At 44.1% G+C, this 494,029-nt stretch overlaps 2 protein-coding genes and 1 non-coding gene across 3 annotated transcripts; 2 read left to right on the forward strand and 1 right to left on the reverse strand.

The window, feature by feature from the left end:
* The first annotated feature begins 20,199 nt into the window (after window positions 1-20,199).
* On the forward strand, window positions 20,200-423,334 carry Fstl4 (follistatin like 4). Its single transcript, XM_027949662.2, has 16 exons — window positions 20,200-20,265; window positions 27,783-27,918; window positions 54,591-54,624; window positions 217,808-218,053; window positions 300,473-300,666; window positions 303,908-304,031; window positions 371,716-371,882; window positions 386,767-386,887; window positions 398,477-398,638; window positions 399,026-399,160; window positions 400,413-400,439; window positions 403,469-403,587; window positions 407,104-407,253; window positions 413,766-413,873; window positions 420,239-420,348; window positions 422,632-423,334. Exons 2-16 carry the CDS (start codon window positions 27,793-27,795, stop codon window positions 423,332-423,334), a joined length of 2,526 nt encoding a protein of 841 aa, XP_027805463.1. The 5' UTR covers window positions 20,200-20,265; window positions 27,783-27,792.
* On the reverse strand, window positions 346,493-346,566 carry Trnaa-cgc (transfer RNA alanine (anticodon CGC)). The gene has a single exon. It is a non-coding gene; the product is annotated as a tRNA-Ala (tRNA).
* Window positions 423,335-464,645: 41,311 nt separating the features above from the next.
* Window positions 464,646-465,124, forward strand: LOC114103775 (coiled-coil domain-containing protein 115-like). Its single transcript, XM_071611821.1, has 2 exons — window positions 464,646-464,716; window positions 464,797-465,124. The coding sequence occupies exons 1-2, from the start codon at window positions 464,646-464,648 to the stop codon at window positions 465,122-465,124; spliced, it is 399 nt and encodes a 132-aa protein (XP_071467922.1).
* The last annotated feature ends 28,905 nt before the right edge of the window (window positions 465,125-494,029 follow it).

The following is a 494,029-nucleotide window of genomic DNA, read 5'->3' on the forward strand; positions in this document are numbered from 1 at the left end:
TAGGCCCCTAAAACAACAGAAATGGCATGGCTTTCTCTGTCTTGGAAGACTTTGGCAATATAAGGGCAATCAGAGGACACCTCCCAGACGTGTCCCACTCCTATTGTCTCTCGCCCCTCATCTTCTCATCTCAGTAAATGGCAGAGCACCCCCAACCACTCCAGACAAACATCTTGGTGTCATCCTTAACTCACGCCTTTCTCTCATACTCCATATCTATCAATTCCTGACACTTCTATCTCCAAACTATGCCTTCAGTCCACCTCCTCTCCTCCTCACCCATCTCTCTGATTGGCCTGGAAGGCTGGGACAGTCTATTACCTGGTCTCCATGCTCTGCAGATCAGCCCCCATTCTAAGATGTTCCCCACCAATAAACAGGATCAATATAAAACCTTAAATTGGCTCATGGCCTTTCATTGCTCTCAACAACTGGATGCCTTCTTACCACAGAATAAAATCTCAGTGGCTCATTCTGGTCTGTAAGGCCTGTGTCCAGGTTCTGCTTGCCTCCATGATCTCATTCCAACTACGTTGGACTACTTTGTGTTTCTCAAGAATTCTAGCTGTGTCCCCAACCCAGGGCCTTTAACTTGCTTTCTTCTTAACCTGGACATTTTCCCTCTACAGCCTCCTGTGACTGGTTCCTCTCATCTTTTAGTCTGAGTTCAGAGGTTGCCTCCACAAAGATGCTTTCTTTGATGCCCCAGGTTTAATGTTCTCCTCTTCATTTTTCTCCATTTAAGCACATCATTGCACTTATGACTGTTTGTAGTTATATTTCTTCCCCTTGTTCATTACCTATTTGCTCCCCTAGGAGGGCAGGGACTATATCTTTCTTTATCACCATTACATCCCCAGTGCTTTGTCATTTCCTAGGGTGGCCATAACAAAGTGCACACATTGAGTGACTTAACATAGCAGATGTTTCTTCTTGCATGGTTCTGGATGTCAGAATTCCCAGCAAGGCCATGCTCATTCTGAAGTCTCCCAGGGGAGGAAACTTAGTAATGCCCAAAGGACACTTGTTGCATGCATGAATGAATGATAACTAGTTTCTAACCAGAGGCATCAGCCAGTTTGCCTTAGTGACCTCCTACTCTTGATTAGAAATGCTAGCCCGTGGAGGTGTTTTCTGAGCAGATGCTGAGCATCCTGCATCAATCTGGCTGCACACTTGTGGTGTGAACTTCTCTTATCATCTTGGCACTGTAGGTATCTCTTGGGGCTTCTCTAGTTTAGCAACAATAGATGAAGTGTGTACTCAGCTTCAGAGAACTTCTGCATCCCCCTGGGGAGAAAAAAAGCAGACACAGAAGCAAAAGATGACTTGTGTACTGGTTAGGATCCTAAAGGAAATGGGATCTATCCATTGGGTCAAATTAACTTTATTCAGAAGACTACTATATAGTTAAAAAGCAAAGGGGGAAGTTACTGCTACCATGAGGACCAAAAGGGACGGGGGAAGAAATAATGTTGAGAGTGCTCTGAGTGCTAAAACTAGGGAGCAGGGCCACCCAGCAGGAGCTAGAGTCATAGAAAGATTGGGCCAAAGCAGGCAGGGAGCAGAGAGAGTAACACCCATCTGTTCTTTCTCTCCTATCTACTGGTGCTTCCTTTCAGAACCTAGCTGGAGCCAGAGGAAAAGAGAGCTTTTAAATGCTGCCCATAGAGGTCGACCTCCTGGACCCAGAGTCAGGAAGAGAATGGGGTCTGGGTCTGGGTAGGCAAATGGAAAATAACCATCAGAGCAGGTTCATGGCTATGCCTCTGTGGATGAAGAAGAGAGGCAGAAGAGGCTGTCAGTTGGTCCCATGTAAGTGAATAGTAAGAAACTTAGGGTCTGGTTCGCCTCTCCCCCATCCCACTGTGGCCACCCCTCCATGTAGCAGGTAGCAGCACCTCCACTGTTCTCTGCACCCTCATCCCAGTAGATGTCCTGCTATTGTCATTCTGGGAGCCCAGCCACTGAGCCTTGTTTGCAAAGGCTCTAGAGAATAAAGACGCTAAGACAACAGCCGAGAGGAGAGAGAGAGAGAGAGAGAGAGAGAGAGAGAGAGAGAGAGAGCGCACACACGTGCGCAGGGGCTAAAGGCCACCAAGATATTAAGGGATCTTAACAAGAGTTTTAATTCCATGGCAAGTTTCATGATTCAGTCCCTGCCCTTGCCCCAGGGTTAAAATGAAAAAAATAAAACTTTTTTTTTTTTTTTTAACTTACAAGCTGGATAAAGAAAAGGACAAGAACTGGAATAGTCTTTCTCAGCACAGCTGCAAACTTGAACTCCAGTGACCAGAGGGCGGCTCCGGCTGAAAGCACAGATTACATGTCTCCTCTGGGTATCCGAGCTCAATGAACCTTCTTTACGCCTAGCATAGCACATCCCCATGGCCCTGGGAGGGATACAATTTTATAAAGCAAAATAACTCCAACCCTTTGATAACCACTCAAATCCAGGAGATGAAGAAGAAGAAGATGATGATCTACTATAGGCATAAAGAAATGTTAGGAAGGCTAAGTTGCCTCTCAGCACAGCACTAGAATGAGAACAGCTCCATCCTGTCCTTGGGGCTTCTTTGCCCACTGTCTTGCCCTTCCTGAGTTGCTACCAGCTCTCACCTGCACCCTTGTGAGCCTGGGGGTAATACTAGCTTCCCCTATTTTCTCTCTGATTCTTGAGTGTTCTGTGGCCTGTTCTCCCTCTGGGGCAGAGTCTCACTTTATAAAGCAGGACAACCCATTAGTTTTGCTCACACCACACTACATGACCATGCAACACCTGTTAAAACAGGAAAAAGTTCCTACATCTATTGACAGCTCCACGGGAGAAGTTCCTGTCAGAGGAACTGCTTTGCCTTGCAGGTGAAGTCCACTGTGGGTTGTGAAAAACTTCAGAGGACCACTGCCATAGCATATGTCACCCCTCAAGGTCTCACACATGAGCTTTTGGGAGACACCTCATATCTAAACCATAACAAATACCTTAAAGTTACATCCATTGTGAAGGAAAGGTATAATGATCTTCAGAGGGAAATGAGCCCCAGACCTGGGTCTCTGGAGTCCTCTTTATGACCCTCTTTCATGCAGATGTGTGGTCTGGTATCTGAGGTACCTCTAGGCCTTCCACAGCAAAGGAGTCAGACTGAGACCTCTGAAACCGTGAGCCCCAGAATAAACATTTCCTCCTATAATTGTTCTTGTCAGATCTTTTGGTCACAGTGGGAAAAAAAAACTGACTAGAACAGTATTTGATGATTATAACAGTATGCAAAACTTGCTCATTGCAAAATTTCAAACCATGGACTAACAAAGGAAATTCCCCTACCATCTCAACCTACAGAGGTAACAACTTTTTAGAATTTACAGGGTATATATCCGGATTTTTTCCATGCCTGTCTAAAATACATGCAGCTATGTATGGTTGAAAGCTCGATTCAAAGTATACACACTCTCTTGCATCCTTCTTATTTTACTGTAGAATATATGGCAATCTCCCTCTTTCGCATTTCTGAGAAAGATGTTCAAAAGTTAAATATGCAAAAGTGAATAATAGACATCCATTTTCTAATGTGATTGCAATCTCAGAGATCTAAATTATTCTGGCGTCTTGCTCACATTCTCGCATTCCGTTCTTAACACTTTTGCAGCCAAGTGCACCAGCTTATGTCCCCTGAGCAGCAAATCCAGTCTTGGGGCTTTCCCTTGGTAGGGCCCCAGTGACATCATTTCAACTTGATGAAGCCTATGAGACCTTGTTTTCTTGTTGAAAACATCGACATTTTAATTTCTTAGTATTCATTTTTGTAAGACCACAAGGGCACAAAGCAATCAAATATTCTAGCACAATTGTACAAACATGCTTGGCTGAGCAGAAACAGCATGTTCCTGGATGTGGATTGGGGGACCTGCATGCAGGGACACCCTGCAAATCTTGAATACACATCCTTTCTCCAAGTCCCAAAGACCTCCTAAATCTGGCATTTGAATCATGGCTTAGAGGGTCTTCATGTACAGAAGGCTAGACTACTCAAAAGTTGAAATGATGAGTCCACTGCTGCCATCAGGAAGCCCTAGATGGCCTCTGTGGCTCTGCTGGGGGTTCATTGCTGAAACTGTATCATAGATCTTTCTGGGCAACAGAAGCTGACACAGCTCATTAACCTATTGACTCCCAAACTTTCTATTCTGTGACTATGTCAACAAAAGAATAAAGCTCTAAAACCAAATATTTATCTCAATATTTCATAAGTGGCATATTTGTTGCTCAGTTTAAGATTTTAGGTGTTTCAAAATGGGACATAGTGGGTTAAAGCGAAAGGAGCTCACTGACAGGAGACTGGGCAGCTCACACACAAGCCTGAGGACCAGGGAACAGGGTTTGGAGTTCTGCTTTGAGGAACCCTGGTCAAACCTACACTGCAGAACTGTTCTGTGAGAAAATGCTACTGCAGAGACCACTGCCAGGAAGCTCTAGATGCCCTACGAGGCTCTGCTGGGCATTCATTGCTGAAACTGCACCTGCCACACACATTGGTACCACTTCACGTCAGAAACCCAGCCTTCCAAGTGCCAGTGGAGGCTGTCCTGACGACAGTCCTCAACAGCCAAATGCTGCTCCTCTCAGAGCTAAGCTGACTCCTTTCCGAAGTCTTGGGCAGTGTCCCTTCAGTAGACCCAGTTTGCACACCTCTGTTCTAGCTGCAAAGGAAGCTGGGAAGCGGGACTTTCTTTGCGCTCAAGAAAAAGGTATCACATGACAGTTAATTCCTCAAACATTAAGAGGGTTCAAGATCTTCTCACAACCCAGAAAGAAAGAGAAGGAGAAAGAGGAGAAATCATCTACAAATACAAATAGTGGATTCTTTAAGAACCCACTATGATGGGTTCTTTAAAGACTGCATATATTTCACTGCATGCATGTACACATGTGTATACCATAATTTGTTTAGGAAATCGCAAATATATGCAGATAATTTCCTTTTAAAAAATTTTGGCTGTTAAAACCCATACAAGCTGGTGTGGGTCTGGTGGCACAGGCCTGTGATCCAGCTACTCCAGAGGCTGAGGCAAGGGATCACAAGTTCAAAGCCAACCTTGGCAACTTAGTGAGATCCTCTTTCAAACAAAAATGTATTTTACACATATATACAAAAATAAGCAAATGTACCTGTATACATTAGCTTGTTTTTAGAGAATCAATTCTTAGAAGTGCTGCTCACAGGGTATTTAAAACCTTCCATTTTAATAAACATTGTAACATTGTGTGAAAAAGCTTACTAAAGTACTACTTTTCATCAAGGAAAAACATTTTTTAAAGGAGTTGCTAACTTTAGGGCATTTTAATGATGTTCAAATATATATACACAGAACCATTAGTAATGCACACGTTTCTCTATGATAGTTTACTAACAGGAATATCTAGAATAAATAGACAAGAATAGCCACCTGTCCTACTGAGTCTGATAATAGAAAATTAATTGTATTAGTAATTCATAAATCTACACATGGATTTTCTAGGCTATTAATGTGAGCAGAATGTGACATTTTATGAACCCTTAGGATACTAACTCCAAGTTACTCAATCAGTGGCAGAGCTGCTGCATGTAGTATAGGGTAATAATTTCATCATTCTCAGAGGTACTATATCAAAATCTAGTCTATGGGAATTGTGCCCCTGGAGTTGTGCTGTATATAACCCACACAACAGTACATAACACTCCTGCCAAGCAAAGCAACAGGGGTCATGTAGAAAATCTTCCAATACTCTTTGGACTCCTAATTCATTTGTCTAAGGCAACTGATTATGAAACATTAAGCCCAGTTTCCCCTCCAGAGCAGTGAGACATCCGTGGTGACAGCTCCTAAGTACATAAGAAATGCTTCTTGAATCCTGTGACATTTTACATTCCCAACTTTGCCCAGCGGCCAATGGTTCCTCCTTCCAAGTGACATATTGATTGTACATACATGCAGGGTGGGTATGATTGTGTTCAGTATTTTGAGCTCATCATCTGTTACCCCATTTTTATTGTCATCCTAGGACCAGACAGTATCAAATTGGAAGCAGTAGTGTAGAAAATTACGAACAAATCAAAAAAGACTACAGCTGAGAAATGAATCAGGCCAGTGTTCTACATTTAGTGTTTCTCCTGATGAAAACACCCCTGCTCCCTTTCTTCGCCCTGTGGGCAGGTCTCAGGGCCACAAGTACACTGGGATAATTAGAGATTCACTCTGACCTTGCTTTGAAGTTATGTACAAGGTGTCCCTGAGAGTAGCGAATTCTATTGTCCTAGAATCCAACGTCACATCTTGGAGGCTACAGGGTGGTGGCTCACCAAGGTGTGACAGCAAGGAAGCAAGGATTGACACGTGGTGATTAATGGGATTGTGAATGGCAATTTCACTCTTCCAGGGCACCAGGGATGGCCCATTCTCCTGGGGTTTATGAGCTTCTCATTAATCACACCCCTCCAGGTGGGTCTGTGACCAAGAGGGTAATGAGAGGACGCCACATCGCCAGCTGGCATGAATGTAGGTGTGCCTCTGTCAGGGTGGGTAATTTCATGCATCATCAGAGTGAAAAGCCTTAACAAATGGCATGTGAGCAACCAGCACCTTGTCACCATGATAACTGCAGGCTCCTCTGTCATTGCACAGGGGCTTGTTGTCATATTTGTGTTTGTTTAACATACCTGTGGTGGCTGGGAATGGGGCCTGCATTTTAATGACAATCAACCAGTGCAGTCTTTCTTCTTGTTGTAAAAGCTTAGTTCTGGCCAGGGGTGGTGGCACATACCCAACAAATTTGGAGGCTGAGGAAAGAGGATCACAAGTTCAAGGCCAGTCCTGGGCAACTTAACAATTTAGTCTCAAAAATATAAAGGGCTAGGAATTTGGCTTGTAGTAAAATCTCCTCTGGGTTTAGTCCGCAGTTCTGCAATAAATAAATAAACAAAAAAAAAAAAATTAAAAAATAACAAGTTAGTCCTGACTTTTTTTTCCCCCCAGTTCATGGAGAACCTGGGTCGGGAGAATTGCGACCTGGAGAATGTTTCTGTCTCTGTGCTGTGTTAGTCAGATTTCTGCTATTGTGACAAAATATCTAAGGTCAATCAATTTAAAAGAGGAAAGGTTTATTTGGGCTCATGGTTTCAAAGTTTTCAGTCCATGTTCTCTTGGCCTTTTTGCTTTGGGCCAAATATCATGGTAGAGAGTGTGAGGTGCAGCAAAGCTACTCACCTCATGGTGGCTCGGGAGGCAAAGAGTTGGCTTTTATAACAAAACTCCTCCCTTAAAACCCATTGAGCTATGAATCGAGCCATAAGGTATGAATAAGTGGACTAATCCATTCTTGAGGTTACAGCGCTCATAATCCAATCACCCTCCAAAGCTCCACCTGTGAATACTGCCATATGGAAGGACCAAGCCTTCAACAGAGGGACTTTGGGGGTACAATAAAGATCCAAACCATAACAGGTGATAGACCTTCAGAGTCTGTGGGGATGATCACCGAGTGGGGTGGCTACATTTGTTCTACACCCAGGTTCAGCCCTGAGCTGGTGACACAAAAATATAGGCAAAAGCTTGTTTGTTCTACTTGTCATGGGACATCCTGAGCTCAGGTAAGGAGAGTAGGCATTCCCCTCAAGAAAACCCTGATGGGCTGGGCATGGTGACACATGCCTGTAATCCCAGTGGCTCAGGAGGCTAAGGCAGGAGGATTGCAAATTCAAAGCCAGCCTCAGCAACTTAGTGAGACCCAATCTCTAAATAAAATACAAAAAGGGCTGGGGATGTGGCTCAGTGGTTAAGTGCTCCTGGGTTCAATCCCTGGTACCATAACAACAACAACAAATGTCTGATGGCAGGCTCCTCCCTACCCTGTCCACCTTGCTGTGCCCAGCCCCACCCACAGCAGCACTGCCTCAGATACCCTGCAGGGCTCCCCCAGGGATTCTGCCCTGTTTGGAATCTTGCAACTTAAGAGTTTGAAGTTTGCTTGGGAAGCAAAGTAAGCTCTAAGTACCCGGAGACAGCCCCTCTCTGAAAAGGACCAAAGGGTATTTCACTTTCTTGGGAAATTCTGCTCTTCTTTATGCCTACCCTACGAGCTTCACACATCTTATTTGTTAATTTGTGGTTGGGAAAAACCTGATGGGCTGGCCAAAGACCCTACTTCTACACACTCAACAAAGGCTAAATGGGGAGCCCAGATTTCCATATTCACTAGGCTGTAATCCCCAGTCCCTCTACCAAACTATTCTTAGAGAAGGCCAAGGTGTTAGTCAGATTTCCATTGCTGTGACTAAATATCTGAGGAAATTAACTTATAAGAAGGAAAGGTTTACTTTGGCTCCCAGTTTCAGAGCTTTCAGAATGTAGTCAGTTGGCCCATTGCCTTTGGCCTGTGGCAAAGCAGAACATCATGGCAGGAAGTGTGTGACAGAGCAAAGCTGTTTGCTTCACGTTGTCTGGAAAGCAAAGAGAGAGAGAAGGGATGGGGTTCCAATATTCCTTTCAAGGATATGCCCCAAATGACCTCACTTCCTTCTAGTAGGCTCCACCTTCTAAAGTTGCGCCTCCTCCCAACAGCATCACCAGCTGGGGACATTTGGGGGACATCTCCAAGCCACAGCAACCAAGTAGGAGGCCAGGTCCTTCACTACCACTTCCTCTCCCTCAGCAATATGGCCATTCCCTCCACCTCCCCTGAGCTCCTGATATCAGTGGAGGCCACGTGGTGAACTATAAAGAGGCTCTCCCATCCTTCCCTGTCAGAGGGTGTCAGCAAAGGACTAATGAGATGGAACTTCTACGCCTGCCCAGTGGTAACAAGCAGCCTCCCTCTCCTCAGGCATCCATGGAAGCTGGATATTAAACTTGGGCTTCCACTACTCAGCAGTAACACAGGCAGCCTTCACCCTTCTCCTACCAGAGCAATGTCAGAGGAAGCTGGCTAAAACAGAAGGTTTAAATAAGACCCAGAGTCTCAGAACATAACATTCAAAACGTCTAGCCTTCATTCAAAAATCACTCATCATACAAACAACCAGGAAGATTTCAAACAATGAAAAGTACAATCAATAGATGCCAATGCTGAGATGGCAGAGGTGATAGAATTATCTGACAAGATTTTAAAGCAGCCTTCATAAAAATGCTTCAGTAAGCAATTACAAACACACTTGAAACAAATGAAAAATAAAATGGGCCTCTACAAAGAAACAAAAGATATGAAATAGAACCAAAAGAAACTTTTAAAGCTGAAAAATACAATAACTGGAATTTAAAAATTAATGAATGAGCTTAATAGCTCAATAACCCAACATGGACATAATAGAGAAAATAGACTGAATCTGTGAGACCTGTGTTACCAGGATCCTGAAAGGAGAGGAGAAAGAGGACAGGGCCATAACAGGACTAAAAGAAATAATGACTGAAAACTCAGATATAGCTAAGACTCAACATATGGATTCAAGGAAGTTAGCAAACTCTAAACAGTATAAATCCAAATGAGTCCACACCAAGAATACATTGTAGTTAAATGTCTAATAGCTAAAGACAAGCAAACCTTCAGAGCTGCAAAAAGACCTTATATGGCAAAGCCAATTTGAATGACAGAGAATTTTCTGTCAGAAAACATCGAGGCCAGAAGGACTTGACCTATGCATTTTCAACTAATGAAAGAAAAGACCTGTCAACCCAGGATCTTATATCTGGAGTAGATATCCTTCAGGAATGAAAGAATAATCAAAACCTTCTTAGGAAAAGGGAAAACTGAGAGAATTTGTCTCCAGCAGAATAATTCTAAAAGAATGTCTCAAAGATGTTTTCTAAAAAGAAAAGAAACACTAAAAAAAGGAATTTGGGAACATCAGGAAGGATTCAAGAACATGATAAGCAGAAATATAGATAAATGCAAAAGACTTTTCTTCTCTCTTTGAATTTTCTGAATTACATTTGCTATTTGAAGCAAAAATTATAACATTGTATGAAAAGAAAAATATTTAAGATAATTTTATTATAAACATGAGGAAGTGAGATTTCTTTACTTAAACTGGTATAATTATGAAAACAGTAGACTTCAATAAGTTATATATATAAATGTAATTCTTGGAGCAGTCATAACAAAGCAAATATAAAGCATTAAGATGGAATTCTAAGAGAGTGAGTAATTCACAAGAAGGCAGGAACAACAAAAAAAAACCCCACAGAAATAAAAAAAAAAAAGAGAACAAACTGAAAAACAACAACAACAAAAATGACAGGCTTAAACATTAACCAATCAATTGATTATAAATGGTCTGTATACACTAAATTTGTAGAATGAATTAAAAAATATAACCCTACTTTGTGTTATCTACAACAAATTCACTTAAGATATAACAACATAGGCAAGTAGAATGTAAAAGTATACAGACATTATTCAAAGAAATCCAATGTAGCCAAATTAACAGCAGATAAAGTAGACTCCAGAGCAAAAGGAATGTCAGAAACGGAGAGAGGGACATTATACAACCATAAAAGCACCACTCCATCAAGAAGGCGTGGCAATTCTAAATGTATATGCACCAAACATACACATTTGACAGAAGAAATATACACTCTGACAGAAGAAACAGATAATCATGGCTGGAACCTTTGAAATCTGCCTCTTAACAATCGATAAAACAACTAGATAGAAAATCAGTAAGGGTTTAGAAGAATTTAAGAATATATCATTGGATGTAAACAGTCAATAGAATCTAATCCATGCTTCCAGAACACCCTAACTCAGCATCAGCAGAATACACATTCTTTTGAAATGTGCACAGAACATACACAAAAATAGACCACATCCTGGCCATCAACAAATTTGAAATAATTTCAGTCACAACAGGGAGTGTACTTCAAATACATTGGTATCAAAGGAGGAATCCATAATAAAAGATAGGAAATTTTCTAAATAGAGGAAAAACCCCAAAAGTAAGAAATTTAAATAAAATACAGGTCAAAGATAAAGCCTCAAGAGAAATTTTTAAAAACTCTTTAAACCATATGAAAATGTAAACAGCATGTGAAAATCTATAGAGCGTAGAGCAGAGCTGAGAGGGAAGGTTATAGCACTGAATGCAAGAAAGGGGGAGAGTCCCAAATCATGTAAAATCACACCTCATAAAGCTAGAAAAAGATGGAAATAAACCCAAAGCAAGCAGAAGGAAGGAAGTAATAAAGATAGAGCAGAAATTGATGACATTGAAAATGAGAAACCAATGGAGGAAATCAATGAAACAAAGAGATGGCTCTTAGAAAAGATCAATAAAATTGACAAACTTCTAACAAGACTGACAAAGAAAAAAAGGGGGAAGGCACGAATTTACCAATACCAGGAACAAGACAAGGGCTATTTCTACAGACCCTGCAGTCATCAGCTGTAGAATAAAGCAACACCATAAATAACCATACACACCTCAATTAAACAAATTTTATGAAATGGGCCAATTCTTAAAAAAAAAAAACTTTTACAATTCACCCAACAAATTACATAGATCTTTTGAATAATCCTGTAACAATTAGTAAATTGAAATAACAATTAAAAACTTCCCAAAGAGGAAAGCTCTAACTTAAACATTGCCAGTTGTTCAGTGCCACATGTTGGAGAGCCTGTTCTGTCCCCATTGAATAGTCTTGGCACCTTATTGAAAATCAATTGGCAATAGGTACATGTTTCCGGATTTTAAATTCTGTGCCATTGATCTATATATCTACTCTTAGGCCAGTACCACACTGTTTTGATTTCTGTAGCTTTGTAGTAAATTTTGAAGTGTGAGTTCTCTAACTTTGATCTTCTGTCTCAAAGCGATTTTGGCTATTCAGGGACTCTGACCATTTCTGTACAAATGGTTTTTGACAAAGGTACAAAGCAAGTCAATAGAAAAAAAAGATAGTGTTTTCAATAAATAGTGCTAAAACTGTCGGACAACCATAGGAAGAAACTGAACCTTGAACTAAGTCCTGAGACTTAGATCTGGCACCAAAATTTGCTCAACATGGGTGACAAATTTAAATGTTAAACATAAAACTCTTAAACTTATTTAAACATGGGAGAAAAATCTTAGGAATCTTGGATTTAGATGTGACACCAAAAATGAGATCCATAATAGGGAAAACTGATAAATTTGACTACATCAAAATTTAAAGCTTGCTTTGCAAAACATCTGCTAAAGGATAAAATTTAAAAAAAAAACAAATAAACAAGCTAAAGCTTGAACAAAAACATTTGTAAGCCACATATTAACCAATGACTAGTACCTTAAATGCATAAAGAACTCTCAAAGCTCAATAGTTAAAAAAAGAAAAACTCCAATGGTCAAAATAGTCAAAAGACATGTAGAGACATTTCACCAAAGAGAATAGTAGAAAAACATGTTTATCATCTTTAACCACTGGAGAAACGCAAATTGAAACCACACTGAGATATCACTCCACACTTGTCAGACCAACTCAAACAAACAAACAATCCCCCCACCCCCCCAAAAAAACCTGTGGCAATGGGAAATGTGGACAAGGCTGGCAGAAAATAGAACCATTTGTGTTGCTGCTGGGAACGTAAAATGTTATAGCCATTATGGAAATAGCTTGGCCAATTCTTTTTTCTTCTATTTTATGAAACATTTTTATTCAAAATTGGCCATTTCTTAAAAATAAAAAAAAACCCCACTAAACATCTAATTATTGTACAAACCAGCAATTGCACTCATGGGCATTTATCCCAGAGAAAAGAAAATTTATATCCACATAAAAATTTGTACACAAATGTTGATAGCAACTTTCTTTGGAACAGTCAAAAAATAGAAAAAAACCCCAGGTGGTTAAACAAATATGGTGCGTCCATGGATGGAATACTACTCAGTTAGACAAAGGAGGAAACTATTGACACATGAAGCAAACAGGATGAATTTTGTGGAAATCATGCTGAGTAAAGAGAAGCCGGACCTCAAAGGTTCATGCTGTGTGATTCCTTTTATAGCCTTCTTGAAATAACAAAATTGTAGAAATGAGAAGATCAGTGGTTGCCAGGGGTTGGGGATGAGCAGGTGGGTCAGAATAAAAGGAGGTGATGGGAAGGTTCTTGACTGTATCAAGGTCAATATCCTGTGTGATACTGCATACCTCTTGTAAGGTGTTATTATTGAAGGAAACTAGGTAAAGGGTACCCAGGACCCTTCTGTATCATTTCTTACAACTGCTGTGAACCTACGATTATTTCAAGATAAAAAGGCAAACTAAAGGAATCAATAAGTGATATATCATTGAAAAACTTTTTCATTTCTAACTGCCATGAGTAACACACAGTGGTTAGGTGGAGGTCAGATAAGGATGCTCATGATTTCTCTTTTCAATTTTTCTTTTTGCTGAAAAGCATTGACTGCTGGATGCTCAAGTCTGTTCAAATTTTAAATTGTTTTTCTCCTTAGTCATATATGTTTGATTTGTGCCCATAATAGACTGTGTTTAAAGACGAGAAACGTAAGGAGCCTGAGGATGAAATACAAGATAATTAAGAGCAAAAAAAAAAAAAGGCATGTCTACAATTCTGCTTCAAAATTACCTTCACCAGTCTGTAGATTGCATTCATCTGATAAAAATCCTTATATAGAATATCAAGATGTCTTTGGTACTTCAAAAACAGTGTTAAAAAAAAATAGGGTGACAATTACATCCAATTTGGGTTTTCACTTGTTGGGAATAAAGGCTCTATCCACACCTACAATGTGTTATTTGCAGAGTGCTTTCAAATAGTGGCCTGAAATCCTTCCCCCTTCTGTCATTTATAAATAAAACATGGACATTTTAAAAATAAAGCACTGTTTTTTAAGCATACAATTTCAGAATTTTAGACATCAATTCTTGGAAGGTAGTTTCGGCCTGTCAATACTTTTTAGTATACCTTTAGTCCCTAGAGAAGACATGACATCAATTTTTCAAATTAGTTAGAAAATTACGCTTTCTTCCCCCCATAGGATTTAGTGAAAGTCAGACATGTTATGTTTTGTTAAGTGATACAAAATGAAATTTGTCCATAATATCTGTAGTATGAATAGTATTACTGATTGCATTGAACCAAATTTTAGGAGACATTATATAATCTGAAGTAATTTGTTTAAAACTGCAAATCACTCCTTTATCACAAACTACACTAAAATGGCAAAACTATTTTAATTTTTTTTTGAGCAGGGTTGTAGTGAAAGGCATTTGCAAGTCACATATGGCTAGGCAATGCTGGTGTGTGTGTGTATGCATTTGTCAGCTTTAAAGCATCCTGTTCGTGTCAGTTGTTATGTGCCCATGGTCTTCATCTAGTGCAATTAGGAAATAGAGGGTCCTTAATTACATATTCTCCATAACTGAAAATTGCCATCATCTAAGCGCTGGGTTGGAGTCCAGAGACTTCAACCTTTGACTAGCATGGGATGGTTGGCAGATAAAGCTCAGAGCACATCCCCATATTCAAAGTGGGAATGATATCAGTATTAATAACACCTGCCTCCTCTGCTGCATTTCTGAAGCCAAATATTTTTATTTATGTTTTGGCTTCTTTTCCATTTTTTTTTTAACTTCAGGTAATGGAAAACCTTAACCCAATGCATTTAAGTAACACAGGAAATAAAAATCCCAAAGTACAACAGCTTCCAAGCTGGTTATTTCAGCAGCTCATTAAGGACCTAGGTTCCTTCTCTTCCCTTTCCTTGTTCTTCTTTCCTCCATGTGACAGCTTAGCTATTTCCAGGATCACAAATTTGCGGCAACATGTCTAAAATTCCTTGTAGTTAATTGCAGTATTAAGAGGGAAAGCAGTGCCATCTTCTGCACATCTCTTTATCCTCACCATGGACTTTCTCTCCTCACTCCTGGGCCCCCTGCTCACCAGTTTCTGGCAAAAGCTCCATGGCTGTCTTAGACTATGAGACACCTGAACAGAATTGATGTCCCATAGGCAGAAAAAGAAGAAGGAAATGTGTTTTGAGTATGCATTCAACATGGTCTCCAAGACCACATGCTTGGTTCTGATTTCATATGACAAGGGTTCAGGATGAGTGCAATTAAGTAAATATACCAATAGGCTCAGCACAGAAGGTTGCCTGGGCACCTATTTGTAGGGCCTGAATTTTGAGATATGTGTTAGCTGCCATGCACACATACACCAAGTCAGATTCTGAGCCAAATCCTGGCTTTGCCATTTGCTAGCCAAATTGCCTCAGATGAGCTGTGTACCTTCTTTGAGCTTAATTTATTAAAATAAAGAGTTTACAGTGTGGTAATGAAGATTAGGTAAAGAAATACAAATAATCGGAAAGAATTGGTGCCTAGTGAATAATTATCAATCAATAAACGTTAGGTGCTTGTGTGATGGCATTGATGATGGGGATGGGCTACACATGACTGTATCCTTGCACAGATGAACAGTTGGTCTCTCTTGCTTTCACTCTTGACACAGGCCACCATCACCTCTTCCAAAGTCGATTCTTTATATAGCAGCCAGAGTGACTCTTAAAAAACATACAGTAGAGGAGCTCAGCGGTAGAGTGCTCACCTGGCATGCGCGAGGCCCTGGGTTCAATCCTCAGCACCACATAAAAATAAATAAATAAAATAAAGGTATTGACAACTACAACTAAAAAATATTTTAAAAAATATATAGTAAGTAGATAATGCCGTTTTCTTGCTCAAAATCCTCCAGTGGCTCCGCTTACAACTAAAATCAGATCTCACATCCTTCTTTAGCCTCAAGTCCTTGCCTCTCCCTCTGTCGACTACAGCTCTTCACCTGGATCCCTCTGCTTAGCCACACTGGCTTGGTTCATCAGGCCAGTCCCCCATCATATTCGATGGCCTATTGTGACTTTCCACCCGAGTACTCTGCTCACGGTGTCTGCTTTATTCTTGTCCTCCTAATGTAGTAATTCCTCTGTTGCAAGCATCTCCACAGAGAGAATTCCAACCTCTGCCTTCTCTAAAAATCAACAGGGTCAAAAGCTTGTACACTAATGCTTTATCCAGAAGGATTACAGTCCCAAGAAGAAAACTTTGAGTTTTGGTTTCCCTTTTTGTGTTAGTTTTGAATCACTGTGACCCACATAACTTACAAGAGCAATTTAGAGGAGAGAAAGTTTATTTGAGCTCCTGGTTTCAGAGGTTTAGTTTGTGGTCGGCTGAGTCCTTTGTTCTGGGCCCAAGGTGAGGCAGAACATCACAGCAGAAGGACATAAAGAAGCACTGCTCATCTCATGGCTGCTGGGAAACAGAGAGGGGAAAAGGGACACAGATGATATACAGGGTACACCCCCAGTAACCCACTTTCTCCAATGATGCCCACCTGCCTACAGTGACGACCCAATTAGTCCATTCAAACTAGGATAGACTGATTAGGTCATAGCTCTCACAGTCCAACCATTTCACCTGTGAATAATCCTGCATAAACACCAGAGCTTTTGGAGGACATCTCATGTCCAAAATCATAGCACTTTTAAATAAAGGAAGTTGGCCCTTCCCTTTACTTTTCTGCTGGGCTCCTGCTGTCATCCCTCTCTCCTACCCTGAGCAGGGTGTGTACTTGGAAGTTTGTAAGTCTGGCCTTCTCATCCCAAATTCTGCCTTGTGCACATTGAATTCTTAGAGTAACGAAGCCTATCTTTTTCCTATCACCAGTGCCTTTCTTGGGTCCCTTATACCATTAATCTAGCCCTGGGAGTTTGATGGGACTTTTGTCCCTGGAATAATGCCCTAGAGAAAGCTTTTATTGTTCATCTCCCTGCATTTTTCCACTCACAACTCTTTTCCTATCACTGCATCTTCTCATTTATCCCAAGTTCTTAATTAAAATTCCAACTCTACACCACTTCTTCATTGCTTTGAAAAATTTCCCCAATCACAGTTATGTCTTGAATGAATACTTATCTCTCCGCTGGACACTGTTCTGTCTAAACCAAAGCTAAACACAATTATTTCAGAATGTGATTTTAGATCTAGGATTTTGAATTTATTGCCTATGTTCCCTGGATTTCTGCATGAGTCATTGAATCATCATTTAATATTATTAGACTTAGAGGAAACCTTTAACATCATAGCTCTTTTTAGATCAGAGAAACCCAAACTTCTACACATGCTAAGCATAATAAAAATGTGAACTTTTAGAATAGAAGATGGTCTTCAGAATTTATTTGTTAATGACTGCCTCCCACTACATGCACCTTCAATTTCTACATGAAAGAGGAAGAAACAAAACCCCTGAAAGGGTGTGATTCATCCAGGCTCAGAGGGCCCAAAGGGCACAAGCAGGAGAGGGGCCCAATGTTGGGATCCCCCTGGCCACGGCTCTCCTAAGCATGAGGCTACTTCTTCAAAAAAGGGCTTGGCTTGGTTTGAAGATTTACAAAGACATTTTTGGACAGGTTGCAGAATGTTAATTTATGTGAGACAAGAAAATCTGTTTTCTGTCTTTTTCTGCATTCTTTCATGACTTTTCAGTCTGACTTCTAACAGATCCCTGGGCACCTTCTGCCCAGTCCATTAGGTCCCCAGGTATAACCTGACCCACAGCCAGTATAATCTGGAGGAAGTGCCTCCTTTCCTCCTGATCCCCATGACCATATGACATCTCTGTGTATCCTAATGTGCAGCTGTAATCTGAGATGATTTATGGGAGACTCACATTGTTTGGTAGCCGTTTTTTCATCGAAATGATTGTGGCTTTGAAAGGAATTGAAATAGAAAAAAAAAATTTAAGACTGATAAGGTAAAAAGTATTTAGCATTCTTGATCTTGTAGAGTATTAACAAAATTGCTTTATGCATCTAAATCTGTATGGCTGAACTTACCGGTAATTTAGGTCAAGGGCTAGAGGCAGTATTCGGAACTTATGTTCACAGTTCTTCCATTCCAAATTTATAGAATTGTGTGAAATTCAAAACTTAACCATTTTTCCCCCCAAGAATCCCGGTTGGCTACTAAGAAGCAGTGTGCTTCTAAATTCTGAAACGGGGTTTCAGGCAAATTCTGAAATTCTTTGTGTGTGAAATCTAACCTATTTTCCAATTTGTGGTATATTATTAAACCAAGAATTGCCCTGGGAAGCAAAAGCACAGGGCAATCCAAAGAGGTGTCCAAGTCTGCTGACATCTGATGCTGCCTCCCCGGAGGTTTGTTTTATTTTGTCATTCACCATTCACCTTTTTATTCCAAGGTGACTTTTAATTCCACTCTTATTTTATGCATAGTAGTCACAATCGCTCACTTCAGATGTTAGCATTATCTCTAAGGGATAGTCCGTACATCTGGTTTGCAGCAACTCCATTCTCCCTCTTCTTTGGGAACCTTGAAGCACAGTGCCGTTTGCTGCATTAAACATAACTATTTCTGATCTTAGTCAATCTATAGACCCTGACTTACGTACGACCTTGAGTTATTAAAAAACAAAAACCACTCAAAGTCCTGCCTTGATTATGTAATACGGCCACTAGGCTGACTCAGGGACTTTGTGTTTGGAGCTGAGAAGAGAAATCTGCTTTTCCACACACCTTCACATCTGAGAGATGCTGAACCCAGCTACTAAGCTGTGGTGCTCCATCTTGACCACAGACTTAGAATTAAATTTCAGAGAAAGGCACAGCATGTTTCCAAATGTCCCTGCTTCCATTTAGGTCCAAGATTTCTTTTCTTAAGATGAAAAGTGCTTTCCTTCCCTAAATCCAGCTGCAGAGAATCTGGCTTCAAACCAGCCTCAAAGGTTCAGTCATGTGTAGCCTTGTCAAAGATTCATGGTGGAAGCTGAGAAAGCATCATGCTGGTAATGCCAGGGGTCACTGAGGATAAAGTAGTACTTATCCTTCGGAGTAAAAGTCATAATATCCTTGTGGAAAGTCACTTTTAGGTCTTAACCTAGGAGTCACCCAGATCTTATCCAACACCTCATTTTACAGAAGGGGAAACTGATACCAATAGCATGGATATGACTGGCTCTGGGCCGTGGTAGAGGGAGGGCTAGATCCCAGATCAAAAATCTGTGCTGGCCCATATACTGCTGTATCCCCATTAAGCAGCACAGGGGCTGGTCATAGGAGGGGCTCAGTCAAAGGAAAGAACAAATATAATACATCTTCCCCACCAGCCCTTATTCTTCCCCTTCTCTTGATATTTAACTAACTTCATCTCCAGAAAAGCCCTTCTGTCCCCTGCTGCAGGCCAAGAGAGATCCCAGGTCTGGCCATCACCAGGCTAGCCTGGCTGGGCTCTCCTTCTCCTTCAATGCCAGATTGAGGCTCCAGTATGTTTACTTAGGAGGCAGGTGGCTGGTTGTTATAAAGGTGTTTTCAGTTTATTTGGATCTTAAAAGCAGATGAATATTAAAGAGAGATTCAGAAAAGTTTGGGAGCCCCAGTAGTGAGTAGTGCCAGGACAGAGAAAACGTCTTGTTTTAGAGATGAGAAGGGACCTTCTGGTTTCAGTTTGGTCAGGCTAGACCAATGTCACCTGGAATTGCTCCTGCATGCCCACTATCTCTTAAAAGTTTCCGCGGTTGAGAAACGTCAAAATCAGAACAGAGAAATTAAAACTTTGCTGTTTCACAGATTGTTGGCTCTCAATGGAGGGGAAATGTCACCGGACTTTGATTCCAGAGGCAGGTATCTTGTGGTCTGCTGACCTGTTTGGACTCCACAAGAGATGGAGACCCGTTGATTGAGACCAGTTATGCTCCCTAAGAACACAATCTTAAGTAACCTGTACAGGAAAGGAGCTGGGGGAGGGGGGACCGAGGGGGAGGTTGTCACCTGCTGAGCTCCAGGAGAACCTGTAACACTAGCGCTCCCCTGCCCTCTCCCCCTGCGGGACAAAGATGTCCCCAGCGTACCCGGAGTCCTAGCGCTCCGCGTGTGCGCCCTGCTGCTCCGCGCACCTGCCTCGGGCGCCGCGCGGGTCTGACCCGCAGGCAGGCGAGCGGCGCGCACAGGTGGCGGCGATTGGGCAGGCGGGGCCGGGAAGGTGACGTCACGGGCTCCGGTCCCGGCGGCAGAAATAGGGCAGCCGCCGCGGCGGTGGCACAGCAGCGGGCAGCGGCGGCTCAGAGAGCTGGCGCCTCAACAGCCTCCAGCGCGCCTGAGACCCGCGGACAGCCAGAGAGACCGACCAAAGGACGCGGGGACGGGTCGCCGCCGCCGCCACCGGGCGCTCCCTATCTCCCGCTTGAGTCCGGCCCCCTGGTCGTCCCCTCGGCCCCGGCTGCCTCAGGTAAACGGGTACAGCTCCGAAGCAGGCGCGCGGGCGTGTGTGTGTGTGTGTGTGTGTGGCGGGGGGGGGGGGTGCCAAACCGATGCCACCGCCACCAACTGGTCCTGCTGCTCCTTGATGGGGTCCCGGCGCCCCGCAGCTCCGCGTTGCAGGGCCCGCCGCGGACGCTTGCTTGTCCTTACTGCCCGCGCTGGGAGAGCCAAGTTTGCCCGCCTGGCCTCGGGCATGGGACCACAGGACCGGGGTTTGGCAGGGCTGCCGTGTCTGGGCTAAGACTCGAGGTAAAGACTGGGGTTCTCAGGCTTGTGGCTGGGTCTGCAGGGGGAGCCGATCGACCCTTCTTGCGCGCGGGGCGGCTTGCAGAACCGCTCAAGAGGAGCCTGAAGCCCGCGTCGGGCTGCGAGACCCTGTAGACGCAGATCTTAGGCTCCGGACCCAGAGCTGCCTCAGCGGAGCCAGGCGAAGTGCAGCTCCTCGGCTCGGACCTGTGCCCTTGGCTCCGGGCTGGGGCGCGGGGCGGGCATCATCAACACCTCCTTTTTCCGGCTTTGTGAGGAAACTTACGTCTCCTCGCTGCCGCCTAAAGGGCCTGCTGCGTCTCGCCTGGCCCTTACTATCCCGAGGTCCACGGTGGAGGAAGCTGGAGAGGAAGGAACACGGACAGAACCTGGCTTTGGGTAGTCTGCGGCTCTTGTTCTGCGCGGCGGATAGCTCTTCAGAACCGGCGGCTGGTGTTAACCCTCTGGGGAGTCTCCAGGGAGCCGTTTGATCTAACATACAGGTTGGGGGCTTGGCCCTAAGAGAGATCATAGTGTGAGTGATCTCCGTCCCTCTTTGCTCCAGCAAAGAAATCATTTCCAAGTTTCAGGGGGACCTAGGGGATGCAGGCAGAGTGCTCCCTTTGGGGCGCATGCCGGCTTGAGTTTGGGGACAACTGGGTGTGAGCCTTCAGGGATCCTTGCAGCTGACAAAGCGGCGCCCCACGCGGGTTCGCCTGAGGCCTGCCACCTGAGGACTGCGTGTCCTGCAACTCTTGCACAAGCAGAAACCGTCTACCAGCAGTAGGGTTTCACAAGGTGCCCTCAACTTAGAGAGCATCCAGTTCAGCGCGCAAAGGTCTACTGAAAGTTCCCGGAGAGTTGAGCTTGGTCAGGTCGGCTTCAGGGCTCAGAGAGTTGGTCTCCAGATGCGCTGTCCAGCAGACTTCCCTCCTGATAACTGTCCCCGACACTGATGAATAGCGCTTCCGCAGCCTCTCCTCTGCTCCCCTCTAGGTGTCGCTTCCGCCGAGGTTTCCGATGAGTAAAAAACAGCGCCAGCAGATTTGGTCTGTTCCTTTAGCAAATTTGTTGCAAACCAGTGCGCCAGGAATTGTACTAGATGGGACCATGAGATATCAACATACATTCATGTTCTCTGAGCAAACATAAACGGGATTTCAATAAGAGGTGACAAGGAAACTGCTAGCCAAAACGTGCACCAAGATCCCCACCATTCTCTCAGGGGGTGGGACAAGAGGGATCAGGAAAAGATTAGGACTTTTATTCTTAAAAGTCCTAAGTTATTTTCCTACCACCAGCCTTTGAGGAAGCCAGAGATGATTTTTAACAGTGTCTTCTTAACCCTGGAATGGACCGGTTTCTCAGGTGACTCCTTCTGGCTTCCAGGACAGGCTCTGCACCTGTGCAGTGGCACAGCAGAAGGTTCACCCGGGGAAGCAAATGGTCAGGGGAATGAGTGATATGGCTTCTATGACACCAGAGCCCCAGCATCTGTTAAGCACTAACTCAGCCCTGGAGTCAAAACCTGCAGGGCTCAGGTTTGCTTCTTGGCTCAGTTGCAGGAGGAGGCACTGCAGCACCACCAGCCCATTTCTGCCATCCTCAGCTGAATGGTACCTTGCTTTCTCACATGTTAGAAAACAAGACAGCACCCTCTCCCAGGATTTCAGATTGAGCTAAAATTCATGCAAGAGAATAGTCCAGTTGATGTAATGTATTAAAATTCCTCATTACATTTGTCCCAGTAGCTTTCCCCCCCACTCTTAGAATTTTATGTTAATTCCAGAAATGCTTTTCTTCATCCAGGGAGGGGACAGTTTATTTTTCTATGGATTAGGAGAACTTTTATCCCTCTGGCTATATGCCCTGTAGGTGAGTAAAGAAAGGAAAGGTTGAGTTTCCTGCTGAGACTCACTTAGTACTTTTCTCCTTTCTACTAGGGACTATAGGACTTTTTTTTTTTTTTAAGTGACCTTATGTTGTTATCTTTTGTTTGACTGAAGGCCACATTTTAGAGATTGGGATGAAGTTGTAAGGACTTCATAAAATCTATCTTGATTCATACATTGTCTCTCTTTTTTCTGCAAACTCAACCTTTTTATGTTGCTTATGTGGGGTCACCCCTACCCCTACCCCGTACTTCCTAAGTTAATGATTAGACAGTTGTTTCAAGAGCGTATCTTTTCTTACACTTTCTGTCTCTTAATGCATAACATAGAGCATGGAATGTCAAATAAAATAGATTTGTAGTCAAAAGAACATAGTACTTAAAATATATAATCTACGATCAGAGAGGTAAGGGTTATTGGAAGCCATGTGTGTGTTAAACTTAGTGGTAAATAGGAATGCCACAGATTTATGCATTTCACATTTAGGCATCTCCTTTATCAATGGTGAAAGATATAGAATAGATAATTGATAGAAAATACAATCAAACTTCATTATGGCTTGCTACAAGGTTAACCTGATATATTTCTAGACCTGTTTTTTCTGGGTTGGTGTTTTAGGGATTATCTTAGAATATATGAACCACTTTTTCTAAAAATACTCACAGATCAAAATTAGAATCCTAAGCCTTTCAGAAGAAATTTCCAGATAGCCTACTAGTTTCAGGTTGAGGTTGATACTTGCCTCCTTCAATATTGGTGGACATGTAGAAGAGGACTGCTGGGCTTTGGTGTTCCCTGGTTGATTTCCATTTGTTGATTGCTAACATGCAACACACTTAAAGTGATCTGCTACAGCAGACACTTTTTCCATTGGAAAGGCTGGGAATGCAGATGCCTCAGGGTCACAAATCTGACTGTTCTCCAAAGATGCTAAGTGGCATCACTTGTTTCTACCAGAAAAGCTATTTGTGTGGCTAATCCATAATTACTGGTCTGGACATGTTACTATGTTCTGGAAGAGAGGGCAAGAGAGAGAAGTAGTAAACAATGTCCCCCAAATCCTGAGGGACAGAATTCCCACTCCTCCCAGCAGAGCTGGCTCCCAGAATAAAATAGTTGACTTAAACCCATTGCCAATGTAATGTCTATGCTTTCCTTTGGCCACTGACTCTGTTCAATAAAGATAGCATATATGCTGGTGTGTGTTCTCTGGGAGGGGTAGATCTCAAATTATTCATATTAATACCTATTTGTCCTCTAACAATTTGCATTTTTATGTTATGCTTTTTCAATTTTTTTTTTCAAAGCAAGTTGGCATTTGGAATGTTACATCATAATAATGCCTCTAAAATTGAAATTAAAAAAAGCACAGAGATCACCTTATTTTAGAGCATCAGAAAATCCTGTGGTTTTCACAAGGAGAGGGGAGGCGATCTGGCGGGGTTCTTTCAGCACCAAAAAAAGTGAAATCTATCTATCTAGGCAGAGCCTGCAAATTTACACTCTATATGTAAATTTGCAATAATGTAAGAAACAAAAGAGTTGCCCAGAAGGCAGGATGCTGGGGTTTTAGTTTAGATCTGGCCACTGGCTTGGTGACTTCCACAACCTTGTGGTCTCTGGTGTCTGGTGTGGGCAGCAGTCAGGCTAGCACCTGCTTTTCCTAGGCACGTAGAAGTGTTGTGGAAAACCACGGAGGAAGAGGTTAAGGACCTCTGCCAAACAAGATGTCTTAACTTGTACTTCCTGAGTTGTTTAGAAGGAAAGGTAGTCCCAAGTTTTCCTTTGAGGACAGTCCTGGGTGGCTTTATAACTAACTAATACTCAGGACTCAGGATCCAATGAAACTTTTAAACCTAAATTAATCTCAAAAGGAGCTCCAGGTTGAAAGACAGAGTGTGTGACCTTATGAATGGCACCTTCCCAGTTCTCTAATGGGAACATTCTTGTATTTTTCCTTCCTCTGAAACCCCATAGGGCTATTTGACCTTGAGAAGTAATTAATTTGGTAACAAATCTACTTTCTCAAAGCTACGGGTTCTTCTTGTGAGCTAAGGGGCATCCTGCATCTTTGCTGCTCAAAATTCTGTGAATTTTATCATGGATTTTTTAATTACATGTTTTTTCTTGACCTATAAATAAAGCAGCAATGAGGAGTGTGTACCAAGTGGCCCCTGCCCTGGGGCAGGACGACAATTTGGCTCTTTCCCCTTGCTCTGCCTTGAGTAGAGCCATGCTAACTCGAGGAGGTCAGGTCTTGGCAGATTTCAAAAGCAAGGAGAGACTGGGGACTCAGAGCTGCCAATCTTGCTTTATATAGATTTTCCTCATCACACCCAAAACAACTATTTATCAAGATAAAATATTGCTAAGGGTCGAGAGGCAGCTTAGGATGGGGGTTAAGAGTATGGACCATGGTCCACCTGCCTGGCTTGGAATCTCAACACTGCCACTTATTTGCCACATTGCTTGGACAGAGTACTTAACCTTACTGTGATCATGTTTCCTCTGTCATCAGAACGGGAGATAATCATTGCCCTCCTCATGGAGTAGAAAAAGAGGATTATGAGTTAGTACCTCTAAAGCATTTAGAACAGTGCCTGACACATTGTAATTGGTATGTAAGTGTTAACCAAATGGATAGTCTCTATTTGGTTATTAGACAGATCATCAAAATTGATTTAGACCTAATATTAATTCTTTTTATGAACCGATCTGTCATAAAATTCGAGTTATAAATTTTTAGGATTTTGCTGCCATAGATGGAGTGAATTGTCAATCACCATAAGTATAAAATGACATCTAAAGCACATCCACTGTGCAAATGAAATCAGAGCTGGTGATGGCCAAACAGATCTCAATTTTACAAAGAAGCTCCCTAGGAGTATCTCAGGGATTAGCCTGGTTCCTGTTTTCCCTGTCTTCAAAAAATAACAGGGAGCCTCAATGCAAACCAGATAACACCAGTGGCAACTCCAGGTAAAAAGCAAGGGCTGAGCATAGGGTCTCTGAAACACAATTCAGAAACCAGCTGGTTAACACCCTGAAGGTACCTCTTCAATGAAGTGATTTAGTATTTGCCAAAATGACAATTGAAATGAAAGGATTTTATTTTGAAGCTATCCATGAATAATAAAACATCAGACATAATTGGCTTTAGATTACTAGGCAAATTGAAAATGAAATACTGGACTTTGTAACTTGTTTATTTCATAACTCCATGAATTGACATCTGTATGTTAACCAGAATAAATTCTGATTATATTGCAGTTTTTAGTTTATTTGGGCTAGGAGGCATGAAAAGGGAGAAAAGGAGACTTTTAATATGTGTGCTTTACCCCATGAGCAATGTTTGATATTGGATAAGTAGGGGAAATTTCATTAAAAAAGCAGGAAGCAATGTCTTTTTAGTTTTAGCTTGAGATACTCTGGCTGGCTTTTAAAAATTACAAAAATCCAAGATCGGCAGTCTCTGGAATGTGTCTGTGTGTTCATAAGAAGATAATTTATGAGGAGTAGGGAGTTGCCCTATTTATTTTTAGAAAAACCGGTTGCAATATGGGAAAGATATTTTTACTCTCTTTTAGTCCTGAGTATGGTTTCTTTCCCCAACTCCTCCTCATCTTTGTTAGAATTCACCCACCAAAGCCACAGCCTTGGAATTGGGAGCACAGAGTTGGGCACCAGCTGCTAATGCTACAAGCCATGCCCAGGCAGCTGTTAATGCTACAGGCCACGCCCAGGCAGCACCGGAAGTTGCGCCATGCCACTCTACTCTGCTGTCTTCAGGGTGCAGAGCAGGTGTTGAGGCTGTGACCTTCAGATTACATTGACTGGCCCCCTGGACTACTTCCCAAGTACCTTAGCTTTGCCAACAGATGTCAAAGATGAATGACTGAAGAAATAGATGTAGGAGCAGAAACCTCTGGACTCTTTTTGAAACCAGGAGACATCTTTTCTTAAAAGATAATCATCTCTTACAATCTTGCCTTTTCGTAGGCCAGTGTTACATACCCATAAATTTTAATCTGACTTCTCTTCCCTGTGGGCATTTCTGTTTCAAACTTGGGACATAAAGCAAACATGAAGATGCAGCTCTATTTGGGTGTGGAAGGCAGCCAAAAGAAACCAAGATGTGACAGGAGTGTATTTGTTTAGTGGCCCTAGCTACAGCACCAGTGATCCGGTGACAGCCCCTACCCCTTGTCTAGAGTAGGCATCCTTCAAGGCTGTTCCTTTCTCAAGCTCTAAAGTCTCACAAACACCCAGTTATTTCTGACTCAGACACCTGCTCTGGCTTAGTCCTGGGCCAGGTCACATCAGTTGTTGGTCTCCAAAGAGCTCTGTGTCTTTCATCTCACCAGCCAGGATCAGGGTACAGGACATGTAATTAAGCACTAAATTGTGTGATGCATGTGGAAATCAATAACCCCTCAAGTTTCCTGGAGTAAGAGCTGTGGGTACTGTGTTTTGAGTTCTATGTGGCTCTGTCTTAGACAGATACTAAAATTATGGTTGGAATATATTCACAGTGAAAATCCCTTATTTAGAAAGTCCAGCTAATTGGACTAATTGCATAGTCCATGTTCTCATTATCCTAGCACAGTGCTTACTTAGCACATGGTAAGGAACTTAAACATTCTTGGTAGCCAATCCTTGGTTTTATCCATGTAATTATTTGATTAACTTGAATTGCCCATCTCTTTTCTTGAAGGTCTTTAGACAATAATGTTAGAAAGGGAGTCTCAGGAAACACCTTAAAGATTATTGAAATTCTATTTTCATTCATTGCTTTTATTCAACTACAAACATTACTGGTTTTCAAACCAAAATAATGGAGCTTATGATGCCATTTTTGAAGCCCATCATCTTGTAAACTGAGGTGTAATCCACAATCAAGTTGACATAGATTAACAGAATTCCTCATGAGCATTTTTTGAGCACCAATTGTGTGTGTAGTCCCAAATGCTTTCTGGGGAAACCGAGGCATGAACATGCCTGATGCAGGTAGTCAAGCTGTCTCTTTCTGGTTTGTTCTTATCCATGTAGTAGCAGATGGCATTTCCAAGTGGAACTCTACATACCCACCAGCATTTACAGAGTTCTGGTGTGTGACACCAGCATCTTTGATTCTTACAGCAACCCTATGAGGTACACAGTATTGCCCCCACTTTAGAGGTGAGAAAACTAAGGCACAGAACTCATGCATCTTCTCCAAAGTGGAACAGAAGGATTGGTGCTGGGCTTTAAACTCGGGTTAATCTGATTCTGAACACGTACTAACTCGTTGTGACTTGTTATGCATTCTGCAAAACTTAGTGCCAGACGTTTGTCATTTTCTCAACAGACTGAACAAAATGAAACCAGGAAGCTTTTGGCTGCATCTTACACTGCTTGGGTTCTCCCTGCCAGCTGCGCTGGGATGGATGGACCCAGGAACCAGCAGAAACCCGAACGTGGCTGTGAGGGAGTCACAGGCAGAGGTATGTTCAAACCACTGCTGACATGACATTGCCAGCTGATTGCTTTTCCATGTTATAGTATCTGATTTCCTTTCCACCTTTAGTTGAGATCAGTTAGAATACTGTGTGAATTAAAATTGCATTTCCTTTTTGGTGGTAGGGGACAGAAGGCGGCAACATGAATTGATGAAGACACGAGGCTTGTATCTCACACACTACAAATTCATTCCAAGCTGTAGTTAACACGGTTAGTCTTTCACAAAGACCCTCAAGAGAATGGCCGTTCTGTATATTTAATACAACTCTGAAAATGCAGACTAATTGGTGGAACACACCCATGCGAACTAATGAAGTATTTGAATTATAAAGTAGATTTTAAAAAGAAATGGATGACTTTTCAGGTATATAGATAAAAAGAACCAGGCTGAGAGAGAACTGGCAAGTCAAGATCCTAAGGGAGACTGGTTTAATGAACAGATAAGAATGATTAATGGCATGTTAGGTATATATAATTCTAAAGTGCTTGAAAAACTTGTTCTTAAATACCTCCCTAGAGGGTCTGGTTATATCGCTAATTGCTTAGTGAACTGGTCTTAAGTACTGGAGAGGATTCATAAACTGCAACCTCACCCTGCTCAGGGTAGTGGGCCCCATGAATTCATGGAGAGGTTCACAAGGATGCAGGTTTTCTTCAGAAAATGCCTTGTGTGTGCTAAACCTTATGAAATGACTTACACCTTTTCATTAAAACCAACTGGGATCTTCTGTATGCAGTGACAGATACCAATTCTCAGGGAGCTTTTCAGGCATTCTTACTTCCATTTTCTTACTTAATGCATGCCTGTATCCTTTTTTCCATACTTATATCCTGTCCTGAGGAACAAGAAATAAAAAATACCTTGAAAAGTCAACATTGCCAGGGAGTGAATAACGGTACACAGTGTAGAGTAGGATTAATGCACTTATTTGCTCAAACGACATGACTTCTCTTTCATTATTACTTAATTGTCATGCAATCCCCAAACTGCAAACCTTAGTCTTTGGGGAGCTTCAGAAGTAATTTAGCATACACTTTTCTTGCTGAGGTTGGTGTGGTGTGCTTTTGTGACCTGCTGATGATTAAATAGAAACACTATCTCTCCCATCTAAATCCATGAAGAATGCACCTTAATGCTCCTTTGAAAGAGTCTGGTGGCCTATGTGCAGGTGAGAACAGCTTTCCCATGTGGGAAGGGCTTAATCATTAGACTCATATTCCAGACAAAGGAAAAATGATCCCTGAAATCCTACAGTTATATGTGGAATAGTTTTTGTTTTATTTCGTTTTTATTGTGGAGTAGTTAACAGCAAGGCAAACCTACAGAGAGGCTCAGGCTTCTTATTGTAGGGGCTCATTGGCTCACTGTCTTCAATCACTTATCTCAATTAAGAGTCAAGCCAATTAAGGTGGGATGTAGCTGGAGGTAAATGGAAGGTAAGTTAAAATCACCTCTAGGGCCTTTTCATCTGAGCTGTTTACACCTTAACACTTTGTGTACCAACCAGAACCAGCCACTGCTCCTCCTCCCAAGGAAGGAAGACTTTTATGTTAGGAGTATTTCTGTCCCTCAGCTGTTAACCTCTTGAGTGGCTGCTTCAAGTCATGTTTCTTCCAAACGCAGGAACAACTGCTCATACTTCTTGGCTCTAGATTTCATTTTTGTGGTGTTTTAACTTCTACTCATTGAGTCTGTTTCTATTCACCATGAATGCAGTGATGATAATGTAAATGGTCCAAGTACATAGGATGGTCTCTGTAAATATTTAGCTCCAGTGAGCAAGGCATTTGTTTTAATGCACTTGGTCACGAACTATGCATGTCCCCTGTGCTCTTACTCACTAGGGTCCTGATGTGCCACCCTGTCCCTTCTTTCACATATCTGAGTCTTTCCCTGCTCCAAGGTAAATTCTGGTTCTTACCTTTTCTCTAGAAACTTCTTTGACTGCTCTTTGTCACATTTGGTCCCCCCCTTTCTGAACTCTTGGTCCTTTTTCTCTTCTCTTCTTCCTTTGATATTTTTAGTTTAGCATGTGGATGAAACCTGTCTTATTTATCTTTCCTCTTCCTCCCCGTGTCTAATAATTTTATGAGGAAAATAGAGGCTTCATGAATTCCAAAGCCAATCAAGGCTTAATGCAGCACTCAATCCTGGTCATGAGAGCTTCCAAAATTCAGACTAGACCATCAGGTCTTTAAGTGGGTGACTGCCTATTGCACCTGGCAGGTTTGTTTCTGGTGGGGACGAGAATGGTCTCCCTGCAGGCTGTGAGCTATTAACATACCTATAACTCACTGTCCAGACCCAGTTATAGTCCTTAGGCAGTTTCCTAAGACAGCTTTATTTCCTAGAAGAATCAAAACCAGAGTTTCCTGAGACCTGAGACTCAAAATAAGTTAAAAAAAAAAACAACCTTGACTTTTTTAGCAGTAAATATTGAAATGTTTCCATGAGTGTTTTCTTCCTGATAGGAGTTCCTCACAAAATATTCATTAAGATGTTTGAAGTACTTAGAAAGCATTAATAAGATTTGATTTGTCTTTAAAGTTATTATACCAATTACTTGAACGTCCTAAGGGTAAATAAGGATTAAATGACCAATGTGCGTGTGTTCGCATACTTTTAAAGCAGTTATAGCAAGTGTGAATTTTATTAAATTATTGTTTTACGTACAAAGACTGCAGTTGAAGTAGCTTCATGGAGTTTATCATTTTACAGATGTAGATAAAAAGAAATGTAGCTGGGTGGAGTGCTTCTTTAATAAGAGCTGAGGAGGAGAACGTAGCTTTGAATGCTAATACAATTCTGGAATCAGAGGAAACAATTCTGAGAGATGCAACTTATTGAAATTCTAAAATATCATTATATTCTCCTCCTTTCCCCAACACTCTGGCTAAGATTAATATACTGTAGGCTAAGCATCCCTAACCTGAAAATCTGAAATTTGACATGACATGTTGGTTGAGAGCCAACACCACACCACAAATGGAAAATTCTACACCTGACCTTGTGAGATACTTGTGGTCCAAATGCAGGTGCACTAAAAATACTGTATACAATTACTTCAGACTATATGTATGTAAAACAAATGAAATTCATGTTTAGACATGGATCCTGTCCCCAAGATATGTATGTGTGTGTGTGTGCATGTGTGTGTGTGTGTGTGTGTATGCAAATATCAAAAAAAAAAAAAATTCAGGATCTGAAACAGTCTTGGTACCAGGTATTTCAGATAAGAATACTGAACGTGTAGTAAAGTCAATATCAGAATTTTATATTTTGGGGAACCAGGAAAACATGAGAAGTGATGTGGTGATAGACACAGAGAGCTGGCCTACTCTTGAGAGGTAGGGATTTGTGGCAGGTCCCCTTGTCCCTGAGTGTTCCAGCACCAGTGTCTGACCCAGTTGCTGGGTGATCTTTAAATAATCTTACACAGCCTTCTTGAATTTCACTTAACTTTTTCTACATGATTCTTGCCATGGGGTATTTTTACATACTAAGCAACTATAAATATAAATGCTAATATTTATTTCTCTTAAAATTGTTTTCTTCATATGCCTTGGGGCTTACAGACCAGCACTTTGGGATCAGATGCCACGTTTTCAATATTTGCAAACTTTCTAAAAGATTATAAGGGGTGTACATGGAAGGTGGTATCAGTTAACTTCAGTTATGGTTTGCCTACTTCCTAGAACACGTTCTCCTCCTCAGCTTTTGGGGACATTTAATATCCAAACCATGAGGGGGTCAGCCTAAGAAAGCACTGGTCCTCCCCTGACAGGCCAACCCTTTTTGCAGATGTGGGCCCCAGACACAGTGCGGAGGTGCCACTCCTGTCCCTGCCAGGGCAGCTTCAAGTTGTTGGCTCCCTAAAGCTCTCAGGCTTCTTCCTGCCTTGGTGGGGCATTCAGGTGTATATTAATCTTTAAAAAATATTTCTTTATTCTTATACATCTTATTGTCTTTAAGAAAATGCTACCCATCCTTTCTAGCAAAGTCCTTCCTGGGATTCTTGGGGTAGAATTGCTGGTGGTCTGTGGGGTTTGAGGTCCACCCCTGAGTGTCTTGAATCACCCTTGTGCTCAGCCTGTCTACGGGCATGAAAAGAAGCTCCCTCCTGCCTGTGAACAGATGGGTTCATGCTGGGTGCTTGGTGTGCTCTTACATCTCACCTGCAGCTCTGGCCTACAAGCATCTCTCATGTATTTCTGTAGTATTGCCTTTCCTAAGCACTACTGTATGGACTGGAGTACTGGACTCAAAGAGGACTGGATTCAAAGCCTTTCAAAGAATCTGAGACTCTGGGAGAGGTCCCTCAGCACGGGGTGGAATGGCTCTCGGGTTGCCAGATGCATCCTGTTCTTCAGGATCTGCATTTTGACTTCAGGTGTGGTGCCCTGGCAGGGTCTTCTTCTTGGTCCCAGCACTTAGCCATGGCTCTCTGCTGACTTTGCTTGGTGTCAGGGTATGTTAGACAGCTTTCTGTCAGTGAAAAAAATCCCTAGGAGAAATTTAAGGAGGAAACATTTGTTTTGACCCATGGTTTTAGAGGCTTCAGTTCATGGTCACTTGGCCCCCTGGACCATGGTCTTGTGGTGAGGCAGAGCATCATGGCAGAGACTGAGGTGGATCGGGAGAATCTGGAGTCCCAATATTCCCTCAGGGTGGGGGGCATGCCCCCAGTGACCTGCTTTCTCCAATAAGGCCCCATTCCTGAAGTTCTCATTGCCTCCCAATAGTGTCACCAGCTGGGGACCTTTAATCCATAAGCTTTTGGGGGACATTTAACATACAAAGCATGAGACAAGATGAGAATTTTAGTTTCTCAGGTTAAGTGGGGAGAGTGCCACCTCCCCGTTGCAGATGAGTACATCTGTCATTTTCAAGGTGAAAGATGGCAGCAGATCCTTCCAAGGGTGTTCCTAATGACAGAGCTAGCATGTGCTGTGCCCTGCCCCAGTGCATCCTGAGTCTGCCCCAGAGCCTAACAAACTTCAGCATGCTTGCCAGCTGCTTAGGTTCTTGTTACAGTACAGATTCTGAGCGCAGGTCCTGAGAGTCTGCATTTCTCATAAGTTCCAGGTGATGCTAATACTTCCCATTCCAGGGAATGCTCGGCAGAAGAAAACCCTTAGAGAAGTCCCAGCCTCCTCCTCCCACGTGCACATGCAGGAAGGAGGACCCTAGTTGGACTGATCTTGGCCCTTCAGCTTTTGTGAATGTGATGATGCTTGGTATGCTCAAGAAAGTGAGAAAAACAGGCAGGCTGTACTCCTGTTGCTAAATAGCTCAACAAGACTGAGGGAAGATGGTAGGTGAAGAGAAAGGTAAAAAAAACTTAAGCCCCCTGGGTTCCATAGTCATTTTTCCCTATTTTTCAAGCAGGTACACAGGTCATCTTGGATCTCTGAACCTAGGGCTCCTTATTGGCTGGTCTTTGGGTGATTTTAAATCTCAAGGGAGGTAACTCTAAATGTTGAGGGTTGCCACATCCCATGCTACAGGGCACTCACAATACACACCCACCATAGTACCCACCTCTTTGTGCCCAGGCTTGGCCAGGCGCTTCGGAGATCACCATGTCTGGTGGTCTTGTTTTTAGGTCTCACATTTTATTCTTGGGCAGAGGAAGTTACAATCTTACATTTTTTTGTGTTGGATATTTCTCCTTTATCTCTGTTCCCAACAGGCCCTTCCAAACTCTGGGCCAATTAGCAGACTGTGTGTTCTTTTAGTATTTTGAGATCATAGTTGACAGAGTTTTAATTGGCCTTGAAAAATTCTGTGACCCAGGAAAATAAGCATTATGAGTTCACAGAAAAGCATTATTTTTCTTCCTCTAAATTTAGCATTTACTCGTCTAACTATTTATGCCTCTGCTGCTAAATAATCCATCTCCTTTAGGAAGCTTCCTAGACTCCTAATCAGGACATCAGGGCCTGCGTGGATGATGGGGCTACAATCTCCATTTGTCAGAGAGTGGGGAGCATCAGATCTGCCAAGCCCCAATCATCTGCTTGATTTATCCCCCGTGACTTGTGGGTGATGGCTCTGCTTCCCATTTAGAGAGAAGCGAATGTCACATTGTATCAGACAGACTCTAACAGGCCCCCAACTGGCGGGCTCGGCTTTTTGTCCTATCAGACCAGAGCTGTTGTCCTTCTGCCTCTGCTGCTGTGGTCTCTGTTATGAGGTTCCTGGGCCTTGTCTTGTCACTAGCCATGTAGGAGGTGGAGGCTACTGGCTCCAGAAATGGAGGACATGGGATGATGTGCTCTGAGCAGGTGACACCTGAGGAGAGTGCAGGGGGTGGGGGGGGGGGTTGGCACATTAGTATTGGGTGGAGGAAGCTAAGTGGCTGAGAAGCCATCTGACTGGGCCTCAGTTTCTGGGAAGGTGACCATGTGCCTTTCAGCCTGAGGCATTTCCAAAGGCCTGGAGCACACGCAACCCCAGCTGTGTCCTTCTAATAAAAAGCAGCTTAGCTTTACTCCTCCAGTGATAGGAAAACTAGGAGCGAGGCTGGTGGCTTGTGGGGCTCAGGTCTTCCCTCAACCCAAGGGTTTTTTGCAGCCTGACTCTGCCCGGGGAAGGAGCAGGCAGAACCAGCGTGGATGGCAGGCTGGTGTTGGATGGTGGTGGGGAGGGGGGCAGGGGGGTGCACCATGTGAGAGAGTTCTCTCCCCTCTGGCTGTGGGGGTTCTGGGTGACGGCTGTGGCCACAACTCGAGATGGAGCCCTTAGTTTTTCCTGTTCCTCTGCTTTCCAAGAAGGCCTTGCATCCAAACCAAAATCCTTCTGGAAGTCTTAGCCAGATGAAAGCTGACGTTGTTGCCTTTGTTAAAGTGCTTGAAAGTTTGAGTTTTCATATTATTTGGGGTCTGGATTGTGAGAGAAAAAGAGAGAGAGGAGTGTGGTGTGTGTGTGTGTGTGTGTGCACGCGTGTGTGTGCGCACGCGCTCTTTAAGAGTTGCAAAGGGAATTTATCCTGCCAAGTGGCTCTGGGAACCACCCCTGCTGGTCCGTTTACCACCTGTTTGGGAAACATCCAGTCTCTGAGGGGACAGGCACTACAATGCCCACTCACGCTTCACCCCTGGTGAGGGCCTGGACCTCCAGAACTCCGCCTGCTCTTCTGGTACACTTTCTCTCCCCGCTCTGCTCAGATTCCTCTGTGCTTGTGGTGGCTGCTCGGCTGCTGGTGGACTGGCTCCTCTCACAGTGCCTGACACAGAAAGCTCTGCAGCTCTAGGAAGAAGTGGCTGCTGTGTCCTCCCCTCTTGGTGACCCTCACCCTGGATGTTCTATGTGCCCACTTTCTCCTCCAGGCTATTGGTTATCATTTTCAACAAGGCCCTAGCTGGCTTTTCCTGCTGAGACTGAATCCCCTACTAAACAAGCTGCCTGCCCACCCAAGGAGTCCCCAGTATTGCCTTTGCCTCAGGGTACCCTCAAGTCACAGAGCCAGTGGCTCACATCTGCTTCTTCCTTTGCCAGTGTGCGGCTGAGGGTCACTTCCTGTCCGCAACCCTCAGGTTAGCCACGAGTCAAATGAGGGCATAAGAGCCCCATTTTCAGAGATGTCACAATGACTCACATGTGTGCGTGTGGTGCCTGGTACAGAGTGGTGCTCAGAATATGGTGGTCAGAGCTGCGGTTTTGTGACTGTAATCTCAGAACCCCTATAAGTACCCTTCAAGATCCAATCCATAATGTAAGGGAACCATTTTTTTTTATCATTTATTTTGGTATCATGTAGAGTTTAGGCAGGTTTCTTACAGAAGAAACCCCAGGGGAAGATATCCTTCCCAGTCTTGTTACTGAAGTAGTAGAGGCTAAAAAAGTCCTGTGGGCCGTGTGGAGGGACAGGGCAGGACCCCTGACTCAGTTGCTTTTCCTTTAGTGATATGTGAGGCCCACCTGGCTTTGGTTGTCCCTCTGGGAAGAGGCCATCATCGTCACTGTGGGTACATAGGACCATTGCCAACATCATAAACTCAGAGAATTGTGACATACAACAGTCAGAATGCTCTATTGTGCTTAGAATTTTCAGGGTCAGTGGAAGTAGCTCTTGACCCCTCACAAAGGGATGGGAGGGCTAGAGGGTGGCACGAACAGTCCCTTCTGAAATGTCATTTAGTAGCTATGAGATCTCCTGATGGCTTTTCTTCATGCTCGTCTTAGGATTACTTCTAAGCATGTTCAAGCCCTGCTGTCACTTAAAGCTTGCTTCTTAAAGCAGAACCGTTCCCCTCTTATCCTTTCTAGCCTTACATTTAAAACACGCTTGAAGACTCTCCCCAGAAAAGACCTCAAGTTCTGTGGTTCTGCTGAGGCCACTTTTGGTGCATCCATTCTAGGCAGATAGACTTCCATGTGGGGGATGCTGGGAGATGTCACACAACAGGGACCACCAGGCAGATGTTCCAATTGGAGTGCTGCTAAATTATGCCCCTTGGTGCCTCCTCTTCCTCCTCCGCTCTCTTCTGTTTGGTTGTCACATATGCTGCTCTTTTCACATTAGCATGCGGCGATGAAGAATGGGCTCCTCTGCTTTGTGCTTGGGTGGTTTAGGATTATGTCTTTGTGTCCCAAAGCAGAACTTCCGTTCTGACCTCTCATAACCTGCCCAAATGGGTCTCTAAGCAGGCCAGCTGGAGACACCTAGTGTCTTAAATCTTAGAGATCAACAGATCTCCATTGAGTACCCGGCTGTGTGCTCAGCTCTGACCTAAGCTTAGCCACATGATTAAGGAGAGATTGGATCTTTGATTTCCTTCTGGGAGCTTGAGGACCACTGGGGTGTGAGGGTTGGATGGAGGGGTGGGGAGTGATCAGCTGTTGCAGAATGGATTCTGAGTTATCAGGAGGGATTAAACAGCTATGTTAATGATCTTCCTAATACAGAAAAGATATAATGACTAAATTAAGTGTTCAACTTTAGCCCAAAGAAAATTAGGTCTATTTATTGAGTAATAAAGGAAGAAGTAGCCCCGCCTCCCCCACAGCTCTTCCCAGCATAGGGTGCTTGTTATCCAAGTCCAGCTAACCCCTTCCTCAGGACACAAGGGTCCAAGGGCAGATCTAGTTCACAATTTTGTCCTTGCCTAGGACTCAGCTGGTCTGAAGCCCTCAGAGAATGGGTTGGGGCTGGATGAAGCTAGGATCTCTTGAGTGTCATCTGGGATACTTCCAGATGCAGGAATCCTATGGGTATTCCAGTCACCTCTCTTGACCTCAGGACTTGTCCACCAGGGCCTGAACCCTTTTGGGACCACTCTTCTAAGGTGGTTCCATCCGACAGGACTGTGTCCTTTGGTAACTTCTAAATCCTACTCAGGGAATTTGGACAGGTGGTAGGAATGGCCATTCATAACTGCTATTTCATCTTGCTTAGGGTACTGCAACATGTCCTGTTACACCTAGTGACCCAAACTCATACTGGAGGTCCAATCCCTTGCTGTAAGAATCTCACCTTGAGCCAGGTGTCCATCCTGATCCAATTGGTTGAAGTCATTTTTCAGTAATTCTTGGGAATAAAAACCCTTCTAAGGCCAGGCTTACTAGCACAGAATGATCTGTGATTCATTATACATTCTAGATGTAAATGTGTATAGATTTGAATCTAAACTCTTTCAAATGTTCTTGTATTTTGAGTAAAGATTATCATGAGCTATATTCTACAGGAAGTTCCTGTCCGTGGGCTGATAGTTCATTGTGGGATTTTGAGAAAGGAGAAGAAGCCCTTTCAAGCTTTAAGAAATCACCTCTATACTTGCACATGGAGAGCTGCTAAGACAGCACAGTGCATTCAGTTAGCTGTGTGGGCCACGCCGTGGGTGAGCGAGAATGGGAGCAGATGTGCGGGGTGGGGGTAGATTGCTAAGGACCCTCTTGGAGATGGAGAGCCTTAGAGAGGGTGTCTAGGATCTGGGTGGGCTGAGTGTTTATTTAAGGAGGAGGAACCCTTCTAGTTAGAGGTTTGGGTGGCCGAAGACCATGCCAACTGATGGGGACAGAACAGATTGGCCTAGTCAGGGTGGCTATCTGGGCCTATTGTCCAGTGACCCACTAGAGACCCTTTGGTGGCCAGGAAAAGAATCACCTGATAAGATGGTGGTGTACAAAAAAAGGGTTATCATTAGGTCATGGATATTCATCCAGAAATAAGCACAGGATGCCCTAGGATGCTGGGGGCATAGAGTGGTTGGCAGCCTTCTCTCATTTCTCTTCTGTTGAGTGGCACCATCTCTCTCCTCCATTTCTCTCTCTCCTCTGGCTGTTCTCTCTGCAGACTGGCCTCTCCACAAAGCTGTGAGGCCTATCTGGCTGCCCCAGTGTATTATGTAGTTGGTGGCCTTGGCCCTGCTGTCGCATGAACTTACAGCTCTGGGCCCTAGACTGTCTCTCTCTAGAGGTCTGGTCTGTGTGTTTAAGAGAGAGAAAAACGTCAGCCCTGGTCCAGTTACCTGTGGCTAGGGGCAAGTCCTGACATGCCAGGTGGCACTTGGGGGCTTGGAGGAGAGAGTGTGAGTAAGGGCTGGGGCAGTTTTGGTGGAGGGTGAGAGAAAATACTGTGGGTGGTGGACAGCTAGTGAGGCTGAAGAATAGCCTCAAGTCTCTAAAAAAGTTCTGGGAGAAATGTACACTAAGCCATTAGGACAGGTGCTTTAAGAAATGGAATTTTCAGTCCTTTCAAACTAGAACTGGAGTGGGTGTAGGCTCTGGCAGGAAGGAAATGTGGGGCATTTCATCTTCAAGCTTTGCTTTGCCAGCCACCTTCTTCTACCTGTCTCGTTAGTATCCTCACTACACTGTTACCTCACCTGGTCTGCCTGCAGCTGGACAGTTTAGATGGCCAATATACTCATCCCCAGGACACTTTAGCAGATAGGTCAAGCCTAGCCTCCTCTGCAGGCTGACTTGAGTCTTGCCAGTCACCATTAATTCTCCCCTGCACTTATCCTGGTGCCTAAGATCCTGTCTCCAGGGTCTGTGCTAGATTTTGCATGCTAGATTTTCCCCAAGAAGCACATACTGAAAATTTCAACCCCAATACAACAGTGTTGGGAGGTGGGGCCTAATGGGAGGTGTTTAGGTCATGAATGGATCAATGCCGATTATAAAAGGCTTGAATATTTGAGCTCACTCTCTTGCTTTCTCACACCCTGTCTTTGCCCTTCCACTATGAGATGATGCAGTAAGAAGGCACTCTCTAGACCATGGCCTCTCCATCTTTGACTTCCCAGCCTTCAAAACTGTGAGCCAATATATTTGTGTTTCTTATAAGTTTCCCAATCTCAGGTGTCTGTTATAGCAGCACAAAGCAAACTTAGACAGCTTGTGTCCATGTCCTACCCATAAGATTGACTAAAAGGGAATAAGCTTTGGTGATCAGATGTGGCTGTGTCATCCAGAGCCACATATGCTGGTTCTACTGGGAACTCCTTAGTGCAGCTGATTTGGGGTTACATTGTTATGGAGAAGAAAGAAACAGTACACAAGAGGGGAGTTGTAAGTTGACTGCATTGCCTCTTAGAGAGTCCATCAGAAATCCAGCAGCAGTATTGCAATGGAACTGTTATGGGGTGATTGCCCCCCCCCCCCAGGAAAGATAAGACAGAATAGATGCTCCCTCATCTCTGAGGCTCAGCCCTGCTCCTAGCAAGGTGAGAAGTCTTGTTCCACCAGGAACTTGGTTTTTGCTGTGGCATCTGTATATATGGCATCTATCTAGCCAAGAGTTAGAGAGCATAGGGCCACCTCTAGGTTGAGGATGACAGGGGAGTGGCCTCAGGAGTTCAGGGCTAGGGACCTTAATGGTTCTCCTTATACTTTGCTTACAGGAGCAAGGAGGATATTCCCCATAGTTGTCAATGAGAATATTAACAAATAGCCACTATTTTATCAGAGTTTTTTCGTGGATTATCTGCATTGACTTTTCAGAAAGACTCTATGAGGCACTTTAACTTGCTTACTTTGCAGATAGGGAAACTGAGGCTTGAGGACAATATGAACTGGTAGGGGTCTCCCCTATACCAAGTGGTGGAGCAGAGTTTGCATCTGGTTTCCCACCACTGGGCTTGTGCTTCTAACATCAGTCCAGTGCTTTTACCCCCAGTCCATACTTGGGGGGCTAGGAAAAGGACATTAATGCCACTGATCTCTGAGAGGCCAAAGCAGGCAACATGATCAGAGGAGGCACCCCATCAGCTGGAAGGCAGCAAAACTTTAGGTAGCTTCCTGGGGCCAGACTGTGTATAGCCTCTTGACCTTCCTAGTGGGAAGGGGTGAGCCCTGCCCCTACTCGCCCTCCTCCCCTGCACACAGGCTTGTACACACACACACACACACACACACACATACAGCTTATCCTCTCACACTATGGGGAAGGGCTCCTGGAAAGCTACTGAAACCCCTTGGGAATGTCCTTGTACTTTTTCAAGGGTGTCAGTGGGGACTTTATAGCTATTGCCTTTATGTGGGGCAGGGCCTGACCAGACCATCGCTGTGTCTGTGCACAGGAAAGTATGTGCTGACTCTGGGTGGAGACCTAAGTTTGATGGTTCGGTGGCCCTGAGAAGTTCCAGAGAGTTGAAAATGCAGTCTCCCTTTCAGAAGTGATGCCCTGTGCCTTGACTGTAAGGAAGGAAAATGCCCAGCATCAGCAACCATGTTACTTACTGTCGGATAAAGTTGTTGGGAGGGTCAGGCCCTGCAGTGGGAAAGTGCTGGTGTTTGCTGACTCTTCCTCAGGCCACTGGAGAGAGCAAGGGGTGGCGCTAAGCTGAAGGCCAGCCTCCTATGGAGTTGCTATCATGGAGAAAGGACTCCTCCCCAGAGGCAAGAGTGGGACTCACCCCACACACAATGGGCACCAAGCATGGCTAGACCAGGTGGTGAGATAGTGTGTAATGGGGCTCTTTCAGGGCTTGCCAACATCTCTGGGTGTGTGAATGGAGCTGAGGTGACCAGAGGGAGCAGGAAGTTACAGCCACTGCTCTATGGATGAGCACAGTGAGTGCTCAGAGCCCCACAGGAGTGAGGAGAGGGGGCCAGCTCTGTGGACTGACAGGTACACCCTGGATACATAAATCCTGGCATCTAAGTAGATTGGAGCAAACAAGCCAGTGGGTAGCCTAAAAGGATAAGAGAAAGTCACAGGTGACAGCCTGGATTGAGTTCAAAAGAGTTGTAGGGGAGCAGCCTGGTTCAGTGTTGATGTGATTCACAGGTCAACCCTGGACAAAAAAATGAAGCCTTTCTTGTCTTTCCCATCCACTGTCCCCTGGCCACTGGCAGAAAGAGCAGGTCCTTCCATGTCCCAGAGGCCCAGAAACATTAAGGAGCACCTCTTTGAGGCTGGCTTCTGTGCCCAGTGCCAGGGACACCATGCTTGGGTATGCCCAGCATTACCCAAGGGCTGTCTGTTTGAGAACCACTGGGTTAGCTATAGAGGAAATGAAGACACAAGACCGGTCTCAAGGAGAGAGTTGGTTCAGGCTGTGGGGACAAAGTATCTATGTGCTTTTGCCCCAGGCACAAGGCCCCTCCTGGGAGCCGTAGGTGGCCAAGGCTGAGGTGTTTCTCCAACCAGCAGTGACACCGCATGCTCTCTGCCTGTTGCTTCATTTTGACCTCTACATAATCATAGAGGCACTGCCCCAATCTCATCCTCAGATGAGGAGACCAAAGCTTATGGAGTCTCCCACCTAAGGCCCAGGGAGAGGATAGGGAAGAAAGCTGCCATTCTTCTCTGGATCCTCAGATGGGCCAGGTACCAAGTAAATATCAGCCCACCTCTGCTGACCGTTGGGGCCTTTCTTCCTTATGATTCTGTTATAAAAGAAAATTGGAAAAAACCCTTATTGTGCCTTCGAGGCTTTTTAATTAAATATAACTCATTTAATTTAAACTCAGCTCTAAGTTCCATTTTTAATATAAGTGTTATAGTAGCACAATGAAAGTGCCTTCTAATCAAAGCATGGGGGGTATCTCCTCATACATAAGCAGATGCCCTTGGGCGCCCATACCAATTATTTAGTCAGACAACAATCAAAAATCACCATGTCCTGAGGATAAGTCATGCATGGTGGAAGTGTGGGAGCCGGAAGGAGTCAGAGCTAATTCCAAGGACTGTGAGGCTGAGGGAGGGCCATGTCAGGAGGGCTCAGCACAGCACTCGACAGATGAAGCTAGAGAGGAAGGCTTGCTTGGTGGCAAGAGGGACTAAACTCTCCTGAACAGATGAATGCCATGCTCCCACCTGAGCATGACCAGTTCCATCTCCTCCCCTCTGCAGTTTTGGCACCAGAGTTAGAACCAGCAGTGGCCTTAGAAATGGCAGTGTCTACTCGCTGAACGCTTACCCATGCAGGACGCTGCCCAGCCTGGCCTGCAGTGGATGGCCCCAGCTGGTTCACCTTCTCCCCCAGCACTCCTGGACTCTAGAATGTTTTGTATGTTTATATCACATCATCTCCATCGACCCCCTCACTCCATGTGCAAAAACAAGACTGGGAAATAGACTCCAAGCAGAGGACTGTGCCTGAGGGCAGCGTTTCTTCGGTTTTTTTTTTTTTTTTTGTTGTTGTTGTTGTTTTTTGTCTTTTAATTTTCTAGGCACAGGAATATTTTCAACCTCACCCTGGGCTCAACATCTGGCAGAAAGAAAACCAAGTGGCAGATTAGAGTATTATGTAAAACAGGTTGATGTTGTTATGTCATCCATTAGATGGTACCTGGAGGGGATCACAAATAATTAAAACACTAACTCCTGTCCTTTCCTCTCCAGGGATATCTGACCTTGCTCTTCTCCCTGCCCCCTGACACCTGCAAAGCAGCCTTGATTTCCTTAGGGAGCACAGACTGTTAGAACAAAGCCAGCACAGGCGAGAGGCTTGCTAGTTGGGCAGGACAGCTAGTGGACATGACACATCACAGGGTGTCCCTGGGTTTCTGAGGAAACTTACCTATAAAAAGAAAAGTATAGACAATCAGTCTTTAGGGATGGTCAGTTGGTCCCATGAGACTCATGAAAAATTTGACACACCCCAGTATTCTTACCAGGAGGTCTTTAAATGATCTGATCTCATCCTGGCAATGAGATGTGTGCTTAGGGCCCCTAGGAGGAGACAGTGGAGGTGTGGACCGCAATGGGGTGGAGTGGAGAAGTGCTCGAGGCTACAGTCCAGCTCTGTGTGGTGAGTAGCTCTGCACAGGATGGCCTCTGTTCCATCAAGCCCTGCTAGTGTTGGTGGAAATGATGACACATGAAAGAAGTGGTCCCTTGTGCTGCTAGATCCCCCAGCTGCTAACAGTTAATGATAGTCCCTGCGATGGTCATTACTTCTTCTGAGGGACAGTGTGGGTTACTTTCCAAATCAAAAGGTTTATTAGTTTTTAATTTGTCAGGTTGTCAGAGAGAGATAAATGTAAAGTGTCCTCTTTCCTTTAGAGTCCTTGGGTTTCGCTGTGTGCGTGTGATGATGTTCAACAAGGTGAGGGATCAATAGGTTATTGACATTTACTCCATAAATGCAAGTTGGTGTCCTCTTGTATTGTCATTTTGTAGATTTGCTGCACAAATCTGCCTTAAATTCAGAACTAACTTTTCTTCTTTAATTGTAAATAAACCACATAATATAAAGCTTTAAGTAATATTAATAATTTACATTTACTCAATCTTCATTTTTTATTTATTATTTACTTTTTAAAATGAGAAAACTAACATCCCAATCTTATTCAGGAAGGCCTTGAAAATATCCCCTTTTTTTTTTTTATATCTGATATTTGGAAATCGCCATTGATTCCATTTCTGTTTAGTGTCATATCTTTCTCCTTCACTGATCACTCTCTGATCCTCACCAGAAAGCCCTGGCCAGAGCATCTGTAGACTTTACTTATGTTTCTGAGACAGATCCCAGTTACTGGGCCATCTATCTGCCCATTTCACAGATGTATAAACTGAAGCTGGAGGTATCTGGGTGACTGCCTCATGGTGCAGCCGAGGGAGCAGCTACTAATAAAACTAGTTATTCAGACCCACTGGAGGCTTCGAGGGTCGGCTTCAGGCTTCCTCACAGACATAATAAAACTTAATGTTTTTCAGTTGAACCCACAGGGATGCTATTGATGGTTTTGTCATGGTGACTTTTAAAAAAATAGTCAAGTGGAGGAATACCTTAATAGTGAAAGAGATTACTTTGATAGTTTTTAAAAATCATCTAGACATGATCTTTTTTGTCTCAATAAATCTCCCTTCAAACTTTCTAGCTTACTTTAGCCATCCCAGTTCTGCATGAGCTCTGGATTCCTTACATTGATCCATTTGTGGTTAGATAGGAAATAGGAGGCAAACAAAACTTGTGCATCATGCCCTTTGAGTCTGAGCATCAGTGTTGGAGAATCACACTTGCTCTGCCTATGTGGCCCTGCCCAGCCCTCCCTGGTTCAGTTCTTAGTCGTCTGTGGTAGTATGATAAGCACAGGAGGTATTAATTGATTGAGCAGCATGTGACAGGGCTGATTGACAGATGCCAGGGCCCATTGTATGTGGAACTTTCTCAGTTATCTAAGCACATGAAGTTTCATATTTTCAACTTTACCCCATCCTCCTTGATCTGTCTTTAAGGCAGTGAGCCAATGGACCTGGAGAATACCGACCTGTCCCTAACCCCAGAGAGTTGCTAGGGCCTCGGAGGCTTCTCTCTGCGAGGCAGGAGGTAAACACTGACGTTTCTCAGCAGCCAGCCTCTACTGAACACTTGCTGAAGGCTCCACATGACTGGAATGAGCCACATTTGTTCAGCTTCTCCCCCAGAATATTCTCTTCCTTGCTTGGTTCTCTCTGGCTAGCCCTGAGTTTAGGAGCAATCCTCCAACCTTCTCTATCACTTGCCTTTGAGGACTCAGACATGATGTACTGGGAAATCTATCAACTCACTGGTTTTACTTCTGCCTTTAACTCAGCCCTACAAATGAGATAACATGTACAAAATGCTTGCTATGCGCTCAGTGAGTGGGAGCTGGTAATGGAATACATGCCACAGAAGGCATCACTTTATTTAGCTGTATTCTGTCAGTCCAAGTGAAGAGTTTAATTGCAGAATGGTGTCTTGCGAGCAAAAATGAAAGTAGCTGGAGTTAAGTTTTTAAAATTCAAATGAATAAATGGAAAAATTGTACAGAGGCTTGTTAAAGAAGCATTAGTTTTTAAAAGAGCATTCAGATATGAACAACTTAGAAGTTGGATGTCAGAATTTCAGTAGGAATGGGGCTGTTAGCAAAGCTTGCTCTCCTCTGTACTCAGTGGTTTCTAAACTGAGCATGTGAGCTTCCCTTTGTAGCATGGGAAATGAGACCTGAGGAATCCTGAAGCCAGGAGCTCCCTCTGCTCCTTGCTGCTGGATAGAGGCACTGTCATCATGGACCACCTTGAAGACATTGACATGGGGACCTATGCATCCCTGGCCTGTCCATGGAAGGCTCACCTTTACTCAGTCTGCACAGACCTGGCCATATTGAGCCTCACTGAGCTTACTGTTTCATTTCTTTCTTTCTTTCTTTTGCATGGATACTTTTGAATCCCCACTTTTCCAACCCATATAACCAACATTTTCCCAGAAGTCACTGCTTCCCCATAATACTCTAAGGGACAGTGAGACTCTTACCCCCATCAGGGATGTCTGGGAACATGGATGAGGAGTTGTAATGATGGACTGGGGAAGGCTCCACAACCCTTTCCTTGGGCCCGAAGTGGACGCTGGAAGGCTCTAGGGATGGCATTTGAGGATCTGCATTCAAATTCTTACAGTAGCTCTTGAACTGCTTTTTGGTAGCTGAGAATTTGCAATAGACTTTTGGATTATGAAAAATATTACTCAGCATTCACATTATATTGATTCAAAAATAAAGATTATGCTGTTCAACTGCACAGTAAAATAGAGCTTTATGGAATGGTAATTTTTTACTTAAGTTCTTCTACATTATAGTGGGAGATAATGGATTCAGGAAGGGTACAATGAGGAATAAAGCTGTTGTATTGTATTGGTTAAATGACATTTAAAATGATTTGGCTGTCAAATTCGTGGAAAGGTTATGAACAGTGAATGAAAAATCTAAAATTAATTCCTTACTTCAAGAAAGTATGATTTATACCATAATAAAATTAGATTTTTAGTTAAAGAAATTTAGTCATTAAGTAATGCCCGTACGCTAACTCTCATTTATAACCATCTGGTTTGAAGCTTCTGTAGAAAATAATTTCTTCCTTAGGCAATGCATCCGGGGCCTTGGTGTCATTTATGTCAATGAATTTCGTTCTGTATATTTCTGCTTCAGCTTTTAGGGAGTTGCTTTTTCAAGTACTGGAAAGATGAATTCTTATTTAGCCTTAACAATTGAGGGAATCATTGAACTTATTTACCTCTCCACATGGTCTTATCTTTCTCCTTTAGTTATTTTCATTAATGATCATCATGGTGATGATGGGTAATGTCTGAGAACTGTGCATGCCAGACACCTGCTAGGCATGGTACAGGCTTATTTTTATTTAATTTAATCATCACAACTGCTCTATGAGGAATGAACTCTTCCGATATGAATTTTACATGCACAAACTGAGGCTGAAGACAGTTAAATCATTTAACAAAGGTGAGAACCACATAGCTGGTGAGATAAGCCTCGATGCAGACTGGATCCTTCTGATTTCAGAGACCCAACTCTTAATCTCTGTCCTATTTTTCATGAGTATCAATCACTTTCTTTGAGGCAGAAGAATGTGGGGCTAGGACTTCAAAAACTAGGTCCTGGCTGGGCTATTTCCTTCTCATGTAATACTCAATAGAACTGTCTTAGTCCATTTTCTGTTGCTACAACAGAATACCTGAGACTGGGTCATTTATAACTGCTTTCTCTGCAGTTCTGAAGGCTGGGAAGTTCAAGAATATGGTGCCAGCAACTGGAAAGGGCCTTTTCTCTTTGTCATGACAGAGCATCACACAAACAGGAATTGCATGCTCTAGACAGAAAAAAAAAAAAATCGAACCAAACTTATCCTTGTGTCATTAGTCTGTTCACATGATAATTAACCCATTCCCATGGTAATATGCTTAATCCATGACCTTAACACTTCTCAGAAGTTCTACCTCTTTATACTGTCACAGTGACAATTAAACTTTAATGTGAGTTTTGGAGGGGACATTCAAACCATAGCAAGAACTTTCTGGATCTATACATTAGGGACTGAGGGTTCTTTCCTCTATTCAACAAACTTCTAGTGTATACTCTGGGGTACTTTGTCTCATTTTATTTTTAAATTTTTTATTGAAGCATATCAAATAAAAAAGTGTACATCTCTCAAGTGTAGAGCTCAATTAACTTTTACGAATTGAACACATTCAGAACACCCAACATCCCCGAAGTCACCCTGTACCCCTCAGCCATTAACCGCCCCTAAGGTTAACCACTAATCTATCACCAGAGATTCTTCTTTCTGAAACTAATAAAAATAAAATCTTAAAATTGTGCTCTGCTGTGTCTGCCTTCTTTCGTTCACCATCATGCCCAAGATTCTTTCAAGTCATTGCATATTTCAGAATTCATTCTTTTGCATTGCCGTCAAGTTTTCTTGTATGGATCTGTCACTATTTGGGTTGTTCCCTGTTCTTGGCTGTTGACCCCAGGCTCTGATCAGCATTCTCAGCATGCATTTTCATGCTCACATGAACATACTTCTGTTGGACATACACCTAGGAGTGGAATGGTTGGATCAGGAAAGCGAGTCACAATAGTTATTTTTACAGAATTTAATATCAGGAATTGGCTTAAAGGATACTGAAGGATCAAAAAGGCGAAAAGGGACACCCTGAGATAACCAAGTATAATACCTGCAGGAAGCCACTCTTGTCTCCAGGCAAGGAGGCACATGGAACTCAGGCTTGGACCAACGAGTAAGGTCCTACCAGTGCTAGTCATCTGAGAGTAGGAAAATTATAGTTGCTCTGTATTTTTGTAAACATTTCCTTTCATCAGGTTTTAGAAATGCTATGAGTGCTGTGGTAGAGAGTAGAGTCCTCTTGCAGTTTGAACTTCTTGTGAAGTGCCTGTTCAAATCTTTTGCTTATTTTTCAGTTGGGTTATTTGTCTTTTTCTTATTGATTCGTGGGAGTACTTTGTATATTCTGAGTGAGTCCTTTATCAGACAGATGGACTGCAAATATATTCCCTTAATGACTTGCCTTTTCACTGTTTTAATTGTATCTTTTAATGAACAGAAGTCTCAATTTTAGTAAATATCATTCTTTTCCTTAATGGTTCTGTTTTCACATCCTATTTAAGACATTTACACCCATTGAAGGTCATGGAGATACTCTCTTATGACACCATCCCAATGCTTTATTGTTTTACCTCTCACCTTTAGATCTACAATTCATCTGGAAGTGATTAATAGAGTGTGGTAAGGGAGGTGGTTGAGTTGAGGTTCTCTTTTTTTCCCCTCTGATGTCCAATTGATCTAGTTGCCAGCTGTTGAAAAATCATTTCCCCCACTAAATTTCCCTGACACCAGAAACTGAATATGCATGGTTTGTTGCTTATCAGTATACCTTTTCTCTTTCTTAGGGATTTATTCAGTTATTAATCTTTTCAAAAGACCAACTTTTTAATGGTGCAGTCCTCCCATTTTATTGATTTCTGCATCTATCATGTTTCTTTTGTTCTACCTTTTTTAGCTTAAACTGTTATTTTTCTAGTTTCCTGAGATAGATGTTTATATCATTTCTTTCCAGTTTTCTGTCTAAAAATGCATTCAAGGCTATCATTTCCCTCTACGACTACTTTAACTACATCTTGCAATTTTGAAAATGTTATAATTCAGTTGTCATTCTGCTCAAAAATGTATTTCCTTTGTGATTTTTTTTCTAATGGAAATTATATGATATGCTTTTGAATCCATGGGTCAAATATTTGGAGATTTTCCTTGTCATCTTTTTGTTACTGATTTCTACTTTACTTTCACTCTAGCCAGAGAACTCCACGTAGTTTCTACCCAATATTAGTAATTTGAAACTGTTTATGATTCAACATATAGTCACTTTTTATAAATGTTGAATGGACACAGGATGAATGCATGGTATACATTTGCTGGGTCGTGTTTGGTGTATATAAATTAAATCAAATTGGGTCATCATGATGCTTAACTCTTCTTTATCCTTACTCATTTCTTTTTCTCTTGTTTGATGAGTCAGTGACAGATTTCTTAAATTCTCCATTCAGTGTTTTGGGTTTTAAAATTTCCCCTCTTAGTTCCTTTAGCTTTGACTTTATATATGTTTAGGCTATGCTATTAGAAGTATACAAGTTTAGAATTGCTATATATTTCTGTAAATTGGCCCTTTTATCATTACTAACCACATGTTTTTATCACCAACACTGATTCTTGCTTTAGAGTCTACTTTATCTATAACACCTTTCTCTTGGTTGGAACTAATATGATTTCTTTTTCTTTTTCTTTCTTTCTTTTTTTTTATTCCAGGGATTGAACCCAGGAGCACTTAACCACTAAGCCACAACCCCAACCATTTTTAATTTTTTTTTTCTTTTGAGACTGGGTCTTACTAAGTTTCTTAGGGCCTTGTTAAATTGCTGAGGCTGGCCTTGAACTTTTGATTCTCCTGCTTCAACCTCCCAAGTTGCTGGGATTACAGGCATGTGCCACCATACCTGGCTCTTTCCTACCTTTTTACATCTAGCTTTTATATATCCTTTTGTATCCTTATGTTTATATCTCTTACAAACCACATAAGTTGGATTTTAACTAATTTGCCAATATTTGTATTCTAACCCATTTGTATTTAAATCACACACACACACACACACACACACACACACACACACACACAAAAGGGAACCAGAAGGAAGTGAGTGCAATATCTTGCACACAGTTTGCCCTGGGATTATATGATTATGACTGATTATGAGTAGCCCATATGCAGGGCAAGAGACCAAGAAACAAGTAAAAATAATGTTGCCTCAAATAAGCAATAAAGAAGGTAGCTTCAAATAAGTCTCAAATAATGAAACCTAAGACCCCCCCCAACTCCCCACAAGGGAGACAAAAATGAATCAAGAAAGAATGGCCCTGGTTAATGCAGCAAAGTTTCTGTTTACTCCATATACTCTTGAATAATTTCTAGTCCCAAGAATAATTTCTATTCTCAAGTATATCAAGATGATCCACTAATGTTCCATTTGTCTATCAAAGACAAGTAACACCTCTGTGGAAGGCTATAAAGTAATCCCCAGGGCTTTCTATATATAATCTCAGCATCCATACTAAATATGTAAGAACAGCATCAAATGACAAAATTCAAGGAAACAGGTAACAGAAATAGACCCACAGGCAATCTAGATCCTAAAAGGAAGAGACACATGCTTTAGAATAACTATGGCTAATACATTCATGAAAATAGAAAAAAATGCTAAAATGCACCATAAAATTAGAATCTACTAGAAAAGAATCAAATGGAAATTCTAGAACTGAAAATTAAATAAAAGAATTCAACAAATAAATTTGATAGTTGATTCAACCCAACTAAAAATAGAAAAAGTCAAATGAAAGATCAGTAGACAATAACTAGATTGAAGACCTGAAAGGAAAAATAACGAGAATGAAAATATAGAAAAGTGTGTAGAAAAAAAGAGATAGGTAGCATAGTGAAAAGTCTAACAAGCATGCAATTGAAATTTCAGAGTCCAAGGGGAGAAGAAATTGGTCTGAACCATTATTTGAAGACATATTGGTTGCATATTTTCTAAAATCAGTGAAAGGCATCAAGCCAGAAATTGAAAACCTCTACAAACCCCATGCAAAATCAATACAAAGAAAACTATCAATATGTATTCACAGAAAAAGTAGCTGAAAATCTTAAAAATAACTGGAGGGTGAGTGATGGCAATAGAGCAGCAGTAAGAGTGATAGCTGACATTTCAGGAGAAAATAATGGAACCAGAGGACAATGGAATGACACTTTTAAAATTCTGAAAAAAAATTTAAAAAAAAAACTTAAAATTTAATATCCACTGGAAATACAGGTATTCATAAGGCAGGCTAAATGAAGACCAAATAATGATACATTTATACAAATAAAACCTGACAGAATAAATTGCAATACTATTAGGACCTCTTGAGGAAAAAGAAAAATTATTGAGATAAATGCAAGAAGAATGAAGAGCACCAGAAAAGGTAAAAAAAATTATAAAGGGATAAATATAAATATATTTTGACTGACTGCCTAACATAACAATAATGCCCTATAATGTAAAAAATACTTGGAGAACTAAATTACATGTCAATATGATTACAAAAGGTCAGAAGCTCAATGGAATTGAAATGTTATAATGCCATAGCACTGACAAAAAAAAAAAAAAAGAAAAGAAAAATTAGTGCTATGAGATTAAGTTTATGGAATCACAATGATGACCAAAACAATGGTGACCAGTTTCCCCTGGACAATGGTGAGTTTGGGGATGACCTCAATGGACTTTTCTTCTCTCCAAATATTGGCCTTTCAGTTCTGATGCCTTGGTTGCTGTTGGGAGCCTTCAAAACCTTTTCATTTATTTTTTTAAAATATAACTGTTATAGTTGTTCTTAGCAGAAGAATTAGTCCAGTACAAGCTATTCTTCCATTCTGAAGTGGAGGTGTATCTCATTTAATTTTTATAATATCGTCATAAATAAGTACTGCTAGTTTATTTTAGAATATGGAATATTATATGAACAGGCTTTAAGATATGATTTTGAGATTTGATTCTCAGTTGGCCACTGACCAAAATGTAAGATCTTGGTCAAGTTTAACCTCTTTTTTCTTTTTTAATCAATGTCTGGTTAAATGAAGTGGGGAAAACCTTGAAAGATAAGATGATTCAAGTTTTATTTAAACTATTCCCAAACTTAGTAAAAGGAAAACTGTCAAATTCATAGTAAAAAGCTGGTATCATTGAAATTCCTAATCTGAAAAAAGATACACAACTGTAGTTTATGAATATAAATATAAAATATGTAAACCAAACAATGTAAAAACATATGAAAAACCTGTCAAACAGATCCAGGAGCACATTTTGAAAAGTATATCCTGACTCAGAAGCTAAGTTCAGAAATACAGAGATGGTGGAACATTATGAAATCCACTGTATAAGTCATCATGTTAATAGAGCTAAGAAGAAACTCATGTGATCATCTCCATAAATGCAGAAAAGCACTTGATAAGATTCAGCACATATTTTGTTTTATTTTTATTCAACAAATGTGTATTAAGCATCTGCTCTATTATAGCACTGAGGATGCAAGAGTGAAAAAGATACTGGCTCCATCCCAGCTCTCATTCCAGTGAGGGAAAGAGTCAATAAATAAATGAGTAAGGGAACAAGCTATTTTTAGGTAGAACATACATTTATTTTAAAAACTCAATAAAATGCATATTGACTTCATTAATAAAATAAACATAACTCAGGCCAAAATACTGCATTTTACTTAATAGGGAATAATGAGATTTTCTTCCTAATGTTGGAAAGAAGATAAAAATGCTCACCATGTTCACAACATTTAACATTAGAGTGAAGAATTGGTTAAGGCAATAAGACAAGAGAAAGCAATAAAAAGTATAGGAATCAGAAAGAGAGAGAGATCAGATCATGCTCTTTGTAGAGTAAATATACAAATAGGAACCCCCCCCTCAAAGAATCAATGGAAAATCTATTAAGAACAATAAAAAATTAAGTGGTTATAAAATAAAAATAAAAATTAATTGCCATCATTTATACAAACAAAAACCAGTTAGAAGATGTACTGGAGGACAAGATTCTATTTATGATGACAAAAGATATACAAAAAAGACATATTCAATATATACACAAGGAAAATTATAAAACACTCCTTGATATTATTTTAAAGAACTAAAATCAGTATACTATGGTGATACAGCCACATCAATGTTTATAGCAGCTCAATTCACAATAGCCAAACTATGGAATCAACGTAAGTGCCCTTCATCAGATGAATGGATAATGAAAATGTGATATAGATACACAGTGGGGTTTTTCTCAGCTATAAAGAAGAATGAAATTATGGCATTTGCTGGAAAATGGATGGAACTGGAGAACATCATGTTATGTGAGATAAGCCGGACTCAGAAAGTAGAGGATGAAGGTTTTCTTCTATATGCCGAAACTAGACCAAAATAAAGGGGGAAAGGGGGAGGGGAACAGCATTCTGGGGTTAATTTGGTTCCTTGGGCTATGTGAAGAGCTGCCAGCCCGTCACATGGGTCCTCCTTTAGTCTCCACTCAGGCTTTTCACGCATTAGAGAGATGCAGTCAGGGAATATAATTTGGGGGGAAGTCACTCTTCAATGCCTCCTCAGTTTCATCTCTAAGGTTGCCTCCCTCTCCTGACCACAAGAAGATGTTAGGCAAGAATGCAAAGGCCTGAGAGACAATGCTACTAGCTTGAAAGTCACCAATGCAGAAGGATCTTGGTTGCAAAGGTGAGAAGGTAGCTGGTTTTGCTTCTGTGGCCAGCATGTACTTTCAACTTATTCTCAACCTTAAACTTTTTATCCTAAGCTGGCCATTTGTGATACTTTTTGTTAATGATGAAAACACAGCGTACATTTCCAGCCTTTTCCCCTCATTACTTCTCACTGGGGCATTTTCTGCATCCTGAGCTACCCTGCATTATCCCACCACCTTCTCTTTTCTCCTGCTTTTTTCTCTTCCTAGTATACTGTCCCTCCCATATTCCTGTCTGAAAACCTGCCCATTCTTTAGTGCTATTTTCAAAGGTTCTTTAAAAAGCACTTTTACTTATGTTTCCAGCTGAATGTGAAATACTGGTATTTATCATGGCAAATCACCCTTTGATTTCTCAGTAATTTGTATTTCTTCTGTAGTTCCCTGTTCAACTGTGAATATTAATGCAGAGACTCTGTTGTACCTGGGTAATTCTGAAACAGTTTGCTTATTGCACTGCACATAGCTGGCAACAAAAAGATGAGACTGAATTAGGCAAATCTCAGGGCTCAATTCAGTCCAGTGGCATGGACTGCCTCTCTAAGTTGTCCATAAGATCCAGCCATTGGAAACTATGAATTGGGTATAATCAGTTACCCGATGAGTCGGTGACCCACATGGAAACACTGGTGATCTTTGCCGTGACACCACAAATTAGAACCTGCTTCTGGTTAGATAATCTTGGATCCTAAAGTACCTACAGACCAGCAGAGAGGTGGTACATCAACCTGGAACAGTATCTGTGTTAACACTTAGGACCAGTCCAGATTCCACAGAAGGAAGAGTCTGAAAATTAACTGTGCTTATTAAAAATTGCATGATTAAATGTGTATATATAATTTATTAATTTATATGTATTTGTGTAAGCCCCCATGGCAACAAGTTGTTTACATTTATAGATGTGTGTGTGTGTGTGTGTGTGTATTGTGTGAAATAAGTAGACCCAACATTGCTGCATGTCACATTCTTTCTAGCCTGTTCACCTTTTTGTGAATATGTGACTAACAAGAGGTGAGGTATTTTCAAGAATCTATAAATATAAATTATTCCTCAAAAACACAAGTCTTTCTTTTCTTTCAGGAATCAAGAAGCTTTGAAGTCACAAGAAGAGAAGGTAGGGGAAATGCACTTATATCCATTTTACTCTCAGTGTTGACATTTGGGAAGTAGTTTGCTGAAACTAAGATGCACTCAGACTGTGGACAGCCCTTTCTTTGAAATTTCATGTGGCGTTTTCTGGGAGCTGAATGCTTAGCATTCGGCTCCAGGGACTCAAGACTGCAGGACAGGTTTGCCTGTGAGAACTATGGCTTCCATCTTCAAGTATCCAAGGTGGGGCCTGGGGAACTGGCTCACTACTGAGCGTGACCATGGTCTCTTAAGATAAGCCTTGTTTTTGCATTTAATTTGAAGTCATTATTTGGATTCACAGAGCAAAATCAATGTCAATAACAGCAAAAATTGGTTTATAGTTTGAGGTATTTCAATATCTGGAAAGAGACACCACTGTGAAAAATATTTATGATTAGATTTTTATGGCTTCAGCTCAACTTAAGTAGAAATAACCAATTAATTTTCCCTTTGAAAACGATTTCACAATGTTCTATTTTCCTTACCGACATTCCTCCCGCACGTTTGTTTTCTGGTCTCTGAGGTAAGCATATATGGATGGTAATTTCAGAAATCTTTTAGTGGAAATAGAAATTTCCCTTATTCACTTTCAGTAATAGTCCCTATTAAGAGGATGCCTTTTGTGTGATTTGTGGAATCATTAACGATCATCTCCTTTTTGTAGGGACAGGAAGATAAATTCAAAAACCAATGTGAGTTCTTGGTCAGGAGTGTGGCCTTTGGTTTTCCGGTTCATGGCATCCTTCTTGGTGTTACTGTCTCCAATAAGAGTGACAAAATTTAAAAAATATTAGCGGATTCCATATTTACTCCTAAATCTAGCACACACTCACTGGTTAGTTCCTATGTTAGGCAGCCCAGTGAGGCTGGTCACGTTGTCAACATGTCTTTCTAGAGCTTGAGAACATAAACTTGCAGTATTATTTATATTGGGCTCAATGGGTTGCTGCTGTCCATGATGCTGAAATCCCAAATCTGAAGGATATGAGTAACCTAACACTACAATTAACTTCCCGTCTCCCATTCCCATTTGCCATTGTCTTTGGTTTTGGACCCAATGTCCGCTGAATCGTATCCATAGGGCAAACTGCATTGTGTGGCTATCCATACCAAGTGAAACTGGATGAAGGTGGATGGGACAGGGAAGGATATTTTCACTGAAAGTTGTGTTCATGAGGGAACAGTGACCATGTAAATTGGAGAAAAATAGCCTGAAAGAGAGAAGTTGACATGAACTTTGGTTTTGAATAATATGCTATTCATGTCAGAACCCCTGAGCATGAATGTTTGGAATTAATTTGCATTAAGGAATCACATATACACTTAACCTTTTGGGAATCTTACTGGAAACATGTCTAATAAAGCTGTGCTTGTGGAAGAATCATATATATTTTCACTCAAAGGTTTAAAATGTCCTGATTTGAACTTATGACTTCAAATCCCCAGAAGAATGAGATTGTCCAAAGGCACCATCAGTCTGTGCTGTCCTTACCTACAACTTCTTACTCTTTTGGAAGCATCAGCTTTTGCAGCTAGCTGACTGGGAACATACGCTTTGGGTTTGTACTAGCAAATTTGTCCTGACATATAAATTTCTTCCTTCCTATTATGAGCTAATGTCATTCTAGCTTGTCAAAGTTGAGTGTTTAAGAGTTCCTGAAAATAGTTCAATGGTTTGATGTCAGTGCTTACAACCTGGTAGGCAGGCAGGCAGGAAGGAAGGAAGGAAGGAAGGGTAGGACCCTGCAGGTTGGTTCCAAATATTTTGGGGTCTGACAATTCACTGACACATGTTGTAGAGTTAATATCCAGAATAGTGTATGAGTACAAAAATGATAGAGGCACTGTGAATATTTCAGTAAATGATTAATCCTACAAATAGAAATAGATCATTATTATCTGGCAACATGCACTTCAGAGTGGTTGCTGGCTCTGACTTGACCTGAAACAGAAGGAGGAGCAGGTAACTAAAGCCCAGTTCACCAGGCCTAGGAGAGTCCCCAGAAGTCCAGAGAGCAGCCAGGTCTGGAGAGGCAGCCTCCTGAGTAACTCCTGACTCAGGATAAACACTCCATTTGGGGTTTAGCATCACAAACGGGTGGCCCATTACAACTTCCCACTGTATGACTTTTGGAAACTCTTGACAGTCTATGGAAATGGACTTTGGGGTGAAGTGAGCGCCCCGTGTGCCTCGGACCTGCTCTCTGCCTTATTTCCCTTTCTTTCCTCCCAGCCTTAGGTGCATCCACAGATCATAAACCTAACCTTCTTGCCTCTGACTTTAAACTGTTCCCACAGCCTCCATGCTTTGTCCTCCATCTCAAATCCACTCCCCTTCAATCCTGCCAACTCTTTCTTGAAGTATGTGGTTTCCCCTAGTTCTTAGATGTAAGGGCTCCTATCCAGTTACTCATTGCCTAGAAGCAAAAACCTTCCTCTCCATCATCCCCATGTTCCTTATGGCCCCAGCCCAGAGCCAGCAATGCTCAGAAATTGTTTCTTGACTTCAGCACAAGCTACCCATCTTCATTGTCTGTGTAGTCTTTTCATCCTGGGCCTATCATGGTGAGATACAAGAGAGGCACTGAGATCTTTGGTTCTCAAAAGGTACTTTTGAAGACCTTTCTGTGGATATGTTAGATATTCCTGGCTGAGGCACTGATGAAGTGCTTTGTGTCCAAATAAGCTTGGTATTATAGGATGTCCTCCGAAAGATATGTTGAAGTCCTAACCTAGAACTTGTGAATGTGACTTTATTTGGAATTAGGTTTTTAGCAGATGTTACCAAGTTAAGATGAAGTCTGACTGGATTAGGATGGGCTCTAATCCAATGAGTTCATCCTTAAAAGAAGAGGGAACTTTAGACACAGGCACATTGGAGAATGCCACATGATGATAGAGAGAGTGGATTATGGGCCACCGTCAGAAGCTAGGAAGAGGCAAGGAAGGATTATCCCCTAAAGCCTTCAGAGAGGGAGTGAGAGTATGGCCCTGTCACCCCTGATTTTGGACTTCCAGTTTCCAGAACTATGAGAAGATAAATTTTTGCCATTTAAGCCAACTGGTCTGTGAAACTTTATTATAGCAGCCCGAGGATACTGATATACTTGGAAAATATTGGATTCAATAAACTTAAAAGTTCATTTTTGGTCATTGCTTCAATGATGTTTTTTGCTGCAGAATCTCTCCTGGTTTTTCATATATTAAGTATGACTCTCAACAGGGAATTCAACAAAATAGACTTGGTTGGCTTTGGTGCTCAGGGATGGCATTCCATGCATTACCCTTTGCAAACCCTGGAAGATGGAGAGCTTCCTCAGAGTACCCAGGCACCTGAGAAGATTGTATTCCAGAGACTGAGTCTGCACAGAATTGTGAGGTGGCAACAAGGATACTCACTAAGTTATTATGAAGTGTTTAGAGAGCTCTCACCTTCTTTATCTCCCTTGACCTTCAGTGCCCCATGACACAAGCAGAGATCACCTAATGCACAGAATACTCCCCTTCCTTTCCATGTGGACTCTTAGTAGAGATAAGAACTCCCTCTGGGATGATGCCCCTCTGGCACCCTGGACTTCACTCTCATGGGTGGCAGTTGCTTAAATCCCCTGATCCTGCTTCATCACATCCAAGCCTAAAGAGTCAGAGAACCCTCAAAAGAAAGTCTAAGGGCTTTGTAGTCAAGTTAGATTTGATCTCTCTCTCTCTCGGGAACATCAAGGGAGATCTAGTAGCAGAGATAAGGGAAGGGCTACAAGACCAATAGGGTGTCTCCTGGCAGGGTCACATGCATCCTCAGAAGAGAAGGCCATGGCTTCACTGGAAGAGTCTTGTATTCCCCTCCACCCTCATGCCCAGGATCTGCACAGGAGGAGCTATGGTGGCGGCTGTATCTTTTCTGCTTTTCAGTTTAGGTATTTCTAAACCTCTATTCAAACACCTAAAATTTAATTTCAACCTTTTTTGAAGCTTCAGCAAGAGGTGCCAACCTTCCCTCTCCAAGACACTCGCTTTCCACTCTGAGGGCCTGTGCGGAGTGTGACTGCCGGGAGTCATCTACTCACACCAGCACTTTTCTCTGACTGATCCCATCACGTTGAATTACAGCCATGAGAGAACACTTGAGTGAGCTGAGCAAGTGGTTGGGATAATTCAGCCCTTGTCAGCCATCTCAGAGGAGCAGGGGGTGTGTGTTAGCTCCTCCAGATGTGGGTGATTGTGCTGTGATTAGAGGGTGCGAGTTTTAGGATGGGCACCAATGTCACATTGCATTATTCACCCTCCCAAGGATGGCTCACTCGCTCTGGGTTCCAGCCCAGCCCAGGTCAGCCTGGCCTGCTTTCCAGCAAGTCTCTGAGGGAGACTGGGAGAGGAAGTCTTCTGGGAAAAGGAAAGAAGGGAGTGACAGTCACACACACACACACACACACACACACACACACACACACACACACAGCGCTTGAGTGTCTCTGGTTGCTGGGGCTGCTTAGCAATGCAAATCAAAGTAAACATAACCTGCCAGTCCTCAGTGGGAAGCCAGAGTCTCACTTTCTGAAAACCTTGGAATTAGTCCCTATCTGGCAGCTGCCTCTAATGGCCCCTTTATAGTTCCCTGCATCTGGGTGAACTTCAGCTATCAAGAACTGCATCATGTTTACCATTAATTTTGATTTTGTTTAGCAGATGTTTTCTGGATCTCTCTGTTGCCTGCATAATCCATCTCAGTATAATGTGAAGTGGCTGACTCTTTGGATGAAACAGATTAATAAACTCTTCGGTTCTTTTGAGGTAACTTCTTTAATGACTGCAGATGTAGGAAATTTAAAAGGAAGCCATCCAGAGTTGACAGTGCCTGGGGCAGTGGGTCTTTTTCAACTCAAGACTTCCATCTGGGGAAAGAGATGGAGTTTCCCTCCCCATTCCACCCTCACTCCTAACAGTAGAGTTCATTAGTCACTGGGCTAATGAAGTTGAGAGTGATCTATCTGTGCACACTCCTAACCCTACAGTACACCTACTTGTCCCAAGTTGAATGGGAAGTGGGTGGCACAGCTGGCTGGGGTGTTCTGCTTAAGTAGACTGAGTCAGCATTCAGTGTTGATCATGATCAATGAGTGAGTGGTAGAATCCCACCTCTCACTTATAGTGTGACTTAGGGAACGCTACTCAATCTTATCTAAAAACAATGGGGATGGTAATAGTGCAGGCCACTAGTCCCAACTCTGGGTTGTAGAAACCCAACTTACACTGACAGAAGCCTCAGAGGCTCATGAATGTTCCAAGGGTGGATTGGGCTTTCAGAGGAGCTAATACAAGGACCCTCACGTTGTCCCTCTCCTCCCTTCTCTTGGCATGTTGGCCTCTTCCTGGCCTCTTACAGGCAGCTGCAGCTCTCAGTCCAGCCTGTCCACCAACCCAGAGGGTGAAACCATTTCCCTCAGAATGCCAGCCGAAGAATGCCAGCAAGGACTCAGATCTGCCAGGCTTGTGTTTTAACTCACACTCTAAACCTATCACTGTGGTCGGGGGCTGAGAGTGGTGGTGGGACAATGTACTGTGATTGGCTGAGATCATGTTTTCCTTTGAGGTTTGCAAAATCCCCCCACTCTGACCACAGCAATGGTTTGGTCCCGGAAGGAAGGATGCTGGGCCGTCATGCCACCACGGCCTTCACACGGCCTCATGGAGAGGTTGAGGTGGGTGACAGTGCCCATGGAGCCCTTGGCACAGTAGGGGCGATGCTGATGGTGCTCCATGATTTGGTAATTTTCATGATATCTCTTCTCATCCTGCATCTACATATCTGGCAGAGACATAGAGGACTTTCTTAAGTCACCAAGTCCATTTTTATGTTCCTAAACAGACTGACATGGGAGTTTGGATGTGATAGCCTGCTGACTTTTTCCATGAAGATTTATCTTAAACTTAGCCCATTCTTATCCCTCTCTTCTGTTAGAGTCTTTCTTTAACTTTCTGTTCTAGTTGTCACATCACCATCTAGGTCATAATCGGAAGAACCAAACCACCTTCTTCTTGATGGTGCTTTAAAAAACTTAAGGACAAACACATATGAAACTTCTTCCCCTAGATCATGGCTTTTCTGGGTTGTGGGATCAGAAATTGTCCTCAAGCATCACAGATACAAACTCTTCAGTTACTGTTCATAACAGGCTCTGTAATGGTAAGAAACAGCCTTTCCCAAGGACCATGGCAGACAAGGGCTCTTCCTCAAGACCAAATGAGGCATACTCCAGAGGGTTCTCTAGCTGCAAACAACTCCCAGTTTCTGTTCCCTAAGGTTCTCCAAGGCCATCCTAAGTACCTGGACCGGGAAAGACTAGCCTGAGATAAGACAGCCCTAGTGAGCCTGCTCCTGAGTCCTTTCATCCATGGGCCTTCCAGTTTCTGGATAAGTGACTATTCCATCCTGTCCCCTGGTGATAGCAGGACTTGATGGTGTACATCTCAGGGCTTCTGATGGAGCCACTCACCCAGGACCACAGCATCATTCATCTGAGGGAGGAAGCCTGGGTCTAGGGGCAGCTTTTCTGCTGTTGTGTAGATATGAGTCCTGGAAAAGCAAGAGACAAGTCTTTTCTTTCCAGGGTCCCCTGTCCTTGACATATAGGGGACCTGAGCACTGAAAAGGTGTTCTATGGCTGGCATATCCCAAAGCTAACCAAGTTCTATAAACTCTCCATTCCTCATTCTGGTAAAATCACAGCCATGGGGCGCCTTCCAGGTTGTTTGGCTGTAGACCCCACAGTTCTAGGACATTTAGTCCTATCTGCCGTGCTTGTTCTTCTTTCTAATTCCTTGGACGTCTTATTCTCCTTGGGGGTTGACATTGCAATATTTGGAACATAGGTGTCTATCTGAAATTTGTGGGGTAAGAAGTCATGATCCTTTCAAGGGTATAAGCACTACAGATTTCTAAGTACCACAAAATCAGCTCTTAAAAGGATAATGTCATCTGAGGCATACTCATCCCACCCAAGGCTCAGGGTAGAAGTTGAGGATGGTCCCACAAGATCTGCCGGGGGGGCCCCCCTCCTTGCCCAGGATACTCATCTTTCTTCTTTGCATTTCCGGCAGAAGTTAAGGTTGCAGTTTGTCATCTTCATTCCTTGCCTGGCCCCCAAGCCAGAAAGAGTTTCCCTGCTTTTCAGGAACCCTTGAAATGATCTGCTCTGTGTAAACACTGAAGCCCTTTTCAAACCTCATGAAGCTGTTTGCCCTGGCATATTAATGTGCCATCAGCAAGCCTCTGGGGTTAATTATCTGTGACTTTAAAATCATTTGTTTCTGTCTCTGTCTCATTGCTGCCCAGGCACTTTCTTTATTAGGAAACAAAGCTCAGAATCCAACTGACCATTATGTTCTAATTCTCTTCTTGTCACCAAAATTAGTTAATCTCTTCAAAATTGGTAAAAAAAAAAAAAAAAAAGAGAAAAGAAAAGAAAGAAAGAAACCCTGTCAAACCTGCCTTCTCATTGTCTTCAGACTGTGTTGTCTCTTCACAGACCTTTAATCTCTGCTTTGGCAGGAGTACAACCAAAACTAGAAGTAGTCTGCAGGCTGAGAGGTCTTATCTAAATTGGTCGGGCTGCCAACATTCTCTTTCCCCAGATTGGCCTCACCACTCTGGGGGCTCCCTGCCACCAATCATTAGCCCTTTCTGCTGCTGGCTATGTGAGGTCTCCCCAGCGTGTCTTCCAGAGTATACACTCTGGTGAAAGAATCATGGTGACCCTGGAGGGTCCTTGCCAGTCAGGTGGCCAGGGTTGGGAGATCCTCTGTGCTGTGATTCCTCTCCTAGTCTTTCCTATGTTCCTGTTTGAGTTATGCTTCTTGACTACAGCTGCCAATTATTTCCCAGAAATGTTTCAGGGCCTGGGCAAGGAAAATTTTGCACAGGGTTAAATGTTATATAAAGGCAGATGAGCCTACCCTGAGCTCCCCAGGCAGTCAGGGCATATGCACCATAGAAATGAACAGGTGGGATGGTCACTGGCTTGGTGGAATATTGACAGTGACCTACAGTCTTCCAGGACGAGGTTGCAGCCAGCAGCAGAAGGTGTGGGCAGGTGTCTAAATGCAGTCAGCATGATCAGATGGTGCACAAAGCTGGTTTACCTGTGGACCAGATTCCACCTGCCCCGACCCGTCCTCTGGAAGCCACAGCTTCTCAGCTCTTTCTGTGGCTCTCAGTTGCCCTTACCTCTTCACTGCCTGGGAGCCTTGTTGGACAATGACTGTTTGAAATGGAGAAATAACTCCCATGGGAAGTGGCACAGTTCTTAGGGTTTATTGGTTGCTAATGGAACTTCCCTTGAGTTGGACTGAGGTTGTTTGGTGTGCAGGGACGCCAGGCTGTGGTCATCTGTAGCTGAGTCAGTTGAGAAGATGCACGAGTGTCCTATGGACAGAAAGTCTTGCCTGTGTGCCCATATTGTGGCGGGCTAACTCTCAGGTGGGTCCACAACAGAATGTGAGAGAAGTTGCCCAGTATAAGCAACTGGGAGCCTGAAGGAGCAGCTCCTCCGCTGTTCTGGTGGAGGCAAAGCCTCAGGGTCTTTTCTCTAGAGGATGCTCATCTTGGCAGGGGGGTCTCCTTTTGACCCTTAGTGGTGCATTGTGTCAGTGGTGACTTTTTTATTTCAAATAACAAAACCCAACTGAACTAGCTCAAAAAAAAAAAAAAAAAAAAGAGGACTTATTGCATGTACATAATTGGTTAAGCAGGGGTGAGGGATGTTGGCTCTAGGCACAGTTGATGTGAGACCCAAAGATCTGGATTTTCTCTTCATTTTACCCCTCTCAACTGACTCCATATAATGTGTGCCACCATCCCACCTCAAAATCCCGAGTGCAGTGAAAAAGAGACAGCCTCTGGTGTGCTATTTCCCACAAAAGTGCTAGGCTTCTGTGGAATTGGACCTGCTCAAATCCTGTGTCTTCCCCTGCCACCCCCAATCAGTGGCTGGGGCTGGGGGATGCCTTATGCTGCTGGGTTTAGGAGTTGTCAGCATATCATGACCTGAGAAGGTAGCTCCTTAAGTAACAATTGGGACTGGGTCTGAGAAGGGAACATGGAAACAGGAAGGTTTAAAAAAAAAAAAAGTCCTTGTGCATATTACCAGTTACTTTATCATTTTACATTTGGTGTCTGTTACCCCCTCCACTCACCAAGGGATTGTGAGCACCTCCAGGGTGAGTTAAGATTCAGCAAACCTTCCCCAGTCCTTCGGGGGAGGGTGTTCTCTCCCCATCCTTAAAGAAGGAATCCAAGGCCCAGGGATTAAACTGGTGACTTCAGATCACAGAAGCTTTCAAGGGAGGGTGAGTTTGAACCCAGATCTTAGGGGATAATTTCAGGACACTTTTTTTTTTTTTTAATTCATCACAGGTCCCCCTATGATTAGGTCTCCTGCTATCCTGTCCCCTGTAAAGGACACAGGATGGCCCATAAGAACCGTCCCTTTGGACCTCCTTCATGATCTCTTCTCTGGCCCTTTAGCCAAAACATATAGGATCAAAGGTGAAGGGGCAAATTCTTCCACTCATGGTGGCTTCTGTTCCTTCCTTAATGGTAAATTGTCAGAAAATTTTATTTTCCATTTGTCCTAAGAGATCCCCTTCTTTATAGGGAAGAGGGCAGTGGGCTCACTGGGCTGGCTGCTTTGAAGAAAGCATTTGGGGACTGGGGGCAGGCAGGGACTCAGGCTTGGAGTGGGGCCTTCCCCATAGCCAAAGGGATCAGGACCCAATTTTTGAATAAGCAGTTTTCCATTTGTCTGTGTGTGCAAGACAATTTGGGAGCCAAGGGCTCACTCCTTTAATATAAATTCTGTAGATTAGAAGGTACTTAATGGAAGCATTTTCACAGTCTCTTATTCAAGCGTCATAAACGCCCTCTGTGACAGGCATTGCTAATCTAATTTGTAAATAGAAAAAAAGGTTGGGGGGTACTCTGAACACTATAGGAAAGTGATCAAAGAACTAACACAGGCTTCATGGGGGGAGCATGCAGGAGACCACACATCCTCTGAGGAAATGCCACAATGTTTGGACCATTCTGGTTAAAATGTTCAGGTTCAAAAAGTGGACTCCTCCTTCTGCAGTTGACATGCCACAGGGTTAGGGGGACCTGCCAAGGAGCCCTGTCTTGTTGCTGCCTCCACAGAAAAAACAGAGACCTTCAAGTTCAGAAGTAATGGGCCTTTAAAAAATTCCATAAGGCTGGGAAATGAGTTGTGGGCATCCAAGTGCATTTCGATCTGTTTGTTTTACTAATTTTAGTGTTTGCTTGTTCTCTCTCTTTTTGCTGGAAGCAACATTCCTCTCCAGCTGCTTGGCTGCTTCATTTGAATTTCTATCCTTTAAGGGAGCCACTGCATATTTGGACACAAAATGGGAGTCCTGTGGCTAGAGGAGACATTTATTTGTTAGGGTCAGATCCAATCTCACGCTTAGAAACCAGCTAAAAATAAAATGAGTTGAGGTTTGGGTTTATTCATTTTTTTTTTTAAAGACAGTAGGTCTATAAAGCTGTCTAGCATATCATTTATCCCTCTTTATGCAGAACTTAACAGAATATCTTATACTTGGATGGTGTTACCAGGCTTCTTTTTGCTTTCAAAGAGTTTCTCATCTGTCCTCTCATTTAATACACTCAAGAAAACCTGTGTGGGGGACGGGAAACAAAACCAAAAACAAAAGAAAACGTATGAATCAGGAAGAGTGAATATGTTATCATGGGTAATTGGCAGAGGAGGACATTGATGCTCAGAGACAGCAAGGGACTTGCCTCACATCACACAGCTAATTGATGTGGAGCTGGAGCCTATGACTGCCAGTTCTGTCCTCCTCCCCGTAGGCTTCCTCTATAAACATGAGCTTATGATAGAAGTTTTCAAATTAAGACTCAATGGGAAAGCACACTGTTTTTAGTCCTGTTTTGGTTATCGTAAAGGTAACTTTTCCCATCTGTCAATGTAATGATCCCATACCTTGGGGATTCAGAATAGTCAAACTGTGTTTGGAGGAAATAGTATAAGTTAATCATTTTTCACAGTACCTTTCTGTAGTGAGCTTTAATTATCACTTGACATATTTCATGGCTTAAAATGATGACAGTTTAAAATAGAGCCAGTGAGAGCCAGAAAAATCCATCCATTACCATGTGTCAAATGCTGTATTAGAGTAACCCCCGAATTCAGATGCTGCCTAGATAGACTGCTCCGCAGCAATTTCTGATAGCTACAAATGTCCTTGGGACTGAAACCAGATCTAAGAACTCCATTCTGATTCTGCTGGGACCATCCACAGGTTCTTGGCTGAGGCCAGACCTGTGGTGTGAGTTTGGTACCACATTCCAGATGCTGAACCCCCGAGTGTTCTCCCTCATCCAGACCTCTTCCCGGTCTTCTGCAGCACTGCTAATGAACAAGATAATTCATGTGAAGTGTGCTTTGCAAGGATGAAGGAAAGCCATGCAGACTACAAGGTGACAGATGTCTCCCAGTGCCTCTTGGGAAATTGTACACCTTTCCAAGATGAGAAAGTGGCACGGCAGCTTTTTGTTGATGTCCTTGTGGTTTCCTACGTTCAGCCCCATCTGTGTGTTTAGGAAATAATTGAATAATTGTTTCTTTCCCCCAAGAGATTTCTGGAAGTTGGAGCTGTCCGGAGCTGACCTGTCTGTCCAAATTTCACATTTCAATTTGGAGAGTCGTGGGAGAGCAGCAAATAAAGCCATCTCAGAGGTGTAAATGCTGTTTGACACATATTAGCTTGATGCTTATCTACTGCTGACAGCAGGATCCAGTAGGACCTGGGTGTCACATGTCAGAGACACTTTAAAATCTAGGGAGAGACATGCCTATGGTCAACCCTGTGCAGGTGATCTGAGAGAACCCTGGATTTGCACAGCACTCTGGTCAAGGTGTCCCTAACATCCCCACGCCCACTCCCCAGGTTTTCAAAAGGTCAGTCCCATAGCGGGTCTTCATGGTGTACCCTATGCACAAGGCAGCCTTTCTGAGTGCTGGGCATGATGGTGACCAGACCCCTGTCAGGAGTTCTGGCCCTCTTCTCAGCTCCACCATTCATGGAACCATCCCAACAACCCAAGCCCAGATGGAAGGTCCCTACAGGCTCACAGGCTTGAATGGGTGAAGCAGTTTGTCTGAGGTTTCATGTCTATGAGTAGCAGAGGCAGACGTGAGCATCTGAGCCAGTTCTTAGGTCGCTAGGCTCTCTTCCTTTCTTTCCTCACCTCCTGCCTTTGAAGAAGGTTTCCCCTCTCTCCAGGATGGCACAGTGTCCAATGTACCCTAGATACTTCATCACCATTTCCTAGTGATGGGAATTCTGGTTAACTGAATGTTCTAGCCAAGCTCTCTGTTATCATTTCTACATATTTTGTTTTCTTGCCTTAGAGGAGAAAAAAGCCTGTGCCACAAGCCATAAGTTTTGCCAAGTTAACTTATTTTAACCGTAGTTCAATGTGGCCACATAGCATGACCCCTGTCTTAGCAATGAGAAAACACAAGCTTTGAAAGGGTTAGTGAATTGATTGGCTGCACATTTGAGGTAGCTCATGGCTCTTTTGCTGATCTTACTGTCACTAAACATTCAGAGTCCTTTGAGGGAAGGTCTTCCTGTATCTCACTGTTGTGTCTTCCCTAGGACCCTTGTCCTGAGGACAACCTTGGCTTTAAGGGAGTCTGCAAGGTTTTGTTCTTTTCTTTCTTTCTTTCTTTTTTTGGCAAGGCCATTTCTAAAGGGACTGTCTTGAAAAGCTTAGGGATCACAGACATGTCTATAGCAATGCCTGATGGAAAACAGAGGGAAATGGAAAAGGAATGTCTTCCTAGCAGTCACTGGGAAGCTCTGCTGCAGAGCCTTGGAGTAGCGGTGGGGATTCTAGTCCAAACTGTGGGCCTCTGACAAACCTAGGCTTCCTCTCTCCTCCTCCTCTTCTTCTTCTTCCTCTTTTTTTTTTTAACTTAAATTTTTTTTATGATGCTGGGATGGCACCCAGGACCACATGTAAGCTAAGCAAGCAAGTACTCTACTGCTGTGTTTCTTCCCTCCCTCTGTACCACAAGACTCAAACTCTCTCACGCCCCCTGGAGGACAGAGGCAGAATTCCATTTTGTGGCCAGGTTACAATGGCAGCCTTGAAGTGGACTCTTATGTTTGGAGCACAGGGAATGAGTAGCAAGAGCAGGAAACTGCCCAATAGTGCCTTGCCCTTTGCCCTAGGAGTGCTGGGAATTTTGTGGTTCTGCTCCCATGTTCAAGGGGCCAAAAGAGACTTTTGCCTACACTGCCTCTCCTATATGATGTCAAAACCTAAAAGTTATTAGTTTCATACCCTCTTTCCTTAAGAATGCCCTCAAAGTCATTTTGGGTCCTTCAGAAGTTGTATAATTTCTACTAAGCCACATCAGATCCTGCCTGAGGAACTCTCCAAGCCTGTGTGTCTCTGTAAGGAAACTAACATGGGCTTCCCCAAGACCTCCGAACCTGATTTCTGTTCTGTATTTGTTTTATTTTTTATTATTTTATTTGTTCTAATTAGTTATACTTGATAGCAGAATGCATTTTGATTCCTTGTACACAAATGGAGCACAACTTTTCATTTCTCTGGTTGTACACAATATAGAGTCACACCACATGTGCAGTCATACATGTATGTTCCTAGGATAATGATGCTCATCTCATAATGATGTTCACCATTTTTCCTACCCCCATGTCCCCTTTCTTCCCTCCCTCCCCTTTGCCCAGTCAAAGTTCCTCCATTCTCCCCACAGTCCCCCATTATAGGTCATCATCCACTTATCAGAGAGAACATCTGGTTTGGGGGATTAGCTTACTTCGCTTAGCATGATATTCTCCAGCTCCAAACACTACCTGCAAATGCCTGTATTTGTTTTATATAATAAGACTCAGTCCAGCAGCCCATTGACCAGATACAGCCTGCAGCCATATTTTGTTTGACTTACAGTGTTGTCCTGTGGAATTTTTTTGGCATTTATATCGTAATTTGGCTGAATTGCCATCATTTTAAAATGAGGAAATTTTACATACATATCCAAATTTGCATATTATCGTGGAAAGTGAGATACCTTGGCAACCCGGGGCTGATTCAGCCTCAAAGCAACAACAGGCTGAAGTGACAACAGCCATGTCCTTAGAGTATGCATGCTCTGCTGTTGGCCACAGTCCACACCATTCCCTAGTGTATCCCTGATACTGAGACCAAGTGGCAGACATGGTTCTAAATATAAATCTGACAAAGTGGAAATTCCTAAAGCACCACATTCACTAAATTATCTGTGTGGCCTTGGGAGGCATTTGAGTTTCTGCTCCCTATTTTGCACTCAGGTCTAGAATGTGACCATCATGGCACAGCAGAAGTAGATGTCAGTAAGAAGAAAACTTGGGGGGGCGGGAGGTAGATAAGCATGAAGGCTGAAGCAGTCCTTATCTACTGTGATAGTCGACTTTTTATCAGTGTGACCAAGATACCTGACAAGAACAACTTACAGGAGGAAAAGTTTATTTGGGCTCATGGTTTCAGAGGTCTCAGTCCAGATGAGATGAATACTTTGCTCCGAATCTGAGGTGAAGGAAAATATCTTGGCTGAAGGGCCTGGCAGAAGAAGGACACTCAGCACATGTAGCAGGAAGTAGAGAAAGAGAGAGGGGTGGGAAACCATAAGCCCTCCCAGAGCCCACCCCAAGTGACTTACTCCTGCAGCTAGGTCCCACCTCTTAGTAGTCCATTCAGCCCTCAAATGGATTAATCCACTAGTGAGATCAGAGACCTGTGGCCAATCATTGCCTAAAAGTCCTGCCTCTGACCCTTGCTGCTTTAGGGACCATATTTTCAACACATGAGCTTTTGGGGAACATTCCAGATCAAATCCATAATAACTACTCAGCCCTCCTTGAGACTCTCTGAGGATGCTGCTGTCTATTTTGTCTTGGTTTGGACAGCTAAAGCTTCCATCACGCTTTATATTTATATTTATATTTATATTTATATTCTGATATTTATTCCTCTATCTGTAAGCATTCACTCTAGGCTATAAGTTTGCAAGGGAGCTCTGGATTTGGTAATTAATAAGCGAGGCTCCTTAGGTCAGCTATGTGTCTTTAAAATGGAGCAGTTCCTTTAAACATTTAAGACATTCCATGTATAGTAGTAATTACTTCCCAAAGATATTTCCAACTGATATTCTGTTACATCTAAATATACATTTACAGGACTCAGTAGACCAGAATAGCTCTAATTTATGTACTTTGGTTCACTGGGTTAAAAAAAAAGACATTTTTAAAGTACATTTTTAATCTGTGTGTGTTTATCCCAAATATGTTGTTTGGATCCTCCGGAATCAGTCACATGGTGTTAGAAAAATATTACACATGGTGTGTTCTCTGAGCTGATTTAGAATTTAATGAGAGATGACATCTCAGCCTGAGCGTGACTATGGATAACTTTGAATCTGGGCTCACAAGTGTCCTTCCTGGAGCTTAGAGGAGCTTATGAATTCCCTCAGTGTCATTTTCTTAATGTGCAAAACTCAGCTGATAAACAGTCACTGCCCTGGTGTGGTGAGAATTAATGCTTGCTGAGTACAAGTATTGTTTTAATAAAATAGTCTTAATTGTTTGCTTTGTACATTTTCTGCTTTATTATTTTTATTATTTTCTCTTGCCTCTGTAATTGGTAATTATTGAATTCCCATTATTTCTTTATTAGTCGTTTTATAAAAGCTATCTTGTGATTTATCCTTCCTCCCACGCTTGCTTTTCCCCAAATGTCATTAACAGAGGCAGGAGGCGGGTGCACGCTGCCTGACTCTAACGGAGCTGGTGGTGCTGTGAGCAGCTTCGCGCGGCTCACCCTTGCCTCTGGGATTGATCATTTCCAATTACTCGGCTGCTGTGCTGTGAAAGGACTTATATGAAGCCAGGGAGGTTTATTAGAAAAACATTGTAATAGTAAAGTAAGAAGGCAGGATTACCAGGGTCTGCATGGGGGACTCTAAGTATCTTCTCTATAGGAAAGAAGGGCAAATGTGCCCTCCTAGCTGGGAGCAGGCGTTGAAAGTGTAAATGACCGCATCATGTGGCACACCATATAAAAGGGTAAGAAAATCATCATTTGTACGTTGCAAAGAAGCCAGAATCCGTTATGCCTGTGAGTTGGTGCCTCTACAACATTTCCAGCCACCATTACCTAAGTGCTCTCTCCTGATTTCTCCTCCAATCTCCCCTCATCTCCTATCATATTGGATGTATCTCCTCTCATCCAATTTTTCAGAGTAGGTTTTCAAAATTATATATTATACCTATATTATATAAGTATCCGGAGTATGATTCAACTTACCGGCTATGTACTTTGGGGAAGTGACTTTATCTTGGCCTTGGTGTTCTGGCCTCTGAAATGACGGTAATAATTTCATCTACCCCATGTGACAGTGGCATGGATTAAACCCACATGTGAAAGCTTAGCATAGCACTGGACCACCTTCTGAGCAAGCCCTAGGTTATCCTGCATGGTTAACTATTTATTATTCACCCACATTTGGAACTGGGGGGCCCTGGGGTTGTCTTCTAAGTGTGCCCCCAGTACTGGGAACTAGTGTATCTCTGGTGAGCACTTGCTGAAATGCATTGGTTCAGGAAGCCTTGGATTTAAGCTGGCCAAGTTATTTTCTTTCACCACAACTAGAAAATCGCATTTATCCACTGTTTCAGGAAGAATAGGCACTAATAAAGTGAAAACTCTGGAACTATTTGTGCAGGGTGTTTGTTTGTTTGTTTCTGGTTCTAAGGAATCTAGTAGAAACCTTAGCTGACTCTTCCACTTAAAACAATTTAAAATCATAGATAAAATATTTAAGCAGTCCTTTAAAGACATCAGTGAGAAATCAGGAAAGTGAAGGATTCCTAAAAAGCCAGAAACTCAGAGACAGTGGAAAAATCTGGGCTCTGAAGCAGACTTTTGCTATAAGAATATTTTCCCAGTGCAAAAGACCTTGAACTTTGATTTTTATGACCTCGAGGGGTATGGGGGACAGGAATTAAGCCTGTAACAGATGGGTCTTTTAGAAATCCTCCTCCACCTACAGTGGAGACTCCAACAGACCCCAGTAGGCTCCATCTCCAGCAGAAAGGTGAAATAGAAATAAACATGTCCTGTCTTCCCTCGGAAAAAAGTGAAGGAAATTGCCTACGTCCAACCTTGGTGCTCAGCCTAGGTAGGGATAAGAATCTCTTTCCTGAGGATAAAACCCACAAGCTGAGTTTCCAGCGGAATTCACATGACTGGTGTGAGGAAGCCCCAAGCCAAGAATGAAGTTCAAATCAGTCCTGTTTGGAAATGTTCCTAGGCAACCTAGTAAAGCAAACCCAGATCTTAACCAGAACAGCCCCTCTCCAACACAACCTCAAATGATTCTGATGCTCTGCTAGTCAAGGAATATTATGAGCTCACAGTCAAGATTCAAAAAAAAAAAAAAAATCAAACAGGAAAGCAAGACAGCAGAATAAGAGCCAGCAGAAATGGAACTAGAAAGTCTTCAGATATCAGGATTAATAGATACAGAATTTAAAAATACGCATAGTCTGATAAAAAAAAAATAAGACCGGTGACTGAAAAGATGAGCAAAGGAAAAGGCTATCCTAAACTATCTGGATGATTGGAAAAAAGAGCCAAATAGAATTTCTAGAAATGAAAGATATAATTTGAATTTCTTAAAAACAAATTAATGCATGTGTTTAAGAGCAAAATTAAATGTAACTGAAAAGAACTTGAAGATGGGTCTGAAGATGTAGCCTAGAATGCAGTCAGGAGGCAAAGCCGTGGAGGAGTGTGGGCCACAGAGAATAGGATTGAAAGGACCACAGCACTTGTATTTGGAGTTACAGAAAGAGAGACACAAGGGCAAGCAATACCAGAAGAGATACTGGTGGAAATTTTTACAAAATTCAAGGACAACACCTACCTTCAGATATAGGAAGTCAAACTCCAAGCAGGACAAAGAAACACCTGGGCTGGGGTTGTGGCTCAGTGGTAGAGCGCTCACCTAGCATGTGCAAGGCCCTGGGTTCGATCCTCAGCACCACATAAAAATAAAATAAAGGTATTGTGTCCAACTACAACTAAAAAATAAATATTAAAAAAAAAAGAAATCTACACCTTTGTTCATCATGAGGACAAAATGACCTGAAAAACAACCAGAGAGAAAATCCAGATTACTTATAAAGAGTCTTAAAATTCACTTCCCTGTGGAAATCAGAAAGCAGTGGAATAATATCTTCAATGTGTTGAAAGCAAATGTTGTTGTCAATATAGAATTTTAGGCCTATGAAACTATGCCCCGTACCTCTCTTACTCTGTCTTCTATTTTTCTGTTTGGGGGTTAATTCACCTTTTCTTCAGGGTGCCCATTTTGATGTTAATTCTAGTCTATGAATTCTTAAAACTAAACACCGTGTTTTAGAATTCTCATTTGATTCTTTCTTGTAGGTTCAGATTATCCATTGAAATCCTCTCTCTTTTCTTTACCTCATGAATGGATAGTGATTTCGAAGTCCTTGGCCTGCTGGTGCCCATACTGTTAGCACCCTGGTTCTGTTTCCCTTACTGATTTTACCTCATGATTATAAGTTACCTCCTCCTGATCTACATGTCCAGACTCAGTATTCAGCTCTCCTTTTATCTCTGTAGGTCACGCTGGCTCTCAGCTCCAACCTTCTAATCACATGATGGATCTTTCTGGAACCAGGGATAAATGCCAGTCAAATTCTTATTATACCACATGATCTCAACTGCCTGAGCGCCCAGGGTGTTTACCAATGTCTCAATATTTTGAGTTACAATCCCTGTCTACTCAGTGCTGTGCAACCCTGTCTGTTCAGCCTCTACGCCCCACTCCCAACCCCAGAGAAGTTCTCTTCCATGCCCTGGAATCCAGCTACTGTACATGTAGTTTAGGATTTAACTTAGGACAAGGAGAACCCTATTCAGACACTTGGGGGATCCTTTTCTACAGCTTTCTGTTCTGAACTCTGATCTCCAAATTCCAGCCTCCTTAGTAATCTCAGGTCTTTTCATCTGCCTCATAAGGCTGCCACTATCTAGTTGAGTGCTGGGAGCCACAGCCTAGGAATGACACATGGCATTTTTGCCAGAATGGAGTGGTCCAGAGGTGACACCAGCGAGCCATTGAGATGATGATGGTTATGTTAAGCTGTGTATTCAATTGTATATTTGACCCCTGCTGTCCGTCTCTGGCGCCTGCTACTTTGGAGTTCTCCCGGGGATTCCTGGAGAGTTCGCATTGGTTGGGGAAGTGCCAGAGGAGGGAGTTCCATTGGTGTGTGATGTGTCCCTGGAGGAGCAGCGTGGGTGGCATTCAGGAGAGTTCCCGGGGAGCATGTGTGGAATATGCTGGTGGAGTTCAGAAATAAAGTTTGTTCCTGCTTGAGTGGCTCATGATTTGTGCCCAGCCAGACTGCAGCAGTTGAGTTCCAATTCCCTGTGCCTAAGTTTGAGCCATGAACCCATTGAAAACTCCTCTCAGGAAGAAAATGAGAGGGATGGTGGGACTTACCTCATGTGTTTCCACTCTTTCCAGAGTTGCAGCAATGCAATGTCTGCTGACTGGAAGCTAAAATGATTATTTGTCTAGGTGTTTGATTATTTAGAGCAGGAAGTAAGTCAGATGCCAGCCATTCTATTGTACAGAACTGTAAGTTGACAAAGTCTACTTTGATGTAGAATTTTATATCATCAAGTATCATTGAATAAAAATTTTTAAATGGGTGTGAGAGAGAAGGAAAAAGGTACACTCATACATTGCTGGTGGGACTGCAAATTGGTACAACTGTTATGGAAAGCAGTATGGAGATTCCTCAGAAAATCTGGAATGGAACCACCTTTTGACCCAGCTTTCCCACTTGGTTTATACCCAAAGGACTTAAAATCAGCATACTACAGTGATGCAGGCACATCAATGTTTATGCAGCTCAATTCACAATAGCTGAACTATGCAACCAACCTAGATGCCCTTCAACAGATGAATGGATAAAGAAAATGTGGTGTATATATACACAATGGAATATTACTCAGCCATAAAAAAGAATCAAATTATGGAATTTGTAGATAAATGGATGGAACTGGAGAATATCATACTAAGCAAAATAAGCCAATCCCAAAAAACCAAAGGCCAAATGTTTTCTCTGATAAGCAGATGCTGATCTATAATGGGGAAGGGGTAGGGAAGAATGGAGGAACTTTGGATTGGGCAGAGGGGAGTGAGGGGAGGGGAGGAAGTGTGGGGGTAGGAAGGATAATAGAAAGAAATGATTACCTTATATACATGTATGCAACCGGTGTGTCTCTGAACCATATACAGCCAGAGGAATAAGAAGTTATGGTCATTTGTTTACAATGTGTCAAAATGCATTCTCCTGTCATGGGTAACTAATGAGAACTAATTTAAAAATAAAATAAATAAAATTTTTAAATTAACATTTCTGACAAATGAAATAAAAGGTTTGTCAATACATCTTCATTAATGGAAATTTTAATGGAAGATCTTCAATAAGTTAAGAATATCTAAGATGTAAGAAGAAATAATGAGCAAAGTATATAGAGAATATCTGGGTTAATTTAAGTACAAATTGCATGAAATAATAATTACATCTTATAACTTTAAAAGTATGAAAGACATATGTGATACTATAGCATCTAAGTTAAAAGAAGAAATTCAGAATTTTTGTCCTGAAATCTTTGTATGGTTAAAAAAATAAGTATTTATAAACTTAATTTTGATAAGTACAGAGTAAAAATCTCTAGGGAAACCACTAACAAAGTATAACTTTCAAATTTAGTAATGAAAAAATGATTGGAATGAGAAAAATACTTAAAAGGCCAGAAAGAAGTCAAGAGAGAAAACGAAAAATTGAAAAGTAGAATGCATAGAGTATATGAGATAAGATATTAACTATAAATACAAGCATATCAGTAATTTCAATAAATATAAATGTACCAAATATTCAAATCAAAAGATAATAGTTATCAGAATGCCCAGCTTTTGGGGAAGAAAATGAACATGTAAAATACAATGGTAAGAACTGAGAGTGTAGTGATTGCAAAGCATTTGCCCAGCATGTATGAGGCCCTGAGTTTAAACCCAGCACCACAAAAAAATAATGATGATAAAATACAAGAATAATGAGAGGCAGAAAATAAAGGATGGAAAACAATATTCCAGGAAAATAGCAGGAAGAGCCCAACTGTAATCACTAAAGTGAAGCAAAATAGAGTAAAGGCATAAAGCATTGGTACAGATTAAGGGGATCACTAGGGCTGGGGGGTAGCTCAGTGGTAGAGTACTTGCCTTGCACGGAAGAATCCCTGAGTTCTATCCCCGGCACTGCAAAGCAAACCAAAGTGAAAACAAACTCAAAGAGGATCACTAAGTAATAACAGATTAAATTTGCCAGGAAAGATGACTGATCTAAATACTGCGCATTCACCAAGGATCGTGATGTCAACAAATATAAAGCAAAAATTGGCAGAACTGAGAGAAGGAGAAAAATTCATGATCACTGTAGGAGCTACCATATAAGGTTAAGTAATTCCACTAAAATAGAAGAAAGAACCAAATTTGACAAGTTAAACATCCATCTCACAAAGTCAGGAAGAGTAGCAAGATAAGCCCAAATAAAGTAGAAGGAAATAAATAATAACAATAATAAAAGGGAATGGATAAAACTGAAACAAAAAGTACAATAGAAAGAATTAACAAACCCCAATGCTGACTTTCTGACCAAAAAAAAAAAAAAAAAAAACCCCACAAAACTCCGGCAAGAGTAATAAAGGGAAGAGGAGGAGAGAATAAATATTTTTATCAGGAATGACAGGAGATATGATTATTGAATCTGCAGAAATTAATGACAGAGTCTTATTTTGTCAATATATTTGAAATTTCTAGTGAGCAAATTCCTAAGGGAAAAAAAAAATTGCCCAAACATTCTCAAGTAGAACTAAAACCTGATCAGTTTTATAATCTTTAAGGAAATAGAATCAGATGTCTACCTAAAAATCTCACCACCCAGAAGATATCAGATCCAGATATTGTACCAGTGGACAATAGCAAATAATTCCAATCTCATATGAACTATTCCAGAATACAGAACAATTTGGGTATGTTTTACGAGGCTAACTTAAAATTTGGTACCAAGACTTGGCAAGAACAGTTTGGGGAAACAAGACCAGTTATAAATATAGACATAAAAGTCCTAAGCAAAAACTTAGCAAATGAAATTTGGCAGCCTATTAATAAAAGATAATAAACCATAACAAATCTGGCTTTATCCCAAAATATGTTTGGTTGCCAATAGAAGTCTCTTGATATATTTCATCATGCAAAATTTTTAAGTAGGGAAGTCATACGATCACCTCAGTAGATGTAGGAAAGACATCTGAAATATCTAAGCTCCATTCATTATTATAGAAAAGATTATTAGGCAAGAACTTCTGTAGTGTAAGACATGATTTAAAAACCCAACAGCAAATACGAAATATATTGCATGTAATGAAAGCCAGAATTCTCACTGTTATGAATTATGAATAAGGAAAAAAGTATTGACTATACTCTTTGTTTTTGGCATTGAGTTGGAAGTATCAGAACTCTAAGTGTGTGTGTGTGTGTGTGTGTGTGCATGTGTGTGTGTGTGTGTGTGTGTGTGTGTGTGTGGCATTTCCTGTCTTTCTGACAAGGCACAGAAGTGATACCTCAGTAGCAATGAATGCCCTTAATACCCAGGTTCTCCTAAATCCAACTCTGGAGGAGGAAAAAGTACACAATGAATCTAGAGCATTGTTTTGTGTCAGAAAGTTAAGGCAGTGCTAAAAGGATCACGGGGACTTGTCCAAAGGACACAGTAGCTAGCTCAAGAGGGTTCACGCAGGACACTTTGAACTTTAAAAACAATGGAGTAATAAGTAAATGGCAGATTATATTTTCCAAAGATGGCCACAGGAATATCTTCCATCTTCCCATGTTCTTCTGATAATGTGGATTTGGCCCTCCTGTCATAGAGAGGTACCTATGTCCCCTCTCCTTGAATTGAGGACTTTGTCTGGAGCCCTAAGCCACCACGTGGACCAAGCCTCCTGAGGTCACCATGCTCTGAGGAAGGCCAAACTAGTCCGTGTGGAAGAATGGCATGGGAGACCTTGAACCCAAGAAGAAAAATGCCACACCAGCCACCATCTGGCAACATCTATAGGCCAGCCCCTGAGCCAGAACCACCTGTGTGTACCCTCCCCAAATACTTGACCACAGGAATAGTGAGAAATGTTTGTTGTTGTTTTAAGCTACTAGGTTTGTTGATAATTCATTGCATAGCAACAGGTGATCATAATAGACTGGGAACCTGGCTGTGAGATGGTGCCATAATGAAAACTCAGAACACCCAGTTTGGAGACTGGGTGACAGAAAGGAGCGGGAAGGGTCCGGAGGAGGAGGCTGGTGGCAGCTGAAAGGGCCCGTGTGAGAGCGAGAGTGTTAGCCTCCACCTGAAGAGCCCCCAGGAGTCTTTCAGGGGGAGTTTCCCAGCAGGAAAGGAAATGCTATTAGAAGCTGGATGAAAGGGGACCCTCCATCCATCCAGTAGGCAATGTCGTCCCCTATAGCAATGTAAGAAACAGTAACTGGAACATACGACCTCAGATATGCAACTGAAGGTCACATTGTCAGACAGAATTTATAAGTACCCCCTGGCTGCTTCTTGACTGTGATAAAACATGAGAGGGGAGCAGTGAATTGAAGAATAAACTAGTAAGTATAAAGGGGCCAGGATTCCCTGGGTTTGAAAGCTAGAACTGTTTTCCATTGGCAGCCCCTCAAAGATGGCAAAAGATGTCAAATTAAGATTTCAGGGCAAAGAGCAAGTCCATGAGGGAGGCTATAAGATTCTTTGTTTAAACCTTAGAAGTTTTTAAGGTATCATATACCCTTTCATTCAGGAAAAAAAAGAGAGAGAGAGAGAGAGAGACAGAAAGTTCTAAGGAGCTGAAGGGTGTGAAACAATAAGGCCTCTAGTATCTTAAGAACGTTGTCCCTCAGCACCTTCACAAGAGCCCAGGATGAGTGGGGTTTATCTCAAAGACTTTTTGTCTAAAGACTATGTATTACGTTTCTCTGGAGAATGAGAACCAAGAGGATGTGTATATATAGAAAGATTTCTTTTCAGGAATTGGCTCATGCAGCTCTGGAGGTTTGGCAAGCCCAAAACCTGATGGGGTCAGCTGGCAGGCTGGAGACCAAGGAAAGGACTTCAGTTCAAGTGCAAAGGCCATCTGCTGGGAGATGAGTGGGGAAGGTCAACTTTTGTTCTATGAAGGCCTTCAACTGATAGAAAGAGGCCCACTCACGATTATGAAATATAATCAACTTGACTCAAAGTGTGCCTATCCACATGTTAATCTCATTAAAAAAAAACCTTCATAGAAACATCCAGAAAATTGGAGATCAAATATCTGAGCATCATGACACAACCAAGTAGACATATAAAATTAACCATCATGGAGCACATTTTAAATGAATGCATTAAAATGCATAAGTAAGATTTTTCAGTTTTACAAGCTTGAATTTGAATAGAAGCAGTTTTAAAACAACAATAAAAATGGCCCCTGACTGCCCTAACTCCTAGGGGCAGGAAGTAGCCTGAGAAACCACTTAACTCCAAACAGAAGTGATGAAAATAGTGATGAAAGAAAGAGCCAAGAACCACAGGGAATTATCCCTGGCAGCAATAGATCTGAGTCCTAATCAAGGAACTGGATGGATTTCAGAACTGCCACCAACCAGTATGCCATGTGGGGCTCCCATTCCCCCCCCCTTTTTAATGGAAATATCTTTAGAAGCTTCCCTCTGCCTGGACAGACACTGTACCTTGGGGTTCAGAATGGGTGTGGCAGAAGGAATATGCTTCTTTAGTGAACACACCTTTAGATGAAGAGGGACAGCACCCAAGTGCTGAACCCAAGGAACTTCACCTGAGGAATCTCATCTGAATCTGGACCCAATATAGGTAACAAGATCATGGATTCTGTTCTGTTTCACTAACAGTTTGGGGAATAGTTGAGAAGGGGATTGAGTGTTGGAGGGATGTGAATAGTGGCCAGAGGGTGGAGCAGAGAAGATCGTATTTTCCAAAGACATATCTTATCAAACATATTCTTTTTACAATGTGAATTTGTCTCTAGGAAGGGTGAGATCTATTTCCCTCCCCTTGAATCTGAGCAGGTTGTCGCTATGGTCAAAGCGATACTATGTGACTTCTAAGGCTTGGGTCTAAAAAGTGACCAACACTCCATCTTGCTGGCTGGATCACTCACAGAGGAGCTCAGCACCTCCACGTAAACAGCTTGACTGTCCTGAGGTTTCCATCCTGTGTGGAATCCAAGAGAGGCAACGTGGCAAAGCTCCATGGAGAGGCTCTAAGATTAAGATCCAGCAACCCCCCAGCTGGCCAGTTTCCCACTCTTCCGGTACCAGTAGCATCTGACTTTAACCACACAACAGACCCTGAGTCAGAATCATCTCCCTGAGCCCATTCCAGATAACCCACTGAAACTGTGAGTATGTTAGGTTTTCATCACTGTGACCAAAATACCTGAGAAGAACAACTTAGAGGAGGAAAAGTTTACTTTGGCTTACAGTTTCACAGGTTAGTCCATGGTGAGCCAATGCTATTGCTCTAGGGCCAAGGTGAGACAGAATGTCAGGGCGGAAGGGCATGTCAGAGGAGCATTGTTCTGTTTGGCATACAGCAGCCAGGAAGCAGAGAGAGAGGAGAGGAAAGGGGGCAAAGGACACATCCTTTCAGGGCTCATCCCCTGTGACCCATCTCCTCCAGCCATGCCCCCCTGCCTACAGTTTGGGAGATACCTGATATTCAAATCATAGCAGTGAGAAATAGCTAATAAGTGTTATGTCAAACCATGATTCTTTTCAATGACTGGTAACACTCCAAAAGATAATTGGAATAGCATAACACGTTGAATGAAATGGGAATCCATGATCTGTGCTTATGTAAATGAATAAATAAATATATGAGAGTCAAGAAAAGTCATGTCAGAAATACCAGGTAAGAAATACAGAAGCAATGAGGGAACTTTAAGTCACCAGTGGATTCTGAAAAATCAAGAATGAAAATTTAATAACAGAGTATTACTTTTTAACTACAAAGGACAAATCGTATCTCTACTCGGAAGATGTTTGGTGGATAGCACCTTAACAAGCAGTTAAAGCTTCCACCACGAGTACTGAGAAAAACCAACATCATGTGCCTCTTGATGTGAGGTACTGAGCAGAACACAGTGTCTATTCTGTAATATCCCTGTGAGAAGATCCTAACTTGAATTTTTATAAGGAGGCCTCAAACAAATCCAGGTGGAGGGGCATTCTACAGAATAACTTGCCTGTCCTCTTTAAAAACATCAAGGTCAAGAAACAAAGAAAGGCTGAGGAACTTTCTAGATAAAAGGAAACTAAAGAGACATAACAACTTGGTGCAATACCAGTGGGTTGGATGCCAGACTAGGAAAGAAAAATAGCTATAAGGACTTTATGGGACAATTGACAAAATTCAAATGTAGACTATGGGTTGGTTGGCGGTATTGTAACAGTGCTGTTGTGTACAACTGTACTGTAGGAGGATATCTTGTCTTGATTTTGGGAAGTATATGTTATAGGGTTATAGGCACATGAGGAATTAAGTTTATTCTCAAATGGTTCCCATAAAGGTATAAATGTACACGTTTATGCATCTATGTGTATACACTTACATCCCTGTACACATACATGTGCATGTACATACATGGATACATGAGAGAAGTGATAAATGAATAGGGGAAAATGATGAGCCTGACAGAGAATTTCTTATTTCTTGCTATTTTTCTAAGTTTGAAATTATATCAAAATTTTTGAATGATAAATTCTGCAGCAAAAACTGTTCCTAATAGAAAAATGTTGAAAGCATTTAATTTAAGATGAGGTTGTGTGCTAACTCAATTCTATTTAACTTGCACTGGAGGCCCTAAATGGTGCAAGAAGGCAAGACAAAGTAAAAAAAAAAAAAAAAAAAAAAACAGCATAAAAATTAGAAAGGAAGTATTAGGACTGTGATTATTCACAATGATATGGTGGCATAGAAAACCCAGAAGACTGTGAATAAATGATTAAGATTAACTAACATTTTAATAAGGTTGTTAAAATACAAAATCAATCTATGTAATAGCAACAAAGAGAAAATGTAACTTAAAATGACACCATAATCCCTGACATCAAGAATATACCCAATGGGCTGGGGATGTGGCTCAAGTGGTAGCGCGCTCGCCTCGCATGCATGCGGCCCGGGTTCGATCCTCAGCACCACATACAAAGATGTTGTGTCCGCCGAGAACTAAAAAATAAATATTAAAATTCTCTCTCTCTCTCTCTCTCTCTCTCTCTCTCTCTCTCTCTTAAAAGAAAAAAAAGAATATACCCAAATCCAAGAATGAATATAACTACAGTATGTAGGATCTTCATGTAAAAGATTATGACATTTTGATGAAGTAGCTAATAAGTAAGAAACTCAATATTTGTAAGAAGTTTATTCTTCCTCAAAATGATTAGTTTATTATAACATTCTGTCAGAGGTGTTTGTTTATATATATTTGGACAAATTGGTTCTAAAACATGTAGAGGGCCAAGGTCCATGTACCTAGGGCAATTATGTCCATCTTATTCCACCATCTTTCCTGCTCCCATGCCCCCTCTCCACCACTCCCTCCCTTTGCCCAATAAAAGTCCCTCCATTTTTCCCATTCCTTTCCCCCATTATGGATCAGCATCCACTTATCAGAGAGAACATTTGGCCTTTGGTTTTTTGGGATTGGCTTACTTTGCTTAGCATGATATTCTCTATCTCCATCCATTTACCTGCAAATTCTCTTTTAATGCTGAGTAATATTCCATTGTGTAAATATGCCACAGTTTCTTTATCCATTCATTTATTGAAGGGCATCTAAGTTGCTTCCACAGTTTGGATATTGTGAATTGAGTTGCTATAAACATTGATGTGGTTGCGTTACTATAGTATGCTGATTTTAAGTCCTTTTGTTATGGACCCAGGAGTGGGATAGCTGGGTCAAATGGTGGTTCCATTTCCAGTTTTCCAAGGAATCTCCATAACGCTTTCCAGATTGGCTGCACCAATTTTCAGTCTCACCAGCAATGTATGAGTGTGCCTTTTCCTCCACATCCTCATCAACACTTACTGTTGTCTGCATTCTTGATACCTGCCATTCTGACAGGTATAAGATGAAATCTTAGAGTAATTTTGCTTTGAATTTCTCTAATTACAATTTCATTCTTCTTTAAGGCTGAGTAATAGTCCATTGTGTACATATACCACATTTTCTTTATCCATTCATCTGTTGAAGTGCATCTAGGTTGGTTCCATAGTTTGGCTATTGTGAATTGAGCTGCTATAAACATTGATGTGGCTGTGTCACAGTAATATGATGATTTTAAGTCCTTTGGGTATAAGCCGAGGAGTGGGATATATGTACAATGTGATACTCTCATTAATATGCAAGCTGCTTCTTTACCTCCTTCAGTCCCCCAAAGAAGGTCCCATAATTTCTAACCCAATTTCCATCCTCTTGTCTTAATCTGCTCAAGGTCCCATAGCAAAATACTGCAGACTGGATTTAAACAACAGAAAATTATTCTTTCAGAGGCTGAGAAGTCCAAGAGCAAGGTACCTCCCAGCTAGGTTTCTACAGACGAGGACTCTACCTGGCTTGTAGGTGGTTGCTTCTTTGCTGTTCCCTCAAATAGTGGAGACAGAGATTTCTGGTATCTCTTCTTATTAGGCCACTCTATATGTTTAGGTGATGGGGTCATCTGACAGTTGTATCAGGTTAGGTTTTCACCCTTATACCTCATTTGACCTTAATTACCACTTTCAAGGTTCTGACTCTAATACAGTCCCATTTGGGGATAGGGCTTTAATTTGGAGAGAATAAAATTCAGTCCATAGCACCCGTCTTCTCTCCTGTTCCTCATTAAGAGGCAGGTTGGCCCACATGGAGGAAAAGTCAGGGAGGCTGAGGATATTAACAAATGTCACCATAAATTGTGTATTTGTGTTCTAGTAACTGTTTTAGAACAGGCTGCATCACAAATCTGTGTTATTCAACTTGGGTTGGACCTTTGGTCTGGGTTCCTTCAGTAGGCTGGACCCTATGGGTTCTGGATTTAATGGTCACACAGTAACATAGGATAAAGTTATCAGAGACTCCATCACTGGATATGAAAGTGATATGGGAGATGTGAAGAAATACATCGGGATATAAGGAACTCATTACTGCAGTTCAGTGTCTTAGGCAACCTCAACTTTGGATCCCAGGGTTTGGTTCTTCCCCTGTGGCTGGACTTATCCCAGGTTAGGACCAAATTGCAGGAGAGAAAGCAGATCTTAGCTGGCTGGGAAATGACAGAGGGATTTCTTAATAATCTGTTTTGAAACTCAAGGGATATTAAAATTTTTGCATCTTATAGTTCAGGAGGATTTGTTAACTTTAATATGCAAATTTGTATTCCATAGGGGATTTCCTTTTAAAAACTTTGCAGGGTGGGGGAATATTAAATGCAGGCAGTTTGTTTTCTTGGGTAACTGGTTCTGGCCTGAGGTGTGGGTCCCTACATCCAGGCAAGGACTGGGTAGGTTGGGGAGTCATAGGAAAGAGTGGTGCTGGGATGGAAGGTCTTAGACTACCTGCTGTGGGGAGGGAGCTCAGGATGACTCATTTCCAATGTGAGATGAAAGTGACAAGGAAGAGAATGTTTATTCTGCCCCTAAGTGGGCTTTGTAGGATGTCTGTTCTGTCAAAATGGGTGGAGGTTATTACGTACTGGAGGGCTTGTGTTGGTTTCCTATTGCTATTGGGACAAATTACCACAAATGATTATCTTACTTCTGGAAGTCACATCAGAAAAATGGATCTGGGAGTTCATGGTCAATTTTACTCAGCTAAAACCAAGGTGTCAAGCTACATCATGACCACAGGGTTACTTTGGCAGCTTTTAATCCATGATAAAGCCCACCAGGCCCTCTTTGGTCCACTGCATACAATCTTGGTCCTCAAGATGCTGTTTGCAGCTGGGCAGGATGTCCCTGGAACTGTGGCCTGGAAGTTTCACAGCTGACTTAGTGTCTGTGGGTTATGCCCCTGATTAGGGGTGGGGATCAACTGCTGCAGAGGTGTTTGGGCCTCTGAATAGCTGCTTTTCTCTGAGTGCTCCAGGGTCTTTGGCCAAAGGACAGAATTGAGCGTGGTGTTCCTGGCAGCTGACTAGTCAGTCCCCCCAGGACCAACCTCTCTGATATAGGATGTCTGTAGGTGACACTGCCGCTGCTGCTGTTGACATTCCCACATAGACCATCAGAGCAGGCACCGCCTGTGCTCACCATGCAATGTGTGTTTCACTGCCATCCTTTCAGACAGGGTGGAGAAGGCCAGGTTCTGAATCCCAGTTTATAATTGGCATGTGGGAGGGATCTCAGGCCTCTCTAGGAAGGTCTTTCTTGGGAAAACCCAACGGGGCATTGGATTCAGCACCCTGCCCACCTCCTTGGCCCAACTCCATGATAGAGGTTTTACCACATGCCCCACATCCAGGAAGGAGGCTGTCTCTGCTCACTTTCAGGCATGGAGATTGCACCAAACACTGCTCCTTAAGCTGCGAATTTATAAGATGCACGGAGGGGATAAGTGAGGGCAGTGTGTGGTGACTGGATTCCTGAAGTAATTTATAGTGGTTGATCTGTGTGGCCTCAAACAAATGCAGGGCAGTGCTGGAAAGAGCAAGGCTCTGGGGAGAGTCCATTTCCTTGCATCTTCTAGAGGCTACCTGCCTCCTTGTTTCGTGGCTCCACATCACTCTGACATCTGCTTCTGTGACAGCCTCTCCCCTAGACTCTAACCCTCCTGCCTCCCTGCAATTACAATGGCTCTGCTAGAATCATGCAGGATAATTTCTCCATCTCAAGCTCCATCTTTCCTCACATCCACAAAATCCCTTTTTCTGCATAATGGAGCATACTCAGCATCTGGGTCTGAGGACCTGGACATTCATGGGACACCATCTTTCCACTACAGGGAAGTATCCAGAGCCATGTCCTTCTCAGCTCCCTGACCTGGAGGGTGCTTGGTTTTTCCTTCCCACGGTAAAAACCTGCAGATTATTGAAATCGTGCATATGGTGGTGATGGGCGCCAGAAGTGAGCTCACTGGAATACTTTCAATATCACTCCTTTGAGAACACGGCTGTGTGTGAGCAGACTGATGCTTTCCATTCCCATCTCTAGGTCTGTGTAAACTAAAGCTTGACTGTGGATTGGAAAATGATCATCTTTCTATTTTCTCATCTCACGCTGGTGATTTGGGGTTGTAACTTATAGTCTTAGCCAATAAAACAATTTGTTGTCCCTTTATGGCTGCACCTCCCCCACAGAAAGAGACATACTTAGAAAGCTGTTCTTTGGGAGAATTTCCCTTACAGGCCCTTGGCTTCAGCCTAGAGGGCTCATCCACACACCGCTCACTGCGTCAGTCCTACTTCTTTTCAGTGGGTCTGCAGCAGCAGAAGCAGGATGCTCAAGTCCTTCTGAGTCACCAGTAGGAATAGTTTTTAAAACACAAGACCTGGGTGCCTCCCTGGCAAGATGATCACAGAGGGTCAGGGCCAGAGGTCTGGACCTAATCACCTGTCTCCTCTCTCCTCTGTGCCTCTCGCTGGTCATCCTGGGGAGCAAGGGGCAGCAGTTTCTCCAAAGGGTTGCCTTGTGACAGTTAATTAAAGGGAATATGCTAGCAAGAAAGTTGTCAAGATTTCAATGGAGAGACATTGAAAGAAATAGTGAGAAGAGAAAATGCCACAGTGGTCAGTGAAAGTCCCCTTGCAGAGGGTCAGTTAGGTGGCTGCATTAGCTCTCCTGGCAAAGAAGGATGGGGCGTGCATGCAGGCCCCAGCCTCTCAGCTCACCTCCCAGATGGGAGAATCTGGCCCCATGCAGGCCTGGGCATTGCTTGCTGCAGCCAAGCCCCAGGCAGCACTGACCATGAAGCAAGAATGCAGAGGCTCGTGGGTTTTAGTGGAAAAAAAAACACACACACACAGAACACACTGCAGGCATGCATCCTTCTGAATCGTACCGTACTCTGCTTGCTGGGTCTCTGAACTGGGACGAAGACCTGGGTTTGAGTTTCTAGGCTTTCCCTGGCCAAGAGATCTTCAGTTTACATGGACTTTGTGGGAAGGGGCCTCTGTGGCTAGGTGGTGTCCTTGCTCCTATGTCCATCTGAAAAGCAGCCTGGCCACACAGTGGTCTCCAGCAGGAGTAGAGGACTTTTCCATCTCTCACTGTACTTGTTCTTTTGCCAAGACGAGTGCATATGCCTTATCTTCTCATCTGATTCCACCTTGATTGGCAGGAACTCTGTGCTTCACTTACTTCATGATTATAAGCCTCTGCTTATTTGCCTCAGCTAGTGCTGAGCACATAAACCTGTTAGGTGATTTAGGATCCTGTGTGGCTCTTGAGAACTGCAGCATGGTGAGTTGGCCCCAAATGGCCAGCAAAGGACACAGGAGCTGGGGCAGGAGCCCAGAGTCCGTTGTGCACGGTATCTTTAACCTGCTATAACTTTGAGAGCGCACGTGAGTAGGAGACATTTCTGCAGCTCCTGATGGCCTACAAGGGCCTCAGCACTCTCCAATGCCCGCTGTGGCCTCCAAAGATGCTGACATGCTGGTTTCTGAACCGGTTTTCTCCCTTAGATCAGTGATTCCCACCCTGAGTTTTATAGCCCCCCAGGGTGTCTCCGGTTGTCTCAAGGGCTGGCAGAGAATTTTCAAAACCATTTGCTTCAAACAAAAAAAGCAAATATGCAGAATACAGCAGTTTTAACTGCATTGGGAGGAGGGCAAGAAGAAAAGCGCCACAGAATCTAAACAAGCAAATTGGGTGTCACACTCGAAAAGGTTGAACTTGCTGCCTTAGAAAAAAGAAATGGTTCCACAAAGCCAGCATCTTCTTATAGTGGTTTGGAGCTGTGTTTGTGGGATGGCTGCACAAATTCAACCATACAAGATTTTTTCCTTTTAATAAAAAAATCTCATGACTTTCTTTTCCTTTTTAATGAAAAAAATGTTATTATAGATGAATAGTGTTATATAAAGAAACCCCATTCAACAGAGATCAAAACCAGCAACCCTGAAGAGTGAGTCTTTAGTGAAGAGAACTTTAGCATTTTCCAAGTCTGTTGGTTCAGGAATGTGATCAGAACTGGAAATGTGCTGTCTGAGTTGGGGACTTGCCAGCTGCCTGGTCAGGCAGGTGGGCGGCAGGGGGCCTCAGTTTCCTCCTCTGTAAAATGGAGATGTTGGTGATAATACACACCTCACGGAGTTAGGAGAATTGAATGAGTTTGCATTTATAGAAACATGAGAACAGAGCTCAGCACATAGCAAGTACCCTGCCAGTGTGTGCTTGGTGAGATACTGAGAACCTACATGTGTAGGAACAGTGCTATTAAGGCAGGCTCCTGGTCTTGCAATCACATCAGGTTCATGTCTAGGAGGAAGACAGAGAAGGAGATAGCTGAATACAATCCCTTCTGATGAATGCTAGTTCCATACTGAGTCATATGGGGATTCTTAATTAAAACATGGATTTCCATTCTGGCATTTGTTGTTAAGATTTTGGGCAAGTCATTTATCTTTTCTGAGCCTTGGGGTATTTGTAGGGAATGCTAGGTTACAAGAACAAATGGGCTCCATAATTTCAGTGACTTAACACCATAGAAGTTTACTTCTTATTTCAGTAACAATTCTGAAATAAATAACAATTCTGGGCAGCTGCTCCGATTGTCGAGGCAGCTGTCCTCCACGTGGCCTTTTAGGGATCCTAGTGGCTTCTGAGAGTGTCAACATCCCAGCCAACCCTGCAGAGGACATGGAGGCATGCCTACACGAGGTTCTCAGGCTACACCTGGAGATGGCCCTCATTGTCACTATCCACGACTGATGGAGAGTTCTTCATCACATGGCCCTGTCTAATGACAAGAGAGGCTGGGTGAATGGTCCGGGGTTTTTTCCAAAGAAGAAGACATTTTGCTAGACATCTGAGTTTGCTCATTCTAAAATACAAGGTGATGCTTCTTGCCATGCTGACTCCTACATGGTCACTGGGGACGCTATGTGCAGTAATGGGTGTCACCTGAATTGGAAGGAGTCATGCAGACAAGGGAGTTAGCTGTTCCCTGGAGCACAGTGGCCTCGGCTTGCAGGAGGGAGTGGAGCGGGGTGACAGTACTGCTGGCATCTCAGCACCACTCCTGCATTGTGTCCTGACCAAAGCAATTCAGTTCAACAAATGCTCACCCAGGATTATGTGCTTGGGCCTGCACCAGGTGCTGGGACACAGTGGTCCCAAGACAAGCTTGGCAGGGTCCCCCAGCGGGGGCACAGATGTGAATTAGAATGACAGTGCAGTATGACATGCGGAATAAAAGCATGCATAGGGAATTGAATTCAGACAGGGCCAAAGGACATCTTTCCAAGGACAGGATTTCTAACCAGAGAGTAGAGACAGTTGGCCCAGCATGGACAGGGTAGGTCAGGGGCCAGGTAGAGGAGGGAGCTTGGTGCAGAAGGAATCCCAGGAGCCGAGGTCCTGGGGTAGAGAGAGCATGACTTGAGTGAAGAAACTCAGTATGGCCAGAACTTGGATGTGGGAGGAAGCCATGAGAGCAGAGAGATTGGAAGACGGTGCCAAGCTTGGTGTGCCACTGTAAAGCTGGATGGGCAGCTCACCTTCCTGCGGGATATGCCTCCTTTGTTAAGGGCGAATTATTTCCTGGGGCCACGATGGTGTATATTTGGAATTATTACTGAAAAAATGAGAGGACATAGTATTTTACCTGCAACCGCATTCCACCTGTTCCTCAATGTGCATCATTAACCAAGTCCCTGAGATGATGAGCAGATACTGTGAAGATTATGCCATAGTGCTTGGACTAAGCCAGGAGTGACCCTGGTTCCCAACATGCACCATTAGATCTAATGAGATTTGAGTCTTAACAGACTCATAGGCTAGGACACAGTGTTCCTGAAAATGGGGAGGATAAAGACCAAGCAAGGCCAGGGCTGCAGTTCTGTGCAGCGGACATCAGGGGGTCCCTAGGATCCTCTTACCTGGGCCAAGAGCTGATGTACCTGGCTGGACAGTGCACCTGCTGGTTATCTCTCTAGAGTCACTCAATCTGGGCATGCTATGTTTAGTTTAGTTTTTTTGTTGTTGTTGTTTTGTTTCGATTTGTTTTTTGGTACCTTGTTGTTTCTAAGTGAGAAATATTGGGGAAATCTATAAAAAAACATGAATGATTCTTGGTACTCTGTGTTTCCTTGGCTGTGTTTAGCTCTTCCAGGATCAGTCCTGGTCTGCTGGTTGTTTAACAGTGTTGTGTGTCTGGAATGCTCATAATATTGGAAAGTAATGCAGCGAACACATTCCTTTGTCTACATGTGAGAGGGAGGCTGTTATGGCTACAGGATGCGAGAATGGGTGCTTGCTGACCCCACCTGATTTCTTGGTGAAGCCTGGTCCTCATGAGGACGCAGAAGTCCTTTTTGGTGAGAGTGATGTGTCTCTGTGAGTTGTAAATCTACATCAGTCTTCCTGGAACCTTGACTAATTTTTGATTCTCTGATTCTGTCAGCCACACTTTAGACTGAGTACCAAAATATACCCCTTGATTTTCAGAAAAGTGGAAGAAGTTCAAACACAGAATCAAAATAAAGGATAATTTTTCATCTTCCACTGAAACCTCTCATTTTCCAGCAGTGTAGAAACAAAGCAAGAGGTAGTGGGGACATGCGGTGACTGTGAAGCGGCACATTAGTAGTTTTTGCAGGGAGCAGCACATGCCGATGCAGTCCTCTGGTCAGAGCGATGCACTCAGGATTCATCCCTGTCCACAGTAATTTTGGTTTCTGAGCTTTTGCTGAGCAGCTTGCTGCCAGTTGTCCCTCTATTGGGAAAATTCCTCCTCAGAGCCCCGTCGAGACAAAAGAAACCAATTGGCAAATCCATCAACCAAGCTCAAAACCTCAGCCATTCACAATCTCTTCTTGGTCCCACGACTGCAGCATCCAGGATGGCCAGAAGCTCTGCTCCTCCTCCTCTTTTACATCCACCCTCCCCACCCACTGCTCCCACATGGTCAGGTCTCATCTTCAGCCCCTGCAAAAACCTTCCTTTGAGCCTTCTTGACCCTTGCTGACACGGCTACACTCCACAACTTGTCCACACACGCATTTTCTCACACTTGGCCAGCTTGGTTTGGGATTCAAGTGTGTGTGATAAGCCAACTCATGTGGAGGTCTCAGTGGCCAGGGATCAATGGGAATCGCCACTGTTTTCCTGCCCCAATTTCTAGGACATTACAGGTTACTCCTCACCCTTCCTCTCCAACTTTTTTAGTCAGCCTTTTCACTAATGCAGCCAAATGACCTGACAAGAACAATTTTGAGGAAAATTTTTTTTGACACTAAAAAAGGTCTCAGTCCATAGATGGCCAGCTCCATTGCTCTAAGCCTGAGGTGAGGCAAAACATGGCGGAAGAGTGTGATGGAGGAAGGTGGCTCAGGATATTGCACCGGGAAAAGATATATATATATATATATATATATATATATATATATATATATATATATATATATATAGAGAGAGAGAGAGAGAGAGAGAGAGAGAGAGAGAGACTGATTCCACTCACCATGGACAAAATGTAAACCCCAAGGGCACGTCCCCATCAACCTACCTCTTTCAGCTACACACCCTGCCTACCTGCAGCTACTGCCCAGGATTCATGCACTGATTAGGTTAAGGCTCTCATAACTCAACCATTTCACTTCTAAACTTTTTTTTTTTTTTTTACATTATCTCACACTTGAACTTTTGGAGGACACCTCACATCCAAACCCCAACACCAATGAAGAGTCTCACTCCAACTCTGCATAATTCCTTCTCTCTGGCTGTGTAGATGGGATGCCCTGGTTTACATGTTAAAAGCTCATGTGTTGGAAATTGAATTCCTAATGCAATAGTGAGTGTTGGGAGGTGGGATTTAATCGGTTCTGAGGGCTCTGATCTCACGAATGGACTAATATCAGTACCACAGAAGCACATTGGCTGTTGTGGGGGAGGATTTGTCATGAGAGTGAATGTGGCCTTCTCTTGCCCAAATCTGGCTTTCTGCCATGAACAATGTGACACAAAGGCCCTTGCCAGATGCCAGCACCATCCTCTAGGATTTCCAGCCTCCAGAATTTCAAGCCAATTGAGTCTTTTCTTTATAAATTACCCAGTCTGTGATATTATTAAACAACAACAACAACAAAAAATGGGCTAACATTTGGGCTTTTCCAAATGTTATAATAAATTCTCTTCCTCCTCCAAGACCAGACTAAGGTTCCATCTCTGCAAAGACTTCTCAGTTCCCTCTCTGTCCACCTGTTCTTTCTTCAACACTCAGCCAGTGCTTGATAATGAGGTCAGTCCCTTATTTCCATGGGTGACTTCATCTCCCTGGTTATGTGGTGAGTGAACGAATAAAGCTACAATGTATCCATCATTCTTTATGGGCCACAGATTAGACTGAGTCCTTCATGAATATCACCTCATTGAATATGTACAATACTCTAGTAAGTATCTGTATAAGTCTGTTTTCTGTTACTATTAACACAATACCAGTGCCCTCCCTGTGGGTGGCATATGATAGGCACTTAGTGGATAGTTACTTAAATTGTCAGCAAGATATTATGTCTTCCCCAGACACTAGTGCCCAGCAAGGTACTGAGCATGTAATACATGCTTAATTAACACATCTTTAACTGACTTATTTGAAGGAATAAAGAGTTAGGAGAATATGAACTATTCCTACTGGCTGGTGGAGTAAACTGGAGTTATAGGAGTCAATCTAAAGATCCAGGTGCTCCTCAGATGGGCCACATGACCCACATGAGACTCAGTGTCCTCATTTGTGTGATGAAGAGTTGTGCACAGGTCCTGTGGACTCTTAAATTCTTGATGCTTTTATTTTCGTGCTCTGGAGAGGTTAATTAGGACGAGGTGCTCTTTAACTGGCAATTACACAGCTGAGACAGAGCTTGTTAGTGAGGACAGAATCATTGCCAAGGCCAGGATGGTTACTGATGATCGTTTGCCAGTCTCAGGAGAATGGAGACCGTGAGGAGATTGCTTAAAGTGAATAAAAAATTTCCCCCATTCACCACCAAATGGGAAAGCGATGGATCCAGAGCTGGGGTGCATTACTGGGCAGGATGTTTTCAATGCTCCTAATTTAGCTTGCTCTAATTCCCCCTAAGCATGTCTTCATTCACACTGTGAAACAAAGGAGCTGCCTTGCCAGGGAGCTCTGCTGCTTCTCGTTCCCCTGGGGGCCAGGCACAGGTCAACCAGAATGGACAGTGGCAATGCAAAGAGGAGGAGGGACCCAGCCCTCCCCAAGCATCCCAGGCCAGCAGCTCTGTTTGGGGTAGAATGTGCAGGAGAAGCTAATGCACAGGAGATCTATATGGCTACCAAGCATCCTTTGCATTTCTTTTTTATTTTTCACCAAAGGGATAAATAATTAATGAAAGTCCTTGAGACTTCAAGCTCACATACCCACCCTGGGCCTGTTTGCCAGAATGGTAGAAAAGCTGCGGCCCTGTTGCCTCCACAGGTTGGAAAGACTACAGGTAGCAAAGTTAAAGGGTGAAGTCTCGGAGACCTTTTGGATCCTTGAGGGTAATGGTTCAAAGATTCCTTACCTAAAGCATTTATAGACAAATTAGCAAGAGCTCATTAGCAAGGGCTTTAAGGACGACTGAAGTCTAATCTTCACCAGAGGGTCCAAGTGGGTGCCCAGACGGGTGACATCCTCCACTAGCCAGGCAGCACAGAGGGGACAGACAACATGCATGCTCGAGCTTGTGCAGCCTGTGGTGGGGAATGTGCCCTTTTTGCCTTTGGTTCTATATATATGACTCACCGAAGCGATGTGTGACCCACTTGGCATTTCTGGAGAGTCCTCTATGTGCCAGATAGTGTTGTAAGTACTGCTCTAAAGAGGTGTGGGCTAGAGGAAGTTCAAATTCCACAGCGTTCCTGTTGCCCTCTATTCCTCAAATGACAGCCATCTCTAATGAGGTGAGGCCACAAGTGGTTCCTTCCCATGGACTCGTTGGAGTGGACACTGCTCTGAACTTTTTCTCTTGCTTTGCCAGAGACTCTAATCTTTCACCCTTCAGGCATTATAAAACCTCTCCCTTTGTCTTGGGAAACCAAGAGTAATGATCATGATTTATCTTAAGCCTTTCCTGATCTCCCATTATGTTTAAGATAAAATCCAGCTTCTCCCAGGTCCCTGTATGATCTCACCCTTGAAGCTTTTGTCCTGGGTCCCCGTGCTCCACATTGACTTGCCCCTTTTCTGTCCCTTTCATGGAAGAAACTTCATCCCATCCTGGGTTTTTGCCTAGATATGTCTTCAGACATGCTGTGGCTGCTAGTCTCTTACCATCTGTTGTCCCTGAAGGGGTCAGTTGCCCCAGAGAGGCCCTGGCTGGAAGGCCCATCTCGGGAAGCTCTTTCTTCCCTCCATTTCGTAGCAATTATTACTATCTTAAATGGTTTTCTTTATTGTTTAATCTCTGTCTAGGGAACTAGATTGCGAGCTCCAGTTGAGAAATTGCCATCCGACTTGGTTACCACTGACTTTGGGGTACCTAGTATACCTTTGAATGACTGACAGACAGGGATATCAGGAGCAGCTGCTGTTTATTATGTACCCATTATGTAGAAGGCTCCCTGTATCAACCTGTTTCATCATCACACCAACACCATTTGATCTGTGCTATTAATACCTCATTTTTCACATGGGAAAACCAAGACTCATAAACTATATTCACAGTCGTTTTTAAAGTAAGCACGATGGCTAGGATTCAGACCCAGATCTCTCTGGCCTAGAAACCCATGCATATTCTATAAAGAACAAGTTAGAAAACTTAATACATTATCCTCTATCCATGACCATGACTCACCTAACCCAGCTGGCCTTTCCTACCCATCCTCCACCCACACAGTTCCCGCCATGGCGACAAGTGCATTAATATCCTCTTGAATACCCTCTATTAGTCTACCCAGCTTCCATAACAAAATACCACTGGCTGGGTGAACTAAACAACAGAAATTCATTTTCTCCTAGTTCTTATAAGCTGAAAAATCTAAGATCAGGGTGCCAGCAGGAGTGGTTTATGTTGAGGCCTCTCTCCTTGGTTTGCAGACTGTCACCTTCTTGATGTGTCCTCCTACATCCTTTCCTCTGTGGACACGCAGTTGTAGGGGCAGATCTCTGGTGTCTCTTCTTATAAGGACACTGGTCTTATCACATTAGGGCCCTACTTTTATGACCTTGTTTAACATTAATTACCTCCTTGAAAATCTGACTCTGAATGCAGTCACATTGAGTGTTAAGAGATGTCAACATTTGAATTTTGGATGAACACTATTTAGTCTAGAACACATTAATCATACCCAGTGGATTAAAATACAACTAAGAGTTCCCAATGAGGGGTTAACAGACTTTGACATCTGTGATCCCTGCTCTCAAGGAACTTAGAGTTTCAACTCATTGACCCACTGAGTTGTGTGCTCTGTTAATGACAATCATGGATTTTAGAATGAATTCTGGATGTCCCTGTTAAAGCCCCTCAGTTCTGAAGGGCCACAAGGTCAGACACATGCTAAAAATGTGTCAATTGGATAATCAATTAGCTTAATTTAAAAAGTGGCACCACTGAAAGATTGAATGTAGAAGATGCTACTGAAAATTGTTCCGGCTGCAGGCCACACGGGAGAGATGTCTGCATCAGCATTCTGTCATGCTTTGGCTTCCAGAATGTAAGCAGGATGTGAAAAAGCTGGAGAATGCCCAAAAATAAACTACAAGGGTGAGTTAAGGGAGAAAAAATAATGCTATGAGGGAAAGTGATAAGAATCGTGTAGGTTTTTTTTTTTTTTTTTTTTTTTTTTTTTTTTTTTTTAAATCCTAGTACACAAGAGATTGTGGCAAATAGGTAATTTACTGTCCTCTGGGATGGTTAAAGGAAGAATGCTGACCAATTTTCTTGGAAAATTTAATAGGAAGCTTGGAATTCAATTCAGCAAAAGATGCAAAGAAGCAATCACTTTGATTTTTTTAGAACGATGAAACGCTAAATTAGACCAGCGAAAGAATTGTACCCTTGGTAGTCCTGTCCTGACAGTTGCTTGTCTTGAATAGCTAGCATGCAAATAGTTGCCAATTTACCTCTCTCTTTCTGCCCCACCATAGAATTCTTGTCCCTGTTAGATTTCCCCAACAGCTGTATGTTCCTGAGGGAAACTCTGGGGACCCAGGGAACGGTTGGCACAGTGTCTACTGAAAATTTCTAATTTTCTTTGCATTGAAGACAGCCCGAGCTCTTGGGATGAGTCTGCAATTTATAAATCCAAGGAAGGAGACCAGATAAGTTGACTTGTGAAGTCCCTTTGTGTCCAAAATGCCTAGTAGCCATCATCTTACTTACAAAGTAAAAATGGGTGCCTCTACAGCCTCTCAGTGAAAAGGAATTCAATAAAAATTCCCACTAAGACATTAATAGCCAAATAAAGAGTTAATAGGATCCCTCTCTGGGAGTTAATTTAGAAAGACTTTATAGGATAATGGGCAACAAATTGGAAAAGGAAATAATGTTTATTGAGGATCATTTTTTTCTGTTAAAATACAGCAGATTTACAAAGGGGATGCTATGTCCCCGCTCATATCATTCATTCAGGGATTCTACTAAGACTTTTTTTAAAATTCAAGTTTATTTATTTTTAAAATTGATGGATTTTCATGTGTCTATCATGTATAACATGATGCTTTGAAGCCTATTGTGGTAGTCCTGTCCTGACAGTTGCTGGATTTCCAGTTGCTGGACTTCCCAGTTACAAATTGGGACTTCCCAGTCCCAATGCCCAGGAGACTGTGGGTGGCAAGTAGGTAATTTACTATTTTCTGGGGTAGCTAAAGGAAGAATGCTGACAAAATTGAATAGGAAGCTTGGGTTTCCAGTTAAATCTAGCTAGTGCACATAGGCATCACCTCACATAGCCACTGTGCTTGTGGTGAGAACATTGAGCGTCCACTTTTCTAGAAGTATTGAGTAAAAGCTAGATGCCAGCCCCTCACATAGGAGCTGAGGATACATAGCAAACAGCTCAGAGCTCCTGCCTTCACGGAGCTTACAATTCTTCATCAGTTGATTTCCAATGGCAAGGAACAGAAATCCAACCCAAACTGTCTTAAGGAAGGAGGAAGGAATTTGTAACTGGGAAATCAGTAATAACTGGCTCTACATGGTCATTGGACTGGATTCAGGCCTCAGCAGGAAGCAAGTGATGAACAAATCCCTGAGAGTCCCTCTGCCTGAACACCCATAATTCAGAGAAAGAAAGACTGTACCTGGGATCAGGTAGAGACCACATTTTGCCCCTGAGATCAGCTTCACCCACAGAGTGGGGTTGGGGTAGTTTCACTAAAGCAGTTCCGGATAAGCTGACCCTAAAGAGGAACCATGCATACTTGATGGGGGAAAATGGCAGTTCCCTTCCACAGAGGGGAAAACAAATTTCAGACGGTCTAAATGAACCCTACTCTTGCCCTGCCAGGTGCCCCTTCAGGAAGCAGCAGGGGCAGTTTCCTGTCCTCCCTGCCATCGAAACCTTCTTCCTCCACATCAGCTCTTCAAAGACAGAGACCAACCCTCTCCTCCCATCAGAACTCATCTTGCCCACCTTTCCTCCTCAGCACCTGGTTGTCTGCTATCCAAAATGGCGCCTCATCCTGTGCTGCTGTGAGCAACGAAAGGAAGAACATATAGAACACACACACATATTGGTTTATGATGTGGATAACTTCAGAAAAGCAACTCTGGTTTTAAAAAATCTCACATTTCCTTTTTCTTTCTTTTTTTTTCGGGGGGTGGTGGTGGTGGTGGTATTGTAATAGTGAGGCTTGAACCCCATGGCCCTCTATCACTGAGCTACATCCTCAGCCCTTTTCATTGTTCAGTCAGTGTCTCACTAAAGCCAAATTTCTAAGGCAGGTTTCAAACTTGTAATCCTCCTGCCTCAGCCTCCTGAGTAGCTGGGATTATAGGTGTGCACCATCATGTCAGATAGATATTTTTCTTTCATGAACCCAGGGCCTCACACGTGCTAGGCAAGCACTCTACCACTGGGCAACACCCCCAATCTTTTTTAGATTGTATTTTGAGACAGAATCACACTAAGTTGCTAAGGGTCTTACTGAGTTGCTCAGACTGGCCTTGATCTCGTGATCCTCCTACCTCAGCCTCCCTAGTATCTGGGATTATAGGCGTGCACCACCATGCCAAGCTGGAACATCATACTTTCTGATAGCAGGGACCCACACTTAGCACCATGCGTGTGCCAGGGAGATCCTCAGTGGATGTGTGCTCGACGCCCACATGTGGAGGAATGTGCTATGTTCTCTTCTGGGGTGCTACACTCATGGGGTTCCCATCCTAGTGCTCCCCATGGAACTCCACACACATCTCGGTAGATGCTGGTTAAGTTGAAGAGAGGCCTGAGGATTGGCAGGGAAGCAGGTAGACACCGGCCCTTCTCACCTCCACAGGTCACGACTCTGTCCCAACGTCCCATGGCCCCACCTGCATTCTCAACCTACCTCTTCCTCCAAACCCTGAGTCTTACATAAGGAATATAACCACACTGCAAAAAGAGAATGAGGAAGGCAGGCAGCGGGAGAACAGAAAGAAAAAGGAGGTAAAATGAGAAAAAAAAGTTGATCAAAGAATAGGGAAACTCAGTTTGGCTTATTTCCTTCCACGTTCTTTTCCTGTGTTTTGCTTTTTTTAAACAGTGGTGCCCACAGTCTACTTTAGTGGCTTGTTCATCTCGAGTAATTTCCTATAATCTTTTTCTGTACAAAATTGACCCCTAATCTTCTGTGGCTCTCCCTGTTAGGGCTAACACCTACCTCTCCTGCCTAAGTATTATAATTAGGCCCAAAATGAAATGTATGTGACTGGTGGGGTCAAAGGCTCTGTGCCCCCTCTCTCTGATTAGAAGATCTTAAGGATGACTTATTTTGAATTCTTCTCCTGATTACACCTCTCAGGGCAGAAAGGATTCTTGTTAAACAACAAAATTCTCAATAAAAGGCAACTTGCTGGGCAAGAAGGGATAATATCTGGGTGGAAAAGTACAGTTAGTTATTGCATGTAAAATGCCAGCAGGGCCAAGCCACCATTATTACTGCCATTACCTTCTCTGAAAGGCATGTGGCAGTCCGGCTACCTTGAAATGAACTTGGTCTTCAGGGCTGTCCTTTGCATTGCTGGGTTGCGGCGAGCGGACGAGAATAAGCACACACATTGGTGATGGGTGGCATGAGAGTTTCCAGGCAATAGCCCTGCACATGGTTCTAAGGCTGGATCAGCACCTAGCCAGGTGCCAGGTGCTGAGTCATGAGCCCAAAAGACCTAGTCCCTGTCCAGGGGTGGAGGGGGGAGTTTGTCTGGGAGGGGGCCAACTCTACAGGCAACAGCTTTTGCCCATTTATTCATTGTATGTCCAGGAAATGGTGGGCACATTCTGGCTTGTAGAAGAGAGGCCCTGGGGTAGAAATGTGTTGTAGGTTTTTACATCAGAACAAATTGTAGCATTTGGAAAGTACCATGAATGTGGTACATGGTAAGGACAAGCAGCAGAGCATAAAGGACAGAGATGGGGGCGGGGGCACCATCCTTGCTTGGAGGATGTGGTCTGCACTTGATAAGCCCAGGAACACAGAGCTCCGTTATACAAAAGTTTTACCATCTCCTGAGATCTCAGTACTTTGATCTGCAAAGTGATGTTAATAATCCAGGCTCTCACTGGACTGATGAAAGACTCAAGAAAAGCACTAACTACATGCAAAGATTATTGTTAATTTTGTTCCTTACTGTGATGGTCAGAGAATAGTTATATCCTTTGTAACCTGGCTTTGAGAAAGGGTTTAATTTTGTTCCTCTTAAACTCATATTTTGCATTGTGGTCAATTTGGAAAACACAAAAAAGCACACAAAAATATTTTTTAAATTACCATCCCAACATTAAAAACCATTACCATTTGCATATATGTTCCATTCTGCTAGACTTTTCTCCTATGGGTGGGTTAAGGAAAACAAGCATTTAGTATCTTCTTTCTTCCTCATTCATATATCTCTATTTTCCCCATTAACATAGAGTCAATCATATTGTTGGAATTTAGAGCAGAATATCTGCAGAGTTTTAGATCTTTCAAAACACAGTGTCAAATTGCCATTTTCAAAGGTTATTTCAATTCACATTCCCACCAGAAATTTAGGCTAATGTCATTTCCCCCTCACCTACTCTTTTCTGGGAATTAACATTTCTAAAAATCTTTACTAATTTGATAGAACAAAAATGGTATTTCATTGTTTTAATTTGCCTCTCTTTGATTATTGATGACAGTGAATATTTTTTCATATGTTTATTGGCCACTTGTATTGATTTCTCTGTAGCTTAACTGTTTTCTAGTCTTTGTTTCTATTGGTATGTTTCCTCTTTTTCTTACTGATTTGCAAAATGACATTTTTTCTATTTTAAAGACATTAACTTTTCAGCATAAGTTTGCAAATACTTTTTCAGTATGTCACTTGTCTTTTAATTTTGTTAATGGTGGGTTTGACATTACAGAAAAGTTTTTTAAAATATTTAGTTAGTCAAATTTTTCAAATTTCCCTCCTATGTTATTTGCATTGGTGCTTAGAACGTGCTTTCCAAATTGTGATTGAGTTAGGTAGGCTGCAGTACCCAGATATCTGGTTGGACATTATTCTGGATGTTTCTATGAAGACATATTTAAACTAGATTAATATTTAAATCAGCAAACTTTGGGAAAGCAGATGATCCTTCATAATACGGGCAGACCTCATCCCATCAGTTGAAGGACTGAACAGAAAAAAAGATTAATCTCCCCCTGACGAAGAAGGAATTCAGCCAGCTGGTTTTGGGGACGTGAACCACAGGGTTTAAACTTGCCAACCTCCAGAATAACATGAGCCAGTTCCACAAAATCAATCAATTTCTCAATCAGTCAGTCTGTCTCCCTCTCCCCTGAACTCTGACTTTTTCCATGCACATTTACATCCTATTGGGTCTTTCTCTCTGTCAAACCCATACTGACACACAAACCAAAAAGTAGATAAACATTCGTCTGTATTTCCTTTTAGCAATATCATGTTTTCAATTTGCACATTTCTAGTGGGTTGAGAATTTAATATTTGCCATGAGTTGGAGATTTAACTTAGTTATCTTATATGTTGTTAACTAGTTGTCCATATGCCTCTTGAACAGGACATGTCGATCCCTTCACCTTTGCTTTGAAGTGCTACCTTTCTTTTCCATGTATATTCCTGGATTTTTCAGTTTTGATCTGTCCCTACTCCCATTGCCCACTGTTTAGTAACCCTCATCTTACAGTGTATTCTAGTGCAGGTAAGAAAACATACCACACTGCCATTTCCAAATGTCATTTTGGAAAGTTTTTTTCCATGTAAGTTTAAATAATTTTTGTTATGTTCCAAAAAGTAACCCCTTTGGAAATTTAATCGTGTTAACATTAAAGATTAATGTGAAGAAAATTTAAATATTTAAGATTTTGAATTTTCCCAGTCAGGGGACTTAGTTATCCATTTAACTAAATTCTCTTGTTTTTTGGTTTACTTTTGGTTTCTGTTGGATTTTTTCCATTATATTTTCTGTCATTATTTTTCTGTTTCTTTATATTGTGAATAGCACTTTCCTAAATTCTTTCATAAGTTTTAATGGTAATTGTAGATTTTTTTTTTTTTCAGGAAAGGCAATCATTTTCTTGCCATCTTTTCCATTTTTTTTGGTATTTTGTTTTCTTACTTAATTGTATTGACTAGACCTTCCAGAAAATAAAGTCATAGTACATAGCATGAGTTTGTCTTGATTCTAACGTAAAAGAAATGCCCCTGATGGACTCATCATTAAACTGATGTTGGTTGTTATTTTATTATTAAGTACCACATTCTCCTGTCCAGTAGAAATTTTCCCTTGGGAATTACTTCTGAACTTGGTCTAGTGCTTCTGTCAAGAGGAACATGTACTCTCTCACCTTTGAACTTTGTGTAGGCAGAGTGTATAAGTGTGGATTCTAGAGCCAGATTTCTGAGTTCAAAGTATGGCATTTCTGCTTTCTGCATGTGGGGATTTGAACACATTACTTTTTTTTTTGGCAGTACTGAGGATTGAACTCAGGTCCTCATGCATGCTAGGCAAGTACTCTACCACTGAGCTATGTCTCCAGCCCTACTTAAGCTTTTTGTGTTTTTGATTCCTTACCTTTAAATAGTGCAATAAGCTGGGCATGGTAGTGCACACCTGTAATCCCAGCAACTTGGTAGGCTGAGAGAGGAGGAACATAAGTTGGAGGCCAGCCTCAGCAAGAACCTGCCTTGAAAAAATAAAAAGGGCCGGGGATGTAGCTCAATTGTTAAAGCACGCCTCAGTTCAATAATTGGGAGCCCCTCTCCAAAAATTGGCTGTTAATATCTCCTCAGTAAGTATTGGCCATTAGTTATTATTGCCATTATTATTGTTGTCCATATGAAATTAATTTCTCCCAAATAAATTATCATTAAATTCTCAGAAGAAATCCTCTTTGGTCATGGTATATTACTGTTTTTGTTTAAATTTTGTTTTAAAAGCAGTGGGTTTAATTTGCTCTACTTGAGGGTTTTCTTTGTATTATTTTTTATGAGCTAGAGCTGTAGTTGTTAGTTTGGGTGTTTTATTTCTCTTATGTTTGTCTCAGTGGTGACTCACTTTGAAAAGTGGATTTGGAAATTCAATTCCTTCCAATATACGAAATTGTCGAATGCTGTTTGCCATTATATCTACTTTGATGTTGCTGTCACTAAGCTTGCTTTTTCGTTGTCGGGTTTTTCTGATTCTCTTTTAGTCAACAAATGTTTATTGAGTGCATACTATGTTCTAAGCTCTGATTTACGTTTGTCCATCCTTTGATCTTTCTGTGTTGTCTGTTTTGCTTGCTTTTTAAAGTAGACACAGAGACGATTGGGCCAGTCTAAGTACTTTATTTCATAGCAGGAAGATTTAACTTACTTTGTTATATGTGTTATGATTGGAATTCTTTCTCCCAGCTTTTCTTTTTCTAATTTGTACTTCCTTTCTCTTTTCTTATTTTCTATATTTTGCTCTATGAACTCTTATTTTTTTTTAACCATCTTTCAGTGTTTTATAGTGTATGGTTCTTGTTTTTAAATCTCTTACAAGTTACCTTTTAAAATTTTAAAGACTTTTAAATTAATTTTCCTCTAATTCTCTAATCCATGCAATATTCTCTTTTGAACCCAAATATATTCATCTTAACTATGCTTCAATCTCTGTTTCTGTTTTTAATTTTTTTATGCCTACCCTTAAACCACTTTTTACTTTCTATAATTATTTGAGAGTTAGAACCAAATAAATAAAAAAATTTTTTTTTAGTCTTTCCTTTCAAAAAAATGTTGACAATTTTTTTAACGCTATTCACCAACATAATAGAACTTATTAAGATTATCTCTTGTATTTTTGGTTGCATGGCCTACTCAGGGTTCTTTTATACTATAGTTTCAGGAGATATTAATTTTTTTCCTCTGAGATTAGTTATACAAATACTATACTTTTTTGGTTTTGAGTGAAGGGCACATGAGTATTATGTTGTCTTGAAGGTTGCATATCTGAGAATATAATTACTTTTATATATGAAAGTCAGCCTCTTGTCCATACTGCTAAAATCGAATTATTTTCCTTTACAACTCTATATACGTTGCCCTATCATCTTCTAGTATTTTGTGTTCTGGAATAAAAATCTAAGGGAGGTCTGATTTTCTTTCTTTTGAAAAAAAAATCTTTTTGTTTTCTTGCCAAGTTGCTAGAACCACTTGTACTTTATCCTTGTTATTACAGTGTTTTATTTGGGTAAGTATAGATATGGAGTGCTCACCATGTTCCAGGAGAAAACATGATAAGAACGTTTAATCTGTGCTTTAGTCTTTAGGGAAAAAATGTTGCTAGTTGTTAGTTATGTGTCCCAGCCTTAATGTGGGCAATTATCAGGAGGCACAGGGACTCCATTGCCTGCCCTACCTACTGTTCTCTCCTCTTTTGCATTTAGAAAACAGCTGTCAGTTATGCTTGTACTTTTCTGCCTCCTGCAAAAAGCTGCCTGACCTTCGATCTTGTGTTTTTCCTTCCTTATTGTCTATTGAGTCTTTGATTCATCCTTTATTTTTTCATGTTTCTCCTCTCTATGGATTTCTGCTTCTCTAAAAAATCTATGACTTATTTTACTCCATTGAGGTGAAAAATTTTTCTTAAATTTTCTTCTGAACCATAGAATAGATCATTTTCAGGGAGTCCTCTTTAGAAAGGTATTCTTGTCATCTAGATGTAGAGACTCCACCCCATCTCTGTCCCCACTCCTTTACCCCCCTCCCCCGGTCTCCTGCAGGGTACATATCTATTTTATTCTCCACCCACAAAGAAGCCATCCATTCTCCCTCACTGTGGGCTGGTAGTCAGGATGCTTGGATGCCTTTGTCCTTGCCATCTGAGAACTTGGAATTGTAACTAGAAGATTTCTATAGGAACAATTTGCCTCACTCAGTCGTGTTTGCCCAAGTGCACCTACTAGCCCCTGCTGCTTCCCTGTTGTGTTGACTGTAGAGACAGTCACAGGGCAAACTGAAGTTGACAGTATCTGCCGCTACTGGGATCACTGATGTGGATTCAGGGTGTCATGGCTTGTTGTATTAGTGAGCTTTGTTCTCTCTCAAAAGAATACAACTTTCATCTCCATAAAATAATTAGTAAACACTGCATATTTATGAAAAGAAACAGTTCTATGCTATTAGGGTATATACAATGTCAATATAGGTATACATGCTCATAGATTTAAATTAGGAATAATTGAAGCCAAATGCTGTTTACAGGACACCATTAGCAAAGGTACTGCTTTCTGAAGGGATATATGAGATGGTAGAAAATCTTAGTCCCTTGTCATCACCTTACTAATCCAATCCCACCTCTGTTGACAACTCAGGCTACCACAGTACCCTGTGCAAAACCCAATGCTCTTCTTTCTGAGGGTACAGGTATTTTAGAATATACCTGTGTACAAATGTGTGCATTTATCTGTTCACAGCATATGACACCTAATTAAAAAGGGATTGAAAACCACATGTGAGCTCCCTAAAATACCATTCAGGATATATAGAAATATAATAGAATGACATGTGTTATAAAAGTCAAATACGTAAAATTCGTTGAAAAGGAACCCACATTTTTTGTGTCAGTTCCTCAGCTAAAAAATAGATTTAAATAGTGTATTATATAGTTGTTGATATTAAACTTCAAATCTTCAACCTAACTGAGATCCAAGCCCTCTTCATAAGACCATAGATCTTTCCTAATGAGGTTCCTGGATACCAGTGTCATATAGAATAGAAACCCTGAGCTGTGGAAAGTTCTATGTGGTCAACAATGAGTTTGCATGTTAGACTACGCCTGGCAGAGAGACATGGTGAGAAACAGCAGGGCGCCTCAGCACCAGGGAAAGGCTGAGGCTGTGGTTAGCAGGGTAGGTGTCCTGGGCTTACGCTCTGGAAGGGGAAGATAGCTCTGTCTAGCTGCATCCTCTGTAGCAGGGACATCCTGTAGAATCCATACCATCAGAGTCTTCCTAGTTCAGTTAAGGGAATGACAAAAACAGCCAGGGAGGCAAGGATCTTGCAGAATGCTGAAAACTACAATTTTTTTGAAACCACCAAAACTGGACCCAAATCCAAAGCCACTTGCTCCCAAGTTCCTCATGCTTCACACTATGGTTCTACCTGGGCTGGCACTTCTTCCTTCTTCTCCCTGCATCGGCCATCCAGTTGGTGACATCCCCCTCTGTCTTGTCCCCTCTCTCTGCAGCTTCTGAATACCTGTAGCTGCTTCTTCCTTGGTCTCAGGTTGCCTCTGACCCCTTCTGGTTTCCGAGCTTCCTCAAAACATCTCGAAGCTCCCTCCAGGTCTCAGTTCCAGTGCAGTCTGGTTCATTCCTGCTTATTGTTGTTGTTTTCTTTCTTTTTAAGCTTAAATTTCAAAAACAGAGAATCCAACCAGCTCTGCTCATCTTTAGGAATGTGTCGCTGGGGAATCTTTGGATTTGCTGTCTCTGGGATAGGTCTATGCCTTGATCCAGTTGGACCTAGTCACAGGACAGTCATGGAATACAAAGATGGCTGTCTGAAGTCACCTGTTATGGTTTGGATAAGAGTGTCCCCCAAAGGCTCATGTGTTGAAGGCTTGGTCTCCAACACAGCAACATTCAGAGGTGGGGCTTTCGGAGAGTAATAGTCCATTTATAACTGAATAGACTTTGAGGGGTTAGTGAAAACTATAGGTAGGTAGGGCATGCTTGGAGGAATTAGGTCACTGGGGCATGGCCTTGGAGACTACATCTTGTCCCTGGCTCCTTCTTCCTTCCCTCCTTCCCACCCTCCCCCGGTTCACTCCCAGGCTTCCTGGCTGCCTTGAGCCAAGGAGCCTTCCTGCACCACACCCATCCACCATGATGTTCTCTACCTCACCTCTGGCCCAAAGCAATGGAGCTGTCCAGTCCTACACTGAAGACTCTGAACCTGTAAGCCAATATAAATTTTTCCTTCCTAAGTTATTTTTCTCAGATATTTTCACAGTGATGAAAAACTTACCACCATTTTAGCTGGATCTGTGCTGAGACAGTTTTCTTTAGAAGGGGCTGTGAGTGTGGTAAGAACAGCAATTGACAGTGGCCACTGGGGAGGAGAAAGGGGCATGGCATGAATATAGCAGGCCAGTTCCTTGCCTTTAGGATTTTCAGATCTGGTTGGAAAGACAATCCATGTGATGTCCTTAGTAAATGATTTAAGAATCCCAGAGAGTTAATCACATCCTATACCATGGACCTCGCCCATCCACTCATGCTGTAGAGAGAGGCTAGTCTAGGTCAGGTGGGTGCAGAGGAGCCTGGCCCTCTGCTAGTTTGGCTGTGCTTGAGGTGTTCTTGAGGACATATTCCATGGCCTTGATGAAACTTGAAGGAAATACATCTCAGGCCCAGAAATTGCGTTCACAAAACTCTTTGAGCTGGAGCTAAGAGATGACCAAGCAACAGAGACGTCAGCTGCTACAAAGTCATTACAAAAATAGCTTCTAGGGCTGGGGAGGTAGTTTACCCGTAGAGCACTTGCCTAGTAAAAGCAAGACCCTGGGTTCAATCCTAGCATGACCCCCACCCCCGAAAAAAGGACAAGAAAAATAGAGTGTCTTCTGGGAATGATCCCTCCCAGAGCTTCTTTGACAGAGAGCTGGCTTTCCCATCCCTATGTCACAGATGGTTTCTGAGGCCAGAGGAGATGAACAGCAGAGGCCTTGTAGTGTGGAGTTCAGCTTCAGCTCTGACCCTGCTCTGGGTGCATTGAGCTGACATACTAGCAGACATGGGGTCAGAATCACAGTGCTTCCTACTTTCCAGAAAGGACTCCCTGGGCTCTTTGAAGATAGTATCCTCAGTCTACACATTATGTTTTTTTCCTATATACCTTTAAAATGTTTGGTTTTCTCCCAATTCTCTGGGAGCAGGTGATAAACTCTGGGAAGGGAGTTGAGTCTATGGCTTTTCCTTCTGCTAGGAAAATTGATCTTCCGGAAAGTTTGTATGGTCTGATCTCAGGGAGGGCTGAAGACATTGCCAGGTAGGTCCAATAATAAACTCTGGAGAGGTAAATTAATCATGGAGAGCTGATGGGAAGGTACCACATGAGCACAACCTGGGAATATTCAGGCACACACCTTGGGGCTTGAAAGGTAATTTCTTATATAGAAACAGACAAGATCTCATTTGGCTTGCCATTGGGTCTTTTGGGGTCAGTGGCTTTTGTTAATGTCTGCTGACAACAAATGGTTTTGTGTAGAACCACTGGGTCTGGAGTGTTGGCATAGGCTATTGTCTATTAGTTAGCAGCACTGTGGGCCAGGCAACCATGACACTTACTAATTCAGTGACCATAGATAAATTAGTTAACCCCACTTAGCCTTAGTTCCCCCCAACCGGAAAATGGGGATGATATTGGTGCCTGCTTCAAAGGCTTATTTTGAGGACTCAAGGAAGTAATATACATAAACACCTTGACCCAGGTCCTGGCATATGATGGGCTGTCAAATGTCAGTTCTGTTGCTAAGTATGGATGAGTAGACCAGAGCTTTTGACTGCTCACCATGTCTGAGCCAATGGCACCTGGGATTTATCCTTCAATTTTTTTTTTTTTTTGTACTGGGAATTGAACTCAGGGGCATTCGACCACTGAGCCACATCCCTAGCCCTATTTTGTGTTTTATTTAGAGACAGGGTCTCACTGAGTTGCTTAGAGTCTTGCAGTTGCTGAGGCTGGCTTTGAACTTGTGATCCTCCTGCCTCAGCCTTTGGAGTTGCTGGGATGACAGGTGTGTGCCATCATGCTCAGCATCTGGAATTGATGCCAGATCCTTGCCTCAGAGCTTTGTAGTCAGTGGACACAGGGGTGACTCCTAAAGCCCCTGCCCAGGACAGAGGCAGGGCTGGCAAGCTGACCAGAGGCTTCATGCTGTCCTTCCTGTGCTCTCGGTTGCCTATATACGTGATTGTATCAGACCCATCATCCATAATGAAACACTTAGTGTTTGGCAACTCAGAAGCTATTGCAATCTTTCATGGAAGGACCCTGTTGTTAGGAAATGGATCCTTTCCAGGAGAAAAGAAGTGTAAGCTCCAGCAGACGCATTCCTAAGCTGAGAGCCATCACTCTAAATAGTGAGCGGGGGGACGGGGGGATACTCAGTGGTCCCAGCCTCTTTTAAGGATTCCTTGGACTCTATTGGTGCTTTGCTGAGCAGCTCGCCTCTCTGTGAGGGTGTTCAGGGTGCTGGCAATGGGTGAGGAAGAGGCAGGCTCTGGGAATGCCAAGGGCCCTCTTTGATTAAGATCAGAGAAGAAGAAATTGGGAAAGCAAAACTCCAAACATGAAAATACTGATGAAGAAGGCTGGCCAGGCCGTTGCTGCTTTGTGAAAAGAAGGGGGAGACTCTTTCCTGGAAGAGTCCAGAAGCTCGGGGAAGAGGAGATGTGGAGGGTGGGCAGCAGTATGGGCAGAACCCCAGCTGGAGGCTTCCCGGAGAGTGGGCTGTCTCTCCTGTGGCCTGAAGGAAGCTCAGACCCAGGGATGGAAACACAAGACAGTGGCAGGGAGATATCTGCATTTTGAAATTCATGCCTGGCTTTTTTCTCTACTTAGTTTCAGAACAAAGCAGTAGATCACTAAGATGGCAAAGGCAGATTCTGAGCTGCTTCCATATAGCCTTCAGATCAGCCTCAGAAAGGACCTAACGGGGCCAAATTCTTCAGCCCAGTTGGGAAGACCTTAAAGAGCTAGTCCTGTGTGCTGCATTATTAATTTTTATTAAAAAACACAACCAAACTAGTATTTGAATTGCCTGCTTTTTAAAGGCCCCGTCCAATTTATTTTAGATGAAGCTTATAGAAATACTTGCTACTTATTTACTTGGCCAGCCAGACATCCTTCCAACAAATACTTATCCAACAAATATTTATTAAACATCTTTACTTGTGCCAGGTGCCACTCTGGGCCCTGAGAACAGAGTGGACATCGAGACAACTTTATTTTAACCTGATTCTCACCTTGGTTTGTGCCTGTCCTCAATCCTCAGATCCCTGGAGGCCTTCTGGGCAGATATGCTCTCACAGTAACACTGGGCAGATGCACTCCCCCAGTCACAGGTGAGAAAACTGAGACCAGAAGTGGTTAGCAGCCACACGAGCTCTCCAAGTAAGAGGAGAATCAGAAACTAGAACTTTTGTTCTCATTCTCCATCTCCTCCTGTCTACCCAATTGAGTTTCCAATCTCTTCTGTTCCCCTTCCGCTTGCCACATCAAATCTTATCTGTCCCTTTTTGTCATTCCTCTAGGACTGAGCTGTCAACTTTGAAGGGTGACAAGTTGACAGAATCAACCCATCTGTCTCGTGGGTAGGAAACTAATCATGCCTTAAGGTTACCCTTCTGTGCATTTGCTTGTACCCTGGAACAAGGTCACCCTCTTGTTAAACAGCTCTCCACCTTTGGCTCCAACAATTCTGAAGACTAAAGTTAGGGTTCCACATGGACATAAACTTTATAACCATGTACAAGCATATTTTTCCCATGTCACTAATCCCTGGGTAATCAAATGAAGTGGCATAGCTTTTATTTTTTCCAAAATAATTATCAGTATTTTCCCAAAGAGGCAAGTTTGAGTGATAACCATGATCTTTCATTCAGTGAAGTCTTCCTGAAGTTAAAGATCCTTTCTCAATTCTAAAAGAGACCCCCCCACTTGCTCAGGATTGGCAGGCAGCCCCATTTCCCACTGCCCAGAACTCTGCAGTTCTCTTACCCTAAGTAAATCCACTTGAAGAATATATTCCCAAACAAGTAGGATGGGCTTTTTTGATGGAGATCGAGAAAAAATGTAGTTTATTGGATTTTATCTTGCAACTGATTTGTTTCTGCCAGACGTTGATATGCAACCCCGGTGCCGTGATTTCAGGCCTCAGGAGTATTCATGTTATAAACAACCTTCCATTGCTTCATCTGCTAGTAGGAACCTTAATTTATCACATAGAGGGTAGAGTTGCCGTTTCTCATCTACTTGTAAAAAAAAAAAAAAAAGAAAAAGAAAAAGAAATCAGGCAGCTATAGGGAATGCATCCCTCTCTTAAAAATTCATTCTTAAGAATAAGAGAGAATTTTATTCTAAAATATCTTCATCCCAATGGAAATAAAAATCCTGCTTAATGGCTAGGAATCTCCCCCGGGCTTTGATTAAGAAGAAACTGCAAGGAGGGTTTCTCTTCTCTTGTTGTTTGTCATCTGAGCTAGTTAGACTCCAGGAAGAAAACTTTGTCTCAGGCTCCTGCTGGTACCAGCAACTTCTGGGACACAGCTGTCTGCCCACAAGGACCTGAAGCTGCCACCTGTGCGCTGTGAGGACACTCATTTATTTAGTGACCTGCTGATAACTGCAGAATGGAGAAGGGCAGGACCCTCCTCTGTTCTTTAACCTCAGACATGATGCCCTTTTCTTCTGTGCTTAAAACATAATACACTCTGGTTTTTTTTTTTATGATTATAAAACAAATGCTTTTTTGGAGAATCTGAACATACAAATATAGAAAGAGGGTAGGACAAAAATTACTCATAATCCCAAAACAGTCTTCATTATCATTCTGATTTTTTTTTTTTTTTTTTTTTTTTTTTGGTACTGGGGATTGAATCCAGGGGTACTTAACCAAATGAGCCACATCCCCAGCCCTTTTTTATATTTTGGAGATAGGGTCTTGCTAAGTTGCTTAGAGCCTCACTAAGTTGCTGAGGCTGGCTTTGAATTCTCAATCCTCCTGTCACAAGCCACTGGGATTATAGGTGTGACTGTCTTCATTCTGATTTTCATTCAGTCTATCCCCCCACCTTTCTCTGTTTTGTTCTGTTTTTGTTTTTGGTACTGGATATTGTAGGCAGGAATCCTTTACCACTGACAGGGCCTTGCTAAGATGGTAGAAGTTGTGAGTGACTGAAATTGTCCAGGGCAAGATGGCTGGAACTGAAGAGAAGGTCTAAGTCAGGCCTGAGAGCCAGAGCCCCTGTGCTCATCATGGTCTCAAACTTGTGATCCTCCTGCCTCAGCCTCCCAAGTGTCTGGGATTGCAGGTATCCACCACCAAGCCTGGCTCAGCCTATTCTCTCTTAATGCATTTATGTGGTTTTCCCAAAACTGGAGTCTTCCAGAACATTCTATTCCATGACATGGGTTTTTTTTTTTTTTTCATTTAATACTATATTTTTCATTTATCATTATTTTTTAAATGTATGCATACATTTATTTATTCTCATCTCTATACAAAAATTTCGTTGTTGTATTACGATGATCCAGCCATGACTAGTACAGGGACCCTTTCCCCAGACTTGGTGGGAAAGATCAGGCATGAGACAAATTATTATGTCAGTAATTATTTGATTAAAGTTTTGATAAAAGCTACAAAGGAAAAAAAAACAGGGCGAGTGCTCCCCACCTTCGTCTGGGGAAATCAGGAAGGCTTCCCTGAGGAAGTGGCATGAAGGCTAAGAGCCAATAGCTGAGTGAGGCTTTCTAGACAAAGAGCCAGGGAGAAGAGCAGGAGGGAGTCAAGGGCTCTGGGGATCTGAGTCCACGTGGCTCAGAGAATGAGGAAATGGATGGACCAAGACATCTGGGGAGACAGGCAAGGACTCCATGATTCATGCCCAGTTAAGGACGTAGGTTTCTTGTAAGAGCAGTGGTAAGCCATCACAGGGCTTTAGTCAGGATTGGATTTAGGAGATTTACAGTTTTGAAGGACTGTTCCTTTATAAAGAATGGGTAGATCATATATTATGTCACAGGGCAACTCTTAGATAATATAAAGGAGTAGAGATAATACCATGCATCGTATCTGATCATAATGGAATGGAACTGAAAATCAACGATAAAAGAAGGAAGGAAAAAGCATACATCACTTGGAGAATGAACAATAGGTTACTGAATGATCAATGGGTTATAGAAGACATCAAGGAGGAAATTAAAAAATTCTTAGAGATTAATGAAAACACAGACACAACATATCGGAATCTATGGGACACATTGAAAGCAGTTCTAAGAGGAAAATTCATTGCTTGGAGTTCATTCCTTAAAAAAAGAAAAAACCAACAAATAAATGATCTCATACTTCATCTCAAAATCCTTGAAAAAGAAGAGCAAAACAACAGCAAAAGAAGTAGAAGGCAAGAAATAATGAAAATCAGAGCTGAAATTAATGAAATCGAAACAAAAGAAACAATTGAAAAAATTGACAAAACTAAAAGTTGGTTCTTTGAAAAAATAAACAAAATCGACAGACCCTTAGCCATGCTAGCGAAGAGAAGAAGAGAGAGAACTCAAATTAATAGCATACGGGATGAAAAAGGCAATATCACAACAGACACTTCAGATATACAGAAGATAATCAAAAATTATTTTGAATCCTTATACTCCAATAAATTAGAAGATAGTGAAGGCATCGATAAATTTCTTAAGTCATATGATCTGCCCAGATTGAGTCAGGAGGATATAGACAACCTAAACAGACCAATATCAATTGAGGAAATTGAAGAAACCATCAAAAGACTACCAACTAAGAAAAGCCCAGGACCGGATGGGTATACAGCAGAGTTTTACAAAACCTTTAAAGAGGAACTAATACCAATACTTTTCAAGCTACTTCAGGAAATAGAAAAAGAGGGAGAACTTCCAAATTCATTCTACGAGGCCAACATCACCCTGATACCTAAACCAGACAAAGACACTTCAAAGAAAGAAAACTACAGACCAATATCTCTAATGAACCTAGATGCAAAAATCCTCAATAAAATTCTGGCGAATCAGATACAAAAACATATCAAAAAAATTGTGCACCATGATCAAGTAGGATTCATCCCTGGGATGCAAGGCTGGTTCAATATACGGAAATCAATAAATGTTATTCACCACATCAATAGACTTAAAAATAAGTACCATATGATCATCTCGATAGATGCGGAAAAAGCATTCGACAAAGTACAGCATCCCTTTATGTTCAAAACTCTAGAAAAACTAGGGATAACAGGAACATACCTCAATATTGTAAAAGCAATCTATGCTAAGCCTCAGGCTAGCATCATTCTGAATGGAGAAAAATTGAAGGCATTCCCTCTAAAATCTGGAACAAGACAGGGATGCCCTCTCTCACCACTTCTGTTCAACATAGTTCTCGAAACACTGGCCAGAGCAATTAGACAGATGAAAGAAATTAAAGGCATCAAAATAGGAAAAGAAGAACTTAAATTATCACTATTTGCAGATGACATGATTCTATACCTAGCAGACCCAAAAGGGTCTACAAAGAAACTATTAGAGCTAATAAATGAATTCAGCAAAGTGGCAGGATATAAAATCAACATGCATAAATCAAAGGCATTCCTGTATATCAGCGACAAATCCTCTGAAATGGAAATGAGGACAACCACTCCATTCACAATATCTTCAAAAAAAATAAAATACTTGGGAATCAACCTAACAAAAGAGGTGAAAGACTTATACAATGAAAACTACAGAACCCTAAAGAGAGAAATAGAAGAAGATCTTAGAAGATGGAAAAATATACCCTGTTCATGGATAGGCAGAACTAACATCATCAAAATGGCGATATTACCAAAAGTTCTCTATAGGTTTAATGCAATGCCAATCAAAATCCCAACGGCATTTCTTGTAGAAATAGAGAAAGCAATCATGAAATTCATATGGAAAAATAAACGACCCAGAATAGCAAAAACAATGCTAAGCAGGAAGTGTGAATCAGGCGGTATAGCGATACCAGACCTCAAACTATACTACAGAGCAATAGTAACAAAAACAGCATGGTACTGGTACCAAAACAGGCGGGTGGACCAATGGTACAGAATAGAGGACACAGAAACCAATCCACAAAACTACAACTATCTTATATTTGATAAAGGGGCTAAAAGCATGCAATGGAGGAAGGATAGCATCTTCAACAAATGGTGCTGGGAAAACTGGAAATCCATATGCAACAAAATGAAACTGAATCCCTTTCTCTCGCCATGCACAAAAGTTAATTCAAAATGGATCAAGGAGCTTGATATCAAATCAGAGACACGCCGTCTGATAGAAGAAAAAGTTGGCTACGATCTACATACTGTGGGGTCGGGCTCCAAATTCCTCAATAGGACACCCATAGCACAAAAGTTAATAACTAGAATCAACAAATGGGACTTACTCAAACTAAAAAGTTTTTTCTCAGCAAAAGAAACAATAAGAGAGGTAAATAGAGAGCCTACATCCTGGGAACAAATCTTTACTCCTCACACTTCAGATAGAGCCCTAATATCCAGAGTATACAAAGAGCTCAAAAAATTAGACAATAAGAGAACAAACAACCCAATCAACAAATGGGCCAAGGACCTGAACAGACACTTCTCAGAGGAGGACATACAATCAATCAACAAGTACATGAAAAAATGCTCACCATCTCTAGCAGTCAGAGAAATGCAAATCAAAACCACCCTAAGATACCATCTCACTCCAGTTAGATTGGCAGCCATTATGAAGTCAAACAACAACAAGTGCTGGCGAGGATGTGGGGGAAAGGGTACAATTGTACATTGCTGGTGGGACTGCAAATTGGTGCAGCCAATTTGGAAAGCAGTATGGAGATTTCTTGGAAAGCTGGGAATGGAGCCACCATTTGACCCAGCTATTCCCCTTCTTGGTCTATTCCCTAAAGACCTAAAAAGAGCATGCTACAGGGACACTGCTACATCGATGTTCATAGCAGCACAATTCACAATAGCAAGACTGTGGAACCAACCTAGATGCCCTTCAATAGATGAATGGATAAAAAAAATGTGGCATTTATACACAATGGAGTATTACTCTGCATTAAAAAAATGACAAAATCATAGAATTTACAGGGAAATGGATGGCATTAGAGCAGATTATGCTAAGTGAAGCTAGCCAATCCCTAAAAAACAAATGCCAAATGTCTTCTTTGATATAAGGAGAGTAACTAAGAACAGAGTAGGGTCGAAGAGCATGAGAAGAAGATTAACATTAAACAGGGATGAGAGGTGGGAGGGAAAGGGAGAGAGAAGGGAAATTGCATGGAAACGGAAGGAGACCCTCAGAGTTATACAAAAGTACATACAAGAGGCAGTGAGGGGAAAGGGAAAAATAATACAAGGGGGACAAATGAATGTCAGTAGAGGGGGCAGAGAGAGAAGAGGGGAGGGGAGGGGAGGGGAGGGGGGATAGTAGAGGATAGGAAAGGCAGCAGAACACAACAGACACTAGTATGGCAATATGTAAATCAATGGATGTGTAACTGATGTGATTCTGCAATCTGTATATGGGGTAAAAATGGGAGCTCATAACCCACTTGAATCAAAGTGTGAAATATGATATATCAAGAACTATGTAATGTTTTGAACAACCAACAATAAAAAATTAAAAAAAAAAAAAAGAATGGGGATTATGGAGTAGCTGTGAGAAGCTGAGCAACTCAGTGGTTTGGAATAGAGTGAAAGCGACAAGGGTGTAATAGGAGGTCCCTACCCGCCTTTCTCTGTGTTTAAGTGGCACGTGGTCAGCTACAGCAGCTTGTTTGATATGGAAAAAGACAGAGATGTTAAGGATGCTTCCTGGATTCCTGGCTTCCCACTTGACACTGAAGTGGGGAACCAGGGAGAGGCCCAGGTCTTTTAGGTCCTTGATGGATTCTGGTTTAGGCGGGTTGAGTTTGTTGTACCCATTGGAAAGGAGAAAGCACATCAGCTTGGCTAGGCAGGACTGGAATGCACACGGGCATTGGGCTCAAGGTCAAGATTTAGGAGTCTTTGGCATGTGGATGGTAGAAGTTGTGAGTGGCTGAAATTGTCCAGTGCAAGATGGCTGGAACTGCAGAGAAGGTCTAGGTCAGGCCTCTAGTCAGAGCCCCTGTGCCCATCATGGGAGGGTGGATGCACTTGGGGCTGAGCCTCCTCCTCTCCTTCCTCCAACTCCACCTGAAGTCCTTCAAGACGACGTCTCTCCCTTTGCTTTGTGAAACTCTGTGTTGCGCTTCAGCCAGTTTGTATTGGTGCATGAGAGCTTACTGTTAAGTTGTCAGGAGTTTTGTGAGCCACTCGTTTGAAATTGGCCATAATCACAGCATTCACACATGGAAACTGGCAAGTGCTGCTAACTGGGGCTTTTTCCTTTGCCCCCAGAATGGATTGTTAAACATTTACCAGTGCACCTCTGTTTGTCACCAAATTCTGTCTTTGTTTCTGGTGCCATTTTGAGGGTGTTTTTTTTTCCTCCCTTATAATGTGCAAGGGAGAATTATCTGTGATCATTTTGATTTCTTTCTTCCAAGTCTGATTTTATTCTAATTTTCTCACCCCTTTGAGTAAAGAGGGAGGAAGCAAACAGCATATTGAGACATTGAACTTTCTCAGTCACTGTATTAGTTTTCTATTCCTGCTATAACAAATTACAACAAATTTAGCACTGTAACAATATAAATTTATAATCTCCAAGTTTCCATAGATGAGTATTTGTGGGCTTAGTGAGAGTTTTTGCTTAGGGAATCACAAAGCCAAAATCAAGGTGTTGGCCAGGCTGGACTCTCACTCATAGGCTCTAGAGGAAAATCCACTTCTAAGATCATCAGGTAGTTGACAGAACTTAGTTCCCATGAGAGTAGGCCTAAGATCCTCTTTTTTTTTTTTGCTGGATTTAGTAGCTAGGGACCACTTTCTGCTCTTAAAGGTCACACACCTTCCTGCCACATGGTCCTCTCCATCCTCAAACCGGCAATTACACATTAAGCACTGCTCATGCTTCTTCCTCTGTCCTCAGCCAGAGAACACCTCCTTCATCTTTAAGGTTCATGTCATTAGATCAGGTTCACCTGGTCAGTCTCCTCATATTAAGGTCAACTGTGCTGGTATTGGTTTCCTGGAGCTGCCATAGCTAAAGGCCACAAACTGTGATATTTTAAGCATTTGAAATTAATTATTCTCTCATAGTTTGGAGTCTAGAAGTGAACACCAAGGAGTCAACAGGGCCATGCTCTATCTAAAACCTTTAGGTGAGGATTCTCCATTGCCTCTCAGCTTCTGGAAGCTCCAGGAATTCCTTGGTTTGTGGCAACATCACTTCAGTTTCTGCCCCTGTCTGTATGTGGTAACTTCCCTCTGCATGTCAGGACACCAACCACGGTGGACCAGTGCCCACCTAATATCTTTGTCTCACCTTGTGTTATGGTTTAGATCTTAAATGTTCCCAAAAGGCCAATGGGTTGAAAACATGGTCACCAGTCTGTTGTGCTTTTGGGAGGTGATAGGATCTTTAATAGGTAGGGCCTGGTTGGAGGAAGTTAGGTCATTGGGAGTATGCCCTTGAAGGAGACATTAGGGCCCCGCCTCTTCCCTTTGCTTCCCAGCCACCATGAGGTGGGCTCTTTTGCTCCACACTGTGCTCCCCTCCATGATATATTGTCTTGTCACAGGCCCAAAACAACAGGGACAAGTGAGCATGGACTGAAACCTCTGCAACTGAGCCGAGAGAAACTTTCTCCTTGTCCATCATTTATCCCACCTATTTTATCATAGTGACAAAAAGTTAACCTTCACACCTTGATTATAGCTGCAAAGACTCTACTTCCCAACGAGGTGATACTCACCGGAACTAGAGGTTAGGACTTCAACTTTTCTTTTTGAAGGACATAATGCAACCCTTAACAGTGCCAGATGACAAAACAGAACATAATCCCAGGAATGGTATATCATCATACTCATTGGTTCCAGGAATTTGAGTGTGAGAAATTGGGTGGGAGGTAGAATTTTTAGAATTCTGCCTACCGCAATCTCCCAGGAGGCCCTTCAAGGAATTGTCTCATCTGTTAATGAGATCTGTGTCATCCATAGCTCCTTCCTTCCTTCCTTCCTTCCTCCTGTTTTGAGTTTCTTACCTAACATACAGAACCTCCTCAAGCACTGTACTGTCCTCCTTCCAGAGGGGCAGACCCGTCGCAATACACTGCCTGCACTGATTAAGGTGGTTGGTATAGACACAATAATAAGGAAGCTCTCTCCCTTCCTTCAAACACAACCAATTTTGTAACTCCAATCCACAGCAAAAGAGAATTCACTCTGGCTTTTGATTTTTTTTTTTTCTTAAAATTGTAAAGCCTGTAAGAAATTGCTCTACATTTTCCCTCATGTGGTTTTTGTTGGAAGATATTTTCCATTCCCCAGCTGCCCACCGCACCCCCCCGTGTGGCTAGAGTCATCCCTGGGCTCACTTATTGGCAATCTGTCCTCTCTTTTCATCTTCCCCAGGAGCAGAGTCCCCACTGCAAGTGATGGCCACGTTCCATCTGCAACTGGCTAAAATGACACCGTGATTAGACTCTCCCTTTTATCTCCTCCCTCTTCTAGATGTCAAGGAAACTCAAAAGTTAGAGCCCACATCTTTATGAAGCAAACAGGAGTCTTGGTATCGATGTTGTACAGGAATGTTGAAGGCTGAATGGCTTCCCATTGTATGTCTGGCTCGTTTCCTTCTGGGCAATTTCCTTTGGAGAATTTACTTATGCTAAGTTATCATGTAATCATTTACTCTATCCAGAAAGTTTAGAATTGGTCACTAGGAAATCTTTTTTCTTTTTTTTGGAAATGAGTTGGTTATTTTATCAGCTTTTATATCTTCAAGGGTTAATATGTTAATCAGGAGTTTTTAGTTAGTTTGTTTTTGTTTTTATTTTATAACACAGCCTGAGAGTGTGCAACCTTAGAAAATAAACACCTTCGTTACTGTGTGGTTTTGCATGCTGAACTTTGTACCCCAGATGATACCACACCTCTGAAGGCAATGCTAGAACTTCTGCAGCCAAGATGAAGTCCCAAAAATGTCTGCTGTGACCTGGACCCTTAGGGATCACAGCTTTGTGTTTCAGGTCATTCTATGAGGACAGGATGAGGAAGGGTTTTTTCCCTAAGAAGGGAATTGAGCCCACAATCATAACTCATCACCCTTTGCTCAGAGACAGGCAGTATGCTGAGCTCAAGACCAGGGTTCAGTAAGTCTGAGATCCAGTCTCAGCAATATGGAACCTGGGACAAATCGGGTGAACACTATGAACATCCTGACTCTGCAAAGTGAGATTTGGGAGAGCCAGATAATGTCACAGAAAGTGGGGATGCCACAGGGACAGGTGAACGGAGGATCAGAATCATGAGATGAAAAGAGCCTCTTAAACCTTCAACTTAAAATAGGACTCAGGACAGGCTCTTTGGAGCTCCCTCTATTCCTGCAGCAAAGCAAATATTTATCCCAAATAAAGCACCCTCTGGCTCCCATGGATGGCCCATAAGAGGTGATAAAAGGAAACAGACAGCACGCTTTGTAGCCCCCATGGGCCAGGTGGAAAATAAAGCTGCAGAGAGGACACGAAACACATGCTGGTCGATGGAATCAATGAATATCAAGCAGAATAGGAGACTGCAGGATTTTGGGCTTTCTTTTCCAGGATCCTGCATCCAGCTAAAATGTTTGCCAGGGAAAGTGGGGGTGGGCAGAGACCATCACTACCTCGAGGACTTCAAAGGGATGAGACAGTGACTTGCAGTGGCTTGGTTCTGGCAGCATGACAGAGGCCCAAATCCCCAACACGGGATTAATCATTTGAGCCTATGCTCAGTCACAGAAGGAATTTAAAATCATGTAAGAGTGTGCTTCACTGGAGCAAATATCAGTTGCCAATGTTATGAACAGCACATTTTAAGCTGAACTGAAACCCTGGGAGGTTGTTTGATTCTGGGTTGGATTCAGGGAAGCAGCTGGTAATTGCAATTTGTACAAGTCTTTACCAGGTGCCCCAACGTTATAGGCCTCCTCGCGCTGCCTGACTTTTACTTGGATGCACAAAACAAATAAGCCTTCTATCATGTTACAAGAGGGATGCTAAAATACTTCCCATACCCCTTCAGCACCCACTGATGTGTATAACCAGAAGAAGGCTCTGTTCAATGGGTTAGGTCTGGGAAGTATTTTAGCTGCAGAGATTTGAACAAGGACTTAATCTCTGGTTCATCTTGGAGCCCTTTCCCTAGCTTCAAGCTAGCCATCCCAGGACCAAACTAAACAAGGATGTGGGAGGAGCTCCTGGGCAAATCCCCTACGTGTAGTTTTTAAAACATGACCATGGGAAGGACCACTCTGCAATCTCTTGACCATGCTGAGCTCACGGCTGGGATCCTTTCTGACTGATTGTTAAATATTTAGAAAATTAGCCATGGGTACAGCTAGTGCATGCAAGCTGTGTGTGTATGTGTGTGTGTGTGTGTGGGGGGGGGGGGTGTGTGTGTGTGTGAGAGAGAGAGAGAGAGAGAGAGAGAGAGAGAGAGAGAGAGATTTGTTGATGTTGAATACATTGGGCTTTGAGTTCCCGTATTCCCTTCCAGACACCCATGCACAATGAATGTGTAGGCATTTCCTCTAAACACAGAATACACCTGCTGCCAGAAGAAACTGGAAATCTTTTCCCGTGGGCCCAGCCCTCACAGGACTGCCTACCAAGCCTATGTCTGAGGCAATGGATCTTAACAAAGAATTACCCAAGACCTCCTCTTCTTTGTTAAGAAGGGGTTCCCCTGGAGGCATCAGGGCAGGCCTAAGTTCCAATTCTGGTTCTGCCTATTCTGTGGCTGTGTGACCTTGATGATCACCTCGCTTGAGCCTCCTCTCCCATGAGAAGGATACGACACCTACCTCATGGAGGCTGTGGAGATCTGTGTAGGCACAATGCATGTGGAACACCACACTCGTCGTACTTGCTTTAATAAACTTTGTGCAGCTGCTCTGGCTGTGTTTGACCAAGGGGCAGGAGGAGAAGCCCTTGCTCCCTCCTCTGAGCTCAGACTACCCTGAGGTACATCAAGCCTCTTTTCCTGACCCTGGGCCTGTGGTTGTCACACAGATAGAAAGTGTGGCTGGAGCTGGAGCCCTCTGACCTACACCAGGGACTGAGGTGTCTCTCTCTCTCTCTCTCTCTCTCTCTCACACACACACACACACACACACCCAGTGTTTCTGATCAACATGGAACTGATTCAGCTCAAAAGACATGATCTTGCTGCTTCCAAAGGGGTTTTGCCTACTGATGAGCGCCCCCCACCCATAGATAGCATTAAAAAAATAGGTTTAAATGTTTTTGTTTTTTTTTTCAAGTAGAAATTGTCCCAAAGAAAGCCAAGGTTAGAAAGGCCAGAGAAAGATTTTCATGAAGGGATTTACCCCAGAAGTACCCCTGCTGAGCCCACACTAAGGAGTCAGAAGGCTCCTGAGGGCTCAGCTCTGGGCAGTGGACTCTCTGATTCATGAGGTCCATCTCCATGCATGGCACCAAACCTGCACACAAGTGGCCCTGAGAGACAGCTGGGCAAGGGGAGCTCCCGTGCCTCCCCCGACATCTCCCCCAGTTAGTGCCTACTCAGAGTTGGAACAGTGGGAGTGTGGTGTAAATGGAGCTTCCATATCCATCCTTGATACCTCCCTGCCAAGGTATCAAGGATACCTCCCGCCTCCCAGTCCCTCCTCCTCAGCTTCCAGAGCTGCCCCAGGGCTAACCCCACATTCTCTCCCCTCTGTCTTCAGAAGGTAATGTGTTAGAAAGAGTTCTCACCCTTGGACTCACCATGCAATGCAGGCCACCTTGCAGACCGTGGCCATTGAGCAGTCCAGGCTGCTGAGCACCTGCTGGGGTCCACCTAACCTGAGGTGGCAGATCTAGAGATGGGAAAAGAGCACACACAGCTCTTGGATACTCCCAGAAGGACAGGTGCCCACGAGGAGGCAGGATGCTATTGTGAAATGGGCAGAAGAGCCCCCACCCCCACAGGAGGAAGAGCAGCAACACCCTGAGGGGGTGGTTGGAGGACACAGGAGAGTGGGGCCTTCAGACCAGAAGGTGGTCCGGAGGGTGTGGGAGAGGAGGCAGCAGGGAGGAGTCAGGCTCCTGGGGAACTGCCGGCTGGTCCCCCCACAGTAGACAAGAACCAGGTCAGGCCCTGAGTGGGGGAGGGTGGAATAATGGCCAGTGTGGCTTAGAGGACAGAGACTGGCAGTGAGGAGCCCAGTCACAAGTGGTTTGAGTCTCCCTTGGAACCTTTTTCCCTGTGGTACCCCTAATCCATGACTATCGCAAAAGTAATAGGGCCAATCCAGGATCGTCTTGCTCCTTGTGGTGGTATGTCCTGTGGGGTCCTTTTCATCACTTTCACTATGGGCCATTGGCAGGGATACTATGGTCAGCCATACCACATTAGAGAAAGTAACAGGGCACTTCTCCTGGGCTCTAGATTGAACCAATGAGATCTGATCTTTGCCTATGGTACAGGTCTCGGGGCTTGCTAAGATTTGTTTGGCAGAAGAGCCATAAGGCCAGATTTACAGGAGAATCTAAACCTGTGGTGACTTTTTGTTTTAGACCTTAGACTTCTGCAGGCCTCGGCTCCTGAGGGGTTAGCATGGGAGACAGAGACGGAATTGAGTGCAGGCTGAGGGCGTGGGTGGCTCTCTTCTAGGTGAACATCTTAGAAAGCACCCTGTGTTTCAATTCTCAAGATCGCTTTGTTTGTTTGCTCAACTGTTTGAGTTTACTACACCCACCCAGTTTATTTCACACAATTCTATAACGTTCTTTTTAAAGAGATTTGGTATACATGGCTTTGGTTTTCAGAGCCTACTCTGTAGAATGGAATGGTGCAGATTGAAATGAGGTGGTCAGGGGAATGGAATTTCAGGTTATGTGGCACAGGTGGCCTTGGTCCTTCAGTTCCCAGCAGCAGAGCTGCAGTAGAGCACCTCTGCCCCTCCTCCCTAGATACCATTGACCCCAGAAGAAACCCAGAAGACCTCTGAGCTGCCCAGGCCGAGACGGCAGTCTGTGCTTTCAGACTCATGCATACTTCAGAATCTTAGCACAGTCAGACCTAGTGATTCCTACTTTAAACATAATACTAACCACAGTGATTATCTGGTTTCAGAGTCTCTCCAACATTCAGATGCAGGAAAGGAACCGTCAGAGGCCAATGCTTGCTACAATGCAGGGCACACATGGTAGCCCAAAAGCAAACTGGGGAAATCAACAGGGCCACTAGTGTACACAGGGCTAGTTCTTACACCCCTTCAATACCTCATTAGCTCCTGGAGTGGTCCCAGAACCAGCACCCAGGAAAATCATTGCCATTCACTGCTCTCAAACCTACCTACCACCACCCACCCAGCCACAGTGGTGTCCTTCCCCACAGGGGCCTGGTCGGTTCCAGCCTTGCTCACTAACAGCATGAGTTGACTGTCTTAATATTAACTATGGTGCCTCTTTCCCACCACTTTGTAAATGGGCTCGCGTTTGTGTTGATCCTTCTCATAAATGATTCTGGCGGCTTGCTCCCTGGATGGATTCCCATGCTATTGGACCCAGGCATGAAACACTCCATCCGCTTTGGTTCCCCCCCACCCCCCACAGATCTGTTTGCTTTTCTGCCTCAGAATGGAGACAGTTATGTACAGCCTCACCAGTCAAAATATTGACTAAAAGAAACCTATAGTTTCAGGATCGAGAGGAGGGAAAACACACAGTTCACTCTCCACATTGATAAAAGCATCTGCATGAAATACCTTGGCATGGGAGCCCATACCCTCTACTCCCGAGGGGCGTGTGCAACATCAAAGTCCACGCATGGGTTTCCTCCTTTTCAATGTTACATGAAATGAATGTATGCATAAACCAAGCCGTGCTCTTCAAAGGGACATCAGGATTTCACTTTTTTTTTTTCAGATAGAGTTTCACCCCACAGAATTCAGACTAAGTTGATCAAAATCCGAGCTGGGAATCCCATAAGGTCTAAGGACGCAGTTGTTGAACATTTTATCATCAAACGCTACTGCCTCTCAGTGTTTGCTGTGCTGGCAGGGTATCCAAAAATGCCTGAAAATGCATTTGAGTATAGGATTTTGTTAACGTCTTCTGGGGAAAGTGGCAATGGCACTAGCTATTTAGTGAACTCACTCCTGTGCCATGCTGGACACAGGAAGCTTTCAAGTAAGTGAAAGCACACATTTGTACAATGCAGTTTGTAAAGAAAAAAAAAGACATTTCAGCAATTATCAACTTAGGGTAATCCAGTGACAGGTAAAAGTTGGAAACCATCACATGTGAAATCCTCCAACATCCTAGACTCCAGGGCACATGGAAACGTCTTCCTTTTCTCTTTCTGCTGCTAAGGTATCATAGACACATAGCATAAATATTTATCCTCTTTGCTCCTCAGTATCCCTGACTGTAAAGTGGACAGCACCATTGTGGGAAACAGATGGATTGGTGTTTTAATCAGCCTTTTTCACTGCTGTGACTAAAAGACCAACCAGAACAATTGTAGAGCAGGAGAAGTTCATTTAAGGGGCTCATGGTTTCAGAGGTCTTCTTCCATAGACAGCTGACTCCATTCTGTGAGGCTCAAAGTGAGGCAGACCATCACGGCGGAAGAGTGTGGTGGAGGGAAGTGGCTCACATAATGATCAGGAAGCAGAGAGAGACGCCACTCTCTAGATACAAAATATGTATCCCCAAACCATGTTCCCACCACCTCTAGCTACACCCTATCCGCCTTCAGTTACTACTCTCATTGCCCAATAATGAGACTCTTATTGCCCAATCATTTCTCCTCTAAACCTTCTTGCATTGTCTCACACATGAGCTTTTGGGGGACACCTTACATACAAAGTATAACAATTAGTATGAGTAATGTGCAAAGAACAGGGCCTAGCACAGAGCAGATCGGCTGCTGTTATTATACAGGCTGGTGCTTTGTGATTCACTATTGGAGTTTTCTTCCTTTTGACTTTGTGTGGTTCAAAGTAGTAATTGGCTGGGGCTTGTTTTTGTCTCCAAAGAAAGTAAATACTGAAGGAAAGAGCTAAAAGACTCCATTTCTGACAGAAGGATGATTTGAGTTGACATTGGACTGACTCCTGTACTATCCTCACTGCACATACTACTTCTGGATAAAGAATTATTGGGGGAGGGTTCGGGTTGTGGCTCAGAAGTAGAGCGCTCGCCTAGCATACGTGAGGCACTGAGTTCAATCCTCAGCATCACATAAAAATAAAATAAAGATATTGTGTCCACCTATAACTAAAAAATAAATATTAAAAAAAGAATTATTGGGGAAAATGTTTATTTTCCCAAATACATGGCTAAGCATGAAAATTCCTAGGTACCAAAAATAAACAAAGAACTCTCAGAGGCAGTAATTAGTGAGTGAACTAATGTCCCAACTTGGAGTTTGAGGGAAGAGTGTCAGATACAAGCTATCAGGACCAATACCCCAGATTTTAACATCCCTGCCAGGATAGAAAGTGTGGTTTGGGCCTGCCTAATGCAGAAAGGGCCTTACGTAGAGCAAGGCCTAGGAGCATCACCCTCTGTGAAAATGGGGACTGAGAAAATTTTACCGACTGGGCCAGGCATGTGGTAAGTACTTGTCATCTCCTGGAGTTCGTACCATACATATGTGTATGGGCTGAATTTATCTATATGGTGCAGAAATTATAAACCTAAAAATAAACATAAAAGTACTTTCCAGAACAGCAAAACCCCTATGGCTCTTAACTGAAATGCATGGAAAGCCATTTTAAAGGAAAACTTTCACACCAGAATGCATAGACTGCCAAAGGGAAAAAGAAAATCCAAGCCTACAATGTAAAATTGCAGATCACAAGGAAATAATTTACCATGAGGAAGAATTAACGGATGCAAGAGTTCGGAGGATTAGCTCTTACAGAAACTTCACATAATAAAATAATGTAAAAGTGACATTTTAGGGCTGGGATATGGCTCAGTGGTCAAGCACATGACTTGCATGAGCAAGGCCCTTGGTTTTATTCCCAGCACCACCACCACCCCCCAAAAAAACTATTTAAAAATCCATATTTGGAACACTTAGAATAATAAAAAAGAGAGACAAGGGTAATAATGAAAGAATTATAGGGTGGAATCACAAGGAAATTTAGAAAAGTAGAATTTCTAGAAATTAAAGTTAACAAATTAATCACAATAGATTAGTTAAACAATGTACTAGATTTAGCTGAAGAGAAAATTGTTGAACTGGAATATACCTCTGCAGAAATTATCCAGAAAGGAGCTCAGAGAGACACAGAGAAGGAAAATGTCAACCGGATAGTGACAACAAATATTAATAGATTGCACTATTATTAAGAGATATCATTACATACATTTTTAAGAGTTTTGAAGAGAGAATAGGGAGGTCCATAAGGAAAGTATAGATGGTATGGGGGGAGAGGAGATATTACAAATGATAATGGTTAATCCTTTTCCAAAATTAAAAAATGATGTAAATTCCTAGATTAAAGCAAAACATTGAGCCTTGAACAGGATAAACACAGATTATATCACAATGAACTGCCAAATATAAGAAATGAAAAATGATCAAAGAAAGGATTAGCTTCAAGGACAATTATTAATTGCAAACTCTTCCTCAGCAATAGTAGAGGCTGGAAAATAATCAAATAATATCAGTACTAAGGCATTTTAGGATTCTTTTATTATTTAAGAAGATAAACTTTATGCTCTAAGCCAATATGCATATTAAAAGTTTAAGGGTAACCTGTAAAAGAATATAAATAAAATATTACTTTTGACATAGAAGAGTGGGAAAGTGGGGACTAAATAAATAATTTCCAAACAATTCAATAGGAAACAGGAAAGTAGAAAAAATAAAGCAAAGTAAAAGCATAATAAATAGTAATATCTAGGAACTAAAAGAGTAGTAAATAAATGAATAAATAAAATTTGATGGCAAAAAGGAACTTAAGTATCTCATTAGTAAGTATTAATGGATTGGACTCATCTATGTTAGTCAATAGCAATTCTCAAATCAAATTTTAAAAAACCTAGAGATGTGCTATTTACAGGAATCATGTCTATACAATGAGGCAAATTTTGAAATGCAATTTATGGCAAAAGATATACTAACAAATACTAAAAGAAAAAAATTGCTTTTTAGTAGCATTAAGATCCAAGTGTATTTTAAGGTACAAAAGCATGATTGGGTTCACTGCAGAGGACGAAAGATGGTTTGCTGGAAAGACATAAGAAGCATGAACCTCTGTGCACTTAACAGAGCTTCTGAGTTAACACTTAAAAAGTCTTAGAGATTTCTAGGACACAATTGTCAAACCCACAGTCATAATGGGATATTTTAACATATATAGTTCGAGCATCCCTAACCCAAAAATCAAAAATCAAAAACATTCTCCAGTTGAATGCTGATATGATGTCTCAGAAGTTTCAAGCCAAGCATGGTGGTATGTGCCTATAGTCCCAGCTACTCAGGAGGCTGAAGTGAGAGGAATTCTTGAGCCCAGGAGTTTAAAACCAACCTGGGCAACATAGGTTCCATTCCTTACAAAAAGGAAGTTTTGGATTTGAGAACATTTCTGATTTGGAATTTTCAGATTAGAGATAGATGCTCAACAGATCTATTCAGTGTTCTAAAATCTAATAAACTCTGAAATCTGAAGCACGTTTGGTCCCAAACCTTCTAGATAAAGGATAATTAATCTGTATTTCATAAAAGGCTAAATCAAGCAAACAAAATATTTGAAAATTACAATTAATAAATTTAAACAATCATTACATCTATAAAAATAGCCGGATTCTAGGCTGAAAAAAAGCTCAAATTAATACCACATAATTGATAGACCATATTCTTTGACTAATATTCAATAAAATCGTAAATCAATAAGCAAAATCTCATATAAGTCCATACAATCTGAAATTTAAAAGCATACTTCTAAATATCTCAAGGGTCAGAGCAGTGTCATAATGAAAATTTCTGAAAGTTTCGAACTGAACAATAATGAATTTATTGCACATCAAAGTCTGTAAGATGCTGCTAACTCAAAACCTGGAAGAAAGTTATAGCCTTTAATGTAATTTTAGGAAATTAGATAGAACTAAGTGTTCAAACTCAAGAACTTTGGAAATAAATACAGGAGCAGAAAATAAATAGACAGTAATGAAGATCAACAAAATCAACATCTGACCTAAAAAAAAAAAAATTGTCAAGCTTGGCAAGACTGATGATACTGCTTATGTACCAGAGACAAGTTTATGTGACTTAAGTATTTAATTCAGATCAAAATGACCTAAGAGACAGGTCAGTTTATTATTTATTTCACCACACAGCTACTGGTACTCTGTAACACCTGGGCAAAACACATCCATTATAGGACATTGCTGCCTTATTTTTTATTTTATTTATTTATTTTTTTGGCACCAGGCAGATTTTTTGCTAAAAATCAACTAGGGCAAAAGATGGGAGGTGACTATGAGGAATATACATATATGCAAGTACAGGTAACAGTACTTGTAAAAGGGAAGAAAAAATTAGACAAAGAGGGGGATGTCTTGTACTGAGAATGAGACATTCCCTGGCAGTCAAGGTTAGCAACAGACCCAAGCATTTCCTGGCAGAGGGATGAAATGCAGGAGGTGATGTCATTGGAGGAGCTTCCTGGTGGAGGCTTGTTTTCAGGGCAGAGGTAAGCATGTGCCTGAACATTTGTTGAAATGTCAATGACAAGTGCATCCCTGTCCTTTATCATCACCCAGGGCCATGCAGATATATCAGGAGCTCCCTTGAGCAACGTGGAACAGAGGAGCTAAGGGTTATTTGGGAGATGAGCAGTATATCTATTGCTTAGATACAGTGTGCTGGGTGTGCTCTAAAAGCAGGTGTGTTTTTACCCTCAGAGCTCACCTTGGTCCCTGAGCATGGTTGTCTTCTGAGGATATTTCAGGAGTCTCAGCCCAGAGCCTTCTGAATGACTCTTTGAAGACACTCTAGAGTTCCTTACTTGGAAAACAGAGGCCCTCTCTGTGCCACCTGAAGCAGTAGCACTGACAGTCCTTTGCCTGCGCTGCTGTGTATGTAGGCTTGCTGCAGTATTGAGCTGCTGAGCTCCCCCTGGCTCACATGATGCATGGCCCCAGCCCAACACTCAGTGCAATGAAAATCTCTGAACAGGAACCAGGTTTCTGCTGTGAGTGAGGCAGGAAAATGTTCCACAGAGATTAGTTGAGAAGTGGGTCCCACTTAGGGCCACCCTTTCATCTCAGAAGTCCAGAGCTTAGTGTTTCTCTGAAGGGTCCTAGAGGCTGCTGGGCCTGATGAGCAGTGGCACCCCATGCCAGGACAGGACCCAGAGCAAGGAGGGGACTCCTTGAAGTAGCTGGAGTGTGGCCTCACCTGGGTGTGGCCCTTCTCAGTGTCCCACCTTCTGAGCAGGGAGCAGCTGGTAAGATGACCTTTGTGCCAGGCAGTCTCCAGACAGCAGAGAGCAAGGATAGTGGTCCAGAGGCCATGAAAGGGACAAACCACCCAGGTGGGGTGAGGGGCATCCTGTGCAGTGTGGGATGAGGTGAAGGTGGGTCCTCTGAAACCCACAGCTCATTCACTGCCTAGCGTTCCCCCCCCCCCCCCCGCCCCAGGGAACTTCTTACTACTATGTTTTCCTTTTCCTCAAGAATGAAAATTGGCATCCCTTTGGGGATTTTCTTCCAAATCTACGTTTTAAAGAACATTTCTCTCACCCAGAGATAAACACAGGATTTCCACTCCAGGCACGGAAGGACATGCCCCACCACCAATCTGTATTGGTTTCTTACCAACAAGAGAGACTTTCCCAAAGATGATCTCATTTTTCCTGGCCTTTAAAAAAAAATCCTAAATCATGCAAGCTAATTATGTCAGCAAAAAAAAAAAAAAATCAAAATTATAGAATACCAGTTAAAACACATATGTGTACTTTCTAGTGAGCATTCGACTCAGCTTCGAGTCTTTTAAAATGGCAATTATGCAGGGTATGTTCTGAATTCCACTCACTTCACTGTCTTTCTAGAGGCATGACCCCTTGCCTCTTTTAATATCCGTTTTTCCTTCTATAAAATGCTGGTGTTGGACTGGGTGGTCCCTTTCAGGCCTAATGAACAATACTTCGTTTAAAGATGTAGAATCAGAGGCCCACACCAGTGGGGAGATTTTACCAGGGTGCTCAGCAGCACAGCTGGAGCCATTCCTGGGACCTTGCAGGACTTTAGGTGGATCAGAGACAGTCTTTAAGTGCAAATGCTGGTCTTTGCTGTGATTGGCAGGCTGGGCAGGAGTTCAGTCAAGCAAGGGTTTGTTTAGCACCATCTGAGATGTTAAGGGGTGGTGAGAGGACATCCCTGGCCCCCTGCTAGAGCATGTGCAGAGGGAGGGCAGCCTCCTTCCATGACAAATGGGCCTCTAGGGAGAGAGGACTTCACACCGACCAGGCACTGTGCTGACATATTTCTATCAACAACTCAGGGAACACTCACAGTGACCCTATGAGGTACAGATGTTACATTTAATAAATGAAAGCCTGTGGCTCTGAGATAGTAGCTCACCTGAGGTCACAGAGAGACAGACAGCAGAATAGTTTACCATGACATGAACCCTGCCATCCTGCATGTAGTGCCTCCCCGGCTGGTGCTTAACCTCAGAGTGGCTCATGCTCCATCATCTGTAAGGAAAGATGGTGACAGCTCAGATTGCAGAAGGAAGTGAGCAAGAAACAAATAGGAGCATAAATCACCGGCGCCTGCCCTTTTCTGTGTATGATCATCCTGAACTTGGTAGTCCCGAGAGGGGCACAGTGCTGGGTGCCACGTGAAGGGAGAGAGAAGGGCATGACTGGGGCAGTGGGACCGGAAGTTCTGTGTCAGCCTTCCATGTTCCCAGAGGGCAAAAGGTCCCTACTTGAGTGTGCCTTCAAACATGTGCACGTGTTCATGCTTTGGATTCCAGAATCAGACCCGCTGTCCCCAGACCCAGCAATTGGCCAGGGTTTATGGCAAACAAGCTGAAACCCTGGCAAAGCTGTATGCTGCCAAGGTGAGCAGCTCTCTCCTTGGGGATGTGAGTATCAGGGCTTCCTGCCAGGGTCACATAGGTTCTCCTCCTTCCGGCTGCATAATTTGAGCAAATGGTCTTCCCTGAGCCCAGTAGCCAAATAGACACTATCTTGCATGGTCTTAGGAGCTCCAGTGCATATATAGGTGCCCAAGACAGCATGGCCCAGAGTGCTTCCCCTCGGCCAGGTCACTACCAGCTCTAGCTCTCAGTCTCGCTGGCCCTTCCCTTAGGAGGTCTTTGTTTCAGACCAGGAGCTGCAGGTGGGCTGGGGGCACTCTCCAGGCCCTTCCAGTAACCTGTCTGTAAAGGGTCACCTGGATTGTTTTTGCTTTCTTCCCACAAGTCGAGGAGAGTCACTTGTGTTGGGTGATGGATTTTTCATAGGGAAACACATTTTTCTTCAACTTATCTCCTCAAAAGCATTTTCAGACGTGGCTGATGATTGAGCTAGTTTTAAAGGAACTGAAGGACAGAGGAGGGGAGGGAATGCACCCTGGAATTATGTCCCTTTCTCCTGTTCCTCAGAGAAATCGATCACTCTGTCCCCCTCTCCCCGTCTCTCCCCTTCTCTCCCCCTCCTTCTCTCCTCTCCCCTCTCCTCCCTGTTTCTTTGTCAGCCTCTTTCAGCATCCCTGTGTCTCTCTCAAGGCTCTCTCAAGGTGGCTCTTCCTTACCCTCTCTTGCCCCCTCCTTAGTCCTCTCTTATCCTCTTATAATCTCTCACTTGCTCTCTTATCCCTCCCTCTGCCAGTCTCCCTTTCATTGCCCCCGTGCCACCCACCACCTTACCCAGTCCACTCTCTCATCCATCAGCCAACATTTAACTGATGGTTCCATGAAGGTTGAAGGTCACAAGTGTGAGGTGATCCTGCCACCCTGGCTGCTTCCCAGTGACCAGGACTTCCTGTTCACCTCAGGAATACATTTGTTTAAGACAGTCTCCATAGCTGGGAATCAAAGAAAAGGGTGATCTGTTACACAAAGTAGAGTTTGTCTACTGGAAGAAGCCCCCTGCGACAAGAAATTTGTCAGGGTAAGAAGGGTACACTCCCTCAGGTAACGGGTTTGGCATTGCTTTAGTCAGCTTTTTTCACTGCTGTGACTAAAAGGACCCAACCAGAACAATGGTAGGGGAGGAAAAGTTTATTTGAGGGCTCACAGTCTCAGAGATCTTAGTCTATAGAAGGCCGGCTCCATTCCTCAGGGCTGGAGGCAAGCAGAACATGACGGCAGAGGAGTGTGGCAGAAGGAACCAGCTCACATGATGATCAGAAAGCAGAGAGAGAGAGAGAGGTCTCCACTTGCCAGATTCGAAAATATATCCCAAAGCCACACCCCAATTCCCACCTCCTCTAGCCACACCCTACCACTTCAATTACCACTCAGTGAATCCCATCAGTGGATTACAAATTAGGTTAAGACTCTTATAACCTAGAAATTTCTCCTCTGAACCTTCATGCATTGTCTCACACATGAGCTTTTGGGGGACACCTCACATCCATACCATAACAGGCACTGAATTGCGCCCATGTACACTGGCTAAGATGTTCAGGCCACTCAAGGCAAACCTCAGCCCCGTCATGCACTAATCTCTAGCCAGGAGCTGGGCCAGAGCGTTTGCCAAGGACCTGAGTATTGCTGCCCCGATGCCTCCTCCCATCCAGCCAGGCCACTTAGGACAGCAGTTCCTTTACAGCCACCCTGGCGTTGCTATTTGCATATTTTCTTGGAACATGCTTATGATAAATCATTTATCTCTCTCAAAGTAGATTTAAAGGGCTTCAGCAGAGCAGCAAGTCCTGGCCGTGCTTTCTTCACCTGGTTTAAGTAGTTGCATATACTGAAATTAAACCACATTTCACTCATGATGTTCCCAATTCCAGTCATTGCCAACACAGCCTGGCCGTCCTCCCAATTAGACGGAACTGGTGAGTTTTTCCTGCATGGGAAGCAGTGCCATTATCTGCCCATAAAGGGCTCCCTCTGCTTCCTCTACGAGTCTCCTGGCAGATATTTCTTTAGCATCTGCTCCCAAGAGCCAGTTATGAACATGAACTCTGTCTCCTTCATTGTTCCAAAGCACATGCTTAAGAGAACAAGTGTTCTATATCAGCTGTAGGGTCCTCTCTATGGCCATGGAGAGAAATTCTAGAATGTCTCATAAAATTATGTTCTGGGCCGAAAAATGGCACTATCCAGGACATTCACGTTTCATTTTCTAAACCAAAATTCATGGCTACTGTCAAGAGTAATGTATTGAAATCCTTGATAAAGAGGAAAACCAAGAAATGGACACATTCCCTGCAGCTACAGTGAGATCTGTTACTTAATAAACACAAGGTTCTTACATTGAAATAACTCTAAGATGGCAACTCTTTATCCCAATTTATTCATATAATAACATTATAATTTTTTCCTCATAAGAAGGAAGGGGAAACTGAGGTCCTCTTGCTGACATCAATTGCCAAAATGTGGCTGGGTTTGAAGTGTCCCAGGTGCTGTCACTTGGCTCTCTTTATTGTGTTATGCTGTCATTTAAGAGATAGCATCTCTGAGCAGTGTGTAGAAGATGTCATCACCAAGCATAACTAAAACAAGGGGCACCTAGAAAGCAGAGGTTCTCTTTGTGCTTTGGCAAAAGCAGGTTGGGAACAGTAAGGTGAGCTATTTAAAATCTTATGCACAAGCCTGTTTTTCTTGAACCACAATGGTTTTTATAAATGCAGGAGGATAAAGTTTTTCTTGAATCCAAGCTAGTGAATTTCTACTTTTTCCTTGGCTATTAAAGAAAGCAGAGATTTTTAACTCTTTTTCCATTGCTTAAAAAAAAAAAAAAAAGAGCCCTGTTAGTGTATTAATGCCATGGCTTCTCTTTCAGTGTCGTCTCCAAAGTTCCATGTGAGAAGGCCTTCCTTAAGCTTGTTTCTCCCCACATTTCAGTTGTCTGCAAAAAGAGGCTCAGAGATGGAGACAGTACCACTTCTGCCACCATCTGCCATTTACTTCAGGAGTCCATTTCTGAGTGGAAGAAAATTGTCCCATTTGCCATGAAGCAGAGACAGTTTTCCACTCAGTGGATAAAGAACCTGCATGGACCTGCTTCCTGGGCAGAAGTGCATGTGAGAGAGGAGCTGGCAGAGCCCTGTCTGGGGGAGTGAAGGGCAGTCAAGTGGCTGGTGCCAGGGTGTGGAGAGCTGTGAAGGCTGGAGGTTTGCAGTGGGGATCAGGAGAAGTGCAGGAGTGGCAGACTTATAGCAGGCCTGGGATTATCTAGATTATCCACCTAGAGCCAGAGGGTCATCCTTCCCAGGAGATGCAGAGCTGCCCTGTGGGCTGGTCAGAACCTACCTCTTCTTGGCAAATTGCAGAAAACCCCAGGGGATCCAGAGCCTCTGCTCCCCAAAGGAAGCCTTGCGTTCCCCACCAAAGCTTGGGTACACCGATACCTTCTCCTCACCTGCATGCCCTGCAGGCTGTGGGCTGTGGTGGGAAAGACCTTACCCCCTGCTGGCTCTCACAGTGGATGGGGCCCATGGACCTGTGTTTCCACCTGGGAGCCACAAGGACATGCCATGGGTAGTTCACCTTGTTCAATGGCAGGAGGAGATGAGTACCACAGCAAGGCAAGGGTCACTTTCTGTTAGCCCTACAGAATCCTTTGGAAGTAGTTCACTTCTGTGGGCTCTTGAGGGTCCGTGACAAACAGGGCTGAGCTCAGACTAAGCCCTGGGCAGCCTCCACCCTTACCAGGAATGTCTCATAGGAACTGACCATTTTTAATAGCTTCTCATTTTGCCTTAATTGCACACAGTAAATGTTGCACTCATAGCCCTGAAGGTTAGACCAGTGCCAGCCAGAAACCTGTGCTTGGGTTTGTGTCTCTTGGTATTGCTCTCTGGCTTTCTTGTTCTTGTTTTAAACACATGCTTACATGTATTTCTTCCACACTGAGCAGATTCCATCAGCAGTATGGGGATCCAGTCTTTCCTGTGTTGCATGGACCCTGTTGCATCAAGTAGCATTAGCTGGTAGAGGGACTCATGCTGCTTAGAATACCGTCCTTGCTTTTCCACCCAGGAGTTGGCTTTCTTTCCTCTTCCTTAAAGGCTCGGCTCCAGCTCCCTGCCTATCCTTGTGAGTTTGTTGCTATAGGCCGCTCTGAGAGGCACCACCGGCAGGAATCGGAGATTTTAGACTCTGCAAGCTGACTGCTGTCTCTAGGAGCAGCACTTTCCCCTCCTGATGGTGTGACAGTTCTCGACCCCTAATCAGACTCCAAGCTCCAGGCAAGTAGGGGCAGGGCTTACCCTTGTGATTCTGGATAGTGCGGTGAGCAAGACACAAACTTAGCATTTGATAAACAAATGCTGAATGAATGAACAAATAAAACCACTTGTGGTGAATTTCTTCCAGGTGATGCTTGATGGCTCTTGAAGGATTAAAATGAGAAAACCTACATTCAAGCCCCAAGCAGGGGTCCGACACCTTAATTTTATTGAATCTAGGGGTCTGGGTTTGTTGTCTACGTTCATCAAAGAATTTAAGAACAGGACTCAGAGATAGCAAGCAGCAGGTTTATTGTAAGAGCAACAATAACAGACTTCTCTAAGGAGAGGGGGACCCAGAGTTGGCAGTCTGGTGAGGAAGTTTTGGCTTGTTCTTTTTATGGTCCCTGGAATTTCCTCCTTTCCTTAACCTTGATCCACATTCACCTTACTATTATTCATTGGTGCCCCCCTACACACACTCACACATGTCCATGTGTCTATTTTAGTTTTATATTTGGATCCCTACTTAGGGGTATGCATACAGAAGTGTCTGGCTGATTGGGTCCCCAATGAGTCCATGAGCACTTTTGTCAACCAGAAAGTTGACCTAATTGGAAGACCCCCTCCATGCTCCTTTGGTCTGGCCCTGCCCCTGACTTCCTTACTCGCCCTTTTGCCCTGGCTACTTATGCTCTTTTACATCTCCTCAAGACCAGAGAGCCCTGGATCACATATCTACTGCTCAGGGGACCTAGGTGTGTGCTATTCTCAGAACATTCTCAGTAAACAACACAGCCCACAGCCCTTGATGGGCTAGCTCATTAGTGCTTGTGAGGATGACAGCCTCCATCCCTTCCTGCATGTTCTCCAGAGGTGTCTGGGATTGCCAGGACTGCCTCTGTATCATGGGCTGGTCTTTCTCCCTTCACTCACAGGGTCATCTGTGTGTCCTGCTGCTCAGTCACAGGAGCTGCCCTCTTCTTGCTGGAAGACAGGTAAAGTTTTTGTAGGAGAAATCTTGTTTTAAAATCAAGTTCCCCCATCCCAGGGAAGTGGAGGTCTGTCATCTCTAAAGCACTCCTTCTGGGTCTTGAGTAAGGTCTTCAGCTGCACAGCAGCCTGGAGAACAGAGGTTAGGATCAGATGTTATGTTCTGAAGGAACGGCCAGGAGGCCTCCTGGATGCTACCTTGGGAAGCGCTGTTGGAGACAGTAGACTCAGCACCTGCCACAGTGTTCTCTAGGGGCTAGGACCATAGGGACAAATGGTCCTAATGTCCGTCTTGGCCAGGCATATCCAAAGCAGGTTGCAGCTCAGGTGGAATCAGAGAATACCTCCCTCAGCAAAGCCGTAGGAACACCAAATCTATGTACAGTCCAGAGGCCACTTGGAGCAGTGCCAAATACCTTTGGCACATAGCAAGATGACTGGTATGGCTTTTAGCTCCTCAGTTTCTATGAAACCCTCAAAGAATGGTAATGTAAAATATTTATATAGGAATTATTCTGTATCCCATATAGGCCCAATGGTAAGGAAATCCATATTATGATCCTCTCTTGCAGATTAGGAAACAGAGGCTCCCAGAGAAGAAGTAATTTGCCCAATATCACAGGACCAGTCAGTGGCAGGGCTGAGATTTGGATCCAAGCTGTGGGGCTTCTGCACATGACCCTGGCTCTCTGGTTGGGAGGGCACAGGAAGGGAGCAACAGCTCCAGCATTATGTCAGGTCCCCTTCAAGCCTTCCTCTCCAGCACTCTGTATCAAGTGCTGCCACAAACATCCTCTCGTTTTATTCTAATGGAAGAAAGTCACCCTCTTTTTGTTTGATTTTTTTGAGCATTTTGTGCAATTATTTTGTTAAGCACATGAAAGTTACTTGAACCACACCAAAAAGAACTCAAGGCATTCACACGATTTCATTTTTTAAAAATTTTTTATTTGCTTTAATTAGTTATACATGACAGTAGAATGCATTTATTCACTTTGATATATCATACATAGATGGGATATAATTTCTCATTTTTCTGAGTGTGCATGTTACAGAATCATATTGGTCATGTCGTCACATATATACATACAGTAATAATGTCTGTTTCATTCTGCTATCTTTTCTATCCCCACATCCTCTCCCCACCCCTCCAATCACTTCCCTCTATCTAATCTAAGGTAACACTATTCTTCCATAGTGCCCCCTGCCTTATTGTGAATTAGTATCTGCATCTAGAAAACATTCAGCCTTTTTTTTGGGGGGGGGGGGGATTGGCTTATTGCACTTAGCATGATATTCTCCAACTCCAATCATTTACTGGCAAATGCCATAAATTTACTCTTCTTTAAAGCTGAGTAATTTAATAGGTTTGTTAAGATGGTATTTAATAATTATTTGAGATAGCTTTTCAACATAAATTGTGATAAATTGTATCTACTTCACATACAACTCAATTATTTTTGGTATATTTACAGAATCTAACCATTGCTATAGTCTAGTTTTAGAATGTTTCCATCACCCCCAAAAGAAAACTTGCACACTTTACTGGCACTCCCCATTTCCACCTCAGCCCTGGGCAAGTCCTAATCTACTTTCTATCTGGCCATTTCTGAATGAACTGATATCCGATGTGGCCTTTGTGTGTGGCTTCTTTTGCTGGAGCATTTTTCTGTATTATTGCAGGTATAAGATCTTCATTCAGAACCATATTCCAATGCATGTGCCACTTTTTATTCTTCCATTCACCAGGGGATGAACATCTGGATTGTTGCCACTTTGAGACTATTGTATCAGCCTTCTTGGGGAGAAAAAGAAACTGGGTCTTAGAGAAGCATGACCTAATTACAGGCATCATCAGTGGTGTTAGGCTAACCTGGGCTGCTGACTTCTGGTTGACGCACTCATCCAAGCCAACACTTATTTAGCTCCTATGTACCCAGCACTGGTTCAGTCCTGGATCCCTGCTATGAGCAAGATGTGTGAGACCCCTGCCCTCCTGGGACCCCCATTCTAGCAGAGGGAGACAAGCAGCAGAAAATCAAATCAATGTAAAGAATGCTAGGCAGCCATGAGCGCTACATAGGAAAACAAAGAAGATCACATAAGAACTGGTAATACAGAATATAGGATTTTTCTTTTTTGGCAGCCTTTCTGTTTTACTTAAACTTTTCCCAGTGCTTTTCCAACATTTGAAATTTCTATTTTACTTGAAGAATTACCCAAATAAACTTTCTTTTACATAGAGAATGTTCAGATTTGAGAAAGAAAGAACAATTTTTATCTGTATTATTTGGGGATTGAGACACAGCCATGGACTGACATTTGGGTGGGGTGGCTTCTCCCCACACTTTGTGTAGTCAGTGTGGGGCTCCCACCACCCATTGTATCTCCCCCTACTTCCTCCCCCAACATGACAAATCAGCCTCCCTCCCTTTCAGCAATCCGGGTCAGCACAGATGCTTCAGGAGCCTGCAAAACTGAGGCTGCATTAATGTGTGTGTGAGCAAATTACCCCAGTTATCTGGCCATGTAGAAAGCCATGGTTTTGCTTTTCATGAAAAATTAAAATCTTGTCCTGATCTGATGGAAGGAAACAGATGAGACAACTTGGGGGAACAAAGCTATTGTTGATCAGGTGGATGATAAACTACACATTTTTTTGACTCTGGGGATCGATGGAGATTCTTAAAAGAGAAAAATCACAGAAGAAATTAAGATGAAATTTGCAAGCCCACATTATTGAGAATGCCTTCTAACATCTATAGCAAAATGAGACTCTCTCCTAAAAAATGCATTATTTATCCTCACCTGTTACCGTAGCTATATGGATGCTCCATCGTGAGATTCGAACCCAAGCGGGTTAGAGGAGCAGACGAGAGACAGACGACTGGCTTGCCAATCCAGTTAGAATTTCAAATGAGCACTCAGGACATTTTTAGGCTGTTTATGTGAACAGTCACACCATTAAATTGTGAGGATGAAGGTGGCTGAGTGAGTCTAAATCCAAATGGGGCCACTGTGAGTGCGTTTTACACAGCATAAATTTTATTAAGAGAAAAAATATCACAGAATTGGTTATGTGGTTCATTCCCACATATTTTTCATTAGTAAAATCTTGGAGGAACATCAAAAGTAGTTTTTGGTTCAACGGGGACCTTCAGTGGAAGAACATAATTTGCTTCCTAATGAAACTCACTCACACAATGATATGTACCAGAGTGAAATTCAGAAAGAGAAAATTGTCCCACTGGCATTAATGGATTAGCATCTGCCTGAGATGTTGTTGCTGTTGAAGTGGCACTGGTCAGACAATGGGAACTTTTCAGTAATTGAAGCATAAAGTGATAGGAAATGTCCCCAATGAGAGGGATGCTTCAGTACCCACGAACAAAGTTATCAATTATCCAGGCAAATTTCTGTGTGAATTCTCTGGAAAACCAGCACTTCTCAGGAAGAGAGAGAGAGAGAGAGAGAGAGAGAGAGAGAGAGAGAGATATTTTTTTTTTTTTACAGAGTTTTGAGGAGAAAGTTTGGAGAAGATGCTTTCAGAAAAGTTGCCACCCAAGCCAATTAAAATCTCACCAGGTTTTTCTCTGAGAGGAGAGAAGCAGGCGAGACATTAAAGGGTCACGTCCTCGCTGTGTCTTCCCGAGAAGAGAAAGAATAAGTGCTGTGGATCTGTTAAGAACAGGCATCTGGAAACTACACAACACAATCTGAGTCCCACCTTTGGTGACATTAGGTGAGCAGCTCAGGCTCCCCAGCCTCAGTTTCCTTCTCTACAAATAGGAACATATTAAACCCTCTCTCCACAGGTTTGCTAAAAGCATGGAATAAGATGTATAAAAACCGTTGAATACAAAATAACTCACATAAAGCACATGCCCAGCATAATAGCAGGCTTTTGGAAAGAACCAGAAGGAATGAAATTTGTCAGAATAGCAGAAAGAATATAAGAGAAAATGGCAGAACTGTTTTTTGGTCACTTATGAGAAATTCAACTCTCTCCCCTTAGAATCGAAGCCATATTCCTGTAGGCCAGCTAAGCTATTAGCAGATTTGAGAAATACATTTAAACCTCTTTCTTTCTTCCTCTCTCTTTCTCTTTCACTGAGTCTTCTTGTTTTGTTTGGGTTTGGTTTTGTGTGTGTGTGTGTGTGTGTGTGTCACTGTGTAGAACCTCAGACCTCATGCATATTGGGCAGATACTTTACCACTGAGCTATACCCTATCCTTTAGTGAATCATTTGAATCGACAGTTTAAACCAAACCTCAAAAATAAATAATGGGCAAACATTTGCATATCAGTGGCATTAGCCTGACACAAGAGTCTTCAATAATAAAATGACTCTCTAAGCACATATTGTGCACCAGGCACAGCCCCAGATGTAAAGCACTAAACCAAAGAGGCCATGGTCATAGATGTAACCTTCAGGAGGGTCAGTGAAATTTATGCTGACCTACCTGAACTTTAAGTGAAGAAGGATCCCCCTGACCTCTGACCCAGGGACTGAATATCCCTGACCTAGACTAAGTTTGGATCCGGACACCATCCAGCTATTTTACTATGGGGCACAAAAGGCAACTTATAAATCCAATCTTCCAATTATTGTTCCATCTGTGCATCAGTCTATAGCTCTCCCAATGTTTCTTCCATGGACCCAAGGTCAGTGGGGTCCACTCTGCATAGAAAGGACACCCCTGGCTGTTAAATAGAGGGCTGTGGTAGAGTAGCAGAGGTTCAGAAGGACATGGAGTGAGCTCTCATGGGACAGAGATTTCTGTCTGCCTTGAGATTGCAATACATGGACGAGAATGGTCAATTTGACACCTGATGCCCTTTTTTCTGTGGGAGAGTTTACCAAAGAGGTAAGCGGCTGTGCTATAAAAATTTCAGATTCATTTTTCTCCACCACAACTTCTCCCTGGCCAGCTTTTCTGTATCACTCATGAATATTTATGTCTTGTCTGCTTAAAATGCTTGGAGGAGGGGGAAAAAATGCAGACTTCATTCTCAGTCTTCAGTTTTTCTGAGAGATACAGAATGCTGGTCCAGGGTGCTGCTGAACCAAGGGCTCAGACCACTGTTTGTGTAAAGCTCAGGTCAACTGTGCATGAAAACTGGAGAGGAATAATATATATACAGGAGAGAAGGCAATTGAGAAGCAATAAACTCGTTGCCCAAAATGATGTCTATTCGACTCCATCACTGTTTTTGTAATTGAGTTTAAAGGAATTTACAGACAATCTGGAGATTGAGTCCATTTGCTTCCATAGTCATTGAGAGTCTCGTCCAGGTGTTATCATTCTTGCTTTTCCCTTGTGAGTCCCTTTCTTCACATCTTCCTGCTGACCTTAAGCACCTTTCTTTACCTCTACTCCTTTTGTTTTCTTTCATCCTCCTCCTTTTCTGAAATTGGATACCCATAAACACACACATACCCCCCCCCCACACACACACACACACGTACACACTACTGCACCATCCTGCCATCTGTCTGCCTAGACACTCCCACAAGGTGAGTCCCATTCACCTCTCCTCCTTTCTCCATTTATGACACTTGGAGTTCTAGAAAGCAGAAACTATCATACACACGTGGGAACACGATAGCAGACTCATTCTGAGGCAAATTTTTTGAATTGAGGGGGAATGCCGATTATGCAGACCACTCCAAATTCAATCTCCTGGTTTATGTTATCGCTAGAGCCGGTGATGGAAGCACCGCCCGATAATTCAGACTGGCCTATTACTTATTCTTTATCTAGAGGAAATAAAGAGAAACAATTACCTTGGTGTGACATTCTGCCATCTCTACAAAGCCATCTGCACCTGAGACTTTGCCAGCAGCAGAAATAACGAGTTAAATGCTAAATATTTCATAGAGAAGTGAGTAGCGGGGCTATTGAAAATAAATTTAAAAGACCTTCATGTATTCTGGTCATATATCCCTGGCATAAAACTTCTCCAGAGATAAAATAGCTTTCTGACAGGAAGGTTGTGGTTGGAGGAGGAGGGGCATGGTGAAGAAGGTGGGGAAAGTAGCCCTAGAAAATCCTGGAGACCGACCTCCCAGTTAGATGTACCCAGGCACCTCCTCTGGAAAAGCATCTTTGAGATGATTGAGGTTGAGCTGTTACCACAGAGCCCTTTCCAATAATGAATTTCAAATCATAAATGACATTTTGTTGTGCACCCTTTGTTCCTACCCGTGGGTGACTACCTGGGAGAATCGATGCACATTTTCCAGGTGGAGCAAACTTCTGAAGAATGCAAACCTGGAGCTTTGTCTTGGTTCTTAACTAAGAAGGGTGACATCTAGTCCCCAGTCCTCCAGGACTCTAATGTCTGCCATGACCATGTCCTGGGCTGAATGTGAGGCTCACAATCCCCAGGAGGAGTAAAAGCATTGGGGCAGGGATTGGGGGGAGTCAGGGCCATTGGATGATTTTACCTGCCCAGAAGACCCCAAGACTGATTTCCTCCCACGGGGAAAGTAGGACCACCAATAAAATTACAGGAATAGCTGAATGGCATCATCTTCAGTCAAGACTAAAAAAAAAAAAAAAAAAAAGGCTGTTTGTTTACTGCCTTTAAAGGAAGCTGCTATGAAAGAAGCAAGATAATTTAACTATAATCATTGGTAATCTGACCCTGTCCACTGACCCTGAGACCCAGGGTTTTCTCTCATTGCATCCAGCATTCTTGGCAATTAGATGTGCTTTCCTTATTAATGCCAGGGTAGGGAAGCAGAAAATGAAGGCCCTTCATCTCAAATAGCTGCTTTATGTTGTAATGCCTGCCTATAAGTCACAGAAGCCATGGAGTCCTGCCCATCCCTGCAGACAGAATGCCTTTGATGACTGCTGCAGAATAGAATTATTAACACAGATGAGCAAACCCTGGCATTTTCCGCTGGCCTGTGCACTTCCTGGTGCAGTGGTGTAGTGAGGGACCTCCTTCATGTGGGCTAGAGATGAAACAGCCTGGCCTGAACCCAGGGGAGTCTGAGCCCGTGCAGATGGTGCTGTGTGCTCTAACTGAGCTCTAATGCTCACCACTTCTCAACAAATGCATGGCTTCATCTCTCCTTGTCCTTCCTCCTGGGCCACTATGATTGGAGCTTCTGGGCACCGAGAAAGAGGCTCTTGCAGGGGACAAAAGCTTAGGTATGGGGGGACTGTGTGAATGTCCTGCTCCCTAGTTATTAGTCACCAATGATGTGCAAGATAACATCCTAGATGCCACAATCCCTATTTCTCATTTTTCCCTAAAGATGGGGACCAACTCTCTTTCCTATTTACTGAGTCTAGGATGGAAGGAAAGTTATAGAAGAGGAAATGTGGCAATACCTAAAATCTGTTCCTGAACTTCCATCTCTCTATCACTCCATTCTTAGAGCCTTCTAAATGTGGAAGGCTCTTCTGGTTAACTATATTTGGCACTGGTCTGGAGGTAAAGCACTGGCTTCAATAACCTCTTGACTCTATGACCACTTATGCAGCCTCAGTAAGGCTGCCAAGGTGGCCTTACAACAGACACCCTGGCCAGTGCTGATTACAGAGGCCATAGGAGGGATGCTGAATGGTCCTAGGAGCCAGTTTGCCCAGCCATGACCAAAGGGCCAAACATTGCACTCTGTCGCTAGTGCTCAGCAGACTGGGCGGTGTGGAGCTTCCTACCTGGCGGACTGCCAAGCAACTGACATGCTTTGACGTGTCACCTCTACAAAGCACACAATTGATTTTTTTTTTCTTTTCAAATCAGAGTCTCTCCAATAGCATCCGAAAACTATAGGAACAGAGCACTAGATTAGGGCACGTTGGACAGGCAAGGTTATCTTCTCCAGAGAGGAAATCGACAGCCGCCCCTGCTGGGAGGGAAAGTGTCGAAAGAAACAGGGAAGAGGGAGGCTTGTCAGAACTGGAACTAAGTGATGCACAAGTTGCACAGCCTCTGCTGAGAAAGCGAGGTCACGGGCAGGAGCTCCTATGCCACAGCTTGTTAGTGTGAATCCAGGCAAAGTCAATGATGCAGAAGGCAGGGCACCAACCGGGCAGGAGTTCAGGGCCAAGGTCATGGCCCTCCAGTCCCTGCCACTCGCTGAGGGACCTTAGGGAAATCACATCTCTGTTCCAACCGTGGTTTATTCATTCATAAAGGCTGGGGTTGGACTCAATGGCCCAAGCTGGCATTGGTCTGTAACCTGATTCTTCTAAAAGGTGAGACTAATAAGTCACCTTTGTATCATTATGAGATATTGTCCTTTGGACAGACAAATCATGTCCCGGTATCCCATTTCCTTTGCTGTTACCCATTGCCCATTCTCTTTCAGATATCTTTTTTTTTCTTTCCTGTCCTGTTTTCTTTTTTTATTATTATCATTTCTTAAATATATTACAATAGTGGAATGCATTACAATCATAATTATCCATTCACAGCACAATTTTTCGTAACTCTGTACATAAAGTATGTTCACACCAAATTATGCCATTATACATGAGCTCTCTTTTTTTTTTTTTTGCATTACAATTCTTAAAACACCTTTATACTACAATTTGTCATATCTCTGTTTGTATATAAGGTATGTTGACACCAAATTCACATCTTCATACATGTATTTTTTATAATGATGAGGGTCTTCTTCCACCCTCCATGTCCTGTTCTGTTTTCTGGAGCCTTCTTTACTTTTTCAATTGAGATGTTCTTTTGGGCTACACCATCCAACCCAGGATATCCTTAATTTCCTTTGTTGGCTTCCACTTTCTTTTTTCTGGTGTACACCCTGGTGTAATTTCCTAAGAAAGTATGTACAGGAGTTCAACTTTCCCTTAATGTCTGAAATGCCTTTATTGTCTTCATACCTGATTGGCAGATTAGATATAGAATCCCAGTGAAAATGTTCCTTCTAATAGTCAAGATAGTAAATAGCTGCTATAATTAACATACCTCACATGTCGGTGGCATAACAGCTCCTTGTACACTTACAGCAACAATCTTATGTTCTCCTACGATGTTGAAATTTGGGGGTTCTCTGCCCCACACAGTAATTGCATGATTAGACTACTGTGGTTTGCCCTCCAAGGTCACTATAAAGATAAGACAGAGAACATGGAAAAGGCCCACCAGCTCTTAAAGGATCCAGTCCAGAAGTGGCTTTCTACTCACATCCTTATTTATGAGAACCAGTGAGATGGCCCATCCGGATACAAGCAGGATGGAAAGCAGTTTGTGCATCCAGGAGGAGGAAGTAACATCCTCATACTTTAAAAGGCAGCATGTTTGAGCAAGCAATGTCACTGATGAAAAACCCAGTGCTCCACTGATTCTCATTCTGTGGAAACCTGTTTAATCTAATTGGAACTTAAATTAGGATTACACCTGTCTTGTTCCTTTCAGACCACCACTGTAACAAGATACCATAGACTGGGCAGCTCATAAATGACATAAATGTATTTCTCCAGGAAGCTAAGAAGTAAGGAACCAGCATGTTCCATGCCTGGTGAGGGCCTGCTTTCTGATTGACAGGCATCACTGTCTAGCAGTATCCTAACCTAATAGAAGGGGCAAGGTGTTTCTCTGAGGCCTCTGTAATAAAGGCACTAATCCCATTCATAAGAGCACAGCCCTCATTCAGACCTTCAAGGTCCTTGACAGTAGGGACTATCCTTCATGTCTTTATTTCCAATGTCTCTACCAGCACTTAACAGGGATAGGACTAAAGCAAACCAATTGAAACACTTGCTCCCAACACAAAATCTCAGTCATCGACAATAACATCTTAATGCAATATCTTGCAAATTAAAATTAATGCAAAAATCCATGATAAATGAAGTAATTAATAGCTTTGGTATAAAGAAATTTTGCAACAGTGTGCCCAGCTTTGTGGCCTCTTCTATGTGTTCTGCAACCTAAAGATAGACATTCTTCCTCAAATGAAAGCAATTAAACTTTTTTTTTATAATTTCCTCTTGTCAATTTTCTGTCTTTCTGGAAATCCTAATTGGATATGAAGCATCCTGAAGCAATATTCTATCTCACTTTTTTTGTAACTTAAAGTTTCTGTCTCTCTATATATTTTATTCTACATTCTGAAAAATGTCCTTAGTGTTATTGCCCAATCTGAATATTGAATTTTTATTTCAAGAGCCATGCTTTTCATTTCCAAGCACAGTGTCCTACCTTCTGGTTTCTAGAAGTGACATTTTCCTGAAACCAGTTACTTATCAGTGTTTGGTTTTCTGTTTTAAGTCTGCTTTTACTTTTGGTTTGTCAAGTGGATTAGCTCTACGTTTGTTTTTTGTTCTTAATTGTCATTTTTTATTTATTTGTTAATTTTCAGTTTATTTGCTACCTTGCTCTTTGTGTTTTATATTTCGGGTCTGGAAATTCTTATTTGGCCTTTCAAATGTAGGAGTTAGGAAGGTAGAAAGGTGAGCCCCAGGGCAGGGCTTGTCAGATGGCAGTTTCCACTGTAGGATGAGCAGGGCGTTGGGGGAGCTGCCCCTACCCATGCCGTAACAGAGTAATAAAGGTGCCCACACCCACATTAACCACCATGGTTCTTAAGTAGTCCATTTCATTCATTCATTCATTTATTCATTCATAGAAAAGACACTTTTTCTGCATAAGGGAATTTTCCACATACAGAGTTTGCTTTCCATGTTCTACCTCAGCTGTGCCTCTGGGGGAGGTATTATTCTAGAGATAGGTTCCCTTTGCAGCAGCAGCCCCATCTGCACATAATCTAGGGTCTGAGCTGTGGACTGAGGTGTCCTGTACCCTGTGCACTAGTGAATGTTCTTCTAGAAACTCACTGAGAGTGCTTCTCCCACTCTCTTCATCATTGGGATTTATTATTTTAAAGTCATTTTAATGGAATTTCAGAAGGAGGAGGAAATAGATTCATGTTCAATAAATACCCTGTGATTTTGGGCCTCCCCTTTGGGGAGAGCCAGCTTTCTGGTGTTAGCACCTGGCATCTCCAGCTTAATAGGTTCAAAATAAAGCCACTACATCCCCTCCACCAACCCTCAGCACTCTCTGCATCTCCTCCATCATGTTCACCTCAGGGAACAGTGCCAAGTCCTTGGTCCCTTTCCTATGTCATCATCCAGTCCATTTGACTCCACCGTCAACATTTAAAATCTGTCCATATTTCTCCACCATGCCTGTCACCATCCTGGGCAATCCAGTCCCATCTCTCACCCCTCTCTACTTAGGTCACTCTACTTCCACCCTTACTTCCTGCCACTCATTCTGCACATGGCAGAGTGATTGTCCTGGAAAGTAGTTCCCTCTCATGGCTCCTTTATGAAAAAGGCTCCCGTTGCCCTCAGTGCAACCCAAGTGCCCTTCAGCCTCTTCCTTGCCTTTCTAACCATGCTTTCCTCTGATTTCCTCTGGCTCTGTCCCCTGGGACCACCAGCCTCCATCTCAGACACATCTTCTGCCTTCATATCTCTGTTCATTTGTTCATTTGAACTACCCTCTCTTCCATATCTCCTTACAAATCCTGCCCATCCCTTGAGGCCTGGACTAGCTCCTCCAGGGAGGCTTCATAGGGACTGTCTCGCCCCTAGACACTCCACCCTTCCTTGTGCATCTATCTGCTCCTGGAGCTTGTGGCTATGCTACCTTGTACCTGAGCACTGGTTAAGAGGTGTGTCTGTCTCCCTGCAGAGCTGCAATTTCCTGGAGGTGAGTTCTGTCGCAGCTGGCCTGCCCACCAAAAGTTCCTTGATGACATTGCGGCATAGTGCTGATAAGGGAATTTGCCCAGGGCTGCCCCCTGAAGACTCTCAGGGTGGAACCCTGGACCTTAGGCCTGGGGGTGTGGCTTGCCAAGTAGCTAACTTAGAACCTGTTATGATGCTAACATGGCTAGGGGTAGAAAAGGCAGCTGTGTGCTCCTCTGCCTTGGCAGGTAACTTCAGAAATCATCTCTGAGAAACTTAAGTGGGCCTCCACGTGGAAGCAAAGGCAGTCTCGAGGCCTTGTTCTCCCTTGTACATCATTAGCAGGTGGCTGTCCCTGACAGACCTTTTAACTGCCACAGGGAAGACCAACCTACAAACAGCCATGAGCCAAGTCCAGGTCATCATCCTACAATCCCCGACTGGTGATCCCCAACTGGTGGTCCCCGGTACCTGGTCTAGCTCAAGGATGGAATTGTGTGCAAGCCAGCAGAGCCATGCCCTAAGGCAGTAACACCACATGGCACTTGGACACGGCCCCTGTACCCCTGGTGGTGTGCAGAGGTGCTGTGATGGGTGAAGGGAGCTGTCAGTCTGACTCCTATGATCGGAAGTAACCATCTCTCATTTTCATCCTCCCAAGGAGAGGAACCATTAAGAGGCTGGGAAGGGAGGCCCTGGTACTGGATGTACCTTTCTATTACAGAGACACCCCTGCCTGTGACAGGACACGCAAATTGCTCCATAAATTATGAGTCTGGAAGGAATCTGCCAGTCACCTCCTGCGTGGTGATGAGGTTGTTCCCTATGAGCTCCCCATTCTAAAGGCAATTAGTCTAATTGCTTTTGTTATTTCAGAAAACAAATTAAACCGCCCAAGTGTTTCAAGGTAGCAAAATGTCTATGGTGAGTAAGAAACATTTTAGGAGTATGTAGTTCAACCAGCAGTGTCTGAACAGAAAGCCAGAAAACCATTTTGCTAGAGGAGAGGGTCGCTCAGGATAGGGACCTTTTTGAGCGGAGCAGATTGCTCAGTAGGGGGAAGGAGGGACAGGTCCCTAATGGCCATCTCTGAGTGTACTCAGGGTCCTGTGGGTCTGGGAGCCACCTGGATTCCTGTCCCTCTCTCCCCGCTTGCCTGTAAAGCCTCTGGAGTCTGTCCTTTGCAGTGCCCCCATCACTGCCTTGGCTCAGGGCCACCCTCTGAGGTCAGGATTAGAGCAGGCCCCAGCTGGGCTCCCTGTCTTCATCCCAGCTTGAGGGGCAATCTGGTTCCCGTGAAATGATTGTTCCTGCTTAGGGGGCAGCCTCTGTTCCTGTCATGGGATAATTACTTCCACTTAGGGGGGGTGATCTCATCATGCAGTGATGTGTCTGCAAGGCTCTGCAAGGCTCTGGAATCCAAGGTGACTGCAGGTGGAGGACAATGACTGGAGACTTCTAGGTGCTGCTCCTGGGGGTCTGGAATAGGACATTGTAAAAGCTGGCAGTTGAATGTTCCTGCAAATCTTGAAGATACCTTAGTTACCCTTGCGTTGATTGTCCTCAGTCTTGAAGGGGAACAACCTAGGTGAAGTAAATTGAGAGCTAATAAACCATGTATTACCAGTTTTTAGATAGGTACTCCTTAAGAGATTAACATGCTTACATGCAGAGCTGAGCAGGAATCTGATCCAAAGTTTAAGGTAACAAAGGAGACAGGTATAAAATGAAAACAGAGATGGCAAACTCTTAATCCTGCTTTTAATCCTGCTTTTCAAACACCTGCAGGCCCAAGTGAACAGTCTGTGCTTCTAGCAAAAGCAGTCTTTATTTCCCGGTTATAAAACCTTTGAGAATTTCCACCATCAAATTCTGCAGCTGAGTCAACCACTTACATGGCCTTCTGGTCTTGAAGCCACCTTCTCCCCAGGCTTCCTCCAAGCCACTTCTCTGCATCCGGCCTGGCAGCACCCACTCCACTATGGAAGCCGGGAGTTTGAGCTCCAGTGCTGGGAGCTGCTGCCTGGGAAGGGCAGGGAGACTTGTGGGTGCTTCAGCCACAACAGTCAAATGCACTTTTCCCCACGAGGCCAGCCCCTCTGATGATGTCATTTTTCTTTTGTAAAAGAAAGGGATTGATTTATTTTGAACAGCTCAACCATTTTAAGCCTGGGCTATGGTTTTGTTTAGGGTGTTTGGTAGGGGTGGCAAGTGTAACTATCTTCATTATTTAACCACAAAACTCTCCATATGGGTTCCATCAAAAAGAATGGTATTTTTCATTGGAAAAATGTAGCAGCTTTCAAGTCAGTAGCTTGGGCCCCTCCACTGTTGGATCTGGCCTGGAAGAATTGGAGCACAGACAGGCAGGAGTGGCTTCTGTGCTGTGGATGTTTTGTGTTGCTGGGTAGGGGGACACTCTATCATCCCTCAACACAAGTGTCAGGAGCAGAGCTCCCAGGTGGAACATCTGGAAGGATCCTAGAGATGTGGCCCCCACTGAGCCACCATATTTGTGATGTGTCTGTGGGTACGTGCTATAGAGTCAGGGGCTATCATGTTGGAGGTAATAGGGACTGAAGTGAATATGGGAATGGTAGAATTGTTTGCACATGAAGGCTTGGAGATGCCCTGCACCAACTTGTTAATGCAGGTAAAGAAGTCAGGCTTGAGATCTGCTGTCCTCTACCTGCCTTTTAAAGTCCCTCCCATCCTCTAATTGGCCTTCCAGTGCTCTTGGCACCTCTTCTTATTAATGTATTCATGCATGCAGGCATTTGTCCCCATTTTCTCTCTCCACATTTGCTCCTAGGAAAGGACATCAGTCACTCATACGTCAGGATATGTTAAAGTCAAGCTCCTTGACCCACAAGAATATTTGTACTTTAAACTGAAATCCTCATGGTGATGTGGAAAACTCGGTCCCCTGTTTATGTAAAAGTTTTTGGGGGCTGGGGTTGTGGCTCAGCAGTAGAGGGATCACCCAGCACATGCAAGGTGCTGGTTTCGAGTCTCAGCACCCCATAAAAATAAATAAAATAAAGGTATTGTGTCCAACTACACACACACACACACACACACACACACACACATACACACACACATATATGTAGTTGAATAAAAATAAAAGTTTTGGACCAGAAGGTTGAGAATCCAGGATGAGGGGAGAAAGGGATGGGTGCTCTGGGTAACAAGCCTTTCCTTATACATTGGTGCCTGGTCCTGGACCTCGGAAGAGAACAGCAAAATGTACCTAGTGGGGCAAATGGCCTGGGTAAAGAGATACTGTGCTGACAGTTGTTAAGGATGATTGGGGAAGATTTTATTCACAACTTTGCAATAGGTGAGACATTGAACTCAGCTCTAAATTCAACAGGGAATATTTGGATTCAAGTTAATTCCTAAGTAGAGAACTAAGCAAGTTCCTTAGTAATTTCCTATCTCCTCCCAGGGTCAGGGACAGGGGCAGAAAGGAAATTACTAAGAGGAATTTGGTTAGTTCTGGGGTCAGAAGAGAACTTGATTAATATCAAGATAGAAGAAAAGAATTCTGAGTGGCCATCAAGCCTCGAGGTTCTGGATAAACTGGCTTGGCAGGACTCTTTGGTGAAATCCAAGTTCAGCAGGTCAAGGGAAAGCCCAAGTAGAAACAAGAAGTCAGAGGAACCTAGCTATAATTTGGTCAGGTCTTTGTCAACAGGTGTTCACAGGGTAGAGAGTGACCCATGAGGCTCAGCACACCTTCACTAGGTATGTTTCCTAGGGGCCACCAGCCTGCTATTGGGACTCATGCATAGTAAAGACAGTTTAATTCCTGAGACCTAGAAGAGAACTCCCACCTGGTGTGGGTTTCTTCAGCCAGGCTTTGGAAAACAGTTGAGGCCATACCTTGGTGGCTTGTGAGCTCTAGGAACACAGAGAATCTTAAAGCAGGTCTCCCATATCTGAGACCCCAGGGCTTGACCGAGGGGGAGCTCAGGAACTAGGTGTCTTGTCAGTTCACCTGCTCCTTCAAATTACAGAAAGTCACACTCCACCTGGCTCAAACTACAAAGTCCTTGAGTAGGCCAGGCCTCAAAGCTGAGCACCATCAGAGATCAAGCCCCTGGTTCCCTCCACTCTGCCATTCTCTACAACACTGCTTAGCCCTCCAATTGACCCCTTCTGGGTCACACACAGACATTGCAACAACCAGAGAAAGGAAGGACTATCTCCATCCTTCTTCCATGCCCTCATAGTTCATTGGCCTAGGTAGGATGTCCCTTTCTGAACCAGGACCCAGCATGAAAATGAAACTTCAGGAGCATCTTTGACTCATCACATGGACTGATAAAGAGGCTGTAGAGTCAACCACAATGTCCTCAAGAGTTGAACGGAAGTCAGAACCACAGAATGCACTGTTGATAGACGAAAGTCGTTTTGTGCATCTTAGCACCAAAGGGCTGCAGACCTGGGCATGTTTCCTAGGGATTCTCCAGGGCCTGGGTGAAGGGGATGTTGAGCTCTCAGACCTTGGGCCTCAAGGGTTATGTGTGCCAAGCCTGAACTGAGAACCTTGGAGGCCCCTCACCTGGCCAGTTTTCTCTCTGAAAAGGCTCAATATGCCATCAGAGCCTTGGGGGCAAGAGGGTGTTACAAGAAGAAAATGCCCCTGGCCTTCTTCCCCAGGAAAGATCTGTGTTTGTCTTTCTCCACTCCATTGCCTCTCTCTTTGGACACTGTCTGTGATTGGCTCAGGACAAAGCCAGTGGTCTTTGAAAGAAGATGGCCCACTGGTTGCCTGACACCATTGCTTCTTCTCACATCACAGCTGGCAGAGGGGGCTAAAGTGTTCAGCAGGACTCTTCCTCTGAACCTGCCCACACCTACAGCTTGTCTGGCCTTACTGAGAGCCAGAAGGTTCAGAGGTATGGTCCTTAGGATATGTAATCATTTTCTTATTTGAACATCCTGGGTCATTTGATCCTAAATATGTTGAAAAGGGAGGAGGGGGAATTCTCAAATGAAGAAAATTTCTGGAATTTATTGCCCAGGCTGGTCAAATGGCATAATAAATCATATAAATAGTCTAAAAAGCATATACACAAATAGCATAATAGTGAATAAGGTTTGAGTATCTGACCTCTCTGCAAGGACACTGGCATGAAAAATGTTACTGGAAACCCTACCTTATGTCCAGTTCATCAACAACTGGGACTGGCCTAGAACTTCAGTAGAATTTATTTGGCAATTGGAGGGGTTCTGTTGCTCTTGCTATTTTTGTTCATTTTGTTTGTTTCTTGAGACGGAAAAAATAAAATCTGCATTCATCCCAGATGTTTCCAGAACATATGTGCAGCAACAAACATTGATGATCTAAAACTAGGAGATCATACTTTGGAATCATACAGAACATTTTTTAAAGCTCCAGCAAACTATTTATGAATCGAATTAAGTCCCTTGCAAGAGACCAAAAATGCTGAGAATGTCAGAATCACCCCGTTGTTCTTGAAGAACCACTTCTGAAGGCAATCAATCTGTTATGACAAGTGAGGATGGATGGCAGGTCCCAATATTGAGACGTGGGATTGAAACCCACACTCGATATGGCATTTTCCCTCTAGATTGGAAATGTTAATAGCAGAGCAGTGTCGACAGATGGAATTTGAGTAAGTGATTTGTGCAAACGGTTCACAATTCACAAGAGGGTTTTGTTCCTAACAGTTTATTGTAAGACGGTTGTTTGGACCTTTGGAAATAAAAATGCATGAATGAGGTTTGGTTTCTGACACAAGTGTCCAAAACTTTGTATGACCTTTGTGTAACTAGAAAATACTCTATACATACAATTAGTATCAGGAACCTAGTGTTATAAATAAAAGAGTAACACAAAGATGATATTGGTAGGATCCCCAACCCCATGTAACTTAAGGAACCGGCTTAGCTGGGAAAGGGGAGACACTAACCTCATCACATGCAAAAGTGGGAAGAGTGAGGGGTGGGTTCAAACCCTTACTTGTCAAATGAAGAAACTGAGATTTAAAAAGGTGGGTTGTCTAGCCTAACACCACACAGCCAGCCAGAGAGACTAGAAACTAACTCCAGCTTAATCCACTAAATAATACCCATGGAAAGTTTCCAAAGAGACTATTTGGTACATTCAGGGTAGTGTTGGACCCCCCTGGAAGTCTGTTTTCCAAGATTCACTGTAAAATATGTTCTGCTCTTCCTATTTTTAAAATTTAGATGGGGCTTAGGCTACTATTAGACTTCTCTGGGAAGAGAGCCCTGGAGCACAGACAGAAAGAGAAAAAATATGTACTCATCTGAGAAGCAACAATAAGGTAAAATTAACTGAGCTGGAAATTGCAGGAGACCAGAAGCTGAGAATATGTGAAGAACATGGGGTCCACCCAAGGAGGAACTGGCTTGGGCTGGAGACGAGACCTAGGCAGGCAGAGCACCACCAGGTGGCGCTGTCATCCTCAGGCAGCTTTGTTGCTTCCCCTGTTGGGAAGAGTACCCTGGAACAAAGGACCAAGTATGCATGGCAAGTGCAGGGGAAAGTGCAACGGAGTGTTTTCCTACAGAAAGGGGAGGGTAGCTGTCCAACAACAGCTCACCAGTCAATTATGTGCCACCCAGAGCTCATTCGAGCAAAAACAATAAACAACAGGCAAAGCATTTGACTTCAGATAGCCTGAGCTGGCATCCCATCTGAGCACAGCCATTCATGATCACAAGGTGCCCTCTAGTCAGAGAGGTAGCCTCAGGCACCAGGAACCCACTGGTCTCTTTTCTCTGCATCTCTGTCCTGAGATAATGAACTTCTTGAAGACGAGGACTGTCTTTTGGTTTGCTTTTTTTTTTTTTTTCTCCAGGCTCCTCAGCAGATGTTTGATGGTATCCATGGAATGAATTTACTCAATTTGAAGTAGATTTCTGACAGCAGAACATTTTTTGAAAACATTATTTAAAACTGACACCTGAGATTCTAAGTAAATGTTTCTTTAAAATCTAGAATTTAAACATCTAATCCCAATCACCATTCTTGGTATGGAGGTCATTCCACATGTAAGCTCTTTGTGGGTGGTTGCAGATGGGCAGCCTCCCTGTTCACCCCTGTGGAGGAAGGCCTGCCCTGGATCCCTGGGTGGTAGGTAACAAGAAGGTGCTCTTGGGGATAGTTTGCAGAGTTGCCTTGCTCTTTGTTTTCAGCCTCAGAATAAACACAGTGCCCTTTGCTTAGCCACCCAGGCTCAAGGAAATGGGAGGCAACAGTGGATTCTCCACAGACACTGGAAGTCTGGTGGCCAAAAGGATCCCTGAAGCATTCAGCTCCATGCACCCACCTCTCAGCTGTGGGCTGCTGGAGGAGGGAGGGTGGCAGGTACCTACCTTCCAGGCAGAGATCTGAGCTGTCCAACACTCCAGCCTGACCTCCATAGGCCCTGGGAGCTGGGGTTTTAATTCCTCCCCTCCTCTCTTCAGTGTGGTATGTGAACCTGTCATCTACCCCTGCTGCTCCAGAACTGCCCAAGACTGTCTTCACAGAGGACTGACCAAGCCAACAAGCCATTGGAACAACCTAAAGTTTCCAGTTTTAAAACACTGGACTCTTCCTTCACCTCTGGTTTGAATGATAATGCTAATTTAATTTAATGATAATGCAATGACAATAGTGGTATCTGTGTCTGTAGGGCCCCAGTAAGTGGCAAACCGCTGTCCATCTTCTAGGGCATGCCTAAGAGGCCATGTCATGCCCAGCATATGGGCTCAGAGAGGGCATGGGGACAGGGCCTGCAGAGGGGCTGGAATTCCACCCTCAGAGTTCCTCTCTGGAGTTCCCATCAGGGAGGTCTGTTCTCCCATGCTGAGATAACAGGTTAGAAGATGCTGACTGGCCAATTCCATGACTCACTTCAATAAAGACAGAACAGGGAGGGGACAAGCTAACTTTACCCAGGAAGACTGGGTGATCGCAGTCCTGCTTCCTCTTGGGTTTGCTCAACCAGGAATGCAAAACCCAAGGCCAATATTTCAAGGCTTCCATTACTATTTTCTTAAGGATGAAAATCACTCTTTTTTATTAATACGTAAATAACTTTTTTCTTGAGCAGGCCCAAAGAAATGAAACACAGATGGTGATAATGTTGAAAATGTTTACCTATTTCCTCTCGGAGGACATCAGATTAGCCCTTTCTGTGGGCGGAATGTGTAATCTGCTGGAAGACAATATCATCCTTTTGATCTTGCAATACATTTTTCATATCTTTGCGGCAAAAGCTGATTATTATCGTGACATTTTTAAACAATGACTGTTCACCATGCAGAATGGGAAGAGAAAGCTCAGCTAAACGTATAGATGGATGGATGCTTGTCGAAGGCCAGGCTGTGAGAATGAATTTACCGTGAGTTTCTTTTGCCTGGTGACATTGGCGTTAACCCCTTCATCCCAGGACGCAGTCTTGTGTACTAATTGGAATCTGATGTTCCGCTGTACAAATGGGCCTCTCCTCTCTCTTGATTAATGGCCCTGTCCACTCCTCCCAAGGTCACTGTGTCCCCTTTTCCTTGGGAAGTTAAAGAATCCTTGATTAAATGGCAGAAGCAGATTGAATGGGGAAATGTACTGGGGAAGGGCTTCTCTAAGCTGCATGGGGGAGGCAGGCTGGAGGCGCTGCCTACTCCCTTGTAGCAAAGCCCATCAGGGACACACGGGCAGCTAAAAGGCATTTGATTGGCCCAGCTTCCTGGACTGTCTAACATGGAAACTGACATTTCTAAAGGGCTGTCTCTCCTCAGAGTGTCACAGCATTTCAAAGGGATGGCATTGGACAGAGAGGAAGCAACAGAAATGGGAAGGACACAAATTTCAAATGTTGTCTGCTTACTTTTGGCTCCAGAGAATTTTGTTTGTATGGGGAACCAGACAAGGCCGTCCACACCAGCTGTTCCCACCTGTGCACCCCAGGAGGCCTGTGATGTCCAGCCTAGGTGGTGAGATCCATAAAGCGCCAGGTTAGGTAGCAGCGGGGCAAAGGACTAGAAGCAACCAGCACAGGAAAGGTTAACGTGGCCCACGCTGTTCGCAGCTCCATGGCAGGCAGCATCAGCACAGCCAGGCCATCTTGCAGTAGAGTTAAAAATTCCCCTGCAGCCACGGGGAGGGAACAGATAAATCATGAATGAATTTGAAATTATATTTCCTTTTCTTGGCTTGCTTGATTTCTGTCTGGTTTGTTTTCTCTCTTTTTTTCTCTCTCTCTTTCTTTCTTTCTTACCTCCTTTTCTGTCTACCCACCCTACGAACAATATTACAGAAAATTATAGGTTATAAATTCCACCCAGGGCATTTAGCTCCTTGCTTGCTCAGGGTCTGTGGGATGGCATCTCAGTAACCATGTTTCATGAATCCTGTCAGCAAGGTCCCACACTGTGCCGAGATCTGAAGGGATGAAAACCAGGATGGCACCAGGACACCAGACATAGCCACAGTGCAGGGATCTGGGGATAGGGGGCTTCTCTCACCTCTGGGAGCCATCTCAACTTAGCACTTTCTGTGACATAGGTCAAGCATGCTAAGGACTTGTTCCCTATGCTGGGGCAAAGCTACCATGAACGAATACACAGGCTTCTGTGGATTGTTACTTGTGCTTCAGTGTTTGTTTGTTTTTAAAGCAAAACTTTGTTTAACATTGTACCTTGACTGTTGACAAATCTTTCTAGAAAAGAAAAAGAAAGAAAGCAAGCTTCATACTATTGGTAACTAATACAATGTGCCAGTAACCACCAGGGTTGTTGGCCTAAGCAAGGAAAGCCAGCGTGTGGGTGTCAGGGTGGCGTGTGGTCAAGAGGTTGTCCACATTTATAAACTGGACTTACTGCTTCACAACCAACTGGCTTCATTTCCAACTATCAGCAGGTTTGGGCTGGGGTGTGTGTGTGTGTGTGTGTGTGTGGTGTGTGTTTTCACATATATTAGTTGCATGTATGTGTGCAAGTTAGTGGACAATGTACTTTAGTTGTGCTGTAGAAATCAAAGCTACAGAGGGGTCCTGAAGAGCTGCTCTGAGGATCCCCAGAGTCATTGTGTTATCAGCAAATTACCTCCAAAAGCCTAATCCCTGTGGCAGGGGCTCTTCATAGGAAATACCTGAGTTGATAATGTCACTGTCCCCGGAACAATGGTCCTTACTGTGTGGGATAGTACCTGTGGAAGGTGCTGGTGGCAAGAGCCTGGGAGGGTTGGGGCCTGAAGGAGATGTGCTCATTCATCTCCCACCCTCCAGGAGCCCCCGTGGGCAAAGGGAGCAGTCTCGGGAACTTTGGAGTTGGGCTCCTCTCAAAGCAGCCCCTCCTGGTGGGTTAGCACAGGTTCCTGCTGAGCAGGGCCTCCCTGCCAGGAGCCCCTCCTCAGGCTGTGATATAGAGCAGGCACCCGACCAAGAGTCTGGTTCAACAGTTCTGCATCCCCAACTCTGTCTTTTGTCTCGTTGTCTCTAAGACCTTAAGTACCACCTTCTGCCCTTGAGGTCTCTTTGAGTCAACCATCCAAAAGAAAGCTGCCCCTTGAAAGGCCCCCTCTCTCAGCCTCAGTTGGTCAAGTCTGCATGCCTGGCCCTTGCTAGAAGGCCAAAAGATAATCAGTGTATAAGAAAGATAACAATCAGCAAGACACATACACAAGCATGTTTTTAAAAAGCAAATTTCTTTCATCCTTTGCAATGCTTACAGTAGCAGTTGGAACATATTTACCATTATCCAGAAATCACTGTGTCTGGGATTCTCCTGTTCATTCTTTTGGGTTAAGCATTTGCTGGCCTATTATTTTCTTGGACAATAAAAATACCTCTCAAGATAATGTGCCTGGCATTTGAAGATAATGAATTTGTTCTTTTTCTGTAGCAGGAAAATTTGGAAGTACCAAGGTAAGAAGCCTAGGAAGGCAAAGGAATTCAGGGGCGGGAAAGCCCAATGTAGCCAAATGACTATTTCCCTTGCACCTCTCTCTCCCCTCTGCCCTGGCTGAACCACAAACATCTCTTGGCAGGGGCCTCTCTTCCACATCTCTCCACTCTGCCCTTTCCTGCAGAGCCTGTCTCTCCAACAATCACTTCAGAGAGCCCAAGCTGAGTGAAGCATACTAGAAGTTCAGTTCCGGGGGCCAGGGGACACCAAGTCAAACCCAATGCAGCCCTTCCCTCCAAAGACTCCCAGGAAGGAGTTTTTAAAATTTTTGGAATTGACAGATAACATATATATTTGCTATGAACAACATAGCGTTTTGAGCTGTACATACACGTGGAAGAGTTCACTCTAGCTAATTACAAGTGCATTACCTCAGGTTTGTTTTTCCTTCTTGTGGCTTGAACACTCCACATCCCAATCCAATTTATCACCATTAACTATGGCCATCATGTGGTACAATGGATCTCTTAAACTGATGACTTCTGTCCACCCGTGATTCTGTAGCCTCTGGCAGACGCCTCCCATCGCCCTCCCCACCCCTGGGAACCACCCTTCTGTTCTCTCCTTATGATGTCACCATTTTTAAGGTCCCGCAGGTAAGTGAGGTCGTGCAGCAATTGTCTGTCTGTGCCTGGCTTATTTTCTTGGACAATAAAAATGTCCCCAGGATCACCCACATTGTCACAGGTAGAGGTCTTTGACAGAGAACACTATAGAATGAAGAGCCGTGAGGAGGATCCCGTGACAGGAGGGGGCACTTTGGCAGCTCACACATCTTGGGGTCTCCACAACTGCAGGCTCAGTCTGGCTATTGAAGGACCCCCACCACCATCAAAAATAAATAGATAGGTGATAAATAACAAAAGTCTTCCAGCCCCGTCAGTGACAGACTGACTTTGTGTGATCTTCAGAACCACCAAATTCTAGGTCAGCAGTGTTTGCCTGGTGGATTAGAACAGGTATGGCAGGCACTGTGGCTTGGGCTCAGGCTGCCTCAGGGATCCTCTCCTGTGTTCCCTGGTGGCCTGGTGTTCTGCGCCAAGAGGAAGGCCACCTTCTGGGGCAGTCATGTTTCACCTTCTTGACAAATGGTTCATGTGTCCGGGCAACCATCTGCCGTGTCTGTCAACCTCAGAGCCCCAGCCATCCCTGTTGACAGTTTAGATGCAGAACAGGAGCTGGGGCTGTGCAGGGAGGGAGGGTTTCATCAGTGTGACTTCCCATTAAGAACCAACATACCTCTCAGCTCCCTTGCAGACAGCTTATCCAGGACTTCCTTGCCAAGTTTCATTTTTAAAGGATCTGAAACTTTACTCAGATATATGTGTTTTTGCTTTGTAATCAGATTTTCACCAAACATATATCATTAAATCTTTGTTTTTACAATACATGCTTTATTGCAAAACCAATTTCAACCAAGTATTGCAGATGCAATGTAATTTTTATGTCTTAGTTGGTGTTGTTTTCTTTTTCTCTCTTTTTTTTTTTTTTTTTTTGGTTGCTAGGGTACCAAACACTTTTGAGAAAGTAGCTTGATAGTATCTATAATATGGTGGTTTCTGGATAAGAGATTGCATTATCCCCATGTAATATATTTGGGCAGACTGTATCCATCATGGCTCGACTAGATAAATACATTAAAACTCGCTGATTGAGGAAGAAATGTGATATTTATATTGCTGAGAATGGTTTATGCCTCTCTTTGGACAGCCGCTGTATTGCTGGTATGCCTCACCCTTACCCAGCTTAGTTGTTTCCACTTCTTACGAAAAAACAAAAATGTTCCAATGGCTTTCAGAATAGAAAGGCCACCAGCCCTCCACATCCTCCATCTGCTCAGCTGAGCCTCCTCTGCCTGGGAGGTCAAGAGATGAACCTAAGGGTCACAGTAACTGTGTGCTACTCATGGTGGCCTTCATGGAGATCGGCTGCCCTTGCTTAGGGTAAGCAATGGCTTCCACTCATGGACTCCTGATGGGTGGATTTCTGAGAAGTTATCTCCTTTCACAAGCTGGTGTTTTCACTGGGCAAGATTCAGGGCCAGCCCCAGGAGCTGACTGAGGCAGAGACAGGGCCTTGTGTTGACATAGCAGAGACGAGGCAGCACAGTACCCTCTGTGAGGCCCCTGTTCTCGGGTGCTGCCAGGCTACTCCCTGGGGCACACTCTGTTGTCTTGGGGTGAGCTCATCCATTTCCAGGTTCTTATGTTCTGAATACAAGGGAAGCTGTAATGCAGACTCTGTCCACTTGCATATTGTCAAATGGAGGCCGTGGGGAGGAGGAGGAGGATACACTGCAGAACTTAGGAGACAGTGGCCTCCGTAAGTCCTTAATGAAGATTGACTGCTAGTCTTAGCTCAGCTCCAGTCCATTTCTAAAAAGGGAAAGAGGAAGACTTCCATGTCCTGCTCCACCTTCTCACTTTTGTCACTGGGTGGAAAAGAAGAGTAGCATAGGGGATACAAAAGACACACTGGGGTGAGGGCCGGGCTCAGATCTGGATCAGTTCATTGAGTCATTTTTCATTTGTCTGTTTATTCATCCATCTATCCAACCATCCATCATCCATCGTCCATCCTCCCTTCCATCCATCCAACCATTCATCCCTTCCTGAGCATGTACATCCTCAAGTGAGATCCTAGGCATTAATGTTGATCCTAACTTTACAATGCACCAACTCTTTTCAGCTCTGAGCCTCAGTTACCTGGTAGGATTGTTGGAAGAATTGAATGACAAAGTGGGGCTCAGAACAGAATGAGCCTGTGATAGAGAACTGTTACCATCACATCTGGGTGTTTGGGTTTTTTTTAAATTTTTTAATTTCTTTTTTAATTTTTGATACTGGGGACTGAACCCAAAGGCTCTTTACCACTGAGCCACATCCACAGTCCTTTTTGTTTTCTATTTTGAGACAGCATGTTGCTAGATTGCTGATGGTCCTACTAAGTTGCTGAGGTCAGCATTGAACTTGCAATCCTCCTGCCTCAGCCTCCTAAGTTGCTGGTGTTGCAGCTGTGTGCCACTCACTGTGCCTGGCCTCACATCTGTTTTAGATGTGGTCTAAGGACTGCAGAGCTGAGCGGCATGTTGTCTCTCTGGGTAGCACTAGCTCGCCCAACTCAGCCACCACCAGGTCCCCTTGAAGGGCATCCATTGGGGTTACCCATATAAAGCCCTGTTATCCCAGGAAAAGACAATGTAGACCTTCCTTCTGTGGCAGAAGGACTCCAAAGGCTCAGAGCAGCAAAGCATTTCCATTCTTTCCTTTTGCAAAAACCCTCTATGAATTCTTTGAATCTCATAACTACATCAAGATCTATTTAAAACAACTAAAGAAATCCTCCCAATCACACTGCAGAAATCCTTGGAATTGTAAGCAGCTCTTTCTTATGTAATGCTTTCCAGTATACTTACCATTCATAGCCTATGCATGCCAGACTACCTGGGTTCAAATCCTAGCTCTGCTATTTATAAGCTGAGTGGTCTTGAACTAATTTCTTACCCTCTCTGAGCCTCAATTCCCTCATCTATAAAATATACCCACCCCAAAAGGCAGCTGTGAGGATTAAATGAGTTAATACATGTAGACCTTTCAGTGCCTTGTCATTGTTGCTAGTCTTTCAGGAAGAATTTCCATTTAAATGAGAAATGTCTATAGAAATTGTCTACACAGAAATCTCAGCTCAAGGAAATTTTCCCAGCTGCAGATCCCGCTAAGTATGCCTATGTTGTTTTCCTCTCATTTCTCAGTGCAACACAAATACCTTTGTCCTCTTTTTAAAAATTCAATTCTTTAGTTTGGTACTTGAGAGAGACAAGCAAAGGATGATGCAGCACGAGCAGCCTGTATCTTCTTAGATAAGCTTCTCCCAGGCAATCAGATAGGCAAGAGTGACACTTGGCAGCCACAGCGGCTTCTTTATATTTCCAAGGGGAACAGGGCCAGGAAGCCATTCCAGGGTATGGTCCAGTTCCCTATCTCCTGGCAAATTCTGGTCTGTAAGGGTCATAGCTTTCGGCTCCCTCCACCTTGGTCCTGGCCACAGCTCCTGGCCCCAGCATTTGTGCACACTTACAAGATACTCCTCCCCCCCCAGGAAGTGGTCACACAGGTGTGTGCAATGGCACCCAGGAGGGCTGGCATGAGGCTGGCCTGGCCCCTGGAACTTCTGTATGCTCTCAAGGTCTTCTTTGGACCTTCACCACCACCACCCACTCCTCCACAATGTCAGAGGAGCTTGGTCCTCTGTGCTCCCAATGCCCACTGCATGGAAGGAGCTCCCAGGTCTATCTCCCCATACATCTGCAGTGCATGACACAGAGCAAAGTTGCAAGGCAGGTGTACTGAAGGACAGATGGATCCTTCTCTCCTTGGCAATGGCCACCTTGGTGCTTGCAGCTTTATTAATTCAGTCAAGACTTACAGCAAATGCATTGGAGGAAAAAACAGGAAAATCTAATTAAGAAGTCTCTCTCGCCCTCTAGATCTCAGTTTCTCCTCTGTGAGATGAGACTGCTGTGTACCCAGCAAAATGCCCCACAGACCCTGGCAGAGCCCAGGGTATAGAGAAGCTGGTAGCTTTCACTGGGCATGTGTGTTTCTGCTGGGTTTCAGCCTAGTTGGCCTCTTGCTGCTGTTGATAATCTGGAACTTTCCCATTGTATACAGCAGGACTGCAAAAGCTTTCTTGATCGAAATGGAAACAAGGACCATTAGCCGATACAGGTAGAACAAATCAATGCATACGGGCCCTACCTGCCTACATCAGTTCAACCTGCCCTTGAGAGACTTTGCCCAAACTGGGGCAAGGATTCCTTCTCCAAGTTGCTTAGGCCCAGAGCTCACCATTCTCTTCCATGTTCCCCTCCCTTTCTTGCTCTCCCCCTGGTTCTCCCCCTAGCTCCCCAACTTTCTCTGCTAGTCCCCCCCTGCATTCCTCACATACTTCCTCCAGTGTGAAGAGCATGGCCACCTGGGAACACCTGGAGTCCAGGGCTTATCCAGTGTGCACCAAGCACTGGCGTCATTTGGCGCTCGTCCAGTTGGTCTGCCGCCATGCCCTTCCCCTCCGCTCTGCTCCCCTCTACCGTGAATACCCAGCTCCTTGATGGATCAGATCTGAAAAGGCGTCCACAGACTCCTGCATGGAGTCAGCTGCAATGGCACTGAGATGACAGGTGTGATGTTTTCCTGGGGAGGCTGAACTGGGAAAAGCACCATCTCCTGTTGTAATGAGCTAATGGCGCTCCGCTCAGGACAGCTGCACTTACATCTGGTGTTAAACCACCGTTACTTAAACTTTATGACGTGAGAGGATGCCAGTGCGTCCACTTGCAACATATAAATTCTGTCAATGGATCATGCACTTTTTTAAACCCTGATTCTCTTGAATTATGAAAGAAGGACAAGACAAGTGATGGTTCTCGGGACTCCCCTGGGCCGGGGGCTGTGAGTGCTGTGTGTGTGTGTGTGCAGATGGCCAAGAGGAAGTGGGGGCCCACAGTCTGCCCCAGTCATTAAGCACAGGCCTGGCTGAGCCCCCGAGCTCCTGAGAGGCCATCAGTCTGGGTTCAGCACATTCACCCTGAGCTGACTCCCTCTGCCTCCTTCTCTTGGAGAGATCCATACTGTGTAGCTTAAAGAAGACAGATCTTACATCTGGTCTGCTTGTAGAAGTCTCCCCTGATAGAAACTGACATGGTGACTCTAGGCTTGCCTCCTGATCCCCACCCCGCCCCCAGGGCATAGAAAGTCAGGGCAGGCTGGCATTTGTATTTGCTGAAGAAAGTGGACAGTGCTCATAGCAGAAAGCATTCTTCTTTAAAGGGCAGCTGATAAGTGGGTGTTCCAAAGTCACTTGTTTAGTGGCTGCCAAACACAGAAGGCTTTCCATATAACTGAATCAAACTTGACCTAATTTAGAAAGAGGAGCCCTGGTTGCAACTTCAGCTAGACAAGTGACCACCACATCTCCCCAGTGAAGGCCTGATGGAACCCCAAGGGTGGGGGACCTGGGGATAAATTGTTATAGATTGCTTTCACTAGCGATGAAATTCACTTTGCCCACCATTTTATTTTCTTTAAATTTCCTACATTTGACAATATGCAAAGACCTGCAGGGAAAATGAATTGTTCAGTGATGTCGGGGGAGGGGATATGAAGAGAAGGATCAGTGAGAAAATTACCTGTCTCCGATTTGGGGGGAGCTGTTCCTATGGACCTTGAAATGTTGGAGAGAAGGCTGATTGAGGGATCCCCTATTCCCTGTGGGGTGTGCTGGATGCCGTCCTGTTTCCCAGGTTTTCGCTGGGCAGAGATGCCCCTGACTGCGGTATCAGGTCACAGCCCCAGGCTCCAGTCATCTGACTCCTGGCCTATCCTGCTGCTTGTGTGTTTAAGAGGCTCACGTGTCCTAGATGGTTTGGCAGTGGTTGAACTTGACTTTGCCAAGCTTCACAACACCCCCGTGTCATACCAGCCTCTCTCCAGGGTCTCTGAAGGTGTCTATATGGTGTCAGACTCCAGAGGACATCACACACTGGTGTTGAGATGCCCCCAAATAAGACCTAGGCCCAGCATCTGAAGTGGATGCCGACAATCCACTTGGCAGCTCTGGTGACTGGGGAAGCATTAAGGTCCAGTGTGGAGCAAAGACTCAGCCTCCTGTCCCCCTGTCCCAGCCCCCTGCATCCACTTACTCCCTGGATGCCCTTGAGCTTGGGCAGGAGACCAAGGGGATCGGAGAAGATGGGGTGTTCTCACGGATGTCCCCCCTTCTCTTTCAATGTCTGTCTGCCTGAAGTCCCCCACTAAGATGGGAATGCTATGTGGGAGGGAAAACCTGTTCGACCATTGCCAGAATTACCTCCCAGTATAAATTAGCCAATTGGCCATTAAACATCTGGGTGTGAATTAGTCGATTACCTGAAACATTAGTGGCAGCTGGGGCTTAAAAAGAGACTATATGAGGACCTGAATTTAAATCCCTGTCTGAGCACCTTTGGCTGTCAAACTTCACTGTGCTGGAAACATCTGGGGAATTTGTACAAAAGGCAGAACATTCAGAGCCCCCACCCTGGGGTTTCTGAAGCCACCCTGTCTGACTTGGGAGGTGTCAGCAAGCTCTTCCAGCCTCCTTCTTCTCCTACCCTCTTCTTCTAAAGTGGGGGTGCAAATATACCCCCACAGTGTCATTATGAGAAGACTGATAGAAATCAGGTGAGTTTGGATCCAGGTGAGCACCCCAATGCTCCCCACTTTCATTGCTACTATTATCCCTTAGCTCTATTTGCCCCCACTTTGAGTCCCAGGATCAGGGAGCCCCTGACTCAGCCTGTGCCCTAAGCATGGATGCACTAAAGCCAAGAGTGACAACTTGAGGCAAGTGGTGACAGTCACGTGCACATGCATGCTCAGGTCGTGGTCCTGACAGTATGAGTCCTGGATGCTTTTCCTGTCCAAGGGGTAGGTGCTGGGCATAGTGAGCTCCCAGATCACTAAGAAAGGCGGCTGGGCCTGTGAAGACAGAAGGTGTAGAGAAAAGACTGGAAGCAATGACTCTGCCGACAGAGTCAACAGAAACCAATCAGAGGGGCAGCCCGAGGAGGGGAGCAGCATATGGCTTCGGCAGCAGCAAATGAGCGGAAGATTGTCTTCCTACTCTATGATCACTGTTCCCTGATCGCACTTAATTTAAAGTGTCATCTCACATCTCCAGTGTGAGCAACGACTGAACGCAACTGCTTCCACGCTAATACATGAAACATGATGTGCTCACACGTACAACAAAGGGGAGAAATAACAGTTTCCTCACTGAAGTTATTTGAGATAAAAAAATCTTGCCATCTGTTCTAAGAACGGGGGGAAAAAATAAAGTTCTGCTGAAAAATTAGGAAATTTCCATCATGATGGTGGGATTATGTAGCTTCACTAAAACAGTGTTTTAAAAATGATGATCCTGGGCTGGGATTATGGCTCAGTGGTAGAGCATTCACCTAGCACGTGCAGGGCTCTGGGTTCGATCCTCAGCACCACATAAAAATAAACAAATAAAATAAAGGTATTGTGTCCAACTACAATTTAAAAAAATAGATATTTAAAATAATAATAATAATCCTGCATACACTGTTGCTCATTGTATTTCTGTGACTTTATCAAATTTGAACTGTACAAATCTGTCCCTTCATGTGACCAACACATTGTTCTTTCCTTAGTACCAACAAGGGTGCTTCTGTCATGCACAGGGTTTCAAAGTTTCCAGTTATATATTGTTTTGATGTATCAGAGAAAGGTCCTCCTTAAAAAAAAAAAAAACAGAACAGCTCAATATTTTGAAGGGCAGACAGACTTGGGGACCAGATGAGCTGGGTTGAAAGCCTGGCCACACAGGGCCTCAGGAAAGTTGCTTCCCTTGTGACCTCATAGAGAAGGCTGTCTCAGTGCCTCACATACAAGTTGGCTATCTGCTCTTCCCACCCCCTCTACCACCACCCTGATGTCACAGCACCTAAGTGACTCCACATTGTGGGCAGGGGATCCCAGAATAGACAGCCTCACTGGTCCTGACAAGTTCATGGAAGTGGTACTTCCATAGGAGCCCCCTTTTCTCCCCAACCTATAGGTGCTGTTTGATCAGTGCACGTCATCCACCTATATGCTTGCTCACTCGCTCTCTCTCTCTCTCTCTCTCTCTCTCATACTTCCTGTTACCTCTCAGCTGCTCCACAACTATCAGTGGTCAAAGTGGTTGAGGCTAAGGCCTAGAGAGGGATAAGATGTACTGAGCCATACGGCTAGTAAGGATCAGGGCCTGGTCTAGAACCTGGATCCTCACCAAGAAGAGGGACCAATGATGTGAGGACACATCCATGAGGGGCCTAACTGAAATAGGAACTTTGGAATGGGGCTGGACCATAAGGACGCTGCCAGAAAGGACCAGCTCCCAGATTCCCACCTTCTGAGGGAGGCCCTTGGGCATGGTGCCCAGGCCAGGTGCTCTGAAAGCATCAGGATACCAGGGCCAACATTCAGAGAATAGCATGTTTGGGGGGGCAGAAGAAAGCTGCAGATTCTGGAGCAGGCAACTGTGGAAACCTATATGTGGAAAAAGGCCCAAGAATCTTGGTGGGGCGCTGGGTAGCCCCTGAATAGGGATGGGTAGGAGAAGAGTCTCCTTGGAAGAAATGAAGGTCATGATGGCTGTCATATTTTACACCCTACAGTCAATCACATGGGGAAATCACCGGCCCTTGAGTTTATAAACCACATATAAACTTGTAGCATCCATTAAAATGAACTGCTGGGGGACACATGGTTTGCCTAAAACACTACCCAATCTGCCATCTGCTCCCACATGTAAATTATCTGTGTTTTATAACCTTTTGTGGAAGTTGTTTAAAGAGGATTGTCTTTTTTCTCCTTCTTTGAAACTCAAATATAAATTCAAAGCTCAATTAAATAATCCCCAAGAATTTCCTTCTGTTTAAATATTGCCATGGCTCTGATAGGCAAACACGCAGGTCTGGGGACCCCAGAAGGCCTGCGCACCCACCTGGGGGAAGAGAGCCCTGATGGACGCCCAGTGTGGCATACACCCAGCTACCTAGTTCAGACTGTGTACGTAGGGTCAGTCTGACCTCAGCTGGTACCTTAGAGGTGCTCTGGGTGGGCCCAACTGACCTGGGAGATGCAGTTGGTCCTCAGGCCACTCAAGGTTCCATGGGCTTTCCTGGACAAAGGGGCCCCTTGAGACAGTGGACCCCAGGTCTGTAGGAAATCATCAGGATACCCAGGGCCAATAGGTAGCAGCAGGCCAGCAAGAGACACGATGGAGGCCAGACCTGTCTCCACAGCCTGCGCTGCAGCCAGGAAGTGATGTGATGGCTCTTTAATGTCCCAGACCTGTCCCTCAGGTGTATAGTCCCATAGTAGGACCCTTGCCAGCAAGGTTGGCAGCTGTCTCTCCACTTCCCTGGATTTTAAAAGGAGCCTTCCATGTCCAAATAGAACAGACTTGTACTTTCACTTCAATGTGAAATCTCATCAGGATCAGTATAGGGTCTGGATTTCTGGGCCTTCAGGCCAGGCCTTTGGGGAGGGCCTATGTGCTGGGTCCAGGACCTGAGCTTTCTTATGCCGTATCTGGGCCCATCTTGGAGGCAACTTCTTCCTCTCTGTGGTTATATACTAAGGCCAGTGGCAGTTGTCAGAGACAGTGGGGGTTGAACAGGGGTAGGGGAAACCGGGTATCTTGTCTTCCTCCCTTGGCCCCAGAAACAGAAGCCAGGAAGGGCGGTTCTGTGGGTTCAGTGGAGTAGGAGGGTGCTTCTCACCTGATATGTGCAGTCAGCCCATTCCCCTACTTCATGAGGCCAATAGCTAACAAGGGACCCAGAGCTGCAGAAAGAGCTAGTCCCCCCAAGGGGACACCAGCTTTGGTTTGCTCAGCACTTGTAACCATTCTGAGCAGTCTGGTTGGAAACCTTCCCATAGTAGGAAGTGCATGTAGACAGAAAGATACCCAAGGGGACTAGCTCAGTGTCCTGAAGAAGCCCCTACTACATTCATCCTCTGTATTCCCTGAGAGCTCACGAGCTATAGAGGGGCCAAGAGAGGGAAAACCAGGGCCAAGCAGCTCCCATCACTCATAGCTGCCCAGGGCCCAGAAGAGCAGCCAAGGCCCAGAAGAGCTGACATGGGGTAAGACATTGGCCTAGAAAGAGAGAGAAAAATAAAAGCACATAACATAGACCTTTCTTGATTACCCTGCATAGAACAGAAAGTAAACTGAGGCTAAGTGTGACATGTCTGAGCAAGAGTGGAAGAGGGTTCTGTGGTACCCCAAAGAGGGGCTGGCATAGCTAGGCACTTTGGCTACAAGCAGGGTTGGGTGCTGGAAGTCCTAGGACCATCCTTGGTTGGTGGTGGCCCCTAAAGAAGACACCAACCTTGGTTTGCTCAGCATTTCTAACCATTCTGAGCAGCCTGGTTGGAAACCTTCCCATGTTAGGGGGTGCATGTAGACAGAAAGATACCTACCTGTCTGTCTTTATGTTTTTCTTTTCTTCCTTCCTTTTAGTTGTTTAGACATTTAACAAATATTTGTTGAGTGTCTGTGTTATGGTTTGGATCTTAAATGACTCCCAAAGGCCATGTGCCAAAGGCTTGATCACCAGCCTGTGGTGTTAATGGAAGGTGGTACAACTTTAGGAGGTGGGGTTCATGGAAGGAAGCTAGTTTACCACTGGCATGCCCCTGAGAGTATGTCAGAACCCCTGCCTCTCACTCTCTCTGCCTCACCACAGCAGACCCAGCTGACCATGGACCGAAACCATGAGCTGAAATAGCTTTCCTCCTTTTCAGTTTTTTATCTCAGGTATTTTGTCACAGTAATGTGAGGCTGACTATCAGCCATGAGCCAAGTACAGGAGCTGGGGATGCAGCCCACCCATACATGGCTCCCACTCCTGCTCTGGTCTTACCAGTGAAGAACAATTATACTCTAGCACAGGTGCCCAGGAGAAAAGGAAGGGAATATTGTAGGCATAGCTCCGAAATAGAGATTTAGGAAAGGTGTCTAAGATGAAGTGATATCCACACTGAAGCCTGCAAGGGTCTAAGGCAAGGGGATATGGAGGAGTGTTTTGAGCAGAGAAAATAGTATGTGCAAAAGCCTGGGCCAGGAGCTGGGACTGAGGCTCAGTGGTAGAGTGCTTGCCTAGCATGTGTGAGGCACTGGGTTCGAGTCTCAGCACCACATATAAATAAATAAAATAAAGGTCCTTTGATGATTTAAAAATATTTTGAAAATTAAAAAAAAAAAAAATAAGCCTGGGCCAGACAGAGTCTGGTGTGGCCTGGGGGATTGTAGGCCCAATGTTCTAACATGCCACGGGACAGAGAGAAGATGGGGCCTTCTATGAGACTGGAAGTTTCCTGTGAGCAGTAACTGACCTACTAGTGACCTCCTGAGAACATCAGGCTAAACCCACACAGTGGCTGGCCTGGGAGGGGCTAGATTTCTTAACTAAGAGGAGTCTGAGACCCACCTTCACCCAGCTATGCCCAAACCAGAGAACATCGCCTGAAAAGTCACTGTGTTTGGAAGTAACTTCATGTTCCCTTTGCCCAGCAGGAGGAGGGTTAATGGCCTACACTGGTTTTGAGGATCAGACACAATAATAGAAGGAGACATAGAACTCCCAACATGCATTGCCCCGACATGAGAAAACATGAGAATTCAGTTCCTATTTGGAACATTTGTGTGTCCCCCTACACCCTGCCCCGCCCCAAGATGGGAATCCTTAAATGCTGCAATTTCCTCTTTTAGGCAAATTAGAAGAATTGGGCTCACCTTATCACTTTCTTGCACCTGGGAAATCTCAGATAGGAATGATTGTGTATTTTAGGATCTCTACTGAATTTTAATTCCACATTTAAACTTCACCACCCATGTTTGATTTTTAATTAGAATGTCACACTTACCTGATGAACACAAGGTGTTGTCAGAAGACATTCTGCAAAGGAGGTTGGAGTTGGGTGGGAATCACAGTAGTCCGTATGGAGCCCAAATTATATTTCTGCAGGTATATTTAGAGCTCACAGTTTTCTGATAAATTGAATCTGTGGAAAAGTATTCCTTAAAGATCACCAGCTTTGACCTCATGTGCTTTGTTCACATTTAATAAGATATACAGCATACCTGATGTTGCTTTGAAGGCCGTGTGGTGTGTATGGCCATACATTGCAAAAAAAAAAAAAGTGAAATAGGTGGCGTATGAAGTATGGAGAGATTGAAGGATCAGTTCTGTAATACAGACTTAGCCAGAGAGCAGTTTCTGTCCGGCTGACTCTGAAGGCCCCGTTGAGCCTCTCTGACTCAGGAACAGAGAGGACATGAAGTTCGGGGGTCTTGTGAACCTGAGGACATCTTGGCACAGAAAACTCTTGTTTTTTTCCTCCTACTTCCATACTTCCACCAGAGTTCAAAATGAACACTCCATGAACGTCTTTTTTTTTTATAATAAATAAAAGAATGACACCATGCTATATTGTATTGGTTTTGCTAAACATGCTTTTATTGACTTTGGTCAAAAACAGATGATGATTTTTTTCCCTTAGTCTTGATGCATAGAATAAGATTTAAAAAAAAAAAAATCACATCTCAAGAAAAGCTACAGACAAAGAGGTTCAATAAAAATGGATCTGACTCCATGCAAGCATAGCTCTATTTAGCATCTCTTTTGTTCTAATGACTTTAATGGCCAGATCTTACAACTGTACAATTAGCAACAAAGAGAAATTATTGGGAGCTGAAAGGGACACCCATGCCGTCAATTTGCAGTCTTGTTGTGTTGTGTCTTCTTGTAACCAGACAGAGGGAGAAAAATAGCTGGGGTCTTAATACCCCTCAGCATGGATATGGAGCTTTCCAATTAGCCATGGAAGGGTCATTGCCACCTGAAATCGTCAGATGAGACTATTACAGGGAGGTACTTCTTCCTTCCTTCTGGAGGATGCTGCCTGATCCTGCCACTGGCACACACATCTGTGGAATTTACTTTCAAATCCAGGGAATGATATTCTTCTAGCTCCTCTGTCCCCACCAGCCCATCTTCTCACCCTCAGTGGTAGGACACCAGCAGCTCAATAGTGACTGACAGCCTGGCTGCCCACACCCACTCAGAGATATGACAAGGGCTCTACCCATGAGCAGCCCCCTGTGTCAGGCCCTCCTATTCTGGAGTGAAATCACTGCTAGAGAGAAGCTGCACCCCCCCACCACCCTGGGTGACAATGACTTGCTGCATGATGCTGTCACATGGGGATCAGTGTCAGCCAGCACCTGCCACCCTGAAGCATGCCTGTGGGAGGGTGTGAGGCAGCAGGAATTGGGAGATCTGGATCCTCTGTTCCTAATCTTGCACCATCCATCTCTGCATCTTGGTAAAAGTGACTCTATTTCCCTTCCCAGTAGCCCGGTCTGTCCCTGCTGCTTACCTCAGGCCTCCCACTCAGGTGTCCGTCATTTGTCCTGCCCTCTGTGTTGATTGATGATCTACTCATTGTTCCCTCTCTGTCTCTCTCTGAAATCACATATCTTCATTACACATCTCTTGGCCACAGTAGCAGATGGCGGCAGTGGCCACCCTTATCTCCTGGCCCTCACTGTTCCTACACACTAAAGGCATCCGCTCATTTCTCAGCCTCCCCTCAGATTTTCCCAGGATGCAGGAGCCTACTCAGTCAGTGCACAAGGCAGGCCAGGAATGTCAGGGAGCTAATGTCCCCAGCAACAGCCTTCAGCCAGCCATAAACACGAGTTGATGGATGAGCATCCACTCTGCAGGAGCTTTCGCAGGTGCAGGTGAATTCTACCTCCTTCTCCCAGAGCTGCCTGCCCAGATGGTTTAAGTGCACTGCTCCTGGCTTCAGCCTGCTCACCAATAGTACCCTGTTGATTTTTTTCTCTTCCATATGTCATTTCTCCATCCAGTGCTTCCTGAGATCACCTCTCAGTAAACTAACCTCACTCAAATCCTACTGAGGGTCTGATTCTGGAGGAGCCACTGATTCTAGAGGGTTACCCCAAACCAGGCCCTGTGCTCTGCAGACCTTGCGCAGCAGGAGTGTTCTCTTCCTTTTTCCTGGCCATCTTTAGGAGAGAGCCAATCTTGTCCTGGAAATGGGAGGTCAAGGCCAGGAGGAAGCGGTCAACTGTATTGTAGCCCCTAAGGCAAGCACCTCCTTTGTGTGGTGCTGGGATGAAATGGCAGGTGAGGACCAGAGGCCCCGAGACCCCTCTTCTGAGCTGTGTCTTGTCTGGACCCTTTGCAGTCTCCTCTGTCTCCTCTTCCCAGTCTTCTCAGTGGCAGTTGTACAAGCCAGGCTGCTTGCGGATTGCTCTGTCTCCGTGGAGGTAGCCTAGCCCCTTGGAAACACCCATCCTGATAAGCTGAGGCTAGCAACGTGGCTTCCTATGTGAAGTTGATGTCTTGGGTCATGCTTGACATTACCACGAACAACTTTGTCAACCACCTAGACAAAAGCATTCAGTACAGCCCCCAAGTCACTTTGGGCTGATTAATGAGGGTGCCAAGGGGCTTATGAGGCAGAAGCTTGTGGTTCCCCGCCCCCCATAAGAAAGTGCTTCCACAGGTGACATCTTACAGATACCCTGAGTTGCCAACCACCACCAAAATGAGTGGATTCTGTTTCCGGGTCCTTTAACTGTCCCACTGAATCTTTCTTATCAGCACCCAGGAGTTATTCCATGTGTGAGTGTGACCCGGTTGTCCAGCACTGTCCCCTATGCTCCTGTGTAGCTGGACCTTCTATGCTCCTGTGGCCAGGACTTGTGATCCTAACTGCCCTTCCTTCCCCCTTCTTCTGCTTCCATCATGACCTACATTTCCAGAGCTCTGCTTTCCAAGAACTGCTGGCCCGTGGTGTGACTGAGTAGTCCTCTGTGCTTAGAGCCAATAGATCAACGTGCAACTCTTCCCAGGCAGTCTACGCCCTACATGAGGACAACACCTAAGACTGAGGGAGTGAAGTCCTAAGGAAGGGACTTCTATCACTTTTGGTACAGGCCTGGAGGTGGGTAGAAGCAGGCTTAGCTCATGAAAACCCTCAGCCTGTCCCTGTGGCAGAGCTTTCCTCTTGGTGCAGGCTGCTCTGGCAATGTGCATCTCCAAGCTGAGCAAAAAATCAGATGCAGGCTATCTTTGCACAGTGACACCATCTCTGTTGTCATAGATGTCAGTATGAGAGCTAGGAGCACCTATCCCTCTAAGTCCCATTTCAAATGCAAGGAGAGCTTGGTCCCCAGAGGAAAGAGTTGGTCCTAGAGTATCCCTAGAGTTAGCACTTGAGCATTCCTGATGCAGGAGAGGCAAAGGCAAAGTGTTCTCTTTAATATTCCTGATAATCTTGAACCATTCATTTTTGATGGAGAAGATAGTCAACCTTCCCCACAAGAGCAACAGGATAAAAGATGTGACATAGAATATTGATCCCTCATCTCACCCAGGGGTTTGAAGTAGCTTCTGTAATGATGTTAGGTGGAAGCTCTTGGCCCCAAGGATAACCAAATATGGAAAATTCTAGGCCTGGTCATGTGCCAGGCTTTTAAAAAGAATGTCTTATGTAAATTCAATAGGCAATAGATTGAAAGGGCTTGGAGAGGGCTTGGACTGTGACTCAGAGCGCTGGCAGAGCGCTTGCCTTGCACATGTGAGGCACTGGGTTCCATCCTCAGCACCGCATAAAAATAAACAAGATAAAGATATTGTCCATGTATAACTGAAAAAAAAATTTTTTAAAAAAGAGGGATTGGAGAGTTCTAGAAAAATCTAAAGAAAGATACTTTTAGATACTTTTTCTACTCCCATCATCCATACCATCCCAAGTGGCCTGAATTTCCTGGGCATTAGCAAGGACTGGGAGAAGAGGCTTATCATCACCACTCTCGTCCCAGACCACCAAGGAATGCAGATTATCCATGTCCCTGCACAGGTGTCCTAGGTGATATTGCCAATGGCTGGTGCAAGAGAGGCAATGTAGCATCACAGGTCCATGATTTATAATCTACAATAATTTCCACCAAAGCAGGCAGGAGAAATAAAAGATAACGTGGGATTCTAGAAGCTCTGGAGCATTCAAGCTCATTCTGACTCTTTTGATAGGATGTAAACTGTTTTCACAAAGCCTCATTCTTAGTCCGCAGCCCACATACCTCCTTAAACCCCTCCTCAGACCTTCTCCGGAGGTGGAGCTAACAAAACAGCTTCTGTTCACCCTCTAAATCTAATTTATTCCATTTGCATGTTGATTTTCCTCATTATAATGCCATTTCCACAAGGTGAGAGCCCCATTGTTAGGGCAATCAGGATGATGTATCTGCAGTTCAGCCTTCGCTGAAATCTTCACTGAGTCAAACTCCCACCCTGTTCCTCTCTCATCCCACACTTGTTATCATGTGAATATAAACATTCTACAGTTTCCACCACATTGACCTCCTTCCCCCACTCCTTGTGTCTGTTTCTCTATGACATCATAGTGACCTGTGCATGCATCCCTGAATTCAGGGATTTCATAGATTTTTTCCTATTAGCAATCTCTAACATATTTCTTTCCACCAAAACAACATATTCTCCTTCTGATCAATCCTGCCCACTTCATAGATACATCCTGGAAAGGGTTTTAAAATAAACTCATAAGAAAATTCTACTAGCCTCCTGGAAGAGAAATCACTCAATTCATGTTGTCTTGTCTATAAGTACCAAATGCCAGACTATAATGGATTAGTAGTTGGAACACTTCAAGGACAAAAGGTTATGATCCAAAAATGTTATGGTCTGACTAGATGCTATTCATGTCTGAAGGCGAAAGAAAGGCACCCTTAGATGTGTAGTTCAGACAGACCAGCTTCCTGCTCTTTCTTATTTGAAAAATAATGTGCCTTAAATTGCACTCCACCCAACTGATAAATGAATCAAAATAAATAACTTAGGAGAAGTTATGTCATAAAAAAGTGCCAATGAGATTCAAACTCAATTATAAAATTAAGCATATAATTAGAGTAACATGTTATAACTCAGTGACTATACCAGATAAAGGGCAGAAAGACAGAAATGGAGCGGAAGATTAAAAAATAATAATAAAAGGAAAAATCAAAGTAAGGAAACATTAGTAACAGAAACAGTAAAAGATTTAAACCAAAGAGAGTGAAAGGAAAAACTTCCAAATGAAAAGGCAAAGACTCCCAAGTTGGGTCAAAATAGCACAACTATCTGCATTAAAATTGACAAGTATCCTTTCCTCAGGCTCTGATCTTAGAAATTCCATTTTAGCAATCTTCTCTTCAGATTACATATTTCTCCTTAAGCCACCTCAACCATGAGCAAAGTTTCAAGGACCTCCCAAGTGCTGTGACTCTCACATTTATGACTCCTACTTAGACCTCTGCTCTAATTTCCAGTCCGGTTCATCCAGCAGTCTACTGGGCATTGAGTGCCTCACAGACAACTAGTACTCAAAATGTCAAAATCTAAATTCCTGGTCTTTTTCCATCTACAACCCTCCTCCCAAGACAGAACAAAATGCTGTTCCTCAACCAGTACCTATATATATATCCCAGTGGATGATGCCAGCACTCTTCCTTGTACATAAGCCAATGATCCAGAGCACTTCTTTGTCACCTCTTTCTCCTGTAGCAAACTGGCCCAATCCATCTCTAAAAACATGTGGCTCTCTATCCTACATGTGTCTCAAATTCATTCACTTTTCTCCATCTCCATACAATGATTCCAATTCAAGATACAGTTATTTCTCAGCCAGACTCTCACAATGACTTCCTAACTAGTCTCCCTAACTCCATTTTTGCTCTCCTGGAATCTATTTTTCATCCAGACACTAAAGTGATTTCTTTTCAAAAATGCAGTTGGTGGTAATGTCAATCAGTAGTGTACAAGTAAATATTTAACAACATGCTCTCAATGAGAAAAGCCCTGATTTATAGATTTTGCCAATTTCCATGCTGTGAAGTCAACAAGGATGGTTTTAATTGACCAGTTTGGTGACATTACAGAACAGAGTCAGGAAGAGACATGTATAGCATGCTCTTGTGAACATCTGCCTCCAGCATATCATTGCTTTTAAATCCTCTGCTTAAAAACCCTTAGTGACTTCTCATTCCCTAAAATAAAAGTTCATGCCCTCAGCAGGACCTAAAAGAAGCCCACTAGCCTTTCCAGCCTCAGAGTCTCTGTACCTAGCTAGCCCCACTAGCTGGTAATAGGCTCCTTCCTGCCACAGGCTGTCCATATGGATGCTCTCAGTGCCTCTCCTTTCCCCAGTTTAGTTAACAAATGCATCCTTCAGAGATGAGTCCAAAGGTTCCTTCCTTATTAAACTCTTTCCTCAACACTCCACCAAACGAAGTCATTCCATCATAAATTTTTGTGACACTTAGTAGCTCATGTCATATGCCGTAAAACATATCACCATTGTAATTTTATGTATATTTATGAAATTATTGATTAATGTCTGTCTTTCATATGGCAGTTTAATTTCTATGAGGAAAGCACCATATTTGTTTTATGATAACCATTGTATTTTCTAGTGCCTAACACTTGGCATCATATGAAGTACTTGATAAATTTCCGATGAAAAGACATATACTTAAAGCCAAATGTCCCAAGGAGGTTAAGGGGAAAAGAATAAGTAAAAAAAAACTATTAGTCAAAAATAAAAAAGAAAGCAAATGTGGCAGTTTTAGAGACAAAGTAGATTTCAAGGTAAAATCATTAAATGAAATAAAAGGAGGTCATTTTCTGGTGATAAAATCCATAAAGACAATAGAGTGATCACCAAGTTTTATGAACCAAATAATAATAACTGCTATCATGGGTAGGAGTGTAAGGAAAAGTAAGAGCTCAGTTTTATTGTAAGAACTTCACATGCCAATAGAACTGAACAGAAAGGCCAGAAACAAACCTAGAATACATGTGTGTTAGCCAGCTTTTCATGGCTGTGACAAAATACCTGGATAAAACAACTTAAAGGAGGAGAGATTTATTTTGGCTCACAGTTTCTGGGGTCTCAGTTCCTAGTCAGCCAACGCCATTGCTTTGGGCCTATGGTAAGGCAGAACATCATGGTAGAAGGGCTGGTGAAGGAAATCTACTCACCTCATGGCAACTGGAAAGTAGAAACAGAGAAAGGAGCCAGGGACAAGATATAGTCCCCAAGGCCATGCCCCAAAGGACCTCCCTGTGGTTCTCCTTTCCACAGTTTTCACCATCTCCCAATAATCTATATCCATTGATGAGGTCAGAGCCCTCCTGATCCAATCATTTCCCAAAATTCCCACGTCTGAACATTTTGCTGCATTGGGGAATAAGCCTTCAACTCTGGGAACACTGAAGATTCAAACCATAGCAACAAGATACTAACCCAAGATAGTATTTCCTAACAAAAGACTTTCTTCCTAAAATGTAAAGAAAGGATAGATAATTTTCAGATGGTAGTGGGGAAATGATTAAGTATTTGTATTTAAAAGGAATCACTCCATGTGTCAGTTGCTTGTCCCAAAGCACTCTCATAGGACACTAACAGCCATAACAGGAAAGGGTTTTGTAGTCAAATAAGTGTAAGAGACACTATGTTAATCAAAGTTAAACAAGTTTCTTTATTGCAGGACTTTAAAATTTGGGGTGTTATTTGCACTGTACGATTCTAAGAGGGACCTACAGCACACACTATTTCCAGAATTACTGGACCAGAGATTATTTCATGAGACTATTTCATGAAATCACTTAGGAAATGGAGACTTAAAGTACTAAGTATAACACATAAAATCATTTTAGAACCTCAAATAAATATGAGTAGATGTTTTTGTGCTTTTGTTCAGGAGAATAAGGCTCCAAAGAAGGAGGATATAATTAGGGAAAATGTTGATATATTTGGAAAGACATAAAATCTTTAAGTTTCTGAATATCAGGGAAAGAGCTTTGGGTTTTATTCAAAAAATTGGGCGGGGGGGGGGGCAGTTAGGAAAGAATTTATAAAAAGCTTTCAATAGAAAGATGACCATCCAAACATAGAAGTTTGTGAAGATCGTAAGCAGAGTACATACCCACTCACGTCCATCCACCCTATGCATGATCATTAAATACTGGAAAGTTGCCAAACCTCCCTAATAATCAAAAGAAGGCAAATTAAAACAGGAGGTGACATTTAAGCTGAGACCTGCTTTGGCTACGGAATTGGCAATTTTTAATGATGAAAGTCAGTTTACAAAGGTAGAAGAAAATGGGAATGTTCAAATGTAACCACTGGGAATATAAAATAGTCCCAACTCTGTGTCCAGTCATTTGGCAGGACCTATTTGTCAAATCTCCTTTGGAAAAAACAAAGCGTCTTTGATTCAATAATTCCACATCAAGCAATTTATCACAAAGCAAAAAAAAAAAAAAAAAATCAGCAATTGCTTAAAGATTTATGTAGAAGGATGTTTACTATAGCCTTGTTTATAATAATGGAAGTACTAGAAGAAGCCCAAATGTCAAGCAGTGATTGGTTAAAGAAATTATGATATGCTCTATACACTGAGATATTATTCAGCCTCTAAAAATTATGACTTGTGGAAATATTCACAGAAAGAATGGTAAGTTTAAAAGCATCATGTAAAACTACTTCCAATTTTGTAAAAATACATATGTATATTTATGTAACTGGAAAAGACTAGGGTGAAATATATCCAAATGTTGAGTTATTCTCTCTGGAAAACATTCCATTTATTTTCTAACCATCCCCCACAGCTCTGCGTCTAATCCAGCAACCAAGTCTGATCGATTCAACTTCCCAAACACAACCTGAATCTTGCCTACTTCTCTCCATACCCACCACTCTGCTCTAGTCAAAGCCACCATCATCTTTCATCCTGACAGACCTAAAACCTGCTCATTGGTCTCCCTCCCTCCTTTTTTGCCCTGTTATGGTCCAATCTCCATGGCCTTGCCAGAGTAATCCATTTCCAATGGAAATCGGATTACATTACCTCCTGCTTAAAACACTCCATAACACCTTGAATAAAACCCAAAGCTCTTTCCCTGGCTATGGCTTTGAGGTCCCTGGAAGTCCACTGTCTGATCTCATCTCCAGCCATCTTCCTCTCCAGCTGTGCTTCATTTCAGCCTCTCTGCCTTACACACCCTAACGTGGCCTTGGCAGTAGTGTCTGTTTCCTCTTCCTGGGTGCTCCCCCATCTCTTTACACAACTAACCCTTTGTCAGATCTCAGCTTAAATGTCACCTCTTCTAAAGGCCTTGCTGATCACCCAAAGTAGCCATCCTGTCATTACCTATCAAATCAATTTAATTCTCTGCCTAGCACTCATGACCATCTGATTTTTTTTCTTATATGTTGATTTATGTGTTGTGCAAACTTCCCCCACTAGAATATAAAATTCATCCCGGCCTGCTAGATCACTTAGAACTCTGCCTGGCACTGAGTTGGCAATAAATGCTTGCTGGATGAATGGATCTGAACGAAACTGAAAATGTTTCATCAAAACTGAAGAAAGGTAAATCATGACAGACAACTTAACCAGTGGTCTTCAAAAATCAAATACAGTACTCTGGTAAACCTCCAGGCTTGAAGGGGTACCCTGTCCTCGCACGGGTGCCCCACTGCTAGCAAGTGGGTAATCCCTCCCCTGTCTAGCCTACCAGACCAGAAAATGACATTAATGGGGACGGGCAGGTGGAATGGATTTGCACGGTGTCCCCTGCTTCAGAAACAAATAGGACTATTAAGCTTTTGCAGGTCTCTGGAGAGCTCATCTAGGTTTCAGTGAATTCCAATGAGCTCCAGTTTTAAACAGGCAAGATTTCAGCTCTGGATCATAGCTCAACTGAAAGAGAGAACAGCTCAGGTTTTCTTTGCATTACAACACCTGGAATTTCTCTTTCCCTTTGTGACAGCCTGAGGAGTCAAGGGCAGAGAAGATAGTGTGACCAGATGCCTTTTAATGAGATAGAACCCAAGAAGTAGTCTCCAGTCTGACTGTAAGCTTAAATATCTGGCCAATGATACACACAGCAGGGCACAAAAACACATGAAAAAATTGCCAGATTTAGTTTTGTGGTTTTGGCTATACCAAAATCACATATTGAGAACATAAGGATCCCTAAAGGACACCAATTTATTATCTTGGTGTGGGATAAATTTGAATCAGGTACAATCCAAGACTGCTATGTGAAGATCCATCACTTGACTGGTGAGTGGGCCTAGCCAGCCACCCAGAATTCCACTTCACAGTGGTTTCTGCTTAACTTTGGAATATCAGATCTCTAAAGGACAGATTTCTGCCTGCTTTGTTCACCATTGAATCCCTGGTGCCTTGAGCAATACATAGCAGACGCTCAATCAATAAGTCTCAAATAAGTTAATACAGGAATGGTATTTTCCCCATTCAGTGAGCATTCACTATCTACCTTACCTGTCATCCCCACCATAACTCGAATACTTCATTCTCTTACCTCTGCCATCAGGTGGGTTTTGCAAAGGAAGACCTGGAAAATTAGGTGCTATGAATCTTTCATGCAGCTCATGTCCATTTGAAAAGTTGGTGTTTCTTTCCTTTGGAGGATGTTATATGTTCTTCATTGTGTTGAGTAGATATTGTGAAGAGGCAAAAGAGTCCTTGAAAAGAACCTCTCCCTGTTGGCTGCCATGTTTAGAGAAACATGAAAAGACCATTGGCCATGGATTTGGCATATCTGGGTTCAGATTCCATCTCTTTCATTAACCTGCATGAACTTAGACAAGTCACAAACTCTCTGAGCCTCAGTTTAAAAATGATAATGAAACCATCCTTGCCCAGCTCCCGCAGGAGTATAGTGGAGTGCTGATGAAAGAATAGATATAACTGAATAACCTTTAAGATCGCTGTTACTCCAAATTGTTATTTGAATTAACTCTCAAGGGAAGTAGCCTATCTGTGTTTGGCTTGGTTCATGGGGTTTGGTATCTATTCTTGGGTACTTGGGGAGATTTTTGCATATAAATGAGGTATTCCATATAAAATATTTCCAAAGTATGTTTCCTTAGTGAGCACTCAATAAATGTTAGGGTCACAAGTAAATGCCTCCAAAGATTCCTTCTGGACCCTGAACACAACTTTTATCTAGACCCAGTAGTCAATGAGGGTGTATGTGTATGTGTATGTGTGTGTTATTCAGGTATTGACTGATGTGTAACAAATTACCCCAAAATCTAGCAGCTTAAAACAACTACCATTGTATCACATTTTTACAAATGCTGAATTTGAAACATGAATAGGGCTCAGCTGGGTGATTCTTCTGCTCCAGATGGCATCTACCAGAGTACAAACTAGTGTCAGTACTGTCCCAATAATGGCTGAGCTATACTTGAGTATCCTAGCCAGTGTCACTCCACATGGTTGGCATCTTGGCAAGGCTAGCTGGAAGGCTGGGCTCAGCTGGACCTTTACTCTCTCCCCACACAACACACCTTTGTAGTCTCAGAGCATCTTCACATTGTCTCTCCTACAGGGTAGTCAGATCTCTTACATGGTAGCTCTGGTCCAAGATTGGGGGTTCTAAGAGACCCATGTGGAAAATGCAAGATTTCTTAGCCTCAGAAGTCAAGGTCATGGCTGTCACATTCTCTTGGTCACACATGTTGGGAATTAGACTCTGCTTCTCAGAGGGAAGAGCGTCAGAGAATGCGTTGACCTCTTTCATCTACCATAAGTGATAACACTGATATTTGGGGGGGGGCAGGGTGTAACCAGGAATTGAAGTCAGGGGCATTCGATCACTGAGCCCTATTTTGTATTTTATTTAGAGACAGGATCTCATTGAGTTTCTTAGTACCTCACTTTTCCTGAGACTGGCTTTGAACTTATAATCCTCCTGTCTCAGCCTCCCGAGTGGCTGGGATTACAGGTGTGTACCACTGCGCCTGGCAACACTAATCTTTTTGTAGTGGCACCTTGAGTAATATGAGAGAAAATGAGGTCAAATGTAGGCTCCATGGGAAAGAGCCTGGTGATTTCCATTGTCTGCTGTGAAGTGGGGCATCCCGTATTTGCCACCTCAAATGTAGAACTTCCTGCCTGAGAGTGCACACTGCAACCTCCCGTCTACCTGGTTGCATTTAATTATTTTGTCCAATAGAGAGCAGTATAGGAAATTTTTTTGTTCACCACTACTTTATGGAATAGTAGGGACTTAGATCTGTTTGGGAATTGGCGTCTTTATAAGATGCCCTTTTCTTCTAAGCCTTATCTGTGGAGCCCTTTCTAAAGACTTCACCAGTCATTCTCTATAGCTTTGCCAAGTTAGAGTTGGCATCGATGCATCTCTGTGTCTAATTATGTGTTGCTCAATAAATAGTCACTTAAGAACGTGAATGATTCTGTTACTAACAAAATGGATTCATGATGAAACGTACATCAGAAATGTGAGGGAGAAAGGAAGGCGGGAAGGCAGGAAGAAGCAAGCTGATCTGTTCATCATTTTGGAAAGCCATATTTCACTCTTTTGCTCTGTAGAGTAAAATTTTGACATGGTGTGTTTGTCCAAAGCAACACACGTGGTGAGCTAAGGCATGCCTGAACAGCTGTCCCCCCACTTTTGCTCATTCACCAGTGCATCTGTAACCAAACTTGTAAGGGCTCTGACTTGGCCATTCTGCTCCCACGTCCTGCTGAGATGAGAGTGATGAACTAGAGACTTTAGATTCATTTCCATGGCAACAAATATCACTGTCTTAAGGCCACTCCTTGAACCCATTGAAAATGCCACTTTCCTATTAAGCCCAACCCCTGGGAGATGGTGGGCTGTATGCAGAAGCAGCAAGACCCACCCCACAGGGCCCTGGCAACTGGAACAGGATGGCTTCAGAAGGAGAATGTCTGCATGCCCACAGGAACAGCAGGTGAAACAAAGACAATTAACTAAATTGGTTTTTCTCCAATTGTTTCTTCTCTTGTAAAGTTTACCCCTAGTGTGAAAATCTCACTTCCAACTTAGATTCCACACCCAGGTAGCTTTATATCTAGAGACTGGAAATTGGTTGGACAAGGAAAAATTGCACCTCGCATTCCCCAAGTGTTTTATAAGTGCTTTATATATCTTGTGATTGTCCAATCTTTCTCAAGTACTAATTATGAGCATTTATTTACAGCTCACATCTCAAATGTTCATGGTATGCAGTGTGTGTCTGCAACCAATGACTTGCCATTAATCAATAATCAGATTTGTAAAAACAAGGACGTGTGAACTCTGCTACAGACCCAATTACCCTGAAACAGGACTGGATGGAGTTTATCCTCTAATTGAGTTGCATTCTTGGTATGGAGTGAGCTGATGGATTGTGGAAGGTCATGGAGGATACTGATCTCAGGCAGAAAGTGGACGCCTTATAGGGGATGGATTCCTAACTTACCAGGACCTATCCTCCTTATTAAAGGCAACCTGAGGAGTCCAGAAACCCATAATATTGTGTGTATATCTGCTTTGCATCACTGTGACCAAAATACCTGACAAGAATAATCTAGAGGAGGAAAAGTTTATTTGGGTTCACAGTTTCAGAGGTATCAGTCCATGGTTGACCAACTCCATTGTTCCAGGACTGAGGTGAGGTAGAACTTCATGGCAGAAAGGTGTAGTGGAAGAAAGATGCTCAGCTCCCCACAATCTGAAAAGAGAGAGAGAGCACATGCGCACACATACCAGGGACAAGATAATCCCAAAGGCTTGCCCCCAATGACCTACTTCCTCCAACCACACCCCACCTGACTACAATACCACCTAGTAACCCATTCAAATTATTAATCAAACGGATTAGTGCACAGTTTAGGTTGCAGCTCTCATAATCTAATCATTTACTTCTGAACATTCCTATGTTGTGTTTATAGGGGAGCACCTCATATCCAAACCATAATATTAAAAAATGCAGATGGCCTAAAAGTCCGGGAAGTTTAGGAGCCTGTGGACCTGCAATTAAGAGCACAATTCCAGATCGTGAAGAAGGCATTTTTCTGGAAGTACAGGCTTAGCATTAGGCCCCAACCTTGATGTCTCTTTCAACTTGACTGTAGTCACAGCTTAACTTTTCTCCCCCTTATCCCTGGGGTAAGGGTCACGAGCACAAACTCTGGTGGCAGGCAGTCCCGGGGGTAGGGTCTCACTCTGTTTTCCCACTTGAGAATGATACAGTCTACCTTGTGAGATTGTGGTGGACCTGAATTGAGTTCATGTCTGTTTTAGTCAGCTTTTTCACCACTGTGACCAAAAGACCTGACAAGAACAATTTCTAGGAGGAAAAGTTTATTTGGGGGGGGGGGTCATTGTTCAGAGGTCTCAGTTCATAGATGGCCAATCCCATTGCCCTGTGCCAGAGCTGAGGCAGAACATCAGGGTGGAGGGCATGGCAGGGGAAAGCAGGTTGGGATGCTGCACCAGGAAGCAGAAAGAGAGCGCCACTCGCCCTGGACAAAATATATATCCCAACAGCATGCCCTGGAACTCACCTCCTCCAGCCACACCCCACCTACCTACAGTTACCATCCAGTTAATATTTATCAGGGGACTAGTGCACTGATTAGGTTAAAACTCTCATAACCCAATTATTTCACCTCTAAACTTTCTTGCATTGTCTCACCCATGAGCTTTTGGGGGGCATCACATATCTAAACTGTAACGATATCCTTAGGGCACTTTGCATGGAACCTGACACTCAATAAGAGCTCAGCCCACATCAGTACCATCATGGTCCTTGTCATCAGCATCACCCAAGTAATGACTCTATGGGCAATTGGCTTCCTGAATGCAGACTGCCACTGATGTGGGCCACTGAAGGGCAAACCAGTTGAGCCACATCCAGGACTTAGGTTGAAGCTCTCCACAGAAGAGATCTTTCACAAGGTTACAGTCTATATAAGGCTTTTGCGTTTGCTATATTTTTAACCCCATGTGTGGTATCCATAGAAGCCAACCACTGAAGTCCGAGAGAGCAAGCTGAAATCCCTGTGTGGAAGTGTGACCGTGTGTCAGGTGACAGTGGCTCATTTCTGAAAACCCAGAGCTAAGACTTAAGGAAACTGCTAAGAAGGAAGACATTTGCCTTTCACATGGTAAAAGGGGATGATGGCTGAGTCTCAGAGTTTACTCTGTCAATAATGAAGCAAGTAGAGGGGCAGGGACAACCCCCTTCATCATGTGTCACTGCATGCCAGCCCTGTGCTAGGGACTTACACATTCACACACACACTTGGAAAAAAAAAAAAAAAGAAAAAAAAAAAAAGCTTTTTAAGTTCATGTTAGTGGTCATGGCCATGGAGAAAGGGACCGCCCAGAGAAAGAAAGAGTAAGCCCTCATCAATGTCTAGAGTCCAGAGAGGTCTGCTTCTGCAGACTGAAGACAGGAGGCCTCTGTGGGCACCTCTGATCCTGAGCAGTCACTTTTGCTGTTTGGCCACCTGGTGCTCAGGGCCTTGGGCTCTGTGGCTGCCAAGCTGAGCAGGGCATCAATGCCTCAGCTCACAGGTCTCGTGCACTAGGATGTCCTTGGCAGCTGCCTTGCTGTGGATAGCCGGAGCCAGGAATGGACCTGCCCCCACCCCCTGTGGTCCCTGTGTGCCGACTCTGGGCCAAAGTTCCCCATAAGCCTGTCGAGCAAGGCCCTGGGAAGGTCCCACCTGGGGTCCATTTGGAGGCGGTGGCAGTGTGACTTCAGCAAAAGTGCCAGCTCAGGGACCCTGGGACATGCCAGAGAGTCATAGATCATAGCCCAGATGGTGCAGCAGCTCCTTCTTCTGCTGTGACACATGTGACAGATTACATCGCACTACGCCAGAAGTCCTGCCCGTCTCTTCACATGTTGAGTGCAACCCCATTTATATACATACACACTAAGTTTTTCAGAGTACAAGTGGGGAAGAGAGAAATTATTACAGGGATAAATTTACATCCGCTCAAAATTCTTTATCTGTAAGGTAACTTATTCCCAGTGTGGCACCCCCAGACACTGTTACACATTTCACTAAGGGGAGTTGATGTCTGGCTTTAGAGGGTAACTCTTCTCCCACTAAGGACTTCAGGAGAACACTTGATGTAACTGTCTTCCCAGGCATGCGTGTGCCCTCTCCGCCCCACCCCACCTCTCAACTCTCTCTCTCTCTTTCTACCTGTGCATACCCAATTCTACCAGAAGGTCCTGCCATGGAGCAAAGATCCTGTGCACCTCCCCAGAGAGATAGGAACCCCTGTACTTCTCTAGAACCATATGGTCAGATAAAACCTCTAAGAAGGGTGTGTTATCCTTGGCACAGGTGGTAGGAAAGTCCTGGATCATCTTTCTGGAGCCGCAAAGGCTCTTCCAACTACAGAGGCTTCAGCCCTGTGGGGCTTCTTGGTGTATAGGACCATAGCCCCATATTGACTGGACAGAATCACTGGGCGTGGGGGCCAGCGGTCTGTGTTTTACCCCTGCTCCCTCCTTCAACTATGAGCATGAGTGGCTGGAAGCACTGAGAGGAGCTGTCTGAGCATCACTCCTATCCCTGACCTGCAGACCTGCATGTTCCCCTGACCCCTAGTGGAGTCCAGCAGCTCTCTGGGCTCAAGAGGCCTCGAGAAGAGAGGAGTCCATCAGATAGGGAAATGCAAGTCTCTGACCTGGACAAATATAGTTCAATTGCCAGTGGGGCTCCTTCCACTTAGGCTTCTGGTTTTTTTCCTTGAGAATGGGGTGCAGGCTGCAGACATTGACAAAACGAGGGGCCTTCTAGTTCTCGAGAACCTTCTGGTGAACCCAGAGTGTTGGGTGCTGCCCATGAGCTGGAAGATACTGGTTTTCATCTGTGCTCTATAGCTATAGAAATTGAAGCCCAGGGAGGTTAAGGTCCAAGGTCCAAGGTCACACAGCTGCTTAAAGCAGAAGTAGCATTGTAACCCAGGACGGGCAGATTCCAGAGCCTCTGCGCCCTCCCCACTTCACAGCTGGGGCCAGGAGGGGACAGTGAGAGCTAATCCATAGCAAGGAAATCCACTGTTACCAATGTTTCAGTACTTTCAGATTCGGTAAAACCAAACTTCTGCTGGGCCTTTGGGCATCCGAGAGACCACACTGAGAATATGACAAGAGACCTGGGATTGGGTTTGGTTTAGAGCTTGAAATCTCTGCATTTTCTTTCCAGAACTTGCACTGGCTTTGGAAAAGAGGAGATATTTCCACCCGGATTTGGTTGAGGTCATGGCAGCAGTGGCTAATTCAGAGGGAGGTTCTGTCCATGTTTTAGAAGACCAGAGATTGTCTGCCTAGGATTTGGAGGCTAACAGGACTGAGGCTCGTGCCTACAGCCCCCACGGCTACCAATTTTGCCACCTTCAACTCTGCTTCCAGGCCCTCCTGACACACTCTGCAGGAGGCACAGAGTCAGTACTGATCGTCCTCTAACCAGTGGCCACTTGGTTTCCTCTGCTGCTGATTGGCCATAGGAGCTCTGTTAGGAATAATCAAATTGTTAGTCTCAACTCTAATGATCTTTGCCTGGAGATCAACTTCAGGACATTGGCCAATTAGGGGAGCGGCAGATCCAGGAGTGCAGTGCTGCCCACCTGCTAGGAGCCCATGCAGTGACGGCAGCTCATTACGCAGGAGACCCAAGTGCCCTGGTCCTGTCCATCAGCTCAGCTCCAAGAGACTAGAGAGGAAGAGCTGCTCTTGCATCTGCAGACTCCCAGCTGCGCTTTGCTCCTTGGGTCCTCCCTCCACGGGAAGAGCCTCCCTTTGGTCAGACATAAAGGACAAGACTCATGGTTTCCGCAGCACATTCCATGTTTTGATATTTTCTAACTGGAAAATCTCTTAGAGCAGCAGGTCACTCTCAGAGATGGTGGCTAGTCAGAGGAGATGGGAGCTTCAGGAGAAGCCAAGACTGGTTCAGCTCCACCACCCCCTACATTGAAGAGGAGCAGGCTGCTGTGCCAGGAGAGGGTCTTGCCTCCCAGCGTCCTTAGCACTTGGGACTGAAGGCCTGGAGCCTACCTGAGTGGCTCCTGCTTCCTGTCCCCTCACCCAGCTTCACACATTCTCTCTTCCAGGGCCCTGTCTTTGCCTTTGAAACCCACTCTCCTCCAGAGCTGGCTGTGGACCAGGAGGAGCTCTCTGCCGCAGCAATGGGCTAGTGAGACAGTCGCAATCCTGTGACTATGTGTTCAGGTCCATCTCTCCTCTAGAGCCTTTGTGTAAATCAGAATAAAGGCACCCACTTTGGGCTAATAGAACTCTGTGGGCTCTTGGCTTGGCAACCCCCCACCCCAAAAAAATGGCATCCCTTCATTCAAAAAAATATGGCTCTATGCCAGGGCATAGGTGGACAAGCAGAGGCATGAACTGAATTTCATTCCCCACTGGGCTTATTGTGCAGTGTACAAACTGCTCTGCTGTATATGGCAGCCATGAATTGTATAATAGTGTTGAGGGCAGGATCCCAGTCTGTCTTATTGTCTGCTATATTCCCAGGGAGCCATGGGTACCTAGTCCATAGTAGGAACACAAAATTATTCTATGAGTGAATCATTTAATTAATCCTTAAAAGTCTACATTTATACTTTGAGAGAAGAACCCAGAAGGCTATTCAAAAAAAAAATGGATCTCTAACAGTGAAGACCCAGATGTCACAAGAATCTTAGGTCAGTTGGGCCTAACTCATTCCTCACAGAAATCCCCTATCACTTTTCCAGGCTTCCTGTTGAATAAATTTAACTCACATTCACAATGACTTTTCCTTGTGCTCCTCCTTGCCATCTCTGCACAACTCTTGCTGTGGGCCTGTCAAACCTCAGGCCTGGAGGGTCTGGTGTAAGGGCCTCATCGCCTGGGGATGGCCTCATCTTGTGTGTGCCAGAGTCTAATCACCTTGTTCTGGGTCTCCTGCTAAGGGACAAATCCAAGCTGGGACAGGTATCCAAACAGGTTGGGGACAGGTATCCAAACAGGTTGGGGATAGGTATCCAAACTGGTTGTGAACAGCTTCTGGGACAAGCTGTGGGTATTAGCTAATTTTTTGGTCACATTAAAAAAAATTAATATTACAAAAATTTATAAATTAAAAATCACATAGTAAAATGTTTTCCAAGTTGCTAACAAAATCACCTGTGAAGACAATCTGATATATATCAAGCACTTATAGTGTCTGGAACATAATAGATACTCATTGGATCTTTTCTATCAATAGTCATTTGAAGTAGATTAACACACTGTCCAAAATTTGCCCACAATCTGATACAGGTAAGAAATCTTGCCCCATAAAGGAGTTTCATTTTGTTTTTTACAGATATTCTTTTAATTGAATCATCTGTTTAGTAGGAAGGGGGAAAAGACCTCACATTTTCTGTCCCACTGTGTGCCAGAGACTGTGCTAGGAGCTTTATGTTCATGATCGTGTGTTTTTCTCTCTACTGGCCTCAGGAGAAGGTTTATCCTCTGATTTTCCAGATGCAGAACTCAATGTCGTTAGGCCCTAAAGGCCATCCTCTTTCCCTGGCCCGGTGTTCAGAAGCAAGCCCAGCAATAAGAAGGCTCTGTGGTGACCTTTGAGCTGAAGGTGGCCCGTGGAGTCCACTGCCAGCTTCTGTCCAGACCAACCACACTTCAGACCTAGAGGAGCAAGAGTGCCTTTCAGAGGGACACCATTATCTGCCCCTGCAGTGTCTAAGCATCACCAGCAGGGGCATGGTAGAGGACAGCAAATCCAAGGAAGTAGGAGGAAACCCAGGTGCCCTGGACATCATAATCTGAGCAACTCCTGGGAGAACACGGAACTCATTGAAATATTGTCATTTCCTTGTCTCTAGTGTGTTGAATAAAAATATCACCTCTTTTAACCCCATCTGCAAACCAATCCCTCCTGGTTGTGTATCTTTCAAGCTCTGTGACTCCCATGAATCCCCAGGTCCCCCAGGAAAGCTCTGACATGACTCCACCACTCTGACATGACTGAGCCCTAATCTTCCCTGATCTGGCCTCCTGCATTTCCCGAGTCTCCACTGGTAACCACCTGTAGTAGAATCACTCTGAGCAGGTGCTCAAATGTGCCCTGACTTTGCACTGCTAGAAAGTTCAGGGGATACCACCTGCCTTGGAGCTGCTGCAGGACTCAGGTCGGAGACATACCCTGAAATCACAGGGATATGGACCATCTTCCCCACAAGGATGATGCTCTGAGGATTCTTGGCAGAGGCACAAGGAGGTACCCAAGATTGCAAGGCAGGAGGCCTCCCTGGGGGTAGAAGGCAGGCATGCTCTGGCTCACACTGCAAACAGGACAGCCCAAGATACTGCCTGGAAGCATTTAGGACTGATGTTTCTGCTGATGTAGACAGAAGCTGCAAATGTCAGAAGGGCCAGGCTGGGGCTGCTGCCTCTAGGAAATCGGGGCGGGGAAGGGGAATAGGAGGTGATGCTGGCGGGTGTCTGGTCAGGAAACAGGTCACCCGTTAATTTGTCAGCTGGGGTCAGCGCCAACCTGTCATGATGGAAATACCAGGTTGTTCCTTTCTCTTTCTGTTTCCCCTGAACAGTACAAATGAAGCTTCAAAACTGGAGCCCCCATATGCACAGTGAGCTCACTGGGAGAAGCTTGGGCATCGTTTCTAAGCTGTAGCAACTTATAGCTCATAAAGGACAAATAAATTAAATTTGACAAGATTTCCTTTTCAAGTGGTCCAAATGACACGTCCTTTTCAAATCAAACATGTATTTTCTAATCAGAGGGAGAATGGTTAAATTTCACAAATTTTCACTTGATAATTGTCCAATTGTAATTTTTTTTTTTTTTAATTTTTTATTGTTGGCTGTTCAAAACATTACATAGTTCTTGATATATCATATTTCACAATTTGATTCAAGTGGGTTATGAGCTCCCATTTTTACCCCATATACAGATTGCAGAATCACATCAGTTACACATCCATTGATTTACATATTGCCATACTAGTGTCTGTTGTATTCTGCTGTCTTTCCTATCCTCTACTATCCCCCCTCCCCTCCCCTCCCCTCCCCTCCCCTCCCCTCTTCTCTCTCTGCCCCCTTTACTGACATTCGTTTGTCCCCCTTGTATTATTTTTCCCCTTCCCCTCACTTCCTCTTGTATGTACTTTTGTATAACTCTGAGGGTCTCCTTCCATTTCCATGCATTTTCCCTTCTCTCTCCCTTTCCCTCCCACCTCTCATCCCTGTTTAATGTTAATCTTCTTCTCATGCTCTTCGACCCTACTCTGTTCTTAGTTACTCTCCTTATATCAAAGAAGACATTTGACATTTGTTTTTTAGGGATTGGCTAGCTTCACTTAGCATAATCTGCTCTAATGCCATCCATTTCCTAGCAGACCCAAAAGGGTCTACAAAGAAACTATTAGAGCTAATAAATGAATTCAGCAAAGTGGCAGGATATAAAATCAACACGCATAAATCAAAGGCATTCCTGTATATCAGCGACAAATCCTCTGAAATGGAAATGAGGACAACCACTCCATTCACAATATCTTCAAAAAAAATAAAATACTTGGGAATCAACCTAACAAAAGAGGTGAAAGACTTATACAATGAAAACTACAGAACCCTAAAGAGAGAAATAGAAGAAGATCTTAGAAGATGGAAAAATATACCCTGTTCATGGATAGGCAGAACTAACATCATCAAAATGGCGATATTACCAAAAGTTCTCTATAGGTTTAATGCAATGCCAATCAAAATCCCAACGGCATTTCTTGTAGAAATAGAGAAAGCAATCATGAAATTCATATGGAAAAATAAAAGACCCAGAATAGCAAAAACAATGCTAAGCAGGAAGTGTGAATCAGGCGGTATAGCGATACCAGACTTCAAACTATATTACAGAGCAATAGTAACAAAAACAGCATGGTACTGGTACCAAAACAGGCGGGTGGACCAATGGTACAGAATAGAGGACACAGAAACCAATCCACAAAACTACAACTATCTTATATTTGATAAAGGGTCTAAAAGCATGCAATGGAGGAAGGATAGCATCTTCAACAAATGGTGCTGGGAAAACTGGAAATCCATATGCAACAAAATGAAACTGAATCCCTTTCTCTCGCCATGCACAAAAGTTAATTCAAAATGGATCAAGGAGCTTGATATCAAATCAGAGACGCGCCGTCTGATAGAAGAAAAAGTTGGCTACGATCTACAGTCGGTGGGGTCGGGCTCCAAATTCCTCAATAGGACACCCATAGCACAAAAGTTAATAACTAGAATCAACAAATGGGACTTACTCAAACTAAAAAGTTTTTTCTCAGCAAAAGATACAATAAGAGAGGTAAATAGAGAGCCTACATCCTGGGAACAAATCTTTACTCCTCACACTTCAGATAGAGCCCTAATATCCAGAGTATACAAAGAGCTCAAAAAATTAGACAATAAGAGAACAAACAACCCAATCAACAAATGGGCCAAGGACCTGAACAGACACTTCTCAGAGGAGGACATACAGTCAATCAACAAGTACATGAAAAAATGCTCACCATCTCTAGCAGTCAGAGAAATGCAAATCAAAACCACCCTAAGATACCATCTCACTCCAGTTAGATTGGCAGCCATTATGAAGTCAAACAACAACAAGTGCTGGCGAGGATGTGGGGAAAAGGGTACACTTGTACATTGCTGGTGGGACTGCAAATTGGTGCAGCCAATTTAGAAAGCAGTATGGAGATTTCTTGGAAAGCTGGGAATGGAGCCACCATTTGACCCAGCTATTCCCCTTCTCGGTCTATTCCCTAAAGACCTAAAAAGAGCATGCTACAGGGACACTGCTACATCGATGTTCATAGCAGCACAATTCACAATAGCTAGACTGTGGAACCAACCTAGATGCCCTTCAATGGATGAATGGATAAAAAAAATGTGGCATTTATACACAATGGAGTATTACTCTGCATTAAACAATTGTAATTTTTAAAGTTAAAACTCTCTTCTCTGCCTGCACTCGGTCCCTAAGTGACATCATCTAGTCACACAATTTTCAAAGCTTCCAAATCTACATCTCCAGTCCACTCCATCCTCCCGAACTCCAGGCTCACATGGCCAACTGCCCTTGATCTCCCCCACATAGACATTGAGTTGGAATCTCATTCTTAAGGGGGTTGGGCCAAATCTTCATTTTCTTCTCAATCCTAGTCTTGTCCCATTTTTTTTTTCTTTTTCGGAGAATGGCAAACAGCATTCTCCTAGTTGTTCAGCTACAAACCTGATCTTTTCTTGTTTAGGGGTGGGGGGAGTTACTGTGGATTGAATCCAGGGGCACTTAACCACTTAGCCACATCCCCAGCCCTATTTTGTATTTTATTTAGAGACAGGGTCTCACAGAGTTGCTTAGTGCCTCTGCCTCAGCCTCCTGAGCCCCTGGGATTACAGTCATGTGCTACCGTGCCCAGATCTTCTAGTCATCCTTTACTGCTCCCCTGCCCTCGCACCCTTGGCCATAGAACCAGCAAGCCCTGCCCAAATGTCTCCCAAGCCCCACCCTGGTCCGGGCCATCTGCATCTTTTACTTCAACAACTCCCCTGGCCTCTGCGGCTGGTCCCTTTGCTTCCCCTCTGCCACGTTTCAGTCACTTCTCTACCCAGAAGCCAGAATGTCTCTGCAGGAACAGAAACCATACTCCACCACTCTCTGCCCAAACCCCACCAGGAGCTGGTCACCACCCTCAGGACGCAGCCCCAGATCCCTGCACAGCCCTGCAGGCCCTGTCCCCAACTCACCCTCTGGCCCTGTCTTCAGCCACCACCCCCCTTCTTTTTCTCTTCCACTCCCACCCCCAGGGACTTGTGGTTTTGTTCCCTCACTTCATACAGGACCCTGCAGGGAGGTCGCCTCCTCCGAGATCTGCCCCCATCACTCTATCTAAATAGCCCTTTCCCCTCCATTCCCCATCCCCATTCCCAGTTTTCTTTTTCTTCATGACATTTATCACTTCCTGTCTATCTCCTCCACTCAAATATAAGCCCATAAAGTCAGGGAGATTGTATTTATCATTCACTGCTAGGAATGGGGCCTAGCACACAGTAGTGCCCAAAATTTATTTAAATGAATGAATGCATGAGCATAATGCCCACCTACAGGACCTTGCAGTGCTTTCTCCCTATTTTTGTGCCCAATGTGCTGTCACTTTGGAATTACAGCCTGGGCCCACTTGTTGTTCTCCCAAGAGCAGTGTTTAGGAACCATTTCTAAAGAGAGTTTATAAATGTCAGAAAAGTCTCCATTTCCTGGACCAGCCTGCCAGAGTTACACAAAGCTGGGGCCAGTGTCCTCCTAGGATGAGGGTATTCTACCAAAAGGGCAGGTGGAGAGCTAGGGGACAGGGAACCCGAGTCCTGTAGGCACACTTGTCTGGCCTGTGATCATGCAAGAGGTGAGCAGGCAGGAGAGTCTCCCTGATTGTGGCCAAGCCAGGACAGGCTACGTAGGGGCCCACTGGAGAGGAAAACTGTGTGGCCCCAGCCAGGGGTGAGAAAGCCAATCTCACTGTCCCTTGGGCTTATTGCAAATGGGCAACACCCAAGGGCTTGCAACCCCTGTGCCAGGACACCAGGAGCCTAACTTGAAGATGAGCCTGAGGCTCCTACCAATGTGTATGATATTACCAGCCTGGGCACAGATGGTGCCACCTTGCCTACTTTGCCATGTTGGTGTGAGTCTAACCACTGTCCCACCCAAGCCCCTGCCAGGGCAGTAACAGAATTTGGTCCTCTTCCCTGACATAATGGATCAATTGATGTTCAAAGTGGAGGGCCAGAAGGATGAGTGTGTGTGTGTGGGGGGGGGGGGGGTTGTCACCAGGGCACTGAGGGGAGTGAAACAGGCACACAGCCAACCCGGGAGGTGAAAAGGCAGCCAGGGTCCGGACTGCCCATGAGCCAAAGCTCGGAGCCCCTGGCACACTCTCCGCTATCCCAACGGGCTTCTCTCTTAAAACCCAAATTCTAACAGAATTAGTAAGAATTTCAAGACAACAACCTCAGGGCATGAAACCCTCAGGCACATGGCCCCTTTGAGCACAGAGGCCTTGAATTACTGAACCCGTCATGCATCTGTGAGCCAGCCCTGGCTGTGTCCCAGAACAGAGGGTCAGTTCAGCACTGCTCTATGATACCCGCTGGCTTTAGGAGCACCTCAGCAACTGAGCAATTCTGGCCCACATCAGGCTCCTGCTGTCCTCTTGTCCCCACTGCAGTGGTGGCACCATTATTTAAAATCAGAGAATTTAGGGGCTGGACTGTGGCTCAGTGGTAGCACCCTTGCCTTGCATGTGTGAGGCACCGGGTTCCTTCGATCCTCAACATCCCATAGAAATGAATGAATGAATAATAAATGTGTAAAAATATAATAACTTTTTTTGAAAAATTATTAAATAATATAATAAATAACAAATTTGCACAGGACCCCCCAGTGGCCCCTAAACCTAGGGTGGCTCAGAGCCTATCAGCAAGCTGGTGCAGGTGTAAAGCCCTGTATGACTGGTTAGGATGCAGGAGGAATAGATAATAGGAATAGAATAAATTTCTTAAATTTCCCTTTGTGATGATTAATCTGAAGTATGTTATGAAAAAAAAGTAAAACCCAACTGGATTATTCTAAAATTGAAGTATCATTTATATACAATGAATTGCATAAATCTTTTTTGATGACTTTCTAATGTCTACAGTCATAATATGGAACATTTTTCATCACCCTAGAGCCTGGTCTCTTTCCAGTCAATACTCTGTTTTCTGTTATACTAGATTTGGTGCTTTTTTTTTTCCTTTATTTGTGGTGCTAGCGATAGAACCCAGGGCCATAGGCTTAGCTGTTCTTGAACTTCACGTAAGTGGAGCTACACAGTAAGAAGTATTTTGTGTCTTGCTGCTTTTCATTCAACATAACATTTCTGAGTTTCATCAATGTAGTTGGGTAAATCAGTGTTTGTTCCTGTATATAGCTGAGTACTATTCCAATGTGTGACTGTCTCACAGTTTGTGGGGTGATTCCTGTTGATGTATGTTAGGTTTGTTTCCATTTGGACTGCTGTGCGTAAAATTCCTGTGAATACTTTAGTGCATGTCCTTTTGTGGATATAGAATCCTATTTCTCTTGGAGAAATAACTATGGATGGTTTTATGGTTTAGGTATGAGGTGTCCCCCAAAAGTTCATGTGTGAGATAAGGCAAAAAAGTTTAAAGGTGAAAAGATTGGGTTATGACAGCCTTAACCTAATTAATGAATTAATCCCCTGATAGGGATTAACTGAGTAGTGACTGTAGGCAGGTGGGATGTGGCTGGAGGAGGTGGGTCAATGGGGGTGTGCCCTTGGAGTTTTACATTTTGTCTGTGGTGAGGGGAGCGCTCTCTCTCTCTCTCTCTCTCTCTCTCTCTCTCTCTCTCTCTCTCTCTCTCCCTCCTTCCTGGTACCATGTCCCCAGCTTCTTTCCTCTGCCACACACTTCTACCCTGATGTTCTGCCTCACTTTGAGCCCTGAGGAACAGAGTCAGCCCTCTATGGACTGAGACCTGTGAAACTGTGAGCCCCCAAATAAACTTTTTCTTCTTTAATTGTTATTGTCAGGTCTTTTGGTCCCCACAGTGGCTGGCCAAAACAGGTGGAAAATAAGCACATGAAAAATTATGTTTCAAGATCATTAGCTTTTAAGAAATACTGATTAAACAGCTGGGCATGGTGGCACATGCCTGTAATCCCAGTGACTTGGGAAGCTAAGGCAGAAGGATCTCAAGTTCAAAGGCAGCCTCAGCAATGGCAAGGCACTAAGCAACTCAGGGAGACCCTGTCTCTAAATAAAATATAAAAAAGGACTGGGGGTGTAGCTCAGTGGTCAAGTGCCCCTGATTTCAATCCCCAGTACCAAAAAAAAAAAAAAGAAAAGAAAAAAGATATACTGATTAAAACCTCAACAGCCTTCTCCTATACATCTATGAAAATGGGTAAAATTTAATAGACTAATCTAGCAAGTTTTGGCAAAGATGAGCATATGAGCATGTATATTCTGCTAATGGGCAAGTAAAATGGTACAACCACTTTCGAAAGTTGTTTGGCAGTTTCTTCAAAAAGTAAACATACAGCTACCAAATGATATAGCCATTCTATTCCTAAGTATTTCCCCAAGAGATATTAAAGCATAGGTCCATGCATAAATGTTCATAGCAACTTAATTTGAAATTGTAAATTGTTAGGAAAAACCCAAGTGTCCACAAACAATCAGGTAAATGTAATGTATCCATATAGCAGGATGCATCCAGCCCTAAAATTTAATGCACTGCTGACAAGTGGCAAACTTTGGTAAAGCTAAAAAAAAAAAAAATCTATTGATTGACCTGCAACATGCATGAATCTCAAAGTAATTATGCTGAGTGAAACAAGCCAGACAAAATGAGCATGTAATATGTGATTTCATTTATATAAGTGCTAGTCAATTATACTTCAATAAAGCTGTTTTTTAAATATTCAATGATCATATGGTACAAATCTATTCTTGGATGTTCTCCCTGATCTCTTTCTCAAGTACCACATGGTCTTTCTTATTTATTGTAGCTTTATAGTAATTCCTAGAGTTAAAGTAACATTGGTTATACAAATTTGTTCTTTCTCAAGATTTTTTTTATATTCAATACAAATTTTATTTCCATATTTCCAGAGGCATTTTCATATAAATCTTAGAATTCACTTGTTAGTTTTTTGTTTTTGTTTTTCAGAAAGTCTGGCTGTATCATGACTGAGATTGTGTTAAATCTACACATAGTGGAAAGCACTGGTGTCTCAAACATACTGAACCTTCTATTCCATGATTACTTTTGACCTGTTTCAAATTTTTCATTGTATTTAATTTCACAGAATTTTCCACTGTGTTTAATTTATCAGATGTATTAACATAAAGTTCGTTATATCACCTATTAATTTTTCATATCTCTGGTATCTATACTAAGATTCCTTCTTTTACTCCTGATTTTAATTTGTAATTTCCTTTATTTTCCCCTTGATCAGACTTGCTAATAGTTCACAAGTTCATAAAAGGTCTTAGTTTTGCTGATTTTCTCTATTATTTGCTTTCTAATTTTATTATTTCTTTTCTTACCTTTATTTTTCTTTCAGCTGTTCCCTCATGATATTGATATTTTTTTCTATTTTTATTTCTTTTTAGAAGCTTAGTCTATGGTCCTTTGACTTCTGTTTCTAATGAGAAGCAAAACATCTTTTTTTTTTTGAGACAGGGTCTCACTAAGTTGCTGAGGCTGGCTTTGAACTCATGATCCTCCTACCTCAGCCTCCTGAGCACTGGGATTACAGGTGTGTGCCACCATGACTGGCAGAACATCATTTTTATTGCTGTTCCCTTCAAGATGTCTTTTTCCTCTGGCTTCTCCTTGCATTTTCTTATTATCTTTGGTTTTCAGTGGTCAGGTGACATTTGCCTTTATGATTTCCTTTGTAATTATTTTCCTTGGGTTTTACTGACCTTAAATATTGGTTTGATGTCTTATCAGTTTTGTAAAATTTTAGCTAATGTCTTTTCAAATATTTCTTCTACCCTATTCTTCTTCTTCTGAAAATTCAGTTACATGTATATAGTTTCTATTCCTCATGCCCCATAATTATCTAATGATCCATTCAAGTTTTTTTTTTCCATTCCTTTTTCTCTTTGCATTTCAGTCTGAGCCTTTTTATTATTGGTGATGTTTTCTCCTGTGGCCAGTGGCTTTTACTGTTATTGAATTCTGTATTTCAGACAAGATATGTATATGATAGATATATAGAAGATATATATATATATATATATATATATATATATATATATGCTTATCAATAGATATATCTATCATATATATATATATATAGGCGAGTCATATTAACCCAACAAAATAATCTTTGATTCATGATAACATACATAATTATTAATGAGGTATAGGGGAGAAAAAGAAGAAGCAGACTCATACATATATATGAAAGATATACCAATAGATAGATAATAGATATAGCAATAGATAAGTATTCGTTAAATAAATAGATCCATAATATATACATTGAACTGACAGAGTTATGTCAGTTTAATTAAGGGCTTGGCCTTCTCTGGAATTTGGTTCACTTAGATATATATATTCCTTCATTATTATCTATCTTAAAAAGGTATGATTTTTAGTTTATCTGATGTTTTCTTATTATTATCTTGGGAACAACAAGATTTTTGCAAACCTCTACACCTTAGATAGAAATAGATTTATGTCAATAAAATGTTAGATAACCTACTGTGTTTCAGCATTTTCAATATTACAGGGAAATTGCAAGAATAGTACAAAGAATTCCCATTAATCATTCACTCAAAGATACCACCCAAGTGTTGTCAACTATCTTCGAATGTCCTTTATAGAAGAAAATTCAAATCTGAGGACCTTTTGCACTTACTTGTCACCCATCCTCTGCACACTTCAGTCTACAACAGTTTTTGAGATTTTCCTGGACCTTCATGCCCTCCACATTTTTTAAGATACATGCCAGCTATTTAATTAATGTTCATTAATGTCCCTCAATTTGAATTTGTCTGATGTTTCCCTGTGACCACTGCAAGATGATAAATATGGGCAAGGATATTATAGGAGTAACAATAGGCTCTTCTTCCTGCAATCCAGTAAGTAAGAATTGATGTCCACCTGTGACATCAATAGTAATGTTACCTTTGATCACTTGAATAAGCTGGTATCTGCCCATTTTCTCCACTGCAAGTTTACCCTATTTTTCTTTAAAATTAATGTTTTGCGATGATATACTTTGAGATTATATAAATATCCTTTTGTTTACTCTTACTATCACCCGCTAATTTTAGCAAGTATTAGTGCTAGATTAATTAATACTTCTGCCCCATTCTTTCTCTCTTCTCCTTAACATCTACACAATCTAATTAACACACACTTAATACCATTACTTATATGTTAGGTAATATGCATGCAATATTTTGCCTGAATTGATGCATACTATGGTGATCACTAGATGAAAGTTTTCTAATTCCATCATTTAGTCTACATTTACTTATTGAAATTCCACCCTTAAAAAAAGAGTTTTCCCTCTTCCCCATTTATTTCTTCATTTTTTTTTAAATCAGTGTGGACTCAGGACTCATGGATTCCATAAACAGAAAGCTAATCTCTGCAACTCTCATCACTTATGCTTAAAATGCCCCAGATTTGACCAGCAGGAGTTTCTTCAAACTGATTCTGGATCCTTTGCTAGGCAGCGTTATTCTTTAAGTGCTTGCTTATTTTCCAGCACAGGATGTTCCAGGCTATTCTTATTCTTTCCCTGCCTCTCCCTAGAATAAGCCATTTCTTCGAAGAACTTTTAGTGGTAAATTCTATTTAGACATTGAGACTTGGAGTTAAATATGCCCCTTGCTACTGGGGCTTTGCTGCTTGCAGATCTTTTCAGAGAACAGCAATAAGAAACGTGTGTAAATGCACATTCATACAATAGCTCCAGTGTCAATCCAACCACAGGCTTCATGCTAGGATTTCCCTCTTCTCACATTTGTCACTTTTCTTCAGTGAGAAACCTGGCCCCCATTGTCATCAATACATGTACTTATTGCTGGGTCCCCCATATGCTAAATAATCGGCTAATCCCCAGAGGGCTGCTGCCTCATTCTTCCTAGTGTGGACCCTCATCCCAGCTTGCTATCACCTTCCTATCTCAATTCCCTACCAAAACCCAGCTAAGCCACCCTCCCACATGGTCCCTTCCTTTTGGTGGCCTTGACCCCCTACTTGATCACTATCATGCCCTGCTACTTTCCTCTTCACTATGAGTTCTTGAAGATAAAACATTGTCAGAATTTCCTCTCCTTGAAATAAAAAAGTAATTCCTATGTAGATAAGCATATTATCATGAATCTAAGATCATTTGGGGGGCTTAATGTGACTTGCCTAGAAGAATATTTTGATTTTTAATGTTATCTAATTTCACTACTCTAAGATGGAGCCAATACTTACTACAGAATGGCTCTTTTTAGGCTTTGGGTATAAATATGTCAGTGAAAGTGAAGCCCCATTTTCTAATACTGCTGCTTCAGGAAACAGGACCAATCAGAACAAGCCAGGATCTGCTCCCAACCCCTGTTCAAAAGGTTGAAGAGTGGTGTGTTGGAAATGACACCCTTGCACCTTCTCCAAGTGCTTTCTAATTGTTGAATTCCATTTTTGAAAGTCACTGTCTGATTTCTGCCTGTGGCAATATGGTAGATAAATATTTTTTAAACCCTTTTAAGCACTGCTGTGCTGGTGAGAAAATAAGGAATACTTGGAAGCTAAAAGAGAAAGTGAGATCAGGAAGCCTGAGAAGTAAGGCAGCAGTTGACTTGAAGCTGAGGGTCTTGGCCAACTGGGTGAACTGTAGCTTTAGTTTGCATATCCTCTATGACTCAGGGCACCAAGGACAAAAACCTAAGGTCCTTCCAAAGTGGATATGTTTAGAAATTCCTCTCTCCCATACAAACCTGCAACCCTAAAGGTTTTCATCTCCAGTGTAAGGGTGAGTAAGAAAGAAACACATCCGTTCTCAAGAGACTGCAAGGAAATATACTTATCTCAAATCATGGCACCACATAGAAAGTCCCTGGATAATTTATAACCATATGCTGATCTCCACATGAAATTTTAGCTCATATGCAAACTAATCTCAAGCATAAATTTTAGTTTAACCAAGACTGGTGGAGTCCTTGGGGTGTTTGGCACAATCAAATATGGCTCATTTTTCAAAGTATATCTCAAAAATTTCTCACAAATTAATTTCCAGGAAATGTGAGCTCTTTTAAAAAAAAAAATCAAAACACCATGAAGAAAAGTCTCATGTAAGAAGCTACATAATCTATAAAGAACAAAATGATACGGAATATAAAATATGTATTTTTAATTTTTTAAAGATATAAAGTATAATTAAAAATCTGGAGTTATACAAATCAGCAGTCATCTTTATGAGGGGTGTTATGGTTTGGATGTGAGGTGTTCCTCAAAAGCACATATGTGAGAAAATGCAAGAAGGTTCAGAGGAGAAAGGATTAGGTTACAAAAGTCTGAACTTCATCAGTGAATTAATCACTTGATAGGCATTAACTGAGTGGTAACTGAAGTGGTAGGGTGTGACTGGAGGAGGTGGGAATTGGGGCATGGCTTTGGGGTATGTATTTGTATTTGGCAAGTGGAGACCTCTCTCTGCTTTCTGATCAAGATGTGAGCCACTTCCCTCAGTCACATTCTTCCACCGTGATGTTCTGCCTCACCTGGAGACCCAGGGAATGGAGCCGACTTTCTGTGGACTAAGAGCTCTGAAACTGTGAGCCCTCAAATAAACTTTTCCTCCTTTACAATTGTGCTGGTCGGGTCCTTTAGTCACAGTGGTGAAAAAGCTGACTAAAACAAAAGACTAAATAAAACTTGTTGAAACAAAAATCCAAAATTAAAAACTCAGTGCTAGAGTATAGCAATAGGTTAGAAATAGCTGAAGAGGGGATTCAGAAGCCAAAAGATGGGTTTGAAGAAATTATACAGAATATAACACAGAACTATCTAAGGTGGCAAATGTGAAAGAAATAAGAAATATTGAGATAGAATGGGAACTTGTGACATATGCTGAATCAGAATACCTGAGGGGGCAAAAGGAAGAGAAATAGTGGAATAGAGACAATATTTAATGGAAGATGGCTAAGAATTTTCAAGAATTGATGAAAGACATAAATCCTTTCAGGAAACCCAATGAGTTTAAAGCAGAATAAATGCAAATAAATATGTACCTTATATCATGGAGAAACTGCAGAAAGCTAAAGAGAAGATCTTAAAATTATCCAAAGTGGATAAGTGAATTACCTACAAAGAAATGATAGCCAATGAAAGACAGAAAACAGGAGAACAAAATGTTTATCAAGTTGAAAGAAACAAGTTTGTGAACACAGAGTTAATTACATAGCATAAAAACTTATTTAAAATATGAACAAAGGAGCTGGGGTTGTGACTCAGCAGTAGAGCGCTCGCCTTGCATGTGCAAGACCCTGGGTTCAATCCTCAGCACCAAATAAAAATAAATAAGTGAAATAAAGGTATTAAATATATATATATATATATATATATATATATATATATATATATATATGGACAAAGGGGCCGAGGCTATAGTTAAGTGGTAGAATAAATACTTGCCTAGCATATGTAAGGCCTTGTGCTTCATCCCCAACACTGCAAAAAATAAATAAAATAGACATTTTAGATAAATCTAACTCAGGTAATTTGAAATATAAGATTATGAGGAATGAAGATAGAACTTATATACATGATTGTCATGTATTTTGGTCAAGAAAAAAAAGATTGAAATTTATTTGTCCTGAGCTTCTTTGTATGGAAGGTAAAAATACTAACTTTAGACTTTAGGTTAATTATATCTTTTTATATATATAGTATAAACAGGAGAAAAATAAAAAGAGTGTATTTAATTTTAAATGAGTGGAAGGGGGGGGAAATGACGTGTAGTATTTCATCCAAAATAAGAAAACAAAGGAAAGAGGAGCACATAAAAATGCAATAAACAACCTAGTACAGACTACATAAATAAATAATAATAAGTGCATGCTGTGGGTGCTATGAGTGGAAATAAATGAATTACGGATTATGCAAATATGTGGGTAAAACATTAGCATAAGAGCAAAAGAATTAAGTCTCAGATGAGTACATACATTATAAGTCATTTATACAGAGTTCAAAAACGTAAAACTATCAATGTACTGCATAGAAACACGAGGGTGAGATAAAACTACAAAGAAAAGAAAAAGAATAACAAACAGAAAACTCAGGGTAATGGTTACTTCTAAGTGGACATGAGAGAATAGGAGAGGGACAAATGGGAAAAATTCAAAATAAATGAAACTATTCTTTTTCTTTTAAATAGATGAATGAGTACATGATTGTTCATTGTACTGTGATACTTGTGCTGCCCACAAAGTGTATATTATTTTCTGTCTACTTGATGTTTAATAAGAAAAATTCAAGCATGCATAGTTGTTTGAATTTAATTTTTTTATGTGGTGTGAAATAGGATTCCAGTGTTATTTTATTCCAAACAAATAGCAAGTTGCCCCGGTATCATTTATCAGTCAGTCATCTTTTGCCCTTAAAAATGTTCAATCTTGTCATCCATAGAATTTTCACATACATTAGAATTTGCTTCTGGATCTTCTTTTCTATTTTATGGACATGTCTATAGTCATTGATTTGTGTATTCCTCCCTCAATATCATATTGATTTGATCACAGCATATTTCTGGTTTGATATTCTGCCTTCTTTTTCTTTTTCTTTTCTCTTTTATTATCTCAGGGCACTTATCCTTTCAAATGAACTTTTTAAGATCACTTTATACAATTCCAAAAGAATTGCACTAAATTTATGATGATGCCTTTCCACTCAAGAAATGTCTTTGCATTTGTTCAAATTTTATTTTATGACCTTCAGTAAGGTTTTATAGTCTTTTTTATACAGGTCCTATGGCTCTCTGGCCGAATTTATTCATAAATATTTTATGGTTTTTACCATGTTTATGAGCAGACTATTTTCCCCCTTTCCATTTCTAATTATTTATTGCTAATGTGGAAAGAATGATTAATTTTGACACATTTATCATCTGTCCAACTACTTCATCATAATTCTCTTATGATTTTAATCTTTTTTCACTAGAGTCTCTTGGCTGTCTAAGTGTATGGATACATAATCAGCAGAAAGAGATAGCTGGTAGTTATCCTTCTTTCCCAAATGTCAATGATTATTTCATTTTCTTGTCTCAGTATATTTCCTCGTTGAATAAAGATGGTGACGACAACTATCCCTGTCTGTCTTCTGATTTAAATTGGAAACACTCTGGGACTGGCTGTCTAAGATGACATGTTTAGGAGTTTTCTTCTACTCCTCTTGCCTTGAAGTTTTGTCTTGGAATGACTGTTGTATTTTAAGACTGCTTTTATTTCTATTTGTGCCCTGGATTTTGAGATATACCCTATACTGATCTTGAAAGTTGCTAATCTGGGTCTCAGTGGTGACCATTCTCTCTTGAAATTCCTCTGATTTTCTTTTTGGTTCAAAAAAAAAATCAGACTTCTCTTTAAAGCCCTCTTTGTACTGTATTTGATTCTCTTGGAATGTTGGTACCTGGTTGTCACTGTTTAAGTTGACATCGTTCTCTCTTCTAGAAGCTCCGATTCGCTTGCTTCTCCCTCTCTCTGGAGGTTGGACCTTTTGAAGCATATGGTTATTTTCCATTTTTCTGCTTTTGGAGGCTTACGAACAGACCCTTAAGTACCATAAGACAATAGTAGTCTCACAAGTGGCACCCAACTGAGCCATGGCTGACCCTGTGGGGCTCTTGCAGAAGTAGACAGATTGCCAGGCCCCTATGGAGGCACATGGAGGCAGCCTCCTCTTCCCAGGTCTCCATCGGTTCTTCTGGTCTCAGAGGAGGAGCAGACCCAGTCAACCTATTCACCCAGGAAAGCTAGCCTCCCCAGAGCCTCAGTCCTCGCTGCAGAGGCCTCAGCAGCAGGTGAGCCAGACTAGAGCTAAGAATAAAAGAAATGTGACTATTTATTTGATTTTATTACTAAGCTGGGTTTTGAGATTTTTTTGGCACATGTTTTTATGGCTGCGAATCCCACTGAGAATCCCACTGAGAGAAAAGGGCAGGCCTTTGAGAGGAATAATTGACACCCAATTGAATAGACAATAGTCATTTTGTGCATATGCTAATAATATTAGATATTTTAATTAAGCTCCCTTTTTCTTTTTTTTTTTTTTTTTTCCTTTAAAAGTATAATCAAGGAGGAGAGCAAGTCATTATTGTGAGGCATCTCTATGACAAAAGATCTAACCAAGGCGAAGTATAGACTTGGGGGCAGCCCTTGTACAGCTGGTAAAGGGCCCTGGAAGAATTCAGCATCCCTTGCTGGGCTCCAAGTCTCAGGGGATAAAGTGGCAGGAGGCATCACTGTGGCTCATGCTGAGTGACTCCAAAGTTAACCTTGAAATAATTGGAGGCAGCCTGAGGTGTCACCGCCTTGTATCATTAGTTGGTGGAGAAGCCGGGAAGAGCCCAGATCACAGGACATTCGTAAGGCAGTGAGAACGGCAACATCTGGTCTCCTCAGCTTGAAGATGGAGAGAGCCCCGAGGATCCAGAGAAAGTGACAAGGGAGCTCGGTACCTGAAGGAAAAATGAGGGGCCTGGTGACAGAGTATAAGACAGAGGCAAGCTGGAGAGGTTTTTAGGCAAAGAAAAAAAACTCCAGGAGAAGAATATATTTGGAGAAAGTGCTCCAAAACAAAGCCATTTTGTAAAAGAAGCTCTCCCAAGGGCAAAAATCCTATTGTACACCACATTTTAATGCAGCTTTTCTTCCCAAGAAGTTCTCTGAAATAACCCTTCAAAAGCCAGTTGAGATAACTCGATCGGGAAAAAGCAAGCGACTTTTTGTAATTTTGTTATAGCCAAAAGGCATCCAAGTTAAAACACATGCTCTGATACACACCCAAAGTTCAGAGATTCGAGATGATTGTCTCTGTCTCAGGAGATCTCTGAGCAGCCCTGTCAGGTTACCAGGGGGAGACTGCAGCTGACATGTGAAAGAGACTGGCCTGGTACCTCCCAGGTCTCTGGTCTCCCACCCAGTACCTTCTGCAGTCTCTCTCTCTCAGCCTGCCACCCTGTCTGTTTCTTTAAAACCATTGATTTGTGATCACTCACATCTCCAACCAGCCATTCCTGAGTCTCTACCTTCATCAGTTTCAGTCTTTCACCTGGAGATTTCTTTAGCTGCTTCTGTGACAGCTTCTTGTGTCAAGCTCTGAATGGATGAGAAATGGAGCCCGGTCCTGGCCCTGAATCTACAGAAGCCACCTCACACCAGGCCCTGGAGCTCTGAGGGGCTGTGGAGTTCAGCCAGCTGCAGAGGGCCCTGTGTCAGGTCTTGAGGGTCACTGAGCACCAGCTAGCAGCCAGAGAAAGGCCTAGGCCAGAATCTGGGAGCTCCTTCATTTGGACACAGCCCCCTATGGGAGGACTGAAAGGAAGGCTCTGGGAGTAAGTGGTGCCGGGGCTTCCTGTGGTCCCACATTGTAGATGGGGGAGAGCACAAAATTGCAGAGGGCTCCCAGAAGGAAGAGACACATTTGGGCCTGACTCCAGAACGTGGGCCTGAGACGCCTAAGAGACATTTTGGTGTCAGAACTGGGCAGGCCACCTTTGCAAAGTGCTCTGGGCTCCCCTGTAAGATCAAGGCCTCAGTGACTTTCTGATACCACCCTTAAGTTCCAAGTGGAGTCTGCAGGGTTTGTGCTATGATTAATCAGTTCCGGTCACTTTGTCCTGAGAGTACATGGTTTCAGACTTCCCCAGGTTGGAAGCTGGGCAGTTTGCATGGTTCAAAAAAAAATCTCTGCTCCAGGAAAAATTGCAGGGTAAGTATTTCTTTGGGATATTTGAGGCCTGTTGTTTGGAGTCTATCTTGTAAAACCAGTCAATACTTTCAATATAAATGTGTTTGCCTTTCCATTAAGGCTGGCCTCCTGAAGACAGTAACTACCCACACTTGAATCGGCCAAACCAAATGGCTCCTTCTTTTCCAGTCCTATTTATTCAGTCATTCACTAATGCAGAATGTCTGAATTGAGCACTTGCTGCGTGCCAACCTCTTTCCATGAATTATCTCATTCAGTCCTCAAAGCGATCCTGGAAGGGGCAGACCATATGGCCTCATTTCTAAATCAGAAAAAAAAGAGGGTAGGGAACTTGCTGAGATCAGGCAGGCAACAAGCCCCAGGGAGCACAAAACTGGGGGGATAGCTAAATGTAACTGGGTGTTCCTTGAGACAAGCTGGGGTGACGGTGAACTCCGTGACAAGTTTTGACATGGCACCTGCCATGGTGAAGCAGTGAGGGGTACTTCACGTCAGGTGGCACACAGGGCCCCCGCCCACCTCCTCCCCTCTCTGCTCCTTGGCACCTTTCCCAGGAGAGTTCTCACTGTCCCTCTGGAGTTAAGCTAAGTGACTTGGCGCCTCACATTCCTCCCTCTTTGTGGTCTCTTTATGAGGCTGGGGGGTCCAAAAGAAGGAGATGCCCCAGGTAGGGGAGAAAGATGAGAGTCCTTGGCAGCCTTCCGGGGGATATCTGTCACTGTAGGCACTTTGGTGGGATTGAGAAAATTATCCAAATAGTGGAAATAAGGCACAGTGAGGTGGCAGGTCCTCCAAGTGTCAAATGGATAAGACACTGATCCTAGCTCACTGTTTACCATGGATTAAAGTGCAGACTTTGCAATGGTATGTTCACTTATATGTTTGTTTTGGGTAAGGATATAAATGATTCATTCTGGTGGAAAAAAACCCGAAGAACATGCTTTTCTCGGGCTGTAGGTCATTCACTGGTTGAGTGTCTCACTTCGCCAGGCTTCTTCCTCCAAAGCCTGTTCACCTCCTCAAATTCTCCTTTGAACCTGCTTCTCCCTCCTGCAGCCTCCCTCATTAATCAATTGGCCAATGCTTGACACATGCTCACTCTGTATTATCACAAGTCACGGGTTTAAGTTTTTTAAAGGCTACTGTGGCACTAGTGCTTGGTGCTTGTGCTTCATCTGTGACCAGAATAACCACCTCCAAAAGCCCAGCCCAGAGTCCCTGAACACTATGTAGGAACCTAAGTATGCTTTGGTGCATTATGAAGTTGGTTAGATACAAACTCCTTTTAAAATTTTTTTGAACTTTTTATGAATACATGATAGTTATACATAATATCGAGGTTAATTGTGACATATTCATACATTCATATATCATGACTTACTCCATTTAATTCCCCAGTACCTCCCCTTTCCCTCACCCTGGTCCTCTTCCTCTACTTTAGTGGTCTTCCTTCTATTATTTACTTTTTTTAATTGGTGCATAATAATTACACATAAACTGGAATTCACTGTAAATATTCATACATGCACATAGCATAATTTAGTCAATTTCATTCCTCTCTTTTCCCATCTCACATCCCTTCCCCTTCATTGGCTTCCCATACTCCATCATTCTTCCTTCTATTTTCATGAAATCTTCTCCCATTTTTTTATTCCTTATTCCTCTCTAGTTTCCATATATGGTACAAACTCTTGAGGCAGAATTGAGAGGCCTGCTGATAGAAAAAGTCCCCCTCCCTCCATGTCCCATGCATTTCTAACCTTGTCTTGGTGGTTTATTTTGAGGCCTGGACTTAGGAACTGTGAGCAACCCTCCTGACAGGTTACATTACCTTCCAGCAATGGATAACTATGTGTTTCTCTTAAGCTTTGGGATCTGGAGAATTTGGTTGTATCTTTCAGAGCTGGTCAAACTTCTGTTTTCATGAAGCAAATAAGAGTTTCAGCTTACAGGCTGTGCTTGTTAATTGCATTTGAAGTCACCTGTGGTCACTGCAGGAGACCATGTCTTTCCAGCTGTCACCTGTCCAGTTTCAGACAAAATGGCAGGGGGCAGGGCTGGTGGATGCTTGCTGTCCAGGCGATCATGAGTGACAAGGCATGGTTTTTGGCTTGTGATATGTACAGATCCAAGCGGGACTTCCTTCTGTAGCACTGTAAACCAGCAGCCCTCAGGGTGATTGGTAAATAGGCCTCAGAGCAGCATGTCAAAGAGATGTGAGCAGTAGAGATTGCATAACCAAGGTAACTGGTGTTTGCATGCACCATAATGTTGGAGAAGCTGGGAATGTGGCATTTAGGACCTTGCTAGCATGAGTTCCTTAAAGGCAGGGGCTATATCTCCAACCAAGCAGATTATCCCAAATATGAGGGATTTGGATCAAGATGAATTCAAATCTAGGCTCTATCACCTATATGCTGTCTAACATAGGCCTCTCATATTTCCTTATCTGTAAAACGGGCATACATTTATGCCACAAATACATTCTGAGCAAGGCCTGTGTGTCTACTTCATAAGGCAGTGATGAGGATGAGATGATGGGTTCTAAGCACAGTGTCTGGCCATTGGCATGCCTCTGTAAATAGTAATTTTTATAGCTCGGCCCTCTCTGCCTCAAGCCATGCACTTGACCTCAGGAAGAATTAGATTCTCTCCCCAGTTTTGGAGTGTCAATGAGAACTTACAGGGTGGAGGTGACCTGAGGCAGTAGCAGCACCCAGACATCTGGAGAATTGTGGAAGCCCTGGCCAAGATGGCCTGTGGTCAGCACGGAGGGCTGCTCTCTTCTTACCTACAGCCATGAGGGGTGCCAAGGGTTTCTTTCTGGATTATAAAATTGTGGGTGGTGGGTCTCTTGCAGCCAGGAGTAGAGCAGGGAGTTCTGAGTGTCAGGGAGACAGATGCACAGCTGGGCAAGTGGAAGTGTCATCTCAGCTTGCTGCAGCCTGGATGTGCCCAGCGAGGCTGGCCCTGGAGAAGGCTTTCTGGGCCAGGTATCCTCTTGTGTCAGCTTATATTTACTTCCTTCCTGGCCTGTGCCAAATCCATATTGTTTTGTTCATTTGTTTGCTGGTTTATTCTCTTGCATGTCTTCCTACACTGTAACGCCCTGAGGGCAGGATCCTAGTCTGTCTGGTGTACACAGCACCTAGGATTGGGTCTGGTGCATGGTAGGTATTCATCAAAAAAAACACAAAACTGTTGGATGGATAGGTGAATGGAGAACTGGCACACAGGGACTACTGCCATGCCCTCATACAAACCCAAATTCTACATTCACGTTCTGCCAAGTTCTGCAGTCACTGTACCTTGAGGGAAACAAGATGGAATAGACTCTCTGTCTAGATCTTGGGCATGTCTGAGAATAGGGTGATATAGGGTAGAGCGTTGGGACCATCACCTGAAGTCCCTGAACCTCACACCCCACATGTCTGCACATCTCTGTATACACTTAGCCCTTCCTAGGCAAGTCCCCAGCTCTAGCGTTTCAAGTAAGGGTTACATGTCTCTTGTAGGTCATAGAAGGTAAAGTGTATGACCCACATGAGACACTGTATCTGCCCATGGCGGCCACTTGGTTCCTTTATAGATACCTCCTTCTGTTGAAGCCTGAGATGGCTACTGTGGCAGGCAGGGTCATGGAAGGTGGTAGATAAGATTCTTGAGGTTCTTGGTGCTGTGCACGCTGTCTCTGGTCTTCCATGTCCATGTCCTGCTTCTATTGGCCTGCTTTGGGCTCTGCCAAAGCAGTGGCCAAGTTGTCACCTCACTGGGTGCAGCGAGGTTGTGAAGAGTCATGCCCAGCTACTTTGTGTGGGCACTTGCCAGGTACAGTACTTCCAAAGTCCTGGCCAGAGGGAAGGAAAGGCTGTCATTGACACTTAGGCTAGACACTGAAAAGTTGTATGGACAAAATATGCCAGCAGGCCTTTAGCATCCCAAAGTAGAAAGGCTAATGGGTTTCCCTTGTCTTACTCCATTTTCCGCTGCCATAACAGAATGCCACAGACTGGGTAAATTATAAACAATAGAAGTTTATTTTGATTCTGGCTTTTGATTCTGGAGGCGGAGAAATCCTAGAACTTGGTGCCAGCATCTGCCAGGGGCCTCTGTGTGCCTCATCATGGCAAGAAGGCAAGCAACCCCGTGGAGACAGAGAAGAAATCAGGCCCAACTCATCCTGGGCATCAGGAACTCACTCCTTTGACTACCTTGCTCCCTCAAGGGCACATCCTCATGACCTCCTCCCTCTAACCATGCCCCACCTGCCCAGTTTCTCTTAGTTCATTCAGCTTTCAAGGAATTCATTACTGATGCGGTCAGATCCCTCATGATCCAATCACTTCCCAAAATCTCTGCCTTTGAACACTGCTGCATGGGGGACCATGCCTTTAACCCATGAGACTCTGGGGAATATTCCAGATCCAAACCTTGACAGGGACAGATCTCAGGATTCACCCTCCTTGAACACCCTCTCCAGGGTCCACAGGCTTTCCTTCCACATTTGCTAAACCACGCCACCTGTACCTATCCTCTGAGCCTTGGCAGTCCCGTTCTGTGACACTCTTATCCAGGATGCTCATTTGAATCACATGGGGGAATCTTGAGCACCAACTGGTACAAATGGACCTGTTAGTCTGGCCGCCATCACGTTAATGTAACCATTCCCATTTCTACCCATGTTCAGTAAATTTAATTAGTGTTGAAGAGCAGCTTATTTGGCAAGATGATCAGTTTTTAACCTGGGTAAACGACTTTCTTTATGACTATAAATTAAGCACGTTATATCCTTTTCATGCGTCGCGGTCGTCCTCATAAACACCGCAGGCAGTTGCTCGCAGTCTCACTTGGTTACCTTTCCCATTACTGTTTTATCATCCTCCCGGTAGGAGTGGGGAATTCATTCTGTTTTAATGACAAGAAGGAGGTTAGTGGCGAGGGGCTTGCTTAATGAGGAAACCACCCGTTGGTCAGCATGTTGCTGTGTCTAGGGATCAGATTCCGGGCCTGCCCCTGTATGGGGGTTCTCAGCTTGCCGAGGGGCCTGCTGTCAACAGCCTTTGTGAAGGGAGCTCGCAGGGCTGTAGAACTCCTTTTGTCTTAATTGCAAATAATTAGGAATCAAATATTTGCCGACAGTTGATTTCCATATCAGAGAGAACCTGAGGGCTCTCGAGGAATACAGTGGCCGCAGGTTGTTGGCACAGGTGTTTTCTTAACACTGACACCTTAGGGCACGGCCCCTGGGAGGTGGCAGGAGTCACTCCTGCAAGCTAGGACGTGGGCATTGGATGCACACACGTGGCACTGGTCCTCAGAAATATTCACTACAATCTGGACATAGGGCATTTCAAAGGAGAGCATCAGGTAGAGCAGACTCCCCTGTCCGTGACGAGTGGGCTCTAGATTGACAGCCTGGCTGAATTCGATGGTCTCTGAAGCCCCATCTGCTCTGACTCTCCAGGACTCTGGTCCGTTTTACTGCCAAAGGCACACCATCATGGAAGCACCTCTACTTCTCGCCGCCATCTTTCCACCTCCCTCCTGCACCCAGGAGGAGGCGAAGGAGATGCACCTGCCCAAAACCAGAGCCTGTGGGGGCCCCACCACCCCAACCACCCCAGCCCCTAACCTGGTGTTAAAACAGAGGCACTGAATCTGTGTTCAAGAGATCGACTCTAAAAACTATCATTTTTCTTAAAGCTGAGTGTCCGAGGGCCATTTAAGAACTAAAGTCTAGCCCCTGTGGGGCCTCCTGAGGCCAGCATGTGGAGCAGACCCTCTGGGAGGGAACACTTGAACTTAAGGGCCAGTCGGAGCTGATCTAACCAGAGAGATAGAGCAGTGGGGGGATAGGCACAGCCAGAGCAAAAGCCCACAGCTGGCTCTGGAGGCCAGAGGCTCAGAGAGGAAGCTCTGTTGCTTCAGAGAGGGGTGATTCGTGGGTTCCCATCCTGCCTGCACAGGGAAGTTTACTAAAACAGTTATCCAACGGCAAGGCTTTGTGTCTTGCCCCATCTTGGAAAAGAAACAAAGGCTGGTATTTTTAGAGCCATGTTTATTTCTTCAAGTAGCTGTCAGCATTTTCTTGGGTAACCCATTTCCCAAAAACCCAGGAGAATCCTGCTAATCAAACACACTCTGTGGCAAAGCAGCAGAGTGAAGCCTGTGGGGAGGGTTCCCACCAAGACTCTGCCTTCAGCTCCTCCCCCGCCTCCTGCTCACCAGTGGTCACCCTCCAGGCAGGCTGCAGAGCCCTGGAGCCTAGCCTTCCCGGGTAAGAGGTGACAAGCCAACAATTAGCAAAGTAGATAAAGGAGATTCACGGGCCCCTGCTCAGTATCTGCACCTTTATACTGCACCGAGATATGTTGACCTTCTAGTTTATTGCAATTCAAGAAAAAGTCAATATTTCTTGGCTTGCCATGGCTGGAGGAATTTAAATGAGTTGTTGAATCAAGCAGTTAATCTGCCGATAACTGATTTTTTTTTCCCTTTCAAATCCATAATGATGAAAAGCAGACTTAACTAAAAACAAGAAAAGGAGGATTCTTTTTTTCCCTTAGACATTTTAATCTCATGGGGCAGGAGCTAAGGCTGAAGCCTCAGAGTCTACTATCAGGGCTATTTTGTTTTGCTGGGTATTTTGAAGATTTAATTAAAACATAAAACAAAAGATTTCTGTGGCTATAAAATCTGCATTCATGTTTTCATTGTTTGTATTTTGATATCTCTTTATAAGTCTTAACTTTCCATCTGTTGCCATTAATGACACATAGCAATCGTCTAATTTTTGAACTCCTCTAAAGAAGTATAACGTTGTTTGGGGATACTTGTTTGACTTTCCATTGATTTATTAGTGCCCTTGTGCCAAAAAGCCACTGGGCCAGCTGCCCTGCCCTCTAGGTTATGAGCTCTGGGCACTGCTTTCCTGAGATTCTTATGGGTATGTGTTTGGGTGCAGGGGACATCCAAAGCAATGTACTGGCTTCTTACCTACACAACGACATTGTGCTGGAAAGTGCTGAGTAGGGGAAAGGCTTTTAGTGGCACTACTAATGATGTATGTCATGGAGAACCCTGTTTGTTGTCCCTGGAGGAAAAGGCTGACAACTCTTCCCACCTAGGCTGCCCTTCCACCCCCTTCCTGAACACTTGAGAGTATACTTCCTCTCTAGACTCTGCCATGGCTCCCTAGTGCCTAGAGTATCACACTTCAGTTTCTCTGCTTAGCTCTCTCAGTCTCTTAGAATCACACATTGCCTAACCCTCTCCCTCCCACCCCTGATAAAAACTCCTACTCCCATCAGGTCTCATACCTGACACACAGGAATGCTACATGCAGACAGTTAAGGAGCCCTGGCCTGCTGTGTCTCAGAGGAAGCACCCTCCTCTCAGCCTTTGGGGTTCATAGCGCTTACCTCTTCCATGAACTCTGCCCCCAACCCCCTTTACTTCCCCACAAAGTAGCTCCTGGGCCCCCTTAGCTGTTTGCCTGGCCCAACCAGAGTTGTGTCTGTATGTGTGCCGTCACCTTACAGAATGACCAGGTCAGAGAGAGGGAGAGCCAGGTCTCGCTCACCCTTGGGGACCCCTAAGGTACCTGGCACACAGCCTGGCCTAATGCCACAAAATAAATAAAAAGGGTGAAGGAGGGGAAAGGGGGAGCCACGTTGGTAACAAGTCACTGATTTGAAGAGGTTTCTGGTCTTGTTGGCTCAAGGCTGGGGACAGTGGTCACCGGCTCTGTCCTCTGCTGTAAGACACCTCTGTGTGAGCACAGAATGGCCAGATGTTTTCATTTGTCAACTGGCAACAGGAAAACTGAGCTGAAGGAAGAACCAAGAGCTTATCAAGGGCCTTCCCGTGGGTTCCAGGTGTTGTGTTTGAGATGTTCAGAGAGAGCCATCCACCAACCGGAACTCCACTGGGCAACAAGCCCTTCTTGGCACCAGTGGCTGCCTCTTATTGGAGGGAGAGGGACTCTGTGGAGCCCCAGAGCCCCACCTCAGTAGCCTTAATTCACAGGCAGGCAGAATTGCTGGCCAAGACTCGAGAGAGCCACAGGGAGGCTGCCCTCCACCTGCACCTTGCAGCTGACACTATTTGTGTCCCCACAGGGCTCTCCAGCCACGGGCAGCCAACCTCCTGTGGGAAGAAGCTCTGCAGCCGCGGGAGCCGGTGTGTGCTCAGCAGGGAGACTGGGGAGCCCGAGTGCCAGTGCCTGGAGGCCTGCAGGCCCAGCTACGTGCCGGTGTGCGGCTCCGATGGGGTTCTCTACGAGAACCACTGTGAGCTCCACCGTGCCGCCTGCCTGCTGGGCAAGAAGGTCATCGTCGTCCACAGCAAGGACTGTTTCCTCAAAGGTAGGGAGATGGCTTTCTACCCTGTGGCTTGGAACTTCATGATGGATTCCTTTTGACCAGGATGCTGGGTCTCCAGGTCACAACTGTAAAGCAAGGAAAGAGAAAGACTGGTACTTCGACAGAATGGCAGCTGCGACATTTCAGAGATGCATGTTCTCTCTGTATCCCACCTCCAGACACACACACACACACACACACACACACACACACTCACCCTGAGAACAGAATCCAGGTAGGTCAAACCAAATCCTGGCTAGTACAGAACTTGTGTCCATTAGGGACCAAATAAACTAGTATTATCCCAGGATCCATATAAGGTGGACTCTGGCAAGGTGATGATAGGGACCATGTTTACCCCTCTGTCCCATGAATCAGGAAATCATACTGTCCATACACTGTGACTAGATGGACACCAGCACACTGGTTCTCAAGTTGTCCTGGAGCAGTTACTGACAGCAAATCATTCCATGCCTTGCCTGTCTGCCTCTGAACAAGATACATGGATGGCAAAACATGTCCGTGGAGATGGGACCAAAAGACTCCTGCTTTTGTGCTGGAGTTGGATCAGAAGAGAAAGGCCATATTGGCTTCTACTAGATGGTGAGGTAGGAACTCTGTTTAACACATTCATATATCTCAGCACCTAGCACAGTGCCTTAAGAAGATTCTCAGTGGCTCAGAGATGCTCACAGATATTAGAGTTAAGAAGCACATTGCTGTGTTGATGTGGCCCCAGTACATAGTATATGCCTTGGACTATATAAATAAAACAAAAGAACCATGCATGAATAAACTAGGAAATGTGTCGAAGGCAGAAGCACAATCTAGGCAGATGGAACAACCTCACATAGACCCAGCCAAGGGACATCAGAGGTGGCAGAGCACCCCTGGGATTGCATGAGGTCAAAGGCCTGATTTGGCCTTCTATAAAGGGGAGAGAGAAGAAGGATTAGAAGAGGGGCCTGCCATGTACCTGCAATGCTAGCCAACAATGGCTTCTAGTGGTCTGGGCTTTGAGGGGCCATGTACCCAAAATGAAGGTGCTGAGCTCAGCCTCACTCTTACAACCAACCCCTCAGTATGTGACTGTCCCCAGAATGTGCATGTGGCACATGTTACATGTATGTGCAGGAGTAGTTGCAGCTGAGACAGGGAGCACAGGTGTTTTAACTTCTGCCACCTCTGCCACATGCCACTTGCCATTATGTAATGGGCCACTCTCCCACCATCATTCACCACCCGTGGCAGCGTGGGCCCTAGAAAGGAACATTTAGCCTGTGACGGGAATAGACTTGGACACTTTCATGGCTGTGCTTATGATGCTAATGCTGAGGTGCTTCAGAATCATGAGATGCATCATGGAAATGAAGCCAAAATGAGCCTAGGACAAATGTCTCTAGTCTGGAAATGCTGCCCAGCACATGCTTGCCAATTCCTTGGCAGCCGTGCACGCTAAAACACTTGACCAGTCGCTCCAGCTTTATTGGCCGTGTTGAATTTTATAGACTGATGTTCCATTCTCTGGTTTCCAATATCCCCCAAATTGCATCTTTCTGAAGGTTTTTATTTCTACATTGGAGTCTGCACTGCCTCCCTCACCATCGGTTATTCAAACAGCATTTCTCATTTCACACAAGGGAAAGAACAACAACCACAAAACCTGAGCGGTGAGGGATGATGAGGGCGAGCCAGGGAGCATGGGGGTGGGAGGGGAGCCTTGAGCAGATAAAGGGCTCAGCTCTGCTACATGCCGATTGAATCTATCCACTGAGTCCTTCTGATGAAATGAGTCTTCCATAGATTCTGTGAACAGTCACCCACTTAGTGGTGCAGAACTGCCCTCCTTGAGATCCCTCTTCAGTTTAGAGCAGAACCTGCAACTCAAAAAAAAAAAAAAAAACAAAAAACAACTCGAGTTGCATCAGGCTTCCCAGCTGCCTGGCCTTGTGAACTTCCCTGGGCTATAAAATGGGGTTAGTGGCTATCCCTACCTGCTCCAGCTGTGGAAATAAAGGACATGCTGCACAAAGACCATATAGCCCAGTGCCTGACACATCACAAGTGTTCAGTATTAATGACATGCGCCATCATTGTTTATTCTAATCTAAACTGGCCACCGGCCTAGAGCAGTGAGATGCACAGACTGTGAAAGGAACACAGAGGCAGGAACACAGGCTTTGCTGGGAGGTTCTGGGGGATATTTAGGGGCCCAAATTGCTTAATGGTAAATGAAAAGCAGGCAGAGAAGGTACTGATTGTCAGCCCTGGATGCTGCCCTGGAGATGTCTAGCTGGAGCCAGGACTTTTTTTTTTGCACACCTGGCCCCTGGGGTCTGCACTCCAGGAAAAGCCTCCAGGGCTCATGCTCGGGGTCAGCTCCAGACCTGGAAGGCTGCTTCTCTCCTCTCGCAGTCCTCTAGAGTGTGCCCAGTAGATAAGAAAGACCTGGCACCCACTAACAGGGGCTTATGGCAAGGGACAGGCCAGCCCTAAGGGGAGGAGTTTGGGATGAGCGCGTCCCCCACCTTCACCAGAGAGACAGCTCCAACTGGGAGCAAGAGAAAACAAATGACAGAGGCCCTGTTGAGAGTGGGGTGGGGGGTCTTGGGGACAGAGGAGATGTCAAGGACAACTTCCTATTGTCCATACCTTATAATGGCAGCATCTTGAGTTCCATGGATGACAATTTGTCATTTGTCCCAAATTTTCAGGGTGTTATTAATATAGGAAATTTAAAAACATCTTTTTTCCCCCAAGCCAACAAAAATTCTAGAATCATTCATCTTCTATTCTCTATCTACCAGACTTCACAAAAGAGAACTTAGAACTTTATTCTCTGGGACTTTTCTTCCCTTGGAAGCCAAAATGAGAACAATCCGTATGGGGCTGGAATGTGTAGCATAAGCAGGGAAGAAACAGCAGGTTATGCTGGACTGAGCCGCTGTAGTTTGGAGTTCATCCTCTGTGGCCAGGGTCCCGGAGCCCCTATGGGAAAGGTCTCTGCTGAAGACTGTTTGGGGACCCTTGCCATTCTGCATGAGCAAAGAGGTAGCATTCTAAACCCAATTTGTGAGATAACTTCTAGTATCACATTCCAGTTGCTATGGCAATGAGTTTCCTTGTAAATGTGGGATGAAAGACACTATCATTTAGGGATGATTAGCATGTGCGAAAATCAGACTGAACCCCAAAGCACAGCTCCAACTAGAGTCTGCATCTTTACACCTCCTGAGTCATAAACTCGGGGTGCCTCTTGCTGAAGGTCAGGGACAAGGAGGGTGACATGGAAAGAAGTCTTTCTTTTTTCTTACGGGAAAAAAAATGAAGAGTTGCACATTTTCTCAGCACCAAATACTACCAAGAAAATGCCAAGATATTAGGTGAGATCCACTGTTGAACTCTACCCAGTTTGTGTTCTTAAAAGTTCTCTTGTTATCAATGTTGCGTTCCTGTTTGTGGGCTAGTTGACACTTTTAAATTATTTTTCTGACTTGGCTTTACATCCTACCCTGTTCAAGAAGAGCTTGCCCTTCAGCAGACACTCACCAACCATGGTTGTTTTAATACCAGATGATGAAAAATCATGGTTGGCAGTTTTCCAATCAAATCATGAAATTATGGAAGAAAGGGGAACTCTTAGAGATTCAGTTTTAAGTGGATCCTTCAGCTTCCTCGGCCATATATTGTGTTTGCAAATATCTTTTGGTGCTTCTAAGGTGAATTCCCAAGCTAAGAAGTCAGAGGAAATCAGTCTCATTTGGAGAGAGAAAAAAATTAAACATTTACAGTCTTGCTAATCCTTTTTTTAAGTGTTACTAAGCAGGCATAAAGAACTCAACATTTTGTAGATAGATCTGGCTGGTGGTGGGGGGAGGGACCACCTTTTCTTTTCTTATGTTTATTTTGTTGTTACTTGAATCTTGAAACCTAAAGAACTAGGCTCCCTACCTGGGGGATGCACTGTTGTTCTTGCATAGGTCTTTTCTGCCTTACCAGGAAAAGATACTCACATCCTGGGCTGAGCAGCTCAGTCCAGCCCTGGGCAGGAGACCTACTCCTTAGGATGTGTGAAATCCCACAGCAGGCTGTGATGCTCTCGAAAATGACAGGGGATTGTTTTAGCTTTGCCAGAGCAGTCCCTGCAGCAGAGAAGTGCTAAGGCAGGGCTAGGCTGATAAGGCAAAGAGCCAGCCCACACCATACTCTTAGGCAAGGCTTGCCATGTGTCCCTTACCTCATCTGTAAAATGGGAACAATAACAACACCTACCTCACAGAGTATTTTCATGACGTTCAATGGGCTGTGCCTGCCTGTAAAGAGCACTCCTCTCTAACAGGTAGCTACAGCCTCTAGATGTTGATGATGTCATTGCAAACACTGGGAAACATTCAAGGGGCAGATGCAAGTGGCTTTTGTGACAATGCTAGATATGAACCAAAAAGCTGATGGGTCCTCCTATGAGTGAGGAAAGAGAAGAACATTGGTCCTCCATATTTGTTACTGAATGATTAGATTTTGACTTTCAATTGGTCAAATGGAATTGACACTTCCACCAACTGGCTCACTCTTTGAAAAGATAAGTAATTGAGACACCTGAGCATCTAGTGGGTTAATAGAGAAGCAAGAGGAGAACCAAGTGTCCCTGATTCCCAGCACAAAAGAAGTTCCTGATATGCATAAAAATCTCAGAAAATGTCAGTGCAGCAAGAGGAAGGGATCTATCAGCTTGAGGATATAAGGGGAATGTTTAGAGAAGATGCCAGAAGAAATATTCAAGAAAGATCTTGAAGTTGGGCACGGTGGTGCATGCCTGTAATCCCAGTGACTCAGGAGACTGAGGCAGGAGGATTTGGAGTTCAAAGTCAGCCTCACAAACTTAGCAAGGCCCTAAGCAACTCAGCAAGATCCTGTTTCTAAATAAAATATTTAAAAGGGCTGGGAATGTGGCTCAGTGGTTAAAGCCCCAGGGTTCAATCCCCAGTACCAAAAAAGAAGAAGAAGGAGAAAGAGGAGGAGGAAGAGGAAAAGGAGGAGGAGGAGGAGGAGGAGGAGGAGGAGGAGGAGGAGGAGGAGGAGGAGGAGGAGGATGGGTAGGTTGAAAGGGCAGAGAATGACCTTGTGTACCAAACAAGGTCATTTGAACTCAAGCTAGTGGGGAGTCAAATAAGTTAATCCAACTTTCTCATTTCCAAGATGGGGACTAGGCCCAGAGTGGACTGGTACTTGTTCCAAGCCACACAGGCAGAGCCAAGCCCAAGTCTGGGATCTGCTACTGCTACCAGTCCTTGAAAACACCCACACTTGGGGGGTGTTTTTATTTATGTCCCAGAAAGTCATATTCCCAGTAGATGCAATGGCTCCCATCTTTCCTGTCTTCCCCAGAAAACTTCCTGGTATGAAGGACAGCTCAGAGCCATCCTCAGTAAGAAAGACCTCATGCACCTGCATGAGAAGCAGGGACTTCTCCAGGGAAAACTGGCTCAGCTCACAGGGCCTCTGACCTCAGAAAACCAGGCCATGTCTCTCCTATAAGAAAAGAGTAGGGGACACAAGGACACCCAGAGCTCCTACCAGCCCCAGGTAGAAAGCAGAGACACTAGGAAGTGCCCCTCATTAGCCCAACCTGTCTCTTGGAGCTGGAGCTGGCTTCTGCTTTTCCTCTGGGATCCCTCTTCAGTTCTTCCAGTTGTCCTTCTGCTCCTGGTTCTACCCACATTCATGCCCAGAGGCTTTACTTTGAGCTCCATAGGGAAGTGTTTGGGCCATTTTCCACTAAACCAGCTTTGGATAGTTGCTGAATGGCCATTGGCTGTGCCAAAGCTGTGCCAGGACATGAGGATACCTGAATGATCAGGATGCCAGGCCTGACCTTGTATAATTGATAGTCAAAGAAAGGTCATGCTCTAATCCCTAGCATCCCCACTCTGGGTCATGATTTGACAACTGCTTTAGCCAGAGACACCCCCAAGACCTCAAGGACTAGTGGAAATCCTTATGGACAATCTCGTTTTGGATACCTCCTCCCCACTCCATGGATTCTGTCCATTGGTGCAAACTGTTCGGGGTTGACTCAACTGAAAATCCATTCACAGCCAGCCCCCATCCCAACCTCCCTCGGAGCTCAGTCATCCCATTTGCAGCATCTGTTTCCAGGATCAAGAAATACGACTTAAAACAAATGTGTGTTCTTTGAATATTTCCTCTAGATTTTATGCAAGAAAATGTCTTAGTGTGAGCACCCTGAAAATGTGCAAGAATGTTATCAGCCCAGCACGTGTGGTGTGCTTCACAGAGCTGCTGCCTTCTGAATGAATTAATTACATTCCAGTAATTAAAAATTGCTAATAAGTTATTGAGCTGAGAAAGTCTCGCGCTGCATCGATTTCACTTACAGAAGCAAGCTACAACCTCGGAGCCTCCCCAACCCCCACCCCCATTGTTTCCTGTTGTTTTCTGATACCCCCTCCTTCTGGTGTCCACCCCCTCCTTCTCTGCGAGCTCCTCAGTGTCTTGGCCACTGAGAAGCTCAGTCTCTCTCCTAAAGCCAAAAGGAGCCAGCTTTTGCCCCAGCATCTCTCCAGGTACCATGTAATCTCACCCCTTTCCCTTCTCTCCACTGTCATTGAGTTCGTTAACATCACCTGACCCTTTTAAATGCCAAGTCCAAATGCCACTTCCCAGGTCTGGTCTTACTGTATCCCTCCTACAGTGACATCTGTCATCCTTCCTGCAGCCCTGCTCTGCTGGCCTCCAGCCACTGGTCCCCATCTGGAGGCCTCTCCATAGACCAGTCATTCCCCGGCAGCATCTTACACAGGGGCTCTCCTTACTCAGGGGCCCTCCTTGGTTATCTTTACACCCCACTTCTTCTCACTGCCCCAGCCATGCCTCAAAGACCCAAACTGCCTCATGTGCAAAGACCCACCTGTACCCCAGCCTCTCCTCCACATTCCTGTCTACCATCTGCTTACATCACACTTCTTCAAACCCACTTCCCAAATGGTTTCTAGAGTGAGATTTCCAAGATACAACCTGGACCCAATATGGTGCTCTCCTGCTTGATCCCTGCCACCCATTCACTCAGCCACCTTGCATCTACTGCAAGTCAGGGACTTTCTGGGCCCTGGGATACAATGGGGAACAGACAAGAGTCCTGCCCTCATGACAGGTACAGTCTTGTGGGAGAGACAGGCAGCAAACCAAAGATAAAGAATGTCCAGTGGTGACAAGTATCCTGTGGAAGAAACAGGAGGGAAGGCAGTAGTGAGAGCCCCTTAATGTGACATATGACATGTGACATCTGAGCCAAGACCTGAACAACATCAGGAAGCTAGGCAGTGAAACATTTGAATATCTAGGGGAACCATCCTGGGCAGAAGGAATAGCAGGTGCAAAGACCCTGAGGTCTCTTGCCTAAAGGGTTTTGGGATCCATGAGAAGGTCAGAATTTCTGGACCAGAGTAAAGAGAGAAAAATTGAAGAAGTCAGAGGGGTGATGGGGCAGATCATCCATCTGAGGACTTGTTGTCCATTGGAAACCCAAGCTCCTTGCTCCTTGCCCCTTGCCAAGATCATCCTTCTAATTACTCCACCATGTCCACCAAGGGATGTCCTTGAGGGACCTCCCTCTTCATCTCCACCCTCAGTCATGTCATGGCCTGGAAGAAATGATCTTCCCAGAAGCCTGGCCAAGTGTCTCATTCTTTATCAGCAGTAAACCTTCATGGTCCAGGGACTTCCCATGTGAGCCCAAGGTAAGAAGAGGTCATCAGAACTTCTACCAAGAGCAAGAGCCTCCTTCTATTGAGACTTCTAGTTAGCTTGCCTAATTCCCCTCCACACTGAATGACCTGACAAGTGGGGACATTTGCTTTATCTTTCTACCCCTAGCATACTGGAGATGTTCCACTTTTTAGATGAATGCACAAATTAGTGATTAGGTGTTAAATAGGACATATGCAGTCCCCTTTAAGTTCCCCAAGTGACAAAATGGGAAGCCCTGATTAGAAACCCTACAGTTAAAACAAATCAGAGAGGACCAGCAAAGGAGCAGACAGAATCAGGAGGAGGACCCTGCCCAAAGATCTTGTTGGATTTTCCACACTGTGAGAGCCATCAAGGGTATCAAGGGACCATGAGGAAGGAAGGGGACCTGGGGAGCAGGGAAGGGATAGAAGTAAAGCCCCTGGCCCCACATGTGTCCATCCAGGAGGTCAATTTGGGGAAAGCTCTGCATGGAGAGATAAGGGCGTTGGCTCAGGTGTCTTGGCCCATTGGAGCAAAGCCCTTGCCCAACACTTGGGAGGTTTCAGATGATCACTCAGAGTCAAATGTTTAATTACTAAGTGAGAAGAAGTTGATTTGGGACTTCCTTAAGGTTCTCCCCTATTGCGTCTTCAATTACAATCAAGGCCCCCATGTAGCAGCCGCTAAATGACACTGTGTATTGAATCTCTGTGCTCAAGCAGTTTATCTAATTATCTGTGTGACAAACTCAGCAGCTGTCAGCCCAGCCACAGCTCAAACATGTTGACTCTCCTGCCGCAGAGTGTTTTCTGCTCACTCACAGGCTCCAGGAAAGGACTCCTTTGCTCCTCTTTAAGTGGGGATCCCTTTCAGGTCTTCTGCTGCCTGGTGACCTGAGGAGCTGGAGGGAGCAGTGGCAGAGACAGTGGGGACAGGAGTTGAGCCGAGGCCTGGTGGTGGTGCTGCTCCTGGTCCTCACCCCTGCTGCCCTTACTCCTAGTTCCCATGGCTGACGCTGGAGCCCAGCCTCTCTGCCCACTCTTCTGGATAGGAAAGCAATGGCCATCTTTGGGCCAACTTTGTTTTCCAAAGAGGGAGGAACACTTAACCACTGTATCAAATAACTGAAATAAACCAGAGGTGTTGGAGGGCAGATCCACGCAGTAACCCAGGGAGGTAGGGAGGGGCTCCATCAGCAAAGTGTCTGTGTGGATACAGTCCCCAGGAGAGCAGGCTCGCTGGACACAAGGCCACACCAAATGACCAAATGCCAGGTGTGTGTTGTTAAGTCTTCATCCAGGAGAGCTGAGGGGACCAGCACCCTGGGTCCCCAGATCTACCTGTGGTTCATTATCTTGGGTAAATTTGTCCCCACTCAGCACCAGATACCACAGGAGAGCCATATCCAGGACATGGAGTGTTCTCAAGACTGAACAGGAAGGCAGAACTTCCCAGCAACTGCTGGTCTTGGGCATCTCCTCCTTGCTGCCCTCTGCTTCTTCATGCTCACTTCCACCTTCCCTCATCCCAATCACTCATTAACAAAGGTAATTAGAGTGGAAACTGCTTTCAAAAATCCTGCTCTAGATGAAAGGGGCAGAAATCACTTTGTTTGCATGTAATTAAAATAGCCAGATGCAATGAACTCTGTTCACTTATTACAAGCAGAGCCATCTGAGAGAGCAGTTCTCTTGGTCACTAGAAAGAAGGGCTCATCCAGGGACCTGGCAGCCATCTCCATTTTCTTGTCTTCCTTAGGGAACTGTTCTATCCTCCTCCACTGTCTGTGCTCAGTCTATTCGCACCCCTTTGATTGGCTAAGGTGGACTTCCAGGGTCTGGTCCCCCAGTGGTCACACAAGTGACTTCTCCCTCCTTCACTCTCTCTACCTGGCTGAGCTCTCTGACACTTCCCCCTGTCCTCCACCCCCCACCAGTTTCTGTCTGTCTGACTGCTTCTCAGATGCTGTGTAGCTCATCCAGTGATCCATATTTCCACCAGAATATAATAAATAGGGATTTGCAGGAATCTTCATTTGTAGCTAGCCAGATGGAGCTTGATCTGTGTGGACCCTCACAATTTTCATTTAGGTAACCCTTAAATGAGAGGCATTAGAGGGTGGAATGGGTCCAGTGGCAGAACCTTTCCCAATAGGTGGGTGATAGACAGGAAAGAAAAAAATGAGGCAGAGGCCTATTGCAAGACTGCAAAAGGAGAAATACCCTGACCAAGGAAGGCATTGCAAAAGGGACATGGGATAGAGGTAAAGGTGGCACAGAGAGAGTCAGTTACGTGTCATTGTATTTATGTAGACAGTGAGCTTCTTGTCTCCCCTTTCCACGCATGAACAGATGACTCTCAACTATTCAGCCTCAGTAGTTACAGGAAAGTTAGTACAGCAGTGACCATGGATCTAGCTCTAATTCCACAGTCTGGGTAATCCCACCAGGGCTGCAGCGAGAGTTAGCAGAGGTAAAGCCCTAGCAGATCTATTCAAACAAGAATTAAAGATAAGTTTACTCCTGCAGCAGAGGAGGAAAGCACTCTCTCAAGACAGCAGAAGAGTGTGCTTAAGAGAAAAATTAATACAAAAAAAAAAAACAGAAGCACATTTTAAACAGCAGACAGTAGACTGGGTTCTACTGTCAATTCAAGAAAACATGAACTCTGAAATGAGATTTTAAAAAACAGGAATATAAGTCAGGTTAACGAAAGTCAAAAAGAAAATCAAAGCTGGAAGAGGTAAGTGAACAATATAAGGATCTTCAAATATAATAGTAGACGTTCCATCTAAATGTCAAGTAGTCATGGGCAAGATTAACCACACAGAGTCATCCAGTTGTTCTATAGTATAGAGAATAAACTTGAATACCTCTCCCAAAATATATAGAAAATGAGGGGGGAGAAAAGGTTGTAAAATCATGTGAGAGATGATGTGTATATGTAGGACAGAGATGAAATATCTAACATGTTGGTGATTAGTCATCTCAAAGAGCACAGAGCAAATCAAATGAACACAATAAGCAAAGAGATATTTGAAAAGCAATCAGGTATCACACTGGGGCTCTCAGGTGTTCCCAGCTAATCCCATCCCTGTTCCCCAGTGATGACTTTTCCCCTTTGGTCTGATTCACATCAAAGATGAGTGTTAGACAATATTTGCTGTGAAGGAAAAACATTCTGTCCTTAGACTTTTTCTACAACATGAAAAAGTGACAAGGCCGTAAAGAGCATCTGCAGGGTCTTGCAGTGATGGGATTGCGATACAGAAGTTGTGGACTCATCGCCTGGGGATCCGTGTGTGGAAACAGCAGGAAGCGAGCTCTGATGGGCAAAGGCTCTGGTAATGCACCACCCACATATTCTTGGCCCCGGGGGGAAAATTGAAAAGACAAACCTCCAACAATCTATAGACAAATCAATTTGACAAAAAGGCAGTTGTGGTACTTAAGGCCCAAAGGGAACACAGTGGCTCCTGAAATGAGAAGTTATCTAAATAATGGTTTCAAATAGAGTTAACAAAAATTGCAAAGGTTAAATAAAGAAATTAAGTGTGCTAATTTCTTTCACTGGTTTAAGGGAATTTCACCAGATCATGCACAATTTTTGACTAAGTGTGTTAAAAAGCGTGTCAGGCTGCATGTGGTGGTGCACACCTGTAATCCCAGTGGCTCAGGAGGCTGAGACAGGAGAATTGCAAGTTCAAAGCCAGCCTCAGCAACTTAGCAAGACCCTGTCTCTAATTTTTTAAGGGACTGGGGACATGGCTTAGTGGTTAAGTGCCCCTGGGTCCAATTTCCAGTACCAAAAAAAGAAAAAAGAGTATATATCAGCCCAACTATGCAATTTCCCATTAACCCCATCCTCATAGCCCAGAATGAACCTGAAACTGGCTCCAAATGAGCATCCCCAATTGTCCCCATCTGGTTTTTTTTTTTTTCCTGCCATGTCCAGTGACTATGAGTAGGATCAGCCAGCCATTGGTTGAATTAGTCTCTCCTAAAATCAGACTGTCCCCTGTCTTCATCAAGTGGCTAGTTGTGCTCCCTAGAACTAACTGAGATACTAAGGCTGTGAGTGAAGGAGAAGAAAACCCCCCTCATCCATTGCAGTGGGTCTTCCTTATGCAGTGATGGCTTTGTGAACAGGAACACGTCAGTATGCCACTGAGTGGGGCAGGGCAAGGGGGACGGTTGGCACTGTGGATTCGAATGTTCCATTTAGAACTATGAATATGTGATTAATCATTAAAGAGAGATATTCATGAGAGCCCTGTTGCAAAAAAAAAAAAAAAAAAAGCAAAGTAGAAGAACTGCCCCTGGGGAGATGGAGGTAGAGGTTAAATTTCCCACAACAGTCCCCAGTGGGATGGAGCCATGTGCAGTAGAAAACAGTGGCCATTGGATCTGCCACCAGCATAAAGGCCACCATTCACTGAGCATCTGCCAGGCTCCTGGTCCACTGCCAGGTGCTTTATGGGCCTGGCATCATGCAGCCCTCCTCCTCAGTTGGCATTTTACTGCAGGACAGAGAAAAGCCAAATTACCCAGTTACCGAGCTGGTAAATGAGTGTCAGAATGGGGACCTGCCAGTTCGCTTTCCCTATATGCTGCAGTCACTCCATCAGCCAGGAGGGACTTTCCTGGGGGGAGAGAACTTGACCTGAACCTGGAAGAATGAGTGAGATGCGAGTAGCCAGAGCAGCAGCAGATGGAAACCCCGAACACAGCCTTGCTCAGGGTTACGATGCCTTCCTGCCTCCTCCACCAGACCTGGCACTTGAGACTCGTCAGATCACATGTACCTAAAAACAACCAGTCCCCAAAAGGGAAATAGGTGGAAGTTAGAATTTGCATGACATGGAGCATTGCTGTACCCAGTCATTGTAGTGAAAAGAATCTCTTTCACACACCTTCCCTTTTTGAGCCCCAGTGGCCATCTCTTCCCATGTGATGGTGTGACGTGACCACCACAGTGAGCACACTGCCAGGAAACAAGTCCATGCTGAAGCCAAGTGAGACAGGGTGACACCTTCATCTGCAAAGGAAAGTGAACCCCATACTTCTCTGTTCCTCCTGTCTCTCCCCTCCTGCCTTGTTCTTCCCACCAGCATCCCCACCCCCACCCTGCCAAATTGCAATGGTAGGAAGCTCTTGTTTCCATGCCAATCATAGACACTCCCCTGACATGTTAAAGCAACAAACTTTCCATTTTAAAAAGTTATGCGGTTATTAGAGCAAACAGTTGTGTCCATCAGGAAGCCCTCTTGAAAATAGGGATCTGTAGAAAAGGAAGGCAAAGCTCACAGCTGGGAAAGGTGGATCCTCTCCTGTGCAAAACATTAGCAGAAACCCACCTGCTAACTGAGAGAAACAGTTTGCAAGAATGTGCCTGCCTAGAAGGCTGGGAAGAAATAGCTGGAACAGAAGGTACTACCAGGTTTCTTTTGGGTACGGCTCCACAGAGATTCAGCTGGTTCTGATCATAATCATTCAAATGGACAGCAAATTATTGTAATTTCACCCTCTCACCTTTTTAAAGAGACCAGCAATTGGATGGGAATGGCAGGCAGGGTAAGAACTCACTTAACTGTTACAAGTCAGGTCCAGGGCTTTTTCTCACTTAAGCCTAGGGCTACTATTATGCCTAGTTGGCAGATGAGGAAAAATAAGGACATGCTGGTCCTGTCAAGGGCACACCCCATCCTGCTGGCTCAGAAAACACCCAGTTTTTGAACATCAAAGTCTGTGTTTCATTTTCCCACACTGTGGCCCAGTCCCTTGGCTATAGATGGAGCATTAGCTCTCGGGTCAGTTCACCTGCCTCCCCTGAATTGTAATTCCCACCCATCCCCAGCACCCAGGAGCTCCACCAGAAAATAAAGGAGGGTGTTTGACCCCAAAAGTCCTCACTTTCTTCTTACCTCCAGGCCTTCAAGGTGTTTTCTGCCAATAGCTGTTTTCCCAGTAAAGTTCTCTTTTATTCCAAAGAAGCTTAAAAGTTTAAACAATTACTGAAATTATAATTAAACATGCAAACAATGTAAGATACAAACCTAAGGGGAGAAAAACCAAAAGGGAATGAAGGCATTAGATCTCAGAACACAAGGAGGGTGGACCAGGGAAGGGAGGACGCAGAGGGCAGAGGGCACCCACTAGTTCCTAATGTGACTCCATTCTAGGGATGCCTTGGTCTGGGAACCACACACTTCGGGTCAGGCTGGCAAACTGCCAAGTTCAGAGACACAGAAATCAGAGCGTTGAATCTGCCACTCTGGTGACTAGAGCTGGGAGATCAGGGAGCTGTCGTCAGTCCTGGAAATCAGTAATGAAGCCTGCAGCCTCTTAATAAGGCAGCAGCCAATTAACAGAGCAAATGTTTGAGGTGTCCCTGCCGAGTGATGGGATGTCGTGTCTTCTCCCAGAGCCCCCCGGGGCTGTCATTCCGACAAGCAGGTACATGACTTAAGTTAATTGGAGAAAAACTCCTTCTAGGGAAGTGGGCACTGGCTTGTCATTTAATGGGACCGAGGTTTGGTTTTGATAAGAATCTTTGCCTAACCCAACAAAGGACATGTCCTTCAGAAAGGCCCTCCACTCCCTCCCACCCCACCCCACCACCATCATTGTGTTTGGAAGTTTCTGGCCCTGGGAATCTCAGAGCCAAAGGGCAAAGCTGGGCATCTGAGGGCCAGGAGACCTTCAGGAGGAGAAGGCTGAGCAAACATCCTCCGTACGGGGGGCCACTCTTCCCACCCGGCAGGTAGGGTCTGGGCAACACCTGCTGTGTACTGGGCAGGGTCTAAGCTCCAGGACTGGACCAGGAGGAAGGAAATATAGGATGTGGGTCGCAGGAGAGGTTGTGACAGGAGAGCTCAGGATCAGCTGGAGATAGTTGGCCATGCCATTTCCAAATGTGCTAAGGAATACTCTGTCATGCCCATGTGGGCCTGCAGGGACTGTTCCAGCTAAGGCAAGAGGCCAGGTTCAGAGTGAGGAAAGCCCATGGAATATCCACCAGGCAGTGAGTCTCCCTCTTCCCCAGCCCTCTCTCCAGCCACCTCCTCATCCCACTCCTACTTCTTTTCTTCTCGGTTCCCCCATTCCACTTTCCTTTCCACCCTCCCCATGAAGTCTGCCTTGAGTGTGCCCACACATATCTAAAACCAGTGACTGAAAAATAACATGTTTTCAGTTAACTGGGAGTATTTACTGAGTGGCTCCAGCTACTAGCTTTAACTTTTAATGATTTAACCAGCATCACTAGCAGAGAACTTAGTCTCTGAAACAGTCCATCGCCCATCCTGCCCAGGCCTCAGAGCCAGCATGAACCAGGGAGATGGAGCCCTAGCATTCGACTTCCCGTGATCAAGTGTACATTGTCAAATCAAGTTTGTCTTTAGTGGGAGGAATCCCTGTCTCCAGTTTTTCCAGTGATCACAGTCTGGATTATAAGTAAATGACTAATCCAACAAGCAAATGAGTTGTTTCTCAGAGTTCTTGCCTCCGCTTTCCAGTAGGAGGAGAGGGAGGGGGATGCTGGGAACTAACGGTTATTGCAGGTAGGTGGAAATTATCAGCCCCATTGTAAGGAAGAGGCCCAGGCTTTTGAGGAGGAGGTATGTTAGGTGTTGGGAAGTGTGTTATGCCCTGGTAACAAGTAGCTGCCACTAGTAGCTGTCACTAGCCTGGGGAGCTTAGTGATATCCTGTCTCAAAATAAATCTTTTTTAAAAAGGATTGGGGATGAGGCTCCGTGGTCGAGCGCTTGCCGAGCACAGGCAAGATCCTGGGTTCCATCCCCAGAACCGCCACCAGTAACAGAGAGCTTATTTCTCACTCACACTACACATCCAGCATGGCTCAGCAGGGGCTCAGCTCGCCATTGTCACATAGACCCACTTCAACATAGCTTCCATGGTCATTGCTGGTCAGAGAAGAGAAGGTGGCGAGTGAGTCAAACCTGGCTTGCTCAGCTTGGAGTCCATGCAGGTTCACTTACACACTCATTCCCTGGAAGGGCAAGTCACACATGCAAGGCTAAATTCAGGATTTGTGGGTAACTACTGAGGCCAGAGAGGGCAGTGGCCCTGCTTCTGCATGTTCTTCCCCAGTCCACAGCACACAGCCAGAACAAGCAGCCTGGAGCAGAACCAATGCTTTTAGCTCTGATGGAGGTGGATATATCCATTTGCACCTCATGTGCCAGGGGTGGTGGGGTTGGGAGATGGTGAGAGCACAGGCCCACGAGGTCAAGGAATAGGTTCTATAGTCCCAGGTCTTCTGCTTCTCAGCTCATTGTGAACTTTTTGAGCATCATTTTCCTGATCTATAAAATGTGGCTGCTCACAGCAATTGCTTACCAGCAAGTGTTAGGTGTTGCTGCTGCATTTTTTACTTTGCTTCCTAAGCCCTGATTTATTTCTAACTTAGCTTCCAAGTTCCATAATGGACAAGATGGCTGAGATTAAGGAAGTAGAAGACAAGAGGGTAGCTTGGTCACACAGCTGGGGTACAAATGAATCACAGAGGGCCTGAATTTCAGATCTGCCCAGATTCACCAGCAGGTTGGGTTGGCAACAGCTAAACTGTACTAGGTGAAAGAGAAGCCAGAGTTGTGGCAACATGGAGCGATCTCACCTGAAAAGGAACAAAGTGTCCCGGGTCACTGCCGTCATAGGTGTCTGCACACACAAGCCTGGACTGGACTGACTTCTGGGTCTAGTCTTGCCTTAGTTAAGGTCACATGCAACTCACGTGCAAATGGATATATCCATCTCCATCAGAGCTCATTCCCAGAGAGGAGTACATTAGAAATGCAGTAAGCCACTTTCTCTCTCCATCATGTCTAGGGCCCTCTCTGGGGCTAAAGAAATCTCTAGAGAGACTGTAAATTCAGAAAACAGAACATAAGAGCTAATGGGTTTAAGGCTCAAACTCATTCTCTTTGTGGACTTCCAGAATAAAACAATCTCCTTACAGATAGCTTAGGTGCCTCCTGGTTATTACATTCATCTCGAACTTTGTGCCCACCAGGTATCCCGAATCCCTAGACAGGAATGACAAAGTCACACAAACAAGGTGATCTTTTAAGTTTTCTATCAGACCAGCTTAACATTTTTAGCTCAACAAAAGCAATTGCATCAATCATTCACAAATTTCTAATGAACGAAATTTTTAGCCCTGAAGCCTCCAAGGTGTTTAGAGCCTCCACAAAATTAATACTTCATGGACAAGATTAAAAATTCCCCATTGTTTTCCAGGTTTTGTGCCCTAGACCCAGGTCTGCCCCTGGTCGAACAAACTCATGCATCAGAGACCTGTTTTCCTCTGACCATTGGCACTGCAGCAGTGAGTTGGGATATGAGAGATCAAGCCGTCCCCTCCATGACCTGGAGGGGCAGGTCCACCTGGCTCCCTGCTGCATCCTGAACCTGACCCAGGTCCTGGCCCAGAGGAAGGGTGCAATGAACACTTGGTTGGGAAGGTTGAGCACAAGATGGGAAGAATGGCAGGGAAGGGATCAGGAAGTAGAAGCCAAATGACATTTAGCTTGGTCAGTAGAGCACCAGTGGTTAATGATGACAAAGCCAAGAAAGGACTGAGGTAATGGTGATCAACAGGGTTGTGCCCAATTATTCACACACCAGCATCACCTGCGTGAATCCAAGTCTCCCTTGCCTGGGTATCTCAGAAACGCCCCCAGTCCACACCCATTCCCACAGCCACAAGTTCACCTCTCCCTCCAGGGACCCGGCTCAGAGTCTTGGTGACCCCTGCACACAGCTGTGTCCACATGCAAGGCTCCCCTACTAGAACATTCACAGGATTGGAAGGGAAGCCACTTGTTGGGAATGAAATCTTTTCTTTCACATTTTATTATGAAACATGGCATCCAGACAGTGGGGTACAAGTGCCTCTGTACAGTTAAAAGCATAATCATTAAGACAAGGACTGTGTTTGGGGGATCCAGCTGGGCTTTAGAAATCTTCCCCCTTTCAGGCACCCCTCCTCTCTCCACCTTGGAAGTGACCGCTGTCCTTTCTGACTTCTATGATCATCATTTTCTAACTTTTATTTATAGTGATCTTTATTTCTATTTATAAGTATGTGTCTCAACATGACTGACATTTTTCTTGTTTTCGAACTTCATATAAATGGAGCTGTGCCGTGCACACTCCTTTTTGATTTGCCTCTTTCACTCAGCAGCATATTTGTAAGATCATCTGTAAGGAGGATAATCATAGCCTGTTCATTTCCATGGCTGAATGTCCCCCTATATGAATACACCACAATTTATCCATTCTGTGGCTGAGGGCCAGCATTTGGGTTTGTTCCCATTTGGGGCTCTTCCAAGCGATGCTGCCAGCGTCGTCATTCATGTGTATGTCTTCCAATGCACCTGGTCACCTGTTTCTCTGGAGTGTATCCCTCGGCAGTGTACCACGTTCACCTCGCTAGATATTACCATACTCATTTCTAAAGTTATTGATTGACCAGTTTACCCTGCAAACCACAGTGTATGAGACTTCCCATTCTTCACATCCTTACTAACACTTTTGACTTTTAAAACATGTTTAATTTTTGCTAATCTTTAGGTATGAAATGGCATCTCATTGTAGTTTTAATTGACACTTTTCCTATATCACAAATGAAGCTAAGCATCATGTTTTATTTGCTTATTAACCCATGTGCCTGCCCAAGCATGTATTTATGTATCATTGTTTGTCTTTTTTGCATCAATTTATAGAGGCCTTCATGTATTCTGGATATTTACTCTTTATTGATTATATTTATTATAGATAGATTCTTCTACAAGTATCTTGACTTTTAGCTTTTTTTATTGCTTTTTTTTAAGGGTGCACATTCTTAATTTTTATGTAGTTGAATGTATCCATTTATTCCCTCATGGTTGGTGGATTTTGTGCCTTTTAAAAAGAGTCCTCCCCTGCCCCTGAGGCCCTACATTATTCTACATCATCTCTATTTTATGGTTCTGCCTTTTTTTTGACATAAAAGCTTCATGAACATAATTCACATACCATCTAATTCGCCAATTTAAAGTGTACAACTTGATGGTTTTTAATGTAGCCACAGAGTCGGGCATCCATCACTGTAATCCATTTTAAAACATTTTGATCATCTCCAAAAGGAAATTGTGTTCATTAGCAGTCATGCTCCACCCCTCCCTTCCCCCCTCCACAAGCCTGTCCTAGCAACCACTAAGCTACTTTTCTGTCTCTATAGACTTGCTTACTATAGACACTGCATAAAAATGGTATTAGGTAACATGCGATCTTCTGGGATGGGCTTCCTTCACTTAGCATATGTAACAAGGCTTGTACATGTTGTAACATGTGTTGGTCCTCATTCCTGTTTATTGACAAATAAAATTCCTTTTGATGTACATATTAAATTTTCTCCATTCATCAGTTGCTGAACATTTGGGTTGCTTCTGCTTTGTGGCTATTATGGAAAATGCTGCTATAAACATTTGTGTACCAGTTTCGTGTGGGCATAATTATCATTTTCTTGTGTATAAACTTAGAATTACTGGGTCATATGTTAACTGTACATTCAAGCTTTGAGAAATTGTCAGACTGTTTTCCAAAGTGCCTGTACTATTTTATCAGCAGAGTGGAAGAGACTCAGTTTCTCTGAATCCTTGCCAACACTTGTTATTATTTTTCTTTTTAACTATAGGAACCCAGTAGGGTGTCAAGTGATATCTTATGGTTTTCATTTGCATTCCTCAGTGGAGAGTAATATTTTCATGTGATTATTGGCTATTGTATATCTTCCTTGGAGAAATGTCCTATTCTGATTCTCCCCCTGACCACCCTGCCTTTTTAAATTGGGTTGTCTATTATTCTTGAGTTGTAAGAGTTCTTTGTATATTCTGGATACAAGTCCCTAATCAGACACAGGTTTTGCAGATATTTTTTCCCATTCTGTGGGTTCTCTTTTCATTTTATATTACTCTTACAAGGGAAAGGGTTTTTTTTTTTAATTATTTTCTTTTGTCACTTATGCTATTGGTTTCATAGTTAAGAGGCTTTGCCTCACCCAAGTTACAAAGATTTGCTCCTGTTTTTGCCCAATAATTTCATAGTTTTAGCTTTTATGTTTAAGTCCCTATTACCTCAGTTCTGTTGAATTTTGTTTTGTTTTTGTGTATGGTATGCAGTCTGGGTCCAATGCAGACCTTTAAATGTTTTCCAGTTGTCACAGATCCTTTGTTTTAATCACCATCCTTTCCCCTTGAGTTGTTCCAAATCAGCTAATCATAATTGTGAAGGTTTATTTCTGAACTACCAATTGAATTCCATTGATCTATATGTCTGTCCTTAATCTTGTTCCACATTTCATCCATTACTGTGGCTTTGAAAGTAAGCTTTGAAATCAGGAAGTGTGACTCCTCCAATTTGTTCTTCTTTTGCAAGATTGTTTTCACTATTTTGAGTCCTTGCCACTTCGTGGGCGTTTTCAGATCAACTTGCCAGTTTAAGCTGGAATCCTGATGGGTATTACACCAGCTGAGCAGGTCAGTTTAGGAGTGATGCTGTCTTATCAGTACTAAGTCTTTCAATCTATGAAGGTAGGATGTCTTGCCATTTCTTTGGGCCTTTTAAAATTTCAACTTTTTTAGGGGGTAAGTTTTCAGAGAAGTTTTGTACTTCTTTGGTTGAAGTTATCTTTTAATGTTTTTCAATTTATTATAAGTGGAATTGCTTTTGTGGCTTCATTTTTAGAATATTGCTAACCCATAGAAGAACAATTGATAAAAAAAAAATTCCAAAGATATTGCTCTTGTACCCTGAAAACTTGTGAAACTTATTTGTCAGTTCTAGTTGGTTTTTTTAGTTGGATGATTTAGAATTAGCTATGAAAAGATACGACTATTAATAGAGATACTTTTGCATCTTCTTTGCTAATTTTGATGTCTTATATTTAATATTCTTCCGTAATTTATCTAAAGAACCTCCAGTACAATTTTGGTTAGAAATTATGGGGGTGGAGATATTTTTTCCTGATTTAAAGAGAAAGCATTCAGGCATTCACCATAAGTACAATGTTAGTTGTGAGATTTCTGTAGATGCCTTTTATCAAATTGACGAAATTCACTTCTATTCCTACCTAATATTCTTATCAAAAAGAGATGTTGAATTTTGTCATGTTTTTTCTGCTACTCTAAAGATGATCTGGTGGACTTTACTCTTTTGCTACAGATGTTGTATATTACATTAGTTGATTTTTATGTATTAACCAACCTTGCATTCCTGAGGTAAATCCCATTTGGTCCTGATGTATGTGCTAAGTTTAGTTTGCTAGTATTTTGTTGAGATTTTTTTATATCAATAATCATAACAGACCTTAGTTAATTATTTTCTTGTTTTGTGTTGCCTTGCCTGTTTCTAACATAATGCCAATACTGGAATCATAAAGAATTGGGAAGTGTTGCCTCCTCTTATTTTATGGAAGAGGTTATAAAGAATTGGTGTTAATGCTTCTTTAAATGTTTGTTAGAATTTGTCAGTAAATCCATGTGGTCCTATACTTTTTTTATATGTGAGTTAATTAATTAAATCTCTTTAATTGTATAGATTTTCCAATTCTTTTAGCCCATTTCAGTCTGTCCAATTCATCACAGTTACCTAATTTGATTTACTCTATTGTTTTTCTATTCTCTATTTCATAATTTCCACTTTAATCTTTACTTTTTACTTCTCCTTCTTGCTTTAATTTTATTTAGTTAGATCCTTTTTTTCCGTTGCATTAAGGCAAAACATTTGGTTATTGATTCAAGATTTATTTCCTTTTTAATATAGACAGTCACAGCTGTAAATTCTACCTCTAAGCACTCCGTTAGCTGCATAAGTTTTGGTTTTTTGTCTTCATTTTAATTCATCTCAAAAGTATTTTTTCCCTTGTACATTCTTCTTTGACCAACCGGTTATTTGGGTGTGTGTTTAATCTGGGAATTCCCCAAATTTCATTTTGATATTGACTTTTTTGTGTTTTGTTGTTGTTGTTATTGTCGTTTTGTTTTTTATTTTGGTACCAGAAATTGAACCCAGGATTACTTCATCACTGAGCCACATGCCCAGACCTTTTTATTTTTTATTTTTTTACTTGAGACAGGATCCTACTAATTTGTTTAGGGCCTTACTAAGTTGCTGCAGCTGGCCTTGAATTTGTGATTCTTCTGCCTCAACCTCCAGAGTCACTGGGATTACAGGTGTGTGCCATTGTGTCCTACTCGATATTGATTTTTAATTTTATTTTATTGTGGTAGAAGAACATATTTTGTACCACTCCCATCCTTTTAAATTTATTGAACCTTATTTTCAGTTCTAACATAAGATCCATCATGGGAAAATGTTCTGTGTACCCTTGAGAAATATGTACATTCTGCTTTTGTTTGTGGATGCTCTATAGAGGTATTTTAGTTGGCTTAAAGTTTTATCCAAGTCTTCTATGTCCTTGTTGATTTTCTTCCTAGTTGTTCTATCCATTGTTAAAAGTGAGAAATGAGAGCCTCCAACTGTTATGTTGAATTGTCTATTTTTCCCTTCAGTTCTCAGTTTTTACATCACATATTTTAAAGCTCTGTTAGGTGCTTACATGTTTAAAATTCTTAAATATGTTAGACAGATTAGCCCTTTCTTTCATGATAAAATGCTCCTATTTAGTTCTAATAATTTAATTTTGCTTTAAACTGATCTTAGTGCAGCTACTTCAGCTTTCTTATCATTTTTGTTCTATTCTTTTACTTTCAACCTATTTATGTCTTTAATTCATACTATGTCTCCTGTAAACAGTATATATTTTGAGTCTTTTTAAATACAATCTGACAGTTTCTGCCTTTTGATTGAATTGTTTAATCCACTAACATTTAATCTATTGAGTTATTTTTCTCTTGCTGCTTTCACATTGTTTTCTTTGTCTTTATCTTTCCACGTTTTTACTGCATGTGTCTGGATGTGAATCTCTATGTTTATACAACTTGAAGTTTGTTGGCTTTCTTGGATGCATTGACTCAAGTTTTTCCTGCAAACTTAGAAAGTCTTTAGTCATTAATCCTTCAAACACTTTTTTCTCCTCTCTCTCTTCCCTTTTTCTTGTACTCCCCTTGTGTGTGTATATATGTTTGTGTGATTTATGTGCCATACATTTCTATGAGGCTTTATTCATTTTTGTCTTATTCATTTTTTTCTGGTAAACTAGCTGAACAATGGTCTTGTTTTTTGCTCATATGGAGCTATCAGCCCTCTCTTAATCTCTTACCACCAAAACCTTCACTTTTTTAAAGCACCTTTATGAACTTCCCCATAATCTGTTCCAAGTCAAGGAAGTTCCTCTCACTCAGAGTTGTCTGTCTCTTCCCCTGGGCAATCTTCAATCCACTGCTCCAGAGCCTGGGGTGGTGAGAATGACCCAGTTCTCTCAGGGACATTCCTGGTTATGAGTGACTCAGAAGCATGGTAGCTTCTGAGCATCTCAGTTTGTTTCACCCATCATGAAACCTCTCTCCTATGAGTGAGCTGAAGTAACAGTAACTGGAATCCCCATATCCTTGGTCTTCCATTCCAGTAGTAGAAACTCTGTCCAATCAATCAGGTCCTGATGGAATACATGAACTTCAAATTCCTCAGCAAGGTTAATCTGCAATTTAGTCTCTGCAACACAGAGCAGAGAAAGGGCTGAGATGTGCTGGCATCCTGTCCTCCCAGGGAGATATTACACACCTTGACTAGAAGTTGGAAGGAGGGAGACCTGTCTCCTTGACAACCCCATCCAGAGTGGAATTTCTTCACACTGAGCTTGTGTGGAGAGGAGTAAGCTGGTCATGCATGGTTCAAGTAAGCGTCTTACTGTTCTTACTGAGACTCAGTGTGTTTTCTTTAAAAAAAAAAAAAGCTTTTTTATGGCATTATTGCACAATTATTGCACAATTTCTAGGCACTTTCAGTTGTTGGGTAGGGGGTTAGATTTAATTTGCTTGTTCCTTCACTAGTGATGATCATTTCTCTGGCAAGCAGTTCTACAAAGTTCCTCATGCTGCCATTCTATAAATGGAATCCATGTTTATTTTTAATCTACCCATATTTATTTATTTTTGTAAATGGTATAAAGTGAAGCCAACTTTTATTGTTTTTATATGAATCCCAAATTGCACTAGCACCATGTATTCAACAGTCTATATATTTCCCCAGAGATCATACCATCTCTGTCCTGTAACGAATGTCCCCATTCACAAGGACTTTAGCAGAGGTCTTTCTCTGTTCAGTTGATCTGAGCAACAAAATCATGCTATCTTAATTTCTAGAGTTCTGTAACAGACTTTGATTCTCATAAGGCAAGCCCTTATTCATTTTCCTCAAGAGTATTATGGCTCTCCTTGGGTGTTCATACATTTCTATGAATTGTAGAATCAGTGCATCAAGAGCATGCACACAAGAGCTTGCACACACACACACACACACACACACACACACACACACACCTGTCAGATATTTGATTTGGATCGCATTGAATCTATGGGTCAATTCAGAGAGAACTGACATCATTACATTGACTATGTCTTCCAGTTGGTGAACATAATATATCTCTCCATTTTTTATGTCTGAATATCAGTTGACACAAGCAACATGTCTGCTCTCCTGGGCCATGGCTGTCACAGAAACTCAGAACATTTTCTACTGTCTCTACTCTTTTCTCACAAGGGTTCATCTCACTTTAAATCACATCAATGTAGGAAGAACAAATTAACCTTAGAGTCTGTTACTGATCCCAATGTGACAGAAGCCAGATTTCTAGACAAGGAGGTAATTTTGGTAGCTGCCTTTAATGGATCAACTACACCCAACAGGAGCAAGAATAGAATAAGTCACATTTTCATCACAAAGTAGCATCTACCTAAAGCTCCTCCAGTTTATATACCAGTTTATTTTCCTTCTTGCTTTCGCCAATGTTCCAGCTGTTTTTCTGACAGTGGGGAAATATCATGAGGCTCTGTTGTTTCAATCAAAGCAGGAAAACCTTGATTGGGGGTCTTTAAAAGTCACTGTTATTATTTTCTCTTTATTGTTGTTGTTTTTCTGATTACAATGCATTATGTATTATTTCCAGAAATTTAGGAAGTACAGAAGAACACGAAGGAGTAAGATAGACGTTATTTACCATCAGAGAGAACCACAGATAACAGTACAGCGTATAATTTTATAGTTTTGTTGTGTGTTCATATAACACATGTACACTGTTTTTTCTCTTTCTCCCTTGCCCCCCCCCCCAAAATAGCACTTTAAAAGCCAGTGTCTTCACTCAAACCATCACTTTTATGGGAAAAAAATCTCCACCCAGACAGGACAGGTGTTGGGTACTCAGGAGATCACTACAGAATAAGTTTGCTGAGAATTAGTTCTCCCAAGAGAGACCAAGGTGTCCAAGTTAAACAGCCAACCAGGTTATATGCCAGGTCACTTATGGAACTCAGTCCATTCTTTTTTAAAGGATTGGCATGAATTTGATGGCCCCTCAAGTTCCTGTCCAGCTCTAAAATGTTGGGGTTCCAAATTTCCCTCTCTAATCTGTGCCCTGATACCACTCGACACTACCATAGGCCTGAATTGTTGAAATAAAGGGTGTCTTAGTAAAGCTAGCTGCTGTAACAGAATACTGTAGACTAAATGGCTTGAAACAATGTACTTCTCATGGTTCTTGAGGCTGGTAGTCAGGTGGCAAGGTCCTGGAAGCCCTGGTGTCTGATGAGCACTCTCCTCCTAGTTCACAGATAATGTCTTCTCATTGTATGCTGAACAAATCTCATTTGTTTTTGTTTGGTTTTGTTTTTATTAGTGCATTACAATTATCCATAACAGTGGGGGTCATTGCGACATATTCACATAACATAATTTGCTCCAATTCACTCCCAGTCCTTTCCTTTCCCTCCCCTCATTCCTCTCTCTCTGTTCCCCTTCCTCTTCTCTTCTAATCTTTCTTCTCTGCATTTGCATTTTCTCACTGGTGCATTGTAATTATACATAAAAGTGGATTCATTATGATGCGTTCAAAAATGTATGTGGCATAATTTGGCCAATTTTATACCCCAGTTCTTTCCTTTCCTTCCCTTCCCCCTTCCCTCCCTCTTGATCCCCTATCTCTAATCTACTGCTCTCTCTGGTATTTTCATGAGTGCCGCAGTCTGGCTGGGCACAAAATCACGAGCCACTCAAGCAGGAACAAACTTTATTTCTAAAACTCCCAGGAACGCCACGCACTAGGCCTTCTCCGGGGACACACACCAACTGGAAATCCCTCCTCTGGAAAATCCCTCCTCCAGCACTTCCCCAACCAATGGGAACTCTCCGGGAATCCCCTGGAGAACTCCAAAGTAGGAGGCGGAGGCGGACAGCAGGGGTCTAACATGCAATTGAATACACAGCTTAACATAACCATTATCATCTCAATGGCTTGCTGGGGTCACCTCTCAACCACTCTGTTCTGGCAAAAATGCCATGCATCATTCCGACTCAGCTATGGCTCTCAGCACATGAGATCCCCTTTCTTTTCATTTGTTATCTTCTCTCTAGCTTTGGTTGTTGGACCCTTGACTTTCTGAGCCTGGCTTATTTCACTTAGCATGATGTTCTCCAGTTCCATCCATTTACCAGCAAATGACATCATTTCATTCTTCTTTATGGCTGAGTACAACGCCATTGTGTATGTGTGTGTGTGTGTGTGTGTGTATATATATATATATATATATATATATATATATATATATATATATCCCTTTTCTTTATCCACTCAATAATCCCATTTGTGAGGACTCCACCCTCCTTACCTAGTTACCTCCCAAAGACTCTACCCCAAATCCCATCACATTGGAGAGTTAGGCTTCAACATATGAGTTTTGAGAGACAAAACTCAGATAAAACTTAAGGAGTTTTTTGGTTTAACTTTCCATTGAGAAAATTACTGAAAGGGTTCATTTTTAACAAGGATAGCAGCGCTGTTGCTATTTTCCTCTAGATAAGGAAATATTAAGAGATTATTCTGTCTGTACGACTCTGTACTGCAGAGAAGAGAACTTGTCTCTGAAAGGACCCCTGTTTGGACTCTTCCCTTCTCCCTTCAGCTGTTCCACTGAAATGAACTCTTGCCCAGAAAGGGACACTTGGGGATGGGGCGAGTCAGCCCAGGGTAGGGAACTTGGCAGGCAGGAGTCAAGAGGACCTTCCCAGATCCAGGGAAACCACCTTTTAAAGTTACTACCCAGGGCAGGGCAGCCCTGATCAACTTGGTCACAGGTACCATTTCAGATCAGACAGAGACAAGTGACTTGACCCTTTCTATCTGGTTGCTGAGAATGGTTACTGTGGGGAGTCTAAGGGGAGAGACTTTCCATGTTTCCTGCAGAGGGGGGATATTCCCTGAACCCTTGAACAGCTGTCTATCCCAACACAGAGGAGAGTGTTGTGCTGTAAGTAGAGCCAGACGATGCTTCATACTGAGACTTTGGGGGCTATTCACTGCTTATGCTGATCACCCACCCTAGTGTGCCACCTGAGGGCACCATGACCCCATCTTGGCCCACATGGACTGTGTTGTGATCAGGGCTTCCCAAAAAGAGAGGGTTGGGAGTAAGAGGGTCTGCGCCTGCATAGTTGCTCAGTGTAGGGTCACACACTCAACCTGCTAAGGACCTGCTAAAGGATGAGCCCCATTCCAATCTGAGCAGAGTCATGAACAGAAGGTGCAAGTCTATCCCCTCAAAGGACTCAGATCACTCCACTTCTTCCATGTCTCTGCTGGTGGGAAGCCAGTGTAACAGGCTATAACTGTAGATCAGCTTGGCCACAAAGCAGAATATTCCAGGTCATTGTTCCATATTGGGCTACTGCCTGTTCATACTGATTCCCTCTGACATGTGCACACAGTCAGTCTCTTATTGTATAAATGGCTTATTGCACAGCACACCCAAAAGGTGCTTTTACTTACAGATTTCACATTATCTCTCTAGGGGATAAAGCAAGGAGGTTATCCCTGAATCAAATTCTTCCAGTCCCTATAACTACTCAAGGCCCAATATTTAAGATGCTGGCCCCCCCATGGGTGACCCTATAAAGGCAGCAGGTTGGTGGGTGTCAGCTCAGATCTCAGTGGTTGTTGGCTACAGAGCCACAGATGTCAATGGCCTCCAAAGTCTAAGTATGACTGGTCTTCCCCATGGGAAGACCAGTTTCCACCATGATTTCAAATGCAGATTCCCCACATGCAGAGAGAGGGCAGCAGGCTACTGAGGAAAGCAAAGACTGTTTAGAACATCCCAAGCCACAACCCCTGGGTGAATGATGCCAATGCCATGGCACCCACCTTTCACTCTGACTGGTTTCATTACTTCCACTGTGTCACTTAGAACTGGTCTAGAATGAAGTGATATCTTTATAGTTGCCTGCATTGGCTTCTTATCACCTTTAAAAGTTCCTACAGTGCTCCAAATGTCACTCGGTGGTAGAGCACTTGCCTAGAGTGCTTAAAGCCCTGGGTTCCATCCCCAGGTCCCACTGAAATTTTTTTTTTTAAGTTCCTGAAAAGAAGTCTGGAAGTTGGGTTCCTGCTGGCTCACGGACAAGCAGTTGAATGGCCTGGCAGATGGTGACCAAGAGGCCTGAGCAATGACCCAGCCTTCACTGGGACCCCTCAATGGAAAGGACACCCTCACTGAGCACCAGCTAGACACTAAGTGTTCTGTCCTTGTCATCAGATGTTTAGGGGGATTCTGACACGTCAGTGACCTCCAGGGGTGAAAACTAGGATGACATTGCAGTATAGAAACTTTATCCCATGGGACAGTTAAAAAAAAATAAAATAAATAAAAATCCCCTCCTTGTCCTCATATCTTACCTGAAGCATCTTCTTCCCAGAGGGAAAAATAAGAAGAGTCTCTAGAGCTGAAGGCCCATCACCTGGAAGCTGGATGAGGTGTGTTCAGTCCCAGCTGGTGGAGGTCGGGCCTGTGGGTGGGTGACGGGGGATTGATTCCAAAGGCCTGCTTGTCTGTATTGTGAATCTTTGTTCCTCCCCTCTGCAAGCAGTTTCCACCATCAAAGGCTGAGCTTTCTAGTATCTGGGGCCACAGCTCAGTGCTCAGGCCACTGTCTTCCTGGTAGAGCAGTGGGCTCCCTGTCCCTGGGGATATACAAGCCAAGGCTGCAGGGCTGCAGCTGTCAGGGATGGAGGTAGGGAATGTCTGCCCTGGAAGGAGGAACAATGACAAGGATGCCATCCAGCTCCAGAAGACACCATTGGTACCTCGGTATTTTTCAAGCTCCAAATCAGTTTATTTTAACAACACTCCTATTACCAAGGATGCCCGGTGATGGGCACAGCCATCTTCCCATCATATTTTCAAGGCAAAGTTGACATTTTCTTGTCTTCTAGCTCATATTTATGCACATGAATCAGCTGCCACCTTCTGTAATATTCTGCAAGCTCTTCGTGTAGGTATGGAGGCCTTTTCCCCCTGGAGGAGTTCTTGTGCTATGTAGAAAAGGGACAGCCCTGCTTTGGGGACACCCAGCAGCTTCTCACCTCCCAGGCAATTTTGTCCTGCCACCAGGAGTTAGTCCTGTCCTTTCCACAGCCCTCTGGTCCTCCCTCCTCCCTCATATCTGCTTTTCCCATCATGGGGGTTTTAGGGACATTAGCTCTTGATTTTAAATGTTATAAGAACCATGTGGGAGAGTGTCCTCAGGAGCAGATGTCAGGAGAGCCACCTGCTGGGGGAGGGGGGACATCTGCTGGAATGTGGGCGGGGCTTAGCTGGTGGGGTCGGCAGTGGATGCCCAATCCAGGTGAGGTGGACTCATCTCACCACGCCCCAGGCTGCCTTCCACTGAATGCCTGGAGTGGTATTCCTGTAAGTGAGTCCCTGGGCACTCAGGCTACTGGGCCCTGTCCCCACTTGGGCCCAGCTTGCTGACATTTACCTGAGGTCACTTGGGCATCCAGAGAGTCGGGCCTGCTGCTGGACCAGAGAAATGGCCAATGTATCTCTAATCACAGACCCAACATCAGAGCTCACTTGTAGGCTGGGGCCCAATTTGTACTCATCCTCACATCTAGGGTACAGCAGCCTCTAATCCCTGGAATAACTCAGCATCCAGCCTCCCCACATTCTTTCCTTTCCCCTCCCCACATTCTTTCCTTTTCCCTCTTTGTAAAACTACCACCTTCTCTTGGAGGGTGAGGCTGGTCCGGCCTCTTGCTTACTTTCTGTTCAGGATCCCCCACCCTAGTCTCCTGCCTCCCACAGTCTCCTGCCTCATTTCTCGTGCCCCATCTTGAGCTGATGGGACAAAGTACTAACCCTGAGCCTTCTCAATGGACCAGCCATCCTAATCCTGTGCTGCCCCTGACCTCATTCTCCTCTGCCCTGGGAAACCAAAGCAAGCAAGCCTCTGGCCATGGCCGTGGCCTTGCACCTGTCCTGCCTCTCCTCATGGCTACTTCTTCAAAACTCAGAACCTTCCCCCAATGATAGGCTCCTTAAATAGAATGATCCAGATGAGTCTCTCTGGCAGGACTAGTATCAGGATCAGATGCCAAGTAAAGGGACCATCTCTGACAAAGTGGCAGAGCTGCAACAGTCAGTCTGAGTCCCTGTCTCCCTGTCTAGTGCCCAGCCACCAACCATGCCTGCTATGATCTAAGTTCCCTTGTCTTTCACTTGGTCCAAGACTGGGAACCCTGGGCAGAAACCAGTTCCCTCCGATGCCCCGGAGAACTCTGAGCCTCATCAGGGCAGACAGAAAATAGGGTATGATTCATGATGAGGGCCATGGGGCTCTGACTACACACAGTGTCAGTTCAAAGGAGCAGAACAGAGAGAGCCAGGTGACCAGGAAGCTTCCCTAAGGAGCTATGTACAGAGGAGGGCCTGCTAGACAGGACCCAGCTCATCACTAGCGCTTCATTGTCACCTGAGGGAGAGAGGCAGGGGCTCCTCTACCTGCATCAGAGCTTAGCTGTTCTGTGTCATCTGCCACAGGGATGCATCAGCTATGGGACTCTCCACAGAGGGAGGCTGATGGGTTAACTAAGCCCTGCTGAGTCCAGTGGCCAAATGATGAACTCCACCCAGGAAATCCAATAGCACATTGACCCTCATGGTGCCATTTCAGGTCCACTGCACCTAAACTCTAAACTCACACCATGTAGGAGGTGAACACGTGTCAGAATGGGGCCCACCTAAGTTTATTCTCCACAATAAGCTCAGCTTAGAATGGCCCCTAAGCTGGTTTCAGCCTAAGCTGAGTTTCTTGTGGTGAATGAGAAGCAGGTCAGGGCGGTGGGAAAGGATGTGTTGACCTGAGTGTCAGGAGCGGTGTTCCAACCTCACTGGGCTGTGACTTGGAGCCAACCTGACCTCCCACCCTGCCCCCTGCCAGGTGGCACATTCTGTGTAATGTGGGTGTCAACTGATTTTTTTTCTCAGTCCCCTTCCTACTGCGTACCCCATGACTCTGCTGGGAGAGGTGTTCGACATCTCTGTGTGGGTCTCAGCCCAGGTTCTATTGAGGAGCCACAGAAGCAACGAGTCCAGAGAAGCAATTAAGAGAGGGACTGCATGTACCATGAACTAGCAAGACACCAGTCGCCAACACAGCAACTTGCATAATAGGCTTCTTGTTTTATTATGAGGCATGGTTCTCTTTAGCCAAGTCTTAAATGCCAGATGGACACTGAACTTTGGAAGATAAACAGGGATTAACAGGAACAAGAAAAGGTCAGGCTGGGTAACTTTGGAGGCTGGTGGCAGTCAGCAGGCCACGTGTGGGTGTGGATCCCAAGCCAACTTCAGAAGCCAGCCCCCTCAGCTTCACCCCTTCGTCTGTTGGGATGCTCACCTACATTTGCTCAAGGTTGGCTTTCCCCACCATGATAACTGAGTCCCTGAAGTATCTCCTGGAAAATCTCCCTTTGCAGAAAAGCCCAGTTGGCACCAGGAAAAATCTTGGCCTGCCAACTGATCTTCACTCAGTGAAATAAAGTGATTAGAATGGGCCAGGTGACAGGCCAACAACACACCACAGTTGGGGACAAGGAGAGGACCTAATGGCCTTGGAGGTACATCTGACTGCAAAGCCAGGGTCCTTCTGCATGGTTCTTGTTTGGTGAGTGATTGTCCAGGGCTCAGGGAAGCATGTGATACATCTCCTGTGCTAGGGAACTTGCCTGGGCATCAGAAACCTAAACCCTGGCTCTCTCTCCTGCTCTCTGGACCTCAGCTTCCATACTTATGTGGTCTCCAAGACCACCCTCACTTCTGACACCAACTGTTCAGTAACTCACTAAAAGGACTCACGGGACTTAGAAAAACCTTCACAACCCTGGTTGTTGTTTATTACAGCCCAAGGATACACTAGAAGCAACAAAGAGAAGAGGTGCTTAGGAAAGAGCCAGGAGAATTCCAAGCTCAGAGCTTCCATGTGACCCTCCAGTGAAGGTGTACAGATAGCATTTGCTCCACCCAGCAATGGTTGTGACAAAAACAGTAGTTCCTTGGTATCCATGTTTTCATAGTCCATGGTTTCAGTTCCCTAGAGTCAACGGCAGCCTGAAAATATTAAATAGAAAATTTCATAAATGAACTACCCATAAGTTTTAAATTTGTGCCATTTTGAGTACCAAGAAAAACCTCATGCCATCCTGCTCCTTCCTCCCCAGAACTTGAATCATCCCTTTGTGCAATGTATGTATCCACACTATATATGCTACCTGCCTGTTAGTCACTTAGTAGCTTTCTCGGTTATTAGATTGACCGTCATAGTTTTACAATATTTGTATATGAGGTTTGGTATTATTCACAGTTGCAGAGATCCACTGGGAGTATTAGAACATATCACCAGCAGATCAGGGTAGACTACAGTAAACATGGGATCCTGCCAAAAAGTGACGCTCATCTGAGCCTTGGTATGAAAAGATGATATTAGAGCCCAGCCTCATAGATGTGACTGAGGTTCACCTTAGTCTCTGGCCCCTTTGGAGGTTGATCTAATATTATATGGTCCATGCTCCCCAAAATCACATTATTAGCAAAGTCTTCATGTCATGGACTAAAACCCCAAGGTAAACAGAGATGCTCTGATCAGGTAGTGCATTTCAAGTGCTTATCTATCACCTCCCAGGCACCAAGGGCAAAGGCCAGACCTCTTCTTGGGCAAGATTAATCTGCATAAGGCAGGGCTGCAAGAGATAGGTCTCAAACACTGGGATCTTGATCCCTCCTGTTGGGCCAGGTTTATCAGCTAGCAGCAGAGCATGGAGAACAAGGTTCCACCTGACTAGCCAAAAGAAATGTGAAGTTGTGTTAGGTTTCTATTCAGGTACATCCATATCACCAGTGAAACTGTTTGATTTGTTCTCTCCCAAAGATCAGAGCTGGCAGACTCTTTAAAACCATTAGCTTTAATTTCCTTTTCTACTCTCCCAATCTTTGATCCTGAACTCTTGGTGTGGTCTACTGCACAGTGCCAGGGAAATCTGCCTCCCTGCACTTCTTAACATCTCTCATCCTCAGTGTGTGGGAGAGCCCAGGAGAAAAAGCATGGCCAAGCATTCTCTGTTCAACTGGCTGTGCCGACTGCAGGTGGAGACCTGGGACGAAGTGCTCATGGGAGAATGTCACATGCCATGGTGGCAAAAATCACTTCATTCTGCCAATCCTAAAAACCCAGGATCTCATTAGAATGAAATTAAAACACAGGCCTTCCCAGAATGCTTTGACTGGATTTCTAGAATACTTCTGAGAAGGAAGCATTCCCTTGTTTACCTAAGGGCTGCAGGGAGATACCTGCGCCAAACATTTCCATATTATTTCAGAGACAAAAAACATCCAAACCCCATACACTGTCAGGTTTGCTGAAGACCAATTGCATTCCACTCTGTGGAATGACACAAATCTTGGGCCTCAGGAACCAGGATTGCTGGCTGAGTTATCTCTGTTCTCTGTAGGGTGAGTGGTTATAGGTATCCTGGTGCACACGCCTCCCTCACTGCTGTCTCATCCCTTGTCACCCCTGAGCTGAGCTCCTCAGGAAAGAAGATTGGCTGTCCTCAACCTAAGAATGCCCCCGAATAGCTAGCACAGAGTCCTCCTGAGGACAGGCTTTCCCAGGGAGGGTTCTGAATCACAGGGGGTTGTCTCCCTCTTGCCTTGATACTGTTCAACTTCAACATTTCAATACGAATCCAAGTTTAAATGTATGGTTGAACTACTTTAGAATGCCCTGCACCAAAGAAATTAAGGGAATTTTTTTTTTTTAGTAGGATGAATTTTTAAATAGGCCTAAATTCAAAACTTTTGCCATGAGAATGGTTTTATCACTATTAATGATGATTTACATTCTGGGTACATGAGAAACTTCTAGATTAGTCACTTGCTGTTGCTTTGACTGAGGAACTGCTGTGAGTTCAAATTCGGGCGCTGGGTTTCATCTGGCTTCTTGTGTCACTGGATCATATGCAATGGATCCTCCAAGGAGGTGAGAAGGGGACATGAGAAAACCAGTAGTAGAGCCAGGCACAGTGGTGCACGCCTATAATCCCAGCAGCTTGAGAGGCTGAGACAGGAGAATCTTTAGTTCAAAGCCAGCCTCAGCAACTGTGAGGCACTAAGCAACTCAGTGAGACCCTGTCTCTAAATAAAATACAAATTAGGGTTGGGGATGTGGCTCAGTGGTTGGGTACCCCTCAATTCAATCCCAGGAAAGGAAGGAAGGAAGGAAGGAAGGAAGGAAGGAAGGAAGGAAGGAAGGAAGGAAGGAAACCAGTATGCAGTGACCTTTTCAGATAGTCAACATTTATTGAGGACCCAAGGTGTTCTTGTGACTGTGCCAAGCCCTCGGGATACAGGAGTGACCTTGCCAGACTGCAGCCCTCCCCTCAAGGTGTTTGCATGTGAGAGGGAAGGAGAGAATTAACAGGTCTAGATGAGTATGCTAAATGATAAAGACTAAGAAAAGTGAGCAGGGTGTTGTCTCAAAGACAAGGAGCGCCTGGGAAGGTCTCTGAGGAACATCTTTTGATCAATATTCTCAGATCTTAACTGAGAGCTGCATGTTGAGGAGGAAGCAGCTGTGCCAAAATCCAGGGAAAGAGAGATCCAAGCTAAGGCTTAGCATGTGCAAAGGCCCTGAGACTGAAAGGAATGTGGCATGTTCAAAGTGGTATACAAAGGGTAGAAAGGAACTGTGAGCCTAAGATGGGGGCCTGGTAGATTGGGTTGCCCCTTTAGGAGAGGGGAGGAGTGGGAGGAGCAAGCCCTGTCTTAAAGGCATGGAAAAAGATGAGGACTAAGCCCCAATCCTTCTTTGGGTCTCGCCAGACCTGGGGGTTACCAGCCTTGGAAACTGCAGGGTGCTGACGCAGACGGTGAATGTTAATACCCATGGCCCTGGTTCGACCTTTTCAGCATTCGATGTTCTGATTAACTGGCCCTTCTCCCTCTTCAACACATGTTGAAGACACTTTGTTCAGGAGGAAGTTGAAATGGTCAGCCCCTCTAATAACAGAATATTGAAAAGGTCACAGCAGTACGGCTGAGTTCTCCAACCTACAAATCACAGGGAGCGTCAGCTCAGATAACTCATTCTCCTGACAAATCAAGGAGCAAGAACTGAAGACAGCACAGCTGATTAGGCTCATCGGAAATCAGAGGGCTGGGGAGAAATTGAGGGAGAACTTGACTGCCCCACGCAGGGGGTCAGGGCAGGCAGGATGTTGATTAGCAGATCTGCAGGTAGGGGGGAATGTGCTTCCCCCTAGTGGCCACTCCATGACTGCACATCAGGAAGGCCTCAGGGGAACCTGGAACCTGTCCTGGGCTCCAGGATCCTGGCAGGTCCTGCCTCAAGATCCCATCAGGTCAGGAGTCCTTTTCCATTTTGTCCCCAGAGTATGAAAAAGCACCTTTCCCTAAACATTTGCCAAAAGGACCTAAAATTACATTTCTTTCAGGATATTTTGTGTTGTTTTTCCATTAAATTTTTTTTTGTGTTCTTTTAAGAATTAGGTTTTTAACATTTTTAGTTGTAGATGGACAAAATACCTTTATTTTATTTATTTATTTTTATGTGGTGCTGAGGATTGAACCCAGTGCCTCACACATGGTAGGCAAGCGCTCTGCCACTGAGCTACAACCCCAGCCCAAGAATTACCTTTTGCCATGAGCAGTCTTTGGCAAAAGAATGAGCAAGCGCTCTCAAAACTCCAAGTCCTCATAAAGCAATGACACGTTTATGGCTTAATTTACTGTGGAGTTTCAAAAACAACGTTAAAGAAAAATGACCGATTTAATGAAAGACTGGGCAATTAACCTTCTGTGTGCTAAAACAGGGATGTGCGTGGGCTTTCCACAGAGGCCAGTCTTCATCTGCGGGCAGCAGACACAGAAAATCTTAACAGGTTGGCAAAGCTGGATTGAAGTGGAAAGCTCACCCTAAAAAGAAAACTAAGACTAAGAGAGGGATGAACATCAAAGATGACTCTGATTAACCACTGTAAAGAAAGCTAGCCACTGGAAGGAAGAAACAGGATACACAGAATATGTTTTTAAAACCAGAGGTGCAAAGATTTCAGTGGGCTTTGGAGATAAGGGGGACTGACATTTTGAGAACGGTTGATTAAAAGCTTTTTGGCACAAATGCTCATTTTCTCAGGGCGTCGAGAGCAAAAAAATCCATGGAGTAAATTGAAATTCTAAATGCTGAAAGAAGACTAAAAGATTTACTGCCACAGATTCAATTAAGTGGCTAAAAAAATGTAGCATCTCCTTCAGGATTCATTGAGGCGCCTGTCTCATGACGGCGCATCTTCCCAAATGCTCTTCGCTCATAGGAAGATCCCTGCAGGAGGGGTGTGGAGACTCAATCTTAGGCCTTAACTCAGGGCTCAGCAGGTGTCAAGGCCCTGGCACAAGGTTCTGCCAACTTGTCCCTCTGCCGCCTGCTATCCCCAAGGCAGGAGAGGTGGATGTCTCCAGAAGATATTTAGTATGCCCTCCAAGACACCAGGACTTCAAGATGGTACACTTCCCTAGAGGCCACCACTGTCCACCACGCACCTCCAAAAGACCCTCACTTTAGAGATCACCCAGCAATCTGGGGACTTAAACTCTAAGAGACAGAGCCTCGCTCAAAGTTCACTTGAGGTTCTGGGGATGAAACCAGGGGCTTCACAGATGCTAAGCAAGTGTTCCACCCCTGAGTTGTACCACAGCCCACAAAGGGTACTTTGAACATGTCACTTGCTGAGCAGTAGTGGACACCAACCACCCCACAGGGATACTGGCTTCTTTGTTTCTGAGTTGTCAACCTTCCTGGTAATGCTGGATTCTTGTGTGTTGTCTCTATGCCACCTTAGCCAGGCTGCCCTGGTCAGTAGGATAAGGGTCACTTAAAAATCTGTACCTGGCAGCACATTTAAGGGCCCAGAGATGAGCTAAACATTGGTAGAAAAGCTGGTGAATTATTGCAAAGTACCATTGTTGATGTGTTAACCCAGCCATGAGAAACTGGGGTGAATTCAATGGAGGGCTTGCACAGTGGCCAGAGGCCTCGGAACACCATGAAGACTGTGGAAGGCAAGGAGTGGTGCAGGCCCTGGTCGCCCCATTTTAGGCCACCTTCAGTGTATAAAGTTGCAGCTGGAGCAAGGTAGTGACCAGGCTCTGCCCCTATGTCCACTGCCTCCCAGCTCTGAGGTGCCATACCCCACAATCTTCATTTCATTCTGGCTACCTCAAACAGATTGGCTAGAGCCTCAGGAATTGGCCTCCCATGTCCATGCTAAATGCTGTTTTAGAAGAAATAGCAAGGTAGGAGACATGAAAGGTCACCTCATAGAAAGACATAAGGCATTTGGGACTGGGAGGACCCTGAAGGCTTCGGGTCAGGGAGGGCTCCCGGGGAGTAGCCAAGCCTGGGGAATGGCTGTGGGGGCAGGTGGAACATGGGAAATCATCAGGAGTGGATTTTCCACAGCTGCTGGAGGAATGGAAGATTGAAGAGGAGCTGCAGTGGTGACCCTGCTGCCTTTGTGTGCCAGCAGGACTAGAGTAGAAGCTTCCAGAAACACCCCCATCATACACCACACCCCACCTGTGGAAACAAGGGTGACTTCTCCAGCGGGCATTGGGCACCTGTGGCTGCCGTCCCCCACCACTAAGCTCAACAATGAGGTTATTTGTACACCTGCTTTATTTATTTCTCTGTGGAGCATCCAGATTATTTGGAAAGAGAAAAGAATAAAGAGGGATATTTTTTTTTCTTTAAAAAATGATAGAGCAGACCTAAAACCCCAAATGGAAATAAAACAAGAATAAGTTAGAACAGAAGAAAATCAATAAAACAGATGAGGTTTAAAATAAGAGGTTTAAAGAGCTGACAGCTACAGAAGACAGGAGAAAAGGAATTAGAAGACTAGAATTTTAATTCCTGATATTAAACTGGAGATAAAATAGAAAAGAAAGGAATAAAAACAGAATGTATTTTTAAATGAAGTATTTTTTAAAAGGAGATAGGTTAAAATCATTGAAATTAGTGAAGTTAAAATGAAAGCGTGAGATAATGGCTTTAAAATAAAATAAAATAAGAAAGGAAGGGCTGGGGACATAGCTTAGTGGTGGAGTGCTTGCCTAGCATGCACAAGGCCCTGGTTCAATCCACAGTACTGTAAAAGATAAATAATACTAATTATATATATAATCAAGTAAAGTTAAGAAATAGCTGCTAATAAAAAGAAGAGAGGCATCTAGAAGTTTCTAGGTAGGAAAATACAGGAAGGAATTCTCCTAGCCTGACCGTCAGGGTCAGAGCCACCTCCCATGCACAGCCTCCCCTTCATGTTTTTTTGACACTTTGGAGTGGCAGCAATTTCTACTTTCCATGGGAGAGAGCTATCATTCCTTTACATTTGAGCACACTGCAGGCCCCAAGGCCTCAGCTCCTGAACCTGTCAGAGAAACCCTGATCGCATGGACAGTGAGCTTCTCCATCCACCTAGAAGGCATTTAGGCCAGAATGATGGGTAAGAGAGAACGAATAAACCAATACAGAAACAAGCGAACAAAGCCTCACCTGCCCTCTGTTGTGACTGGGTCACAGCCAAATTTTCATGCACTGGTTCTCAGCAGTTTCAGATGTGGGGCCATCTTTTAAGAACAAATATTTCATAATGTCCCTTTTATTACCCTAAAATGCAAATGAGAGATGATATCATCTACTTACCCCTATAATTTCCAAGTATGGTATACTAATTGAAATAGACACGAGAAATAGAAAGAAAGTAATTAGTAGTAAAATACCATGTATTTCAATATATAGGTGCTCGTGCAAGACAGAATTCATAAGGAAGTAGCTAGATGTTGGCATGAAAGTATCTTCTACAAATGGAGCTGATACAGGTGTCCTGCACTGGCAACTCACGTACCACACACTGTGTTGCCACTGGCAACGAGATAATGATGAACAACTTTCGATAAAGTTCTCAACAAAGGAACATATATTCTTCTTTGGGTTTTCGTGGTAATTATAGCTCAGGAAAATTCTGGGTATTTTAAACCATGTGAAAAAAAATGCTTTGTATTCATGTATCACCAGAATTAGGATCTAGACTCCAATAATTATAAATATGTTTTCACCTACATTAATTTTTTTTCCAATAGGGACGTACGATGATTCATTTTTGTGAAGGATTTTCCCAGGTGATACAGTATCTGGCATTCCTGGGTTTTGTCCTCTCAATACTAACAGCAACTCTACCCCCACCCACCACAGTCATTGTGACCTTTGAAAATGCTCTAGAAATTGCCAGAAAAACCACTAAGAAGAAGCCCTACCTAACTTGGAAATACTGTTTCCAGAGGGAGAAACTTGACTGACAGCTGCCATGAGTCTCCCTCCTCAGGACTTCCTACCTGCTCAAACCTTCCCAGCCTCCAGAATTGCAAGAACACTTTGGAGGTGAGAGAAGACATTCAGGAGCAAGATCAGGATATTCTGCAAAAGACCAGTAAGGATCTTTGCCAGGATTTACTGGTGGGAGGCTCCAGGGAGTCCTGTACATTCTTGGGCAGGGACTAGGAATGGACCTTGTAGAGACTGAGAAGAGAAAATGGGAAAGAGGAAAGAGGTGCCAGCTCAGGAGGAGCAAGAGATCCACTGAGAACCTACTGCTGCTGCAAAAAAAAAAAAATCACAGACAACAGAGAAGAGACTCCTTGGAATAGTAAATAACTACCAAGAATTTTTTATCAACCGTAAAATCTCAAGATGACATAAAGGGTCAGAATAAGGGGTTCCCATTTCCAGATGGTTTTCATCCAGAGACAATACCAGTTCTTAGAAAGCTCTGGAAAGAAGCCACTCCCTGCGGGGTTGGAATGGCTGGCTGCCCCTCCTTGGAAAGTTTATTAGAGCAATAAGAGGTCAGGAGTCATGATTCAGACCAGTTCACAACTGCAAGGGCTCAGAAAAAGCTAATCTGATGTTCTTTTTTACTCTGGGTCATTTAACTCATTTCTAAAATTGGTTTCTTGCTCAGAGCAGAATTTCGAGGTTTATAAACTCCAAGGAGAGAAAAAAAAAAGTTTAGACTCAATTGTGTTATTGTGATGGAACAGTTTTATTCTCAAAGATTTAATTCCCCCAAGTTTTGCTTTAGGAAAAAAAAAAAAAAACACAACAGAAGGTAAGAAGACAAACTCCCTGTGTTAGGGAGCATCACTCATGGTGACAATTGGGAAACATGACAGAGAATGGGACATGCTATCCCAGAAGAAATGAAGAGGATTTTCAATTATTTTGCAACTTTATTTATGATTTTTGAAGGGTAATGCTTTGCTGCTCTTAACTGCCTGAAATTAAAGTGGATGTTGAAACCATCGCCTCTTCTTTGAGCTGATTTTTATTTTTACTGAGCCTAATTGAATGATGTAAAGAGAAGTTTACTTTTTAAATGTGTCATCTCTTATTTCCCTGCAACTGTAATCACATCAATAGCGTCTTCGCTATCAGGATGTTATTGCCTTCCCTTGTCCTCCTTTTCCAGCCTATCAAATTTAGTCAATTTGAAGATGGCTCACAAGTAATGAAAGCTGGTTTATTGGAAAAAAAAAAAGTTTTTTTATTGCCCAAAAAACAAACCCTAAGAGACACTTATAGTAACATTTATGTTTTTTAGCTTGAGATTTGAAATGAGAATATTTTCAGTTCTTTAGATTCCATAAAATGATTATTGGACATAAACAGATTTTCTTGCATTAAGGTCAGATCCTAAAGCTGGCTTTGAATTAACAATGGGGTTCTTTCTTCTTCATCATAAAACAGGCTTTAGAAGGTCAGGGAAACGCTAGGAGCTGGTAGGAGGAAGTCACTAGAAGCTCTCTTTTGGATTAAAAAAAAAAGATAAAGAGGAGATGGCACTTGTAGTATATGATGCAGATAAATGACTGGGATAAAAACAAGGGAGATTTTCATTTTCACTACACCCCCAGGTGTGGTGAAGGAGGGGAAGCCATGCTAAGCACCCTTCAGGACTGTTTCTACCCGGAGGGGTGCTATATGAAATCGCCTCTCTTGGAACCTGCTCCTGGGGTGAGTAGGCAAAAGGCTCAGGGGCCTCGAGGCAGGCTGGATACAGCTAGAATGCCAACACTTCAGTGGGATGGGACAGGTTTTTTTTATGTGTTCTTTTTATATATACATGAGAGTAGAGTGTATTTTGACATGTTATACATACATAGAGTATAACTTATTCTAATTAGAATCCCATCTGTGGTCATACGTGGTGTGGAGTTTCACTGGTCGTGTATTCATACATGAACACAGGAAAATTATGTCCGATTCATTGTATTGTCTTTTCTATTCTCATCCCTTCTCCCTTCCCTTCATTCTCCTTTGTCTAATCCACTGAACCTCTGTTCTTCCCTCCCTGCCTTGTTGTGTGTTAGCATCCGTATATCAAGAGAGAACAGTTGGCCTTTAGTTTTGTGGAATGGGCTTACTTCACTTAGCATGATAGTCTCCAGACCCATCCATTTACCAGCAAAAGTCATAAAGTCATTCTTTTTTATGGTTGAGTAATATTCCAGTGTGTGTGTGTGTGTGTGTGTGTGTGTGTGTGTGTGTGACATTTTCTTTATCCGTTCATCTGTTGAAGGGCACCTAGGTTGGTTCCATAGCCGAGCTATTGTGAATTGAGCTGCTATAAACATTGATGTGGCTGAGTCACTGTAGTATGCTGATTTTAATTCCGTAGGAGACTGACTTTCCAGGGGACTAATACCAAGGAGTGGGATAACCAGGTCAAATGGTGTTTCCATTCCAAGTTTACAGTTTTGAATCTAAGATGCAGCTGTGTGAGGGTCAGGGAGAATTCTCAGGACACCTGTCCTACTTTCCCTGGTTCTTCAGGAAGCACCTGTCATGGGTACTGAGGCTGTGACCAGTAGAGGAACCGAGAGGGAAAAGGTCCCAGAGAAGAGTTTTAACTGAGCTAAATACTGATAAAGAAAATGATTTTAAAAAGCAAAATAACAGGTAGAACAGATGGGGGGGGGCTTTCATTCATTAAAGTGTACTCTAAATCGATAAGAATCAAAACACTAATGATATTGCTAACAAGTGACCAATGTCAGTGAATTTGATGAAGGCTTCCTGCCAGTATGACTACTGCACCAATCAAGACATACAGCTGGGCCTGATGGCACACACCTATAATCCCAGGGATTTGGATTTGAGGCAGGAGGATTGCAAGTTCAAAGCCAACCCCAGTAAGTTAGCAAGACTGTGTCTCAAAATTTAAAAAAAATTGAAAATAATTAGAAAGGACTGGGAAGCTTAAGCACCCCTGGATTTAATCCCTGCTACCCCAAAAAAGATATAAAATGTCCATGTCACCCCAAAAGCTCTGCCATGGCTATTTCCCAGTCAGTCACCCACCCCATCTCATCCCCACTGAGGGAAGTTACTGATCTGATTTCTATGCCTATTCTAAAACTTCTCCTACGTATAATTGTTTAGTATATAACTTTCTGTGTCTGACTTCTTATGCTCAGATAAATATTTCTGATATTTATCACCATAACATTTATTCATTAGTCCCCAGGACAGTCTACAAATATCCCATCACATTTTCACATTGTGGATACACCATCATAAAGGTGGATACAGTCCCTCCCTGCCTTCCTGGACTTATGGCGCACCTCTTGGTCCAGCTGGTGGGTTGAACCAGGCAGCATGGTGGACAGAATGACACCTCCTGCCTCCCCAAAATGCCCACATCCTTGTCCCGAAACTGTGTGTGTGTTCCTTACATGGCAAAGGGACTTCGTAGGACCTTGAGATGGAGATATCCTGGATTATAATGTCATCACCAGGGTCCTCATTAGTGAAAGAGGGTCAGGGTCAGAGGAGACCTGAAGATGCTGAGCTTCCGACTTTGATCACAGGAGAAGGGGCCATGAGGAATTCTACCCCTTGGTGGTGGAATTTGGGCAGCATCCAGAAGCCAGAGAGGGTGAGAGAGCGACTGTTCCCCTGGAGCCTTCAAAATAAAAGCAGCCCTATAATGGCTTCATTTTAGCCCAGTGAGGCCCAGTTTTGACTTCTGGTCTCCAAAACAGTAAGATAATAGTTTTAACCCACTCGGTCTGTAACAGTTTGTTCCAACAGCCCTAGGCAGCAAGTTGGCCTGAGTTAGAAGGACAAGGCAGAAACCAGCAGGGCCAGGCGGAGTCCTGTGGAAGGGGAGCGCAGGCAGAGCAGAGGAGAGGTGGCTCTGGGCCAGCTGCACTGACCACAGACCAGCTGGCAGCAGGGAGCTCATCCGGGGTCAGAGCCCAGAGGTGCTCTGAGCTGTGCTGCTCTCCCACACAAGATCAGTGGAGGTGGGTGAGTCCCCAGGAAGGCCCAGGACTGCTGTGCTTCTCCTCTGGGGAACTCAGTGTGGGTGCTCCCACACCCCTTCTGCCTCATCCTGGGGGTAAGTGCGGGTGCTGGGGAGTGAGGCCAAAGGAGGCAAAACTCTCAGAAATGAGCCAGACAAGAAGCTGGGTCCTTGGAGCCCGTGGGAGTAGATGTGGCCCTGAGAGGGCTCTGTAGGTAGGGGGTGGGGGTTGAATGGCAGTTCTTATAGTCAAGTTATTTGGGAAGGTAAAAATCGAAGGGAAGAATTTCTTTTTGCTTAGCAAGAGACTGGATCAGAGGTCCAAGCCTCAGCTGAAATCAGCACCTTCGAAACTGCATTCTATAAAATAGACATGAAAAGGCCAAACGCAGCTAGAAATCCATTCCCTGACTCGAGATCAGGCCCACGTGCCTGTTTGACTTGCTGCCAATTAGGTGTCTCTATGAATATTTATCAGCATGTCCTGTGAGCAGGCACTAAGGGTCCAGGAAGGAGAGAGAGACACTGCCCCTGCCTTGTCGGGGTCGGGAGGAGACCAGCGGGTGGAGAGAACCTGAAGAAGGGTTCCGTCTACAGGAGGCAGGCAAGAAAGTAGGGAGTTCTAGGGAGGTGCAGAGTACTGGGGGAGCCAACTGGGCAGAAGTGGAAAAAAAAATCAAAACTGGCACAGTTGCTGTTCTTAGCCAGGCCTGAGGCTAATGGTACCAGACTTCAAATCCACTCTCCTCTGCAACTTGCCAAGGATCCAATGTAGCCATATTGCCAGCAGCATCCAGGCCCACGTTCAAGTCCTCCATGGGTTCTGGTCCACCTCAGCCCTGCCTCACAGGCCTCTTGGACTCCAGGGCTAATGTGGCCTCTTGCTGGGCTCTGTGCTCGACTCCCTCTCTGGACTGTGAAACTGAGCTGAAATTAGGAGATTGCATGTCTCTTTAAAAGCTTAGCCACCAGCTACTACACTGCATTATGGACAGGCAAGGAAAGGTGTGAGGTGGCCTATTGACCTCATATGCATGCCCAGCATCGTCCCTATAAAAATCCCACAGGAAGCTGTGAAGCCGTAAAGTCTGGGAGAGAAGGGGATGCAATTCCTGCAAGGCAGGGCTGGGGGCAGCCCACCTCCAGCCGCCTTCACCTTTTACTCCTTTTCTCCTGTGAATTTTCTAGTTGGTGAGGTCCCCTGCAGCTGCCACTTACAAAATGGTTTCTACTTAGCTGCTGCCATCATTTACATATCCACAGATTCCACCATTGGTGTCTCTGCTTCTGGCCTGACCTGAAGAAATATTCCTCAGGGACCTCCAACCTGTCCACTCCTGCCTGGCCTCTTCCTGCAGGAGAAGCCATGGAGGCTCTCCCTGTGACATGCTTCTTCCTCTCCAATTGTAGATGCACCCTCCAAATATTTCCTTCTAGAGGCCTTCTCAGACCTCAAATCCTTCTCCACCCCAAATCCAGGCTCAGTGAGCCACATTGGGTAGGCCCAAAGTGCCCAATCTGTCTGGACCCCACAACACACAAACTTCATAAACCAAGGGGCCTCAACTGGGACCCCACAATCAGGTCCCCAGGGCTCAACACATGGTATGTATATGCAGTACGTGTTTTTGATTGAATCTGTCAAAATAAAAATCATTTTACAATGCAAATAGGCTTCCCCCACATGTCTGCTTTGCAAGACTATGTTTTTAATCATGAGGACTTCTTACAGCAAGAACCCCTTTGCTCTTGCTACAGAAAGGATTTGGGTAGTGAGTTGTCACTAGCCTCCATGTCATGGGAGGCCCCTTAGGAGCCAGACCCCCACACACTGTGAAAGGCCTTGAGGCTTTTCCTGTTAAAAGATGAAGCGACCCCATGCTGGGGTTGCTCTTGGAGGAGGCCTGGACAGCTGGATGTTTTCTTCATGGGTTTTAGTTTTAAGGCCTCAAGAATGCAAAGAGGAAAGAGGACCAGCCCAAAAAAAGGAATGCCAAGTCAGAAATAAAGGCCATAAAAAAGCAAATAACTGGAGGATTTATTTCTCCTTTCTTTTGCAGTTCTCTTTGACATTGCTAATTCTGGTCCTGAGGATCCACTAGAGTTTGGTGCACCTCGTGAGCCCAAGGAAAGATTCTGTGGTATACACTTTAGTCCCATGCTAAGTGCTGCTTATTTGCTTTCTCTCTCAGAAGTTGACATGCTGCCTGGGAGGTTCTGGTAGGGAGAATGCGCAGGGATCTAGAACCTGGCCTCCCTCACCTGTGTGAATGAAAGTCTAGGCAGGCTGTGGCCCCTGGGAATTCACAGTTGTATTTCCAGGAGCTGCTGCAGGATGCTACTCATACAAACCACACACTAACCACTGCTTAGGACTGCTAAAACCCACCCTGAGGACTTCTGCATCCACCAGAGCCAGAGATGGCTGTAGACCATGGGTTTTCCAAGATTCAATTAACAGAGGACAGAGCCCTCTGTCAGCATGACAGGAGTCAGCAGGCACAGAGCAGGTGTCCAGGCCAGCACTGGCAGTGACATTCCTCACCCCCCAAGCATGCACACACATCCCTGCCATTGCCTGGGTACCATCACTCTGTTCGCCATCCGGAGGAACAATGTGTTCCTGGAGCTGCAGGTTTGATATGGGGGACCTGAGGTTTACATGGGCACAGCCATGGTCTTTAAGTTACAGGCTGTCACAAGGCCACCCCTGGAGGGCTGGTGCTAGGCCCACTGAGTTATACCAACTCTGGGGGTTAGTCTCACTGATTGCCTGCTCCATGCCCAGTCCTTTGTCCACTTTCTAGGACTTCCTCTTGGGTGACAGGAGGGATGAGTTCAATCCGGGTGCACAGGGAGTTGATGTGGTCTCATTGAGGAGGCAAAAGGAATTGACACCCCACAGTGACTGGCAGGGCTAGACACTGGGTCACCCCAGGCTGCTGGGGGCAGAAGGCAGAGAGACCTGGGCCTGGGCCACCAGGGTTCTCCAGGACATCATCTTCATGGCAGGACCTCCATGCACTTTTAGCCATGAGGCCTGAGCTGCGAAACTGCCAGTTCTACCCAACAGTCTCCATCCAGCACTGAAAACACTGGCCACGTTCCCATCTTAGCAAGAGGGGTTTTGCTCTCATCTGTTCCAGGGCCAAATGGCCCAACTTTGTGTGTGTGCGGATGTATGTCACTCTAGCTCTTTGTCTCCCTCCACTCTGGGAAGGGCTGCCTACCCAGGCCCAAGTGGCACATAAACTCCCCCAATTTCTGCCTCTCCCTATCCCTCCACCTCCCTCTCTCTCATACCATTTCTCTCCATCCTTATGATAATCCTACATAACAGGGACCATCTTACAGATGGGCAAACTAAGGATCCGAGAGAGAGTGAGTGGAGTGACCTCCTTGAGGTCACACAGCAGGAGCAGAGCCAAGAGCAGGCCCAGGCTTGTGGCACAGTGCAGATCAGTGCAGGCAGCTGTTTTTGGAAACCTACCCTTTGGTCTTCTGCTCCTGTTGGTCAGTAGCTGAAGGGAAAAGCCAATGAGGATGAGCCCTGTCCAGCAGGTCCAGAGCACTGCCCACCATGTTTGAGGTTCCTGCTGCTTGATGCTCAAAAGCACTGAACTCAAGAAAGTAGCATATAAAACCAGAGGCTGTGTGGAGCAGAGCCCCAGCAGGTAGCACGCTTCCTTCCTGCTTCTGAAGCTATTGCTTCAGAGAGAACCGTGTGAGGTGTGTGTGTGTGTGTGTGTGTGTGGACAGTTATTTTTGTCTTTGTCTTTTTAGCCTGCACTCTAACACCGTTTGGGGGTGACTTTTTAAAGGAAAATTTCCAGAAAGTGTTGATCTATGATTTTTATGGCTCCACTGCCCCACCCCCACCTTGCCCAGCTGGTATCCCTCAAGATGGCCACACAACGCTCCCTCCTTTCATTCCAAGTAGCTCCCATCTAAGAAAAAAGTCAGCTTTCATTGCTGTGACCAAAACACCTGACAAGAACAACTTAGAAGAGGTGTATTTTGGTTCATAGCTTCAGAGATTCAGCCCCTGGTCTGGTCAGCTGGCTCCAAGGTGGAAACATCATGGCGGAAGGCTGCTGAGCTTGTGCCAGACAGAGAAGGAGGGAGAGAAAGGAGCGGGGAGGAGGATAAACCCTCCAGGGGACACCCCCAGGGACCTACTTCCTCCAGCCACACTCTCCCTGTCTTCAGGTAGCACCCAGTAGTCCTTTCAAATTATTAATCTATCAAATGGTTTAATCCACTAATAAAGTCAGAGCTCTCCTGATCCAATCATTTCCTAAAAGCCCCCACTCTGAACCTGCTGCCTTGGGGACCACACTTTCGATACAGGGGATTGGAGGGGGGGCTGCATTTCAGATCCAAAGCATAGCAGATGGTGCCCCATATCCTCCCACCAGACCCCAGGGAGGGCAGGAGGGAAGTCTTATCCTGCTTTGGGGTGTAGAAAGGACTCCTGGTGCACCTCTCGGACAGGGAGCAGTCTGGCCCAGCCACCTGCAGACCTTTGCTTCCTCCTGTGTGGAGGGATTATTTGTCCATCACCAAAAATGATCTCAAGTGGGGAGGAAAAAAAAAGGTTGAGAAAAGAACTTTTCACTGTGCTCTTTGGGGCTTGGGCTGTGAACAGCACTTCAAGACCCACTAACTTGGACACCAAATGCTGAGCTAACCAAAATACAGCCTGTCTCATGGAAGAGGGAAGGGGAGTGTGTAAAGGAGAGTTAAACTGCATCTCCATAATGAGAAGTTAGCAGATGCCTAATGCTTTAAAAACAAGATTTTTTTTTTAGGTAAATTCCAAAAAGAAATCTAAAAGGACTGAAAGACGTAACCTCTAGAGAAGAGAAATTAGAGGAAAAAACACAAGAACATCTTGTCTTTCATTAAAAACCTTAAATAACTATTGGATGCTTTAAATTATGGGCTTATGTGTCTTTGTTTAAAATACAGCATTTTCAGTGCATTTAAAATATTTGCTGGGCTGAGGGTTTAGCTCAGTGCTAAAGGCCTTGCCCAAGTGTATATGAATAGGCCCTGGGTTCAATCCCCAGCACCATAAAAAATCAAATATCTAATGCAAAAATACAGAGCAGAAATCACTCTGAAAGAATTGAATATTCTTTTAAAAATAGCCACTAAACTTATAGAAAATATTTTATTTAAAAATTCAGAATAAATATATAACGTGTTCAAGCTGGGGCGGGGGGTGGGGAGTTGTTACCACAGCAAATTTAATATTTACTGATGTCAAAAAGCTTTTGATGGCAGGAAAGAAAGTAGGAACCCAGCCCTTGGGAGAAATGTTGAGGAGGAAGAGAGAGAGGAAGAACTGAGGAAGGTGGTGAGGCCTGAGAGCCCAGGGCTGGGCGGTAAGAGGTGTGCATATGTGTGTGTGGGTATGGACCCTTCTGGCAAGAGGCCAAGAAAGGCAGACTGTGACACTAGTGTAGCAGTACTGACCCCCCCAGGAGGGTCTAACCTCAATGCCTTCAATAGCCATCATCCATGATAGATGTGTGGCACTCCCTCCAGGAACAGAAAGGAAACACACACACACACACACACACACACACTGCAGTCCATCCTTATGGTATGACAGCCCCTTTGGCAGCACTCCACTTGGTAGCATTGAACTGGCTGCACCTTTAGCTTCTTTGTGCAGAGGGACTGTGTCTTTCAGGTCAGCAACTTCTACACTGTTTAAAGCTCCTCAGAGAGATGGGGCTGCAAGAGGGGCGAGGAACCTCAGAGAAGGGTAGCTGTGCACATGCACACACACAGGCACCAAGGCACCCAATTTTGTAGCAGTGGGAGCCAGTGTTGGAGCCAGACGTGGTGGCACACACCTGTAACCCCAGCTACTCAGGAGACTGAGGCAGGTGGATCACAAGTTCAAAGCCAGCCTCAGCAACTTAGCGAGACCCTGACTCAAAATAAAAAATAGAAAGGGCTGGGGATGTGGCTCAGTGGTTAGGTGCCCCTGGGATCAATCTCTAGTAATAACAACAACAAAGGAGTGTTGGATCATCCCCCAGGGCCATGCACTGCTCCTCCCTGGGTTTGTGACTCTCATATGGAAGCAGGGGTCTACATCTCAGCCTCCCCTCTATAAAGAGAACTGAGGTTGTCACAAGATGTGTTTTCTATTTTGGCCTGTGGACTTGACAGAACTATTCTGAGATTTTACTGAACATGATTAAACCACACAAGCCCTCCTGTCCCAGCTATAAGTGGCCATCACTGAAAAGATAGCAGTGACCTCGATGTTTTAATGACCCTGTCTATGGGGTACCTGGTTCTGCTTATTCCAAAGGTTAATTTCAAACCCAGTGTGTCATCGTCAGCAATAATAATAAGAGCCATATTTGGGGAGCAGTTTCTCTGTGCCACGCTCCATACTAAGGAATCTCCGTGCTCCATCTCACTTAATCCTCACAACCACCCAGTGTGGTAAGCTCTATGATTATCCCCATTTTTCAGATAAGAAAATTGAGGCACCAGCAAGTAACTAGCCACAGGGAGGCAGAGGGTTGGACCACGAGCAAGTTCACAGGTCACAAGTTGGAGGACACCCAGTGAGTGTGTCTAGATCCTACCTGGACACTCGCATGCACACCCAGGCCCTTTTCACCCTCCAGGGCCCGCAACTGACTAGATTCAGGAGCTCTTTAGCAGTCTCCCAGCCCCTCTCGGGGCATAGGTCTACCCTACTAACTTACATGGAGTTTTGATCATATCCTCTCGGGAGAAGACATATGGCCTCTTCCAGTTATTAGCTCTCCTGTTCTTCCCGCTCCTCCCTAGCCAGGTGACTTGATCTTGTGTGGAGAGGGAAATCGGTTCTTAACCCTGCACCTCCTCCCACCAAATCAGCCTGGGCTCTAAGCTTTATGGACACCATTGTTCCATTTGTTGCTATGAAAAGCCAAGATTTTAGAGCTTTAGTAATAATTTATTTTTTCAAAAGGCTGCCTTCTACAAATCAAAAACCTTATTTCCAGAAAATTGTCCCTGCTCTGAGTTTCAAGAGCAAAGAATTTGGCACCTTTGTGCTCTGTGCCCCATCCTCCCCTCTGAGGCCATGACACTCATGGCCTCCTCTCTGCTTTTCTTAGTGGAGAAACTAAGGAGAAAAAAATAACTTGCTGAAAATGAAAAACTACTGGTTATCATTTCTGAAATATCCAGCTCACCTAGCTACGGCTTTGGACAAGACTGGGCTGCGGCTTCCTTGTCTTCCCAGTGGAGTGTTGTATGCTGGTCTCTCGGGTCCTTTCTGACTGTGACACCCCATGATTCTGGTCATTTCAGCAGGAACACTTAGGGTCCTTTAAAAGTGGACATGTGCAAGAAAGGGTCTGTCTCCCCTGCAATTGGAGGCAATTTGGAAAATCTAGGATCAGTCTGAGGCTCCCATGCTACATGAACAAGATTAGGCCCAAGATAGATGGTTTTACTGGAAATGAGAAGCCAGCCATCTCCATCTGCGGGGATGTAGAATTGGGGTTGTTATCGGCCTGATTTGTGAACTTGAATGAGGGTTTCCAGAAAGCTATGTGTAAAATTCATTGCCGTCTCTGGCTACAGCTAACACATTCCATCTTCCATCATCCTGGACCAGGCATTTATAAAATAGAGTGGACTGTGGAGTGGAGCATGGGACGGATGGGAGGTGGGTGGGCAGGGAGAGCACTGCTGGGTGGAAGAACTCTGGGCACCACCCTGCTGGCTAGGGGTTTGGTTAAGGGAAACCTCACAATCACCCCCTACTGACAGCACAGGGTCTGCTCTTGCCTGCTTTCTCCTGTTTTCTTCTGAGGGATTTGCTCACCCCCAGGGGGTTGTATCCCTTCTACTGAGTTTAGAAAGCAAAAGGGCTCTGTGGCTGAATGCAAATGTGCATCTTGGCCCCCTCTGCCTGTCTCCGTGTACTGTTGGGGCTCTAGGCCTGGTGCAGGAGAGGCCTTCTGATGGGGTCCAGGCTCTATGAGCAAGAAGTACTGGGGAAGAGACCTGGGGTCCCTGTTCCCAGAAGGAGTGAGGCCCAAGCTACAACCAGGGCACCTCAACACCTCACAAATGGTAGGGAAGTCTTGAGACCAGTAAAAAGAAGCTGGAAAGCTTACCCCAGGCTCAACTCAAACCCTAGCACATTCAGAGGGTCTCAAAGCCATTTTGGATCCTTTCCAGAACAAGATTTTCTGTCAAACAACCACGGTACTTCTAATAACACCTAGGGCAACTTTTAAATCAAAGTGTACTTTAAATTTAAAACCCAAAGTAGTAAGGAAAATTAATTTCCTTAGCTAGTCTTATAGGCCTTTAGAAGAATTTGACAAATATGCTCACTTCTGAGCCTCAGTTCACTTTGGGTGAGATGAAAGTTCTATTTGTCTCCCAGCAGGTCAGAGTGAATAACTGAGTTCAGAGAACTGACAGCCACAGAAGGAGAAAAGGGAGCGCATTATGACCACGGGAGTGATTTCTATAGCTCTAAGTCCGTGGTAAAGCCCACGAGACCCTCTTTGGTTCCCCACATACACTCTTGGTCCTCAAGGTGCTGTTTGCAGCTGGCCAGGAAGTCCCTGGAACCGGGGCCTGGTAGTTTTACAGCTGATGTGGTGACTGTGGGTTGTGTCCCTGGCTGGGGTTGAGGATCAACTGCTACAGAGGCGTTTGGGCCTCTGAATAGCTGTTTTTCTTCAGGTGCTCCAGGACCTTTGGCCAAAGAGCAGAATCTGGCTTGGTGCTCCAGGAGGCTGGCCAGCCTCCTCTGACCAGCCTCTCTGAGACAGAGAGCATTTTCACTGCTGTGACAAGACTTGACCAGAACAATTATAGAGGAGGAAAGTTTATTTGAGGGCTTATGGTTTCCGAAGTCTCAGTCCATAGAGAGCTGGCTCCATTCCTCAGGGGTTCAGGTGAGGCTGCACATCAGAGCAGTAGAATGTGGGAGAGGAAAGCAGGTCACATGATGATCAGAGAGCAGAGAGAGAGGCTCTACTCACCAGATATAAAATATATACCCCAAAGGCACGCCCCCAATTCCCACCTCCTCCAGCCACACCCCACCCCTCAGCTCCCACTCAGTTAATCCCATCATGGGATTAGTTTGCTGATTGAATTAAGGATCTCATAGCCCAGTCATTTCTCTCTAAACCTTCTTGCATTGTCTCACACATGAGATTTTGGGGGACACCTCACATCCATACTATACACAGGGTATCTGTAGGCGACCTTGCTGCTGTTAAGGTCGGCTCTGACTTGGGGTCATCAGAGCAAGCCCAGCTTTTGTTTACCATGTTTGCCCTCCTGGGTTGAAAGAACCAGACTTCCCCACTGGGTGAAGGCCAGATTCTGAAACCCAGAGTCCAGTTTGAGTGGCCTGTGGGAGAGGTCTTAGGCCTCTCAGGCAAGGTCTTTCTCGGGAGCTTTCTACCAAGAGGACATTGGATTCAGCAGCACGCCCCCCTCCCTGGGCCAGCTCCACGGTGGAGGTTTTGCCATGCCATGCCCCACATCCAGACGCAGGCCATCTCTGCTCACTCTCGGGCCTCGAGTTCACATTGAACACAGTTTCTCATGCTGTAAATTTAAAAGATGCACAGCACCACACATGAAGGCAGTGTGTGGTGACCGGATTCCTGAGGTAATGTACAGTGGTTGGTCTGTGTGGCCTCAAAGGGGTGCAGGGCAGTGCTGGAAAGAGCAAGGCTCTGGATTCTTCTGGCTCTGTCCTTTCCCAAGAGTCAAGGCAAGCAGATGTCTCACACATTCCAGCCTGTTTTCTCATCTCTAAAATGGAAATGAGGGTTGTTTAGAGAATTAAATAAGATAAATGGAAATAAAGCAGCTATAAAATATCTGGCTCAGAGCAGGTGCTTAATGAAGAGTAAGGGGTTTTTAGTTTGTTTTTGTTTTTGTGAGTTAGTAATTATCTGGTTTAAGGTCCTCTTGGGAACTGAGAAGAGGAAATACAGTACTAGTCTGATCTCAAGGAATTGCAAGTCCCAGAGAATTGGGCAAAATCACCTGTCTGACTGACCACTCGCCATCAAGGCTTCCTAAAAGGAGTCTGCTGGGTGACCACCTCCCTCAGACAGAGGCCACCATTAGCACTCCCAGGGAGAGGACTACATGGCCACAGAAGCCCCAGTGCCCACTGACTATATTAGTCAAAGTCATACAAATATAGTGGACAAACAGGAATCAGGAGACATTCAGAGAACACCAACACAAAAGACAGGATCCAAAAAGGACAAATGACCCTGGGGGATATGGAACAAAGGACAATTTTTAAAATCTAATAAAAACACTTCCGGGCATGATGGCATATTCCTGTAATCCCAGCGGCTCAGGAGGCTGAATCAGGAGGATCGAAAGTTCAAAGCCAGCCTCAGCAATTTGACAAGGTGCTAAGCAACTCAGCGAGACCCTGTCTCTAAATAAAATACAAAATAGAGCTGAGGATGTAGCTCAGTGATCAAGTGACCCTGAGTTCAATACCTGGTACCAAAAAAAAAAAAAAAAAAAAAAAAAAAAAAGCCTGAGAGATACTCAAGAAGATAACATTTTCACTAAAAAAGAACAAGCTACTATGAAAAAGGAGAACAAAACAAGAAAATATTTCTTGGAAATTAAAACACAATTGCTGCTGAGAGCCACGGCGGAGTCTGCACGGCCCCTGGCATTTTGCCAACAGTATTGGTTGACAGGCGAGGTATTACTATCTGCCTCGGCTGCTACTTTGGAGTTCTCGTGGGGATTCCGCGAGAGTTCCCATTGGTTGGGGAAGTGCAGGAGGAGGGATTTCCGGAGGAGATATTTCCGGTGGCTGGTTCCTGGAGGAGATGCGTGGCTTTGGGGAGGAGTTGCTGGTGGAGTTCAAAACTAACGTTTGTTCCTGCTTCAGTGGCTCGTGATTTGCACCCAGCCAAACTGCGGCAAATTGCTAGAATTATAAATTGAATGGGAGGAGTCAAAGAAAATATTATGTAACATAGATTAGCCGGAAAAGGTGAGAGACAGGCACAGTGGCACATACCTGTTATCCCACCAACTCAGGAGGCTGAGGCAGGAGGATCACGAGTTCAAAGACAGCCTCAGCAGATTAGCAAGGCACTTAGCAGCTCAGCGAGACCCTGTCTCAAAATAAAATATAAAAAAGGACTGGGGATGTAGCTCAGTGGTTAAGCACCCTGGGTTGAATCAATGGTTCGAGAGAGAGAGAGAGAGAGACAGAGAGAAGAGAAGAGAAAAACTAGGGAACAGAGATGAGCAGTTTAGAGAAACTAATATCCATCTAAAAGTCAACTCAGAGAGAATAAAGGAATTTGAGAAGAGGAAATTATCACAGGAATGATGGAAGAAATCTCCCCAGAGCTGAACCAATATAGACCTTCAAAGGAAGGCCTCACTAAGAACTGAGCAGGGGGAAATGGAAAAAGATCTGCAGTTATACATTCTCTTGAAATTTCAGAACATCAAGGATAAAGAGAAGATTCTAAAGTTCCCAGGGGAAAAAAAAAGGTGTCTGATCAACAAAGCTCCAGAGTCACTGCTAGTAGACTGGCATTATCAACACTAGCAGGTAGAAGAGCAATTGCCCTCAAATTTCTGAGGGAAAACAATATCATACATAGAATTCTGTAGCAAATAAAGACATTTTCAATGACAAAAAAAATTTTTTACCTTCTTTCTCATTAAAAAAAAAAAGAGGTAGGTGTAATCCAGCAAAAGAGAAAAGGAATCAAAAAATAGGCTCAATCCAAGAAAAAGCAGAACCAAGCCAGGTATGTAGTGAAATGCAATCACAGCATGAAGGTGGGACAGCAGTGTAAGGAACCTGGAGATGAGCCCCAGGTACGGTGGTATGCACACGTAGCCCCAGCTCCTCAGAAGGCTGAGGCTGGAGGATCACTTGAGCCCGGGAATTAGAGGCCAGCCTGGGCCACATGGTGAACAAGACCCCATGAGTGAAAGGAAAGGAAGGAAAAAGGTCAAAGCCTGGGAGATGACCCTTCCAAGTTAGAATAGAAAGCCAGAAAGTTCTGAAAAGAAAGTCCTCAAGATGAAAATTAATTCTGTTCCACCAAACTAAGGCCAAGGAGCTGGAAGATCTCAGTGACAGGATGAAGGCAGCATATGTACCATCTCTTGATACATTTTTAAGGCAGTTAAAAATTCTGGGAAAGATAAATTGCTGAACCAGAAAGGCATGGCCAGATATTGTGCAAATGGAAATATGTCAAGATTTTGAGTAATTGAAGGAAGGAAAAGAAGGAGAAGAGTTTGGCCATGACAGGTGACTCACTTGAGCCAACTGGCCTCTGTGGTGAGACTGGCTGTATATTCCTGCCAGGGAAGACGGGTACAGCATCAGAATGTTGCTAATACTCTTCATTCATTGTCAATTTCAGAGTCAATGAGTGGAAACTTACACTTTTAGTTACAGAATGTAATGAGGTCAAAGTTAGTGTTGTGGATCACATAGTCAAAACTAACAGGAAAGGAAAGGAAAGGATTACTTCCGTCATGAGTGTTAATGGTATTAATATATAAGACATTAATTGGTATTAATGTCTCATATAAAGTTGTGCTTTTTTGATTTTATGGTGTGCCTATTTTGCTTTTAAAACTTCAATGGAAGTAGAACCACATTAAACATCCAAAGATATTTTACAGTCTCCAGCTTCAAGAAATCCAGAGCATTTTCTGTTCTGCGCCTTTTACTATAGTTCTTATGTATTTGCTGTTCTCCAAAGACTGTGATTTTGAATTGCTCAATATATTTTCTCAGCTGAAAAATGTCAATGTATTTATGTAATGAAGATGCCGATATGTATGTATATATTTAGAATTAGCATAGAAATGATTAAGGCAGTTCAGTGTTGATCAATAATCATATTTGATTTGGGTCTTTTTACTTTGCTTCTCTCAATCGTCCTATACTTTGATATTTATTACCACCCACTGAGAGTCTGGCCTTAACTAAATAGAAGTTGCTTGAGGAAATTCACAATCTAGCAATTGAATTGGAGAAGCTGCCTGCAGAATGATGATACAGAATTAGGTCTGGCAGAGGAAACAGAAACCCAGTAAGTGGGCACCATGCCCTTAATAAAAATGGTCTCCTATTGCCTGGAACACAATATAGACATTACCAACCTGCAGCCCCCAGTTATAAGAATTGCATGTTTCAATAATAGGGTCAAAGTCCTCTTTCAAACTTGATAAAGCAGTTTGATATGTGCAGTACTATGGTTTGGTTGTACTTTGTCCCCCAGAAGTTCTTGTGCTGGAAGCACAAGTCCCCAGAGTAACCGTGTTGAGAGATAGTGGGACCTTTAAGAAGTAATTAGGTCCTACAGGCATGGCCCTCAGGAGTGTGTAAATGCAACTCTTTCAGGATCCCATTAGTTCATTTGAGAGGGAGTTGTTATAAAAAGAGTGAGCCTGACTCCCAAATCTCTCTGGCTTTCTGCTGCATCATGAGATTACTATCAGACATGGTCCCACCATTGTGATGCCATCTACCCTGAGGTGCTCACCAGAGGCCAAAGACATGCGCCACCCAATCTTAAACTTTCAGCCTCCAAAATTGTAAGCTAAATAAACTTATTTTCCTTATAAAGTATGCAGCCTTGGATAGTTTGTTATAGGAACAGAAACTGGATTAATACATATGGTTTTAGAAGACAAGATTCTCAAACACCAGGGTTCAGAAGGATAGTGCAGGGTTTGGAAAAGTCCCCTGTATTCTGAATTCTGTCTGACGCTCCAGGACTGCTCATGTGTTCCTGAGAAAGGAAAGGTGGCTTTGGGCCAACCTCCCAGAAGCCCAGAAACTGGCTGCAGGTGGTCCTCACATCAATGCAAAGTCCAGCTCCAACCAAGGCAGCTCTGCCTTCTGGTTGGCACAGCTAGTGGCCCTGAGGAGACATTTCACTTCCGAGCAGCCTCAACCCTCCCTCTGTCCTCCCTACAGAGGTTTCAGAGGATGGATCCAGATATGGTCTCTGTTTTTCCATAGTTCTAAGGAAATCTGTATACTGCCTTACTTCTCATTAATTGAAATAGAGTGGATTTTTCCAGAATGAGTGGTCTGAGCCCTCATCATAATGCATAATAATCACCCACAGAACATCTTTCATGGTGATGGTTGGCAGGGGCAGTCCCTAGCCTGTTTCTACTCAGAAAAAATGGGAAGGCCCCCACTCCCAGTCATTCTGTCAGTTACAGGCACTCCTGTTCTCTAGGGATGGTGGAAAGCAGCTCCCTTGAGGTATCAGGATTCAGGAGCAGTTGGAAACAAGACTCAGAATTCTGAAAGACTGTTGGAAAGGCCACACTCTGGGTGCCACGGGTGCTGTAATTACCACAATCCCTGAATACACCACATGAAGGCAAATGACAAGGGAACATACAGAAACAGAGGTGGCCTTCTTGTTGGAGGTTTCAGAATCACTGGTCATTATATTTCTTTTTTCTTTCAAATTTTCTTATAATCCCCTTGAAGGGGGAACTTTTAGGCTAGAAATTATTTTAAGGGAAGTTTGTCCTGTGCCTTGAGCTCCTTAGAACTTTTTAACTAAATGAACCACAAGAAACCATAAGGAATGAGAGTTGACTCAGAGCCTCTCTGCAAAGGGACAACACCCCAACTGTCAATAATCCAGAACGATTGAGTGGCTAGGTACTTGTCTTCCCTTCCACCTCAAAAAATGCTTCCCCTCTCCAGAGACATTTCCAGTTCAAAAGAGGGCTGACAATCCCCCCAAAAAAACCAAATGCCGAATGTTTTCTTTGATATAAGGAGGCTGATTCATAGTGGGGTTGGAAGGGGGAGCATGGGAGGATTAGATGAACTCTAGATAGGGCAAAAGGGAGGGAAGGGATGGGAGAGGGCAGGGGGGTGGGAAAGATGGTGGAATGAGATGGACATATTATGCTAATACATGTATGAAGATACGAATGGTGTGACTCTGTGTACAACCAGAGATATGAAAAACTGTGCTCTCTATGTGTAATATAAATCATAATATATTCTACTGTCATATATAACAAATTGGAATAAAATTAATTAATTTTTAAAATAAATTTTTAAAAAGAGAGGGCTGAAATCAGCCAGGGATACATCTCCAGAGGCCTGCTCAGGCAGACTCCATGAAAAGGTCAGGGGACTTGGGGAGTAGGGGTGTTCAGCTGCTCCAGGCCCTGGCCCCTGCCCACAGCACCTGAAGTCCCACTATTCCACCTCTTCCAGCGGTGGGGGCGTGGGGGCGGAATAACAGCCCCGCCCACCCTTCCCGGACAGCCACCTGGGTTGCACACTTGATAACCCAGTGGGCGCCACCTCTTCATCTTTTTCACGGGTGTGTCTAGGAGGCCCCGCGGCCCCGCATGGACTCCCGTGGGCTGCCCTTCCCAGGTGCTGCGGCGCGGTCCTGCGCAGATGCAGGGGGAGGCGCTGCAGCCCCTGCCAGAGCTGACAGGCAGAAGCCAACTCCCCATGTTTTTTTCTTGATGGGGCGTTTGGGGTAAAAACGTAGCAAATGAGCAAGTCGACAGCTTGCCTCCTCACTGAAATAGAGGAAGGGGAAGACGTACTACTCCTCGTTCAGGGACCAAGGCACAAGAGTCCCACGCTGACTTGCTTTGGCAGAAGTGCTGTCTAGTTTTCCGCGTTTGATTCCCAGCAGTCTTGGATCCCGCCCCTTCTCTTTGCTCTGCCCAGTCGCCATCTGAGCCCTCCCCCGCCACCACCCCTCCACAACATATACACACGGTGGACACACAGGCCTCTTCTCAGACCCCTGCAGCCTTCTCTTGGGCAATGAGGGGTGCCAGTAGCACCGATTTCCCTCCTGGCCCCAAGCCAGCCACTCCGAGTTCCAAAAGATGCCCCAGATTCTCAGTGCCCACTCCCATTGGGTAGTCTTCGCCAGGTCTCCTCTCCTCTCCACCCACTTATCTGATCCTGGTTAGCTCCTGGTGGATTCCTGGGGACCCCCATGGACCTGCCTCAGGGTGGGAGCGGGGGTCCCACAGTAAGCCGTGGGTTCCTGAGAACAGAGCTAAGAAAGCACTGGGTCTGATGGTGCAAGGGACAGCATGTTTATGAGATGAGGGGGTGGGGATTAGACTGCAGGACACTGGTGGTCTCTAATGTGTCAGTACAATAAAGATTTATTTTACTAGCATTATGGATGAGGAAAGTTCGTGGAGGTTAAGTGACTAACCTGAGATTACAGTGTATCCAGGATCCAAGTGACACATCCAGGGTTCACACCTAGGGTTTCCAGGAGTGATTGTTTCAAGGTGGGCCTAACCTGGAGTTAGTACAAAGGCTTTGGCACCTGGGGGTGCTCCCCTTGAAGACAAGCTCTTAGAGAAACAGGGGTGGTTCCTCCTGCAAGATCTCCATGACCCTCCCCTCAGGCTCCTGCACCTGTCCTGTCCCATACACATTCACACAGCGACTTGGCAAGGGACTTCTGCATTTTCCCTACAAGCAAGGGAAATGCTCAAGGAGGCATGTTGTCTGACCGTGTTCTAGGGTATGAGAACCAGGGGCCCAGCCTGGCTAATGCCCAAGAGGAAGCCAGCTCCCACTTTAGGACAATGATCTCAGTCTTATCTTAGCCCTCAGGTACTTAGTGCAGATGAATCGCTGCACACCTAGGCTTGGGCAGTGTTGTGTTGTGTTGTGTTATTTTTCAGTACTAGGGATCGGTGAACCTAGCGCTTCACACTTGTTAGGCAATTGCTCTACCACTGAGCCACATCCCCAGCCCTGAGCAATGCTTCTGAAGCCTGGGTATGCCTCCATTGCCCCGAGAGCTTTTGGAAATAGAGGCCCGGCACACGTCAAGAGGGTGGTAAGAAAGACCCGAACAGCTCTGGCTTCCAGCTGTCTTGGGGCAGACTGTACATTTTTTTGTGAAGTTATCTGAGTGAATTATTTGATTCTTTTTTTATGTCTTGAGCAAACCCACATCATCATTTTATTAATGTATTTGCAATTACTGGATAATGATTTTCAGTTTCGTGTGGTCTGTGATATGGGGACGCTTAATCAAATATCTGCACGATGGGCCTTTAAGTTCTCTAGGGCCAAAAGCTTTTCCCATCAATTAAGCTTCAAAGAAATGGGTTTTAGGCTCATCTACAACTGCATTTTTTATGTTTCTTTCATGGCTCCCCTGCCTTCTCCTGGTGTCTTTAGAGATACAGGGAAATGTGATATGCGGCTGAGGCATTTATTAGTGGGTGTGCAAAGAATGGGTTTATAATGGTTGTTACAAAATATTAAAGTGACTGCTTTGAAGTAGGACAATTTATGTTTCCATTAGAGTCACTTAGTCATGCCCCTCCCACACACAGTGCCACCAGGAAGGAGGACATTTATTGTGGGCCCCCTAGACTCCTTGAGGTCAAGCCCCCAGAGGTACTTTCTCCAGAGAGAGATACTGGACTCCCCAAAACAATCCACACCCCATACCCACCCCACACCCTGGAGGAGTTGGGAATCTGACCCATTAACATGCAGAACATTTCTCTGCTATCTTGGGTGCTCCTCCCTGTGCCAGGTTAGGTGCATCTCAGGTTGTTGACTCCTAGGTAGAGGATAGAGGTTATCAAGCCCATTTTATAGATGAGGAAAAGAAGTTCAGGGACAGGTGACCTGGCAAGTAGGCCAGTGCTCCTCTGCTAAGACAGGAGTGCATGGGAGACGCGTGCCTAGAAAGCCCTCCAGTCTTTCCTGTGAGAATGCATAAGGGAGAGCAAAAGTGAAAGAGAACCAGATGGAAGGACTGTGAGCCTCTACGACCCCAGTTCACACACGGCTCCAAACTGAGCAGAGCTCCGTCCCCATCCATCAAGGAGAGAACAGACCACAGGTGGTCAAGCTTGGCTCCACCCAGAGCCTCTTAGGCTGGGGCTTATATATCACTGTTTCTCTTCTCCTGCCTCCACTTAGGGAAGGGGTTGGGTTTGACTGGAGGAAGCTTCTCAATGGAGGCATTGGGGAAGTCTGTGGGCTGGGAGTATTGGTGTCCAGGTAAGCAGGTGGCTATTCTATGGCATCCTCGATTCTTGGCATTAGAGGCCATGTGTGTCTCAGTAGAAGGAGCTATAGATAAAGTTGTTTGTCCATTGATCATTTCTTCACTTATCTGGCACATGACTGCTCATTGTGTACCAGGACCCCCACTGGCTCTCAGTCCATGAAAGGAAGGACATGGTGGACAAGTAAAGGAGCAGAGATAATTGGTGCTCTGAGAACACACAGGAGGAGACTGGACCTAGCCAAGAGTGGTCAGGGAAGCCATGGGCCCCTAAGACCCAAAGATGATCAGGAGTTTGCAAAGTGGGACAAGGTCGTGAATGTGGGCCAGGGCCCCAGGTGATACAGAGCTGTTGGAAGAACTGAAGGTGTCTCCAAGTCTCTAGGAAACTGGTGTGTGACTGAGGTGGGATGAGGCTGGAGAGGAGACCAGGCCTGTCAAGGAGAGTACTACAGGCTGTGGAGGCAGTTGGTTCCACCCTAAGAGCAGTGGGGAACCCCCAAAGATTCCCCTAGCTATTAAGTAAAGGAAAATTGGTGGGGGCCAGACTGGAACCAGGAGGCCAACTGGAGCATCATGGTCATCAAGGAGTGTTAATGGTTTTCTGAAATAGATGTGGTAGGAGTGGGAGAAATTGGTGCCACTTAGGAAACACAAATGGCTTGAGCTGGGCTCCTAGCTGGGGACAGCTGGAATGTCAAGGCAATGCCATGTATGTAGTTTGGGCAGCAGGGGCTTGGGTACAGGGGCCTTGGCTGAGGTTTGGATGTAAATGTAGGAGCAATCTTGATGGAAACCTCCATCTGGTCCATGTGGAGTCCAGGGGGTTGTGGGACAATATGGGGCGGGGGGTGGTATTGGGCTACTGGCCAAGTGTGAGGTCTGGATTCAGGAGGGGTCTGGGCTGGTCCATGACTGGAGACCTCTACAGGCTTCCCCTGTGTTCTTGATGGAAGCATCAAGATCCACCCAGCTAATATCACCCAGGATCCCAGAGAACCATAGCTTCTGGGAACCCAGTCAGGCACTGGGGCAGGAGAGATGGCAAAATGCTCTTGGTGATGACCAGAGATCAAGGGGCCCGAGAAGGCCAGTGCTGGAAGATGAAGCATGGCAGAGGTGAGTCCTGGAGCCGGGCTCGTCCTGCCCACACAAGCTGGTCCAAAGATGTGCTGACAGACCCCCACAGACAGCTCCCCACAGGCAACTCAGGGGACTTAACCACTTATCCAGGCAGCCAGTCTCACACTTGTACACATCCTGTGATACACAAATACCCCCAAAGTCTCTGTACCAGATGCCCCTACACATACACACACTGACCACCCAAACACACATCTAGGGCTGCACACTTGTGGGTGACTTGTAGACAAGAGTGGTGACTGTTTTCAGTACTTGCTCTCCAGAGCAACCACCAAATGCCCACTATATAGCACCTTAAAAGTTAGCTGAACTTGGAAAAGATGCTTCATAGCCTTCTGTTGCTCTCTAATGAATGGAGCATCTGGTGCATAGTTCAAGCTGAGAGGTGTGTAGTATGCTCCTTAACATCCAACTGAAACTTGGGGGCTCCAGCTGGGCAAAGGATTCCCTTAGAAACGGGTGGCATTTTAAAAGTGATTATTGCTGGTGTTCCCTTTTGGCAGCCCAGCTTTTAAGTTAGTGACTCTCTCATTTTATATTTATTTTCAGTTCTGAGCTCTTTTTTGTGATCTATTAGCTCTACTGAGTCATTTAAAAGCTATAATCATGGCCGTTTGCTCAGGTGGATGCAATCCAGATAAGTGGACCCAGATCTACTCCTTGAAGACACCTCGGGCTCCAATCAGCACTAATGCACCCCAATTAAACAAGCAGAGTCAGCAGTCACAGCAAGTTTTACCTCATCGCCTTTTAAAAACTAGGTGAAGTATTTGCACAGATCAGTTGAAGAAGGTCATTTGGATGCAATTTTTAGTTAGAAAATGTACTGTTGGCTTTGTCTTTTAGGTCTCAGGCAAAGAAACCCCCACTTCAAACGCAATCCTTTTTTTTTTTTTTTTTTTTTTTTGAGAAAAAGGAAAAGGAAGGTTTATTACTTTGCTAGCAAATGAGAAACAGAGAGGACTCCTGTCCCAAAGGCAGTGACTTTTCCCATCAGGAGGGACAGCGGGTTTAAAGGAACTCTTCAATTGTTACACAGAATACATTCTTGATTCCCCTCCATGGTTTGTCTGAACATCTTGGGGAAGATTGTCCAGAGCTAAGTCCTGGATTGCCCACCTCAGTCTCATGCTCATGAAAGAGCAGGGTGAGGGCTTTGGGCCTTACTGGGAGCCTGCTTCCCCAAGTAGAGCACTGTGGACCTCCAGCCCCCCACCCATTTTCCACTCTCCTGAGTGTAGACCTGTGTCCAGCTGCCATAGGGTCCCATGCCTGCCTCTCCCCCCCCCCAGTCAGAACACATCATCATGATAAGGCAAATCATTCATCCCACAGATCTGGAGAGGCCCAGGAAGGTGGAGACACAGCCCTGCCCTGGATGTGCAATTTGACTGTACAGATGAGGCTTGCCCTCTGTCCTGCATTAGGCACCAAATGCCCAAAGGGACTCAAGGCTGGGAGTCAACAAAGGCTTGGGGAGGGTGAAAGACTTGACTATTTTGAGGGATTGTTTTCTGTGGCCTCAAGATAAGAGAGGCTGAGAGTTTGGGGGTTCTGAGAGTTTTACTGATGTCTCTTGAGCCTATGTTCATCCTGGATTCTTAAATTAGGTAAGCCAGGCAGTAAGTCATGTGCTTGTGAGCTCAGAGAACAGGGTAAGCTACAGGATCACTGATCCTGGCCAGGCCAGACATTTGGAATGATGATAAATTGCCTCGAACTACCTCCTGCTATGTAGTGGGCCTCTCTCTGCTCCTTCACTGTAGGCCATCTGAAAGTCACATCACCTAGAGCTAATTACTTTGTCCTCTCCTGGTGATGGGCATCCTTTGTGGGCATGGCATGTGTAACAACACAGAAGGTAAAGCACCCTTCCTGCCTTGGAGTGTCCCACTGTTGGTACGTGAGGCCCCGTTTGCTTAGCAAGCATCATATTCAACATTGGAAAGAGAATTAGCAGTACTTTCCCTGGAGCCGTAGTTTGTTAGACATCTTTTAATTCTTTTTTTTTTTAAATATAATGTTATTATATTTTTCATACCTTTATTTTATTTATTTATTTATTTATTTATTTATTTTTATATGGTGCTGAGAATCGAGCCCTGTGCCTCACACATGCTAGGCAAGTACTCTACCCTGAGCTACAGCTCCAGCCCCTTTTTGTTTGTTCTTTTTTGAAATTGTTAACACCCAAATCAGAGCAGTGAATGTTGAAAGTAAAATACAGGAGCTGGACCCTGATTGCCCCAGAAAGAACAGGGAACTGCCCAGGGATAGGGCTTTCTAGAAGAAAAGGAGACCCAAGCTGTCCCAGAATAAGTCAGGACTCTCTGAGGTACCCAGAGGACATTTCAGTAGAGGATCCTGACAAAGCAAGACCTGGAGGAAGTGAGGCTGGGCCTGTCCAAGGAGGACTTGCAGGGAAGTCAGGAGCAACTAGACTGTGAAGTGAGGTTGCAGAAGGTTCCTTCTGAGCAGGAGGCCCTTTGTGTCCATTTCTGTGTCCCATGAGCCAAACAGCCAGGGCTATGGAAGTCAAGTCCCAGCCGTGCCTGAGTCCTCATTTCAATCCTTGAGACCCAAGAGAGGAGAAACAGGCAGAGCAGGCCAGGGTGTGGTCTAGGAGAGACTCCCTGGGCCCTGTGTGCTCAGGGGTTCCCAGGGGGAGCTACTCCTAGGACCATAGCAAATCGTCACTAAGAATAGACTGAACAATCAGCCACCTTCATGCTAGTGCCTCAGAGACAAGAGCCACCCACTGCCAGCCATGCCTCCAGCGTAGGAAGTGTGTCCCAGGTAGGCACAGCCACCAGGTGTTTCAGAAGCATTTCTCCCAGGGCTGGCATGGACAGTGGCCTGAACCATGTCATCCTAGCTCCTGAACTTCCTTCACACACTTCTCAGGAGCAGCATGTAGGAGTGAGGCCAGGATTGGGGGATCTCCAGGGCAGTGGGTATCCCCTAACTCTGTCATTCTTCCATCTAAGGCTGCTCACCAACACCCCAACACATGCAGCATCCTCCCCAGAGGCCCCAGGCCTGAGATATCTAATAGCTCCAGGGAAGGTGGGCATCCCAGGTCCTAACAGACGGGACCCTCAGCCCAGGGCATTTTGTTGACTCAAGGCTAAGTCCAAGGCATCAGTGACCACCTGGGATCCCCCATCTTCCTCTGTCCCCACATACCCAGGTGTGAGCTTGTCTGATAATAAGACTTTCTACTCAAAGCAATGGAAATCATTCAGATATTGAGAGACATAAGATTGCATTTTCAAATAAACATTTTATTGAAGCACAGAACATATAGAAAAATGAATAAGTCATAAGCATATGGCTCAATGAATTTCCACAAAGAGCACGTCTGTTTAACCGGCATCCAGATCAGGAAATGGAATGTTACCAGCACTCAAGTGTCCCCAACACCAGGCTCCATTCAAGTCCCCACCCAAGCATAACCAATGTTCAGTAACCTTTTGAAAGAGAGAGTGACAATCAGAAAAGCTGCTAAAGCCAACAGTGTCATTTAGAGGAGTCCCCAGGAAAAAGAGAAAGAGGGAGAGAAGAGCAGAGGACAGAGGGTCAAATGTGGAAGAGAACCATCCAGTGAGGATGGTGGGCCACTGACCAACTGTGATGTGCTGCGCTTACAATACAAAGCAACCAGCTAGGAATTTAATCGTGTCAGTTGCAATATCGGCTTGAAACTGGGATCATTTCAGGTATTTACACCCAAAGGAAGAGAAAATTTTGGATGGGAACAATGCAAATTACTAGTGGAGTAGAACAATGAGATCATCTGTGGGCTCTCCGGCATCTTCCTGCCCTAGGTTATGCCCTGGGACACTGAGGTCGGAGGTCAAACATGGGGCATTGAAGGGCCCTCTTGACTCAGCCCAGGGTCTGGTTCCCTTCGTCCTTCCCCAGAACAGCTGTCCGGAAGAGCATTGCACAACATGGCTCTTTCTAGAATTTCTTTTCCATCCCTCCACCTGACCTAGGAGGTCCTGGCCAGTGCCAGAGCCTGCTGGGTTAGGTCAGGAGAAGGTCAGCCTCTGTTCCACAAGGAAATGTCCTCACTGATCATGACTTTGCCTCCCTGAAGGGACATTTGCCCTGGAAATTGGTTGCAGATCACTTCTCTCAATTAAAGGGCCCGGAAATCCCCATCATTACGACCTCTGTGTTTCCAGACGCTGGATGAGGTGATTAACCAAAGATGTGGCAGGAAAAGGCAGGATGTTCAGTGTGTTTGTGATAATATTTGCCCAGTAAACGGTCCTTGTACCTGAGCAGGTTTCCAACATCTCCCTCATGCTGTAGAAAATCCCGTCCTCTCCCTTCACAGCCTCCTCGATCCTTTCCCCAAGCTTTATTCCTGTCTCCTGGGGTTCCTCTGCCTGAGCTGGAAGGCCAGAGTTAGAATAGAAGGGAGGTGGAGATGAGGCAGGAAAAGCCTCCGAGAATGTGGAGCGCAAAATTCTAGGCAGGTGATAACCCAGATCCATAGACAGGACTTTAAACTCGCAATCCTCCTGCCTCAGCCTCCCACACTGCTGGGATTACAGGCATGTGCCACCGCACCCAGTCCCATAGACAGGACTCTTACTCTTCCTGGGCCTCAGTTTCCTAATCCATAAATGAGGAGCTTTGACTACATCATCCTCAAACCTTTACCCCTGCTTTGGGGGTCTGTAACCTGTGAGGTATGATAGACTGTGTCAGAGCCTCCAAGAAGTAAACGGAGTGGGAGAATGAGGTTGGGGCTGAGTGGCTGGCATGGGGCCACTGTCACTAGAATGCACATCCAGATCCATAGCTCTGTGGGCAGGGGCATGGTGACAGACAGGCAGAGATAGATAAAAAAAACTTGGAGGAAGGAGGACATGTGCATGTGGAAGGACTTGTTTTCCTGTCTGTGTTTGCCCTGGTACTGAGTGGTGTAGGCTTCCAGAAGAAATGAGACCATTCTCAGACTACTCTTTTTTTTTTTAGGTAAAAGAATATTTTAATAAATCAGAAAAACAAAAATTAAAATCATGATGACTTTAGAATAAGCTTCACAAGTTGAAAATACTATATTTTGATTATTCAGTTTTTAAATTAATTTACTTATTTTAATTAGGTATATATGACAGAAAATACATTTTGATTCATTGTACACAATTGCAGCACAACTTTTCATTTCTCTGGTTGTACATGATATAGCGCCGCACCATATGTATAGTCATACATATACCTAAGGTAATGATGTCTATCTCATTCCACCATCTTTCCTGCCCCCATAACTCCTCCCCACCTCTCCCTCCCTTTTCCCAATCAAACTTCCTCCATTTTTCCCATGCCCCTCACCCATTATGGATCAGCATCCACTTATCAGAGAGAACATTCAGCCTTTGGTGTTTTGGGATTGGCTTAACTTCGCTTAGCATGATATTCTCCAACTCCATCCATTTACCTGCAAATGTTATAATTTTATTCTCTCTTAATGCTGGTTAATATTCCATTGTGTATATATACCACAGTTTCTTTACCCATTCATCTATTGAAGGGCATCTAGGTTGTTTCCACAGTTTAACTATTGTGAAGTGAGGTGCTATGAACATTGATGTTACTGACTTAAAATCAGTATGCTGATTTTAAGTCCTTTGGGTATAGACTGAGGAGTGGGATAGCTGGGTCAAATGGTGGTTCCATTCTCAGTTTTCCAAGAAATCTCCATACTGCTTTCCATATTGGCTGCACCAATTTGTAGTCCCACCAGCAATGTATGAGTGTACCTTTTCTCTCAGCCTATTCTTGAAAAATCCCACCAGGACACTATATTTACCAGCACCATAGTGAGAAAAACAAAAGTCAAATTGAGACTCGATTGGCTTATTTAACTGATGGCTCCGGTTTTTATTAAAAGCGATTAGCATCATCAAATGGAATTTCTTGAACCCCATCATGTGAGGTAGTATAATACATTTGCCCTTCAACATGGAAGGTTCTTTTTGAAATTTTTTACTCCTGAATCAAAAGAAGCCTGAGGCAAGAGAAGCTAACTCTGCTCTGTGTGTGGGCTGCACTGTGTCAGCAGAGACTCGGGGTGCACAAGGCACATGCCCAGGCTCGGAAAAGCCTCCGGCTACAGGCACTGGCCCCACCTCTCCCAGGCCAAATGTGCTTTGAGCTCCTTCGTGAAAGAATCTAGGAACATCCCTCCCACTCCTGTCTCCGGTGGGTCCTGAATTCTTTTAAAGCATCTGAATCTCTTTCCACTCTGGACCAGGCAGCAAGGAAGCCACTCTTGGACTCTAAGAACTTATGAATATGGAGGGCAAAGAGCGGGCTGAAGCGACTTCTCAGCGTGGGAATGTAATGAGAGTTGGCCAATTCACAAAATCCCATCCAGCTGCCGCCCGAGGAGTGAACACCACAGACACCAAGCAGATAAGCTGCGTCTGGAATAACTCATTTGGCTAGGGGAGAGGGGCTTTCTGAGCACTCAGAGGAGCTGCACCCCAGTGGCCTCTCTCAGCAGCACTGCCACATTCATCTGTGGGCCACCGTCTCCTGAGCCATGGCCTGCTCAGAGGCTCAGAGTCTCTAGGTCAAAAACCCCACGTGTTCCACCTGGAACTGACTAGGTTTCTACCGCCCCCTCCACCGGCTGCCCAAATTCTGATAAGTTTCCAGTATGAACACGCCCAAGCTGTGGGGCAGCCAGGGGAAGGAGCCTCCTAAACTCCTCCGGCAACTCCATGTTGCCCAGGCAGCAAAACTCCCCAAAACATGGGTGCTCTTGAGTCGAGTTACGGTGGAGCTTTGTTTTGTTTTGACCTCGGATTTACTGTCCATCATCCAAGACAAAGAGGTTAAAAAAAATCCTTCAAACCTCAGAAAATTCCCAAGCCCTCTTAGGTCTAAAACCCTGCATGCATGGAATTCTTCTCTTAAATGTCAATTTCTTCAAGCCTACATAAGGGCAGCTTTTAGCTAGAGTCATTTTCGGAGACCATCCAGAGGTAGTGTCCCTCTAACATCTCTTCCTCTAAAGTAAATGTCCCCAAAGCTAACAAAGCTGGTGCAGGTGGAATGTGGCATTTGGATGCTCCTTTCGGGCCCTGATCTGCAGTCCATGCTTCCCTGACACCAGAGGAGGACAATCTCTGCTTGTCATCTTTAAAACCCAGGAGCTCTTTGGCTTGGCCCAGAATCTGACAGGTACTCTGTCTGAGTAAACAGCCCTGAGATACGAGGAGAAGAATAGTGCAGGCCACCCCAGGCACATGAGACACCAGCTCAGACTCTGCCCCATGCCCGTTCTCCTCACCTGCTAGCCTAGAGTGCTGTGACCTGTCCTCCAGGAGGTATCCTGGAAGGACAGAGACAGGAAAAGCCTAGTTCTGGGGGAAAGCAGATGGCAGGAAGGGAGGTGGGCCCTGTGGCACCTGTGTGGGGTTCTTGCCTCCCCAGTGGGGGTCCCTTCTTCATCACTGAGGACCAGAAAAGCTTTTTGTTCAAGGTCTGATGCCAACTGCCTTCCTAGAAGCTCCGTGGTCAAGCGTGAGACTCTGCACACTCTTCTTCCCTGAGCTTGGCCTTCACACAGGCTGTACTTACACACAGGGGTCCACAACATATCCACAGGGACACACACACACACACACACACACACACACACACACACACACACACTTTACCCCATACATACTCTGCTCCTGCCGTTCTTGACAATCACAGTACCCAGGAATGTGAAAAGAAATAAGGCCACAGATTCAGTCTGTTCATGCAATTACTTGTCTTTAACCTCATCAGACCTAAGGTTCCCATTTTATAGCAAGTCTTTTATAAAACTCACTTTATTTTCCTAAATGAATGTGTCTTATCAACAACAGTGACACAAAAGAGAAATGCAAGAAAAGTGATGAGCATAAAATAGGCCTTTCGATGTTTGGACCTGGTCACGTTCAAAGTGCAAGGTGGCCCCGCATCCACAGCCACACTGAGATCCCTGTGAATGCAACAGCTGCAGCTAGGACCTGTGTGCTATCATGGTGATTTGAACCCTCAGCTGTCATTGCTTTGGGAGGAGTGGTTCTCCAAAGCGGTGACCAATTTGTAATAAACTGATAAACAAAATTTATACTTGATAGCATAGGTGCATCCTTGAAAAGTCCTTGCTAAACCCTGGGATGGAGGAATGGAATTTGTAAATATAATATACTTTTAGATTTAGGCTAATATGCTGATAACTAGATCTTTCAATTCCATGGCTGGGACATTTAAAAACTCATGAAAATACAAGAAATAAATACATAAAATAACAACTCATGAGACACCAGGTTTGTTGAGCAGGACATTGCCACCAAGAGCAGGATCCCTAGGCTCCCTAGTCATTAAGTGCCATAAGGCTCCCCGATCACTGTGACAACCAAAAGCACTGCTACAGAATTTCACAGGGCCTCCTAGGGAGCACAGTGCTCATGTTAAGAGCATTTATGTGGATTCCCAGCATGTGCAAAAAGTCCACGTGGGAACAAAGTGCTCTCCAGGCCTGGCTCCTAAGCCTTACTCATGACTGTATTATCAGCCACTTCAAAACCTAGCCACAGCCCCAGACCCTGCTGTGTCTCTGGGGAAGCATCCCGCCACTCAGCTTAAAACTAAAGCAGCTATATACCCAGCCGTCACTGGTACCTAAGGAGCCAAAATAGTGCCATCTCAACAGCAGGATTTCCCCCCACATTTGGGGGGATGTAGTCTCCCAGCGAAGTCTCAGGACAACAATCAATAAAATTACACAGGAGGTCAGGGATGCCCCTACTCTCTTACCCCTCCACCCCTCCAACTTCCCAATCTGGTGACCATCATCTGGTCCTGCTTTTCTGGATGTAGGTGAGGAGTAACCGGGGATAGTGAACAGGGACTGGACTTCCAGACAGGGCAGTGGGGTACCTGAGCCTATAAGCAGCCAGTGGCCATCTTCATAAAGGTATACATGATTTGTTAGGGAGCTAGTTGCATCTGGGTTTTACCCTAACACAACAATAAAGTCCTTAATGCCAGGGGGGGTTTTAGCATTTATTCAAGTTTTCGAACATTACTCTTTTCACACTAGGCCCACCTGATAGATGTGCCAGTCAGCCATAAAAAGTATATGTGGATCCCTCTCTCAGGAATCCAACCAATTTTGCTTTCTCTAATAGGAATAAAAAAGAGGATTGTAAATGTCAAACAGCAGACTGTATAGCAACATCAATTGAACCAGGCGTTCATGAGCAAACGTACCATTTATCTAACAAAGGTCTGAGTGGTTTTGTTCATTTAAATTACCTGAAGCTGGGGTGAAAATGGAGATGAGGGTTTGTCCATGAATTGAGGTGCAAGTGAGGGTGGCTGTTTCCACCGTGTTGGAGTGAGCTTGATCTGCTGCAGTACCGTGCACCGGGACAAGGCAGGTACACACGTGTGTGCGTGTCCTGTCATATGCAGGGTTAAATGCCCTGGAGAGCCTTTGCTGTGCAGATTGTGTTTATGGTCCCCACGTAGGCCTTGTATCTTCAACCCAGAGAATTCAAAAGCAGCTGGGATCTCAAATGTGGACACTCCCAGGGAAAGACCAGATGGAGAGCTTGCCAACCCGATGTTGCTCTTTTGAGTTCTGAGAGGACGGGGAGCTAAAAGATGCTCCCATTTGCTTTCCCTCAGCCACCCCTGGCTGCCCTTATATCAAAAACCTGGCCCAGGAGCACAGGATCATGGCATGGCCAAATGCCGGCTGGTGACCTTTACAAATTCAGCCGTGCCTGTGAGAGCTGACAGCTCTGCACAGCAAGACAGAACCCAGCCCTGTGTCCATGCCCTCCTCTCCCTGGACCCTTGGGCTGGCCAGTTAGTGGGACCAGCACAACCCTGCTGTTCAGGGGAGCAGGGGCCAGGAAGTAAGAAGGCGATGTCTCCGGGTAGCAGCTTGGGAGAGGCACCTCCAGGTGCGGCCCAGGTTCTCTTCCTTACTTAATCTCTGGTGGGTGTCCCTTCCAGGCAGCTCCTAAGTCAAGTGAGTCTTGTTGGAAGGGCCAGATAAACGTGTTTGCTGAAGGACTGTTTCCCAGTGTGGTCACTGGCCAGAGTCACCAGAGACTCTGTTAGCATGCCGCCTTCCAGTCCTCACCCCAGACACCGTAGAGGTAAGGCCCAGAATTTGCATTTTTAGTAGGAGTCCCAAGTGATTCTGATGCAAACCCAAGTTTGAGTCCCTTATAAAAACATTCCTTGTTACTTACTTCCCCTAAAGCTAGCAGTTCCCTCCATGACCTCAGTCTGACCTGACTGAGGGTCCTCTAGGGAAAATTGGGGGACACAGATCCTTCCTTCTGTTTTGGGGGGTGGTGTGGGGGGGTGGTGTTTTAAGACCCCTCTGCCATGTGGTTGAAAGGACACAAACTGGGGTCAGGATACCCAGGTTTGAATCCTTGATCACCCCCTGGGATCCCCAGGGTCTAGGCCTCAACCCTTCCCTCTATCTAATGAGTGAAGAGGTGACAGAAGGGACAGGAGGCAAGCCAGCTCTTCCAAACTTGTGGGCAGGCACCCGTCCACTATGGGTCACCATGACTGTGTGCTGTAAGAGAGTGGCCATACTCACCCTCAAAGACAAGAGTGCAGTCCTTGCTTCTGGAAGGTGAGTCTATGGAGGAGACAGGACACAGAAAAATTCCTCAAGGCCTGAATGGTTTGGAAGTGACAGAAGCAGTTCCATGGAATTGGGCCTTGTCAAAAAAATCTAGAAGTCTGATTTGAGGAAAAAAACCTTCCAGGAAGGGTCACCTGAGGGCAAAATTTGCAGCCAGGCTTTCCAGCAGATCATGGGGAATTGGTGGAGCAAGTCTGGAGAAGCCAGTGGCCCCAGGGAAGGCCAGAGATAAACATAGACACCTGAGCAGGATGTTTGAGTCCAGGAGAGTGGCCAGGCTCCACGGCCAGCTGTGGTCACCAGGTGGCAGGACTTTGAGTAAACCTGTGGGCAAGTGTCCTGGGAATGTGAGCAGACAGTCTCATGAGTGCGTCACAATCTCCTGGATTTTCAGCATTTTGTGACTTCGTCCCCAGGACCAGGGGAACAGCATCATTTTAGCTAAAAATGTATCCAAAAAATAAGCCCATTGATTTTGGCATTTATTGTTAATTGAATTTTCCCAGAAATGGCAGCCGAAAGATTGTTAATGTTCATGAATTTACATCAAGTTAAACATCTGTTCCTCTTAAGCTAAACTCTAGCAAAGTTATGGCGGCTCATAAATTAGATCTGGGAGTAAAATACTTCTCGCTCTTTGCACAGCTTAGCGGTTTCAAAATAGACCTCAAAATGACACATTGCAACTGAGGCCCGGGTAGCGCGACCACATTCAGCTGTAATGTTGGTGCCAGACGATTATGCCACGTTTTTGCTTCAGTGGTAAAGATCGCAGCTTTGTCGGGGCAACACGTGATATTGGTTTATCAGACTGACTGGGGACATGTGGGAAGCCATGCTGCTAACATTTGCAGAAAGCAGAGAGCCTGCACATGAGCCGACTTCAAGGGAAGCCAGGAGAATGGGAGCACATCTTGCCTCTCGCTGGTCTAGGTTTTTCCCAGGTATGGTTCTAGGGAGCTGAGCCTTGGTCCCAGGCCTGCCTGGAAGGAACCATGCCACCCTGTCAGGTTAAAGAAGTCCAGTGAGTGTGGCCCAAGGGCACACAGATGGCTACTATGTGGTTTCTAAAGTGCTGGTGAAAAGACCATTTGGGGAAGAGAGTTGCTCATGCCATGTTTGGTGGCACTTCAGAGTCTGACCCAAAGCCCCCACCCCAGCACTTCCTTCTGTCCCCTCCCCTGCCCTTAGACCCTCCCCATCCTTGAAGGGGATTCCGACATTAATGGAAGATGAGCTCGCTCATGATGTCAGTTATCTGTGTTTGCATTTCCCTCTCCAGTAAGTCTGGGATTTATAGGCAGTCTCCTGAGTACAGGGCTGTGCCCCCGCAGAAAATTCCAGTATTCTGGAGATCATCAAGGCTAGGTTCTTCATTGTGGCCTTGGCTTCCTCCAAAGCCACTCCACCCTCACATGCTTTCCTGTTAATAAAATTCTCCCCATGCACAGAGGGTCCCCAGGGTCATCTTTGTGCCCATTTACTGAGCAGATCCCAGCCAAGGCATCAGGCCTTTCCTGAAGCTGTGCATTGGCAGAATATACCCTCAGGCCTCCCCAGCTGGTCTCTTTGCAGAGTTATCCAGGCTTTGTCCTGGCTAGCCATGGTAGGACGAGAGAACTAAATGTTTCATCTGCCTCCTCCCCAGAGGCATTTCCTAGAGAGCTGCCCCATGACCATGAGAGCTTGAAAGAGACTTCCCTATGCCACCTAGTATCTAAGTCCCTCTGTGGCTGACCACCTTGCCATCATCCCCAGCTTGGCCATGCCAGAGGTCACTCTGTAGCAAATCTCCTGGGTGAGGAAGAGCCCATACCCCCTGGTAAGCCCAGGGAGGTGTCTCACAGGGTAAGGCCCAGGAGCTGGGCTCCTACACTCACATTGCATCTGGAAGCTGACAAGATAGATGACACAGGACCCCAGTCCCTCCAGAGTTCCAGACCTCCATCACTGTGGCTCAGGGTGCCTGGGGTTGTTCCCTCAAGGCAGAGCCACAGGCCCTCTCCGAGTCACCTGTCTCCCCTCTCCACAGGAGTCCATAGTCATACAGGCAACGGACATTTAATGCACACTGTCTACATACAGGTACTGGGCCAGGTACTGGGGAGGCACCTGAAAACAAGGCCAATCCTGCCCTGGAGACGCTTGTTGTCTGATGAGATGCCTGACAATCTGCATTGGATAAATAAGTACCTAATGGAAGTCCAGGGAAGGGCAGTGAAGGGGGATCAGGGGCAGTGCATGAGGGGCCTCTTCAGCCAGGGGCTGGCATGTTAGAAAGGGAGGCTGAAGAGCTGGGTGAAGGAATAGTTGTAGGGGGCGGGTGGCATTTAGTTAGCGTTTCACTGCTGTGACTGAGATGACCAACCAGAACAACTTAGAGGAGGAAAAGTTTTTCTTGGCTTATGGTTTCAGAGGTTCAGTCTGTGGTCAGCCAACTGTATTGCTCTGGGCCCGAGTGAGGCAGAACATCATGGCTGAAGGGTAGGGTAGAGGAAGGCTATTCATTCATGGTAGCCAGGAAGCAGAGAGAGAGAGAGAGAGAGACAGAGAGGGAGGAGCCAGATGGAGGATATATAATTCCCAGTGACCTACTTCCTCCAGCCAGTCCCCAACTGCCTGCAGTTACCAGCCAGTTGATTCATTCAAATTAGAAATTCATCAAATGGATTAATCCACTGATGAAGTTACAACTCTCATAACGTAATCATTTCATCTCTGAACATTCCTACATTAACAGGAGCTTTGGGGGGAACACCTCATACCCAAACCATAACAGGGAGGGAACAGGAAGAACAAGAGACAACCCGCTTTCCAGCCTCATCAACATGCAGGTTCCTGAGCACATGGCCTGTCCCCCTCTGAACTGGGTTAGAAGCTGGGCTTCCTGCTGCCTTTCTGTCTTGCCCACATTCTGCCACACCCTCCCTCCCCTTGAATGGGATTCTCCAGCCCCACCCAGGCCAGAGCTTCACCTGCCTGCTACAGAATAAAGATGGCCCCTTGGGGGCGTGACCTGGCAGGGCACAAGTGGCTGATGGAATATTCACAATGTCTCCTTCACTTCCCTTTGTTTTGCAACAGAAAGTGTTCCTTTGATGGACACTTCATTCCACAGGCAGCTCCCTGCTTCCTATCTCCCTTTGCTTAAAAATTAAACGTGGCCGTGCCCATGCTCTTTGGTGTGGAGGACAGTGGCCAGAATGGGAGAGCATTAGAATCTTCATAGAGGGACAATTATTGAGGGAACTAGATTAATGAGGTGTCATAACAACTTAGCCAGATCTGCGACTGACCTTTCTCATGGAGAACGGGCTTGATAAATGTAGTTCATTACCGAGTTCTGACATGAAAATAGGATCACACTCTGGGCTCTTCAACAGGCTGATCAATATTTTATCTGCCAAAGCAGGCCTGGCCTGGGAGCAGGAAGAGCCCCACAGCACATGTGTGCTGGCAGGAGCCCGAGGCCAGAGCCAGGGCTGGCCGGGCAGGCCCTGCTGAATGGCAGGGAGCCAGGCCAGCAAGAAGGTGTTTGGACCCTACTATTGGCCTGTGAGGCTGGGCAGGACCCTGAGAGGGCTCAGAGATGGAAGGGCCCTGGGCAGTGGGAAGAAAGAGAGGGAATCCAGGACATCTCCCCTCTTCTGCTGATCCATAAATGCTTATCTAGTTGCCACCCTATCGCAGGCCCCACATTGAAGGTGACAAAGACAAATAAGCCACACCCCTACTTACTTGGAACAATGAGTACATTTCATCTGGGCCTGGGGATGCACACCTGTGATCCCAGTTACTCAGGAGGCTGAGGCAGGAGGACCACAGGTTCGAGGCCAGCCTGGACAACTTAGTGAACCTGTCTCAAAATCAAAATAATGAAAGGGCTGGGGCATAAAGAAGAATGAAATTATGTCATTTGCAGGAAAATGGATGGAACTTGAGTGAGTAAGCCAAACTCAGAAAGCCAAGGGCACAGGTTTGGTTTGGTTTTCTCATTTGTGGAAGCTAGAGAAGAAAAAGAAAAGAAAAATTTTTTAAAAAGGTGTGTGGGGGAGATCTCATGAAAACAAAGAAGGGAGACAAAGTAGGGGAAAGGAACTAGGGAAGGGAGAAGGGGGAGGAAGGGGGAAATACTGGGGAATGCTATTGACCATATTATATTGTTATATCATGTGCATGTATGAATATGAAACAGCGAACCCCATTATTATGTAAAATTATAATGTACCTATGAAAATATGGAAATAAAAGGGGACAGGGAGTATAGCTCATGTAGCGTGCATGAGGCCTTGGTTCTATACCCATTGCCACAGAGAGAGAGAGAGGGAGAGGAAGAGAGAAAGAGAGAGAGTCCTCGGTTATGGCTGGCCACAGGGACACTTCCTCTCACCTTTTCTTTATGTAATGACCTGGTAAGGTGGTGAGGGGCCTAGGGCCTCACAGCCAGTCCAAGTCCAGTGGTCTCCTGACTCCCTTGTCAGTGCTCTGTTCAGCCTGTGACAATCGTCTCTAATTGTTGGTCTCAGATAGACACAGCAGTCTATTATGACAAGGCACAGACCTCAAATCATTGTAAAGTCATGCCACCCCTGGATCCATCAGTGGGCACATTTAACTGTATTTGAGTCTGCCCTCCCCCAGGCTGGACCAGAGGGTCCCTGGCAACAGTACCTGGACCTCAGTTTAAGCCTTTACACCACGGGTTGCCCATTTTATTCTGAACACCAGGCTGGTCAACATCTATGGAGCACTAGGGAGGGGTGTTGGGGTCCCCAAGCCCATGATGCATACCCTCCAGGGAACATCCCCCTGGAGGAGCCAAGTCTGCTGAGGCCAAGGCTAAGATTGGACCCTGCCCTGGTCCAGAAAGATCACATGCCATCCCCGCAGGCACCCATCCCCCACTAACAGGGTCAGGGTATAGTGAAGAAGGTGTAGATCAGTGATATTTAGCCAAGATGAAGTGAATGAGTGAGCTGTGTAGAGACTTGGGTGAAGAACATTCCAGATGGAGGAAGGAGTCTATAATTGCAAAGCTCCCAAGCCAGAGCATGCTCCGGGGGTCAATACTGCTGAAGGGCCTTCTCCCACCATGCCCCACCTCTCAGTCCCATGTGGACTTTGCAGGTGGGTGGGCAGGGATGACCCAAGAGAAGACAAGAAAGATGTGACCCTTGGCTATTGACCCTCTCTTGCCAAAATTGAGAGGAACTTGAGAAGGGCAGGAAAAAAAGTCAGAAAATAGAAGCTAGGGAGCCCAGGCCTCGGAGTCCACATGCAGCAGGCCAGCCGCCCACGTGCACGAGCTCATTGTGCTAGTGGGCCCCTCATCACTTGAGCAGAGGGGATGGCTTAATCTCTGGCCAGCAGTGTGTTGACAGCAGCCGCCTTTGGGAGATAGATTGTGGATGATTTATTATATTTATTTATTTCTACTGATACTCATAAGTGCTTTCCAAGTGCTCTTTGATGGGCATATATTCATTTTATGACAAGACAACTGTTTGGAACTGAAAGCAGAGCAGGGAGCCTCTAGCTAAAGACTACGTCCAGCAGAGTCACGGGTACCCAATGCTTCATGTGGGTAAGCCACTCCTGTCTGACCCACAGTGAAACTGGGGACTTTGTGAAGAAAAACCTAAAACTGGAATTTGGTGGACTCCCCCCAGGCCAAGGCCTGCCTCGGGGAGGAAAGCTCACCTTCATATGGAGCTGGAAGCCACAGATTTGGAGGCATCTGCCTCTGGGGCTGGAAGAGGGCAGGGAAGGATGTTCCCCCATCCCTGCTCCACTGGCCCCCAGCCCTGTGGGATTCAGGTGACCATGGCAGGGATTGCTGGGACACCCTAGAGAAGATCAGAAATACTGGACAAACGACTTCATGATTTGATTTTAGACAAATTCCTCTCTTGTGACTCATTTTAATACAGCTGCTCCTGGGGTGAAGAAGGATTTAAGATTCTCTTCCAGGCACTCCTCCTGCATTTGCTCAGAACCCCAGTGGCCAGCAGCCACCTGGTACAGGGAAGCCCTCAGTTAAGGAAATAAAGGAGCTTGGAACTGAGAGCTGCAGGACCTGACACCCCTACTCTGGCTCCCACACTTGCCCACAGCCCCAGGAGTCCTGCCTGAGTTGCCCCACTGCCCTGTCCCACACTGCTTTGTCTCGCTGTCCCCCAGCTGACAACCTCCAGCCACTGGCCTTCTCAGACCTCCAGATATCCAGATATGCTGGCCACTAGCCATTCCTGCTGTCTGTAGCACCCTGCCCTGCTCATCCTTCTCCCACCACTCTTCCTCGTCCTGCAGGTCTCATCCTGATTATCCCCACAGGGCTTTCCTCATCCTAGCTTCGTACACTCTCCTCCAGGGACACCCAGGATGCCATGCCCTGGAAGCACCTGAATCCTCACGGGGCTGCCCAGGGCCTGGCACACAGCTCGTCAATAAGGGCAGGTGAATGATAGGAGGGGTCTGGCCTGGTCTGAGGGATCACCGATCCTGGCAACTTGAGGCACCTGTCCCCCAAAGTCCCAGGTTGACTTCTAGACGTGGCAGTCGCCAGGGTAGAGAAGCTGGAAGCACACAAGCTCACAGTGGGCTACAGAGACGTGAAAGGAGGGCAGAGCCTGCAGAGCTGCCTCAGCAGGATCCGCATTACGGCTCCCCCAGCCTGCCAAGGTGGGTGGCATTGTCCAGCTGCAGATCTCTGGTGACACAGGACCTTGAGCAGCTCAGAGGAGTCTGTGCCCCACCTCAGTCCATGAGGACAGTTGAGAGACTGGGCAAGAATGAGATGTCACAGCCCATCAGACCCGGCCTGACCTAAACTTCAGGTGGCTCTGATGTGGCAGATTCTTAGAATCTTCATTTCCAGCAGCATTTCTGAGGTGAGCCTCCTATTAACTCCAGCTGTGCACACCAGCTAGCTTCCCAGCATCTCAGTACACGTGCCCGCCCCCAGGGAAGCCAGCACTAGGTCATGCAGGGACTCCATCCCCATTCACCCCCACAGCTTCTTCCCCATTCCTATTCTATATCCCCACGTGTGGTCCATTTGCTCGGACCAGACTCCCTCCTTTTTGGGGGAGTGGTGAGGGACTCAGAAGGAAGAAAAACCCAGCAACCAGTCCCATCCTCCTAGGGACAGGAGTGTCTTGGTAGAGGGGCAAGGCCACCATGTTCAACACTGCATAGCTGCACAGACTTGAGGACCAGGTTTGCCAACTGGAAACCCGGAGAACTTCCAAGAATCAATATCCTACCAGGCAAATAAATAAATAAAATAAAATGTGTTAGCAGGGCTAGGGGGATGGGAGAGAACCATTCTTGACAGAGCATGGAGACTCCCAGGGAGCAAATAGATTGGATTATATTGAACACAACAATTGATTTTTTCCTAAACAAACATGCAGAAGGAAATGGTAACAGGCATCTGTTCCTGATGGGAATCAATTGACCCCAAATTGGAAGAAAATCTAGAAACACAAACAAATACAAGAGACTGTGTTTAGAACACCCAGGCTTGTCTAGTGAGAGGGCCGGAGGAAGAGAGGAACAGACCCGCAGATTCGCCCATCATTCTTTTCCCTTCCCACCATCTTCCCTGTTAGTGGCTTTTCAACAAATGTGGATCTAATAACAAGGGAAAGAGTAGCGACCATTCTTTGAGCCCTTACTCTGTACCAGACCAGTGCAAAGCCCTTTGTGTGAATGTTAGTTACTCCTCAAAACCCAGCACCCTGTCATCCCCACTTCTTAGATGAAGTCACTGAGGCTACAGGTCATGCAGTCCAGTGGCAGTGAAGTTTGGACTCAAACCCACTGGTCCCTGGAGCCCGTGCTCACTAGCACTGCTCTCTATTGGGTCTCCAACCCTGAGCTATATTCCCTGATGCCTTGAGCTGGTCTTGAAATTAAGGGGGAAATGACTAAGCCTCAGAAAGTCCATTCCCAGCAGCCTGGACCGGATGGTGGATTGGGCAAAGCCAGAAGCAGGAAAAGCTCCCTCCCCCGGGGAGGTGGGGAAGCAGGGCAGGAGGTACTGCACGGCTTGGTGATATCCCTGCAGACCCAGTTTATGAGCTTTGCCCTGTGTGGTGTTCATCCTAGTGGCCCGTCACCAGCAAGATAAACTATGTCGTGTCACAGTGCATCACAGGCCTCATTTGCCAAAGCACGGTGCGATTCTGATGCTGTTCAGCAAACACGCCTGTGATAAAAGGCCTAAGAGTAATGGGCTGTGTGCTGCGGATTTAATTTCATAAAGCTTCCTTTTGTTTCTTGGTCATGGACTTGTGTACACATGTTTGTTTTCAAGTAATCCAGCTCTGGGAGTGTACCTAATTACCTTAAGCAGGGCTTATTAGTCCTGTTAACTAAGACTCCCTAATCTATGAGGCCAAGTATGCAAAAGCAGCCTGTAAGGTAGGATTAAGACAAAAGTGAGCTATTACAAATGGAATCGGGGGCCGGCTTTCCTAAAGCTGCTGTGGGGCTGCCGCTGTAAATTCTGCAGAAAGAATTTTCCTGTTCCGTCTGGCACTCGCTCTCTATAGTAGGCACTCGAGAAATATTCATGGGACGGATAGACAGGCTCCCTCCGGCATTTGCATCACACGCAGCATTTATTAAATACAAATATTTGTAGTTTGGATGGGTGGACAGACAGACAAGTCCCATCTACTACAGTTGCACAATTTGCTGCACAGTAAAGGCCTGGTGACCCACTGTGAGTAGCATGATGGAGAAAATGTTCTCTCATCGAAGGACACATCTTGCTGTAACAACCCCGTCTTCTCTTCCAGGCGACACGTGCACCATGGCCGGCTATGCCCGCCTGAAGAATGTCCTTCTGGCGCTCCAGACTCACCAGCAGCCACTCCACGAAGTGGAAAACAGGCAGGACCCTGCTTCCCAAAAGCGTCTCCTGGTGGAATCTCTGTTTAAGGACTTGGATGCCGATAGGAACGGCCACCTCAGCAGCTCTGAACTGGCTCAGGTGGGTACAGCGTTCAGTGAAAACCAAGTTATAAAGGAATCCAGTTTTTCATTCAGCACCTACAGAGAAGAGACACGGAGATCATGGGAGGACAGTGGGTTGCAACTGTCTCTGTCACAGAGTCCCCAGGAGGCCACTCTGCCACCCTTCCGGGAATCTCAGAGTCTGTGATCAACACCTCTGAGAACATCTTACAAACAAAGTTATATTCATTTCCCACCAGCCGCCTTCAGCCACTGTTTACAAACACACTGTGACACTCTGCCTGGCAGCAGGCAAAACTCTCCTGCCGCGGGGCTGGTGGCTGATGTTTTAATTAGGAAACCAAACTTGTCCTCCTTGAGTCCTTTGCTTTCCTTAGCAGAAATATCAAAAGGAAGCAGTGCTTGGTTTCCAGAAAACACCTCTGGAGCTCTGTCCTGGAGGGTCCCAAGTCCTCTGCCCGGTGACAACACGATTCTTTGGTGGCCAAATATCAGCAGCCCAAACCCCAGCTTTCTTGCTTGCGGGAAGCCCTGAGTCCACCCCAAAAACACTTGTCTGGAAAAGCACTTGCATTGAACCTGTGGCTTGTGTCCCTCCCCAGAGTTGCCCCTTGGTCCGGCGACAAGCTGCTGTGAGAGTTGTCAGCATCTGCAGCTCAAAAAGCAAAGAAAGACTGACCTCGTTCCCTGGGGCCAGGGTGGGGGTCCTCATGCAGAAAGGCTGTCCTGGGCCCAGGAGTCTGCATTCCTGCTTCTGCTCTGCTGGTTTGCTTCTAAGAGCCTGGGGCCCAGGAGGCCCACAGCCAGGTGCAAAAATAAGCAAGAAAGTGAGGTCAGCATCCTGGTGCCTTGAGTGGATGGGGGCAGCTCTTCCTCAGAGAACTATAGTGGCCACCAGAGCAGAGATGACAAGGATGTGTCACCATATTTATGCCAGAGAAATCTTAACCTTGGTACAGTGACCTCATCAAGGTAGTGAGGGGGTCACTGTGAAGGACGGAGGAGGGGAGTACTTTGGCTTGGCACTGAGCCAGGCCCTTTGCCTGTGGCTAGTAAGCATGGGCAAGTCCCTTGCAATGTAGGACAGTGGCTGAAAGTACGAACTTCAGAGCCAAGCTGAGGTCTAGGGCTGCTTCCAATGTATAGGAGCTGGTGGGTCTTAGGGGATGGCCTCACTGCACTGGGCCTCCATTTCTCATCTGTGAGCCTCAAAGGGTCATCATAGGATTAAAGATATGCTTAGCTTAGTGCCTGGCACATGGGTGTTCACAACAGACAACAGTGGCCATCATCGTGGTCTTTGTTATTTCCTCCTTGATCTTTCAGCCATGCTCTGCTATAAGGTAGAGATGCCTGTCATCCCACTTCACAGATATTTTCAGATGAGGAAACTGAGATGCTAACAAATCAAGCAGCTTGCCCTAGTTGCGATCACTGCCTGAACATGAAGGAACTCAGGTGCAACCCAGGAATGTTGCTACACATTCAACTGCCCTCCCCACAGCGCCAGGTGTCTCCCACCAGGAGGCTCCATATGGTCCTCTCAAGGTCAGCAGGAAAAGCAAGCACTTGCAAAACCCAAGTGAGAATCAATGACTCAAGCCTGGAGTCGCAGGCTCCTTGCTCTCAGGCCTTCTGTTCCAGCCAGGCCCGAGCCTGCTTCCTGAGCGCACCTTGGGAATCTCAGATGACTCTGCTCTGCTCACACACACTACACCCACAGCACATGCAACCCTGTGCATCCCAAGAGGCCTGCTGCCCATGGCCTCCAGAGAACCAGCAAATCTTCACCTCAGTCAGCACTTGGCCCCTGCTCTGGCTAAGACCCTAAAGGGCAATGCCAGTGTCCCATAGGTGACCTGAGCTGCTCTAGAAAAGCCCAGGTCCTGTTAGTTACAGCTACCTGCAGGAAGAACCACCTGGTGGTTCCTTACAGTACAGGCTGTGCAGGGAGTGACAAGGGCAGGTGACATCGGCTTGCCTTGGACAGAGGCACTTGGCACCCAGCTCCATGCAGCTCCCAGGTAGCTCCCTGGTAGACAGAACCTCCTTGAGAATGTTGTTCTAATCTAGCAGAGACATGGCATGAGGCATCTGAAGCCATTAATAAGCATGGTAATTTGACTATGATTTCCTCTTTAAAATTTAATATATTTAAAGTCCATTCCATAAATCTGCCAAGCAAAGCCCAGCTAAGGTGGGCTTTCCCTTGATGCCGAATCAAAGGCACAGGGGGAAAAAAACCTGTCGGTCCTATGAAAAGTTAATCAATTTGCAATGCAGAAATAGACAAAGGGAAATTTTCATCTTCGAAAGATTGATCTCAGCCGTTATGGTTGATCTCCCTTTTATCGAATTCTCTCCCTTGCTGGGTAAGGGGTCATTTTTTTAACATTATCACATTAAATTGCCTTTAATATAACAGGGCAAGCTGAGAATGTTAAGCAAAGAGAAAACATCTTTGCCTTCCTCTCCCCTTCAAAATAAAATAAAATCATTTCCTCTGTTCTGAGATTTCCTTCTGAGTATTCTCCTGTGCTCCAACTCCAGCTGAGTGGGGAGGCCTGAAACCTCTACCCAAAGCTACCTTTTGGCATGGCTGGCCATGCTTGGGGAGGAGGGGTCTGCCTCCTGCAGCCTAGACCATGATCAGAAAAGGAGTCCATGAGGGCCCACCAGTAGAATGCGGCTCGGGCCTGGTCAGTAGAATGTAGCTACCCCTTTCTGGGGGTGCCACAGCTAGGAGGTGCTCCTCTGGAAGTGGTAGGACTGAGGGTACAGCAATGAAATACAACCATCAGCTTTGTGCTACGGGAGCCAGGGGAACCACACCAAGGTCAGCTACTCTTTGATGGGTTCCTAAACCCCTTCTCTTCTCTTTGCCCCAACAATAGCACAAGGAGGTAAGCCAAATGGCCAAAAAAGACCTTCCCATCTTGCACTGCTGGGGGTCTGTCTGCCCAGACAGGGAGAGGACAGACATGAGCTCTAGTACAGACTCTGTCCCAAACACTTTGTGACCTTGGGAAAGTCTCTCTCTCTCTCTCTCTCTCTCTCTCCCTCTCTCTGTCTCTCTCTGCCTCAGTTTCCTCATCTATAAAATGAGAGGATCAGACAAGACAAAACCAAAGAGCTTCGGGTGTTTCACAGGCCCATTGAGCTTCCCAAAGCCCCCACTGGGCCTGAGCCACTTTCCAACCATGTCCTTGACACTGAACTCAATATGGCTCTGACCTTTTACCCTCCTCACCCCACAGCACATGTTGAAGGAGCAGAATCTAGAAGGGGACTTTCTGGGGTGTACGCCAGGAGACCTCCTCCGATTTGACGACTACAACAGCGACAGCTCCCTGAGCCTACACGAGTTCTACACAGCCTTCCGTAAGTCAGGCCCCCCTATGGGGTCCCATGGGCACAGGGGCTCATGTCTGCAAATGCTCCTGCCTCACCGTGGTGATGGGCTTGGAGTCTGTCCCATTGTCTCCCCAGTGGGCTTCTTTGAGTGGTGGAAGTGTTGAGTTTGTTTTGCAACAAGCCTGAGCTATAAGAAAAGGATTAAAGGTGAATGGGTGAAAACAGAGTGGGCTCACCCTGTTCCTTTTGGGTAACGGTTTTTCTCACTGAGTGTGACTGAAGCAGAGCTGTGAGGGGAATTCTGTGACTACACATGGAGGGAACAGATGTCAGGTCTATCTTTGGGCTGAAGCCTGGCCCTACTGGGGATCAATGCCTGGAGGAAAATCCTGCAGGAGAGCTGGAGGCCTGGCCAAGCAGGGCCAGGAAACAGTCACCACCCAAGGACAATAGAGAGTAAAGGTCCAAGTTGAAGAAAGGCACAGGATCCCTGGAGAAACATGGAAAATAGGTGCTCTTGTGGCTGTGGAGGAAGTATCTGGGTGGCCCATGTACAGGGACCCTTATGCTTAACACCTGTGTGAGGATGGGCTATCTCAAGGACCTGTGACTTTGCCTGAGGTGAGCTTCCAAGAGATTACATCATGTTAACTACTGGGACATAGGCAGAGCTGGGACATCCCAGAGCTATGAGCTGCAAGAGTTATCCCCAGACAGCAAGGAAGGGAAGGGTGGTGCTGGGCCCAAACTGGGAATAAAGGGACATTCTTAGCCCCAGAGAGATGAAGAGATGAAACCCCTTTGTATTTGAGGGCACTCAGGCTCTATTTAGAGCAGGTCTTGTGAGCACCTTTCATTATGTGCCCTTGGGTGTGACCTGCAGGCTCATAGTGCCTATCTGCAGGCTCTGGCCTTGGGATCATGGGCGTGAGTCCCCCACCAGGGCACTGAGTACCCTGAGCCACAGAATCTGGAATCCTCCCTCAGCCCTTAGCTGGAGTTTCATTTTCAGAAAGGTATTCCTGCTTCACATTGATATTTCTTTGAGCTGTCGTTATTGCAAATATTCTCAAGGCCTGAGAAGGAGTTTGTGCGATTCAATGGCAAGAAGGGCTCTTGTGGCAGATGGAAGAGGTACTTGGATGACATAAGGGAGAGAAACGAGTATGATTCTTCCTGAAGGGAAATGCCCATGTGATTGATGTGGAGGGGAGGGAGAGTTTTGCAGTTCACAGCATCCTTAGTACCAAGGGCCTAATGTTTGACCCTGAATTGCAGGGCTTTGCTTGATACAATGTGACTAGGCTTGGTCTCCATCTTCCTCCTCTCCGCCCTCTAGTAAAACTTATTCTGCTTCGATTAGTTCCTATTAAGATGGGAATAACTGGGAGACTTCTCCTGCTGTGGAAGGTATCTGTTCTGTGGACCAAGGAGCTTATTCTCAAAAAGAAGTCTCTAAATTTTAGAATGTTTCCTTAGACCTGGTTTCATAAGAGTTGATTGTTAAAATTATCAGGAATTTTTCAAGCAAACTGTTGAATACTCAATAGCTTCAAATCAGCCACGGTGGGACTCTCCACAGAAATTTATACCCCACAGATGCTACCCCAAAACTGGGGGAGGGATGCTTTTGTTTTCTCTGACAGCCAGTTGCTAAGCAGCCACCTGCCTATCACTAAATGGGCCCTCCCTCCTGTCCTCAGCAATGGCTTCCTGCATGACTTTCTCCATCCACTTCCCCTGACTGAGATCCTTGATGATTCTACCCCCCCAAAAAAACATAGACAATAGGGTAGTGCAATTAGGGCAGATGACAACAATAGCGGTTGTCCAAGTCAGAACAGAAGTAGCATGTTTTCTGGGCACAGAAATTCATTTCTGGGCTCAGACCCCTCTGCCAAAAGAGCAGTAAAGGAAAAGGTTACTGTGTAATAGAAGCCGGAGCCCCAGCTAGGGACAGTGGCATATACCTGCAATCTCAGCAGCTCGGGAAACTAAGGCAGGAGGATCACGAGCTCCAAGCCAACCTCAGCAATTTAGTGAGGCCCTAAGTAACTTAGAAATACCCTGTCTCAAAATTTTTTAAAAAGGTGGGAGGGGTTGGTGGTTGGAGGTGTGGCTCAGTGGTTAAGCACCCCAGGTTCAATCGGAAGGAAGGAAGGAAGGAAGGAAGGGCTAGAATCCCAGGCAGAAGTTGAGGAATTTAGAGGATACACCAGTTATCTCTATTTATATGTCCCCAAATGGCATCATGAAGCAGAGAATGGCTCTGCTTGGGCACCATCCTACTTGGTACAACAGCCTCTATTTCATAGGCCTCATCTCAGGGATGGATCTAGAAACACACAGCAAGCTCCTGGTTTTTCTCTGGGGGAAACGGAAGCATCCCTACTGCCTAGGATGAAAGAAGGCCTCCCCGGGATTCCCTAATGAAGGTCATTATAATCACAAGTCAACCTAAAAATGGGGTACATCATCCCCTCACCTCCAGCCATATGTCTCAGGCAGGGCAATGTGGCATCTGCTCCCTTCATTCCTGGATGATTATTTGAAAAGCTTTATAATCATCATTTTAAAGCAAATTAGATACCGCTGTCTCCTTGGACTTGTTTTGAGCCAGGAAGACAAACCATTCATCACAGCCCAACCCAAATAATAGATATGCAATAAAATGAAAACTCACGACCATTAAGGAAGCCACAAAATGAGTTACCCCAGCTATAAAGGCTTGACCCGCAGGCACTTGGAGCACATGGGCTTGACATGCAGCCACTTAGAGTACACGAGGATCAATGGTTTTTCAATGTCACAGGAATGCTAAACTGAATTCCCATAGTAGATTTATGGTTCGGTGAATTTTACATAGGTAAATGAGACATACAGGTACAACTTATTACCCAGCAATCGATGGGCATTACAGGAATCTCACTAAAATCAAAAAAAAAAAAAAAAAGTCATATCTCAGACATGTCAGCAACATTTTGGATTCAATTTTAAGAACTAGAGCTGATAGTCTGGCAGCAGTTAAAAGTTTGGAATTTGATTTTCTAGTCACTATTTTTATAGCATCCTTGGGTGCAAAGCACCCAAAATGGATTCTTCAAGGTGACTCCAGTCCTATAGCGCCCCACCCCCTTTGGTTTTTGGTACCAAAGATTGAACCCAGGAGCACTTAACTACTGAGCCACATCCCAGCCCTTTCTATTTTTTATTTTGAGACAGGATCTTGCTAAGTGCTGAGGCTGGCTTTGAACTTGTGATCCTCCTGCCTCGCCTCCTAAGCCACTAGAATTATAGGCATGTGCCACCATGCCCATCCCCTATAACCTTTTGAAGCAGGCTTGATTGTTCTTTTAAAGGTTGATGGTTTGGGGGTCTTTTTCCTACAGAAGTGACTTGTATTTAAGAGTTTTTGAGATCGGGTGTAGGGGGCTCCTACATCAAGCCTTCCCCTGTGGCTGGCCTGGCCCTTGCTGGGCCAGTGTCTGTCATAGTCTGCAGCTAGTGGAGGGTGAAATCAGAAATCCCATGGCTAGTGGCTGCCCATGCTCAGCTGAGCTGGCTCATGGTAGGGCTGTACCTCCTTCCTGGCTCTGAAGAATGGTAATATTCTGGATCGTCAGGACCACAGGGCCCTGGCTGGGTGGGAGGTTGGATCCCCTCCCTCGCTTCTGCTTGTAAGCTGCCGGCATGCAGGAAGGTAACCCTCCCCCAAGATAGGGCATAGGGCAGGTGATAGAGCCATGGGAATCAGTTCCATCTCTTTCTATCAGATGGAGCTAAAGCTTCCAATCACCTGTCACCATATAGGGACCAGAATGAAACAGGAGGGTGGCCCCTCACTCCCCTCTATCACCTAGCATGCCTTTGGCTTCCTAAATCAAAGGCAGGTCTAAGAACTCCCGGTAGGCTGTGATCTCAAGACGGACCCCTGTCCTCCCTTCCCACCTCTCCAGCAAGAAGCAGAGGCACCCAGCCCTGCTGTGGCAGGAACCCAGGCTCCAGGGTGGTTGGCGAATGAGATCCCTGGCCCTGTCTGTTCATCACAGTCAATTAATTTAAAAGTCGCTCATCTAAAAAGCTTCTCAATTATGCATGTTTTGCACTTTCCTGAGTGCTCAGGTTGGGTTCATGGGGAAAAAAAACATGTTGCTTAAATGAGGATTTTTCTCTCTTTAAATTCATTATAAGTTTCTTCTGCTTTTTAGGAAGATACTTGTCCTTTTAATTAATCCTTCGAGGGCAACCCCAGTGAATGTGCTGGATGCAAGGGAAGGGTTTGAGCAGCTAGCTGTGCAAGATAAAGGGCTTCCCATGGTAATGTTCTGGATCGTCAGGACCACAGGGCTCTGGCTGGGTGGGGGTTGGATCCCCTCCCTCGATTCTGCTTGTAAGCTGCCGGCAAGCAGGAAGGAAAATGGTGTTTTCATCTAATCAGTGCCCTATTTCTGTAGACAAGGCAACTCTGAATCCGATGGAACGGTCAGCTGGTGAAGTCAGAGTTGGTTTTTCTGCCTTTCTTGCTGCAAAGTGGTGTGGCTTCCCTGTCCACATCCTTATCCTCTAGATGGATATTGCCTGGCTCAGGTCCAGACTTCCACACACTGTACATCAACCGGTCCTCACACTGCCCTGGGAAGAACAAAATGGCCAGATAAAATGGCAGCAAGCATCCTCACTAACCAAACCTATTTAGCTCTTTACTTTGGAAAGTGAGTTCAGACAGGAAGTTCAATGACAAGGATAACTATTTTATCCAACCCCATTTGGTTCCTGAGTCATGAATAGTGCATAGAAAGATTATGGATAGCATGAGGTTTGTCAAGACTTCTCTCTGGATTTCCTTGGAGATTTGAAGTTGGAGAGCCAGTAGTGCCTGTGGACTGGCTTCAGTGTGGCTAGCAGCAAAAGCAACAGTGCCAAAGACTCCCTCACCCCAGAGAAAGAAGCTGGTTACCTCACACAGGACCTGCAAGTGAAGTGGCCCAAAACTGGATTCACTGTGCTTGTTCCCTCACTCTCTCAAGAGCACAAAATAGTTCCAGAGCAGTGGCCAAAGGAGGAATTGAAAGTTGGAAGACAGCAGGTTTAGGTCTCATTAGTCACCCTTCCAAGGACAGAGGTGGGATGGCTTCCTGACTTCAAGCATAGAAGGGGCTTCGTGGAACCTGCCAAATGAGTTTGCCAAGGGCCCCTGAGGCCAAGGCTCAATAACTGGGTCAGGGTTAGTGTACTCTCATCAGTATTGCTGTAGTTAGTAAGGGACCCTTAATACTCCAGTTATATAAAGAGGTACCAAGTATTTAACATGTGTCAGCACTGTGTATTATGTCCACTTTTACAGATAAAGAAATTAAAACTCAGAAAAGTTAAGTAGCCAACCCAAGGTCATACAACTCGAAAAGGTAGCAGAATCAGCATTGTACCCAACATCTGATTCCAGAGGTTTCTCAGTCATTTGAATCACTGTGCAACTCCTCTATGTTCTCAGATGAGGAGAATTTCACTGTCCCCAGAGTGATTTCCTGAAACATTAAGGCCCAGCTTAACAGTCTCCTCCTTCAGGACGTCTTCCTTGATTTTGTTCCCTCCACCAAGCCCCACACCCCTTCCTCTGTGCGTCCGCAGCCCTGCGTTCATCTCTACATAGTAATAAGCCTAGGGGCAAGTGGTTAAGAGTGTGGACCCAAAGTCCAAGTCACCCCTGGATTTGGATCCTTGTTCTGCCATTTACTAGCTGGGTGGCTTGAGATAACCCTTTACCAGAGGTTAAGCTGGCTTCAAGTTCCCCCTCTGTAAATAAAGGGCATAATAACCACCAATAGAGTTATTCAGGACTCAATGAAATAGTTTACACAAAGAGATTAGCACCATACCTCGCATATGGTAAGTGATAAAGTACACCTTAGGTCAGTGATAGAGGCTGTGTGAGTGGCCCTGAGGACATGCCCTTTCTCCTAGCCATCACTGTCCTTCCCCCTGACGTGAAGGCAGAGACTATTCTGCTCATCATGCTGCCATGCACCGGGAAGTCCTTGGTAAATGCTGCTCTGTGAGAAAATGAAGTCTATGGAGAAATACACTTGGCAAGCACGAGTCTGAATGTGATGTGACTGGGACTCGGGATCCCAGAGGGCCTTTGTGTGTCTCCAGAGAGCCTGGGGGAAGAAGGAGCAATGATAGGGCTTTGTGAGGGGCCTGCTGTGGGGCCCCTAGTGAGGGAGCATTAGCCACCCTGGAGCAGGCCAGAGAGCACCCACGTGGCTGCCCCTGGCAGCCCGGACATCCCCAATCTGCTGACTGGGTGTCCCTGCCTCCCACATGAGCTAAAGATGCCTTAATGAAGACAAAAGTGATTCATCCCAGAAAGCCCCATCCTGCTCCCAGAGCTACTCATTGACCATTCAGCCCTCCTCAGGATAAGTGTGCTCTTAGGCCATTAGGCTGCCTGCCCACTGTTTAATTACCTCCCCCAACAACTGTGCACAGAGATAAGAGCTCCCGCTCAGCACTGCGCCTCAGCCTGTGGTTCCTGCCACCCACAGGCCACGTCCCAAGGAGGCAGCAGACCCTGGCTCCCTGGCTCTGAGTTTAGCCCCCGCTCTCCCCTGTCCCCCCTCCTCCCAGCAGGAGCTCAGCTCTGCAGCTGTGCAAATCCACATACCTCATTCATGGAGTGCCGGTTGGTAGTTCCTCAGAGCTCAGTGGCTAGGAACCCAAAACACATCAGAGTACCCTCTGCAGCACCAGCCTCCCATGTCAAGCCCTGTCACAAAAACATGGGAAATGCACAGCCTGTAGTCTTGGAGGCTCTGCACAGAGGGCCCAACTACAAACTGGAGATCCTGGCAGCCACAGGCCCCAAGCAGGGCCCTGGAAAGCAGGCTTCCAGAGCACAGAGGCCCAAGCTCCCAGCTCACTTGGGTGCAGAACTGTACAAGGAAGACCACTGCTGGGGGTCTGGGGGAGTCTGCTGCAGAGCTGGTATGCACCAAGTCACTGAGTGGCCACCAGCCAGAACATTTCAGAGGAGCCTAATCAGGGCAGAGAGAGGACCACGCGCAAAGGTTGAGGAATTGAGATGGGAAGGCTTAAGAGGAGGAAAACCAAGAATGATAAGGCAGTGTCAGGTCAACAAACACTCCTAGAGCCCACTCTAGCAAGCAATGGGTAGAAATCCAGCTGTGAGCAAGACCCCATCAGGCCCTGACAGCAGGGAGCTTGTGGACTTGGCAGAGAGGCAGTTGGGGAACAGAAAGATGGACAAATACACAGAAGCTGAGCCAGAGTGTGCTGGGTACAGGGAGGACCAACTGTTCACAGAGAGGTCCCGGAGGGACGTTGAGCTGAGACCTGAGCACCATATTGGAGAAAACCAGGCAAAGAGCAAGGAGAAAGGCATCCCACACAGGTGGGCAGCATGTGCTCCTGTGGGGCAAAGGACTGGGGGTGAGGATGTAGTCCCCAGGGTGCAGTGGTGATGGGTGGGGCCCAGGCCACAAAAGCTGGTGCTGGGAGAAGTCCACTTGGCTTAGAGCTGGGGGAGGACTCATCCCAAGCAGCCACTTCACCTTGTGACAGGCCTGCCAGGAGGCCCCATCACTGTTGGTGCCAGCCCAAGCAAATCACTGGAGAGGGGACCGAGTATCAGTGGAGAGCTGGATGTGGCCTTTGAAGCTTTCCAGTGATGACTATCGGGACAAAAAAAAAAAAAAAGTGAGCAGGACTATTCTCTATGGTCTGAGTACCTGGTCTCTGTCCTCCTAATCTCTGCCTTGCCATATGAAAATAGAAACAAAGCCAAGGGCAAACATGTGCCTCCAACTGCCCCACTGCACTGGAAAAGCCATCCATGGTCCTTTGGCAGGTATCAATGAGTGCCACATGAAGAGTAGGGGTGACAGGAATGAGACTCCCATCCATGCATTAGAGCTCTGGGTAGGACAATCTCTGCCCTCTACACCACGGAAGGGTCAATTCTGAGAACTGATGCTTGCTGGCTCTTTCCCTGTACTAGTTTTTCCTCCTCTTCATCTTCCTCCTCCCCCACCTCAGACCCAGGCTGCCTCTTTCCCATCTCCAATGGCTTCCTCCTAATAGGTGTGTTGAGACTCAACACTCTCTAGCATTGTCTAGAGCTGAGTGTTCAAGCATTTCCATTTTATAAAGATCCCAGCTGGAAGCTGCCCATGGCCTCAGAACAGAGCAATTGAATAGTAGAAAATGAACTAATTACAGGTTTTTATTGAAAATCTATTACATACAAATTGCAAAGAAAACTCATTAAAATATGATGCCTTGGTGATTTTTTTTTTAACCCTCCTTTTAGATAGGCCCAGGTGGGGTAGTTGGATACCTTGTCTGTCACTGTTCATGGATGGCAGAGCAGTGTCACACAGCCCAGCCTGACTTTATGTACCATGGAGAAACTCAAAATTTTGCACGGAACAGAGAGCTTGCTGAATGTTAGTAAACACTTTAAAGCGGCTGCAGAGAAAACAAAGAATTTCATTACAAAGATATAAAACATGAACGATTGAAATGTCAGCTTTTTACCAGGACAGCACAGTGTTGTCCTCATAAATCTCAGTGTTTTTGCAAAGCTTTTGTGAAGATTTCAACATGCAATTAAGCCCTGAAGGTCACATTTCCAATTCTCAAGTTTGCTCCCTTGGATCATGGTGTTGGGAAGGCTCAGGATGGGAATGGCTGAGCCATCCACACCCCAGATCTCAGAGAGGTTCTCGATGTGGCCAATGCTGCCTCCAGGATCCAAGCAAGAGCACAGGCACCAGCTGGGCATGGTGGCATACACCTGTAATTCCAGAGGCTCTGGAGGCTGAGATAGGAGATGAAAGGAAAGTGACCACAACATTTGGAGCAACCAAGAGATCTTTATTGCAGCAGTGAGAAAGAGGAGAAAAGAGAGAGAGAGAGAGAGAAACGAGAGAGCACAAGAGCAAGAGAGAGGGGCCTTGCAGGAGGGAGTTTTTATAGCCCAGATTTAGTGGGGTCTTTGGGTCTGCAAGCTGCCTTGTTGGCATACAGTGATTATATAGGTGATAAAGGACCAGACAAAGGGGGGTTTGAGTGCCAGGGCTATCAGCCCTGCAGACAACTTAGTTCAGCCTGCCCTGCACCTACCAGGAGGATCATGATTTCAAAGCCAGCCTTAGCAACTTAATGAGGCCCTAAGCAACTCAGTGAGACGCTGTCTCTAAATAAAATACAAGAAGGGCTGGGGATGTTGCTCAGTGGTTAAGCATGCCTGGGTTCGATCCCCAGTACCAAAAAAAAAAAAAAAAAAAAAAAAAAAGCACAGGAACCAAGCTTAGCAAAACACAGGGTGCAGCCCCAGCCTACTGCCTCCTTGGCCTGCCAGCAGCACCCTCACCTCAGTGTGGGGTGAGAGGTGTGGACTGTGAGGCACCTGGTGATGCCCAGGTGTTCTGAGGCCTGGGGAAGGCCCACCTAGGTGCATTTCTAAGAGGTAAACACTTCCTAAGAATGTGTCGACCCAGGAAGGATGCTTGGAGTACAGGCACCTGTCCTTTACCTGTTGGCCTGTCCTTCCTCTCCAGTCACCTTTTTCTAGGCTCTGGGATAGCACCCAGCAAACCCCCACCTCCAGCATTGTATGGGCCCAGCTCATGGGTTGCACAGGGCACAAGATGGGTCCTGAGCTAGAGAGTGGTAGAGAGGTGAGGGGAACTTCACTCCCGTGAGACATAGCCACTAACTGAGTAAACAGCCTGTGGGCCACACTCAAGGCTGGAGGTACTCAAGCCCCAAGAGCAGGGGGGGCCCTGGTGAGGAACTGTCGGAAAATCCATGCCTTGGGGACAGACAAGCCCTGGTTAGGCACAGAGAGGCATCAGGTGTCCAAGCAGTAACTGCCGGCAAAAGACACTCAAGCAGTGGAGGAGGAGGAGGAACCGGAAATCCCAGACCGTGGGCTGGTGACCACCTTAGATTTCCCAGGCATCTGCAGTCCCTACTGGCCCTTAAGGAGCAACTCATCAGCCCCAGAGGCTGAGGGCACCTCCCCTGGCCCAGAGTCCGGCCTTTCCCCGGGGCCCTCCCTCTGAGGCAGTGAGGATGGTAGGTGGCCGGAATACAGATAGAAGCCTTGGGACAAGAGTGTCACCAAAGATTGTAACACAAAGGACAAAGCAGCAGGCAAGAAGGGCAAAGAGGAAGGAAGGGGCCCTTCTGGGAGTGGGCCAGGATGTGACTGCCCCAGGCATTTGTTCCAGCTGGGGGACAAAGCCAGCCGGAGAGGTAGAGAAGCCTGGGGCTTTCCACCTGGAAGGTATTCAGCCTGGTACGCAGTAGGTGCTTATGGAAAGGAGGAAGACAATGATGGGCTTTTTTTTTTTCCCTTTGTACAGAGAAAAGGTTCAGAGTGGTTGTAACAGTTCCCAGAGAGAAGGAAAAACAATTGAGAGGTCACCTGGTTCCCCAGGCACAGCACTAGCCAGGTCGGTGGCCCACCATAGTTCCACAGGTGTTCAGTGAGCTGAGGGCTGGCTCAGCAGAGAGGTGATGGCTTTTTACCGTGCTCCCACTCACTCACTGCTGTCTTTGGTGGGATTTCTTTTCCCCAAAAGCTGGCCTTCCACTGGACAGTGTCAAGCCATCCCTAGCTCCTTGTATAACAGGGCATCTGACCAGTCCTTACCAAATGCCTCCTGCAGGCTTGCTGGACACTGTGAGGAGACTCAATCTAAGAAGTAAAGTGGGATTAAAATGCATTTTGCAATAATGGGTCTGGGCCCAAATCTCATCTGATCTCCCTGTGTGAAGAGCCTGCAGTTCAGAGGGTCATGGTGGTTTGTGGGCATTGGTCTTTCTGGCTCTTTAGGGTCTTCGGAAGCAGGAAAGGGAGACCACAGCAAGGGCAGCAAGAGAATAAGTCCGTGGGAGGTGTTTCCCAGTGATGGAGGAGCAGAGGTTCTGCCTCTGTGCTCCGAGCCCAGAGTTCCCACAGGCCATGGTGGGATTCTAGGGTCTTAAGCTTTTGCCTTTGTGTATGAAGTCTGGTGATGTCTCTAGACTGTGGGGTCCTGTTGTGACTGGGACAAGCAAACTCTCATAACTAGTTGGTTGAACCTCAGGCTGGACAAGCAGGAAAACTGTTTGGTTCTCCCCTGTGACTTCACTGGGAATCAGAGCTTCTCCCTGCTGCAGGCTAAGGATGGTGAGCTGAGGACACACCCCTCCCATTTGGACACCACGAAGAGACCTAGTGTCTCTGGTCAGCACAGGGTACTTGGTAACGGTTTCTATTTCAAGCTGCAACCAGATCTCAGCACCTTAGAAGCAGTCCTTCTAGCACCCCATTTCCTTCATAAATCTGCCTGGGGAGGGTGCAGGGAGCCTAGCGGGTGAGCCCCAGGCAGCCGGCTGCTGAGCCTTGGAGAGTTCTTTTCCAGATGGTGCAGGCATTTTGTTTTCAGACAGGGGCTTTAGGCAGAACAACTGTTGTGCACCTGTTGAGACTGCAAATCACATCCAGCTGGGGATGGACAGGGGCCCAAAGGATGCTCTCCTGTCTCCACAGGTGGTGGATGCGCCAGATGCAGCACAGGGCTCCCTCATGCCCCATGTTCTCTGGGCTCACGGTCTCCCCAGACACTCTCAAGCCTCCTCAGACAGCCTCCACCAGCCAGCTGCTAATGGTTCTCCAGAGCCGCTGCCTGCTGAGCATTCCCTGCAGGCCAGATGCTGCCCAAGGCACATGGCAGGTGGCACTTCTCCTGACCTCCAAGTTCTGAAGATGAGGAAACTGAGGCCCAGGGAGGTCAGGAGCTGCAGAGACTAACTCAAAGCCATGTCTCCAATTCTAGACTGGCTAGAGCAGAGGGCACAACTAAGCGCTCAGAGAATTGCAGCCCCTGCTCTAGCCAGGACCCACCAGAGTCATTTCGCCCTACCCCTGACCCTAACCTCATGTTGCTGCAGAGGGCAGGGCCCTGCACCGGCATCCACTTTGGGAATCCTGAAGTGGGTACTTTTAGATGCATGTTACCCAGATCCCTTTTAGGTGACACCATGACAGGCACAGAATTCCTGTCCCACAGATTGATGGGCAGTTGAACAAAGCCTCAGAGCTCCCTGCTCCACAGGGAAGCGGCATCCCCAAGGAGCAGGCCTGTGGTTCAGAACAGGTGTCCCCACACACCCTGAGTTATCCAGGCCCCCGTGGAGTATGCTTTCCTCTGAGGCACATAACCCGTCCTGTTCCAATCCCTTCCCAGCTCCCACAGATAAATGTACTTCCAAAGACTCCTCTTGCTAGCCCTGTCCAGCCCTAGAGTTGATCCCGGGCCTGCTGCTTAGAACATGCTGGTACTTGGGAGTAAGGTTCAAAGTCAGGGAAGTGGCAGCTTAGAAACAAAGGTCACATCCTTGCCTTTCCAGTGTGTTCAGGGCACCCATCCCTGGGGCTGACTTACTGACACTTGATTAACGGCTTACAGCTGTTAGAGGAGTCCTTGGGAAGCCCTGGGCTGAGCACTGGCCAGGCAGCAGCTATACTGGACCATAGGTGGGGCTGCCATCCTTTAGTGCTCAGGGCACAGTGGAAATTTAAAGGTCAGTGGAATCAACCTGAGAGTGATTCAGACAGAACAAATGGAAACAGGTCAGGAGCTGGGCCTAAGAGGACTAGAGGTCAAATTACTTAGCATTGAGAAAGGTCCTGCCAGGTATGGTGGCACACCCTGTAATCCCAGTAGCTTGGAAGGCTGAGGTAGGAGGATCATGAGTTCAAAGCCAGCCTCAGCAAAAGCAAGGCACTAAGCAACTCAGTGGGACCTTGTTTCTAAATAAAATACAAAATAGGGCTAGGGATGTGGCTCAATGGCTGAGTGTCCCTGAGTTCAATCCCCAGTACCAAGAAAGAAAGCTCCTGCCACTGGCCAAGGGCCCCCCACCAACTCCAGGAGCAGGCAGACTCTCCCCCTCTGGGGAGACCATGGTAATGTCCTGCATCACAGCCCCCAGCACATGGGAGCAAAATAGGTGCAAGGTGAGACTGAATCTGTCCATCCTGCCACCTGCCCTGCCTTCCACAAGGGCCCTTGAAGCCTGACTGGGGTTCCAAGTTCTGTTCATTTGTCCTGGGTCCCACCCTCCCCAAACCACAATCCCTCTTGCTTTCAGTGGAGGGATTGCACCTTCCCAGACCATGTGTGGGCGGTAGGAGGCTTTGAAGGCCCTAAGCGCAGCCTTTCTGGGAGGGCCGCTTCCCTTGATTGAGGAAGAATGCCAGTGTGCTTCCGCTTGAAATGTTCTCTTGCATTCTCTAAAATAAATTAACGATAAAGATATGAGCTGAGCAGGGCCCCTGGTCCCTGGAGTCCACTCTGCATTCTTCAGAGGCTGATTGTCCACTTTGGAATATTCATGACCAGCCTCCCTGCCTTCCCACCTGCCAATCACCACCACCTGGGAAGTTTGAAAACAGCCGTTGTGAAAGAGAAGGGGCATAGGGAGGAGAGAGAACTCAAAGCCGCTGGGTGTGCTGCCCAGAATATCCGTTCTGGGAGCCGGTGGCTTTGAAAAGGAGGGAGGAATTTGGGATTAAATGGACCTAGGGTGAGGGAATGGGCATATCTGGCCTTGTGGGCTTTGCTCCATGCTCCTGTGCCCACTCCCTTGCAAGTCAAGAGAGGCTATCAATCTTGCTGGAAGGGCATAGACCCAGGCCAAGGCCATGATCCCTGGCTGCCAGACTTCAGGGCCCAGACACTCTATAAGCAGCACTGGTCACAGGCCTCAGAGTCTAGGCAGCTCAGCATTAAACGGGCTAGGTTGAACTTGACTAACAGCTCCCAATTCTACTGCTTTGAAGAACAACATCTCAGAAAGCTGAGGCCCTTGTTTGTTCTGTGATATCTGCAAATAAAAGTCTTCCACACTGCCCAGGGTGCTGGAAGTCGTGGTGGCTCATTATAGGGGAGTTGTTTGGTCTTTTCAATGGCACAGCCACGATGGCTGGGCCCAGGCCTCAGCACTTACCCTGGGTTTATAGGGGTGGCTTCCTTGAGGCCAATTCCTAATCCTTAGATGAGGGTGTCCTGATATCATAGAGGCTTCCAGGGTACATGGCCTGTAAGGAGTTGTCCCTTGGGTCTCTATAGAGGACAGAAAGCCCCCAAAGTGAATTGAGACAGGTACCAAGTGGCTCAGCACCATGGCTTCATTTACTGGAGGAAACCTGCCGTTGTGACAGCCATGCTCTTTGAAGTCACAAAGGTAACAAAGTTAGGAAGCTCTTGGACTCCAGCTCTAAGCAAATGTGGGTTGAAGGAAAGGCCTCAAATGGAAGCAACAGGTGCCTAATTGCTCTCATAGAGCCATGCGTACCTGGCATCTGCTTTAGGCAAGTCCTGGTCTGGGCACTAGGAAGAGAGTGGCAACATAGACTACAAATCTCCTACTGAGAAGACCATTCAGGGTTCATAGCCAGGAAGCCCACCCATGATGGACATCCCGTGTGGGCAGGACACAGCACCCAACACACAGTGCAGAGGTACCAAAGCTTGAAGGCCGAGCATCGTGGGGCTCCCAGCATGCTGCACGGCTTGCTTTGGAAGCCGTGTAATTAATTTCAGGTAATAATATAGCAATAATAGCTGATGCTAAGCTGTTCTAAGTGGATTCATTAATCCTTACAGCAATCTATGAGGGAGGAGCTATCATTATCCCTTTTGACAGATGAGGCCCAGAAGCACCGTGAACTTGACTAACTTGCCCATGTCTCGGACCTAGAGAGCCACAGACCAGTCTTGAGGCCAGGAGTCCAGCTTCATAGCCTGAGCTCCTACCTGCTAAGCTGCACTGCCTCTCAAACCACTCTAGACCGTTTTGTTACCCAGCATCTGTCTCATGAGGTCCTTTGGGTACCCCAGATTTGGCAGATGTTGGCCCTGCTGATATGAGTGGCCTAGGGAGGTGATTTATCCAGATAAGGGGCAGAGAACTGCTGGCCCCAACACTACCCATGCCCATCCTTAGCACTCTATCCCACAAGGACTGCCCCAGGAAGCACCCAGCTTTAGAGTCTGCCCTGCCCAGTGAAGTATGCAAAGGACAAGAGCAAGGCGTCAAGGACCTGGATCAGTTTGGCAAGCACTTCCTGAGGCTCCATATCCTGAGCCATAGACATCTTCAGGCTATAATTATACCATCTTAGAGCTAAGGAAACCAGGGCACAGAGAGATTAAGTAACTTGCCTGTGGCCACCCAGCTGGAATACACACCAAGGATGTGAAACCAGACATGGTAGCTCCAGAGACCCGTCTGCATGTCTAAAGAGGCCACATGTCACACATGAGTCCATACCTTGTCTTGAGGACAGGTATAAGTGCCCCCTCTATTCCTGGCAACCTGGGGCTCACATGCTCCATCTTTATGCCTGATTTAATCATGAAAACAGAGTCGTTTTCTTTCCTTAATCAGGAGGCTGATTCTTCCTCTAACTGTCAGGAATGTTGTAAAACTCAATTAATACACATTTGCAAAATGCTTTGAGATCCCACGTGCAGGATACGACACATTAGTGCAAAATCATTTTTCCGTGATACTATTTAGCATGAAAAATCATTCTTTTGGCTCTGGTAGAGAAACCTTTTGCAAGACATTTCCCACCAAAGGATACAGTTTCTGGTTCTGGAGGGCAGCCTGATACACTCAGCATGTTCCACCGTGTGGCCTCAGACCACAGTGCCCCCACCACCCCCAACCCCCTGGAAACAGCACACAGCCATTCACACAAATTTTTCCTGGTGAGTGCTGCTGTAGGTATAGAGGTTCCACAGGTTTCAAAGCAAAAATCATCATGCTCATAGAACTTACATTGCAGGGAGGAGCGCCCTTTTGAGAACAATGCAGAGGGAAGTGCAGGACAGGGTGGGCAGTGGAGAGAAAAATTTAAATGCAGTAGTCAGAGAAGACCTCTCCATAAAGACCCAGTATTGAGAGGCAAGAGCCTTAGCAATGCAGGTACCAGGGGAAGACACATTCCTGGCCATTATGTAAGAGTAGGTCTGGTGTCTGGAGTACTATGGGAAGGAGGGGCTGAGGTTAGTGGTTCTGGGGCCTGGAAGCCAATATAAAGACTTTCTTCACATTGGATGAAACAAAGTCTTTCAAGTTGAGGAGTACTGTGATCTCGCTTTACAATTTAAAGGAATCATTTGGCTGCTTTTTTGAGAAAAGATTATTACAGGGCAACAGTAGATGCAGGCAAATTAACCATGAGGCTGTAGAAATTATCCAGGTGAGAGATTATGATGGTGAAAGGAGGGTAGATGATAGCTATATCTCAAAGGGTGGTGCCAAAGAGATTCTCTGATGGGTTGCAATGGTTATGTGAGTCTGGGAGCATTCCAAGCCTTTTGGCATGAGGACCGGAAGGACGGAGTTGCCATCAACTGAGATGGAAAGGCTATGGTTAGAGTAGGTGGGAAGGAGGGTCAAGAGTTAATTTTCAGCTGGGCGCAGTAGTACATGCCTGTGATCCCAGTGACTTGGGAGGTTGAGGCAGGAGGATCACAAGTTCAAACCCAGCCTCAGCAACCTAGCTAGGCCCTGAGAAACTCAGCAAGAACCTGTCTCTGATAAAATAGAAAAAAGGGCTGGGGTTATGGGCTCAGTGGTTAAGCACCCCTGGGTTTAATCCAAGAAGAAGAAGAAGAAGGTGGAGTATTATTATTATTATTATTATTATTATTATTATTATTAATTTGGGGCTGTATTGAGTTTGAGATGCCATCAGACACCCAGGTGGAGATGTTGTAGAGGTAGTTGGGAATTCAGAGCTGATTCAAGGGAGACATCTGGGCTGAAGATGGAGCATTTGGAAGTCCTCAGAATTTTGACAATATTTTAAAACTATGAGGTTGGGCAAAATCACTCAGTGGGTGACTGTGGATGGAGGACGTCCAAGCCTGAGCCCTAGAGTCCCATGAGAAGAAGTCAAGGAGATGAGGGGAAGGCAGACAAGAGAAGGTGCAGGGGGCAGGGGATCAGGCCAATGTAATGTCCTGGGAGCCAAGAGAAGAATGAGTAAGGAGGCAGCCAGCTGTGCCAGTGGGAAGGCTAGTTAAGATAGGACAAAGAGGAGTATGGCGTTCACAGTTTGGTGGTCTTTGGTGACTTCAAAGAATAGTTTCCATAGAGTGGCAAGAGGCTCAAAATTCTTATTGGAATGGGTTCAGAATAGAGTAGGAAGAGAGGAAGTGAAGACACTAGGTATAGAGAACTCTTCTAGCTTGGCTGGGGTAAAGAACAAAGGAATAGGGCAGAAATTATCAGGATCATGAAGTCAAGAGGTTTTCTTTTGAAATGTGCAGGACCAGCAGTATGCATGTTGGTGGAAAAAAAATCAAGAAGAAAAGGGGAAGCTGAGGCTGTGGAAGAGGGGGTGAGGCTGGAGTGATGTCTTTGAGTGGGAAAATAGAGATGGAGTGTGGTTCCCAGGTGTCGGGGCTGCCTTCTATGGGTGGCTGGTAGACCCATGTTAAGGAAAGAAGCCCGAGCATGGGAGCAGATGCCAGTAGGTGGGTAGATGTGGTGGGACTTGTGCAGATCAGTGAAACAGGAAGCAAGGTTCCTGAGAGTGAAGATGGGGGAGGAGATGTGGCAACTTGAAAGAAGGGAAGCCCTGGAGCAGTTGGGTAGAGAGGGGAGGGGGACAGAGGTAGAACTAGATGATGCCGTGGTCACTGGGCAGTATGAAGGGCTCACCTGAGACTCCTAGACCTGAGTTCAACATGAGGTCATTCAGGGTGGTGGCTTTCCTCAGCCATGCTCAGCCACACCAATGTCAGCACAGAGCACCTCAGACAGATTGCACCAGGGCTGGAGTTTGCCAAGAGGGAACAGGGACTTACACATGTGTGGTTTAAATTCCATGGAAGGTAAGCTGGGTAAGAGGAAAGTGATGTCATTCATGAAGGAGAAGTAATGTCATTGATTAAATGTTTGGTCACTGGGTTGTGGATTTAGTGCAGTTGAAGAATCGTTGGAGTCTGGATAAATGAGAAGAGTCAGGAGGTGATTTTTTCAGGCTGCCATTATTTGCAATGACCATGTCTAGACTCCAGCATATGGACATATGGGAATAAGGGCCTATGAGGAAAAAGGGTGATCAACATGGATATTCAAATCTCCAAAGGTTAACATAGGAGGCATGCCAGAGAGACATTGGTAGCCGTAGGTAGCAGTCATCAGAAACAAGACAGGGAATGACCCAGAGCCAGTAGATGATGATAGCGAAGGCAGTGGGGATGATGGCACAGGCATGGTATTTTCCATCTCCCCCTAAGAGCAGGTGCTTTGAGGCAGAATCCTCTTTCGATTTTCATGTAACAGAAGAGGAACTGAGGCATCAAAAAGGCAATAAGGTAAGCTGGAATTAGGTAGTCTCCGCCAATGACTCTCTGTGGACACTACACAAAGATCTTCCAACATCAATGAGTTAGACATAAGTGAGATTTGATTCCTGCCTCCAAGAAATTCACTCTCTATGGGACAACAAGACATGTGCAAAGAGGAGGCAAAACGTCTGTGGGATGATTACTGAAAGATCACCATGGGAACTGGGAGGAGGGCTTAACACAGCTAATCCAAAAGAGCCTACACACCTTCACAGAGGATGGGTGAATTCCATAGCAGGAAGGGGAGTGGGGAAAGGCCTCCCAGTCAGGGCAAACCAGTGAAGCAAAATTACAGACAGGAAGGTCCCAGGTCCCCTAGCATGGCCAGTTTGCACTTGTGTCTTAAACGAGTAAGAGAGAAGCAGAAGAAAATGCTAGAAGCGAGGATTAGAATGAGAGCAGCAGGATTATGTTAGTCAAGGAGGCACTCACAAACAGCCCCAGAGTCCCAGGGACATAACACAATCCAGATTTATTCTTCAGTCATGTAAGAATTCAATGCTGCTGTCTGGTTTGTGACCACACAGTGACACAGGGATCCAGGCATCTTTTATCTCAAGAAGCCTCAGATTCCTTTCCCAGATATCCTGCATCTGGCCAATATATAGAGACACAAGGGAGTAGAAAATCTAGTAGGAGAGCCTTTGAATCCAGCAAGCACTGTGCACAGTCCTCATGACACAGTCCTCTGGACAGAACTTGGTCATATGGCCATGTTTGACACAGGGAAAACTAGTCTAGCTGTGACCACAGGAGGGAAAGGGCTTAGGCTTACATGAATGTGTAGCATTCTCTGCCATGGGCCCCAGATCCAGGCCACAGAGCTTGGCTTGTCAGGGGACACAGAAGGAGGCAAGGGCATGAACATAGCCAGTTAGACAAGAACCAACCTGGAGACCCCCGGGGAGACCCCTGGGAAGACCCCAGGGCTAAAGAACTCAGTAGAGACTTGAACCTGGAGACAACAGTGGGAGCAGAAATGAGCACCACAAAGATGCTGGTGCAAGGCTCTTGTGACCACTGGCTGGGTGGAGCGGGGAAACCAAGGAGCCGAACAGATAAAGGTCCTCCTGGGGGTTCCCAACCAGGCCAAGATGGCCGCCTGCTTCCCGGCCTCAGCCCTGAGGGCACCAAAAAGCAGGGCCAGGCCTGGAGAAGATGAAGTAGCTGGAGGTGGCCCGTGACAGTCCTCCCCGATTCACACAGCCTGGCCTCAGAGAGGAAGGAAGAAAGGACCTATTTTAATTTTCTTCTCAGGCTTCCACATGACAAAGGAGAAATATCACCCAACATTATTATCTCTCAGAAAATACTCTCTGGAACCATAAAAAGGGAAATACAGTGAAGCCACACCACGGAGGCTGCCCCTAAATCAGGAGCTTCTAAATTACCATGGTGGTGCTCTCTAATTCCTCTGGATGAAAACATTAAAGATGACAATGTCCCTTTAAATCAAACACCCTGGGAGTTGCTGTAAAGAGTCAGTGGGCTCCCCACACCCCACCCGACCCCCGCCCTGGGCAGACTTTTTTTTTTTTTGTCTCTTTTCACTTTGTAATAAAATATAAATCATAACTTGTGGGGGCAGGCTCTACCGAGCAAGCTGTGAACACGGATTTTCTGAAAATGAAGGTGTTTTGTTAATGGGAATCATCTCATCTCAGGGAACGTGAGAGTTTCGAGGGATGAGCTTGCTACTTAACTTCACACTCTTTTTTTTTTTTTTTTTTTTTGATTCACAGGCTGGCCCTGGGCTGGCTGTGGCACCACTGTGATGGATGGAGAGAACACCCCAGAAGGCTGGGGGCTGCCTTCCAGCCTTTCTAGAGTGGGCCCCTGGGCTTGGGCTGTGCCAGGCAGGTGCAGAAGCCCCACAGCTGTTCTCGTGGTGCAGGGAGGCACATGTTGGGAGGGGACACACAGAGGCTGCACTGGGACCTGAAGGAGGGGACACCATCATGCCCACTGGCAGTCTGAGCTTGTGGGCCTCACAGAACCCCGAGGCCAGTGCAGCCCAAAAGGAAGGAACAGAGGGTTGGAGCAGCCTGCACAACAAGCTCCTGACCAAGTCAACCTATTTTCTGGACTCTGGGTGGAAAGGGGGTAAAAGAGGGGAAAGAGTTGGTGAGTTGACACAAGTCGGGCCAGTGGGCCAGGGCAGTATGACCCCCCAGGCTCTGCCCAGGGCAGCCACTCTCCCCCTCCACAGTCTGTGGGCCAGGCCCACTTCCTTGGCCCTGGGTGGAGAGTTGAGACCTGGAAGTCTGTGCCTGTGAAGTTGGCTGGACGGCTGTAACCAAGGTAGGAACGTAGACTTGGAGGTTTTAGAGGTGTATTCAAGGCCTCGGTCTGAAATGGGAGGGTCTGCTGGTTGAACGCACACCCTCCTGCTTGTGGCCTTGTGGCCTTCTCTCTGAAACAACCATGCATCTTGATAGGACTGTCTCCTCACTCCATGGCCTTCACCTAACCCCTGACTCTTCCCTCTGTGGCCTGTCCCCTTCCCTGACTGCTTCCATGGCACACCTGTATAAATGAGGAAGGTGGCCCTTGGGTGGCACAGCCAATGGACACTCTAAGTCCTCAACCAATGTGACCTCTCTGCAGATCCAGCCCCACTGACCTCTCTCCTCGACACGCATCGGCTTCTCCTCTTTTGGCTTCCTCTTCTCCAACTCTTTCATAAATAATCTCTCTCCCCTGCCATCCCCTTAGACTTTCTCTGGGAAGGGCCAGGAAACAAATATTTTAGGCCTTGCGAGTTACAGGTCTCCATCACAACTATTTAACACGTAGCTTGAAGCCCCCATGGGTCGTATGTAAACCCATGAGTGTGGCTGTGTTCCTAGAAAGACCTGTTTGCAGAGGCAGTGGAGGGCCTTCTGGAGACTCTACAGGGCTTGTCTCCTCCATCCACACTCCCTCAGCAGGGTCTTGCCCCATCCACACCTCAGTTTCCAGGTCTTCGGCAGCCTCCTGGAGTCCCACACACACGCACTTGATCACTACTCATGGCACCACACACTGTGTGACTCTGAATCGTTCCTCACAAGCCCCCCACCATATCTGTCCCAGTGATGCACTGTCATCTGTTTCTATTATTTCGTTTATAATCAGATGAAATGCTTCCAAGGGAGAGGTAGAGTCTCTAAGGAGCTGCCCATGGCAGTGGGGGAAGGCTCCAGGGCCAGGCAAGGAGCTGGAGGTGTGGACCGTGTGGCTGAGAGTCTGAGAGGCATGGCAGGATTGCTGGGCCTGGTTTGCTGCCTGCCAACAGGTTGGCCAGAAAGCAGCAAAGGGATCCCATTGAAGAGATCTATGGTGAAGGAAAGCCGTTTATAGAGACGACAGGTAAAGTGCAGGTGCCCTGCAGCCTGGGGAGCCTGTCCCCTGGCCTGCCCAGCTCCAGGAGGTCTGACAGCTGTTGACTGAGCTGAAGACAAAGCCATTCTCAGAGCTGTGTGTGGGAGGCCCAGAAGGGCCATATTTGATGTTTCCCTCCCCAGTGGTCCCCTGTGGCTCCTGCTCTGCCCTATGCCAGTGAACCCACCCCACAGCTACCTAGACATGATGCCTGCAGCTTCGAGTGTCCAAGTGGGGATCCACAGACCCTGCAAAATGTAACTACATGGGAGCTTCCCAGTCACCCACGTTGGACCCATGCACCAGGGCCAGAAAACAGGCCACCAGTCCTAAGAGGGAAGATAGATTGGAGGTTTGTGTTGCTTCCATGCAGAGGAGGCTGGGGGCCTCCCCATAGCCCATTGGGAGCTCTGCCTTCCAGCTGCAGCTTCCCAGGCTCTGCAGCTGGCAGCAGAGGGGTTAACCGAGGTTTCTGGTGCTGATTGCAGCAACTCTAAGCAGGAGCCGCAAATAGTCTCACCTGCTTCCCGCCATTGCATGCAGAGATAAAATTGCAACTTATTTATTCACTCTCCTCTTCCTAGACCTGGGCCGTGATACTCGATAATTAATCACTGAGCTGCCTTTGCAAGGGGGCACACCCGGCTGGGAGGATGGGGTCCCTCCGATGGCGCGCCTGCGCGGCTGCCTTAACAGATTGACTGCCGAAGGCTTGTTCCGAAGCCTCATTTTTCATCTTGGCCACTCTCTCGGGGACAGAGGGCCGTCAGCACCCCCTGCGCACTCAGGCACTGCTCCTGGCGTACTCGGCAAGGCACTGAAATTTATTTCATCCATTTGAATACAAATGCAATTGAGACAAAATTCCTTTTGTTTCAGAAGCCATTGCTCCATTTCTGTTTCTCGTCAAGTGAATTGACAGTCAAAGAGAGTCTAAATAAACAACTCTGTGCCTGGCTGTGCCAGGTGAATTACATTCCCCCACCCCTAACCGGGACAGGGTGCTGTCAGGTCAAGCTGCCAGCCCAGAGATGGGAACTGATTTTGGATAGTTCTAGAAGCAGAATATTGGGCTTTGGGCTATGTGGGTGCAGGAGAGGTGAGCTGGGAGACAGGTACCCATAGCAGCAGGACACCTACCTCTCTGTCACAGGGCCTCTCATTCCTGGTATCCAAAATGGCCTTAGAGACTTTTTCCATCAGCATTGAAGCTGGTCATTCATACATGATGATAACTGCTACGGAAATAGCATGAAAGTCAGGAGGGCTTCCTGGAGGAAGGTGGGCTCAGGTTGGGCCTCAAAGACTGAAGATGGGGTAGATAAAGATGGAGAGAAACAAAGGGCTGTGCTTCAAGATGAAAGCAAGATGCAGAGGAAGACTTAGGAGTGGGCTTCAAAAACATGCATTCTTTCCATTTTAGTATGATTGAATTTGGATGGATCAGTATGAGACACTTGGAGCTGGGCCTCCAAGATCAGGCTGAGAGACCTCATCTCCACTCTGTCCTGTGGAATCCTGACCTTAACAACCCCCAAGGTCCCCAGTGTTATCCCAGCTCTCAGGAACACCTCAGAGGCCAATGCCACTGAGCTGACCTTGCTCCTGTGACATGCTCTACCAAACAGGGGCAAACAATATATGGCCCTTGCCCAAAGGGCCTCTTACAGAACAAGTGTGGCTTCCTTGAGCCCAGGATGCAGGACATTGGTAAGGACACAGCACCACCCCTGAGGGATGGAGAGTGGCCACTGACAGATCCCCATGCTGGCCTCTGGAAGGAAGACAGGCAGTGGTCCCTGTGATCTAGGTACAAATACCAAAATGGATGTGAGATCTAAGATGTAGGGTGACCCTTAGCCCCAGATGTCCCCTTCAGTGCTGTCCCACCATCCTGACAGGGGCTGCCACTCAGGTCTATAGAGTAAGGTCATCGACACCACCAGCTGCTCAGGAAGCAGAGGCCCTCCTAGAAAGACCTTGTCCCCCTTGTGCAGGGACTAGGTGTGAGAGAGGCTCCTGACAATCTTGATGCCATTTCTCTGGGAGTTTCTGACTGCGGGGCCCTGAGCCCTGGATCATGTCAGGTTTCAAGCTGCTTGTGGCTGAGCAGGTTCTGTGTTGGGGCTTGTGGATATTGAATGTGACATTGTTTCCAGATGAACAGCAGCATCCCATTAGACAGTTCAATACAATGAGTGGGCAGGAGCGGAGCCTGGGCAGATTCCAACAGGCCCCCGGGAGGTGTGGCTGCCGCAGCCTGGAGTCCTATCTGCGCTGCCATAGGTGCCTGGGGCTCCTGGCCCACCATGGGGCATCCCATGGACAGAGGGTCCTCTTCACTACCACAGGTCCCTGCAGCCCATCTCCAAGACTGTCATCTTGGGCCTGCAGACTCCACAAGGCCCCAGCCTCAGGGAGGTTAAGTCAGGTGCCCTCAGGGGTACCCAGTTATTGGGAGGTGTGGCTGGGATACTAAAAATAGGTCAATCTTTTTTTTTTTTGTTTTTAAGTAGTAACTGTTCTTCAGAGAGCCATTACTTTTTACCAGTCACTGTGCTACACTGTTTATATTTTATGTTGTTCAGTCCTCGAACAAGGTACTATTACTAGCCCAATTTTGCAGATGAAATGATTGAGGCCAGGCAACAGCAGAGCTGGGATTAAACCCAGGCAACTCCAACTCCAATACACACGGCCTTTCCACTGCAGTATTCTGCTTCTCAGAAGTTAGGTGGTGGGCGAGATGGAGATTGTGTGACGTGGCAGTCGTGGAAGACTCCTTGGAGGAGGTGGCAGTTAACCTCAGGATGGCATCAGGAGGATATGGGTGATTGGAGTAAATGGCAGGAGGAACAGTACAAACAAGACACTGAGGACACAGAACTCATTCAGAAAATAGGGAGCTACTGCAATCCCAGTGCATGGGGGACCATAGTGGTGAGGTCAGCCAGAAGGTGGAGGCCTCTCATGTCAGGCCAGAGAGCCATCCAAAGCTCTGGGCAGGGGAGAAGCAGGGCCAGGGCTGAGCTGGGTGGGATGCAGCATCTGAGTCTTGGGAAGAGACATGATCCAGACTGCTGCCTCCAACACAGGCCAGCGCTCAGGAAGCATCCCTGACCACTGATTCAACAGGTGTGATTGCAGCTGTAATTCACCAACGCCCAGCGGCAGCATTCACCTCCTCTATAAAACAGTTACCCCATAAAGCTTTGACAGGCTGAAACCTGAGGCTGTCTACCTGAAGATCACTGCAATTTGGCCCCGTGACCGTAAAGCAAGGGGGTCAGTCCAGGCAGCCTGGCGGTGCAGGGGCTGTCCAGTGTTGAGGGATTGCTTTCAAGTGAAAGGAGTGGAAAGATATTTAAAAATCAGTATTCCTCAAATCAGGTTTTCCTTTTGTAGGATTAAGAAATGCTCCATTCAAGCCCTGAGGAAGAATGTGATTTGATGACAGCATCTGGGTGATTAGTGCATCTTGTAACTTGCAGAGGCTCACAGGCACTTCAAGTAAAAGCAAAGAGAGTGGAAATTGCTTCCAAAAATCTGCCAGGATGGCCCACCTGCTCCTTAGAATCCTTAGGGCCCACTATAGACCAGCTCAAATGCCCTGCCTTACAAGAAGGCATCCCCATGTCCCCTCTCTCTGGTCCTTCCTTGCTTCCAATGTGCAGCAGAGGGTCCCCTTTGTAAGGATGTGGCCTTGAGCCGGTACCATTCATCAACTCCAGAGCAGCAACATGGCTCCTGAGTTGATTTTTTTTAAGCCCCTTAGAACCATAGCTTTTGGGTGAAAAAGGTTCTTGTCGAGACTGAAGAGGTGATTAACTCCTAGTGGGTGGATGTGCATCTAAAATGTATTCCATAGAAATAAGATCTCTTCCACACACACAAAAAAACTGAATCTCAATACAGATGGACTTAAACTTGGAAATCTGGGAAGGACTCCTTAAGTTCCAGGGTCCATTGTTCCTCTCTGATAGTAATACAAGCTTACAGGCATTCATCATGCACCTGGGACAATGTTAAATACATTTCCCATGTTAATGTTCACAGAAAGCCTATGAGGCAGATCCTGTTATGATTTTCCTCCGGAAACTGAGGCCCAGAGAGGTTAAGGAATTTGCCCAAGGTTGCACAGTCCATGGTAGAGCTGGGATGAGACCCAGTCTTCCAAGTACTGTACACACACACACACACACACACACACACACACACGGGGACACTTAGCAGTAGGCTCAGTGTGATGACCATGTCATCTACCCAGACTTACAAATTCCATGAAGGCCGGGCCAGGTCAGATTCTGCTGTGCTCAGGCACCTGGTGGACTAAGTGACCCTCAGGACTCCGACTTGCCAGGAGTTTTGGTGCAGCTGACTCCACGTCCAGGGTAGAAATATCATGTGAGCTGGAGGTTGGGAAGGCACCCCAGTGTCAGGACTTGCCCGTGGCCTTGGAGGATGCTTTGAGATGATTCTTTTAGAACCATGAGTTGGAAAACGCAAGAGGTTGCATCCTACTCCATGTCATTTAAGCGTGATGTTCCAGAGCCAAGGGCGTGGGCAGGGGCTAGGAGGGTGTCCTTCCTCTCCTGTTGGAGGAGCCTTTGAAAACAGAGGCAGCCTTTGGGGAAAGTGCTGGGCTGGAGCCTGGCTGAGCCTCCCTTGAGTTCTCCGTTCCCCTCACTCCGCCACGCTGCTCAAAACTGAAATATGATTCCCATTATGCTTAGGTATTGGTTATCCCAGCAGCTCCGTCCCCATCGCGATGGCCCTTTGTCTTCTCATTTCTCTGCATTGTTCACAAATATTTTTACCTTCTCTCTCTTCTTTCAAGGAGCTCTCTACCTGTTCATAATCAGAAGGCAAATGAACTCTGTATAGATCCCCCTGTCCCCTCATAAGTTGGCCGGGCATAGGAGGGGCATCATCAAAGGGTATCTGCACTGACTCAGTGCCATGCTTTGACCACCCACAGGGCTAGCTGGTAGGGTGTCCAGAGCATGACCCATCACCTGGTAGTCACCTGCTCCAGAGCCATCCATGGCTCCCTATCTCCCACCTCACCAAATCTGAACACCTCTGCTGCCCATTAGGTCCCATGCCCCAGACAGCCCTTTCACGGCACCCTGACATCCTACCCAGACTCTCTTCCCGTGGGTTTGTTTACATTTCCCTGGGATCCCCCTCCATGTGAAAAACTAATCTGTTCAAGGATGGTAGGGACTTGTCTAATTTGCCCATCTCTGCAGGATCAGGCACCAACTATCCTCACAGATTTTAGAGACTTAGATTATTAACCATTTCAAAAAAGAGAGTGGGCACGGGATTGGCAGATGGGGGTGGGGCTCATCTGGGTCTTGGATGCCCGTGTCTTCTCCAGGAGGGTTGTCCAAGGGCTTCAGAAAGAGAGCAAGTGCTCAAGACAGAGTCTGGCTGACAGCTCCAGACTCCAGCCCGCAGGGGAGACCTGTGCCAGGGGCTGCAGCTGCACGGGTGGGCAGAAAGAGAGCGGTGATGGTGGCAATGGTGCAGTGGGGAGGACGCTGGCCCAGCAGGCACGATTCGGCTTCAGGGCCACAGCTGCAGAACTACCAAAGAGCCGGCTGTGTTTAATGTTAATCTTTTCCTCATGCTCTTCCTCCCTGTTCTGTTCGTAGTTGTTCTCTTTATATCAAAGAAGACATTTGGCATTTGTTTTTTAAGGATTGGCCAGCTTCGCTTAGCATAATCTGCTCTAATGCCATCCATTTCCCTGCAAATTCTATGATTTTGTCATTTTTTAGTGCTGTGTAATACTCCATTGTGTATAGATGCCACATTTTTTTTATCCATTCATCTATTGAAGGGCATCTAGGTTGGTTCCACAGTCTAGCTATTGTGAATTGTGCCACTATGATCATTGATGTGGCAGTGTCCCTATAGTATGCTCTTTTGGAGAGAAAGGGAGAGAGAAGGGAAAGCATATGGAAATGGTAGGAGACCCTCAATGTTACACAAAATTACATATAAGAGGTTGTGAGGGGAAAGGGGGGGAACAAGGGAGAGAATTGAACAACAGCAGATGAGGTAGAGAGGGAAGATGGGAGGGGAGGGGAGGGGGGATAGTAGGGCATAGGAAAGGTAGCAGAATACAGCAGTCACTAATAGGGCATTATGTAAAAATGTGAGTGTGTAACCGATGTGATTCTGCAATTTGTATTTGGGGTAAAAATGGGAGTTCATAACCCAATTGAGTCAAATGTATGAAAGATGATATGTCATGAGCTTTGTAATGTTTTGAACAACCAATTAAAAAAAAAAGGAAAAAAAAAAGAGCCGGCTGCACCTCCAGCTGCTGCCAGCTGCCACAGCCTCCCCCCCCCCCCCCCCCCCCCCCCGCCTTGATCCTGTCTTAGGATCAAGAAAGGAATGTCACACTCCCAACAATCAAAGGACAGTGTTTTTAATGACCTGACTCAATCTCATTAAATGAAACAACGTTTGATTGTCTGCAATCTGACCAAGGAGCAGAGACTTGTGAGATTTGTCAGAGTTTCAAATATGCAAATGGACTCTCAGAGGTAGGAATAAATCAGGTGGGATGTGAGCCAGGGCCGGCAGCCCCCCACCCACTTCTGTGTAGATCATACCCTGCCTTTCGTGTGCCTGTCCCCTGCTTCTTGCCCCAGGCACATGCAGTGTTGGAGCCCACAGCCCCCTGTCCAAAACCCTCAATTGCTGTTTCTCTGAGCATCCCACCAGCCCCATCTGCACCCTCCGGCCAAACACCTCCAAGGCCTGTTCTCAGCTCCATCCTGAGCAACACCTGGGATCTGCTTCTCCCTGGGCTCGGCTGCCCTGGGCCTGGGAAGGAATGCCACTGGATGTCTGGCATTATTTGACATGAACAGGAAGGTAAGAGAGAGAAGCTTAGGGCAAGCCATTCCCTGGATCTGGACGTTGCAACAGAGCACTCACATCTGAGTCTGGGAGATTGGTCTTCTTTTGCTTTCTGTGTCATTTGCCAGTGGACACATTCTTTCAAGGCAGAGTCCATGTCACTGTCCACCATTTGGACAGCCAAGAACCAGACTCCCTAAAGGCACAGCAAGAAACTTGGAGAACTCCCCCACACAATCCCTGCCCCACAACTGAGCTTTAAGTGACCCAGAGGTCCCCAGGAGGTGCTCCTTTAAGGAACACCCAGTTCCTCCACCACCATTCTTGAAAATGTCACTGATGAGCGATTCTCGGAGGCAAACAGAAGGCTCCTAATGTGACCTGGTAAGAAAACAATGGCATCTTTGCTATTATGGGACATACCTCCTTCTGCCAGGGTCCCAACCTTGTGCTAACAGACACTCCATGCCCCTCAGCTAAACAATTATGTCTCAGAACTTGACAAGTGTCAAAGGTGGTCTCTTTAAGAAGAGACAAATGTCAGGTGAGCTTTGCTTTGCAGGACTGTGGTGTTTGTTCAGAGAAAATTGTTCTCCAGGTAAAGGGACTAACAAGATTGGTACAGTTCCTTCCAAATCAGGAGCCTGGGGGCTCAGAGGATTAGAGCAAGGATGGAAAAGTCCTGGTTCAATGGGGCTGAGCCCAGGTGAGAATTTAGGGTTGGGTCAGGCAGAATTGGCCCATGTACCCATGGGCACAGTGACTCCAGTATCCACTGGGGGATCCCAGGGCAGCCCAGTCACCACGACATAAAGGGATGTCTGTCATCCCCGGACAGAAATCTCTACTCCCACCCTTAGGAGCAGCTACTGTACCTCTTATGCATCTCACGAGAAGATCACCCAGAAAGAGGGGTGCTTCAAATGGAGAGAAACCGATCCTGCTGCATTTCCAATCATTTATTCAATTATTCCATGAATGTTAATTAGAAATGGATAGTGCAACCGTGAGCTGGCGAGAACCAGAATCAGGGACTTCCCCCCCATCCCCAAATGCTACAGAGCACACCAGGATTCCCCTGGGACCTCAAGATTTCCAGAACTTCCCCCGCCTCCCATCTCCACCCTACAAAGGGCACATCCTGCTACCCCTGCCTGGAAGCTCACACCCCCTGCTCTCACCCTTCTCTGACATCCGGGAAAATTCTGTTAAGACTCAGTTCAATGTCCTCTGGGCAGAGGGGCCTGAGGATGCAGAGCAGAAGCGCAGCCAGTGTTTGGTCGCTGCCTACCTGGCCCTAGCTTCCTCCCCTGGACTTCCTCATCTCCAATCCCTGGAAAGCCAAATGCCAGGACAAGAGGCCCTGCCCAGTGCAGACCCTCAACTGGTCACTCACAAGAAAAGCCCTCCCTGGCCACCTCCCCTCAGTCTCCAGTTCCATTGAGCTTGTCCCCTTTTATCCTCATATCCCAGTTATTCAGTCCAAATCTCGGAGAGTCCTGCACCAGGACTGCAGTGGCCTCAGGAGGGAGCTCAGTTTGGGATGCTTCTCTTCTCTAATCCTCAGTTTTCTAGCTGTATAATGGGGGTAAACCCACTCTCCGTGGTTGTCCTGAGAGTTCGAGGAGATAGTGTGTGTAGGGGGCTCAGTGACTGAGGCAGGGTGACCAGGAAACATCAGCTTCTATTGTGGCTGGGGATTTTGCTTCCTAGGTCCAACTTATCTGGGGGACATTTTCCTCGAAAGGGGATTCTAGGCAGAGGTCTTTGAGGGATTCTGGACGGATGACCTTCACATGGTCCTTGGGATCAGTAATGCAGATCACGCCAGGCCCAACATCTCAGCTTTGGAGACAGTGGCAGGCTCAGAGCTCCAGACCAGTGGGGTGGTATGAGAAACAGGATATAGGTGACTCCCCTGGAGGTGTCCCAGACCCAAGGAACAAGTGTGTAGGCCACTGCTCACCACCAAATGGTCACCAGGCATATTCCACATGTCAGGCACTGGGGAACAACTGGGATTCAGTGGTGATCAAGACCAGAGGTGGCTCCTGCCCTTGGCACATACAGTCCCCAGGGGAGATAGAAAAGCAGTGGAGATCTGTAGCTGGGGTGGCTCTGAGAGAGGTCCCTCTCTGAAGAACAATGAAAAGGAAGGAGTCAGATGCATGCCCAGGAGTCCTAGAGGTGGGAAGGAACTGGCATATTCAGAGTCTGAAGGCAGGCCACTGTGGCTAGGATGGGGAGCACAAGGAGCTATAGATGGGCAGCCCTCAGAGGAAAGAGGGTGGCCACTCTGCAACTCTAGGGGGTGCTTGGCTTTGGGGTTGTGGAATGCCAGGTCCTGTTCTAAGCTTGGGGAAACACCAGGAGCAAGACTGGCCAGCCGAGATCCCTGGCCTTGGGGAGCTTCCCTGCTGATAGGCAGGATGTTGGGATCCTCCTTTGGGGCGGAGTGCTTAGTACTGCCACATCAGAAAAAGTTTTCAGAGCAGCTGGGAGATGACTTTCAGGCTTTGTTTCCCCCCCACCTGTTCCAGTCCATCTCCCCAGTGGCTTGGACCCTTCACAACTGGAAGTAACTCAGCACAGATATTTATTCCTGGGCTCAGGTAGCAAGTTTTTAGCTCACTGCAGCTGGAACCAATGGACTGGATGGAGCCTGAGACTTGTGATGCCAAGGTTTCCCGAATGTCCTTCCTCCCCATGTCCATCGGCCGCTTTCCACCTATATCAGCTTATGTAATGTGACCACTGGAGGCCAGGGGACCCTGAAGTGATTGTCCAGAGTGGGTGGCCACCTACAGACCTGGAAGGATCTGTGGGTTGATTTGCCCGCTTCCCCTAATCTCCATAAATGACCTTGTTTTGTAGAATGGCCATAACAAATTGCCCCAGGATAGCTGGAAACAACATAAATAGGTTCTCCCATAGTTCAGAAGGCAGAATTCAGAAATCAAGGTGCTGGAAGGACAGACATTCATCTTGGGGCTCTAAGAGAAGATCTTTTCATGCCTCTGCCAACTTCTGGCTCCTGGTAATCCTGGGCTGTAGCAACATAAGGCCAGTCTCTGCCTCTGACTTCACTTGGCCTTGTTTTTCAAATAAGGCCACATTCTGTGGTCCCAGTAAACATGAATTGGTGGCAGGTGGGGAGCATTATTCAACCAGCCATGGGCCCCAAGAAGGATGACCCTGTTGAGAGTTGATGAAAGATGCCCGCCATGTGGCATGTCTTAGATCTTTCTGGTCTTGTGAACTTCTGCACCCATGACCTTTCCTATCCTCAGTGGCTCCCTCTCTGTGCCATGTCCACATTCCCCTTGGGCCCATTTGAGGGGCCCCTGACTTTCCTAGGAGATGTGTGCAGATGATCAGCCCAGGCTCTGCCCAACCCTCCTCCCTTGGTTCTTAGTCCCCAAGTATTGGCTATAATCTGTGGTACCAGAAATCTAGAGAACACACCATCAGTTCTAAAGGACTTCTTTACAGAAAATGACATTCTTCTGCATGAATCTCAGCATCAAAACATTACTTGAATTTAAGTACATGGTATATAAGTGTTATGCTTGAATTCGGGACCCCCAAAAGACCACCAGAGACCCAAGATCGATGTAAGCAGCAAAGAGGTGTTTATTTCAAGCTAGCTTGGTCCTCCGCGCGCACACAGCAACTGGTGACGCTGAGAGGCCCCGAGCCCAGGGTTTGCAGCAGTTTTATACATTCTTTGGAGAAGGCAGGGACCCCCACATACTTCATAGCATCTCTTAGCAAATCATCACACACCGAGGGAAAATCAAATAACAACTCTAAAACATGATTAGCACATTCACTGGCGGGAACAAGTTGGGTAGGGGTGATTGGTTACTACAAGAGGGGGATTCATTTGAACTGATTGGCTTAACTCATGAGGGGTGTACGTGCTGAACTACGTGGTTTCCCAACACGTTATCAACCACCATAAACTACTGGGAGGGTCATCTGGCATCCCAGGTATTTCCCTGTCTCATGCTGATTGGTGGCTGCTAGGGGGCTGCTATGGATCCCCACCTAGCCTGACTGAGTCAGGGACACCTGGCGCAGCAGATCTCTCCTGTTATTTGTAGATAAACCACTTAGCAGGGTGGGAATGTGCCTAGGAGTGCTCTGTGGGTCTTTCCAAGGACAAAGGTCATGTCCCTTCCTTGGACAGGCTTTGCTCTGAGGTAGAGGCTGCTTTTTCATAAGCTCAGTCCTGTGTTGACCTGAGCTGGTGAAGGGTCGGGCTGCCCAGTGCCTCTCCAGGGAATGGTGCCCAGCACCCTGCCTGGTTCTGGGATCCCAGGGCCTGAGTTTCAGGCCCAGCGAGGCTGCTAGTTCCCTGTGCATCTGAGGCTCCTTCGCCCTCTGGACCTTAGTTTACTCATCCCTGGAGGTGTGGAGGGTCAGATGGTCTTTAAGGATCCTTCCCTCCCGGGTGTCCTGTGTCTAAAGTCCTGCTGTCAGGAAGTGGTGGGGGTCTTCCAGGTTGGAATGACCTGCAGAGCTCTAGGGAGGGCTACTCCCCTCCTGACACATCCCTCTGAGCCAACACCTGATGCTCACTGTCCCACTGAGGACTTCCTGTGTTGGCCCCAAGGGTTTCTGGAATGAGCCTGTGCTCGGCCAGCCTTCTAGAGCATCAGAGGAACAGATCTTGGCTCCCTGAGACTAAGTTGGAAAGAGGGACGTCCTCGTTAAAATCTGTCTAACTCGTGACAGAACAGGAAGCATAAGCCAGGGTCAGCCTTGATGGAAGGTGAGAAAGAACGTTTCATCAGAGGCACCTGAGAGCAGAAGGACTCTCCCTGTGGCTGGGGGGCAAGTGGGGTGTAGGACCAAGAAAGTATCTAATGAATGGCAGAAAGTGGGGAGCTCCGTGGAGGGTGCCTGCCATGTGGCTGCACTGCAGCACTTACACAGGGTTTCACCAGGTCCCTCTTGCTCCAAACACACGTGCCACCTCACACCCAGAAGCAGAGGGGGAGACAGGTCTTTGGACAGGATTGGGGGAGTGACTGGCCCCCTGTGGACTGGCATTTTTAGCCACATGGGGGAATTCCTCAATGCTGCTAAATGGCCCTACATTAATTGATGTGATTAATCTAGCATTGGCTGAGAGAACAGCTATCACCACCGATATTCTAGAGTGCCCCTGGGAACATCCCTGTGGACCTCTTAATGTTCCTGGGATCCATTTTTACCTCTGTGAAGTAGGTGCTACGATGGGGCCAGGCCCTGGGACTGAGCCCAGAGGAATGTACAGCTCTGGTCACAGGAATGGGCAGAAGGTGGTGGGATGCCTAGCCCCAGACTGGCTGTTCTTTAGCTTCACATCAGCACCAAGTATCCTGGGTAAATGAATCCTCAGAGCTTCACCTGGAGAAAACCCAGGACCTCCAGGATCCCCCAGAGCAGTCCTCATTAATAGGACAGCTGCCCAAAGGGCAGCCCAGGCCTAAGAGTCCCCTGACCTCTATGCAGGACCTTCCAGGGGAAAAGAGAAGAGAACTAATGGGAAATAGCAAGATATTTTGTTTATGTATATATGTTTCAGTTAGAGTTAGCCGTATGTTTCGTCTGATAATATTTCAGTCATTTCAAAAACTACCACAGAAGTGACTTATACACAGACAGAAAAGCATGTGACTCAGTGAGGAGCACTCCCAGCTGACCACTACCCCAGTGAAATAGAACATGCCAGACACCCTCCCTCCTGCCCTTCTACCTCCCAGCATAGCATGATGATTTTCCTGCCTTTCTAATACCTCAGAGTAATTTTGCCTGTTTTAGGAACTTCATATCAGTGAAATCGACTGCCTTTTACGTCTAGCTGCTTGCTCAAAACTGCCTGCGAGAGTTGTCTCTTGTTAACTTCATCTATAGATCTCTTCCTTCTCATCATGATAATATTCCTTTGGAAGAACATGCCACGGTTGATACACCTAAAGTTGTTTCCAGTTTGGGGAAATTATAAATAATGCTCCTATGAATGTTCCTGTGCAGTTCTTTAATATGCATTTTCTTTGTGAAATACATCTTTGTGTAAAATTGCCAGTCAAGAGTATAACAAAATATTCATTCCTAGTCTTAAACATGCTCCTGTTGCTAGAGGGGAGAATTAACTGTGGCGGGCAGGGGTTGGGATAGGGAGTGTTTTAGTCAGGTTTTTGTTGCTGTTACTAAAAGACCAACCAGAATAACTATAAAGGAGGAACAGTTTATTTGGGGGCTCAAGTTTTCAGAGGTCTCTATCCATACCAGGCCCACTCGCTTCCTCAGGGCCGGAGGTGAAGCAGAACATCATAGTGGAAGAATGTGATGGAGGGAAATGGAGGGGAGACTCCACTAGCCAGATACAAACTATGTACCTCAATGCCTCACAAACCCAATGACCCACTTCCTCTAGCCACACCCTACTGGCCGTCACTTACCACTCAGTTAATCCCTTCATGGATTAAGGATCTCACTTCTCCTCTAAACCTTCTTGCATTGTCTCACACATGAGCTTTTGGGTGACACTTCATATCCAGACCATAACTGGGAGGGCTGGCTTCTGGCCACAAGGCACCTGTCAGAGTCAGCTAGGGATACAGCCTTGAGGAGTAGTGACTATTCCCTCCACCACAGCCTTTGGTTCTGGGTGTTCCTACAGGCCCCTCCTGCCTTTGGGCCAGAGTCACTCTCCAGGAATCTGTGTCACTGAGCTAAGGGATCCTGAGCCAAAGGAAAGATATAGAACAGCAACCAGGAGGGAAGTCAGAGACAGACAGACTTTCCAGGTGCCTTAAATTCCCAGTCTTTGGACAGCTACCTGCTCAGAGGAGCCACCTGCTGCACCCCTCTCCACCCTCCTCTGGGGCCCCCAGCCAGCAGGGACCTGAGGGGCAGAGCTGCCAGCACCTCTATGGCTCCCACCTTGGGGGACGGGATTACCCTCCTGGAGAAACATGCAGACCCCACTTAAAGGGGATATGTGGTTTCCTGTCTGTTCACTTAAATTATGTTTAGTATAATGTTAGTTAAATATGCACAAGCATAAAACTAGGTACATGTGCCTTATGCGTAGTGCTCTATTACAACCATAAAGCTAAAACAAATTTATAAATGAAATAAAAACAAAGTACAAAGCCAATAAACTTCAAATTAACAACATTAATTTAATGGGACAAATGATATTGTTTTCCTGAAATTAAATCAGTGCTCACAGCACGACTCTGGGGCAGGCTGCGGCAGGTCTCTGGTGTTTTCTGCAACTGAACCACATGCAGGGGGGCTACTCAGCCCTTCCACCACTTCTTCTCCATTCAGAAACCTTCTTCCTGCACTCCCCTTTTTGTAAAAGGGAGGTGTAATAAGATTTGTTGTGAGAATTAACTCCATGGATACATGTATCACCTCCTGGATGCCACCTGTGTGGTCAGAAGAACACCACACGTGGGCTCAGGCTCTGCTATTGACATCTCAAAATTCTGAATAATTTTTTAACGATGGGTTCCACAATTTCACATTGCCCTGCACAGTGCAAATTGTGTAGCAGGTCCTATCAATGCATAGCACAGAGTCATGTACACAGTTGACACTCAATAATTGTTAGCAGCCATTACCGGTACCCTGTCCTTGTTACCAAGCACGGTTTTTCTTTGTGATGTTTTCCTCCACAGACAGTTTAATCTTCCTATTATTTAACAGAGGTTGGAGAGGCCACCTCATGTGTGTAATTGTATTTGACTAATTCTCGGAGGCGGGTGTGTGCTCTGGAGCGAGGACTGTGTGTGGAGGAAGGATTAGCATGTGGGGTCACATGGGCAGGGTGTGCAACCTACCCCACCCTCTTCCCCCAGGCTTCTGCCCCAAGTTATTCTATCACTCTTATCGTAATGGATGAAAAATGGGTCCAGATGGAATGCTACTATTTTCTGGAAACCACTTAAGTAGATGGCCGGAGTTTAAGTTAACAGGTTATGGAGTTGAAGACACCTTAATGGATTAGAAGCTCATGCGGAGTTGCTAATTTAATTTCCCTTTTTATTGCTGTTCTCTTACAAAACAGCACAGATAGCCCTTTTCTGAGGGTGAGATATTAACAACCAGAACATTCTGCAAGAGCAAAGAAGGGCATTGAGATTTCACAAGGTCTCTTTATTTGTCCCTGACTTCTCAAGCTCCTCAGCTGGACCAGACAGAAGATAGACCCAAGGGATTAACTGCTCAAAGTTCTAGAAAATGGAAACTGCCTCTGGCTGCTGTCACCAGACTCAAGTAACAACTGTCTGCCCAGAGTGCATGTCTGCAAACAACTCCATCATCCCTTGGCCATGGTGAGGGGTTTGCCAAAGAAAGTTAATATCCCAAGCATCCTTGGAGAGTACATCTTTCCTCCTGGGGCACAGCAGGATAAAGAGTAAGCCTCCCTGAGCTCAGGAATCCCACTCTCAGGGCTGGACTTCTGGCAGAGAGGCAGAAGGGACCTTCTTGGACTGGGAATGACAGGCAGATAAGGACCCCTCCTGGTTAGCATCGGTTTTTAACTCTGGAGTGGATTCCTCCTTTCCCTGCTGGCTACTCAAAGACCTGTGCACAAGGACACAAGGTCACCTGCAACTCTGTGGCTGTTTCTTCTGCCAGTCACCCCTTCTTGGGCCTTCAGGGTTCCTGCCACCTCAGGGTGAGATGAGTCTCAGAAGTCATCCATCAGGGGCCAGCTCTGTGTAAGACACACACCAAGAGCAGGGCCACCAGAGTCTGCAGGCAAATGTCCCAGGTGATGCTGGCCCCAGCTGCTCCCTTCTCAATCAAGAAGTGCTATGGATCCAGATGAATCCCCCAGGCCTGAGGCCTCAGGATGTATCTCCAGTCCAATTCTAGAGCCCGTGTTTGTCCTATTATCCCCAACCGCAAATGTCTACATAGCTACATGCGGCTATTGAGCACCCAAAATCCAGCCAGTCCAAACTAAGGTGGGGCCACAAGCATAAAATACGCAGCAGATGTTGAAGCCTTATGTGGAAAAGAGTAAAATGTTTCATTAGCTAACTTTTACATTGATCACATATTTAAATGATAACATTTAAACATAGAGAGTTAAATAAGGTTTATTATTAAAATTTAGCATCAACTGTTTCTTCCTACTGTGTTGGGTAACTGCCAGGAAATGTAAATTAGATAGATGGTTTTGCATCCCATTTCCAGGAACAACACTTCTCCATAGAAGACAGAGGAAATGTCTCAAAAGTCAACCAGAAGGTCAGGATTGTGACGAGGGGCAAGGGGACTAAACTCTGTCCTAGCAGGTGCTTCCTGAACTGTGGCTCTCCATGGCCTCCTCTCCACGCTCCTGAAGAGGGAGACAGAGGGGATGGGAACCCCTGGCAAGAAGCCCCCAAAGGGGGTACTTAAAAGCTGTACTAGGATGAATACTGTCAGGATCAGAAAGTTAAACTACATTTTCAGGGGCACCTGAGATTTATAAGCACTAACAGATGGTTCAGATCCTCACATTCTCTTTTGAGTCCCAGTATAAAATCCAGAGACGCAGTCGGAGACCTGTGGCCCCGTCAATGCCAGCAGACACTTGCACTGTCTCCTTCAGGGCTAACGCAGAACGCTCGTTTACAGACTAATAAAATCGGAAGAGTTATTATTCCTCTAAACCGCAGACATATCTGGGGTACCCACTTAACGATGCCCATAGAATAAATTACTTTTGGATGACACTTTTTAATTGAATTGAACTAACAGCTTAGTAATATGTTGCAATGAGAAGAATATTAGGATGATTAAAAGATCTGAAAACTCTTGCGAAATTAAATGATTAAACATAATGCTGAGTAAATGAACAAGCCTATGTATATTAATCAGTCATGGGCCTCCACACATGGCGGTGTCGCTAACCACGCATCACGGCCCCATACACACAACTTCCTGCTCCCAGGGCGCCCCCTCTCCATTGTACCCTCCTTACTGCCACTCTAAGCAAGTGGCTTTTTCCGCAGATCAACAATACCCTAGCACTTTAAGGAGTGTGAGTGTTCCCTGAGCCGTTGCCTCTATTCAAGCACTCGTGCCTGTGGCTTCAACACTTAGCTGGGTAGTTAATTCCCAGTCCTTGTTTTTAACTGAAATGAAACTTTAAGAGGAAAAATTAGAATTCTGGCTTTCATTGTAACCATAGAATTGACATTCCTGGTGGAGTCTATCACCACTCATGCTCCGCGTCCCCCGCAATGTCTCGTTTCCCCTTAACCAACTCAGCTCAGTGTGTCTTCATTTTTGCAGAACTCAGTCCAGCAGTGGTCTTAGGAAGCCTGGGAGCGGGGTGTTGGGAGCAGGTCTAGAATCTAAAGCCCTCATGGCCACAGCTGGCTGTTGACCAGAGAAAAAGGCAGCTCCAGAGAGCATCATGGGAGGGCTACCCCTGAGTCCTTCCCTCCCCACCAACCATTGACACTGGCTGCACCAGCAAGCACCAAGCAGGTGCCTTTTGTATGACCTAGAAAACTGATTAACTTCCTTACGCAGCTCATCCCCCACCTGCCCAGAGATAACACATGTAGTTTCTTTTCTGATCTTATAAATCTTTCATGCCCAAGTGGCAGTCATAATTAGTTGCATAAAAATTCAGGTTATGATTCAGTCTGTTAGTAGGAAGCGTGAAAACAGTGAAAGTTTTGTTTCACTCGCTAATAAAAACTCTCAAGGTCTCTGTTACAGAGAACAGAAGGGACTTTGTATCTCATTAAGGATAAAATTCAATTCAGAGCAGAATCTTACTTGCTGGACTTGATGCTGAGTACAGTTTTTTGTTTTTTTTTAAGCCACTCTGGCAGGACATTTAGAACAGGTCTGTGCTCACCCCACCCTGGGCTGCCCTGGTGGCCTGCTCCGGCCACCTTCCTGGGCTGAGTTTGGTATTTCCTAAACCCATGCTGCAAAAAACCTGGCTGAGGCATCTTCTCAAATGAAAGATCCCCCCAACCAAAGTGCCTTTTGTAGCACATCACATTGGAACAAAACACAGTGGAATTCCACTAAGCCAATGGCTCCTGGGGAATAAGTCAGCTTCCTAAAAAGCTCCAGATAAAGCATTGCCATTGTCTCAGTGGTTCAGTGTGATCACCTACCAGAACACTAGCTTCATCTTCCCCAATTTGGCAAATTCAGAGCCATAGAAAGGAATTGCATTTCCCACAGTTGCCAAGGAAACTAAGAGTGCTCTTGTAGGTTAACAAGTGTTGAGAGGGCATCCTCACTTCGAAGCCACTGTCCCTCTATCTGACTCAAACCAGGCCTGGAAGCCAAGCTCATGAAGCAACCCTAACTTGACCCTAAGTTAGCTTGGACAATCCCCTCAGAGAAACAGCTGTTTGAGCTCTGAGCAAGGAAGTAAGTGTTTGCAAGAGGCTGCCCATCCCGAAGATTTGACCCGTGTGAACTATTAATCCCTTCTTTCCATATGGCCCCGCTGGTCATGCCCATCGTGTTAGTCAGGTTTCTGTCATGATGACAAAATACCTGAGAAAAATCAACTTAAAGGGATGAAAGGTTTATTTTGGGCTTGCATTTTTCCAGAGGCTTTAGTCTATGGTCACTTGGCCCTGTCACAGTGGGCCCATAGAGGCACATGGTGAAAACACATGACGGAAGAAACCTGTTTATCTCATGCTGGCCAAGAAACAAAGAGAGAGGAAGGGACAGGGGTCCCAATATGCCCTCCTATGACCCAACTTCCTCACACAAGGCCCCACTTCCTGTGGGTTCCACTACTGCCAACAATGCCACGGGCTGGCAACCAAGCCTTCAACACAGGGTCCTTTGGGAGATTTTAAGATAGAAACCGTTAAAGCTACTCAACCCTAGATCCAGCAATTCAAGTGGTTCTGGGACTTAGGTTAATAGGGAGGAGGGCTGGATACAGATTGCAAGGCAGGGGAGTATGGGGTGGGGGTGGCCCTACCTCACAGATTCCCAGCTCCCTCCCAACTTGTCCCCTGAAACACCAGAGTCAGACCCTCACCTCAACAGATTTCATTCCTCACTTTTCTCCAGGGAAGAAGTGCTGAAAACATTAATTTGTCAAAACTCTGAAAGCCAACAGGCCTGAGCCAACCAGGAGAGAAGCAATCAAGACTTTGTCATCAGAGGAGGTAGACAGCCCCAGTGTCCTATCAACTTTAGTCCAGAATGTATTCCACCATTATCGTAGCTATGCCCTTCAGCCGCCACACCGGTTCAGGAATGGAGCGCTAATACATTCTGTGGCACAGTCTCTTTATGGGAGGACGGGATCCCGGTGCCCCTTGATAGAGAGAGAATAATGGCATCATGCAACAGAACATTTTTGAAATGCTAATGCACGCTCCCCGCAACTTAATTTTATTTTTTTCTTATTGGCTTTTTTATATGACATTTCACAGGCCTGTAGCCTCAATAGCTAGATCGGCATCATAAAAATGACAACACGGTGATTTAAAGAGGAGAGTCCATCAGAGCGAAATGGAGGGTGTACTTCAAAGTATCAGTTTAGCACCTCTTACCTGGGGTCAATGTTCATTTTCAATACATCATTAAAACGTCCTGTTAAATCATCCCGAGAGCGGCTGTGTTCTTCTTCCCAGCTCCATGTTGGATTATGGAGATAATGAGGCGGAACCTTGCAGGAAGGGCCATGGTAGGCTCACACATTTTATTGAGTTAGGGGCTACCAGGGAAGGTTGACCTAAATTAAAAACCCGGAGAGGGAGGGAGATAGAGAAGAAGAGCAGGTCTCTGAGCTTGGAGGATTCCATTCAGAAGTTGCTAGTCAGTGATAGATGCCAGCAAATTCCACGGCTTCTCTCTGTCAGCTTTACAAGCTCAGTATTCACCGAACCAATATCAATAAAAGTCCAAGACACAGTCACGCTGCAGCCAGCAGCCTAGTGAAATAAGGGAGGACGCACTAAGAATTCTCCAACTTCCAAGTCAGATCAAGGCAAATAGGATTAACAGGTCCACAGACCTCAGATGGGAGCAGGGAAAGGGGGTTGGACCAGAACATTGAGCAGAACACAAACAAGCACAAGTTTTATTTTCTTTGTTTGTTTGTTTATTTGTTTGTTTTTGCAGTGCTGGGGATGAAACCTGGGGCCTCCTGCATGCTAGGCAATTGCTCTACCACTGAGATGCAAGCCAATCGAGCCCTAATAACATGAAATTGTTTTTTATGAGAGTATTATAATTGTACACAGTAGTTGGGGTCATTTTGACAAAATCATACATAGCCCTTGATTTTACTCCATTTTAGTCCCTGTTTCCCCATCTCTGATTTCCCTCCCCTCCTCCCTCTCCCATTCTCCTTCCTCTGCTCTATTGATCTTCCTTTCACTAGTTTACTTTTTATTGGTGCTTTCTACATACACATAAAGGTTGAACTCACTATGGTATATTTATATATACCATATATATATGCACATGGCATAATTTTGTTAAATTCCTTCTACATTTCCTCTTTTCCATCTCTACTCCCTATCTCTCAATCTCCTTCTTCTACATCACTGATCTTCCCTTCTTTATGACATCCTATCCCTTCTCTTTTTTCCCTTATTTTGCTCTAGCTTCCTCAAATGAGAGAAAACATTCAACCCTTGATTTTCTGAGTGTGGCTTATTTCATTTACCATGATGTTCTCCATTTCCATCCATTTACCTTCAATGCCATGAAGCATTTCATTCTTCACAGCCGAGTAAAAGTCTGTTGTGTACATGTACCACATTCATGTGTGTGTGTGTGTGTGTGTGTGTGGTGCTGGGGATTGAACCCAGGGCCTTGTGCATGCGAGGCAAACACTCTACCAACTGAGCTATATCCCCAGCCCAATATACCACATTTTCTTAATTCATTCATATATTGATGGGCATCACAATAATTTGGCTATTGTGAATTGTGCTGCTATAAACACTGATGTGGCTGTGTCACTACAGTATGCTGACTTTGATTATTTCAGAAAAATACCAAGGAGGGCAGAGCTGGGTAGTTCCAGCTGGGTAGTTCACTTGGTAGTTCCATTCCTTGTTTTTTGAGAAATAGCCATATTTCTTTCCAGAGTAGTTGTACTAGTTTGCACTCCCATCAACAATGTATGAGTGTACCTTTTCCCCTACATTCTCACCAGCATTTATTATTATTTGTATTTTCTGACAGAAATGAGATGAAATCGGGTAGTTTTTATTTGCATTTCCCTAATTGCTAAAGATGTTGAACATTTTTTCCTATATTTGTTAGCCATTTGAGTTTCTTCTCTTGAGAAATGTCTGTTTAGTTCTTTTGTCCCTTTATTGATTGGGTTATTTAGGTTTGGGGTGTTAAGCTTTCTGAGTTCTTTATATATTCTGGATATTAATCCCTCTCAGAGGAATAGCTGGCAAATTTTCTCCTATTCTGTAGGTTTTCTTTTCATACTCTTAATTGTTTCCTTTGCTATGCAGAAGGTTTTTCATTTGATGGCATCCCACTTATTGTTTCTTAGTTTTATTTCTTGAACTACAGGGGTCTTGTTAAGAAGTCAGTGCTTCTACCAATATGATGGAGTGTTGACCCAATGTCTTCTTCTAGAAATTGCAAAGTTTCTGCCTAATTCCTAAGTTTTTGATTCACTTTGATGTGAATTTTGTGCAGGAAGAGAGAGAGGAATCTAGTTTCATTCTTCTACATATAGACATCCAGTTTTCCCAACACCATTTGTTTAAAAGGCTGTCTTTTTTCCAACATATATTTTTGGTAACTTTGCCAAGTATCAGATGACTATAAGGATGTGGATTTGTCTCTGTGTCTTCTATTCTATTCTATTGGTCTTTTGATGCCAATGCGATGCACTTTTTATTACTATAGCTTTGTAGTATAATTTGAGATCAGGTTTTATGATGCCTCTGACATTGCTCTTCTTAGTCAAGATATAATTTGTCTATTCTGGGTCTCTTATTCTTCCAAATGAATTTTAGGATTTTTTTCTAGTTCGGTGAAGAATGTCATTGGTAGTTTTATGTGGATTGCATTGAATCTGTATATTGATTTTGATAGAATGGCCATTTTGACAATATTAATTCTGCCTATCTATGGAGGGTCTTTTCATCTTCTAAAGTGTTCTTCAATTTTTATTCAGTGTTCTATAATTTTCATTGTAGAGATCTTTTATCTCTTTGATTAGATTAATTCTCAAAGTTTTTTTTTCCCCTGACTGTGAATGGGATAGTTTTCCTGATTTCTTTCTCAACAAAATCACAGAGTATAGGAAAGCTATTGACTTATGACTGCTGACCTTTATCTTTCTACTTTGCTGAATTCATTTCTCAACTCTAGAAGTCTTCTGGCAAAGTTTTTTGGGTCTTCTAGACATAGGATCATGTTATCAGCAAAACAGGGATAGTTTGACTTCTTTTTTTCCTATTTGTATCCATTTAATTTCCTTCTCTTACCTAATTGCTCTAACTAGAGTTACAAGAACCGTGTTGAATAGGAGTGGTAAGAGTCGACATCCTTGTCTTGTTCCTAATTTTAGAGGAAATGCTTTCACTTTTCCTCCATTCAGTAAGATGTTGGCCTTGTTTTGTCATAAATAGCTTTTATAATGTTGAGGTAACCTCCTTCTATCTCTAGTTTCTCTAGCATTTTTAATATGAATGGGTGCTGGACTTTATCAAAGGCCTTTTCTGTGTTTTTTGAGAGGTCATGTTTTTCTATTTAATGTGGTGAATTACATTTACCAATTTGTTCATGTTGAACCAACCTCACATCCCTGGGATGAAACCCACTTGACATGGTGTATTATTTTCTATGTGTTTTTAATGTAGCTTGCTAATATTTTTATAAGGATTTTTGCATCTGTACTATCAGGGATCTTGGTTTATAGTTTTCTTTCCTTGATATGTGTTTTCCTGGTTTGGATATCAGGGTTATACTGGCTTCCTAGAATGTGGTTAAGATGTTCCCTCTCTTTCCAATTCATAGAATCATTTGAGAAAGACTAGTTTTAGTTCTTCTTTAAAGGTGTTATAGAACTCAGATGAAAATCCCTTGATCTTTTTTTAGAAGACATTTAATTGGTGTTTCAATTTCATTAATTGATATTGTTCTGTTTAGGTTTTCTATATCTTCCTAGTTCAATCTGAGATGGTCATATGTGTATAGAAATTAATCTATATCTTCTAGATTTCCAGCTTATTGGAGTATAAATTTTCAAAATGGTTTCTAATGATCCTCTGGATTTCAGAAGTATGACGTCACATTTTGCATCTCTAATTTTGTTTATTTAGGTCTCTTCCCTCTTTCTTTTTGTTAATTTGGGTAAGGGTTTATCAATCTTATTTATCTTCTCAAAGAACCAATTCTTTGTTGCATTGATCCTGTAGAGTATTTTATTTTTTATTCCAGATTTCATTAATTTCAGCTTTGATCTTAATAATTTCTTTTCTTGAACTGATTTTGGAATTAGTTCATTCCTTTTCTAAGACCTCAAGGTAGAACATAGCTTATTTATTTGGGATCTTTCTATTTTTTTAATGTAGGCACTCAATGCTATAAATTTTCATCTTAGAGTGCTTTCAAACTGTCCCAGAGATTTGGCATGTTGTATCTCTGTTCTTATTTGTTTCTAAGAAATTCTTGATTTCTTTTCCCATTTGTTCTTTGATCTATTCTTCATTTAAAAGAGTATTATTCAATATCCATGTGTTTATGTGGTTTCTATTATTTTTCTTGCTGTTAATTTCTAGTTTCATTCTATTGTGATCTGATAGGGTGCATGGAATTATATCAATATTTTTGTATTTACTAAGACTTATATTGTGACCTAGAATATGGTCTATTTTGGAAAAGGTACCATGAACTTCTGAGAAGAAAGTAAATTCAGCTGTTTGGGGGTGAAATATTCTGTAGATGTCCCTTAGGTCCATTTGATTTATAGTATTTTTCAGGTCAAAAATCTCTTTATTAATTTTATGTTGGATAATATGTCTATTGGTGATAAGATTTATTGAAATCACTGGGTATTATTGTATGGGGTCTATTTGGGATGTAATGTCAAGACATATTTTTTAGATAAGTAAGGTACATTTGGGGCATATGTATTTACTATCATTATATCTTCTTTTTGGATTGTTCCTTTTACCAGTATGCAACAGACTTCATTGTCTCTTATGATTAATTTTTGCTTGAAATCTGCTTTATCAGATATGAGACTATCTACTTCCACTTGTTTTTGGACTCCATTTGCATGAAATTTTTTTCTCATCCTTTTACTTTCAACCTATGACTGTCTTTGTCTATGAGATAAATCTCTTGCAAATAGCATATGGTTGGATCTTACTCTTCAATCCATTCTGCTAATCTATGTCTTTTACTTGAGAGTTGATACTGTTTACATTCATTGTAATTATGAATATGTGCCTGTTGTTTCCTGCCATTTTAGTTTGTTTGTTATATTTAATTCTGTCTTAATTTTAATTTAGTTGGCTGCTCTTCTAATGATTTTCAGCTATTTGGGAGCTTTGGGGTTTGTTTTTGGATAACTTTGTGTGCAGTATATCTTCAAGTATTTTTTCTTTGTAGTGCTACCTTACTGGTCATGGATTCTTTCAGTTAATCCTTATCATGGAACATTTTTATTTCTTAGTCAATTTTAAAAGATTGCTTTGCTGGATATTACAATCTTAAACTGGCAATCATTTTCTTTTAGAGCTTGTAATATCTCATTCCAAACCCTTCTTAATTTTTAGGGTCTGAGTTGAGAAGCCAAAAGTGAGTCTTATAGGTTTGCTTCTAAATATGACCTGACATCTTTCTTTTGCAGCTTTTAATATTCTTTCCTTATTTCCTATGTTAGGGTTTTGATTATGATGTGTCTTGGAGAGGTTCTGTTCTGATATTGTCTATTTGGTGTTCTATATTCTTCCTGTATGTGGATGTCTATCTTATTTCTAATATAGGGACATTATTCAGTTGCTCTCATGAAGATGTTCTTAATGCCTTTAATATGTATCTCTGTGTTCTCTTCTATCCCAATGACTTCCATGTTTGTTCTCTTGATGCTATCCCAAAGTTCTTACATATTCTGATTATAATCTTTTCTTTTTTTCCCCCTTTATTGCATACTGAGTATTCTAATTCATATTCACTGTCTTCAAGACCTGAAATTCTGTCTTCAAGGTCTAAAGTTCTATTTTTTACACAATCTAATCTGTTTGGTGATGCTTTGAAGTGAATTTTTAATTTGATTCATCGTATCTTCCATTTCCAGGAGTTCTAATTGGTTTCTTTTTAGTGTCTCTATTTCTTTATCAAAATGGTCTTCCATCTTCTGTATTTGCTTTCTTAATTCATTTCTTAGCTCTTTTTTTAGTTCACTGAACATTGTAATAATCAGTTTTTTATAGTCTTTCTCCAGAATCTCATCCACTTCCATATCAGTAAGACCCAGGGGATTGTGAATTTTGTAGAGAAATTTGTTTGCCTGTTCCTTTGTGGTTTTTTTAAGACATGCATCAACTGAGATGTATTCCCCTTTCTATTTATACACATGTCCTTTTGTGTGTATTATTCTTTTTTAGATCTGGGACATCTCTCCATAGGTGTGACCTAAGGGCCCTCTTTGATTATTCTTCCTTGGGGCATGACTGTTGATTGGATATTTTTTCTCCCCATTCAAAATGATGAAGTAATGTTGAGGCTCAGATGGGGCTAGATTTACTGTGGGGTGAAATTTGCTGTTACTGGACTGAGTTGTTAAGTATTGTTTGGCAGCAGGATCTCTATTCTGTGAAATTGAAGTGTCCCAGTCACTTTGCAGTCTCTTAGAGGATGGGAGATGGGATCCAAGAATAGCACTAATGTTAGCAACAGATGTAGGGCCTTAAGATAAGTGTCCGGGAGGGCTAGGGTTGTGGCTCAGTAGTGTAATACTCGGCTAGCACATGCGAGGCCCTGGGTTCGATCCTCAACACCACATAAAGATAAATAAAATAAAGGTATTATGTCCATCTACAACTAAAAATAAATATTTTTTTAAATTATAAAAAAAAAGATAAATGTCTGGTGTCTACTTTGACATCCATAGTACTAATTGCCACCTGTATAGGAATGATGGGGTCAGCATTTAACATCAGTACCAACAATAAAAGAACATTAACTAGATCAGGCATTAAAGAGCAGATGTCTTCTATGTCATCCACTATATTAATAATCACAACAAAATGAATGGGATAGGAGTTACATAAACCATATAGTTCTATCAGATAGTGGGATTACAGTTTCTTTAAGTGAAGAAAATTAGCATAGGAAAGCAAGAGAAAGTTTTAAATATTTAAAAAGTGAATAGAGGAGAGGCAGGAGATAAGTATCAGATGATGGTTATAAAGTAGGAGAAATAAAAAATAATCAAAAGTAATAAAAAAGCAAAAGAGGAAATAGGAAATGTGGTTATTAGTGAGGGAAAAGAGTGAAGAAGGGACAATAAGAGGAGCAAAAACCAAGGTACAAACCAAAAAATATAAGATCAAAACAGTAATTTTACCCCAGTTAAGTCAAACCAAGGCTAAATAATAAATTGGTAAAGAAGAAAGTAATTGAAATAAAAGACAATTATATAAATATATAATAAACATAATTTATGTTATATAAAAATTATGTACAAAACATATAATTCATATATCATATAATTATATATGATATATATATATATATATATATATATATATATATATATATATATATAACTTTTACATAAATTTTGAACTATTTACACAGTGAGAACACCCACTCATATGCACAGAAATCTCACAGGATGGAGAAAAGTAAAAAAGAATAAATGCAATGAAATGGAACTTGAAAATTTGAAAAACTAGAGTAAAAAATGGGGGGAATAGAGAAAAAAATAAAAATTATTTTTTGTGTATCTGTGGTGCTAGGGATTGAACCCATGGCCTTGTGCATTCAAGGGAAGCACTCTACTAACTGAGCTATATCCCCAGCCCAAAAATTCTTAATGAGAAAGGGATTGTTTCTACTGAGGCAGTCAAAACTGTTGGCAAGGGTGAATTTTCATTATTTTTGTTTATATTTGGTTCTTGGCCAAGGGCCAGGGGTTGTGAAGTTTAGCTCCTTTGTGTTCCTCACCTAGCTGGTTATAGTAGCCCTTAGCATCCCATCTTCTGGTATAGGATGGGATAGACTGGGAGTGCTGACAAACCACGTACCCCTGTAGTGGGGGTGGTGCCGAGTTCTAAACTGGAAGTTCAACAGGGATTGAGTCTTGGCTGTCCTTTGGAACTCTGTCAGCAGTGGATGCTTATCTCTGCTGGGTGTCTGGGTCTTAGGGGCCTCACATAAATTCCATATTTAAGGTGTAGGGTTTAAACCTCCACTGATTTCACATTCACTGCTATGGATTTGAATTACCCAGGAGCAGACCTGGAATGCAGATGCTCCTGTCCCGTAGTTAACTGGAGTCTTCCCAATAGCTCTTACAGGATGCCAGCAACAGAGGGAGCTCTCTCTCCTTGGTTTCCAGAGCCAGGATGCTCTCTCTCTTTGCACCTATTTCAGTCACACTGGTTCAGGGCACTCTGGGGCCCATAATTGGTGACTGCTGGGTCCCTGGCACCTTCCTTTATGAGTTCACAATCTCCTGCCTCTGCTCCCTGTCTCAGAGTGCTTATAAATGGTTCCTGCAACAGCCACCCCAGTACCCGCCAAATTATCCGCCCCAGGATGGCACAATTTTGGTTGCTTTTCACTCAACAACTTGCCCCACCAACTCTGGGTCCATTAAGATCAGCTTCCCTCTCTATTCCACGGGTTTCCCCAAGCCAAAAATTTCCCCCTGCGTTTTCCTCTCTCTGTGCTGACGCATCCCCTCCCCTCAGCAGCCTCAAGCTGGTGCATCTCTAATGTATTATTCCTCATGTTATGTTCGAAGTTTCCAACTTTCTGTGTCTTTATGGTTTCTTTTACTGTCTAGTATTCAATTTCAGTGAGTTCTCTTGGATCCCCACCTCACTGAGGAGCAGTCTTCCTGGTGCTAAGGAACTGCTGGGAAATACACCCCTCCCCTAAACCATCACCTTCTCCCCTCAGAAGCATGAATTTTTAAGAACTCATCCCCACTGTCCCTTCTGGTCACTATGAAAACCTGAAATAGCAATGAGAGTCCCTGAGGGCTTTCTTTTCATTTTGAAATAATATCTTTTGTTTCAAAGCAATAAGTGCTAATATTGTACAACTGCACATAAACCCTGCTGCACCCTCCCCTTGTATTTTCAAGCTTGAGGGATAACCACCATTGACAGTTTGCTTGGACCCAGCCAGGCTTTCTTTCCTACATGTATAAACACCCACCCAGGTATCATTGTTTAGACCTTGGATCAGACTCCACTTGCTGTTTTATAAGTTGTTTTTCTCATTTAACCGTGTAACTAGTCAGTACAGAGAGATGGACCTCATTCTTTCCAATAGCTGTATGACATTTTATTTGAGACCAAAACATAATATATGTAACCCACTCCTTGATGATGGGCTCTCTGGTTGTTCTTAGTTTTTCTCCACCACAAATAATGCTGCAGTTAGTGTCATCGGCCAAAGACATCTTTGCCCATTTGTTCAACTCTACCGTCAACAAAATCACAAGAGGCTTCCTGAAGGAGCTGATTTTGCAGGTACCTAGCAACTCCTCCATAAGTGACAGGTTCTTGTCTCTCTGTCTTATGGTTTGCCAAGTTAAGAAAAAACCAAACAGCTCAGTCCCTCCACCCTACCTCAGGACAGGCAGCTGAGATTCCTACTTGGAATTTTCCCTAGAGGGAACAAACAGCTTACCTGGGCCCCCACCACTCCCATCTGACCTGCAAAGGCCTCAGAACTCCCAGACTTGACAATCTCCAAGAATTTAGGTGTGCCTCAGCCCAACCTCTTGAACTCCCTGGCTAGGGAGTGGTGGCTTATCTCACCCAAAGTAGGGGACAGCATAGAAATGGAGGACACTGGAGTTCTGGGAATTGACATACAATTGTCCATTATCCATCATGTGGTGAGGCATAACCTTGACCAGCTCTGTGTTTAAAACCCTAAATCTTCTGTATTATAGCCTGATGACCTTGGAGCTCAGACCCTCCAGGGAGGAGGAAATCCAGCCTCCATCCTTGGTGAATGGCACTCCTCCTGAAGCCTGTGGAGTAGGTTTTCAGTTTGGGCCTAAGTAATGTCCCTGGCATCTAGGTTGTCTCAAAGTGAAGCTTTTTTTTTTTTTTTTTTTTTTTTTGTGGTACTGGGGATTGAACCCAGGGCCTTATGCATGCAAGGCAAGCACTCTACCAAGTGAGCTATAGCCCCAGCCCCCAAAGCTTTGAAGCTTTAAAGCTTAAGTGATGGTCAACTGGTTTTCTCAGGAACTACTACATAGTGGCTAACATTTTATTTGAGCCCCCTGGTTTGGCCCTTTTATAAATACAAACTTGCTCACTTTAAGTTAGAGGCCTATTGCTAAGAAAAGTAGATTCCTCCCCAAGTTGCTTCAGACCCCGAGCATTGACCTTGCTGTTCTTTTCTGCTCATCCTGAATGTGGCTCAAATGCCCCTCAGCCCAACCAGTCAGGTTTGGTAATTGTATTGAACCCACCTGCCAGCCCTACTACCACAGACTTAGAAGACTGACAGAAAAGAGAGAGGTACGTGTGAGTGTCCAGTTCACACCAATACCTGTGGTTCCCAAATTTTACAAACAATGTTATTTAAAAAAAAAAAAAAAACACTTTGAATCCTAGTTAGGATTTCCAACTTTCATTTTACCAAGGACTAGTAGCTTCTACTACAGCCAAAATATCATCAAAGAAAGTGCATAATTCAGAAAGATTATTTTAGACTAAAGGAAGGACCAGTGGCAAGTTAAGTGACAGTAAAGCATCATTACACACACATCTCTGCAAACTCCAAAGATGATGTCTTGCACAGAGCACCAGCCCTCAGACCAGGATTTGAGTAGGAGCCACGTCTTCAGGAAAACATCTGCATGCCAAGTGAACTTTGTGCAGATGCTGGTACCATGTCCCCACAACCACCACTGACCAACCACATGGTGGTCAGTAGACAGGAAGTCCATGCCCACCCCAGACATGCTTCATGCTGTAAGCATCTGGCTTCTCGGTCACACTGGTCTCTTGCAGTAGGTTCCATGCAGGCAGCTGCAGAGGAGAGCCTGCAGATGGTGAATTAGAAAAGACAGGACAATGTAATCTTTACCATGGTCACAAGAGCATTTGCTCCTGGGACAAACACAGTGTAGGACCCCACTTCTTAGTAAGGAGCTGGGCATAGATCACCCCATCCTTTTCCCCACAAACAACAAAGAGATCCAAAAGCCTGTGTCTCTCACACTTCCCAGGCTCTGCTGACTTTCCAAGGAGTCTGCTCCACTGCCTTCTTGGCTCCCCGCCTTCTCTCCGAGGTCAGGAGCCAATGCAGATGGCAGCTGTAGGAGAAGGAGGTGAGACAGAAGCTGCTGTCTAGACCCTGCCCTAGTCAGGCAGACCCTCTGCTCCCCTGGCATTTGCCCTCGGCTGCTATCCAGCCAAGAGAGGTCCTGGAGCCTTCTGAGCCACATACATTTTAATGGGCACACTTCACTGGACATTGCAGGGAGCTCATTAAGCCAGTGTTGTTTTAGGGCAGCACGGGGCAGCTCTGTCTACTCTCTGGCTCATCTGTAGAACCACAAGAAGCCAAGAAATTCATTTTCAGCTCCCAAGGTCAAGATCCAGGAAACAGCAATTGGCAGCCATGTTGGGTTTGCATGCAGTGTGGTCTCGGAACCCCCCGTTGGCACGCAAAGGTCCCCAAACCTGGATTCTACCATTCTGCGTGCTTAGAGCCATCTGGCCAGTGCTGGGAAGTCTCACAATGCCTTGTGAGGGATGAATAGGTGTGCTGCAGTTACAGATGGTAGGACCCTTGGGATCAGCAGCCCTAGGACCACCATACTGGACAGCCATGGTGTACTCATCCTTATAAAGGGCTCAGAAGCCCCACTGTGGACCAGAGTTCAGGAGACAACAAAACCAGGACTTGCGGGGCTGCTGCTAACTTCAGGGAGAATTTTTTATTTGGAATCAGTCAACAATGCCCCAGTGCATGGGTGGGAGATGGCATGTGAACTCTCAACCACTCACTACAGCAAAACAAGACTCCTGGGAGTGTATCCCCTCTCAGTGCTGGGGCAGCATGCTCAGCCACCACCTGAGCTCAGCTGCCTCACCACCTCCACTGTGTGGTCCCAATGTGTTCCCTTAGGGCTACCCCAAGGACTTGGAGTAGGGTTGGTGCCTTCTGCAGGGCCTAGAGACCCAGGGCTGCCCTGACTCATGTGCCCCATTTCCTACCACCTGCCCCAGTCCCAGCATCCCCAGCTCCCAGTGGCTCCCCTGCCCTCCTTTGCCCTCCTGAGCCTAGAAGCCTCATTTTCCTCCTCCCCCTCACCTATAAAGCTCCTTTTCCTCGCATCTAGCTAATGTTTATTGGAGATAAACACTGGGGATCCATCTGAGTGCCGGGTCCCACATGAGGTGCTCAGAGGCAACAAGAAACCAGGTAGACAGTTCTGTCACCCTTGACCCTACCCACTCCTACTGTTACCCCAGTATGCCCCATGAAGTGCCCCTGTCTGAGCCAGTGAAGCTCATGTGGGGTCCCCCTCATCTGATCTCCCCAGAGCCTAGCACAGGGCACCCTGATAAGGCTGTGTTCCCAGCCCAAGAAGGCACAGGCAGTGGAAAGGTGAGAGGCTGAAACAGGAAATGGAACACTAGCCAGCTCACACTCATCCTCTTCCTGTCCCCAGGTGTTAGGGTGAATATCCAAGACATGGTCCTGGAGGCAGGAGGCCTGTGGAGAGGCTCTGGCCTGTGGCTCTGGGAGTGCAGGAGAGGCCAAGCCAAAAGGCTTGGGAAGGAGGTGACCAGAACCAGGAACTGTGGGGGAGGAGAGTGAGGGGACCAGAAAGGTCATGAAGGTGGGCCCCAGAAAGAGAAGCAGCTGGGGAGAAGCAATGAGGGATAAAGGCAAGCCATCGAGAGTGGACACAGGTTCCAAGAGCTCTGGCTGGCCAACTACAAATTCCAGAAATATGGTGTCAAGTTCCAAGACAGTAACTCTGCTCTGAAAGCAAGAGCCAGTGGCCACCAGTGATTCCCACTGCTTTGCAAGGACACTGAGCTGTCCTGTGGGATGTCTCCATGGAGCTGAGGGCATGTGGATGTCTCCATCAGCAGCTTCCCCAAGACCTCTGCAGGGGAGGGCTCAGGTGTGAAGAGGTCAGGAGACACTGGAAACAGCTGGTACTAAAACTTGAGACAAAGAAACAGCTGCAGACAACTGAGCCTTCCTCAGGGGACCAGTTTCTCAGAACACTTTCCTTTCTGGTGGGCCAGAGTAGGGAGCAAAAGGAGACTGAGGTGGGGCCTCCTGGCACAGATAGAGATATGGGTTAAGAAGGACATGGAGGCACTGCAGACAGCCAAACCAAGCAAGGTACCTGAGGGGTGAAGCTAGAGTTCTCTGGAGATGGAGCAGGAAGGCACACAGTGAGAGGCATGGGGATCTGCGTGATTGTTTATGTAGTGGGAGGTTATAAAGCAGCCTCAATCTCATCTCCCAGAGGGTGACCCCCAAATACTTGAGGCCCTTGAGCCTGAACCAGAGCCTATTTTCACAATGTGTAAAAGAGGAACAGCCTGAGCCCAGCACAGTTTCCACTACATATTCCCAAGGTGGGTGACTGTCCCTGGTGAAACCTGAACATGTCCCCTGAATGCACACAGGACACAGAGACCTCCTGATGGGGGAGCCATTCATCAGCTTGCTAACTTCTGCTCCGTCTGCCCCAGGGCCCAGGGACCCTAGCAGCATTCCTGTCCTGCATGAGAGTGTTCAATTCTAACAATAAAAGCATTCGGCACCACATCCACCAACAAAACACCCAAGACCAAGAGAAATCATTCTCCTGTATCCAGAAAGGATACACTGTATCAGGAACATTGGTGACAGCACTAGGCCCTGGGGGCTCTGCTGAATCAGAAATCCCACTGGGGTGTTGGTTCTGCCACTGTCACTCTCTGGGTCTCCATTTTCCTGTTCTCCATAGGGGGACAGTCCTGTCAATGGCATCAGAGCAGGATGGCCAGCCCTGTAAGGATCTTGGCAGCCTGCCTGTTGGGCAGTTCCTGCGGGCCCGTGGGTCCCTGGAAGGTGTGAGAGCACCCCCCTCACATTTGGACTGCAGACCAATTCTCCAAAACTCAATCCACCAAATGGAAAATATTGTCAAGCTATGGAAAATGATTTTTCAAACCTTTAGTTTCACTCCTACTTATGTATTGGTTGGAATGTCTGCATTTTTGTGAGTTTGTACCCTGTTCCACCCTTGCCCAGAGTCTCCTAAACAGGCACCTTCACTGGGTCCAGGCCAGTTGCTACATGGGCTTCACCCTCAGAGGCAGGGTAGCACAGGGCCAGGCAGAGATGCAAGTAAAGCCTGGAAGGTTCACAGTGATTTTCCTCCTACTGTGCGTTGAGCTGTCCCAGGCCTATTTGCATAATGCCGAGTTCCTCTGTGAGGTGGTGCCAACAAGGCAAGTGAGCCTGGGAAAGCCCAGAATGCATCTGGAGAATGGCCAAGAGTTTAGTTCAGTTCAAGCTAAGTGGGAGCAGTAGGAGATGAAGCTGGAAATAGGTGTTAGTGGACCTGAAATGCCATGCAGGGGAGCTGACTCCCCTCCAAGACAGGAAAGGGCAGCCACCCTGGGAGGAGATTCCCAAGAAGACACCACTGACTTCCAGCAAATAATGGAGTCATGACTGGGAGCAGCCGTGGAGGGGAGGAAAGGAAAGGGGCTGAGCTGTAATTGTGAAGATGGGGAGAAGTGGATGAGATTTGGCTCATTCATCCCTGTAATGGAGCGTTCCCTCAGCTAGCCAGAGCCTCTGCATGCGCCTCCTACGGCAGGCACCATGTCGGTGCTGTGGAGAAGCAATTTGCTGTGGGTCAAGATGTGGAGATTTCCAAGCTGACAGATGGCGGAGGAGTCTTTGGAGAGAAAACGGGAGGCATTTTTCTTACCAAGACTTGTCCTTGGACAAAGCATACATTATAGGGTTCTCTCTGAAAGATAAGTTAAAGAAGGTACCCAAGACAAAGAGAGAGATGAATGTCCCAGACAGGGAAAAGAGATTTCTCACATCCCAATATTTTAAAGCTTACCTGCCACACATCTAGCCTGACACGAGGAAGGTTTCCAAAAAGGCAAAGGAAGCAGTTTCTATGTCATAACTAGACATAGATGGTCACACTCAGTCTTGCAGGCCTCCCCTCCCCAGTCAACTGACTGCATGGAGACCCTGCCCGTCCAGGGGTAGCAGGTGGGCTTACCAGGCCGGGTGTCTGTAGGACAGAGTGATGACGGAGCCCCACTGGAAAGTTTGACCTTGCCTCATCCTCCCACCATCAGATCCATTTCCTCACATCTCCGTCCATACCCATTCTCCACACACCTTCTGTTACAAAGCTCCAAGTCTCTGCCCCATCAGAAGCCAGGCCTCCACTGATACCCAATGACCCCCTCAACTCCTCAGTCACTTTTCTTCTAAAAGTCCCTTCCCTCTTTTGCATCATAAATTTCTCTCTCTCTAGCTGACCTTTCCCATTGGCTTGCAAACATAGCACCTTAACAAACAGACCAATCTCTCCTGGACCTTTCACCTATCATCGCATTTCTCTGCTCCCCTTCAAACAAAAGTCATCTAAAAAGCTCCTCCTCACCTCTTGCTCTCTTGGACCCATCCCCACAATGCCTTCATCCTCAGTGTTCCAATGACACATTAAGGGTCCCAGATGTCCTCCTTATTGCCAAACCCAAGGTCAATCTCAACATCCAGCTCTTCATCCCCCTGGAAACAGGTAACCACACCGTCCTGGTCCTCCCATCTCTAAAAGTAGGCAGGCTTCGGTCCTTACCCTCTACCCTCTCACACTCTCTAGGGATCTCATTTGACCTTGTGGTATTAAATAGCATTTATACATTGATGAATTTCAAAGTTGCCCCCCCCAGCCTGGATCACTAACCCCGCTGTGCCTGCCCCTCAGTCTGTCTGTGATAGCAAAATAGAACTCAGCGTTTGATCTAAAATACCATCTTTCTCTCCCTCAACCTTTCAACAAATAAAACCAACACCAGGGCAAAACCCCAGCATTCATTATTTAATTCATCCCCTTACCTCAATGTTCCCATCCCATCAATCAACAAATCTGTCAGCTCTCCCTCTGACATGTGTCCCAAATCAGTCTGCCCCTCAATACCTCTATGGCCATGTTCTGGGCCAAAGTCCAGGACACCTGGGTAGTAGCCTCCTTTCAGGTCTCTGTTTCCTCTATGGTCCCCACGGGTCCCCTCCACACTGCCACAAGCACTGTCATTCCTTCCTTTCTGACAGAGCCTCTGCCCCCACAGCCAGGGCTTCCCCAAGTCAGTCTTGACATAGTTGCTTTAAGAATGACCAAGCCAGGCTGGGGCTGGGGCTCAGAGGTAGAGTGCTCGCCTGGCATGCGTGAGGCACTGGATTCGATCCTCAGCACCACATAAAATAAAATAAAGTTATTGGGTCCACTTGGTTACTCTTTTTTTAAAATATTTATTTAAAAATAAATATTTTTTTAAAAAAGTAACCAAGTGCCACAAATCCGGTTAATGAAATGTGAGCGGACATCAGATGGTGGCTTTGGGGAAAGGTTTCTTTGTTCTTAAAATACACACGTATCAGCTGTTTTGGGACCTGCACAGGAGGCCTAGACCACTACCTGTGGCTGCACAGAAACCCCATCGTCTGCTAAGGCAGCCCGCCAAGAATGTCAGAGCACAAAGGAGACCACCTGTGGGCTGGACAACATCCTGGGACCCTGGGATTAACCTGACCAGGAACATCCTCCAGGCCCTTCTCATTACATAGATAATAGGTTTTCCTTATTAATCAGCCCCATTTCTAGTCAGGGTTTTCTGATAACACAGCTCAAGATATCACAACTGAGGCACAGGTGGTCTTTAAAAGTGTAATTCAGAGCATTTTAACCTCCTGCCTAAATTCCTCCAACAGCTTCTCATAAAATGAAACCCAAATTCCTCCCCATATCTGTGGGGACCAAAGGCCCTGCTCCAGCCTCTTCTGACCACTGCGCCAAAGGATTTCCCTCTAACTCCATGCTGTCCCCTCCTGCTGGTGAGGGTAAGGCCCTGCCACATTCTAATCTTGTACCCCTCTGCCAAGGTCCAAACCAGGCCACAAGGGCCACAGTCCCTGCTGATGTTCTCTCCTAATAGCTGGGCACAATTGGGCTGCCTACCCTGTTACTAAATCCTCCAGGAGCAAAGCTACAGATTCATAGGTGGGCCCTAAAATCAGAACACCATGGAGCACCCCACAGCCAAAGTCCTCAGGGCCCAGGCTGAAAAGGGACTTAGAGGACATGGGCAAGGTCACACACACCTGTAATCCCAGCTATGCAGAAGGATCGAAAGTTCAAGGTCAGCCTGGGCAATTTAGTGAGACCCTGTCCCAAAATAAAGTTTTAAAAGGTGGGGGATGTAGCTCAGTGGAAGAGTACTCCTGGGTTCAATCCCCAGTACTGAATGAAAAGGGAGCGAGGATTGGCAAGAGCTGGGAGAGGCAGGCCCAGGAGCCCCTCATCAGGAATTCATCAGAGCCACATCACGTTCAGGGAAATGGAATCAAAAACAAATGTAAACTGCTCTCCAAAATGGTCTGCTGATACCTGTTTACAAAACACAGCCATGATTTAGCATTCTCAGGAGACTGGATAATTAAACAGAAAACGAGTTATATTTATGCATGCTCTTTCAAGATCTGTTGACTTCTCTCCTTTTCATGCATGAAGCGTAGCAGTGGGGTGAGAGACATGGGGTGGGGGACTCCCTACCTGGTCTCCCTGCTCTTGAACCTGCTGCACACACCCAGCCCCAGGTAACTTAGGGAGAGGAGCCTGCGCAATAGAAACCTCTCTTCCTCTTCCTCATTTAGGGTTTTTAGCAACAAGAATGCCAAAGTTTACAAATTATCTTCAAACCTTATTCATTGAAGGGACCAAGAGACTGATTCTAATCTACATTTCACATTAAATGCCTTCAGGAGGTTAAAGGGCCTTCAACCAAGACAGAGATGGCACCTCAAGGTTGCATGGGGGTCCTGGATGTCCCCTCCCAGCTTGCCTGACCTCAGGAAAGTGTACCATGTTAGAGAAGAGGATGGAGCAGGATACAGGACTCATTCCTGACACTCGCTCTCCCCAACCCTTTATCCAAACTGTCTGTGAGCCCAACCCCATCTCCTTCTCTACATCCCCGGTCACCAGAGTCTCTTTCCTGGCCTCCTAGATGGTCTCCCGAATCATTTCCTCTCCCCCAACAGTGCCATTATCACCACAGCAGCCAGAGTGACCCTCTCGGCATGCAGATCAGATCACTGCGCTTTTGAAATTCTCCCATCACTTTCCATTGCTCTAAATAAAACCTTGGCTCTGCCTGCTCCACCTGGCCACTTCCTGCCCCTCTGACTGCATAATGTGCCACTTGCCTCTGCCTTGTTCCTAGTGCTCCAACCACATGGGTCTTTGTTAGTTCCTAGTGCACTCTACCCCCCAGCACCCCACCACACACACACACACCCCCTGCCTCAGGGCATTTGCATGAGCCGGTTTTCTCTAAAATGCTTCTTCCACCCATATTTGGCCTGGCAGGAGTCTTGTCATCTTATGGATCTCTGCCTAAGTATTCTTAGTAAAACACTTGCCTAGCACCTCAAAAGGCTTCCCCTGCTATTCTTTCCAGGCATCTTGTTCTTTCCATTAATAGTGCTTATTACACTGTGTAATTTGTTTGCAAATGCTCCCCCAGCCCAGCCTGAGAGACGCTCCCCCTTGGGCCAGGAGTGTGGGCTCTGCAGCAGCGGAAACAGGTGCGGGGTGTAGGAACACTTGACCTCCCTGTACAGAAAGCACTCCGGGAATTGGAGCAAAAGTTGGTTTTCTTCTGTCAGAAGATGCTCAGAGGCTTCCTGACCCGGATGACTTGGCCTCTCAGAGGTCCCTCCCACGTCTCACTGAACTTCTTTAGTGAAAATACATTAACTTGTATGTCTTTCCCTTCTGAGGGGGCGTATTAGGTAATTATAACACCAGCTGCTGTAGAAATCCTGAAATCTCAGTAGTGTAACACAGTGAAGGCTGATTTCTCGCCCTCATCAAGTCTGATGGGGTCGGGCAGCTCGACTTCAACAGTGACTAGGAGGCCACATTCTTAGCTCTCATTAAATGCGTGCCCACATGGTCCCTGCAGAGGGGAGAAGAAAGTGTGTTAAGGACCACATTAGTTAGGGTTCTCCAGAAAAATGGAACCAATAGGAAATAGATCACACACACACACACACACACACACTCACACACACACACACACACACACACACAACGGGGGGTGGGGGGGAGAGAGAGAGAGAGAGAGAGAGATTGTAAGGAATTGGCTCACATGATGAGGTTGACAAATCCCAAGATCTACAGTTGTCTAGCTGGGGACCCGGGAGCAAAACCAGGACAGCTCATGGTGCAAGCCCCAGTCTGAAAGTCAGCAGCTTCAAGACCCAGAGAAGCCAGTGTTCCAGCTCACACAGGCAGGATGAGGCCGCTTAGACTCAACTTTTTGCTCTATTCAGGCTTTCAACTGGTTGAGTGAGGCCTATCCACTCAGGGAGGGTAATCTACCTCACTCAGTCTACAGATTCACATGTTTGTCTCATCCAGAAACACGTGTGCAGGCATCCTCAGAATCATGTTGGAACAAGTATCCAGACAAAAAGATACATAAAATTAACCCTCACAATGACACATGGGTATGTAGCCAGGCATTGTAGTCAGCCCCCATGGGCTGATCCAGTCACATGGTCCTGTCCTGTCCCCAAAAGATGCTGGAGAAGTCTCTCTCCCCCCACCCACTGACAGGTTGTCTGGGAAGTTCTAGATCCAACCTTAGAGATCTGGAGGGATTCATGCAACACTGCATAACTAGCAGAAGAGAACTTTTCATATCCTTTTCCCCTAAAGTCACCAAAGTAATAAGCAGTTAAGATAATTTTTTCCTTTGCAAATATCTTAAGCAGAGGTGCTTCCATCATCTTTGGTAATAGATTTGGTGGGTCATAGGACACATACAGACAAGCCCACTTGACAGAGGCCTCTCCAGGCGTGGGCACAGGTAGAGGAGGGGAGTTGGGACATGGCTCAGTGACAGCCACACACCTGCCGACCAGGAGGCCCCAGGCTTTCCACTTTGGTGCTGACCTCTTGCCCCTTCTGCTGCCTGCCCTCCATAGCGGGGCACCTGGGACAGTGATGTCCATGGATGCTGAGTTCATCTCCAACTGCCCACTGCTGGGCACACCATGGCATTTAGTCTTCCAAAAGCTACAATGACTTATTAGCCAGAGGAGGCAAAATGGAGCCACAGAGCTCAGGGAGATGCCCAGGTAACCCTGCCCCTGCACCAACCCCTCCGGTAAACAAGGAGAATACAACACCAGCCTGGGGCAACCCAAGAGCAAAATGCAAGTCTGCCTAGGCATGTGGAGAGGGCTCTACCGAGAGAGGGCAGCCAAGAGATCTTAACTAGGACAGGCCTGGCGTCTCTGTTTTCCCTCCCCATTTAACACTTGCCTTTCCAGGTTAGCTGGCACAGGGTCCACTTTGCTTGCCAGTATATTCCCACTGTATCCTGGCACATAGTAGGTGCTCAATAAATAATTGCTGAATGAGCACCAATCATTCACTCACCTAAAACTACTTATTAAGTCCCTCCTGTGAGCCAGGCATTATGTTAAGCATTGGGGATACAAATAAGTAAAACAGATCTGGTTGCTATCTTTTTGCCAGTAACAAAGACGTCTCCCATTTGGTCAGGAGACATTGGACACATACATTCTACCCCTACTCATCAATTTCACAGTGTGGCCCTGGTTACAGAAATGAGACGAGATCAATAGAGTTTGTTACACAGGGGCTACTCCTCCTTTGGTGGCTCCCAGATCTGTTGAGCACAACTTGTTAACTAAACTGTAATAAAGGTTGAAATAACAGCCAGAAACCTAAATCCAACATCAAAAGTAAATTACCCACAGATCTTCAGGTAATTAGCTAATAAGTTTATTGCCATCTCCAAAATGAAACCATCAAGAGGGACTATGGCAACAACAGAAAAAAAATTGAAACCGATTATGCATGAAGAAACAGGAAATGGTGGATGCAGACAAATGCCCTCTTGTGTAACTTTGGAGCAAGTCATGCTTGTCCAAAGCCACCTGTGTGGGCTGGCGGCACCTTGGTGCTCAAAACGTGCGTGTTGAAATTACATGCGCTAAGATAACCCGTTCCCAGCCTTCCACCTGTGAAGTTGCAGAAGATATTTGAAAGGATCCCAAGTGGCGGTTCTCTGGTGCAGAGAACAGAGGAGGGAGAAGGTGCACAATCCTGATTTCAACCCCCAGCCTCACAAAGCAGCAAGAAAATCGAAAGCACACAACCCTGTCCCCAAACACCGCCCCCCAAGGAGAGCCTGAGCAGTTCCACTCCGTAAACACCAGTTGAAGTCCCACTGTCCCAACTTCACAGTGAGGCCCTGATCACATCACAGGGACAAGGCCAGATGAACAGAGTTTGTCACACAGGTGCCACACCTCCTTTGGTGGCTCTCAGGTCACATGAAGCATTTATTCCAGGGAAAGCCCTGCAGGAAGAAGCTGCAACTTTACACCAGCATCTCAGCACCTGGCCTGGGGGTCTCCCTGCAAATGGTGCTAATTCTCAAGCAGACCCCAAGCCTAGGTTTGCCCTTCAAGACTCTGTCAAAAATATTGACGTCCAGGCAGGTTGATTGAGCTTTTGACAGGGTCTTTTCACCAAGAGCATCATTTGAAAAATGGCAAATGTCCAGGTAGGAATGTGTTCCATTAGTGCATTTCTGACATAAGAAAACTAACACCAACTTGACAAGAATTTGAGAAATTTAATTTCTATTGCTACGAAGCACCAGAATCCTGTTTGAGTGGGTGCTGATGGGTTTATGAGTGTCTCATTGAGTTCAAGTCAGTGTGAGAAATAGCGCCTGAGATTAAGGGGAAGCTGTAATAGGAACTAAGACCCAATTCTCCAGCGACTGAAATTGTATGGCCTTCCACTTTCAGGAAAGATGTTTGCTGGCCTGCTTATGGCAGACGCACTAGTTCCCTGCAGCCACCCAAGATTCTCTCCAAGCTCTTAAGTGTGCAAGGAGGAAGTGAGGACTGGTGTCTGAAATACCTCATATCTGGAAAACCAAGGGTGACTACTCCTGTGGTGGGGGGGGGGGCTAGCAAGAGGTCTTGGCCTCAGGCTCACTGTGTTGGTCAGTTCTCTGTTACTGTGACAGAATACTTGAGAAAGTCAATCTAGAGGAGGAAAGATTTATTTTAGCTCATGGTTTCAGAGGCTTCAGTCTATAGTCACTTGACCCTATCTCCTTAGGCCTGTGATGAAGCAGAACACCATGGTGAATGAGCACAGCAAAGGGAACTGCCCATCTCATGACGGCCAGAAAGCCAAAAGAAAGAGGAAGGGTCTAGGACATCTTGCAACCACATAATAATCACCACTACTGAGGGCCAGGGATACCTGCAGCCCCTTCTACCCTCATAGATCTCTTATTATGGCGACTAAGACCACCCTCTTTGTTGATTTGGGGGTTTTCCCCCTAAGCTAGTTGAGCATTTCTGAGCATTTCTACTATTTAGGCTTGAATCAGTCCTGACAAATTCTCTAGGGCTCTCTCTATAAGTATCCTTCACCCAATATCTGCCTGAGTATTTCCTTTTGCTAAGGCTTGGGTGTCTCAGAAACATCCCACAGGTCACCTTGCAGTGGGGCTAAAGGAATGAACAGCTTGGAATGGACAAGTGGAAGGTGCCGAGCAGTTACACTCTAATGTCCCAAAATGCAATGAGATGGGGACCCACTGGTACATAATGGTGGAAGGACTGCTCTGAACTCTACCTGCTGAGTCTGTGGGCCATAGGGAGGCACTGATGGCTTTTGAGCAGAGCGAAGGCATACCATGTTCTGCAAGAGGCAACAGGAGATTTATAGGCACCACGGGCAAATGGAGAAGCGGCCACATGGGAGAGGGATGGGCACCTGGGATGGAGAGGAGGGAGAGCTTTCAGGGGGTGACAGAAGGGAATTTTGGGCAACAATTCATGCCTCTGCTTGAGGTATCATTCTTATAACCCACAGACAAAGAGCAGAGGTAGGTGACACTTAGGGGCAGAATGGGCACCTACAGCACTGAAGGGGTCTGCAAGACATCCACTCAGAATCATCAGTTCAGAGGTGCAAAACCTAACCTCAGCATGGGTGGGCTCCAGAGCCCTCCAGCCCAATCTCTCATTGAGGCCCAAAGACAGGAAGGGACCTACCAGAGACCACTCAGCTCATCAATGCAGGAGGCCCGGATCCTGTCTCTGCTGGAACCTCAACCTTAATGCCCCCCTGGAAATCACCCCAGGAGCTCAGTTAGTCCTGGTCTTGCCCACTCACGGGGAAGTAGGGCCTGTGTCGGGAGGGCCTTGAACAGTAAATAATGGGAAGAGTGAATGGAGAAGGTTCAGTAGCCACAAATCTCTTCAGAATTTTAAAGGGAGCTAGGGAATATTGACACAAATTAAATCCAATAAAACATTCATTTAATTAAACTTTAAATGATCCAAATATTTGCTGTTTGGTTAATATTTGTGTAGCTGACAGGAGTGGAATTACGATGGTTCTGTCAGAACACGCGCATTCTAATTTTGCATGAGTTTTTCCTGCGCGAAGCGAATGTCTTTGTACATACAAATGATGGGGAAAGCAATCAGGGAATGTGTGGCAACCAGCTACCCTCACGGGGGGACTCAAGGTACAGGGCAGGCTTCCAGCTCCCACTTGGATCTGTTTGCTTGTTTGTTTTTAACCCCATATTCCAGGCTCCTCCAGAATCTTTTCTAAAACTGTTTGAAAGATATGGTCTGGGGGCCACATGAAGGAGGGGATCGTACACTTCACATGGGTCCCAGAACCCTTGCCCACCCTCCACAAGAACTCCCAGCTACCCAGACCCTCTTCCATCTTGGAAGGCAGTTGTTCTCAGGCCTCAGGGTATCACAGAACCCCCTGGGACGCTCACCCCACCTGCTGAGAGTCTGTAGCAGCTACAGGCAGAGAGGCAGGACCCAAGTGATGGCAGGTGGTTTGGGAACCACACCTGAGAGGTAGGGCTCTAGGGCCCAAGGGAAACCCCGCCTCCTCCAAGGGCCCCTCTCTGTCCTCCCTGTTGGTCCTTCCCTTCTCCTGAGGGAGCTCAAGTACAGAGACAGTATAGGATCCTTTTGAAACTAACCTGACTTCTTCCCAAGCTCCACCTACCCCCTCCCCGGCTGGGTTCCTAGAGAAAGATGCAGCTAAACACTCCCTCCATTGGACAGCCTAGTCCCAGCTGACCACTTCAACAGTCCCTGTAAGAATGTTCTGTGTAAGAAAACTGCATCTCCATGTGTTCACCTCCCGGCTGCCCTCTTGGCTGGCTTCTGGGGGATCAGGGAAACAACTCAGCTGTCCTCTGCTGCCTCTGGTTTCTACTCAAAGACCTCCAGGTCACCCTGTCTGGGGACACTCAGGGCTAAGCTCGGCCCTGCTTATGCTGGTTTGAGCCAGCAGTCTAAAGCCAGGATGCTGCTCCCCACTCAAGCTGGGCCTCCCGTGGCCCCCACCCTGTCCCAGCTGCCACGAGTACCTCTTGAGGCTCAGGGCCCTGGTCTGGAGCCCAGTGTGGTCCTTGAGTGCAGAGGTCCAGAGAACCTCACCACCTAGTTAGTGGGCTCCCCGGAGCCCAAGGGGTTCTGGTTCACAGGTGGGTGGGAAATAAGCTATGGAGGGAGGGTGCAGCATCCTCCTAGAGCCCCCCCCCTTGAACCTCCTCCCTTACCCACCCATAGATCCCTTCTTATTTCCACAATCTTCTGGGACATGAGGAGCATTCCATACCCTTCCAGCTTCCAGAACAAAGCACCTGACCATCATCCAGTGAGAAATACCTCTCCACTCAAGAACTCTGGGTTCTCTTCCCCAGAGTCGGCAGCATCAGAACAATTTCAGCAAATTCTTTTTCTCCCCGTAAAAAAAAAAAAAAAAAAAAATTCTTTTTCTTCCCCCCGTATCTCCAAAGCCTGGGATTTGCTGCAGAGAGGCTGGTACCTTCTCTCTCTTGCCCTGAGCAATAAGCCTCATGATTCAGAGGTGGGAGGGCAGCAAGCAGGACATGATTTAGGAGGGAACTTGAAATGCATCACTGTAATGTTTGTGAAATATTACGCCAGCTGCATCTGCATCCATCACTGGGTGTTTATCTTTCTTCACGTGGCTCCTTCACCGGGAGTCACATTTTTTCCTGTGTGGGATCGCTCCCTCCCCACTGGCCTCTTGGTTCTTCAGCTCCTTTATTTCCATTTTCTCTGTCTTTTATCCAATAAGCATCGATGAAGCACCTAGTGGACCTCTTGCTCATCTTTGTGGACCCAGGGCTGGGCCACTAAACATTGGTGGATGAGGGAAGAAGGGCTTTGCTGCTCTAAATCTGACCTTGGGCACCTGCTTTGAGCTCACTATCCTGCAGTGCGGTGGACCTGAAGGCCTGCAGCTGCTCTCTCCTCCCCCACCCCACCCCACCCCCGCTCCCCCACACACTGGCAAGAGAGCTGAGCCCAGATGTGCTACCTGCAGTGGTTCTCCTGCCTGGTCACAGCTCACAAATGTCCCGCTGAGTTACAGAACTCAGCTCCTAACTCTGTGCTTTGTTCCAGGCTTTTTAGAGGACACACCTGTCACGATCGATCACCCATGTCCCAATAGAATAGTAAGAATAAACAGAGCTCTCGGCATTTTGGCCAGCATCCCAGAATATTCACAGACCCCCAAAACCAGTCTGTCTCCCTCAGCTCATGCCACCTCTGGTTGGTGCGCCAGTCCCCTGGAGTGGGCAGATTTGGAGGAAGAAAGAAGGAGCCAGTCATCTCAGTGGGCTGTGACTCTCCAGAAGCCTGATCTCATTTTTGCATTTGAACAGCCTGAGTTTGATTAATTTTTCATAAATTGTGAAAATTTTAAAAAGCAAATGATGGCAGGGAAATATTTTAGACCCTTCCCATTTGCCTGAGGAATGATCAATCTTAATGCCATTATCAAATGTGAAATAGCAAGAATTAATAATTTGGTCAGCCTGAAATACATTTCAAAAATTTAAAGGCCACAGTGCATGGTCACAGAACAAAAATCCAAATCCAAGTTTGGCAAATCCTCAGACAGAAACAGACCTTCAAAGGTCAGCCAGTTCATTCCCCAGATTTCAGACAGTGCAACCTTTAAATTGCCCTCAGATGGACGAGCTACCTGTCGGCTCACCCAGCAGACCTTGACTGCCCTTAGCAAGGCTCAGACTTCATTAGGCCAGGGGAGCTCTAAGCGGTGCACCCCACAGCTGGCACCCTGGTCTCTGCAAGATGGCCGTGTGGTCCTGGCTGCTAGAATTATTGGATCCACTCACAAATCCATGGCCCAGATGGTTCCCCTGCACGTTGGCTGGTTCCTGACCTGTTTTGACTCACAGAGCCTTTTTGACATTAGACATGAGTCATGGCTGTTCTTCCAGCAAAAGTGCTCCTCTGTACATTTACTAAGCAGGTTATAAACCATTGTCAGGGGCCTTGCAGCCCCTCTGGGCCACTGCCCCTGGGGAAACCCATGGCCATTCACCTTGGGTTGAGATTCCACACTTTGGGCCTCTACCTAACCATCTTCTCCTTTCCCTTTGCAGAAGTGGTTCAGCTCAGCCTCGCCCCAGAGGACAGAGTCAGTGTGACTACAGTGACGGTGGGACTGAGCACAGTGCTGACCTGTGCTATCCGTGGAGACCTGAGGCCACCAATTGTCTGGAAGCGCAACGGGCTCACCCTAAACTTCCTGGACTTGGAAGACATCAATGTAAGCTGCCTGGCACTTCCACTGAGCTCAAGGGTACTTCCCAAGAAAGTCAGCTGTGTAGCACACCATGTAACCGTGGCAGGCCAGAGGGTTTCTGTTGAATATCCCACATCGGGTGACTTTCAGACCTATTGTCAGGCTAAAGGTGCCAGAAGAGCTAAGTCCCAGAGAGAATAGAATGAGTGGCGGCCATCAGACAGGCAGCCATGCCCAGGTTGAGAAAAGGGTGCACTGACTAGGAGAGGAACAGCAGGTAGGTCAGGAGGCCCCAGGAGCCTACATTAGCAAAGACCTGGAGGAAGCCCTAGAATGGGCTGTGGAGAGCAGTGGACTGTGTGGCCTTTCACATCCCTCAGGCAGATGGGCCATGAGCCAACAGAGAGCAAAATCAAGCAGGAGGCCCTGGAGCAGGAGACAGAAGGTGGCTGGGGGCTTTAGGGGGTGGCTCTAGGCCCAACAGCTTGGTAGGTGTAGACAGCTGGATGTGGGAAAAAGGGTTGTCCCTGTGGAGGGCAGAGGTAAGCCATGGAGCTGGGTTGGCTGGAGGGCAGGTGTCAGGTGAGGAGGTAGAGGGAAACCAGGCCAGGCCAGAGGGACCTTCTTTCTTGGGCAAGGAAATGAGGGTTGATGACTTGAGTGGTACTTTTTGGCATAAGAGAGCAGCTAAGACCACTCAGCTAACTTGGCCAACAGCAGATGCTATGGAACCAGGAAGCTGAGTTGGGGGTCCCAGCCTCACCCATATCGACTTTGTGACTTTGAGTAATTCCTTAACCTACTGATTTTTTGATGAATTAATCTATAAGAAAAGCAGCATTAGCAGTACCGCCCTTTCATTGGACTTGAAGAAGTGGAATAATCCAAGTGTATTTATTGGTCTAGATTTGGCACAAGGACGATGTGACTTCCCAGAAGTTCATGGGAAAGCACAGTGATGTCACCCATGTAGTGAGCTGCCAGGACAGCTGATGGGTGTCAGGTGAAAATAATAGGAATACAATTTTTAGGCAGAAGAGGGGCTGCACTGGTCTCCGGCTCAGAGGAGCACAGCTGGACCACAGTGAGATGCTTGTGGAGAGTCGTTGGTCCCTGCTAAAATCAGTGAGGAGGTGGGGTACGGACTTAGTCAGAGGGAGCCAACCTGAGCTGTGTGGCCCCATGAGCACAGAGAACCAAGGAGTATCCCAAAAGCAGTCTAATTTAGGTTCCTTAGATGAAACACCATCCAGTCATCAACCCTGCCCCATAATGGAGTGAACCTCCCAACCCTAGGGCCATGCGGCATCATGCAGAGACTATAGTCAGCAACCTGCCAGCCACAAGGGATCAGCTAATCCCCATGACCTTGAAGGTCTTTCCAATGCTGAAGTTACTATGTGGGGTCAGACATCCAGCATGAATTATTGCAGGTACCACCAAAGTTGGGCCTGAGACTCTCTAGACCCTGGAGATCATGAGGGAAGCCAATGGAAATAGATCACCCTTCTGTAAAGTCCCTCCTGGTCAGAGCTGGCCAGGGAGTACCTTTTCTCTGCCATTGCCACACTGGGCAGGGTTGTTTTCTGTGATTCCCCACCCATTGGACATGCAGCCATCTCTGGGCACGCTCAACCTAGTGGGTATTGGATAGACAGATGCTGAGTGGGCAGAGTCCTTTGTCTTCTAGGCCTGAGATAACTAGGGCTTATCTGAGACCTTAGCAAGAAAGTTCAGTGTCCTATTTGTAAGAGTGTGCATGTGTGTGTGTGTGCGTATGTGTGTCTGAGTGTGTGTGCACATTGGGGTGCATGAGTTTGAGTATGCAGAATCTCTAGGTGGGGTGCAGCTTTTAAATGCATTTGGCCAGTAGTAATTGATTCAGTACTAGGACAGGGCCACCTGTGACTGTCAGAGTGTCCGTGTGCAATACTTGGTGCTCTATTTAAAGGCATCAGAAATAAAGGCTGAGGCAAAACTCCTCTTAATGTACTTGCCACAGTTAATTAAATTACTTTGAGTGTTTTTCCCCTCCCTCCAACTTGCCTCCAGCACCGACTCAATTGCATTTCTACTTTTCACAATAAGGTTAGCAATTTGGATAATCGTGGGTACAACCAAAGATTAATGGCCCCTCATTACCTCTCAGGAAACGCTGCTCATGGTTGAGTCAGTAGCCTGCAAATACGCAGGAGCCCTGCACTTCTCAGGAATACCCACGTGAGGGTACAGGGCAGTACCTGCCCCGCAGGACTCCTCCTCTGACACATGCAGACGTACCATAAAACACACGCACCACGCACCTCCTCCTGCCTCAAGGAGAGAGGCAGTGCAGCCTGCTATGGAAGGGCACAGGCTCTGGGGTCAAAGGAACCTGGGTTTAAATCTCAGCTCTGCCACTTTCTAGTTAAGTAACTTAGCAAGATCTCTTGACCTGTCTTATCTTGATTCCCTCATCTGTGAAATGGGGAGAGATAGCTGCGCCTGACTTACAGGATTATAGTGAGGATAAAGTGAGAAGATACATGTAGAGTTTTTAGTATGTAATATTCCATAAACACTATATCACTCTCATTATTACTATTATTACCTCATTAATACTGTTGCTGCTGCTGCTGCTACTGCTGCTGCTGCAAAACAACATTTGCAACACCTTGTAGCCCGAGTCCCCATTAAGCAGCCAGCAGCAACCAAGGAAGCTCCCAGTCAGGCAGATGTGGCCCTTGGTGAAGCCCAGGGATGACAGCAATACCATCTGTTAACCTTGATCCATCCAGGGAGAGAGACCAGCCACCTCCAGCAAACCCAGAGCAAATCTGGGGCAGCTGCTGGACTTCTCTGAGCCTCTGACGAAATGGAGGTCATGGTGTCTCCTGGCTTGGGGAGTCTCAGACTGAGTATGCACGGGAAGCACCCAGCTCAGTGCCTGGAGCCCAGAAGGTATTCATCAGTGGCAGCCCCACTTGGGCCAGTGAAGGAAGTAGCCCTAGGAAGAAATCAGGCTGAAGAGAGCTAGATCCAGGGTCCTCAAGAATCATGGGGTATTTCTGAAGCAAGAATTAATCAAGGAAGCCAGGCACAGTGGCCCACAACTATAATCCCAGCAGCTTGTGAGCCTGAGACAGAAAGATCACAAGTTCAAGGCCAGCCTCAGCAACTTAAAGAGTTCCTAAGCAACTTAGGGAAACCCTATCTTAAAATAAAAAATTAAAAAGGCTGGGAATGTGGCTCAGTGGTTAAGGGTCCCTGGGTTCTATCCCAGGTACAAAAAAAAATTAATCAGGGGCAAACAGCCCAGGAGGGCACCCCTGGTGGAGCAGAGATTCCAGGATTGATGGGACTCCTAGAGTCCATTAGCCTGTGGTATCTCCCAGAAGAGATGAAGTACAATCACCCACGCTGTAATTACTGAGTGCCACACAAACACAGCTTCGAACAGGGGAAGCAGATCAGCCTTCAAAACCCGAGGCAGAGAGATTAGAGAGCACAAAGAGGTGTGGGCCTCCTTTCTTTGTCATTTGTATGAGACATCTTGATTGGCAACAAAATATTAATCACTTTTTCACGACTCCCTTAATGAGACGCTTTCATGGGCAACAAAATATTAATTTGTCTTGTCTTATCTGTTAAGAATTCTGGTAATGAATTCAGTCACAGAGCTATTACAGAATGCCATCCTAATGACACATGTAATTAAACTTTTCTGACTTGCAAACATCAAAGATGCCTTGAGCATCAGAATAATATTTGATCAGAAAGTAAATGGACCCCTCTAGCCCAAAGCAAGTAAGAGCATTCTGCTCACATTCTGCAGTGAGCCACATTGGTGTCAGAAGCACTTAGGAGTCACCTGATCCTGTGCATGCCTGTCCAGATGGTGAAGACTAGGAGACATTCTTTGGACTGATTCACTTCCTAAATGCTGCAGGACCACAGAGCCAAAACACTGTCCCCAGCCTCCAGTGGAACCAGACTTCCATGAATCCCTGTTCTAAGAGTGGTAAAAGGGGCTGTTTTAGCTGGGGCCTCAGAACATGAAAGGCCTAAGTGTTCACATAAAGAGTCGTGGTTGCCAGACACAATGCCTGTAATCCCAGAGGCTTGGGAGGCCAAGTCAGGAGGATCACAAGTTCGAGGACAGCCTGGGCAATTTAGCAAAACCCTGTCTCAAAATTTAAAAAATCAAAAGAGTTGGGGAGTGGGGGGGGGGGTAACTTAATGGTAAACCACCCCTGGATTCAATTCTTAGTACCACCAAAAAAAAAAAAAAGTGGGGGAAGGGTCTTTGTTGTTTGCCTGTGGCCAAAGGGAGCCACAGATTCTTGATCAGAAAATGACATGGTCAAATGTGGGGGCTACAGGTGTACCAAACTTCTTCCAGCATAAGATTAAATACTATAGGAAAGGCAGCAGAATACAACAGACACTAGTATGGCAATATGTAAATCAATGGATGTGTAACTGATGTGATTCTGCAATCTGTATATGGGGTAAAAATGGGAGTTCATAACCCACTTGAATCAAAGTGTGAAATATGATATGTCAAGAACTATGTAATGTTTTGAATAACCAACAATAAAAAATTTTAAAAAAAAGATTAAATACTGCCTCCAAGAAGGATTCTGAATAACGTGGGACTCAGATCTGAGGGGAGCCCTGCTGGTGCTCTTGGGTCATCCTTTTCTAACTTCCCCCAAGGCACCCAGGAGTGGAGCAGTGCCCAGGGTTCCCACAGGTAGTCAAGTCTCAGGTCACAGTGTCTTTGCCTTCTTAAGATTGTGGGAAGTCCAGCCTGGATCTGGTGTGCTTTGCCAGGATGCCCGAGCCACCGTGTGGCAGGAGGCTTTCACTTCACCCTGCCCAGCTTGCAGGAGAGAAACCAAAACCAGCACACAGCCTTAGGGACTCACAGAGCAAAGCTCCAAAAGACGGGCGCTCCCAGCAGAGGCAGCGGCCCAGGCCAGCGAGCTGCAGCCTCTCACAATGGCTCTCAGGATTATGACACTTCCTTCTGTTTGCTTGATGAGAAATCAATAGTTTCTGCTCACGTGGCTTGTTTCCCAGAGCTGACAAAGTGCAGTCTATAATTGTTTACTTCCTAGCCAACTGTTGGCTTCTTTATTGAAGCAGCTGGACATGCTTCCACTTGCTTGTGCCCCCCACCACACCTCAGTCCTCAAGGAATCAAGGCCGCTGTCCCCCCTCTCCCCAGGACCTAAGCCAGAATGACCAGCAGCAGCACCCCAAGCTCTGCTTATCCTGAGCTTGGGCCAGGCTGCCCTGCAGGAGTGTGTCTGACAAAGCAAGAGGCCTCAGTCCTCAACCCCAGTCATGGAGCCCCCACAAGCCCTCTGTCTGTGGGCACCAGAAGCCAGTGGCCCTGTTGCATTGGCCTGCAGGCCCTTCTCTACTCAAATGTCACAGCCCTATGTCGGGGAGAGACATTTACTGCCAATGACAGGCCCGTGACAGGGAGCTTATCCTCAGGGAGATTCTCTGGACACACACCTATCTTGGGAAACTGGAAGCTGCCTCCTATTGTAGGTATCCAATCAGAAATGGGACCTGCATTGTACTTTCCCAACCCTGAGGTTCCACATATCTGTGGTAAGGAAGGCCCTGTGGGCCCTGTGGGACATCCCAAGCGTGCATCCCACTTTCTCACCTGGACCAGAGAGCAGAACAATAAATACCTCACTCTTCCCCTACCTGCCTCATCTTCTGCAAGCTCAGAGTCAGGTTTTGTGGCTTCTCCTCCTACCTGGTCCCAGAGTGCCAGGTTCTGCTCTGGTCAGTTCCCAGCATCACTTCATCCCTGACCACAAATCCACAAGGCACGCAGGGTTGAGAAACTCAGAAGAGTGGATGAGTTGGCCCAGAAGTCTGTAGCCAGCCTACTCACCCCACAGGTGCTATCTGGGTTCCTTGCTCAAGGCTAGCAACACCTAGCGCCCAGACTTACCATGTCTTTACACTGAGGCTGCCTCTGCCTGCTTCCTGCAAAAGTACTGCAGTGCCCAGGCCCATGCCACATGCATCCTCTCAGATGTGGGGTGTGTGGCATTGGGCTCTGGCCTTTGGTCCCACTAAGCAGCACACCTTAAGACCAACACGTGGAATTGTTTGGCCAAGATATTCTCAGGGAGAGGAAACATTTTTCTATAGTATTCTTTATTTAGGGAGGGAAAAAAAGACCTACCACACACTCAGAATATTTCAAATAACTTGAAAGAGCCACTCTGTTTTGTGTGTGTGCCTGTGTGTGTGTGTGTGTGTGTGTGTGTGTGTGTGTTTCCTTCACTGAATCTCGTTGTTTGGGGCTTTCAAACATCAGCAGGCAGAGCACAGTGATAAAAGCAGAAGCACAAAGCCCATTAAGAGAAAGTATCTGTGGCATTGTTTGAAGGGTGTGTTAAAAGGTTCACTTTTCCCCTTGCCTAAATAGTGTAAGAGTGAGAACAAATGATTCTAAGGAAACATATGCTTTCCGCAAGTGCTTCTTTGGAAGTGAGTTATTAAAAAGACCAAAAGAAAATGATTTAGGAGCTCATGACTCATTTAATTTTTATTGTCTTTATATGAACCAGTCATGAATCCATTGTAAAAAGATGAGAGGCGTTTGATTAGCATGGAGAGCTGTTTGCAACTCGATAGACGGTGGTTGTAGGTTCTGCATTAAAATTGTCTCATTAAACGCCTGGGTACATTTTGTTTTAAAATCTTAGAAAACACTGTGCTTGGAGCTCTTACAGGCCGTGACCATTTCTCTCCACTTGTTTTGAAGACCTGGTTGCATCTAAACCTCCAGTCCTTCTGAGCTTCCGACGAGTTCAAACCAATAGGAGTGTTGTTCATTGTGATCCAGGGGATGGGATCCCAGGTCTGGGGTATACAGGCCTGTGGAACATGGAGGAACAACTCTGCCCCAGGGGACCTCCTCTGGCTTTTGCTTTCTGGATGGCTTCCTCAAGGTCATCTCTTTCCATCTTAGTACTACCTTCAGGACCTGTGTTCAGTGATGACTTCTGGCCCTATGTGTAAGGTGCAGGTTCCTCTGGAAGGTTCTGATTCAGATTTTAGACCCTAAATGCACAACCTGAGCCTCTCTGCCTCCTTCCAGAGGCCCAGCTAGTGGAGGAGGCCGATCAGCACCTATCTTACTCCTCAGAATTGGATCCTACCTCTCCAAGGGGCCCTCTCCCTACTAAGGAAAAGAGCCTGCAGCCCCTGAGCCAAGCCGAGCCACACCCCCTGCCCAGTGCCTCCTTCCCTGCCTCCTGTGCTGCAATCGTCATCCTTATGCAGCCGCTTTGCACATTTGCCTAAGTGGATCCTTAGCCAAAGAGAAGTTCTTTGAAGTGGCATATTTTCAGAGTTGACGGAGAGTACCAAATATCCCCAAAAAAAGGTTGCACAAATTTATACCCCTTCTAGCAGTGTAGAAGATTTTAAACAACAGGTCAGGAGAAAATTCCTGATTGAAAGGCTTCTTGGTCCCTCAAATAAGCCATAGAAGGAAATTCAATCAAAACCTCACTGAAATGTTTCAAAGGCAGTCAAGAGTTGGCTGTCAGTCATGTGTGTGGTCCAGGTGGGAGCCGAGAGCTGGTACCCTCATAAGCCCTTCTGGCCTGAGAACTCATGATCCAGGCTTCCCTGGGAGGAGGGATGTAGGTGGAAGCAACAGGTTCAAGGGGGTCCAGAACTTGAGTTGACGGCTGCCATGCAGCCTGGTGCCTGGCACTAGGCCATTGGCCAAGAATCCAAAAGCTATACAGGAATTCAAGCCTGCACTTCATCAGAGGGCCCCAATTGCTGCTACCTATACCTCTTGACACTCTGGAGTCCTAACCAGACAAAAGGTCTCTGATCTCTGATCTCTGAGACTGAACGAGCTGAGTGCCCAAAACAACATCTTGGTATGAGCCTTCGATTGCAAGGGTCTGGGCACCTGTGTGCACCTGGATGCACAGGGATGTCCCTACATGTGGAATTTCAGCACCCAAAATTGGAGAGTTTCCATTGACCTCTCAGTGTCAATGACTTGCTAGAAGGACCCATAGAACTAACTCACTGAAACTTGTTATCTTCACTGTTAACCATTTATTATGGAGAAAGAAACAGATTAAAATCAGTCAAGGGAAGAAGCCAATTGGGTGGAGTCCAGGAGGGTCCCTAATATGGACCCTCCATTGTCTTCTCCCAGTGAAGCTGTGGGGCATGTTACTTTCCCAGCATCAGTGTGTGACCAGATCTTGGGGAGCTCAAGCAGGCCTTAGTGTCCAGAGTTGTTTTGTGCTCTTGGGTTGTTGTTGTTGTTGTGTTGTGTTGTTTTCTAGAGCTTCATCACACTCTACTGACATGACCTAACTTTAGAAATCTGCAGGATTGATCTTCTATGGCTTCGAAGTTCCCAAGCAAAGACTCCCATGAGACAGGACATTCCAATGGTTTAGAGCACACCACCCAGTAGCTGAGGGCAAAGGCCAGCCATGTCTTTAAATATCATTAATTCTTCACTGTCCTTGCTCCAGAGGCAGCACATTCGGCTAACACACCACCATTCAGTCAGCAAATGATAACCAAGCTCCAGTTATGTGGCATGAGACCTGCTGGAGACAACACAGTGACACACAGAGATGAGGTGCTCACAATCATGGGGAGAGCCTGACAACCTAGACCAGCAGTCACCAAGTCAGCCAGGGACACACATGCCCTTAAGTCCTGGAGAAGACTGAAGCTGTCACACAGGGTCTTCTCACATGTCTCTGACCCCCTACTCCTGGGTCTGAGCCTGGAATGAACAGGAAAGGTCCACCCTGAGTTGCTCACACTGCTCACAGTTACTTTCCCCTGGGGGTCCAGATGGCTACCTAGGGAATCACTGCAGGTTTCAAAGACTTTTTTTTTTTAATGTATGTGGAGGAGTGAACCCAGGGATGTTTAACCACTGAGCCACATCCCCAGCCCTTTTTATTTTTTTATTTTGAGATAGGATCTCACTACATTGCTTAAGGTCTTGCTAAGTTGCTGAGGCTGACCTCAAACTTGTGATCCTCCTGCCTCAGCCTCCTGAGTCACTGGGATTACAGGCATATGCCATCGTACCTGGCAACTTCTTTTTTTTTTTTTTTAAGAGGACTCTGAGCAAGAGAACTCGGTCTACAGGTCCTTGCAGAGTAGCAAGTGTGTCCTCTGAGGGAATGGAAGGAAATGGGCTGCATAGGAACCCTGGCATCAGTCAGGTGATCAGCTATAGCGAGCCAGGTGGTTAGCATGTGCGGGTACTCACACATGTGCATGCTCATGTTAACTGCATGTGTCCATGTGAATGTGTGTGTGTGCTCACTGATTCGTGCATGTGGTCCCAGCTTGGTCTGGATCGTGGCTACACATGCTCAGGTCAATGCAGGTGTCTCTGAGTACTGGCACTGTGGAGGTGCCACTTATCACTCAGGGTGGGGGTCCACGGTGTTCAGCTGTTTGTGCAGATAAGATGCCCAAGTGCGTGACATTCTAGGGCTCAGAATCAAGCCAGTTCAGGAAAGAGGCCCCCTTCACTGCCTCCTCCCCAAAGGTATCCATGGGTGCGCCTGGAAAGAGCAGAGTTGGAAAAGCTCTGAAGAAATATCTCTGAGTTGAGTTTTAACTCGTGACATTGACAATATTGTTCACTTTAATTGTAACATCTCTCTGGAGTCCTTGTGTTTAACACTGAGTCACTAAATATTCAGCATTGCTGGCTCATTTTCATATTATTTATACCTAACTCTCATATGTCACCATGGCAGCGTCCCCTAGCTCATCTCTGCTTAACTATTGTTTAATACTTAAGTCTCACTTAATTACTTTCTTTAATAGTGGCAGACACTAAGAAAATAACTTTTGAAAAGACGAAAGCCATATCTTTAAGTAAAATTGTCTCCTTCCAAAAAAATAGATGTGCATCAATACAAAGAATGGTCTAATCTGGCATCTGTTTATTTCTGGAAGTAACCCTGATTTGCTAATACATTTCTATGTGTCAGAGAAAAAAAGTTATCCATAAAAAGACAATTACAGCGATGCAATCAAGCATTGATAGTAACATTCAGACACATCTCAAAGAACATTTGGAAGAGGAAGAATTGCAGGTTTAGTTTTATATAGCTTCTTATAAATCAATTTTTAAAGTAATTCTCTCACCTCCAATGAAGTAAATTTGATTTCTGTAGCCAGTATTCATATCCAGAAAACAATAAGCACTTTGTTCCATAATTACGTGATGCCTATGGTTTTAGCCCAGAGACATTATTTTATTTATTACAGAGTGAGGTTCTCCCCAGAGTCTACACCATGGGCTGGTAATACATTCGGTGCTCACAGAAGAGCCATAAGGCAGCCAGCAGCTCCTTATGTCCTCACAGAGCCAACACCCCACCCTCAGCACCTGGCTGATTACCCAAGAGGCAGGCCTCCGCTCCAGAGGAATGGGGACTTGTGCTTGGCAGGCCGGAGAAACAGATGGAGGCCAGGTGCAGTGGCGCATGTCTATTATCTCAGCTGTTTGGGAAGCTGAGGCAGGAGGATTGCAAGTTCAAAGCCAGCTTGGGTAACTTCGCAAGACCTTGTCTCAAATAGAAAGTGGGGGGAGATGTAGATCAGTGGTAGAGTGCTTGCCTAGCATGGGCAAGGCCCTGGGTTCCATCACCAGTATGACAAAAATAAAAAAGAAGAAAAGCAGAAGTTAAGGGACTACATTAGAGATGCAGCAAGTCATCCGTGAGGTCCGGGCACTGTGCAAGAGCTTCCCCGTCTCTCTCTACTGCTCTGAGCAGAGCCTTTTCTTCAGTTCATCCCAGCTGCCCTGGCCTGAGGAAGGCAGAAGAACCATGAGTCCCTCTGAGAGCTGCAGGCTGGAAAAGGAGACAGGGCAGGGAGGTGAGGACAAGACCTGAGACCAGTCCTCTGCTTTCCCAACAGCCCCCTTGTTTTGATCCTACATTACTGGGCCATATTTAGATGGATAGGAAGGTAAGAGGTGGGCACCTGGGTTGTCAAAGCAAAGAGCCAGACACAGTCTCTGCAGAAAGCCTAGTTGAGCACCCTACTATCCATTCAACAACCATTTGTTGAGGACCCACTGTGCGCCAGAGGACACAGCAGTGAACACAGAGCCCAAGATTCCCTCTTCCCCCACTGGGCTGGGTTCTAGTCGGGGAGACAGATGGTGAATGAGATAAACACAGAGCACTGAATGCTGAGTGGCAGTGGGTGACATGAAGAGAAATGAAGCAGCAAGGGAGATGGGGATGTTGGGGGAGAGACCAGGTAAAGGTTAAGCACACTTGAAGGAAAGGGAGACAGACAGACAGACAGCCATCAGGGAGGAGAGGGCAGGAAGTGGAAAGTTCCTGAGGGGAGCACATTCTGGCACTCTAGAGCAATGGCTAGGGGAGAGTGGCCAGAGAGGGGCTGGGCAGGTCCTCACTGGCTGTGACCTGAGCCAGGATCTGGACAAGGAAGTACACAATCTGGTATTATTGCTTGGAAAAGAACTTTCTGGTGCTGTACAGGAAGGAGACTCTCAGGGTGCTGGCAGTCGGCAGTGGAGGTAATCAGAGAAATAGACTCAGAAAAATAATTAAATAAAATAATCAAAAATTTAAAAATATATGAATACATGGATATGTACACATACACACAGGATTGAACCTAGGGGTGCTTTAATACTGCCCTACATCCCTAGTCTTTTTTTTTATATACCTTTATTTTATTTACTTATTTTTATGTGGTGCTGAAGATCGAACCCAGGGCCTCCCACATGCTAGGCAAGCGCTGTACCTCTGAGCCACAACCCCAGCCCCCTAGTCCTTTTTATTATTTATTTTGAGACCAGGTCTTGCTAAGTTGCCACAGCTGGCCTCAAACTTGTTATCCTCCTGCCTCAGCCTCCTGAGTCACTGGGATTACTGGTGTGCACCACCACACCCAGCTCAGAATGTATTTTCAAGGGGAGCCCTGCTAAGTCACCTCTGGGGAATGGGTTTTTATTTTGTCTTCTGCCTTTGAGTAATCCCTTGGGATTAACCAAGGCAATGTACAGCCATCCCTCAGTATCCACAGGGGATTGATTACCCAGGGAATATCAAAATCTCTGAATGCTTGAGTCCTTTGAATAAAATGACATAGTATTTGCATATAGCCTCCACACATCTTCCCACATACTTTAAATCAGCTCTAGATGACTTATACTACCTGGCACAATGTAAATGGTGTATAAATAGCTGTTACACGGTACTCTTTAGGGAATATTGACATGAAATAAAAAACTGCACAGACATCATTTTTTTCTGAATATTTTCCATCCATCCATGGTTGGTGGAATCTACAGATAAGGAACCCACGAAGATGGAGAGTCAACTCTATGTCAAGTTCTGGCTCATAGTAACCTCTTAAAGGCTATGTGTTGGTGCTGACGGGTTATCATTCTCAGGGTGTCTCAGGGGGTACCAGCCTTGGAGCACCAAACCACCTCACCCAGGCTACTTCCAAGGAATCTGTTGTCCATGTGACCAGCAACTCCAACAAGGTGGCAGGGGCTGCCAGAGCTCAGGTTGGCTTCAGGAGCCCTCACAGGAAGAGGACCCATGAGTGTGGAGGCTCAGAAAGGCAGTGTGGAGGGGAAATGCCAACAGCGTGCACCGGACTCCCTGCCAACAGCTCTGGTTCTGCTCTTAGGAGAGAGTCTGCCTTGGGTCAGCCATATGGGGCACTGAGGAGTTTCCAAGCCACTCACCACTTCTCCAGGGTGGGGGCTGTCCCTGGCCTCCTCCCTTTGTCAAGATGCCAGCCATCCACCGCTAAGGCTTCAAGCAAAGTACATTTTCCTAGAGACTTACTTAGATTTTTGACACAGGAAACAGCTTAGACTAGAAATATGTCGTCCCAGCATTGACTAGCCATTAACTTTTCATAAGCAACTCAGGTATGAAGCCTTTATGGCTCTGTTATGACACAGGACAAATCAGCTATCTGCTGTTTTATTTTATTATTGAGGCTTCCACAGAATGCTGGGAATGGGGCTCTTTTCAGCAAAGTGATGTTTCACAGCCAACCGGCAGGGTTCCGGCAGAGCCCTCTCAGATACTGTTCCCCACCAGGAGAAGGGAGTCGCAGGGGGTTGGCTTTCTTTGTCCCCAATGCTGAAAGGAGGTTGTGTGTGTCCACTATTGACCTTCCCACCTCCCCACTGCCATGCACCTCTCTTTTGCCTACAACTCTTACTTGTGCTAAGACTTCTTTAAACGAACTTGTGATGGTTGTGCTGGGCCCTCAAGGGTGTGAGCAAGGGAGAACGTCATCCTTTCAGGGGGCAGAAGTGTACGTATTAACGAAAGACCCTCGGAGCTGCCCAGTGCTGCTCACGCATGACCCTTGTGCACAGTAGCCAATGGCCTTCTTCTTTTCTGCCACCAAAGTGCTTCTGTGAAAGAAGGGAGCTCTGAAAGGGCAAGGGGAACAGCAGGAGGGATGGTTTGGTGTTTGCTCCAGGGGTCAAGAGGAGTTTTGCATCTTCTGTTAGTAATGACAGGAAAAATAACGTCCCCTGTGTATGTCGTGCTTCTCACATGAGGAAATACACGCACATGCCTTCTCTTGCTGGATCTCAGACAGATGGGGAACATGTGTTGTCCACACTTACAGGTGGAGAAACCAAAGCCCCAGAGGCACTAGGGGACATTTGTTCAATGGCAAATCCAAACCAAACCCTGCGTCTCCTGAGTCCAGGCACCGGGCTTCCCCATCTCTCCCCATGTCCAGCACTGTTCGGCCCTTTCTCTCACCCATGAGCTTTCTCCGTCTATCAGCTCCAAGCACCATGTCATCTGAGGTGTTTGGTAGCTAACCAAAGCCGATAAGGGACCTTCATAGAATGCTAGGCAGTTCCAATGCCAACATGTCTGCATTGGCACTGGAAGGGGACAGAACTGTGCTCAGTTCTACAAGAGAAAACGCAGCTGAGTAGGACTTGGTGCCTGCCCGGTGCTCTTCTGGGGACTTCACAGCCGCAGACCTCCTGACCATCCCTCCCCTGTGCACTGGCTCAATAAGATCCCAACCCTCGAGGCTGCAGAGACCACTGGGCCAAGGCTCACTGGGCCACTTCTTAGGGGGTCATCAGTCCTTCTGGATCTCTTTTATGCCCCTGCCTTGATTTGTGTCTGTCTGCTCCCCACCCCCACAGCTCTGACTCCCTTCCCTTGAGCTACTCAGATACGTGCAGGCTGCCTGAAATCATCTGGGGATCCAGGCAGGATCTAAACCAGTTGTAAACAAACTATAGCCAGTGAACCAAATCTGGCCCGTCACCTTTAAATAAAATGTCATTGAACACAGCACCCTCATTAATTCATGAATTGTTTCGGCACTTTAATGCTATTGTGGCAGAGTTGAGTAGCTGACAAATCTTAAGACCCACGAAGCTGAAAATAGTCACTATCTGGCCCCTTAGGAAAGTTTGCCGACACCTCCTCTACACATGGCTTTCATCCAGAATTACAGTCTCTTAGCAGGTAGGCGAGATCACCATAAAACAAGGGGGCAAGATGAGAGGGGCACCTGAGCCTAATTGATGGAAGTTGGAGGAAATGTGCTGAGGGAAGTGTCCTGCCCACCTCACAGAGAAGGTGCCAGGTGAGCACAATGGTAAATGGACATGCAAGGTCTGAACCAGGAACATGCAAGAGAGGTAGCGTCCCCTGCTCAGGACAGCACAGCCCTCAGCTCTGCTGAGGAAGGGGTCAGGCAGAAAGGAACTCTCTCCTAGAGGCAGGAGTTCTGTTTTCCTTGAAAATTAAGAGAAACCAGCGGTCCCTCAGCCTTCTCAATAGAGAGGTCAATCTCATTGTCATCTTTGCCCATGCAGGACTTCGGAGAGGATGACTCCCTGTACATCACCAAGGTGACCACCATCCACATGGGCAATTACACCTGCCACGCCTTGGGCCACGAGCAGCTGTTCCAGACCCACGTCCTGCAGGTGAATGGTTAGTAAATGGCTCCATGCATGTTGTCCCCTCAAAGCATCCCTAAAACGCTGTCCAGAGCAACCTGTCGCCCCCTTATGTATTCTGTTATCTGAAAGAAATATCTAACTCTGAAATATCCCATCTGTCTTATAACTAGGAGGGATGGTGAAGAAAATTAGTCTCTAGCCAAGGTCCCCTCAGATGAAATGCATCCAAGTGCCAGGGTAGAGGATGCCATTCAGGCAAGTCACCCTGGGCTCCTAAGGCCCCTGCAGGCCACCGTAGAGTGTGGTGTGTCCTGTGGGCAACATGATGCAAGTGAGCAGCTGTGGTCTCTAGATCCCACAGACCAGAAACTCTTATCTACTGCTGCTCTCCCAGGGGGCATGGAACTGAACCCCTTGTACAACTAGGAGGCATTATTTCCTCCAACAGAGACTTTCAAAAGGCTCAATGAGCCTCCCCTTAGGCTAAAACCAGGACAGAACCAGAGCATATTTGGAAGGTTTTCCTAAGTTTCTCAGGCCCTTGTGTTGCCAGCACTTCTGGAAACTGAGAATTAACTCCCTCCTGATCATTCTGCCACCGAGTACACCAGTCAGTGTTTTCCAAGCAATTGTCTGGATAGTTCCTGTGCTAAGCACTGCATGTAGATCCTCCCAGTTGATATGTTTTTAACCCACACATTATGGATGAGTTGCTAAGAAAGGTCATTCACCTGAGGTCACACAACTGGTAGGAAAGCAACTCTGTGGAGTCAGTACCCAGTGCTGACCTCCACTTTGCATGCTGGCCACTCCAGCCATCGAAACAAACAGGCCATCTGATCAGCCGATCAGCCCCACCCAGCCAAACCCAGCAGGGCGCCCTCCTGTCACCTGGAAGGCCTGAGCAGGAGGTTCATGTGTCAGGGAATAGCGTGGAAATGTCACACCAGCCCCTGGGGACTTTGTGCCAGCTGGTGTTCAGGACTTACCCTCCCAGGATAAAGTGAGCAAGATGTCAGAAATATCCCATCACCAGGTTCACCTTCACTGACCTCTAGGATCCAGGATGACAAGTCATTTAAGGACAACTGAATGCACTCAGTTTGCCTCTGCATTTGCTCTACAGGATGTTTTAGGGACTTTCATATCCATTCATGTCCCAGCCATATTGTATTAATATTTCCCTTGAGTTTGGACATACTGAATCCATGCTTATTGGCTTGTGATCAAGTGTCTAGGTTTCACCAGAAATAACCCAACTCGTGTCATAACACAAGTTACAACACCCACTGGGTGAGCCATCCCATGCTGGGACACAGAGCTAGTCTACCATGCAGCAGGGACTGGTCCAGGGACACAGCCTGTGTTCTACTGTGTGAAGGAAGCTTCACTGTTTGACACTGGCAGGTGGCAACCAGAGGCTGATGATGCTCTTAATGTTTGGTTGCAAAACAGTTCTTGATGGTTTACTGCAGGTCTCTCAGGTCCTCAGAAAAACCTAGGAAAGTAAAATCAACAGATACCCAAGCCCTTGCATCCAGCCCCTCCCCTCCCTGTTCCCACTTCACAAGAACCAGAGGGCCCAAGGAGAGGGCTGGAACCTCAGGATCCCTCTATTTCCTCCAAAACAAATCTGAAGAGGGCAGGGAGTCACCTGCCCAGGAACCAGAGTAACTCACAGGTGAGAGCCTATAGATATCTCTGACTCAGCTCCTAGAGGAAACTCTAGAGTCTCAAATTCCTTGATAAATCAAGTGGCAAGTTCATAGTGCTTGGCAGGCTCTTTTACCCCAAGTCCCCTTGGAATTCTGAGGCAGAGCTCATTATGTGGATGGAGCCAGTTCCTCACCTTTAGTGCTGAGTCAGGAAGAAGGACTCCAAGGGCCATGAGCATTTCTGGGCTTAAACACTAGCTCTTCCCACCTGGCCTGGGAAGAAGACTGCTTAGCTGGCACAGAAGAGTTCCCTTTGAACCTTCCCCACCGCCCCCTCCTCACCAGCCCAGCCACTGCCTAGTCTCAGCTCTGGCAGCCGCTTTCAGCCCTGGAAATCTAAACAAAGAGCAGAACCTTCCAATTGAAATACAGAAAAAGGCCACTTGAGATCCATTCCCTATTTGCTAAGAGATTTAAGGCTTCCTTCCCAGCCAAAGGGCTGTCAATAGAGTGGGAAGAAGCACCCTGGGGCCTCTGTACTTTGTGATCAGTTTTCTACCTCATTAAATCGGCTCACTGTGCATGGCCCTATGGAGGCTGGGCTAAGCCATTAGGGTGACTCTAGCTCTAGAAGCCAAGAAGGCTCTGTGGGCTTCTGATTCCCAAGCACTTGGGGTGACATTTGAATACAGTTCTCAGCTCCTAGATAGGACCACCCATCCCAAAGTAGGCCTATGGTTGCCTTTCAAGGGTTATGACCTGCTGGCCCTAGAAAAGGACGGGATGTTTTCAAAATATTCCAGAAGTTAAACTTGCTGTGTCAGACTTAGAATAAAGCTGTATCTGTGAAGGAAGGTATTGTTTAAAATTAGATGTTCTGAAAGACATTGCAATAGTGAATAACACTTGCTGAATACCCACGATGTGCCACCTCTGTTTAATAAATGAAGACATTGGAGCTCAGAAAGACTGGGTGGTTTGCCTTGACTCCACCCACATTAATAACTGTAAAGCAGATCTTCCCTCCCAGGCCCAAACTCAATGTCCACCTGCTGAGACAGCGTGTTTGCTGTTGGGGAATCCCCAGTGTGGGATGCAGGGTGGGCAATCCACAGGTCTTTGTTGGGTTGCTCTGGGCTGAACACTCTCAGGTAACAGAGGACAGGAACCCTGATATCTCTGTGCCTAACGCAGAGCTTAGGCCTGATCAGAAACAGCGGCCTGGTGAGGATCTGACAGCATCAATGGGGCCCAGGCCCCGCCCTCAGCAGGACTGAGGTTGCTGGACCACATGGTTTGATGTCATCCAGCAGATCAATGTGCAGATTCCTGGTGCTGTTCAGGATCCCAGGAGGGAGGCGCAGGGAGGGGCTGGTCACTGCAGGAGAGTCCCAGAGGCAGTGGGCATGAGAGTTTTGCAGGCTGCTGCTTAGTGCCAAAGCCCTCAGGCAGGGGGAGCTGGAGGGCTGAGAAGTCACCCTGCCTTGCTAAGGAGTCTGGTGAGGAGGGAGTGAGAAGTCAGTGACATTCGTCTGTGTGATTTGTTCCTTCTAACCCTCCATCCCAATTGTGAATTGAAGACATAAAAGATGGCCCTGACCCACTGAGGTCAAATTCAAGTCCAGTCTTCTCAACTCTGCTTATGGGATCCAATTTGGTCTCCTCTTGGCCTGGTTGATCAGCTGTGGCTTGCTGAGCTGAGGGACAGCTCTGAACCTAGTCAGGGAGCAGCGTTCTGTGTCTCCATTCCTCCAACTACACTGTCCTCAGTGAGAGGGAAGATGGGAATGAGAATGAGGAAGGGAACAGAGGGAGCCCGTTGTGTGCTCTCTGAAGGTCTTAGAAAACTGAGTGACCAGAGATGTGTCAGGGTGCTCACATGTGGCCTGTGGACCCAAGAGACAAGGATATCACCACCTGGGAGCAGGACTCAGCTGTTCCCCTCTAGCCCAGAACGGACCTGAGCTGGCTACTCCTGACACAGGTTGAAGACATGAACTCTGAGTCAGAGAGTTCTGGGTTCAAGTCCCAGTGCTGGTCTGGAACTTTCTGGATATATAGTTTTAGGTAAGAAAATAAACATACCTGTAAATGAGAAAAACAATATTACCTACTGCCTTCCAGATATAAGGAGATAAGACTGTGTATAAAATGTTTGGGAAATGCCTGGCTTGGAATATAGTACCAAGTCCAAGGTGGAGCAGACATGTTTGGATTTATCTCAAGCCATATTTAACTATGATTGGTTGATACAGGTGATCAAAGCTTGTTACCCTCACAGAGCTTCCAACCCATTATACAGATAGGAAAATCAAGACCTAGGGGAAGATTGCCAAACTGGGAATAAGATATAGGTTGCCTCTTCCTGGGCTGCCGCACTCCCTGGCTCTTGGTCGCAAGAGTGGGACTCTATACACAGGCTAGGATACTCCTGGAATCTCTCCTTCCATGACTCTGGGCTGACCCGGTTGCCCAAAGGGAACCCTTCTAGAAATTCTACTTCCTCTCTCAAATTATTTGTATAACCCGTAGTCAAGGCCTCCCAGAGATGAGGCCCAAACACTGACATGATTTATAACTCCATACAAACCTCCTGCATTGCTTTCATAGGAAGGAGCAAGAACCTCAGACATAAATGATTAATCCATTAAATTAAAAATACCCTCGACCTCCCCCACAGTTCAAACAAGCCATGATTCATTTCCAAAACACCCTAATAATCTCCAAATCTGTTTATTACTCCAGCTTGGTGCTTTTGCGACTATACCTCTTCCTTATGGACATATTTGTGCCGCCTTTTACCTTGGCAGTGATAGATGTTTCCCAAAGAAAATGGGCCTTTGTGTTATGTATTCAAATGTCTTCGATTGAAGATTTTTGCAAATTTAAAAGAAAATGAATGTGTCTGCTCAGAATATATTAATTTTAAATTATTTCTAGTGTGCAGATTAGCAGGAAAGGAAGAGGGAGAATCAGGACCACGGAAAAACAGTCGTGTCCTTGCCATGTTACTGACAAGAAGCTGTGGTCTTCCTCTTGCTCTGACAGGGCCCCTGAAACTTCAGAGACCCTGCATAGTTGCCTCCCTGCCCAGGGTTCTCCTCAGGCCCTCCTTGGCCTGGCCAGAGGCTGACTCCAGAGCTCTGGCACCAAAGGAGCTACAGCTTCTGGCCACAATGAACAGGGCTGGGCAGGTGCAGGCCAGGAGCTCACTCCGAGCCTGGGCTCTTCCTCCCCAGCCACAGAGTCAGAGATGTCTCATCACCTAGCAGAGGACAGGTGGGTCCTATAATTGAACACTCACCCAACTGAGCACCGATTTTTTTTTTAATTCCTCATGCCAGTGTTTTCCTCAGTGAGGGATCAGTTCAAGGCAAGACGGCTTCCTGGAAGCTGCTCAGTGTGGGGGCTTTGCCTTCACGTCACAGCCCCCTTAGTGTGGGACATTGAGCTGGAAAGACCCAGAGACTCTCTGGTCCTGTTCCAGCCCAGGTACCTACGACTCTTCACAGGGCTCCTTCCCACTGCTGCTGGCCTGGCTTGCACTGTCCTTCTCCTCCATATCAGCCACTGAGGAAAAATAGGTGGGGAGGCTGGACCCACTGGCTCACCGAGGGACAGCAGCAGCTTCCTGTCCCCAGGGATACAAACTCCTGCAGGTAGCTCACAGCCACACACCCTGCCCTCAAACACATACGTGCACACACATGCACTGCGGTCTGGTCCTGCTGCCCGCCTCTAGCCTCATCTTGGCCATGCTGCCCCTCTCACCAAGCTCCAGTACCAGAAACTTCTCTTTCCCCGACACACCTGTCCTCTTGACTGCCTACTCCAAACTCTGCTGCAAATGCTCTTCCCCCTCTTTGCTGCCAAAGCCACATCATTCTTCAGTATTTAACATCACTTCACTCAGCAGGTATTCACTGGGCTGCTTCTGTATGCCACATGCCCGCAAAGCAATGGAAACACAGCTGTGAACACAAAAAACCCACCCTGGTGGAGCCTGTCAAAGGGTAAAAAGTGCTGAGGAGGATATTTTTTTTTAATAAAAGAGGATTAAGATTAAATGAAAGGTAGGCATTTTATAATATAGAGTGGCAAGGGAAGGTCTTGCTGAGAAGGTGACATGGTTTGTACATGTAGAGGTGATGAGGAGATCAAAGATGAATCCCCAATTTTCTTGTCTGAGCAACAGGAAAAGAGAGAGAGAGAGAGAGAGAGAGAGAGAGAGAGAGAGAGGCTGTTTCCTGATAGGAGAGGGGGAGCTGATTTGGGGAAGATGAGGAGCCCCTTGGGACATAACAAAGGTGCAGAGACAATCTTGAGGTATTGTGCAGTTGGGTACCTAAGTTTGGGTTTAAGGCAGATGTCTCAGCTGGAGATACAAATTTCTGATGCACATGGTTTATGAAGTCAAGTAGACACAGATCACCAGAAGAGTGAATTGCAGATAGTTCTTGGTCAATGGACAAATATTTAGAGCCTGAGGGATAAGAAAAGGCCAGAAAAACAGACTAAGAAGGAAAAACCAGAAAGTGGCAGGAAACTAAGAGGGTGGCATTCCGAAGCCAGGTGAAGATGACATTTCAAAAAAAGTGCTCAGCTATCTCCATTGCAAAGGGGAAAATCCCCAAGGAGTGAGAGAGACGTTGGAACCAGGTCCAGGAAGCAGCCGGGAGTGGGGGGGTGGGGGATCTAGGAATGAGGCAGAGAGGGCCCGAGACTGGACATTCTCCAGGAGAAAGGAAGTAGAATGGTCTGGAAGTGGCAACAAGGGCCATCAAGGCCACTCCCAGTCCAGTGATAAGAAGAAAAACCCAGAAGGCTGCATAAGCAGCATCCTCAGGAAAAAAGGTTTCCATGGAAGCAAGCAGGTTGAAAGCACTTTCAGAGATTTTGCTAATGACAGAACTTGAGTTTAAGATGGCACAACGGAGGTTTTGGGGGAGGCCTAGGCTTCCTGTGGAGACTGGCATGATCTGGGATAAAGGGCATGAGAAGAAAAGCCCTGATGACTCCCTGTTAGAGAGTTGGGACCATAGTAGGGAGGAAGAGGGCATTGGAGGTGGAGCAGGCAGAGGTCTGGGGTCCCTCCTTAGCCTTTCTATGGAGGTACTGTCTTATCCTCTGGATGTCTTCGACTCAAGGAGACCTCAAGACCAGAAGAGGGTGTCTTACTCTAACCCCTGCCAGTGGAGACCCAGGTGTCTTACTTTGGTCATGTATTTTTACATGAATGGTTCATTCCACACACCCTGAAGTAAACCAATCAAGTTTCCCTTTGTTCCCGAACATTCCCACACACTAATTCAAAATTTGTCCTGAATTGGTCTGAAGAGCTTCCAAGCTGACTCAGAGTATCACCAAGAACCTGTTAGGGAGATGCAAATTCTCCAGCCCCATCCCAGACCAATGGGCTCAGACACTGGGGGGTAGTCCTAGTGCATTTCATGGGTCTACAGATTTCTATCAAAGGTCAAGGCAGAGCCAAGGCCAATCTTCAATGCTGGTGTTCATATCACTGAGGACGCCAGGCCCATTCCTTGAGTTTCCTTTCCCTGGATAAACCCTCCACAATAAAAAGACAGGCTCCCAGTCATCAGAAAGTTAAGTCTTTCCTGTGTGAGATGCACAGAGTGGCACCTGCTCTCTATTCTGATGAGTTTTCTGGGACTACCATCCCTGTGGTCCCAAATTGCCTTTTGGGAGTAATCTTCACGCTTGAAGTTAATTCTTCAGACTTCCTCAATCCCATGAGGGCGGAGACTGAGGCTCTTATTCACTGCTGTCTGTGTCATGCCTGACACTTGCGTGGCATTTCATAAACATTGTCTGCACAATACCGAATAGACAAAGCTTTGTAAAACTCATTCAATGTCACTAACGTGGTGCCAGAATCTGGGATGAGAACCCTCTCATCCTCCATTTGGTATTGTAATACTTTGTAATAATTGATTAGGAAGGCAATAATCATCATGATCATTTTTCAAATTTTCCTCCACTGTACTTGCACATTTTTTTCTTTCTAGATAAATTCAAAATTGTTTTGGCAAGCCCTGATCAATTGGTTTTCATTAGAATTAGATTAAATGTACAGCTTCATTTATCATTTTTTACTTCTTAACAATTTAGAAAGTCTTCCTATCCAAGAACATCTCTTCCAATTACTGAAGAATTTTTAAGTGAAGTTTTATAGTTTTCTTCATGTAGGTTCACACTTTTTTTTTTTTTTTTTTGGTACTAGGGATTGCATCTAGGGGTACTTAACCACTAAGCCACATCCCCTGCCATTTTTTTATATTTTATTTTGAGACAGGGTCTTGCTAAGTTGCTGAGGCTGGCTTTGAACTTGCAATCCTCATGCCTCAGTCTCTTTTTTTTTTTTTAATTTCTGTGGTTTTTATTTTGCTCACCTTTATATAAGGTGTGAGGTTTACATAAAAATTCATTCTTTTGTGAATGGGGGTCCTGTTGTCCCTATGCCATTTCTTTTTATTTATTTATTTATTTTATTATTGGTTGTTCAAAACATTACAGAGCTCTTGACATATCATATTTCATACATTAGATTCAAGTGGGTTATGAACTCCTGCTGTTTTACTGCCTGGCCATTGCTGATATATAAATAAGCTACTAATTTTGTATGTTTTGGTACTGACCCCTTTACGTATTCACTTCTTAATCCTTACCACTTTTTTGGTTTGTTACTTGGAGGATATCCACATAAAAATACTATTTTTCTGCACCTTTTTAATATTTGTGTCTCTTATCGCTGCCTTCCATTGAAACATCCAGCATAACATCAGAGTCTAATATTACCTCCTTTTTCTTTTTCCTGACTTAATGTTTTACCATTCTGCAAAGAATGGTGCTGCTGCTTATTTTTATAGAGATGTTCTTCATGTAGGAAGAAAATAGCATTTTGTTTCTATTTTACTGAAGGTTTTTTCCCCGAAGAAATGGATTTTGAATTTTTTTTCCCAAAGGCCCTTTCAGTACCTAGCAAGAGAATCAAATGGTTTTTCTTTTTGAATGCCTTTGACTTTGGATCTGATCAATTATAGTTTTCTTACTAGTTAGCCATCAAAATTTATTACACTTGGATACAGAATGTTCTTTTTTTTTTTTTTTTTTTTTTTTTTTTTTATTTTATTTTATTTTATTTTATTTTTTTTTTTTTTTAATTTTTTATTGTGGAATATGATATGTCAGAATGTTCTTTTAGTACAATGCTAGATTTGAGCTGACTGTGTGCTTGGGATTGTATTATATGTAGTCCCAAGTAAGTGTGTAGCCACCTGTTTTTATTTGGTGGGGGTTTTTTAATTTTTTATTTGTTTGTCTTGGGTTTTGTTTGTTTGGTCTTTGCCAGGTTTGGGTTGTCCAGGTTATACTTGCTTTGTGATGGAATTTGGAATGTCTTCCCTATTCTATACTCCAGGAATTATCTAATTCTTAAGTATACAAAGGAATCTGATCTAAAACTAGTCAGAGTGACTTTGGGGTTAGTAGCACTTTAAATTTTTTTTTAATCTTTACATAAAGCAATGTTGATGCTTTAAAGTTTCCTTTTAAATAATCCATTTCATTGAGATTTTCACATTTATTACCCATAATTGAGTACAGTATTCTCACATCTTTTAATCCCCTCTGTTCTTTCTTTTTTTTTTTTTTTTCATTGATCAAACTTGCCAGAACTTTGGCTATTTTATTGGCTTTTACAAAGAGTCAGCCCTTAGATTTATTTATCAATTACTTTTTCTTGGCTTTCTAATTGATTCATTCATTTCTGCTCCTATCTCTATCGACTCTTCTACTTTCTTTAGGTTTCTACCAGGGTTGCCAGGAAGGCGTGTACAAATAGATGGTGACCTACCATGAGCCCAGGCTATTAGAGCCCTTATCCGGGTCACCCCTACTCTAGAACTCTGGTTGCTCTAGCACCTTCTCCAGCTGCCTGCCAGCTCAGGGTTCCTAGGCTCTACCTCTGGGATCTTGAATTACCACCTCCTGACCACAATTCTCTCTACTCAACTTGAACCCCATTCCTCCCTCTGCCCAGTGTAAGCTGTGGGGAAGTTTCTTTCTTTCCTCTTTGAACCAATGGGGCCAGAGGAGAAGGAAACACATCTATGTTCTATGCCGTCCTCAGCCATGCCTCAGCTAGACCCCACTTACCTCCTCCATCCCCAGTGGCCTGAACTAGGACAAAACCCTTCTGCTGCACCCTGGACCTCTTCCCTAAAACCTCTAACAAAGACAAGCTGTTCAGAGAACTCAGATTTTATCGTTCTCGGGCCCCTGCAGTTTGGCCTAATCTCCTCTGAGTTCATGTTATTAAAACGTCTCTAGGCCATTTGAGGGTAAGGTCTTATGATTTACGAGTTGTCCACTTAGATTTCACCTCTGCCCCCTAACTTTGCCCCAGTCATCCAAAGAAAGACTTGAAACCGACTCCATTGATCACATGAATAGCAGGATCCTGAGGAGTTTCAACTGGAGTTGCCAAGTTCACTTCTCACAAGGAACAAGGGAGCTTCTCTCCTGTCCCCTGCCTACCTGAGTATGGATCATCAGAATTCTGCCACCTTGCTCAGGTTCCAGGATCAATGCCATCACCTCCTCCTACATTAGCATCAATTTTGCCTTCACTCTGGTCCCAAAAAGAATCTTTTTCCTCAAGTACTGGGACACCTTCTCTTATTAGAAAACAAAAACTTCCAGATAACTCTAGGGAAATACAGTTGTCTACTTCAGGAAGAGTCTACTTCAGGAAGAGCCTACCTCCCTCCTTTCCAAAGCATAGGTGATACATATTAGCTGAGTTTATATCCGAGTATCTTTATGTAAACTTCCACAAATCCTTTCTGAAACCAAATATAGTGCCATGTGCCTGTAATCCAGCTACTCCAGTGGCTGAGGCTGAGGCAGAGGATCACAAACTTGAGACGAGCCTCAGCAACTTAGCAAGGCCCTAAGCAACTTGGCAAGACCCTGTCTCAAAGTAAAATTTAAAAGAAAGGACTGGGGATGTAGCCCAGTGGTAAAGTGGTTGCCCAACTCACATAGATCCTGAGTTCAATCCCTGGTAGCATAAAAACAGGAATTGGGGGAGGGAAAGAGGAAGTCCTTTTAAGAAGTATGTAGAGTAAAATGTATGGATGACTATAAGCCTTCAATTCCACTGAAAATGATACTGATTCAATTTCCTGGGTCCAGAGCTAGGGTTGGGAGAAGGATCCTCCAGACAATTTCTGCTTCCCCCAGGTCCCACCCCACAGTCAGCCTGTGTAAAAACGCCAGAGTACTATGGAAGGTGCCAGAGACTTGCCCACTCATGCTCATCTGGCCAGTGAGCCAGGTCACACTCCCAGCCCCAAACTTGACTTCCAGAACCCATGGATGACTCACTCCATAGGCAAAGAGGGCACACCTGGCCTTTTACCCAGGTTCCAGGGAAGAGATAATATTAAAATGACACCCTGGAAAATCAATGAATTTCCTCAGAGCAGTGATGTAATTAGCAGCTCTGCCAGTCAGTGCCCATAAGTGCTGGGTAGAGCATTTCCTGCAAGAAATTAAGCCCCTGTCCAATAGCTTTCCGATAATAGAAATAATATATTTGAATTTTATTCATTCAGAAATAAAATCCATTGGCTCTTGCTCTTTACATGTAGCAGCTGAATGGCATTAAATATTTGGATGTCTTTCTAATCATATTTAGAATAATGTTGAAATCCATGAATTACTGGGTACAATGCTGGACATATTTACTGTTGCAATCCACTTTAGAGTCCTTTTCATCAGACTTTTGGGTTGCCAAAGAGGATCACTGTAAGCTGGCAAAGAAGAGAGCTCCAGAGTTCCCTCTGAGGTTTACCCACTGGAGGAGGATCTCAGGGTTGGGCCATGGGCCTGGAGTCAGCTGAGGACCTTCTCTTACCAATGCTGATTTTCACCCACAGTGCCGCCTGTCATCCGCGTCTATCCAGAGACCCAGGCACAGGAGCCTGGAGTGGCAGCCAGCCTGAGATGCCATGCTGAGGGCATTCCCATGCCCAAAATCACTTGGCTGAAAAATGGCATGGATGTCTCAGCCCAGATGTCTAAACAACTCTCACTTTTAGGTAAGAACTGCCCTTGCTTCTGTATTCCATCCAGTTCAAGCTGGTTCTCACCCCAGGAATGACAATGAGAGGCTAGATTCATTTCTAAGTCTGACATGTTAGGAGGGAACAGACATCTCCCCAGATTTCCTTGTCCATGCACAGGTCTTGGGGACTTTCTGAGAGCAATGATGAGAAGCCATCAGGTGCCAGTTTGCCCTCAGTGAGTTTCAGTTGTACCAACCCTTCCTGGATGCATTATCCAGGATGTTGGCTGCCCCAACCCTGCCCAGGGGCTGTGTTTTCAACTGCAACACTCTCAACAGTCCCAAGAAGGGAATGGGGAGGAAGGGAAGGAGGGTGTCCAGTAGAGCAGGCCACCCTGATCACTGATCATTTTTCCTGCAGCCAATGGGAGTGAGCTCCATATCGGCAGTGTTCGGTATGAAGACACAGGTGCATACACCTGCATTGCCAAAAATGAGGTGGGCGTGGATGAAGATATCTCCTCACTCTTCATTGAGGACTCAGCAAGGAAGACCTGTGAGTCCACTTTTGCCTTTATGCTCCTCACTGAGTTGGTTGGGGCTGTCAAGTGGCAAGAGAGGGGACCAACAGACCAGGGCCTCAGCTGCCAATCATGAGCTCTTAAAGGCTAGAGTAAACCTATATCCTCTATGCACAAAATTGGGTTCAGAGGACACCCAGATGTCAGACCTTTCCTGACAACCTAGACAGCTCTGGAAACATAGCAGAAGTCTATGAATAGCAGACAGAGCCCAGGACCACAAGACAATTTCAATATCCCAGCCCCAGTTCTGTTTCCCACTTGTTGTCTGATCAGAATCTCTGCCCCTCATTCCCAAAATCTTTCATACCATGCAAGGTGCCCCCATCCCACAGTGGCCCAGAAACTGGCCAGTTCACACAATAATACCATCTGCAGTTTCACCTCCTATGGCCTGAAAATATTATATTGAAAATCCCAGAAATGAACAATTCGTAAGTCTTAAATAACTTTTATTGCAGTATATTGTTGTAATCTATTTTATCATTATTGTTGATCTCTTACCATGCCGAATTTATAAACTCAACCTTATCATAGGAATGTATAAAAGAAAAAATATAGTGTATAGAGTGTTTAGAACTATCCGCGGTTTCAGGCATCTACTGGGGGCCTTGAAACATATTTCCCACAGATAAGGGGAAACTGCTGAGTATGCAAACCATTAGGCCTTAACCATGGTGGCCTTAACTCCAGGGATCATCATTCACCCATTGTACTTAGTGTGCTCTCCGTGATAGCCACTGCACCCCTGGGAGAACCGCAGGTAAGAATCCATGAACACGAGTGTTGGTGGCAGTCTCTTTCCCTTGGTCAGACTCCAAGCTATGCCTTTGTCATCAAAGAAAATAATCAAAAGTATTTCACAGGGTCTTCCTACGAGGATCCTAGTTGAAAATCAATTCTCCTTGAAGTAATCAGGGGAATATGGGAGAGATGTTGCTTGCTCTCTATCATCCACAGAATGTGGGGAATTTTATTAGCTGCTGAGATCCTGGGGCCTAATTTCAAAGATTCATTTAGCAATCAAGAGTCCTGAGACCTGGAAGTGTTCACTCCCGTCCAGAGTTACAAGACAGATGCTGCTGCTGGGCCAATGAGTCGATAAGTGATGGACTGGGTACCATTATGTTCTAAATGAAATGTATCACCACAGTAAAGGTTTGACAATGCTTTCCTTTTTCCCTTCTGGCAATCGTGTTCTGGCTTTCTTAATCCTCTGCTGTACAGTGGCAAACATTCTGTGGAGAGAGGAAGGTACCAAGCTTGATTGTTCCATGTCGTGCCTTTGATCGCATGTGTTCATGGTTCCATGATAGGTCGTCTCTCTGACCAGCCATCCGTTTTGCAGATCCCAGGCAGTCCCCTCAAGCAGGGCCCACATGCCAAATCCAATGGAAGGGAGGCAGTCAAAATCAAATTCAAGTGGCATACCCATTGAATCAGATTAAAAACCTATTAGTGTCTTTAAAGGCACAGTTTAAAACGGAGAGTTTCATTGAAAGCTGCTTGTAACCTCAGATAAATCAGACTACTTGGCAGGAGCTCCCGGTCAGATCTGGGCCCTGTGCTTTTTTCCAGTAGCTGATACTGATGTCGGGCTTTGTGCTTTATCTTGTGTTGTTTAAAAAAGACCAAAATGTTTGAGGTGTAGCTCAGTGGTAGAGCACTTTCCTGGCATTTAAAAAGCCCTGAGTTCTATCCCAATACTGCAATAAATAAAGTTAAAAAGATAAACCCCCCCAAAAAAAAAAGTTGCCCGTCCCTCCTGGGATCTACAGTAGCTATACCTTAGGTATGCTGTGATGAAATAAAGAAAAAAGCAACCATAGTTTCTGTAAATATATATTTTTCCACATATACATTTTCAAAAGTATTTTATTAGTCAAATCCTTGGATATTAGGTTGATCCAGATGAAAATGCCATTTTTGTATGTTGAAACTGGGTTAATATCAGCAATTTCATGTGGTTCAAAATGGTGCACATGTGGGAGCTGGGTCATAAAGCCCGAGTCACTGCCTGAGGTGCATGTTCATGCATGGGTCCTAGTCCTATGACCCCTGCATCAGATCCAAGTTCAAATCACCCTGGGTGACTTATTCTCCAGCTCAGTGCACAGAGTGGAATATGAGAGGCTATAGGATGCACGTTGAGATTGCCAGGGTTAAACATAACATCAATTTTAAAAACCACGTGTTTCCTGTCTCATTTTTTTCTACAAGAACTTTGCATAGTGTTCCCCACTGTCTAGCATGTGTGCACATACACAAGCCCAGGACAGTTTCCTGAATGTGAAACACTGAAGCTGACAGTGAATCTAAGAGCAAAAGGCAGGACCCAGAACATGAGGAATTCTACCAACAACTCCAGTTGCTGCTCTCAGTCCTAAGCAGAGGTCACTGCCTGAACTGAGGCCCCAATGCACAAGCAACTTGTGCTCCGTGTTTTTAAAAAGTGGCATCCTGCTAAGGGGAGGTTGTTGCAGAAGGACTCAAGTTTCAAAAGTGGAGATCTTACTAGGGATGCAAGAGATGTGAAATGAGCTGTAGAAACCCAAATTCTCCCTGACAACCCACAGCTGCCTCAGGGCACAGGGCTGGCCAGTGCTGCGCTCTGAACAATGCAGCAGCAAATTCTATCATGCCTACGTGGCTAGATGCTTGTGCGCTTCACTGATGAAATTCAAAACCTGGAGAAAGGGAATACCGAAACCAAGAGGAAAAAATCATGGACCTCACAGCACATTCAAATCTCTAGCAGAGAGGAGATGATGAGAGTAAACAAAAACCAGAAAGCTCCTTTAGAAGCTAAATTCAACAGAACCTTCTAAGGGGCTGGATCATGAAGTTGGGTCCCCTGTGAAGTCAATTATGTATTGAATGAGTATCTTTTGAGCCTCATATTCCAGTGCTGACTGTGAACAGGGCACTGTGCTCAGCCGGAAATGTAGCTATAGCTACCCACCCCATGTGGACTCTATTAAACTTTCAATCTTGTGTTAGTTCTTCCAGTTATTGATTTTCCAGGAAGCCCAGGGAGGCTGTTCCCAGAGTCTGTGGTTTAGCAGGGACTTGGACCCCTCTGGTCCCTAGATGTGAGTGGAAGCAGTTTGCCAAGTGAGTCAGACCAAAGGTGTGCTGGCTGCAGACTGCAGAGTCCTTGGAAGGAAATGAGATGATTCTTATTTTCCTGTTTTATTATATTCTAACTCAATAAAGCTCATCCAAAACAATCCATTAAGCCAGTACATGGGTTTTCTCAGCATGCCAAGAAAAAGTTTTCCATATATTTTTCTTAGAACTTGTAAAAATCTTGATGTTCTCTCTTTAAAAGAAATGGAGAAAGGGAGATGACAGGAAGAAAGTGGGGGGAGGAAGAAAGAAGTTGGGAGAGCTCTAGATCTTACATCTCTCTGTGCCATGTCTCTCCTTAATAGACAAACTTGGGAGACAGAGGATCCAGGCAGGACTCATGGTCTAACTCCAGCTTGAGTGCAAAGGCAAGTAGCCTTGCCCAAGCCCTTCCTTCCTCGACCTCAGACTCTTTATCTTTAAAGTAAGAAGACTGGTCCCCAAGGCCCTTTCTGAGGTCTGAGTGTCTTCTCCACAGAGATCTACAACAGTAGAGCAGGATGGGGGCAGGCAGCACTGCCCAGCCTTGATGCCCCAGAGACACTCATGGGCCAGAATAAAAACAAGTTGTCTGAAAGGACCAAATGACCAAGTGCAGACAAAGGCATAGCAACCATAGCATCCTTAGGTTCCCCATGGCAGTGAGTGTCTATATAAAATAAAAATAAAAACAGCCTTTACATTTTTTGGTACCATATGGTCCATTCTTCTTTGACTACTCCACAAAAACTAATCAAGGGAGGTTTTCCTTTCAGAATGGGAAATGTCAAACAAATGTCAATGCCAAGGCCATCATTTATTTGAAAACTTGTGTTGGTGACCAGCGCTAGGTGATGTAGGACAGCTGTGGATGTTTGGGAGGACAGCCTGGGTACTACAGAGCTGGGGATGGGCTTTATTGATTCCCAGCCTTTGGGGCACTTTCTCCAGGTCCTCCATCCACCATCAAGCAAGGGGTCTCGAGCTGGCTGCTCATCCCTACCTCCACCTCTGCTGGGAACTACAATTTTTTTTTTTTTTTTTTTTTTTTTTTTTTTTGGTCTGCATCAGTTGCATCCAATCTGCTTGAGTCTTGTGTGCTCCATGTTGCATGTGACCCTGCCTGGAGCCTGGCTGCTAGAAGGGCATGACCATGCTGTGTTTGCTCCTCCCAGGACTCAGTGTGGGAAACATGTTCTACGTCTTCTCCGATAATGGTATCATTGTCATCCACCCCATGGACTGTGAGATCCAGAGGCACCTCAAACCCACAGAGAAGATTTTCATGAGTTATGTGAGTTTCTGTGCCTGGGGAAGCTTCTACATCACACACAAAATCCTAAAAGTCGGTGCAACCATGTGCTCCATGGAGTTTCCTAGATTCCATTTATTATGTGCAGTATTTGTTCCAAGGCTAAGGAAGGAACACATGAGCTAAGAGTTCTCTTTCTTCATCCAGCAGCCACTGCTGTGCCCTGAGCTATAGGTGAGGCCCAAGGAGCACACATGGGTTCCTGTCCTTCAGAGGTTCATGGTCATAGTATGGTGAACATTTAGCTGCCAGACAGGTGTGCCCTCACAGAACTGGGGAAGGAGAGCATGAACACACACGAATGCCCAGTGTGGCGGAGGTGCTATGGATGAAACACAAGACCTGGTAGAAAGTGACAGTGTGAGTGGCAGAGGCAGAAGAGATGGTTACTGGTGGCAGAGCCAGGAAAGCCCTTCCCACTCCTAAGACTGCTGCCAGGAGACACCCCCAAGAGCTATGCCTCCCACACCAGGCCTCTCCCTCTGGCTTGCTTCCCAGTTGGCCTCATGAGATAGTCTAAGCTCCTCAAGGACTGGACTATAACACTGAATCCAAAAGGGCCATTTCAAATCCCCCTCCTGCCCTCCCCTGAAGGACATGCACAGAAGTCCTCAGTGGGTGCACAATGAATAGGATGATGAAGGCAATGACTGTAGAATGTGTGGAAGTGGGCTTGGCTCAGGAAGTTCCTAGGTCAGTTTGATGCTCTGTTGTGCTGGCTTGTGGCAGATCTCAGGCTGTTTCCCTTCTCAACTGTGTAGCTTGGAACAGCTATTTTCCAGTCTGTTTCATTGGAAATAATTATTTCTTAGAAGTACAACCTCTAATTAACTTTTCTTCCACACAATAACCATGAAACTAGTAGGAAAGACTGGTCCTGCTTAATTTCTAGCAATTAGGTTTAAATAATTGCCCTCTGTCACACGGGCACTAATTTCTCATATATTTCCAATAACCTAACCATGAAGTGAGTAAAATCTCCCAGATCCTAATTGGTACTCCGTATTACTGGATAAGTAGTTAGAACAGGACAGTAAGAAGGTGTTTCAGACAACAGAAAACCATGGGGAGCCATGCAACAATCCCCAAAAATGGTCTTTATATTAAAAAAAAAAAGTCTAAATCCCTCACCAGAAGGTTACAATGGGACAACCCTCCCTAAAAAGTGCAGGGTGAGGAGGAAGAGATGGCGCTCTGACCTCTCTGCTAGATTAGGTGTCCATTTGGTCCAGCAGGAAGCAGCATATGAAATAAGGTGTAGCCTTCAGTCATATAGACCTGGAGTCGTAGCCCACCTGTCACTCAGTAGACTAAATGGCTTAGAAAAGTTACTTAACCTCTCTAAGCCTCAGCTTTCTCTAATGCAAATTGGAGGTATTATGAACACTAGATACAGAGAAGGGCAATGGTAAAAGGACAGAGACCAGCTTTATAGCAATTGCAGTCATCTAAGAGAAAAATGGAAATGGAGGCAGGAATAGATGAACTCAGTGATTTTAGAGGTTGGCTTGGTAATCCATGATGACTAATAAATGGTGATTTTTATGAAAGAAGGAAAAATCAAAGTTGTTGTTCATGCCTTGGACTTGGCTGACCTATAGTGATGGAGACCCAGAGGGAGAATCAGATATGGAAAGGGATGGTTCAGGTATGGATGAAGTGGCTGTGAAAGAATCAAACAGGAGCTGGAGAAGAAATTTTTGTGCCATTAGCAATAAGTATTGGCTCAAGCTAAGGAGATAGACATGGGTGTGTGCCAGAGATCTGAGATGGGTACCTAGAATGGAATTCTGGGATACTCCACAGCTCAGACTGAGAGGACCACTAAGAATAATAAGACAAGATCTGGCCAAGGTAATAAGGAAACCAATGGGAATATATGTCATGAAGACAGACCAAAGAAGATCCCCTTTTGCACTCACTGATTCATTCAACAAATATATTTGAAGCACCAACTCTGGGCTAGGCACTGGGCTAGGGATGAGGATATAGAAGACAAAGACCCTGCTCTCAGGGAGCTTACCATCCAGTAGAAGAAGAAAGACTGTGCCCAGGTGTACAAGTCAATGTATAAAGTCAAGTGTACCTAAGAACTACAGTAAAGGAAGGGAGTAGGGAATGCTAGGGGCGCTAAGGTAGAGGAGGTCAGAGGAGGCTCCTCAATAATCAATAATCACCTAAGCAAGAACTGAAGGAAACAAGGGAATAAACCAAACAGATATTGGAGAAGAGCATTCCTGGCAAAGGAAATTACCAATGCCAAGGCCCTAATGCAGGAAGCTGGCTTGATTGAAGGTAACAAGCGTGCTCATGTGACTAGAGTGAGGAGGGAGAAAGAAGCAAGAGAGAATTTTATTGGGGTAGGAGGAGTCAGAAAGAGTCACATGATCTGACTTCCATGTTACAGTGATCCCTGTCTATGGTTGCTGTGTGGAGAACGGGTGGGCGAAGGGTAGGGTGGAAGCAAGGAGCACAGTCTGGATGCTAAGCAGTTACTTGGGTAACAAAGAATGTGACTTGAACCAGAGTTGACAGAGGTAGGATGGTAAGAAAGGGCATAATTGTGGAAATATTTTGAAGGTAAAACTGAAAGGATTTGTGACGCCTTTGATGGGAACAATGGACAGGGGAGAAGAGTCAAGGACAGCCCCACAGATTTTGGTCTAAGAATGCAATGGAGCTGCCAGTTTTTGAGTGGAATGAGCAGGATTGGAGCTAAAATTGACCACTGATTTTTGGCATACAAGTTTGAGATTCCCATTAAACAACCAAGCAGGGCAAGCCATTTAGTTATATAAACATAGAGTTGAGGGGAGACACCCAAACTGAAAATGGAAATTTGGGAATGTAAGCATGAAGACTGCACTTACACCCATAGGTTTCAATGAGATCAACAAGGGAGTTGATTTTAGTGAAAAAAAGAAATTCACGAGTGAACCTGGGGTACTGAGACATAGGTCAGCAAACTGAGCAGAACCCAACAACACAGAAGAATCAGCCACTGCGGATGGATGGAAGGAAACCAAGCAATAGTCAGTACTGTCAGCTGATGGCCCAAGTGCAAATAAAATGTTGGTGATGTTTAATTTAATGACCAAGGAGTCAATAGTGACCTTGGTGACAAAGCTTTGTAGTAAGGACTAAAGCCAAAGGGTTGAGGAGCTTATGAGCCATGAGAAAGTGGAAAAAGAGTGTGGGCAACTCTTACAGATCTTTGGCCATTAGTATAAGTTTCAAATGACAAAGACGAGGAGAGGAGAAGGTAGCACACCAGAGTGGAGGAATATGAACCAGGAAGGTGCTGATTGAAAGGGTACAAATGAGGTTACAGCCTCTGAGAGGTGGGAGGAGGGATGTTGGGTGAGAAATTGATGATGTGGGAGGACTGGTGTGCCATGTTCTGTCTATCCCATGGTTTCCAAGAGAGGGAAGAAAGGGACCAAGGGAGATCAGGAAAGAGGGATTAAGAAGATACATAGCAGCCTCTCTCCTTTACAGGAAGAAATCTGTCCCCAAGGAGAAGAAAGTGCCACCCAGTCATGCCAGTGGGCATCTGCGGTTAACATCAGGAACCGGTACATCTATGTGGCCCAGCCAGCACTGAACAGAGTCCTTGTGGTCGACGTTCAAGCCCAGAAAGTCCTACAGGTACATTTCTTGAAGGGAACGAGGATGATGCAAATTCTGGGGCATGACCTATCACATGCTTCTTTGCTTTCTGCACATTCCCCAGCTACTAGGAGAGGTGCTCTGCTTGGAAGGAAAAAAAATCATGTGCAGCTATTCACTATGCTCAAGAGATAGCCATGAATGAGCACTGAGGTCCCTAGAACTTAGATTATAATCGAAGAGGCAGACCATAAATCAGAATTTCAGGGAGCTTTGAAAAACTGATGAAATATAACAAAGGGACTGTAATACTTTTCAATGGTCCCTCTCTCTAGAGGTGAATAGAATCTGAGAACTGAATGCCATTCAGGACACAGACTGGGAGCACCATATATTGATGAGGGCAAGAGTAGGATGCAGCGAGGTCATGGGTAAGCAAAGAGAGGGCCTTGGAGGCCATTAAGTCCTAGAATAAAATCCAAAGTGAGATAGAAATCCACTGAAGGGTAATCAGAGGAGTGACATGATCTGACTTATATTTTTAGATTCAATACATCTGCTATCTTAAGAATAGATGGGAAGAGTAGAGAGATGGTGGGATCTAATCCAGAGGAGAAGATGATAGCAGTGGAGGTGGAGAGAAATGATCAGATCCTTGGTGTATTTTAAATGTGGGGCCTAAAAGACTTTCTGATGGGTTAAACATAAGGTTCAAGAGAAGGAGGAATCAAAATGTTTGTTTGCTTAATGGTGATGCCATTCACAATGTGTGGTAGGCTGAATTATGGTCTCCAAGATGTCTGCATCCTTATCCCTGGAACCTGTGAATGTCACCTGTGAATGTGTAGCAAAAGGGACTTTGTAGATGTGATTAAGGATTTTCAAATCAAGAGATTATCCTTTGATTATCTGGGTGGATCCTAAATGCAATCAGAAATGTCCTTATAAAAGGGAGGCAGAGAGAAATTTGACAATATAGATAAAGAAGTCAACATGAGAACTAAAGCAAAATGCTACATTGCTGGCTTTGAAGACCAGAAGCACCAAAGGGAAGGACTACAGATCTAGAGACTAGGAAAAGCAAGGAGAAGCCTTGGGAAGGAACATAGCCCTGCCAACATATTGGTTTTATCCCAGTGAAATTGACTTTGGCTTTCTGGTCTCCAGAATTGTAAAAGAATAAATCTGTCTTATTTTGAGCTACCAGATTGGTGGTAATTTGTTACTGCAGCAATATGAAACTAAATACTATGGTAGAAATGACTTAGGGTGGGGAAAACATGGAGAAGGTTGGGAAAAATTATATTTGAAATCCTACTACACATGTAAGTGGAGACGACAGGAAAGCTGTGGGATAAATAGGTCTGGAGTCAAGAGAGGGTCTAGGCAGGAGATCATCACCCTATGGACCGATTAAATCCAGAGAACTAGATTAAATAATCAGAGTAGTATAGAAAAAAAGAGTCAAGGTTGGAGACTTAAAACACTCCAGTATTTAAAGATCAAAAATAAGGAAGAAGTCCAAGAAGGAGTAACCTTAAAGAAAAAAATAGAAAAGGGTGATACTCCAACTGCCAAAAGCAGAGAATGTTCCAATCGATAGTGGTCAACAGTGATGAATGCTGTTAGGAGCATTCACATGTTAGGAATTGTGAACTGGCCACTGGGTTTGGTACCACAGTCATGGGTCACAAGGATGGGAAATGATAACGGTGATTGTGAGCTTGCTGGTGCAGATTCAAATTACAATGATGGAGAATAAAGTGGGAATGTAGCCAACTGTATAGAGGAGGTTTATTGTGAAAGTAGGCAAGTGAGGCAGCTGGAAGGGGATGTCAAAGGAACTTATTTAGAGTGGGTGACATCACAGCATTCAGTGGGATTCAAGGTACACAAGTGAAGATGCTAGCCCTAGCTAAAGGAACATTCTTTCATTGGAACAGGAGGAAATGGAAAGCATTCAGGCACAGGTGCAAATTGGTGGTATAGTGGGTGGTAGTTAGATGAACTTTCTTCTGGTTGCTTTCACTTTCTCAGTGAAATAAGAAGGAAAAGCATCACCAGGGATGGAGGTCTGAGGAAAGAGACAACAGCTGAATGTGAGATTGAATTAGCCAGGTGATAGTGCTCCTGGACTAATAGTGAGTACCCACTTCAGGACTGTGGATGTAAATTTAAAGTGAGACCAGTCAGCAGAGTTTGTCTCTTTCCAGCAATGCTCAGCTGCCCCCATGCAAGTTCACTGTATAAAGAAAGTTGTGTATAACCAGCTGTGTGGTTTCTCCTGGCAAATGCAACAGAAGGCTTTCTACCTATTTTTGGTAATTGACCAGAGAATACACTATGAATAATTTCAGTCCTTTGAAGTTCAAAAGCTTATTCTATAACTGAGCTTTTGGTCAATTTTGGTAAATGTTCCATGTGCACTTTGAGAACGTTTATTCTGGTATTGTTAGGTGTGGTATTCTATACGTGTCATTTTGTTCAAGCTGATTCATTATATTGTTCAGATTTCTTATCCCTACTGATTTTCTCATCTACTTAGTCTGTCAGCTGATAAGAGGTGCGTTAAAATCTCCCAGTGTGATTATAGATTTATCTATTTCTCAAAGTTCTATCCAATTTTGCTTTTAAATTGTAATTTCTTTCTTGGGGGAAAGATGTCTTTATTCTTAGGAAAATAACACTCTTATATCTACTAATGCTACTTTCCTGAAGGTCTATTTTTGCCTAATACTAGTATAGCTAAATCAGGTTTATTTTTATTAGTGGCCTTGTAATATTTCTATACTTTTAATTTCAATCCTTCTATGTCTTCATATTTTAGGTTTTCTTTCATAGAGTAATATGGAGTTAAATTTTGAGTTTTATCTAGTTTAATAATATTAGTCTTTTACTTGGAGTATTTGATCCATTTATATTTAATGTAATTAATTTTATAGTTGAGCTATATTTACCAGCCAGGCACAGTGGCATATGCCTGTAATTCCAGCAGCTTGGGAGGCTGAGGCAGGAGGACCACAAGTTCAAAGCCAGCCTCAGCAATAGCAAGGCACTAAGTAACTCATTAAGACTCTGTCTCTAAATAAAATACAAAATAGGGCTGGGGGTGTGACTCAATGATTGAGTGACCCTGAGTTCAATCTCCAGTATCCCCCCCAAAAAATGTATATTTACCATATTACTTTTTTATTTTATCTTCTTATTTACATGGTTTTGTTTTCCTTTTTTTATTTGTCAAACATTTTAATTCTATTTTTTATTAGATTGTTGAAGATGCCCCCTTATGATGTTGTTAACATCAGAGATTATAACACTCATCAGTAGAGTTGCATAAAAACTGTTACTTCATTTCCCCAATAATATTAGAATACTTTAACTCTTTTAGTCATCCTCCTGCATTACTCTGGTAATGAATCTAAATTCCACATGTAACTTAACCACATAAAACATGATGATCATTTTACCAAGCAAAAATTTACATTTAGCCACATATATATCTTTCTAGTGTGCTTTATTCTTGAAGTCCATAGCTCTGTGTAGAATCATTTTAATAGCTCTTTTTAGTGTCTGCTGGTAACAAATTCTCACAGTTCTTGCATGAAAATGCCTTATTTTGTTGCTGAAAAATATTTTCACCAGGTGTAGAATTTTAGATTGGCAATTATTTTCTTCTAGCATTCTGAGAAGTTGTCCTTATCTTCCTTTGTTTCGGTGGGTTAACTGTCAGTCTTATCAATGTTCTTTTGAAGGTAGGGTTCTCTCTCTCTCTGCTTTTCAGACTTTCTCTTTGGTCTTCAGCAGTTTAACTATGATGTGCCTGGGTGTGTTGTTCTTTGTATTTATTCTCATTTGGGGTTGCAGAAGTTCTTGAATGTGTAGAGATCTTTCATCAGATGGGAAAATTCTCATCAGTTATTTCTTCATGTTCTACTGCCTCATTCTACCCCCTCTTTTTCTCTCTCTCCCTCCCCCTCTACCCCTCTTCCCTCCCCCACCTCTCTCCTCTCTTCTTCTGGAACTGTGCTTTAATTTTTTTTTAAAGGTCAGACCTTTCCACTGTGCCCCACATCTCCTTCAATTTGGATGTGTTCCATCAACTTCTCAGTTTGATAATTCTGTCTTCTGCTATGTCTGGTGGGTTTAACAAAACCTATTTATTAGGTTTTTTTCAAGTATTTCATTTTTCACTTCTAAAATTCCTACTAGAGCCCCTATTTATATATAAGTTCTCAATTATTAACTTTTTGTGACTCACCCCCGGATCGGTTTTCGTTGTCTTTTTCATGTTGTTTTAAGTCATATCATCTGCCTTTTGGAATGCCTAGAGATCTTTTTGAATCCAAACATTCTATATAAGAAATTTTAAGGACTTTAAATAGTTATCATCTACTTAAAAATGTTCACCTACTCTGGTAGTCAGGGAGCATAGAGAACCAACCATTTTAAAGTTTCTGGAAGACTCTATTTACCTCTTCAGTCTTGAGGCTTTTAAGTGAGAGCCTGGTTTTTTTCACTAGGATTTCTTCCCTGCCAGATCTTTGCTCTCTACCCATTAGGCTGTGGGAAATTCTGCTCTGATTTTAATAGATTTTTAGCTTAGCTCTTCAGGTTTCCTCCATACCACCTCAGGACATGAAATCTGATGGTAGAAGCTTAAGCAGAAAGAAGAGACAATGGATCCCATCCAAACTTGAGGGAAATTTTTGCTGTGAAGAGGACAGATAAATGAGATATCTAAAGGAGAATGTATAATCCAAAGGGTTTAGAATGTATAAAACAAAGGGTTTGGCGGGGGGGGGGGGGTTGTTTGTTTTGTTTTGTTTTGTGTGTGTGTGGTGCTGAGTTTGAACCCAGAGCCTTGTGCATGCAAGGCAAGCATTCTACCAACTGAGCTAATCCCCAGCCCTCAAAAAGGATTTTTTTAAAAAGAAACAACAAGAAACTAAATACAGTGTTCAAAGGATATCATTAGGATAGGTTAGGAAGCTCTGGGTCGGGGGAATGGTATCAGGGAAGTAGGAAGTTAGCAGATAAATGAGAACAAGGAAGGCTCACTGGAGACCACAGAGGCCACGGGATATGTGAATTCAGGAAAATAAAATCAGCCTCTCCTTGAGGCTCAAAGAAGGTGATGATAAGAGAAGAAACATATTTCAGTTCTGTAATGTGTGAGGTTCAGGCAACAGGTGCATGTAGAGAATTACTAGATTCCAATACCAGTGGAAGGATGTAGAAGGAGAGAATTAGGCCAAAGATGAGGAGCTGGGCCATGCCAGTTTGGACATCAGACTGGAGTGGAGGAGCCAGGGAGGTGGAAGGGCAAATGAAGACAATATTTCTAGAAGGGACCAGTGAACCACAATGAGGTCTTGCTGAAATGTCAGGAGGATCACAAGGTGACCTTGGAGCTTGGTGTGAAGGTCTAGAATAGACAGAAACTTAGTGGAAATGAGTTCAGGTTAAGTGAAAACAGGAACTCCATAGACAGTTCTTTAAAGAAATTGTTGCCCAGTATGACCAGTGTGGACAGTATGAGCAGAGAGGCTAGTCATTGGTCAGCCAGAAAGGCTAGAATATGGTCAGTTGAGACTGAAATTTTGGAAATTATATTAACAAGGTATAACTTATTGAGGCTGAGTTGGGGTAAAGGTAAAGATTGTGGAGACCAAAAAGGAACTAAGAAAGCCAGGCTTTAGATGAATTATCCATGTGGATTTGAAGGCACCAAACTTGGTGACCAAGTGTGTGGTAGAAAAGAAGACAGTGAACCTGGTGTCCACATCTTTTGTGAACAGAGTATAACTAGGATGTTGGCCAATGACAAGAAGAGCTGGGGCCATAGTCTAATGGCATGAGCATTACACAACAAGGGTTTTGAACTTATAAAACTACATGATAAGAAGTTGAAAATAGCCTGCATGTAACAAGACCCTAGGAGAAACTATACCCTCAGCAGAAAGCAGTTTCAGATATTGCAGTTTAAAAAAATAAAATAAAAAGAGAGTGTTAGTCTGCCTGATGCCACAGTCTAAGTTCCAATAGCTTCTGTTAAAGAATATGGAAGAGGCTGCACAGAATGGAACAAAGTTAAGAGAGATGATATCAAAGTCTGCCTCTGATGACCCAGGGGGGAAGGACCAACTCATTAAAATTCAGAGCACCAAGCAGCTGGGAAAGGATACTGAGGGTCCAAGAGGCCCACAAAGCTTCTAGGAACAGTAAAGGGAGAGTCCTGTAGCTGGTTCCTGAGTGGAAAATGTAAAGCCTCTGTGTTTAGGCTTTTGCCAAGTTGGTTTATGTTCCTTTAAGTAAAACATGAAAAAAAAAAGTTAATAAAAGAGAGAACATAATTAATAACTAATTTATGTCTGGGAAGTCAAAGCCCAAGGGGAGGTTCTGCCCTGGGTTCCAAAACAGGGTCACTGACAATGCTATAAAATCAGCCTTCCACTCTCCTGGGAGTGAGGTCCGTGTACAAAAACCCAGAAGGGCCCGTCTCCATCAGCCTCTACCACAATGATGACCAACGTGTCACTGTTTTTTTCAAGTCCATAGGTGTGGATCCTCTGCCGGCTAAGCTGTTCTATGACAAGTCACATGACCAAGTGTGGGTCCTGAGCTGGGGGGACAGGCACAAGTCTCAACCAAGCCTCCAGGTATGTTGAGTGCGTGGAGGCTGCCACTCATCCTATAGAAGGACTGTCTCCCTACATGATAAAGATCTCCTGCTTTCCTAGGTGTCTAATCACATATATCCACAATATTTCCATAAACCTCAAGGAGAAAGTAGGAAAAAGCCTCAGGGTAATGCCCCTCTCAATTAACAGGATATCTTAGGCCATGCCTCTTGCTGAAGATAATAATATGATGATAATAAAATTCCGATGTCATGAGAACCCAGTCCCCACCAACCCCACAATACCTGCCTCTTCTGAGCTAGTAACTCCCACAATCAGGATAAAGCCCTGGGTCCAGGCATTGAGAAGGGAGACAGTTCTTTCTTCCACCTTGGGCTAGACAGACTGGAGGATAATATGAAAGCAAGTAGTAGATGCTGGCTGTCTTAATCTATTTTCTGTTACTATAACAAAATACCCAAGGCTGAATAATTTATAAAGGAGAGGTTTATTCTGGCTCATGATTCCACTCAAGATCAGGCAACCTCAACTGTTCAGCTTCTGGTGAGGATCTTGTGCTTCATCTTGTCATGGTGGAGACATAGAAAGAGAAAGTCATAATTAAAAAAGGAAAAGGAGCAGCAGAGAGCAATTATATCAATAAACAAAAACACAATGTCCTGAGTGCTAGTAGTTTGCCTGTGGCTGTGGAGGCCACGTCGTCAGCCCCTGCACTGTGCTTACTATCTCCTAGGAAAGGGCTGAGCTCTGGAGATCTGTAGGATCCTCACTCCACCAGCCAGGGAAAGTCACCCAGTCCTGTGCTGAGTGTGCCTGACCTAGCCTTTCTCACCAGAGATCAGGACAGGAGTTAGCCCTACAAAAAGTGAATTCAATGCCTGTGCGCTCCATCTTCTCCAAGACACTGCAGAGGGCTGTTCTGAAAATACAGGAGAGGAGTTAATTCACGACATACAATGGGTGGCTTGGGCCATCAGGGTTTCTCCCTCAGAACCCTGATTGAGGAGAACTGCAAACGAGATGGTTCTGCCCTCTTTCCAAGACTGGTGAGAGGCTGGGAAGGCCAGAGTCTGGAGAAGCTCCCTCTCAGGGACTGACCACTGGCCCCAACCACCAGCCAACCTCCTGGTGCTCTGCTGGGTCAGGTAGAGATGCTATTTCACCTCCTGTAAACTGAGATTACTATTACTCAAGGGATGCCACTAACCAGCCCCGGGTTCCAGTGAGCTGAGACAATAATAATAATAATAATAGCCCTCTGAGGACCTAGGAGCCAGAATAAAGGTTTCTCAGAACAGAGCATCAGCCCAGAGAAATAGAACTGCCTGTGAGATCCATAAAATAACGCTAAGAATGTACCTAAGTAAATTCAAGAGATGGGCCACCAGAAAAGGTTTTGTTTTGTCAACTAAAAATGAACAAAATTTTTTCCTAATTTGAAACTACAGTCAGTGAATTAGAAAATTCAATGGTTTCTACTGAGAAAAAAAAAATGTAGGCTGAAAGATGAATCTTTCTGAAATCACAAAGCAAACACATGAAGAGATTGAGATGTGAAGTAAGGACCACAGAAGTTTAGACAAAGGTCACAGTTGAAATGGAATCAAACATTAAGTAAATTTGGAATATTAACCAGGTAAATTGAAAGGGATCTGCAAGTTCCAGTCTAAATTGACGAGAAATGACATCTCTGCCCTTTTTAAAGTAAAATTCTGGAACTCCGAGAATAAAGGGAAAATCTTGCAAGGGAAGATCTTTCTGAGCAGAAAGAGCAAATTACCTATAAAAGACAAAACAAGCAGATTGGCATTGAACTTCTCACCTGCAACAGTAGCTGGACGCCCACGGAGCCACATCTACATACTGTGAAGAAGAAAAGGCTAAAACCCCACGGTCCTGTTCCAGCTGAGACATAATTTACCTGTCAAGACAAAAAATAAATAAATGATGTAAGGGTATGCAAACACTCTGGGAGTGTGTAGCCTCACTTAAGATACTTAGATGAACATCAGATGGACCAGATCAAAAGGAAAGAGAAAAGGGAGAGAAAGTGTTGATGAACCAAAGAAAAAGATTTAAAAGCAAGGGGGATGGAAGGTATAGGAGGAAAGTAAAGTGGCTTGAATTGGGAGGGACACTGTGCGTGAGAAGCACTTGACAGCAGACTATAACTAAAGGTGGAGTTATTTCAGTCAAAAATAAAAGGAGGGAGAGGAAGCCGAAGGAAAGTAAAAAATACTCAAAAATCTCCCTCTGTCGGGATGAGAGAGGATACAAAGAACGTTGAAGAAGGAGTATCTCTTACTCCAAATGTGACCAGCTGAATTATCTTATTAAAAGCAGAGATGATCCAATTGGGCTTAAAAAAAAGAAAGAAAATTAGCAACAAGTTGTTTACATGAAATGAAATAAGATGAAGTGATAAAAAAAGGTTGAATTTAAAGGGGTGGGAATAGTGATAAGAGGTGAGTAAGAGATGTCTGGGAAAGGGAACAGGAACGTCAGATGAGGCAACTTCAAGGTCAAAAGCTCTGAACAGTCGTCAGAGAGACGTTGACCTGCCAAGGTGTAAAACATAACTAACTACATAAAACAGGAGTGTCTTAACAATTAGATTTAAAATGAACTTAAATTGTACATACCGAGGAGACAAAGAATGATATAAAAAATTAATAGAAACAATGAGCTGAGTTTAATAAATATAGGCAATCTTTCACCTGCCAAATAGAATTTTTCACACATTCTCATATACAAAAGCCTATTGAAATCATAAGAAAACCTCAAAATTTTTGTAAAATTAGATGTTATTGGCTATAGTATCTGATAATTTGAAATAGTTCAATGGTAACCTATTTCATTCCCAGATAGGTATTGGATCAAAAGCAATTTCGGGGGTGGGGGGGAGGGAATATTTCACATCAAACCTAGCAGGATACACAGAAAGCTATGCAAGGAATAGTTAACAATGGAAGCTTGTTAACAATGGAAAGGGAGTATTTGTGTTAAAAAATTGGGAAAAGAACAAAATGTTAAGAAGGAATTAATAAGGACTGAAATTAATAGAAAACAAAAACAGAATAATCCTTCCCTACCTTAATGTAGAAGAGAGAAAACAAAAATAGACAAAATGTAGAATGAGAAAGGAACTACTACTGCAGATACAGGAAGATGAAAATAGCTGGAATTAAATACTACCTTGCAACTCTGGGTGGCAGATTTTAAAACCTTAAGAAATAGGTGATTGTTTATGAAATGCAAAAGAAAAGAATAGTACCTAACTTTAGAAAAAGGAAACTTGAAATAGAACGATTTGTCATGGAAGGGTTTTTTGTTTTGTTTTGTTTTGTTTTTAGATTGAAGAACTGCCATAAAAATATGTACATCTGAATTTTATCAAGGCTTCAAAATATAGATAATTTTAATATTATTTGAACTATCCCAAACCATACAGGGGGTATACAGCTCCTTACTTTGTTTTAAAGAGCCAGTATAATTATAACTATAAAAATTGGTTTAAAATAATATTTTAAAAACTATAGACTAATCTCATCAATGAATACAGAAGCAAAATTCAAAACACAATATTAAGAGTCCAGCAATGTATCTGAATGCTCAAACAGGAAACACATTCCTAGGATGTAATGATGTTATTCATAACTCCAACAAATTAAAAGGAAAAAAGAGAATGTATTCAGTAAGTACAAAAAAGCATTTAATCAAATACACTAGACAGTCTTAATAAAAGGCCTAAAAACCAGAATAGAAGAAAATTCCTTAAATATGGAAAAGATCTATTTCCCAAAAAATAAAGCAAATCTTTGTCTACACGGCAAAACACTAAAAGCATCTTAATTAATAGGAGGAATTAGACAATGGTGATCATCATCCGTCCAGGAAACACATTGTCACCAAAAAAAGAAATAGTTAGGGTGGGTTACGGCTAAGGAAACCAGTACTTGCAAAAATTACTCCTGGAAATGTCACCTAACACAGCAATTATCAAATGGGACCCAAAAAGGAGTCATTTTTGATCCATCTCCTTGACTTTTCAGAATATATTCAAATGCTGTGATCATGAGTGTAGACGAAGATTTAGCTATGATATTCTATGTCACTGCATTGTTTATATTTGCGAAACATTAAAATATCCTAATATTCTCTCTAAATACCCACAGGAAGGGATTTGTTAAACAAATCTTGCTGTCACTACGTGAAGATGTATCCATAACTGAGGCCTCCCCAGCAACCAGTTTTTGAATGTTGGTCTCTCCTTGAACTCTGCCCCGCATGTCTAAAAGCTAAAATCTCAGGCCCAGCTTTTAGCTACCTCTCCACCTGTCCCACTGGATACCTGATTCCTTTGCATCTCTAGGTATCACTTCCCAACTGGCTTTGTCCACCCTCTGAGGGAAATGCCTAGACTTCTTGTTCCTACCCTTGTAACCAACTGACATCTCCTAATACTCAGCCATATACGTATATCTCCTGAGGCAAGCCCGGAGAGATAGCTTAAGGGCACTTGTGGGCCCAGCCAAGTGCCAGGACACAAGACCAGGCCAAGAAGGAATTTATGACTCCAAGAAACAAGTCTGACATGCCCACATCAGTTCAGTGGCCCATGGTACTGCGTGTTGATGAAGTAACCTCTGAATATAGGGTGTCAGAGTGGTGAAGCGCGAATGACACTGACCAATGACAGCCTGTAATTTTCCATCTCTATTATAAGCTAAAATGACAGGCCTGATATCCAGCAGTGATTGCATGCTGCCTTAGAATCCTCTGGCATTTTCCCCCAGACACTCTGTGATCCAGTTTCCTTGTGCCGATATTTTCTTAATGCCCAGATCTATGAGATTTTCTCTCGTGGACTTGCCATGAAAGTATCATTTGACCATTTTTTAAAAAGGAAAATCACAGGAAAAATAACCCAGTGCTACTTGAGAACTGCCCCAAGACTGAAATAACAGTGAGCATCCCTCCACTCTCCGGCATTCAGCCTGCTGACCCCCAAAGAGAAGCCTGGTGAAGACTCAAATCTCAAGCCTGCCTGAGGGGGAAGGCCAGGTGTTTGTGTTTTCATGGAAGTGAGAGCCAGAGGCAGGCCCATTCCTAAAAGGCAGAACATCCAGAGCTCCAAGTTGTGTGAGTCAGAAGCCCCCCACCAGAGGCTGCCCTCACCCTATAGGCCCAGCCTTGGGCTACAGAAATCTGGATCCCTCTTTCTGCATGCTGGCCACAAAATCATGATCAAGAAACATGTCTCACTAGGCTCTGCCTCCTGTCCTGCCCAGAGAGTCTGGGCTTATCCTTAGGGACATTAAACCAAAACTGCCCACAAGTTGACCAAACCGCTCACATGACTGAAGATCTCCCTCCTTCTGGGCAATAGCCTAGAACTTTAAGGCAGAGGGATACAGACTACCTGACTCAGGCTCAACCTGGCCACAGGGGCTTCACACAGAGACCTCATTCTATCACATGCCACAGGACTCTCTCTCCTAAGCTGCCAGTGTGCCTTCCCCTGACACAGACACAACAGGGACACATACCAGAGAATGGTTCTTACTGTGTCCTGCCAAGTCCACGGGGGTGGGGGCGGGGGGGGGGGGAGAGCAGTGCATCCAAGGAAACAGATCAGCCATGTTCTGTCACTATCAATTTGCACAAAGCACAGGCCTAATTCTTTACTTTTCACAGCAAGTCTTCTTTGTAAAACCATCATCTCCCCAGCATCCTAATTGTAAGACATCTAACTGGCATGAGTAGCATCTCTGATGCATACCTGCAGGGAATCCCTGCTTTCTCAAATAAATCTCAGACTCACAACTCTCAAAGAATATCTCTGTGAATAGGAAACCACAGATTCCCTAACCCAGGGAACCTGGCACTGTGGGAAAATAAAGTCCCAGCAAACAATGCCACCACTTAATATTTTCATTATTAAAGGACTTTCCCTCTTTTCCTAGGGTGACCTTGAGATTGAGAAGGTGAGAATCCCTAGAGGGAAAGGAGGCTGTCTCAGAACAGAATGATGTTTTAGTTCCAGGAACCCCCCTCAGAATCTCCAACCCCATCCCTCAAGTCCTCACTCTGTCATTGCAATGGCTGGCACAGGGCACTGATGGCAGGCTGAGCCATGAAGGAGGGAATGACTGGGACCATCTCTCCTGCCTCACCACTTCCTCTCCCAGGCAGGATGAGTGCCTGCCTGCTGCATTCCTGAGCAGTTATGTTTGCTGCAGTCTCTTCCTTGAGACTTATCCACCATCTCTCCCTCCCAAGGAGCCCCTCTGCTGGGGGCCACACCTGAGCACACAGGTGTCTCCAGGCTTCCAGTCCTCTGCCTGGATGGGCCCTCACAAGGACTGTGCTCTATGTTGTAGGTGATCACAGAAGCTAGTGCTGGCCAGGGCCAGCACCTCATCCGAACAACCTTTGCAGGAGTGGATGATTTCTTCATTCCTCCAACAAACCTCATCATCAACCACATCAGGTAAGCTGGCCTGCGGTGCCTCTAAGGACTTCATGCTCCAGCCTTGCCCAGAGTGGTACCTGTTTGTGTCTCTTCTCTTCTCTTCTCTCTCTCTCTCTCTCTCTCCCCCCCCCCTCCCCCTATCTCCCCTGAACTGACTTTGGACTTATCAGGAAGGGACAGAAATGAACCCACTTCTGACAAAGCAGACCCAGAACTTAGTCCCCTTTGCTTAGCCACTCTGATAAAGTTAAGGAGGGTGCCTAGCTCCTAATACCTTCAGGAGCCCAGTGACATCAGGAAGTGTCATCTTCAAGGTAAGAACAACAGAGGAAGAAAGAAACTACAACACAGAAAGAAAGAAGCAACAGTGATTAGTTAAGCATCCTCTCCTTTTAGACCCAAAAATCTAGTAGAGGTGGCCTTGACTCCTGTTTTACTGGTGAAAATACTGAGGCTCAGAAATGTGAAGACAATGGCCAAGGTCCTGCAGACAGGAATTGGCAGAATCAGACTAAATGCAAAGCCAAGTCTCCTTCCACTGCCCCATTCGACCTCATTTCCAGCTAACTACAACCCATGGTTCCTCTAGGAGCCCCCAGGGCATCTGTGCAGAAACCCACAAAGAGACAAGACCTCCTGGATGTCATAGTTTTTACCATCATTCAAAATAGAAATTAATAATAATAGCCACGGGGCTGGGATTGTGGCTCAGTGGTAGAGCACTTGCCTAGCCCATGTGAAGCACTGGGTTCGATCCTCAGCACCACATAAAAAAATAAGTAAAATAAAGGCATTGTGTCCATCTACAACTAAAATTAAAAGAATAATAATACTAGCCATGGCCTCAACTGTAAACCTTTCCCAACCTGGCCATTTCCCTTCCATATTCATTTTAGAGAGCCCCCAGATGTTTTCTCTAAAGCTCCACCTCCAGAAAACTCAGCTGGAGACTCCAAAGGTCTTATGGTGCTGTTTGTGCCTTTCTGGACTGTGATGTCAAGCACTTTCCTCCAGGTACAATGGTCCATTTTGGAAAGTTGATGTGGGGAGTCACACTTACCCTTACCCAAGGAAGAACACAGCCACCTTATGAGCCCCCTCCCTACAGAGTGCGCCTGGGGAAGAGCCTCTGAAGCTGTATTAATTAATGAGAACCCCACAAAGGAGCTGAATTCAGCTAGGCCCCACAGTTCCTACCTAGCTTTTGTATTCCCAGTCCTTCTAAGAGCATTATCACCTGCTCTTTCCATACTCTGGCTCTTTAGAGATGCCTTAAAGACATGCCTGGAGGGAGAGAGCATTTTATCCACTCTGAGATAGAGTTTTCCAAGAGAATAATATGGAAGAGATTTTTTTTTCCTATTCCTTTAGGTGGAATTATCAAAAGAGCTTTGTTGAGTATAGGCTCTTCATGTCAAAGGGAAGTCCCACCTGGATTCATATGCTTAACAAGCCTCCAAACAGGACTTTCAGAAAGTCCAGATGTAAGCAACTACCCCTTGCTTGAGCCTCTCCACTAAAGTTCCCTTTCCTGTTTTCCACATTTTTTATTGGTGCATTATAGTTATACATGTTGATGGCAAAGTTCCCTCTTATATTGGATCATCTCAACAGTCCTAGGAAGAAACTGTCTTTTTTTATAATCACTGAGACTCAGAGAGGTAAGCAGCTTGCCCCAGGTCCTGCAGTCAACAGGGCAGCATGGTGGCTCCAAGTCATCTTGCCCCCAAGGTGACCACTGTCCTTGGCCCATTGCCCAAGGCTCTTTCTCCCTGCATCATCAGTGCCAGAGAAGAGACTTCCCAGGGCCCAGGACACTGATGGGAAATCTGTACCTGTGTAGCTACATCTTCATCCTCCAATTCTGACTCACCCTCTATTCCAGTAAACATCTGAGATGTGGGTTCTCTGATCTTGTCCTCAGGGGAAGAGTCTCTTTTCAGTGCATGCTCACCCTGGAAGCACAGGCCTTGCAGAATCAGATTCAAGGGCATCCAAAAGGAAGAAGCCATGGAAGCCCTTTCACCCTCCTTTAAAAATCATGTCTAAAGATGAGTGCATGTTGCTAGAGCATAAGTCCAGTAACATTTATAACTCAACCACATTTGGCCTGAGATCATAGATAATGTATTTAGGAAGCCATCCCCTGCAGAAAGATATAGCTTATTAATAGGCTATTAGATCACCGAAGGATTGTGATAAAGGGAAAAGGGTAAGGAGGCAATCCTTTAAGACAAATGTCAGAGCCCCTACTCCTCCAAGAGGCCTCCCACTGTCTGACCTCCATTCTTCCCCTCCCAGGTTTGGCTTCATCTTCAACAAATCTGACCCTGCAGTTCACAAAGTAGACCTAGAGACACTGATGCCCCTCAAGACCATAAGCCTGCAAAGCCATGGCTGTGTGCCCCAAGCCATGGCACACACCCACCTGGGAGGCTACTTCTTCATCCAGTGCCAACAGGACACCCCCACCTCCACCACCCCGCAGCTGCTCATTGACAGTGTCACAGATTCTGTTCTGGGTCTCAACAGTGACGTAACGGGGACCCCCCATGTGTCTCCCGATGGGCGCTTCATTGTCAGCACCGCCGCCAACAGTCCCAGGTTTCACGTGCAGGAGGTCACAATGAGGGGGGAGATCCAGACCCTGTATGACCTGAAAATAAACCCGGGCATCTCGGACTTGGTGTTCCAGCACTCCTTCACCGAAGGTAATCAGTATGACATCTATGCCACCCTGGAGACACAGCCCGACCTGCTGTTCCTGGAACTGTCCACAGGGAAGATGGGCATGCTGAAAAACTTAAAGGAACCACCCACAGGGCCAGCCTGGCCCTGGGGAGGACCTCGCAGAATCCTGAGGGACAGCGGGCTATTTGGACAGTACCTCCTCACGCCAGCCCAAGAGTCACTGTTCCTGATCAATGGTAGACAAAACACACTGCGGTGCGAGGTGTCCGGCATAAAGCGGGGATCCACGGTGGTGTGGGTGGGCGAGGTATGAAGGAGCTCAGCACAGAGCCCTGGGCCCCACGGGCACCACCTAGTCCTGACACCGCAGCCCCAAGCAGGCGCGCTGTACATTTTCACAGACAAAAGCAAAATCCCGTATCCGCTTTGTGGTTCAACACTGGTCTCCTTGCAAGTTTCCTAGTATAAAGTATGCGCTGCTATCAAGATTGGGGTTTTTTCATTAGGAAGTATGATTTACGCCTCGAGCTGCGACGAGAACATATGCTGCTGTGCAAAGGAATCATTTCTGTACCAGGCTGCACGCCGCGTCACCTGGGGATGCCGTGGAACCAAGAGATCCTGCTTTCCGGGGACACTCCTGTCAGTTGCCTTCACATTGTCATCATCCTGTCCCGCCAGCCCCAGCCAGAATTTTTGTCCTGAACCTAGTGGCCTGGAAACAGGGCTGAGCAGGAGCAGGGACTGTCCCTCTGGGAGTTCAAGGCCATCTGTCCTCACTTGGGACCTCACTTTCTCCTTCACAGCCGCTTCTTGCTTTCCTTTCCATCTGACTTGGCGTAAGCCTGAGGGAGAGCCAATGAGACTTATTACACCTTGGGGGATGGGGAAATCACTCTCTTTATTTTGGAAATTTTTGATTAAAAAATAATTTTTTATAATCTCAAATGCTAGTAAGCAGAAAGATGCTCTACGAGGTCCAGCTATATTCTTCCCTGCCTTAGGCCACGTCTCTGGGGGTCACTCCTGAACATTCCACAGCCAGAAGAACAATGGTCATCCAAAAACAATGGCCAGCTATACCATTGCCGCTCCTCTGCCCCAGGTGCAGATCAGGCCATCAGGTTGGTAAAGACTTGGTCCTGTGTTGGGAACCCAAGAGACCAGGACAAGCCTGCCTGCGTACCTGCTTTTCACCACGGAAGGGGGACATTTCCCTAGCCAGGCCCGGTACCCCAGATTCAGGGCAGACTAGGCTTGCCTGGAAAGGTGTACCCAGCCTCCAGACTCTATGCAGAAGCCCCAAGGACCCAAGAGCTGTCCCTCCAGGTTTCCAATGGATGGATTTCTTTTCTACCCAAGACCCAGACACTCAGCCCAAGTCAGCACTGCACAGAGGACACTTTTCAGGAAGTGCTTTATACATGTCACACTCCAAAACTCAGAATCCGAAGACTGCAGGCTGATAGCACCAAGTTATTCCCAAATGTCTCAGCCTATGCAGGAGATCAGGTGGGCAGCACAGTAGTACAGCCCAGCCATCCTTGGGGAGACCGCCTATGTCAGAGACTCTCAGCAAGAAAGAGTCCCTGTTAACTTCTCAAAATACCCCTTTCCCAGCTGGGTGCAGTGGCGCACACCTGTCATCCCAGAGACTTGGGAGGCTGAGGCAGGAGGATCTTAAGGCTGGGTAACATAGGGAGATGCTGTTTCAAAATAAAATTTTACCAAAGGCCGGGGTTGTCACTCATGGTAGGACACTTGCATGGCATGCATGAGGCTCTGGGTTTTAGCTCCAGTATGGCAAAAAAACAATAATAATTTAAAAACCCTGTCCTTCTCTCTCTTGTGTCAATGGCCAAAACTATACATGCTTTCTGGCTTGATCATTCTGTAAGCTCCATGGGTTGGGAGAGGTGGCCCTGTCACAGACACCTTAGCTATTTTAGCCACCTTCACCTGCCAGCATGGCCATGATTTTGAAATTATCCTACACACAGCTCCTTTCACTCCCCTCTGACTACCCAGCCCACCTGTGCTCTCCCCAATTTCCTGATACCAGCCCTTGTCTCCCGCATCTCCTCTCTCTTGGCCAAACACCCGTCGCCCACAACTCCCAGGAGAGTGCCTACACGTGTACGTTCATGTTTTTGACTTTTTTTCTTTTTAAGGTAAGACATGTAGGAAGAGGTTGGGGAAACTGACCTCTGGAATCTCATGTTCAGTTTTACAGTAGCTGGGACAGATAGTAACACACCTCACCCTGTCACTGTTTTGTTCCTGCCTCAGTATCCTGACAGATTTACTCCTAAACTCCCACGTTTATCACTGAAATTCTCCAGTGTACATGACTTTGCCTCTTGGCAAAATAGTGTCAACCCTGGCAGAGGAGTCTCTGAGCCTAAAGGAAGAAAAAAATTCCCACTATCAGGCCAGAACATCAGCCTGTCTGGGTCACAGGATTCCTAAGTAAAAGGGCAATCCAGTCCAAACTGGCCTTGTAAGTTGGGAGTGCCAGAATTGACGTCTGCTCCATCCACTCCTTTGCCACTATTCCTCTGTCTCTAAATGTCCCTGAAAGGCACACCTACTTTCCACTGTCCTTACAGTGAAGCTACTGGAGACGACCAGCATGCAGGACACAGTTGAATTAGAGCAGGAACTCACGGGCCTGATGCCCAGGGCAGAGTTTCAGCAGCCCAGCCCTAGGAAGCCAAGTCACAAAGGCCAGAAGACAAATGTCTTCGTAGCAGTGAAACCAGAGGATCTGCTCAGATGGGAAGCAGGGGAATGACAGGCCAGACCTGCCTGCCCTCGCACATTTCAGCCACAGAAGCAGCCAGGAACACGATTTGAAACCCACTGGTGTGGACGGTACCAGCAGGACAGGTGGGCCTCCTGTAAAGAACCCAGCAGGTGATCTGATGAACAAAAAGATTAACAACTAAGAGTTGGCATCATTAAAAACGGATTGATTTACCAAAAGAATCACCAGAAGATGCTATCTACATAAACTCCATCAGTAATTTTGAAATACAATTAATTTCACAAAAATTCATCAGTTCTCCCTCAACCCCTACCAGAATAATAATATGAACTTGTGGTGACATGAAGTCTTTGAAATGGAGGCTCTTTTTCTCCTTCTGCCCAAGTGAGCAGAACCATGCATGAAAGTTCTGGATCCAAAAGGCCCACCCAACCACCTCCAAATGGATGGTAGAAAGAAAGACTTTCTGGTGAATCTCTTGCACAGGCAGGCCTAAGAGTGGGCCACCCCAACGTGGCCAAGGCCAACAACCCAGCCTCAGCAACACTGACTAGCCAGCTCTACCTGGGGCTGGCCCAGACAGATTTCTTCAGTTCCCCAAGTCATACAATATATTCTGCTACCTCCCCCAAGACCCAGAAAGAAACTGGAAGAGCCCTGTAAGGTCTTGGCTGGGGCCAACTATGAATACCAAGCTCTAGGAACATTGACCCAGAGATAGCATCATTACAGATGGAAGCTCATTCCCTGTAATTCCACCCCAACCCAAACTTCTCCCCATAGCCCGCTCATGTGTGCAGAAGAGAGCTCCCAGCTCCAGGTAGATGCCCTGGAAGACGGCTTACAACCCAATTAAAGCCAAGAATGGCCTACCGCCATGGAGCATTGTAACTGCTGAGTCTTCATTTAGAAAAGCAGCCAGGAGTTGGCTTTGTACAGCTACATCTTGTTTTCTGTTGACCAATAACCTGTGAACTAAAGGAGATTTCAGAACTGAGATGTGATACAGATTCATTCTGGATATATTTTTCTACAAGGGGCTTAGAAGTGTAGTCAATTCATTGTTCACAATGTGTTTCATTCAGGTCCAACAGATGTTGAACCGTCCTCACTAGCAAACCCCACCACCCACTGCAACCCTCCTCTTCAGAAGCAAACCTCCAGGAGAGTTGATCCTGCTCCCCTCCCTCCTATGCATCCACCAATCTACCTCACATTCTCCTCCCCTGCACCCAGCACCACTGGAATGCTGCCCCATGCCAGGAGGCCAGTGACATAAGATGACTGCCATGCTGATGTGGAAGCCCTCTGCCAGCCTATACCAGGAACATCCATCCCAGTCCAACAACAATCAGAACCCATGAGACGCAGCCCTTTGCTGCCTGGAATTATACCTTAAACCCTAGCTCACAGAGAAGAACCTTGCATGAAAGTTGGATTCAAGATAAGAGAAAACTCACTCCAAACTAACAAGAAGTGGGATATTGTCCAGCAGAAAAAGACCATGACATCTCAGCCAAACCTCATCTTTTAGGGGGCCCAAGCTCCCCAACCTTCCTCTATTTCCAATTCATTCTTTCTTTCCTGTTCCCTTCCTGCAACTTTGGCCCCCTGTTCATGAGCTACTCCATAATAGCTCCCACCATTCAACGAGCAAATGATCTTGCTCCCACCCCAGTGCCCCGCCAGTGCTTTAAGGTTCAAGTGAGAAGTCACTCATTGACCAGATGCTATGATTTGCCATCAGATTGGCATATAGACATAGCAGTTTTGTTCAAGAAAGTCACTAACTGCCTTGGTTTCTCTCCAGAATCATAGAGATTATAAAACAAAGATGCTTCAAGTATTCAAAGGGGAGAAAAATATAGTGCCTATCCTCAGCGTGTGACTAAAAAATCCCAGGTAGCTGATGGAATTCAACTCACTTCCTGCTTTTGTCCACACCAGATTATCTGTAAGTCACTTGAGGATTTGAGCATCTTATCTGGGCCTGCAGGCTTTAGGCATCAGCCACCCAGCAGACACTGGGACAATGAAAAAGCATTGTCTGATGCCTCTATATCCTCCTTTGGAGCTGTGGGCAGCCAGTGGGGAAGACTAATTCAACCAAATACAATGTGTGAAATTATGGAAAATGAGAGAGAATGGAGATTAGCTTCCAAAATCCACAGCAAGGCTTTCGTAGCCGGCACCAGAGTATTTTGCATGTTTTTGCAAAGTCACAATTCACACATCCTTCTTTCCAAGCTCATCTTGATGGATATGGGAACCATCCCTTTTCCGTGTGGTCCCAGAGAAGTTTGGCCCTGCCCTGGAGGGCTCTGGGGGACTCAGCCTACACTCCACAAAGCAATAACTACAGACTGGCCCCTGCACCACACCTGGTAATCGGTGGCTCTCCATGTGTCACCATGACAGGATCAGAAAACGCTGCCCTTTGGAGGCACCCCCTTCAAGATCAGAGCTTTGTTTCTGAGAAAGGACAAATAGCATTGGTTGCTTGTGAGGCCCAAGCACCCCAAAAATGAAACAAAAGAGAAGCCCTAACTCTAGACCTACATCCACTGTCCAGCATGGCGCCTGAAGACCTATTCCTTGCTACTTCAGCTACTTCTGAGAGGCCAGGGAAACGGGCCTGCAGGCCACCCCAGACCTACAGCATCCAATGGGGGTGGAGACCTTGCTCCCTGTCCTCTCACACCACCTGCTGGCTTCCAGGGCTGGCCATCCCCTCTCCCGCCTTCCCCTGGTCCTATCGCTTCCTACCTTTGGGCTGCTGCCTGTGCTCTCTGAAGGCCACTGAGATGATCAAAAGCAGAACTGGGCATGGAGTTTTGCTGGAGTGGTCGCACACACCATTTCATGCTCTCGCGTCACGGAATGACCCTCAAGATGTGAAGTCACACACACCATTTGTCCCATTTAGATTCTCATCCTTCCCCACCTCAGAAACCTTTCAGATCTCTTATGTCAAGGCAGGTTACATTATTTTAAGCAGTTGTGTAGACTCCAAAATATATTTTCTGTAATCACCACTATTTCTCAAAAGGCCTCCTCCTGTAATTATTATACATGTGAATTTTTCCTTATTTATAAAATATATATATAAATTATTTTTAATACATCAACTTTAGTAGAAATTTGTACCAACGCAGTAACAGTATGTGGCATTTGAAATAAGTTTGTGTTTACTTTGACGTATGACACAGTATTGAACACATGATGTATTTGCAGTACCACTTGATAAAAAGATGATTCACAGATTATCATAAAGTATTGTCATTGTAAATGCTCTTTTTCTGAGGATTTTACAATAAAACTTAAGAAAAGTTACCTTTTTCTGGCACCAATCTGTCGGCAGTTGTTAAAGTGAGAATGGATTTGGGCAGACCATTCATCAGCCTCTCTTCCTGTCCACTGCAGTCATAGGTATAGGTGGCCTGATCACCTCCCTCAAAGGCCTCCACATCTAAATAGCATTACCTCGGGCTGGGTGCAGAAACACATGCCTGTAATCCAAGCAGCTTGGGAGGCTGAGGCAGATTGCAAGTTCAAAGCCAGTGTCAGCAACTCAGCAAGGCCCCAAGCAACATAATGAGACCCTGTCTCAAAATTTAAAATAAAAAGGGCTGGGGATTGCCGCAGTCTGGCTGGGCACAATCAGAAGCCACTTGTCAAAAGAAACTAACTTTATTTTTAGAACCAAACACGCCAAACAAAACAGCCTCTCAGGAAAAATCCTCAGAGCCTCAACTGCCACCACCGGCTTTCCACACGCCTGTCTCTCCCCCCACAAGCTTCTTTTCACCTCCCACAATCCTCTTGCTCTTGAGGCCGATTGGCTGGGTCACGTGGGCAGAGCCAAAAAGTCCCCCAATGAGCAGCTCCGTGGTCTGAAAGGGCAGGGAAACAGTCCAATGAGCATCACCGCAGAGAAGCCAATCAGCTAGATGTTGCTGGGGCCGCTGTGAGCCAATCATCAGCCGGCAGCTGGATTGCTGGCAGCTGGAAGTTTGCTGGGGCCCCTTCGGCTGTGGCTCTCAACAGGGGATGTGGCTCAGTAGTTAAGCACTACTGGGTTCAATCCCTGGCACAAAAACAAATAAATAAATAAATAATATTTGGGAGCAACACAGTGCTGCTCCCCATCTCTTGGAGAACTCAATGTGCCCAGCCCTGTGATATGGACTTAATAAACATTTATTTTAAGCCTTACAATAACCCAACAAGGTAGGTACCATTGTAATCCCCATTTTACAGAAAAAGAAGCCAAGGCTCATCAACAGAGCCACGCTTCAAATCCAGTCTACATACCTGCCAACACACACACCCTGACCATTGATGCTACTATCTTCTATACCCCATGTGACAAAGTCTGACCCTCCATTGCTCCAGCCCTACTTCCTCACAGACCCCCTCACACACCTCTCTCTGCCTCATTAACATTAGAGGAAAGTCCAGCAATTCCCTTTGTCTACAGAAACCTGCATCTAATCTGAACCCAAAAACATAGAATAAAGCAGAAAGCAGACACCAGTTTGCTCCTAACGCTGGGCTCATCCCTGCATACACTCGGGTTATCTCTAATGTATCACAAGTCCCAGAAATTCAAGGGTTGGCATTCAGGGGAGTCGGGTGGCAAAGGTACAGCCCATCCCAGGACCTGCCCCAAACAGGGCAGGGGCTTCTGTCCCATCTGACATCCCAACTATTCTCCCCTGACCAAGCAAAAGTAGGCCACACAGAGATAAAAAGTTACTGGACCCAGCTCCACAGATCTAAGTGAAGGATTGACTCATGTTTGGCACCTCCCATGGCCAGAACACCTCTGCAACCACATCTGCTCTCTTGTTCAATCATCATTTTCCAAAGACCATCGTCAGTACCCAGGCCATCCACATGGAGCCCACAGTCCACAGGAGTCAGAGACCCAAGAAAAACCATAGGTTCAAGGAGGGTGCATGTAGGAAAGCTTGCTTGGAGAAGTTTTTTTGGATGAGGTGATAGAGAAGTCAAGTGGGAAGGACAGAGGGGGGTGACAGACTGCCTGCCAAGAGGAACAGCAAAAGCAATGGACTTGCACAGAGAGAATGGCAAGAAGGTGGGCATGATGGGCACAGCAGTTGTGAGGGAAGGTCTCTGCACACAGTAAGTCCTGAGACTGAGAGAGCTGCATGGTGGAAGCCACCTTATTACAGAGGTAGAGGCCATTATTTAGGTTCTGGGGCACATCATCTTTCTAGCTGATGAACTGAAGGTGTCCATGTAAAAAGGAAAAAGGATAGGAGATGCTGCCCAAAACATGCCTTTGTCTGCAATCTGCATCCAGGACCCAAAAGCCTGGATTTTATTTTTTTTTAACATGTCACAACTCCCAATCACCCTAACAACCAAAACATCATGACCCTCACTGAGAAAGCTTGCTGAGGCTTATTCAAAGTGTAATAATCAGAAAAAGGGGGCAGGAAATTGAGGCAAAAATGAAGGGAGTCAATTTCTTTAAAGTCCAGTTCTGTGAACCCCATCCATCCTCTCTTCGAGGCCATCCATGCAGTTTCTATCAGTCAAAAGTCTCTGGAAACTTCCCTGGGACTGCCAAAAAAATAGAGGACAGGAGGAACGTCTTCTCTGAGAGGACTCACTCTCTCCCTTGCAAATGTGTTCCCTTTCCCCTTTCCTCTCCTTTTAATAAACTCGTGCCTATTATTCCGAGTGACATGTCTGAAATATTTCTGGGCTCACACTGATCGGTCTTTCTAAAAAGAATCTATTCTCAAGAATCAAAATGAATAAGGGGTCTCTGGCTGCTGCAGCTCTGCAGCAGGCCTCTGCCCTATAAAAATACTCTATTAAAAGAATGAAAAGACAAACTTTGAACTAGGAGAAACTACCTGTAAACCATATATCCAACGAAGGACTAGTATCTAGAATACACAAAGAACTCAGGACACTGAACAGTAATATAACAAGCAATGTAACTAGAAATGGCAAAACACACGACTTCTAAAATTCTAACACAGAAATTTCACCAAAGAGGATATATAGATGTTAAATAGGCACATGAAAAGATGCTCAATATCATTAGTTACTAGAGAAATGCCAATGAAATATCACCACCACATTAGAATTGCTAAAAATACTACTGTGAGAAAATTAAAAATAGTGACAACATCAAATGCTTCTGAGGATACAGAAAAACTTGATCATTCATACACTTCAGAAAGAAATGTAAAATGATGTGGCCTCTCTGGGAAAAAAAGAGTGGGTTTTTTTATTTTTTTAATCAGCATTTGACTATCAGATGACTTGATAATTTCATTCCTGGGCTTTTGTGCAACAGAAGTGAACACTTACCTTCTCCAAAACCCATATACAAATGTTCACAGCACCTTTATTCATAATGGCCTGAAACAGGAAGCAACCCAGATGTTCTCCAGATGCAGTGCCCACATGATGACTCATTTATGATATCAATTCCTGAAATGGTAAAACTACAGAAATGGAAAGCATATGAATGGCTACAGGAATAAAGGAAGAGAACAGTGTGAGAGGGATCTAGGTGTGGATATCAAAAGACAATAGATGAGATCCCAGTGGCAATGGAAGTGCTATGTGTTGACTGCACCCACATCAGCCTCCCAGTTGTGCTATTGAACCATGGTTTTGCAAGATGTTTCTTGTTGGGAAAACTGGGCATTGGGCTCACAGAATCTGGGTTGTTTTTTTCATAATTGCACATGAATCTATAATTATTTCAAAAGAAAAAAACTTTCAGGTCCAGGTGGTATCAGCAGTGACTATTCTCAAACATTAAAGGAAGATATAAAGACAATTCTACACAAACTCTTCCTGAGAATATAAAGGAAAGAAAAAAAATACCCAACTCACTTTGTGATACTAGAATAATTTTTTACACTAAAACCCAATAAAAACAACTCAAGAAAAAGAAAATTAAAAGCCTATTGTACTTGTAATAAAGATAACAAAATCCTAAAGAAATAACAAACTGAATCCCACAATTCAGAAAAAGAAGTAATGCATTATGACTAAGATGGATTAATCTCAGAATTGCAAAGTTGATTCAACATTAGGAAAAAATTTATGTAATTTACCACATTATCAGATGAAAGGAGGAAAAGCATATGAATATCTCAAGAGATGTACAAAAATATTGAAAAAAAAAAATCATAAATCAATTCACATGCATGATCTCCTTTTAGCAAAGTAGAAACAGAGACTTTATTAACTAATCATTCAAAATGAAGGTCTACAGCAGACAAATTTCAGTGAAGCGTGAACACTGGTGAGCTCCCTGTTGGACCAGGAACAAGACAAGGATCCCACTACCACCACATCAATTCATCACTGCATATCAGTCCTAGCCAGAGCCAGAAAGCAAGAAGAGATGGGTGTAAGATTTGAAAGAAACAAAATTATGTGATTGTGTAGTTGGAAAATTAAAATGAATATACAAGACAACTTATTAATTTTCACAAGAGAGTTCAGTGAAGTTGACAACCAAACAACACAACATAAATAATTATATTTCCATATACCAGAAACAAACAGTAAATTTAAAAAAAATGATACCACTTATAATAGAATTTAAAAGCACAGGAATAAAATTAATAAAAACAAAAGATCCCTCTGAGAAGAATTCTAGAACTTTAAGAGACATTAATTACACTAAGTGGAGAGATATACCATGTCAATGGACTGGAAGATTTCATAATATAACAGTGTTAACTTTCCCAGATTGATTCATAGAATAATATAAAGAAGGGATTTTAGAAAATTCCAAAACGTATATGGAAGTTTAAAAGATCACAAGTAGCTAAGAAACTCTTGAAGGAAAAAGGGTCTGGAATTTTCTCTATTAAATAAGACTCAATCTAAAGGTATAATAACTAAGACAATGTGGAATTGAGCAAGTTAGACAAATGGATCAGTGGAAATTAATACAGGGATCATATATATATATATATATATGAATGAATGAAAGTGTTATATCCAGTAGATTTAGCATTGCAGATTGGTGGGGGAAAGGTGAAATTTTTCAATAAATGAAGCTAGCGCAACTGTGTATCCATAAGGAGAAAAAAAAATAAGACCCCATCTGACCCACATGCAAAAATTATTTCCAGTTAGATTTTTTTTAATAAAAATTTAGAAGAAAATATAGAGCATCTTTATAACCTTGAAAATAACTTCTTAAATAAGATACAAAAAAAGATTAATAAGGGCTGAGGCTGTAGCTCAGTAGCAGAGCGCTTGCCTAACATGTGTGAGGCACTGGTTTCAATCCTCAGCACCACATAAAAATTTTTAAAAATAAATAAAGGTTGGCTAACCATCTACAACTACAAAAAAAAAATTTAAAGATTAATAAGCTAAGCTACATAAAAAATTGACTGTTTCTGTTTATTTTAAAAACACAAAATGTAAAAAGACAGGGCATCAAGTGAAAGAAGATATTTATTTGCCATAGGTACAGTCAAAAAAGTAACATCCATAATATATGAAAAACCCTCACAAATCAATAAGAACAGATGCAACAGAAAAAATGGGCAAGATTTAAAAAAAAAAAAAAACACAAAAGAGGAAATCCAGAAAAACCAACAAACATATAAGAAAGTGCTAATTCACATTAGTAATCAAGTAAGCCAAGTAAAATTAAATTATATAAATGTATTTAAGATACAAATACATTCTAACCTAAACGGCAAAAATGAAAATAACTAAGAGTAGTAGATGATGGTGATTATGTAGAACAATAAGAGCACTCATTCATGGCAGGTAGGAGCACATATTGGAAAGCGGTTTGGCATTATCTTAGAAAGTGATTCTATTCATGGGTACACAACAGAAACCCATGGTCGCGTGCACCAGGACACATGCTCATGCAGTCCTCACAGCATATGCTGTAATAACAAAGACTGGAAACAACTCCAACATCTTTTAGTAGCAGAATGGAAAAAGAAATTATGATATGTTCCTATGACGGGTTACAGCAATGAAAATAAACCACGGACAGTCATACATTTCATCATAAGTCAGTCTTAACAAACAATGTTAAACAAAAGGGTAGCTATAGTTCAAGAAAAGCCAAACACAATAAGAAAACCATGAAGAGAGACCAGAAAAAGGTGTCCCAAAAATACTAGTAATGAAAGAAGGGAAGAGATTGCTACTGAGAATAGGCATAAAGCTGGCAACATCATGTCCCTTAGGCTGGTGGTGATTATAAGCGTTCATTAAATAATCCTATGCTACATGTACTTCCACGCATTATGTTTCATTCAAATATTTCTTTAAAAATGTTCAGTTTCTGGGGCTGGGGTTGTGGCTCAGTGGTAGAGTGCTTGCCTAGCATGTGTGAAGCACTAGGTTCGATTCTCAGCACCACATATAAACAAATAAATGAATAAAGGTCCATCAATAACTAATAAATTTTTTTTTAAAAAAAAAGTCTTCAGTTTCTGGCAATACAACGAACCATGTTTCAAAAAATCCATTACTACCTAGAAATGCTGGAGAGAACAGAACGAATGCTCTTCAACGCATAAGTAAAGAAAGCAAAAACAAAAAAGAAAAAGGTGAATCAGAAGAGAAAATATGAGCAAACCGGAGCTTGGGTTTTGATAAACAAGTAGAAACAGAGGTAAAACCTTGAACCCAAGCAAGGTAGAAAATTATGAACTGAAACTCCTAAATAAATCTGAGACATTGGGCTAGGGTTGTGGCTCAGTGATAGAGTGCTTGTCTTGCCTGTGTGAGGCACTGGGTTCTATTCTCAGCACCACATATAAATAAATGAATAAAATAAAGGTGCATCAAAACTAAATATATATATTAAGGGCTGGGGATATAGCTCAGTTGATAGAGTGCTTGCCTTGCATGCACAAGACCCTGGATTCGATCCACAGCACCACAAAAAAAAAAAAAATTAAATATCTGAGACATTTAAAGGGATTCGTCCTCAGGGAAGACCATTCTAGAGAAAAATTGACACATTGGCTCAGAGAAACCAGCAAAAATATTTAACTCAATTGTATTTTGATTTTTGGTGGATTTTTTTTCCTCTTTATCCTTTTTTAAATTTTTTTAATTAATTCATTTATTTGTTCTAATTAGTTAAACATGACAGCAGAATGCATTTCAATTCATAGAACACAAATGGAGCACAATTTTTCATTTCTCTGGTTGTACACAAAGTAGAGTCGCACCATTTATGTCTTCATACATGTACTTAGGGTAATGATATCCATCTCATTTCACCATCTTTCCTACCCCCACTCCCCCTCCCTATTCCTCCCTCCCCTTTGCCCTATCCACTGTTCCTCCATTCCTCCCATGCTTTCCCCATTATGGATCAGCATCCACTTATCAGATAAAACATTCGACCTTTGGGTTTTTCTGGGATTGGCTTACTTCACTTAGCATTATATTCTCCAATTCCATCCATTTACCTGAAAATGCCATGATTGTGTTTCTTTTAATGCTGAGTAATATTCCATTGTGTATATACACCTCAGTTTCTTTATCCATTCATCTATTGAAGGGCATCTAGTTGGTTCCACAATTTAGCTATTGTGAATTGTGCTGCTATAAACATTGATGTGGCTGTGTCACTGTAGTGTGTTGTTTTTAAGTCCTTTGGGTATAAACCAAGGAGTGGAATAATTGGGTCAAATGGTGGTTCTATTGTATTTTGGATGGGATAAAAGGCCTTCTCTAAGAATTCATAATCATGGAACTACCACACATGTGTCTTTGGATTGTAAATTTATACTATCCTTATAATTCAAGAACATCCAAAGTGAGAAACAGGTATAAAAATTGGTTTCACTGGGACATCCAGTAGAAGCAAATGCAGACTCACTCTTGGGGGACATGCCTCCCAATCCAGGCCATCCATGATTCTCAAAGATAAACCCATATTTAATACACTCAGGTATTACTAAAGTACATAAGAAAAAAAACAAGCATAGGCAAGAGTCAGCACAAATTAGTAAGTCATATAAAACCCATAAGAATTTCAGAAATAGTTTGCTCAAAAACATTAAAAATTATTAAAAGAATAAATTGAAAAGCACAAGAGGGAAAAAAACAGGCTGTGAGAAAAGAACTGAGATTGAAAAAAAACTAATGGAACTTCTATAAATAGAATGGAAAGTTCAACAAACATTTTAAACAGCAAATTAGAATTGAGAGCTAGACAATTCACAACAGCTAAGCTCTGGAACCAACCTAGGTCCCCTCCAGCAGAAGAATAGATAAAGAAAATGTGAGGGGAAGGGAGGGGGCATGGGGTTATAAATGATGGTGGAATGTGATGATCATTATTATCCAAAGTACATGTATGAAGACACGAATTGGTGTGAATATACTTTGTATACAACCAGAGATATGAAAAATAGGGCTCTATATGTGTAAAAGGAATTGTAATGTATTCTGCTGTCACATATAAATAAAAAATGTGTGTATATATGCACAATGGAATATTACTCAGCCACAAAGAAAAATGTTGAGGGCCACAGCCGAGTCGGGATGATGCATGGCATTTTTGCCAGAAGTAGTGGTTGAGAGGTGACGCCAGCAAGCCATTAAGATGATGACTTTTGAGTTCTCGCGGAGTTCCCGTTGAGTTCCGGTCGAGCTCTCGCGGGGATTCCTGAAGAGTTCTCATTGGTTGGGGAAGTGCCGGAGGAGGGATTTCCGGTTGGTGGTTCCTGGAGGAGCCACGTGGCATTTGGGAGAGTTCCCGGGGAGCGTGTGTGGAGTGTGCTGGTGGAGTTCAGAAATAAAGTTTGTTCCTGCTTCAGTGGCTCGTGATTTGTGCCCAGCCAGACTGCGGCAGAAAAATGAAATTATGGCATTTGCAGATAAATGGCTGGAACTAGAGAATTATCATGCTAAGCAAAATAAGCCAATCTCAAAAAGAAAACCAAAGGCTGAATGTTCTCTCTCATATGTGGATGCTAACACCCAGTAAGGGAAGGGAGGGAAGAATAGAAGTTCATTGGATTAGACAAAGGGGAACGAAGGGAAGGGAGTGGGGATGGGAATAGGAAAGACAGTAGAATGAATCAGACATAACTTTCCTATGTTCCTATATGAATACATAAACAGTGAAACTCCATGTCATGTAGAACCACAAGAATTGGGATCCTAATTCAAATAAGTTATACTCCATGTATGTATAATATATCAAAATCCACTCTACTGTCATGTTTACCTAAAAAGAACAAATTTTTTTTAAAAAGTATTGAGAGCTAGAGCGATGCCATTGCTCAGAATATAGCACAAAGAGATTAAAGAACTGGAAAATATAAAACAGATCTAAAACTGTACAAGAGAAATGATAATATTGACATATGTCCAATGGGCATTCCAAATAAAGAACTATGTGTTTGGACAAAGGCAATACTCAGCAGTAATGACTGAGAGATGATGAAATACAAATCAACAGATTCAAAGAATGCGTCCTGAGAAGGGATGAATTAAAAGAAATTCACACTTGTAGTACAATTGCATATCATCAAAGAGAAGATCCGAAAAGTAATCAGAGAGGAATGATGGTTTACTCATAAAGGACCAGTAATCCAATTCTCCATAGCAATAAAAAAAATTACAGAAAACAATAGAATAATATCTTTATAGTGCTTAGAGAAAATAAAAGGCAACCTAGAATTATCACCAGAAAATCCCTCAAGTATGTACTTCCAGAAGAAGGAAATTAGAAGAAAAGAAGAGAATACAAAAAGTGACAATAGGCAAGAAACTGATAAATAAGTTCATAACTCTATATAATTATAAACAGTAAAAATTATTAACTTAGAGACATAAAAGTGGAATTAAGCTGCCAGACAATAATTATACGATGGGAGGGTAGCACTCAAAGCTAAACCATTCAAAATCTCTTATGTTGTTCAGGAGAGGGAAAGAAAGATTTTTAGGCTTAGAAATTGAATGTAAGATTTACAAACTAATAGATGGAGTGACAAGGAATTAATACACTTAAAATAAATAACTATCTATGTCAACCCAATAGAAGACAAGAAAGGAGAAAACACAAGTAGCAAAGGAAAGTTCTGCTAAATAGAAAAGACAAAACAACATGCTAGCCATACATCCCAGTGACAGTGCTCACCACAGGAGACACTACCAATTAAAAGATGGAGATTGCTACATTGAATTTTAAAGTATAATTTCACAGAATGCTGTTTATAAGAAAAACTGGTAAGAGACAAGCATACAAAAAAAAATAATGCATAAGAAAACCCAATGTCCATCAGTTGATAAACGGGCAAGCACCGTAGGGTACATCCACACAATGGAAGGTTATTCAGCCACAGTAAGGAATGAAGCACCAATTCATGCTACCACCTGGGCAAACCCTGAAAACATCATGCAGCGTGAAAGAAGCCAGACACAAAAGGCCACATCTATATGAAATGCCCAGAATAAGCAAGCCCATAGAGACCAAAAGCAGATTCATTTAACATAGTTCTTTCCCCCAGGGACTGGGGGAACAGGAAAATGGAGATTAACAGCTAATGGGCACAGCAGTTCTTTAGGAATAGAAAAAAAAATCTTCTAAAAAAAAAAAACAGTGGTTATTGCATAATTGTGTGAAAAAAACTATAATCACTAAATCATACACTTGAAATAGATGCATTTTATCGTGAGTCATCTCAAAGTTTATATAAACTAAAATATTTTAAACAGTGAGTTGGAAGTTACAGGTCAAATACTAACTTTTACTTTTAAAAAAATGTGTGCTTATATTAATATCTAATGTAGACTTTAAGGCAAATAGCAGGAATAAAGACAGTTACTACATGATAAAAGTGTCCATTCACCAGGCAGATAAAACAAATTCTACAAACACAATTTCAAAAGGTATAGAAAACATAATTGACGGTATTAAACAGAGGAACTGAAAAATCTACCATCATGGAAGCTAACATGGCTCTTTCAATAATTACTTCAATAAATGAAAATTACTAAGGATATAGAAGTTATAAGTCACATAATAAATAAGCTTAAACAAATTAATAAATGAGCTTGATTCATAGATGTATATAGAATCCTGCACATAGAAATTGGTAGAAACACGATTTTTTTCAAACTCACATAAAACTATAAAACTAACCATGCACTAGGTATAACACCATAAAAAATAATTTCCACAAATACCATAAATCAGTATCACAGACCATAATATCTGACCACTATGCAATAAAATAGAAATCAATGACAAAAAAAGGTAACTGAAGAATCTCCACACATTCAGAGAATCGAATGTATAATTATAAATAATTCAGAAGTCAAAGAAACCATAATAGAAAATATTTTCTATAAAATTTTTGGAGATTCATCTATATGTTGTTGATTCATAGAGATATAGCATAAACATGTTATTTGATATCTATTAGAGATATCTATGGTGTGGATATGATTTAGGTTTTCCCTATCAGTCCCACCTCATTGAAGCCACTTCTGTCTCATCACAGTCAAAGCTCTTGAGTGCTGTGTTGTCATTCCCCCTGCTCAGAATAAAGTTGTTTCTTATCTAGACCCATCAACTATGCCCCTGTAGCATCCAGGAGTGCATGATCTCATACATGTTGGGGGAAAAAAAACTAAAAACAGAACGAACTACCATTCGATCCAGCTATCTCACTCCTAGGTATATACCCAAAGGAATAAAAGGGAACATATAATAGAGATGACTGTGTATCCATTTTTATCCCATCCCTATTCACAATAGCCAAGTTACAAAATCAATCTAATAGCCCATCAATGAATGGATGAATTTTAAAATGTGGTCCATATACACAGTAAGAGCCACAAAGAAATGTGAAATCATGTTATTCACAGGTTGGAACTAAAGATCATCATGTTAAGTGAAATAAGAGAGACTCAGAAAAACTTAATTATGGCATGTTTTCTCTCCTAGGTGAACTCCACAGGAGAAAAAAAAAAAAAAAGATGACATGGAAATAGCAGAGAGACTATTAGGGAAGGGGGAGAGGACCAGGACAAGAGAGAGAGAGGACTAAAAGAGGGTACTAGGGAAGCTGGATATAATCAAAACACCTTACATTTACATATGAAAATGTCACAATGAAACATTATTTTGTACCAAAAAAAGTGCTGAATAAGTTTAAAAAAAATTTAGAAGACATTGTTATCACAAATTTAGCAGAGATTTTTAAAAACTTATTGTTAACAACTTCATGCAATTCATATGAAAACTTAAATTAAATGGACCATTTCCTAAGGGTGAAAAATGGTTTGCCAAAACAAACTCAAAAAGAAATGGATTTATATTCCCTGTCATTTTGATTTATTTCTGGTTTTTTTATTTGTCTTAGTTTCTCATTTGGTTGAATATCCCTTTAGTGTAGATCCTCCCTTTGCTGGTTTTCACTTTTATTTTTTACTTCATCCTCATGGAATATTTTGCTGAGAATGCCCTGTAGTATAGGCTTTCTGGTTGTGAATTCTTTTAATTTTTGTTTATCATGAAATGTTTTAATTTCACCTTCAAATCTGAAACTTAATTTTGCTGGATATAAAATTCTTGGTTGACATCCATTTTCTTTCAGAGCTTGAAATATATTATTCCAGAACCTAACTTTTAGAGTCTGGGTTGAGATCTGAATTGGTTTCCCCCCTGTACGTAATTTGATTTTTTTTCTCTCACAGCCTTTAAGATTTTATCTTTATTCTCTGTGTTAGTCATTCTCATTATAATGTGTCTTGGTGTGGGTCTGCTATAATTTTGTACATTTGAGGTCCTGTAAGCCTCTTGTATTTGATTTTACATTTCATTCTTTAGGCTTGGGAAATTTTCTGCTATTATATCATTGAAAATATTGTGCATTCCTTTGGTTTGTATCTCTGCTCCTTCATCTATTCAGATAACTCTTAAATTTGGTCTTTTCATTATATTCCATAATTCCTGGATGTTATGTTCATGGTTTCTTACCATCTTCTCCACATGTTCAACTCTGCTTTCAAGATTATATATTTTGTCTTCATTATCTGAAATTCTGTCTTCCAAGTGGTCTAGTCTGCTGGTGATGCTTTCTATTTAATTTATAATTTGGTTTACTGATTCCTTTATTTTAAGGATTTCTGCTTTTTTTTTTTTTTTTTTCATGATCTCTCTTTATAGAAATGGTCTTTCCTGTATTTTTTCTTTGATTTCACTCCTTATACTATCCTTTACTTCACATATCAATTTAACTATGTAGTATCTGAACTCCTTCTTGGATATTTCTTCTACTGTGTTATCAGTGGCTTCTGTTGTTGAAGCATCTTGGTTTGTTTGGGGCACGTTATTCCCTTGCTGTTGTTGTTGTTGTTGTGTTGTTGTTTTTTTAATTTACCCAGCACTATTGGTTGTATAAGCTATCCTTCCTTCACTGGATTCCTTATTGGGAAAAATCAGGTGAACCTATTTGTATGGGTCTATTTCTGGGTTTCTGTTTTGTTTAATTGGTCTATTTATATATCTCTCTTCAAATACCACACTATATTGATTCCTATATCTACCTAATAATATAATATCCGTCTCTTTCTTTGTAGTGAGTTCCTTTGATCTAAAGATTGCTTTATCTCATATAACATAGGCACAACTGTTTTTGTTATTTTTTCTTTGAGCACTATTTTCATAACATGCTATTTAGTAGCTTTTACTTTCAACCTACACACGTTATTGAATTAACAGTGTTTCCTTGGGTCATTTTCTAACACATTCTTTTTTTAATTTTTTTATTTGTTTTAATTAGTTATACATGACAATATAATGCACTTATGCACTTTGATATATCATACATAGATGGGATATAATTTCTCATTTTTCTGAGTGTCCATATTGCAGAATCATATTGGTCATGTAGTAACATATATACATACAGTAATAATGTCTTTTTCATTCTACTATCTTTCCTCTCTCCCCATCCCCTCCCCTCCCCTCAATCACTTCCCTCTATCTAATCTAAGGTAATGCTATTCTTCCCTATTGCCCCCTGCCTTGTTGTGAATTAGCATCCGCATATTAGAGAAAACATTCAGCCTTTGGTTTTGTGGGTTTGGTTTATTTCGCTTAGCATGATATTCTCCAACTCCAACCATTTACTGGCAAATGCCATAATTTCACTCTTCTTTAAACCTGAATAATATTACATTGAGTATATATACCACATTTTCTTTATCCATTCATCTATTGAGGGACACCTAGGTTGGTTCCACAGTCTATCTATTATAAATTGAGCTGCTAGAAACATTGATGTAGCTATGTCACTATAGTATGCTGATTTTAATTCCTTTGGGTATAAACCAAGGAGTGGGATAGCTGGGTCAAATGGTGGTTCCATTCCCAATTTTCTGCAGAATCTCTTTCCATAGTGGTTTTACCAATTTAGAGTCCCACCAGCAATGTATGAGTGTACCTTTTTTACCACATCCTCACCAACATTTATTGTTGCCTATATTCTTGATGATTGCCATTCTGACAGGAGTGAGATAAAATCTTAGAGTAGTCTTGATTTGCATTTGTCTAATTGCTAGAGATGTTGAACACTTTTTCATATATTTGTTGATCAATTGTATCTCTTCTTCTGTGAAGTGTCTGTTTATTTCATTAGCCCATTTATTGATTGGGTTCTTTAATTTTTTGGTGTTAAGTTTTTTGAGTTCTTTATATGTCCTAGAGATTAATGCTTTATCAGAGGTGCATGTGGTGAAGATTTTCTCCCAATCTGTAGGCTCTCTCCTCACATTATTAATTGTTTTCTTTGCTGAGAAGAAGCTTTTTAATTTGAATGCATCCCATTTATTGATTCTTGATTTTACTTCCTGCATTTTAGGAATCTTGTTAAGGAAGTCAGATCCTAGGCCGATGTGGTGAAGATTTGGACCTATTTTTTCTTCTATTAGGCTCAGGGTCTCTGTTCTAGTGTCCAAGTCTTTGATCCACTTTGAGTTGAGTTCTGTGCAAGGTGAGAGATAGAGGTTTAATTTCATTTTGCTATCCCTTCCAGTTCTGCCAGCACCATTTATCAGTGAATTTTTTGGCACCCTTGTCTAGTATGGGCTGACCGTATTTATATGGGTTTGTCCCTGTGTCCTCTATTCTGTATCATTTGTCTACAAGTCTATTTTGGTGCCAATAGCTCTGTACTATCGATTAAGGTCTGATATTGTGATGCCTCCTGCTTCACTTTTCTTGCTAAGTATTGCTTTAGCTATTCTGGGTCTCTTATTTTTTCCAAATAAATCTCATGATTGCTTTTTCTATTTCTATGAAGAATGTCATTGGGATTTTTATAGGAATTGCATTAAATCTATATAATGCTTTTGGTAGTATGGCCATTTCGACAATATTAATTCTGCCTATCCAGGAGCATGGGAGATCTCTCCATCTTCTGAGGTTTTCTTCAGTTTCTTTCTTTGGTGTTCTGTAGTTTTCATTGTAGAGGTCTTTCACCTCTTTTGTTAGATTGATTCTCAGTGTATTTTATTTTTTGTGAGGCTATTGTGAATGGAGTAGTTTTCCTAATTTCTCCTTCAGTGGATTCATTACTGTTGTATAGGAATGTGTTTGATTGATGGGTGTTGATTTTATATCCTGCTACTTTGCTGAATTCATTTATTAATTCTAGAAGTTTTCTGGTGATATTTTTTGGATCTTCTAGATACAGAATCATGTCATTAGCAAATAGTGATAGTTTGAGTTTTCTTTACCTATTTGTAGCCCTTTAATTTCTTTCTTTTGTCTAATTGCTCTGGCTAGAGTTTCAAGGATGATGTTGAATAGAAGTGGTGAAAGAGGACATCCTTGTCTTGTTCCAGTTTTTAGCGGGAATCTTTCCATTTTTCTCCATTTAGAATGATGCTGGACTTGGGTTTAGCATATATAGCTTTTACAATCTTCAAGTATGTTCCTACTATCCCTAGTTTTTCTAGTGCTTTGAACATGAAGGTGTGGGCTGTATTTTGTCAAATGCTTTTTCTGCATCTATTTAGATGATCATATGGTTCTTGATTTTAAATCTATTAATATGATGAATTACATTTATTGATTCCTGTTGAACTAACCCTGCATCCCCGGAATGAACCCCACTTGATCATGGTGCACTCTTTTTAATATGTTTTTGTATGTGATTTGCCAGAGTTTTATTGAGAATTTTTGCATCTATAGGGATATTGGTCTGAAGTTTCCTTTCCTTGATATGTCTTTGTCTGGTTTTGGTATCAGGGTGATATTAGCCTCATAGAATGAGTTTGGACGGGTTCCCTCCCTTTCTATTTCATGGAATACTTTGAGGAGTATTGGTGTAAATTTTTCTTTGAAAGTCTTATAGGGGCTGGGGATGTGGCTCAAGTGGTAGTGCGCTCACCTGGCATGCGTGCGGCCCGGGTTCGATCCTCAGCACCACATACAAACAAAGATGTTGTGTCCTCCGAAAACTAAAAAAAATATATATTAAAAAGTTCTCTCTCTCTCTCTCTCTCTCTCTCTCTCTCTCTCTCTTTAAAAAAAAAAGAAAGAAAGTCTTATAGAACTCAGCTGAGAATCCATCTGGTCCTGGGCTTTTCTTGGTTGGTAGGCTTTTGATGGTATTTTCTATTTCATTACTTGAAGTTGATCTATTTAAATCATGTATGACCTCCTCATTCAGTTTAGGCAGGTCGTATATCTCTATAAATTTGTTGATGTCTTCAATATTTTCTATTTTATTAGAGTATAAATTTTCAAAATAGTTTCTAATTATCTTCTGTATTTCATATGGGTCTTTTGTGATAGTTCCTTCTTCATCTTGTATTTTAGTAATTTGAGTTTTCTCTTTTGTCTTCATTAGCATGGCCAGGGGTTTATCTATTTTATTTTATTTTTTCAAAGAACCAACTTTTTGTTTTGTCAATTTTTTTCAATTTTTTCTTTTCTTTCAATTCCATTAATTTCAGCTCTGATTTTAATTATTTCCTGTCTTTTACTGCTTTTGGTGTTGATTTGTTCTTCTTTTTCTAGGGCTCTGAGATTTAGTGTTAAGTCATTTATTTGTTGACTTTTCATTCTTTTAATGAATGCGCTCAGTGCAATAAACTTTCCTCTTAGTACTATCTTCATAGTGTCCAAGAGTTTTTGATATATTGTATTAGTATTATACTTTACCTCTAAGAATTTTTTATTTCATCCTTGATTTCTTCTACTATCCATTCATCATTCAATTGTGTATTATTTAGTCTCCATTTGTTACAGTAGCTTCCATTTTTCATTTTCTTGTTGATTTCTAATTTCATTCCATTGTGGTCTATTAGAATACAGGATATTATCTCTGGGTTTTTTGTATTTAATAAGAGTTGCTTTGTGGTATAAGATATGGCCTATTTTAGAGAAGGAGCCATGTGCTGCTGAGAATAAAGTATATTTGCTCATTCTATATATACAGACATATATAGAATATTTAAATATTCTATATATGTCTGTTAAATCTAAGTTATTGATTGAATTATTTAGTTCTATAGTTTCCTTGTTTAGTTTTTGTTTGGGAGATCTGTCCAGTAGTGAGAGAGGTGTGTTAAAGTCACCCAGTATTATTGTATTGTGGTCTGTTTGACTCTTGAAATTGAGAAGAGTTTTTTGATGTACATAAATGCTCCATTGTTTGGGGCATAAATATTTATAATTGTTATATCCTGCTTATATATACTTCTCTTAAGAAGTATGAAATGTTCTTCTTTGTCTCTTCTGATTAACTTTGTTTTGAAGTCTACTTTATATGAAATGAAAATGGAAATCCCTACTTGTTTATGCAATCTATATGAGTGGTAAGTTTTTTCCCATCCTTTCACTTTCAGCCTGTGGATGTCTTTGTCCCTGAGGTGAGTCTTTTGAAGGCAGCATATTGTTGAGTCTTGATTTTTAATCCAATCTTCCAGTCTATGTCTTTTGATTAATGAATTTAGGCCGTTAACATTCAACAACCACAGTCAAAAATAAATAAATCTCTACCTAAGCCACACACACATATAAAAATCAACTCAAAATGAATGATAGAATTAAGTATAAACATTTATAGTATTTTTTTTAAAGATCAAGCATAAGTTCACCAATAAGGAGATCTCCACTGGAGGTACCTAGAGTAGAATGTGGATATACAGAAAAGCATGGTTGGCCCAGGGTAGCCTTGACTCTTACTCCCTTAAGAAAACTGCAATGCGCTTGCTGTCCACAGAATCTGACATGAGGAGGGCAGCTTCCCCCAATGAGACCAATTACACCCAGTAATTGTCTTAGTTGGATCTAATCCCACCTAGGATTTTTTCTTCAATATATGGAAGACAATCTTCAGGATAGGCAAAGATTTCTTAGATGACACCAAAAGCACAATCCATTGGATGGCAAAAAATAAATAAAAGAAATGGCAAGCCCAAATAATCCCATAAAAGAACGCGAATCAATAGTTAATCTACACACAAAAACAAAAACAAAGATACTAAGGCCCAGACAGTTTAAGAGGCAATTCTATCTTACACGAAATGTTTCAGAAAATAGAAGAGAAGGAAAAGCTCCTCAATTCTTTTTACGATGCCAGTAAACTCTGAAACAAATGCCAGAGGATAACAGTAAAAGAGATGGAAATTATGGGCCCATCTCAGTTATGGAAAATTAGAAACAAAATTCTCACAAACCAGGCTTTAGACAATGATACCTCATGACCAAGTGCAGCATATCCAGTAGGACCAGTACAGATCGACCTTAGTGATCTCATAATATAACTCACTACATTAACACATTCCAGAAGAAGAATCTGTGGTCATACCAGCGGAAAGAAAAAAAGCAAATTGACAAAACACCTCATTCACTATTTTGGTATAGAAGGGAATTTGGGGTGGGGATTGAACCCAGGCCCTCACCTATGCAAGGTAAGTACTCTACCACTGAGCCACATCCCCAACCCCTAGAAAGGATTTTCCTTAGGAAATAAATCAGATTTGAGCATTCTGTCCAGTAGTGGTCTTTCCTGGCACTGGAAACCAAGTGGGCAGAGAGACGTCATAGCCCTTAATCACGACTGGTGACCCAGTTCTGCTGTGTGTGACCTCCGCTTTCCTTTTCTTTTTTTTTTTTTTTTTTTTTTAATTTTTTATTGTGGGTTGTTCAAAACATTACAAATTTCTTGACATATCATATTCCACACTTTGATTCAAGTGGGTTATGAACTCCCACCTTCACCCCATACACAGATTGCAGAATCACATCGGTTACACATCCATTGATTTACATATTGCCATACTAGTGTCTGTTGTGCTCCGCTGCCTTTCCCATCCTCCACCCTCCCCCCTCCCCACCTCTCCCCTCCCCTCCCCTCCTCTCTCTCTACCCCCTCCACTGTATAACCCTGAGGGTCTCCTTCCATTTCCATGCAATTTCCCTTCTCTCTCCCTTTCCCTCCCACCTCTCATCCCTGTTAAATGTTAATCTTCTTCTCCTGCTCTTCGTCCCTACTCTGATCTTAGTTACTCTCCTTATATCAAAGAAGATATTTGGCATTTGTTTTTTAGGGATTGGCTAGCTTCACTTAGCATAATCTGCTCTAATGCCATCCATTTCCCTGCAAATTCTATGATTTTGTCATTTTTTAATGCAGAGTAATACTCCATTGTGTATAAATGCCACATTTTTTTTATCCATTCGTCTATTGAAGGGCATCTAGGTTGGTTCCACAGTCTTGCTATTGTGAATTGTGCTGCTATGAACATCGATGTAGCAGTGTCCCTGTAGCATGCTCTTTTTAGGTCTTTAGGGAATAGACCAAGAAGGGGAATAGCTGGGTCAAATGGTGGCTCCATTCCCAGCTTTCCAAGAAATCTCCATACTGCTTTCCAAATTGGCTGCACCAATCTGCAGTCCCACCAGCAATGTACAAGTGTACCCTTTTCCCCACATCCTCACCAGCACTTGTTGTTGTTTGACTTCATAATGGCTGCCAATCTTACTGGAGTGAGATGGTATCTTAGGGTGGTTTTGATTTGCATTTCTCTGACAGCTAGAGATGGTGAGCATTTTTTCATGTACTTGTTGATTGACTGTATGTCCTCCTCTGAGAAGTGTCTGTTCAGGTCCTTGGCCCATTTGTTGATTGGGTTGTTTGTCTAATTTTTTGAGTTCTTTGTATACTCTGGATATTAGGGCTCTATCTGAAGTATGAGGAGTAAAGATTTGTTCCCAGGGTGTAGGCTCCCTATTTACCTCTCTTATTGTTTCTTTTGCTGAGAAAAAACTTTTTAGTTTGAGTAAGTCCCATTTGTTGATTCTAGTTATTAACTTTTGTGCTATGGGTGTCCTATTGAGGAATTTGGAGCCCGACCCCACCGAATGTAGATCGTAGCCAACTTTTTCTTCTATCAGACGGCGTATCTCTGAAACCATAAAAAGACTACCAACTAAGAAAAGCCCAGGACCGGATGGGTATACAGCAGAATTTTACAAAACCTTTAAAGAAGAACTAATACCAATACTTTTCAAGCTACTTCAGGAAATAGAAAAAGAGGGAGAACTTCCAAATTCATTCTATGAGGCCAACATCACCCTGATACCTAAACCAGACAAAGACACTTCAAAGAAAGAAAACTACAGACCAATATCTCTAATGAACCTAGATGCAAAAATCCTCAATAAAATTCTGGCGAATCGGATACAAAAACATATCAAAAAAATTGTGCACCATGATCAAGTAGGATTCATCCCTGGGATGCAAGGCTGGTTCAATATACGGAAATCAATAAATGTTATTCACCACATCAATAGACTTAAAAATAAGAACCATATGATCATCTCGATAGATGCGGAAAAAGCATTCGACAAAGTACAGCATCCCTTTATGTTCAAAACTCTAGAAAAACTAGGGATAACAGGAACATACCTCAAAATTGTAAAAGCAATCTATGCTAAGCCTCAGGCTAGCATCATTCTGAATGGAGAAAAATTGAAGGCATTCCCTCTAAAATCTGGAACAAGACAGGGATGCCCTCTCTCTCCACTTCTGTTCAACATAGTTCTCGAAACACTGGCCAGAGCAATTAGACAGACGAAAGAAATTAAAGGCATAAAAATAGGAAAAGAAGAACTTAAATTATCACTATTTGCAGATGATATGATTCTATACCTAGCAGACCCAAAAGGCTCTACAAAGAAACTATTAGAGCTAATAAATGAATTCAGCAAAGTGGCAGGATATAAAATCAACATGCATAAATCAAAGGCATTCCTGTATATCAGCGACAAATCCTCTGAAATGGAAATGAGGAAAAACCACTCCATTCACAATATCTTCAAAAAAAATAAAATACTTGGGAATCAACCTAACAAAAGAGGTGAAAGACTTATACAATGAAAACTACAGAACCCTAAAGAGAGAAATAGAAGAAGATCTTAGAAGATGGAAAAATACACCCTGTTCATGGATAGGCAGAACTAACATCATCAAAATGGCGATATTCCGCTTTCCTTTTCTAAACAAAAATCCTTATTGTGCTTTATCCTGCTCTTGCCTTACCCCTGGGGTGAGAGAGGGCTGGGACTTGTATTTGAGTTCATAGGTCACCAGATGACACATCCCTACGTCCAAACCTAAAGAAGAGGCCTGCGCTTCACCTGGAGATCTCCTGGAACTTGTGCTGGAGGTAGCTACTAGGTGAGAGCTGGGCTTGTATGAGCCTGGGGAGAGGGTACTGTGTTAGGTTCGTGTGGCACAGAGTGAAGTATTTGGTGAACAGAAAGGTGGACTGTGGTAAAAAAAAAAAATATATATATATATATATATATATCCTTCCCCCTTCCTTCTGGAAACACAGGTAGAGGACAATACCCAGCCCCCTTTGCAGTTATGTATGGCCCTGCAACTGAGCTCTGGCCACTGGAAAGTAGACGGTGCTATGTGGCACCCTAGCAGAGCCCCTGTGACTCTGCCACCACGAGCGTCCATGCTGCTTCCTCCTGCATGGTGCCCTTGGTGTTGGCAAGAACCTGGGTCCCCTGTGGGGTATTTCACAGAACCAGTCACCCATCGGGAATACATGTTTGGAAACTTAAGTGAGCAAGAAATAAACTTATTTTTATTGCAGCCACTAAGATTTTTGAAGCCTTTACAGCAGCTACTATTACCTTAACTAGGAAAGGTAACTAAAGGACACATCATATTTAAGGTGAAATGTTAAACCCATTTTCTTTTAAAGTTAACAATATATCAAGGTTGTTGTACCACCTCCTTTCCTTTCAGTATGGTGCTGGAGGTCTTAGCAAGTACAGTAAGAGGGGTAGACAGACAGATGGCAGGCATAAAAAAATTAAAAGGATAAAACAAAAATTGTATTATCTGCAGTAGATGTAAATATGTGGAAAAACCCAAGGCATTTTAAAAAACACACCACTAAGAACTAACAAGAGAGTTGGCAACTTTGCCAATAGATATAGCAAGTTTAGCAGTGATCGTACATAAAAGCAACAAATAATCAGAAAATGGAGTTTTTAAGCAATACAAAATTTATAATAACATAAAAATAGAACATCTCTAAAAAATCAATCTACCCAAAAGATACACAAGTGTTTTATGGAGGAAATTATGTTTATAAATGACATAAGATGGTACATAATGGTGGCACATTTTATCATCATGACTGGGAAGGCCCAATATCCTAAAGATAGAAGTTCTCCTTACAAATTAACCTGTAAATTTCATGCATTCCAGTCAAATCCAAACAAATTTCAATAAGGCCAAGAATAACCAAAACAATTCAGGAATTAGAGAGAGGTAGAGGTTACCTTACCTGATAAGATTTCTTATAAAGCTATGGTAATGAAGACACTTGTATTACTGCAGGGACAGGTAAATAGACTGACAGAAGGACTTAAAATCAGCATACTTCAGGGCTGGGGTTGTGGCTCATTGGTAGAGCACTTGCCTTGCACGTGTGAGGCCCTGGATTCAATCCTCAGCACCACATAAAAATTAATAAGTAAATAAAAATAAAGATATTGTGTCCATCTACAACTAAAAAAATATTTTTTAAAAAATCAGCATACTACAGTTGATGCAGCCACATCAATGTTTACAGCAGCTCAATTCATTATAGCTAAACTATATAACCAACTTATATGCCTTTCAACAGATGAATGGATAAAGAAAATGTGGTACATATACACAATGGAATATTACTCAGCCATAAAAAAAGAATGACTTTTGACAGGAAATGGATGGAGCTGGAGACTCTCATCCTAAGTGAAATAAGCCTATCCCAAAAACCACGGCCAAATGGCATCTCTGATATGCAGATGCTAATTCACAATGGGGGGTGGGGAAGGAAGATAGAAGTTCATTGGATTAGACAAAGGGGAATGAAGGGAAGGGAGGGAGGAGGGAGGAAAGACAGTAGAATGGATCAGACATAACTTTCCTATGTTCACATATGAATACACAGCCAGTGAAACTCCACACCATATACAAACACAAAAATGGGATCCTAACTCGAATAAGTTATATTCCATGTATGTATAATATGTCCAAATCCGCTCTACTGTCATGTATATCTAAAAAGAACGAAGAAAACTTTAAAAATAAAATAATAAAATCAAAAATAATTAAAATTAAATAAATAGACTAGGGAACTGAAAAGAAAGCCCAGAAACAGACCCACATTTAGATGGGAGCTGCATATAAACCACAAGACACAGCATTTAAGAAAACCCAGAAAATATATGCCAAATCAATTTCTAAAACAAATTAACTACCCATAATAAGATAAAGCTAGAGGAAAACTTTTAGAAGAAAACAAAATATCTTTGAAATGCTGAAATAACTAACTAAAAAGGCAAACCATAAAGGAAAAAAGATAAATTTGACTACATTTTTATATGCAGGGGGAGAGCATCGTTGGAGTTTGCTTGTATGTGCATAAAAAAAAAAATTGGGAAGGAAACCTCCAATATGTGCAGGGAGCCAGACAGATGGGGAAATCGTTTCATTTGTGCTTACAATATTGTTAGCCTTGTGACTACCTAGTTTACAAATGATTTTTTACTGCCTCTTCTTCGAAAGATACCATAATCGAAGTGAAAAAATAAGTCACAATCTGAGGCAAGATATTTATAGTCATAGGAGAAACAGACCATTAGTATCCAGGTTACACAAGAAACTCCTGAAAAGAAAAGAGAATCCAATAAAAAGTGGGCAGAGATGTGAACATGCATATCACAGAAGTGAAACTTGATGGCCAATAAACAACTGAAAGGTGATTCACTCTCATTAATAATCACGAAAATGCTATTTAAATTTACATGGCAATACAATTTCACCCTTGTAAAAGAGGCAGTAATTAACAAGCCCGATAACACCCAGTGCTGATGAGCTCCTGAGGAAATAGGGTGTCTTATACACTTTCTAGTGGAAGTGCAAATTGGACCACCACTTTGGAGAGCAATTTTGCAAAATCTAATTAAGTTAAAGATGTGTGTACCCTGCAATCCAGCCGTTCCATTTCTAAACTTATCCCTTAAGAAACTCTAGTACATATGCACAAAGAAACATTTAAAGAATGTTCACTATACCACTGTTTGTAATAAAGAAAAATTGGAAACCACCAAAATTATCATCAGAAAAAAAATAAGTAACTTGTATGTATACAAAGCAGAATGTCATATGAAGGAATTGGAGTTAACACGTGTTAACATGGATAAATTTCAGAAGCATAATGTTGAGTCAAAAAAGCAAATTGTGTAAAGATTTTGCCGTTCATATAAAGTTTTTAAAACATGCAAAATATTTCACTGTATTGCTACATGCATATATAGTAATAGTAAAAAGGGATATATCAAAACAACCACCAAAAAAAAATCCAAATACATGCAGTAGGAGTAAAGAGACCAGGAAAAGATCAAGGGAATGCAACTGTATTTACAATTTCTTTTCTATTATTTTTTAATCTAAATAAAATCACTCCAAAATAAAATTTTTTTACATTTATATATACTGAAAATTTATGTGATTAGGAGCATATACATATATCTCTATTGATGTTGATACAAATATTCAGACATTCAAAAGCAAGGATGATATGCCTGGAAGCCTTTGAAGAGACTCTTTAATCCATTCTCACCACACTGAAGATTGAAGTCATAAACAAGAAGCAGGGGAAAATACATCTGTCCCAAATACTCTTCATAATGAAAAAGTTGAATAAAAATACAGCCAAGGGGTAAAATGCCACCAATTACAATGTCAAGAAATGGTTTTATGAAGAAGCTCTGTTCAGGAATCTGCCACAGGATCTGATTTGTGTGAAATGGACATCTAAACAAAGGAGATGGCAGCTAATGATCCTTCCACCCAAAGAATTAGATTAATAATGAAGAGGTCAGCAAAGGCTATTAGTTTCAGTTAGTCCATAGAAGGCTGGCTCCATTCCATGGGGTTTGAGTGAGGCAGAACATCATGGCAGAAGAGGGTGGTGGAGGGAAGCAGCTCACATGATGATCAGAGAGCCCCAAAATAAAATTCATCTAAATAAATAACCTAAAATAAAAATTAATCTAGCCAAGTGTGGTGGCACACACCTGTTATCCTATGGGCTCAGGGCCTGAGGCCGGAGGATCATGGGTTCAAAGCCAGCCTCAGCAACTTAGTGAAATCCTGTCTGTAAATAAAATACAAAAAAAGTGTTGGGGATGTGGCTCAATGGTTAAGCCCCCTGGGTTCAATTTTAAAAAAAAAATTAATCCAAATAAACATGGCATTGACATTTGATAGAGCATAGCAGTGGATAGTAGGTGATGGTTCATTAGTGTTTGCTATATACTTCTCTACTTTTCTTCTTCATGAACATAATTTCTATGTTAGACGCAGACTGCACATAATTTAAGAATCTTGAGAGAATTCAACCTCACTACTACATTTCCCATTTTAATCAATTAACTCATTGCTATACTTTTTATTAAAGTGTAAAAAAAACAAGTATGTACCATAAATTATAATAATATATCCTTGAAGAAAGCTATAGTTCTGCCTGAAGAGTATAACTTTCTACTATTTTTTGTCTGATATTTTCTTAATAAACAAAATAATTCATTTCAAGCATTCAAGTTGGAAAGGAAAAAGTAAAATTACCTCTTGTTAACATACTATACAATTGTAGAAAACCCTAAAGATTTCTCAAAATCTCTGTTAAGAACTAATAAATGAATCAGCAAAGGAGAAGCATACAAAGTTCATCCACAAAAATCAGTTGCATTTCCATGAGCTAGCAATGAGCCATCTGAACAGGAAATTACAAAAACAATTCCATTTACAATAGCATCAAAAAGAATAAAATACTTAGGAGATAAAACACTACACTAAGACAGCTATAAAACATTGCTGAAAGAAAGTAAGGAAGACTTAAATAAATGTAAACACATTACACATTCATAGATTGGAAGACTTAATATTATTAAGATGTCAATGCTAGCCAAAGCCATTAAGGCAATACTGATTAAATTTCCAGTGACTTTTTTTTTTGCAGAAATAGAAAAACCTATCCTAAAATTTCATATGGACTCTCGAGGGACTTCAAATAGCGAAAACAATCTTGTAAAGGAAGAACAAAGCTGGAGGACTTAGGCTTCCTGATTTCAAAACTTACTGCAAAACTATAGTAATCAAAACAGTGTGATGTCCGGGCGCAGTGGCACATGCCAGTGTCTCCCAATGTCTCAGGAGGCTGAGGCAGGATGATTGAAAGTTCAAAGCCAGCCTCAGCAAAACCGAGGCACTAAGCAACTCAGTAAGTCCCTGTCTCTAAATAAAAATACAAAGTAGGACTGGGGATATGACTCAGTAGTCAACTGCCCCTGAGTTTAATCCCTGGTACCAAAAAAAAAAAAAAAAGTGTGACGCTGGAATCAGATGTACAGAGCAGTCAGTGAAATAGAATCAAGAGCCCAGAAATAAACCCTTGCATATTTAGCCAAAGAATTTTGAAAGGGTGCTAAGACTCTTCAACAGGAAATGGACAGTCTTATCAAAAAATGGTGCTTGGAACACTGATATCACATGCAAAGAATGAAGTTGGACCAATCACATAAAAAAAATAATTAAAAATAGATCTAAGACCTAAAACCCTTAGAAAAAAAAAATAGGGCAAAACTTAACAGCATTTAGCAATGATTTCTTGAATAGGATGCCAATGGCACAAGCAACAAAATAAAATATATAGCAAAATAAAAAGGTAACTCACAGAATGAGAGAAAATCTCCAGAATACATAGAGGATTCCTAAAACTGAATAACAACAAAAAAGTTCAAAAATAGGAAAAAGACTTGATGCACATTTCTTCAAAGAAGATAGATATACAGTTGGCCAATGAGCAGATGAAAAGATGCTTAGTATCATTAATCATTAGAGAAATGCAAATCAAAACTGCAATGAGATGAGATACCACATCATGCTCATTAGGATAGCTAAATAAAAAACAAATGTTGGCAAGGATGTGGAGGAATCGGAACCCTGGTGCGCCCACTCTCAGGGAGAGTGTAAAATGGGACAGCTGCCCTGAAAAAGAGCATGGTAGTTCCTGAAATTTTTTTTAAAGGATTTATTTAGTTGTAGATGAACAAACACATAGTATCTGTATGTATTTTTATGTGGTGCTGAGGATTGAACCCAGTGCCTCACACATACAAGGCAAGCACTTTACCACTAAGCTACAGCCTCAGCCCTCCTGAATTTTTTTAAAATAAAATTACTCTGTGATCCAGCAATTCAAGTTCTAGGTATATATACAAAAGAACTAAAAACAAGATCTAGAAGAGATATGTGTATACCCCTGTTCATAGCAGCATTGTTCACAATAGCTAAAATGTGAAACATCCCAATGAATGAACGGATAAACAAATTGTGGTGAATACATTCAATGGAATATATTATTCGACCATGAAAAGTAAGGTGAATCTGACACATGCTACAAAATAGATAGATCTTAAGGACTTTACGCTTAGTGAAATAAGCCAGCCACAGATGGACACATATGGTATGACTTCATTTACATAAGGTCCTTAGGTCAAAATCACAGAAACAGTAGAATGGTGATTTCTAGGGACTGGGGGGAAGGGAAATGAGGAATTGTTGTTTAATGTGTTCAGAGTCTCTGTTTTACAAGATGAAAAGAGTTCTGACGATGGATGGTGGCAATGATTGTACAACATTACAAATGTGTTTAATCCCATTGAATCATATGTTTAAAAATTGTGAAGATAAGTCATGCACAATGATGGGATGCACATCTGTAATCCCAGTGGGCTTATACAAGAGAATCTCAAGTGCAAAACCAGCCTCAGCAACTTAAGCAAGGCCTTAAGCAACATAGCAAGACCCTTCTCTAAATAAACTATATAAAGGGCTAGGGATGTGGCTCAGTGGTTAAGTAACCCTGGGTTCAATCCCCAGTATCAAAAAAAAAGTGAAGATGATAAATTTTATATGTACATGTATTTTAACTCAATTTTAAAAGGTGGGGCAGCGAGGACAGTTACCATGAAATTTGAAAAATAATTCATTTTGAAATTACAAAAGGGAAAGAAAGGGGGGGGGGAATGAAGTTCCAGTTTCAGGATGATCAACTAAAGCAAGACCACAATCTTCCCCATCTGCAGCAAATCCATTTTAAAATTGACAAAAATTTTAATAATAGATACATACTTGTGCTCAGACAAGACATGAAACTCTGGCTGACCCCAAGATAAGAGGAATTTCTGGAAGGCACGCACATACGCACACACAGTGTTGCAGACAGATACCTTTGGCCAAGACTAAAAAATAACTCAGCAGGTAATGCAATTTTTAATTAGCTAGATTTAACCACTCCGCCATGTCTCTGCTCTTCAAAACACCATACTATACAAAATATAAAACCTAATGTTATCCATCAATTTCAAAATAAACAACCTCAGGTGGAAAGATGGGAAGGAGGGAAAATCAAAGATGTCTCATGTTCGTGGCAGAAAACCAGAGCAGAAACGGGCCAGTGGTGACTAATGGGGTGGTGTCCCAAGAACAGATGTCACCCTACACAATCCCACCCCACCCTCAGTGAACCAACTAGCCACATAAAGTATATCTACCTCTGGAGATGGACAGTGAATGTGGATGCTGAGGGAAGAGAGGATGGTGTCCCAGATAGGTGGCTAGTGGAAAGGGAAGAAGCTTCCTCAGGCCCAGACCAGCCCCCATAGTATTCTTGGCAGTGCCGGCAGCAAGGATGGTTGCCTCTCATTTTACCAAGTGCACTGTGCAAACAGCCTGCAGACGGTTGCTGACGAATTCTCAGCTCAAATTAAGTGCAGAATGATGTATCTGAGGAATCTCAACACTATGATATAGAGTAAATTAGCAACTAGGAGTGCTAATGATAGAGGAATTAGAATAGAATCTTCTTATCATAAGAATATTTATATACTTAGAAAAATATAGGAGGATAACATGTCATTAAATAAAAAGAGTAGGAGCCAGCCTCAGCGACAGTGAGGCGCTAAGCAACTCAGTGAGACCCTGTCTCTAAATAAAATACAAAATAGGGCTGGGATGTGGCTCAGTGGTCAAGTGCCCCTGAATTCAATCCCCAGTGCCCAAAAACAAAAAAGAGTAGGTTATGAAAAAAAAAAAAAAAACAGTTTCAATAAAAATTGAACTGTTCATATTAAGAAGGCTCATAAAGGGCTGAGTTGTAGAATGAACACATCTAAAAAATAAATTGGCTGGGCACAGTGGCGCATACCTGTAATCCCAGCCACTTAAGAGGCTCAGGCAGGCGGGATAGCAAGTTTGAGGCCAGCCTCAGCAACTTAGCAAGATTCAGTCTCAAAATAAAAAGGGCTGGAGATGTAGCTCAGTGGAAGAGCACCCCTGGGTTTAATTACCAGTGGAGGAGGAGGAGGCAGAGAAATAAGAATTGGAGGCCCAAAACCCTTCAGAACAGATTGCCAAACAATAAAAATATAGAAACCACAGAAGAAAATTAGTGAAGAAAATTTGAGGGAAGAAAAATAAACATTTTCCCACAACTGAAGACACATATGTGTCTACAGAATGAAAGGGCCTATTAGGTGCCAAAATAAATGAATCATACACACCCTAGCCCTAACAGATAGGAAACTCATCATAAAGCCCTATGATTAAAAAAAAAAAAAAAAGTGTACTGTGCATGACTAGGCAAACCAGGGGAACAGAAGAGAAAATGAAAATTTAATTTACAATAAGGCAGTATCTAAAATTACTGTGAAAGAGGTAAGTAATAAGGATAAAACGGGGTTGTATATGAGATAGTCATAGAGAAGAAGGTAACACTGAGTCAGTTCTTACACCAAACCCCAGATTCCAAAAGATAGAAGGTTTATGAGTAAACAGAAAAAAAAGATTTAACCATGCATATATTAAGGAAAAAACATGGGTGAATATCCAACATAATGACTGGGAAAAGAGGAGACAACTCACTTTACTATAATTCAAAGTCAAGAAAAAAAGTTTAAAAAAAACATAAATTTGGGGTTGGGGCTGTGGCTCAGCGGTAGAGCGCTCGCCTAGCACGTGCGAGGCGCTGGGTTTGATCCTCAGCACCACATGAAAATTTTTTAAAAATTTAAAAAAAGGTATTGTGTCCAACTACAACTAAAATAATATTTTTTAAAAAACATAAATTTGACTCTAACAATATGACCTAACTAGAGAGAGAAACCACTTTTTTAAATCATCTGTAAATTCAGTGGAAAAACAATCCTAATACCAGTTAGGACTTATCAAAGAATTGCATAAAATAATTAAACACATATGAAAATGTATATATGCAAAAGTAGTCAGAACAATTTTGAAAAAAGAAGGAGGTAGAGTTGGCCCTACCAAATATCAAAACATATTATTATTAAACCATAGGAATTAATTGTGTTTGGTATTAGTGTAAGAATAAACAAATAGACTGGAGGAGTTTAATTAAGAGTTCAGAAACAGATTTGTGTGAATATAGAAGCATTTCAAGTCAATGGAAAAAAATCAACCTGTTAATAATTGTATTGAGGCAGTTGACTTTCCATTTGGGGAAAAAAATAAAATCATATCCCTACACACTATGCTCAAAAATAAATTCCAGCTGGGCATGGTGGCACATGCCTATAATCCCAGTGGCTTGGGAGGCTGAGACAGGAGAATCACAAGTTCAAAGCCAGGCTTAGCAACTCAGTGAGGCCCTGTCTATAAATAAAATTTTTTTAAAAAAGGGGATTGGGGATGTGGCTCAGTAGTTAAGGGGCCCTGAATTCAATCGCTGATATCAAAAATAAATAAAATAAATTCCAGATAGACAAAAGAGACATTCCAAAAAGTCAAAGCTATAGAAGAAAATGTGAAGTTAGAGAAAATCTTCTAAGCTCACAGATATAGACAAAGGAAAAAAATAATAAATTAATGAGTAGATAAAAATGTAAAGGTTTGAATGGCTGCAGATAGCATTAGCACCCCAAAAAGTCACTTCACACACCAGAAAATACATTTATACCCACATGACAGAGTATTCTGCATATAGAAAGATAATCCAAGGAAAAGCAGATAGACAAGTAATTCATTAAAGAGGAAGGACACATAGACAATAACATGGAATTATGACATCTGTTCCTGGCTTCTTCCAGTTTCTGGTGGCCACTGACATCCTTGATTGAAGCCATGTCACTGCACTCCATGCCTAGTTGCCTCCTCCTCCTCTCTGCAGTAGGATCTCTCTCTGCCTGCCTCTGAGAATGGCACCTGTGACTGCTTTGGGGGCACACCCAGATAATCCAGGACAATATTCCCACCTCAAGATCCTTACTGTACTTGCATGTTTTTTTTTTTTTTACCATGTAAACTAACATTCATCTTTTATTCATGTGAGGTCATATTCACAGATTCCAGGGATTAGGATACGGTTATCTCTGGAAGTGGATGCAGCAGTCAACCTAGCACAAGCTCACTGACCTGTTTCCTAGGTGTAGAGAAGGTCAGAGGTAACTATCCAATAGAGTTACCCGATAATTGAGTTAGTTAACAAACTTAGAATCACGCCTGGAACACAGGAATAGTATGATCAACAAATAATTGCTGCTACCCCTATTTCTATCCCTGCACAAAACTCAACTCAAAGTGGATCAAGGACCTAAGCATTAGACCAGAGACCTTGTGCCTACTAGAAGAAGATGTAAGCCCAAATCTTTATCGTGTCAGCTAAGGAAATGACTTCCTCAACAAGATTCCTAAAGTATAAGAAGTAAAATCAAGAATCAATAAATGGGATGGTATCAAACTAAAAAGCTTCTTCACATCAAAGGAAACAATCAAGAACATAAAGAAAGAGCCTACAGAACGGGAGAAAATCTTTTCTACCTGCACCTCAAACAGAGCATTAATTTCCAAAGTTAAAGTTAAACTCAAAAAAACAAATAACCCAATCAATAAATGGGCAAATGAATGAATAGGCAATTCACACAAGAAATATAAATGATTAACAAATATATGTAAAAATGTTCAACATCTCTAGCAATTAGAGAAATGCAAATTAAAACTACACGGAGATTCCATCTCTAATCGGAATGGCAATTATCAAGAAGACAAGTAACAATAAATGTTGGTGAAGGGGAAAATGGTTCACTCCTACATTGCTGGTGGGACTGCAAATTGGTGTAAGCACTCTGGAAATCAGTATGGAGATTCCTTAGAAAACTTAGATGGAACCACCGTTTGACCCAATTATCTCACTCCTCAGCTTATATCCAAAGGACTTAAAATCAGCATACTATAGTAATGTAGTCACATCAATGTTCAAAGCAGCTCAATTCATAATAGCTAAGCTATGTAACCAAACTAAATGCCCTTCAACAAAAGAATGGATAAAGAAAATATGGAATATATACACAATGGAATATTACTCAGCCATTAAAAAAGAATGGCTTTTGCCAGTAAATGGATGGAGCTATAGACTCTCATGCTAAGTGAAATAAGCCAATCAAAAAAAAAAACAAAGGCCAAAGTTCTTTCTGATATGTGGATGGTAACACACAATAAGGGGTGGGGAGGGAAGAATAGAAATTCATTAGATTAGACAAAGGGGAATGAAGGATAAGAATAGGAAAGACAGTAGAATGAAACAGACATAACTTTCCTATGTCATATAAGAATACATGACCAGTAAACTCCACACCATATACAACCACAAAAATGGGATCCTAATTAGAATAAGTCACACTTCAAGTATGTGTAATATGACAAAATACATGCATGCATACCTAAAAAGAACAATTTTAAAAAATAGAAAAAAGAAATAGTTGCTGCTACTATTAAAATAGTGTTAGTATCTTAGAATTCTTTTTAAAAGACACAAAAAACCAAACCATTTTTAATGAATTGACTTTATAAACCCAACTCCATTAAAATTTAAATTATCGGGGCTGGTGTTGTGGCTCAGTGGTAGAGCACTTGCCTCACATGTATGAGGTACTGGGTTCAATTCTCAGCACCGCATATCAATAAATGAATAAAATAAAGATCCATCAACACTAATAAAATTTTTTAATTTAAATTATCTATAGAATAAAGAGCACTATAAACAAAATTAAAAGACACACTTCAGGCTGTAAGAAAATATTTGCAATGCACTAATGAAAAATTAGTATCTACAATATATAAATCATTGTTACAAATCAATAAGAAAAAGATAACTGTATTTTTTAAATGGCAACAGATTTAAACAGGTAATTCACAGAAAGAAAACTTGAATGGTCAATAAATATGAAGCAAGGTTTAACCTAACCAGTAATCAGAAAAATACAATTAAAACTTCAGTGAGATAGAACTCCACATCTATCATGTTGGAAAATCGTGAATAACTAACAATTATTGGCAAGGAGAATGATGGTGAGAGTATGATGATGTGGAGATCAATCTAAGCTGGATGTTCGTTGATGTTTATGCCATATTTCATCAAACCTAAGACAACCCTGATTACAAGATGCATCATCATTTTATGTACCAGTGAAAGAATAAAACTTCCAAATATTTGGAAGGCACCATACATATCAGAGATGTTAAAATGAAAAAAGGTACATCTCAAGACTATTCGAAGTATAATAATAGTGAAAAAATTAGAAATAACCTAAATGTTCATTCATCACAAAAATGGCTCAATAAAATGCACTATATATTCATACAATGAAATTCTTATAGCAGTTAAAAGGAATAGATCACCAAAAAAAGATATCACTGAGTGAAAATAGCAAGATGCAAAATGATATAGAGTTCACATTTATGAGCACACACACAAAAAAAAAATTCACACCAAACTTTTAAAAATTACCTTTTATGGTAGATGAATTACATTAAAGTCTCGATTTTTCATACTTCTGTGAATCCATGCCCTTTTGTAGTGTCTGCCCATACTGACTCTGAGCTTAGCTATGTGATTTTTCTCTGGCCAATTGGGCCGTGGAAAATTCCACATTAGCAGAATTTAGAATAAATGTTTATGGTACTGCCTTATAGTTCCCCTCAGCTGGACAAAAGAGAATCTAGAAATCTTAAGAGCATTGTCTTACACGCCCAGAGCAGCAGTGATCAAGCCTAGAAAAGATGAAGTTCTCAAAAATTTGGCTGTAGTTTTTGTCCAACGTCAAATGGGGTAACGTGCATAGAAAAACCTATCGAATTTTTGAGAATGTTTCATTGTCCTAAGTGCCCCTAAACTTGGGTTGCAAGTTTTTTAAATGCAAAGGGAACTATGGTCAGAAAGAAGGCTGAGGACCTATTTTTCTCTTCAGAAGTAGCCAGGGAGAGTAACAGAAAAGGACATCTTGAAGGGTGGAACCAAGGACCTTGGAAAATGATGGACGATAAAGCCACTCCCAGTAAACAGAATCAGGTGCTAATCAGGGATATTGATGACCCTAAATAATGTCCTAAGTGAAGTCCTGCCAAATACAGAGGAACCTGGTGATGCTTTCCGAGCGTGACTTTAGAATCGCCACGGAGTGATGTGATGTACCTCCCATTCTACCCCTTTTTTTTATTTTTTTTACTTGTATGTTGACACAATATCCTTATTTTTATTCATTTATTTTTATGTGGTGCTGAGGATGGAACCCAGGGCCTCACACACGAGAGGCAAGCGCTCCGCTACTGAGCCACAACCCCAGCCCCCATTCTACCCCTTTTAACCAGGAGTATCTAATGCACTTGCCCTGTCCCTATCTCAACATCTATGTTGCCAAGGGGGAGCAGAACATATCTCTTTAGTTCATAGGTCCTCAGACCAAGAGAAACTGCATCCCAAGAGCCACCTACATGATGTTGGTCGTGAGATCCTAGACTTCAAGAATAATGGAATAACTGGATAATCTACTGGGTATACTAGAATGAGGATCAATGTATTTTGCATATGAGAAAAGTATAGCGGTGACCGAGGAGTAGACTATGGTAGATTGACTGTATTAAAGGCCTCAGAGTTTCACACCTTGGGTTGGAGATACAGCTCAGTTGGTACAGTGCTTGCCTTGCATGCTCAAGGCTCTGGGTTCAATCTCCAGCATCCAAAAAGAAAAAAGAAAAAGTCCCACACCTTCTTGAGTCTGTGCGTTTTAGTAGTGTCCTCTCCCGCTAACTGTGTACTTAACAATGTGACTTGCTTTGGCCAATGGGATAGTGGCAAATGTGACTTTGAGGACTCGCTTCTCCTGCAGCTGCTCAGAGACCTGGAGGAGATGGAAGTGAAGGGGGGGGCGAAGGGAGGCGACACAATGGGTGCCAAGTTGATAGGGCCCTTGCAGTATGCCTCTCGCAAGGAACCCCAGGTCTGTGTGTGTGCCAGGTGAGGAACCTTCAACAGCGGAGGGAGGAGTGCAGGCCCAGGCCAGGGCTCTCAAAGGTCCATCTTCCCTCGTCCTTCAGTGAGACCCAGAATGGATCCCAGACCTTCTGGGTGGTGAGAGCTGATGCCCAGACTCCAGAGGAGGTGGGGCCCAGAGAGTCAGCTTTGCGCAGGCGCAAGGACCCTACCAAAACTCCAGAGCCAGAGCCCTCTGCAGCCCCACAGGACCCCCTAAACTGGTTTGGAATCCTGGTTTCTCACAGTCTGCGGCAGGCCCAAGCCAGCTTCTGGGATGGCCTACAGCTAGCTGCAGATATAGCCAGCCTCCAGACCTGTATCAACTGGGGTCGAAGCCAACTCCGGGGGATCCAGGAGAAACTCAAGCAGCTGGAGCCTGGGGCTGCCTGACCTGTGTCCACAGAGGCAGGCACTCAGCCCAGCAGTTCATGGATGTGGCTGCCTTTTCTCAGGCATTCTTCCTTCATAAATAGTCCCTGCTCCAACCTCCAATCCAGCTAATGCCCTCTCCTTAAAATGTCATGGGTCTTCATGTTTTCGACTTTGTTAGGTGTGAAGTTCAAAGTTTTTAATCCTATGTTCACAATGTGAGATATAAACATTTCTTCCCCAACTGAGTAATATGAAAGTCACCGTCTTTGGAACCACTTTTAGGCCCATGTTCTCATAGGAAACCCCCACCCCCACCCCAGAGAGCAGGTACAAGGTTGTTCATGTTAGTGAACAATTGAACGACCTCATGTAGTGTATTCCTGGATGATGAAATACTGCACAAACAGAGGCAGGAAAGGATAAGAGGTAGTGCTTCAGGGTCACCAGATCCTCAGAATTGACTTGGATAGAGGAGAAGATCGTACATGACCAACAGATCAGGACAATATGATTTGAGTTAATAAAAATGCAAACACCTGGGTTGGGGATGTGGCTCAATCGGTAGCGCACTTGCCTGGCATGCGTGCGGCCCGGGTTCGATTCTTAGCACCACATACAAAGATGTTGTGTTCGCCGGAAACTAAAAAAAGTAAATAAATATTAAAAAATTCAAAAAAATATATTTAAAAAAAAAAAATGCAAACACCTACCTGGGTGTGATGTGTGCCTCCCTGTTGTCCCAACTACTCAGGAGGCTGAGGCAGGAGGATCACTTGAGGCCTTGAGTTTGAGACTAGCCTGGCAACATAGTGAAATTCTATCTCAAAGACAAACACCTGAGTAGACAAGTAGCCCTTAGCAGGATCTAAACCAGGAAGTAAAAAAGGTTTGACCTAGATTTTTCAAGGGATGTTTAGGAAGAGACTGTCTATGTTTCAAAAACCTGCCTTTGTCTTACCAGGAGTGAGGCAAAGACATTCTTCATTTTTTGAAGGGCCAGTTATGTATATTTCCTGTTCTGAGAACTCTGTGTTTCACTTTTCTACTGGTGGTTCATCGTTTTAGCAATATCTAGGGGTTCTTTTTCTGTTTGTTTTTGTTTTTTGCCAGGGGTGGGGGGTATGTAATCCTTTGTTCATAATATGAGATGTAAATATTTCTTCCCAGTTTGTTTTTAACTTTGCTTGTAGTGTTGTTTTTTTTTTAAAAAAAAAAAAAAACTTTTTAATTGTATAATAAAACTACATCAACTGCAAAAAAAATAAATAAATAAAAGAGAGTCTTTGAAAAGTGCTTAAATCAGATACATAGAAAATCCTCACGTGAGAACATTCCCAGAATATCCTAACAGGAGCACAGGACAGCCAAGTGGAGAAGAGCAGAATCATTCCAGTCCAGGCCCTCGAGACCAACCCCAACACAGCTGTGTGAGTAAGATCAGCCCAACTCACCAAGCCAGTCTGGATAAATGGAGGTTATTTTAGGGTGATAGGATAAGAGAGATAGGATGGTATTCAAAGAGGACTTTATCCTTACCATAATTTTCCTTTAAAAAAAAAGATAACATAGAATAAGACATAATTTTTTAGTGTATTTTTTTTCAGTGCTAGGAATTGATCCCAGAGCCTTTCATATGCTAAGCAAGGCTCTACCACTGAGCTACACCCCCAGTCCATAAACAGAAAATTCTTAAAAGTTAAAAAAGTGTTAAAAGTGGAAGCAAAAGCACCAAAAGCCTTAATAAAAATATGCTCATGCTTACTAGGATTCAGACAATTACAGATTAGAAAAACTGGATGTAACAGGGTGCAGTGGCACACACCTGTAATCCCAATGATGGAGGCAGAAGCAGGAGGATCAAAAGTTCAAGGTCAGTCTCAGCAATTTAGCAAAACCCTGACTCGAAAATAAACTTTAAAAGGCTGGGGATACAGCTCAGAGGTAGAGCATTCCTGGGTTCAATCCCCAGTACCAAAAAAAAAAAGAGTTGACTCTATTATTACTCAGTAAATTAGCATAAAAAAGAAGTTTAATAACAATAAATATTAATGAAGATATGTGGAAACAGGGCCCCCAAAAGAGTGCTGGTGGGAGTGTAATCTACTCACTTTGTACACATCTGACTGTTTGAAGGTCAGAAATCAATTCTTAGTATCCATTCAGCACTAAAAACACACACGAAAAAATCGTTCCCCCCACCGCACCTCCCATCAGACTAATATAAAAAAACAATAGACAGGAAGAGACATTTCACCAAAGAGATCATACAGATGGCAAATAAGCACATGAAAGATGTTCAACATCATTAGCCATTAGGGAGATGCAAATCCAGATCACAAGAGCTATCACTACACCTATTAGGACAGCTAAAATAAATAGTGACAAGCTAACCACCAGCAAGGATATAAAGAAACCATCTTTCATATATCACTCATGGGCATATAAGATGGTACAGCCACTCTGGAAAGCAGTTTGGCAATTTCCTAAAAAGCTAAACATATATTTGTCACATGACTAGCAATTGCATTTGACCCGGCAATCTCCAAGGAACCAAAACAATATACTCATACATGATTGTTTATTGTAGCTTTGGGGAGGGGAGAGAGGTACTGTGCTTAAACCCAGAGCCTCTGTATCACTGAGCTACATCCCCAGCCCTTTTAATTTTTTTATTCTGAAACAGGGTCTCTCTAAGTTATTTAGGGCCTCACTAAGTTGCCTGGACTGACTTGTGCTCCTCCTGCCCCAGCCTCCTGAGTCACTGGGAGGAAAGGAATGTGCTACCGCACCAGGCCACTGTAGCTTTGTGCATAATAACAAAGAATTACAAAAAACAAAAACTGTGCTCAATAGATTAAATGGTCAGACACCCATGCCATGGAATTCCACTCATCAATGAAAAGGATTGAAGTATTGATATGGAGCTCAGGGCATTATGCTGAATGGAAAAGGCCAATCTCAAAAGGTCACATACTATGTGATTTCACTTATAGGACATTCTCAAAATGACACAATTATAGAGATGGAAACCAGATTAATGACCCCAGAGGTTGGGTGGCTGAGGAAAAGGGAATGGGTGTGATTCTAAGGGGCAAAAACAGGAGATCCCAACAGCAAGGGACCAGTTTTGCATCTCATGCAGGGTGACACAGAACTGTGCAATACTGTGTACCAAGGTCACTCCCTGGGTTTGACTCGTACCATAAGGATATAAGTTTTCCCTTTGGGGAATTAGAAGGACTAGTATCGTGGTAACTAGTATCATGGTAACTCCTCATGAATCCATATTTCAAAATAAAAAGCTTTAAAAATTTTTAAATGAGGGGCTGTGGATGTGGTTCATGATAGAGTGCTTGCCTAGCATGCCCAAGGCCCTGGGTTCAATCCCCAGCACCACAAAGAACATATTTTTAAATGAATAATAAAATCAATACTAAATCATAATATAAACTTATACTAAAATAAAATTGTTTATTTCTGGTTTTTCTAATGGGAATGTTGTTGATTATGTCATCAAACATGAGCTGCAATAGCTAAGCTATGGAACCAACTTAGGTACCTTTCAACATATAAATGGATAAGGAAAATATGGAATATATATACACAATGAAATATTACTCAGCCATAAACAAGAATGACTTTTGCCAGTAAATGGATGGAGCTGGAGACTCTTATGCTAAGTGAAATAAGCCAATTCCCCAAAAAAACAAAGGCCAAATGTCCTCTCTGACATGCGGCTCCTAACACACATTAAAGGGGGTGAAAGGAAGAACAGAAGTTCATTAGACAAAGGGGAATGAAGGGAAGGGAGGGGAATGGGGATAGACAAGACAGTAGAATGAATCAGACATAATGTTCCTATGTTCATATATGAATATACAATCAGTATAACTCCACATCAAGTACAACCACAAGAATGGGAAGTTATACTCCATGTATGTATAGTATGTTAAAATACATCCTACTGTCATGCAAATAAAAAATTAAAGAAGGTAAAAATGAGCTTCTTAATGATCTATCATACTTAGAAGATCCTAAAAGCTCCACCTGAAGACTGCTAGAGCCAATAAACAAATTCAACAAAGTAGCAGGATAGAAAACCAACATACAAAAATCAACAGTTTTGTTATACACCAATAATAAATGTGCTGAGAAAGAAATCAGGAAAATAATTTTATTCACAATAGCTTCAAAAAATATATATAATACTTGGGAATAAATCTAAGCAAAGAGGTGAAAGACCTGTAAATAGAAAATTACAGAACACTGAAAAAAGAAATCAAAGAAAACACCAGAAGAAGTAAAGACCTCCCTCATTCATGGATAAGCAGAATGATCAAGCTACCAAAAGTGTCTCCATCAAAATACCAATGGTATTATTCTCAGAACTAGAAAAAAATTCTATAATTGATAAGGAAAAACAAAAGACACAGAAGAGCCACAGCAATTCTGAGCAAAAAGAATAAAGCTGGAGGCATCACAATACCCAACTTCAGGTTAGACTACAACGCCAATAGTTGAAAAAAAAAAAAAAAAAAACAGCTTGCTATGGGCATAAAAATAGGTGCGTAGACCATTGGAACAAAATAGAAGACACAGAAACAAACTCACACCGTCATCTGATTCTTGACAAAGGTACCAAAAACTTACACTGGAGAAAAGACAGCCTTTTTAATAAATAGTTCTTGGAAATATATTCATATGTAAAAGATTCAAAATAGATGCTTATCTCTCACCCTGCACAAAAATAACTCAAAATGGATCAAAGACCTTGCAGTAAGACCAGAAACTTTGCAACTCTTAGCAGGGAACATAGAGGAAACACTCCAATGTATAGGCATAGGCAGTGGCTTCCTCAATAGTACCCCTATGGCTTAGGAAATAGTGATAAGAATCAATAAATGAGAATTACAATCAAGAATTAATAAATGGGGGAACTGGGATTGTGGCTCAGCAGTAGAGCGATCGTCTAGCCTGGGCGGGGCCCAGGTTCGATCCTCAGCACCATATAAAAATAAAGGTATTGTGTTGTGTCCATCTACACCTAAAAAAATAAATATTTTAAAAAAAGAATTAATAAATGGGATGGATTCAAACCAAAAAGCTTCTTCTCAGCAAAAGAAACAATAAAAGAGGTGAATAGAGAGCCTACAGCTTGGGAACAAATCTTTACCCCTTGCACATCAGATAGAGCACTAATCTTTAGGGTATATAAAGAACTCAAAAAGCTAAACATCAAAAAATAATAAAAATAATAACCCAATCAATAAATGGGCCAAGGAACTGAACAGACACTTCTCAGAAGATGATATACAATCAATCAACAAATATATGAAAAAAATGTTCAACACCTCTAGCAATTAGAGAAATGCAAATCAAAACTACTCTAAGATTTCATGTCACTCTAGTCAGAATGGCAGCTATTAAGAATACAAACAACAATAAGTGTTGGTGAAGATGTGGAGAAAAGGCACACTCATACATTGCTGGTGCAGCCAATATGGAAAGAAAACTGAGAATGGAACCACCTTTTGACCCAACTATCCCACTCCTTGGTCTATACCCAAAGGACATAAGATCAGCATGTTACAGGGACACAGCCACATCAATGTTTATTGCAGCACAATTCACAATAGCTAAACTGTGGAACCAACCTAGATGCCCTTCAGTAGATAAACGGATAAAGAAAATATGGTATATATACACAATGGAATATTATTCAGCAAAAAAAAGGGAATAAAATCATGGCATTTGCAGGTAAATGGATGAAGATGGAGAAGATAATGCTAAATGAAGTTAGCCAATCCCAAAAAAAAAAACAAATGCCGAATGTTTTCTCTGATATAATGATGATTCATAGTGGGGTTGGGAGGGGGAGCATGAGAGGAATAGATGAACTCTAGATAGGGCAGAGGGATTGGAGGGGAAGGGAGGGGGCAGGAGGGTAGGAAAGACAATGGAATGAGATAGACATCATTACCCTAAGTACATGTATGAAGACATGAATGGTGTGAATATACTTTGTATATAACCAGAGATATGAAAAATAGTGCTCTATATGTGTAATATGAATTGTAAGGCATTCTTCTGTCATATGTAACAAATTAGAATAAAAAATAATAAAAGAGCCACACACAAAAAATCAATAAATGGGAGAGTGTCAAACTAAATAGCTTCTGTACAGCAAAGGAAATAATTACCAGTGTCAAGAGAGAACCTACAGAATGGAAGAAAAATCTTTGCCAGCTAATCTTCTGGGGGATTAGAATATATAAAGACCTGAAAGAATATATTTATATACTTAGAATATATAAAGAACTAAAAGGAAAAAAACCCAACACTAATAAAACAACCCATACAATAAATGGGCAAATGAACTAAACAGACACTTCTCAAAAGAAGTATAAATGGCTGGGCATGATAGTGCACACCCGAAATCCGAGCAGCTCAGGGGGCTAAGGCAAAAGGATCAAGAGTTCAAAGCCAGCCTCAGCAATTTATCGAGGCCCTAAGAAATTCCATGAGACTCTGTCTCTAAATAAAATATAAAAAAGGGCTGGGGATATGTCTCAGTGGGTTAGTGCCCCTGAGTTCAATCCCCAGTAGCAAAAAAAAAAAAAAAAAAAAAGTATAAGTGGCCCATAATTATATGAACAGTGTTTAACATCTACAGTCATCAGCAAAATGCAAATCAAAACTAACTGAGATTTTTTATTGGTTCTTTTTAGTTGTACATTACAGTACTGTCCATTTTGATACAGTTATATAAGCATGGAATGTATCTTATTCTAATTAGGACCCTAGTCTTGTGGGTACATGATGGTGAGATTCACTGTGATGTATTCATATATGTACACAGGAGAGTTATGTCAGATTCATTCCACTGTCCTTTCCTATCCCATCTTACTCCAGTTATAATGGCAATCATCAAGAATATAAATAACAATAAATGCTGGTAAGGATGAGGGGGAGAAAGGAACACTCACACACTTGTGGATGGGAATGTAAATCAGCACAAACACTTTGGAAATAGGTATGGGGAGGTTCCTCAAAAGACTAGGAATGGAACCCCATATGACCCAGCTACACCACTCCTGTATTTACCAAAAAGAACTAAAGTCAGCATACTTTAGAATTACATGCCTATCCATGTTGATAGCATTTCACAAACGCCAAATTAAGGAACCAGCATAGGTATCCATCGACAGATGAACAGACAAAGAAAATATGGTTTTAGCCCACGGCCAGCACAGGCTTCATAAATGAAGGTTCAGCTACGTGAGAAATCCTAAGGGAGTTTGAATTAAAGAGACAGGCTCTAATTAGCTTTAAACCAGCTCCAGGACGGCTTCTCTTAGCTCCAACCTCCAGCTACCTATTAAGAGTAGCAAGGTTACTGAAGAGGCTAGAGAGAGAGAGAGAACAGGCCAGGGAGTGGACTTTTATTGGGGAATAAAAAACTCTGGGGAAAATCTCATCCAATGAAGATTAAGTGGAGCAGTGTCCCAAGGTCAGGTGCGAAGATTGGGTCTTCGGGGTAGTAGCCACACACGCCTCCACACGGACAAGCCCTCAGACCTGAGAAGGGTGGGGAAAGCTCTGGATATAAGGATGTATCTAAGCGCCTCTCGCCCAGCCAGGAAGGTAACTCAAATCACATGCAAGGATGGCCTCCCACATATGGTCTAGCTCCACAATGGAATTTTATTCAGACATAAAAAAGAACAAAATGATGATGTCATTTGTCAAAAATTAAATGGAACTGGAGGTCATCATGTTAAATAAAATAAGCCAAACTCAGAAAGTCAAGGGTTGAGTGTTTTTTCCCATATATGGAAGCTCAAGAGAAAAGGGCAAGAGAAGGAGATTTTTGAGAAAATAGAGGGGAAACCCAGTAGGGGAGAGGAAAAGAGGAGGGGAGGGAAGGAGGGAAGGGCAAGAGGAAGAACTTAGGAAATTAAATTGATCAAAATGAAACTGATGTATGAATATGTCTCAATGAAACCCTTTATTCTGTATAACTATTATGCATCAATAAAAAATGAGCTATTCAGGGCTGAGGCTGTAGCTCAGTGGCAGAACACTTGCCTGGCATGTGTGAGGCACTGGGCTCAATCCTCAGCACCAAATAAAAACAAACAAATAAAATAAAGGCATTCTGTCCATCTACAACTACAAAAAATAAAATAAAATAATAATAATAACTTGACCTGGGACCAGCATCTGGAGTCTTTGAGGATGGGGTTCCAGGTCAGTTTTAAAAATATATATATATGAGCTGCTCATGTTTTGGGGTCCCCACTGGTCAATGCACACATTCATTTGGTCTTACTACCTGATAACCTCACCAAGTAGCTTACAGAGCCATGCTTTTGAAACTTCAGGTGGAGGTCATTTGCGAACTGTGAGATAAAGTTAGTAGCGCAGTGATTTTGAGTGGAACAGAATAGAATAGAAAATATCAGAATGCAACCCAAGTAGTAAAGATAAGTATAATTTCTCAAAAATTCATCTGTTTTATATGTGGGTGTGTGCATGGGTCACTACACAAAATGTACTTTTACTAGGATCACCAATTTTTTTAATTTTTTTTAGTTGTAAACAGACACAATAACTTTATTTTATTTATTTATTTTTATATGGTGCTGAGGATCGAATCCAGTGCCTCACGTATGCTAAGCAAATGCTGTACCAAATGAGTTACAACCCAAGCCCCTAGGATCACCAAAGTTTGGATTTTCTGTTTGTTTGTTTGAGATGGGATCTCACCAGGTGTCACCCAGGCTGATCTTAATTCCTGGGCTCAAATGGTCCTTCTGATTTGACTTCCAGAATAACTGGAACCACAGGCATACCCAGCTTACCAAAAATATTTTTAGAAAATACTGTCCTGGAATGATACCTTCCCTTGTGCCCAGGGACATGTGGACAGGAATCCATGGCTGAATAGTGGGTAATAAACAAAAAAAAAAAAAATGAGGAACTTAAACACCCATCATGAACAAGGGAAGAGCTAAATAAACCACGGGGTTGTCACAGTATATCATCGTATTTGTTTTCTATTACTGCCATAACAAATCACCACAATCTCAGTGGATTTAAGGCAACACGAATATATGACTTTATGGCTCTGGGTGTTTGAAATCTAGTACAGGTCTCACCAGACTATAATCAAGGTGTCTATGGGCAGTGTTCCCTGTGGAGACAGTAGGGGGAGAATGTTTCCTGGTCTTTCAGATAAATGGCAAAATTCAGTTCCTCACTGACTATAAAGTGAAGGCCATTTCCAGTTTCTAAAGGCCGCTACCTTCCTTGGCTTGTGGCTCCCTACCTCCATCTTCACAGTAGCAGGTCCTTCTCAAATGACATCTCCAACCTACCCTCTATCTTGCTCTTCCACTTTTAAGGACCCAGTTGACTACCTGTCATCCAAAATAATTTCCCCATTGCAATGTCCTTACCTTTAATCAAATTAACAAAACCCCTTTGGCAAACACACACATATACACCAAAAAAGGAGCCTTCTAAAGTGCCTGACCTCACTGCAGACAGCCAAAAGGGAACCCATTCTTCACACACGTCTTCCCTGGCTGAGGAACTGCCCTCCCTTAGTGCCTGGTGCAAGGAGTCTAAACTCAAGACAACTGTCAGTCAAGATCCTCTACATTTCTCTTGCAGGCACCGTCTCAGGACCTGGTCCAGGACTCCCCATTGCAGAAAAACCAGAGGCTTAGGGGATTGTTCATGGATCGTTCATTTGCCTGAAACCTCAGTTCCCTTTGAAGACAATTGCCAGTTCCTGGACATTTTCTTCACCCCTATTCCATGCTCTAATTGTGACGTCAAAAGTTGATTTTTCTGGAAATGGCAGGTATTAGCTGCATCTCCACTTAGCTTTCTCACACTACATGGTGCACCCTCCCTGCTGGAAGTATGGCCTGGTGCTGCTGCTCACAGGCTGCTTACCTGGTCTGCATGTGGCACTTGGATGAAATCCGGTTATTAAATCTCTATTTCCCACCTCAGACATGAACCCCAAAGGAATTTCTGTCTTGCTAACTTATTTTTCCCTTGTTTTCAGCTTCTGGGGCAGTGGGAGCATTTTCTACTCATAACTATTTTACTGGTCTCTAAGAGAAAGACTGGCATCCCCTGTTATCCTTAAACATCCTCCACCTAGGCACCTCCGTTAACTCCTGGAAGTGGCCGGGCACCAGCACACAGGCCTGAGTTTTGCAGATGGGACAGAGTGGGCATAAGGACATCAGTCTAGAAAGAGGAAAGGGCACAGAAGAGATGGGAGCCAGAGGGGCTTCCAGGCAGACCTCATAACACAAGTACCATAGCAAAAGGCTCTGACAGCTCCACCATAGAAAAGCTCTTTGGGCTTAAGAAAATCAATCCCTACAAGTGCCCCACTCCAGAAGCTCCAGCCCCCTCTCAGGCTCATGAGCCCAGGACTTGCCACTCACAGTTACTAAGATAAGACAGGGACACTGAGGAACCCTAGCCTTGCACTTGAGCAGATCCTTTGTCTGAGCTCAGCCCCTTGGCACTTAGACACTCTCCCCTGAAGCCCTATAACCATGGAAAACCCCAAGAGAACAAAGTGAGGCCTACATTAGGAAAGTGACAGGGTTGAGACAATTTTTGGAGACAGAGAAACTGAGAAGGACTGACAGAGAGCAGTACAGGCTGAGGGGAAGCTGGGGACACCAAGGAAAAGAGGGACAAAGCTCTGTGCCCCTCTTCAGAGAGACTGGGGAAGGCAGTGATAGAGTAAATTCAGAAAGGGGACGGGGAGCAGGGGTTTGTGCTCTCCGCAGCGCCCTGCCTCTGGCCCAGCAATTACCCTCCCTTCTCTGGGATGATGATTTGCCAGGAACTTGGATCAGCTATGTACACAGCAAACCTGGACAGACTCCGTGGACACACAAGATAAGCTCTCCGAGCCACTCCTCAGAGGTAAATCTGTCACTTTTCCTTCCGGTTCGATAATCCTAGAATTTATTGAATCGCAGGGCCTAAGTGAAAAAGCTTAAACGGCAGGGCCTCGGGAAACCCCTTCACCCTAGTGACCACATCCTTCATCACAAGCCTGGCAAGAGTGGCATTGCTCTGAGGCAAAGGGAGGGAGAATAAGACTGAGCAAAGCTCCCAAGCCTGGATGGCTTTGGAGCCTCTGCTTAGAGGAAGGAACTTAAAAGCAACAGTACCCTCCAGTGTAGTGGTCTTGGCTGTACTGATACTCCTGAGGAAGGGATTTAACATAAAGGGCAGAGCTCTGGGAGGTTAAACACGAGAGCTCAGTGTTCTGAGCAATGAGGCACTTCCCCAATGAGTGCCCTTGCAAACCCCACACAGGAAACCACATACATCCATAGGCTTGGGTCAAGGTGAAAGGAGAAAGCCAGTGACTGAGTAAAACTTCTTTCCAAGCCAACGACATTCTCTTCTCTGAGTTTTGGCAAAGTGACATGCAATGAGCTGAACCTGCACTACCAGGCTAGATCCACACCTCCCTGACGGGTTCCTGATACCAAGAAGGAAGTTCTCCCACAGGGAGTGAAAGCCAAAACTACACAGGTGCTACCAACTCCTCAAGTCCTGGAATATGACTGAGGGAATGAGTGAAGGCTGATAAGGGCTTTCCAGATGAGCAGCCATGTTTCTGTTGTGAGAGTTACAGGGAAGACCACTGTGGGCTGATAGATTCCACACCCCAAATTCCATCTGTTAACCAGTCAAGTGTAACACAAAAAGAGTGTCCCTGTGGCTATCAGGCGATTGGATTCTTGACCTTCAGTTCCACTTTACTAGAGCGAGTCATAGCACATTGATTTGATGTATGAATACATAAGGAAGAATGAGAGGAAACATGGAAACATTATTCAAGGTAAATAAGATTTTGCAAAGCTAGATAAACTAGACAGGCTCTTACTGTTCAGTACTTTTTTCTACTTTGGCTCATTTTAGTTCTTTTTCTCACTTTTTTTTTTAAGAAAACCAACTACTGAGGTTTTTGAGGGGAAACAAAATTCCAGATGCACAATGAAAAAGACCTAAGAAAAAACAAAATTCTGTGCCTAATCAGCAAACCAAGTGCTGGTGACCAGAGGAGGGAACATATGCTTTTCAGCCACATTTGCCCACCATCCCTCAGATTTCTGCAGAACCTCCTAAGAACAAAATACCCGTGAGAGAGAATGAGATCGTAGAGGGCAGAACGTGGGGAGAGTTTGATCAACATCGCATCTTGTTTCCATTGACAATTTCCTAAGCCCTGAGGAGCCAGACCTCTCAGGTGACTTATTACCCTGAGTGTTTGGAAGATAAGTGAAAAGCTTCAGGAGCTTAAAGTACTTCCATCAAGACTGGGTCAAAGTCGAGCCGATCGCCCATTCTCCTCCATGCAACTAGACCTCTGTATTCGTGGGGCTGTGAGGGAACTTTCGATAACATGTACTTAGGAGATTTGAGGCAAGCCAGAGAGGTCACACAACAAACAAAGAACACGGCCTGACTTCCAGGCCCCGGTCCTTCCCTCCTTATTTACCTCTCCCCACCCAGGATTTTGCTTGTGTGCTAGAAAAATCAACAGCTCTGAGACAGAGAGAAGAGGATCCTTTTAAAAAACAACTTCTGTTAGATCCTTGGAGCTCAGAGAGCAACTTCAGACCTCGCAGGGCTGAGGCCTCCACCCCCAGTTCTCGCACCATTAGCTGATAAAATGTGTTCAATAGGTAGCAGATGCCTATCTCCAGGGCTCTGGATTATCTGCCCATTAAATCAGAATGCTAATAAAGAGGTCTTAATGTAGAGTATGAATCTTTGAGCAGTAACTACTTACCTCAAGTTTTTGTACTAAGTACTCTAAAACGAATCTCTAAGCAAAAGAACATCTGTCACAGTAGCAATTTAAGCCAACATTAGACAGCTGGGCCAATCCCAGGTCCCCACCAGGCAGAGCAAGACCTTCTTGAATGTATACGCATGTGGTGTGCATGCGCCACAACACACACACACACACACACACACACACACACACACACACTAACAGAGCCTTCTCCTATTGAGGATCACTCCACTGATAATACAGGGTTACTTAGACTTGCCACAAGAGGGTTCTTTCTCACCTGGTTGGACCATGTAGAGAGAGACTCCTGAACCACAATATTTATCTTTCTTCCATGATTGAATAACCTGGATAGAAGAGACTTCCCAGATTCTATTCTGGAGTCTGTATGGTAGTAGGTGGAAGACTGCAACTCAAGTTCAATGTGTGTTAGCAATTCTAAATAATAATGGAACGAAATCTACACCGACACTGTGTTTAGCATCTGTGCTGTGTCAGACCTACAGATGAGCACATGCTTTATTTTCATCTCATTTTCACAGCCACCTGGGATTGTCATCCTCAATTTAGAGATGAGGAAACTGAGACCCAAAGACAGAAGTGATGTGTCCAAAGTTACAAAGCAAGGAAGTAATAGAAGCTGATCTCAAATCTAGCTCTGTCTTAATCACTAACAATTAAAAAGTTAGACATATACACCTCTAAGATGAACTTCTGCATGAGAACTCATTAAATGAAAACAGACACAACGAGCTCTGACTTCCCTAAGCCAAATATCATGCCTCTGTTAGATAATGGACACATCTAGCCATGTTTCTTCTATGTTAAGGCCAAAGACTTGAACTGTGACCTTGTAGCATCATCAAGGACCTCCCCAGGTTAGCTGCCACTTGGAGCTTCTCATGGAGTTCCTTATGCAAGAAACAGGCTTATCACACAGTATTTATGTAATAATTATCTCACCCACCACACAAAGCAGAGAACAAGGCAGAAATAGGATCTCTCTGGTTCAATGCCAACTAAAATAACACTTGCAGGTTTAGAAAAATTAAAATCCGCTTTGCTCACAGTCCACCAGCAACAGCAACAGGAAGAAGTAGGACTATGGTGAAGCTCACAGATCACAAATGCAACCAGAAATTCCTTTCTGGGGAGCAAACCTCAGAAGCAAACCGGGAAACTGAGTCCTAACCTGAACTCCCTTGAATTTCAACAACCACCCATTTTCTACCCAACACATCTCCACCTCTAGGGTTTAAGGTACAGTTCCTGAGCAGGCACATCGGCAGCTAAAGCATCTGAAGCTCCAGCGACACACCTGTCACTTCTCTCCCACCCTGCATACATGCTTGCCCCCAGTAGTCTGTACTCAGATGAACCTTTGAGCACAAGAACCAAGAGAGATACAAGGTACATGCCAGTCAAAGCCAGTAGAAAAGGGGTCACACAGTGTGAATCTTTCCAGGATTAGGAAGGGATTCATCCTACTTTTACCTACCAAATATCAATTCTGTGCCAGGCCCAAGGCTGAAACTGGGTTGTAACTGAGTGCAACATGGGCCTGCTCACAGGTGAACAGAAACAAACGCTCAGTTTGATTAGGGTTGAGAAGCAAGATGCACAGGACATGCTGGGAGGACAGGGGACAGCAAACCCACCAGAGGAGGGAACAACCTTGTGGAATCATGAAAGCTTTCCAGAAGAACTTCTATGGTCTGAGACTCAAAGGATTCAAAGTCAGCTTGGTAAAGCAGAGGAGACAGTGGAGGGCTAGTATTCTTTAAAGGACCCATATACCCAAAGGCTTGGAAGCTGTGGATCATTCAAAGAACTGAAAGCAGCCACTGTGACTGCCATGCAGCATGAAAGGGACTTGTTCTCCATGTGCTTGCTCCCTCCCTCTTTAGCGCTGGCAGGGTGAGGAGCCAAGCAGGGAACAGCACATGCCCTTGCAGGGCAGGCAGGTCTACCATGACATGCTGGCTGAGGCACAGCCTCCTCTAAGAACACTTTCCTTGTGATGCTCCAATAGGTCCAGAGGTGTCTGCATTCCACAAGGGGTCAGAATAATGACAACAGACCAGGTCATCTGGGAGCAGTTTTGGAGTCGGGGGTGAGGTAGAGGTGACATTAACCCCAGCAAATTTGTCCAAGACAAATTTATAGACACTGAGGATAATAGGGGATATAGTGCGGAGAGGAGGAGAACATGGAGATTTATTATTTAGTGGGTACAGAGTTTCTATTTAAGATCACAAAAAATATATGGAAATGAATAGCTGTGATGGTTGCACAAGATTGTGAGTGTGCCTCATGCCACTGAATTCTTTACTTTAAAATGTCTAAAATGGTCAATTCTGGGTTATATAATTTTACAATTTTTTAATTAGGCAAAGCAAGGGACTGCTAATCCTTCCTGGCCTTGGAGAATAACCAATGGCCTAGACATTAATCAGATGTATAAAGGTTCAAGTTCAGTGTCTGGCACACTGTAGGTGCCCAATAGGTAAGATTAATCATTCTTACTGCTATCACTGAATCCGGGTGGCTTTCTGTGCTCACCAAAGTTATGAATGAACATATTTCGTAGTAATGCTCCTTAAGTACTGCCAGAGAGTTTCTATTACAATTAAGTATTAATTAACGTAACGATTATTGGAGAGTCCCTATTATAACTGCACATCGTGAGTCTTCGAATTCAAGTTCAACTCCCCTTTCCATTGCTTATTCCCATCTCCCAACATAAGCTGTTTACCGTTTCAATTATTTTCATTCCAACCATTGTGATCACTGTACTTAAAATTCAATCAGGCTTCTAATTTTAAGCATCTTTTTTGTGTATGGCACCAACAATTGACAAGCGTCCTGAATTTAACATCTGTTCCCAGCAGTAAATGGTTTTAAATTTGAGAACTGAAAACACATATAAGGCAATTATGAGCAGTTCTCACACTGTGATTCATGGCTGTGCATCAGCAACTTCTTCTGAGACAGCAGCAGTCCTGATAGATGAGACCTGCAGAGCAGGGAGGATTAACACAACAAGAAGGCCGAACAAACTGCCCGGGCATCCCACTGCCAGAAGAACACTCCCTGACTAGCATTAAAAATAACCTACTATGCACCAGGCAACATGCTAAACATTGTTATAGGTACTCTCCCATTTCATCCTCAAGTAAGCTGGGATTGTTTACTCATATTTCTATATGAATAAAAGTGGAGGCTCTAGGGAAATTTCTCATGCAGTCAAACACCACCTCTAGGAGTCCTGATGTCCACAGCCAAGAAACCATCAAAAGGTGAGTCCTCACTTCTACAACAGCTGCCAGCACCCGCTGCAGTGGTACTGATGCCTCTGCCAAGGATCTGCTCTTCAGAAAGATGGTGGGGCAAGGGAAATTCAGCCAGAAACTGTCTTGAATATCAGACCCCAGCTGGGCTCACGGATGTAGATACGAGCTTATGAAAAGAGGAAATGCAATCAGAGCCAAGGGTGTTTTTACCCAGAGTTGGAAGGTGGTATCATTAAGTGTGTAGAAAGAAAGCAGCAGTTTGGCCTCAATCAGATGCTAATTACACACAAATTGGTACACTGAAAAGGGAAATAAATACAAAACGCTAGAAATATTATTGAGAATGTCTGAAATTTTCAATTAGAAATTTTAATATTTGTAACTCTCCAGAACAGAGCTCTCATTATTCCAGCCTTCCATAGGGTCTCCTAAAACTACAGCTGCATAACTTAGAGACTCACCAGACTCTACCCAGAAGCCTTCCTGCCTTCTCCACCTGAAATGAAACCTGGTTTTCCATGGAAGGTCCTCAGGTGGCAGTCACTATCCTCTCTCTGTTCTTATGTCATTACTTCTCTAAAGCACTCCTCACTGTGTCACCTGAGGATCAGCAACTCATCCATCTAAGACTTAGGCCTCTGGCACCCATTTTCCCCTCCACCTCCCAGTCCTTCCCTCCTGTAGGTGACCAACATCCACGTGGATGGCCCACCCTGTACCCTGACCTTTGCTCCCTTCTGACCTTCACTGAATTCTGGAATCTTCTTCCACTCCATCTTGGCCACTCAGAATCACACATTCTGGACATTGCCATCTTCCAACAGCTCTCCCCTGTCAACGTCATTAATTTGAACACCATACTCTGCCACACTTCCTCCCTTTCCGACTTGTTAGATGACTGACTCTCTGGATGGGCACTGACTCCTCAGGACTTGTATGCTTTTGTCTCTTCTCTTTCTTCCAAATCCATTCACACAGCGTAGCATTCAGGTCAATTAAACCTATTTCTCTTTTTTCTCATTCAATTCAACTGCTTTTATTGGTTCATCAGTAAGTATAACGCTGGCTTTGACTTGGGTGTATGTATACATGACTTTTAAAAATTATCCTAAGAAATCATGTCAATCAATAGAGGTGTAGTGAGGGAAGAGGTTTCACTGACATGTGAGAAAGACTCTGAAAAAAAAAAAAAGCAAGAGAGGGAGCAACAGAACTTTCCAGAAAGAATGATCCAAACAATATGAACAGTAAATACAAAGACATTGAAGAAGCAGCATGCTAGGCAAGTTCAAAGAACAGCAAGGAGGCTGGCATGGCAGGAGCAGAGGAAGCAAGGGGGAGGTGAGTGAGAAATGGAACAGAATGGCAGGAGGAGGTGGATATGGAGGGCTTCGAAGCCAGGTGCAGGCTGTGGCTTTTACTCTAATGGGAGGAAAGCAGTAAGAGGGTTTTGAGCAAAGAAGTAACTGACCCAGCTTGCATTATGAAATACCCACCACTCCTGCTGACTTCAGAATAAGTGAGAAGGCAGGGCCAGGGCAGAAGCAGGGATTCCAGGTAGGAGGCTATGACAATAATCCATATAAGACAAGAAGAGGGTGGTAGAGTGGAGAGAAGTGGTAAGATCCATTCTGAAGATTATATCTTGAAGAAAGAACCAACTAGACCAATAAAGGACAATAGATAAATGATACATAGCACATGAGGATCAATAGAACGAGGTTAGGTGCATACACATATCTGAAATTTCAGACAGTCATAATTTATTGAGTAAAAAGCATATCATAGAGCAGTATCTATGATTCTGCTTACACTAAAATAAATTACTTATCTATGTATGCATAAGAAGACATTTGGATAGGCACCCAAGGGCTAACAGAAATTTCCTCTGAGAATTAGCAGGGACATATGGAAAAGTATTGTCTTCTACTTCATATGCATTTTTTCAGTTTAAACAATAGGCCCACACTATGCATTGCTCATGCTAAAAATGACAAGTCACTTGATAGTAGGTGTTCCACAAGAGGTGTTCAAGTGGCCTAAATGACTTTGTCATGGGTAAGTCTCCAAAAGGAGTCAAATTCAGATGGCATATGGGACCTAAGATGATCTCTGGCCTTGGGTTTCCTTCCCAAACTCAGAGGAATCCTCTTGTTTATCTGAACTTCAGTTTCCTCACTGGTCAGCGAGGAACACAATGCCTGCTCTGCTGCAGAGTTGCTCTCATGTACATGAAGTGACCAGCACAGTGTTTGGAATACACAGACACTCAAGAAGCTTTAGCTACCTTCTTCCTCCCCAACAAGAATTCCAAGGAAGCCCAGGAGGTGAGCCTGCTCCCAAAGGCTCAAAGTGCCCTAGCACACCAGGTTCTAGGGAGATACAAAGTTGCTAAGGAATTCCAACCCAAGCCCCCACGAACCACAGGATAAGGTTCTTCCAAAGAACTGAGCTGTTTCCATATCTACTCTGAGGAAAGGCAAAGAGTAAGGTAGAAATACCCACATTCAGCCAGAAAGTGTGCGTATGCCTGGACTTCCCAAAATTCCAAGTCAGGGTCGGAAGTTCCTGATGATTTATGATTTTCCTCTCTTGGCTTGCGAGAAAGTCATGGGGGAAGGGAAAGAAAAGCTGAATGCTATTTATCTAAAATCACTAATACTTTTTGAGAAGCTGTAAAATGTGCATGCTCTTGCCAAATGGATGTCAAAAGAGCTTTGATCTCCATTTTTGGCCGGAAATGATCCGTTCCCTTCCTAATGCAGATCTATGGTTTTTGTGTCTCAAATCTGCCCAGTCAGATGCATAGCACATTCTTAATTATTTTGAAATCATTAAAATGGAGCCATAAATCTATGCTTTGACATGACATGGTGATTTGACCTCCAGACATATCGTAATGGGTTATTAAGAATGCTTCCCAAATCTATTGAAATTTTTTTCCAAAGCTATTCACTAATTAATAGCTGTTCACATAGTGATCATTTTTGAGTAATTATGGAACTGTGCCACATTACTTTGTGATGAGAACATAATAGTGTTCATTAAAATTATTTGTATAGTTTTTAACCTTCATCCAGAAATAAATGAGGCTAGTCTAAAGGTAACACAAACTTTGTGACCATACCTAGAGGTTATCTCCTTTGTGACACTTGCTTCCCAAAGCTTACTTTGTAGCACAGAAATTCAAAGGAGGGTCCTCTAGACCTTCCCTGCTTTACCCCTAACATTCTGTGACATTAGCCTGCTACCCTTGGCTTCTGGTCATCTCCTACAAGACCTACATCCTCCATCTAATCCCTCCCATCCCATCCATTCATTCCCTCTCCTTTATTTAAATCCACCAGCCTGCCTAAACACCCTTTCCTGACCCTTGACTTACTCCTTTGGTCTGCCAGAAGTACTTGTCTCTGTGTTCACAAGAGCCTGTGAAACTGTCCAGAAGGTCATTAACAAATAGAGGAAGAGGCAGAGAAATCACTTAGTTCATACTTCTATTTGAGGAGAAAGATGGGATAGGGAGTAAGGGTCTTGTTTTTTCATGTCTAATGGCTTCACTTTCACTGATATCTCGGGCTGAGTATGGAATATGGAAAGGTGCCTCATTATCTTCCAAGTGGGAAGTCCTCCCAAGTTCTAGGAAGCTTCTGCCTCAGGGCTGAGTAAATCAAGAGGTCCCAAATCCATGGGGCAAACTCAGACCAAAAAATTTACTCATTGTTTATGTGAAATTCTAATTTAACTGGGCATCCTGCATTCTATCTGGCAACTTTAGTAAAGATGAGGTAGAGGCCAGTGTCCACCTTTAGGGCACCTCCCTGTTCTGACCAGGGTGCTTCCCTCATTTCTAAGGCATGGTCTCAGGCACAGCCACCCACATTCTCAATGCCACAAGTCAGGTATTGTGAGCTCAGGCTCACAACTCTCCGGGACTAGAAGTTCAACCTTACTTCAAGGTCTATTTCATCAAAATAAACATCTGGGGATTGAACCCAGTGGTGTTAACCACTAAGCCACATCCCCAGCCCTTTTTCTATATATATATATTTTTTAGAGAGAGGATTGCGCTGAGTTGCTTAGGGCCTCGCTAAATTGCTGAGGCTGGCTTTGAACTCATGATCCTCCTGCCTCCGCCTCCCAAGCCGCTGGGATTACAGGTGTGTGCCACCACGCCCAGCGTGACCTGTCTGTCTCTTTCTTCTCCTTGCCTCCCACGAGTTCTTCCCCGGGGGAAAAAGTCTTCTGACAGCTTCTCACCTCTTTCCCAGATTCATTCCTTCATTTGGCCAACAAATACAGATTGCACCCGTATGTTTGGTCAGCATTTTCGCTACTGTAACCAAAAATTTAAAAAAAAACCTGACAAGAACAATTAGAGGAGGAAAGTTTCAGAGGTCTCAGTCCATAGATGGCCAGCTCCATTCCTCAGGACCTGAGATGAGGCACAGCATCATGGTGGAAGGGTGTAGCAAAGGAAAGCAGGTCAGTGACATGGCACAGAGAGAGTTCTGCTCAATAAGGATAAAATATAAACCCCATAGTGCCACAGTCTGGCTGGGCACAAATCACGAGCCACTGAAGCAGGAACAAACTGTATTTTTAAACTGCAGGAAAACACTTCACACAGCTCCCGGGGAATCCTCCCTAACGCCAGAAGGCTTGTCCAGGAACCCCCAGCCGGAAATATCTCTCCCGGAAATCCCCCCTCCTGCACTTCCCCAACCAATGGGAACTCTCGGGGAATCCCCGGAAATCCCCACGAGAACTCCAAAATAGTGGGAGAACTCAAAAGTTGCGGCAGAGGCGGATAGTAATGCCTCGCCTGTCAATCAGTACTGTTGGCAAAATGCCAGGGGCCATACAGACTTGGCCGTGGCTCTCGGCACCATAGGCATGCCCTCAGGGACCCAGCTCCTCCAGCCACACCCTACCTACCCACAGTTACCCCTCAGCTTATCCTCCTCAGGGGATTAATTTACTGATTTAATCAAGGCTCTCATGACCCGAACATTTCATGTAAAATCTTCTTGCCTTGTCTCACACATGAGCTTTTGGGGGACACCACATCTAAACCATAACACCTACTATGTGCCACAAACCATTCTAGATGCCAGGAAATGTCAAAGAGAAAATGAACAAAGACCCTATCCCTTCACATTTATTGACAGAACAATCCAGAAACACCAAAATTCAACAGCAAAGCATCATAGATCAAACTGAAAGCCAAACTTTCACCACCTGTCCAAAAAGTGGGATGGAAATGTGAGATTATTTCAAGAAAAATGGGAGCTAAATAAATGAATTCGGAAATAATAAAATGAGAACATTAATAAATGCATTTAAGGTTGTTCTTCAGGGAAAACCAGACTTAAAATAGTCAAATCTCTGGGAAGTATCAACAAAAAAGGTAAAATTGAAGTGCTGGAGCTGGGGTTGTGGCTCAGTGGTAGAGCACTCACCTAGCATGCACGAGGCGCTGGGTTCGATCCTCAGCACCACATAAATGTAAAATAAAGATATTGTGTCCACTAAAACTAAAAAAAAAAATGAATATTTTTTAGAAATAAAATAAAGTGCTAAAAAATAAAACAGACACTAGGAAGGTTTAAATATTGTTAGATATAAATATTGTTAGGTTTAAATATTGTTAGACACATAGCTAATGTGTTGTTTTCTGCCAGTAAATTTGAAGATCTCAATGATTCAGATGATTTGCTGTGAGAAAATGTAAATCAACAAAGTTGGCGCTACCTGGCAGAGCCAGGCACAGTGGCACACACCTGTAATCCTAGTGACTCAGAACGTTGAGGCAGGAGGATCACAAGTTCAAGGCAAGCCTCAACAACTTAGCAAGATCCCATCTCAAAAAAAAAAAAAAGAGAGAAAAAAAAAAGCTGGGATTGTATCTTGGTGGTAAATGTCCCTGGGTTCAATCCCCAGTACTGTAATAATAATATTATAATAATAAATTTAGTAAATAAATAAATTGGCCCTATGAGAATCTTTAACCAATAATCAAGAAAAAAAATTGAAAAAGTTACCAAGTATTAATCACCACAAAAGGCTTCATGACTAAAGGTCGAATTTAACTTTAAAGAAACTGCTAATTTTTGTCTTATGAATTGTTCTTCCACAAGAAAAAATATGAATGGCAGTCTAATTTTTGTGATGAAACTGTCATAACTAGAACAGCAAAATCTGACAAGAATGGGCAAAAACTAAGCTATGAATCCCCCTCATTTGTTAAAATAGGATAATAACCCTAAATAAAATGCCAGAAATACAACTCAACCGACTATTAAACAAATAATATATAACAATACAGTAGGGCTTATTCCAGGATTGCAAAAATAGTCCAGCATTAGGAAATTATTCCTATAATATCTCTTCTTAAAGCATCAATTCTTTTAATGATAACTTTATATTTAGACTCTTGTTAAATTTAACATTCATTTCTCAAAAAAAAAAAAATTCTAAAGACAGGGAATAGAATGATACTTGTTGAACATAATGAAGTATTGCTCTAGTTAGAATCTGAAATGTCCCATGTGTTAAATAATTGGTCCCAAGCTTGAAGCTATTGGGAGCATGTGGAACTTTTAGAGGCGGGGCCTAGTGGGTGGTCTTTAGGTCATTGGATGCATGTCCTTGGAGGGTGCTGTGGGACCTGTCTTGTTCCGGTCTTCTCCAGGCTCCTTGGCTGAGGTGGGCAGCTTTGTTCCTCCACATACTCCCAACCAGCATGGCTGTCAGACCCAAAAGCAACAGGACCAAGTGATCTGATCATGTATTGAAACTTCCAAAAACATGAGCTAAAATAAACCTTAAAAAAAAAAAAAAAAAAAAAACCTAGGGATTAAACCCAGGGATATTTTACCACTAAACCACATCTCCAAGTCCTTTTTTTTTTTTGAGACAGGGTCATGCTAAGTTGCTTAGGGCCTTGCTAAATTGCTGAGACTGACCACCAATTTGCAATCCTCCTGTCTTAGTCTCCCAAATTGCTGGGATTACAGGCATGTGCCATCATACACAACAAAACTTTGTATCTTTTATAGGTTGGTTATCTCCGGTATTTGTTATGGTAATAAGAAGCTGACCAACTGTTATGGTTTGGATGTGAGGTGTCCGCCAAAAGCTCATGTGTGAAACAAGGCAAGAACACTCAGAGGTGAAATGATTGAGTGACTTAATCCCCTGATAGGGATTGACTAAGTGGTAACTGAAGGTGGGTAGAGTATGGCTGGAAAAATTGGGCCATTGGGGGCGTGCCTTTGAGGTATATAGTTAATGAGCTGAACTTGGTCTCTTTCTGCTTCTTAATCATCATGTGAGCCACTTCCCTCTGCCACACTCTCCTATCCTGTTGATCTGCCTTACCTTGAACCTCAAGCAATAGAGTCATTGTCTATGGACTAAGACTCTGAAACCATGAGCCCCCAAATAAACTTTTCCTTCTTAAAATTTTCTTGTCAGGTCTTTTAGTCACAGCAGCTAAATAGCTGACTGAAACACCAACATAGTATATATTGTATAAAGAATTTATCTTCTGGCTGTGCATGGTGATGCATGCCTGTAATCCCAGCAGCTCGGGAGGCTCAGGAGACTGAGGCAGGAGGATCGTGAGTTCAAAGCCAGCCTCAGCAATTTAGCGAGGCCCTAAGCAACTCAGTGAGACCCTGTCTCTAAAGAAAATATTTTAAAAGGGTTGGGGATGTTGTTCAGTGGTAAAGTGCCCCTGGGTTCAATCCCTGGTACCAGAACAAAAAAAAGAAGAAGAATTTATCTTCTATAAGGACACACTTATATTAAATAAGTATGTGTTTATGGGGAGTAATATTGGCCAAATTATATTGTTATATGTATGAATATGTAACGAATCCCATCAGTATGTACAACTATAATGCACCAATAAAAAATGTGGGAAAAAAAACAAATAGATGTGTATTTAATTATATAATACTAACAATGGGTAAGAAAATGTATGTCAATTTTTTCCTCAGTTATTCAAAGGTCCATTTTTTCACATTTACCATCATTGAAATAAAAATAGCTTTCAATCAATGTGTAAGGTCAATATTAAGTAACTCCTCCTCCCCACTCCACTTTCCAAAATCCATTAGGAAGTAAGTCCATCTTATAAGCAATAGCTTAAATTCAAGGAAATAAAACACATATCAAATGAACAACTCACATCACACCCACCAGCATGAAACTCAAATTTTGACAACAAAAATCAGAACCAAGACAGGAATGCTATCATCTTTATTATCTAGCACTGTTCAGAAAGACCTGATCATTTAGAATAAATAAGAAATAATACTTTGGCTGGCACAGTGGCACACACCTGTAATCCCAACGACTCAGGAGGATAAGGCAGGAGGATCACAAGCTCAAGGCCAGCCTCAAAACTTAGTGAGGTCCTGTCTCAAAATGAAGAATAAAAAGGACTGGGGATGCCCCCCAGAACTGGAGAGAGGATACTTTAAAATAAGACTATATTATCATTTTTATTCATTTATACTTCTTTTTTTAATTTATTCTAATTAGTTATACATGACAGTAGAATGCATGTTGACACATCATACATAAATGAAGTATAACCTCTCATTCTTCTGATTGCACATGATGCAGAATCACACCCGTTGTATAGTCATATGTGCACACAGGGTAATAATGTCTGATTCATTCTACTATCCTTCCTACTCCCATATCCTCTCCCCTCCCTTCCCTCTCTTCTGCCTAGTCCAAAGTATCCTTTTTTTTAATTTTTAATATTTATTTTTCAGTTTTCGGCGGACACAGCATCTTTGTACGTGGTGCTGAGGATCGAACCCGGGCCGCACGCATGCCAGGCGAGCGCGCTACCACTTGAGCCACATCCCCAGCCCCAAAGTATCTTTATTCTTCCCTAGCCACCCCCCTTTTGTGAATAGCATCCACATATCAGAGAAAACATTCAGGCTTTAGTTTGGGAGGATTGGTTTATTTTGCTTAGCATGATATTCTCCAACTCCATCCATTTACCAGCAAATGACATAATTTCATTCTTCTTTAAAGCTGAGTGATACTCCATTATGTATATATAACACATTTTCTTTATCCATTCATTTGTTGAAGGGCACCTAGGTTGGTTCCATAATTTAGCTATTGTGATTTGAGCTGCTATAAACATTGATGTGGCCACATCACTGTAGTATGCTGATTTTAAATCCTTTGGGTATAAACCAAGGAGTGGGATAGCTGGGTCAAATGGTGGTTCCATTTCAAGTTTTCCAAGGAATCTCCATACTGCTTTTCAGAGTGCTTGCACCAATTCGCAGTCCCACTAGCAACGTATGAGTGTACTTTTTTCCCCACATCCTTGTCAACATTTATCGTTGCTTGTATTCTTGATAATTGCCATTCTGACTGGAATGAGATGAAATCTTAGAGTAGTTTTGATGCATTTCTCTAATTGCTAGGGATGTTGAACATTTTTTCATATATTTGTTGATCGATTGTATTTCTTCTTCTGTGAAGTGTCTTTTCAATTCCTTAGCCCATTTATTGATTGGGTTCTTTGATTTTTTTGGTGTTAAGCTTTTTGAGTTCTTTGTATATCCTGAAGATTAATGATCTATCCGAGGTGCCTGTGGTAAAGATTTTGTCCCATTCTGTAGGCTTTCTCCTAAAATTAATGATTATTTCCTTTGTTGAGAAGAAGCTTTTTAGTTTGAATCTATCCATTTATTGATTCTTGATTTTACTTCTTGTGCTTTAGGAGTCTTGTTAAGGAAGTCAGATCCTAAGCTGACATGGTGAAGATTTGGACCTCCTTTTTCTTCTATTAGGCACAGGGTGTCTTCTAGTGCCTAACTCTTGGATCCACTTTGAGTTGAGTTTCAAGCAGGGTAAGAGATATGGATTTAATTTCATTGTGTTACATATGGATTTCCAGTTTTCCCAGCACCATTGTTGAATACGCTATCTTTTCTCTAATGAATATTTTTGGCACCTTTGTCTAGTATGACTGTATCTATGTGGATTTGTCTCTGTGTCTTCTATTCTGTACCATTGGTCTACATGTCTGTCTAGGTGCCAATACCATGCTATTTTTTGTTACTATGGCTCTGTAGTATAGTTTAAGGTCTGGTATTATAATGCTTTCTGCCTCACTCTTCTTGATAAGGATTACTTTGGCTAATCTGGATCTCTTATTTTTCCAGATGAATTTCATGATTGCTTTTTCTAGTTCTATGAATAATGTCACTGGGATTGTTCTTTTTCTTTTTTTTTTTTTTTTTGGTAGTTGTAAGTGAACAGCATGCTTTATTTTATTTGTTTTATTTTTATATGGTGCTAAGAATTGAACCCAGTACCTCACACATGCTAGGCAAGTGCTCTGCCTCTGAGCTACAGCCCCAGCCCCTGTCATTGTGATTTTAATAGGAATTGCATTAAATTTTTGTAGCATTTTTGGTAGTAAGGCCATTTTTACAATATTAATTCAGCCTATCCAAAAAGAATGGGAGATCTTTCCATCTTCTAATATCTTCTTTAATTTCTTTCTTTAGTGTTCTGTAGTTTTCATTGTAAAGGTCTTTCACCTCTTTTGTTAGGTTGATTATTTTTTTTTTTTTTGAGGCTTTTGTGAATGGGGTGGTTTTCCTAATTTCTCTTTCAGTAGATTCATCACTGATGATTAAGAACACCTTTGATTTATGGGTGTTGATTTTATATCCTGCTACTTTGTTGTATTCATTTATTAGTTCTAGAAGATTTCTGGTGGAATTTTTTGGATCTTCTGAATATAGAGTAATGTCATCAGCAAATAGGGATAGTTTGAGTTCTTCCTTTCCTATCCATATCCCTTTAATTTCTTTCTTCTGTCTAGTTGCACTAGCTAGATTTTCAAGGACGATGTTAAATAGAAGTAAAAGATGCATCCTTGTCTTGATCCAGTTTTTATCATTTTCATTCATTTATGATAAAATTATTATCTATAAACTTCAAGGTACTTTTATTTAAAAAAAAACTATTAGAATTCTTAAGAATAGAGTTTAGTACCATGGTTGTAAACAAACATGCAAAATTCACTGTTTGGCAAAGGTGTGGTGAAACAGACCTACTCATGGACCGTTTATAAGAATTTTTTTTTTAAACGCAATGCCTTTATTTTTATGTGGTGCTGAGGATCGAACCCGGGTCCCACCCGTGCTAGGGGAGCGCTCTACCACTGAGCCACAATCCCAGCCCCAAGAATTTTAGTACAACCATTTTGGAAATGATTTGGCAATTGTAATGGTTTATTTGAATTGTCAACTTGATTGGATTAAGAGATGCAAGGATTAAGAGGTGTCTGTGTGTGAATGAGGATGTATCTAGGAATGATTGGCGTGTGGGATAGCCAACTGAAATAGAGATCCTCCCTAAGCGTGGGTAGCACTGTCCAATAGGATGATGAGTTGGATGGAATAAAAGTCAGAAGAACAAGGATGCAGCAGCAGATGCAAACTCGGTTCTTCTCGACCAGGTTCTTGATGGCTGCTGCAAGTATATCAGACTCTTGCTTCTTCACTCTTTCAAAATGGACTCTGCCAGTGATTCTCCAGGGAGTTTCCAGAAGCCTTCGAACTCAGACTAGGGTAGAACCATTGATCGCTCTTGTTCTGAGGCTTCAGCCTCTTGGACTGCATAGCTATTGGTTCTTCCAGCTCTCTAGCCTACAGACTGCCAGTGTGGGCTATCCAGCTTCTAGTTGTGTAAGCCAACCTAATAAATCGCCTTTTTATAACTTTATTTCCTGTTGATTCTGTTCTTCTAGAGAACTCTGACTAATAAAGTAATATGTACCAGGAGATTTAAATATTCATACAAAAAAAATGTCAATACCTCTTTTGGCAATTACTATTGCTTTCCCACAAGCTACTCTTTCCAACTAACAGAAACTAAATTCTTGGGAGAGATGTCCCCAGCCCAGATCTAAGGCAACCAGGGTAGTCCTGTTATTTTTTGCCAGTGATAGGTCACTGGGTGGGCATCTGACCTAGACTGATATGAGAAAGTCTGATGGAGAGTTTAATCCCTAGAAGAAAAGAGCTCTTTAAAAGGAAGCCCTTTTGTTCCTACCCCTTTCTTTCCTCTTTGGGGTTCTATCAAACAAGGATATGATGGCCACCACAGACTTTTAGGCCATGAGGAGACACCTACCAATACAAAAAGTGGAAGGCACCTAATTTTTTATGCCACCAAGCTACTGCTCCAACCTATATGGCCTAAATTTACATCTCAACACACAGTAGGTATTCATCATTCTTGGATGTCTCTCTTTTTTCATAAACCCTTGATATTATTTTCACTATCTTCCTATACTATGTATCTAAAAATCCACTCATCAGACAACTTTATTGCTAGAGGAGGACATGGGTTCCAGGTTCTGCCAGTCATACACAGCCATATGGAATGTGGATTCAGAAAAGAGAAGTGAAAGGGCCACCACAGGCCAGGTGCTCAGTCTTCTAGTAGGGTGCTGTTGGAGGCAACTGGTATTTTTAGAGAATCTGTAATGGAGCTTTTGAAGACTGGTCAACAAGGTCATTGCACTCAGCAGCAAGCACAACCACAGTGGAATTTTACTAGAAAGTCCCACGATGGGGTAGAGCACTGACCCCTAGCCACATTGTTCCTGGCTGTCATACCCATGTCTAGTTCTCTATTCTATACCCCGTCCATCCCCCAATACTACTGAATATCTCATAAAAATATTCCTTTCTGCCAGGTGTGGTGGCACAT

Source organism: Marmota flaviventris, chromosome 5 (assembly GCF_047511675.1).
Source record: "Marmota flaviventris isolate mMarFla1 chromosome 5, mMarFla1.hap1, whole genome shotgun sequence".
In the NCBI taxonomy this organism is placed as follows: domain Eukaryota; kingdom Metazoa; phylum Chordata; class Mammalia; order Rodentia; family Sciuridae; genus Marmota; species Marmota flaviventris.

Coding starts and splice junctions, on each gene's coding strand:
- Fstl4 (XM_027949662.2), top strand. CDS start 27,793: ATGAAACCAGGAAGCTTTTGGCTGCATCTTACACTGCTTGGGTTCTCC. Junction 218,054..300,472: donor CAAGGACTGTTTCCTCAAAG/GTAGGGAGATGG, acceptor CTTCTCTTCCAG/GCGACACGTGCACCATGGCC. Junction 399,161..400,412: donor GGACTCAGCAAGGAAGACCT/GTGAGTCCACTT, acceptor TCTGCTGTACAG/TGGCAAACATTCTGTGGAGA.
- LOC114103775 (XM_071611821.1), top strand. CDS start 464,646: ATGGGTGCCAAGTTGATAGGGCCCTTGCAGTATGCCTCTCGCAAGGAA. Junction 464,717..464,796: donor CAGGTCTGTGTGTGTGCCAG/GTGAGGAACCTT, acceptor CTCGTCCTTCAG/TGAGACCCAGAATGGATCCC.